The sequence below is a fragment of the Manis pentadactyla genome, chromosome 7 (assembly GCF_030020395.1).
Source record: "Manis pentadactyla isolate mManPen7 chromosome 7, mManPen7.hap1, whole genome shotgun sequence".
Classification (NCBI taxonomy): Eukaryota; Metazoa; Chordata; class Mammalia; order Pholidota; family Manidae; genus Manis; species Manis pentadactyla.
This window is the reverse complement of record NC_080025.1, coordinates 31,984,704-32,561,419: the sequence shown is the minus strand read 5'-3', so window position 1 is coordinate 32,561,419 and position 576,716 is coordinate 31,984,704. Positions and strand designations below refer to the sequence as shown.

Below are 576,716 nucleotides of genomic sequence, written 5' to 3'. Positions count from 1 at the left end.
CAAATGAGGTATGACTGTACATGTGCACAGCTATCTTTTTCTGCTCCTTTCAATTTTTAAAACACAAGACAGATGATAAATGATTAAAGTTCAGTTTCAAAAGCTTGAAGAGTTAATTGCACTGTGCCTGTTAGGTCCTTATTTCTTCATGGGTATGTCAGTTTAAGGGTAGGTTTCAGAGGTCAAAGCAAAATAAGGCACAAAGAAATCTTTGTGCTCAGGCATCGTGTCTGCAGTCAGGATTTTATTTTCTTCTTCAGGTACCAATAAAGGGATTTTAGAGACTTTTCAAAAATAGCCAAAGATATTCTTCTTCCTAAATCATTAACAAAAAGAGTTAAGATATATTGAGTGCTTAGTATATGCAAGGCTAACCATACCTATGCCTATTATTGTGCCCATTTTAAAAATTATAAACAAACAAATAAAAAACCCTGAGACTTAGAGAGCTGGGCTTGCCTGTGCATGGATGCACAGCTCGCAAATGGAAGAACCAGATCTGAAGCTCCGAGTGCCTAAACAGTCAGTGTGCACTACAGAGCTGCCTCCTCAAGGAAGGACTTTATGTACATCTAAGGGAAATGGTGTATCCACATTATATGCTCATGCAGATCCTAAGATTGGGATATTCTTTTGGTTTATGAGCAGATTTATGTGATTTTTTTTTAAAGCTTAACATTACCCCCAAATATGTAGTAGTAAATGGTTGCCTCTCATCTATGATATAAATTTATGTAAAAATTCAAACATAGGAAACAGGAAGTAAACAAGTTTGGTTTTCATTATACTCCTCTGTGTCCCCTGGCACTCATCAGCATAATTAACCAGCCTTTCCCAAAACATGTATAGGTAGTTTAGCCTGGAAAGGACCGCAGGATCATGATTGTCCATAAACCCAATGGGTATCGACAACCATTTGTCGTTGAGACCTAATACATTCTAACCTATAGATTATGAAATGCTCTCCCTATTTCGGTCCCAATCTCACTAGACCCTGCACTGGTTTCCTCTACATGCACTGTTGTTTCTTATAGATTTATTTATAGGCACATAACATCCTTGCAGTCATTTCAGTTAAGTAGTATCTATAAAAAAAAATAAGTTATGTTGAATTGCTTCAGTAAACCTCAGCTACCTTGTGATAGAACTTCTTGGCTTCATTGCTTGGTCAAATTAATGACTTAAAAAAATCATTTAGTGTTACATTCTAAGATACTCTGTCTTCTAAATCTTATCAAGAAGGATCTGAGGAAGCCCAAAGTAGGATTACACATCTGCAAAGAAGACTTGTGGTTCAGTCTGTAAATTACTTCATCTGTATTGCTGTGTTTGTATTTCTTGAACTTTTACTCCAGTTTGTTTATTTATTTATTTGGTGCCTCACCAAACCTAGGTTAAAATCAATACCCAAACAAACATCACAGGTACTGTGGGAGAGACAAAAGTAAAAATACTGATTCTGATAGGAAGAAAAACATCAGACATGTTAATACTAAAAGAGAAAGGAAAGGTATAGTGTAGAGCTACAACTTCTCACTATGTGGTAGCCATCAATACAGGTGGCTACTGAGCATCTGAAATATAAAAGATTTAAATTAACATGTGCTCATTATAAGATAAAACACATGCTGGATTTTGAACACTTAGCATGAAGGAAAAGTATAAAATAGTTCATTCATAAATTTCTCAGTTTTTATGCTGATTTCATGTTTGAAATGATGACAGTGGATAATTTTGTTGAACATTCAAAAACATTTTTTAAGTAACTACTAGAAAATGTTATACCACCTACGTGGCTAACATTATATTTCTATGGCTTAACAAGAGTAAATCACTGAAGTCTGGAATAGTTTGGAAGATATCATTAGTCAACTAATTAAATACATATTATTGAGCATATTGATGTGCTAATGTAGAGGAAGACAACAGAAGTATTTTTCAACCTCGGTGATCAAAGAAAGCTTAACAGAGGAAAGGCTGGGGAAGGACACGGTATAAGAAGCCGGTAATATAGGAAGCAAAACTCCCCTTCTGAGGACCCTACACTGCCTTGGGGAAACAGGCCCAAGCAAGTGGTCTGTGTACTCTACCCCCTGCTTTATAAGTTTTATAATCAGTATGGGAAGCTCTGCAAATGTGCTGGTGAAAGACTGAATGAGGATGGACAGAGAGGCCTAATAAGAGCAATGACAGGAAGTATTTGAGGGGGAGTATGTATAACGCACTTTCCATACTGTGACAGAGCCCCTTATTTGCTCACTCTCCAGGCTGCACATGGTTCCCCAGGGGACAGTATATACTTTCCTACGCCAAAAGCTTTGGCCTCAGCCATGCGACTTGCTTTGACCAACGCAGTATGCACCAGTTCTGAGTGGGGGGTTCAAAAGTAATTGCCTATTTCTGTTTGCCCTTTTGTAGTACCGTCATCCACATGCGATGAACAGACTCTACTAATTCCTACTCCTTCAGCCTGGATCCAGAATGAGGGACACATAGAACACATCTGAACTCAAGCCAGTCCAGCTTGGTTGAACTACAGCCCACCGGAAAAAACATGAACAGGAAAGAAACATTCCTTTCTATAGGCCACTGGGATTTCAGGATTGTTTGTTACACAGCATCATTTCAGCAGAACCTAATACACATGACAATATGGTTAATCTTTACAACAGTTCTATGAGGAAGATACTGCTAGTACCATTTCAAAAAATAAAACACCATACAGAGATTAAATGCCAAAGTCACAAGTCATAAATGGTGGTAATGGGATTGGAACCCAAAAGATTCTGTCTCCCCACCTATGCTATACTGATCCTTAAGGAAAAAAATCACTTTTTTTTTACACATACATAATGAGTATGAAAATTTTGGTATTGTACTACAGAATATTTACTTAGTATGTGCAAATATGCTTTGCTTTGCTAGTTATGGATTCTCCCCAAAGTATGTTTCTTAAAAGCTAGATCTTTGCTTGATGCCCCTTTGTATTTACTACAATAGTGAGGCTAGAATTTTGTGCATTGTTGACTCACAGAAAAATTTGCAGATTGACAGATTGATGTAGTGACATTTTATCATGTAGTCACTGTTCCTATAACATGACAAATATCATTATCCCCCCAAAAATTAGTCTTTGTGTCTATTCTTAAGGGCTCTGTGAAAGTAAGGATAACTGTCTCAGTCCTGGGCTCCTCTCTAGCCCATTGCTCATTGCCAGGACTAGCTACGCTCATGGCAAATGGCTTGTACTCTCTGCTGCGCTCTGGAAGATCGTTGCCTTTTGTGCTTTTGTGTGAGGAACAGAGACTGACCAAAAAGGGCACAGCACAGAGAGCTACACTTTAGATAATATTTCTTTTCCTATTGTTTCTTAAAATTCTAGTCTACTATATGGTTACCTTTACTGATTCTCAAGTTACTCTCTAGTGTCCTTTCATTTTAACCCAAAGGACTCTCTTGCAGGGCTGGTATACTAGGTGTGAACTCCCTCAGCCTTTGTATATCTGGGAATATCTTAATTGCCCCTTCATTTTTTTGTATGATAGTTTTGCTGGATATACAATTTTTTATTAGAACTTTTATTTTCTTTTCATACATTAAATGTGTCATGTCTGGCCTGTATGATGAGAAATCAGCTATTAATCTTACTGAGTAGGTAATATTTATTATGCTTCAGACAGACTGTCCTATTAAAAATGTGTTGAGATTAAAATGAGGGAAAGAAATAAAAAGGAGTTACTGATAGAAAGTCAGTGTTTCATTGGATCACAGAATTTCTAGGCCAAATGGCATACTGAAGGTCATCTGTCCAACCATTTTGGCTTATATTATATAACTATTTTATTCAAGGATTCTAGTGGTATAATTGCAATTTTTAGGATTCAGAATGCAAAACCTGAATCAGTGCATTTTCAGGGTTTCATTAGTTCTTCTGTGCAGGCTAAGCTTAATTTACTTGAGGGCAGCTAGTTAAAGCATCTACAAGGCTAGAAAAGAGGCACGGTTTTCCTTTCTTAACCTCAGCCATTGCAGACACCAACAGGTAATGAAAGCATTTTCCTACAGAGTTCATATTCATCTTCAGAATCCTTCTCAAGACACATTTTCTACTTTCCTATGCTCTTCCTAAGAGTTTATCTGTAGCTGAAGAGTGAAAGTTTTGTGAACGTCTGAGGTCTTTGCTCTGCTACCATCAGCCTCATATACACTATCCCAGTGGCTATGCCGGAGACCAGGTCATGATGTAGAGGTCTGGATGGCCCTGATGAGTCTCAAGGCGGCTTCCTCCTGCGTTGTGTGTCTTCATTTACCAAAGGTCAGGGACTAATCAGAACAACACAGGAATTAACAGGAGAGCTCCACACAATAAAATTTCTCACTTTTACTCCTTTTATTCATCAATCTCTGCATACCTTGAAAATATAAGAAAATAAAAGAAACAGGGAGATACTATGCAGGTAGTTGAACAAAAGACACCAGTTTTGACATCAGATTATCTTTTCTTTCCTAGTTTTTCTTTCCTTTTTATTTCAGGTGTTTAGGGTAATACCTTTGGTTTAAAAAAAAAGAGAAGAAAAAGAAAGAAAGATCTGGCAGTGTCTATAGCTTCTGACACTGCTCATCTCTCCAGGCATCTGTTTGCACATTAGGAGGTGTGATGGGGGACTGACAGTTCCATATGTCCAAGTGTAGGCAAGACCTGGGAATGAGATGGGTGAGCAGGGGGGCAGAGAAGCAGGTGCTGAATTCGTTCTCAACCTAGCCAACATCAAAGAGCTTCCCACTTTGTAACATAAAAGGAACAAAGATTAATTAAGTGAATGAAGGCTGTGGTGTGCTCAGCACTACAAATTCAAAGCAGAAATGAAGTGTGGGGTAGAAGATACAATGAGGGCAGGGTGGAAGGAGAGGAATTACACAGGAAATTTTTTTCTTGAAAATATTCTTCCTGAAAATTTCTATCCCATTTTTTTGGGGGGTGGGGGTGGAATACAAAAAAGAAAGACATGTGACTAAACACAGTATTTGTTTCCTGAAGATCCTAAACTTTCCGAGAACAACCTTCTATAGGGAAGATTTTTTTTTTCAGAGCTAGAAGGTATTAGGATTAATCGGAATCAGTCCTTTAATTTTGTAGATTAGACCAAGGCTACCAAATGAAATGGTTTGCCTCAAGTCACAAGGTTGCTCACAGGCTCAGCTGCAACTGATTCCCACATAGCCTTTGTCCACCAGGACTCATCTGGGCCACAGTCATCTGAACCACAAGCATAAAATCATGTCTGTGACAATTTACTCAATTCTCTCAAGGTTGGTACATAGCTAGTACCAGTCCAGAGTAATAAAAGGGAAGTTAATTCATCACACTCAGTGGACGCCCTAGGACATTTGGGCTGAATTCTCGAGGAACTGTACTGGAAAAATCTGTAACAGCACTACCGCCATCTGGCTTCCCCTGCCACAAACTATTTGGGAGCTAATTCACAAACTGTTTTGAGGGGCTGATCCATGAAATGGAAGACACAATGAGTTTATAGGAATTATAAAATTAAAGTATAAACCTCACTGGTTTGGACTGTAGAAGATTCTAGACCATGGACACAGGCTGTGTCCTAGAGCTATGATTTCATCTAGGACCTTGAGTTTTGATGTATTTTAGACAAGCAGTGCATAATGCACTTAAGCAAAACCACCTTTACTCCACCTTGAAACAGAAGCATACATTTCATTTGTGTTCCAGATTTTATAATAATGGCTTTGCTGTAAAATGTCTCCTAAATAGCTCCACACTGGAAAGGCTGGCTAATAAGACACTTTGTGTGCTTATTAGAGAAGAGTTAAACACCACAAAATTGAACCATTACCTACAAATAATTGTCAGGAAAATTTTTCCCAGAGGAATTGACTCTTCCTCTAGGTGGGCATCTATAACCAAAGGCTTGTGGAAGCAGTAATGCTTAAGGTTACAATGATGATACCCAAGGAACAATCAAAAGTAAATATAATTAGAAATAGAAGGCAGAATTCAGCGGAGGACAGAGTCAAGCGGTAGCTCAGGTTCATCACTTCAGTGACAAATGATCATTCACTTCTCTTATAGTTTGTCTGTGGATAATTAAATATTTGCAAGGGGAAGAAAGAGTAACATTCACTGAAATGAATCCATCTTTTATGTATGAGTGCCCTTCAACTGAGGAGGTAACCTTTTTTTTGATGTCTTCACCAAAGCAGGTTTTAATTTAATCTCTGTATAACCATTTAATTTTAACCCAAATGGCATGGTGTGTCAGAAAAGGAGTTCAGGTCCTTCTTGATGCTGTTGTGGGGTTTCGTGGAGTCTGAGCCCAGCTCAGGATAAAGAGAGCTGAGTCACTGGGTGAAGTTGCTATGCATGGTCTGAAGTAAGAAATGGAGATCAGGACGGAGGATGAAGGGGTCCAGAAGAAGCCACTGTGGAATATAAGTTATTTTGAGCTGAAGCCATTTGAGTTCCTAAAATCCCTCATCTGCCCAAAAGCAGAGCCTGCCAGAAGAATGCAGTGGTCATAAATCTCGGTGGGAGCAACCATAATCTTATCTTCTACCAGATGAGAAGTGGGCGATGCACTCAAACATTGTCACAAACAATCACATCTCCCAGCCATTCTCCTAAGGGTCTATTACCTAACTTTCAAAAAAGTCATGAGTTTTTCTGTAAGTGGTCTTTCTTTCCTCCTCTTCTAAAAAGTCATCTTATCTCCTACAAGAGCCCCCCTTCCCCCATCCATTCCCTATTAATATGGCTTATTTTAAATGCCTCCCTGAGTCACATTTTTCTGTAAACTCCCATGTACATGTATGTGAATAAAAATCTGTCTTTTCCGTTGCTAATATGCCTTTTGTCAGTTTAATTTGCCATCCTCTTTCATAGAACTAAAGAGGGTAGAGAAAAACTTGTTTTTCTCCACCCAGCCCAAGGATGAAGGTCACAAAATGAGATGATAATTCTGCATAGTGTGGTGACAGCTACTCCCTTGCCTGCTTCTATGTTAAAATCTGGGAAAATCAACACATGGTCCCCTTGTCAGTTTACCTTTGATGTGAGCATCCAGTATGGAGTTGCTTATGTCAGGCTTGCCTGCTTTCCTCTGACTGCTTCTGTAAACATACTCCACTCTAAAAGGCTTGCCTGTGAATGCCTGAACCAGGTAACACCATATGTGCTTAGACATAGCCCACCTTAAGGGGTGTGCCGATGGACGCCCAAGCTAGATGTGGACTCTCCCTCATGTCTCCAACCCCTGGATGGATGGACTGGGCTATATAAGGGACTGCACACAGAGCCCCGGCGGCAAGCTCCTCCCTGAGGTCCCTGACACTGGACCACAGACGTGTGCTCGGAGGCCTGCTCCTGCTCATCTGCCTGGGCTGCTGCTCCATCTCGGATCCGTCACTCTGCTGGAACTGTCTCCACTGCATCGCCTTCCCCTGGGGACAGACGAGAGGCTGACTGCGACTGCCTGGACGGGAACCATCTGTCATGACCGGTATGAGATGTACCGATCCCTGATATATGTGATTTTCAGATATGCATAATTCTCCCTTTGAGTGTTGTGTGAAAAGGAAATTTCAAAATAAACCATGTGATTCATGCAACATTAAGAGTGCTGGGTTCATTTTTCTACCGCCACGCGGATCCATACGTCCTGGCCGGCTCTCGCCAACTTTACAGTAAGGAGTGATCATGTGACACTGTTCTAACCAATGCACTGAAATAATATGTTTTCTGGAACTGCTCTTTGCTTTCCTGATCAAAGTGGCAAAGGTGTCTGGGCATCCCCCAGGCCGTCCCTCTTCCCCCTTGGCCTGCGGATGTGATGTGTGAAGCAGCGCAGCTCTCTGTTAACTGGAGCGAAGAACGTGACGACAAAAGGCGATTTTCGAAAGAAGAAACAAAAATTAAAAAGAGATTCTGAGTTTAGAGCCCCGATAATATCACTAAAAAGACCACCAGAACCATCGACTGCCTGCTTCAGGATTTTCTGCTAGGAGAGAAAAATCCATCCCAATTTGCTTAAGCTGCTAGAGTCATACATACTGTTAAGTCCAGGCAATTGAAATCCTAACTAACGAAAACAGCTAAGACAGAAACAGGAATCCAGAGGCCAGACTCGGGAGGGAGGCTGGGCCTGAAGACCTTCAGTCACGGATTGCTCTTACTACTCTTCTCTCTTCCTCCAGAATTTTCCTTGAAGTTTAACCAACTTGGTCTGTTTGCTCCTTTCCAGGAGCCTACTATAGGAGATGGGAATTACGTAAGCAAATTGCATCGGCTGAGGGTTACACGGTTTCTTCTGATGGCAGCTAGCGTGTCGGGGCTGAGAAAAACATCCTCCCGTCCCTGCCCTCTGCTTGCCCCCTTCAGAAGAGCCTTTGAAATCCTGTAACAGCAGTTGAGTAAGTGAAGTGGGCAATTATGCCACTTCCTTTTGCTTAAAGCAAAGAGGACCCTTTATACCTCTTATCGGACTTTAAGAGAGGCTCTTTTGCTGAGAAGCTGGAGGCCTGGAATGGAAGGAAATGATATGGAAATACATACAAAATACTTCCTTAGGACAACTGCAGAGTGTGGGTAAATGGAAAATAAGCTATCTCTATAAAAATGTCCTTAGGATAGTGTTCCTGCCTTGGCAAGGAGCTGCTCAGAGAGGCTGGCTCCCCACAGATGGGTGCTGTGGACGACACTGTCAGACCCTGGAAATCCCTGAATTATCAACCTAATGAAGCAAAATAAAAATTAAAAGTGCTATAGGGGAGGAAAACTTTTCCCATCTTCCCTTTTAGGTCCTCTTAGCCAGTCTAATAATTATACTGACATAAGACAGATTAACATGAGAAAAACATATTTAATACCATATGCATGGGAACCCATAAAAAAATGAGACCCAAAGAAGTGACCAAAGCAGGTGCCTTTCATACCTTTTATACCAAGAAACAAAAAAGTATGAAGAATTGACAAGACAAAGGAGTTTGGACTTAGGGTAGTAAATTAGCGAAGAAAGACAAGGTTTGTTGACACAGCCTCTTCGTCCCTGAAGTCCCATCTCTGGTGACAGGCTGCCTTCTAAACTCTTGGTGCAAGAAAGGGACCTTTCACATGGGAGGTTTATTTCCTGCTTTCAAAGGCACAAAGGAAATCAGAGCATCCCTTGTACCGTCTGTTCTTAAGTAACTTAAATTTAAAATGATCAATGTGCCAACAGGCGTATTTTGGGGTAGCATATTCTGCTCTCCTTCAGGGCACATAGTTTTTCACACTCAAGTAAAAGAACTATGGAACTATTGTTTTTAAAGTCGCAAATCTGTGCCTTTAATAAATCCCCACCTTCTCTCCCCCACCCTTCGTTCCCTTGTGGCTGAAATGCCATCTTTGGGTAGCTTTCTTTCATATCAGTGATCACCTCAGGGCACCCTCTCTTAGAGTCCTGAGATCCCTGGACAGGTGGGGGAAGGAAAGGAGGGAGGAAAGACCTTAGTTCATGTCTATGGGATGCCTACAGTGGTTCTGTACTTTAGTAAGACCCTATTAAACTATCATTAAAAATAAGACAACAGGTCCAAAATGCTGTCCCCATGCCACCAAACCCAGACTGAACAACTTCAGTTCTGGCTCTCCCAGAAATGGAAGCTTAAACCAGTCCAATTAGCCCTAGCTAGGTGATCTGTCTGGTAGGCCCCTGCCATCCCCTAAAGGAAAGGGGCCTCGCAATGTCCAACCTGCTTTCTGCCCAGGGAAACTTCCGTGTTGCGGATCCCTTCTGCACAGAAGGCCTTTATTTTGAACACTCCTCAGAGCTCCTTTACATGTGCTAGACTGTATACTGCCCCACTTAGAGCAACTTTGCTCAAACAATATTTTTTAGTGCCTCAGTTTATCTTTTAACCCTATATACTGGGCAAGGCCCAATGGGACAGATGTGGGGAATGAGGGATGGGGATGATGTGAGCAGGGGGCTGGGGCTGGCCACCTGCAATGGGAGGCAGTAGCGGGGAGTGTACGGGGAGGGGACCTAGGGCATGCCGGGCGGCAGAGGGCTCTCTATCTAGCACTACTCTGGTCTACTCTGGGATGAGCAGGTGAGACATTGATTGAATAGCAAGGAGCCTAAGAGATAAAACGTGTGAAAGCTGAGCAAGTGACGCAAACAGAGACAAATGTTGGCACTACTTAGTTTACATCTTGCCGAGGGGCCAGGCTTTGTGATCCTGTGACTGGAATCCAAAGTGCTCTTTCTACACACCTCCAACATCTTTGAAAGGAACAAACGAAAACATTAACATGCGTGGCAGCTTGTCACATCCCCTTGGCAGCAACTAACTTCCCTACACTCCCGAAGGGTAATCCTGCTGAAGATACTTAGCTAAGGAAACAAATCACTGTGGAATAGTTTCTGCTCAAGGAGAAATAGTGATGGTGAGCAGATCAGCGCTTACTGTCAAATGGCTTGAAAACATATCTTTACTTAAATTTGACTCTGTGCTGACTTTGCACTTTTTTCCCTAAAGAAAGTTTACAGAATTTCAATTATACTCTACCAAGGAAATTAAAATTACAATAGGCAATCGCTTCAGAAGGAACATAAGTGCACACACAATTTGAACGGAGGGCCCCAATTTTTTCCATTCAGCCAAATAAAACACTCAACATAAAACTATAAGAAATGCAATACACAGACGCAAAGGCCCATAGGTAGCTGGAGTTAACTGGTCTTGGTGGTTCAGAAGAATTCACACAACCTTTACCTCTGCAGAGCCAGACGCCTTCGTTTGCACCACAGTAACTGTCTTTGGAAATGAATTAACATGGGAAAGAGTAGGTCTTATTAGAGATTTTATCAGGGAAATATTTAATCCTTTTTCCCTTGTAGGGTAAGAAAAACAATTTCCCCTCTACCTTTTGGAGTTCTTGGCCGTGACCCTCTGTAATAAAAGACATATGAATAGGAGAAAAACAAGCAGAAGTTTATTAACATGTGTGGAGAATATACATGAGAGACAGCCAGGGAAAATGAATGACTGTCCTAGGTGACTAACCTAAGCCACCACCCTACCTACCACCCCCGGCTAATGGTAAACTTAGTTATATAGATTTAAGTCGGTGCTTTCTCCACTCATGAGTTTCTCTTGAAATTTTAGACATCCTTCTCTTCCATATGCAGGAGGAGGCTCCCTTGTAAAATGAGATTTCTTTACAAATATAAATGTTCCTTACGAAAGGATAACTTCCGCTCTCATTTTTAGAGCTTCTCCTGTATCTGCAGTTTCTGAAAATCATCAGCTTAAAATAATCCTTGTGCCAAGGAGGCAATTTTGGAGTGGCCCATTCTGCTTTCTGCGTCCCCAGTAGAAACCATTTGGTTTGTAGGAGCCGTAATAATTATATAGCGTGGAATATTTGTATTACCTAGTTTTTGGCAAAGGACAATATCTCCTTCCTTTAAGCAGTCTATGAAGGACAAAAGAAGGAAAAATGGCACCTTGGATACTTTCCAACATTTCTGTTTCTTCTTTGCTATCTCCTGGTCCTTCATGAGGTTTATACTCTATGTTCTATGTTATCCATTGAAAAGAATCATGGAGAACAAATGTAATGACTTGAAATATAAAAATGATTTACAGAGAAGAACTACATTTATGGGAAACCATTCTCTCAGGAGCTTTCCTGAAAGTCTGGGAATTTATGAAATAATTTTGCTGATGTACCTTATTTTTAGCTATACCCCATGGCTGTCTCCTTGCAAAAGAAAATGGGAACTCTGTGTATGTTACGGAAATGAAGTTCTGCACAGCAGTCAATAGAAAATAATGGATGTCAATTACACAGCTGGAATTGCTGACTTGATCAGATTTTATAACTCTCTTCTCTGGGGGTCTTTTTAATAAATCCGTGGAGAGAAGTGCCATGCATTTTATAGGGATATTCCAGTGTTTTATTCTATACATAGAAACAAGTAACTAAAGGCTGCTTGACCACCTTACAGTAACTCACATTTCTAAATACATAAAAATTAATGAAAAACAGACCCAGAATGTTAGATCTTTATTAGATCTGGAAGGAGTTATCTTTGTTTCTAGGACTTGCAAGCCACTCTGATTTCTTTCCGTCTTAAAAAAATCTTTTTTTTATTAGTTTGTGTTGGTCATCTCTCTACTCAGAGGGAAGTTAGCTAGATAAGGTGCTTTGGACAGGCCCACAGGCCTTCTGCTTCCTCTCTGGTTTGTCGTTTACCAGAGGCCACAAACGTGGGGCAGAATCTAACCTCTAATCTGATTTTATCTCTAAATCTCATCCACTTTTCTATCTGTTAATTAGGGATAATAAAAGCACCCACTTACCAGATAAGAGTTGCCATTAGAGTTCAATGAGATAATGCAGAGACAGAATTTAGAACAGTGCCTGGCACAAAAGAAGTTCTTAAAAATGTTGGCAGTGAGTCATCAGTCCAAGCCTTGTTCATTCTGTCACACCACATCTCATCAACTCAGAGAGTAATGTTAGTTAAAACCACAATAACGGAAGTGTATGTTCCCCAGTTCTTCCAAGACAAGGTCATTGCAAAATCCTGAGGAAAGGAGACTTTGCAAGTTCTTTAGGAGTTCTTTTTATTACATTTCCAGATTTCTCCTGGAGTGTTTCCTTATAGCTTTGTGTATATGAGATTCACCTTGAGAGGACAGAGGGGGGTTAAAATGCAGATCATCAAATCCTTACCCCTGTTCTCAGGAGATTCTCATTCAGCAGACTTGGGTAGGGCCCAGGAATTTGTATTATTAACAACCTCCTGCACCCCCTGTTGGCATGCAGGTGGTCCCTGAGCACTCCCAAAGAAACACCGAGATGACACCTGGTTTAGGCCCTGACCATAGATTCATCAGGTTTATCAAACTGCTACTAAAGTTGACTTTCTCAGCTCCTTAATGTGTTGAGAACTCCCCATACTTTTCAAGCTCTTTAAAGAGATGTAAGAAATCACCACCTTATGTGTGGGTTGTTCCGGTTCTGCCTAACTTTTCAGGGAGATTCCCAGTGGAATACGTAAGCCATCGCTGCAAAACCCATGAGTCTTCTTCCAAAGCTCTCAGGAGAAGTCAACAGTTTTCCAGAATCTTCCAACAGGAGCTTTACCACCACTGGATTTGGGCGCTGGCAGGACTCAGCCCTCAGGAAAGCACCTGGATGCCCTGCGTAGACTCTTGACTCCCTCCGTAGGTGTAGACATGATTGCCAAGTGTCTAGCCATATGTTTATGTGAAAACTACAGAAATGACTCAGAAAATATTCCTTCTACATGTTCTCCTTTATCCTTACCTCTCTTAAGAAAGGTTTGAGGTTCTTTCTATGGCAGGAAGTTAAACAAAAAATGCTTAGGTCTCCTGAGTTTTCAGTCTCTGTAGGGCTGGGAAAAGTGGTACCTCTATTTATCACCGATTCTGTTGGTCAGAGGGGCCATGAACAACGTTTTGAGTTTCTGATGGAAAGGCTACATTTTTTCCATAGTAGAGATAAAATTACCTTCTCTTCTCTTTCACCAAAAAGTAAAATCAGTGAAAAGTCCTTCTTGGAAAGGGGAACCCTCGTACACTGCTGGTGGGAATGTAAACTAGTTCAATCATTGTGGAAAGCAATATGGAGGTTCCTCAAAAAACTAGAAATAGAAGTACCATTTGACCCCAGAATTCCACTCCTCAGAATTTACCCAGAGAAAGCAGGATCTCAGATTTAAAAAACATATACATCCCTATGTTTATTGCAGTACTATGTACAGTAGCAAAGATATAGAAGCAACCTAAGTGTTCATCAGGAGATGAATGGATAAACAAGATGTGGTACATATACACAATGGAATATTATACAGCCATAAAAAGAAAACAAACCCTACTATTTGCAGCAACATGGATGGAGTTAGAGGATATTATGCTAAGTGAAATAAGCCAGGCAGAGAAAGACAAGTACCAAACAATCACCTTTATTTGTGGAATGTAACAGCAGAGCAAAACAGAAGGAACAAAACAGCAGCAGACTAACAGACTCCAAGAAGGGACTAGTAGTTACCAAAGGGGAGGGGTGGGGGAGGGCAAGTGGGAGGGAAGGGGGAAGGAGATTGGAGGGTATTATGACTGGTACACATGGTGTGTGTGTGGGGTCACAGGGAAGACAGTGTAGCACAGAGAAGACAAGTAGTGACTCTGTGGCATCTTATTACACTGATGGCCAGTGACTTCAGTGGGTTATGGGGGGCACTTGATAATATGGGTGAATGTAGTAACCAAAATGTTCTCCTTGTGAAGCCTTCATAAAAGTGTATATCAATGATACCTTAATAAAAAAAAGTCCTTCTTGAAGATAGGCTACCTGCCCATACAATATAAAACCTGTCACATTACCCTCTTCCCCACATTCGGTCAACTTCCACAAGCTCTTAAAGTACTTAGACAGTTTCACTACAGGAGGACAACACTGTGTATATTGAAACAGCAAGGACAGAAGGGAGAGAAATAACTGCTGTGGTCTTCCCAATATTTCTATTTTTTGTACACTTTTTATTTAGTCATGTCAACATACAGTTTTCTAAATATAGAAGCATCCCATCTCCTATGGGACATCTTCCCCATGGTAAATCTAATTAAGCTGCCATTAAAGTCTGTGTCACTCTATTATGCCAAGGTTACCAAGACAGATACTAAATGTTAACAGTAGCTTTCTTTGTGTACTGCCAGGCTTTGGGGGAGGGATCAGCATCATAACCTTTATAGAAAGAGACTTCAATAGCTCTTCTTTCCCTAGCTTCCTTTTTTTTTTTTTCTTTACAATCAGTACTTGCTGATTTTTGAAAATATCATTGTCAGCAAAGACAATGCTTAGCCACTTGGGAAAACTAATGCATCTAGGAAATTTTCTTGTATACAATAAAATGTGATGGACAGTTGAAATCAACATTTGCCTGTTTCTCTGGCTTTGGCCGGTTCCACACCATGGCTTTCCGTGTTCCAGAGCCATCCACGCCTGGACACCTGTCAGTGCCTGACCCAGACAGTGCCCCTGCTGACTTCCCAATATGAAAAGTACATTTGAGTCCTTATGGTTTTGCTTGTGATCATTTCCATTTTTGTTTTTATTTACTTACTTATTTTTGTCTGGATCCCATCCATCCTCGGGACTCAATGTGAAATGAGGTTTCCCTTGGACCTCAGCAGCCCAAAGTGATTTCTCCTTCCCCTTGACTCAGCTGACAGCCCAGGTGACCCTTACCGCAGATCATCTCACATGGCTTCTCATCATCTGCTCATCAAAAGCATTTTTGGGGGCCCTCAACCTGAGGATGAAGGAGACAGTCGGGGAGGCCGTGCATCCACATCCCCCGCAGCGAGGGTCTGCTTTCCCGTCCTCAGCTCGCTGGCAAATTGTTGGGGTGCTCTGAACTCTCAGGTGGGCTGGGCAGGAGCCATCACCAGAGGGACCCCTTTATCCGCTCATTCTCTGTAACGTGTTTTTTAACTTTCACTGTCACTAGTTACTGTCATATCGGAGCCCTCCCTGCATCGGTTGCTCGGGGCAAGCAGGCTGTCTTTCCCTGTCTCCTAATTCACTCACGCGCGCACACACACATACACACACACACACACACGCACCGTCTGTCACAGCTCCTGGCCCTGCTGGCAGTTCCATGCCTTTATGCACGCAGGACACGCCAGGACCTGGCCTCTCCTGGGGTCCCTGCTAGGCTGGCCAGCAATTCCGATCCACCTCTGAGCATCACTTTTCCCTCGCCCACCCCTGGAGGCTGTGGGACCCATTTCCATTCCTGTCCTTGAACACGCTGGGCACCCTCTGTGCTGACTGAGGAGTGTGGGCCCCTTCTACTGCAATATTTGCCCTTCCCTTCTCCTTTTTCAGCAGTTTCTTTTCTTATCTCTCCTTACTCCACTGCTAGATTCCCTTCCTCCTGGATTTGTAGATCTGTGGCCCAGAGATGGACACTCACCCTTTGGCAGAGAGAGGTGTGTAGACAAACCTCTATTTCACCAATCGGAGTCCCACTTTGGTTTATGTAAGTCCCTGCGTCTGGTGGACTCTACGTACGTATGAGTTGAGGTCAGTCATTTCAAAGCACTGTCTCAAACCCTTCTAGAAATTAAGACTAATTATCCAGCTTCTGTTCAGCTGCCAGGTTCCTTACTTGAATTATGGCATTAAAGACTTAGCAGCATTACCATGGGGCAGATATATATATTTTTTCATTTTATAGGTGAAGAAACAGAGAAATCAATTATCTTGCCCCAGGCCACTCAGTTATTAAGAGTCGGAGAAGAGACTCAAACTGCAGTCTTCCGACTCTGTGGTATGCATGCCACATGTGCTGGTTCCCCAGTTAGGGGCAAAATCCCCAGGGGGATTTAAATGTGCAATTCTCAGTTTACAAGCCCAGAAGTTCACCTCCACAGGATGAAGCCTCAATGTGGAATGCAGGCTACCCCATTATATGCACACTTTGACCAAAAATTTTAGAATTTACAAAGAGGTGCTTTATTGCTCAGTAGCACTTTTAATGACTTGAGAATGACTATGTATTTGGGGTAACTTAAGCCACACTAAGATATTTCCTTCACTGAGTCCCAGAATTGTGTCTTTAACCATGGATCTGGCTTTTGACCCAAATTCATAGAGTATTCCATCCTCTTTAACAGTTTAAATTGAAATATATCTCTCCTAAGCAGGTACTTTGTCAGCTGACGGTTAATGACAGCAAAATGCTAATGATCAAATGGCAATTAAGGGTATCATATTTTTAAGCCAAACTCCCTTAAGAAGTATTACTATATAATTACACTCTAGGAACCCTGCACCACCTACTAAATCAAAGTCAAGGAGATCTTCCTTCTCAGAGGCAACATGTTTATCTTCTTTCTCTATTTGATTCACAAGTTTCATAAATCATTTAGCAGCTTCAACTATTGTCACAATATTTTGGTTTCAAATGTAAATATTTATCACCATTGTTTTATTTCCCAAAACAAAGAAGAACCATGTTGAAAGCAACTAGTAGGATGGCCAGTGACGTAACGTCACTGGAGATGAGCCACACACACGGTGGAACCAAGACCCCCAGGGCCCCTTCCCCAGGCTCCTGCCTGGGGGCTTCGGGGCCTTGCCAAAGGGCATGTGCCAAGTGAAGCCAGAGCACCTGCTCGAGTTCGAGGAGTTCTGAACCAACTGAATTGGAAGGTGTCTTGCCAGCGGGTTTCAGCCCCTGGTAAGTTCACTATGGATTCAATGAGACCAAAGAAATAACAGTGGAATGTTTGTGGGGTCAAAGGGTTTATAACCAACTTTATTCCCACGGTGGCAGGTTAATCACTAGAATTCCACCCACTCAGAGTGAGTCTGTGAGCAGAAAGCTGGTCCCTGACTCTGGGTCTCTCTACCCCTGCAGCCATCTCAGTCTCTGTCCTCTGTGCTGCCACTGCTCCAGCCTCTGCTCTGCTCTCCTGCAGCCTTGCAGCCCTGCCACCGTGTGGCCCAGAGCACTGGGTGGAGCTCTTTGTACAGAGTCAATAATGACAAATTGCCCACACGTGTGTAGTGAGCAAGCCGACCAGGGCCAGGTGAGAACCCTGACCATAGGAATCTTCACTTAATCCACAGACACATAGCTAATAAGGGCGACTGTCTTAGGCCCATGCTTTGGGTGTCTAGATGTAATGGCTAGAGACGTTCTGGAACTATGGGTCTTAAACATTTTAGTTTTAGGAACCCTTATGATCTTTAAAATTGTATAGATCCCCAAAACATTTTTCATATGGACTATATCAATATTTACTATATTAGAAATCAAAACTGAGAAATTTTAAGCATCTACTAATTCATTTAACAATATGAGAAAATGGCATTGTTTTCCACTTTTGCCAATCTCTTCAGTTTCTGTGTTAACAGGTGACAGCTGGGTTGCTCGTATTTGCTTCTGCATTCAATCTGTTGCGTTACATTGTTTTGGGTGAAGAATATGAGGAACACCCAGCCTCACACTGACATCTAACTAGAAAAGGGAGGGGCATATTAGTCATCTTCTCAGATAATTGTGAATATTCGTTTTTGATACTATACCCCAAACTTGACAAGTGGTAGTTCCTTAAAAGTGAGTTTCTGTTATATGCAACCTAAAATAATTACTATGTACTTTTTTTCTACTCTGTTACATTAAAATCCAATGTGATTTCCATGTTTATTGCACTGTAAATATTTTGGGCCTCTCAGACGCCCTGACACCCGAGGTCAGAGATATACAGTCCTGAACCACTTTCTCAGTCTCCACGTGCCAAGGGGTGCTGCCAGTTCTCTCCCTGTGGTCTCCCACTCTTCCAGGTGGCATGTTGCCCTGTTCCCCTGCGGTTGGCTAGCCGTCTGATGAAGTAGAGTATGCAGAACACAGAGGGCGGCTGAGCATTGTGATCCCGGCAACCAGAGGAATTCCGGCTCAAAGCCCAAGAAGAGACATATTTTAAGAAGAAAGAAGAAAGAAGGAGAAAGACCAGAAGGCAAAGGAAGGAAGATCTAAGAAGCCACCACACCAGAAAGGACTCTACCTTAAATGTGTGTTACAGTGTGTGTGTTTGTTCTGGGGACGGGGGTGCAGAGGTTGGAGGGAGATGAGTTAAAACTTTGCCAAAAATCAGTCTCGGTAGGAAATATTACATGTAGATTTCAGGCAATGTTCACAACTTTTCCAACTTCTAGGTATTTGCAAGGTAGTTGGGATAATTATTAAAACAATATTACCGGGAGGCGGAGCCAACATGGCGGCGTGAGTAGGACAGTGGGAATCTCCTCCCAAAAACATATATACTTTTGAAAATACAACAAACACAACTAGCCCTAAAAGAGAGACCAGAAGACGCAGGACAGTCGCCAGACTGCAGCTACACCAGCGAGAACCCAGCGACTGGTGAAAGGGGTAAGATACAAGCCCCGGCCCGGCGGGACCCGAGCGCCCCTCCCCCCAGCTCCCGGCGGGAGAACAATAGGCAGAGCGGGAGGGAGACGGAGCCCAGGACTGCCGAACACCCAGCCCCAGCCATCCGGGCCAGAGCGCAGACACAGTATATGCCCAGGGGGCCCTGGATACTGGGAGAACAGGGAGTAAGACCTCTGAGCGGGTGCTGAAGCTGATGCCCCTGTGACAAAGAAAAGCGGGGGCTTTTTGAAAGTCTTAAAGGGACAGGGACTTAACAGCTTGACGGAAAAAACCCAGGTCACAGTACAGCAGCTGGAAATTACAGGGAAAACCGGGTGCACTAACCCCCTGGGCAACAGCTCTGAGACCCCTCACGGAGGCAAACAGTCAAGCAGCCCCCCCATCCATTACCCCACCGGGCGCTGCGAAAGCAGAGAAGCAGCCTGAGACAAATTCCGCCCACAGAAAGGGAAATTTCTCCCTTCCGGCCAGGCAAGACACAAAGACCCACTCTACACGCAATTACCCAACACAAGCCACTAGGGGTCGCAGTTGTCCCAGTAAAGAAAGGCCAGTAGCAAGTGAAAATTTTGGCCCTCCCAGCTGACAGTCAATAGCACCTGTCAACATGAAAAGGCAAAAAAATATGATCCAGACAAGACTAACCCAGACAGCTTCAGCATCTGCTACATCTTCCCCTGAGAAGGAATCTGGGGAGATAGATTTAGCCAGTCTACCTGAAAAAGAATTCAAAACAAAAGTCATAACCATGCTGATGGACTTGCAGAGAAATATGCAAGAACTAAGGAAGGAGAATTCAGAAATAAAACAAGCTCTGGAAGGACTTCAAAACAGAATGGACGAGATGCAAGAGACCATTAATGGACTAGAAAACAGAGAACAGGAACGCAGAGAAGCTGATGCAGAGAGAGATAAAAGGATCTCCAGGAATGAAAGAATTTTAAGAGAGCTGAGTGATCAATATAAAAGAAATAATATAAGAATCATAGGCATTCCAGAAGAAGTAGAGAGAGAAAAGGGGATAGAAAATGTCTTTGAAGAAATAATTGCTGAAAATTTCCCCAAACTAGGGGAAGAAATGGCCTCTCAGACCACAGAGGTACACAGAACTCCCATGACAAGGGATCCAAGGAGGGCAACACCAAGACACATAATAATTAAAATGGCAAAGATCAAAGACAAGGACAAAGTATTACAAGCAGCCAGAGAGAAAAAAAAGGTTACCTACAAAGGAAAACCCATCAGGCTATCATCAGACTTCTCAACAGAAACCCTACAGGCCAGAAGAGAATGGCATGATATACTTAATGCAATGAAACAGAAGGGCCTCGAACCAAGACTACTGTATCCAGCACGAATATCATTTAAATATGAAGGAGGGATTAAACAATTCCCAGACAAGCAAAAGTTGAGGGAATTTGCCTCCCACAAACCACCTCTACAGGGCATCCTACAGGGACTGCTCTAGATGGGAGCACTCCTAAAAAGAGCACACAACAAAACACCCAACATATGAAGAAGGGAGGAGGAGGAATAAGAAGGGAGATAAATAAAGAATCATCAGATTGTGTTTATAATAGCTCAACAAGCGAGTTAAGTTAGACAGTAAGACAGTAAAGAAGCTAACCCTAAACCTTTGGTAACCACAAACTTAAAGCCTGCAATGGCAATAAATTCATACCTTTCAATAATCACCCTAAATGTAAATGGACTGAATGCACCAATCAAAAGACACAGAGTAATAGAATGGATAAAAAAGCAAGATCCATCCATATGCTGCTTACAAGAGACTCACCTCAAACCCAAAGACGCGCACAGACTTAAAGTCAAGGGATGGAAAAAGATATTTCAAGCAAACAACAGAGAGAAGAAAGCAGGTGTTGCAATTCTGGTATCAGACAAAACAGACTTCAAAATAAAGAAAGTAACAAAAGACAAAGAAGGACATTACATAATGATAAAGGGCTCAGTCCATCAAGAGGATATAACCATTATAAATATATATGCACCCAATACAGGAGCACCAACATACCTGAAACAAATATTAACAGAACTAAAGGAGGAAATAGAATGCAATGCATTCATTCTAGGAGACTTCAACACACCACTCACTCCAAAGGACAGATCCACCAGACAGAAAATAAGTAAGGACACAGAGGCACTGAACAACACACTAGAACAGATGGACCTAATAGACATCTACAGAACTCTACATCCAAAAGCAACAGGATACACATTCTTCTCAAGTGCTCATGGAACATTCTCCAGAATAGACCACATACTAGGACACAAAAAGAGCCTCAGTAAATTCCAAAAGATTGAAATCCTACCAACCAACTTTTCAGACCACAAAGGCATTAAACTAGAAATAAACTGTTCAAAGAAAGCAAAAAGGCTCACAAACACATGGAGGCTAAACAACACGCTCCTAAATAATCAATGGATCAATGACCAAATCAAAATGGAGATCCAGCAATATATGGAAACATACGACAACAACAACACTAAGCCCCAACTTCTGTGGGACGCAGCAAAAGCAGTCTTAAGAGGAAAGTATATAGCACTCCAAGCATATTTAAAAAAGGAAGAGCAATCCCAAATGAACGGTCTAATGTCACAACTATCAAAATTGGAAAAAGAAGAACAAATGAGGCCTAAGGTCAGCAGAAGGAGGGACATAATAAAGATCAGAGAAGAAATAAATAAAATTGAGAAGAATAAAACAATAGCAAAAATCAATGAAACCAAGAGCTGGTTCTTCGAGAAAATAAACAAAATAGATAAGCCTCTAGCCAGACTTATTAAGAGGAAAAGAGAGTCAACACAAATCAACAGTATCAGAAATGAGAAAGGAAAAATCACAACAAATCCCGCAGAAATACAAAGAATTATTAGAGACTACTATGAAAACCTATATGCTAACAAGCTGGGAAACCTAGGAGAAATGGACAACTTCCTAGAAAAATACAACCTTCCAAGACTGACCCAAAAAGAAACAGAAAATCTAAACAGACCAATTACCAGCAACGAAATTGAAGCAGTAATCAAAAAACTACCAAAGAACAAAACGCCCGGGCCAGATGGATTTACCTCGGAATTTTATCAGACATACAGGGAAGACATAATACCCATTCTCCTTAAAGTTTTCCAAGAAATAGAAGAGGAGGGGATAATCCCAAACTCATTCTATGAAGCTAACATCACCCTAATACCAAAACCAGGCAAAGACACCACCAAAAAAGAAAACTACAGACCAATATCCCTGATGAACGTAGACGCAAAAATACTCAACAAAATTTTAGCAAACGGAATTCAAGAATACATCACAACCATCGTACACCATGACCAAGTGGGATTCATCCCAGGGATGCAAGGATGGTACAACATTCGAAAGTCCATCAATATCATCCACCACATCAACAAAAAGAAAGACAAAAACCACATGATCATCTCCATAGATGCTGAAAAAGCATTTGACAAAGTTCAACATCCATTCATGATAAAAACTCTCAGCAAAATGGGAATAGAGGGCAAGTACCTCAACATAATAAAGGCCATCTATGAAAAACCCACAGCCAACATTATATTGAATAGCGAGAAGCTGAAAGCATTTCCGCTGAGATCGGGAACTAGACCGGGATGCCCACTCTCCCCACTGTTATTTAACATTGTACTAGAGGTCCTAGCCACGGCAATCAGACAAAACAAAAAAATACAAGGAATCCAGATTGGCAAAGAAGAAGTCAAACTGTCACTATTTGCAGATGACATGATACTGTACATAAAAAACCCTAAAGACTCCACCCCAGAACTGCTAGAACTGATATCGGAATACAGCAAAGTTGCAGGATACAAAATCAACACACAGAAATCTGTGGCTTTCCTATATACCAACAATGAACCAACAGAAAGAGAAATCAGGAAAACAACTCCATTCACAATTGCATCAAAAAAAATAAAATACCTAGGAATAAACCTAACCAAAGAAGTGAAAGACTTATATTCTGAAAACTACAAGTCACTCTTAAAAGAAATTAAAGGGGACACTAACAGATGGAAACGCATCCCATGCTCATGGCTAGGAAGAATTAATATTGTCAAAATGGCCATCCTGCCCAAAGCAATATACAGATTTGATGCAATCCCTATGAAACTACCAGCAACATTCTTCAATGAACTGGATCAAATAATTCAAAAATTCATATGGAACCACCAAAGACCCCGAATAGCCAAAGCAATCCTGAGAAAGAAGAATAAAGTAGGGGGGATCTCACTCCCCAACTTCAAGCTCTATTATAAAGCCATAGTAATCAAGACAATTTGGTACTGGCACAAGAACAGAGCCACAGACCAATGGAACAGACTAGACAACCCAGACATTAACTCAGACATATATGGTCAATTAATATTTGATAAAGGAGCCATGGACATACAATGGCGAAATGACAGTCTCTTCAACAAATGGTGCTGGCAAAACTGGACAGCTACATGTAGGAGAATGAAACTGGACCATTGTCTAACCCCATATACAAAAGTAAACTCAAAATGGATCAAAGACCTGAATGTAAGTCATGAAACCATTAAACTCTTGGAAGAAAACATAGGCACAAACCTCTTAGACATAAACATGAGTGACCTCTTCTTGAACATATCTCCCCGGGCAAGGAAAACAACAGCAAAAATGTACAAGTGGGACTATATTAAGCTGAAAAGCTTCTGTACAGCAAAAGACACCATCAATAGAAAAAAAAGAAACCCTACAGTATGGGAGAATATCTTTGAAAATGACACATCCGATAAAGGCTTGACGTCCAGAATATATAAAGAGCTCACACGCCTCAACAAACAAAAAACAAATAACCCAATTAAAAAATGGGCAAAGGAACTGAACAGATGGTTCTCCAAAAAAGAAATACAGATGGCCAACAGACACATGAAAAGATGCTCCACATCACTAATTATCAGAGAAATGCAAATTAAAACTACAATGAGGTATCACCTCACACCAGTAAGGATGGCTGCCATCCAAAAGACAAACAACAACGAATGTTGGCGAGGCTGTGGAGAAAGGGGAACCCTCCTACACTGCTGGTGGGAATGTAAACTTGTTCAACCATTGTGGAAAGCAGTATGGAGGTACATCAAAATGCTCAAAACAGACTTACCATTTGACCCAGGAATTGCACTCCTAGGAATTTACCCTAAGAATGCAGCAATCAAGTATGAGAAAGATCAGTGCACCCCTATGTTTATCGCAGCACTATTTACAATAGCCAAGAATTGGAAGCAACCTAAATGTCCATCGATAGATGAATGGATAAAGAAGATGTGGTACATATACACAATGGAATACTACTCAGCCATAAGAAAAGGGCAAATCCAACCATTTGCAGCAACATGGATGGAGCTGGAGGGTATTTTGCTCAGTGAAACAAGCCAAGCAGAGAAAGAGAAATACCAAATGATTTCACTCATCTGTGGAATATAAGAACAAAGGAAAAACTGAAGGAACAAAACAGCAGCAGAATCACAGAACTCAAGAATGGACTAACAGGTACCAAAGAGAAAGGGACTGGGGAGGATGGGTGAGTAGGGAGGGATAAGGGGGGGAGAAGTAGGGGGGTATTAAGATTAGCATCCATAGCGGGGTGGGAGAAAGGGGAGGGCTGTACAACACAGAGAAGACAAGTAGTGATTCTACAACAGGTTGCTACGCTGATGGACAGTGACTGTAAAGGAGTATATAGGGGGGACCTGGTATAGGGGAGAGCCTAGTAAACAAAGTATTCGTCATGTAAGTGTAGATTAATGATTAAAAAAAAAAAAATGCAGTTCCTATGTGGTGACCTCTAATGAGTTCTACACAATGATATAAAGGACATATAAAAGTGTAGGCAAAGGGTCTGTTTGTGTTTATACAGAGGATCAAAGCCTAATTTGGCTACCCCGAAAATGAACTAAGAAACGATATGAAAGAGAACTTCCAACATCAGCACTCTCGGGAAGACTCATGCCAGAAGATGATCATCAAAAAACCCCAACAAAGATCCACGCACTGCTACAGCTGTAGATGCACTCATCCCACCAGCTCCTGGACTTGCCATGGGAATGAAGGAGATATCTAAGCTGGCCTATGCATACAGTAAAACAACAAATTTGACTGGATCTATACTGTTGGAACTCAACCAAGAATTAGGAGAAGTGCAAATTGTAGCGCTCCAAAATCTTACAACTACAGACTATTTACTGTTAAAAGAACATATGGGATGTGAACAGTGCCCAGGAATGGGTTGTTTTAATTTGTCTGATTTTTCTCAAACTACTCAAATTCAGTTAGATAATAACCATCATATCATTGATAAGTTTTCACAAATGCCTAGGGTGCCTAACTGGTTTTCTTGGTTTCACTGGAGATGGCTGGTAATTACAGGTATGCTTTGGTTATGTAACTATACTCCTATTATGTTAATGTGTGTGCGCAATTTAAGTAGTAGCTTAAAATCTATACATGCTGAAGTTACTCTACAAGAAGATATGTCAAAGAAATAATCAATCTTCCCATGTTTTCTCCCGCCTGCTACTTCTATAGCTTTTCTTCTTTCTTCCTAATTACAACGAATTCTTAAATAGAATTCGTGCCTCATATCAAATTTACCGAGTATCATAACTCCTCCAAGTGGTAAAGATACCTCAAGACAAATGCTGGGCATAGAAGCCACAGGGCATAAATATGCAAAGAAATAAAAAGCGAACCATTTCAAACAATAAGGCTTCCCTCTCACTTACCAACTTCACATTTCCCTGTATGGCCCCGGAAGATGACTGGTTAGCCAGAGACGGGTAAGATTCCTCAAGGGAGGAACAACCTAAGACAGGCACAGTTGCAGGGGGGTCATCAGGTGAGAAATTGGGGATCAACAGAGGTGAGGCTTAGAACCTCACCCCCCCTGTTCTGAGAGAAATCTTCTGCATATGTGGATGTTTTATTGCCCTTGTCTAGCTTGGATTAACACATAGTCTACAGGCACACACCTGATCATCTACATTTGCTCTCTTACAACACTAAACTATGTTTTCTACCTTTATGTTGTATCTACCTACCACTTCAGCATCTTATTAAAAATAATAAAGAGAGAAATGTGGTATCCACATATAAATCAAGTATAAAAATCAAATGTGTATTCATATTTGAACTGACTGTTTATAGTTCATAATGCATGAGCAAAACCAAAAGTTTCTGTGATGACTGCCCTTGTACTGTTCACCATGTAACTTATTCACTATGTAAGAATTTGTTCTCCATGTAAGAACTTGTTCGTGATGCTTCAGAAGATTGGAGACTGACGAAAATTAGGCTTGGGGTGGATTAATGATTGTGCATTGAGCATTGACTCCCCTATACAGAATTTTATTGTTGTTAACAACCATTTGATCAATAAATATGAGAGATGCCCTAAAAAAATAAAAAAATAAAAAAAAAAAAACAATATTACCAATGGTTTAGCAAACTGTTGAATGCACTGAATTTAGATTTTCTCTTACCATTAAAATCCCTTCTATTCAAAAACATTTTTGAAAATAAATAATTGGGTTGATTTCCTTTACTGGAGACAAAGTGAATTCCTTATTTAAAAAACTGGCTCAGCGCTAGCATTTTCTCTTTTCTAGATGTAGCACTAATATGGGATTTTCAAATCTGGCCCTGTGGCAGCTGGAAGGTTTCCATTCCCCTGCACTTAATAGTAGTCTGTGATAAACTGTTAAGAACAGGAGCCCTTCGTGGCTCAGCGGTCCTTCAGGAGAGTTTTGCCTGTCAGTCCAGATCACTGCATCCTGGCTGAGCTCAGAAACCCAGGCTTAAGTGGATTGGAAATACCTGCCATAAAGTTCCTGCTCTGAACATGCCCCTTTGTGGCCACAGCATTTCATTCCTTCTCAACAAAGATCTGGCCCAGCCAGGAAGACATGGGATTTTTAGAGCTGAGGTCCCGGGGCTTGCTGGCTTTGTTACATCTTTAAAAGTCAACATGCTTGCGGATCTTTGCCAAAAGCTTCAGAGACAGAGAAATTTATAGCCTGAAAGGCAGGCAAATAAAAACATCTGTTCTGGATTCTACCTACCACCACGCCCAGAGAGCAGAGAGCCTTAGTGTGTGTTGTGTGAGTGGTGCCCTGGCTGTGCCCACAATCGTCCCATCAGAGCCGCAGGAGACAGGGCAGTGGTGGGTTCCCACAGGCTCAGGTCTGATTTATAGGAACATGGAACACCCCATCTCTGAGATTTAAGCACCCCTCTTCCTGAACTTATTTTCCTTTGCTTTTCAAGGGAAGCATTACCATTTGCTACTGACATTTTATACCTAATGAACTATTTAAAATGTGTTTCCAGTACCTTCTATATCCCTGTTATGCAACTAATTTCCCAAAGGAAACATAGTTTGAAGTGTCTGGGGCATATGAAGAAACAAGGCCAAAAACCACATTCTATGTGAAAGCTAAGCTTCTGTTCAGGCAGCACCCGGGCTCTGGGAAAATGTGAGTTTCTTCCAGATGGCTTCAGACTCCAGGGACACGTCTTCGGTCTCTGCCTCTGTCAAGTTCTCCTGTGTTTTCACTGTTAATGACTCAAAGGGGGGCCAGGGGTGATGCATAGGTAGAAAACTTGATGATCAATCCTGCTGATGCACCTTTCTGGAGAGAGCAGGCAGCTGTTGTCTGCTTCGCATGCCAGGCATATCTGGTCACCTGTGCTTTTCTCCATCCCCACGTTCCCTGGTGGGGAGGAGTTGGTGTATGCACAGTTCCCAAACACCTTAATGAGAATGCAGTCGTGGGGCATTCATTATTGTGCACATCTGTGAACTGTGGCATTTAATTGAGCTACAGCTAATGTTTATTGTGTGTGGAAAGAGTAGGGGATTAATGGTTGTTTGATTGTCTTTAGAACGTTTCTTATTATCTTTCCCTTTTCTCAGGTGACGTTTTGGCAGAAGTTACAAAAAGGAACTGAAGCTCCAAGATCAGGCATCTAAGTCACCCAAGAGTCTTTGGATTTACATACAAGGCAGCAGCTCTGGGAGGAGGGGAGAGGTGCTCTTAGAGCCTCCTTTAGGAATATATGGTATAAAGGTGAGGGGCAGATGGGAAAGCAGTTCATCAGGAAGGAAAAGTTCACCCCCATCACAAAGAAAAAAGGAAAAGATTTTCCAGAACATTCATGGTGATTTCCTGAGTGGTGTAAACTTTGGACTCTGATTTCTAAATACGCTTATCTTCATTAAACTGGAATTGAGCTGGGGAATGAAAGTGTATGAAGGGCTTTTTGGATTAAACTACAAGGCTCAGAATTGTTTTTTCTTTTTTTTTGAGACAGAAAGGTAAATCATCCTTTTGTTTCCCTTGACAAAGCTGAGTGCACATCAAGTTTCCATTACCTTCACTTCCCTGGCCTGGATTCCTTCTGGGGTTGCAGAATGCTGGGTTCTGTGCCCTCTATTCTTCTGTCTCTGGCAGATCACTCAAGGCTTAACATGGAACAGGTCTTTTTTTCTTTTTCCTTTTTCAGTATGAATTAAATCTGGACAGCAGTTTCCAAATTGCTTTTCAGTAGGACATTCCATGTGTCTGCCATTTTTAACTACCTTTTCATAAGAAATTTGGGTGTATGTCAAGTATTCCAGTCTAGACGTCAGGTTCTTCCTCTGTGCTATAAACCTGTGCTCCCAGCTTCAGGAAAAGAAAATCTCAGCCTTTTTGATAGTTCATCTTCCAAGAAATATATATTTTTTAAAACAGGTTGTTAGAAAACATGCATACAGACACATGCATCCTACTTTTTTTGTTGGGAGACAAATACTGGAGTATTTGCAGTAAACAGATCTGCACAGAGCCTAGACCTCTCCTCCTCCTCCTGCTCCCAAGCAGCGGCTGCTCTCCACACCCATGGCAGTCAAAGTAGATTCCCCAGTTCCTCCTCCCACAGCAGAGGAGCAAAAACATCTTTCTCCAGGAGTCCAGATGGTATCTTCCTATATGTCACCTCAATCAGAGGACACCAAAAAAACAAACTCAAATAGTGAGATAAAAGAAGAAAAAAAAACCCTTTAGATTAAACTTCCTCCGAGGCAAGTATGTATTTTTTCCTTTTATTCTAGCTAGCACCTTCCTTAGAGAAACTGAAAGGAAGAGACTGATGAAAAAGACATATGTGATTGAAATTAGCTGTATCTTCAGGATGCCACTGGATTGCCCATGAGATAATGAATTAAACGAAGTAGAAACCATGGCCTGAACTGGAAATGTGCTTTCCGCCTAATGCAATTAATTTCTGTTGAAACACCTAAGCCATTTAATCTGTGCTGCATGAATGATGAAATGAAAGAAGCACATATGAATTAACTTTTTAACCAGCAGAGAAGATGTAACCTCCAGGCTTAAAAATTGATTGAGATTTTCAAGACGACTTTCTCGATTGATGTGTATCAGTTACAGTTCCTTTCTCTCATTGGTTGGTCATGGATTGATCTTGCTTTTTAGCCATTTCTAGTCCATCCAGACTTATTGGAAGTCTCCATCACAGGACATTTTTGGATAGTGACCCAAAGGCTGTGTGCATAGCCCATGTGACTACTGGTTGCATAGGTTTTCCTTTTAAAGTATTTAGCTTTCTCCTTCCAAGATTTCCTTTCTCTTAATATTTAGAGGGAATGTGGGAAAATGATCTCATTGATATTGACATCTACCATCAGGCTTCATGGAAGTATATTAGGCCTGTTCCTCTGAGACCACCACACTTCTTTGAAAATGCAGAATTGGCCATGAATTTTCTTCCTGGCCTCAGAAAAGCAGGGCCATGAAGGCCTCCACCTGTTTCTTGTCCATTTCAAGCAAGGAAATGTACCCCCTCCCATAAGGTCCCATAGCACTTAAAGACTGAGTAAGAGCCCATGATGATTATTAATAAAAGACAAGCTAAGTGCTAAATATCCTAGAGTCTGGCTTCCCTGCCCCTGCACCAGCTCTGCTGGTTTCCTCCTCCTTCACCTGCCACCATGTTACAGTCACGGGTCTCATCACATCCTGCGTCCAGATATTTGGGAAGAGGTGGGAGGGTAGGGGGTCAAATAATATTTCTCAAAAACAAATAAGGACTCTTCTGGGACAGTCCCATCTAAATTCCCATTTAGAAATTTTGGAAAAGGTTTTTTAAAGGGACACTGATTTTTGGTTATGTATGTGACTTATATAGAGATGTATCTTTTTGGGGTAACTGTTGTTTCTCTTTCCTGTCAGTTACTTTCCTCATGTTATCCTCCCAACATCTCTGGGACCAACATACTCATTCACTGCTGAATCAGTGGACAGGGCAGAGCCCTGACTGGCAAGGTCTAGAAAATAAATTATCTTAAGGTGGAAGCAGTAGAGGCCAGAGGAAGACAAACCAGAGAAAAGGGGAGAGATCTGGCGGTGTGTAAGCACAAGCAGCACTACTGTCGGCTGCAGTTCCCGTGGCACAAGTTACTGAGGGGTTTTGGCTAAATAGAAAAAGTGGCCTTGGAAGGTGTAGTCTGTCAGCATTAGAAAGAGGAAGACTGGTTCTAATTCACATTCTAATTTACATGCCAGTCTTGGCAAGTCTTGAGTGTAACGGACATAGAAAAAGGGCAAGGTGATCACCCAGCTGACTGGCCCAGAGTGACTGCCGAGTGTTTCAAGGGTCCACAGAGCTCCCTCACACCTCTTTTTATCATCAAAGCAGCTTCAGAGGTAGGAAATCACTTCAGACTCTCTGTTCCACCTTCCTTTTCAGTACTCTTCCAGGCTGCCAGCTCTCCCTCCTGGAAGGCCCGTGTACGCTAACGTTCTCCCTAAACTGCCCCCAAGGATCCATGAGGTCTCCCCGATGGAGTCTGCTTCCTCATCAGATACACTTGCTCTATACCTTTGCTTTCAACTAGCCACCGGACAGAATAAGAATTAACTAAACGTGTCCACACCAAATTTGAAAGACAATTCTCCTCAGTCCAAGAAATGAGTGTCCAAGGGCAGCATATTGGGCATTGAGTTTGGTTTGAGGAAAACAGGGAAGACTTTTGTGACCTATCCCACGTCCAGGCAGGTATTTAGCCAAGTATCCCCCAGTCTTGGACAGACCATCTTCATCAGAAAATGATCCATTCAGAGAATCCTCTGGTGTGTTCAACACACTCATCAGCAAAAGTGTGACTTCTGAGAAGAAGTCATAAAAGACATTGCAGCCTTCTGCTTGCTGTCTCTCTTGGATCTGTCGCTCTGAAGAAAGCCAGCTCCATGTAGTGAGGGCCTTCAAGCAGACCCATAGGGAGGTCTATGGTCAAGAAACTGAGGCCTCCAGCCAATAGCCTTGAGTGAACCATCTTGAAAGCAAATCCTCAAGTCCAAGTCACGTGTTCAGATGATTGTAGTCCTAGCTGACATCTTGGTCACAAGTTCACAGTGAAAGACACTGAGGCAGACCCTTACCCACCCAGTTAAGTCACTCAGAAATTTCTGATCCACAAAAGCTGTTGTTTTAAGTTGCTAAGTTTTAGGGTAATTTGTTACACAGCACTAGCTAACAAATAACATTTTAAAACATATATTTCATATAAAAATACATAAAATTGTGTACAATTATGTAAATGCAAGTAATCTTCCTTGCACTAAATGGATTTGAGGTAACATTATGATTAGTTTGATTTTCTCAGAGAATGACCACATTTCCTATGGTACCTTTAAACAAGATATTTGATACTACTTTTAGGTCATGTGCTATGAGGAAGTTTGACTTTTTTTTGATTAAAGAGTGTAACATATATCTTTACCTTCACATTTTTTTGCCTGTTTGTTGTAAACTAGAAAAAGCTATCAATATTAAATTAAAAAAGAAATTACTACTAATAAAATAGACTGATTAAAGTTTAAATCAAGAAGGTTATTCTTTACTTCTTTGGTTTCTTTTCTGAAAATAAGTGTTTTCTATAGATACTCAGACAATGGAAGACATGTATAGTGGTTTGGCTTCATTTGAATGGTGAAGGTTTGCTTAAATTTAAAAAAGAACAACAGCAGGTTTCTACCTTTCAATTATGGTGTATTTCCTGTATGGTGTAAATAATCTAATTATCCCTAACTTTTTGCCTCATTTGCACAAAATGAAAAGTCTGCAGCAAAGAAAAAAAAAGTCAAGTGGAGTCAAGAGCTGTTGGTATACAAAGGTGTCCTGCTTATGTCAATAATAAGGTACTTCAGCAAATGAATCCCATTCTCTTCCTGGCTGGTTCACCAGCAGTTATTCTAGGTTATGAAAAATTTAAAAAGTTCCTTCCCAAACAGCATATTCTAAGTATTTTATTCCTTAAATAACCCAACCAGTGCATCCATCCACATTTCTGCTTTTTAATCTTGGAATCAGGTAAATTTGCAGCAACTTGAAAAAAACAGTTTTTAAACTATCAAAGTCTTTTAACTATCCAAAACTTAGTAACCTACATAACAATAAATGTTTATCATCTTGTACAATTTCTGTAGGTCAGACATTTGGAAAAGAGCTCAGCTAGGTGGTTCTGGCTCCAGAGCTCTCATGAGATTCAGCCAAGATACCAGCTGGGGCTAGTGTCATCTGAAGAAAATGTCTGGGACTTGAGGGTTTGCTTTCGAGATGTCTCACTCCCATGGCTGTTGGCATGAGGCCTCAGTTCCTGGCCACTTGGGCCTCTACATAGGGTGGCTTGGGTGTCTCATAACAAGACAACTGGCTTTCCACTGAGTAATCCAAGAAAGAGGAATGCAGAGCAGCAGTATTTCTTAGGACTTCATCTTGGGAATCATAAACCATTGCTTCAGTAATATCTTGGTGATGGTACTGGTCAGCCTTACTGAATGTTGATTTTAGAAAGACACTCCATGTATGTCCTCGTAACTGCCCCAAAAGGACCTGGGAGAAGCATTCATCCTTAAATCCATTATTAACTTATTTATTTTTGTAAAACATGAATATTTTCATTTGTTTTTTTTTTAATCTAAGACATTTACCGCAAATTTATTTTTAAATATTTAATTTTTCAGGACTTTTTGGATGTTAGGATTGTGGAGAGGGTATTGTAGGTTGATGAAATTCACATTTCTTTTTCTTTTACTTGTATGCAGGTCTACAGCTAAGTTATCAAAACATTTATTTTAATCTAAGTCACTTAGAAAAAATATAGTCTGGTTCCAATGCATAGTGTGTTATCGAGAGATATAGAATGTTTTATTGTGTAGATGTTAGAAATAATTTAAAGGTATTACACTGAATTAGTAAGTCTTAACTATTTTATTCAGCATTATAAAAACATTTAAGATATAAAAATGTAATTATAAAAAAAGTCCTTTGAAAAACTAGAACTCTTTGTCTTGAAATTTTCCAAACTATCACACCATTAGTTACAGTCCAAAACTGTACATTGCTAACTGTAGCTATTCACAGTGAAAGCAAAGAAAATATGTACTAGACTTGGAATCAATGAGACAACTTATCTCATTTACAATTAGGAATGATTCAGGGGGTGGGGTGCTGGTAAAGAGTATTGTGAATTTTTTTTTTTTAAAGCACCAGCTTTTAGTGGGTTGATTACTATTTTGGAGTCAAAGGGATGCAGATTCGAATCCTTATTTGTGTTTGACCTTGGACAAATGACTTAAACTCCTTGAGCTTCAGATATAGATGGGAGGGACCTATCTTGCAGCTTAACTGGAAGGATTTTAAAGACTGTTAGTTACATTATTGACACAGGTCCTGTCAGCTTGCAGGGGCTCAAAAAGTTAACATATTGTTATTTAGGTAATTCCATCTCTGAAAATTTGAGTTAAAAGTTTCTACATACTGAATTGTATTTAAAAGATACTTAGGAATTTGCCTGTAATGAAACCCTTTGTCAACTTTTTTTTTGTTTTAAAGAGAACAATTTTTCTGTAAGTAAACTGTGACCTTCAGAGGACCAGTGGGTTGGTGTAGTTATTTAAATAATTGAACTGGCCTTGACTGGCCTATGCCATCAATGGGTACCTACAGCCCTCATGAGAGAGAAGGAAAATTTTCCTGGCCTTTTACTTTGTCCTTTGAATTCAATTACAGATAGAGGAGAAACTGAGTCTATGCCAGGAACAATAAACATGACTTTCTCCTTAGATACAAGTGCAGTGTTTACAAGGTTAGGTGTCTGGCACAGGAGTTGGCCATTATGTGATACAACTTCTCTTGTGTTAATGTAACTCATTCATAGGCTGATAAGACTTCTGTTGCTGGTGGCAGAGGGTTGCCTTTAAATTAATATAAAGGGCAGCTGTAAGTTTTAATTTACTACAACCTGATCAGCCCAATGGAGGTGCTATTCTCATCATAAATTTAACTATGGCTATATTGGTTGGGCAGATAATTAGAAGCACGCCATTACTCCTACATTAAGTACAATATGCCTTTTGCTTTTAGCCATTGTTATTTTAACAGTTTAAAGAGTGAATTAAATTTACAATACAGTTCTCATCAAGGTGCATGACGTGATATCACATCACAGTGCCAAAGGACATGGGAGATTATTTGGTTCAAGCCTTTCATTTTACCAATAAAGAATTGCTCCAGAGAAGGGAAGGGATTTCCCTGAAGTCATGTAGCTGCGGAGAAGCAAAGCTGGTGGTGGGGCCCAGGGTCCCCACCTTCCAGTCTAATTCTTCTATTTCATACCTACACAGAGTGAAGTATGGTGACATCCTATTGGGAGGGCCCAGGTTTCTTTTTCTCAGCATTCCTTTAAATAAATTAAAACATTCTGCTAACTTATCTGCTGACTAACTGTAGCCTTTGCTGAAGGGCTTTTGGATAGCAATTTTTTCCTTTTTTTTTATGCCCTCCAGGACAATTCCATCTCATTTCATGTATGAACTCATCACCTTATTTCTGCTAACTATCCACTCAACCCCAAAATGAAAAATACCCAGGGCAAACTCACTCATTCCATTCCACCGCGAGTATCTACCCTGCAGGAGGCACTGTTCAGAGGGGGAGTCAGGCTGCAGTGGATAACAAAGAAACTGAGAGGCGTGTTCTACTCACAGAACCATGAACACTGTTTTGACGTTCCCCTGCCCAAAACAATTCTGTAAGTCCGAGGAGAGGAAATTCCGGGGCAAAATACCTCTAAAAGCCAAAATCGGTCAAAAGGAGAAATAAAGTTTAAAACCTGTTTATTGCTTACAAACTGCAGTCCAGAGCCATCTCTCTCCCCTGCGCTGGAAGAAGCAAGCAAGCCAGCCCCTCCCCTTGACCTCTCAGGTTCAGACATGCCCTCGGTTGCCCAGGTAATTACCCATTGACATGGAGATGAACTTCTTGAGGATATGCAAATGCACCAAAGCCAGGGAGGTATTCTGGAGATGTTAAAATTTTACCCACAAATTCTATGACTTCCCGTTGCTTCCTTCAGAGAGCTCGATCTGACCACAGTCAGTATCTACAATCATGGGACAGCTGGGGAAAAACCAAACACGTTGCTTTCCTGGGCTCCATCTCAAGTGGCAGAATCAGATTCGCTGGGTTGAAAACCTGCATTTTTTAACAAGCACCCCAGGTGATTCTTGGACACATTTTTAGCCGTACTCCTACCAAAATGAATGAATGTTCTATTCACTGGGCAGTTACCACATGGCCTCATTTTATAATTTGTCATTTCATAAGTGAATCAACTATTTTGTCTCTCATACCATTGTCTTAATGACCAATGCTCTAATGGCACATTTTTCTGTACGTCTCCCCATTTCTTGAATATATTAGCATTCAGTTTATTACATGACTCCAAAATTAAATGTGAAGTGACATTATTCATTCTCGATACACATTTCTCCTCAGGAAAACAAGCACAAAAGTTTATTTTTCATCCTTAAAACAAATCTACTTTGCAAAGTCACCCAACCCAACTGAAGCTCTATGAGGAGAGTGTCATGACTGTGCATGTCTTTCCCCCTGAGAGGGGCCCATCTTCTCTTCCTGTCCATCCCAGGGTTATTCCATATCCCTGGTCCTGCCCTCAGCTCATGGGCTTTACCCTTAGGTGACTATAGCCCAGCCCTAGAGTAGTACATGAGGCTCAGAACTCAACTAATCAGCATGATCCAGTCCTGTCTATTATATGTTCAGGGTTGGGAATGACTCAACTTAGGCCATTGAGACACAGATTGGCTGCGAGTTTCCTGAACATGGAAAGTTCTGCATATGGAAGAGAAAGCGTGTGACCTTGGGGGCCATCTTACAACCTTGACAGCAGCCAGCCTTATCATATGGCAGATGCTGGCGTAGGCAGAGCAGAGATGGAAAGAAACAGTCTCCAGTGACTCCAGTGGGTTGATGAATCAAACAGTCCCTGAAGCTGGCTTTGCCTTTGGCGTCTCTAGTTATGTAAGGCAATCATTCTTTTTCATTATTTAAGACACTTTGAGCTGGGTGTTCTGTTTACATGGAACCAAAAGTATTCTGAATGACACAGGTAAGGACCATAATTATCATTTTCACCGCTGTATCCCAATGTCTAGCACAGTGCATAATGCAAAGTAGGCAGCTAAGATATATTTTTCAGTGAATAAACAAACTTCAGCTGTGCACTCCTGCTTCCCCGTGACTAGATGATTACACTACATACATTCAGAAACAATCATGCTTTGTCAGCAAGTACTGCTCAGGTGGTCTAGTAAACAAAACTGCACATTCATGTATTGAATCCTGGCTGTATTTCAACTGCTGTGTTTGTTTCTGGGGATGGAGAGATTTTTAGTGGAGAAGATTAAAGGAAATCATGTTTCCTGACTCCCTGAAATATTCCAGGTACAGTGCTGAGTGCATTCACATGCAATGTTTCAATTAACCTTCACACAAGCCTTATGAGATACATATCATTGTTGTTATTTTTGCAAGCTGACAAAATAATCTCAGAGAGATTAAGTGATGAGACTGAATTCACATAGCTGATATATGAGAAACTGGTACTCAAACTCAGGGTTGAGCCCTTCACTCTGCTCCACAGTTTGGGGCCTGTGCCCAAGACCCTCACAGCTTTTACAGCCCTTGCTGGAGGCCTGCAGGGAGGGGAGCAATGTCAGAGGAGTTTGAAGTTTCATAGTTTGTCCTCTGCAGAGAGAACTCAGTCATTCATTATTCCAAGGTCATTGAGGGAAAAGTATAAGCCTTTGCCGCAGAGAAATAATAATGTTTGTTACTCACAATGCTTTTTGTCTCGTTTTAAAATTTAATTGGAGTTAGTTTTTAGCTTCTGTGACTGCCAAATGACCAAGAGGTCAGTTGCCCTGCTGTGGGGTTTTCAGCCAATTCATGAGGGTTATTTTACTTGACAAGGGTCCTGTTTTAATGGGATGGGTTGTCACATCCTATTCGTATCCAGTTTTTGATCTCACTGCAGCAACTTCGGGTAAACTATTCCCCTGCCCTCAATACTGTCCCTTCCCAGATTTTTGTTTTAGCAGCCCTACTTTGATATGCAGAGAGAGCTTGTCCCTGTCAAGCAGTTTCCTGCCTCCCTGGATTCACCCCAACACCTGAATGTGCTCTTTGGTGTCCAGCAGCGTGGAGGGCGCCAGACTCCCCAGCAGCTGCACAGCCAGCTGCTTGGGGATCGCAGGCAATATGGGTGCAGTCCTCACCAGTCCTCGACTCCCAGACGTCACCATCAAACACCCTCCCTGGTTCAACAAGACTATTATGTGCTGCGCTGCTCTACTTAGCAGCAGCTTTAATTTCTTCTCAACAACAGATGCCACGGTTCTGTGGCCGATAAATGTCTTGAAATGAGTCTCTGGGCAGCCCTGCTCCTAAGCGAGGAGGCGCATCAGCCTGGTGTTCCTTCTTCGTGGGGGGCGGGGAGAGCCAGAGCTCAGAGACTTCATTAGCAGTAAGGGGCAACCACAGAGCTTGAGACAAACAAAGTTAGAGGGAGACATGGGCAGAGGAGAAGGCTGGATGGGAGAGGAGAGGTGAAGAGAGAAATAGGGAAGGGAGGAAGGAATGGAAGGCATGTGGCTTGCAGAGGGGTAGGGGCACAGCCCTTAGGGAAGTTAAGGTTTTGGTCTTCCCTCTCAGTGCCGACCCCGCGAGGCCTTTCACCCAAGTCACTGGGTCAGCCCATTTCCTGGTCTACCCGGGGCTTAGAGTACAGTAGAAATCTCACTAGGATTGCAGCTGGAGTCTGGAATTAGTCTCAATTTTGTAGGACCATGCTCCTGGGGTGAACCCAGGGTTCCCTGATATGTTTTGATCCACAGCTTCTCACATGTCCTCACTAAGTGAATATGTACAGGATTCTGCTTCAGGCCCCTCTTCTGTTTTCAGCTATTTAACGGGATGGGGGTCCTATTCAGATTCCCAGAGGAGTGGTGCCCACAGCAGTATAATTCCCAGAGATGCCCTCATGAGAATCAGGCTCTTGGAGTTGGGTCTGCACAGCCTGTATGACCTGTGACAGTCTGATCGCTAAATCCCAATGCCCCTATGGTGGGCGGGGGTTGTGTCTCTTAATCCCAGATCTAGGCTAACCTCCTACCTCAACAAATCATTATCTGCCTCATCTTACTCAGAAGAGGGCCAGTTATGCAGTCCAGGATACTGAGTTTGGCCTTGATCAGGCACAGTCCTTTAGTACTGCTGCTCCCACATCCCGAGCCCTCACGGAGGACCAGTGTGACCTGATGTCTCTCCTGTCCAAGGGCGGGGCCCTGGGGGCCACAGTGGGACGAGAGCCCAGCCTGCCTCTGCGTTCTCCCCACTTGGCAGCCACCCCCCGCAAGCAGAACGCTCTTCCAAGGCACAGACCACCTCAGGCCTCTCCCTGCTCAAAACTCCTCGGAGGAAGGAAAAATAACCAAAAAGATGAAATCAGGAAAAATTTTAAGTGATTAATTCCAATTAAAAACAGGTGCTCTAACAAAAAACATGAAAAAAAAAATTTCTGGCTAGTTTAATCAAGACAAATAAGAAAAAAGATACAAATTTAGAACGATTATAAAATACATTTACCACAGATATGTGGTACCACAGATATACCTACATACATATATATACATATATAATTATATATAGTTCTATATATAATCATACATAGTTAAACATACATGTGTATAATAATGGTACTCAAATGAGAAACCTTAATGAAGTTTAACTATACTTAAGACTTTTGAAATGACTCAGGTACAGGAAGAAAATTGGAATAGACCAAAAATGTGAAAGAAATTTTAGAAGTTGATGAATAAATACCTCCAGGAAAGATACCAGTGGCCTTTACAGGATAGTTATTCCAAATGGTCCAGGAATAGATAATTCCTTCCATTACCTATTACCATTTCAATGGGTCTTTCACTGAAGTGAAAGACTTTAAGTTTCATTTCAATAAGTTAGTATGAGTCTGATGTTAAACCTGATTAAATTGTTCCAAAAATAAAACATGTAGAGCAGTGTCACTTATGAATGTAGATATCAAATACACTAAAAAGCAACAGCTACTTAAATTCATCAGTAGATAGATTACATTAATGTATCAGTGTATCAGTGCTTTAGGAGAATAATATACTTTGTCAAGTAAGACTTAATCCAACAACATATGGTTAATAAATATTAAAATACTTATGAACATAATTTATAATATTAGTAGATACAAAATATTACCCATTTGATAGAGTTCAAATTGTATTCCAAAAATTTTTTTTTTTTTTAGATAATTATTTTTTATTGAAGGGTAGTTGATGCACAGTATTACATTACATTAGTTTCAAGTGTACAACACAGTGATAAAACATTTATATACATAATTCTAGGTTCCAGCTATCACCCTACCAAGCTGTTACAATATCTTGACTATATTCCTTATGCTATACATTACATCCCGGTTACTTATTTATTTTACCATTGGAAGTCTGTCCTTTTTTTTTTTTTTTTTTTTTTTTTGTGAGGGCATCTCTCATATTTATTGATCAAATGGTTGTTAACAACAATAAAATTCTGTATAGGGGAGTCAATGCTCAATGCACTATCATTAATCCACCCCAAGCCTAATTTTCATCAGTCTCCAATCTTCTGAGGCATAACAAACAAGTTCTTACATGGAGAACAAATTCTTACATAGTGAATAAGTTACATGGTGAACAGTACAAGGGCAGTCATCACAGAAACTTTCGGTTTTGCTCATGCATTATGAACTATAAACAGTTCAAATATGAATACTCATTTGGTTTTTATACTTGATTTATATGTGGATACCACATTTCTCTATTATTATTATTTTTAATAAAATGCTGAAGTGGTAGGTAGATACAAGATAAAGGTAGAAAACATAGTTTAGTGTTGTAAGAGAGCAAATGTAGATGATCAGGTGTGTGCCTGTAGACTATGTGTTAATCCAAGCTAGACCAGGGCAATAAAACATCCACGTATGCAGCAGATTTCTCTCAGAACAGGGGGGTGAGGTTCTAAGCCTCACCTCTGTTGATCCCCAATTTCTCACCTGATGACACCCCTGCGACTGTGCCTGCCTTAGGTTGTTCCTCCCTTGAGGAATCTTACCTGTCTCTGGCTAACCAGTCATCTTCCGGGGCCATACAGGGAAATGTAAAGTTGGTAAGTGAGAGAGAAGCCTTATTGTTTGAAATGGTTAGCTTTTTATTTCTTTGCATATTTATGCCCTGTAGCTTCTATGCCCAGCCAAAAATTTTTTAAATTAGTAAGATAGTAGACGAATGTCTTTTATATGATTTATAAAAAATCGCAGTAGTAAGCATGTCAACTCATGACAAGAATGCTAATAGTATTGCTCCTAAGTTGGACATAAAACAAAGAAAACTTCTTTTACTAGTACTATTATTATTATGGACATGTTACTCACTGTTCTGAACATTTTAGTCACTGTAATAAGATAAAATAAATCTAGGTTTAAAAAAGAGAGAGGGCTATACAGTGATGTATGCAAATTATTAATAAAACTGGAAAAAAAGAGTGATATTAACAATTTTTGTGAATTGTTTTCTAGACAGCAATGAATCAGGCACCTTTACAGTCTGCTAATAAGAATGTTTGTTACAAAATACTTCAGAAGGACAATTTGGTAATGGGCATCAAAAATCTTAGACATATATATGAAATTCTTGCATTTCAGATGAGCAAAAAAATATATATTTAAGGCAGTGTTTTTAGTATTTGTATAGGTAGGAACTGAGATGATGGAGCTGTGTATGTGAAATGTATATTGCACATGTTTATACAGAGAGAGAGAAAAAAAGATAGCAGCATTTTAATAGTGGCTCTGGGAAGTGAAAGTGCTAAAATGGAATTTCCAAGAAGGTAAAATCCATGGCTCATAAAAATATAAAATGAACACATGGCCAACATTTTATTCAACTTATTAAGTAATGAGGGAACCCATATGCTATTAAGACTGGTTGAAAGAGTGTTTAAGAAGCTAGATATTTATAGGCAAATTAACAAAAGAAGGCGAAGATATGATTGCGGGGCTACCTGGTTAATATTCTACAGCAAGAGATGATTATTGCTGTTACTTTTCCTACTGGACATAGATGAGTTAGATCTCAACTAGACAAAGATCTGAGATTTAATTAGTGACTTCACTAAGACGGAGAACTTTAATTAAAAGTAAACAGTGAGTTGAACAACATAGATCTTCCCCTAGATCTATGCTGTCCGGTATGGTAGCTGCTAGTCACCTGTGGCTTCTGAGCACTTGGGAGATATCTAGCCCAAACTGAGATGTGCTATAATTATAAAATAAAGGCCAGATTTCGAAGACTTGATACAATAAAATAATACATTGTATTTCTCATTAGTAATTTCTTATACTGATTATATATTAAATTGATAGTATTTGAGTATATTGGGTTAAATAAATTACATTATAGAAATAATTTTACTTGTTTATTTTCATTTTTAATATGACTATGAGAAATTTGAAAATTTTGTAGTTTGCTGTTGTGTTTACACTTTATTTTTACTGGTCCTTGGGAATGCTTGGCTGGGCCATTGCTGATATTGAAAGGATATGGACCCATAGTTAGATCTCATTACCAAGTTTTGCATAATTTCTATTAACAGAAAACTAGATAATTCTATTTTCTCTAATTTTTTGGTGATTTTACATATCTAAATTATCTAGAATAGGAAATCATTAATTATGTAATCTGAAAAAAGACTATTTTTTACATCCCTCTGAAAACAGGGGTGAAACACCAACGTCAGGTTAGGGAATGAAAAGCACACAGAGCAGGCTTTTGAATAGGACTCTGATGGCATGTTCAGCTGTGTTGGCTCCAAAGTCCTCCTGTGAGTTATTTTCACTAATGATTTTAAGCAACCAAGCATCTCTGCAAGTCTATTGCAGAGGAAATGAGAACTGTCGAGGCGAGAGTGGCGAAGGCCCCTTGGGGTGGGGAGGAGCCCTCCTGGACCTTTCTCTAACACCCTGGCGAGTAGCTCTTAAGCCAGATGGCCCAGGACTGGTCACAGAGGTCAGTCAGGTGCCCATGTGGGTTTAGGTGCAGGGGTTTGGTGTGGAGCAGGTGGGGAGATCAGGATCGTCTACAGCTGGTCCCTGTACGGCCCTTAGTGAGACTGGGCGGGAGTCAGAGGTGGCTGGACAGGAGACAGTGTGAGCTTCCCAGGGATGCCTGAGGCTGCTCTAGCTTTATGCTGGTTGACAGTCTGCATTACAGACGTCAGAGGTGCCCTCGGCTTCAGTGGGTAACGCACGTCCCTGAGGCAGACTGTTTAAGACATAGCTTTCCTTTTTGCTGGTGTTTCAGATTATCCTATCTTTGGGTGAAATTTATGTAAAAAAATGTATATATACATTATGAATGTATATATACATTCATATATATATATAAATTATGAATACATTAGGGTAATTGTTACCCATGTAGAAATCAAGGTGCCCCACCATCTTGAATCTAATACCTTAAGTTTTCTAAGCTATCGCATCGCCATTTTCTCTGAAGTATATAAAATAAAGTTAGCAATAGTATTCTTATCCCCTTGGGTGTTGGGGAGGGGAGCATAATTCATATCAACAAATAGTGTTTCTATGAATTATAAAACAAAAATGGCAGTTACAAAAATAATATGTTTTATCTCCTTCCTTTTTTAAAAGGGTGAAATTTCTTCTGTTAGACAACAGCAAAGGAGATTTATCAATGTTTGTCTTCTCTTTGCATTTTAAACTTTAATCAATTGCCCAGATTTTCAAGTTCACGTAGATAAATGTGAACCAGGTGAAACTGAGACGGCTTCACCAAGGATGACTCAATAAAGAAGTGAAAAGAAACGTCCTCTCTGTAGAGGCCTCCGTGCTTTGGAGCACAGAGGGTCAAGCTGCTGTTTGTGAATTGCATAAGCACTGCTTCCTGGGGGCTGGTAGAAACCACATTGCCTACCCCTATTTTCAGGCCTCCACTGGCATGATTTATGTGTCCATGTCTCTTTATTTCCTCTAGCCTCTCATCTGACCTCTTTCTTCCAATGTTCTGTGCCACTGGTTCTCAAAACACAGCGTGAAGAATCGTACCGTAACCAGTCCTTTCAAGTCCAACCACAAGGTCAGAACTATTTTTATAATAATACCAAGATCTTATTTGCTTTCATCTCTGTATTAAAATTTGCACTGCTGCTGCAGAAACAATGAGCGGTAAAAATGCCAGTGCCTAACATTAATCCAGGCAGCGGTCCCAAACCATCCCCTAGGCATTGCATTCCTCGCCACCATGCACTCGTTTTCACTTAAGAATGCCCTGGATGAAACAGCCAAAATCATAAATTGTATTAATTTTGACTCTGGGGTGCATTTCTTTTTATTATTCTGTGTGAGGAAATAGAAAGTACACAGAGAGCCTTTCTGCTGCATACCAATGTATGAGGGTTGTCTCGAGGAAAAACACTTGTGCAATGGATGTTTGATACTGGTGCATTAAAATCCATTAGTCTATAGTCATACTATTACATTAAGCCCCATTAGTCTCCAATGAGTTGATCTTTTAGCCAGGTTCTGATTTTTGTAATAGCATGCATTGGTTATTTGGAAAACATTTGTTCACTGAGTTATGCCACATCTTCCAAATGTTTCTCATTAAAGTTGACATTCCACAAATTTAAGAAACAGCCACTTATAAGGCTTTTACAAGTGGATAACAAAAGAGAATATCTACAGTTATCTGGAAAGGATATTAAAATACTCCTCCTTTGGAGCTACGTATTTGCATGAGGCCAACTTTTCTTCATCTATTTTAACCAAAATAACAATACAACAGATTGGATGCTGAAGCAGATATGAGAATCCAGCTGTGTTCTATTGTTAGACATCAAGCCAATAAGCCAAACACATAAGGGAAGGTCTCTGGATCCTCAGTAAGTTTTAAGAGTGGAAAGGGGTTCTGAGACCAAAAAGTTTGAAAACGTGCGATCTGGTCTATCCTGCCACACCTGGTGGCCTTCTTTCATCCCCAGCCCAATTGTTCACTCTTCTCTGGTATCTTCTGGCATGTTTCTTGAATCTTATATGCATGCCAGACATGTGGGGAAAGTGCTAAATACAATGCAGAGCCTGATGTGTGCATCACTCCTCTAACAGGTTCCCAGAAGAGGCCAGTGCTGCCAGTGCACAGACTCGACCCCCTTAATAATGGGAGTCTGATCATACTGCCCAAGCCACACACCATCCTCGTCACCCACTGCCTGTGACCCTGGAGCTGCTGACTCACTTCTACTATCATCATCACTGTTATTATTGCTTGTGCATACATTAGACCCTCGGGGCTGGACACTGTGCTAAGAACTTTATGTGTGTTAACTCATTTAAACTCACGTCATTCCTGGGAGATAGATTCCATTACTTCATCCAATCCACAGTTGAAGAAACTGAGCATAACTTATTTACCAAGGTCACAAACAACTAATAAAAGGCAGGATTTGATGCCATGCTACTAATCACTACATATATGGGCTTAATAGTATTTTATTTATCATAGTTTGTTTTCATTTGTATATTCATTTGTATATTGTTTTCATTTGTATATACCTTGCTACTTGTATGTACCTTGCTATGTACTATGCTCCTTGAGGCCCAAAATATCTCACTCCACTCTGCATTTTCCCAGCACATTTTTCAGAAATCTGCAGTGACTCTATATATGCTGAATAAATGAATCAACATACATGCTCATATAACATAATTAACAAGTGACCTTGGAAGCCCGAAGCTGCTGCTCTTCACATACCGTCAGTAGGACATATACTCTGAATTATTCTAATGCCTAGTAGTGAGGCTGAATGTGGGCTGATGAATTTCTATTCCCTTTCTTTATGTCCTTTACTCCAGAATGTAAGTCCGTGATGTCTTATAAATGTACTTCCTGTGGCACCTGCAGTGTTGAATTTTATTGGCAATATTTAAAAATCAGGGAATTTCACAAAAAATCCAGATGTTTGGCTCTGGCTGTAAGGCAGCCTCAATTCCACATTAGACCTGCTGTCTGGAAGGAGCAGCAGCCCGCATGCAGGGCTGGCAGTCACAGTGCAGGCCTGACACCCCACAAGTCCCTACCTGGTGCCTGCAGTCCTGTACCTGTGAGTAGGAAGAAGAATGGCAGGGTGAGCAGACAAAAGCCTGAGCTGGTTGACAAGCCCCATATGGGAGCCCCCAGCAGAGCAGCCTGACACTGGCCAGCAAGGAAGGGTAGGAACCAGCTGGAACTGACCCAACCAAGATGGCGTCCAGTTTGACTGGGAATAGACCTCTCACTTCATTAGAATTTCATTTACATAGTAAAACTCAGGCCCATCAGCACCATGACAGTGTATAATTGTCGTGACAACCCTTGGGAACAACCTAATAAAGGACTCCCCTCCCCCCCACCAAGTATCTTCCCAGAGAAATCATTACTATTCTGCCCCCTGCTTTACGTACTTGTATCTCTAATAAAATTGCTAACAAACCGCTTGAGAGGGGCTGCCCCATCTATGGGGTAGTCCACTTTGCTGTATGACCCACACCTTCTGCCTCTTAGGAAATCTGCCTCGGCCTGTACCTGGCTGGCAGTTTGATTTCTATCCTGCGTGTAGCCAAGAACCCTTCACTGCAGTGGAGGCCCTTGGGCCTTCCTTCTGTAACACCTGTGTGTCCCTCACTTCAGGATACTGGGTGCTCTTAGAAACGGTATTTTGTTACCACTGAACAAGATAGATGTCAGAAGCAGCCATTATGTTACAGTCATTCCCACAACACAGCTAATAACTTTGTCAATCTTTTGCTGTTGGAGTTTTGTAATTGCCATGTTCTGGCAGGTCTCTGCTGAGGGTCTCATACCTATGCAGTTCTTCTCTCAGAGGTTTTGGACAGCAGGGGTTGGGGGAAGGAGTGTGGGAAAACAATCCCACCAGGAGGAGATGAGAAGAAGGGGCTAAAGTCTGGGGAACAGCGTGACATGACCAGGAGACATGGAGAACAGAGAATAGACTGAATATTTCAAACCTGGGTATTTTTGAAAGTTACTTATCCCTATTTTTTCAGGGTTCAAATCATAATTTATAGACTATTCCTGAAAGGGCAGATTTTTGAAAGTCCAGAGTCAGCTTTGCCTTCCTCTGTAAAGGTCCTCGGGAGAAGGCTGCCTGCTCTCTTAAGAGAGAAGAAAATAGCAACAATTAGCATTTGTATGGGCCCCTTAAAGTTTATAGAGCTCCTCTGCTTACATTAACTCAATTGACCCTCCTGCAGTCTGGCGAGTTAGTTATTATTACCTTTCTAGTAAAGATAAAGATGTGGCGGCTCAAAGCTCCTTCCCAAGTGCTCAAGGTCACGCATCTATTAAGTGCACAGAACAAAGTGAGCCTGTCCTCCATTCCCTGTACTGCCGTTATTGGCCCCAAATCTTATAAAAGTGCATAGTTAAGTGGCATACTGGGCTGGAGCTCATTGAGAATAAGAATAGTAGCTTTTGTCTCTGAATGCTCATATGTACAATTAGCAAATATTCTATTTATTTAATTTGTCTATTATATTTAACATAATTTTTTAATTTTTTGGTCACTACAGTTACCTGTATTCAGAGAGGCTCTTTTCATCTCTGCCCATTTTTGTCTTCAAGTCTAGTTTATATCTTCTTCTGTGTTCATTGTTAGAGAAAAATACAATAATTCTGATTCTTATTAAAATAGTAAGGCAGACTTTATTCAGGGCTATGTTGTAGGAATAGGAACCACCTGTGGGTATAGGGTAGGCATAAGGGTTTTACAGGAGGGAGGGGAGATTGGGCTCAACTCTAACAGGGAAAAGGAGGAATTTAAAGCCAAGGGGCAGAGACGGGCAGAGGAGTTGGGGTGAGGGAGTCTGTAGCTGTAAAATACCTAAGAGGGAAGGGTGATTCTTGGCTAAACTAACCCAGCAGGATTCTACTGAACGTCAGAGTGATCAGACCTTACCTGGGGATGGAAGAGGCATTTGGCCAGATATGGAGAGTGATCAGACTGAAGATGGAGGAGTCTGGGTAACCAGCTTGAAAGAGTTTTTCCTAAAACAGGGCACTTGAGGACACATTTAAGCACAGAACCTAGTTGAAAAAAGGCTCAAGGGAGTCCAACTAGAGTTTGGTCAAAGAGAGACTCTTCATCATCATGCTTACTAAGGGAATGGTGTATGAATGGCAAATCAATGACACCCTGCTGCCGTGTGGTTTTTAGTTCTGTTTCTAATGAGTGTGTGTGTGTGTGTGTGTGTGTGTATGCATGCATGTGGCTGTGTATGCATGCATATAGGGGGTGGAGGGAAACTGCAGCTAAACATCAGGTCTTACAGATATTTATCCTTTTACTCTGATTAGCATTAGGCCAATAGCCTTTCTTTTCCATGCTAACCGTTGTCTTTAGCCATAAAGGCAGGACACTGGCTAAGATAATTTCTAATGTCCCAACTAGCATAAAACTCTAGGAGTCGGAATTTTGCTTTTATATTTTGTTTGCCATGACAGCAAAAAGTCATGGCTTTTCCCCCCATCCCTGCACCGTTCTGTAAGCCTTCCATTCCTTGACATGCATGATTCACATTTTTTTTCAAACATTTGTAAACATATGTGCAAACTGAACTCCGAGGCAAGTCTCCATTTTCAACTAAATTATCAACCTTAAGACTCCTCTACAGAAATTCCGTGGTCCCCAAAGGAAGCTTAGACATGGGTGGGTACATCTTTGCACTGCCGCCACCACGGGCCCTAAGAACACTGCTCTTCTCACGTGGCTATGTCATAAAGGTCATGTGTGGCTCTGCAACTATCCCTAGTTGTGCTGAGGTTGGCAAAATGGCAGTGTATCTGTGCTGCTGTTTGGGCTGGAATTCTTGTCCCTTTCCTCACATCTCATTAATAAAATTGGATGCCCTTTAGCAAATGTTTACGATGTGCCAACCATTTTGTATATATTATCTCTAATCCTCATAAAATCCATGCAAGATATGATAACCCCAAGTTATTAATGACATAGTTTGAATTCAGAAAGGATGCATAGTTAGTTACAGACCTGGATTTGACACCAGGTCTGCTCTACTCCAAGTCATGTCTTTTTCTGAATATTCATGCTATTCCAGTGCTCTGGCCTTTTTCTGGCTACAGTTGGCCTCTGAGGCTCCAAAGCAATTCACCTCTGACGTTAAGCAGAGCAGTGAGCAAATACCTCTTCCCTAGACTTGGAGCTTATTTACTTTGCTTACCGACTATGTGGACTTGGCCTCCCTTCCCTCTCTACCCCATGTGAAAGGATAACCCAGTTCCTGGCCAGGATGCTCAGGATTTCTCAGGCTCCTCTGCAAGAGCTGGAATCCTGTCATTGGTTCTTCCTTAACACATTTTGCATAATGATCATCAACCAGCAATAAAACAGTAATAGGAATTTCTCAGTAGACTTTAGTTCACTCGAATTCCATCCCATAGATCCTCACATGAAAAGATTATTGTCTGTTTCCATGCAATTCCAGATTTTGGACTAGGAATAAACCCTAAAGATTGTTGCTTCTATACCTTTACTCTGGGGATGATTAAACCAAGGCTCCGAGAAGTGAAATTACTTTACTTGTACCAAGTAGATGGTGGAGGAGGACTGGAAGGCAGGTCTCCTGATTCATCACATAGCCCTCTTTCCAGCACACCACATGAACCCAGATTCATTCATGTATTCATTCATTCATTCATTCATTCAAGTTCTAACTCATAGTCCAGGTGAGCCATTTTTGCATCTCCCCAGTCCCAACTGGGCCCACAGCCACTGTGGCCATGATATTTTCCCCATCTGAGAGGGAAGCCTGACAGACGATGAGTGTTGATCTTGAGCCCACTGTCCTTGATAAAACTGAAAAGTGCCCTGCTGTCAGAAAACCTGGTTAGAGACCCAGACAGCACGAGGCAGCCGGTCCTGTCAGTGAGGGACAGGCATCCTGCTGGCAAGCTAAATGCTTGGAGGCAGTACATTTTAACTTGTCTTAAAAACAAATGCTCTGAAGCCAAAAACTTACTGAACCACAAAGGAAACAACGCAGGGCTCTAGTTTCGATATTTCCTCCTTTTGTCCCTGAGAGTTTTGAAGTTTTGAAATGGGGGGACAGGGAATGGAGGTGGAACCCCATTTGATGGGCAAGTTGGGTGGGAGAAGCTGCCCACTGACAGACTTGCTCTTCATTGGTCATTGGTTTATATTCAAATGACTCCTTTTTAACTAGGAGACCTTGGAAGGGTCACTTATCACTTTGGCACTTCATTTCCTTGCTGATAAAATGAGTGACTTAGGCCAGGCTGTCACTAAGATCTTTTCATCCCTTCAAAGATCAACCAAGGAAATTTAAGTTTTAACCTGTGTTTTCCACCTAGATTTCACCTCCATTCCCACTTTGCATGCTTCCTTCCCCCTCATGACCTCCAGACTTTCATCTCCTCCCATTATTCAAGAATGTAATTTCTTTCCCAGCCTCTTGCCTTCCTGACCAGCCTACATTGATGCTCACTAACTTTGTGAATTGCTACTGTTTGATCGGCTTAGCCTCCTTCTGTTCCCAAGAAATTAAGTCTTAATGGGGAAAGAAGAGGTTTAGCTTTTAATTGAACCTGTTCCAAATTTATGATTTTCTTCGTAAGAAGATTCTCAGTGCTCTTCAAAAACTCTCTTAATCATTCTGGTTGGCTCCCTCTTACATCCCCTATCATAGCAAGCCCAAACACTTATTGTTCTTCTCAATAGTCTGCTTTCACTCACAAGTATAAATTAGATGGCATTTTTCTCCAAATACATGAGCAGTTTTATTATACAAAGTCAACAACTATGAATTAAATACTTAGTATCACCAGGCACTGTTCCAGGTAGCAAGGATAAAATAAAGTATTTGTGTTCTTAGATTTTAGTAGGGAGAATGGAAACAGACACATTAATGAAACTACGGAAGAGTTTCCTTGAGTCTTGGATGAATTCTAAGCTGCTCATGTGTAAGGAAGGCAAGGCCCCATGGTATTAGACACAGAATATGACCAGGGGGCTGTGAGCCAAATAAAGGTTCCAGAGTTTTTGCAAAACTGGGGAGTTTAGAGTATGTTAAGAATTGATAAGTGCTATGGAGAAAGCAGGTAAAGGGGACAGAAAATGATGGTCAGATGGGGAGAGATACATACTGTTTACAGGGCTATGAGGAGACACTATATTTATAGGTAAATCTGGGGCAGATACCTGGAAGAGATGAGGATATAAATCATGTAGCTAAGAAGGGAAGGAACATTTAGTTAGAGACCACTATAAGTGAAGATCTGGAGATATGAAGTGACTGTGTTCGAGGAAGATCAAGAAGTCTGGATTTGGGAGAATGAAGGCTGGGCTGAGATATGAAGTCAGAGAAATAACAGGCAGAGATAATCCAGAGCCTTGTAAGGGCATTGAAAGGAACTCATGCTTTTATACTGAGTAAGATAGGGCATCTCTAAAGGGTTTTGAAATGAAAGGAGGATATTATGTTATTTTTGTTTTTAAATATGCTGAACTTCTGTTTCTGATTATTATAGGGTATTTGGCATCAGACTAACCTTCCAAATATAAACATTATAAAAATGAGCAAAATATATGAAACAGCCATTTTCAGATTTTTGACTAGATAGAATGAAACTGTGATCCTAGAAAGGAAAATAATTAAGTGAGCTAAGTAACTGGGCTAGATTTCTGCCTGGAAGCCCTTTCTCAATAGCAGCTCAGGAATTTAGAGTTTACACAAATTTGGATTCCATATTTGTCTACATATAAGGCATCGTACAGACTGTGGTGGTCTTGCAAGATTGAGAACACATAGATCTTTGGGGTAGCTGAGGGAAACGGAACTTGGAAGGCAGAATAGTGTCAGAGAGGAGAGAGTTTTGCTGGGAAGAAGCTGAGGAATACTCATTAGGTTCCCCATGAGTCTTGGATGAATTCTGAGTTGCTCTTGTGTAGGGCAAGATTTCATGATTCTGCACAAAGAGTAAGTACTGGGAAGTTTGGAGCCATTTAAGGATTCTGGAGCTCATGCAGGAGAGAGAAAAGTATATGACTACAGTATATGGCTATAGTAGCCCAGTAGTACTCTGGAGTCTCCCTAAGAAAGCTTTAAAAACTTCTAAAATAATCCAAGCAATCCAAAGCAAAACTTAACACTAAATGAATGGAGACAACAAAATCCTAACACTCAACAATTTAGTATTCACAATGTCCAAAGTACAAACAAAAATACTATATATGTAAAGAAGAAGGAGAAAAATGAATCAATAAAAACAGACCCAGAGATGACAAAACCTGCTAACAGATATCTAGCATTAAGGAGACAAGGACTTTACAATAGCAACTATAAATATACTTAAGGATGTAAAGGAACATATGAGGACAGTAAAGAGATGGCTATCTTGGTGGGAAAGTGGAAACTAAGCCAAAGCAATAGGAACTATTCAAACCAAAGCACACACAGAAAAAGATAGAAAAAAATATGACAAAGCATCAGTGAGCTGTGGATCATTAAGCAGAACAATTTATGTGTAATTCAAGTCCCAGACGGAGAAGCAAAAGTGACTGGAGCAGAAAGAAAAATGTGTGCAGCAATAACAGTCAAAAAAATAAGTTTGATTAAAAAGAAAGGAATAATCTGGCAGATCTGAGAAACCCACCACACAAGTGCACGTCATATTCAAACCACCAACAAATGACAAAGAGAAAACCTTTAAAGTATTGGGAAAAAAGGATGCAAAGGAAGCAAGAACAAAAATGTCCACTTGCTTTTCAATAGAAACAATACAAAGAGATGGACACTGAGATGCTATCATTAAAGTAATGAAAGGATAACTTTTGAAACTCCCCACCCCCACCATCAACTAGGAATTCTCTATTTAGGAAAAAGAATACCTTCAAAAATCAAAGTGAAAATTCAAACAATTTCAGACAGAATTTGAAGACATTGATCACTGCAAACCTGCACTTCAAGAACTATTCAAGGAAAGTTTTCAGTGGACAATTTGATAGTTATAGAGATTAAACACACACAAGAACTGAAGAGTACACAGTATTTTCAAGTACATAGGAAGACAATATGAGAAAATCAAAAGCTGAGAAAAGTTGTCACCCTTAATATACACTACAAGAAATCCTAAGAGAAATTATTCAAGTGACAGGTTAATGAAAGGTTATAAAATACTGTACCTGAGAACTGCAGAATACACATTCTTTTCAAGTTTACATGGAATGTTTACAAAGTAGGCCACATACTGGTAAATAAAACAAAGTAATTCCACAAGGAATGAATAGTTTTTTCTCAAAAACTGGTGATGAAACAGTTGTATATCCACATGCAAAAAAGTAAAGTTGATCACTACCTCAACCTCTACACATGTAGATGTTCATGACAGTAGATTAGGCAATATCTTCTTAGATATGACACCAAAAGTATAAATTAAAAAAAAATAGATAAGTTGAACTACATAAAAAAAGGGCTTGTGCTTCAAAGAATAGAATTAAACTTAAAAGATAACCTAGGGCATGGAAGAAAATATTTTCAAATCATATATTCTAAAATAGCCTAGTATCCAGAATATATAAGGAAGTAGTACAGCCAAACAATAAATAGAACAGTAACCCAATTAAAAATGGGCTAATTATCTAAATAGCCCTTTCTCCAAAGAAGACATACAAATGACCAATAAGTATATGGAAAGATGCTCATCGTTAGTCATTACAGTAATGCAGATCAAAATCACAGTGAGATACCACTGCATACGCACTAGAATAATTAAAATGAAAACAGACAGGCAATAACAAGTACTGGCAAAGATGTGAATAATTTGGAAGCCTCATAAATTGCTAGTTGGAATGTGCTTGGAACACCTGATTTCAAGATTTAATAGAGGGCTACAATTATGATGGATGTTATGAATGTAAGGATAGACATATAGATCAATGAAACAGAATAGTGAGCAGTTATAGATCCACATATATATGGTCAATTGATTTTTGAAAAAGATCTAAGATAATTCATTGGAAAGAAAATCTTTTCAATGACCAATATGGACAAGTGATATCAGTTCAGGAAAATATCTCCACCATTCCCTCATATAATATACAAAATTATCTCCATATGTACCATAGATCTAAATACAAGAGATAAAGCCATAAAACTTCTAGAAGAAAAGGCGGGAGGCAGTCATCATCACCTTGAGACAGACAGAGATTTCTGAGATATAATGCAGAGAGCACAAGCCATAGAAGAAAAATTGACACACTGGAGTTCATCAAAGTTAAAAGCTGCTCTTCGAAAGACACTAGTAAGAAACTCCAATGACAAACTACAGAGAGGAAGAAATATCTACATATAATGGATAAACGTTAGACTGAAAAACGTCCCCCAAAGATATCAGGTTCTAAATCCCTGAAACCTATAAATATTACCTTATAAGGAAAGGGAATCTTTGCAAATGTGAATAAATTAAGGATTTTGTAATAGAGATTATCCTGTAGTACCTGAGTGGGCTCTAAATTCTATCAGAAATGTCCTAATAAGAGGGAAACATAGGGAGATTTAAAACACACACACACACACACACACACACACACACACACACACACAAAGGAAAAGGTGATATAACATTGAAGCAGAGAGACATTTGCAGATGGTGGCCTTTGATGATGAAATAATGCAGCCACAAGCCAAGGAATGCCTGCAGCTATCAGAATTTGGGAGACACAGAATAGCTTCTCCCTTGGAGCCCCTGGTGGGAGAGTGACCTGCTGTCACCTTCATTTCAGCACAGTGACACTGATATCAGACCTCTGGCCTCCAAAAACATGAGAGAATAAATTTCTGTTGTGGTAAACCACTAAATTTGTGATAATTTGTTTACTGGAAAAACTAACACCCACAAAGGACTTCTATGGAGTATATATGAAAATTTCTGCCACTTCAGAAACTTCAGTAATAGAAAGATGCCTCAATGTAAATACGGGCTAAATATTTGAACAGTAGTTTACAAAATAACACATAGGAAAGACCCATAAGCCAACAATGAGGATGGTCAATATTTTTTGTCACCAGGGAGATGTACCTTTCAATACCACAGCGATACATAATACCACGTCTTGACTAGAATGGCAAAATTGAAAGAGTTTGACAATACCAATGGTTGGCAAGTACTAAGAGCACCTACCACACATTGGTAGTTGGAATACAAAATGGAAAACACTTAAAAAACAGTTTGGCAGCATGCTAATTATACATTTACCATAAACCCCAGCAATTCTACTCCAGGTATTTTATTTATTCAGGAGATATAAACATTTTTGTAAACACACATACAATACCAAAATGTCTGTGGCATTTTTATTCATAATAGCCTCAAACTTGAGACAATCCAAATGTCTACTACAGTGAATGGATAAATCAATTGTAAAATATCCATATAATAGAATAGCCATAAAAAAGAAATAAACTACTGATTCATACAACAATTTGTGCAAGTCTCAAAAGTAGTTTCTGAGTGAAAGTAGTCAGACACAAAGCAGTACATCATGTATGATTCCAGCATAAACTTCTGGAACAGGAAAAACTAATCTATGGTGAAATGAATCAACACAGTGACTGCCTGTGGGGTTGGTGACAGTGGTAGTGATTTTGGTCTTATCAGGGGCTGACTTGCAAGGAGCATGAAGGAATTTTCTGGGGTGATGGAAATATCTTACATCTGATCAGGTATGAGTTACATGAGTAAATGCATGTGTCAAATTCAACAAAGTTTTAATGTAGGCAAATTGATAAACTGTGACATCTATACTTGGGATGAAAAAACAGAATAGAGGTGGGGAGGTAAATCACATGAAGATCAGTGCATTTTACATGGTATTTCCTCCACTAGAAATTGTAAAACAAAAAGTTTCCTCTGGTTACAGTTTACAGAATAAGTCATAGGTAGGTAGTTTAGAAGGTGGAATTGTCAAGGTAAAAGATGAATGTGAGCTGGATTTCAGTGCTAGTGGTGAGGTCAGAATATAATTTGAAGGTGCAATTGGAGGTACTTGACACATTGGAGACAGAGAGAGTCAGTGAGGACCCCAGTGCTTTTGCCTTAACTATTGGAAGAATAGATTTGCCATATACGGAGATGAAGACGCCTTAGGCAGGGGCAAGCTTGTGGTGGAGTGGGGCTGAGAAGACATCAAGAATTTGATTTGGAAGTGTTGAATTTGACATTCCTATCATATAACCAGGTACTGATGTTGAGAATACACAGCCTTTAATTCTAAGGAAAGATTCTGTCTAGAGACATAAATGTGGGAGTCACTGGGTAGCTGATATTCAAGACTTATCTTGTCAGATTATGTGAGCTCACTTTCCTTCCAGTTAAAATGTAGCCTGACCTTCACCTACCCTAACTTAATTTCCATTAGTTTCAGAGTATTCTTTTTCCTACCTAGGGCCACATATTTTCGCAGATCTCCTAAGGTGACATCTATAACCACATTGATCTCACAAATATCTCATTTTTAATACATCTGCACTTTAACTCATCTATCCCACTTATGAATTTTTTCATCTGGTATAGTTTCTTATCACAATTATAGACACCACTATGTATTGATTTTCCCACGCCAAATGCTTTCTCATCATTCCTTCATCTTCCTCACCTGGGTTGTTCAACTGGTTGTCAATTTCTAGCAAACATGCCCTTGAAAGGATTCTCATATTTAACTCCCTCTGTGCTTTCTCACAGCATCCCAAATGTTATCCCAAGTATGAGCTAGTGCTCCACTCCAACCCTCTGACACTTACCCTCAATGCAGCTCTGCCAGCCTGCATTCCATTCCACATACACACCTCCACTTTCAGGGTACTTAGAATCCCCTAGCCTCACACGTGTTTAAATTCTACCAGTGCTTCAAGAACTATCTGCAGTAGAACTTCCTCTGCAGTACCTTCTCTGCCTCCAAGTCAAAATTAATTCCCCCCGATCATTAATTCCATAACACTCCATCGCTCCGTCCTTGAACTTGGCATAGCCTGACTTCACATGGCATGTTGCTCTAGTTGTCAAGGTAAGATCGTTAAGGATGTATGAGCTTTACATCTTCAGTGTGAGATTCATAAACTCATCATTCTGTCTCTAAGAACCAACACTGTGGCTGGCAACCAAATCCTCATTAAATGCTAATTACATGGAAGTTAAATATGCAATCTGGGTTTTCTATAATAGATAGATCCTAAATAATGTAGCATTATCATTTCCTTTAGATAGATCTTCCTTATAATTAGGTAAGGTTTTTGTTCATTTGGCTCCTATGGTTGGACAGAAAATCCACCTCTTGCCAGAAGTCCCTTTAGTGTCATGTAACCTGATTGAAATAGCATCCGACTATAAATGGGAAAAGAGGGCTTTCTCTTTAACTTTGAAGAATCTTCTGACCAAATGTATTTCCAAGGGAGTACCGCTGGGCTACAGCAGCCTCTCGGTCTTTCCTTCTGTGGACTGATTCTAAATGATGCTCCAGTTTACCTTTAGCTTTCTTACCAAACGGGAATGAAGCATTCTGCAGTCACCCTCACTATGAGAAGAATAAGCTGCCAAAAGTTAAGAACAGATCCTTCCCGAAAGTGAGGACTCATTCATTCAGTGAGTATTGCTTAAGTGTTTGTTGTATATAAAGTACTGTACACTGTGGAACATCACAGAAGAAATGAAAGACCTCTACCTTCATTTTCTTCCAATGGACTCACAGGGGAGATGAGATGAACAGATGAAGACTAGAGAATGACAGCATATTAATGAGCTACAAAATATGCTTATGAAGTATATTGACTAGTGCAAAGGATGATACTTGAACACATCCTATCTCAATCGTGATATTTTTCTCACTTTTTAGTATGCTCTCCCCTTTCTGTCTCCCTATCTCAGGATCTCTCCCAATTCTTCAGATAAAGTTAAATTTTAGATGGTTCCAGAAGACTTCTTTACTCATTGCAGGTACTAGTGGTTTCTTCCTTTTTTCAACATCATTGTATCTATTGTCTGCTACTCTCAGTTGGCTATATTTGCATAATGCTTTATTTTGCTGGGGGTCTTCTCCAGTGTCTGTAAAAATAGTCAATGTATATTGAGGTTTTATGTGTGCGGACACTATACCTTCAGCACGGCATGTGGAATCATTTTGTGTTACATGTTATAAGACCCTAAGATGTGTTGACTTTTTATTGTTACTTTACAAACAGAGAAACAAAAAGTCATTAACCATACTCATATTTCAAAGATTTGAACCCAGGTCAAAATGACCCCTAAAATCATGCTTTAAATATGTTTCCCTGTAATAGTCTTTAGCTCCTTCAGCTAACTATGTTTTTGGTGGCAAAGGAAGGGTCACTCATTCTATTGAAAACCTGATACATTTTATTGTCATTTCTGTCAGCATAGCAGATTAGATAGCCTGAAAAACCCACCTGGTGAAAACCTCCTGAAAATGTTGAATAAAATATTTCAAAAGAAAAATTGTTGAGAGAACACTGAAGCTAGTACTGCCTAAGGGCCAAATGCTAGTCCCTCATAGTTTAGAGATTTAATTTTAATGACAATGCAAGATGACATGGGACCAGAGACCTTCACATAAGTGAGGACTCACAAAAGGCAACGTAAAATAGTGAAAACTGAAAAAAATTGTTGCCCTGATGGCAAAGAAATTTGCCTGTCTCAACCTTGCCTCTAGATTCAGGTGGAAAAACAAAAGCTGAAACTTCCTTCTCTGAAAATACTTAACTACAAGTCGATTGCCACGTGATGATGGGCCTGGAAATTACAATAACAATGTAGTTTGAAAAATCTCAAGCAGTGAATTAAGTCTAAAGTCTTTGCACGTAAGCAGAGCTCCCAGATGCCTGGCAGAAGCAAACGGGAATTCTCTCTAGAATAAAGGTCCCAAACCCAAGCCTTGAACCATCCCTATATGTAAAGTTCCAGAAAAACTGAGATGGCAAAGAAAAGAAAAACAAAAAGAAAGAGAGAGAAAGTAAAACAAACAAACAAACAGAAGAAGTCACCCCAAGGAAGGATTTTTCAGAAGTAAATGGACACCAGAATCCAGACAGTAATTCTACAGATATTGGAATGGTGAAATATGCTACATAAGATATACTAAAAGAATGAAAAAGAGAATTTGAATATGAAGAAACAAAAGATTTCTAAAATGGAGCAGACATTTAAAAAAGAACTATGGAGAATTATTAAGAATGAAAAAAATACTAACTCGATGGTTAGAAGAGAATTATTAGGATTGAAAAAAATACCATCTCAATGATTAGGCTAAACCCAACTGAAGAGAGAATTAGTGGGCCAAAAATATTCCCACAGAAATTACCTGAAATGCAAAACAGAAGACAGAGATATTAAAAAATTGTTTGAAAAGAAATTTGGAGACATGTAGGATAGAGTGAGAAGAGGTAACTAATATAATATTATTATATATATAATTATATGTAATATAATTCTATATTATAAGGTAATAATATATAACTAATCAGGGTTTCACAGGAAGATAATAGAAAGAATGTGGAAAGGAAAAACAAAAATATGTAAAGGTTGCTGTTTCTCCAGGACTGATGAAAGGATGACTTCACTGGTGAGGAAATACACATATTCCTCAAACAAGTATGTTCACATATGGGAAAATATAAACAAACTTGACTGTGTATAATATTTAAGTTATGGGATTACTTATAATGACTAGAAAGAAAATATTAGACAGTAGCCACTTTTAAATTGAGGGGAAGTGATTGAAGTTAGCATATTTTAAAATCCTTTTACTCTTTGTGATAAGGTTAAAAAAATTGAGAAATTTTAGATTTGGAGAGCTTCTATATTGATACTAAAATATTTAAAGCAGCAATTAAAGGAATGGGAATAGAGTAGGAACCTTTCAAACTTTTGGAGAAAAAAATGAAATGGTGAAAATAAAAATAAGAAAGAAAAGGAGAAAAGAAAAGGAACAGAAAAGGTGGAACAAATACCGAGCACAAGAACTAAATGATAGCAGTAAATGCAGATATATCAGCACCATACCCACCAACCTCACCAGCTAAAAGGCAAGGTTGCTATATCCTTGTTCTAAAGAGCATACATAAATAAAAGATCCTGCAAGTCTGAAAGTAAAGGAATGGAAATTATAGATGCCAGATTAAACAGCAGAAATCCAAGATATATGTTAATAACATGCAATACAAACTTTTAAGGGGAAAAAAAATTACTGGAGACAAATTCATCAAGAAGATGGAGCAATTTCAACTTCTTCACACCTCATAGTAGCACCCATCCCCAAAGTGATAAGACTACAAGGGAAAATGGTCTATTTAAATGATATAGTGAGTATCGTCTAATTGAGACACTTGGGATACCTGAGCATTGTAACACACATTTAAGAGCTCATTCACATTTGATTGTTTATTTAGAAAAAACAATCTGATGCTTAATGGGGTTCTTAATGGGAAAATTCAGAGTTTACACAATCAGTTAGAAGCTTTGGCACTGCCTTCTCCAAGGCCAAGATACATCAGCAGTCAGAGTGAAAATAGATGGTATTGAAGTCATGGCCTAAACAGTAGACTTCAGCCAACGTCTTCCATTGACAAAGTTGATGATATAAAACTGAATGAGATTGACTTCTACTAAAAGCAGTGTTTCTGAAGAGAAATTGGCTTCTTTTAAAGAAAATGCACACACACATACACACAAATAAAAAACACAAGTGATCTATAAACAAAGCAAAAACATGGTGACACAATTATAGGAAAATTAGTGTAGATTAAGTTACTAAAATTATAGTGAAAATGGTGATAAGCACAAATCTCCTTTCCAAATGTAGTTTCTGTAAAGACTGACAGGCTGATTCTTGGGTCATTTCCTTGGTAGGCATGTCTGATTGGGTAATTCATACTCCCCTCTCAAAGGACAGTCATTTCCACCTCCTCTTCTCCTTAACTAATTCTGAGCAGATAACCTCATTTCCTGCTGTACCAAGAAAACAGAAGCTAAGAAAAGGAGCTCTCAGCTTACCTGGCCCCATCTCCCCTCTTGCCTTCCCAGAGACTTCATTCTCCTAATTACCCTCCAATTACCCTGGATTTCTCAGGGATAGTCACCTCTCCTGCCCTGCTCTCTCTCCTAACAACATTCAAATATTTTCGAAATCTCTTCTATCTTAATGGAAAAATAAATCTCTCCACCCTGCACCTCACTCCCCCTATTCCACCTTTTCTGACCTTCAGACCTTCATTGCCAAACTGCGTGGAAAATACTTAGCTGTATTTGCTCTCTCTCTCTCTCTCTCCTTGCCTTCCCGTTATCTAGTTAACCAGTTGCAATCTGGTTCATGACATCAACACCCTCCTGAATCAATGCACAGTGTTCTCAAGGTCATTAAGAACCTCTTGTAGTCAAATCCCAGGGATCTGGGATGGGGTTTTGGGCTCGGGGACTTCAGGGTGTGAATTCTATCCCCTCCTAAGCTGTTTGACCTTCTGCCTTTGCCTAACTTTAAGCCTCATTTCCACCTATGTAAGATGAATACAACAAATGCTTCATCAGAAGACTGTCATGATGATTAAGTGAGGAAACGTGTATAATGAATCTAGCTCAGGTCCTGACAAATACACTGCCGTTTACCAAGGGCTTACTGCTGGTGATCTCCAGAGCTTTGATCTGATTGGTGTGTAAGTTCCTGTCTAATGAGATAAGGTAGGAAGGCCAGGAGAGGAAGAAAATGGTGTATCCCACCGCATGCATCTGATTCTCCTCCTCCTGGGTTGGCCACTCTTTCAAGCTTCTCTTCTCCTCTCCTCCTCGGAGCATCACTCTTGTTTAGGAATTTATTTATGCCTTCTCCTCATCTCTGTGGATGCACATTCTCCATGTTTAATCTTATATACACCCGAGTGGCTTCAATTATCATGAAAATGCTGATGAATCCATGAACTACATCCCCATTGCTGTGTAACAAATCACCACACATTTACCTATTTGTTAAAATAATACAAGTTTATCATCATGCAGATTCTGTGGCTCAGGATTCTGGGTGTGGCTGAGCTGGGTCCTGGGCTCAGGTTATTCCAGGGATGAAGAGCAGCTGGTGGCTGGGACGGTGACCTCTGAGGCTCACCTGGCTGCTAGCTCAGTTCCTTTCCTGGGAGCTACGGCTGAGCACCTGTTTTCAAGCTCACAGTCAGCTAGGGGTCACAGTCATTCAGAGGCCATACATAGTCCTTAGCATGTGGCCTTCTCCAGGGTCTTCTCACAAAATAATAGCTGACTTCTCCAAGGCCAGCAGAAGAACCTCTTTGTTCAGTAAGGACCAGTTTCTCTTTTAAGGGCTCAGCCAGGAAACCCCCCCTTTTATTAACTCAGAGTTAACTAATTAGTAACCTAGTCATGAAAGTGCAATATCATTATGTTCACAAGACCTCCTCACACTTGAGGAGAGGGGATCACATGGGAGGCGTGTGCCAGGAGGTGGAAATCTGGGAGCCCATCCTAGAATCCTGCCCGCCACACTCTCGTCTCCTTCCTCCTCCTGAATGCCTTTTTATACACACACATCTCTCCATACAAGTGCCTTTTGAACAGCTCCAGTTAGAGGCTCTCCTGGCTTCCCGAGGCAAACATCACCAAACCCAACTTGTCTTTCTTCTCCACTCTTGGACGGATTGCAGCAGAAATCCAGAAGACCTCGCCGTACCTGTCAATGACACTGAGCCCTTCCAACAAAAGTGACCTTGATCAGGAGTGAGTAACCTTCATGGCACCTAAACGCAAGCACAGGGACACAGCTCTGCTATTGTAACCAAAGGGGATCAAATGGAGCAGGATTTTGGGCCTATCCTGAAGTCGACCGCATGCAAATCAGTGGAATGAGAAGCCAGCTACCACTGAAATGCGTAGCTAGGAAAAGGCATTTCATAGGCAAAGTCGGTAAGTCAACCAAATCCAAATTACTCTCCGAGTGATCTAACATTTCTTTCTCGACCTTGGAAATAAACTTTTTCAAAATGATCATATTCAGAAAAGTCAGTGTTAAAGATGAAGACAGCATAGTCAATGCAGAGTAAGAAACCATTTTAAATGGCCTTAAATGTTCATATCTAAATGAAAAAAACAATTTTAAATGGCCTTAAATGTTCAAATCTAAACGATGGTAAATAAAAATTTAAATGATTCCTACCTTCCCTTGCAAAAAAATCAGATGAAATCGCATTAACATTTTTCTCTTGTAACCATTTTTCCTGAATCATATTGTTCAGTTGTTTTAAGAGAAGTTGCTATATATGCATGACCTGCTGTGGCATATTTTCCCCTTAAGTCTTTATGCTGTGCAAAAATAAAAAAATTTTTAAAATAATTCATCCTTTTAAAGCTTTCAAACTGGCCCTTCCTGGTTGAAATACAATGCATTTTGACCTCTATTCTGTCATTTTGTTTTGCAAGTCATGAGAAAATAACAGCCTGTCCTTTACAGGAAATGCATTGGTGAGAATTTGATGTAGTTCTGGGTCAGCATCTGGTCCCCAGCTGATGTATTTCCAGGCAGAGCATAGATGGGACTTACCTCTCTGCATTGCACCCAGACTTCCCTTAGCAGAGCATGCAAATTCTATGTGGCTCATCCACTGACACTTGCATTTTAGGTAAGAGTCTGAGGCCTCTGAAACACCGAATGTACCTGGTGCTTCCTCTAAAGAATGGGACATGGCAAAGCAGGAGTTAAGTAAACGATGCAAGTCAGATGCAGTCAGTGGGTATTCGATTACATTCCACCGACCTATTTTATTCTGCTTTCACATTCAAAACCATCTCTGGTTTTCTTATGTTTTTCCACAGCTTCCAAGCAGGATGCCAATTCCATAATAAACCAATTCTCAGAATATATAAAGATATATGTAGTTTATGTTAGAAGCATGCTTTACTTTACCTGACAGAGTGTGATTCCGCAAAGTTCTGTCTGTATCACAGTTTCCCTAATTGAAATATGTTTTCAATCTAGTAGGGGTGGAATACTCTGTAAGCGGTTCTGAGTATCTGAGTACTGAGCAAATCATTCTGCAACAGGAGCAATGAGGCCTGTATTCTGTTATCCACTCTGACGCTGCCTACCTGGATGATCACAGTTATGGACAAGTCACAACCCATAAAGACGTTAATAAGTACAAAATGAGAAGTTTTGATAACTAGATTCCATCCAGCCCTATAAATTCTTTGATAAAGCGTTCAGTGCATACCTGTTTAGTGGGTTTGGATTGGGGAATGTTAGACTGTGTTAAAACCAAGGCTCGGCTGTATTTTCTTGACAGATAGTCTGGCATTGGGAGCTTGCCACTTTTTTTCCCAATGAGCAGAGATATTAGCAACACTGTATTTCCTAACACTGGGAAGCTGCTTCATGTAACACTATCTAGAAAATAATACCTTTTCCTGCACTAAAAATCTTGACAGAAACAAATCTTTGGTTCTAAGGGAGCCACAGGCAGCAGCATCCTGGATCAATTGGGTCTGACCCCAGGGAGAAGATGCCCAGTAGCAGGCAGCTGGACAGAGGCACCCTGACTTCCCCTGCATCGTGGTCAATTTGCAATTATGAAAAACAAAACAAAACAAAACAAAACAGCAGGATGTGGGAAGTTTGGTTTCAAAGTGGATTCTTAATCCCAAATCAGATTTCTCCTGGGGGAGCAGAGTGGTACAAGGTAGATTCTTCCACTAGGTGAGCTGGGCTGTGGGGCCATCCAGTCCTACTCAGCGGGAAAGAGCAGACCTCGAAGGGCATGGGATTTCTTAGGACTGCCCATCAGCTTGACATGAAATTTATGACAAGAAGATTTTCCTTATGGTAGGTTAAAAATCATGTGTTATATACAATAGCGTCATCCGCAATCCTGCTCATCAATAAGCAGTACCTGGCAGGTGCTGTGGGCTTGGATCCTGTGGTAAGCGGTGCACAGCTGTAGCTATAAAACTGCCAGCTTCTGGCCCTACCCAAGACCAACCAATAATGCAGTGCCTAATACCTAATACAGCATTGATACAAATCGATACTCAATGACTACTGAGGTAACAGACGGATTAGTCTAATTGCATGTGATTCGGGAAAAGTTACCTAAGCTCTCTGCTGCTGTTACTTCCCCTGATAAGATGGGATGATAATAATGCACACATTTCGAATTATAGGAAGATTAGATGAACTAATACAGGAAAAGTGCCCAATAAGTATTAGTCTTGATACTTAGTTGGGGCATAAAATGTGTACATGCATAAATGAAATTCTGTAGTGAAATTACCCATTAGAGGTGAGTAAAAAATAAGGGAAATATACTAAATCAGGTTTTCCTGGGGTGAAATGGATAAAACCAAAAGACAGAATTGAGTAACAAAAGAAGCATCAATAGGGGCTGGAGTCCATACTTGGATGGGGCCTGGCAGGGCCAGTGGGAGGTGGCCAGGCAGATGAAAGGTATAATAAAGTGCTAAGTTGTCAATGAAACAAATATGTCAGTTTCTTACACACACATGCATATTTAGGAACCCCCACCGACTTTAAAGGTGCTATAGAAAACCACACACAGAATGTTCATATGACTATGGTCCTGTATAAGTGCAATTACTGGAAAGTCTCTGTTTCCTGTTATTGTGTGTGCATCCAGAGAAGCACAAATACTTCATTTTCAGGATGGGTGGCACCTAACAGGTTCAAATCAGGCGTTCCCCAACATTTCTGACTTGAGGAAAAAAAAAAGATCTAAAAGTTTTGGAAATTTGGTGTCGATAACACTAGATTGCCTCCTAAAATTTGTCCAGCTGTTCTCAGATTTAATCACGTATGCTGAACTATAACTAAGGTAGGATAATCTGTAATTTAATAATTGCAGCATGTCATATGTTTTGAAGTTATTACATGTCCAGAAAGTGGACCAGTGGTAGGTTCCAGCTGTGATTCAGGAAGTGGGACACAGGCAGTGGAGGAGAGACCACGTGACTAGATTCGGATGCTCCAAGGTCACCATGAAGGAGAGGAGGGCCCTGCTGGTGTCCCCAAGTATCATGACAAACTGTTATGTTTATATACATATATATATTCAACACCTATCAGTTGTTTACTATGTGATATGATTAACATCCAGAACAAGTTAGAAATAACATACGTGTGGCCCAGTTGTCTAATCGAAGTTATATGATTAAGCAGGCAGCATCTTTGTAGAATATGAAAGGAATGCACAAAGAATCCTCCAGGCCCCTGTCTCTACTGGGGGGCAGAATGAGCAAAGGGTTTATTAAGGAAGGCAGACTCCAAGAAGAATCAGGCACTTCTCCTGGGAATGAAGGAGGTAGCAGGTGGGAGCAGGTCCTGTCTTCTTAGCAGTAACCCTAACATGAAGGAAAGTGTATCAGTGGCATTGACTTTTTAAGAAAGCATTCAGAGCTTATTTGCAAACTGTTCTAATATTACCTAGAATTCAAGGTTCTCCAGATTCATCCCCAACCACATCTTGGAGCTTTCTAGAGAGGGCAGATACTGTTAGTAGTTAACTCAGTACCTGCTTTCCCCTTCCACCTTGTGATGACTGTCACCTAACTTCCTCCTGACTCTCTAGACCCTTCACCTCCCTTTTCCATCCTGAGATCAGCCTCCAGACAGTGACATATGTGGACAACATCAAAGGTTCACTTGTCCTCCGGCGTCCACTTGGTTTGGCCAATATGGAGCTTTGGCAGGTGTCAGAGGGAGGGTGGAAAGCGAGTACAGGTCATTAGTTCTCCCTGGAGATGCCCTGGGCTGATCGTGTTCTTTGACCACATTGCTGCTCCTTTCCAGGTGGGCTTCCTTACCTGTGCAGCCCTTCCTGGTTCTTCATCACTGTCTCTTCATCCCTTTAGGCCTAAAGATGATGTTACTAGTCCCAGGTTGCTGATCCTTCAGGATGCCCCACGCCTAGCCACGCTGTTGTGCACAGTCTCTATAGTCTTAGTATTATCACTTGAATGTGCCCCCTGTTTCCTGTTGGATGCCTACAGCTATCGTTGCAGACATGAATTCTGTTCAGGAGACCAGTGTGAGGATCTCAAAACCAGAGCCCAAACTCAGCTTACCTGACTCTCTGGGGGCCAGGAGAGGTCACGTGGTAATAGACCGAGGAGAGATGATCAAAAGGTGGGAGGGGGTGAGAGACTCCCGGAAAGGGGGTGGGCTTGCGGGTCCGCTCTGTTTCTTCTGCCCTTTGCTTTCTTCTTCACGGTCAGTGGCTGCTGTGCCCATCTTCTGAGCATGAATGTGAGAGCCACAGACTAGGGATGCAGGGACAGAAAGCTCAGGAGTCTGCGAGACTTTAAGGCGTGGAAGTGCTCACAGCACCAGCCCTGGACCTCCAGTTTCCAGATGACTTGTTACATAAGGAAAAATGAATCCACATTTGGATGAGCCATGGTGGCAGGATGAGCCATGGTGACTGGATTTCTGTGACGTGCAGCCAGGGCGGCCCTAGTGACACTGAGCACTTTTCTCCAATGCTGCTTGCTGTTGATATAATCTCCCTGACTTATTTTCTGCTTCTGAAGTTTGGAATTGTTCATTGGCCTCTGTAGCATCTGGCAACACTTCCTTCTTGCTTCCTATTTCTAAGTACCCTGATCTTGAACCTTTCCAGCCTGCTCACCTAGGAACCAGACCCTTTTCTTTGACTCCTGGGATACTTTCTGATAAACCTCCTTTGCCCTCAGTTCTCTGACAGAGCTCCAGACATGTAGACCCTAAGAAGAGAGTGGCCCAGGGAAAGTTAATGCAGTAAATTCTCATTGGCGTTAGACTCAGGTGATGGAGGGTTATTTCTCTGTTACTTTCTGTTCTGTGACCAGGGGCAAATTAATCTTTCTTAGGATCAGGTTTTGCCATTAGAAAAACTGGATAAATTGGTTTTACCTATGCGATCAACATGTGAGATCAAAATCAAATGAAAACATGTTTCCACTTTGGAAAAAAAAACAATTCTGCAGTCAGCATACTAATTTAGAAATTATGATTGGGATTGTGGAGAAACTGTGCCAGAGGTCTGGGGAGAAGCCAGGAAGCCTGGATAATTGTGAGCCTGGAGGAAATCAGTTAACCTTCTGGTACTTCAGGGCTCCCAGTAGCTAGATAGTGATATTATTAACATCATCTTCCTCATAGGGTTTAGGATATTAGTTACCCCAAAGGAGCCTTTCTCATGAGCACCTGACCTTTTTTTTTTATCCTCTCTATTGAGATCTGAGCTAGTAGTATAATTGGAACGAGGGGGACTATAAATAAATTAGTTCAGAAACTACCTCCACATTATCGCAGGATAAAAGAACCTGGGTATTTGTTGCAGTGTAGTTTATTTCCTCCTATGGAGCTGGAAAGAAGAGACATCTGGCAAACATTTCTTTTTGTCTGAATCTAGCTTTCTCACTATTTCATTTGGTTCTCTCTCTACCTGACTGGAGTCATGGGTAATTAACCTCTGTCCACTAAGTCACTAAAGTCTGCTGCAGTGTTTCATTAGGAGCTAATTTAAAAATGAATCTATATCTAGCTTTACTTGCAAGATGCCCCACCAAAAAGACTTAGCAGAGAGTATTTATTGCACGTGTACCTGATGTTGATAGCATCAAAAACCGTCCAGTTAATGTGAGAGAGGATGCGGTATGGTGAGTTTAGAGTACAGCCCTGCAGCTGAATGGTCTGGGTTTGAATCCCGTCTGTGCCCCTTCTAAGTGCCATGATTTTGGGGAAGTGACTTCATCTTTTCAGGCTTCAATTTTCTCTCCTCAAAATTAAGACTGATAAGAATACCTCTCTTCTAAGCATGTTGTTAAGGTTAAGATTACTTTATAAGCAAAATTCTTAGAACAGTACCTGGCACGTGGTATGTTTACATAGGATTTTCTATTTGTGACCCCATTTGAGCTGAGGTGGGAATGTGGGCCCAATGTTCCAGGTGGCTCAGTTATATAAGAAAAGCTAGAAATTGCGTTTTTCACTGTGATTTTTACATATTGGCACCTAATCTAAAAACCTTTAACACCGTACACACACTGAACAAAATATGGCTGAGGGTTGAATTCAGCCTACCAGCCTCTGGTTTTTCTCTTAGTTAGAGAAACCTAAAGTAGGTGTGCAATTTCATGTAGTGATTTCCAAGTTCTGGGCCCCTAGTGCTTGGAAAAGTCAACTTGAGCCAGGGCTGTACCTAGATCTTGAATGGAATAAGCCAGCACGGGAAAAGAGAAAAGTGAGCATGTGCTATGTGCCAACACTAGACAAATAGGATTTTATTACCTTCTCACAATATTGTGAGAGGTGGTGTGTTATTGTGATTTATAATAAGAAATATATATTTAATCTTCATCCCTGTTTCTGGCACAGAGCTCCTGAAACCTTTGGAATTTCCTCAGCCTTGAGAGCTTGAGAGTAATAAAGGTGTCTTCTGCTATGTTAATGAGTTGGCTTTTGGACAGCACCTAAGGATGGGGGCTGGATGCCAGGAGAACAACCATGTAATAAAAGGTTGGAACTTTAAAATTCACCTCCTAACCACCAGGGAGGGAACTGGATGGATCCCCAATGGCCAATGATTTAGTCAATCATGTCTATGTAATGAAGTCTCCATAAAAACCCCACGAAGAGGGAGTTCAGAGAGTTTCTTGATTGGTGGACCCGTGGAGTGCAGGGAGAGGGGATGCTCAGAGAAGACTCGGAAGCCACTTGCCCTTTCTCCATACCTGGCCCTATTCATCTTGTCATCTAGCTGTTGATTCATATCCTTTAATATCTTCAGTTAAAAAATGGTAATCTAGTGAGTAAATGGGCTTCCTGAGTTCTGTGAGTTGCTCTAGCTAATTAATCAAAACTAAGGAGGGCATTGTGGGAAACTGTGATTGACAGCAGGTCAATCAGAAGCACAGGTGATAACCTGGGCTTGAGATTGGCATCTGAAGTGGAGGGTGGTCTTGTGGGACTGAGCCCCTAGCCTGTGGGAACTGATGCTATCTCTGGGTAGATGATGTTGGAACTTAGTTAAACTGTAGGACACCCATTTGGTGTCTAAGAATTGGTACTGGGGAGCAAGAACCCCCTACACATTCGAACCAGTTCCAAGAACACTGAGGTAGGTAGGCATTGTCACCTTCCTTTCACAGGTAAGAAAACTGAGTCTCAGAGAGATTAAGCAACTTGCCAGAGTTTGCATGGCCCAGACTGGCAGAGCAGGGACTCAAACTCAGATCTATCTGACACCAAAGCCCATGTTCTTGTCCACTTTTTAAAACTACTTGTCAATTAAGTCAAATAAATGAAAGTCATGTTCACCACTGGTACGATAGAAATTCCAAAATCTGGCTTACCCCAGTGGAAGGTTGTTTCTCACCCATGTAAAACCCAAAAGAATGTATTTGATGAGTGGATAACTTCTGTCCAATCATTCAGAGACCTGGATCCTTCCATCTTCTAACTTGGCCATCTTTTACATGTGATTTCCAAGGAGGAGAGTGTGGGGAAAGAGCATAGAATACTTTGAATCAGAGATATTTATGGGCAGGGCTTGTAAGTGGTGCGTATCACTTCCAATCACATGCCATGTTCCATTGTCCTGACATAGGACCATACAGGGCAAGAAAGGAGTCTGGAAAATGTGTCTAGCTGTGACTCAGGAGGGACAGGAAGTTGGTTTGGTAAACATCTAGAAGTGTCTGCCACAGATGTTTGACAGCCAGTATTCCCATCTGACATGTGGTAACTTGCTTACCCACCTGGACCCAGTGCATTCTTCCTGGGTGGTGGTGGGGAGGATGGTCTTTGAAATTAGATGGTTGGATTTTCAGCTCATCATGTCCATGAGATGATGATGAAGTCTCATAAATAGCTATTTTCTTAAACACATGTTTGGTTTCTTCTGCATGAGTGTATAACAGAGGCCATTTTTTTCCTGATAGTTTATAACATTAAAGTAGTTATGATGTGAATATTTCTTTAAATCCCATAATCCATCATCAACAACGGTATTATGTAGTAACTCTCCCTTTTAAATTGAATTTTACTACACTCTATTAACAGTTCAATAGAGAGAAATGACAAATAATTTCATGGCTCAAGAGTAGCAGACAGATGAGCTCAGCAAAAATACAGTCTGGTATCAGTGGGGGCTGAACGAAATGTGTAGCCTTCAAATTAAGTGTGTTTGCTTTCTGTCTTTCTAATTGTGCAATTGGGCATCACTAAGGGTTGTTAGTCCATTCTTTTTAGACCAGCAACAAGATGTGTCTTCTTGTTGCCATTGTTCCTGGTGGCCCATGTTTTTTTACACCAACAGGTACAGGAACCTTAGAAGGTTAATTTCTTCACTTAAAGGTATGAACCAATTTCTCACCCTCATTTAAAAGGAAAATGTTTCAGGGTATCTATTTATTTCTCTCCCTTGAGATGTTTTTTCTTTTTAAACTCTTCAGGGAAGAAGAACACTTTAGCCTCAGTTTATTGGAAAGATTTGTAAATGCATCTGAGATTTGGCTTAAAATGCATGGAACATCCCTCTAGGACATTGTATGTGCTCAGCACAGCTGCTTCCGCATTTGCCACAGTGGAAGGGGAAGGGCCAGAAGGCAGTCTTATGTAACCTCCATCCCAGGGCACCTGCAGAAAGAAGAAACTGATGACACTGCGGTGATTTACCTTTCCTCTCCAGAAGCCAGCCCCCACCCAAACTATGGAGCAGCCAGTCCATAGCCCACTGTTCTTGACCTCCAAATGCTTTTGCCACTATGTAGGACAAGGAAATTTATTTAAGAAACAGGAAAAGCATGTGACATAATTTGTTCAGCAATAGGAAGTAAGGAAACTGCAAGTCCTGCTGTCCCTGTAAATATCCTAAGAAACCCTTTCTGCATTGCTTCCAGTCACTGGGCAGAGGTTGTAATTCCATCTGAGTCCACAGAAGTCTGTGGCACCACCGTTTTACTATGTCTTCTATCATAAAATCATGTGACCCACCTGTTTCAGAATACCCCAGATATTAGCCATCTTTCTCTGCTGCTATACCTATCCTGAGAAAGTTCAATGCTCTGACCTCTGGCAATAAAAGTAAGCCAAGGAAAAAAGCTTAGAGATCACATGGAAAAAGTCTTCATAGCCCCTTCCAGAGCAGTTTTGCATACATTCAAATCATCTGTTCCTCTCAAAAACAATATCTTCCCTCACTCTTGAGAACTACAAGGCTAGGAAATCTGAGATCGGGATGCTAATATAGTTGATTTCTGGTAAGGGTGCTCTCCTGATTTGCAAACAGGCATCTTCTTGCTGTGTCCTCGCATAATATAAAGGTCCTCATGACCTAACTATTCCAAAGGTCCCATCTCCAAATATTACATTGGGAATTAGGAATCATATATGTTCATATTTCAACATAAGCGTTTTGGGGGAACACAAGTACATAGTTCATAACATCAAGTTAAAACCACAGTGAGATTCTGCTTCACACACACTAGGATGGCTAAAATTTTAAAAAATTATAAAACAAAAAATAACTTTTGGCAAGGATGTGGAGAAAAGAGAACTCTTGTGCACTGTTAGTAGGAATATAAAATGGGGCAGTTGCTATGGAAAACAGCGTGGAGGTTTCTCAAAATGTTAAAAATAGAACTATATTCTGATCCAGCAATTCCATTTCTGGGTATTTATCCAAAAAAACACAAAAATACTAATGTGGAAAGATATATGCACCCCTATGTTCATTGCAGCATTATTTATAATAGCCAAGATTTGAAGAAAAACCTAAAAAGTCTATCTATGGATGAATGGATAAAGAAGATGTGAAATAGATATAGATACAAGAGAATGCTATTCAGCCATAAAAAAGTAAATCTTGCTATTGCAACAACATGGATGGACCTAGAGGGTAAGTGAAATAAGTCAGAGAGAGACAAATATCATATGATCTCACTTATATGCAGAATCTAATAAAACAAAACAAAGAAACAAAAGCTGAGGGCGTAGGTAAAACAGATTGGTGATTGCCAGAAGGGAGGGGGCATGGGGGGTGGGTAACATCAGTGAAAGGGGTCAAAAAATACAAACTTCAAGTTATAAAATAAAAAAGTCATAGGGATGTAATGTACAGAATGGTGACTAAGGTTAATAATACTGTATTACATATTTGAAAGTTGTTAACAGAGTAACTCTTAAAAGTTCTCACCACAATAAAAAAAATTGTAACTGTGTTGATAGATGGTCACTGACTTACTGTGCTGATTCTTTAGCAATATGTACAGATATGGAACCATGCTGTATGCCTGTGGGAAAAATGGAAGTTTCCACCCAGAATTTCCTGCCTGGCCTTAGCCATTTACATACCAATGGACGTTTACCATGACAGAGCCTCTGGTTGATCTGTGGCAAGGGGTGGAGAGAAAATGGCCATTCTCTTCTTCCCTCCATTCCTGGAACCTACCTGGTCTGGTGCCCACCAGTCACCTGCACATGGAGTTCTCCCCTGAAGGGGTGGGTGGGGGAATACAGAGTGTGCCACAGCTGTAAGGGATGGATGGAGCCAGTGCCAGCTGGTGAAACAGAGCAAGCTATGAGCAATAAAGCCCCCTTCTCCCAACCTGCCCTTTCCCTTGCTGTCCTTCAGTTTTATCAGATTCATAGAACACTTGCCCCTGGTGGGGAACCTCCTTACTCCTAGTTACTTCCAGATTACTCCTTACTCCTCCTTACTTCCTACTTCAGCAACACCCAAACTAATGTAACGTTATACGTCAATTATATATCAGCTAATGTAAAACAAAGGCCCCAGAGAGTTCTCTTACTCTCTCTGTCCCTCTCTACCTGATAGCATCTTGGAGAAAAGCTCTTACCAGTCCCTATCTCTGCCAGGACCCTAATCTCAGATTTCCAGCCTCTAGAACTGTGAGAAATGCATTTTTGTTATTGGTAAGCCATGCAGTTGATGGTATTCTGTTATAGCAGCCAGAACAGACTAAGACCTCCTACCATCTCACTACCACCTTCCCAGCCCCAGGCCCCAAGGGGGAAAGCATCAAGTGCCAGACACTTCACTTACTTTTCATTTTTACAATCTCTACCCATAGCTGACCCAGCCTGCAGATGGTGGGCATGCCAGGGGCAGAGCGGTTCAGCAGTTCCATTGACTGCCAAAGACATGCACACTGATAAGTAGCCAAAAATAACCAGGGAGGCAGAATGTTTCTAAATAGAAAAGTGATACACTTGCAAGTGGGCATGAAGCAGAACATGGCAGAGCCCCAGAAAGATAGCAGATGGGTGGTTTAGGGACAGCTGCTGTCACTGGGGGTGGGGGTGAGACTTGCTCATTACCATAGAGATAGGGGCAATAAGGATTTATCTCGGGAGAATGTTTCAGGGCATAAAGAATATAAATAGTCACTTCCCACCTTTAACTCGAGAAAGGGATTAAAACAGATTTGGGGTGACAGAATGGGAATTAAAGGCTGATAAAGCCCATAGCCATAAGTTTTCATGTGCACTGGCATTTAGAATGCAGTGTCCCAGTGCTGAACACACTGTTAGGTAATGACTGATACCATTACAGAATCTAGAAGGGCTTAGGAAAGTTCACATGCTAGAGCAATTATGGCATTTTTTTCCGACCTGTGGAGTACAGTCAGTTTCAAGCAATCTTCATTCTGTCTGATTCATCCTTCTCTCCAGACTTTTGGGGGAACGTCGATGGCATCGTACAGGGGGAGAAGCCAAGTTGGCACCTGCCCCCTGTCTTCTATGAGCCTCTACTGAGATGCATCTGATCTTTGATCACCTGCAGATTTTGTTTAGACTGTTAGCACCTCCATGGATTCTGTGATTTACTTAAAATTACATCAGCCTAAACAGTGTGATATTATTTGTGTGTTAGTTAAAGCTGTCTTTTAGGTCAGTCATTTATGTTATTCTAGAACACACACTCCTAGCATTGTAGGCTGGCACATTCTAGGGGTAGCTATTATTTTTTTTCTTTCATTTAAAATGAACAAATACTTAGTGTTTACTTTATGCCAGGTATTGGGCTAAATGCTTTGAAAACATGAAGTTGTATTAATACATGGATGATACCATGAGCACTTCAGTATCTTTATCTGCCACCAACATCAGAGGCTTTAGGAATTAGCATGACGGGTTCCTGCAGATAAAATTAGTGGTTTCAAAGTGTATAGTGTGGCTAAAATGATGTAGATATACCCTTCACTTTTACTTGAAAATCCAACCAGCTTTGCAAACTTTTCTCTAAGCTTTGATCTCTACATGGCCCTGTTACCAGCTTTAAGATAGAAGATTCTGGTTATATAATACCTACTCTACTTATGACAGAATCCATCATTCGAATATTGTTCTTCCTGTCTTAAGTGAGCTTTTTAAACAGAACTGGTTTGATGAACTTTAAGGACAGAAAGCTGGAAGTCATCACATTGCTTTATGCCGACTTGCTAACAAATGTTTATTTAGTAAATGTCCGAAAGTGGAAAAGGATTTAGTCTAAGACTTTATTATTTTCTTATAGCAAGATTGTGCAGCTACAGCTAACCCTCACACATCTCAGATTGTTTGGTGGCTACCATTTTCTTCCAGAAAGAACCTAAACTGGCTTAAAGAGCACCACAATTCTAGCTCTCCATCTGGCCTCCCTTGGAAGCAGTCTTCCCACCACCTGTAGCTATATTCTCTCACCACAACTGTGAAATTGCCTGGGGACTTCTGCCTCTTGGGATTTCTCATTGCCTGTCTTGTACACATGGGAAATGATCCCTTTGTTTCTCATGGGCATGCGGGAACTTATCTGAAGAATGTTCTCGTATTCTTCCTTGCTATATGGCAGGAAGAGTGTGTAAAAGCTGTGGCTTTCTTAGGATCCAGAGGGAACAGTTGCTTCTCCTCTCATGGTATCTACCCTGATTGCCTGAGAAAATTCTATGGAGCTGTTATTACCCCATCCTTACCCTAGACAAGGCAGGGAGCTTCCTCTGTCTCCTGTGAAGTCCCCTGCCATATTGCTGCAAAGTTGGTCTGTGAAACTAATAGAGCACAACACAAATAATGGCATGCCCCTTGCATCACTGGGTAATAAAGATCACAGAGGCTTCCTCTTTGGTTGTTTTCCCTCATTTCTAGGGCTGGACCATATGATCCACCAAGAGGAAAACAAACTGCCTCTAACATCAGTGCATGATGGTTTAATGCAGACTTTAAAAAGCATCCCAAGTAGCCTGTTGGTGAGGCTCCATGTGGGGACTCGAACATTTGTGCAGCTGGAACTAGAAATCCCGGTGCCTGACTGCCATTCTCAGAGACTTTCTCCTTCACCCAGAAGAAAGACAGTTGTTAGCATGATTTGATTGACCACGACTCAGCAAATCCATGAATTCACAAACCCACTAAAAACAGTGCTGGCCCTGAGCAGACCAAAGCATGCAGGTGTATGGGAAGGCCAGCAAGCGGTGTTAGGGTCTTGAGATTGGGTACTGTTATGTGATGGGCTGAGTTACTGCCCTATGTGCTCCAAGCCCGGGTCTGGTGCCATACTGTGTGACTTTGGGAAAGCCACATAGTCTAAGTCTCAGGTTTATCATCTGTAAAATAGATCCAATAATCCATGCTTTACATACTTCATAGAGTTTTTGAGAGAATAAAATGAGTTAAAATTATGTGAGAGTGCTTGGTAAACTATGAAATGCTATGTAACTATGAAGGATTATTATTATTCACCCATACCAATTCAAAAACCCAAATGTAAATTTACAAATTAGAAAGTTATTATGTGCTAAAAATATTGTTCCAGATCTAATTAAATTAGAACAATGGTTCAGTTGTCAATTTATATGCTGAGTATCCAAATCGCAATGCTATGGAATGTAACTAATAAACAGGAATAGACCAAAATAACAGGTTTTGTTATATAGCTAGGGCAACTACCTAGGTTAGCCAAGACTTAATAATAACCTTATTCAGAATTCATTTTTCAAGAGACTGGAAATCCGTGCCTTATTAATGCCTGGATTGCATAGGCCCCTTATAAAGAGTGTTAAAAGTGTATACAACTTTTTTGTTTGTGCTGCACTTTACAGTTCTCATGATGTTTTTAATGCATTTTTCCATTTGATAGTCATAAGCATGATTACCATAACATACCTTGAAGCCAACCAGATCACTTATTATCCCCAATGTATATGTAAGTGAAGAAATTGACCTTCAGAAAATATGACTGTTATTCCAAGGTCGTCCAGCTACTGTGTACTAGTGGTACAGCTAGATCTTGCCGGCGGGTTCTCATTTCAAGTTCTATGTGCTTCCTATTAAACCACAGATATTGTGAACTATATGATGGACCATCTTGATTGCTTAGCTCCTCTTCCCACCTCTGGCCTCTCAAGCAAATACCCAGTCATTGCCTCTCAGCAAATTTGTTTAAATCACCACTTCATTTTGGCCCAGGGGAAAAATCTGCAAAGTTCCCTTGGCCTGGTCTGAACTGGTAACTGCAGATCATGCTAGTTTTTTAAAATTTATTATTATTACTATAAGAACTGAAACCTGCTAGCGCCCTCCGTCTTTGAATATTCTAGTGTTCTATGGAGCCTTGTGTGGAAATGAATTTAACCTCAGGGGCTCTGAGAAGCAGGGGCCCCGATTTGTCTAGATGACAGTGGGCGATGGCGAGGTGCCTCCACACACCCACAGTGAGACCTAAGCGGCAGCAAGGAAAACTAGCTCCTGGCACCTACATTTCTGGGGGACTCATTCCTTTCTTTTTTATTCTTATTTTTAATGATTTGGGATATTTTTAATACATGTTTTTCTAACAGCCCTCTCTTCTATTCTTTACCTCCTGGAAGCAGAGATTTACAGTTTTGAGAAGGGCTGGGAATGAGACCTGCTTGTCAGACCCTGTTTGTGCTGGGGGATCCTCCCTGCTGAACCACCCGGTGGCGGCGGGGTTGGCCTGCCTGGGAGGGGAGGGGTGTGTAGGTGGCACTGAGGCCCCTCCCGACCTCCCTGGGGGGTTCCATCCACCGGGCTGTGCGTGTAGTTGGGGCATGATCACATGGGTCCTTTTCTCCTCTCTCTCTCTTTTGCTGCTGTTTAAAATAGAAAAGAAATATAGCTTCAGTGATTCTATTTGCTCCACACAATAGAGATAAAGTCCATGGGCGACACCACAGATTACTTCAGGGAGTAGAAGGGCCAAGAATAGAAGGGTGTGCTCAAAGCAGTTCTTTTTTTTTTTGAGAGGGCATCTCTCATATTTATTGATCAAATGGTTGTTAACAGTTAATAACAATAAAATTCTGTACAGGGGACTCGATGCACAATCATTAATCCACCCAAAGCAGTTCTTTTTAGCAAACAATTTTTCATTTGATGGGGTATGGGAAGACATGGAAATAAGTGAATATATTCATAAGGCCTTTTAAAGAAAGCAAAACAAAACGATGATTCGAGGATCAGGCTTCTGAAAGAGTGGGTATTCATTCTGTGGGCCAGCAAGGAGATTTGGGGGGCATTGAATAAACACACACACACACACATGTGCACACATCAGCAGTCCCAAAATCGAGAATGAGCCTTGTAGACAGATGTATAAATCAGTTGTTTGGAATAACTTTTCAGAGAAACATTACTCCACAACATGATTGGTTGGTTTGCAGAAGTCATAAAGGCCCACGTGTTTTGACCACTAATATTCTTTAAGAATTGTTATATATTACAAAGCCCCTAAAGGAAATGCCATCAGTTTTCTAAATCAGGAAATCTTTGCTCTTTTCCTTAGAAAAGCAAGGAGTAATTACATGTAAACCACAGGATTTGAACAAAACAGTAAACACTGAAAGAATTATAATCATGAGAAACTTTAAGTATGAGCAGTGCCTGACCAATTTTGTATTCAAATTTGACTTATTCCAATAAATGCTCATGGACCACACGTTACTATAAATTGGCTTCAGTCTGCGTCCCCTTCTCCCTGATTCTCAGCCTGCAGTTCAACCAAGGCTGGTTTCAGGGGGATGTTGGAAAGAGGTACACAGCTGCAGCTTGATGTAGAGGGGATGTCGTGTTAGTTCCGAAAGACTTTGGCTCTTTACTCTTTACATATGTTCAGTCCCCAAGGTTATCATCTCCCAACAAAAAAGGTACTTTTTTTGTGTGGCCCTATGCTCTTCCCCTTAGGAGGTTCAAAACCATCCTGCACTTGTGTGACAGGCAATTTATTTTCCTCTAGGAGGACTGTAGGGCTTAGCCATGGAAATGGAACCTCCATGTTGGTGTCCAATTTAGTTAACTGAAGCATATTCATCAGCTACCTAACTTAGTGGTTTCAATTGCACTGTGAAGCTTCTGCACTCTTTTAAGATGAAGTCAGTATCTGGGCCACATTCTGGATCCTTCTTCTAAAGCCAGCTGCAGATGTCTGCCTATTGTTTCAAGGCTGGGGACCCCCCACTTAGACAATGGAAATCAGAGGCATACCTAATGTCATGCTTTCAGCCTGCGGAGCATTTCTAATCAAGCTCACCCCCAGACGATTGCCTCCCCATGGTCCAAGAAACAATCAATCCAGCCTGATCCAATCCCAAGTTCCTTTTGAGAAGTGATTCTCTCCCCATCCATCCCAGAATGTTTAATATTCTCTTCATTTTGAGTTATCAGACATAATTCTAATCAAGGGGGAAAAGGTGATTTCCTTAAGGAAGACTGACTCCATGATACCCTGTCAAAGAGTCGTGAGACGTATGACCATTGCTGAAATGGCCAGGTAAGGCTGAGGGAGAAGTGTGGGCTGGGTTCACACGATGAGCCTTCGAGCATGTTTGACCCCAAGATCTGCAACTAGTCAGACTGTGGCTCTAGCTAAGTGTCTATTTCCCCTCAAATCTGTAAAAATGCCCTCATAATCTCAGAATGATAAGTGAAGGTAAATGTGAGCTTGCTTTTGAAAGTTAGAGCTGGGATATAAAAACCCAGTGTTGTTGTTTATGCGTTTATCAAGTCCCGTGTTACAGCCTCAATGAAATCCACTGATGTATTTTTCTATCCACAACTCTATCCCTTTTTCTGTAGCACTTTATGTATGTGGCTGTGTGTCTAAATGCAGACATAAACATATTCACAAAGAAAGATGGCAGTGACTGTGGTTATAAATGTGCCTTTAGCTATTTTTTCCCCTCTGGCACAGATGACTGTATCTCTTAAAGCCCTCTCGTGTGCTATGTTTTGCCTTAAAAAGCTGGTGCTCCAAAAATAAGGCTTGGGCTGAGTCACCAAGCCCTGGGCTTAGGGCAGGACTGTGGTGGAGAAGGAAGTAGGGAGGATTTTTCAGTCAAGAACCACTTAACAAGGTGGAAGACTTTCCCAGGGTTTGGCAACCTATAGCCCACGGGCTAAATTCGACCCTCTGCCTGTTTTATAAATTAAGTTTTATTGGAAGATGGCCACATTCATTTATTTAGGTATCATCCATTGCAGCTTTTATGCTACAAAAGCAAAGCTGAGTAGTTGCAAAAGAGATTATTTGGCTTGAAAATCTGGCCCATCAGGTAAAGTCCGCTGGCCCCTGTTTTCTCCTAGTATCGGCAAACTTGTTGTATTTTTCACATTTTCTATAGTTTGGCTCACTTTAGCAGCTTGATATCTTGTGAAATATGTATGGTTTGAGTCTTTATGCCCAATTTGATGAAGAGGAACATGGAGCTCAGAGAAATCATAGGACTTGCCCCCACTCTGTCATCTGTAACTAGCCCTGAGGGACCAACCCCAAGATTGCTCACGTTTGTCTGATCCTCTGTGCACTCCTACATGACCTCAGCTTCTGAGTGGGAGCCTGACTATTATGTGTGTATAATGTATCTATCAACTATCTATCTATCTATCTATCTATCTATCTATCTATCTATCTATCTATCTACTATCTATCTATCTATCTATCTATCAACTATCTATCTATCTATCTATCTATCTATCTATCTATCTATCTACTATCTATCTATATATCAACTATCTATCTATCTATATATCAACTATCTATCATCTATCTATCTATCTATCTATCATCTCATCTGTGTCTATCCATCTACCTATCTGTCTCAGCTTTATTAAGACAGGTGGGCATAAAGAACTGGAATTCAAGTTATTAGACCCACTTTGTCTTAGACTCAGCACTATACTAAATAAGAACACTGGTATGGGAGCCCAAGTTCTTGTTCTACTCCTAACTGGCTGAGGGACATCGGGCAAGTCCTTTGGTTCTTCTGGATCTGAATTGTGCACTGGGGATACTATCCGGATGTAAAAAACAACAACAACAACAAAAACCAACTCTAAATCACTGAACTTTGTGCCAAGGATCCCAGTTCTCCACCCTGTCCAATACCATGGGCTGCAGCCTTTCTTTAGGCTGTCCCTCGTTGCGCCCAGGCAATGGCGGGGAAGTTCTGCAGGGGCTGGGAGATAGCAGGCGGCAGGGGCGCGCGGTGGTCTAAGTGCTTTGGCCCCTAGCTTTGTCTTCTCCCCTGGATCCCCATGTTACAATTACTGCACGTCCCTTGCATTTCCTGGAAAATTGCAACCCTGCAAAGAGTCTAGCGAGACGGCCAGGTGTCTGAATAAAGAAGGGACAAAGGAACAGTCACTTATTTTGTTACCAAAGAGTCTTTCTGTTTTCCCCTTTTAGTGGAATGTGCGGTTTTTTTGGTCCCTGTCAGCCTGCGAGTGCTTGTGCAGCAATGGCCCTGAACTCATTTGAATAATGTCTCCACGTCCTTCTGTGATGTGGAGCAGAGCAGGGCTTGTGTTTTGCATTTTGATTGTGATGAAGATATTTTATGACAGCATTTGAATCTCAATGACAGCAAAAAATTCCTGAAAGCAATGCATTTCTAGACCACATATACAGAAGGAAGGTGGCCAGACCAAACCCCTCTGGGGGAACTGGAGTCAGAGCAGATCTGATTCCTGCAGCGGGGACCCCGGGGCAATCTGGACACCACAAGGCCCCAGTCAGCCTGCCTCCCATCCAGCAGGCACCGTCAGCCCCGGGGCAAAGCTGGCAGCTCAGAAGTCTGCTTCTCACCCCGCATGGGGGTGCATTCCGGCACACAAAGAGGTGGTGCGTCACGCAGGGAAAGTATAGCCTGTTGGACAGGCTGGATAAATGCCGTAGGGGCCATGGAAGATTGAGGTCCCTAATATGTTTATCCTGGGCCAGTCAGGGGGATATGACTGTGAGGTTACCCTTTTTCATAAATAATATCACACGTTTTCCTCACTGGCCAGCAGTGTGTGTGCCCCTTCCTCTGCCACAGAAATCTCCCTTACAGGGTTGCTTTGAAAAAATCAATTGAGTAATATCGTAAGGAACTTAACACAATAAAATGCCGATGAATGTGGTCCTCACCACCATCGTCGTTGACCAAGACTGAGCAGTGAAAATTGTCTCCCTGACTCTCCACTCCCGTGATGCCCCCCCAGTAACATCATCAGCTTGTTTTTAATGTTTTTTTTCCCTGCCAGTCACTGCTACACAAAAGTTGGTAGGTGCCATATATATCACCAAAAATCTTTAAAAAATTCTTACAAAATGCTCATTCTCACTGTTGCCAGTCTGTCATTCCTAAGTCCTTTATTTCTTTTGGGTTTCAGTAGACTTACTGGGCTTCTATTATTTATCTAGAAACATCAGAACTTCCATGGCTCCCGTGCTAGTCTCTGTCGACTCTTTGCCTCATGAAAATCCCCCCTCCAGGTCTGCCTTACAGGCAGTATAAGTGAGTAATGACTTCCTCAGCCCTGGTACCATCCAGGAGTTCATTAATCTGAAGATAACAGAAAATGCAAATGCTTAAATAAAATGGATTTATTTCCTTTCTTTCTTAAAAGAAAAAACAAAACCCTGACATCAGATAACGAAGACAAACTGCAGGTCTGGTGAGGAAGGAGCCAGCCTCCTTCGCTTTCTGCTCCACCGTCCTGGAGCAGACGTCACTCTCAGCAGGTTGGTTTGTTTCCAAGCTCACTGGCAGAGCTCCAGCCATTCTCTTCATCTTTTTGGAAGGAAGAAGGAAAAATAGGGAATGTAAAAGAGCATACCGCCCAGAGGAATCGTCCCCTTTTAATTAGCTTTTCCCCCATGATCACCACTTGCATTTCATTAACCACCATGACTTTAAGGGGATTTGGTAAAAGTTTTTTTTTTTTAAACAGAGACATTATCTCAAAGAAGAACGGTCCAATTCTGTTAGAGGGAAAGAACGGAAGAATGGATATTGGTTAGGCAACTAACTGTTTCTGATAGTCTGCCCTTGGCTACCCCAAAATTCATGAAGATCATACATAAGATATTCACCACCTCCCTAAAAGAGTCAATTTCAAATTCTTATCAAATTCCTGCAGCCAGCCTCAAATCCAGGGCCTCTGGATGATGTGCACCCTGTCCATTGCATTGGGTTCTTTCTTCTGACTGCCCAGTGACACGTAAATTCAAAAGCAACTTATTTTCTCCAAAACAACCAAGGCGCTGTGATGGGGAAGAAATGGGGTCACTGTAATAGAAACAAATAAACAAAAGCTTTCCATTTGGAAAAGTGGAGCCGTGAGAAACGCCGATCCATAGCAATGACTGAAACCCCTGGGTAAGACCAGCACAGCCTCCCACCCCCACCTGGGGAGGATTCCAGCGGAGTGTGGGAGGAGTGCGGTTATCAGGCGCCCCGGTTCTGCTGTCTGGGAAGGTCGCCCTCCTTTGTCCTTTTAGACCTGTTGCCCCTGGTCCTGGGTGCTAAAGCCAGGTCACGGGCACACTCTCCCTGACTTCTGACGTGGGTGCTGGAGGGGCTCACTGGGGGTGCATGTCTCTCCCAGCCCACTGCGGCTGGTGCGGTGTAGGGGCCCAGGGATTGCTTTGAAGGGTGGAGAAGTCTCAAGCTGCGATGGCCGCACTGAGGTTTATTGTGATTATGATTATTACCTTGTTTTCGCCAAAGCTGACCAAGCTTCCAGTCTTCTTGCCTCTATTCAGTCGGTGCAAAGTGATTGTAGGCTAAGAAGAGCTCAAGCAGGAAAGGGCTCATCTTTTATTTACTGGCCTCTGTGCTCTGCGATGCCTTGCTATTTTTTTTGTAATGGTCACTTCCTGGATTCATCTGAAATAATGAGATTGGATGGGAATGTCACAGCCTTAGTCCTATATTTTTAGCAAGTTCCTATCTTTCCATGAGGGACTATCAGTCTCCCCTTCTCTGAAAGCAGCAATCCTAACTGCTTCAGTTTGGGGTACAAGTGCATTTGGTTTTTTCAACTCTGCAAGACCTAAATTATGAGACTCCCATTCTCCCAGATTGCAGACCGTGGGCAGGAATATCTCTCCTGGTAAACTGGCATTTCTCTCCATCTGTGTTCATAGTGTGGAGAGCTCTACTAAGAGCTTCTTTCTCTCTTGTAGCACTCTGCAGAGAGCAGCAGGAAGAGGCTGGCACATATTTGATTTTCCTACCATCTCCCCAACACTTCAAATTTGGTCAGCATGCAGTCTGATTTCCAAAGTACAGTAGGCAACAGATTGACAAAATGCTCTGCCACTGCAGTAACAAGGGCAGCATGGTCTCAGACTACAATACCTGAATCCTTTAATATCTGCCTTCCCACCTTTTCCATCAGCCAGGTTGCTATCTGGGGTTCTGTTGTTACTCTAGCATTCCTATTTCTAAGAGCCATATTCTGTATCAAATTAGGATTCATTTCAGCTGCATATAGCAGAAAACCCAGACATGTGCTCTAAAGAAGGTAGAGGTGCATTTCTCTCTCTCATGAAGGGGGTAGGTGGTCTATCTAGCCTTGGTATCTAGCCCTGGAAAGTTCTAGAATTTTCCAGCCTGTTTCTACCTTTCTGATCCATCATCCTCAAGGTTACCTCATTGTCCAAAATGTTTCCTGGCGCTCCAGCCATCACATTTGCAGTTTCTGAAAGAGGAAAGAGAAGCAGGCAGGGTGCTGAGCTAGGTAAAGCCTACCAGCTCAGCCAGCTTGATTTAAAATCTTTTCCTCTGCTTCCTCCAGAGACTGTTACTTCCATCAGTTTGGCCACATATAACTACATGAGAGCCTGGGAAGTATAGTCTTCTAGCTTAGCACATGGCCAATCAAAATAAGATTGGGTTTCTGTTAGCAAAAGGAAGAGAAAAAAGAATGGTGGGCAGGCAACTATCAGTCCTATCTGCATTCTCTGAAAGTTCCTGTGCAGCTAGGAGTATGACCAAGGCCTTACTTGCACTGCAGCTTATTGCCAACAGACTTCAGCTACATAGTTTGTAGCGGCTTGGGGGAGGAGCAATGGTTATAGTCATCTGCCACTTACTGCCAATTAATTTCATGTCATTTCCTAACAGCAGTTTGATGTAAGAGGAGAGAGGGGAAGGAGAGGGTCTAATAAGGGCATAAGGAGTAGAGCAGAGAAGGGGAGAAGGAATGGGACCAGAGACAATTTCATTCATTTTCCTGAGGTGTCTTCATGCCGTGGCCATGCATAGACGACGACGTGGTCCCACCATAATCCAGGGCACAGCTGAAAAGCATGCTCTATGCCCTGCCTGTCCGGCCTGAGCAGCCTTCCTGGTCATTCCTGCTGTGCCACCTCATCTGTGAACGTGGCGTTGGGTGACAGACTATGCTGCTCAGTGCCGTATGTTGGCCCCTTTGTGGGCTACTGGGTGGAGGTGGCTTGGCGTGGGGACGTACTGCCTTCAGTGTGAAATGGTCCCCGTGTCTGCAATGATTTTTCACCCCTGCCATCATCTCCTAGCAAACAACACACCAGCCCTGGAATATCTCTGTTCTGACAATGGACTTGCCCCTAGCACGTATGACCAGATGCTTCTAAATGGCTGGAGTCTGGGAACAGCATCTGATGGATGCTCTGGTGCTCTGCCCAGGACTGGGACACCTGTTTCCCCCACAGCTTGGAGTTAGGCTCTCCACTGGGTCCCTCTCTGGGATGTGCCCTCAGCCAAAGAAAGCCACACTACCCAAGGGCACTAATAGGAAAGGTTAGTGAGGGACTGGCTCCCTCACAGCAGGATGACCACAAAGGACCAGCCCAGCCCCAGAGTCTGTCCCAGGGCTCTGGCACGGCTCTGCTGCAGTTGGATCACAGCCCATCTCCTCTGCCTGGTCCTGCTGCCCTCATTTATTTAAGGTATTTTTTTGAAAGCAGTTCCTCGGTAAAACTTCTGCACCAATATTGAAGTCTCAGTCTGTTTTTCAGGAAAACTTACTATAAATGCCTGTGTAATGAGGAAGCAACACAGGAATGGCCTTCCTAGGGCACAGGCCGCCTCACCCGGCATCATCTCTTTAGTGGCAATCCCTGGAGTTCTGTCAGAGAAGCGCCTGGTTATCTTCACTGACACCGCTTCAGAGACCATAGATGACCTCTGAACTCCATTATTTCCTTTAGCAGTCTGTCAAGGCCAACCAAGAATTTATGACGACCTTTGTGTGCTTATTGTATTTTTACCCTGTATCACCGATTTGGGAAATTGACTTCATAATTGTACCTTGTAAGAAAGTGTATTAACGAATGTCCTTTCAAAGAAACCCCTTTCAAGCTTTAAGGGGCACCCTCTGCTTATAGTGGGTTACAAATAATGCCCTGTGCCCTGCCTGTTGCATGGGTAACACAGCGACATCTTTTCTCTACAGTGTACCTCTCTGTTCACACTGAAGTTTGTCAGCCTTCTAGCAGACTTCGTGTTGTGGGTATGGGGAGGAGATGTGAAATGTGCCCTAAAAGCTTGGCAATAAGAGAAATAAGATTAGCTTCCAAGGGTTTCAACTAGTAAAATCCACACAAAGTGGAAATCTGGATGAGTCCATTCAAGAGGCCGTCTGCAAATGTGTGACCAAAGGATGTGTATTGTCCCCCAATTCCACACAAGGTGACCTGGGACTCAGAGAGTAAGGGCAGGAATGTGGCTCATCTCCAGCAGCAAAACCCTGATAAATTGTTGTGTAATGCATGAGCAGAAGGGCACAGTCTGTATCACAGAAAAGTATAGCTCAATAGGACAAAACTTGGCAGTGTTTTTCCGGCATTGTCCAAGCCATGAGATACTGAATCTGCAGGACAACCTTAATTTAATTACTAGAGAGCTGCTCTGAAGCAAAGGGTAGGAATGATTCATCATCCCCGCCATGGCCTGGGTAAAAATCTCCTAAACTCTCTACCTTCCTTTGTTCTGATTCTAGGCTTCCTGCACAACTTGAGAGCTATTTTTTGACCTCTCCAGGAAGGTTTTGTCTCCAGGAGGAGAAATGACAATTCTTTTCATTGGATCAGAGTAACTTCCACTGTGTACTAATGAGCTTTCAATCTCCTGATGTGCTTTGGTTTTAATTGGGTTAATGTGAGTCAGTGTCCCTGCTTCCATCTGATCCTGGGACAATGACAGAGTTTGGACCTCTTGGGCATCGTAAATCCACCAAGATGGCTTGGTGAGGCCTCGTGAGATGGCTTGGATCAGAGCCACCTAGCTGTCATCTCAAGACCCCTCACCTCTCAAGTGGACAGAAATCTTTGAACATTTATCTGCATCTCTCTACTTAGTATTTTACATCCAGGAAATGCTGAAATGCTGAGTGTCACTGGCAAGTTGTGGGATTTCTCTGTAAACCTGCCCTTCCAGATGGCTCATAAAAGCAAGAGTCAAAATGCCTCCTAGGCAGGAGAGACATGTTATGTACACACCCTTGTAAGCACAGTGCCTGTTTATTTCCACTTTTAATTTCATAAATATATGAAAAAAGATGCCTCACTTTGACAAAACATTTTCCTCCAACCACAGATGCTTGGCTGGATCAGGGAGACTCATCCCAAGCTTCGGGAAAGCTTACATTACCCATAATGCTGTGTCTTCTCTATCCTGGACCTGCAAGCTGGGTCTTCAGGCCTCCACTGCCCGGCAGGCCCACCAAGCCGATGGCCCAGAGCGCTGCCCACTGCAGCTTGCCTTCCGTCCTGTGACCCTTCTCAGCCTCTGGTCCTGAGCCCTTGGCCCCTCACCCCTGTTCTGCTTGCCAAGTCGCGTCTGCCCAGACTCCGTGGTCTTCTGGAATCTCCTTCCAGGGCTTTCCCAGGTGCTCTGTTGCCTAGCCTGCCCTCTGATCTCAAATATTAGGCTGTGTCTGCTTAGCTATCCACAACTAGCCTCCATTCCTTTCTCCCTGGAAGACAGAGAGAAAGATTCAAATATTTTGGTGAAACGCGACTCACCTGGAATTCTGTCTCCCACTTGGGAAAAATGAATGAATTTGCTCTTGCACTGGATGTTCACTTCCTGTGGGAAGAAGGCAAGGCTGAGCTGCAGCCTGCAGGGCGAAGCTGGCAGCTCCTATAGTCGCCCTGAGTGCCCAGAAGCAGCACCCATAGGGCAGTGCCATGGCCCAGTCCCTGCCCTGGCAACATTAGAGGAGTGATTTCCGAGACTCCCAGGCTCCCCTAGGAGTCGACAGTTCTCATGAATTGCACGTGTGTGGGAGAATCGTATCCTGAAATAGGCAATATTGCCTCTTCCTGACACCCCAAATTTCCTGTTTTTTTTTTAAATTTCCTTTTTATTATTCCAAGGGAGGGATGACAAAACAAAAGTAAGCAAGGAGGCTAATTCCTGACTGTGGAAGAATATGGGATAAAGAACACATTCTCTTTCCTCCTCAGACTATACATAATTCTCTTGGTTGAGGGAAAGGAAGGAATCCGAAGGGAAGCCAAGGTAATTTAATACTGGAGATGCCTAAGCCTGGGGAAGGAGGTCAGACCCTGGAAAAGTCTGGAAACTCTAGCATTGGAGGGGATGGGTGACATACCCCTGCAGCCCCAGCCTTCCTGTGGAGTCTGACAAAATGGGAAAATCAAGGAGAAACAAATGGCTTTTTGTTTTGAAGAGACAGCTTCACAGAGCTTCTCACAGCACAGGAAGAGCAAGAACAGAGGAATGCATTGTGCCCAAGGACGCGCCTAACATGGCACACAGAGTCACGGCCCATAGGAAGCCCTGTGCCTGGGATGACAGCTGCAGGAGGGTCCTGCATGGATAGAAGAAGATGTCAGATTCCAAATGCCCACCCCAAACCTTGGCATGATATAAGCTACTATATAAAAAGGCCCTTAAACGAACTGGAGGTAAGTTTTCCTTACCAGGCAAAATGGGACCTCAAAGTAGTCATTAATATCAGTTATAGAAAATAAATTTACATTTCTTACCCATCTGTGAATTTGTGATGTAATGTCATAACCAATACGATGGCCGTCTGGGTTTCCCAGGAAGCCCGATAGAGTAATATTTGCTGAGTCACACTTACTGGTGTAGGTGAAAAAATTGGATGGTTTTCCACCATAATTTGGCTTCCCCTTCCAAGGACTCTGCTTGTCAGTTTGGGCTACAGCAAAACACCACAGACTAGGTGGCTTCAGCAACAGAAGTTTATTTTCTCAAAGTTCTGGAGGTTAGAAATATGACATCAAGATGCCAACAAAGTTCAGTGTCTGGTAAGGCCTCTCTTCCCGGCTTGCAGGTGGCCTCCTGTATTCTGTGTGTGCAGCAGGGAGAGACAGTAAAAGGAGAGAGCGGTCCTTTCCTGTAACCCTTCACAAAGACACCAGTCCCACTGGTCTGGCCCCACCCTTATGACCTCATTTAATCCTTATTTTCTCCCCAACATCCCCATCCCCAAATACTATTACCTTGGGGTTAGAGTTTCAACATATGAATTTTGGAGGGACATAATTTGGTCCTTCAGAGGCCCTTAGGATTCCAGGCCACCTTATAGAGCATAGTGGGCAATTGTTTTTTGTTTAACTGAAGTATTGTTGATACACAATCTTCTACTGGTTTCACATCTACAACACCGGGGTTCAACAGTTACCCATATATTAGAAATCCTCACCCCAACTAGTGCAGTTACTTGTCAACAAAGGAAGATGTCACAGAGTCAGCGGCAATGTTCTGACAAGTCTCTTTTATTTATCTGCCCCGTCAAATCCGTTCTCCAGCCCTCTCTCCCTGTCTGGAGCCCCGGGAAGCTGATGCCTCGATTACCCATCCAGGTACCCACTACCTTTCGGTGTGTGGTGGGGCCTGTCCATTAGGCAGCACTGGTGGAAGGAAAGAGGGTAAGAGAGAAAGCTTGGAGCAAAGTTCTATTCAAGTTACCCCTCAGCAGCTGAGTGGAGCTATCTGAAGATACTGACTAAGCTTCTCATAAGAAATAGCTTGAAAAAGAGTGAGCGAATGACCGCTCCAGGCTCTCTAAGAGGCTAACATGGCTTGACATTATGACAAAGCTCTCTTCCGCGACGGGAGCGCACGAAGTGCCTGGTGGCCGGCTCCCCAGTGCCCCAAGGCCTCTCACGCATTGGAGCTGAAGCAGCAGGCCTGTTCCATGAATGAGCACAGCTCTGCCGAGTTGCTGAGAATGTTACCCCAGGGACGTGGTGCCATCCAGAGCGGGAACGCTGGCTGACTGCATGGCAGGCAACCAGGAAGACCAGAGAATAGAGGGGATACAGAGGCCAGCTCCCCTCTGCCCTCAGAGGGCCCACAGCCCAGTGGGGAGAGAGGCCGGCTGCCAGTCACAGCACAGTGAGATGAGTACTGACAGAGAACTCTCTCCTAAGGGCTTTTGCGGATGGAGGGAAGGAGTGCCCGCCTGCTGAATGCTGAGCCCTGGGGAATGTGGAGGTCTTCCCTAACACAGAAAGGGTGGGGAAAGTGCTCTGAGCGGACGAGCAGTGTGACAGAGCACCTTGGTGTGAAGGCCTGCGGGACATTCCAAAGCCTCAAGTACTGAGCCTGCCTGTAAAGGGAAGATTGCAATAGTCAGAGCGGACTTGGAAACTCCTCAGGAGGCGGATGCGTCATTTCTTACTAAATCCAACAGAGGCGTTTCCCAATATTGAAACAAGATTGTATTTCTTCATTTAAGCAGCAGATGAAAGAGCTGGCTTGAGTTGTGAAGTCATGTTCAGTAAGATGTGTTTATCTTCAAAGCCTGGGCTGAGAGGTGGCACTCATACTAGGCGGGCAAAGGAGGGAGAAGCAGAAGGAGGGGCTGAGCCAGTGTGCAGCTCCCGTCTGTCAGCGAGGCACATGTCTGGACAAATGTTCATCTACCACAAGAGCCAGAAACACCATCCATTTAAATGCTGGCTTCCTCTCTCTGTTCCCATTTCTCTCTTGCCAAGACTGACTCTACCTGGGCTGTGACCACACATGGCTGGAATGCAGTGTCCATACGTGGCACCAGGCTGGCGGCTGGGAGCAGGGGGAGAGGTGGCTTTGAAGAGGAAGTGGGGAGCTGGCCACACGCTACGCTGCATTGTGTCTTGTGCACCATGCTGACCTCCCTGGACATTGTCTTTTAAACCAGAGACCTGGGGAAGTGTCTGCATACCATCCTGCTGGGAGCAGAAAGGACAGATTGAAGAGGGCTGGAAATGGAGGCAGGGAAATCATTTAGCAGACAGCTGGAAAGCCAAACAAACAATAATCAAGATCTGAGCTGAAATCAGGCAATCACTGGGCACAGAAAGGAAATGTCCACTTCCACAAGCATGTGGGTGGTCTATCTGGTAGGACTGGATGACTGGTAGGAAGTAGGGGTACCAGAAAGGGTGGGTTAAATCACTTCCACATTCTTGATGTGAGTGTCAGGAGAGCTACTGGCCCTGAATCAGTTAGAATTCGTACAGGAAAAGACGACCTAGTAGATTAGGACAATTCTTGGAGGTTTGGTTTTGTTTTGCTTTACAAAGGGTCTGATCAGGGTGCTAGGTGACCATGAAGGACTGTATGGGAACCTGGGGCTGGATGCAAAGGTCCAGTGAAGCAGCAGCTGGGAGAATCAAGGGCAGACCACCTGGAATCAAGAGCATTGGCCCTCTGAGGGATGCTGCCAGCACATTCCAGGGAAGGGGCCCAAGAGGAGACAACCTGGCCTCAGCCTTCCACTGCCCTGCCCTTTGGTCTCCTGCTCAGGCTTCCTAGGGACACAGCCCGCTGAAACAAAGTGCATGGGAGCCCGTAGACATCATCCTTACAGGCAAACAGCAGAGCGGAAAGGGTCATCAAGAGGCTCTAGAGCCAGGGCAAGCCTAATCTCTCCAGCCCAGGGGAGGAAGAGCAGATCTGGGGGAGAAGAGACAGATTTAGTCCAGGATGAAGATTTGGAGATTCAGGGTCCTAGTTCTAACAGGATACAAGCCATGCCAGGAAATCAACATTCAGTTGGCATCTAGAACATGCCAGACACTGTTCTCCATGCTTTATGTACGTTTTCTCATTCAAGTCTTAATACAATACCTCAAAGAAATGTCATCACCATTTTACAAGAAGGACATGGCAACCTGATAAAAAGTTGAGGACTTTAACCTCAGACTAGAAAGTATTCAGCAGCAGAATTTGAACCCAGCCCTGATTGGCTTTAAACAGCATGCTCCTTCCCGAGTGAAAGTTCATTAAAGCTGTGCAAAAACAAGAGAGGACAGGAGCTCTAATGTCCCGTTTCAGTGCCTGCAATCATCCAGACAATTTCTAAACGATTTCACGCACTTCACCTCCAAGTGTGGATCAATGTCTATTGTCAATGGCTTTTCATGTAGTGGTTCATTTACCCATCAGTTCCCTACAGACTTGCGAGTTCTGTCTGATACGATGTTCAGGGTTGTTTGCAGCCTCAGGTTCCAGTTAGAACAGAGGATGAGCTCACATCGAGGGGGGGTAGCCGGGAAGGAAATGGGCGCCTGGTGACAGCATCTTGTGGGGAGAAGCTAGCTGAGCATGGCTGCAGGTGGCTTTGCATCCTTGGCACCTGGGCAGTGTGTCTCTTTGATGCCAGGGGGTGCGGGGAATGGCAAGGTGACCTGCATGGTTCTTAGGGCTGATAAGGCACAAATCTAGCCTTGTTGGGAGATAGACACCTGGGATGCCCATTATTCTTGATCAGTTGAGGGAAGGAAGACCAGAACCAATTACATTTGGTTGCTATTTACGATCCTTTCTTCAGGTTTTTCCTCTTCAGATTAGAAGTCAATGCTTTAAAAAACAAAAACAAAAACCTCCCTGTCTTCTTCTGCCTCTTTCTCCCATTTCTACTTATTCTCCTCCTCCTCTTTTTCCTGCTTTCCCCATTTTTTTTTAGCCCACTATATTCTTCTACTGGATCTGCACCAAAGATTCTGAATCCATACAGTCAGAGCTCTTTGCCAAAACCTGAGTCATCAAACTTTTGAGCATGTGAGGAAGGAGAACCCCATTACTGTCACCAAAACTACAGTCCCTGGCTGCACAGATTGGCAGTGACAGCAGCTGAATGATATAATATGTACACCAAAAGTACAGAGGCTCTAGCCCAGGACATTGCTACAGGCTTTCAGAGATTAAAAGCATCTCTCTTTCAAGGACAAATGGGGTTGGGGTAGAGCAGAAATAGAAAAAGACAATCAGGTGGCATACTGGGAAAGGAGGCTTCTCATCTCGTGGGGTAGAAAAAGGGGTCAGGGCGACGGGAACATGTCAGGCATTGGGAGAATGTGGTCCAGAGGTCCTTGAAAGGGGGCAGCCATCGGACCTCCCCAAGACATGCTCGAGAGGGTTTTTCTGCGCAGCACTGACGTTGAGGGCATGTCAGGTCCCCAGCCAGCCTGGGGAAGGAGAGGGCTGTCATCCATGGGCAGCGTGGAGGTCAGAGAGCACTAAGTCCATGGGATCCTGAGAACACATCTCCATGCTCCAGGTGCCTGTTGGAAGGGACTACGTTACCCATGGAGATGAGTGAGGAGGTGAGATTCATAGCCAGATTTAACCAGCAATAATCACTTTCTATTTGCAGTCCATCCTTATGGCATTTTGTTCATTACAATTTTAATATCACATCGTGATCAAAGTGGTTGTTTATAGTTCAAACAGTCTTGAAAGTACAGAGGTAGGGGTGAGGGAGGGTCACTGGGAGTGGCCACCAAACCAGTCACCTGGAGAAATGCATGTCACGCACTTACTGATTCACATGTTATACCCTCCTGGCGTTTTTAAGGAGAAAGGATAGCAAAAGATGTCTCTTGCTTGGACTGTAGACATCTTGTCACTGTATACAATGCACCAAGTACCCCTTCTTTCATATAATTTTTATACCAGTTCAGTGGGTTTGGGTGCATGAGAAGAAAATTTCTAGCAAGATCAGCATTGTTAGCCTGATTCATCATTATCGACCACCTCGAGGCAGGTGTCTGCTCAGCAGACAGTACCAAGAACGAATGGAAGTAAAATTTCTCCCTGGAAGCTGTGAGCTACGAGTCCTCTGTCATTGAACATTATATGCCAGTACATTTTGGCTTCAGTGACTAAAAAATGATGCAGTACGTTTCTGAGACTTAATATCTTTTTTCTCATGGTTTGGGTCCGGGCGTCTGTATTTGACAAGCCCCCCATTACGAGTCACGGGAGGTCATCGCCTGGATGGTCTGGACTCTCGCCGGGACTGAAAGCCCTTTCTGGCTCCCATCCGACAGCTCTCATCAGACGAGTCCAGAGTGACCCTTGCGGCTGCAGGGACAGGGACATGGAGGGCTGTTGCTGGGCTGGGAGAGAAGCCACCGGGCACAGGCTGCCCGCCCGCCTGTCTCCGTGCTCAGTGCATCGAGCCCGAGCGCTGGGCATGAGCTTCCTTCCCACAGGCCTCTCCGGAGCCCCGCTCCCCGGGCACCCTCGGAGCCAGGCTCCCAAAGACGCGCCTCCCAGGCCATGGCGCCAGACGCCTCGGGCTAGAGCTGCTGTGTTTTCGTTCACAATGACCTCTTTCTTTTTGTCCTTGGAAGCGTCTCCTGCCTCCTTTCTCCCCAGGGCTCCGTCTCCTCACCCCAGCCTGGCCTCCCAGCGTCTTCACCACGCTCCCCATGGTCTGGACTCGTTCTTCTTTTTCAAGACTTTCCTTTTCCATTAGTTTCCTATTGCTCCTTGTTTCTTTCCTATTATTTCCCTTTGCTATTTCTATTGCTTTCCCATTGCTATTAGTTTTCCGTTTCTATAGCATATCTCTCCACCAATGTAGTCGCTTACAACAACACAATGTATTATCTGAAGTCCCAGCACAACTGTCAGCGGGCTAGAATGGAGATGCAAGCAGGGCGGAGGCGGGAGGCTCCAGGAAAGGCCCTGTTTCCTTGCCTTTCCAAGCTTCTGGAGACCACCCCCTGCCTTGGCCCAGGGCTCGCTCCCTCCCTCATCAAAGCCAGCAGCGGCGTCCTCCTCCCCTCACCACGCAGGCTCACCTTCTTCAGCCCTCATGTCTCCTACTCTGCCTCCTCCCTCTGCCTTCAGGACTGTGTGATTTCACTGGGCTGCCTGAGTAACCCAGGTTCATTTTCCTATCTCAGGGTCCTTAAGGACATCTGCAAAATGCCTTTGCCATGAAGGCAATGTATGCCCAGAGGCTAGGAATTAAGATGTGAGCATCCTTGGGTGCCATTAGTTCTCATACCACACACCCTTCCTTGTTTTATTCCTTCAGAATTTTCCAGGTGCCGAATACTAACTTGGCATACTAATTCACGGTTAGCAGTGAACAGGCTCTCCCCCAGCCACTAACACATTGTATTTACATTTTAGCTGCTACCTTCAATACCCAACCTTAGATAAGTCCATCAGGTGGAAGTCTGAGGTATTGTGGTGGGCCCAGGAAGGTGTCATTTCTTTTTGGGGTGAAAAGAACATTCTAGCCCTTCAAACCGCAATATATCAACATTCTAGTTCTGCCTAAGGTCAAATAAAGGTCTCACAAGACCTTTATCAGAGCGTGTGGCTTTGGAAGCCAGAGTGAGCCTCATAAACGGGCTGAGCCGCATCATTGGAAACCAGATCCTGCTATTTGCCTGCTCCAGCCGCCTGCTGCAGCAAGTCATTAGAGCAAAGGAGTTTCTCCGTGTGACAGCAGTTTATGAGGAAGCGTAAATCCTTCTTCACTTTGCTCCTCCTCAGGTAGTTTAAGTTCCCTGAGGGCAAAGGGAAGTAGATGCTATTGATCTTCTTACATTAAAGGAATACATGTATGCCCATGCACACACACATACACAAGCTCATTCATGCATTCCTGCACATCCGTGAACGTACACGTGCTGTGGGGATGACACGGCAGTGAGCACCAGCCAGATTTAGGACCAGCTCCTCCCTTTCTGTCCTGAATATCTTGGAAAGAGCAGGCCCAGCCCAGGAAACAAGAAGGGGAAAGGAAAAGTATGGAACCTTTGAGAAAGGTTTGAGGCATAGCAAGGCTATCGATTGCTGTGTGATGAGAAAATGAAGAGGAATGTGGCACATTTCATAATATTGATCCGACCTATTAGCAGCAGTGGCAGGTCACTCTATTCTGCCCAAATCCTCTCCAACTTCCAAGCAGAGCTGTGTACGTGTGTGTGTGTGTGTGTGTGTGTGTGTGTGTGTGTGTGTGTGTGTGTGTGTGTGAGTGTGTGCAACAGAGCAAGAGAAAGAAGGAGAGAAAGGGAGCAAGGGTAAGAGAAGTGTTTAGAATGGGTGGACAATAACATCGGTCAACTTTAAACCAGGGAAACAGGCAGTTCAGTGCACACCTGCCCAACTTTTGAGAACTTGAAGAATAAGTAGTCGTCTACATGGACAGCATGAAGAGACAGAACAATCTTTCAGGGGCATAGATTCTGGTCTTCACAGCTAGATTCCAGAAGATTCTGGAAGCCTCTGTTTCTTCCTCCAATGATTGCTGTACATTCAAGTCCACTGTTGAAACATTCATTGTGGGAAGGGGAGGGAACTCTGTCTTTGCAGGAAGGTCCCCTTTTAGAAGACACACAGTACTTCCTGGATGGGGAACTGAGATATTAGTTCCCTAAGATATTAATGTGATGAAAGCTTCTTTTTTAACGGGTGGGAAATGGCTGGAAGTGAGGAGGTAGGGATTTTGAAGAACAAGGAATAGATAGTGAAGAGCCCAGAGAGAATGAGAAACAAGAGGGAAAGAAAAATATAATATGAGGTTGGCCAGGGACATGGAAGAGAATAAGAGCTCTGTGATGAAGACCAGGGTTCACATCTCAGTTCTGCCTCCTGTGAACTATGGTTGGTAACAAGTTCCTTAACCTTCCTGAGATGCTGCTGTGCAACTTTTAGACACAGAGCTCTGGGCTGTTGTGAAGATTAGAGTGTGTGTAACGTGGAGTGCCTGGTACCCAGCGGGTGGCAAGGAACTGGCTGCTCCTGGCCTTGAAGGGAAGTTACATGTGCTGTGAAATTACCGGAGGTGGAACTGCCGATGTATTGGTGAGTGTCAGAGGGTCTCATTCTTCATTTACCCACCAAATAGCCCCTCAAAGAGGACGGGAAGATTCTTATCCCATTCTAGGTATTCTCCCCCTTTGTCTCCTGATTCCTTCATTTTTTCCTCTCCATGGGATCTTTCCCATCATCATGGAAACATGCTGTTATTTATCCATCTCAAAAACCATTTTTTTTAATCCTTCTTTTTCCCCCTACATTCCATCCCATTGTTATGGTCTTGTCTGCAGCAAAACTTCTAGAAAATAATTGTTTATTTGCTTGCTGTCAGAAATCCATCTCATCCTGTTGTCCCTGAAAGCCATTCCCACCAGGCGTTTGTCCCCATGACTCCACCGAAATGGCTCTGGTCAAGGACACTGGTGACTTCCACACTGGTAACTCAGAGGGTCGGTTCCTAGCCTGCGTTTCGCCAGACACTTCAGCTGCATCGGCCCCAGCTGATCACACCCGCTCCCTTGGTACAGGTTAGCTTCCAGGCTGCGTACTTACTGCTCTGCATCCTATCTCAGCCTGTCCTCGGTCCTCCTGTCCTCTCAGACCTCTTTGGGATGGAGGGCCTCAGGCTCAGTTCTTTGTCCCCTCCTCCTCACTAGTTACTCTCATTCCCTTAAAGATCTTATCCAGCCCTGGGCTTTATTCTTATTCTGTGCAGTTGGTTCTCTACTTTGTCTCAGATCCCAGATCCTCCCCCACCCTCCTGTGCCCACTCGGTGCCCTAGGAGGCAGACACTACAGACGACGTTGCCCAGGTCCCCTTGCTTGGGGGCTGCGGGCCCTGGCTGATGGGAGGGGCCTTCAGGGGATGGGATTTCCCGTGGCCCCACCTCTCCCTGGGTTGCAGGCAAATACTGCTCCCTCCCTGTTTCTCCTTCAGACCTAAAAGTGGTGATGATTTTCCACCTCTGGGGCTCTCTTGATGTCCACCGTCCCTTGTAAACCCCTTTAATCTTGCCAACAGCTTGTAAATAACCCTTTTATTAAATTCTTTTCAGTTAAAACCTTCTTTGAATGTGTTTCCTGCAGATTTTGCCGGATGACACCATCTATAAACTGATGACTCCTGCACTTACATCTCCAGATCAGATGTCTCTCCTAAACTCCAGGCCCATATAGCAAACGGGATACCTCAGACCTTCGTCTGGATGGCTCCCAGTTATTTCAAACATACCGAGTACTGATGTGAGCACTTTATAGGACCCCAGGCTGGATGTCATCATCTTCCTTATCTCAGATGTTCATCCCCGAATCCTGGGAGTCATCTTTGACTCCTCTGTTCTCTCACAGCCTACATCAAATCCATGAAGAAAAGGTGCTGGTCTGACCTCTAAAATAAATCCAGAGACTGGACAGTTCTCTCCCCACCCCCATTACTCCCACCTCAGATGAGGCCATCAGCTCCCTTCACCTAGATTCTATGACAGCCCCATAGGAATGGGTCTCCACAGTTGTATAATCCTTTTAAAAAGTAAGTTCAGGTTGTATCCCTCCTCTGCTCAAGACACTGCCATGGCTGCCTATTTCCCACCAAGGAAGAGCCAAAGCCTTCACAACGCCCTTCCTGACTTCCGTGCCCTTCGGTCTCCGTTTTCCTCCACTCCAGCTGCACCACCAAGTATTCCTCAAATACTACAGGCAAGCTCTAGTCTTAGAGCTTTTACACTGGCCATGCCCTATTCTTGGGCCATTTATTCTCTTCCCAGCCATGCAAACTAGGAGCAGTTGTTTAAATTCTAAGACCATTCTTCCCCTATTCTGAGATAATTCTGAACTGGATAGAAAATAGTTTTAAGTTTAACAATTTCTCCCCCACAGAGGATTGAGACTGGACTCTGGCCAGCTGCCCTATGGCCTTAGGGTGACCCCTGGGTCCACTGGTTCTGAAGCCCTGGGTACATACTCTCCACAGGGGAGCTCCTGTGGTCCCTGTAGGACCTGCTCCGCCTTGAACTCAAGCCCAAGTGATGGAGCCTGCCACCTGCCTAACTCTTGTGAGCACCTCCTCTGAGAATCCAGCTCCCTTAGAGTACTGACTGCTGGCAAGGGGCTTTTCCAAATGAATAGACCCCACGGAACCATGGCCACCTCTGTGGAGTGTCCTGACACCCAACACCTCGGACATACCAGATAACAGTACCATTTTGGGTTATTGATGGTGACCTTTGACACAGACTGATATCTAGAGTCTGGCCCAAGCCCCAGACTTTCCTCTTTTACTATTTTTCCTACTCATCTCTCATAGTCCCACCCAGATTGGGTTAGGGGAAGAAGAGATGGGCAACCAGTCATGCCAGTCTGAAAAGGACATGAAAATATCACTGCAATAAATAGGAATTATGATGCTAATTAACTCAGGTGTCTGCAGGGACTTATAAAACACCTGGTGAAATGTTAATCGGCCCTGCCTTCCAGAGTACCTGCAAAGGTAAATTAGAATTAAAAGTCTAAATTAAATACATGCATGTTGCAAGTGCAAATCTCAGGTAAATCAGATGATAGTTGTCTGAAATGGACATTCAAAATCTAAATTCCAGATCAGAATAATGGGTGTGATGATCCTGTTTGCTAAGCTTTCTTTGCAGTATGGAATTTGCTTCAGAGAGTAGAAGTGAATTGTTAGGACAGTCTTTCCTGAATAGTTATTAACAGAAATGTGAATTGAATAGGTTTCCAAATAAATATATTACCAAATAAGTGTTACAGTGGAGATGCTGAATAAATGTGGAAAGAAAATCAGTTTGGAGAGGTCCGAATGAGTTTTCTATGTTGCCCGCAAGTCTGCCTGGTGTTGGTTTCATCACGTGTCTGGGTTGAGTGGCGTTTTCCAGGTTGACTAACTCCTCTCACAGTCATGGAGGCAGTTAAGCCAAGATGTGAACTTGGTAATTTTCCCTTAATCACTCACTCTAGTGACTTACCCTCCACACTTAATTTCCAAGTGGAGAAAGTGAAGCCCAGGAAATGTGGCGGGGTACAAGGTCTCACGGCCAGGGAGCAGCCAAGCTGTGGTGACATCTGGCTTCCCAGTCCATTCCTTCTTCTCTACAGCACGGGAGCTCTCAGCAGCAGACCCAGAGAATTACAGAGGTAGAAGGGAAAGTCTGGGGTTCAGTGGCTCTTGCCCTGACTCCCACTCCGGGGAGGTAGAAAGGCTTTATCTCGCACCTTGCCTGAATTTCCCAAGGCATTTGTCAGGCCTGACCCTTCGGCTGCTTCTATCTAGCATTGAGACAACTTGTTCTCTTCGGCTTAGTAAAACTGTCCATGAGATCCTTTTCTATTTGGAAAATGTCCTCTAAAGGAGGAACTAGAAATCTCTGAATTGGGACTGCCTGCTTCGCCTTCTCTCAGTTGGGTTTTGCCCTGCCCTCTGCTAAGGCTGGTCAGCTCCTACCTGGAGGGAGGAAGGGCTGCGCTCTCAGAGTCTGTCCATGCGCACTTGGAGGGGAGGGTTTTCTCCATCCCAGCACTGAGGGACAAGCCTTGCATGTGGGGCAAGCCTACCAGTCCTCATAGCTCCCAGAAATCTAGCTAACTCAGAAGATTTCTTTCCCTGAACATGTCTGCTTTTTCACTTTCAGTTTGGTGGAATGAGATCCCCATGCTTTCAATTAGATTTAATCTGAGTACTATGAGCATTTGCTAAGACCCTCCTGTAAGATTGTCAAGATTAATTATTACAGCTAACAGCAAAGTCTCTGACTACAAGTTCACCAAGCATTTCTTCATTCCAAAAGAAACCATTTGGCCGATTTAACATAGCCAAACATTTGCACCATAAAAGGATTCCAAACATTTTTATGATCTATGAAGTATTTATCACTTGAAGTCAAATCTCATTGCTACTAACACCAAAGTCCTTTGCATACTTTTTAGTGTAAGTGAATTTTGTTGAGAAGGGAATGTTGCTTTAAAAATAATGAGCTGTCAAATGGACCTTAGAAGTCATTTAATTTTGTAGAAATTTTCACTGCAACAGCCATCTAAATTCAAGAAGCACCTCTTTGATATGCAAATGCACTTAGTTGATTCCAGCCTTATACTTTGGCCTTTTCCAGAGATGATTTCTTATCTTTGTCTCTCCTCGCTGTGCACATTTCCTTGGGTAGTCTTGTCCAACAATGACCAAACCTTGCACCTGGGTGCTACATAGTTTCCCATGCTGATAGCTTCCAAATATTTATCTTTAAACTGACCTTTTTCCTTAGCTTCAAACATATACATTCAGCTGCCTATTTGACATCTTTACCTAGTGTGCCTCATGCCCTTCTGAACTGATTTTCTGCCCAAACCTGTTTATCCTCCTTCATTTCTTATCCTAGTAAATCTACCCACTTCCAGTAATCTACCTAATTCTCAGGTCCAGGAAGCCTGAGAAGAGTGGTGGTCACTCCCCCCACCAAACACTTACTAACTGTGTTGATAATGTTGACTGCTTACTACATGCCCACCTTCTCCTCCCCCATTTCTAGAAAACTGATTTTGTTCAGATCAACCCCTTCCCACCATCCAGCACAGTTTCTTCTGGGGAACCGAATCCCACCATCAACTTTTGGAATGTTCTTGATTGTCCTAAGAGGGATCTCTTCCCTTGGCCAATGATTGATTCAGGAAGAGGCACATGACCCAATTCAGGCCAACAAGAATCAAGGAAAAGCTTATTAGGAGCTTCTCAGAAAGTCTGTCCCTATCTGCCAGGCGAGCTTCTGGAAATGATCCTCTTTCTGGATGATTTCATACATGGGTAATATGGCCATAACCATTGTGCTACCATCTTGAGAATAAGATCCACACTAAGTGAGCTCAGAAAATCAAGTGGACATACAGAGTGGGAGTTGCTGTAAACAGCTCTGAGCTCTACACTCTTTCTGGACTTAATATTTTGTCAGCAAACAAGTTTATTTATTGTTGAGGCTAGTTTGTGCTATTTATTTTCCTATTATTAGCTGCAAAAAGCTCCCTAAATGAATCATCAAGTCTTATCAATATCTGATGTCTATCTTCCCATCATTGTCTCCACCACCACTATCTCTGTTCTGGCTTTCATCATTTCTCACTTGGATTAATAGAACAATCTTCCTAACTGGTGTTGCTGCCTCTAACCTCAATCTACAGCAATCCATCCTCTACAGCTGTCAGAGGCATCATTTGAACAACAACCAAAAAAAGAGTGGAAAAAAATCTGTTTATCACAAGCTCCTGCTCAAAATCTTCTCAGATGTTTCCTTTTTCTTCCTTTTTGTTTTTAAAAAAATACTGCTTAATGCAAACTGACCTTATGGTTTACACTTATTTGGAAAGCACTAAGTAAGGGTGGGATTAGAGAAAGAGGAAGGGAAGAGCCTTGCTCCAGGTCAATACAGAGGCTGACAGAAGCCCAGTAGATCAGAAAGCACAGCAGTGCCTGGGAGTGACTGTGGTCCAGCTTGAGTAAGTCTCTCAATCAGACTGTGTGGGCAGAAGCTAAGGCATGTGGATCCCACAGGGCCTTTTCCAAGAACAAGTCAAGACACATTCCAATTACAGTGTGTCAGAGTTTGTCTGCATCCTGCTCTGCCAGCATCAAAGACTTAGGAGATACTCAGTTGCCTCATTCTTCTCCACCAGCTCTCCAAAAGTGGACCATGCATACCAAACTATCCAGAACAAACAGAAAGCTAGACAAACATAGGAGCAGGAGATACACAGGTTGCCCAAATGACAGCACTGTATTGCCTACAGAAATAGAAAGTCCTTGGCGTAGTATTCAGTGTCATTCATCATGGTATCCTAGAGTTTCTCGTCAGTAATAATGAACACCTCTTGTTTCATTTTCTTCATACCTCAAGACTTGCCTACCCCTTTCTTGGAAGAGTCACTTCCACCTGGGACTGTGACATTTTCAACAGGAGTTTTCATGACTGTGTAGAACCGCAACTCGCTGCCTTTATCGTCTTAGTAAATGGCTTCGGAGGAGGGTCTCTGGCTCAAGCTGGGACAATCAGAGGGCTTTCCTGGGAACTTTTGAACTAGAAGCAAGAGAGTGAGCCAGTCTCTGGCAAGATATCTAAGCTATATGTTATAAAGCTGGTGGTTAAGTTTCCTGCTATGTGAACTGGAAAAACAGAGACTGTAGGAAAGGAGAGAGGATGGAGAGAGATTCAGGAAGAGACAGAGATGAGAGAGGAGAGAGGTTTAAGTTTTCTGATTACAGTTGCTTCTAAGACCTGAACTTATTGTTAGACTTAGGCTCACTGAGAAGCCACAGTTTTTTAGAGCAAGTCGTTTCCTCCCTCTTCTTTTCCACCTCCTCCTTGTTGTTGAAAATATTTCTACTTGACATCCACTCAAAGCTGACCCAGTACTAACTAATGTGCCTGTCTCTTTTCTCACTGTTCTTCCTACAGCCCGTGCTCTGTGGTTCTGTAGATTGCTCCAGCTAGACCCACGGCTCCTCCAAGAGGATTTTTCCTCTCAGGCCTCCGTCCACACTTTTGCCAATGATTTCTCTCTACTTCTTTCTCTGGAATACCTATATATCCCCCATTTATGACTTCGTTTATGAAATCTTACTTTATACCTCCAACTCAAGTTAAGTTCCCTTCCCCTGCTCTCAGAGTGCTCTCTTGTTATTCTACATCATTCTTCAAACACTCTGTTACAAGTGCTGTGTCATGCCTATAACTTAGATGCTGAGGTCTTTTTAGGGCACAAAACTTTATCTGTCTGCCTTTCTCCACCTCCTAGCAAGGCATTTCATTGAATAAATAGTTCTTGACTGACTTGCTCAATCCATCAATCAATGAAATAAATGCTTCATAGTAACCTCAATGCATTTTATGACTTAGCAGATTAGCAAAAACATTTAAAATAAATAAAAGACAAGATGATGAGATTCCTGGAAAACTGATACACACAAATAGTGTTGCTGGCAGTGCAAATTAGTATATTCCTTTTGTTAATCAATATAATAACTTACAGCAAGTGCCATAAAAATTTTCATATCTTTAATCCAAACATGAAAAGTTTTCATGAGGAAACAATTCTATAAAAGCAAAAAAATAGCATAAATATATTTATAGCAGCAATTTATAATAGCAAAAAGAAATTATGTTAAATTATAGTACATCAAGATGATGTACTATATTAGAGTGCTTTCAAGCAAGAAATGAAAATAAGAAGTAAGGAAACATGTTTACTATATATTAAATTTTAAAAAGAAAAATAGTTAATTCATAATGGTTTAAAAATTTTCAAGCATTATTTTCAAGCCTGGAAAGCAAATGGGCAAAAATGAAATAGCTGTGTTAAGTGATAGGGTTATCAGTATTGTCTCTTTATCAATATTTTAATTGAATTAAAAGATATTATTGCAGTAATATTTATTAAGCAGGGGAAATTTTAGTAATGTCCTCCATGTTGTGAGTTCTTCCTAGTAATTTCTGCAAGACATTCCTTTGGATAAATTATGGGTACACATGCCTAAAAAATGCCTGACACATGGAATTCAGTACATTCAGTTGAGAACCAGCATATCAACATAGCCACAGTCGGCAAATCTGCATAATGATTTACGGACATTTGCCCTAACAATTGTGTGAGGATATGAAGCAGCTGTTCACTAGCTCAGCTTTGGCTTTGCTAACAAGAGGCAGACAGCTGTGGTTAATGAAAAACAATTGCTAATAGATAATTCCAGTTTAGCATTGAAGTCCATTTTGGTATTGCCAGTACACAGAGACACTTAAATACAGATCTAGAACCTCATACCTGATTCAATCCTTCCTCTCCTTGGACTCTACCCTTCTGGGCTGGACACTGTGGGCAGATAGCCCCAGAAGGCAATCTAGGAGTATATTGCATGGGAGGGGGCTGGATCCTGTTCTGGCTGGTGGCAGTAAAATACAAGCCCTATGACAGAGATTAGCATAGTTTGTAAGGATCTAGGAAGGAGAGAACCAGGATCCGACTAGAGCTGTGATTGCCCCATCCCTGATCATCAATACCTACGGCTCCACCAGCTTAAAACATTAGGACCCTCATTACAGGGTTTCTAGAAAGTGAAGGTCACTCAAGAACACAAGTAGGAAGACAATCAACCCTGAGACCATGCTAAGATAGCTCAGGTTCAGGACCCTTGGTTCCTACCCTTAGCGTTTGTCTTGCCTGAGATTTTCAGCCCTAGTCAAGTTCACTATGGATTCAGTGAGACTGAGAAATGACAATGGGACATTCTTGGGGTGAAAGGCTTTATATTTGGCTTTATTATCCCAGTCCATGATCACTAGAATCATGTCTGCATCCAGAGGTCTGCAGGTCCATAACCCACCTCCATCTCTGCCTCTCTCAAGAGCTCTCAGTCAATAATAGCTTTTGCCTACAGGTGTGGAAGCTGTAGCCTAGCAGGAGGCCAATTACATCCCCAAGTAGTTTAGGGGCAGGTGAGGGTCCTGGCTGTAGGCACTTGCATTTTCCCCAGAGTGTTGCTATCAGTGTTGAATGGGTCACTTCTTTGGACCTCCATTTGCTCATCTAGAAGAGGAAGAGTTTGAAGGAAGACCTCTGAGGCCTCTTCCAGCTTTGTGATTCTCTAGGTACTGGGTGAGAATGGTATCATTTTAGATTAACTCTTAGTAATCCCAGATGCATTTGGAGCATATTTGTGATTGCTGAAGCCCTCAGTCATTTCTCCTGAGTATGTATCTTCTGAGTTTGAGCACAGATTTGGAATGACAATGGAACTCAAATTAGAAACTGGGTGACTGGTGAACTGTGCAGTGACATATTTTTAATATATAGCAAGTTTCAGTTCATATACCACAACTTAATTGAATTTTCCCAAAAGCCCTTCAATTAAAAAATAGTGCAGAAACTAGCATTTTCAAGATAAATGTGGGACCTTGACCAAACTCCAAGAAAATAAAAAGGTAAGTTTTTGAAAGGTTAATAACATTTTTTTCTAATCAAAGTAATAATGTAGACAGGCTATTTTCTCTCTTACAGTGTACAAGAGTTTGATTGTTCCATCCCAGGAACAACCTGATACTCTTCAGAACTCAGCTCAGAAATGAGCAGTCTTTGAAGCCATTGGTAGTGTGGGACTCTGTCTACTAGTGAGAGCACAGGTCAGAGGCCGCACAGCCTGGCGTCCCCTCCTCTACAGCCTTGTCTCCTGCTTCTCTGGGTTTCCTGTTCTCCTACCATCACGATGTCCCTAAATTCCTTGCCTTTTCATATGCGGCTCCCTGGGCCTGAATGAATCTCCCTCCTTCCCATCTTTCCTGCTGGAAAAACTCCTTCCTCCTAATCCTTTGAGAGCCATTTAATTTCAGTTAGTTCAGAGTCAGTTAAGTCCCACAGACTTCTTGGTTCTCCTGCTTATTATCTATGTCTCTTGGACCCAGTCTTTTATGCAAGGGACTCATATGCTAACGAAAGAAGAAAAAAGTGGGTCAGCTCTGAGTTGGTTCTTCAAAGATGCATAGAAGTTTGCCACTCGTACAACAAGGTAAACAACATTCTGGGAAAAGGCAACAGCATGTATATGACATAAACATGTGGAAAGAATGGAAAACTTGGCATAAACCACTGATCAGAACACAGGAACAGGGAAGAAGAAGGAATCTGGAGATAAGATAGGAAAGTAGGCAGGAACCAGAAAAATGAGGGAGCTTCTGTGACATACTAAGAAGTTTGAAACATTATCTTCAAAGAAATGGAAAGGCTTTGTGCCTGTGTCACATTTTGGTAGTTCTCACAATATTTCAAACCTTTTCATAATTATATTTGCTGGGATCATCTGTGGCCCCCGATTACAACTCACTGAAAGCTCAGATGATGGTTAGCATATTTTAGCATTAAAATATTTTTAATTAAGGTATTTACGTTGCTTTTTTAGACAATGCTGTTGCACACTTTAAACAGGCTATAGATCATATAAACATAACTTTATATGCACTGGGAAACCAAAAAATTAATTTAACTTACTGTACTACGATATTTGCTTTTCTACAGTGGCCTGGAAGTGAACCCACAATATTTCTGATGTCTGCCTGTACTGTAGGTGTCACTTTTAAATTAAACTTATTTTGAGATCATTTTTGTTTCTCTTACAGTTGTAACAAGTAATACAAGAGATTCCACATACTTTTACCTGGTTTTCCCATGGAAACATCTTGGAAAAGTATAGTAAAATGTCACAACCACATTGTTGCCATTGATACAATCTACTGATTTCATTAGATATTTCCTGCTTTACTTGTCCATGTGTGCATGTTTGGGGGTCAGGGGAGGGAAGGCTTAATGCAATTTTATCACAACAGTTGCAGGACCACAAAGATCCCTAGTGTTGCCTTTTTATAGCCACACCCATCTCCTTAATATCTCGAATTTCTGACTCCCTCAATCTCTAATCTATTTTCCAGTTCTATGGCATTGTCATTTTGAGAATTTTTAATATAAATAGAATCATGCAGTATATAATCCTTTAAGATTGGCTTTGTTTTTGCTCAACATAATACCTTACTGATTCATCCAAGTCATAGCATGAGTCAATAGTTCATTCCTGAGTAGTAGTTCACTGTATGAATGTCCACAGTTTGACCATCACCCACTGAAGACATGGGGCTTGTTTGCAGCATTCAGCTATTATGGAAAAAGCTGCTGGGAACATTCATGTGCAGATTTTTGTGTAAATAGAAGTTTTTATTTCTCTGGGATAAATGCCTGAAAGTGTAATTACTGGTTCACATGGTAATTGCATATTTAGTTCTATAAGAGACTGCCAAACCATTTTCCAGAGTTCCTGTACCATTCTACATTCCTGCCAGCAATGTATAAGTGATCTAGTTTCTCTGCACATTTGCCAGCATTTAGTATTATCACTTAAGAAAAAAAAAAATTAACCGTTCTGATGACAGTGCAGTGGTATCTTATTGTAGAGTAGGCATCGTTTTATGTCAGTTTATATAGCACTATATTGTAATTTCAATGTTGTATAGAATTTTTATAGCATTATATTCAGAATTTATATCCCATGGTGTTGCTTTTCATTTACATAGCATTTTCACATATTTTATTACTTTTAATTTTGACTATCTTATGACTTGTTATTATCATCATTCTTTTTTCTTTGATGATGAAATGGAGACAGCAAAATAAATGGACTATGCAAGGTCACTCAGAGGAATGAAAATATGATTATTGAGTAACCAAACACACTGCATGATCTCCTTTAATTTTGCCAATATTTCTGCACATGTGTGCTATTATTCATATCTGAAAGGAATAAGAGACATGATACAGCCACAAATGTGTGACTGGGCTAAAATTGTCATGCAATTCCTTTGTTAAAAAAAATAAAATACAGACAAAGAGACAGATACAGAGAAAACAGAAAAAAAAAACCCTCCGCATATAACCACATGATATTGTAAGACCCACTAGGAATCTGTGTGTGTGTATCTGTAATAGATACTGCAGAAAGGCTCACTGAGCTCCATTCAATGCTAAGGCTTCCCCGGGTATGTTGTAGTGCTATTGCTCAGTGGGACTGGAACCTGGTGTCTGATGTCATGTCTGGTATACTTTCTGTCACAACAAGGAGGTCTCTCTTTCCAACTTCAGAAGATAAAAATCACGAAGCAAAAGTCTCAAAGGATATTCTAATTTTGTATTTTCTAATAGAAAACACCCTATTGAAATGTTTTACCTTAATGTTTTATTTTTTTCCACCTGTCTCCCTCCCTCTACTCCTGAGACACTGCCTTGGGCAAACTTTCTGTTGCCGATGAGTGCACACCTGGGAGCAGGTGTTTGATCACAGAATTCTGTGCCTTTTCACTTCACACAGTCGTGGGCTGGGAAGCACGCTAGTGGAAAGAGAAGAGACAACTGAGAGGAGAGGGGTGTGTGTTCAAGGCTTGCCCAACCTCAGGCAAGTCAGCTCAACATGCTCTTAAAATACATCATTCGGAGCAGAGTATATTCAAGTTCCCTTCCAACTTTTTGGTTGACATTTGTTTACCTTTTATTGTACCCCTTGCTACCTTGTAACCTTCAATGAGTGAGAATGAGTTGGAAGTCATCAGAACCCAGGTCTTTTCAAGAATTCCTAACACCTTGGCCCCTTCTCAGAGAAGAGATGTCCAGGGAAAGGGAATTTGGCCTTGCGTTTATGAAACAAGCTGGTTATTCCTAGGGAATGTGGTTTTAGATAAAGGTACGTACATGAAAGGAAATTCTTGTCACAAGATTGAAAATAAACAGGAGTCCAGTTACAGATATCTTTAAAAACTCCCTTAGGCAATTCTATTGTCCACCCAGGAGGAGGATCACTGCCCTGGTGCCTCCAACTGTCAACACCGGTCAGTGTATTGCGACCGTAACCAGGCGTCTGCAATGTGGAAGTTTCTCACGTGACTTTCCCTCCTGAACGTTTACAAAGACATTAATCTGATGATTCTTGGCACAGTTTCTTTGGTGGTGGTTGGGACAATGGTGGTGGTGGTGGTAGAGTGCACGTAATATAACATTTAGCCAGTAAACTATTTTTTAAAAGTACTCTTTAGTATAGAAATCATTCTATATATATTGTTTTTTTCCTTTAATTGTGTTGAAATACACATAACAAAATTTATCTTATTTGTGATTTTTTAAGTGTATAGTTCCATGAAAAAAGAGAATTTAAAGAAATGAAAAGAAAGTGGTAAAATCGCCAGCCTGGACTTCAATCCTAATGGTGAGAAGCAGTTTTCCCTGCAACCCCTGGAATGGTGCTGGCTTGGAAGATGGATTTGCTGCTTGTTCACATCAGTTACTCTCTTGGCTGTAGGACATGTCCAGGGTAGGAAAGCAGGCATGGAAAATATACATGGATCTCTGTAATAGAGTACTATTTGTCCACCATAATCTTTCCTGGTCTCCCAAGTTCTCTGTCTTTCATCAGGAGATAGAAAGTCAGAGGAGCATTTAGTTACCAGCCTCCTCTGTCTTAGGCACTGCAATGATGACTAAATCACTGTGAAAGCCAGGACTGATTCCACTGATACAGGATGGTCCACAGCCAGTTCTTACCCAACTGTTGTTGGATCCTTGTAATTAGGGGCCAGCGTCTGCTAAATGGTAACCCCTAATTGGAAGCACATGGTGGAAAAATAAAACCAAGCCCCAGCTGGTCTCCACTTCTTATGCTGTTAATGCCAGGAGGGTCTTGGAGATCACTGGGTCTAATACATACATCTTGGAGACAAGTAAGTGACAGCTGAGAGAGTGACAGCTGGTTAGCAGGAAAGCCAGGCTGGATCTCAGGTTTCTCAGCTGCACTATTTCTCAGAACCTTCCTGCATAGCCTCATGGGGCAGCTGCTCATGCCAAGGCTGCTATAAAGGAACCCAGTCTGTTTCTGTTTTGTCTTGTTCGGGCATTGTGATGGTGCTGTCTGGGGGCTGTACACGAAGGGGAAGGAATCTACCTATTAAGTAGTCCTCTGCTCTGAAGGCATCCCATCCTAAATATTGGCATATTATAGTGTAGTAAAACTGCAGAGATGTTAATGTCTCCTTATCTCTGGCCTGGCTGTGATTTCCCAAGTTCTAGGAGAATATTATTTAAATATGGATCAATATAATGGTTCTACTACCTGAAACCCCTTCTACTGGGTGTAGAAAGTCAAGAAAAGCAACAGAAAAAAACACTGGAAAGGTATCATGAGTTGCACATAAGGAAGGCAATTTGGCCAGACACAGCACCTTGAGTGGCTTATAATCTTGTTAAGACAATTGCTTCCAACACATGGGACAAAATAGGAAACAATTTATAACAGGCTAGGGTTGAGTGGTATAATGATGCAGAGTAAAACACTGGGACCTCCACAGGAATGAGAAATATAACTGTGTATCATACAGTTTTATTTTAGGGCCCAGCACAGTTCCTGGCATATGGTAAACCCTTATTAAACACAAAAATCCATTTAATCTAAGATAGCATTATTGTGAGGACCATCATTGTATTTTGTACTCTTAAGAAACAAAATCAATGCAATTATACACATCATACCAGTTGGAGAGATGTTAAAATTTTTTAAAAACACAACTTACAGTTAATCGAAGATATTATTTGTGAATGAGTGCATCAATCAGTAACTCAGGGTGTAGTCCTGGGGGCAGTTGCTCACTGCACATGTGATCCTGAGCAAATCACTTCATTTCCTTATCTTGAAATTAGAAAATAATAATAATAACTACCACCTCAAAGGTTTTTCATAATGAATAAAATATATAATTTATGATAAGCACTTTGTAAATTCAAAGTTTTAATAGAAAACGTTAATTAGCTAAGTCCCAAAATTCATGGCTTGGTAGGGAAAGGGTTTTGTGTGACCTACTGCAGCATGAAAGGCTTATTGGAAACTAGGATGGGATGTGCCTTGAAGGATGGAGAAAATTTGGACAGGTAGGGTACTTTCCTCAGGCTTTCAATTGTCAGTAAGTGCAAGTGTGTTATCAAGGCAGACTGAGAGAGCCTGCCCTTAGATCCGGACCCAGAATAAGAGGTAAAAAGAAGGGCAGCTGTCCCAGAGGCCTGTCTACTAAAAAAAAAAAAATCTCAAAGAAATGTGGCTTCAGTTAACTCATTTCTAGGCACAACATTTCATATAACCAGTCAACCACAATGTGCTTCTAACCCAGCAGAAAGTCTGGAACAGACATTTTAAACTATGCCTCTTTAGGGCCAACTTATGTCTGCTGAGTTTTTTTTTTTTTTTTTTAGATAATTATTTTTTATTGAAGGGTAGTTGACACACAGTATTACATTACATTAGTTTCAGGTGTACAACACAGTGATTCAACATTTATATACATGATAATTCTAAGTACCAGCTATCACCATACCAAGTTGTTACAATATTTTGACTATATTCCTTATGCTATACATTACATCCCGGTTGCTTATTTATTTTACAATTGGAAGTGTGTACTTTTTCTTGGTTGTTGTTGTTAGGGCATCTCTCATATTTATTGATCAAATGGTTGTTAACAACAATAAAATTCTGTATAGGGGAGTCAATGCTCAATGCACAATCATTAATCCACCCCAAGCCTAATTTTCGTCAGTCTCCAATCTTCTGAAGCATAACGAACAAGTTCTTACATGGAGAACAAATTCTTACATAATGAATAAGTTACATGGTGAACAGTACAAGGGCAGTCATCACAGAAACTTTTGGTTTTGCTCATGCATTATGAACTATAAACAGTCAGTTCAAATATGAATACACATTTGATTTTTATACTTGATTTATATGTGGATACCACATTTCTCTCTTTATTATTTTTAATAAGATGCTGAAGTGGTAGGTAGATACAACATAAAGGTAGAAAACATAGTTTAGTGTTGTAAGAGAGCAAATGTAGATGATCAGGTGTGTGCCTGTAGACTATGTGTTAATCCAAGCTAGACAAGGGCAATAAAACATCCACATATGCAGAAGATTTCTCTCAGAACAGGGGGGGTGAGGTTCTAAGCCTCACCTCTGTTGATCCCCAATTTCTCACCTGATGACCCCCCTGCGACTGTGCCTGTCTTAGGTTGTTCCTCCCTTGAGGAATCTTACCCGTCTCTGGCTAACCAGTCATCTTCCGGGGCCATACAGGGAAATGTTAAGTTGGTAAGTGAGAGAGAAGCCTTATTGTTTGAAATGGTTAGCTTTTTATTTCTTTGCATATTTATGCCCTGTAGCTTCTATGCCCAGCATTTGTCTTGAGGTATCTTTACCACTTGGAGGAGTTATGATACTCGGTAAATTTGATATGAGGCACGAATTCTATTTAAGGGTTGTAATTAGGAAGGAAGAAGAAAAGCTATAGAAGTAGCAGGCGGGAGAAAACATGGGAAGATTGATTATTTCTTTGACATATCTTCTTGTAGAGTAACTTCAGCATGTATATATTTTAAGCTACTACTTAAATTGCGCACACACATTAACATAATAGGAGTATAGTTACATAACCAAAGCATACCTGTAATTACCAGTCTGCTGAGTTTTTTGAGGCACTCATGTTGGCCATCACAGTTAGCTGAAGTTCTAAACAAAATGATACATGCAGGATGTAGTGCGGCTTACCAAATTAAGTGATTCTTTTAATTATGCATACTTGAAACCCTTAATACCTGACCCAAGGAGTTGTCTGCTCATGAAAATAATGAAAGTAAACTGGAAAATAGAGAATTATGGAAAAAATAGGAAATACGTCACAAAGTTTGTTTCACTGTTTTTCCAGGCATATTGATTCTGTTTTAGTAAATAAAAGTAAATTAGAAAGCAGAAGAGTTTCCTTAAAAATTTGGCATCAAATTCTATAAAGTATTTATTAACTAGAATCCTTTTGTTCCCTCTCTTTGTGTATTTTACATACAAACTATAATCTCTCACAAAATAAACAGTGAACACATATTTTAAAAATGTAAGTTTGAAGCTATTATCCTGTCTTGGGTACCCTCTTGTGCTGACCTGGCCTGGTGTGAGCTGAGCCTTACTCTTTGAACCATGACCGGAGCAGTGCGCCTCTGCTCACTCTGCATGGGACAAAGGTTGAGTAAAGACCCGAAAATGTATGCTTTTCCCAAGCCACTTTTCTTTTTCTAGCAATTTTCCCTTCCAGGAGGGTTTTGTTTGACACAGTGCTATAGTCCAAGGATAATTCAGGACAAATGCGTACCTACCATATAACGAACAAGCTCTGAGTGCATAACCTGGTGCCACCCACCTTCCATCCACCTGATATTTGAGACAATGGGTGCAATAATAGTAATTTCTGTGATGGAGTCCCTACTGGAAGAATCATGGGGTGTTGCATATCCTGATGGACCCAGGGAACAATCCAGAACATGTCTGGTCATTCATTTGCCACTGCAATTCTCCAAAGCTGCCAGTTCCTCTTTCCTCTGTCACGGCTTTTCTCTCCTGCTTCCTCTGCTGTCTCGGCTGTATGACCAGTGTGTCCACATCACGGACAGTATTCCATCTCCTAGCATGGTCCTTGCAGTTCACCCTCCACTATTGTTCTGACCATCTGCCGTTCCTAATAATTTGAGACCTTGGCGTACCTCCTCAAGGGCCTCATCTCGCTTTCCTTTTCCATCGCTTACATGTTGCACAGAAATGGTCAAAGAAGACTATGCTCCCACTCTGTCATGACAGAGGTGGGTATGGTCTCCAAGGGCTGCAGTAACAAACTGCCAGCAACTGCATGGCTTAAAACAACTGCAATTTATTCTCTCACAGTTTTTGGGGCAGAAAGTCCAAAATCAAGGTGTTGACTGGGCCATGCTCCCTCTGGAGGCTCCAGAGAAGTCTCTGCTGCCTGTTCCAGCTCCCGGCAGTTCTCCCTGGCTTGTGGCTGCCTCCCCAGGATCTCTGCCTCTGTCTTCGCAGGGCCTTCTCCTCTGTGCCTCTCCTTGGAGTGTCTCTCGTAAAGACACTTGCCAAGGGGTGAGGGCCTGCCTGGATAACCCAGGATGAGCTCGTCTCAGTATCCTTAGTTCAGCAGCATCTACAAAGACCCTTTTCCCAAATCAGGTCACATTCACAGGTTCTAGGGATTAGGACATGGGCACACCTTTGGGGCGGAGGTAGGAGTCAACCCACTGCCAAGTGCAAGAATGTTTCGCTTTCCTAGTTAAGATCTACATTCCCATTGCAGTAACTCTTAGGGACTCACTTCTCAGTGTCCCATATCCTTTCCTCAAGAAAATTCAATTACAGTGCATCAGTGCTGAATTACAAGATGACACAAGTAAAGACAAATTATGCTTTGCCTAAAAATGTTTTTTTTTTCTGAACTTGACCTTCTTGCAGAAAGGCACTATAGTCAGGTAGGATAGAATGCTCCGTCAGACATCATTTGGCATGCAAGCAGGGATGTGCCCTGCATTGAGCATACATACAGTTGCCCTGCTGCCTTTCCCTCTCGAGGATGAAAAGGAAATTCCACAGCCATCACCATAGGAGCTTACCTCACCAGGCTGCAGCTGTGTCCTAAGAGCCCTGTGGAAACTCTCTTGGCTTTGGATCTTGGAGATCTTGAGGCTAATCAAAAGATCTCTTGGCTGTCCTTATCAATACACAAAACATAAGCTCCTCAGATCATTTTCTTAAATTTTCTTTACACTGATCCCTAAATTTAACACACCTCCTTTCTCCTGATCCAATTTCCTTCTCTCTCTTGCCTCTAAAACTCACCTCTTCAATTCTCTAGGATATACATTCCAAGACAAACAGATTACCCTAAATCCTTAATTCTGTTCCCAACACTCCTAGGCAATCATTCCTAAATCTGTTGATCATCAGAAATACTAAAGAATATTTAAAAACACATGCTTATTTCCTATTTGAGACCTATCACATTAGACTATCCTGAGGCCACAGGACATCTGTGTTAAAAAATTCTCCATTGTTAACTAATTCATCTTGATTATGCGCCATAATCAACAGCCATTGGTGGTTAAAGATACAACTAGTGGGAAATAAAAACGAAATAACTAGAATGCCTAAATTTGGACTTGGCAGGAGAACGACCGTAATATGAAATCTAAACTTAAACTTTAAATCTTTTAATGGGAAGAACTGTCAAGTCATGTCTGTTTCATTTTCTTAGAAAAATATTGCCATGGAGAGATATTTCTACCCTAGTTGCTGTTAGCTTTTCATATAAAGAACGCTCTGTTACAGGCTCATTCTTGTTTACTTACCTTAAGCATCTTCTTTACCTTGGTCTGACCCCGTCAAAGAATTGAAGCTGAAAAAATTCTCCCAAGTTTCCAAGATAGGCTGAAGTCTGCAGTCATTCTAGCCACATCTTAGATTTAGAGTTCGGCCAACGTTCTGATTCACTTTGCTCATTATTAAAGCTACCTATTTAGAACAGCGTTTTCTTCTTTTGCTTTTTAAAGTTCTCCAGAAAAGCCAGTTTCAGCTCCATCTCTTTAGGTTTTTTCCTTCCTCGTTGTTGTTCGAGTTTCAAATAACGCTTTTTTCTTGTATTCCTTAAGGCTGATATACAAAGTTATTTCACCTTTGGGAGGAAGGGCCTATGGATTAATTTACCACTTGCTCCTGCCATAATAAAAATGACAGCTTTCTTAATAAAAATGAGAAATAGCTAATATGGATCTGTGTGAAATGTTTTCTATGCATTTATTCTTCTAAAAATGTCAAAACCTACTGCCAGGGAAAACACAGAGAGACAACTTCTTGGTTGCCAGTTGAGAATTCACTTTCCCCTTGTCTTTCTCCCCCCAAAGATACTGCAAATGAAATCACAGTGTCTATTTCCACTGAACATCTCTTATCAAAGGAATGTTGACTTTCAGAACCCATTTGGTTCCTACCCACTCCATGAAGTGTTATGAGCATAACAACCATAATGATTTGAGCTTCTACCCATGTTACTTATTTATTCACTGTTTGCTCATGTTCGCAAAGTTTTTACAAACTCCTAGAAGACAAAAATTATGTTTAGACAGAAATAGTTACAGTGCAGTAGAAAGAGCTCTGGATTCGGAGTCCAATAACTTGATAAGGAAACAGGATATTTATTGTGAATGTTGCTTTCCATGAAAAGATTTTCTTCATCTTTTCTGATTTTCCATGCCAATCAAATGCAAGAAACCAAAGAAAATAAGGGTTTACTGAAGGTTTTGAGCAGGGCAATGAGCCAATAAATGTTTAATGGAAATCAGAGAATCAGCCATATCATTTGGTTGGCTCTAACATTAATGAGTTACATAAATCTTCAACGTATGCTTAATTTCATGTTTGCATGAGAGAGATGGATTTTAGCTTTTTGAAAATTACATGTGACACTTTTGGAGGCCTTACTGAGATGTCCAATTGGTTTATCGCCTATTGCTAATTAAATTCTATTGCCCAAAGGTGCCCCTCATGGTCTACTTAAACCTAAACAAACCTTTTCTTGACTTCTAGGATAAATCCTCAAAGGTAGGGAAAGTTTATTTTTATTGCTTCTCAGTTTTTCTCTTTCATCTTTTCTTCCTTTCTTCCTTTCTTTCTTTTTTTTTGTAGATAATTATTTTTTATTGAAGTGTAGTTGACATATAGTATTACATTACATTAGTTTCAGGTGTACAACATAGTGATTCAACATTTATATACATGACAATTCTAGGTACCAGCTATCACCATACCAAGTTGTTACAATATTTTGACTATATTCATTACATCCCGGTTACTTATTATTTTACCATTGGAAGTGTGTACTTTTTTTTTTTTTTTTTTGTGAGGGCATCTCTCATATTTATTGATCAAATGGTTGTTAACAACAATAAAATTCTGTACAGGGGACTCAATGCTCAATGCACAATCATTAATCCACCCCAAGCCTAATTTTCGTCAGTCTCCAGTCTTCTGAGGCATAACAAACAAGTTCTTACATGGGGAACAAATTCTTACATAGTGAATAAGTTCTTACATGGTGAACAGTACAAGGGCAGCCATCACAGAAACCTTCGGTTTTGCTCATGCATTATGAACTATAAACAGTCAGTTCAAATATGAATACACATTTGATTTTTATACTTAATTTATGTGAGGATTCCACATTTCTCTCTTTATTATTATTATTTTTAATAAAATGCTGAGGTGGTAGGTAGATACAAGATAAAGGTAGAAAACATAGTTTAGTGTTGTAAGAGAGCAAATGTAGATGATCAGGTGGGTGCCTGTAGACTAAGTATTAATCCAAGCTAGACAAGTGCAATAAAACATCCACGTATGAGAAGATTTCTCTCAGAACAGGGGGGGTGAGGTTCTATGCCTCACCTCTGTTGATCCCCAATTTCTCACCTGATGACCCCCCTGCGACTGTGCCTGTCTTAGGTTGTTCCTCCCTTGAGGAATCTTACCCGTCTCTGGCTAACCAGTCATCTTCCGGGGCCATACAGGGAAATGTAAAGTTGGTAAGTGAGAGAGAAGCCTTATTGTTTGAAATGGTAAGCTTTTTATTTCTTTGCATATTTATGCCCTGTAGCTTCTATGCCCAGCATTTGTCTTGAGGTATCTTTACCGCTTGGAAGAATTATGATACTCGGTAAATTTGATATGAGGCACGAATTCTATTTAAGGGTTGTAATTAGGAAGGAAGAAGAAAAGCTATAGAAGTAGCAGACGGAAGAAAACATGGGAAGATTGATTATTTCTTTGACATATCTTCTTGTAGAGTAACTTCAGCATGTATAGGTATTAAGCTACTACTTAAATTGCGCACACACATTAACATAATAGGAGTATAGTTACATAACCAAAGCATACCTGTAATTACCAGCCATCTCCAGTGAAACCAAGAAAACCAGTTAGGCACCTTAGGCATTTGTGAAAACTTATCTATGATATGGTGGATATTGTCCAACTGAACTTGAACAGTCTGAGAGAAATCAGACAAATTAAAACAACCCATTCCTGGGGAATGTTCACATCCCTTATGTTCTTTTAACAGTAAATAGTCTGTAGTTGTAAGATTTCGGAGTGCTACAATTTTCACTTCTCCTAATTCTTGATTGAGTTCCAACAGTATAGATCCAGTCAAATTTGTTGTTTTACTGTATGCACAGGCCAGCTTAGATATCTCCTTTCTCATTCCCATGGCAAGTCCAGGAGCTGGTGGGATGAGTGCTTCTACAGCTGTAGCAGTGTGTGGATCTTTGTTGGGGTTTTTTGATGATCATCTTCTGGCATGAGTCTTTCAAAGAATGCTGATGTTGGAAGTTCTTTTTCATATCGTATCTTAGTTCATTTATGGGGTAGCCCAATTAGGCTTTGATCCTCTGTATAAACACAAACAGACCCTTTGCCTACACTTTTATATGCCCTTTATACTCTTGTGTAGAACTCATTGGATGTTTCCACACAGGAACTGCCCTTTTTTTTTTGGTATCGCTAATCTACACTTACATGACGAATATTATGTTTACTAGGCTCTCCCCTATACCAGGTCCCCCCTATAAACCCCTTTGCAGTCACTGTCCATCCACATAGCAAAATGTTGTACAATCACTACTTGCCTTCTCTGTGTTGTACAGCCCTCCCTTTTCTCTTACACCCCCATGCATGCTAATCTTAATACCCCCCTACTTCTCCCCCCCCTTATCCCTCCCTACCCACCCATCCTCCCCAGTCGCTTTCCCTTTGGACCTGTTAGTCCATTCTTGAGTTCTGTGATACTGCTGCTGTTTTGTTCCTTCAGTTTTTCCTTTGTTCTTATATTCCACAGATAAGTGAAATCATTTGGTATTTCTCTTTCTCCGTTTGGCTTGTTTCATTGAGCATAATACCCTCCAGCTCCATCCATGTTGCTGCAAATGGTTGGATTTGCCCTTTTCTTATGGCTGAGTAGTATTCCATTGTGTATATGTACCACATCTTCTTTATCCATTCATCTATCGATGGACATTTAGGTTGCTTCCAATTCTTGGCTATTGTAAATAGTGCTGCGATAAACATAGGGGTGCACTGATCTTTCTCATACTTGATTGCTGCATTCTTAGGGTAAATTCCTAGGAGTGCAATTCCTGGGTCAAATGGTAGGTCTGTTTTGAGCATTTTGATGTACCTCCATACTGCTTTCCACAATGGTTGAACTAACTTACATTTCCACCAGCAGTGTAGGAGGGTTCCCCTTTCTCCACAGCCTCGCCAACATTTGTTGATCTCTGTCTTTTGGATGGCAGCCATCCTTACTGGTGTGAGGTGATACCTCACTGTAGTTTTAATTTGCATTTCTCTGATAATTAGCGATGTGGAGCATCTTTTCATGTATCTGTTGGCCATCTGTATTTCTTTTTTGGAGAACTGTCTGTTCAGTTCCTCTGCCCATTTTTTAATTGGGTTATTTGTTTTTTGTGTGTTGAGGCGTGTGAGCTCCTTATATATTCTGGACGTCAAGCCTTTATCGGATGTGTCATTTTCAAATATATTCTCCCATACTGTAGGGTTCCTTTTTGTTCTATTGATGGTGTCTTTTGCTGTACAGAAGCTTTTCAGCTTAATATAGTCCCACTTGTTCATTTTTGCTGTTGTTTTCCTTACCCGGGGAGATATGTTCAAGAAGAGGTCACTCATGTTTATGTCTAAGAGGTTTTTGCCTATGTTTTCTTCCAAGAGTTTAATGGTTTCATGACTTACATTCAGGTCTTTGATCTATTTTGAGTTTACTTTTGTATATGGGGTTAGACAATGGTCCAGTTTCATTCTCCTACATGTAGCTGTCCCGTTTTGCCAGCACCATCTGTTGAAGAGACTATCATTTCCCCATTGTATGTCCATGGCTCCTTTATCAAATATTAACTGACCATATATGTCTGGGTTAATGTCTGGATTCTCTAGTCTGTTCCATTGGTCTGTGGCTCTGCTCTTGTGCCAGTACCAAATTGTCTTGATTACTATGGCTTTATAGTAGAGCTTGAAGTTGGGGAGTGAGATCCCCCCTACTTTATTCTTCTTTCTCAGGATTGCTTTGGCTATTTGGGGTCTTTGGTGTTTCCATATGAATGTTTGAATTATTTGTTCCAGTTCATTGAAGAATGTTGCTGGTAGTTTCATAGGGATTGCATCAAATCTGTATATTGCTTTGGGCAGGATGGCCATTTTGACGATATTAATTCTTCCTAGCCAGGAGCATGGGTTGAGTTTCCATCTGTTAGTGTCCCCTTTAATTTCTCTTAAGAGTGACTTGTAGTTTTCAGAGTATAAGTCTTTCACTTCTTTGGTTAGGTTTGTTCCTAGGTATTTTATTTTTTTAGATGCAATTGTGAATGGAGTTGTTTTCCTGATTTCTCTTTCTGTTGGTTCATTGTTAGTGTATAGGAAAGCCACAGATTTCTGTGTGTTGATTTTGTATCCTGCAACTTTGCTGTATTCCGATATCAGTTCTAGTAGTTTTGGGGTGGAGTCTTTAGGGTTTTTTATGTACAGTATCATGTCATCTGCAAATAGTGACAGTTTAACTTCTTCTTTACCAATCTGGATTCCTTGTATTATTTTGTTTTGTCTGATTGCCGTGGCTAGGACCTCCAGTACTATGTTAAATAACAGTGGGGAGAGTGGGCATCCCTGTCTAGTGCCCGATCTCAGAGGAAATGCTTTCAGCTTCTCGCTGTTCAATATAATCTTGGCTGTGGGTTTATCATAGATGGCCTTTATTATGTTGAGGTACTTGCCCTCTATTCCCATTTTGCTGAGAGTTTTTATCATGAATGGATGTTGAACTTTGTCAAATGCTTTTTCAGCATCTATGGAGATGATCATGTGGTTTTTGTCTTTCTTTTTGTTGATGTGGTGGATGATGTTGATGGACTTTCGAATGTTGTACCATCCTTGCATCCCTGGGATGAATCCCACTTGGTCATGGTGTATGATCCTTTTGATGTATTTTTGAATTCGGTTTGCTAATATTTTGTTGAGTATTTTTGCATCTACTTTCATCAGGGATATTGGTCTGTAGTTTTCTTTTTTGGTGGGGTCTTTGCCTGGTTTTGGTATTAGGGTGATGTTAGCTTCATAGAATGAGTTTGGGAGTATCCCCTCCTCCTCTATTTTTTGGAAAACTCTAAGGAGAATGGGTATTATGTCTTCCCGGTATGTCTGATAAAATTCCGAGGTAAATCCATCTGGCCCTGGGGTTTTGTTCTTTGGTAGTTTTTTGATTACCGCTTCAATTTTGTTGCTGGTAATTGGTCTGTTTAGATTTTCTGTTTCTTTTTGGGTCAGTCTTGGAAGGTTGTATTTTTCTAGGAAGTTGTCCATTTCTCCTAGGTTTCCCAGCTTGTTAGCATGTAGGTTTTCATCGTATTCTCTAATAATTCTTTGTATTTCTGTGGGGTACGTCGTGATTTTTCCTTTCTCATTTCTGATACTGTTGATTTGTGTTGACTCTCTTTTCCTCTTAATAAGTCTGGCTAGAGGCTTATCTATTTCGTTTATTTTCTTGAAGAACCAGCTCTTGGTTTCATTGATTTTTGCTATTGTTTTATTCTTCTCAATTTTATTTATTTCTTCTCTGATCTTTATTATGTCCCTCCTTCTGCTGACCTTAGGCCTCATTTGTTCTTCTTTTTCCAATTTCGATAATTGTGACATTAGACCATTCATTTGGGATTGTTCTTCCTTTTTTAAATATGCTTGGATTGCTATATACTTTCCTCTTAAGACTGCTTTTGCTGTGTCCCACAGAAGTTGGGGCTTAGTGTTGTTGTTGTCATTTGTTTCCATATATTGCTGGATCTCCATTTTGATTTGGTCATTGATCCATTGATTATTTAGGAGCGTGTTGTTAAGCCTCCATGTGTTTGTGAGCCTTTTTGCTTTCTTTGTACAGTTTATTTCTAGTTTTATGCCTTTGTGGTCTGAAAAGTTGGTTGGTAGGATTTCAATCTTTTGGAATTTACTGAGGCTTTTTTTGTGGCCTAGTATGTGGTCTATTCTGGAGAATGTTCCATGTGCACTTGAGAAGAATGTGTATCCTGTTGCTTTTGGATGTAGAGTTCTGTAGATGTCTATTAGGTCCATCTGCTCTACTGTGTTGTTCAGTGCTTCCGTGTCCTTACTTATTTTCTGCCCGGTGGATCTGTCCTTTGGGGTGAGTGTTGTGTTGAAGTCTCCTAGAATGAATGCATTGCAGTCTATTTCCCCCTTTAGTTCTGTTAGTATTTGTTTCACATATGCTGGGGTTCCTGTGTTGGGTACATATATATTTAGAATGGTTATATCCTCTTGTTGGACTGAGCCCTTTATCATTATGTAGTGTCCTTCTTTATCTCTTGTTACTTTCTTTGTTTTGAAGTCTATTTTGTCTGATATTAGTACTGCAACCCCTGCTTTCTTCTCGCTGTTGTTTGCCTGAAATACGTTTTTCCATCCCTTGACTTTTAGTCTGTACATGTCTTTGGGTTTGAGGTGAGTTTCTTGTAAGCAGCATATAGATGGGTCTTGCTTTTTTATCCATTCTATTACTCTGTGTCTTTTGATTGGTGCATTCAGTCCATTAACATTTAGGGTGACTATTGAATGATACGTACTTATTGCCATTGCAGGCTTTAAATTCGTGGTTACCAAAGGTTCAAGGTTAGCCTCTTTAGTATCTTACTGCCTAACTTAGCTCGCTTATTGAGCTGTTATATACACTGTCTGGAGATTCTTTTCTTCTCTCCCTTCTTATTCCTCCTCCTCGACTCTTCATATGTTGGGTGTTTTGTGCTGTGCTCTTTCTAGGAGTGCTCCCATCTAGAGCAGTTCCTGTAAGATGTTCTGTAGAGGTGGTTTGTGGGAAGCAAATTCCCTCAGCTTTTGTTTGTCTGGGAATTGTTTAATCCCACCATCATATTTGAATGATAGTCATGCTGGATACAGTATCCTTGGTTCAAGGCCCTTCTGTTTCATTGCATTAAATATATCATGCCGTTCTCTTCTGGCCTGTAGGGTTTCTGTCGAGAAGTCTGATGTTAGCCTGATGGGTTTTCCTTTATAGGTGACCTTTTTCTCTCTAGCTGACTTTAAAACTCTTTCCTTGTCCTTGATCTTTGCCATTTTAATTATTATGTGTCTTGGTGTTTTCTGTTGGGGGTTCTGTGTATTTCCGTGGTCTGTTCGATTATTTCCTCCCCCAGTTTGGGGAAGTTTTCAGCAATTATTTCTTCCAAGATACTTTCCATCCCTTTTCCTCTCTCTTCTTCTTCTGGTACCCCTATAATATGGATATTGTTCCTTTTGGATTGGTCACACAGTTCTCTTAATATTGTTTCATTCCTGGAGATCCTTTTATCTCTCTCTATGTCAGCTTCTATGCATTCCTGTTCTCTGGTTTCAATTCCATCAATAGCCTCTTGCATCCTATCCATTCTGCTTATAAACCCTTCCAGAGTTTGCTTCATTTCTGTAATCTCCTTTCTGGCATCTGTGATCTCCCTCCGGACTTCATTCCATATCTCTTGCGTGTTTCTCTGCATCTCTGTCAGCATGTTTATGACTTTTATTTTGAATTCTTTGTCAGGAAGACTGGTTAGGTCTGTCTCCTTCTCTGGTGTGGTCTCTGTGATCTTTGTCTGCCTGTAGTTTTGCCTTTTCTTGGTGATAGGAATAGTTTGCAGAGCTGGGACGAGTGATGGCTGGAAGAACTTCCCTTCTTGTTGGTTTGTGGCCCTCCTCTCCTGGGAGAACAGCGACCTCTAGTGGCTTGTGCTGCGCAGCTGCACGCAGACAGGGCTTCTGCTTCCTGCCCGGCTGCTATGGAGTTAATCTCCGCTGTTGCTGTGGGCGTGGCCTGGCTCGGGCAGCTACTCCAAAGTGGTGGAGTCGCGTTGGAGCAGGAGCGGCTGGGAGGCTATTTATCTCCGTAAGGGGCCTCCCTGCTCCCTGCAGCTCAGGGGTTAGGGTGCCCAGAGATCCCCAGATTCCCTACATCTGGATTAAGTGTCCCGCCCTGCCCCTTTAAGACTTCCAAAAAGCACCTGCCAAAACAAAACAACGACCCACCAAAAAAAATTTTTTTAATTAAAAAAAAAATAACTAAATAAAAAATGGCCGCTCGTTTTTCTTTATTCTCCAGCACCAGCCTCAGGCCTCTGCTCACCGGTCTTGCTGCCCTGTTTCCCTAGTATTGGGGTCCCTATTTCTTTAAGACTTTCAAAAAGCGCTCGCCAAAACAAAACAGCAAAAAAAATGGCCGCTTGCTTTTCTTATGTCCTCTGGCACCAGCCCTCCGGTACCCACTCACTGTTCTTGCTGCCCTGTTTCCCTAGTATCCAGGGCCCCCTGGGCACGCCCTGTGTCTGTGCTCTGGCCCGGATGGCTGGGGCTGGGTGTTCGGCAGTCCTGGGCTCCGTCTCCCTCCCGCTCTGCCTGCTCTTCTCCCGCCGGGAGCTGGGGGGGAGGGTCGCTCGGCTCCCGCGGGGCCGGGGCTTGTATCTTACCCCCTTCGCGAGGCGCTGGGTTCTCGCAGGTGCGGATGTGGTCTGGATATTGTCCTGTGTCCTCTGGTCTTTATTCTAGGAAGAGTTGTCTTTGTTATATTTTCATAGATATATGTGGTTTTGGGAAGAGATTTCCGCTGCTCTACCCATGCCACCATCTTGGCTCCCTCCTCCAGCTTTTTCTTGATCAAGAACAATCTTTGGAGATTATTTGTGATCAAAGGGGAAATTTAAGAAAGAAATCTGAACCACAAAAATAGACCAAAGGGATTACCAAATATTCTGAGTGTTTTCTGGCAGGCTCACCTGTGGATTGTCTGATCCTCCAGGTCAGAGATCAGCAAGCTATACCGACAGGTCAAATGCTGCTATCACCTTTTTTGTAGATAAATAAGATTTAATGGGAACAGCTGTCATTTACATATTGTCTATGGTTGCTTTCATGGATAGAGGTAAGTAGTTGTAACAGAGATGAGATGGCCCACAAAGCCCTGAAATATTTAAATATTAGTAACATCTAAAATATTTACTATCTGGTTCTTTAGAGAAAAGTCAAGCCAAAGTCTCCTCTTGGAATTGATTTTCTCTTTTGACATGTTCTTTGCTTTTCTTTTTTGACATGTTATTTGTGTTTTTTTTGACATGTTATTTACTATTGATTAAGGTAGTTTTCAACTCTGTATAGATGATAACTTATAAAAGAACTTACAGTACAACAAATGTTTCTTGTTTGATAGGAATGCAAAAAAAAATTTTGCTTGGTAGAGATGCAAAAGATTTTTGCATAAAAGAAGGGATAACCCCCCAAACTGGGGTTATTAACTCCAATTGTTAAGATATTAACTATGTTGTATAGAAATTAACCATCTCATCTAAGCATCAGCCATTACAAATCCTTCGCTCTCTCCAATCCTCTGTAACTAGCCTTGCCATTTTGTTAGTTTTCTCATTCATTTATTAAATATATTTGTCAGGTGCTCAGTTTAAAATAAAAAATGATTAATATATAACATACATTCTACCTTCAAAGGAAACATTGATTGAATCTTTAGGGTGTAGTTATGATTTCAACATAATTGGGGATCAGAAAAAATGAGTTGAAACCACACAAGAGATACAATTTCACAGCTATCAATCACCATTGGCAAATAGTAAAGTCTGGTAACATCAAGTTTTGGAGACCTTGTGGTAAAGCTACACATATTCATGGTGTACATTAGTAAAACATTAGTAAAACCACTCCAAAGAACAACTCATTCTTATCTAGGAAACATGAAACTGAAGATAAATTATGACAGATTCTTCTCCTGTGTACAAACCTTAAAGAAACCTATATATGTGTGCACAAGGACACCTGCAGAAGGTTTCTAATATCAAATAAAACAAATCTTGAAATAAAAATGCCTACCAAAAGCGAAAGAGACAAACATTGTAGTGTATGCATCCATCATCAAAAATAAATGCATTTTAACTACATTCAACAGTAAGGGAAAATCCCACAGTGACAGTGTTGAGTTTAAAGAGCAAGTCAAAGAAGAATAAATGCATCAAGATTGCATTTACATGAAGTTAAAAATCATGCAAAACTACAATAAGTTATTTAGATATATGATAATATTATAAAGAAAATCCAGTGAATCTTACACCAAATTCAAGATAGTGGCTACTTCTGAAGGTGCAGAGAAATGTTTAGAATCTAGGAGAGATCATGAAGACCTTTAAACGGTCATGTTTTCTTTGGTAAACCAAGCAGCAAATAAATGCGAGCTTCATTCATAGCTATTCTTTATTCTTGCAAATATTCTTCTCTTTATCTTCAACATTTAATAAAAAAATAAATTTTAGAAAACACTTGAGCATTGACCACCAAAATAAGACTATAAAAATAAGGAATTTGAGGCAGGTGGGACTTCATACATCCGTCCAGATTCTCTCTTTTTTTAACTGAAATATATTTGGTGTGCAACAGGCTTATTTCATACATTTGTATATTGCAATATGATTGCCATTGTAGCACTAGCTAACACCTCTATTGTCACATAATTGCTACCTCTGTCTTGTGGCCGGAATAATTAAAATCTAGTCTCCTAGTAAGTTCACTTTGCCTTAGATCTCCAAGACTTATTTACCTACTAGTTGTTGATTTGTTTCCTTAAATCAGCCAGGATTCTTTAGGTGACAAATAAGCAATAACAAAAAAATGCTTAAGCAAAAAGAGAATTTATTGGCTCAAATAAATGAAATGTGTAAGGCCTCAGCCATAGTTTGATTGGGAGGGTGGGAGGAAAGAGTTTGTCACCAAACTATGTCGCCAGACCTTGATTGTTCTGAGCCCCTCTTTCTGTGTGTTAGGTGTACCATGAGATGGCTTTCCCCCTTGGGTCAGCAAGATGGCTGCAGCCACACTGTTAACACTTGTTCTAGGTTCAGGCCTTTAATGCAGTGAAAAAGAAGTGTGCCTCTTCTCCAGTGGTCCTAGCCAAAACTTGCACTGTGTCACAAGGCTCAGTTTGGATTGATGGTCATATGATCCAGCCATGGGTCAGGGGTATGCAGTGCTCTGATTGGCCAAAACCAAAACACATGCCCACCCCCTGAGCTAGATACGGAATGAACTTCACTGGCTCTGTATTCACAGGCTTGGAGAAGAAATTATTGCCAGAAGAAAATAAGGATTGCTTTTCCAAAAGAGGGCAAACCAAGTCCAGGTGGCCAAAATTAAAAATGAAATCAACCACATAGAATCTAACTCCTCTCAGTAAGCCTGGCGAAAGCCCAGTCCAGTTTAACTGAAAGGAGAGAAGTGGCTCGGAAGGTGTGTCCCTGTCTGTACCCAGGTTCCCCAAGTGGCTGAGCCTGAGTCAGAGACTTTCATGCCTTTGCTTCACTAGGGAACTTCATAAACAGGAAAGAGTGCTGGTGGGAACGAAGCAGCAGGGAGAGGCAACTCCAAATACGTCCATGACACAGTCATCATTAAATGTGACCGGTGGCTCTGTCCCTGAGGACCATCCACCAAGAAGTGCTATAAATTGCCCTGATCTCCCCAGATCAAAGTTTCACCCCACCAATCACACATGCAAAGTGCTGAGCAGAGAAGCTGTGGAGAAATGTGGAGCGAGAGGCAAGTGGCATACGGGTGAAGTGAGATGCTGCCAGGTTGTATCTGTGTGACAGTGTTTGCAACCCACACAGAACAGTTTGTTTGAACACCAGCTGGAGCAAGAAGCAGATGAGACAGAGCAGATAGGACCCTGTGCCTTGGTCAGGGAGACCCATGGGCGTAGAATTCCTAAGAAGTCATTGCTTAACTACATGATGTTCTTCAGATTGCTGGCCGCTGATGGCTACAATCGCCACCACCTCAGTGACACAACAGGGCTCTCTCCCCATTGGATTTTCTGTTCTCCTGCTGCAGAGCCTCCATGCTCCCACCAGTCCAGTTGTTGTCTCTCCAAACCTTCCCGAGACAGCGTTTCTGGCTTGGTGTGCCTCCAGGGATTGGGTGGGAGGGGTCAGCTCTCTCAGATGCATCACTGCCTTGCCAGAGGACCTAACCTGCTCCTGGGGACAGTTTCTGCAGATGGTCAATATCAGGCCAGGGTTCTTGTGGGGGGCCCTCTCATTTGGCCCTAAGCCCAGCAACTGTGAGCAAAAGTGGAGAAGTAAGGAAAATCACGGCAGTGCAGAGAGAGCAGTAAGAAGATCAGAGGCTCTGGAGTAATTTGATGGAAGGAAGCAGAGAGGGCTTGGAGAATATGTGGCCTGCAGATAGTCGGGACAGTGGTACTCACAGGAAAGGGGCTGTTTTCTTGCTGTGTGAACTGTTACAGCTCCTTGAAGGTTAACTTTTCATGCAGCGGGCTGCACTGTTCTGATGTGTAATTGGTTTCTGGAAGGTCAGCTCTGCCTCATGAAAAAGCCTGTTTGAAAAAAAATCAATCTGAAACATTAAAGTGCAAATAATTCCATGCTTAGCTACAGAAACTACAGAAACACATTTCCTTGATGAAAAACTTTAAAAAATAATATAGACCTTCATTTCCTAATCCATAAAATGAGGGGGTCAGATTAGGTGCTCTTGAAGGTCATTTGTTTCCCTTTGTGTCAGATGATAGGAAGCTTAAAACTCCACCTGCTGCATATTTTAAAGCAGAGTTTGGGGTTTGGGTTGCTTCTCTCATTCTGTCCCATTCTGTCCCTGTCACCTTGTCAGTCTGTGCTAACAGAGTCATATATATGGGCTTCTGTGTTCATGGTGAGCCATTGCAAATGCCTTTAGTGAGTGTTTATACCCAGATCTCTTCCGCGTCTAATACTGTGAGTCTAATAATGCCTATGCTTGTTCTTCCCATCTGAGGAGTATAAACAATAATCCTGCAGCTCTCTTTACCCAACCGCTGAATCTCAGTTACCCTGAAGCATCAGATGTAAATAACAACTGGTGAAAGGCTCCAAGGTGCCCTGAACGCTCTGGCTGAGCTCTGACCTTGACCGTGATGCTCCTGGAATGCCCAAGACAATTGCTCAGGGACCCCGGCTGCCAACATCGCCCACACTCCCTCCCTGAGCACAGCCACCCAGCTCGGCCATTCTGCTTTGAAGTTCGTCCCAGAACGGATCGCGTGTCTTTCTTACACCCGACCTCCTACCTCAGCAGCACACAGACATCTGAGGGACCCCTGAGGTTTTCTTGGCCCAGGTCTGTTCAGGGCCCTCAGGGAAGCCTAGCCGACTTAGCAGCAGGACACGGAATGAAGAAATTCCATTGCCCTGCCTGGGGTGGCGTCTCTCCGTTGCAGAGCCTGTCATCTAAGGAAGAGCCTACAAGTGCTCAGAGGTGTCACCTGATCCGGCTCCTTTCCGTTCCTTCCCTGTCATTCCCGCTTTGCCATGGGGCTCACTTCCCTGCCTCTAAGGACCTGAACTCCTTCGGTAACGTTCTGTTCCCGCTGCTGTCCTTGAGTTTGCCTTTGTTTTCTTTTCCTTTTGATTCTCTCTTTCTCTTCTCTCATCAAATGCCTCTTCCCTTCAGGAAAAGCGTGTATGCTATTTTATATTCTACAGCACAGGCTCCATATTTCTAAACAGAGGGAAATGACTTTCTACATTCTCTTTCAAGCTCTTTGTGGTGGTCTGGAAGGAATGAGGTGAATCTGTGCCTTACCACACCTATAAATCCCAGACTTGGGCCTTTCAGGGATGGTTATCGTCTTTGTGAACGTATTGTCTGAAGGCTCCATGTTAATGTGCCTTTTCTTTGTGCCACCTCAGGCGGAAAATCCATTCCTGACTACAGTTGTGAACTGCACACATGGAATCCTCACCGAGGCCCTTACAGGCAAATCCTTGTTGGCCTTGATAAATTGGTGATGTGGGGGGGGGAGATCACATCCCACACATGCTCTGGATGAGCAGGCGCAGTGGTGGCAGTCAGAGGAAGGAGTAGCCGACATCTCCATGACTCTCATATGTTCTAGATGCTCTCTTGTGCTCATAAATCGTCATTTAATTCTAATAACAACCAACTGGGAAATAACTGCTAAGCCATTATACAGAAGAATAAACGGAGGCTCTAAGACAGTAAGCCTTCCCCAAGGTCCCACCACCAGTAGGTAGCAGAGCCAGGATTGCTACCCAAGTTTGTGTGGCTACAAAGCCCATGCCCACTTTCCCAGGCACCGGACAAAGTGCTATACATAAGTTTTTCAAGTAACCATGGTAACAACCCTCTAAGATAGATGTTAGCATCTTTGATTTACAAATAAGAAAACCGAGGCACAGGGAAGTTCATGCTGTCATGAAGTGGCAGGGGACTCTCCAACTCAGTTTGGTCCAGGGTCCCCCACTAAACAGTCAATGCACATAATCCCCAAGGAGGGTGGCATGGACCGCTTGACACCTTAGGTTCAAAGCTGGCAATTTTAGGTCTGCAGCAGGTAATTGCTCAACACTGTTTGGCTTCCATTGATACGTACTTAAGCCCCAGGGAGCTTTCCAGACACACAGCACGCCCTCTCCCCTGTCAGGCACCATTTGTTCAGTACACCCATTTCCCTCCACCTTGACTGCAACGCTCTGCTGGGGCAGCTGCACCATTAGCAGCCCATATGCCAGAGCCGCAGCCCACTTATCTGTAAAGGATGCACCAGGGGAGCCTGACAACAGGCAGCAGCTTGGCTGCCCTCGAGATGATCCCATTTGGAAACCGAAGTGGGGGGGCCCGGTGTCCTACAGTCACCACACCCCTGGCCAAGCCAACCCCCGGCAGCAGGAGTCACTGGCCATGGGACAAATCGGCTAACTTAGGTGCATAAGAGTTACTAACCAGATTTTTAGTGTTCCCCTCTTTTCAAACAAAATAGCACAACTAGCGCCCCTGCCCTGGAAGAGGACAATATCTATAGAGACATAAACCACAGGAAAACAACAAGAAAATTAAAACAGATCCAAACTTCTTCAAATTAAAATGGCTTACCTCCTGGTTCTGTGGTGCCTGCCTTCCTAGGGCTCTGGAATTCCTGTTTGAGGAGCGAACCTCCTCCTCTTCCCCTGTTGTGTCACACCCCTGCAACCACTGAGCCCTCCTTCATGTTTATTGAGTTATTTTTCAAAGAAGCAGGTGGGAAAGCCATAAAGTAGGTCACTGGGGAGGAAGCATGTGGAGCTGAAGGAGGCAGCCCGTGGGTGGGCTTTGACCTGGCGGTCTTTTCAGACCAGTCCTGAGGCTGAAGGGTGAACAGCAGGGGTTCTTTTGAGAGCAGAGGAGCACCAGGAAGGGGAGCTCAGCAATCTCTGGCAGCCCCAAAAGAAGGCTGGCCCAGAAACCAGTAATGGGAAATTGTGACGCATGCCCTGAACTTTGGCAAGATAGCAGAACGGTCTGGGTGAAGATGGGCTGTCTGGGGCCCATGCTCACAGGGCCTGGGACCCCAGGCATAACCCTTAACGGTCCGCCTAGCTGCCTCTGGAGTGAAGGAGCAGTGAATGCTCACCGCCCTGGACAGGAGTGGGCAGCGGGGGTGTGCAAAGGGAGCGAGTGTGCTGGGTGACAGGGTGAGGCCGGCATGCGGGGACCGAGGGCCTGGCGCTGGGCTCAGACACTGCAGGCAATCTCGGCTGCTTATCTCCAGCACTAACTGAGTAAGGAGATGAATTCCAGACTCTGCTGTGTTTTGGCACTAGGGTGAAGCCTGCGTGTATGGAAAATATTTTGTGCCTTGAAGTAATATGCTGTTTCTCTGAGACCCAGGGAACCTTGACTGATAATAAACAGGGAGAGAAAAAGGAAAGAGATCACGGAAAGGTACTGTTGGGAACATAGGAGTCAAATCCTCACGTTCTGCTCTCTGCAGGGAGGCAGGGGGTTTTATCGTAGTGGGTCAGATTGATTCCCAGTGAACAATCTTAAAGGTTAAGGTGGCCCTGAAACCAGTAAGGCCCAACACCTCGGGATTGAGAAAATGGTTCCTTTTACTAATGTGTAGTAACCTCCTCTCCCAGGACGGCCAGGCCAACGAGGAAGTAGTCATCCTCCCAGCAGGGCTCAGCCCTGGGAGAGACATGAGCTACTGAGCTGGCTGGGCCCTCAGACAGAGCTTCCCAAGAGCAGCTTCCACTGACCTCAGCTGCCTGAACGCCAACCGGTACCAGTACACAGAGGATCAGACAGAAAGTTCCTCCACTTCGACCAGTCCTGTGTGGTGCCATGTGACAGGTCACAAAAGTCTGGCTGCTTCCACCTGATTCTCTCGGGAGGCGCCCTCTCAGAGCCCAGTGACTATTCTGTGAGAAACTTGAGCCCATTGGAGATGCCAGTGTAGGTATTTCAAGACTTGAAGTAATGCCAATCTAGGTGCTGGGCACGCAAGTGAAGAAGGTCTCTGCCAACTCAAGCCCGTAGCCATGTAAGGCACTCCAGCTAAGGACTAAGGCACCAGTATGCAGAGGCCAGACATCCTCACTGCACCCTCTTTGAATTTCTGGACCTGGGAATCCATAAGCACAAAGAATGGTTATTGTTCTATAGCAAGTCTGGGGTAGTTTGTCATTTAGCAATACTGACTGGGGACACTGATTAAATGGGGGTACAGACTGACCCCAGGACACTCACCTTACAACAGTGTGTTCCCCTCTATAGAGACCATATGTGGCATATTCTTATGTACCAAGGAAAACGATTTACACATCACACACTTGATTAAAAACTGAAAAAAAGGAAGATTGGTGGTCTCGAGGTTATTGCATCAGGTCACTGTGCTGAGGTCTGATGAAATATTTGGCCCTTTATTTCAGGTCCACGATCCTAATCTCATCTTTGGAAAAGATGTTAGGAGCTAGGCACTATGCTGAGTACTGAGTATATATAAATGAATAAATGGTGTCTTGTTTGCTATTTATATTCTAGAAGAGAACAACACTCTTGACACAGCATCTTAAGGTCCACAAGAGAAGCAGGAACAAGGTCCAGTGAGCAGGTGATGACTGAGCTGAATCTGGATGGATAGGGAGTAGTCAGCTGAAGAAGGACAGTGTGGGTAAAACTGTAACATTTCCAGAATATCTCGCCTGGCTTTGGTTTATTTGCATATCCTCAGGGGTGGAGAGAAGGTCATCTCCATGTCAGTGGGTAATTACCTGGGCAACGGAGGGCGTGTCTGAGCCTGAGAGGTTAAGGGGAGGGGCTGGCTTGCTTGCTGGCTTCTTCTGGAGCAGGGAAGAGAGACGGTGCTGGACTGCAGTTTGTAAGCAATAAATGGATTTTAAACTTTATTTCTACCTTTGACTGATTTCAATTTTTAGAGGTATTTTGCCCCAGGATTTCCATTCCTTGGACTTAGTGACAGGAAGGGTGTTTTATGCAGAGGGAACTACGTAGGTGAGGTCTGAGGATGAAAATCACATATATTTAAAGAATTATATTATCTTTGGTTCTTTGGAGTTTCAAGTGTGAACAGGGAGGAATGAGGGCAAAGCCAGGGTGAGGAATCCATGCAGTCCCAGATACTATGGCCAGAGGCTGGATTTCACAATGTAGGTGACCAAGAGCGAGGAGATATTTAAAATTAGGACTTGATATGGTCAAATTGTGTTTTGGGTAAATCATGCTGGTTGGTGACATCAATTCAGACATCATTCACGTGAACATTTCCAATGAGTCTGAGAAATGTAACTAACATGGCAAGTGTGATGGTGGAGAAACTCACTGGGTGATTATTTCAACAGCCCAAGTGAGAAACTATAAAAGACTAAACTTGGATAGTTAAGGCAGAGATGCCAAGGAGGGAGAGGATTCCAGAATACCTCACGGGTAAAAGTTTCAGAATTTTGTAATCAATTAGATGCAGGTTGAAGATTAGGAAGGAATCAAGGATTATGAGTTTGAGGTGTTTTCTGAGATGCACAAATGGAAATGTCCACTTGAATGTTTGAGTCAGAAGATGAGAGAAATTGAAATTTGGGATTGTACTTAGAAGTTATAAAAGTAGATAAAATCTCCCAAGATAAGAGTATGGAGTAAAGACAAACATTTTTTTAAAAAAAGGTAAAATATGAGGAAATTTCAAATGTCACTTAAAAAAAAAGAACAGATAAATAAATTAAATATAGCCACACAGTGGAGCATTACACAGCAATAAAAATGAATGCTACAGTCACTTGCAACAAAACAACTCATTAACAAAATTGAGAGGAAATATAAATATTGGAAAAACATGCTGTAAATAGAGCAGTATACAAAGATGAAAATATGCAAACTAATACATTGTTAAAGGACACATATATATGGATAAATCAGAATAGTGGACCTCCCAGGTGGGTGGGACAGGCAGTCCATTGGAGCCAGATGTGCAAGGGGCTCCAATAGTATTGCCAACACTCTATTTATTAAGATGGGTGCAGATTCACAGGTACTAACATTGAGAGTTTATATGTGTATTATATATACATTGTTTTTGAATATTTGAAATACTTTTACTAATGTATTTATGAATTTATATTATTTTATTGGATCAAGAAATGACTAGGAGACAAGTCAAGACAGAATATATAAATTACTCTTTCAAGGGGCTTGACTGAGAAGATTAAGGGGCAGCAGGTGGGGTCGAGGCTAGAGGAGTATAGGAGGTTGCGAGCGTTGTCTTTACAATGACAGTGACATGAGCAACTGTACCCATTCAAGGGACTGGGCAGATAGGAAAGGGCAGACCATGTGTCATTCAGCTGGGGAGTCTGAGAGGAGGACCACATATATATTTTAACATTACTAGTCAAGTAATGGTCAGACTGGCCCAGGTCACTTGAGGTTGGAAGGTAAGACCTTGAAAAGATGAGTTGGAATAAGACAAAATAGCTGCAAGAGATGGTTATCTTCTTAGCATGAGCAGGGAGTCAGAGAATTGTGCTTATGGTATAAAGTCACAAAAATAGTTTAATTTTCAGAAGGAAACCTCATTTTCCTTAGTGGGGGGGTTTCTCATCTCAGGGCTCCCTCTACCATCTCTTCAGGATCCATCTCTGTGACAATACCTTCCAAGTTCCCTAGCACAAAGTGTGTCTGATCGTACACATGAGAGTGACGAGGTATTTTCCACTCTAACCTGACAACAATAGGATAATTTCTCTAAGACTTCAGGAAAAAGCAGACACAGACTGTGGGTAGCTGGCCATAGAATACCATGTGCACATTCACTCAACACTTTGATTCATCAAAGTTATTCTGGAATGAAGTGGTAAAGACACCTCAAGACAAATGCTGGGCATAGAAGCCACAGGGCATAAATATGCAAAGAAGTAAAAAGCTAACCTTTTCAAACAATAAGGCTTCTCTCTCACTTACCAACTTAACATTTCCCTGTATGGCCCCGGAAGATGACTGGTTAGCCAGAGACGGGTAAGATTCCTCAAGGGAGGAACAACCTAAGACAGGCACATCAGGTGAGAAAATGGGGCTCAGCAGAGGTGAGGCTTAGAACCTCACCCCCCCTCATGTTCTGAGAGAAATCTTCTGCATACATGGATGTTTTATTGCCCTTGTCTAGCTCGGATTAACACATAGTCTACAGGCACACACCTGATCATCTACATTTGCTCTCTTACAACACTAAACTCTGTTTTCTACCTTTATCTCGTATCTACCTACCACTTCAGCATTTTATTAAAAATAATAATAATAGAGAAATGTGGTATCCACATATAAATCAAGTATAAAAATCAAATGAATATTCATATTTGAACTGACTGTTTATAGTTCATAATGCATGAACAAAACCTAAAGCTTCTGTGATGACTGCCCTTGTAATGTTCACCATGTAACTTATTCACTATGTAAGAATTTGTACTCCATGTAAGAACTTGTTCGTTATGCATCAGAAGATTGGAAACTGATGAAAATTAGGCTTGGGGTGGATTAATGATTGTGTATTGAGTATTGACCCCCCTATACAGAATTTTATTGTTGTTAACAACCATTTGATCAATAAATATGAGAGATGCCCTCACAAAAAAAAAAAAATTATATATATATATATATATATATAAACACACTTCCAATTGTAAAATAAATAAGTAACCAGGATGTAATGTATAGCATAAGGAATATAGTCAAAATATTGTAACAACTTGGTATGGTGATAGCTGGTACCTAGAATTATCATGTATATAGATGTTGAATCACTGTGTTGTACACCTGAAACTAATGTAATGTAATACTGTGTGTCAACTACCCTTCAATAAAAAATAATTATCGAGAAAAAAAAAAAAGTTATTCTGGAATGATGTCATCTTGGGTTCAATGTCCAGTCTCTCTGTGCTAGGGAATTGGGAATAGCCATCTCACTGCAGATGACTCAGAGTTTGGGATCGATTTCTGTTTCTTTATGTTATTCACCTGTCACCTGCCCCTGAGCTTATGGTAAACAGCAGACCCCACTGCGTTTATTTGGCAGCTGGTCATCGTATTACAGGGGCTCTTTCTCCCTCAACTGCACAACAACTGTTTTGCATCTTTGGCTGCTTCTCTTAATTAGTTGAAGTCATTGCTAATTTTATTCTCTGGACCTCATTTACTGTTCTTTTTTTATCTCTTTTTTCCAGTGCATCACAGTCTGCAGAAATACAGGATGTTTTATAGAGCAGCATGCTCAGTCTTCCTTGTATTTATTGCCCAGGTTCACCTATCTATTCTTGAATTATTGGCTCTGTGACTGGGTTACCAATAAAAAGGGGATGATTATCTATCTTAACAGCTGGCACCTAAATTTTTCTTAGGGCATAGGGCAATTTTTATTTTGGAAAACACTATTGGTCACTTGAGGGTGGAAGGTAAGACCTTGAAAAGATGAGTTGGAATAAGACAAAATAGCTGCAAGAGATGGTTATCTTCTTAGCATGAGCAATGAGTTGGAGGATTGCACTTACGGTATTAAGTCATAAGCCCCTAACAGATTGAACCCCCACAGAAAATAACTATGAACACTGCACAAAATACAGAAACAACTACCTGAAAGCACTGGGAAATGAACAAAAGCAGAGAGATTTTTGAAAGATACAAAAGGTCCGTTGTCTTTCTATACTGAAGAACCACAGGGAACCCCCAGTCACAAAAAATCTTAGAAATGAGGAAGCCATAAAAGAGAACCCCAAATCCCATATTGATAAATTTTTCCCAAGCTTCTGGCTGGTCTCTGACAAATGCATATGTGGGCAGATGCAAAGAACCTTTCAGCTAAGGCTAAATGCTGGGATCTGAGCTCTGAGCCTTTTCCACCACAGGTAAGAAAGAGCTTACGTCTGAATCTAATGAAGTTAGTCATTTATTAAAACAAAATATCAACAATCTCCAAGAAAAAGTAAAGGAATCTAGGGTTGCCATAGAATAACATTCGTAGTATCAAGTATACCCCAAAATTACTCCCTCTACAAAGAACCAAGAAAATGGGACCCATTCTCAAGGGGAAGACATGGAATAGAGGGCAATACTGAGAAGCCAGGTCAGGATTTTTTAATCACACTGACATAGGTGTCCAGTGAGGTAAAGGAGGTAACACTTGCAATGAGCTCAAAGCAGGGACTTTGAGTAAAGAGATAGAAAATATAAACAAGAGTAAAATGAAAATGTTAGAACTGAAAAATAAAAAATGATTCAAGCCATTTTAATCCTAAAATATCAAAAGCAAAAAACAAAGCTCTGATAGCAACAACTTTTGTCAAAGATACAGTGCAACTGCATCTTTAAAATATACTGTTAATGGCATCGCAAAATGTGCAAACACTTTGGCAGTTTCCTAAACGAAACACACACTAATCCTATGACTTCATTGCCCTCCTAGGCATTTGCCCAAGATAAATAAAAAATACATATATATGTCCACACAAAGACTTGTACACAAATGTTTCAGAAGATTTATTTGCAATAGTCCCAAACTAGAAACAACCCAGATGTTCATCAGCAAGTGAATGGGTAGGTAAAATGTTGTGTATCCATATAAAAAGGACAGGTGAATCTTAAACTCATAGCATGAGTGAAAGAAGCCAGGCACAAAAGAGGAACAGAAAATAGTAAATACGATGATTCTACTTTTATAAAATTCTAGATCATTCTAGAAAATTCAAACTAATCTGTAGTGACAAGAAGTCACTTGCATGTAGGGATGGCCTGTGACTGGGAGGGAGAGAGTTTAGGCTGCAAAAAAGCATGATGAAACTTCTCTGAGCTATGTAAACATTCATCTTGATTGTGCCAGTGGTTTTACTTTGTATACAATTGTCAAAAATCATTGAATCGTACATTTTAAATAAATACAGTTTGGTTTATGTGAAATAAACGAAGTTAATTTAAAAGATAAATAGTAAGTCAGGAGTCAGAGCAAGGCAGAGAAAAGAGGAAGGTCAGGTCCAGAGGAGTCCAGGGGAGTCCAGAACACAGGGGGCTAACACTTCTTAAGGTCAGGGGTGTTTAATACTCAGTCAGAACCTATTCGGCTCACCTATGCACCCATTCCACCATCTACAAAACTTCCGTAATTCTGAGAAATACATAACAAGCCATGAGTGGTTTTCCGTGAAAATTAAGGACAGGAATGTAATTGTGCATATGGATTGGTGTAGTATGGAAGAAGGAAAGCATGCAAAAGGTGAAGAAATGAGCCATAAGTTGAGTGATTTCAGCAGAAACTGGAGCTTAGGTCTAAAGGTCACCAGGCAAACATAATAGCCCCCAAGCTAGCAGACATCAGGGAGATACAGTGGTCTTTCTGTGGGATTTGGAACAGGGATCTGAGACAACTACATACAGATTTCAAAGGGCAGAGGATATCCAGCTAACAATCGGGGGGTTTCTATAAAAGATCTGAGCACTAAACTTTCCCTTTGGCCACCTGCATCTATGGATGTGAATGTAGAACCTCTGTATTTTTAAAGTAGTAATCGTCAATCAGGGGTTCACATCAGCATCTCATGGGGCTCTTTAAAAATTGTAACCCAGCTCAACTAAGTCATTACATCTAGGGCATGGCTTGTGCATGTGTATTTCAAATATTGCTCGAAGGAACTGTGGGTTGGCCTGTGGGTCCCAGAGAAATGACTGAATCATCCACAGTTTTGTCCAGATGTGACCGACTACCTTAGCCACGCAGGTTCCTGAGCCCCCACGTTTCAGCAGTGGTCTGGCCTGAAGTTCCTGGTCACATAGCTCCAGTTATTCCCTGATCAGAAGCTAACCTTTGATACAGAATCTGCTGGGCAGAGAGGGCACTCGGCCAGGGTACACCGGAAAGGTGTTCCCTAAGGAAAAAGCCACCTTATCTCTATGAAGTCCTTCACTCGGAAGCTTTTCTCTTTTCTGAATTCTAAGCCAAGAATAGAAAGGTCACACTTATAAATGTACCAGACTCACCGCTGCCATCCTAATAGAAGTGCCTTTCTTTGCTTTTAACCATCCCGTTCCTTTCTGTCCACAAAGTGAACCATACAAAATACCCAGAATTGATGGATTTATAGAAGGAAAACTGAAAGGACCAATGTGACAATCATGTACACTAACCATCTAGATATGTGTTATCTAGAGTTAAACCAGATTGTTTTTAATGGGCAAAGATTAAAGGGAACTATTATTCATCTAGGCAAATAAGATAGAAGTTTTTCTTAATCTTTTCCAATTTTAAGTGAATATGATTCCAAGGTAAATGTGATATCAGTCCTTAGCTAACTCTACTTTGATTTTTCCTGAATACCATATATTTTTCTAATACTTTATATAACTAAGTAGTGTAATCATCAGAACCCCATGAGTTAGCTATTGTTTTTATTCTTGCCTTGCAAAAATGGAAACAGGCATAAGGAAGCTAAAGAACTTTTTGAAGATCACACATATATCAGTTAGTAGAGCTGAGATTTCATCCCAGCTCTCTGGATCCAGAAACCTCACTTAAAACACTTCTGCTCTATCTAATATTCCCCTAAGAACACATTTGCCATACAATGGCATTTGACAATGGTAATGGAAACATCTGGAATTGTTCATTTGATTGAACAGTATATAAAATAAGGATAATATTGTTGAAATGCATTTGCTACATAGTCCAGTGTCTCTTACATTCAAGAATAAATAATCTAAGTATTATGTTGATTCAAGTATTTGATTAATTAAATTGAAAATAAGTAATCTAAAATTCCATGTAAGATAGATCTTCAAAACTCAAGAGTAAGGGAAGTTTTTGTTCAATATTTTAAAAAATTTTGCATACAGTGAGATTTTCTATGCTCTTATATCTTTTCTTGAGCCCTCAGGAAACTCAGAGCTGAATTTGTAAAACCACATTCTAAAAACATGAGCCCTTTGGCCACAACAATTGTTTATAAGGGATGCTTCTCATTTTTTTCTGTATTTTCACTGATGTGACTCTTTATCTTACCTATTTCACTGAATTTTGCGTATCACTGTATACTGCTTTGAATCCTTTATAATGCAAGGTCAATATGGAGTATAAAACAAGAGACTTTTTTTAAAATAGAAATTCTAAAAATCCCAAAGCCTTTTAGGTAGCACATTTGGATTTAAAGAGAAAGAAATGCTATATTTCCCTAGGCGAAACTTCAGTTATCTAGAGCCAATTACGGATTCATAGAAGATCTCCTCTTAACGGTGCTGCTCTCTGGCCTTGCTTCTCTCTCCACAGCCCCCTTCCTTCCCACCATTCCTTCCTTTTTCTTTTTCCCTTCCTTCTGTTAAAAATAATGCTACAACTATTTTGCTGTTGCTCACAGCTTTACATACTTATATGAATATAAGTATGCTTTCAAGATAAATTATTAGAAATAGAATTGTTGGACTCCTATTTTCTAAAAGGTTTTTTGTCTTACCAACTTAAAATGATCACATATGTATGTATATATACAGTTAATACTTTCTTAATATAGTGTAAATATTTTCCAGGTTGTCATTTGTTTTATCATTTTGTATATATTACGTTTTTCTTTTTAAATTACTTTTAAGGAATCAAAGTTATTATTCTTTTTTAAAAATAGCTTCCAGGTATTTTGGTTGTGTTTGGAAAGGCTCCTCATAATGCAATTATATAAAGAAGTCCACCTGTATTTGCTACCATCTTTTCACATTCAAATCTTTGGTGGATCTACACTAATGTTTTTTCTAAAGGATAACAAGTTGAATTACCATGAGTAGAATGATATCTCTTTCCCCCATTGCTACATTTGTCATCCACAAAGTCCTCATTTATGTTTGGGTCTAGTCCTTATTGTTGTATTACATTGATTGTAAGTTTACCCATCTACTGCTATATAAATACAAATATTTAAAATTTTCACTGTAGTTTTTTTTTTTGAATAATAAAGATTATTTTACTTTGTTTTCCATCCTTAAAAAAAGAGATATGACTCTTCTTGCATATTACTTTAAAAATATCATTTATTAAATCCCCCAAAAATCCATCTTATTTTTTGACAAAAATATCAAATATATAGATTAATTTAGAGAACATGCTTAAAGAATTTTTACGTTAGTGAATTTTCTTATTTTGACATATGTACATCCATTTATTCAATATTATTTTATGATCCTTAGTAGAATTTAAAGTTTCCTATGTATCATGTATTTCTTCTTAATTTAATTCCTTGATATTGCCCTTATATTTGATATTTCTACTTTAAAGGACATCTTGCTTTTCTATTATAATTCATAACTGATGGGTGATGGATATATATTTTTATATGTTCATTTTGCAACCAGCCTCTTTATTAAACTTTGCTACAGCTTCTAATACTTTAATTGCTCTCCTGGCCTTCCCACATATACATTTATATCATTTGCAAAAGTACCTTCCTAACATTTACTCTTACTTCTTTCTTCTCTGTATACTGGAAAATACTTCAGAATATTAAAACTGTGTTGAAAACAGATGACTTTATCTCATTTCTGACTTTAATGGGAACTCCATTCAGTCTTTTCATCAACTTTTGATGCTGGCTTGTAAACATAAAAATCATGTCCAGGAAATATTTGAATTTTATTAATAGTGTATTTTCCTTAATCCTTTTCTTCCTTTTGTATTAAGTTTATTTTTAATTAGTAAAGGCATCATATTTTATTAGATCACTTTTAAAAATCTGTTGAAATGATATGTTATCATTTCCTATTACTTATGTAATATAGTTGTTTAAAGGCTGTCTTGGTCTGGTTTTAGGGCCCTGGCTAGAGGCTGGTCAGTTCTCCTTGTGCAGCTGATGAAGTCTGGACTCTCACTACCACCTACCTTATGGGGCTTTTATGCTCTGGGCCATGATATACCCACCCTAATGTACCAGCCGGGCATGCTCCCAGAGCCCCAGAGCCCACTGAGATTATTCAAAGTAAGCAACCCTACAGCTGCTTGCCCTGCAGCCCCTGTTCCTCCCTCCAGAAACCACAGTAAAGGTCCTCGTCCAAGTCCCCCTGTGCTTGGTGACCTACCCCAGGGCTGCCCGAGTGGCCTGGACAGCGTTCTGTGTTTTCCCCAGGGAACCTTGAGTGAAAAACTGTAAAATTATTTCCTGTTTCTCTCTCTCAGTCTCCATCTGGCCTCATCAAACCTCACCTAAGGTAATATGGTAAAAATAATGTGTTGACATGGTAAACAATATTGATAGGTTTTATAATATTCAAACCTTGACATTCCTTGAGGAAATATATTAATCTTCTCACATGCTGCTTGATTTTCTGTGCCTGTGTTTTATTGTGGAATTTTGGGCTTTTTAATAAATGCATATCCATAAGTTAGATTGACACGTGTGTGTGTGTAACCACTCTCTGTTAGGTTTTGTTATCAGTACTCTGCTGGTTCTATAAATTCAGTTTGGGGAATTTCCTTTTCCTCCATGCACTAAGGCAGTTTAAACATTATAGGAGTCACTTATTCCTTAAAGGCATGAAAGAACCAGCCTGTGAATCAATCTGGGCATGAGAGGGCCTTGGGGGAAGGGGAGCAGGTACTGTGTAGCTCTGACTTTCTTTCTCCCAAAATACTTGTTCTGTTTTCTGGAAAACATTTTTGTTTTGCATTATTTCCAGCAGGTTCCAAGTGGGTATAGGGAAGGCAAAGCGTCCGAGAGCACAGGCACCTGCCTTTACCTGCACCCAGCCAGTGCCCCAGCCAGCCCCCCGCTGGCCCCTGCACATGAGCTTTTCCTGGCACTAGCAGGCCCATGCTCTCCCAGCCGGTCTTGCTGAGACCTGGGGCTACCGCTCCCCTATGTGGCTCCTGGGCAGGGGAAATGGTTCACAGACAGCTTGATGGCACCCACCTCACCCACTTGAAAACCAGATGGAATGTCTTTTTTCTCCCTTGAGTCAGTGCTGGTGAGGCCTGAACATTGCCAGTACCCCCTGTTACCAGTACCCCCACAGCTCAGGACCAGACACAGGGAAGGAGGACATTTGAAGTGAGCTAATATTCCTTCTAGAATCCAAGACTCCTGGGTCTGAGGTTGTCTCCCCACTGGCAGGAATATCCTGGAGAGAGGTACTCCGCCGGGGGAAGCGCACCAAGGGAGCCACAGGCGTCTAGCAAATGCTGGAATGTGCTGCCCCAAAACAAGGAGAAGAAAGCTGGCCAGGAGGAGAACAGGGAGGAGGGATACTGCATATCCAGGGTTTTGTGGCAGGAAGGGAGTACTGCGGCTCTCCGAGGGCAGGGAAACAGCTCTGAGCAGAGTAGAGCTGGTGGGGCCAGCTCCCTTGCAATTTGATTTTCATTCATCAAGCCATCATTTGAAATAAAGTTTCAGAATACCGTATAGTTAATTATTCAGATGTAAAGTTCTTCCTAAGTCTTGGGTCCTCAACCTTCTCTGTAAATTGACCTCTATGGATCCCAGGAGAAGCCCGAACATCCACGCCTCACCCTCGGTCTAACAATGACATCACGTTCCCAGTGCTGACTTTCTCAGTCATGTTCTTCCAGACGCATTTAGTGAGTGACTGAATGAAAATAAGAGGAAAGTCGTGAGTCTGGCAAGGCCATTCCTCTGGTCAACCTAGTCTGCGGGTCACAAAACCTAAGTCTGTTCGAGAGGGACAGGGAATGGGTTTCTTAACAAAGGTTTCTTCCCAGAGGTAAAGGGTTATTAGTGTCTTCACCAGGTAGGGAAGGGGGTGGTCTTCTGCTTTCTCTTTGGAACAAGGAAAACAAATCACAATCTAAAATCGGCCCCCATAAACTTCCTCCCATTACGGGCTGTGACTCTGACAATGGCATGTTAAAAATGCTAATCATCTGTGGCCTCATAAAATGAATGTCAAGCTGCCAGCAGGGGACTGCTTGGAAGAGACACAGGACGGTGTGAAGGGTCCTGCTCATCCGCCATCCACTGCCCTCTGGCTTGGAGAATCCATACATAGTTCACGGGTTCCAGAGAAGTCATTAAAAAAATATCTGACAGAAGGGTTAACTCAGAGCAGGAGGCTGGTCAGGAAGTGCCTCTCCGGTGTTCGTGCAGAGGGCAGCCCAGCCCAGCTGGAGCGGTGAGGCAGAGCTCCTCATACGGGGAGAAAACAGTTCTCTTAACTCGCTGGATAAGTGCCACCTGCAGCTCCAGCTTCCTAGGGGCATTTGCATCTACTAGGGGCATGGCAGTTTTCTCCTCTGAGCTTCACATATGATCTTAAGGGTGCAAACTGCCTTCTAGGTCTCTGTCTTCATGGTTTTCCCTGCGCAGTTGATTGTTAGGGTGCACTGAAAAATCTGCATACACCTCCATAGGACAAATAGCAGAAGAAAATGGGAAATTAAAGTCAAGCCACAAGTCATAAGACCCAAGATGTGGCTCTGCCTCTGGGACTAGCTGCTTGAGTGACCTGGGGTTTGCTATTTCCCTCGGACCTAGGTCTGCTCACCTATTCGATGAAGGTTCATTTCATTAATTCAAGCAGAAAACACTCTCCGAGTGGCTTTTATGTACCAACCACAGTCAATGGTGCTGGGGAGATGAGAGTAAGGACCCCTTACTGATCTCCATACAGCTCCATGGGTGTTTGTTTTTCTACAGTGTGATGCACATGGTATTGAGATCAGTGTAATGATTTTCTTTTGGAAGGGCACGCAGGGTGCCCAAAGTCCCTTTATTTAGGCATAATTTTGAAAATATTTAACAAAGGGTAGGAGATTTCACTGCCAAAACGATACACCAGCATTATGCACTGGCTGACTATCAGCAGCTCTGCCTTCACGGCCATAGCAAACACTGTCTTTTGCCTCCACTTCCTCTTCGCTAACAGTGCCCGGTTCTGTTCAGGTGGCAACACGCCAAGTGTCGGGATGTCAGCCAGTGGGTGTTCCTAGTCAAGCATCAAGATCCCATCCACCTGTCCGTGACTGATCTAGAGGCAGGACTGGCCCAGTTCAGACCACTGAAGTCTCCTGGGAAGCATCTGAGAAAGGTTTTCCTCCCTGATGTATGGAATATTCCTGAGAAGTCTGTCTCCTTGCTTTCTTACTTGTATGTTACTCTCTCACTGCCCTGGCCACCCTCTTGCTTCCTTCCTTAGGACATAATCATACCAAGAGCTAATATCTGGGGCTGAGCTAGCCATTCGGCAGTGTCATGGGAAGGCTAAGAACATCCCATACATATCCATCTGCTTTAGGTTAAGTTGCTGTACCAACCTAGAAATCAACTGCTTATAGAATTTTTATTAATATAAAATATATATGCCATCAGGTTCGAGCCACTCTTAGTTAAATGCTCTGTTTATGCTGCTTAACACATTCCTAATTCATGATTCCTAATAATGATGACATAATATTTCATACTACTGAACTTCCTATTTCAGGAGCAAGAAAACCTTATACAAAGTGAGGAGTGTAGCTTTGTCTTTTAGCTCCAAGGTTCCCTGGGCTGGAATATTGGGAAGTTTTAGCTTCTCTAAATAAATCAATACAAGAGAACTCCTTTCCCCTTCCAGGAAGCAAGTTACTCTGCTCCATTTTCCAGCCCAAGACTTCTCTAGAAGCATGGTTTCTTTAGTCCTACAAAAAATGCAATATCAAACTATATCCCTCTTTGCTCGCCTGTGGGATTTCCAGGTTCAGTCAGGGACAAAGGCGGTATGGCAGAGGGCACAGCTCTTTGTCCCCTTCGTCCTCTACATTTCTTTCCCATCCTGACCTTGTGGAGAAGAGATTAATACCATTTTTAAAGTTATGCCGACAGATGCTAAACATCCCACAAAGAATATTTTTTAACTTTACATACTACAGAAAGTAGAGGATCCTTAAGTGATATGACAAGTCTGGGGAAAACACCCCAACCCACATCAGATCCAGACTCACCTTCGTCAGGATACTGGGTGGACAGAAAGAGGATAAGCCAAGCAAACACTGCCTGAATTACCCCAAACATAAACCTTATGATTTTGCAATGGGCAGGCGTAGGGGGAGAGGAGATACAGTAGGTTCCAGGAGATAAGGAATTTGAGCTATGGTCTAAACATAACTGACAACTGTTACAGGAATAAAATGTCTCTGAGGTTAGGAAAAGCAGGGGATTATGGAGAGCTTAGAGGTGGCACATGGCAGGAAAGTCACAAAACTTAAGTAGCTGCTTGCTTTGGAGAAACTTTTTGGCAGATTAGAAACTGCTGAGGAAGCAGGTCCTAAATTATTGACCACCTGGCAGAAAAAGGATGGACTTCCAATTTTTGATGAGGTCAGAAATATTATTACATATGACATTGAAGAGAGGAGGGATGTCATGAGGTGAGATAAATTCCATGGCAATTAAGCAAGTGCTGGTGGAAATCCCATAAGCCCTGGCTCTGCTAACCTACATTTTGGGAAATCTAAAAGATTCACCTTGTTATTTCAATGGACTCACATGGGAGAGAAGAACATGAAGCTTCCCACAGTCAGAGAAACAAACAGCATGGGGGGCCTGGAGTGAGGTGAGAAGCAGAAGAAATTGCAAAGGAGCAAATATACAAAGCCCTTGGCTCTGTTCTGGTCTGCCCCAAGCCCATTCCTTCAGAAGGATTTTCAGACCCTTCTCCATGAGGTTGGTGGTACCAGATATGAACAGAGGAAGAGGTATCCTAAGACGTGCTGGATGGTAGGAACCAGATATTTACAGATACCAAACCTCTATGCATGACATTTTGTCCACAATCAGCTACCACATCCAGTGGGGCCTAGTCTAGTGGTCTGAGCCTAGAAAATAACCTTATCTGGCTCCCTCCATACTCTTTCATACAAATATTTCTCCTAGTAAAATACTGGCATAAATAACCTGTCTTGGCACCTGTTGCTTCTCAGAAGGTCCAGATTAATATCTTTCCTGACAAATATAGGAATTTTCTAGACCGTGCATTCTTTGTGGGTGATATAAGCCCCAAGCAGATGAAAACTGGCTTCTGGGTGCATGAGAAAAGTTTGATACTACAATATTGTTTGTGGGCCACAGTACACAGAGATAAACTGCATCTGTGGTATTAAAATTTCATGGAGGAGGATCAGCTAGGAAAAAGTTACAAGAACTTTTTTTTTTTTTACAAAAAAGTATGCAATTTAAGAAAGGCTGAGAAACTGTTCTAGATGAATTATTTGATGAGGAAGCAATGATTTCAGAGTTCATGTCAAAGACCTCCTTGTGAGTTGCTCTGTAGCCAAGACTTAGAGTCAGTATGTCTCTCCAATTGTGATGAATGGATTAAAAGACACTGAACAGATGAACGCAGGTTGATTCTTATACCCTGACCCAAATTCAGGACATTTTAGAGATTCACTAAGAAACCAGTTGTTCTCAACTTTACTCCTAAGATGTGAGAACATTCTAACATGCTTAAGGCAGATCCTGTTCTTCCTTCATGGAGGAGATCAACAACCCTAAGTCTGTAACCATCCTCATTTGTCTAGTCAGCAATACCTTAAAAACTATTAGAAGATAGTTCTCACTGGATGTCTTGTATTCCTGCTTATCTGTGAGGAGGCATTGACAGTTTATTTCCAGACTATCAAATAGCTTTTGAAGATAGAAATAGTGTTTCCTTCCAGGGATGAGAGAATATCTGGTCCCTGACAGGATAATAAAGATAATGTCTCTCCCAGGACAAACATTAGGCATGTTTGCTGGCAGCCTCCTTATAAGTTGGGGCTCTGCTAAGTTTGGGACTCCTCAGCTGAGACCAATGCACTATACGTGCAGCCTCCTCCTGGGCTCATGGCCACATTGCTCCATGGGACCTGGGGACAGGCGGAACTGATGCAGACACAGAGCTCATGATGTCGGCTCTGCCACGAGTGATGCAGTTTTGTCTCTGTGTGTGTGTGTGATATAAGGAGTCATAAGAAATTGACCAAATATATATTTCCCATGTATATTTGGTCTTCATCCACAGTTCCTGAAAACACCGGAGAACCTTAAAGGTGATAGGGTGTTTTGTCATGTCAATGGGACTTTGGGACCCTGACCCTAGGGCAGGGGCTGGAGGTTGAGTCAGCCAAGGGACAATAATTTAGTCAATCATGACTATGCAATGAATGCCTCACAAAACCCAGAGAAGAGCTTGTCGTGCTCTGCCTGCTGGGTCCTGCCTCTCAATCAGGGAGAGCTTCTCGGCTCAGGGACCTAGACTGCCTCCACCTGCCACTGAGCCAGGTCCCCAGCCCCACGGGGACAGAAGCTCCTTTATTTGGGACTTGCCCCATGTCTCTCTTCATCTGGCTGCTAACTTGTATCCTTTATGGTGTCCTTTATTAAACTGGTACAGGTAAGTGTTTTGCTGTATTCTGTGAGCGGCTCTAGCAAATTAATTGAACCTAAGGGGGAGGTCAGGGGAAGCTCCAATCTGTAGCCGGTAGGCCAGAAGCACAAGGAACTGCCCAGGGCTTGCAACTGGCATCTGGAATGGGGGTAGAGGGCAGTTGTGTGGCAGAGAGCCATTAACCTGGGGAATCTGGTGCTGTCTCCGGGCAGATAGCATCAGAAATGAGTTGAGTTCTCCAACACCCCGCTGGTGTTCTTGAATTGCTTGGTGTTGTGTGCAGGAAGATCCCCTCCCACATACTTACACACATTGGAATCGGGTCCGGAGTCCAAATGAAGTTTTACTACTATTAGTGCTGTGTACAATATTGTTACTGTTATACATATATATAAATATGTAGGGAAAGCAGATACCATCACAGTCTCTGATCTATGAGCCTCGTGTCTTCTTTCAACATCTATAAAACTATGGGAGGCTAACCTATTGGCTTCCAAGCAGGGTAAAATCTCAGATCCTAAAGGTCCTTTCCGGAGACATAACCAGGGATGAATCTTATCCTTTCCTTAGTGAGGAAGCAGGAAATTGGGCAAGAAAATGGAGAGAATTGACAACACCCAGTCTGGGGATTCAGTGGTGCTCTTTCCTTGAGGGAGATGGGCCTCTTTCTCCTGCATTACTACAGATAGCTGCTTCCCACACACTTGACCCTAGATGCCTTAGAATCCAATTCCAAACCCCCAGATGCTGCGTTCAGAATAACATGGTGAAGATAGACCTTTGTTTCTGCTGTGCTTCCCATTGGCTACATCCTGCATGGCCTTTAGTGTGTTCTGAGGTGTAACACTCCTTCCACTCGGCTCTGTCTTGTAGGGCACAGAGTGGAACCCAATGGTCAGAAAGCAAAGAAAATTACAGTGGGGGTGTAGAATGGAAAGGCCACGCCTCATGCCTTTCATTGTGTTGCATCCATATTTGAGGGAAGCAGTTTCTTTTAGTTTAATACCATATTAAAGTTATCCTAAGAGAAAAACCAGCAAACAAAAGTGAGTTTTGTCCACCTTGTAGATGTTCTATGCTGAAGAATGTACGTCTCTACCAGGGTCTGAGGGCTGGGGATTGTGACAGAATAAAGCTGAGATGTTTAAGGAGGTGGGGTGGGGGGAGTCTGGAGGAAAAGAAGGGGTCTAGTCCAGTGAAAAAGGGGTCAGTGGGTCACCCTGGGCCCCCACCCAAGGTTTATCCCAACAGATTTATTGGCAGTCCAATGAGAAAACTAAAGAAATGGTGAAGAAGCTTATGCTGGCCTTTGAGAGTGCTCATGATAAGCTACTATGTTATTATTTCTATGCAACATATATTATGTACATATATAAAATGATTACTATAAATATAACTAAAATGTATTGAGGACCCACTACCTTCTAGGCACTTTTCTAAGTGTCTTAAATATATATTAACTCAGTTAATCTCAGTAAGATGTGAAATAGGACTGGTCTCATTTTATAATTTAGGGAATAGAGTCACAAAGACAATAGGTAACAAGCTGAAGGTTCCAGTTAATAAACTCGAGTCCAGGCAGCCTGCATGCTTGACCACTCTACTATACAGCCTCTTTAACATTCCTCTCCCTCTCAGATTCTCCCAGGTCTCCTGCTGTACTGGACCCCAAAATTGTACTATCAGGAGAAGAAAGTTCTGGTAAATTGTAGTAATACTTCAAGAGAATACTGAATCTCATTATACTTTCCTTGGTATTACATAATCACTATGGTGAATGCCAAGTATCCTGGTGTCACTCAATGAAACACTGCAGACAATTCAACTGAATGAGGTCTTTTGCCAGCAAATCAAGACCATGGTGCTTATTATGTGTCTGTTTATCTGGCCTTTTTTCTTGTCTTCTTTTTAATTGAACTGGCCAGTATCATTTTTTTGTTGTTATTTTAATGAATCTACATGGTTTTGTGACTGGCCAACATCAGAGGAAGCTGGGTGAGGGGCATATGAGAAATCTTTATACCATCTTTATTACTCTCCGGCAAGTCTCTGAATATTTTCAGATAAAAAGTTAAAGAAGAAAAGGCAAGGTCAACTGTCTGATCCTTGAGTCACCCCCTGTTAGCCTATGACTTTGATTTGCCTCATCATCAATAAGCTTGCCAGGTTGACCATGGGTATAGATGGGTATTTTGTGGGGATTAAGTGGTGTGTGGCATACAATGGCTTCAGCAGACTGTATTGTAAGTAAGTGTTCAAAACTTATATCTCCAACTATCCCTAGTATTACCAAAAAGAGAGCTCCCCACTCTGAGTCCATGGAAGACATCAGAAAATCTGTAAAATCTCTAAAGCTATACAAAAAATTGGTCACACAGGCTCATACGTATTTTTGTGGGTAGAATATCCATAGATTTCACTGGATTCTCAAAAAGAACCCTTTTCAAAGGGCTTTACCTCTTGATCTAAAATAAAAGCTTTGAAGATTCTGGGGTAGGAAATGAAGGTCTTAGCTCCAAAGAACACTGAGCTTTTGTCAAACGTGTGTGCATCTACTCAGAGACCATGCTGCTCAAGTTACTTCCACAGACAGATTTTTTTCCCCTTAGAATAGGTTTTTCCTGAGGAAGTGAGAGGAAGTCCAGGGGTGGGTGTGCAAAGGTCCCTCTCAACCTCCATCACTTCCAATCCACCTGCTTCACTTTCTTCATGGCATCCTTCCCTACCTGACGTCATAGCTACCTATGTATTTGTTCATAGCCGTCTCCCCACTGAACCCTAAATCCAGGAGGGTAGGGTGTGTTTGTGCACTGCTGCATCCTCAGCTCCTCCAGTATAGCCTGGCATCTCATGGACACTTGCTAAACACCAACGGAGAGAATGAAGTTGGCAGTGTGCGGGCTGGCAGGGAGGAAGGCCTTTAGGAAAGTCAGGTCAGAAGCTCCAGAACCACAGGTGACCACGAGGGCTTTTCTGTGTAACGGCAGGCCTGCCGATCTCACTACTCAGATACCCCCTGGGTCATATCTGCTGCCGGCTTCACCTTCTCATTTTCCCGCGAGTCCCTCCAGAATTTTCAGAGAACACCGGTGGGCTCCTTTGAGTGCCCCTTGCTCGGCAGTATTTGTGAGGAAGGCTCAGTTTCATGGGGCTAAGCCATTGCTAGAGACCAAATTGTGTGGCCCCCGATTCATATGCTGAAGCCCTAACTCCAGGAAGTTCCCCAGAATATGACCGTGTTTGAAAATAGGGTATTTAAAGACATAGTTAAGTCAAAGGGAGGTCATAGGGTGGGCCCTAATCCAATAGGACTAATGTCATTTTAAGAAGAGATAAAGGCCGGGACATGCACAGAGGAAGGGCCCTGTGAGGACACAGGGAAAGGATGGCCGTCTACAAGCCCGGGGGAGCCCTCAGAGGAAACCAACCCGCCAACACCTTGATCTCGGACTTGCAGCCTCCAGGCCTGTGCCTTCTGTTGTTTCAGCCACCCTGTCTGAAGTACTTTGTAATGGCAGCCCGAGTAAACGAATACACATGTATACTGGTATTTAAGGGGTAACCCCAGGGTTCTGTTGAGAGGTGAGAACACCATGGCTGAAGATGAAAATTGTGTTCTTCTTACATGTAGGCCGTGGTTCTCATGGGGGGACCTCCCATCAGCAAAACCAGCGCCAACTGTGAGCTAGTTAGAATACACACTCACAGGTCCTTCTCCGGACCTGCTAAGTCACTGTCTCTGAGTTTGGAGCCGAGGGCCTCCATGTGGCTTTTCCAGCTCAGCTTCGGGGGAAGAAGCTGAATAGGGTGTGCATTTCATCTCCATGAACTGGACTCAGCCATTTCCCCTCAAGCTGCTGCAGTTCCCTTGAACCTCTGCAAGGGGAACACTCCAGAGGAGCTTCTTGATTGGTGACTTCATTTGCAGATGAGAAGCTCAAGGCTCTCTGGGGTCGAGACAAGACAATGGAGGAAGCACAGTGAATTTACGTGCAGCAGGCGTGAGAAACCATGTTGCTGGCAAATCACAAGAATAAAAAATTAAGTCAAGAGAATAAAACACAATTAGCCTCTTCCTCAAGGAGACCAATAACAAATTGAGTTCCACTGCAACAGAATATTCTAGAAATCTCTGGGGCTTCAAGCCCTGTCTAATTACAGGACTCTCACTGAGCCCTGCTCCCCAGGGAGAGCTCTACTTGGCTTTGCCTGGGACACAAGCTCAACTTTAAGGCTTCTTAGGTATTTTCCTCTTGCTGGATGAGCAACTTTAATGAGCGATTATGCTGGTAAAATGTCTAATTCCTGGAAAGGTGAAAAGCCAGGGCAGCTTCCTGGCAAAACTTTGCAAAGAGTGAAGATTGGAAATGAAATCTCCTACCTTTGTCTCCTCTTCTGTTGGGATGGATTCAAACGTCACTTCTCTGTGAGGGTGCTCCTCAGGTGTTCCCTATCTCCTCATCTGATTAATTTTCTTCCCAGCCCTTCAAATAACACTTAATCTATATTTTACTTATTTTTCTGGGTTAGAGTGTGCCTCCCTCCATTAGGAGATAAACTACCTGATGGCAGAGGGATCATCTGTGTTACTCACTGTCAGGACCTCAGCATCTAGATTGGTGCCTGGCATAGAGTGGACAGTTAATAAATGCTAATGACCAATTAAAAATTATAAATAGTAAATCAATATTATTTACTATCATTTATTATGCTAAAATAACAATGCAAAAATATGTATTTGTTAAAAGAATGGATGGATGACAGAACAAACTGATTTCTTCTTCCCCAAAGTTGTCCCTGCTTCTGTGGTCCATGCTGAGCTCCTAGCAGCTAGAACCCCAGGAGCCCTGTTTTGCTCCCCCAGCTCCTTCGCCCAAGGCTCAGGCCATCAGTCACCAAGTCCTAATCAATTCTACCTGTTCAGTACTATTGGAATACATGCCTCCCACCCGTCTCCATTGTTCCAGGCTTAGTCCAGCCCAACCGAATGGCTAACTCATGGTTAGAGGCTAGGAGGCCAGGAGGGGTGGAGTGGGTAGGAGGGGTGGCAGAGAACCTGACCTGACCAGCTTCCCCCTGGCTGGCTGGGCAGCACTGAAACAATGTCTGGGCCACTTCTGGCTGGGCTCCTCCATCCTACTTCCTGGAAGCACAGCCTCTGCTTGGTGGGAGTGATATAACACTTTGAAACCTGGGCATTGCAGCCACCCAAGAAAGGAGCTATAGCAGCCTTGGAAAGGTAGGACCTGCTTGAAGGAGTTAGTGGCCCATTTTCTGTCACTAATTAAGAAGCACAGCCCTGTGGCCTTTCTCTCTTGAGTCTCATGTGTAGGGTTGGCCATTGTCATCGTCAGGCAAGAGTGGCAGCAAGGGCCGTGATTTACCCCTCCTTTCCAATGCCCCTGATAAGGAAACACTGATGATGGCAGGTGGCGTTCTAGATGTCCCCCAAAGAGTTTAAGAGAGAGAGCAGTGGTTGGGCCGAGTCTGGGGCCAGTGACTCTGCTTGTTAGGTGAAGGTGAGAGAATGTCTGGCAATAGAGTGGTGTGAACTCTGCTTGCTTCCCCCAGTGATGCTATATGAGAAGGGGATCAGGTAACACAGAGCTCAAGGCAAAATGCCCATGGAGCCCAGCTTGTACGGTTTTAGGGCTGGAGGGAATATTTCTCCATATAACACCACCAGGCAATGCCTAACCAATGGAGAGACTAAAGAGCAAGAAGGCAAAATTCAGATCACCAGAAGAGGATTCCAATTGTTGTCCAGTGGAAGCAGCCAGAAGCAGATGGCAAAGCAGGGGAATATGGCCAAGAGCCACCGTGGTGTGGAGCCAGCAGACCATGGGTCAACTCAGAGGGGTCTAGGTCAATGACCAGGGTATGTGCTACTGAGGACAATGTTTGCACACTATCTGTACCTCGCTCCATTCACTTTGAAGACCTAGGTAGGAGAAACCCCTGACACTAGCATAGACATAAGAGTACTATTTCCTCTCTTCCCCACGCATTCTCTTCTCTTTCTTTCCCTCTTGGCATTGCATGTGGAACCTCCAAGGCCACCAAAGCAACAATTTTAGGCAAATCAAGCTACGAAGAGGGCTGGGAGCAGAAGGCCGTCTACACCGTGCTGTGAAGGTAGCTGCCCTCATTGCTGATGCCAGGAGCTGCCCTATCCAGCAGCTGCTCACAGTTCCTCAGAGCCACCAGGCATTGAGTGAACCACAGGAGTCCCCATCAGATAAGTCAAGAGAGCAAGAATTCATCTTGACTCCAGTGGATCTCATTCAGTGAATTTGTGTGCAACAGGGAAATAATTTGACCTGAATTGATTGGGTACTAGATGTCACCAGGAGCTCTGGAGGGATCACAGTCCCCCAAATCTCACAGTTACTGAATGAAAAGAGCCCCATTCAACAGTTGATCAATCCCTTATATGTCTCCTATTCCAGCTGCAATAAAAATGAAGAAAAAAGGGCTGTCAATATAAAACAGGCCTCTGGTCTTGGACATTATTTTCCGAAGACCATGTGGGACGGTGGTCAGGCACTCATTGTCTTCAGCAACTCTTGGGTGCATTCCACCCAAGGGCCTGAAATTGAAAAGCAACAACTGATGATCTTTCACAATGGCCCACTGCCAGGAGAGTGCCACGTGGCAGATCTACTAAATGCCTCTTGCTGAGACGAGAGCTGGTGCGTGACTCACTGGGTCTAACGCATTGCCTGGTGTTAGGTGGGAGGTCGGTAAGGGTTTGCGTTAGCAGTGACACCATCTACTGTTCTAATTCACGAAACCTATTTAGGGATATAGTGCTCCCAGCAAAACAAAAAGGGATCAAATTAGCCTTGGACATTATCTGAATACAGAGCTTTCAGCCGACTGTACAATGCCCCCCAAATATTAACATTAATTATCTCTGGAAGTTGGGAATCGGGGTGACTTGTAGTTTTATTGCTTTATTTTTTCTGGGTAGCCCAAGTGTCCCACTGAGAAGTATATATGATTTTATAGTTAAAAAGAAAAACTTTTTATCTTTTAGAGAAGGGTGGGGAGGTGAAAAAAGAAATGAGGAATTACTTCTGAGTAAAGAAAGAAAGTTGACATTAACAAGGCTGTTGGCAGAAAGGCCGACAGTCCAAAAATGGCAGACCAGGTTGAATGTCGGCATCTCACCCACACCTGTGGACTTGTTATTCATTCCCACATTTTCCTGCAGTTCTTTGAGACCCAATAGCTCCTGGTTCCCTTCATTTGCTCTATCAAGGGAAGACAGAAAGCAGGGAGTGATTGACAGCAAGCAGATTAAGGCTTCTGGAGGCTTCCACTCATCTGTGTGGCCATTTCACAGCAGACACACATCCTCATGAATTCCTGCCTCAGGAAAGCACAGGCGTCAGCACTGAGAAGAAAGCCACTTGCCAGGGGCACTGCTCTGGTGTGTCTGCTATCCCTCCCTGATGGTTTTCCAGAAGGACAACATCTAGGCCTGTAGAATTTCCCTTCTTAAATACTGACTGCAGACAAATGCCAAAGTCCTCAGTAAGGTTTATGTGGCCCTTCATTCCTGTCCTCAGTTTGTAATTTCAGCTTATCTGACAGTTCAATTTTACCGGACTAATAATAGCTGCCTGACTTTGCCATGTGATTTTATGCTTTTATATTTGCTTCTTTTTTTCCCTCTGCCAAGAATGCAGTCTCTTTTTATTGTTATTCTTTTTGGAAAATTCTACTCATCTATGCCTAATATTATCAGATCTCTCCCAAATCCGAAGACCAAACCCTCCCCACTGTGGGGCTCCAACTGCACCACGTACCCAGGTACCTTTATATGAATAAGCACACATCCTTTCAACTGGTGGTTTATTTGCCTTGTTAGATGTCTAGACTTGCCTATTCACAAAGGAAAACTATTCGTGCTTCTCTGTGTTCCCAATGGCCAATCACACAGTAGCTGTTCTGTAAATGTTTGACGAATGAATAAGTGATCTCTTCTGCCAGGTTTTCAAATGCTGTAAGAGCATGCATCCACATCTAATTGCGAGGGAATTGTTTTTGCTTTTTTCAAAATGTTTTCCATTATGACTTGATTATTTTGGTTTCATGCTTTAGGTAAGGGAGAGAATGATTGTACGTTTAAGCAAATAAATAAATGCAGGTGAGTAGATGTCATTCCATCAACAAAAGTATGCATTGAAACCTTATTTGAGGCTAGCTTTGTGGGGCATGCTGGGGAGACACACAGCTTGTTAGGCAAGCAGAAGAAGGAGCATAGTTCTAAGTGAAGAGACAAATATGAGAAGACTCAGACATGTACTTATTTTGGTTAATTAAGTTAATAATGTGGGTCTGATTTATACCACACTACAGCAGTGCCTTTCATTAGTGCATTATTTCAGGGGGGGAAGATATCCACATGCATAAGAATAACAGGAGAAAGCCAGTGGAGAAGGTCAGGCTGGAGCTGCTCCTGGAAGGCCCAGGCCTTTCACACGTGCTTGTGTGCAGATACGTGAGTGTGCCCACTCTTCAGGAGGGGAAGCCTTTATTTTCTCAGTGACATGCCACCTTGAACACATCTGAACCCTCAGCAAACTGATTTCCTACAGCAGGGTTTCTCAGCCTCAGCGTTACTGACATTTTGGACGGGGTAATTCTTTGCTGTGAGAGCTGTTCTGTGTATCTGGAATGTTCAGCAGAGTCCCTGGTCTCCACCCAGTAAGTCACAGCAAGCCACGTCCACTCCATCATGACAAACAAGTGTCTCCAAACATTGCCAGCAAAATAGAATGGTTCAGGTACAATAAGTGTGCTTTTTAGAGTTATACTGTTGGAGCGTTCTTATGCTTTTCTTAGGATTCTTTAAGAGAGAGAGAGAAATCACTTTGGCGAACCAGAAAAACAACACGGAAAAATTCAGGGTTTTGTTTTGTTTTGTAAATAGCCAGTGTTAGGTAAGTGAGGAAAACACACCAGTCCCTGTCTTTTTCCAAGGGTTTATTACTCATCCAAGAAGAATGGATAATACCCCAGTGATGCAAAAATGGTGCCCAAGGCCATTGAATATCACTTTGAATTAAGCATCGAAAATATTCCTAGCAACATGTTTAATTAACTAGGACATTTGGTTTATATTAAATCCACACCAACTAATATTAAAAATGTATATATGGAGGCTTAAACAGCTTGAGGAGGGTTCGGGGTCTGATGGTGGTCTTAACTCATTTTCTGCGTACAGATTCATTGAATCTTCCCAAATTGAGCACCGGGGACTGGAGCACTACCGCTGATTTGGAAAGCGAAGTGGGGAGAATTGAATTCTCACGTAATGATGTTTATATTTCTAAGCAATGTTTAGAATGAGCTATAAAAAGAGGTTGGGGGACCTTGTTTCAACGGTGGCAATATATTTACTTCTACCTCAAAGTTTGGGGTCTCCCTTCTTTAAGCAAAGGCAGGACAGCCATACTGATAACATGACAGTGTGTGTGAGCTGCCCTATTCTATAGAAGGTAATGGTGCCCTTCTGGCACGTGTCTTCAATACCCCTGATCGACACTGCAACTGCCCCCTGTTTGCCATGAGCTTGGAGAAAGCAAAAAAGACCAGGTTCTGGAAGCAGTTTATGCCCGCCTTCCTGAGCCAAGGCAGGCATTTGACAGTGGGATTTGGGAGATGACCCGGCAGGAGATGGTGGTAGACACAGAAAGGCGGTGCCACAAGGCTCCCTTGAGTTGCATCTCATGTTCGTGACAGATCTCAGTAGGCATCATCTGATCCACAAGATCTGATTTTATGGTATAAGCCCTCATACACCAGAAATCTTTAACATTTTGCCTGCATGATGTAAGCTGTCTCACTCATCACATTCATAAGCTGTCATCAAGGGCTCATGAATAGTTTCTTGTGTGTTAGTTTCTTTGTCCCCCAAATAGAAGATTCTAAAGACTGAACTGAAGAAGGGGAAAAAGTCTGAGAAGAAGGGAGGCTCAGCCCCCAGTGCTCAGGAATCTGTTGACTCTGCACCCCAAGAATATCCATGGATTGCCACACTCACCAACATGGATGCCCACAGTGGGTGCTGGGATCTTAGTGACTGTGCTGGGCCCTGTGGCCCCACTTCTTGGCCTGTCCCTAGCATTCCACTTGCGTGCCCCTGAGGATGCCTGAATACTGTGACTTCACGAAGGCCAGACACCATTCTCTCACTGACCCCATTCTCCACTGGGTGCCCGCCAGGCCGTCCGTGTTCCTGGACCTGGACCATTCCTACAACTCTGACAAGCTGCAATTTTTTTCAAAAAGCCAACACTGCCTGTGGGCTTGCCTCCTGATTACAAGGGGCAATGTGTTTTTCTACCAGTAAATTCCTGTGAACCACCAGATCCACCTGCATTTTTAATTTTCTGAGTGATGTTGGCACTTCACTACTCATGAATCAGAGCTTGGACCCAGCAGTCTCTGAACGGGATCAACACGGCTATTGTGTGAGGTGGGCGGCTTCACCAGTGCATGGAAGCATCTCTGTGCTGCCTGCCAGCCAGAAGAGAGGACCTGATGGGCTTAGATTCCTTTTTTCCCCCCACTTTAAAGAAGAGAACTATCCAGCATGTGGAATCAGTGTGACTTACTTGAGGATGATAGCAGAGAAGCAGAGAAGGGTAAAGCAACAAGATAAAATAGAAGGATGTGAAAGGCATTTAACAAAAAAAGATCACTGTGCCATGTCCCCATCCTAAGACACAAGACAAGGGTCCCAGTGTGGGATTCTGTCTGAGAGGTGCCGGTCTGCTTGAAGATCTGGTTTTGGCTGAGACTCACCTCTCTCGCTTATCTCTTTACCCAGATGCTTTTTTAAAACCTTTGGATAAAAATAAAAATAGCCACCTTATCAAATGGACCCACATTTGTACTTTCAGTTCTGGATTCATGGTGAGAATCTCAGCAAATAGTGAGTCTCCTTTGTCCCTTCTACTTTTCATGGTGTTTAGGCTGAGCAGTGGACCTCTGGGCATGGCAAGCACAGAAAGTTAAATAACTGGGTGGGACAGGATCTCAGGCAGGGGCAGCCCACGGGCATAGCTCTAGGAGCACCTACGGAGTCTCTCTCCTTCTCTGCTCATCTTTCCTCTTAATGTTCCAAATATCTTACGTTAATGACCTTCAGAAGCCCCAAATTCTGATGGAATGGGAAGCTCTAGGCAGCATGTCCTGTTTGCATCCCAACAGGTTTTAATGCTGGATGGGTAGTCATTTTAACAGTGGCTGCAAGCAATAATCCTGTCTGATGTGTTGCTGTAGAAGCAGGGCCCCCAGCTCTGCCCTCTCTCACTGGAAGGAACCGTTAGACTTCACAGAGAAAGTTGATATGCATGTGACAGGCACTGATATCTTTTTCCTCTTTTTCTTCTTTGTTAATCTCAACTGCCAGACATGTACATTGAGATTCATACACACAAGCACATGTGCACACAAATACAGAAATAGAAAGCCGCCATCCGACGGGATGTACATAATTATGTGTGTGTCCATTTTAACACCCACTCATTAAAATTAGGAAAAGTCCATCAAAAGCTAAATTCTCTTTATAAAGTGAAAGAACTGGAGCTGGCATTTGGCTAAGAGGGCACATCACAGTACCCTGTACACACCATGGCATTTTGTGCCTTTGGGGATTTGCGTTTGCTGTTCTGTCTGGACTGTTCTTCCACATTTAGTTGCCCAAGAAGATAACCATCTGCAGTGTGTCTCCCAGGCCACCAAGTCTGAGTGCACAAAGGAGCCCGCACATTAGTAACTGGGCAGGTGTTCATGTCTGGCCAGGAGCGGATGTGCATGAAGGTCAGTCCGAAACATCCCTTTCTGGCTCTTTGGGGGTCACAGGGCTTCTCCCAGGCGCTTGCCCCTTCCTGTCTCATGTGCAACGGCTGTCTCTTCCCCTGCACTCAAATCCTCTGCTGCTCCAGAGGAGGCCTGGGTGAAGCCCCAGTTTCTGCAATAATATTTATGCTCTCCCACTCCACAGGGAGGCGGCGCTCCCTGAGGGCTGGCCGCGCAGGCTCCTGGGGCTTTGACAAGTCCGCAGAGCAGAACCACCTGCAGCAGGCTTCGGGGGCGCCGCCTGTGTGGTCCTGGGACCTTCTCTCCTCTGCTGCTCTTCCTCTTGCCCTCGTTTCCATCAGGGTGACTTCTGCGGCTTGGAGGGTCTCGGTTCCTCCCGGAAAGCTACCAAAACCCTATAAAACCAGCTGCAAACTCCCTCCCTGAGGCCGCACTGGGCTTAGTTCCTCCTTTCCTGTAGCTCTTCTCAAAATGGATTATTATTGTCGGCCTATGTGCATGTCTCCTAAAACTGTGGCTGTGAGCTTTAGAAAACTGAGTCATATTTGTTCTTGAGCATAGATTATGTGCATAGATTGAGGTGCAGTATTTATATATATAGTTGTGTATAGATTTATCTTGTATATAGACTTGGAAGGCTGCAATACCTGGGAAAAGCTCCGTGACCCCTAAGGTACCAGGAAGATATGTTTGGGACTGACCTTCATATACATCTGCTCCTGGCTGGACGTGAACTTTAGAGATCCAACTGGACCCTCACATTTCCACCTGGGGCTCTAAAAGACCCCCCAAAGGTAACGTGGGCAAACTGAACTCCTGATTTTCACCTCTGACCTCTTATTTCCCAAATGTTGGTCAACTCAGTAAGTGAAAATACAATTCTTGAGCTGCTCAGGTCAAAGATTCTGGAGCCATCCCTGTCCTCTCTTATGTTTTCATAACCCATGTCCAGTTCAACATCAATACCCATCAGCTCCACCTTTAAAACACACACAGACTCATGGCCTCCACCACAACCACCTAGTCCAGGCCACCACTGTCTCTTGTGTGGACTGATGTACTTAGCTCCTAAGACCCTTGCTTACTTGCCCTCTGAAGCCTATGATCCATGTAGCAGGCTACAGAGGGTTGAATGACAGCCCTCAAGAAGATACACCCATGTCCTCATCCCCAGAGCCTGTCAGTGTGATCTTATTTGGAGAAAGGTTCTTTACAGATATTATTAAGCTAAGGACCTAGAGAGTACGTCATCCTGGATTACCAGTAGGGCTCTAAGCCCAGTGGGAAGTGGTTTTATAAGCGATAAGGTTATATAAGGAAGGCAAGTCCCCTAGATCCTTCTGAGAACGTCTAGCCTGTAGACAGCATGATTTCAGACTTCTGGCCTCAAGAACTGTGAGAGAGCACCTCTGAAGCTGACAAGTGTGTGGGAATTTGCTATGGCAGCCCTAGAATATGAAACACAGCTCAAGGGACACTTTGGGGTGCCATGCCCCATATAACTCACCATCACCACTGTCTTCCATTCCAACCTGGAAAGTGTTTTTCATCTAGCTTCCTTTTTAGGAAATTGAGACAAAGGCACTCTTTAAGAGAGCCTAGCAAGCGTCCTAATACCGGTGGGAGGTGCCCTCCCTCCCCTACAAGGCAGCAGTTGCAACTGCGGCTCCAGCTCCAAGCAGCTCCTTACAGAGTCCCCGGGGCCAATGTGGGCAGGTTGGAGAGTGACAAGACTGACACCTGGTGTTTCGGGGACAGTGCTGGTGGACTAAGGAGGGTAAACCGAGGGCAAAGGGCGTCTGCTGTGGCAGCAGGATAGCTCTGCCAGTAGAGGGAGGCAGCGATGCCTCCGCCCCAGTGACTGTGGGCTGGGTGCCACACATCGCACATACTTTCTGCAGATTCTCCCCCGGGCTTGTGTGCACCAGTGGGGGTAGGGGAACTAGATGTTTCCCTCTGCATTTACAAAGCCCTTTCTTCATGGTATTTTATTTGAATCTAACAACTGCCTAGGAAAGGTGATAGAAAAATTGGGTTTTGTTTTTGTTTTCATTTTTGTTTATCTCAAACTTATTTCTTCAGACCCACTTAAGGCTTATTTTTGAATAAGGACAAAAAATAATCAAGGAGCCTTAGATACTCAGAGCCCATCTTCCATTTTGGTGTTGCTATTGGGCTGGGTCAATTAAACATTTGTGACTCAATCCTAATCAAGTGCATTTTTGACATTCCCCAAGAAATCCTAAATACTCTACTTGGAAAAATCAATACTGACTTTTTCCATCGATGAGATAAGAGAGATGCTGTGGCTCAATCAGGAGACTTCTTATTATGAGTCGGCACAGTTTTGCTGGTCAGTCTAGGAGTGAAAATACATCTGGAAGGAAAGAGTAAAAGACAAAAATCAACTGCCAATCATTTGCAACTCCTAGGAGAGTATGCACAATCAAACTTGCTTGAAATTCTTTTGCTCACTGTAACTTCTGGGTCGGGATGGAGGGAGGAAGCGCAGGGAAGTAACGGGTTGGAATCGTTCTACTTTCTGGTCTTAGTGCTTAGTCATGTTGTTCATGTAGCCATTTCATTTAATCCTCACCACCACCCACCTCATCGGGTTATTTATTGTTTGTTTTCCAGATGCAAAAACATGTAGGAAGAGGTTCAATATCTTGCCCCTGGTTTATAAATGACAAAGATGTTCTGAAATAAGCTACCATTACATAGTGCTTACATTCATCAGAATGATGCACATTTCTTTGGAGGAATCCCATTTAGAGTTTCTCTGTAGGAAATATTTTTTCACAGATGGGGTGACCTGTCATCTTTATTGAGCAAATAGCAGCAGCATCTACGTCTTGAGAGATGTCTGTGAGATGTGAGAATGTGCCAGCTTTGATTAACACCGCTCCTACCGGAGTTCTTCATTAACCTGCCAATAAAGTCAATAATGGAGATCCCTGGTGTTGTAGAAATGAAGCCTCTCTGATTGCTTCCTCCAGGATGTCTGCGTTCCGGGAAGGTTGATTCTAAATTCTGAGACCTCCTGCTAGCCAATTGTGCTTTAAAAAAATGCTCTTTTCCTGGTGCTTGTGGCGTTTACCCAGTTTTCTCATGTATTAACTCCTTCATTCTTGTGCCAGTCCTCAGGCTTATGAACATAGGAGCATTTCACTTTTCACATCAGTAAACAGAAACTTGAAGAATTTTAGTAATTTGCAGAGAATCATGCAATAAGTAAAGAGACAGGATTTGATCTCATGCCTTTTGGCCTCCATGATGGTTCCCTCCCTGTCCTTCTCCATTATGCCTGGGGCCCCAAATATTATAGAAATATAGGAATGCACAGTGTTGCCTACAGCACCATACCTGCTTTCCAAGAAGGAAATGAAAAGCTAAGTTTAGGGCTAGACCTTGTAACCTATTTATTACCTCACCATACCGAGGCCTTCATTTACTCATAGCCAGATTAAATATTTCTAAAACTACCCGATCCTAATTATTTTCTACAATTCTCAACAGAAACACATACTGGCTATGAAACAGGAGTTCTGATATTTTCTTTTGATTTTTCATCAGAAGGTGTCCAGTTCCCTGGGAATGCAGGATTCTGCCTCACACCTCTCCCATCTGCAGAGCTGTATTCCTTCAGACTTTCATACTTCCAATATCAGCTCCTTTATATGTCATTATACATTAAGCCTATTTTCTCAAGAAGGGATGAGAAGCCCCAGAGAATAAGCTTAGTGTTCCACCTCTACAATGAAAAGTAGCTTCCCCATTAAACAGCAAATCCTTCATGTCAGAGGTTGAATAGAACAGCCCTTAAAAAGACTTCCAGCTGGTTACATTTAAGGGGCTGGAAAAAAGGCTGGTCCCAGAATATCTACTGGCTCGAGGTCGTGATGTATTTTTGTTTGATACTAAATTGGAAACATTTCACTTATTCTGTGTTCCTACCCCATGCGATTCGGTCCTGTGGACACAAGCATATAATACGATAGCCTCCATGGCCCCGGTGCCCTGGCAAAGGGCCCCAGCAAACTGCCTTCGTCTCATGATCACTGCTAGGCTTAGACGGCTCCTGCTCAGCCCTCTGTCCAAGAATAAACATATAAAACCAAGGCTGTTTTTCTACATTATTTTGTTATCATACTCTCACCTAAAAAAGGGATGAAGGAATGGGAAAGAGCCATCCCTTGAGGGCAGGAGAAGCAGGTTTGACCCTCTCTTCAATATGCCTTTAGAATCTGTCACCTGCACCCACCATGACAGTGACTTCTCTTGTGCCTCTCACATGGCTCTGTCCTCCCTCTACAGCAATTTCTCATCTTCTTCTTCCTCTATCCCCCTAATGTTAGACTTACTCAATGTTCAGATTTTTCATCCCTGCTCATGTTTAAACCTCCTTTTCCCAAAAAATGATTGATGTAGAAACAGTGTTCTGTCCTCTCCCAAATAGAGCTGTTTTCCGCCAGTGCCATATTTTTAAAAAGATAATTGGAATGTTTCTTGATGCAAAGATTTGCTGTCAGGACCTCCTGCTGACTCACTTGTCTGTGTGTATCTGACCCTTACTTTAGGAAGTGACCGTAACTATGTGTTTATCTATGGCAAGGACTCCAAAGTGTGGATGACTCTGGTATCAGCTTCAATATCTCATGTTGAGCAGCTTCCGGAAGATTTTGAACTGCATATCACGCTTTTGTCATTAGCTGTCCCCCAGGAACAGTCGCTCCTCTCACAAAGTTCCAAGAGACCAAGCAGTGAGTTGGTTCTGACACCAAAGACTGGGGACAACCCATCAGGAAACAAGTGCTCATCACCTCTGGAGAACAAAGGACTGACTCCGCAAAGGACTGGCGTCTCTAGTGAAGGGGTCTGATCTAGTCGGGAACAGGGATTGGGAGGTCTCGATCTCAGGAAGGGAGCAGAATGACCCACCATGGCGGCAAGTCCAGGTGAGCAAGAGGGCACCCTGGGGTAAAAGCCGGCAGGAGCTCGGCAACGGTCACGGAGGTGAACGTGGTCTCAGACGCGAGTTCTGGACCCAAAGCAGACTTGGAAAAGGAATATCAAATTCTGCTGGCAGGTCACCTGACCACTCAGAGGGGCTGTGAGATGCGGAGGCTGGACATAGAGGCTGCGTGGGACCAGCGGACAACGGCAAGCCCGGCCTGGGGACAGGAAGGGCTCCCTGGGAGCTCTAAGTCTGGACCCTTGGTGCGGGAACTGGGCAGGGCTTTGCTGCAAGAGGCAGGCCTTTGTGCCTTGGCATGCAGGGCAAGAGCAGGACCCAGGGGAGCAGTGAGCGGCGGAAACACCACCTGCTTGAGCTGAAACTCCTCCCCAAACAAGCTTCCGGGGTGATAAACCTCTGCTGCCGCTTTCTCAGACATCTCGCCTCATTGCTCAGCTTGACTTTCCACTTTCTCTTCCTCATATCTAAGCCATCGTTAAGTCCTAATAATAATGCCTCCATTTTATCATTAATACCTTTTCTATCTTCCCCACCCCTTCTGCACCCATGCTAGCTAAGCTCCTATTGTTTTCAACTAATCTGTCATCTACTTTTCAGCTTCCCTCCCATCAGCCTTATCCTGTACTGTGCCAGATTTGTTTTCTTTAAATCTAAAAATTTATATGTTTTAAACCATACCAGTCCCCCTGTTGACAATCCTCAAGGACTCAGTATTCCTACAGAATAAAGTCCAAATCCTTTAACTCAGCTTTCAAGCCATTCCCTAATCTGGTCCCCACACATTTTCTTCACCTGATCTCTCACTCAGTCTAAACAAAACTCTCTCTGTTAAGGTCTGCTTACTATAAATAATTCCTGCCAATTTTCACACTACAACTTTTGCTCATGCTGGGTCCATCGCCCGGGCAGTGTCCCCCACCCAGACCCTCCCTCATCACGGCTCCCACCGGCCTGACCTCACTTGTGAAAGTCCGGCTCACTTTTCAGAACTTCTGTTAACCGTCCCAGCCCACAGGGAACAATCTAACATTTACTGCCTTATTCTCCATGTCGGGACTTTTATGCCCACCTCCCTAGTTATTTAATTTTCCATGTTTCTCATGCTACATCCCCGTAGCTGATTCCCTGATCCTTGGGGACCCTACCTTGCATTTATCCATTTCTACCAGAGTATTTACATTCCCCAGAAGAAGAGTAATAAGTTAATTCTTAATTAATAAATGTTCTGTTTTTAATACTGATGTCTGCAAACTATCGTAGCTGCTGTTACATTGAATGCATGCAATGCAGTGATCAGTTTTGGTTTTCTTATTCAAGGACCTATTTTGATCTGCATCCCTTATGGTAGGAATGGATTTGTATGGATCCATTTATACAATTCCCTGAGGTTTCCCCTCTGACCAACAAAGTGGATTTGAGATGGTTTCCCAAGGTTATAACTTCTCAAAAGAAGTCTTTGCTTTCATAGAACTAACTAAATATATGACTTTGAACCCACACTTCAGCATCTTTAACAGAATGCTTTAACCATCAGACGCATATGGGTCCCGCTCTACTTTAGTTTGATTATTTTCCTTATAATTTATTCTAATGTATGTAAATGAGTCTGTGATTGTCGTAAATCACCCACAGATACACTCAATATGGGTAGACACCCCATTTTTTCTTTTACCCCATCCCTGTATTTTGCATTACTCTTCACAGTTTATCCCCAATGCTTTGCTAGGCCCTCAAGGCATCCCTGTCTAGGGCACAGGGCATAGCGAGGCCCAGAACACCCAAGAGTACTGAAGTCTTTGAGGGAGGGCAATAAATAAGCAGTTGGACAAAGGGACGTAGCTGCCAGTTATCACCTACTTAACTGATGGAAAGATACGACATCCGTATGTGGGCATCCAGTCTTCTTAATAGCTTATAGCCTGAATTAGACTGACTGACGCAGCTGGTGATGGCCATGCCAGACCAGCAGAGCCCTCAATACCCTGCGCCATATTTACTGCCTTGCCAGGGCAGAGACCATCCTGGAAGAAACACAGGACAAGATGAAGCAAAGAAGGCAGTCTATTCTTCCCAGAGTTCCCAGTCAAATTCGTCACTCCACCTCCCCTGTGGTATAGTAAGGGAAGGAGCAGGAAGTAGCCAGGAAACTCAGCTGTACTCACTAAGCTTCCCCACATGGAGGGAGACTTAATAAATCCTGCTCACCTCCTCTCTGAACTCCCATTAACTCCCCAACTCCACAAGGAACTTTCCTAGCATTTACGCCTAGTCCTCTATGTCAGGACGTTTTATGTCCACTTCTCCATCTTCTCATACTACATCCTGGCAATCCTGGTAGCTATGTCTCCCTGGGGACTCAGGGTGGGAATGAGACCCCCCACTGCACAACAAAGGGTATCCGTGTGCCAGCCTGTGCAGCAAGTCCCCAACCATCTTGTCCCCACTGAGGTTCAGAACACTTCTAAGCAACGTTTCCCTCACCTTCCCAGTTATGTTACACATCTAGTCAAGATCAAAGCCATATGCACTTTAGGACTAGACATTTCAAGAGACAATACATGCTAGGTTCCAAAGTTCCAAAGTGGGAACTAGACAGAACATGAATGACCCAACCATTCCATTCCAAGTTCTGAAAAGCAGCTTAGGCAAACCCATGGCAAGAGCTCAGTAAGTTCACCTGGGATCTGAACTCCACAGCACAACTGCCCACATGTGTGCACAGCAGCCAGGAGTTCGAAGAGCATTTATCTTGAAGAACTGTAGCTACAGCAACTTGCTATGTCAGCTCCAGCCTGTATTGGAGCTAGGCAAGGACTGTGATCGATCTAAAGGCTGAAGCTTCCCAAATTGGTTTGAAGAAGTAGGAAGTAGTGCCTGGGCAATAAACCACTCCTTTATTATCAAAAACCTGTGTGGGCATGTTTGTTTTTAATTGTCACAAGTATGGTCCTTCCTATTCTTAGAGACTGAGCCTCTCTCTGAAGTGTCAACAATTGTGCTAAGGATTTATCTATATTAATTCAAAAATCTCTACATGAAAACTCTGGGAAAATGGGGACAATTCCCAAAGGAACATCAGTAAAGAATTTTCTCATTGAGCGAATGTGTGCTGGAGCTAGGATTTGAGTTAAGGTCTTACTGATTCCAAAACCTGCTTTTTCCCACCATGTTAGGTTCCAGCCCCTAGAGCCTGAGGGAAGAGGCTTGGCCATTTGAGTCCCACCTTGCTATTAATCTAATGAATGACTCAGAGAATGTCACTTCCCACTAAAGTCCCATTTCCTTACCTGTAAAGTGCCTGCCTCCCTGGGCTGTTGTGACATGAAGAGATTATTTACTCGAAGGTGCTGGTAAATTATAAAGAAGCTCAGGAATAGAAGGGATTCTAGTTAGTTTCCCCACTTCCTGCTCCATGCTGGAGGGAGTGGGTCTGGATGGCAAATCCGCCAGGCCCTGACCTTTGTTCCCTGAGTGGTCCTGTCACCCAGCTCCGATTTACAGGTCCCTCCAGTTTTGTGTGACCTGCCACCCATTTTGGCTCCACTCCTTCTCCCCGTGTTGGCAAAGCAGGTGGGAAGGACCTGTCATGTGATAGATGCTTGACATGTAGAGTTAGTGGATGAAGGCAAAGATTCAGTATGAATAAATGATTTCAACTTTTCTCTGGAAAAGCGGTGATGTGGACAGAGAGAGGTCAGAAGGGGACATGACTCAGCGAGATATGACACCCAGGGTAATGAGTTCATTGCTCCAAAATGGAATAATCAAATATAATATCGCCCTGATGTAGGCATTGGTCAAGTTACTTATATGTTTGCTTTTTGTTTTATGGGCTTATGGGTGCATTTTCTTGAATTAATTCCTTTTTCAGTTGGGTCTTAAATAACATGTTTCTGATCCTAAAAGACCAAGATAGAAATAATTCACTTCCAAAGGAAAAAAAGGAAAAAAAAAATCACATGTGATAATAAATAAAAATGCCAGGAAATTCAACAAAATGTCACCTGAATAGCTCCAGGCACAGCATGTTATACAGGGAAGCTGGGCACTCCCTTGAGAGGAGGCCAGGTCCTGAACGTGGAGCCGAGAGACCCAAGGAGGTGGTATGGGCCTTCCCAGCTCAAAACCTTAAAGTAGGAGGGCTCATAGATATCTGAGGCTCAGTCTCTGCCTCCTTGCTGGGAAGAAAGGTGTGACTCTAAATTAAACTGATATTTAATTTAAAAAAATACAATATTCTTGGCACACCTGAGTTTGAGGACTGAGATTCCTAACTGCTACACAAATAGAAATTCAGAAGCATCTCACATGATTTTAAAATGGAAATGAGGCCATATGAACATCATCATATTTACCACCATGGGAAGAAAAACTATTTGTGTATAAATCAAATAAAATAACTTTAAGACTGAAAATTCTCAAATACGGTTAGCAAACAAGGCAGGTGCTGAGCAAGGACAGCTGCTGGGCACTTTTCCAGGATTTTGAGATTTCTTCTTTTGTTTAGCGTGATCCAGTTCAGCCCAGGTACTAGGTTCAGGAAAGATTTCCCACCTTGGGGTCAGGTAGTGTAATGGAGCCTAAAGGCGTCTAGGGGGCAGCAGAGAGACCCAGGTTATTTGAACCTCTCTAGCCAACAGGACATTGACAAGATAGGAGGGTATAATTTCCCTCATCAGCTAATTCACCCCCAAGCAATGGCGCCTCAAGAGGGATGTTTCACTAGCAGTGTTTAGAATTACCAGTGTCTGGATAATAAGTTAACTGCTATTCTTTTTTATTGTTGGAAATTCTTTCCAAATAATGGAAAGTTCCTTCCCTTTTTGCCCACCTCACTCATTGGAGGCACAGACCACTCCCTCTGTCCCTTCTCCATCCGTCCCTAGATTTTTCAGTTCTTGAAATCTACAATTTTTCTTTTCATCATCAACATTTAAAGGCATCTTCTGTTTCTCTCCTGTTATTTTCCTGCTGGACTGGGAGAGATAACAAGCCAGGACCGTGTGGGTTGCCAGCAGACATGATTTTGCAAATTGGCAGGGAAAGAGGCATGCTTCAGCCTGCCAAATGGTGAGTGTTACTGAAAGATGTAAAATACTCTGTGACTTTAATAATGTGGAGAAATGGCTTGATGTGAACTCAACTACCAGCCAAAGAGAGGAAGTGACAGCTGATCCATTAGACTGTCTCGGTTTTCAGGCATGAAGGTTCTTGTTGGTCCCCTGTGGCTTATATTCAAAATCTGACCTGAAGTATTAATTTGCAACCTGCTAAAAGCCCCCCTGTGAACTTGGATAAATACAGGAAAATACAAGTCAGTGCACCTTAAAATGCTCTTTTCCTTGTTTTGTTGCTTTTCCTCCAACAGGTATAGTATTTCCAAAGAACTCTGAAGTTGCTTTTTTCATTCCTTATACATGACTTTTACCAGCTCTGTGGGCCATGGAAACCCCTGAGCGCTTAGGGGCAACAACATCAAAGCATCAGCTGCTGAGGCGACGGAGAATGGGGAGTGGGGCGGTCCAAGGGCAGAAAACCTCAGGAGTGAGCGATTTCATGTCAGTTACAATCCCCATTCACCTTTTCTCTGGCCTACCCCAGACTTAGAAAATGATTTGCTCAAGGTTCATCATTTAGAAAGGGGAAAAGAAAGCTAGAAGAACAGGTAGGAAAAAATCAAAACCCACTGTCAATACTCTGATCTCCAATCTAGCTGTTCTTTTCTTCTTGGCCATTTCATTTCTGGGTTATTTCAACATGGTTGGCTTAAGGATCTCATTTGCTTTCCAGGTAAGTCTTAACTCATTTAACCTTTGCTCATTTGCAAGTCCTTACAGTTTTTGCTCAGCTGTGAAGCTGCCTTCCTGTCGGTCACTTAATGAACCAGAGTCAGGCTTTCAAACCCCCAAGACACCTTTGGGCAGTGACCTCAGAGCCGGTGGCAAATACTTATACTTTTGGAGAAGGTAGACATTACTGCTGCACGTGTGAGCTCAGGGGCCCAGGAGCCCACAGAGGACCCGAAGAGTGGAGGATGAGGGGGATGAGGCAAAAAGGAGGAGGGAAGAGGAAGGAACCACTTTAGGGGGAGCACTCCCTCTTCCACAGCTCCAAGGGGAGCTCAGAGTACCAGGAAATCCTCTGGGCTTGGACTGAGCAAGGAATTATGGGGCAAGGGAATTATAAAGATCTTCAGGCTAGTGTGGTTGGAAAGCAAACAGTTCTTTGGGGAAAGTCTTTATAAGCAAAGAATCTTTAAACAAGGTAGCATCCAATGTTCAACAGGTTTTCACTGAGCTCCCATGATGGGCCAGTTCCATGCTGGGCAGGATATGGAACGTAACAGACAGGGTCCCTACTGTCATGGAACTTACACTCCAGTGCAGAAGAAGGACAATTCAACAAGCCATCAATTATAGGAGCACTCTGTATTACAAAACAGAAGGTACAGGAGTCTATTGGGCCATGTAGTGTTGGAAGAAGGTCATGGTTTTGTTAGGAAATCAGAGAAAAAGCCATAGAATGTCCCACAGGTAAAAGCATGGGTAGAGTAACAAAGGGCTCTGAATGCTACCAAGGCCCGCACTTGGCTGCTGGCCGAGGCCAGGCTGGCCGTGACCAACAGCTGCCCCTGTCTGGGCTGGTCTGACCCAGATTCAAGGAGCTGCTTCCAGGATATTAACTTCGCCTGCAAAGCTCTGCCTGACACCAACACGCTCCTGTTTCCGGCTTCTCATTCAGTCAGCAGCAGTGTGAACCCTCACAATATCCTCAAGGGCTGAGCTCCAGGGAACCAACTGCTTACAAACTATTTTTTTAATAATCAATGTAAACCATGTTTGTGGTGTTACATTGCTTCAAATGAAATACACCATTAATCCACAGACTATTACTAAGGAAAGACAGAACGATGGCGCTTGCGCACTCCATCCTTTCAGAATCATGGAATGACAGAGCCTACAGGGACTTAGGGAGCATTCAGCTCAGTGGGGCAGGGTCTTCTTCTTCTTTTAATTTTTTTATATTTCATGGCAGGGTCTTCTTATCTGAACATCAGGCAAAGCTTTTTCCAGGTTCACATCCTGCCTGTGCCCCACCCCAGTTCTGATACCTTTGGGTTGGAATGAGTGGAGGAGGCTGGCATTTAATTTAGAGCATGATCCTTAGTAGATTCCAGCATATTTCTGATAGTTCCCTCTACCCTGAGCCAGGAGAACCACTGATCTAATCCTATTCCTCATTTTATAGACTGCTTAAGACCAGAGATGTTAAGGGGCTGTGTTGTGCTTTATTTAGTAGTAAAGCTGGAACTGGAACACAAGTTCATAATATTTGTATTGTTTTTCCATGTTTTGGGTTTTTAAAGCAGGGTTAGCTCTGAGGGCTGCCACCTCCTGCCACTGCCAGGCTTAGTTGCCAGCTGACATTTCTAGTCCAGCCATGAACACAGGGTGTGTTCCGGGTCGCTGGAGCAGCTTTGACCTGGGGCAGGAAGGATGTGCCCCTTGTCTCCTGGTCTGCTTTAGCTGATGGTACCCTGGGATTTTGCAGCAGGAGTGGAGGAGAAGTCCTTGCCTCTGTCTTAGGGGTCCCTCAGTGCTGGAATCCCAAACTGGACAAGCTGTTGGGCACCCCACGTGCTGCCATTCAGGCTGTGTGAACAGGGCAGAGGGGTGCATCTCTGTGTCTTTTGAAAGGGTGAAGGGGTAGCCCCTGGAGATGCTGCCAATGAGGTTGGTGACTCCCCTGAAGTGGGGAGTCAGTAGCAGACCCTTTTTTTGACTTCTCTCATAAGGAAATGCCAGAGACTGCAGAAGGGCCTGGAGCAGGCAAGGGGAATTTGAGACTGCTCCCGTTTTCAACCCTGCAAACCAGTTCAAAAGCAGTTCACATTTTAAAAGAGAAGATATTTACCCAAGTGAAGAAGAAGTCTCAAACCTGACAGTTAAAAATCTGAATTATTGAAAACACATTGATTTCCTGCTAAGTCCTAGTTACCATTATACTGTGCACCCCACCCTCCGTGCTGGGAAAGTGAGGGCTCTCTGGGGACAGAGAAGGCAGATTTGTTGGGGCACCACTGTGGAGGATTCTCATCGCCTGTGTGAATTCTCCATAAAACCCAAATTAAGGTGGGGAGCCTGAGAAGAGAGTAGAACGTGAAGGGAGGGAGGGAGCAGGATTGGAAACAAACTCCCGTACTTTGCATAGTTTGATTAGTCTCTGAAGTGTCTCAAAAAGCCTACTTTGGCCTGCAGTTCAAACAGGGGAGGTCAGCAAACTATGGCCCTGATAAGAAAAAATTCTGAAATGCCCTAAATTAAATGACATAAGGGGTCAGAGAATGAGGGAGAGAGGTAAGGAAAGGTCATCAGTCAAGAGCCACAGGCCATAGCTAACCAGAAACTCCATGTACCTGGATGAAGTCACATCAGCAATCATCTAGAAGGTGCCCAGAACCTCCACGTCCACCTTAGTGTCTGACCAGGGTCTGACAATCATCTGCAACCAATCCACGAGTTTGCTCTACGGACTAACCACCTACCCCAGGGCTTTCCCCGCTTTTCATTAGCCCACCTTCATTATCTGTAGCCCATATGAACTTAAGGAACTTTCTTTCCCTGAGACGTCTCATAAATGTGCCCTGTTTCTTGTATCTGACAGACAAGTTGTTTCTGTTAACTGGCCTTGCTGCTGCAGAAGCAGAAAATTCCCATCCCAGAACTCAGACCTTTATTAGGCTGCATCTGTAAAGGCTCAATAATGCCTTCTATTTCATAAATTTCTCATTCTCTAGGGTGTTTGATTTGTCAGTCCACACACTAAATCTTGCCCACCAACTTTTTTTGCACAGCCTGAAAGCTAAGAGAGGCTTTTACAATTTTAAAATGTAAGGTATAAATTGAACAATATCAGTAGAAGAAGAATGTTTTGTGCTATGTGAAAATTAGGTGGAATTCAAATTTCAGTCTTCATAAATAAAGTTTTATTGAGTACAGCTATCTTCATTTATTTATGCATTGAATAAGACTGTTCTCAAGCCGTAATGGCAGAACTGAGTAGTTGTCAAAGAAATCGTATAACCCACAACACCTAATAGATTTACTATCTGGCCTCTTACAGAAAACAGTTCATCAGCCCCTGTTAGAGAGAAAAGACAAATACAGAGAGAAGAGAAAAGTCTTGATCAATGGCGGATTTGTCTGCATTCCTCTGAAGTTGGCGTGTAAGGAGCGGGTCTCCCTGGTGGAATCGTGTCCAAGTCAGAGTGTGTGCTTCCATGGCTCCCAGACCAACCTTTCTTTTGTCCACTCCCTCCACCTGACCAGAGGTGCTGACATCAATTTTTACTATGGAAACAAAAGAGAACGGAGGGCTTGTCCTAATGCTGACAAGTACACGGAGATCAGACACTCACTGTAGGAAACAAGCCTACCTTTGCATGAGGGATCTTCAGCTGGCCAATGAATTGGGGTATTTTGAGTATATTCCAATGTTTTATAGAAAACAGGAGGATAAGCAAGAATAAAGCCAACTAGCTGGTTAAATAACTCCACCTTATCTTCAACTAGACCACCTCACCAACCCTTAAGTCCCAGGTCAACAAACCTCTGGACAAGGACACCTGTAACCAAGGATTTAACTATATAAACTGGGTAACTTGCCCATATAAAAGAGTGACCCAGGGCCAGAAAAATAAGATGCACTTTGATGCTAACTCTCTGTGTGTCCTTGAAAGCTGGTACTAGAATAATAATTGTTAATCTTATTGAAGGACTGCTAGGCTTATTATTTCATGAGAATCCTATAAGGCAAGTATGATTATCTCACTTTACAGATAAGAACACTGAGGCATCTAAGCCACTACCCAAGGTCACCTTCCTAATAACTGACAGAATCCAGGTTTATTCAGTTCCAAGGACTATGCTCATTTTATGCTGAAAAACTCCTCTTTGCTCCTCAGTTGCCTTATTTGTAGAATAAGAAGATTATATTAAATTCACTTCAAGACTCCATCAGCAAAATAATATTCTGTTGACCATGAAATGTCTAAAAATTCTATTTGGTCACAAGATACGGATTTTCTACAGGCTGAAAGAAATCTGTGTAGGTCATGGGGAAATAACAGTCAATAGGCTGACGTCGTTGCTGCCTCCGTGGCACTTCCCGCCTAGTCTAAAGGGTCCCCCTCTGCGTCGGGCTAGGATTTCAGACAGCTCTCCTGGTAAAATGGAGTGGAAAGCAGCTTTATTTGAAAACAAGTAAAAACACTCAGGAAAGAAGAGATTATTCCAAGATTCTACCTCTCATCTCACTGAAAGAGTGCACTGGATGCTGTTTATCTTCTTAGCTTCCAGCTGGATATCATGCCAGATAAGATGGGGGTCCTGGTGGGAGTGCAGACAACTGCAGACAAGGAGGGGAGGCCACAAGAGGAACTGAAAATAGACCCGGGGGTGCTGCACCCAGGGAGGGAGCTGGCCCTGGAAAGCCAAATCTAAGTAGGCATAGTCAGGTGGGGACAATCTCCTGATTCCCTGCTTGTTTCACCCCTCTCTACCTTTCCCCTGGAACAACCTTTAAAATAAAAATGTCAAGTTAAGTTACAATCTCTCTGGAGATAGGAAAATTGGGGAATGGTCTTCTACTGAGTCAAACATGCATGAAGCTTTGAGGTACAACAACCTGGTCAGACACAGAAGAACCTTTAATTACTCTCCACCTGGCCCTTCCTAAGAGTCATGGGGCTGTTGTCAACCAGAGGCCAACAGCTGCACCTCCAACGTGAAGCAGCTGTGTCTGCAGTGACCAGTCTTCTCCCTCCTTCCTTCTCTTCCACCCATGCACGCAGTCCTCAAGTAGTCCTCTTGAGGGAATAGCCTCTCTTTCTCGGCACGTCCTTTCTGGGAGTCAAATTCCTAGGCATGGCCAGCATGGAGGATGGATAAATGGAATGTTTTGCATCTTAGAATAGTAAGAAAATACTAGAAAGCAGTGGAGCAACGGGAGTGATATGCATTGGGGATTGTGTTTTTCATTGTCTGTATCCTGCAGGGAAAAAAATCATAGACTGTCTTAATTTTAGAGAAATTAGTACAACTTCCCATAGTCCGATAACTGTACACTATGCACAGATGGATCTCACCCTCAAGCACGACCTCAGACAGAACTTTCTGCAATGATGGAAATGTTCTGTGTCTGCACTTAGTGGCTATTACACACTTGAAATGCGGCTAGTGCAAATGAAGAACTGCAAGTTAAGTTTATTTAATTTTAATTAATTTATAGCTGCAGGTGGCTAATGGCTTCTGTATTGAACAGTGCAGGTCTAGCGGATACACATTAGACAAATAAATGCTAGGCACCAGAAATTCAGCTCAGGCTTTTAAATTCCAATATGTCCTTCTGCTTGAGAGCTAACATACAAATTCAAACTGTTAGAAACAGGGGAGCTAGAAATTCCATTCTTTTTGAGAGCAAGCAACAGACCCTAAGAGCTGTTGCCTTGCTTAAGGATGAATAGCAATAATAATAATAATAATAAAGGACCCAGAATATATAGTGAAACATAAAAGAGCAAATACATAGTTTTTATCATCTATGCAGGAAACAAAAATATACTTTGAAATCTATTGTTTAATGTTGCTCAAATTCTCAATAATACTCAAGAATAGGAAAGTTCCTCAAAAGGTAAGTTGAAAGATTAATTGTTGAGGCAATAAACTGAGATGGAAAAATAGGTAACTGAAAATCAAAAAGAGTTAAAAAAGTTAGGTGAACTAAGGAAAGATCATAGACAATTGAAATTCAATCACAGAACTGCAATTTGATTTATCCCAAAAGACATAATCAATATGGTAAAAAATCAAAAGAGCGATCTGGACAATGTTTTCAAAGCTCTACCTGAATGTAGGCAAAAAAAAATGTAAAGAGATTCAAACAGCCAAAGGTAAGGTAAATAAATGAAACAAGCAATAATCAAAAACATAATTAGAAAGAAACATTTGTAAATATAAAGGTACAGATTGAAAGAAGTCATTGAAAGCTGGTGAAATGAGTGAAAAGAAACCAAGATCCAGATATATCTTTAATAATAACATTTTTGCATCTCAAGAGGTAGTCAAAAACTCCAGGAGTTTTCAGGGAAGCCTATTTCTCTTCCCCCAAACTTCATAGAAACAGTGAATGACACGAAAAAGAATAGCAAAGCTAGTATTTGTACAAATGCCTTATTATCAAACTTGATAGTCAGATGTGTACACACATATTCCAGCTACATTTTCAGCCTTTCACTGGGCATATAGAACAAAATCATTCTTAAAATAATAAATAATATGTTAAAGGAATAATTTAATAAAATAATTAAAATACTGTACATTTGAAAGAATGTCAGCTTTTTCCCAATATTCAATATACCATCAATCATGGCAGGGTTTTCCTTGTTTAAATATGGATGGTATGACCTCCACAGCACTGCCTTCCCAGATCATTCAGGGTAATGACATTTTGAACCCTCCATAAAACTACATTTTTAACAATATTCAGAAATTGGTCCAAAATAGCCTGTAATTTTTCACAGTTATATATTTTATGACTCTTAATATTGTAAAACTTTTGTTTTATGATTACACTGGATCAGAAGATTCTTTAGGTCCAACCTTCATGTTGACCTTGCTTAGAGGCCACAGTGTGCTCTGCACTTATTGGTAACCTCATAATTTTAATATCCCCAATAACCTGCATGTTCAAAATAATGATGCCCTGAGATACATTGAGTTTTGTTTATTTTCAAATATCCCTTTTCTGGATATTCTTCTGAATTGGGAAGCTCCAGTACAGCATCTCCTTGACAGTAGAGACAATCTTGAAGCGATGTTTCGAGCTGTCTGGCGGAGCTGCTCATTCTCCTTCATCCCATGGACCCTGCCTCCTGAACCTCAGGCCATAGGGGCGGCAGAGCCAGGCCAGCCAGTCCTCTGCAAGGCTGTTTGTAAGAATATACAGTGGGGAGGGAGTTCTCTGGGGGCTGCCAATAGCCTGCTTCCCTTCTTCTCCCCATGAAGATGCCGTGTGTGTGGCGTGAAACAGGCGGAGAGGGATACTGATGAAATGTGCTGGGGCAGGGAACGCAGAGTGCAGTGCCTTCAGGCCTGGACCCCACAGCTTTCCCCTGGGTCTCTGGATGCTACCACGGAATTTCTTCTCAGTCCTGAAACCAGAGGTCTCCTTTTGATTTGAATTAAATTCCTGCCACTTACCACTACAAGAGACCTGACTAATAATCACAGGAATAAGTGAAATTGGAAAACGTATACATACATTTAGATTTTTAAGTTTTTTGTTTGTCAGTTAGAAAGAAGTGTCTATTACGGCAGTTGTTTAATTTGCTATCTATTCTCTTAGGCAGCCCACACTGCACTTTCATATTGTTCTATAATTGTCTGCTTGTATGCGTACCTCTCGTGGTAATCAATTTCTGTGTAGCAAATTATTCCAGCACTAAGTGGCTTAAAATAATCATTTTATTTTATCTCACAATACAGTGGGTTGGGAATCCAGACAGGGCTTGCTGAGCCAACCCTTTGCTCCATGTGGTATCCACAGAGTCACCCGGTGGCATTCAGCTGGTGGTTGGTCGGCACCTGGTGGGGACTACTGGGAGGCTGGGCTCAGCCGGTTGATTCACAGTTGCTCTATGGTCTACCCAGCAGAGGCCCCAGACTTCTCACATGATCCCAGGGCTCTGGGGGGGAAAGGAGCTGGAAAATGCCAGTGGTAAGCCCTGGGTGCAAACCTGGCACCTCACCACACCTGCCATATTATAGCGGTCAAAGCCAGCCCAGACATGAACAGAGGGACAGTGCCAAAGGATGTCTGGCCTCTTGTAATCTCTGTACCTAGTCCTCTGTGAGCCCCTGAAGAGCAGGAAATGTGCCTCATCGATCTTTGCATCCTTGGGTCAAAAATCAGGTGGGTAACACAAGCATAAAAGCCAGAGGACAGTCAGAATCTGGATCCAGAGGAGAAGAGGGTGGAGTAGTTCCGACCTAAGCCACATCGGTGTCCTAAGTTCATGTTAGGGAGAATTACATTTTTTACATAAAAAATTAGGGAGGTATATTTTTTGCATGCAGGAACTAAAGGGTAATCACTGCACAATTTAAATTTTATTAAAATTATCCATGGCTAGAGAAAAAGAAAGGAAATGGCATATAACTCAGAAAACACAAAGCAACATGACCTCAGGCTCAGTGTTCTGGGAATGCCAAAATATGAATGGTTTCATTCTCCTGGTAAAAGACAAAGATTGTCAGTAAGGCTTTAGAATTAACTAACTAAACCCAGTAGTAATGCACTTTTTACAAGAGACACATCTAAAATAAAATGACACGGGAAGCTGAAAGGCAGAGGTGGTAAGTGGAGTCGGGTGAACAAAATTAAATCAGATAAATTAAAATTAAAAGAAGAAAGAGTGGGGCGATCTTAATAATACAAAATAAAGTATAAAGATTTGGCCAGGACAGGGAGGGATAGTTCATGTCAGGAACGTTAGCGATATGATCAAATAGCTATAACACTTATACACCAACTCGTTTCAAAAGGCTTTTGGAAAGAATACTTTGCTAAGCGCATTTGCAAATACTGTCTTACTGAATCCTCATAATTGTACTTAAAAATAGTTATACCCAAATTACAGGTGTGGAAATCAAGGATCCAATTTTAGATGACAATATGGAGATGAAGCTTTGGACGCGCAACTGACTGATGATAACAAACACACATGGGCAGAGCTGGGGTGATGCTCTGAATTCTGTCCAAGGCAAACAATTGGCAGAAATAAAGGCTAGAGGTGGTGGTTAGGGAGAAAATGAGTAAGGGCGACCTCACTCAAAATGGTGCAGGGAAGCCCGGCAGGGGGAGCGCACGCACGCACTATGCATGGCAGTCCACATAACCGCATAACGACGTTCTGGAAGAAGGAAGGTAAGAGTCATTTTGACCAGGGAGGACATTTTCCACATAGGAATTGCATCTATCGGTTTTAAGAAAAAGGATGATCCCGTCCCTAGCCCCAGCAACACAGCCTGCAGCCGATGAGAAACCGCCACAACCTCAAACTCTTGTTCTTCTCCAGTGAACTTTTGTTCAAAGCAACCCTCCCCAGTTTTCTCCTACAGCCTGATAAGACTGACCTTCCCTGGGTCTTTTCGAAGCTGCACATGATTTGTCACAGTTTGCTTGTTCTGAATGGCAATTCCTCTGTTATTCCTGAATACACTCACGTTGCTAATATAGTAACTGGCTGTGTGTAAAATTGCAGTATTTCCAGAATATCTCCCTGACTTTAGTGCATCTCTCTATGAATAGGTGTTTCCAAGGGGTGGAGAGACGTAGTCCATCTTCATATCAACAGGTAATTACAAAAGTGAGCAAAGGGTTATCTGGACCAGAGAGGTTGAGTGGGGTCTGCAGCCAGGTCGCGAGAGACATGGGAGAGCAGAAGTGGATGACTCCTTGTAAGAAATAAGCCAGTTTCTCTCACTTTATTTCTCTCTTTGATTTCAGTTTCGAAAGTATTTTGCCCCGGGATTTTCCCCCAGAGTTACACTGGCTAGTTTATTTTTAAGGTTGGCAGGAATATTCTTTCCCTTCCTCCAACACCCCAAGGTGGGAGGGGAGAAGAAATTCTCAAGACCCAGGGCACAGGGTCGGGGTGGAGAGCTGGGGGTCTGGGCATGCGCACAGGAGGAGAGCTGAGCTGGGGAGGGAGACGGCAGTTCTGAGTCACACACTCTCGCTAGCTGCCAGACGGGGTCAGGCTCTGCTCGGGACAAAAATCTCCAAAGTACCTAGGTATGCCGCGGGCTGAAAGTGATCAGGCTACATCTTGGTACCAGTTGGTGGGACTGGCCCTAGAAAGGGTAGTTCAGAATAGCTTTGCTCACTCTTTGAACATCTAACAAATAGTTTAGGACCTATTTTTGGCTTGTTACAGCTCCACTACTGAAGCTTTTCTGCTCATGAACTGTCAGCGAATGACGTTCAGAGGAGCAAGCAGTGCTGCACACCGTAGCAAAAGAGCATCTGTTATGGTCGCCAGTGAAAGGCTCAGCCCGCTGCTCAGCACTGCAGCCCATCACCGCCTTCAGTTGGTTGGGTGGGTTCTGTTTGGACTTTGTATTGGAAGTGTTTTGCAAACACCATTAAGCTCAACAGAGCCAAAAAATAACCAGAGGAGGTGTTGAGAGCACCAGTAAGAAGTGAATTTAATTAGGATGGGGAAAAAAAATAAAAACAGTGCATGAAAAAACCAAAAGTGGGTTTAAAAAAATGAGAACTCCTACGTATGCTTGCGCTTGTGGACATGAACCATGGGACTGTTGCAACGATTCTGAAAGAGAGTACAGTGTGCTGCCTGCAGAGCACAGTGCACAAAATAGTCAGGAAAAGTGGCCAAGAAGCAGTTGAGAGCCCGGAGCATCACCGCCTTTGGTCGGCTTAGGAGACAATAGGAGTCGTCGGGCAGGCTCAGTGCGGATGTGAGGAGGTGCATCCTGCCACCAGTCAGCTGGGGCTTTGGGCAAGTCCCCTCTCCTTTCTTTGTCTCATTTTACTCTGCTGTAGAGTGGTTCCCTCTAAGAACTCCACCGCTGGAAGGGAGCAGGGAAGGACTTCATCTTCGAGAAGGATGCTGTAGCCTGCCAAAAAGGACTCCCTTCCTCTTCGATTCAGTTTTAAGAGACTCTGACCAACTTCAATGGGTCCGTGTTCGTATGGCTTTGGGAACTATTTCTCACCATCTGTCATCTGCATCCTATGTCTGATGGCCTTCGTGTTTCCAAGACAATTACTTCAACAACAAATGGATGGAAATAACTAGTTTTCTGCCTTCAGCCTCTCAGAGAAGCCATCTTAGCTTACTTGTAGAGGAGGATTAATGAGGTCTAAATTTCTGTTGCCAAAGTTAATATATTTAACAGACTTTCCTCATTGAAAGAGCACACGGATGATCTATAAACTTTCAGGTAAGTGGGGGAAGAACTAACTCATTGTTTCATCCCATAGAGTGATTTGATTTCATCTTCTTCCCCAGATTTGGGGAAGAAGTTTTCAGAAAGAAAAAGGGTGGATATCTCAAAAAATGATTAAAGCCTTAAGATACGTAGGGTATGAGCTGACTCTTATTAATGGTTTGAACTGGCCTGGAATATTTCACAAACTACCAGAGAAAATGAACGTGGCAAGTTATTTTTTGTGAATGGCAGAACGCACGGGTCTTTAATCAAATGGACAGCATTTCATTTGTATTTGAGAGCTTCGCATTAGTCTAGCACAGGTCTGTCAGCACAATAAACAGTTACATCTTCCTGTGTACATAAATCCAAATACCAATTATGTGATTAGCAAACGCATTTCTAATTAGAACTTTAAGTTTGTCACAGTCAACACAGCTTCCTTTTTAGCCTGTGAGAATGTTTCTGTACTGTGTTTTTAGCCTCTGAAACATATTGAAATAAGACCTACAATAGCACAGAATGTCATCCACAAATAGACCTATCTTCCGGTGTTGACTTGAGAGTTGAATAAAAAGCTGCAGGTAGCCTATAGGCAGCGGTTTCCTGCCTATCCCTCTTGGCTGTCCTAATTCCCCAAGGTCGTTCCTTCCTAGGGCATTGTTTATCCACAGGTTTGTGCCCATGGAGGCAGACCCTGCAATACCTGTGCCATTACAGGTCTTGGCTCACCCTGCCGATGACAGACTAGGAGAGAGATCTGCCATTTATCCTGTCCGCACGAAGGCCCTCTATGTCGCAGGGGCAAAGCTCCTCAGGGAACATGTAGAGCATCTGAAATGAAGTTGGAGCAGATCCAGCTACCTGGTAGTATTTTGTGACTGGCTGGGGAGCTGGCACCACTTTCAGAGGCCCGGCTCTGGGTGCAGCTGGCTTTGTCGCCTTGGCATGGCCTCTTGGTGCCTCCCATGAACTCCTGTGCTCAGTCTGCCTTCTGCCTTCCTGCTCTGCATTGTCTCTGCATCTTGTGTCCTGTCTCTCACCAGCTTGTGTCACCAGGCCCTCCTGCCTGCTGCCGACTCACCAACCCAGAGCCCCTTTTGGGTGTCCGCCATCAAGCACCAGCTGCAGAGCCCCGGCCAAGTCCGGATGGCTCACCTGTTATCTGCACCGGCTTCTGATAAGTTTCAAATGACACTGGAATTTGCAAGGTCATCTGGAAGTTGCTTAATGGCCCTTGAAGCAATTCTTGCTGTGGCAAGCCCTCGTCATCTGCTTCATCTTCTCGGGCTCCGCCCAGACCCAGCTGCTTTCTCGTCCCTGTCCCTGCTGGGCTCCACTGCTGAGGTCCCCAGGTGCCATTGTCAGGAGGGCACTGCGGGTGTCCGCTGCAGACCAGCACTGGCCGGGAACCAGAAGGCTCCCTTGGCATCTTCTTTCCTATGAGCCCTTATGCTGAGACAGTGTCCACTCGGGACAGAAAAGCCATGCTACAGCAGAGTGTCCTGTCCCTCCTAGTTTGTTTTGCAGAGAAGGTGGGGCCCCATTTGAGGGCCTTTAGGTTTGGCTTTCTTTTTTTTTTTTGCCATATCCAGAGAGCAGCATGCACCATGGGCTGGAATGAACTGACCAGAATAAGGCTGTAGGGATCACTTCACACCAAGCCTGTGTTGTGTGGGCAAGGACAGCGAGGCCCAGAGAAGGCCTTTCCCACAATTTCAGAGTGTGGCCACTAAAACTGGTCCCCTAGTGCCTGAGCCTTTTATAGACCTGGGGTATAGGGGGTGCCCCCAGCAGATGAGCCACAGACACTGTGCAAACTGCTGGTCTAAACCCCAGTTTAGGAGACACTGAGAAAGTTCAGTTTCCCACTTGTTCTCTTTAGATTAGGATCACATTACTAAGGACATTTCTGAAAAGTCATACTGTTCCTGAAGCTCTGATTTTGCCTGAATTCTGCTTCCCCATACCCCCTCTTTTCTTCCTGTCCCTCCCATCAATCCAGAGCCTTTGTGTAGCCATAGCAGTTGTCCAGAAACCAGTTCTCCCCTCCTCCTCTCCTTCCTCCTGCCCAGAGGGGTAGAAATGAAAATAATACCTCACTATTCCTAGGGAACATCATTATTCGAGATGCCAATGGGATGATGGGCAGTTTGCCAGTCTTGTCATTTGAGAAGCAAATTGGAGTAAGTAATCACCTAAAACATCCTCTTCCAAGGGACATTTCCCCCCACGTAGGAGACAGCATCTGTCATTTCCAACGACAAGGAACAGAGAAAATATTTCCCCTCCTAAACGATACAAGAGGTTTGCTGGAAGCCTTTGCAGGCCTTCTGTTTAAATAAGGCCTTTTTTAAAAAAAATAATAAAAATTCAATGCATGCTCACAGGATTTCAGTGTTGTCAAATATTCAATTTAAGCTCTCCCTATTTGTGCCTTGTTCCATCCTAACAACCATTATTACATGAGAGAGCTTTTCCTTGCCGAGAGCATTCCTGCGACCTGGGGCTGGTGTCATTACCCTGGGGGGGTTCTTTCCTCCTGTCTGCTTGTGTTCCAAAGCCTCCTCTCCATTGTTCCCTTTGTCCCACCCAGCGAGGAGTGGGTGTTCTCCACGACAACAGAAAGCGATGTCGCGTCTCTCAATAGTCAAGTCTGATTCGAATGAGATCGATTGGCAAGAGGCAGAGCTGAGAGCACCTCGGCCTGGTGCCCAAGGGTGGAAAAGGCTCCTTCACCCCTGCCCTGCCCTCCCATGTGACGGATGACCACCCCTGCCTCTTCTGTCTCTCATGCAGACATCCCCTAGCATGCCTAAAACCCAGCTAATGCACGCTGCCTCATGTCTTCTCCAAGTGCTTGCCTGTTTCTTACTGACTCAGGGGCAGGAGAGGAGAAACACAACATTCTGTTTGGGCTGTGGCAGGCGGTAATGGGATCACTCTTGGAAATGATTGATGGCCGCTGCACCTCTGTGTTTCTGACGCAATCGGCTGCAGATCAGCCTGTCACCGTGGCTGGGATGAGACTTGTCCTTCTGCCGCCCTTGAGCCACATGTGGATCTGATTTTGGATTTGCTGCTCTTTCTTTAGTTGTTTAATTGTTCTAAGTGTTTGACATATTTGGTTATAAAATTAAGGTAGCTTTCTCACTGTAAGTGGAAACCAGGGATGCATCGAACAATCACACATCCACAGAAATGAAGAATAAATGGGTCAGAGCCCTATCAAAGGAAAAGTGAATGGGGATGGCTCTGGACATCATCCTGTTACTGCTGAGGGCACAGAGGAAAGTACCAGAAACCTTCCGGACATCTATGGCAGTTTATGATAGAATACTCTTCTGAGCAAAATATTTGCAGACTCCACTTAACCATACAGGTGGGATCAGTGTGATTTGGTCATGTGAATTTTTCTGAGTTGCTTTAATTCACATTCCTGAAAACTAAAATATCTTGAAGTAGGAGGCATTTCTTCATTACAGCATACAACAGTACAGAGGCATAGTAACCTGTTTTAATGCGCCATTGACTTCCTACTTTATGCAGTAACCAATCCATCCAGGCCAAAACCACCCTGATGTGTTACCCAAGAAAGCTGGGCTCGGACAGAGGAAAGCAGCTTGCTTTATAAAGACCCAGGTTTCTCTCCTGACAGAGTGTGGCTAAAGCTCCATCAGCCTACATTGCAACTACTTTCTTGCTATTGCATCTTGATGCCTCGTAACACATTGGGTTTTGAATTAAATTCTGATTATTTCTGTAAATGATTTCTTTAACTTGAGATAACTGAACTGCGAAACCATTTGTTTGAAGATGTGTGCAGACCATACGGGCAAATACATGGCTCCTTTCCCCACCGCTTGTCAGGCCCGTCAAGGTCCCCTCCACTGATGAGATTAGCAAGAAGAGGTGTAGACTAAGCATAGCTGGTGCAGAGAACCAGCGAGGAGGGCATGGCTCTCCTCTTCAAGGGGGGAGCCAGTACACTACGCAAACCTTTGAAGAGGATGAGCTAGGTGAGTACGTAAGCGTATGTATATCAGGACTGAGGTTGCTGCTGGTGCAAGCACACCTTCTACATAGGAACCAGGTTCCAGGAACGGGGACCAAGGAGCCGGGTCTGGGCACAGCAGTCAGCGACTGGACACATGCCAAGGGCTGTACAGAGATGGCAGCCCAATATTCTTTGAATGTCTAGTCTGAATAGCGCAGGTCCACCAAACTCTAGGTGGAAGGCAGCAGTACATTCTCAGACCCCACATTGCAAGGCAGGGCTCTCACTGGCTCAGGAATTGGGTCACTGGGGACTCTCCGATCTGTCATGCCCCTCACAGGACTGGGCAGAAGAAGTGAGCCCCCCGTTCTGCAGGAATTTCACAGCAATTCACTCATCCACCCTAGTGCTGAGAATTCTGGCCATGTACCGACGTGTGCCTGCTTCTCTAGCAGCCATGATGTGAACTTGAATCAAAGACAGCAGATTTCTGAGTAAACACAGGGAATTCTAATCAGCTAACAAGGAAGTTCAGGGTGCCAAGGGGCAGACACATTTAGAGGACTGGGCTCTTTGATCATCAGGTCCATTTGCAGTCAGCAAATTTTCTGGAGTTGGGGGCTCATCTGTAGGAAACTGATTTATGTAGTGGGTTAGGCACAACCTTGGAAAGTTTATGACTCAGCAATGTCTGTCTGGCATTTATTACCACTCAAACAGACTAGCAGTCATAAATCCAGCTTTATTTTTACAGTTAAATGGCTCCTATCATGAGACAAAGGAACAAAGGGGAATAGAATACACACAGCTGTGTTATTCATCCTGCACCTTGTAAAAAAGTAGAGAAAAGTGTAGAAATAGGTCATGTGGTAATAGATTCATATTTATATGCATGCACGCATGGACACTATGTGCAAATACTGTATAAAAACATATGCTGAACTCTGCCTGGAGCTGAAATTCTACTTATGGAAATATGTTGATATGCCACATGTCTTATCCTTCTGTGTTAGAGCAAAATCGATCATGAACTCTCCTCACTAGCTACAAGCGCCTTACTGCACATACGTAGGGCCTTGTACTGAGTGAAAGCCCAACAGGCACACAGAACTCCTGGCCCATATGCTTGAGTGTGGGTTGGAGGTGGAGCGCAGTAGAAGGTCCTCTGGGGAATTCACAGCAGGAGCTGCTGGGACATCTTGGGCTCTGCTCTTCTGGACAGCCATTGCCCATTGGAGATATACTGGCAGCAGCCCTCTCCCATGTGGGGTTCTATGTCATTACATAATTTTAAAAATAAGAATGATCAAAATGAGAGAGATGGGAAGATGGTCTTGAAGCCTTCCTCTGGCGTTCATGCTGAATGGTTCTATTTACACTGAGCAAGTATTAGCTGGGTGGAGGGCAGAAAAGAGGAAAGAGGAAATGCATAGTTAATATGCTTAATTTTTACAACTCTATGAGAAATGTATCATTAGCCCCACTTTAAACACTGAGACTCTGAAGCTCAGAAAACTTACACTTGTCCAAGACCATAGAGCAAATCAATGGTATCTTATTCTAAAACCAGGGTTCTTCACTTTTCTAACTCCCATTACCTTTTCCTCTATAGCAAACTTTGTATTCAATAGGTAACGAATTAATAGATGCATATATGATGACTATAACATATATATTGTACTGAGTAGAACTGGATTTGTTATAAACTGGATTACTGGAGTTTACAAAAAATACAAATAGGTTTTGGGTTTTGTTTTTCCCTCTCAGGCATATGCGGCATTATTCTCAGAATCACTTTGGCTAAAGAAGATAAATGGAAAGGAAAAATGGTTTGTTCTCTGCAGATCCCAGCAATAAGCCATATGCTACCAGGGATTTCCTTAAAGTAGGAACTGTACTCTGTCTTGCACTCAGCATCTACAGAGACAAGGCCCTATGGTAACTGAGACGTGTTACTATATAAAAATAGATAAGGATCAAGACCAAGTCCACCAGAGAGATGCTCACCATTTATCTGGAAAGATGGGCAGTTTCTGAACCAGTGAGTGATAGGAAAAAGGAATTCAAGTGTTTGGTTTGCTTACACCTGAGCACTATCAAAGAAGTAAATGGCTGATGGAATCTGTCAAGCAGAACACTCACTTTATTACATACCCCCATGGGTAGCTTGTAAAGGGTACTTGATTAGCTTTCATCATAATTAAACTCTTTTACAACTAAAGGACATTGCAAGATGATAGCTTATATAAATACATAGGAGGTGGGCTTGTAACTGGCCTTAAATTAAGTGGTAAAGAAGAAGATGATAAAGACATAGGCTTTTAAAAAATCTATCTAGTCAAAAAGTAGAAACTTGTTGACTTTTAAAAAATATGTCTCCGAAATGGCAAATATTCCCCATACACGTGTTTTCCTGTTACTAATCTTTGTTATAATAGCATGCTCTAGTTAAGCAAAAGTGTGGATGAAAGGACCCGCCACTACAAAGTTGTGCATTTGTGGACCTTATAGCCAACCAACATGAAAGCCACAAAGTAGATCTAACAAGTGACAAGAAGAATTAATTCAAAAGAAGAAAGGAGGAAAAACGTAAGCCATTTATTAATGCTCCAGACCTGACCCCGAACACCTGGAAGACAGGGGGTGTCTATGCTCTATTGGTTGTGCTATCCTGATGCTCCGGTCACGCTGTCTAGCACGAGAACTTCTGTAGATCGTCTTCACTGTAAGATGACCACCCTGCATTCCATTATTTTCAAGCTCAGAGAGATTACATTTTTAACAAAACAGAAAAACCACCCTGTTCCCTTGTTTATATACACATACTCAGCATTAAAACTTTCCTTGGAAATAATATTAGGGAAGCTACTCACCTCCTCCCATTTGGAACTTTTTGGAGATTATTTACAGCCATAGTTGTGGACTGATGGGGACATTGGGTTGACCCAACATGGCATTCTTTGGACCCTCAGCAAGAAAATCATTAACACTACTATCATTTTCACACTGATTAACATCCCACTCAGACATGAAGACAATTTCAAGAAATACAAGAACATACAATAACAAAATTCACTTTGAAAAGCAGAATCTGGTCACAGAGTTGGCTGCCACAAAGAAACCTTATCTTGCTTATCATTGGTGGTCTTACAGTCTGATTTTTAATCATCTGAAGAGCCAAAATTGAAGTAAAAAATGTGCCAGGAGTCTCAAAATAGCAAGGATGCAAGAGGGGACTTCATTATTGTGTATAGCATTTCATTTGTTTCTTTAATTAAAAAATGAATAAATTTAACAGCCAAATGTACAACACTGTAGATCACTTCACCTTCCTGAAGTTGAATCAGCCCTTGCTGATTGACCACACGTGGGAAGACAATACTTGAACAAGGACTTCAGAAAGTCACAATTCAGGAGTAAGTTTGTTCAAACAGTCACAGTTGGGGTATAAGTTTGGCACATGACAATTGTTTGTTGTTCAGAAATAATATAACCTGCTAATGATGGTACAGAGACAGAAAAATTAGATTTTTTTCCCTTCACTCATATAATGTGAAGATTACAGAGTATGGTTTCTAAAGGTCAGAATGAATTGCTAATGAAGTGGAGGTATTTGAAATTAGCAAATGAAACTGCTACTTGGAATAGTGAACTAAGGAGTAATATATTATACAGGGGAAAATGGCAGCAAAGTAGAGCCGGGGGTAAAATTACTTTTTAACTAGTTGCCATAGAGCCTTTGGATGATGTTACTAAGAAACTGTTAGATATTAACTCCTTTGTTTTCTTTTTAGGCTATATCCTTTAAGACAACAGTGTTCAACATTTTTCTAGGAAGACACAAACAAGGCAGATGGTCCTCTGCACAATCTCTCTTGCAGATATTGAGAAATATGTGGGCTTTTTTCTCTGCATTTTACTCAACATGTAAAGAAATTAAGGGCTATGTTATCACCGGCATAATCTTAAACCCATTCTAATTAATTTTAAATATAAATCATGGACAGTTTTTGGCATTTCAACTATTATAATACAAAAGAACTTAATACACTTTTTCAAACTAGTGTTGACTGCTCCCTCCCATCCCACCAACCTTTGAGAATGCTTTAAACTTGGCTTAAGAAAACATTTTGGTTTTGATTCTAGATGCTTTGTGTTTCCTTAGATGCTACATTTGCTAGACTTGAGTTTGATGCTCTCAATTCATGCTGGGTCTCTCCAGGTTTCATTTCACATCAACATATTTACATAGAAAATTTAAGCCAAACTTTGATAAGTTCAAAAAATATTACAATGAAATATTACAAACTTTGATAAATATTACAAGGAAATATCCAGAGAGTTCATTGGCCAAGCATATATGAAGCCAAAAAAACACAAACAAACAAAAGCAGCATTTACACAGAGATTTATGCTTCTTAAGCTCTTGACTTTTAGTGAGCTAATCCAAACCATAAATCTATGAGGTAGTTTAGCATGACTTCAGGAGGAATGAATGAAGTGAGAAGCAGAAAAAGAAAAAAGCATCTGTCCCCACAAACTCTTCTCATTCTGGTCACAAAAGAACAGCAATCAGTTCTTGGTAGAAGCTGGTCAAACAAACCATGAATATTTAGCCTGGATGGAATGCAGAGAGGTGGTTACTTTACTACAACAGTGTAGAAAGGTTATTGCCTTACTGGAGCTCTAAGACACTGTGCTCATATTGCCAGAAATACCTCCTGCAAAGATCAGCTTTGGAAGAGGTGTGACGACACCCCCTTCCCCTGAGTCTTAAACTTCCCTTCGGGAAGGGAAGTTTGGCATTGTTCACCTGTCCCATATCTTTCCTCACTTGATCTGATTGGTCTCATAAACTCACTTCAGTGAAAAGGAATAAAGACTCTCGCAGTTCCAATTTATGTTGCTATGTCACCTACCTAAGAGGCAAACGACAAACACATCCTCTGGGTCTTTGCAGCCAAGCAATTGCAGATGCCAGTTTTATTACTACTTTTACCAGCAAAAGGGGTCACTGTAGTTCTCCCTACTTAGCAGATTGTGCTATAATCATATTTATTAGTGCACTGGACTGCAGAGACTATTCATAATGGCAGCTCATTAATTTGGGGGTCACTGCCGTGGCATTTCTGGTCTGAAGCTTACCCCTGTGCTTAAAGAAAAACTCTTTGCAAAGTAAGTGAATTGAATGAACAGGACTATAGGAGTAGTTGAGATGATTGCAACCACTTACCAAGTATCTTTTTAACTACAAAATTTTTCCTCTAATATAAGGATGCCATGGCTCCTGCGTTATGTTAATTCTGAATAATTTTTCCCTCACTTGAGCAAAATGTCAAATAGGAGTACTTGGTTAGTTAGCTGGCATTACTGCAAGCCCTTGGAACAGGGGAAGTACTGTAAATATGGATAATTTAGACAGTCTCACTCTTTCACATAGAGTTTGTCCCTAGATCCCTAAACTGAGAGTTTAGGAAATTGCTGGACTCGTTCTTGTCTGTCCTGGAATCTCAGCTGTAATCAGGTGGTTTTACCTGAGCTCCTCCACAGTGAGCTGGCCTGTGACTTATTAAACAAATATAACCATAATCCCCCACCCCCACAAAAAAAGGAAAGAACAACAGCTAGTTCCCCAAGCAGGGAGGTTTTCATTCACGATTTTCCAAAATAGAAATAACGCTCTTTTTGTTTAAGGTGGAACACATCACCTACTTGGTATACTGGAATGATAATTTCCCTTATCTGCATGGGCAAAATAAAGAAGGAGATATGAAAACAAGAAAGCCTCTGGCAGGCATCCACTGTCACATGACAGGGTGCCAAGAAGCAATGGTAGCTAGATGAGGAATTCTCAAATAATGTGATTATTATATCTGGAAGCTTATCTATTAAGGGGTTGGCATAGCCTCTCTGTAAAGCAAAAGAGATCTGTGTTCATAGGCTCATCTATATTTGGTTATTTCAACAAAATATACTCAAGGGTATGAGCTCATTCACTAAACAGAAACAGAAGCAGATAGTTTTTTCTTTTTTCTTTTTTTTACTTGGACAGTGCTTATTTTACAGCAGAATTGACAAATAAAGCCTTATTTTACACATTCGAAGAAAAATCGTCATTGGAGGTCTGTACCTCCTGACTGTGCTTTCCAAAACAGCAAAAATAGGTTGCTTCCCGTCAAACCCTCCTCCTTGCCATGGGACAGCATGTGGCCAGTGCGGTGGAGCAGGCAATCCCGGCCCTTCCTGAGTGGGCCGTCCTCAAGGGAATGGTGCCAAATTCCAAACACATTAATAACAACACTGTGCATCTCTAAATCATGTCCTTTTTCGCCTGTGTTGGAATCACCTTGGCTCTCTGTGGAAAAACAATAGATGTCCAGAAAACCCTGTCACCAGGAGATCAGTTGCCTGTGGTGGGTCACCAGGGACCAAGGGTGGCCCCAGCCAGAGCAGAGCCTACAGGACACCAAATCCAGTCATGGCAGAGAAGAATTCAAGCTAGACAGAGTACTTTATGATTTACACTCAGAGACGTGCCCCATCGAGGAGTAACAGCTTTCCTGTTTGCCATCCTGGCTGGAGGTATTCTTTCCAAAGTGACTGAGTCTTGGCTCAGCAAGAGAACTTCAGTGAGAAACAGGGCACCTCGCCGTACCCAAGGCTGGCAGCTCTTCAGAATGTGCTCAGTTCTTTCCAAAGCACCGCATTAAAGCCCAGCATTCAGGCCAGCTTTATAACAGATAGGCTTTTATTTCCCTCTGATTCTGGGATGTATAATCCTCCTTTTGGATGCCTTTGGGAAAACATTTCACCGAGGTCAACTGCTGTTAAAGATGTTTTTTGCCTAAGAGGATCATCATGCAGGCAAACGAATTCTTTTCCTAAGCTATTATTTTGGCAGCTTGCAAAGAGGACTTGGCTTAACCTTGAGAAACGGCTCTTTGAATGATCAGAATAAAAGGATGAGGATTCTTCCTTCATGTGCCCTCTTCATTCTCACTGCTCAGACGGCAAATGTGGCTCACATACATGAAGGTGACATGAGAAGGTCGGGTGTTCGTGTCTGTGGTGTATCTTCTACCAATAGTGATTCATTCTGGTTCTGTGCACATGGCCATGAATCATGTTCAACCTAATGAAAGAACACTGTTTGTTTCTTGATGGAGGTGGTTTTGTTTCTATCTCAATCAAAGACTTAATAGAATAATTAACTGCTGAAGGGATCTGGAATACATTGGAAATTGAGATTTTTCCATTGTCTTTAAGCTCAAATGATGCTACCACTGTTGGCTACAGGATTGTAATTTAGAACATGTGCTAAGTATATTATCAGGACAGACTTTAAAAAATCCATCCAAATACCATAACACCACAAAACTAAAAAAAAAAAAAAGAAAGAAAAAAGCAGAAAATAAAACTCATTCACTTTCCAAAACTAAAATTAGTTATATGTTCATCTGTGAGTCCTCATAAGAAATGTTCATTGTTTAGGAAAGAATCCTCTTCTGGTGGTTGACCAGCGATTCTCCATGGCAGAGAAATTCTGACATTTTTTCTCATCTTTTGATTGATGTTCTCACTACTTATTCTTCAGGCTATAAGACAGAAGGGGAACACAGTCTTAACCTTTTTTCATAATTACATCTTCCAACCTCCTTCTCTCAGTCAGTCCCACTCAGTCTCTCTCCACTCCCACATCACGTTAGCCATCAAATTAAAATCAAGTTGAATTTATGTGATGAATCCTTTAAGTTCTAAATAACTTGCATATACCATAACTCAAATCACCAATGTCATCTCGATGTATGTAAAAGAAAATATGTCTCTCTCTTTTGCCAGACATGAAAGTCATTCTGAAAGTTCTTAAAGTGAAAATAACAAATTGGTTTTTATTTATGGCATACCACATATACCCATCTTCAAGTTTCAGACGTAATCACTTGTAGAACACTCTCATTGGAAGGGGAAAACACTATTACCTTTACATTTCAAATTATTATATACCTCATTCTCAATTCACTCAGAATTTTCTCTGTTAGATAAATAGGAAACATTGTTTTGGGTTTTACTCTCAAAAAGTGTTGATTTAAATTAAATAGGTAGCTAATTTTTAAAGAGTTTTTAGTTTTACTTTTCTTTACAGTAAGAAGATATTGCTCTTTATTGCATGCCTACTATGTGTGAAGAATTCCATATGTATTTTACATTAAAATTTAATCCCCACAACCACCTTTAATGTGGATATCATGTCTTCCCATTTTAAAGATGAGAACACTAAGGCTTAAGTTGGCTGCATTAATGGCATAAGGCCATATAGCTGTTAAGTGGTGGGAATTGAACCCTGGGAAAAATCAGACTCAGAAGGTAAAAAGTTTGTTGACATTATGTGCCGGGGAATTCTTGCATGCTATATTGAAGATACCTTCTGGCTGCAGAGGCTGCCAAAACAGTGTCTTCTAAGAGCTGACGATTAACCATAAAGCCACAGAGGGGAGGGTGGCAAAGTTTAAAACAGGTGCTGGAAAAGGCTAGAATCCTTGCCTAGATTTTCCTGTCCCCTATTGTTAAGAGCTAAATGCCTTAGTAGCAACCTGGTAAATAAAAATTCACAAACTACACAGGGAAATTTTATCACTCACTTAGAAATACAGAGCATATCTTGAAATTTTATTTTCCAAAAAAAGGGCTGTCCTAGAATATCCTTAAGATCTAAATAAGGATTTGACTGTTGTTGGTATAGGGCAGATCAAAAGAAAATGAAGGCGATATGCATCGTTTTGTTAAAAATTAGTTCTGAAATTTTTCCTTACAATGATGCTAGTAACTGCAGCCACCTTTAAACAGTTGTTAAAAAATAAATAAACCCTGTTTTAGAATCTCAGTTTCTACTACCATCCAGTCATGACCCAAGGAAATTCTACAGTCATTGTTATCTTCACGAATTAATGTGACATACAGGTTGGAAGTTCTCACTAAGCAAACAAGTGTGATCTCATTTTCATAAGCTGCAAAGATGAACACTTTTCAAATTAAAGTAACTTTGAAGTACAGCATCCCTGTGTAACAAGAAGACCAAACATTTCCAGCTGAGTTGGCTTCTGTCATGATTACATCATAAAAGAAACCAGTAAAGAGTTATTTTTTAAAACTTATAGTAAAAGTGTTATATTAAGAACTTAATCCCATTATGAGGAAAAATAGCACAATATTCCTTTTTATAGTCAGGATAATTATTCAGATCTTTTCTGAACACGTGGAAGTAGTGACAAATTAAAATGCCTTTCAAGTCCATATAACTTTTATAATTATTCATCCATTACTGTTATTATTGCTGAAAAGCCTCCTTCATATTTTAGTCGGCATTCCATTTGATACAAAAGAACGTGGAAAATTTTCCTGCTATTAATAAATATGCAGCCATCCAATCCAAGAAGAAAATTTTATTTCATCTGAGAGATGAACTGCATAATTCATGCATTTTCAAAAATTTCTTTAAATAGAAAATTGAAGAAAGGCACAGGGTAGAAAGAATTCATTGCATAGTTTCCATTTGCTGGGACAGTCTTTGTTCTCAGAGTCTCAAATGTGGTTGGACTTGACAAGACGATTTCAATTGCATTGCATACATACCAACCATACTTACAAAGCTCACTTTATTTTTGACATATATCATCATAAAATGGATGACAACACCCTCTGTTTCACTTTCTAAAAAAAAAATAAAATTGCAACTGAAGGTTAGTAGTTTTTTCTTGGGGTCTTGATTTGCAGTTCAAAACACCGAGAACAGAACATTCTGGAAGGGGTCTCTCCACCTTCCCGAAAGAAAAGTTTCCATGTCAGTGGACTGTGGGGCTCCACCTAATTTCCGCGAGCTCCAGCCCCTGCCCCACAGAGGGACGTGATGACCTTGCAGGGCAGTCTGACACTCCAAGACCCCCAGCCAGATGACAGTCACATCTGTAGGACAGGTTAAGTCAGAAAGCATCTCTCTTCCCTTCCCCTTTTGCCATTCTGACATGGACAGTTCAGAGGCAGGGGAATTCCGAACTGGGTCTCAGATAGATGTCTCTAAGAAGGCTAGTAATACCTGAAAGAAGCCTTCCATATTGAAATTAAACGTTTCTCATCATTGACAATGACTGGAAAGGCACACAAGCTTCCTGAGATATTATCGTGGTTGGGGACAGCGGCTGGGAAAGCTTTGTGACCAAGTCTGTTTGAAGGTGGTGACTAGAGAAAAATATGCTGATTCATCTGTTTCACGCTGAATTTATGCTGTCTGATAAACCAATTAAAAAAACAAAGCGGAACATCCTCAGCCATTATCATGCCTAGTTTCTGGCAGTCAGAGAGAAAGTTTACAGAGGCATGAAAAATGAAACCGTGGACCATGCTCTGCATGAAATGATACAGCCAGAATTTGTTAGAGGAGGACGAATTATGTCCCAGATGTTTTCCACAAACATGTTGCCGAATAGTCGTGACTGTGACCTTGTTCAACCTGCTGCCTGAGATGTGCCACAAATAACATCCAAGAACTTGTCACCTTTGCTCAATTTATTAGGATGAGCCAGTGATAAACCAAATTAAGTTGTATTTCCAAAATTGAATATCTCCCAATTTCTGTTTTATCCTTTCCTGCATTTCCTAACTGGCAAGTGAGAATTCAGGGCAGACGTTCAGTGTTTTCCCAGGCTTGTTCCTTTTCCTTCCTTCCCCCATAACCAATTAACCACACTCTTATTGGTTTCCTATTTCATTCATAAATATGTCATTTCCTATTCATCCCCTGCCCATGCCCTATGCCAGGCCCCTGACATTACACTGGTCTTCTTTCTGTCTGCCATCTTTGCAACCAAATGTAATAGACAAAGATCACTGGTGATGTGACCACTGCCTTCTCTGCTCCATCTTTTTGTCAGCACCCCTGCCCCATAATCACTCTACCTTCTGACCCCAGAGAATTACTTGAGGTTCTGAATGTGCCATGTGCTCCTGTGCTTTGCACAGTCTCCTCCTTCCTCCTGGGAACACACCCCCTCCCCACGCCTTTACCAGCCCAGCTTTTCTCAGACCTCTTGTTGAAGCATGCTTCTTTAATATTTCCTTTCCTGAACTTACCCTGACCCCACAAATTGTATTTGGAATATTTCAAACAGCTACTTGGGAGGAGAAACAAAATCTCCAGAAAATGCCCATCCTATAGGAAGCGAGCAGTAAACCGCCATGCTTATTAAGACAAGGGGAGCAGCATGTTAGGCTTCTGAGAGGGGTGAATAGCAGGGGAATGAGGGGGCTTGGGGAGGAAAGAGAATGTGGCAGAAGAGAAAAAGAATGTGGGAGAAGGGGAGAAGGCATGGAGGGAGTGGAACTAGGGAGATGGCTCTGTTTTGTGAATGGTGCTACCTCTGCAAGAGGCTAAATCTTCAATAGTTGTCTAAACAAATGAAATACTTGCAAAGTGTTGATTATTTGTGGAAGTGTATGTAGTCTGATGGATATAGGGGTAGGAGGGAGAAGCACTCAGAGTTATAACGAGATAAAGATGTAGAAAACCATGATACAATGGGAGTTAAAAATGCAGACAGTGCTTTGCGTCCTGAGGTTGCTGTGAGTTTTGCTGGTCCTCTTCCACCAATCCAGGCTGACTGAAAGTGGGGCGGCGTGCAGCTGATGTCGTTGACATCTGAGTAACATGAGAGGAATTTCTCCAAGTCCTTCTTGGAAAAACAAATCCCATGTATTTATAACTCATTGAATAAAGAAATAATTTAAGAAAAGTTAAGCTAATTGAGAGAAAAGTCAGATACTGTGAACAGTCAAGAAATCATGAATATTTGAAAGTATAGATTTAAAATGAATGCAGCTCTGTCACTTCTTAACATACAAACTAGCAGAACTGAGAACGATTTGTAATCAATTTACCAAAGCACCAAAGAAAAAAAGCCTCTTCTGTTTATACAAGATTTGCATTGTTTATATGCAAATGAATGCTCCTGATGTGCTGGAGAACAATTTAGTCCCTTAAGAAGGCAAATATTCTCTTTATAATCTTGTTTACCCTATTCATTTGCTTTGCCAAACATTTTTCATAAAATCACTAAGAAATGAAATGTTAGAGGCAGAGGACTCCAGGGAACATGTAGGGAAGTCTGAAGTCCTTATTTTATGGATGAGAAACTCCAGGGGGCCTGTGACACACCCATGTACCCTCAGCATCCTGAGGCTGACCCTCATGCCCCAAGGCCCCTAACTGGGAGTTGGAGTGACAGCCACAGCTGAGGCGGATGCAGACAGAGTAAGGGACCTGCAAAGGGCTAGGCTTCTGGCATCACCAGGACCCAACAGCTTCCAAGACGGAAGGCAGAGAGGACTGGACGCCTTTCTGTTTACTTACAGAACCGGAGGCCCGGCTGGTTAATCCCTGTTTGCTTCTCAGCCTCAGCAACCACTTTACCTCCCGCAGGCAACTTTCCTGACTCCCTCCTCCCTCTCTTGTTACCTGCCCATCCTACATGCTTTCCCTTATTGTTTCTGTAACCAAATCCTACTGTCATTGTTTGCTTACTGTCTATCCCTCCTTCAAAGAAGCCTGGGACTCCACTTCTACATTTTCAGTGCTTTGTAGGTATATGACCTGACACAGACTCAATGCATAACCTCTCCAGATAAACACGGGAGGAAAACCAGAGAAGGGATCAGTTGCCTCACTGGGAAGGAGCCAACTGCCAGGTGCTCAGGGTCCTCATTTCCTGTGCTATCTAGGCAAGCCCACTTACATCCTGCATTTCCAGATAAGAAAAACAATTAAGAATTCAAAGCATTTCTATCTCTAGTCTTATCTTTGTCTGCTCTTCTTCTTATAGATTTAAATGTCTTGTGACTCGAACTTGATTCTAAACTCTAACACCAGTTGTTACTAGGTAGATATTCATGTACCATGTTTTTAACTTTATTTAGTCTCAGTTTATCCTCCTGTGAGACAAAGACATCAACAATATCTTCCACATAGGAATGTCATGAGGATTAAATGAAATGATATATATGAATGTGTCCAGTGACTACTAAACATTTAGATCTTTATGTCCTTATCTTTGCTCTTAACCATTTTAAAAGAAAAATGTCTGATGCAGTTATTGTATAATAAAGAATTTGTCTGGCTCTTGTCCCAGGTTCTTAGTATGAGGTACTAAACGCTTAGAATTTCCCTATTGATAGGAGCGTCTGTTACTCCTGGTGGGCCCTGATAGTTTATGCTAATAAGGCGACTCATAATGAGGCCCTAGGTTATGTCAGGATGGGGGCCTGCCATGCAGGCAGGACCAGCCATGTGATTAGAAGGTTGAGGCTTTGAGCTGAATGATACTAGCCAGGCCTCTGGGGAGGGGAGGAGATTGATTCAGTCATGGGGCCAACGATGCAACTGATCAGACCTAAGCAACAAAACCCCAACAAAAACTCTAGACACTGAAGCTCAATTAAGTCTTCTTGTTGATCTACATGAACGCACAGGGAGGGTGGGTTATGCCACCTAATTCCACAGGGAGACAGCCTAGAAGCTCTGCATTTGGGACCTTTTGAGACTTCACCCTATGCATCTTGTGTTGTCCTGATTCCTTTCCTATATAATAAAACAGTAATCATAAGTCCAGTGAACTAAATTCTATGGTTCCTTCTATTGAACTGTCTAACCTGAGTAGGTGGTGGGAACCCTGGAATTTATAGCCACTTGGTCAGAAGTGCAACTAGCTGGGAATCCCCAAAGTTTGCAGCTGGTGTCTGAAGTGAGGGTGGTCTGGAGCGCTATGCCCTTACCATGTGACATCTTGGCTAACTCCAAGCTGCGTTTGATGCAAAAGAAGAAGCTAAAATGGTCTAGATTACACTGGCCCAGTAGCTCCAAGTGGATGTTTAAATGTAAAATAATTAAAGGTAAATAAAAGTAAAAATTCAGTTCCTCTGTCTCATTGGCCACATTTCAAATATTCCATAGTTACATGTGGCTAGTGGCTACTGCATTGGACAGAGTAGTTATAGAACATGTTCATCATCAGAGGACATTCTATTAAGCGTGCTGGACTAGAGCCATCAACTTATCTGAAATCAGGTATGTTTTGAAATTTAAATCAGAGTTCTTTCTTCAAAGAACTTATATAACCACAGAAAAACCATTGCTTTTTTTCCAAATGTAAAACAAAATGAAGAAAAACAATGGGTGCTTTTCATGGAGAGACACTATTATTATGTTCAAATAATCTGTACCTGTCTCTCAAACATCTCAGTGCTTCCAAACTTGAAGATTGGGAAAGAGGAAATGTCCAAACTCTTGAGATATTGTTTCCTACCCCTTCGGCTCAGGTGTAAATGTCCTGGGGTGCATGCCTTTTGCAACCTGGAGACCAGCAGTTCCAGCTGATTCCTGGCATGCCTGTCAGCAGCTGTAGAAGTGGAAGTCCACTCCCCAAAGCTGGCCCTCAGGCAGAGAGGGTTAAAGGATGGTGATGCAGAGTAGTTGAAGCAAAGGAACAAGATGTCAGAAGCATCTGTTGGTGGGTGCATGGTGAGGTCAGATGGAAGGGAAGACCTGGGAATGGAGATGAAAACTGAAAAGAAACCCTTTGTGAGGCAAATTGCTGAGAAGTAGACGGGGAAATATGATTGGATGTGTCAAGCTTGCAGAGGGGAGGTGCTAGGATTGGGACAAAGAGGAGGAGGTCAGGAAGCTGGTGGAGGAGACTTAGGGGCTGAAGGGGGCTGGAAGGACTCTGGTACCCAGGAGAGCCTGCTATTGGTAAAACTAGGATGAACCATGTAATGCAACTTTTATGATAAATTGTTTGATGGTTATTATATTAGCAATACCCCAAAACATTAGGGGATGGAACAAGTGAACTCAGGAAGGGCATTAAATGAGGATCTAGGCCTGGATTTACCACTAAATTGCTGCATCGCCCAAGTGTAGTTTCATCTCCCCAAGCCTCAGCTTCCTCATCTACTCAATGACAAAACAGAAAAAGCCATTTTCCAGGGATTTCATCTGCAGCACGCCAAAGCCCTGTGGCCAAAACAAGGTCAGTGCAGACTCGACCCTTTACGTCGTTCCATTCCAAGCTCAGCAGTTTTCTGTCAGCTCCAGTGAAATTGTCACAAACTCCAAAATGACAAATCCACAGATTGAGAGGGGATTCTGTACTTACTTTTTCTTTCCCTTCAGACTTATAGTTTATTTGCTAATCAGCACCAACTACAAACACAGCCAAAGCTTTCAGCGGATATCCAAATCCACTACTGAAAGCTGTCAGTACATTTCGCAAACAAGACCAAACTCTATCTTATAAATGTGCTGATAGGCCACAAAAGAGAAATAAGAAAGCCAGCATGTGCTCATGCAGAGTATCTGGGAGATGGTGGTCTGCATCCTCCAGGGCACCCAGGTCTCCATCAAAACAAAACAAAATAAAACACATACCCCAGAGGGCAGCAGTGTTTGCAGTGTCTGCGGGAGACAAACTCCATGTAGAGATAATTCAGCTATGTTTAGGAATCATCCTAGTAAAAACCCACCATAATCCCCCACTCCAAATAACTTTACCCTCCCTATTGTTTCTGCAGGACATCCATGATGCCAAGCAGGGTACTTTGGTGTGGAGTCTGGAATCCTTGTCCTGCTTGACACCGTCTATCTCATGTAAGTGGTAGAAAATGACTTAACGTCTTGGAGTCCCAGTTCTCTAGTCTCTAAATTGTGGCTAAGACATCAGCTGCATAGGACTTTTGAAAGGAATAAAGGGACACTGAAAACCCTTTGTAAATGGTAAAATTAATGGAAAAGCTTTTCAAATGTAAATCATTAGAATCATAACTTTACATAGAAATATGACTTTACTATTCCTTAAAGACTATTTTATACATTTTAATTGAGATAATATAGTAAGAATAACATATTAGCTGACTACAGCATTATGGATGGCTTGCTTATGTGATATGATGACTATCACTACGAGCTTCCACATGTGAGAAGACTTGAATCTAATGGGCTTGAGCTACTGGTGACATGTTTGTCAGGCTAGGAGTGCTAGAAACTTTGGCCGAAGTAATCAGGAACTGCAGGGGCAATGAAGCTAGTGGTGGAGGGGTAAAGAAGAGCAGGAAGAAGCCACAGAGAGGATGTGCACTGAGGTACAGGAGAGGCTGTTAAAATATATTGCCCACCTCACCACTTAGTCTTGATCAGCACTGATGTGCCAGGGTATCTGGCTTCTTCTTGCTGCTTAGAGTGAACTGCAAGAGCATTAAACTGAAGGAAGAACCGTCAAACAAAAGGGACTCAAGACTTGAGGATGTGGAAAATTCTCAGCCTTTCTGGACAGCAAAAGATGTGATAATTAAGAAACGGCTTCCAAGTACCAAGAGGAAAATGTGGCTTAGAGATAAAGCTGAATGAGCCCGCATAGCCCTTGGTTAAGAGAAAAAGCACAAAGGGTCAGACTGTTCCTGGAGCTCCAGTGAGATTAAGAGTGCGTCTTAAAGGTTGTCTCAGTGGAACATAGGGCTTCTGGGAGTGTCAGGGCATTGTCTCTCCGCCTTCTCAACAGGACCCAAAGCTACAGAAAGGCTGTTCTCAAGGAGATTGGTGGGTCTGACTTTTTTCTAGTACAGTAAACCCCAATAAGATTCACATAAATCCCACAGAGTTTTTGAGAAAATTATATCAGCAGAAGCACTTCCATTTTGGATGGAAAGTACTAGAGACAGCACCAAATGAGAAGAGGCCAGTAGACCCCAGAGACTCTCTGGCAAGAAGCAGGCCAGTGACTTGGATGCAAGCACAGGCCAGCCTTCATGGGAAAGGAAGGGTGATCTGGGGGCAGATGAAGGTAAGCAGCTCCCAAAGTGGCCTCCAAAGAGCCCTCCTCTTGGTATCCACATCCTGGTGTGAGCCCCTCCACTTGAGTGTGGGCTGGTGACATGTGTCTAAGCACCAGAATATGAACAGTGTTATTGCAGGATTAGGTTACAAAAGACTATGATGTCCATCTTGTTCACACACTCTCTCCTGTCCTCTCGCTTTTTCACAGCTGCCCACACCCAGAAATGCATCCAGCCACTATTTAATGGGGAATGGAAGCCCTCATTCCAACAGCTTGCAGGAACCAGATCCTGCCCACAACCACTTGGGTAAGATTGGAAGCAGACTGGCCCATAGTGCAGCACGGGCTGCAGCCTTAGGAGAAACCCAGAGCCAGTGGACCCAGTGAACCATGGCTGAAATGCTTGGCCTAACAGGAACTGTGAGTTCATAATAACAAATAATAATTTTTTAGGCACTAAGTTTAGGAGTGATTTGGCAAACAACAACGGATAACTAATATCAGTGTTATGTATTAACTGTGTTCCCCAAGCCCTTGCATTCATATGTTGAAATTCTAACCCTGGTACCTCAGAGCGTGATCTTATTTGGAAATAAAGTTATTACACATGTAATTAGTTAAGATGAGGTAACACTGCCGTAAGGTGGGCATGTAATCCAATATGAGCAGTATCTTTATAAAAAGGGGAGATGTGGACATAGAGATATACATACAGAGAGGTTGCCTTGTGAAGCTCAGGCTTCCACAGGCCAAGGAGCAGCCAGCAGCGGCGAGAGGGGGCCTGGAACCCCTCCCCAGCACCTTCGGAGGGAGCACGGCCCTGCCTTGCTCCTTGGTGCTGGACTCCTGGCCTTCAGGACTGGAAGACAATACATTTCTATTGCTTAAGCCACTCAGTTTGTGGTACTTTGTTACACCAGCTCCAGCCAATTAATATGATTAGAAAATGGGAGAAAAGTTATTATGGAGTAGTAGAAGAGCAAAGAATGATCTGCTCTGATTTTGGTGGTCTTCCGGAACACTGGCACCCCGTTGCTAAGTCTTAACAAAACAAAATAAAAACCTACATGTCCCTAGTCCAATGCCATCACCACAAGGCTTTTCTGATCAGGAGAAGTTACCGGGCCAACGCCGAGTCACCCAGCTGGGCACACACCTTTCACCATGACCTCCTTTGCACACCTCAAAAAGGTAACTGAGGTGAAGGAGCTGGAGGAAAACAAAGCAGACCAAAGCCTCAGGAGCAAATAAAACAGAAAAGTCAGTGTAAGGAGAGTCCTGGTACATCTCACCTCCTATATAGATCGTTCCAAAAAAAAATGAGAGAGAGAATTTGACTCTCTTTTGTGTAAATTAATTTACAGCCCTACTTGACCCATTTAAAAAACCACAGGGTGAATCACTTTAACAAGAAAATATCTTATGTACCTCTTACATAAATTAAGGCTCCATGAGGCAGCACGCCAGCTCAGCTCGGGATGTGAACAAACCATCTCCTAGGCACCAAGATCCATCAGTTCTCAAACTCTATACATATTCACTTTCAATTAATAGACAAAAAAGACATTGATTATGGAAAAATCAGGGCTGAAAACCAGACACTGTGATTAAAATTCATGCTGACTGCCCTCATCCAGGGCTGGCAAGTCCTGATGGGGAAAAACGATCCTTTTTTGTTGACTTTGTTAATACTTGAGAAGAAAGACAGAAGATGTGAATTGTGTTCCAGTGGTCCTCAGAGGGAACCACTGATTCCTGAGGCAGCATAATTATCTGCTTCCAGCTACGACCTGTACTCCCTGAAGACTGACAAGGAGGGAAGGGAGAAGGCGAGCCAGGGTTCTCCGAGGCTCTGGGAGCTGCTAGTGCCAGGAATCGCTCTGCTCCTAAGTGATTGCTACAGAAATGTAGGTTATGTGCAGTGCATAAAACTGTAGTGAAATATGGCTCCACACTGCTTCTGCAGCCGAGCCATATCCTGCTGCCGCAGGCTGGTCTGAGTAGAGTCTAATTTTTAAAAGCATTTCACACACACACACACACACACACACACACACACACACACACACACACACATACACACACACACACACAACTAACATGGGAAAAAATATGGAAATGCAATCATGGCGAGGAGTGACATTTCTCAAGGTGCATCATTTGCAGTGTTTTGATTAACTCTCATTTCTGAACAGCAAAGCAGCTTATGTTAATAAACAGCAAACTCCAATTAGACATCTGTGAGTGGCATCTCAGCGGGGTCCCTGGCCGGCTCGTGTGTGGGATGGGATCTCCCACAGTCAGTGTGTGCTGCGGCCTGGGCATGGGGAAGGTTTCCAGGGGCCTCTGCAGCCCCGTGCACTTCGCTCCTGTGAGCGCACAGACCCCTCTGTGTATTGTGCATGTCGGTTGTGTCGGTTCTTTCCTTTCCTGGCCACTCACCCAGGTGTCATGGTGTGTCTCTCTGACCTCAAGTTCAGAATCTAGAGCGCGACAATGCTGAACAGAAGCCACCCCTGATTAGTGAAGGAGGTTAGGTGACTCTTGGGGAAGGAAAGGAAGCACAGTGTGCTGAACAGGACGTGGATCCTGGGGCCGGACAGATCTGTATTTGAATTTCAGCCTTGCTATTTACTAACTATGTGACTTGGGAAAATTGTTTCAGCTAGCTCAGCCTGGCATCTCATCTCTGAATATTAATACCTGCCCCTTGAGCCAGGCATTGCTTTAATGTGATGGCGACACAAGACATCAAAGTGGTATAAACCCAGGCCTCATATTTGACTATGGATAGACCCGTGACGATTGAAAAAAATGAAATGATATGGTATATTGGAGACAATAAGGACTGTGAAAACATAGAAAGCAGGGCGGTCAGGGCAACTGCCACTGGCCTGTGCAAGGAGATCACCTGCTGACGGTGGCTGTGGGGGTGGGAGGTTAGGGGGGAAGAGGAGGCCAAAGGTTCAGGAGATGCAAATGCTCTGAGGCTCTCCGTGGTGTCTCCAAGGACTGGCAGGGAGGTCAGTGCAGTTCGAGCTGAGGGAAGGAGGGTGAGGAGCTGGGAGAAGGGCAGACAGATAGCAGGAGGCCAAAGTTTCAGGTGTGTGTCAGCGCAGGCTTGGGCTCCTAATGGTAAACAAGATGGAAGCCATTAGAGTGTTTGAAGCAAAGAAGCGGGCTGATTATTAAGGATTTAGTGGTTAAAAGAAAATAAAGAAAAAGATAAAGAAGCAAAACAGAAGGGGAAGGTGGGAGGGGGCATTCTTCTTCCCTCTTAGGGGAAGGAGAAAGTATGTAAGTACTTAGCACATCTCCTGGACACACAGGTGCTTTACAAATGCTCCTTTGCAACCCTCTCCACATTCCCCCCAAAATCACAGCAATCTCTCTCTCCCCTTTTGCCACAAGACTGTGTGTTTTATGCATACAATTTTGGCTGGGAATTTTTACGTTGCCTGAATTAATTTCATGAAACTTAAATAATAGAAGGAAGTATGAAACCAGAGCACCTTGTTTTATTTGAGATGCTGATGATTCTGGGGGTGATTGTCACCTTGTGGGTCTAGGAAGTCAGATAATGTTTCACCTTGTATCCATCATCAGTTGCCCAGAGACAAGGCTGCTCTTGACCAAGGTCTGCAGATTCACCCCACACGTCTGTCTGGAGAGCGCAAGGATGTGCTGTCCCCAAACAAAAACAGACAAGGACAGAGAGGGGGCCAAGAGAGTCCTTGTCCATGCAGTGAGGAATTCATTTTGAATCTCATGATCTCTTAGTTATTACATTAACCTATGGCTGTTCTCCTCCTTACTAACTTCTGCCAAGTAGACACACACCAAAAGAGATACAGAGACGCAGGAGAAGCAAGCTCACTGATCACCCCCCTTTATGAGATTGGAGGCACTGGACTGTAAAAATGTCTCCTGAGGCAGAAAGGTTGCATCTCAAGCCTTGAGTTATCTTTGAGGGTTGGGTAAATGCCTCACTGTCCAAAACTTCCCTTCACAAACCAGTGTCTCTCCCTGTAGTCCTTAGCTGAGGGGATGGCTGCGCTTTCTAGTGCCCAAGCCACAAACTTGGAAATCTAAGATGCTTCACGTGCAACTCACAATCAAGTTATGTTAATTCTACTTCTGCATTTCATGTTGCTGTGATAGTTCAGAACATACAAGAGTCGACCTCCTCTCCCTGATTCCTTTCACGTCTTCTAATCCATCCACTGACATATTTGGAGTGGGTGAAAACCTATTTAGGGCTCTTCTCTGCTCAAAACTCTCCAAAGCCTCCTCACAGCCTACGATCCTGAGGGTCACATATTTGATCTGGACTTGGCTCCTGAACGTCTCTGGTATTATTTCTGAATATCTGCCCCTCTCGCTTTCTCACGTCCCCAACCAAAATGCATTTTAACTCCAGCCGTATTGAACTTGTGATTCCCTTAAAGTGCAACAAACGTTTTTTGACAAATATTTTGTTTCATATGCCCTCTTAGCCTGGAGTGCTGGCCTCCCAGCACCTGTGGTGGTCCTGAGATTGTGCCTCGTAGACCTGTACCTACAGAGAACAGAGGGTCCCGTGGTCTTCTCAGACCATGGTGGCTAAGACGTTAAGGCAGATCCTCTCCTGGAAGGTAAGGAGGTCTTCCGAGCCAGACCTTCACTCCATCGTCTTTCCTGAGACTGCACATTAGTCTAGCGCACTTCCACTCAACTTGCCTTCCCCCCGTCTTCTTCACTCAGGGTCAGACATGTCTGCCAGCTTTCCCTGCCTCTCCAGGATCACTCTGCATTGTCTGTCACAATCGTTTCCCCTAATAACATTCTTGCACATTTAATCCTGTCTTAGCATCTGCTTCTCAGAGGACCTGGTCCCAGTCTAACAGCATGACCGTCTGGTGAAAGCCAACTTTTTCATCTGATATGTTACTTCTCTACAAGGTATCTTATGACGCCAGGTAAACCAATACATAACATATAGTAACAGTATATTATATATTGTAACTAGCATCAGCACTGGTAAAATTACAGATGCAAATATACACATCTCCACTATATCCTATGTGAAATGCCATCATCCTTCCTACTACACTGCATATGCTCATTATAGTGACAGTGTCTTATACCATATTTCTGTACTCATGGAGCTGGACACAGTGGTTGGCCCACAACCAAATATGGTTCATCAGTGACTAGGAAAGTTCTTAGCACATAGCAGATGCTCAATGAAGATATGTTGGAAGAGTTAATGAATGATGTTTACTGACTAAATGCATGAATGAATGGCACACAAGCCTGCAAGGCAGGGGTAGAAATCAAAGGTGGTAGAGAAACACAGGGAGAAAGAGAAAATGTTTTCTTTCCTTGAAGGAATAATGGAGAATGAGCAAACTCTAACAGATACAGATTGTAAGAAAGACAGAATTGTCCTACTGACATTCCGATTAAAAGTATAACTATAAATCAAGCATTTGAAATTTTGTGATTTTGTTATGTTGGACTGTTTTAGTAGTTTTGTTCTTGTAGTTGTTACATAGTAGAAGATGCATTGGGTATAACCTGGATGTTCCAGAAAGGTGGGCAATTTGTTGGAGAGAACATACAAGTCTATCTCCTAATGGGAAAGACATAAATTTGCAGAGGAGACTCTGCAAGAAAATGACCACCCCCATTTTAAACATTATTGCACTAAAACTGTGTTGTCAAGAGCAAGGTACCCTTCGTAGAATGAGCTAGGCCTATAGCTTACTGTATGCCAGTCCTTTACTGAGGAAGATGCTATATTTTAAGAAATGTTAGTTAATCCATGATGAATTTGCAATTTGCAGTTCCTCATTTTAAGAAATGAAAGCTGTGATATAATAGAGTTTAAAAACGTGGACGCCCATCCCAGTTTTTCCCTTTGCTAACTCTGTGACTTTGAACAAGGAAGGAACATAACCTCCCAGAGCACTAATCTCCTATAAAAGAAGAATAATAATAAAACTTCCCATACAATGTTTGTGAGGATTGAATGAGATAATAAATGTGTATGCTATAAGAACAGCGGCTGACACAAAATTGCTGCTCAGTAAACGCTGGCTGTGGTGGCATCTAATGCATTTTAAATGTCTGAGATGGATTTACAGCTTGGTATTTCTCCAAAATTGAAATCTACTTGGAAAGGTTTTTCATAATAATCATCTCTTACTCTTTCTGAACCCACTCACCCTTTTGGGATGTATTCCCAACCCAGGTTCTAAGGAGAGCTCCTCTTTGGCTGGGTTTGAGAAATCTCCCCAGTATAGTACCCCCTCTAGGTCACCTTGCCACCCATCAGAGTTTAGTATGCCTGGAGGCCTCATATGAGGCCTAGTCCTCCATAAACGTGTGCAGTTGTAAAGCTGTGCCTTTACCGCCAAACTCCCTACCCTTTTCCTGCTGGTCCCCCTGCCCCATCCTTGTTCCTACTCTCCAAACATCACATCCTCTTACTCTTCTGATTACTAAAATACATCTGCTGGAAACAATCAGATCAACTATTCACAGGAGGGATCTTCAGTATACTGATAATATAAACTCCTACTGGGGCCAGGCACTGTGTTCGGTTTTGCTAGGGATGTTCTATGTTAAAGGAGATAATGTACTATAGCATATAAATAAACACAAATGAAACTCAATTGGAAGAACTTGAACAAGCAGGTGGACTTGATCCTGTGCAAGGAAGGTGAGTCTCCCCATGCTCAGTGTATCACCAGCACAGACAGGCACACACGCTGCTGATGTTCAGGGGGACCCCAAGGGTTATCTCCTTCATTTTGACTGTAGGGAATGTGGCAGCTTTAAAATATGTCCACAAATTCTTCCACACTCCTCCCTTCAAGAGGAGGAACATAATCTCCACTTCAATTCCTTTTAATGTGTCTGGACTTGACTTGCTTCTAGCAAATAGAAAAAAAGTAGACTTGATGATGTGTGACTTTAGAGACTTGGTTACACAAGACACTGTGTCTTTATCCTTGCCCTTTCTCTTGAATTTATCACTCTTGGAAGAAGCTAGCAGCCATCTGAGGAGGCGAGAGCATGTGGGAAGGAATGGAGGCTTCCCACCCAAAGCCACGTGGGTGGCCATCTTGAAAGCGCACTTGTCCACCCCTGTCAAGCCTTTGGACGAACAAGGTCGTGAGTCACGTCTTGGCATCATTCCTAATTCACAGAAACTGAGATAGCAACTATTTGTTGTTTCAAGCTACTTAGTTGTGGGATAATTTGTTACATAGCAAAAGACGATACAGAGGAAAGCTGGACAGTCTGATGTTTTAGAGTTTGAAGAAGTATATTGTGTTTCCAGGTAGCTGCTGAGTTTCCTGTGCCATTACAAGAGAATGCGGCCTGAAAATGCTAAAAAAAATGTCCAAATCCATGGTTGACTCTCTCATCCCAGGATAGGCATGTCTGTCTGGGCTTTAAGATCAAAATAAAGGCACCTTACATTCATATAGCATTTCATGCCTGACGTTGTTTGATCATCACAATAATCCCATTGGAAAAGTAGGAAAATTATTATTCGACATTTTATTGATACTATCAAGTGGATTGCCTAGAGCTTCATAGATAATGACTGATAGGACCCCCGAATTTCGATCTAACATAATTTCATCTGCATTATCCTCTCTGCCTGCATCTATTCCCAAGCCAATGACTGTTAGTGAATAGGCGAGAGGAAAGAAACTCTTACTGATTATTCACTCTGTGTCAAGACGTAGACCATGTATTTTATATACTTTATTTCATCATATACAATAGCCTAGCTCATTAATATCAGTTTTCAGATGAGGACTTTTGAGAGTATGGTAAATTAACAAGAGCACTGTGAGTGGCCACTGTGCCAACTGATGGTTTGGGTGTTTAAAGTATTATATCTATCGAAGCCACCACCATTCAGTCTTCATATTTCTATGCCTAAAATTCTTTGTCGCTATAAGCTGACATGACATAAGGTGGGATCATCCCTAAGTAATTTTTATCACTTAAAGTCTTTTGTATTTGGGTAAAAGGCAAGGACAGAGCAGGCTTCAACTACAACCTCAATCATACCACCAGCCTCAAGATGAACACCAGTTTCTGCTTTTGCTTTTGATAATCGCAAACCCAGCATTGTCTTTTACAACAAACAAAAATTAACTAAACGAAGTAATTTAGATTCTGGAAATACATCAGTGAAAACACTAAACTTCTGCCCTTGCAGATTGAAAGTGCTAAACAATCATAAAAATATTGAGATCAAATAAAATTATTTGTGGGAAATGTCCTTCTGTCTCCTGCCACTTCCTCACCCAATTCAGTTGGATCTGCAGTAGCATTTGCCAACCTTTTTACTTGTTCTTCACCAATTACCTCTCAAGTACCTCTTAGTCACAGTCTCAGGCAGCCTCTGCAGGCTCTGAGATTATCATCAACAATGATAGCAGCCAACATATTTTGAGAGCTTGTCCAGGCTGAGCACTGCTTGGCTTCATGGCAATGATCTCACTTGGTTTTCATGACCCCATGAGGTCAGCACTGGATCCCCATTTTACAGATGAAGACAGTGAAAACGAGAGAGGTTCAGCTGCCCTCCCCATGTCATATAATCAGGGAGCTATGTGCCAACTAGCCACATAGTCCCAATGTCAGAGCCCATGTCCTTCACCGCAAGGGTACACGGTCTCCCCTCCACTCCCTGGCTCTCAACAGATGACCATTTCTGCTGCACTGGCCAGACTGACCCCATGAAGCACTAACTCCCTCTGCCTCCTTCTCTCCCATGAATAGAACACCTGGGACCCCTTCCATTCCTACTGCAGTCAGAGTGTGGGTCCCGCCTCCTGCTGGGGACAGGACCTCCTCTTCCACCTCTTGAGCTGTCCTGTCCCATCATCTCCAGGACCTCTCTCACTCTATGTAAAGTTAAGTTACTGAGTGACTAGTCTCTACCCTCCTCACCTCTCATTCCCCCTTCGACGTGCCACAGTCGATCTGCTCCCCTGACCACTCCACAAACTGCCTTTGCTAAGGTGATGCAAACAACCCACTTCCAGACCAGGCAGTGAGCATTTTTATTTTATCTTACTAGATTTCACCCCTGCATCTGGCTATGTCTAGGCTAGGACTCCTTCCTTAAAAATCTCATCAGAATTCTGAAATCCCAGTCACATGACTCTCCTGCTTCTATGACCAATTCCTTTCGATCTCCTTCATATAATTTCTTCCACCTACATTTAAATGTTGCTGTTTTCAGGGGTTCCATTCTGGCACACCTCTCTTGCACTCTTTACCCTTTATTTTACTCAGTAGCATCCATGCTCATCAATTTAATGATGCTTTGTCTGAGGATCCCCAAATCATATTTCCAGTCCTAGCTGATTTTGTACACCCCCCAGCTCTTACATCCATTTGTTACTGGAAAATCTTTCTTAATGCACCACAGACATCTCAAGCTTAAGTTGAATGAAACTGAACTCCTGATTTCCCTCTTTTTCTTAGATCAGCTTTTCTTCCTTTATTCAAGTGATCTCAGTGCTCTGCATCCAAGCCTTGAGCCTGAGGCCTGGGCTCACCTCACACAGCTCTCTCTCCCTCACCCTTTCTTTAGCTCAGGGCTCTGAATGTCTAGAGAACTCCTTATCCCTTTAATACCCCGTCCTGCAGCTGCCCTCCTTATTCTGAAGCTCATCGCGTCTTGCCTGGAATACCTTAGTAATTAATCTCTTATTGTCTCTGTTTCTAGACTTTTCTAATCTGCTCCCAGAGTGATATTTTTAAATCATTTCCATGTTACTCCATGGCTTGTAGGATACTCTGTCTCCCTGTCTTTTTAATGATATTTAGGACTAGTTCCTGTAGCTCCTGCTCATGTCTTGGGCCTATCTCTCTCTCTCTTTACACTCCAAGCTCTTTCCTAAAAATATAAATCAGCCTTTACTGGTAGTGGTGTCACTTCCTAGATTGACTTCCCTTCTTTGCCTGTACATCTACTCATCAGCAACTCAAATCAAGTACTGCCTCTTCCAGGAAGTCTTCTCACAAGTTAGGTGGGCTGCCCCTCTTCTGTGCTCCCATAGCGCCCTCTGCTCTCCCCTGGCATGGCATTTCCCTTCGTCTGTTAAAATGATCTGTCTCAGCCTGTCCTTAATACTCGAATGCAGTGTGTGCTTTCTGTGTGCTGGATCTTTCTGAGCACTGGAGATACGGCAGTGAATGAGACCCAGAAAAATCCCTCCTCCCCTCAAACTTTTATTCTTTTTGGGAGAGCATGGCTGGCTGATGGACAGGCAAACAGACAGGTAGGTAGTAATATCAGAGGAGAGTAAGTGCTCGGGAGAGAATGAAAATAGGGTGATATGACAGAGAATACCTAGGGTACATATAAGCTGAGGGTTAGTTAACAAGAAGGAGCTATTCATGTGACAACTGGTAGAAAAGTGCATCAGAGAGTAAGTCGAGCTAGTGTCAGAAACATGAAATTGAGGCAGAATAAAGCTCAGCTATTTGAAAATCAGAACGAAGGCCAGTCAGGATTCCCAGAGCACAGTAGGTGGGGGGAGCCGGGTCTGAGCTGACACAGAGCAGCGGGTAAAGGTCAGTTCACCTGGGGCCCTGTGGGCCAGCCTGGAGGAGTGTAGATTCTCTCCTGAATACAACGGGAAACCTTCCATGGGTTTTCACGGTGAAGAATAAAATCTGGATTGCATTTTTAAAAGCTCACTCTTGCTGTGTGAGGAGTGGTATACAGAAAGGCAAATGTGCCCTCAGAAAGCAAGTTAGGAGACTGAGACAGAGAGTCCAGGAATGATAGAGGCCAAAGGTTTGGTCTCAGGTGTTAATAGTCTGATGGAGACATAATATGTAGAGTTAGAGTCACAGGACTTGCTGATAGATTAGATACGGAGACGGAGGGAAGGAAAGGAATCAAAGTTAACTTCCAGACTTTTGCTTTAAGCAACTGGATAAATGGAAGTGCTGTTTAGAGATGTGGCGACCCTAGAGGAGGAGGAGGTAGGAGGTTGGGGAGGGGAATCAAGTGTTGTCTTCTTAATCGTGTCAAGTTCAAAGTACCTGTTCAACATCTGGAAGAGAGCCTAGAGTTTCTGGAGGAAAGGTCCAGGTTGGATTTAATGGTATATATCAGATGGATTATATCTTTCTGGAAAATGACTTGATAGAAAAGAACAGATCACCCTGGAATGGTCCCCGTAAGCCCCTTCGTGACCCTAGGGAGCAACTGTACAGGAGGACTCAGTCTGTGTAAGTTTTATGCCTTTGTGTTCCCTGGGGTCTGTCCCACTCTCCGACTAACTCCTGTCCTGGTGCCAGCTTCAGTAGATGGTTCCTGCCACTGCCAACATCTGTGCCACCTAGTGAGTTCCCAGACCCCCCACTCACAATGCAGCTAGGCTGTTTTCCTTGGAATGATCTCCCATAATCCTGTCCAACTTTAAATACACATATTGAAAGTAAAATAGACAGTTTCACTGAGGGAAATTGGACATTTTATCATAACTTGTTGTCCTGAACAAATTATATATAAATAATAGTACTGCCAACTACAGATGGTCCATTTTCCATGAAAGCGCCATAATGAATCCCTAAGGTCTAGCCCCAGAAGAATTTCTTTGTCTTTTTTTGCTCATCAATGAGGAAACAAATCATTATATCATTCTCCTCAAATGAATCTCTGTGTGAAGATAGAACCATGGAAACTCCAGGGGACATTTTTATTCTTTAGTATCCTGGGTATAATTAATTGCTAGGTGAATATTAATTATCTTGTACATGTGACTCTAGAACATTTCCGTGAAAGGTGAACAAGTCAGTTAAAAAAAGAGACGGTTTTTCATGTGTATTTTTTTGTACGTTCCTAAAACAAAGAGGTTCAGAATGCCATTCCTTAGTAGAACAAATTCCACCTTTCTGAGGAAACTGGAGCTTCTGAAGATGCTTTATCTTTGGTTTGATTTTTTTTAAAAGAGGGACAAAATGACTCAGCACTTAATGCGTTGGCCTTTCATCTTCATCTAACCTTGCATTTTGCAGTGTCATGTAGCAGCTCTCTGCACACTGTGGTGATTTTGCAGTGCAGTGACACGGCGAGGCTGAACGTTTCTCAGATCTCCCTTTTCTGTCCATTCCTGGGTTTGTCTTTTCCCACGTGGAAGGCCGACACTTCTGCTGCTGACACATGGAAGAGCAGGACTCTCCTGCCGGAGGCTCACCGGCGGAAGTGAAGGTGGTGCGCGCTTACAGTTTTCCCTCCACCCTCGGGGGACCAGCTCCTGTTCAAGACTTCAGGCTTGCCCTGCGCTTCCCCACTTTATATCTATTTCCTTTTCCAACAGACTGTCTGCATACTTCAAGGTGAGAGGCAATGGCCCTAGAGTGGTTCTCCGGCTCCCAGGATGGCCTAAGGCCAAGTCCCTGTGTGTGCGCGGGGGAAGGGGAAGGGGTAAGGCATGCACCTCCTAGTGGTGGCGTTCCTCTGCCTCACCTTGACCCATACAATGCCCGGCGCTGCTGCTTCTGCCCCTTTCTCTACAGGGTCCATCTCCTCTCCAGGCTTTAGCTTTCGCGTATCTAACTGACTCCAAAATCTCCACGTGAAGCCCTGGCTTGTGTCTGCAAACCAGACCTGAGCACCTGTAGGACATCTCTACTTGGATAAAGTACCATTACTTCAAAAGCAATGTGTTTAAAACTCAAGTTATTGAAGTACCTGTTCAACATCTCTCCCATTTTCCTTCCATCTCCCAGCTGGAGGGAGGCAGCTACCTGTGCCTCTTTGCTCTGCTGTCCTGTCCGCAGTGACCATCCCGATGGTTGTTCAGAGTTGGAGAGAACAGCGGGGGCCAGGGAAGAAGTTGAGTGGGTGTTACTTTTGACCCTGCATGCCGTCTTCCAACAGACAGAGTTCTGTTTTTATAAATACCATATACTATTTATTTTAAAAGAGGGCTCTGCTATTTGACTCGGAGTTCTCAGGCCAAACCCTGTCTGCCAGATGCCACTCCAGGGCACGTCACCCTGGACCCTCCTCCCCGCTGTCGGCTGCGGGCTGCGGGGCCCGCTCGGTCACCCAGTGAGGGCACTGCTAAGGAACTCCCTTGCTTCGTCTGACACCAGCCACTGAGTCCTCACTGTCTCGAAACTTCAGCATGACTCCCCTGGCAAAAATCCACTGCCACCTCCTAATCAGCAAAAACCCTGGATTTTTTTAGTCCTCTTCCTACTTGACTTTTCCTGGTAGCTAGTGATTCTGAAATGCACTCCCCTCCTTGAAATGTTTTTCTTCGTTAGCTTCTGAAGCACTAAGCAGTCCTGTTCTCCTACTTAGAATAGAAATGTAAACTGTGTCATTCTGAGAAAAAGTGCTGACTTTTCTTCCTTTGTCACCCCGTGTGTACATGTGCCCGTGTGCACTGCACACCTATATGCATGAATGTGTATTTATCTTTGCTCTTCACTGTACACACTCCTTGAGTGATCCCATCTGTTCCCATTTTATCCACTTCAGCAATTTCCTATGCACTGATCTGTGTCCAGCCATTATCTCTCTTTGGAACTCCAGACCCATAAACCTAAATGCCCACCGGCATCTCTACCTGAATGTTCTTAAACCCCTTAAACTCAGCCCCTCACCCAAATTGAGTTCATCCTTATTCCTCAGCCTGAGTTCATCTCATCCAAGTCCATTTCTCTCATTATTCGTATCTGCACTAAGCTTTCCCTTTTCTCATTTGCTTGCATGATGTTACATAATATAACTCTCATATGCTAGTATTTAGATGTTCTTGTATTGTTTTTTAATTTAAACTCAAACTCTAGGCTTTTTGAAAGCATCAAGTTTCTTTGGCCGGCCCTAATCCTTGCAGTACGTGACATTCAGCTAGATGTAGAGTGAATGCACAGAATGAACGGGACCCCAAGCACCAGGACTTTACAAAAGAAGGAGCATCCCAGGAAGCCCTAACTACATCTGCTGCCCAAATCCAAAGGCAACAGACACATCTTATCTTCTTTGAGTACTATTAGTAAGAGAAGTAATTTTAAAGTGAAAAAAAAATTTAGACAAGATTTAAAATTTGACTTAGAGGTCTATGTCTTAAGGGATTTTTTTAACCTGCCTGATTCTGCATGACTTGATCATGTGTTTCTCTTCACTTCCAACTCCCACTGGACCAGTACATATGAGGAGAGATGATAAGGACATGAATTATTAGATGACAGTGGCTCTGTCCCTAAAGATAGCTAGCCCTTGACTCTGAAAAGCAGTCAGAAATTGGGGAAGTGGTGGGAGGCTGGAAAGTGGAAGACAGGCTTCTTAGCCCTTCCAGCCCCTATCTTTGTTCCCCAAATCAGGCTCCCTGCGGGGCAGCCTTTGGCCCTACACCCAGTGGCCGAGGGAGGAAGAATCCTCTCCACATTCTCACCCAGGGTCCCCCAGACTCCTGGTGCCCATATGTCTGCTATCTAACAACCTTTTTTCTGACTAAAAATGATAATGAAGCTACTTTTCCCTTGTTCTCCAAAAGGATAAAATGGGTGAGTCATGAGGTCAGTACCTCTATGGTTGTTCCAGAATATTCAACATACTTGCTTTTTGAGCATTAAGCTAGAGAAGCCAAAGAAATTATAATGGGTGATAGTAACAGAGTCTAGAAATTTCTGTGTAGAGAGAAAATATTTAACTCTTCAAGTTTTGTATTTCTCACTTTTCTTTGTATAAGTCCAGAGTAGCAGGAAGCGAGGGCACTTCTTGCACTTGGCTGGCCCTGGGCCCAGCAGACCCAGCCAGTCCCCGCAATCCCAGCCCTCCGTCTGCCTCCTCTGCCCATTCAGCGATGCTCTTTACATTTCCATCTCAGGATCCCCATCTAAACTTCTCACTGGTAAGATTATGACATGTGTCATTTACAAATCCTGTTGGGCAATTATGGCATGTCCATGGGAAAGTACATGGGAAATTTTTTCTATGTGAAAAAAATTGACAATTAGCTAGCAGGTGTGTAGGGTTTAAGGGTATCACTTTGAGAGAAGAAAGCAATTCCCTGAAATCACATGATAGGCAGGTCCAGTGTTATAACCTGTCACCTTCTTTCATGGGAAGGGAGAAATTACTCACAATTGGCAGGAAATATTTTGGAATGAATAATAGTCATGATATTCATTGACTGTAGTCATTCAAAGTCCCATGTTGGCCTCAACCCTAATTACACAGTTGAGAAAAATAAGACTATTCATTATTGAGCATCCATTGTGGGTATAAGATATTTTAATCAAAAGCTCCAGGAGTAATCCTACTTCAAGGTTAAAAGAAAAATTGTCAAAATGGATAGCAAAAAAACCCTCTGCTTTAGAGCAAAAAAGCAGTTCTTGTTTTGAAAATCTGACTCAGACTTAAACTCTTTTCTCTGCAAACTATCTTATAGGAACTAATCACTTGCTATCAATTCCTAGAACCACATGCTATAAAAAATGTTAGAAGCATGAAGGGAGAAAGAACAATTAGAGTGGTTTTCAATATAAGTTGGACAGATAAATGCCTCTAATCATCATTCTTTGATCACAGATGCCACTTATTCTTAACATAATTTTCATTTCTGGTTTCTTTCCTCACTTAATAGCAATGAAATATCCTATAGGTGTTTCAGGATTTAAATCGTCATCTATAAGTAATGAAAGCTCTTCAAAGAAAACCCAGAAAATACGAAGTTTTGAGCAAAGGATATAGGTTTTTGGGGGGAAGGCCTTAGAAGTCAGTTTCTATGACAACAACATACACTTCCTTGGGGTCTTACCCTGTCCACAGCTGACATACTTCCTGGGCTCTGAGTCTATCTTCTTTCCTCCCTTCTCAGCTCAGGTTCCAGTCTACACTGGGCACAGGATCAGTACCTGAGCTGACATTCCTGGCGACAACATCGCGTCTGCATTCCGCAGCTCCACTTCCCGGCCAGCTGCTCAGAGAGCTCACAGACCCTCATCACCGAGACAGCAGAGTCACCAGGAGGCTCTCTGGCAGTTTCAGTGGACCCAGAAGTGGAGGGACCTCTCACTGGAACTGCAAACCTTTAGTGTTTAGTCATTAAATCATATGGGCCTGACCCCTTCTTTCATGTCACTTTGAGGAAGGGAACGACAGATGTAAGTCACTACGTTCCCTGGCGGCAACAATCTCTGATTTCTTTTTTATGTGATCTCTCTTTTCCATAGGAGGCACGCTTTTACCTCTAGGACTCTTACATAACATAGCAAAACAAAATTATGACATCTGGTCCCAAGACTAAAAATAGAAACCTGTATAGTTGGCTTCCAAACCTTCCAGGTACAGAGGTAGGTGAGAAATCTGAAGTCCCCCTACTTGGTTTTCCTGAGCAGGAATTATGCTGACCTAAAGCTAGATTTAAAATGAGAAATGTCAGAATACTAGCTAAACCCATCAATGCCAGAGACTTGAAATGTCCTTTCTGATATAAATACTCAAGGACAAATCGATTCTAATTTAGGAAGTGGTCTGCCCATGAAAATCTTACCTATTAGGAAGTTTATTTTATTTAGCACTGGAAAGATGTTAGAAAACTGAATCTAGTATATGAACTTTCTCCATTATCAAGGAAATAAAAGCAGAGGTCCGAAACTCATCTATTTAGGGTTATTTTAAGATCTTTTTGTTAGAACAGACTAAGTTCAGTGGTGATAGTTTTAGAAAATCAAAGGGAGTGAAGTACATGTGTTATTCTGTTAGGTGTCTTTAGAAGAAGGGGCACTCAAATAAGGAAGAAAAAAGACAGATACATCTCTGGAGAGTAAAACAGCACCAGAGGCTGTGGGTAGAACTTTGAACTCATTGTGTCCTGAGCTCGAAATATCGCCCACATTTCTGAAAGCTAGCTTTAAAGATTTTGATTTGTATTTGACTACTCAGCATGAAATGGACAGAGATTTTTCTGTGACCTAAAAGCTACAGAAAAAAACACACATTTCCTATTTGCTGTTAAGGACTATTAAGAGTGACAGACATATATGACTGCAGTGATGGTTATAGAAATTTATGTTCTGACTGAGGTCCAGATTCTGGTTATATCTGGCTCTTCTTAACACAATACAGAATGGTCTAGATAATACAAACTCAATAATGAAAAACACAAAAACCTTCAAAATGTTTGCCACAAAGCTGTAACTTAAATAACAGTGGTTACACTTAAAGATGTGTCACCCTCTCACTTGGAGATCAATTGTTTTTTGAGAAAACCCTTCCAATTCAGGAAGATAGGTCATTTATCAAACAGCAACTCAAGTGGGATTCAATCAGTTAATGTTGAGATTAGCCAGGATCTCCTATGAGCGGTAGCTTAGAGATGCCTGAGTAGAAGGGATACATATTTTTTCAAAGGGAAAATGAAAAATGCAAATGGGGAAGAAAAATGAGCTCCATAGAATCAGAATGGCAAAGAGACTCTATCAGGAGTCTGATGTGGAAACCAAGCCACGGAGAGCTCTTTAGCTCAGGGCTGCACAGCTAGTAGATGGCAGAGCCAGGATCGCACCAGATGGTCTCATTCCCAAGCCACTTTCCTGTACTCACTCCACCCTAACCCTTCCTTGGGGGCCTCAGCTGGTGCAGTTACTTGTTCTTCTGAATCCCAGCAGCATTCTGTGCCTCGTGTGCTTACCATGTCCTGTGCTGATTTTAATTATGATCACTTGACTACTTTTTGCACCCCCTCAACTAGATTATAAACTTGTTGAGAGTTATAAATACCTCTGTATCTCCTTCTGTTGTGCTCAATACCTGTTTTAATGTCCCATGCATACTAGATGCCCAGTAGATTTTGGTTGTGGGATTGAATTAATTGGGGTGAGGAACTGATTTGTCCAACCACTCACGCCAATCATTCTTAGTGTCTCAACCACACTATGAAAATCCCAGACCCACTCAATCCTCTCCTCCTCCCCAAAAACAGGTGACTGGGAGCTGACTCAGCAGCACAACCAACAGGCATGTTTCTATTTCTGTCTTTTCTCCTCCCCCAGTTTCCCCAGTGAGACTGATCAAAAGGAAATGAGGTCCTTTATGTATTTCAATTCCCTGGAATTTCATGTCCCAAGATAATCTTTAAGAGATTCGACAAATGTTGGCCAAACTCAATATTCTACTCAATTTTGGTTGGAGTAAAAGTCAATGGCAACTAAAGATAGTTAAAAATGGATATCCCCTAATTTCTAATGAACTTTGGTGAGATGTGTAAGAGGGTTTGAGTAGCTTACAGAAGACTCAGAATGAGGAAAATCCAGAAGCCTGGGCTGCTCAGGGGAAGGACTAAGGTCTCCTCTGGAGACTTCCTGAATCCCTCCTACCTACCCTCATTTGCCTGAGTAGCCACCAGAGTTTGTGCTCTGTATGCATAGTGTGGAATAAAGTTAAAATAAGCTTGTTTTTCTATCTTCTCCTTAGACAACCAACATCACTACTGTTTTACCAAGTCATAAGCATTTGAAAAACTTTCTTGTCTTTCAAGGACAGAATAAACAGGACCCCAGGACCCAAATCTTAAAGGGCTCTGCTCAGCTCCTGGGCCACTAAGCAGTAGACAAGTAAGCACTATAGAGGAATTATTTTATAGCCACTCTTCAGCCAGCTGGAAATTATGATAAAGTAAAAGAATCTAAATCTGGAAGTCATACAGTTAGAGAAGATTAGAATTGATGAGGCCTTGGCTGTCCCGTATTCCAATCCCATCATGTATCAAATGAAGGCATTAAAGCTCAGTGAGGGGATATGATTGGTTGAAAGCCATACACGGAAGGAAAGAACTATGGCTACATGCAACAATGTGAGTGAATCTCAGAGATGTCATGTTGGAGGGAAGAAGCCAGACAGAAAAGAATACATACCAAAGGTCCCATCAAGTCCCAGTACAGGCACCGCTAAGCTGTGGTGACAGAAATCAGAAAGTGTTTGGCTGGGGATAGATATTGGCTGAAAAGGGGCCCAGGAGAACTTTTGGTGGTTATGAAAATGTCCTATCAGGTGTTTCTGCTGGTAGTTACAAGGTGTATATATATATATATATATATATATATATATATGTCAAAATCCATCACACTGTGCACCTTAAATCTATGCATTTTATTGTGTGTAAATTGCATCTCGCTAGATCTACTTTAAGATCATTTTTGGAGTTGTTAAAAGCCACAGAGGGTGTGCAAAGCAGTGGTGGCACTGGAACTCTGGCTGTCTGAATCCAACCTCTTTCCAGTCCCTTTCATACTTGATCCAGATGGACTTTTCAGAACCAAATTGGGTAATGGCTTTGCACCCATGGTGATCGGTACTGGACGACTACATGAGGCAGAATGATAAAGAACATGAGAAGGATTCAAATGGGCCCCACAGTGAAGTCTGAGACATCAAGTCATTAGCTCAGAACCCCTCTGCAGACAGCTGTGACTCATGCAAATTTTAAGCAAGGCAAAATAATTGATTACAAGTCCCCCAAGAAGGAGGGGGATCAGAAGTGAGTGAGCTAAAGACATTAGGTGTCATCAGTGATTCTAGAAGCAATATGAAAGGAGGAAAGTGCTCCCATTTCATTCTTTTCAAGCCACAGAAGGCCTGATCTGTTCACATACTGTAATTACAATGTATCCCTAGGTAGGGTATATATAGCAAAAGCGTGCAAGGGAGACTCAGGAACAACAGAGCTGTTAGGGTTTCCTGTGCATTCGTGCTGCAGAGAGAGAGAGACACACACATTGCTTTTTTTGGCTTCTGTGGAATTCTCTCTACAAGCTCCTGTCCCTTCCATTGGAGAAGCTCGACTCTTACTTTATCAAGGGCCTTCCTCAGAGAAGGGAGGGCCCTCGACCACCGTGGACCTGAATATTCTGTTTATAAAAAACAGGACTAAAGAGAGAACATCCTCTGACCCACAGCCTGCCACCGCCTATTCCTGGACTACAGCAAATGCCTTAATTACAGGGCCTAGGACCCCTTCATCTAGAAAGACACTGTACACCCCACAAGCCCCACTTCCCAGAAAAGCTATTTTGCACAGCTGGAGTCATACAACTGCACAGGCTTCTGTATCTCGCTCTTTAACCCAGGCCTTACCAAGCAAGCGTACAAATGATTATCAGCTGAAGAAAAACAACTTGACATTCGTTGAGAACATACAGCTCTATTTCTGGTACTTCCTATGCCCTTCTCATCTCAGAACTTTACCAATAATATGTATTTTATATATTTTAAAGAAAAAAAAACTTTCTCATAAAAAAATATAGCACAATACCAAAGTCATAACCCCTTTGATTATTGAAATATTTGGTGAGTGCCACCAGATCACACTGAAAAATTCCACAAAGAATATCTGTATTTTTAGCCTCAGAAGAAGCCCGCAAATGGATCTGTCGTTTGCTTGCTTCCAAAGAGAACATCTTCTTGGGATTTGAAGCTACTTTTATTTATTAGAAGTCCAGAAAGTTCTTGGCAGTTGGCCTATCTTGCAAAACTATTTATTGTTGTGTGCCCCTCGATAAGTAACTACTATCTCGAATGCAGAAACTGAGTCCCAAGATATTTAAACCAAATATATTCCGGCCCTGACAATGAGTCAGTATGCATTAAATCACTTCCCAAACAAATGAATAAAATGGGGAAATTAACAATACAAGAATCTTACCTGAAAGATTCATACTAGCCGGAAAAAACTGCAGAAAGGCAATGAGTATGACCACTTAAAGCTTCTCAATGGACAAAGCAAATTTAGAAATTTCTACTACCTTTTGGTCAGTCTGATTTATTCTCTTAGATGCTTGAGTATCATTTTCAACCAACTGACATATCAGAGTAAGTAATGATAACTTTTATACCCTTTATTTCCAGGTAATACAATGTCCTGAGGCTGGAAGTGTTCCCTAAACTCAAATTTAAGTACATTAAGGAGGGACTGTTCATTAGCCTATGGTGTGTATTCATGCACCTTTACATTTCATTTTAATCATTTGTACTAATTGACAGACTACATCCCCTGGAAACCCTGAATAATCTACTAATAGGCATTTGCTTTATATGTTAGTGTGATCATTAGCATTTTTAAACCTTTAACCTCATTAGATACTTAATATTTCTCTTGCCATGTAACAATGGAACACAATTTGACTGTCATTTTGCTGTTTACCACACTTGCCCAAAAAGGAAAAAAAGCCCCTTTACTTCTACTAAGGAGTGCTATGATAATAGTAGTATTATTTAAGTATTACTATAACAGTAATAGTAATGATGGCCAATAACCCCACTTCTGCTCTTGGCTCTGCCAACCAATTATTTTTGGGACCTTGGACAAGTCACTTAACTTCTCCGAGACTCCATTTTCTAACCTATAAAATGGAGGTGTGAACATCTGGTCAGTTATGGGGATGCTGCACATAGTAGATATGATAACACTTTCAAAGCATTTGAATGTGCTGCTGTGCTCCGGTCACACAGAAATGCTGCTCCAGTGACCAGTGGTGGCTTCATCACTACCACCACCATCACTGTCAGTATTGGGACAGGCACAGAGAGCAGCCGCCCAGAAAAACGTGGCTGAAGGGGATACTTGTGGAACTAGGCCTGCAGGAGTCACACAGCGTTACTTTCCTAGGGCTGCCTTAAGGAAAGGCCTTCTTCTCTGTGTGTCCCATCTCCCTGTCGTTTTGCTCATGAAGACACCAGAATGATTTCAGCTTGAGATTCTTCACTGTTTATATCTGCAAAGACCCCCTTTGCAACTAAGGTCTCATTCTGAGGTTCTGGGTGGATATAAATTGGGGGCGGGGGACATTACTACGTCTGGTACAATGGTAAAGGCTGCAAGGGGACCTATTTTAAGAAGGGTTTTAAGGCTGAATTCAGGATCAGTAGGAAAGAGTTTCAGGATCATTAGCAAGGCATGGGAAGTGGATGCACACATGTTGTCACTAGTCTTGCTGATGAGGAACAGACCTCAAGATGATCTGTCAGCACCCAAGGTCACCCTGGCAAAGTTGTGCTGCAAATAAAATCTCCTGACTCCAAATTCAGTGCTCTTTCCAGCACACAATTTCACAACCTCACTCACCTCTGACACTTCTCTAGAATTATTAACTAAAAACATAAATATACGGAAGACCTTGAAAATGACTGTCACCGTCATCCTCATGTTGATTTAATGGGACTAGTTAAGAACCATTTGTCTGACTTCCATTTCCGGGTCTGATGGGTGACTGGTATTGCACTAAACCTCTGCCTGCCAACACAACAAAAGGTGGATGAAATTTAAAGGAAATACAGTGGAAAGCTTTGAAGAGCTGGGACAGCTGATGTTCACAAATACTGTATTTACTGTAATACTAGGAAAGTGCTATGAGTAACAAAGGAGGACACTTCGTGACAAAATATTATAAAAAGGGCCAATTCAATAGGATTACATAAAAAATCCTGAATACACCTTTAAAGTAATATATCTATTATATAATAACTAATAATATAATCTAATAATCAGATACTATACCTTTAAATATATAAGGCATAAAAAGTTAGCATTAAGAGGACACGTAGACAAATCTACCACATAGTATATAGTTAAGACTATATAGTTGGAGATGAACTACCTCTGTTTCTCATGGATATAACAAGCAGACAAAAATAATAATAAGGATGTAGAAGATGTGATTGAGATTAAGAAATGACATAATTAATATGTAGACTCAGGTATCCAACTACTGAAAAAGACATTCTTTTCAAGTGAATGCGGAGCATTACCAAGATGGGCCGAAGGCGTGGGGTACAGAGCAAGGCCACACAAATTTCAAGGAATTGAAATCACTTAGAGTTCGTCCTCTGAGCACAGAATCCAAGTACAAATTAATCACAAAGAAGATAAGTAGAGAAAGTCCCCAAACATTGGACGTTAAGTAAAACACTTCTAAATAACAAGTAAAAGAAGAAAATCACAAGAAAATTAGAAAATATGTTGAAACAAATAATAATGAAAACACCACACACACATTACTTCTGGGATAAAAAATAAAAATGATGAATGCAGCTAAAATAACTCGCTGAGGCATAGTGAGAGACTTAAATGCATAGAGCAGAAAAAGAAACACTGAAAAATTAATAACCTATGATTTCATAATAAGAAGCTGGAGGAAATATTAATTAAACCCAAAGGGAGTAGAGAGAAGGAAATAATTTTTTAAATGGCAGAAAAGAACTGTACTTAGAGAAAATCAACAAGCCCCAACCTGTGTTCATCAAAAAGACAATAAAGACTGACAAAAACTTCTAACAAAATGATCAGAAAAAAGGGGAAGAGATGCTAATAATCCATGTCAGGAGTGACAAATATCCTATGGGCATTAAAAGTAAAATGTAAGGATATTATGAAGAACTTTACACCAATCCATGTAAAAATGTAGATAAAATGGGCAAATGCATTGAAAAACAACATATCAAAACTGAAATAAGAATAGAACACATGTATAGTGCTCTATTAAATAAATTTAATTTCTAATAAAAATATTCCTACAGTATTTTCCTCCAGGACGAGAGTGCTTCATCAATGAATTCTTAATATTTAAGTAAGAAATAACAGCAGTTTACCACAAACTCATTCAGGGATTACAAAGAGAGGGAAGACCACTCAGCCAGTTTAAGGAGGCAGCACAAGCTTGGTACTGACCCTGGCAATGGTATTCCAAGAAAATTATGGAACAATTTATCTCAGAGATGAAGACACGCGCACGTGCGCGCGCGCGCGCCACACACACACACACACACACACACACACACACACACACACACACACACGTGATACCCAAATTTGGTGAAAGGGCAGATGAAACAGGCATTAGGCCTGCGCTATCACGATTTTCTTCCCACCTCCCTCGTTGCACTCTTCGGAAGGAGAGCAACGTTGTGTTTCTGAGGTAGAAACAATATGTTATTGCTGGAAAGAAGGCAGCTCAGGAGGAGATGTGCCCCTCCGAGGTCATGTATATTTATTAAGTCACATGAGGGAGGCAATGCCCTCTTTTCCAGCTTCATCTTAGCGGTCTCTATTGGCAGTCCTCCGGACCAAGCCTGTGAGTGGTGACTGAGTGATGTGAAGTCAGAGACGCATGAGTCAGACACAGCAAGGCCAGTTCTGCCTCTGCCATGTGTTGGTCTGCAAGGTGATGTCGGGTAAGCTACTTAGTCTCTCTGAGTCTTAGTTTTCTCATAAAAAGTGCTAGATCAGTAATGTTTATCTCAGGGTACTTAAAGGGATAAGATAATAGCTGCGAAAATGCCTAGCACAGATTCTAGCATATGAAGTTTTACACATAAACACAGAGACTTTCCTGAAGCTAGAGATACAATCTGCATTAGCTGTTTACATGATTACATGCCACTTAAAGCCACTGTTATCTACCTTTTTCTATTTGTTAAGTGCAATAAATACATGTCCCTAAAAGACTGTCATTTATTGTTGCAGCTACTTGCAAAATGTCTATGTGTACATCACATGCTTGTGAACTAGAAGGTACATGGTGCCTCTTATAACACAATAGTTAGATGATGACTAGACTATTTTGGGGGGGGGAGCAGCAGTGTCCAATAATCAATACAAACATTCTAGGCACTCCATAATGAATCAGAGAAAATATTTTTGAAGAATTACCTTGATAAAAATCATATGAGGCGGGTCAGAGTAAAGCAAGTCATGAAAGTGCTTTTGACTCATGAGACGGGGACACGATATTGAATAAAGACTGAGAGTCAGTAAGCAGCCCTGGGCTTCCATTTCCTCTCCAAAGCCAGACTCCCCGTGACCTTTAAGTCTCTGCAAAGAAATTTCCTCAAGGGGAATGTGCCTTCCTCATAATCCCTACCTGGGAAATAGTTACTCATTTTTAAAAATCAAATATTTATTTCATCACAAATGTTTATGAAGCCCTTAATATGTATCAAATGCTGTGCTAGGCCCTGGGGTTATAATGGTGAGCAACATCAGACCATGGCCCGATCCTTATGTGCCCAACTTCTGTGCCAATGTCCCTATAAAGCCTGCCCTGGTCGCTCCCTCCCTGGTACTCAAAGCCCTGGGTGTGCACACTACATTATTAGAGAATAATCTATGTGTTAACATGGCTATTTCCCCAGCGGGGCAGGGTGCTGGGCGAGAAGAAGGCCTAAGTTCATTCATCTTTGTATCCCCTTGCACACCTCAGAGTCTGACACATAAAGGGCGCTCAATAAATGTTTGTTGAATGAATCATTCATTATGCACAAGGCCTTGATACAGTCAAATCTGTTAAAAGATTCTGCTAATGAATACGGGAGAAATAAAAACCATTACACCCAGGAAAATTACATATTTTTGAGATATTCTTTCATTTCCCATTTATTAGATTTTATTAGTCCTAGGAGCTACTTTGAATGCCTACAAACCTAATGTCCTTGGTTTTTAAAGAGATGCGCAGTATAAATATAGGTGAAATTATGCCTGATTAGCCTTCTCTGGTTTAAAATCATGAGAATTTTTGAAAAAAAAAAGAAGGAAAATGGAATGAGCTTCCATTTAATTGGAAATATCTGTATATGTGAATGACTTAATATACAAAGGAATCATTAGGTTTCTATACTAATCGACAATATTCATCTAGAAATGGAGAGTGGTAGATGACATTCATAGAATTTGACTTTACAACACCAAAGCCTGATATCATCCTCCAAACAGAGATAACATTGTTTATTTAAAAACACTAAACATTTCCAGAAGTTAAAAAAAAAAAAGTGCTGAGCTGTCCTTCAAAAAATGAATAAATGAGAAAACCCTGTCATTACTTGTGTCAAAAGGGAGAAAAAGCCATTCTTCAAGGAGTGCTGGGCAGACTCTGGGGGCTTAAAGCAGCATAAATATCAAGGGAACCTTGGACATAAACGTAGTTTCCATCTACTTATTTTGAAATAAGCAAATGCTTAGCCTTTATTCATCATGCTAAAAATTACACGCAAAGGGCTGAAGAGGAGAAATATGGAAGTACCTACTTGGTCTGGTGTTTAGATCCTTTCAGATGGGCATGATACTGTTCTATTGAGTTTAGAGAGACACTGCAGATGGCACATCTGTAACTGCGCCTCAGACCTGTGGACAACAGACAGACCTGGTTAGCTGTACCTCTGTCATCAACCACCTGAATGATCCTAGAGTCTCCCAAGGTTCAGGGAATGAGTGTGTCTTGAGGCCATCTGGTCTACCCCTCTAATACTCAAACCCCTCCTTCCAGAACCCAGACAGCAGGCCCATTAGCAGAAGGAGAAGCAGCCTGCTCCATTTCTGGATAACTGAAATTATTAGAACACATGACTAAAATTATTAGAACATACTTCTTCGGGGAAAATGTTTCTGGACATTTTATAACCCAAAAAAAGAAGCATTCTATTTTTTCCTGAAGGCATATAGACATGGTAAGTGGTCATCTCTGCAATAAAGTTTGAGATTCCAGAGAAAAACTCTGTCTCAGTTCATGTTCTACCATTGTTCCAATGGCAGAATCAGAAATTCAACTTCAGACATTATTTATTTGGGTTCTTTTTCCAGGATCGTCTTATAAAATGTAAATACCCAGGAGAAGGAAAATATATTGGTCTATTTACATGAAAGCTTATTTTCCACCACTGAGTTTAAAAGAAAGTTATTCATTTATTGGTTTATTCATCTAAATCATCCATTACCGAGTATCAACTTTGCACCAGGAACTAGGGATTCCGAGATGAATAAGATGCTCTTTGCTTTCAAGGAATTTAGTAAAACCTTGACTCCTTTGTAATACCGACTCATCCTGAGTCAAGCATGTTAAAAAGCAGCTTTAACCAAACAACTTTAAACATTTGCCACAGCTCACACAGGGGAACGATTTCTTCTGCTAGTCGGTCCCATGACAGTAGAGAGAAAAGTAAACTGAGAGTCAAGATCTGAAACTTTAGATTTAAATCCTGGCTCCCATCCTGGATTCCTCCTTGTGTGATCCAGGGGATGTCACATGATCTCTACCCGGCCTCAGTTCCTCATCTACAAGACGAAGGTGAGGCCATGCACACCACAAGGTTGTTGTACAAATTAAGTAAGTTATACATATTAAAATGTTTAGCAAGTGAGAGCTGTAATTGATGTTGTTCCAAAATTCTATATCTTACCATTAAATAGCTGATGGTTTTTTTTTTGACAAACAATTCTTTGACACCAAATGTGAAGCTTTTGTTTCTGATGAATACATAGTATTTTCTTTCTAAGAGACAAATCATTCTTATTTTTCTAAAAGGAAAGTAATGCAGTGTTGGAAGAAATTTGCAACCTGCTCCCTGGGTGACTTGATACAAATGATTTGACTTCTCTGGGCTTCTGTTTCCTTATAGAATTGCAGAGAGGACTGATGAGATAAAGTATGTATGAAAGAGTGTCTGGCACCTAACAAGTGATCAACAGCAATTAGCTATTATCATGATTTTCAAAGAGAGGCTAAAATGGAATGCTGTCTGTCCCAAGGTCCCAGATGAAGCCCTAAGTTGAAGTGCTAAGACATAGATGGGAACTATACCCACCCACTGCACTGCAGTGCAGTCTTACTACAGAGAGCCCCGGTGCAGGACATCCGCAGGCAGCGGTCAAAAACTAGTTTCCAACCCTGAGCTGACGGCTCTCTGTGTCTCAAAAACAGGTTGGAGAACAAAGAAATACGGAGAGGATTTCTCAAAGGCAGCTAGGTTGTACTGTGAGTTTTACTTGCCCTTCTCTTTGTTAGATGGGGAACGTGTTCTCTCTCACGCAAGCCTGTGGGAAAAGGATTCAGTGGAACTGCCTTGAGGAGTGCCTTGGTGCCCTTATCCTGGACTCTTTACACCGCCCATGAGACACAAAGGGCGAGAGATTGTGGCTGGTTAGCTACTCTGATAACAAAGCGAGAGAGGTGGCAAGACTGGGCCTGGCTTTGTTCTCAGTGTCTGTCAAGGCAAAAGGTGTGTAGAAGCCTCCCACCGATCACGTGTGTACCGCGCATGGGCGGGGCTGGTGCGGGGACATCGTAGATCCAGGAGCGGGGGCAACGGACCTCGGCGGAAAGAGGCCAGACGTGTTCCGCTGGATATCCAGGGGCTGAAGTGAGGGAGGACATGTATACAAACAGCAATAGTGCAAGGGACATCGTGAAAAGTGCTACAATCAGGAGGAAATGGAATGTTATAGGAATTAGAAGAGGAGATAATTTCTGATTCTATAAGCTTCAGATGGGCCTGGAAATCTAGAAGAAGTTTTGGACTTGGAATCCCACCCCCAACACACACACACACACACACACACACACACACACACACACACACTTTAAAAAGCACTGCCCCATAGACTTATACTCTTTTTGGTAGCTTGAGTGTGTCAGAACAATTCTGAGTCCTTTAAAAAAAAATGTTATTCCATAAAAAAAGGCTGTGCTTACACCTCTCTTCCATTTCACAGGTGTGTATGATGCAGAAGGATTACCGTAGTCTGTAGTCAAACTCAGAGGCTATATGTCATCACAACCAGCAGACGAGTTGTTTGAAATTTTATCCACACAGAGCTATTCTCCTCTTTTATGCATGGAATCAGAATATGAAAACCAGCTTCAGGCCTTCCTCCCCCCACAGCTCCCCATCAGTGTGGTCATAATCAATGGTAACTACTATTTATATGGGTCCTTTTCAGACTACAGACTAATCAAAGCTCTCCTCATAACAAATGGAGGTACAGCTTGGCAACAGCCATAAATATTTATGTTTAAAAGTGAGCATTTTTAAGATCACCAACAAATCTAAAAAATATTCTGATCTGTTGCTTTCCATTACAGTCCTCATACTCTGCAGCCAAACAGAGGCGTGGGCAGAAACTATTTGGCACTTTATTGCGATGCAAAGTACAGGGAGCATAAACTACAAAGGCAGTGCATATAAACAGGAACAAAGGCAGAGAAGGGACAGAGGAGTCCTCTCGCACACATGACACAGTGTCCTCAGTGGGAGCTTAGGGCTTTATTAATGCTCAGTTGAAATCCTAATTACTTTGGAATTATACTCCTTTTTCCTCAGAAAACTAGAGAATCTTATTAACCAAAAATGCTAACTTTCATATTCAATCCATTTTCAGGGCAAAACCATTTTAAGAGAATCCTAACCCCTTTGCATACCCAAAGGGTATGTCTGCAGGATTGCCAATAAGTGCCCATATGCCCCCTGCCTGCAAGGAGCTGATGGTTCAGTTGTAGAGAAAAGATATGCATACAAACAGCAACAGTGCAAGGTAGGTCATAAAAAGTGCCACAATCAGGAGAAAACAGAATGTTACAGGAATTAGAGGAGGGGATGGTTTCTAACTCAGAGAATCTGGAAAAGCTTCTTGAAGAGGCATCACATTTGTATTTATATTCCTTAGCACAGTGTGCGAAACAGATGGCCCTGGAGGGTTAGCAGTATGTGATTACTGCATGTGTCTTTTCAAGTCTAGCAAAACTAGACCTTAGATGTCCCTGAAACTTCAGTTGCATCCTCTCGACATTAGAGAAACATTATTATGCCTTCATTATGATGCTAGATATTTTGCTGAATTCCAAGAGTACAGGAGAAAATAAAACAGAATATTTTTATGGAGCAAGTCAGATAGAAGCAATTAAACAAATTGTTAAACAAATAACAATGTAATTAAGGATTGTGAAAGTGTCACATGGGATGTTAACAGGATAATGAGAGAAAGACAAGAAAGAAGGGTGATTTGGGATTATATGGTCAACAGAGTTCTCTGATAAGTATGAAATGAAACCAGAGGGCTGGAAATTAGACTGGGATGTGAGAACTGGTTAAAAAGTTGTCCAGGGAAATTAAACAGCAAGCAGAGAGGGCCAGGAGTGGAAATGGGCTGAGATGGTTCAAGAAACAAGAAGTGGTGAAAGAAAACAAAACAAAACAAGACAACTGTCAACCCAGACTTCTACATCCAGAAAAAATATCTTCAAAATTGAAAGTGGAAAAGATTTTCAATTAACCAAAACTAAAAGAATAGTTTTCCAGCAGACCTACAGTACAGAAATGCCTATAAAGTTCTTCAGGTGGAAGGCAGATAATACCATATGTAAACCCAGATCTACAGGAAAAAAAAAAGCTAAGGTAATTAAAAATGATTAGTACATGGATACCTATCTTTTTTTAATTCCTCTAAATTTATTTGAAAATAGCAAACAGCATAAAGCAAAAACTATACCATTGTATTGTGCATTGTGGTGTATAATGTATATAATGTATATACATGAAAAATAAATGACAGTAGCACAAGAATGGATGAGTACAATACCATTGTAAGATCTCTTTATGTAGTGAGAGCTGTGATTAATTTTGCTCCAAAATTCTATCTCTTACCATTGTAAAACCCAAGATATTAAATAGCTGAGGCTTTTTTTTACACTAAACAATTTTTTTACACCAAACCTGAAGGTTTTGTTTCTGATGAATGTACAGTATTTTCTTTCTAAGAGACAAATTTTTCTTATTTTTCTAAAAGGAAAGTAATGCAGTGTTGGAAGAAATTTGCAACCTGCTCCCTGGGTGACTTGATATAAATAATTTGACTTCTCTGGGCTTCTGTTTCCTTATAGAACTGGGGAGAGGACTGATGAGATAAAGTATGTATGAAAGAGTGTCTGGCACCTAACAAGTGATCAACAGCAATTAGCTATTATCATGATCTCAAAGAGAAGCTAAAATGGAAAGCTGTCTGTCCCAACGTCCCAGATGAAGCCCTAAGTTGAAGTGCTAAGACACAGATGGGAACTATACCCACCCACAGCACTGCAGTGAGATCTTACTACAGAGAGCCCCGGTGCAGGACATCCGAGGGCAGCGGTCAAGAACTAGTTTCCAACCCTGAGCTGACTGCTCACATCTCAAAAACAGGTTGGAGAACAAAGAAAGAAACAGGGAGAGGATTTCTCAATGGCAGCCAGGTTGTACTGTGAGCTTTAATTACCCTTTTCCTTGTAAGAAAAGCTCTAGCCCAGGATGGTTTCATTGGGCAATTCTACCAAACATTAAAGGATTACATAATATTAACTTATACAAACGCTCTTAGCAAATAAAAGGGAAGAAACACTTCCAAACTTGTTCTGGGCAACTAATAATAAAATCGACAGATTCTAAAAGAAAAGTGCAAACCAGTATTTTTCATGAATATAAAAGAAAAATCCTTTAAAAATTAGTTAATCAGAAATACAATATGGATATAGGTATGTCTGTATATATGTGTACATGCATACATATATTCATTCCATCATAACCAATTCCAGGAAGCAAGATTAACTTAACATTTAATTATCAAATAATATTGTTTGCTATATTAACAGAACAAAATGAGAAAGTAGTATAATCTAAGTAGATGCAGAAAAGAGCATTTGACAGATTTCCATATCCATTAATGATCAAAATTTTCAGCATACAAGAACTTCCTCAATAAAGAGCATCTATCAAAAACTACAGCTAATATATTAAATGGTGAGATATTGAGCAGTTTCCTAAGTCCCAAAACAAGCCAAGAATGTTGCTCTTATCATTTCTCTTCAACATTGCGCTAGAGATTCTAGATAATGCAATAAGAGAAGTAAAAGAAAGAAAAGGCTTACAGATTGGAAATGAACATGTAAAACTGTCTTTGTTTGTAGAAGTTATAATTGTTTATCTAGAAGATACTAAGGGAAATACAAAATAACTATTCATGTAAGTGAATTTAGAAAGGTTACAACAGACAAGGCCAGTAGAAACAAAAATCAATTGTATTCTTAGAGGAGCTGCAAACTGGAAATATTTAAAAATACCGTTAGAATAGTATCAAAAATATTTTTAAACAACTGGGAATAGACATATTCCCAGTTTACTAATAATAGACGTGCTAGACGAAAACCTACAAAACATTGTTGAGAGAAATTAGGAGGAACCTAAATAAATACAGACCTATACACACCCCATTCATGAACTCAGATAACCAATAACGTTAAGATATCAGGTCTCCTGTTGACTCAATGCAAACTCAATCAAAATCTCAACAGGCTCGTTTTAGAAAGAGGCAAGTAGATTCTCAAATTTATGTGAAAATCAAAGTATCTAGAATGGCTAAAACAATGGCCAAAAAAAATTAAAATTTGAGGACTCACACTTAAAGATACCAAGATCTGGTATAAAAATTTATGTAATCATAACAGCATTCCATTAGCATTAAGGACAGACTAATTTCATCAGTGGAACATAATATATTGAGTTGAGAACTAGACCTATACACAAAAGGTCAATTATTTGTTTTCAGTTTTATTGAGATATAGTTGACATACAGCTCTGTATAAGTTTAAGATTTGACATGACAGGCATATATTATGAAATGATAAACCACAGTAAGTTTAGTTAACACTCATCACCTCATATAGATAAAAAAAAAGAAAAAGAAAAAATCTGTTTTTTTCTTATTATGAGAACTTTTAGGACCTACTCTCTCAGCACTTATTTATCTTATTCCTGGAAGTTTGCACCTTTTGATGGCCTTCACTGATTTTTTAGCAAAGGTTTCAGGCAATTCAATGGGAGAAGAAAGCTTTTCCAACAAACGGTGCTAGCACAACTGGATAAATGTATGAAACGAAAAGATGAGTATCAGCCTCTACACAATACACATTAAAATTATGATTGATTATAGATTTAAGTGGAAAAGCAAAGACAATATAGAAAAATATCTTAATGAACTTGGCATAGGCAGAAGTTTCTTAGGAAACAAAATACATTAACATAAAAAAATAACAAATTGGATTTTACAAAACTGAAAAGATTTTGCTTATAGAAGAATACCAGTAAAACATCAAAAAAGGTAAGCCACATCCAGAAAAAAAAATTGTAATACATATATCTGATATAGTACTTGTGTCCAATGTATAATAATTAACTCCAATAGATCAATAGTAAGACAAACAACCCAACTTTATCAAAGGAGAAAATACTTGATCTCAGATATGTCATAAAAGTAGATATAAAAATGATCAATAAGTGTGTGAAAAGGTGCTCAACATCATTTGTTACCAGGAAATAAAAATTTAAAAAACAATTAAATACTATCTCATACCCACTACAAATGCTAACATGAAATAAAACAACAAAACTATATGTAAATGACCACATGGAACAATTGGAAATTTCATACATTCCTGAAGAGACTGCAAAATGGTATAGCTACTTGGGACAACTGTCCATTTCTTAGAAAGTTAAACATATATTTACCCTATGATTCAGAAATTCTCCTCCTAGACATTTACCCAAGAGAAACAAATCTTAGTACAAGAAAAATGCCTTGTGCAAAAAATGTTTATGGCAGCTTTATACTTGTAGCCCAAAACTCAAAATAGTCTAAATGTTCATCAACACACAAATTGATGCACAAATTATGATGTATGCATACAGTGGAATAATACTAGAACCTAAAAAAAAACACAACTGATTTATGCAACAACACATTGTACAGGTAAAGAAGTCAGACACAGAAGAGCTCATACTGCATGATTTCATTCATATAAAGTTTAAGAATGATAAAGTATAATTCAAATCATAATTTCTAATGACAGAATTCAGAACAGTCTTGCCTTTGGGGGAGGAAACTGACTAGAAGAGGACAAGTGGAATTTTCAGACTAATACTACTATTCTATATCTTGATTAGGATGGTAGTTATGGGTATATTCATTTGCCAAAATTCATTGAATTGTATAGCTAAGACCTGAATATTTCATGTTATTTTTTTAAATGTTAGATGAGTGTGGTTCTACATAGAAACCCACTTTAGCCAGTTTCTATTCTATCCTCATTTATGCCACAGAAGCTTTAATGTTTTAGATTACTACACAGCAAACTTCATATTCATGTTTATGCTTTGATAACCACACAACACTTAAAGAAATACTTATATATGTTCTGTATTATAATGCTTACTAAAGCTGGAACCATTTTGAAAGATGATTAATAATATAAAAGAAAAAGAATAAGGTATTTGGTTTTGAATTCTTTCTTTCTCTTATAATTCTTAAACCTTCATCAATCAAATTTTCCCATGAATGGATTTGTCATCTTCTAGTATGAAAAATAATAGTTAATATTTACATACACCATATGTAAACACTGTTGAGCTTACTTTACCCATTTACTCATTTACCTTTTAAACACCCTACATGCAGGCATGATTGTTATTCTGATTTAACAGATGAGGAAATGGAGGTACAGAGACACTCAAAGTCGTGGAGCTCATTGAAGACACAGTTGGGTTTTAAACCCCTATATTCCACTCAGGAGACCATACTTCTAACCACTATCCACACTGTGTCCTGTGACAGGCGATAAGGAGTAGAGTAACAGGAATATGGAAGGTTTTTTGAGCTCATCTGGTCCAGTACTCACAGAGGCCACTAAGGAATCGAGTAGGGGTTGTTAAATTAACAACACCAAATTCCACACCTTACCCCAGATGATCGTGATTCAGTAAACCTAGAATGGAACCTAGAAATTGGCAATTTTTAAAGCTCCGCAAGATACAAGTTTTGGAGAAACCATTCGTCTAGTTCAAACCCCACTGCGGGATACAGGCAAGGTTTCTAAAGCAGCATGGTTCGTATCTGTTTGCATTTGGAGGCTGTTCTCTTTTAAACACGGCTGAGTTTACCCACTAGCCTGAGTTGTGCTTTGTGAACAAGTTCACTCCCACCTCTTCAAATACACCAGATTCTTAGGAAAGATACCATGTCTCCTACGCCTCTGTTTCCCAGCTGAGAGTGCATGGGTACCCTGACTGCTCTTCAGTATACATAGCACATATATGTATTCATAATCCAGGTTCAGAGGCACTGCATGGCATCTACCATCACCTTCTAGATGGCATTACCTGTTAGCTGATGATATTCCTAAACTGCCACCCTCAAACGGGAGGTGAGGTCCCTAGTGTGGTTCCATCGGTACAAAGTGGGACAGGTCTACCACCACCCTTTTGCACCATTAATTCTATCAATACCTTTAATGCTTTGAGTATGTGTATGTATGTAGCTGGCACCCCTGACCCATTGTGAACTATATTGCTGTTGAACCTGCTATCAATCAATTCTAAATCTTTTCTGTACAGGTTTCTGCTAAGCCAAATCCCCATTTGCTCTACTTTTATACTCGATTACTTGTATGTTACTATTTGCCCCTATTAAGTTCCATTTCCATGAGTTCTACCAATTTCTCCCAGGTAGCAAATAATTGCAGCCCATGTATCCGTTCTGACTGGCTAGTAGTGGCTGCCAGAATGCTAAGAAAAGATTGTGAGCCCTCACTCCAGAAGATAAAGAATTGCCATCATCTTTTAGCCAAGGGTATTAAGCCTGGTTCCCATGATGGCGTAAGTGAGGGGCAGAGTGCCAGTGGCATGCATTTCATGCCTGTGCCATTCCAGCTCCAGCCTGTCAGCAGGAATAATGGAAAGATCAGGGCAAGGAACATTCCGGTATACCAAGGAGTCATCAATGTACAGGTGGTAGTTAAAGCTGTAGGGATGGTCAGCCCCTCTGTGGAGACGCTGTGGGTGAAGAGAAGGGAGGGCAGGAGTGTGAAGGAGGAGTGAGTGCTCCTGATGTCAGCACTGCTGACATGCTTCCTCGCCTTCACACCTGGGGCCGAAAACAGAACCACAGCTGCCACTGGAGGCCCACCATCAGTGCTGGGCCAGCTGTGGGTGTGGGGACCTGTGCAGGGCCCCAGCCTAGCCTGTAGGTCACCCCGTACCTGAGGCTCGAGCACTAAGACTCAGGCGCAGCCTCCAGCATGTCGTGTGGGCTCCAGTTTTCCCTTACAAGGACAGGTTGTCTCTGCTCTTCCCTACCGCATGGTCATTTTTCCTGCCAGACTGCTGGCCCTGCCGACTTCAGGCCCAACACTAGATGCAGAGGAAACAGCGTCACACAGCCTGCCTCCCTGGTTCCCATAATGGCATAGCCCTTGTAGGAAGTTCCTTCTTCTATATCAATCATGGTGGTTGTGCTCCTTGAATCAACTCCTAACTGAAAGAGGTGTTTTCAAGGAAGCAGAGAGAAGGAAGCTTTCCTAGGAGGATGAAGGGATCACTACTACCCTAGTTAATCCTCAAAAACCACCTTCCCAACATGATTAGCGCACTTAACAGATGAGGAAACCATGGTTCCCAGACACTGGAGTTGTCATTGAACTAGTAAGTGGGAAAGCCAGACCTGAATATTGATGTCTGATGTCAAACCTTAATAACTACACCAGGGCTTTTAATAGAAAAATGGGAGGGAAGGAAGGAAAGTACAAGAATTCTGTTTTCAAAAGAACAAAAAGCCTTCATTCGAATCTAAGACATAAAATAGACAAACCACAGAGCCCTAGTTGAAATGGGAGTTTGGGGTCTCAAGCAACCGTGAGTTCCCCATCAAAGTCCAAGCAAAGCACTTAGGGTTCCCCAGGTACAGGACTCTGGGCTCCACAGCAAAGAGCTTGGAAACCATTACATTTTACCATTCTACCCCTCATAAGGATACCATAAAGTATACCGCTACATCCATATATCCATGTACTATGGGATATCTCCTGCCTGTGAATTTAAGCTAAGGAAACCTTACTAAGACCGGGATTTACTATCATCCCGGTCAAGGAACAGCCTGTATTACTCCATTCTAGAGAGTACAGGATGCTTAAATGCTTAACCTTCTGCATTCGTCCCACTGCCTGCAGGCACAGACTGCAGGGTACCAGATAGTCAATTAAACAAAGGACACACATTTTCTAGAACAGTTCTTTCTCTGTTTAACTAGAATATATGCAGAGCCTTGCAAATGGAATCAGGAAGCAAATGGCTTTGCATCTTCAAAAGCTATTTCCAAATAAAACCTAAAGCTATGGAATACATTTATTCTCAGTAATTAAAAGACAATTTTAGCCAGGTTGGATGCCTGACCCAAGAAAAGACTGGAAAATTGTCACCTTACTGGAAAGATTCAGAAGTAACAGAGTAGTTCATTCTAAATATTTAAAGAGCTGCTTGATTGGAAGAAGGGTTAGATGCACTCTATATGGCAGAGCATAGAGGATGCATTTTCATACCTTGAGCAAATCAGCCCCCACACAACCTTGATTTTAGCTTTTGTGGTCATTACTAATATGATTGCTATTAGCAAACTGCAAACAACCAAAAAAATCAAACATTTGTGTGTGTGTGTGTGATTTGAACTGAATGTTAAAAAAACAGAAATGAACCTGCTCTGAAGCAATCTATTTTAATTGTACTCAGGTGTTTTTAACCATATATTAAATAACAGCATATGGATGAAATACCTTCTTCCTGGTCTGGATGTTGCTGGGATACTGAAAATTCACATAACACGAAATGGGCTTTTTCCTTTGGGCCCCATGGCAGTGCCATAGATCTCAATGGCTACCAGCAACTCAGAACACAGCAGGGCAATATTTCATGTACAGAATTTCCATAAAACTTGCTTTTTTCTACAACATAGTTTTTTGATTACAGATTGCTTTATGCATATCGTGGAAGGTACTTCTAACATGAAGCTGTGGGCTATGGCATCAAGTTGAACAAGGGGTTAAATTAAAGTTCTAATAGTCACTTGTTCCTCGCTGGGGTTGGTAGAAAGCTGTGCACAGGGTAGAATAGACGTGCCTCTTCCTTTCTCTCTGTGCTCTGCAGCAGTGTCTCTTCCAGGCCATCTGTCATTTCTCCCCAAGAGCTAGGGACCACAAGCTATTGTGACTTCCCTGAAGAATCATCAGTAGTCGTGATAGGTCCACAGTGGCCCAAAAATTGTGGCACTGGCTTTTCAGCTGCACCAGGTGAGGACCCAGTGATGGTTAGCTCTCTGAGTCACCAGCCAGAAGTTGGAGTGCATTTTTAGCAGCACTTGCTTTGGATCAGTACCAGCTGCCTGTTCAGTCAGAAGTGCCCCAGAGGCAGGACAAGCCCTGGCGGTAATTTTCAAGACCCCTAGTCCAAGACGGATTCCAAGGTGAAGATATGAACAGGAAAAATGCCCTAATTGTCAATATCACCTTTGAATGACTTTACAAATGAGATTGTGCTCTTTCCCTCCATCTCCCTCTCTACCAGTCACACACAAGCAGGCCATTGGGTGCATGATTATAATCTCTGGTGTCCTACTTCTTCTGTGGACCTGCCTGTGGACATCCATCTCAGAGGGTCAGGTCTTGCTTTCAGCAGACAGCCCACCAAGCTCTGTGTTAAGGCATGGCTGCATTCCTTGCCTGGCCTTTGAATAGGGATGTTTGAGATTAAAAAGACTTCAGCACTCAAAGAAAACAACTTTAAAGGTAGAATTTCAGGAGTGGTAGGGAACAGCCAGTGTAGGGCAAATTCCAGCTTTGGGGTCAGTTGATGAGGTTTGCATCCCTACACAGGCACCTGTTATTGAAGTGACTTCAGGCAAGTCATTGAACACGCTGAACCTTATTTTCAGGAATAAACAGATCAGAGACAGGTTTATGAGACAGGAGCCTTCAAACCACTGAAGCCATACAGCCTTCCCCAGGGCCAGCCTGACCCAGCCCCCTAACACACGCGGCCTCTCTGTGAGCCGAACAGTGACTTCTCTGGAACACACAGCCATTATCTCATTTAATGCCATTATCATAGTAGCCTTAGCTATTCATAGAAACATGCCTCACCTTGTTCGATTTACAACCTAAGAGAGCATGGCAAAATTCACAATTTACAGATAAGAGAAACCACTGATTCTAGAAAAAGGAAATACTGTATAATATCCAGAAAATGACTGTGACTCGATAATTCTCAATTACACTGGGGCCTGAGAATGTAGGAAACAAAGGACATGAGGAATGAAGCACCTATTAGTCATTTTCAGGAGGAGGAACTCTGTATTTTTCCCTCTTTCAATCTACTCTTGTTATTTAACACTTAGGCATCTTCACTTCCTAATCTATAAAATAGAGGTAATATTTGTACTTACCTTAGAGAGTTAACGTGAAAAGTAAGAGTAAATAAAGATGAGCCAAGAAACAAACAGCTCAATAAACGTAAACTGCGGTTTTTATTTTTCATTATGACGATCCTTTTCTTTGAACAAAAATAAAGACCTACCTCAAAGTGGGAGATTTCATAATCATTTCATATTCCAAAAAGAGTTCTATTTTCTGGCATCCTCAGGAATATTCAAATTATTCTGGCAAGCTGCCTTCTCCACAGATGTCATTTATACACATTGTTTTTGACAGGTCAAATGCTTCCTTATATACTAATCATCCTATATATTTGCTTGGCATAGAGTTGAATTGAAAATTATCTCTATTCTTCATTTTTTTAAAAAGTTTTTGGAAACATGGGAGATAGGACATTACATGAACTGCCTCTCAGAAAGCTGTTGATACAGGGGCTCTCGATAAGTTTTGCCTGCTTTGTGCTTAAGTTGAGTGACTGAGGCGATTGGATAGGTAATTAGCTAAATTCATAAATTAGATAAGAAGGAAAACACAAAGATATATTGGAAATTGTAGAGTTGCATCTTTCCTTATTTTTATTCTTAAGGAGCGCATTCAAGGACCTATCTGAAGAAGGATTTTTTCCTCCCACTAACAGCCTCTGTGATCAGTGCTGTTTGTTCTCTAGGTCCTGATGAACACTGGGCAGATGGCGGCTCTGGAGACACAAGAAATTCCTTTCCAACTTCTAAAAAATGACTTCCCAGTAGACTCTCATGTACCTAAATAGAATAATATCTATCTATCTATCTATCTATCTATCTATCTATCTATCTATCTATCTATCCATCCATCCATCCATCCATCTATTCATACTTATATCTGCACTATCGATATGATATATGATATGATAATATGGTGTGATTTATGGATCCCTATTCGTGGAACCGCCTACTCTCTAAAATGTATTCGTAATCCCCGCGTCCATACTGGTGATGCTGTGTGGTCATCCACAGACGCGTGCAGAGCAGCCCCCGTGCGTGTCCCCAGCAGGGCTGCGCAGAAGACACTTGGCCTCCTCGTCTCTGCTGCATATGGAGATGACCGGAGGATGGAGAAGGTAGGCAACAGCCAGGATAGGGCAAGAAATTCCCACTTTGGGGCCAGTTGATGGGGTTTGAATACCAATACTGGCACCTGTTATTGGGGTGGCTTCAGGCAAGTCACTGAACACTCCAAACCTCATCTTTTCTTTCATAATAGAAAGAAAATACACTCTACAGGCATGAGTTGTTTATAAATATTACAATCTTTGTAAACTCTGTGTGCGATAGATAGGTGCAGATATTTCCCCTAGGAGCAATGGTTCAGTATTAACTAATTCAGTTTTGGGGGGAGAGGGATTTACAGAATAACTGCCTTGAAAGATAATCAACTACATATGCACACAACAGGGGAGGTCGAGACAATGTGCGGACTTGTAGGACACCTTGGTGACTCCGACTTTTAATCAGAGTGTGATGGGAAGCTACTGGGCTGAAATTAACAGGATCACTGACTGCCGCCACGTTGAGAATTGTCTAACGTGTGAGAGGAAGAGTAGAAGCAGGGAGATGGATGTAGAGACCAATGGCATTCAGACGGGAAATCATGGGGGCTTAGACTACTGTGGTACCAGCAAAGGCATCAGGGATGGGTTCTGGATGTATTTCATCGAAGAGTTGCAGAATGTGGAGCTGCTCAAGTAAGCACGGCTCCCTCTCCCAGGGCTGTGCGTGCAGGCAGGTTGGGGACCAGGCTGAAGACACCTGGGAGGAGGATGTTTGGGGACGGTGATAGCCTGAGCTAGTGCTGGTGAGAAGGGTGGGGAGGCTGACGGGAACCCTATCATTCAGTCCAACCGAGCCTTCAGGCGCCAGCACTGACCCCTTCTTCTGTCTGTCCTTCTTCACAATACACAGTCACCCTCTGGAGTCCTTGGACAGTGACTGTCTCTACTAATCACTCAGCGTTTGCAATTTCCCTTGGTCCTGAATTATTCGCAGTAGTACAGTTTAATTTCTTCTGTGTTTGCATCTCCCCACTGAAGCCAAAAGCTGCTTCAGAGCCCCAGTGGCATCTCAGTACAGTTGGGTTTACCTCCCCCGGCACGTGCGAAGAGCCCGCTCACAGAGCTACTCTCTATAAACAGCTGTTTCATTAAACGTGAGTATGGGGCAGGGGTGGACAGGTGGTGGAAAAAGCTCTTTTTTGCCTTATTTCCCTACATTAGAACCCCTGCTATTCCTCCTAGGACAAAAGCAGCAGGTAAGCAAGGTTAAGTTTCCTTTGCATTCATATTTTCTCTCTCATTCTTCACCTCCTCTGTGGCCTGAGCCATGCTAACATCTAAGTTCTTCCAAGATAAAAACAGACCACCTAAAGCACTCCTGTGCAACTCAGTACAGGACGTCATAAGGGTCCTGCCAAGGTCCCAGCCCACACCTCGTTCCTCCTATTTCACAGCTGGGCCCGATTGCCCTGAACAGGCAAATGCACACGCTTACACATCACACCCGGCTTTGCCTTTGGCGCTCCCTAGAGCCCCACCCCACCTCAGGCTGGAGGAGGTGGGGGCGTTCTGATCCTATGCCCCAGCACGGGGCAGGGACTCACAGTCGGATCTTGCTGTGGAGGCCCGGCCCTGATAACTGGGCTTCTGAAGGGCTCCCAGTGTCTAGACTGTCTGATCTCCGTCTCGTCCCAAGTCTGCAGACTAGACTCTGAACTCGTGTCCGGGTCAGCCCCATTGCTGCCTCGGAGCCAGTCCAACTGTCCACAAAGAGACCAGCAAGCTGCTCTGTCCTTCTCTTCACTTACAGAACTCCAATAGGACAGGAAATAAGTAGCAGCCAGGTGGGTTTGGGAAAACATCTGCTCCAATCTATGCCTGTGCACTTACATGTCAGGAGTGTAACGTAAACACCCCCCACCCCCACCTCACCCATCCTCTCAACTTGAAAATGGCTCTCACTTTCCACACTCCTTATTGCCTGAATATTTTCAGTTGTCAAAGGAAACAGTTTAAGGGATTCAAATAGGCTTTAGTCACGGCATTGTGAGTTTACAATGGCAAATTTACACCAGGAAACACTGAAGACCAACAGACTCCCGGCTGAAGCAGGGTCAGGAGTTTAGAGGGCGGGGTAAAAGTTGAGTATGTGTCCTTGTGGTTTTTACATAGGAAGGCCTTTTTCCCATTAAACCAAAACCTGCAGTCCAGAGGAACAACGACCACCAGCATGGTATTTTCGGAGAAGGGTTTTAGTAAGCCTTATGATTTATCAGGTCTTCAAAGATACCTCCAGAAGGGGGAGGGAGATGGCAGAAAAGAAACAGGGGAAAGGTAGACGGCAAGGGAGAAACTGGGACCCTCCAAGGTCTGTCTTATTCCTCTTCAGTAGTCACTGCTTCTCAAAATATCTGTGGTAGAGGACCCAATTCCTATAGTTTTACTGACTTTTAATTTTCAATATGTTACAGACCATACTTGCATAAAAACCCAATAAAAATTAAATTAGTAGGAAAATAAAATGAAAGCAAAGCCATGTAAAACACAAGCCCCACATTTTATGATCAGATTCAACAGACTTAAAATTACACTATAAAGTGATAGTAAAAAGTTCCTAAATATTTGTTCTCAATTTCTAAAGTTGTTTCACTGAAGACTAGTAAAAATCAGTTCTCAGACCAAAACTGGTCCATGAGGTTCACTTTTAAGTAGCACTGCTTTAAGTAACTGTAATTTCCTCATTGCATCTGGACTCAAGGCCCTGCTGCCCCTGCCCACGGGGACATCCCCACATCCCAGTGGGCATCCCCGGAGCTGCCCAAAGGCTCGTTACCATGTCCCCCTTTCAGTAAGCTCGTTACCATGTCCCCAAACCTACAGCTAGGCTCTAAGATCGGCCAACTTGGCCTAATATCTGCCCTTTGAACTTGGTGATGTCACACATATACCCCACGAAGACAAAAATAGCAAGGTCAGAATTTTTTTTTTCTGGATTCTTCCCAATGTTCTTCTTACCTACCCTCACTTTCTTGATCCCTGGATGGAATACTGTTTCAAGACCCTTTGGCCTGTTAGCCCTGCAAACTTTTCTCACAGCTTTGGAACCGGCTTCCCTCACATTTCAAGCCTTTTCAGTTCAATCCGCCACCTCCGGAAAGATGCTCCATGTCCCAGCTGAGCCCACAGAGCTCCAGTTTAGAGGTGCTGCACCCTCAGAATTTGCTGCATCAATGGCCAGATCCACATCTCATCCCTTTACCAGTTTTAATTACCTGACATAATTAACTAGTTCCAGGGCGAGGCAGCATCTCTTCTCAAGTTGTTAGGAGACTAATTAATGCCCTGCCACTTAACAGGCCCCAATTGGTGAACTCTACACAGTTTGTTCCAAGAATAAGAACAAAGAAAAGTATCTTCCAATAATGTCAATCCTTGAAAATAAGTGAAACTACAAAAAAAACCCCACAAATCAATCCCCACTGATTATTAAATCCAGAGCTTGGAAGGCTTCCATTCTATACAAGAAATTCAAGAAACTGAGCAATACATGACTAAACCGAAAGAATACCAAAAATACTTTTCATATGCACAATGAACACCTGGGTATGTACTTACCTTTCATCCTAGATCAAGCAGGCAACTTTTGTAAGCACATCATGCCTTAGGTAGACACAATATTACAAAGCAAAAAATGGGTTGTGTGAGGCAGCTATAGAGTCGGAATTTATCCCATGAGGGGATATCCAAAGAAAATCACACAACATATCCTAATCAAGTGGATAATCCACCAAATCATTTTTTTTTTTCGTTGCATCTGTCTGGAAAGCTTGATTGCCAGTTGAACCACTTAAGAGAAAATAAGTCGTCTGCTTCATTTGGATGAAAGCAGGAACAGTTTCTTTCATAAACAGCATGAATACAGTTTAATTCTGTTATCTTGTCTGCTTGGGGAAAGTGCCTGGATTTCACACAGAAATAAGAATTTCATGTTTGTATATTTGCCGTGTTTTCCCTGAGAATGTAAATAAGATGGAAACGGTGCCTCACTGCACTTTTGAATCTCTGGGCTCAAATTTGACTTAAACAGCAGAAAGTAGTGATGAGAGGTAGGCAATAGAGAGAGCAGATTATGTGTGAAACCAGAGAAAGACTAACTTTCTCTTACTCTCAAACTGAATAACCAGATTTACCCTTTTGAATGATTTGGCTGGTCTTAGCTCAGGTGCTGCTGTCTGCTGTGGAGACCTCTCTTCCTCAGCACGTAACAAATGCACAATTATCATTTTCCAAAAGACCAGGGTAGCATCTGCACTTTTGAATCCTGAGAACAATGGTCTGTGCTTAATTGAAAAGTTCCTTCTGCAAATGCAAAAGTTGAGGAATCTTTTGCCATACAGAGTCATTCAAGAGCAGTCTTAATGGGCCATGTAATAGCTTATTTGACTGTGCTCTTTTATTTTAGCATAAAAGCATAAATATTCCATTTTCAAATGTTGAAAGTCTATTCAAGGCAAAAATATAGGCCCAGCATGTCAGCTATAGCATTATTTGGGTAGCAGCCTATTTAAACTGCATCGATGTGTCATTATTAATTATGTCTGCCTAGAACTTTTACATATTACCTGTGGAATTCATCAAATCTTTGACAGTCACACTTCAACTTATTGTCTGGTATAATCACATTTAGAAAAACATTATGCTACCATACACTGTATCAATGTAGGATTTCTTTCTGCAGAAAATTGTTGTATGATGTTCATTATGCTGAGCATGAGTAATGGACATCAGTAAAGATGAAAAGTAGAAGTTTCAACGTTCAAATGGTTCCCCAAGAGAGGTTAAAAATAAAATTTTACTATCGTCTATTTTAGTTTTACAGACAAGTAGCTTCAGCGGAGCACTAAACTCAAAGCAGGGTCTGGAACTGTCCCTGCTATCTGGACAGCTGATTCTTTCAGCAAGACTTTTTGTGATCAGGCCCCCATTGGCACAGTTGAAAGGCAGACGTGGTCCAGTGCAGGGGAAGTACATGGATTTGGGGTTCAAACAACTGTGAATCTCTGCTCCATCTGCACCATTACTTACTGTCCCTAAGTAAGGCATTGAGGTGGCTCCCTGCTTTGCAAGAATAAAGATGACACCATTCACTTTCTAGGGGCATTTGAAGGAATGACAGTGGCCACAGAGTTAAGTGCCCAGCACAGTCCATGGCATGTTGCACATACTCAGTACGTGTTCATTCATTTTCTCTTTCTCCTTCTCTCTCATGAGTATATTCCTGTTAAGTGGCAGCCACTACTGCTCTGGGGCAACATTATAGACTCAAAGACTCATTTGTGTATTAACACAGATGGTGGGCAGAAATTCTATGCCAGATAAATTACTAGTGACAGCCACAGAACACGTCAAATTCCAAACTCTGGCGACTCCTTCTAAGTTTCCTTTACTGCCATTTCTTCTCATGTATACAGAATACCCATTCCTTATACACTGGTATTTTCCAGTTTCTGTGCTTGGCCCACTTTTCTCCTTGTTTTAATCTTATCACTAACCTTATCCATCCAAAGACTTCAGCTACTACCTCTATGCTGACAAGCTAAAGTCCATTTGGTGAGTCCTGGCTTCATTCCTAAACTCCAAACTCACAAATCTAATTGGGCGACTGGCATCTTCTCAGTCACCTGCAGGTGCCTCGGATTTACCATTTCCAAAAGTGTCTCCATTGCCTCAACCCACTCAATCCTCTTACCTCCCATTAGACGTGTTTCTCTTATTTCTTATATTCTGGTGAATTGCATTTTCACCCAATCATTATCTAAGCTAGAAATGCTTTATCTGCCAATTTAAATTAGTTGAATAAGCTTTGTCCTCTTCCTAATATTACCACAGTCGTGATTCTATTCAGTGATGTACTGTCATTCCCTCCTGCCTCCTCCCACATCTTTAACCTGCTCCCTGCTCTCTTACCTACTTATGAATCAAATGCAGATCTCATCTGTCACGTTGGAGTTCCTCAGCTGGCCAGGTTCCTGGGCTTGGTGCCACCACCAGGGGGCAGTAAGTCACCTGGTCTTACTGAGAGTGCCCGGTCAGCCACATGAGCTACTCGCTCTTTCAACCACTTGTGGACTCGAATGAAACCTCACACTGGAATGAATGAATGCGTGGGGTCTGGCTCCCAAAGCAGCTTCCAAAGGGCTTGGCCAACACAGTCTGCAAGTATGAGAGAATTAGCGTTCCATGGGCCCAATTTGGGCCCAAAGAAAATGAGAGATGGGATGGATTTGGATAGAGGGGTTCCCCTTTGTTCCTCCCTCTGATGGGCTCATTTAAGGTAAGTATCCAGTTCAGGGTAACAGCAGCACTAAGTCACCTTCTGTGTCTCTTTGCAGTTCATCACGAAGCAGCATCACACACAGTAATGGATCACATTTCATTGCTTCATACCCTTCTTTCCATCTCCTCCACTTTTCTTCACTTCTGTTAGGTGGGTTTGCACTCAGCAAACAAAGCATGGACATTTAATCCTTGCCTCAGGCTCTGTTTTCTAGGGAATCCAGGGCTAAGAAAACTTCTCAAAAGGATTTTATACAACTTTAAATAAAACCTAAGACTTTTATTTCAATAAGCTAAGAACTCTGGGCTCATTTTCCTTTGTCTGCATCAAGTACTAAAGGAAAAGAAATGGCTTAAAAGCCTGTTGGGGGAAAACTACAGTAGTTTAAAAAATTTTTGCTTTAGGTTTTCTAGCAACCAGAGTGAGAAAGGAAATAGGTTTCACAAGTGAATAACAATTGCAAGTAACTTTATCAAGAAAAAAAGTATCTCAACTATTACTAGACCCTGAGCTTTGCCCTGATGTTATGATGATCTTTACACAAGAGTCATAAAATAATATAATGAATTATATCCTTTGTATTTTACATTTCTTACAAAAAAATTAAAAATACATAGAGTGCTCCCCACATGGATTTTTCTCATACTAGAATTTAGAGAGAGGCAATAGCAAGATTTTAGGGCAGTGGTTGTAAAACACTGATGTACACAAGGAGTTTCTTCAAAATACACATGCCAGGGACCTATTCCAGACTTGTGAATCAGAATTCTCAAAGGCTAGTGTCTAGGTATGTGTGTTTTGAACAGGATGAATCTAAGGCATGCCGAAGTTTGAATACTGGCAATTTCCAATAGTACAAACTAAATGTTATCTAGACTGTTATAATTTTGGTACTAGAGACAGTTTATAATACATTCTAAATGTTATTATAGAATGCCCTCATGTCTATATCACTGCCCAGACAGACATTATTACTTAGATTTTAAGTCTTACAAAATGTATATAAAGCTAAAATAAAATGGAAAATTATGGGTCGAGAATATTCTGAATATTCTTTGAGCAAATATCTGTGAAACACCCTCTGTGGTGACCATGCCTTAGTTAAGTAAATAGCATAGGATGTGTCACATGGAATATTTAAAAATGGAGGCGGGGTCCCCACAAAGCTTACAGTATGATTCAGAAGAAAAGCCACATAACAAAAGATCACGTCACTAAGGGTGAGATGATGTACTATGTACTATGCCCATGGATTCAAACTGTTTGCTGAATATGTAGCCCACTGAGGAAGCCCAAGGTCAGCCTGATGTTTTGACTTTTAAAAGGAACTTTCTCTCCCAGAGACAGTTTTGCTATAATTGGTGTGAAATTAAAAATAAAAAGAAGACACATGGCACAGATCAGACCACCAGAATATTCTCCCAAATTCTACTCCCCTCTCCACCTTGAGGCATGACTGAGAGTGCCTTGAGCAGCCTAGCAACCACCAGAAACAGCACCAACTTAGTAGGACTTTTCAGACTCAATACTTAGAGATATTTTTAAATATCAGCCCAGTTATAACAAAAGGAAAAAAAAACTGTCTTGGGGTATCCAGGACAAAGGCGACATGAGGCAGTATTTTCATTTGTAACATGGAGTCCTGCAAGAATCATTGGTATCTATCTTCTACATCACTGCTCTGAGAGGCTAAACGCTCACAAACAATTCTGTCAGAGGGTCTGGGGTAAAAACAGGTATAAATAATACTTCCTGACACCACATATATTTCATAGTGTCTCAACGATGCTCAAGATCTAAAAAATGGAACCATGGTTTAAATATCTTTTAAGAGGATGCAGTTTGTGTTAACAGAACAGCAGATACTACTTAATACAAGGTTTCTAATTGTCTTCTACTACTTTAAAATCCAAGCTACTGACATTTGCTTAATGTAAACATTGAAATTGTGTGATTTTTCACTGAGCAAATGACATCTTTCCTGCAATTAGTAAAATATGAAAAAAGCACAGGCGTATGAGTTTAGATCCATGCTAAAGATGGAAAGGAGAGAAGCAAGGGTCTAGCTCACTCTGGTAGACTCTGCATCAGCCTAAAAAATACAGGTTCCTACTTCCTGTTCCCACTAGGTGCTGTTTCAGTGGCTTTGTAGTTCAGGCTTCTGCAGAAGTGACTGATTCAAGGAACTGAGTGCAAGAAGTTTATTCTGGAGGCAATCCTAGGAAACAGTCATGTGGGAGTGGGGAAATAGCCAGGTAAGGAACACAGTTAGGGAAGGGTTTGTTTTCCAGTAAATGAGCCAAAAATAAGGCTGCATCCTGCTGGGGACACTGGGAGTGAGTGTGGATGTCACAGAGTGTCATGGAATGTCATGGAAAAATTCTATTGGCGGGGTAAGGGGGGAGAGTTTTATGAACTAACTCCCTGTCAGGCACTGAGGGTGGGCTGCTGGAGGAAGGAGTGGGGTATCAAGCCTCTGATGCTTCCAGCCACAGGGGCAACAAAGCAGCCCAGGTCAGAGAGACCCTCAAAGAGACACTGGTGGTGACGGGGTTAAGTCAAGTTGATGAGCTCTGAGGAGCTGTAGGTGGGGGTCATATGGGCAGAGCGCCAACCAATGGGTTGACCCCAGGTGGACTTACAGATGCTCGTGGGAACTCTCTGTAGTCTTCCTAGTTCAGGAAGATGCCTGGGGGTTAAAAGAGAAAAGGTAAAAAAAATAAATAAAAGAATGAATACTTTGGGCTCCTCTACATAGGCAGGGCAGAGCTGGCCCCTTCAATAAGTCTATGCTGTGCTGGGTGGGATTCAGGCTGGAAACAGGCAGATATACCTGCAGGGCAGACATGGACAGGGAAGCCTTGAGTCCAGAGGGGCAGAGCCAGGAGGGGCAGGGAGGGGGAGAAGCAGCAGCAGAGCCTTTTTCTTGGTTACTGGGGTAACAGAAGGACAGTGTGAGGCCAGGAGGAACAAGGCCAGGTAGGCAGGTACTAGGGAGAAGCAGGTATCTGGAGACTGTCAGCAACATCTAGTGAACAGTGCTCACCAGGCAACAAGCTGATTGCACCCATTTCTCAGCATCAGCTATCTACTTCTGATATAAATTACGGGTGCACTGGGCATTTGCACATGCCCTGGGAAGAGTGAAGAGTGTGGAGGGATCAGCATGGACCATACCCACCACAAACAGCCCAGGTGTATGTCCTTTAATTGTTGGTCCATACATCTTTTTCTGACTTAAGAGTACAGCTCATCAACAGTGGCCAAAGCTGTGCCAGTGTTTGTCTAAGTGAACCCTTACTCACAAGGAGAATGCACAGTAGAGACACCCAGCCCCATAAATGTTAGACCATTAACCAGACAAAATCCCTGCAGTGGAAGGTGTTTGACACAAAATATAAATCAAGATTTTCTCACTGACTGCATAGAGTTCCAAGAAATCCCAAGACAGGAAAGCATGTCGGCTTGTTCAGGAAGGTAGCAGGCGGAGAATTGCTAGGGGGGACTGAGTGGTGACCCAGCTTGGGATAATTTCACCTCCACTTGAAAGGTCAACAGCAGAGGCAAACTTTAAATTAAAAATTAAAAGCCTGGGTGTTTAGCACAAGTGCTGACAATGGAGCAAAGGGTACCATGTCAGGAGGCTCCCTCCTCCTCCGTCCCGCCCCAGAGCCTGGTGGGCTGTGGGCCTCGGGGCTTAAAACCAGGACAGAATGTCCTCTTCTCCACCCAGGGCCAGTGGATGCACTACCTGATTAGCACCACTTTAATTCCTCTGTTAAAGAACATTTTTGTAGCTCAGAATCTTTCCTGAAGACCTAGGAATCCGATTTGATAGCAAAGTGAGGATTTTGTTCAAAGGGAGGCAGATTCATTTCAGATTTTGAGATGCTCCCAGTGTAAAACCTACCATACGTTAGGAAGACATAAACTACCCAACGAACACCTCCTCACTCCCAATCACTTGCTTTACAGATTTTATTATTAAGTTCTTGATCTTGCTATTTGCTTCGCTATTGCTTCTGTTTGACTCATCCCATAACAAGTGGTCCTGCTAGATTGTAATTCTGCAGTTTCAGTGCCTGGTACAGTCTGTGTGCAAACTGGCACAAAAGATGTTGAGGGTGACAGTTTGTACCAAGTGGTGTTCACAGACAAACCTTTTTTGTTGCTCAAGCTCCTTTTAAGCCGGCTCTGTGCACTTATCTTTCAGCAGAAGCATTTGATTATATGTCCCCTGCTGCTTATTCATTTGCAGTGCGTCTTAGGCCATTTGGAATACCAGTAAAGCCTTGGCAGGATTATATATATTCTAATATTAGCAATGTTCTGTTCCACAAAATGGAGGCCTGAGTCATTTTACTGGAGAAGTGATATCCACCGTTTTTGGTCTCTGTCCCCCTAGCCTAATAAGAGCGCATGATGTACTACAAAGGACGGTGTGCTGGCAGGGAAGTGAGACACTATGGCTCTAGTCTCAGCTCTACCGGGAAGGAACTGGTGGTGGGGGGGAACAGGTGGGGGGCTCGGGAAAGGTACTCAGCGCCAGACACAGAGCTTGTGCTTGGGACAGGCCAGCGCATCCCAGAACCACCTGTCAAGGAAAGCCCGCCAGGCAGAGAGAAGGGAAGGTATCAGAATACTTGGGTGAGGCCAGAACGTGCTTCACTGAAGAATGAATACAGACACAAGAGACCAGACATGGTTCCAAACCAATGCTGAAATCTGGAGGCAAATGGCTGGAAGCGGGATGCAATTCCACTATCTGCGTGTTTTCAAGTGAGTCCAGGCCTAAGCCGATGGTAATCTGCAGATCAGGGGTTCGGAGGGCAGAGCAGAAAACAAGGATAGGAGAAAAAGAGATTCACCCTGGTGGAACGGGGCAAGGCTGGGGATTCAGGCCCCAAGGGTAGAGCTGGAGAAATAAGAACAGTAGTGACACGATGTGACATCAGTAAGCTAAAGGCATTGACTTCTGGAGCGCTGCCCTCGGGCATTGCTGTGCTGCAGCTGTGATGACCCAGAGGCCTCGGCTCTCAAGATCACTGGGAACGGGGTAGGGAATCAGGCACCTTGCGTGTCTCCTCTTTGGATTTTCCCTTCTGCAAAATGATGACTTGACCAGATCTCAAGGCCTCACGCAAGGACAAACACTTAATCATTCTGATGATTCTTCGATGCCACCCCTCAATTGTTCAAGGCAAATCAAATCATATTCTGAAAACCCACTCCCTGTGGCTTTCCTATTTCAATGCGTCGGAGCTCGTAAGCCAGTTATGGGACCATGGAATTCATTTAAAAGGCACTCTAAGTTGAGCAGTGCTGTAACTGAATCTTCTACTTAGTTTTAGTAAAAACAGAAACTCTACCCTCAGTTACCTGAAAACCAGTTTCCATCGGCTTAAAAGTAAGAGCCAGTTCAAAGGATTTAACCAGTTTAAATTGTACATCACCGATCCATGAAAACACGGCAGAAAATGTGAAATGAAAAATGCCCTGGAAATTCTTTTCACTAACGAGTTGCTATGGTTTATCATTTAAACACACGAATATAAATGAAACGAAATAGTTTATTTCAGACATCAAACGTTTACACTTGCACCTGCCCTAAGAAAAGATCGGCAAGAAGGAGCAGGTGTGTATGGCCCGTGACTGAAGGCTACGGGAAGGACCCCCGCCCCAAACCCCTGTGTTGTGGAGGCGCTTCCACAGGTGATGAGCTCACGCACCTCAGGACCCTGGTGTGGCTGACGCGGGGTCGTGAAGAGGAAAGAACCAGTTCTACCCTAAGCAAAGGCAGTGTCCAGGGACCTCCCACAAATCCTTCCGGTTCTTAAAATTGGTGCCTCATTTCCTAAAGGGTATTTAAGGCCGGCCCAAGTGTCATGACCCTAAGAGGTAATAAAGCACTAACACTATTTGGCGAGCATGTGCTGCACGGCCCCCGGCCTGTGTCAGACTCTGCGTGAAGGGCCGAGCCCACCCAGGCAGGCAGAGCAGCAGCCCGGGCCTCGGGGAGCCTTCCGTCCAGCGGGGAGCCTAACAAGGTCCCCGCCGACCTGAGCGGAAAGCGGCCTGGAGAAGGCGGCACAGGAGCCCCTGAGGCAGAGGAAGGGGCGCTGGGCGAAACAGAAGGAGCCAGAGGTGAGTGGCTGGCCCTCTCCGGGCTTGGCTTCTTGGGGGGGGTGGCTGGGCATCGGCTGCACTGGGACAAGGGCGAGAGCACAGATTCAGAGGCAAGTACCATCCCTGTTCTACACATTCTTCTGTGAATCTGCAGTACAAGGCTACTTCCCTCACAGGGTGGGTGTGAGGACTAAAGTAAGATATGCATGAGGAAACAGCATGGATGCCTCACATGCTATTTTCATTTTTACTAAGATGGAAGCTTCTCGAAAGAGGAGCAAGAAGCCAAGAAGACAAACTTGACCACTTGGCCTCCCTGGCCTTGCTTAGCCTGGCTGGAACAAGGGACTGTCATCAGCTGGCAGACCCCCAGCTCTGTTTTTCCTGCGACAGTGAGGGACCATCATGGGCACAGGAGACTACCTGGGACACTCCAGCAACACCCAGAAAACGAGAGTTCTCTTGGTCGCTGGAAGTCCGTCAACATGGGCATGGGACATGGAGAGTTCTAAACACCACAAGGACCCCTCACAGGCCACATCAATCCTGAGATGAAGTAAAGGACCCCTTCTTTCTCCAAGCTTCAGCCCTGCAGTGCTAAACCACAGAAATAATGCCGTCTCTGCCTGCCCCATCCAAGCAACTTCTGTGTCTACTCTGGTGGGAGACACTTTCTGTGACTAGTGGTCCTTCGGCCCCTGTGCAGACACTCGAGGCTCATGAGAAACACCAGTTTGCCAGGCTCTCATCAGTGGCCCAGATGTTGAATTCCTTTGGGGAAGTTGCCTGCTAAGCCCTGCTCACACTGCCTCTTGCTACTTGTGCTCCACAGAATCCTGTGCTTTTCACTAGTTGGTGCACTGCCAGGACACCTGTGTGTGTCTGCTCCGGACTGAACTGCATCCTCCCAAATTCATACACTGGAGCCCTAAGTCCACATGAAGATATTCGGAGATGGGTCCTTTGGGGGTAATTAAGATTAGATGAGGTCATAAGAGTGAGGTCCTGTGGGTAAAACTGCAACATTTCCAGAATATCTCGCCTGGCTTTGGTGCATCTGCATACCCTCAGGGGTGGAGAGAAGTTCATCTCCATGTCAGTGGGTAATGACCTGGGCATCCGAGAGCGTGTCTGAACCTGAGAGGTTAAGTGGGGGTGGGGGGGAGGGGGGAAAGAAGGCCCTGGACTTCAGTTTCTAAGCAATAAATGAGTTTTAAACTTTATTTCTCTCTTTGACTGATTTCAGGTTTTACAGGTATTTTGTCCCGGGATTTCCTCTCCCCAGACTTACAGGTCCTAATCTAATAGGGTCAGTGGTCTTAGAAAAGGGAGAGAGAGAGAAATCCCTTTCCGTGCACATGCACCAGGCAAGGCCGTGTGAGGAAACAGCAAGATGGCAGCCGTCTGAAGGCTGCGTGAGAGCCCACACCACAGCCCAGCCATGTTTGGCACCTGATTTTGGGCTTCCAGACTCTAGAACTGTGAGCAAATTAATTTCTGTTTAAGTCCCAGCCCAAGCTAAGACAGTGTCCACCTTTCTCACCAAATTACAAACTCCTTAAATGTACAGAACACAGTCTATTTGCTTTGTTGACCAGCCTCTAGTGCCCTTAATCCTTAAGAAATGCTTCTTGATTAAGGGAATGTTTGCTTGACTGATTAGCTGTGAATATATGTCAAAGCGCTCATAGATTCTTCTCAGATCTCAATACCCAAAACCCATTTTTTTCACCAATTGCTGAAGAGACAAAGCAGCAAGGGCTGGTTGAGCCTAGTGGTCACTCAGGCCATCAACAAAACACTAACTGTGGACCTCCCCTGGGCCAGGCTGCACCCCCCATCCTCCTGCTGAGGACGTGTCTGTGAAGAAAATGGACAGAGTCCCTGCCCCAAGGAGCTTATACACTGGGGGACAGAAACAGATATTAAACATGAGAAATCTGATCATTGAAGATATTTCCGAATGCTGTGAAGATGTGAAACAAGGAATATGGCAGGAAGGATGGAATGGGCGCTGCCTTCCTAGACTGCTGAGAAGAATCTCTCTGAAAAGGTGGCATTTCAGTTCAACCTGGATAATGATAAAGTGGCAGCCAAGTGAAGATCCGGTGAAGAGAATTCCAGGCAGTAGGAACAGCAACTGCAGAGGCTCTGAGAATGGAACAAGCTTGATGGGTCTGTGGACAGAAAACCAGCAGCAAGAGCACAAAGAGGAGAAGATTGGAGGGAGGAAGAGAGGTGGGAAGGCAGGGGTCAGACTGGGTCAACTTCAGAGGCTCTGATAACAAATTTGAGTTTTATTCAGTTACAGTGGGAAGCCGCTGGAGATGTTTTTAGCAGGGACGTTTAATAAACCAACTTACAATTTAGAAATACAACTCTGACTGACCTGCGGAAGAGGAAGAGCACCGAGAAGACTGTGGCCTGGGTCTGGGAGAGCTGACTGGCTTGACTAGGGTGTTTGTGGTGGAGGTGGTATAAAATGGCCAGATGATAGGAGTGTATTTCAGAGTAGAGAAAACTGGATTTATGGGTGGATAAAATGTGAAGTTGGAGGGAGAGAAAGGACTCAATACTGACTCTTGTCAAGGTGTTTGGCGTAAGTGACTGCATGGGAGTAATACCATTTAATAATGCAGAAAGTTGGGTTGGCAGCAGTGTGTGGTGGGGAGTGAATGGGTCACCTGAGATGTGTTAAGGTTAAAACACAAATTAGACTCATGTGCATGTGTATCCACAGACGGGGGGATACACCAGTGTAGAACTTAAGGAAGGAGCTACAGATAGATCAATAGATCTGTCAGTCATCAGTATAAGGGACTTGAAGCCAGGGCCTAGGGAAGAGCATCAAGGGAGAATGTATAGATGGAAAAAGTAGAAGTGGGGAAGTTGGGGTTCCTATGGCCAGGATCCTCACTGAACTTAAACCACTTGATGTTGTAATTGGCCTGTTGCTGGGCTGCCGCTTCCACGCCTTTAGGCAATAAGCTGTTGTTGCACTACATAGAGAGCTCGGCCCAGTGCTCTGGGCGGAGGCAGAGACGCTAGCGCTCGACCTACTGCCAGGAGAACAAGCCCCGTAATAAACCCTTTCACCCCAAAGAACATTTGCTGTCATTTTCTTTGGTCACATTGAATCCATTGTGAACTTGCCCGGGGCTGAAACCCATTGGTAAGACAATTGGCCGAGTCAACAGGGTTCATTGTTGACCAAGGGAAAAGACAGGCTGCCCTGATGGGAGGGGTGATTCAGTGGGCTGCCCCTGTGAATGGGAGGACAGCGGATTCTCCTGCAATGGGCATGTGGTCTGAGGTGGCTTGTCACCTAGAAGACTGTGCCCCATCCCAGGACTGGAGGCAAGTGGAGGTGACACCTGAGGCAGTACGGATAGCCCTAGGCAAAGTAAGTAGGTCTTTTGAGAGACAGAGTGCCCATGAGGCAGCGGGGACTGTGGGTTGGATGCTTCTCACAGTATTAAAAAAGTCTACAGAAGAGAAGGACATGCTCCTCAAAAATACCCAAGAAATGGAGGCACAAGAACACAAGCTACAAAATTTCTGTGGATTCCCCGAAGAAGGAAATGGCATTGATGCGAGAAGAGGCAGCATGAGAACACCCACAGCAAGGTGCCATTGAAGAGGTAAAAAATTCCTTACAGAATGAGATGGCAGCACTGCCAGATGCTCTGAAGGAGGAAGAGGCCATCAAGGAAAAAGATGAACTCCTGAGGGAAGCACAGGCGGAGGTGACACAAGAATACCAGCTGCGAAGCATTGAGCTGAGAAATAAAGACCCAGCAGCTGAAAGTTCCACAAGGAGAAGAGCAGCCCCTCCCCAGGTCGGGGAGCACTCTATGCTCCGCCCCTAATATATTCAGGCTGAGCTGGTGGATTTGGGTTCCCGGTTTAGGCAGAAGCCCTCAGAGTCAATATCAGCTTGGCTCCTGCGTCTGTGGGATTTAGGGGTGGATGGAATTGTTCTGTCAGGATCAGAGATGGGAAAGCTGTCTTCCCTGACAGTGCAGCCTGCCTTGAGGCAGCGATTGCAAAATGCACATCAGACCCCAGGGAGTCACCGCCTCCTCGATTGGATTATGGCTGCACTTCGTGCTGTGTGGCCCAATCCGGGTGATCTGCCATTCTTTCCTGTTAGATGGCAGACATATGCTGAGCTCCAACAGGTGTTATGAGAGCTAGGCATAAGAAGTGCCATCTATAGTCCAGAGAATTATAACCCAGATGAAGAGATTTTCACTACTGGGATGAGAAATATTGAACTTCAAACGACTCCTACATCCCTCTTTGGGTGTCTAGTGGCCATTCTTTCCCCTCACTTAGGGCAGCCCATAAGTGAGGTGACTTAGGAGAGGCAGAAGCAATGAGAACATGGAAAGAAATAAGAATTTACTGACAGGAAGAATTTAAAGGGCTCCATGAAGGTTACAAGGACCCAGATGTGGGTTGATTTAATACGGGCAGGAGCAGATGGAAGGAATTTAGACAGGAAGCCCAATAGGATCTTACTGGAGCTATGGCAACAGCTGAAACCAGAGCAGCAGCTCCAGCCATTAAGAACAAAGAGGCAGAGGTCAGAGATGGAGTCACGAGTCTGGACTGTATGTTTGCAAGACTTCTAGCTGGAAAGCAAGCCAACCTCACTTGAGCCCACACAGGAAGGTGACTGGGGAACATGGTTTGACTGAGGGAAAGGTCAAGGTATCTGCCCTGAGAGACCAGGGGAAGACCGGAGGCCACATGTTGAAATAGCTATCCATTGGTCCCCAGTGAACATACAATGTGTCCTGGCTCTGGTGGACACAGGGGATGAATGTTCACTGATTCATGGCAACCCTGAGCAGTTCCCCGGGACCCCCACTATCATAGATGGATACATCTATGATATCAGGGTGAAAAAAGCCCAAATCCCTTTGGAAATAGGGCGTCTACCCCCAAAAGAGTATACTGTGTATATATCTCCTATCCCTGAGTATATTTTGGGGATTGATATCCTGTAGTCTATGGCTGCAGATCACTGCAGGTGAGTTCAGACTGAGAGTACATGTGGTGAAGGCAGTTCTGAGGGGACATGCTAGGCACCCACCCATAGCTTTGCCTGTGCCTCACTGGGTAACTAATACCAAACAATACAAACTGCCTGGAGGGCATAAAGAGATTGGAGAAACTCTCCAGAAGCTGGAAAAGGTGGGTATTATAAAGCCCACCTATAGTCCTTTCAATTCCCCAGTGTGGTCTGTAAAAAAGCCAGATGGCTCCTGGCATATGACTGGATTACAGAGAACTGAATAAAGTCATACCCCCCATGCATGCTGCTGTCGCCTCTATTGCAGGCTTTATGGATACCCTCAGCCATGAACTAGGAACATACCATTATGTGGTAGATCTTGCTAATGCCTTCTTTTCCATTGACATTGAGCAGGAAAGTCAGGAACGGTTTGCCTTCACGTGGGAAGGACGGCAATGGACTTTCACCGTCCTTCCACAGGGACACCTCCACAGCCCCACATAGCCCAGGACTTGGCTACCTGGAAGAAACTGCCAATGGTGCGGCTGTACCATTATATTGATGATGTCATGCTCATGTCCGATTCTCTTTCAGATCTAGAAGGTGCAGCACCTAGACTGCTGCAACATTTACAGGAGAAAGGATGAGCTGTGAACAGCACCAAGGTTCAGGGACCTGGTTTGTCTGTCAAATTGTTGGGGGTCGTCTGGTCGGGTAAGACCAAAGTTATACCAGAAGCAGTTATAGACAAAGTCCAGGCCTTTCCTACCCCCACAACTGTAGCATTGCTACAGGAGTTTCTGGGTCTTCTAGGCTACTGGAGAGTGTTTATCCCACATTTGGCACAAATTTTGAAGCCCTTATACCGGCTGGTATGAAAGGGCATCAGGTGGGACTGGGATGAGACATGTGCATCTGCCTTTATTACAACAAAACGGGCAGTCAAGGCCGTGCAGGCCTTGAGTGTGATAGACCCATCAAGGCCCTGTGAGCTGGACATTCATGTGACTGAAGACAGTTATGGCTGGGGTCTCTGGCAGTGGCTTGAACAAACTTGCCAATCCATTGGATTCTGGTCACAACTCTGGAAAGGGGCAGAGGTACAATACACTTTGATAGAAAAAACAACTGGCTGCCATGTATCATGCCTTGCTGGCTATAGAACCCAACACGGGAATGGCCCCTATAAAGGTAATAACCACATATCAAAGGAGTGAAAGTATGGTATACTAGACCTGAAGGGACCCTCTTCCTGCTACAGTCCCATCACAGGACCACTTTCTTGCATGTATCCTACCTGATGGACAAGACTGGACCCAAAAGCCAAGGAGTGGTGTGGCACAAACACCCACACTAGCCAAGTGGGGTGCTTACCTACAGCAGTGTAGTGCCCTCTCTATTAGCCCCTTGAGTGAAGAACTCCAAACGCTTATTGGGGCCAGTGACACATACCAGTTTAAAGCAGGAAGAACTTGCTTTTGAACCATTAGTAGCAAAGAGTCCCTATAAGAAGGGAAGAGCCCCTATACCCGAAGATGCATGGTACACAGATGGCTCCAGCCATGGGCAGCCCCCAAAATGGAGGGCCATAGCTTTCCATCCTGAGACTGAGACAATATGGATGGAAGATGGTGAGGGGAAGAGCAGCCAATGGGCAGAGTTGCGGGCTGTGTGGCTTGTGAGCAGCCAGGAGCCCTCCCCTAGAGTTGTCTGCACTGACAGCTGGGCTGTCTACCAGGGCTTGACCCTGTGGCTACCAACCCGTTACCATGCCAACTGGCTGGTTGGTCACTGACCCCTTTGGGGGCAAGAATTGAGGCAAGACTTATGGGCCTGTGGTCAGACCAAAATAATTACAGTATACCATGTCACAGGTCATTTGCCACTGGCATCCCCAGGAAATAATGAAGCAGATAAATTGGCCCAGATACACTGGTTAGAAGGAAAGCCTGCCTCTGATGTAGCCCAATGGCTACATCAGCATTTGTTGCATGCGGGGCAAAAGACAATGTGGGCTGTAGTGCGTCGGTGGGGCTTGCCTTTGACCTTTGAAGAAGTTAGTAGAGCCCAGCAGGAGTGTGTCATGTGCTCCAAAAGGGACTTACACCGAGATCCACAGCAACATGGGACAATAGCTAAGGGGCCTATACCCCTCGTCAGGTGGCAGATAGACTATATTGGGCCTCTTCTACCTGTGTCAGAAGGATATCGGTATGCCATGACTTGTGTGGACACAGCTACTGGACTTTTGGTTGCTTTTCCTACCCATTGTGCAGAGCAGCAGGTGACCAAAAGAGGGCTGCCTATGGTCGACCACAGGTGATTGAGAGTGATCAGGGCACCCATTTTACTGGACATACACTGCAAGAATGGGTACGACAGCTGGGAATCAAATGGAAGTTTCATGGGCCCTACAGTCCTACCACAGCCAGCATGATAGAGAGGCACAATGGCTTGTTAAAATCCGGACTAATGTCAGATACCAATATTCTGTGGGGATGGTCAGTTTGCTTATGGACCGTACTACGGCATTTGAATGAGAGACCCTGAAAGGGAGCCCTGAGCCCAGTAAACATGTTAACACATATGGCTGCCTCCCCCATACAACTGCAAGTACAAACCATGGGAGAATCACTGAAGTTGAGATTCGGCCACCAGAATAACATCTTGCTGCCGGCACCAACTGCACTGAACCCCGGAGACTCCATTGAGTGGATGTGGCCTTGGACCTTTCAACACATGGACCAACGATAGCTGGCTCTCCTGGCACCTTGGGGACAAGGCCTGGAAGCTGGCCTCCTGTGTATTCCTGGAATGACAGCAGAGTGGCCACCAAAGGTCACAGTAGTATATCCTGAACGGCCAGAAGGTAAGAGCATCTTACCGGGGAGTTTTGTTTTACCATTATGGCCAGTGCATGCACCTCCAGTAGCACTATATATAGACCCTTCAGTAACCCCCACGGGGAAAGGAGTAAAAGTACAGTATACTAGACCTGGGAGGGACCCCCTTCCTGCTACAGTCCCATCACAGGACCACTTGCTTGCATGCATCCTACCTGATAGACAAGATTTGCCTGTGTTGGTATCATTAAAACATGTGTTATCGCCTCTAAGGTCTTTGTAGATTGAGAACTTCCTCTGGCTTGAGAATTATTATAATTTTTGTTATTATGAGCCTCCTCTGGCTTGTGGACTATTATAATTTTTGTTACCTGTATTGAAATATTGTATCTTAATTTTTATTATTATCTCTAAGTTGTTGTTATCCTCTGTTGCTATTGTGGAATCTGGTTACAGTGCTCCAGCTTTCTCACACAGGGACCATTGCAGAAGATTGAAAGCGTGTAGATTGTAAGGCGAGAATCCTGGAGGGGTGGAGTGTGGGGAAGTTGGGGTTCCTATTGCCAGGATCCTCACTGAACTTAAACCACCTGATGATGTAACTGGCCTGTTGCTAGGCTACCGCTTCCACACCTTTAGGCAATAAGCTATTATTGAACTATACAGAGAGCTCCGCCCAGTGCTCTGGGCTGAGGCAGAGACACCAGTGCTCTACCTACTGCCGTGAGAACAAGCCGGGTAATAAACCCTTTCACCCCAAAGAACGTTTGTGTCATTTTCTTTGGTCACATTGAATCCATAGCAAACTTGCGTGGGGCTGAAAACCATTGACAAGACAGTAGATGATAAGGATAAGTAAAGCCTTGGGGCACTTCAATTTCTAGGATCAGATATGCAAGAAGACAGTCAGGGAGTCTTAGAAGGTGCAGCTAGTGAGGAGGAAAACCAGGGAAGGGTGGTATCCCAGAAACCAACAGAAAATACAAATGTTTCTAGTTGAGTTAGCTCAGTATTCTGACAAAATTGGAATACATTAGCTGCTTTCTAGGAATTGTATCATTAGAAAAGATTTTAGACTTCCAGTGAGGAAATCGAAGGAAAAAAATTCCCTGAGGATATATAACTCATCTGTGTACAGGGCAGACAGTCTCTACGACCAAAATCACTTGCTGACTGCCTGCACTGCATCCTTGACTTTTGACCTGTCCCACATGTCCCCTCACATGCCACCTTCCCTGCCACAATGTCAAGGACAATGAAATGCAGGACCTTTGAGGAATGGCAAGCTGGTTGCCCGAGGACCTCTTTGTGACTGAATTCTGTACCCAGAACATTGTCGCCAGAATAAACCAGATCTTTACCCTGCCAGTGTTAAGTAAGGCCTCTGTGACTGATGGGAAATGTCCAGGTGTGTTTAGAGTTAAGAGGGGATCAAGCTGCAGATCACTAACAGGAGGTGCTGGGCAGTCAGGCACCATGAAGACAAGGCTATCAAATAAAGCCAGGAAAGGTGCCGGGGGGCGGGGGGGGGGGGGGTGGGCTGGGGAGAGCCACTTATAGCTGCTGCCTTCCACACGGAGAGCCACAATGGGCTGCGTTTCAAATTTCAGTAAAAGGAGTATAGAATGAGGAGCTACAGGATTATCTATTTGATAAACTAAATTTTCAAACCAAATTTTAAAGCATAAGACCCTGTGAAGCTTTTCCTAATTACCTCACTCTGAATTATTCATTCCCCCTGCAGTTTTCCCAAACCTGTTTATAAAACTCACATAATTCTTATCTACCTTTGTACCTTTCTTCCCCACTGAACTGTCCCCGGTCTAGCAGATGGTCAATAAGCTATTATTGAACCAATAATAAACAGCTAATGGGTCAGGAGATTTGAAATCTGGTTTGTCCTTGAAAAACTCAGACATTCATTCCCTTTAAGAATACTTCTGTGGAATATTGCACAGAGAGAGGCTGAGATTGTCAAGGGCATTAAGCACACTAAAGAATGTATCACTACATTATATAACCAGAATGTTTAAGAACCAGATGGGAAAAATGTGATACAGGGATGCACAGGGGGACTGAGGTCTGAGTTAGGAGCTAAGGAAGGATTTTGTTAATTTGTCACGGCCTCAGGCTTAGGTGGTTTTCCTCACTGGAGTCTAAACACCCTGATCAAAGGAAAGGAGGTGAAGATCGCCAGGTGGCTGCAGGTTCCAGCCTGTCTGAGGGCTGTAAACAAGAGGCAAGGAACCTGAGAGTATAGATATACTGAAGACAGGGTCCCATTGACAGCTAGGCTAAATAAGAATGAAATGAATACAGGAGAGAGTTAATAAAGTGGTAATACATGGATCAAAGGGCTAAAGGTCATAACACGGAATAGTAAAATTTTGGAAGGCTTATCACGCACCACCTCTCGGGCTAAGCATTCCATATACATTATTTCATTTCATAATGACCCCATGAAGTATCCACGCTGACTCTCTCTATTATATGCTCAGAGAAGCTGAGTAAATTATCCAAGGTCATACTGCTAATCAATGGAGGAGCTAGAAGGACTCAGCCCACTTGTCTATTATATTGTCAGACCACATGGAGAACAGTTCTAGTAGAATTAAGAAGCCATTTGGAGTTTACAAAGCCGTGGTCGAGGCATGAAATTTTGGATGGAAAGGAGAAATTGCTGGAGGGGGTAACAGAAAGATCTAAAAGCTAGCAGCTGATGACACAGACTCGAGGCAAGATGATTACTAACGTGAAGCAAAGAGGTGGGAATTTGGAATTGTTGTTAGTAAACTTGGAGGATGCCGAGGTTGCTTCTGGGCTCCCTGAAATTTAGAGAGAATGAAGGGAAGAAGTAACCATGAGGGGAAATGTCAATAGAGTCACTGTTCCTTGGAATCTAAATATATATTATAAAGACACCTCATACTATGGACATAAAGATTGTATTTCTGTGGAAAAGCACATGTAAGTATAAGGTTTACTTGAGAAAGTCTTACTCTCCTTCCTTTGCAATCTCACTTCTCTCTACTTCCCTTCAAAAATCTCACTTTCAGCACTTAATGATTCCCTGCTCCATATGAAACATTTCTTATCACTCACATTGGTTCCTGCATTTGGAATGTCCAACCCTCTACTGCATTTATGCAAATTCTTTCTTGTCTGGACCAAATTCCACATCCTACACAAAGATTTTCTTCCTTCTTCAAACAAAAATATATGCTACTTGTTCTAAAAAATCCCCAACATGTTTACTTGTATTTCAAATGCCCATTCTGGCTTTCATAATTACTGCCATAATGAGAAAACCAGAGCTCATATTCATTGAGAACATAATTCCTACCAGGCTTAGAATGAATCTCTTTAAGTAGATTATGTTCTCTGAAGTTTCTACATATCTTCTGTAGAAGATAATTGGCATCAGTTCCATTTTATAGATGAAGAAACTGAGGGTCAGAGGGGTTAAGTGATTTGCCCAAGTTCACACAACCAAATGGTAGGAGATCCAGTATTCGAACATAGGCATTGTGATACTTACTATTAATCTTGTATTCAGCCTCTGTAGTATACTAACTATATGCACAGATTTACACAAGTCGAATGTGCTTCCTCAAGAGTCAGTACAGAGTTAGACCTGAGTCTAATTCAGCTTTGCATCTCCTTAAGTGCCTATGACGGTGTTTTGCCCATATCGGCCTGCGTGAAGATACTGAAGGAGGGGATCAATGAATCTGGTGTGTACACTATTTAATAAGGAAAATTTCATTTCTGAGCATGTAAATAATTGTGAAAGAGGGTAAATTATTGGAAGAAAATAGACTTAGGAAGCGAGGGTTAATCAGTGATGGCAGAATAGGGGGAAAATGGGGCTGCCAGTGGTATATGTATCGTGAATGATAAGGAGAACTGAGGCGCAGCAGCGCTACAATACCATCACCATCGCCTCTGTTAATGCCTGCATGTGAGTGAACGCACTTGTGCAAATGTTCATGAAGTCACCTTCTTACACTTAACAGTTTGATTTTTCTTTTTTTAATTTTCTTTTTTACCTTATTTCCTTACTACCTCACCAATACACACCTGACAATGGCATATATTATTTTTTCCAAAAAATGAGTAATGTTAAAAAAGATAATCTACATTGAAACATAATTTGTGTTAAGTCAAAACCTTTATTTTTCTAAATTAAGTGCTTGCAATCAAGGCACATGGTGGTGCTAGACTGACTGACAGCAAAGGAAGGGGATGAAACATGCTTTTACAGTAAAATTTTTTTAAAGCTTCCTTGTATATATGTATATGTGCAGGTATTTATATGTATACACATGAAAATTAAATGCACACATGGCCCATGATCACTGTGTAACTCTGGGTATCTGAGGTTAGTCTCAAAACTGTTTTGCATAGGCATTATAGAAACAGGAATATAATAGAAATATGTTGTTTCTGGATAACTATATATTGAGAGCCATGTGTGCAATTTATATTTTCTAGAAGCCACAGTAAAAAAAATAAGCAAGATAGATGAAGTTAATTTTAATAATGTATTTTATTTTACCCAATATATCTAAAATACTAACATTTCAACATATAACTAGTACCAAATGTTAATGAGAAATATATATTCTTTTCAAGTGTCCAACAGCCACCTGTGGCTAGTGGTTATCTCATTTGACGGTGCCATACTGGAATGTTAGAGTTAGAAAGGTCCATAGGAATCATGTACTTTAATGCTATTTTTTTACAGATTAGACACTATGGATCAGAAAGGTTGAGTAACTTGTCTAATTCCACTCAGTTCTAATGCAAAATATTCTCAGTTCCCCTTCCTGGCCTGTTTTCTTAATTATATGTTTGAATGGAAGCATTGGGATTATAGTTTTTTAAACTCCCTGACACGGAAGGAACATAATTGTGCCATGCGGTTGAAATCTCTCATTTCACAAAGGACACACTAGGAAGGAAAGGGTTTCCTGCAGCAAGCTGTTGGATAAGAAATCTGAGGCTCCACTTGGGGATTCCCCCCTAGAACTTTCTTGAACCCACGACTGGGCTGGCTCCCTAATCTTGAGCTTATGGCAATTAATTCCTCAGTTCAAGATGAATATTTCATCTTCAAACACGCGGCCCAAACCTTCTGTGTGTCTTCGCATAAGAGCCAAGCTCTTCCTTTATCTGGAACTAGATTTCTGTGCACATTCAGTTCTTCCCAAGTTAAACCACCCCAAGGAAACCTTTCCTACCATGTCCAACTAGTAAAATAGAACCAAGCGTTTCTGAGATTCTATTTAGAGGCCTGTCTAGTGGTTGAAGAGATGGCCCCGCAAATTCCTGGGGTGGAATATTGAGTCTCCGATGTCATGGATACCAGCTTTGCAGAGCTCATTTTTAGATACAGGAATTGCTGGAAGAAAGACGGTCAGGCACACAGACCTTCCTCAGGAGTGAGATGCAGGCAAGGGTTTGGAAAAAGAGAAAACCCTTTTTCCTAGGACTAAGTGGACAAAAATCATAGCCAATCAAAAGGGAGAACTCCATGACAGCAAGCGCCTACCCCGTCTGGCACACTGCGTGTGTGCAGTAAGTTAACTGCTTCCCTTCGCCTTTAACTGAAATTGAAATGGAATCCATACCACAACACTATTGTGTCAAGTGTGAGTACACGTGAGAAATACAGAAAGGAGACAGACAGTTGATGAATTACAGGGTGAGGTTGTATGCGGTCGTATTCGTTTCCTAAGATCACCATGACAAATAATTACAAACTGCATGGTGTGAAACTGCCACAGTTGGGAGGCTCAGAGCAGGAAATCAAAGTGTCAGTGGAGTCACACCTCTGAAGGTCCCGAGGACAAGCCCTTCCTCGCCTCCTCCAGCTTCCAGTGGCTCCTGACACTCCTTGGCTTACAGTTCACCCAACTCCAGTCTCTGCCTTGTCTTCCCATGGCCTTCTTTTCTGGGTCTCTTTTTCCTTCTTCTGTCTCTTCTAAGAATATTCATCACAGGGTTTAAGGCCCACCCTGATCCAAGATGATCCCATCTCAAGAGCTCGCCTTAACTACATCTGTGATTCTAAATTGGGTCACAGGTTTGAGGGTCTGGGTGGAGATACCTTTCGGGGTCACGATTCAACCCACTAGAGTGATGTATTGTCCTCGTTCATTATGTTCTTACATCTGTGATGGTATTATTTTTACATTATCAATTGGTAATAAGCAGAAGAGAAAATAGTATGGCTTTTGAAAAAAAAATCTATACAACTGTTTGAAGAGGATGATTTCCTGCCCTGGGCAGGGGCAAAAGGGGAGGAATGAGCAAGGGACCAATAGATGGAACATTATCTAAAGGGTCTACTTAAATATTAGGTACAACTTGGCTTTAAATGTCATTGGACTGAACAAAGTTAATTTCTTTTTGGCCCAACAGTGGTTAGAAATGAATGTAAAAGAGTCTGTAGGTTTAGATAAACAAAAGAACATCCTTTCTTAATGCATCTAAGCATAGTGAAGATGAATGCCTTTACCCAGGCCTTGTCCCCTTAAATAGCTGGGGAAAAATACTTTCTATTTGCTGTCACCTCTAAGAAATTATCTTTCAGAGCCAGAAACACTCTTTTTAGCACCAGTCCTAGAGAAAGATTATTTCCACATCCTCAATTTCACCCAGAACTTTAGAAGTAAGCCAAGGCAATAATGTTATGCATCAAGCAGTCATTCTGCATGTAATTAAGAGGCTCTCAAAGTTCTAATTCTGTATGAAGGGAGCAAGGCAGGGGATGTACATGGTTCACACACAAAGGTTTCCTTTCTGGGGGAATCATTCAGCATGGTGATCCTAAGCTCAATTGCCTTCTCTGCATTCTTAACACCTTCAGATCACTTTACAAAAAAACAACTCAAACATCAATAATCTCACACAATTAACTCGGGTATAACAGCTTCTAAGGAATAGAGACATCCACACAGTTACAGCAATGATACTGATGTATAATTTATTCTGCAATCTAGCTCCTTGAAGATTCTGATGAGTCCATTACTCACATCCCTTCAGCACCTTGCACATCATTTACAGTATATTAATTTGTGCACATTCGTAGGGGTTTCTGAATCCTATTTCTAGAGTCTGGTCATATGTCTCTACTTTGTCTCACCATTTAGACAGTGGATGATCTTCTCAAAGGCCAGGGCAGCAGTCTCCCAGCTGTCCATGTGTAAACTGCTCAGCTACGAACACAGATAACTAAATTCCTAAAAATCTCCCAAGCAACAGAGAGTTGTCCTAGGTTTTCTCCCCCAATCCCATATGAAGCATTGCCATTCATATGATTTCTGAGAAGACCACTAAACCAAGGTGCAGACAAGGGAGAAGTGGCTTGGGAAGTGACTTTAAATACATCCTCAGCATTACTTTCTCCAGGGACCTGAACACAAGCAGTGAGGATGCCTAGGGAGTTTCTTGCTGCTCTCTTCTACCTTCCTTTCTGCATCCTCTTCCCTCCCCTGACGACCCCCTGCTGCCTCCTCCATTCTCTGTGACTTCTTTCTCTCCCTCCCCTTCATTCACACCCTACCACTCACACATCCACACCCACACTCAGCCTCACACCCAGGCGTACCACGCTTGCAAGATACCCCCTCTTCTGGCGAAGCCACCAAAATCCCCATTCCCTGGTCCTAGAGGTGGACGAAATATTTCTTTAAGGTAGTTCCCACTGAAAGAGTGGCTGCAGTGTTGCCGAAAGAGTACCGGATGTCCCTCTGGGTTCTGGGTTTGAATCCTGGCTCTATCATTGACTAACTCTGTGGCCTTGAAGAATTGCTCAGCGTCTTCAGTGACCTCCTCATGACCTTCGGTGTCATGACCATGAAAAGGCTCCTGAAAACATTCGCGATTGCAGGCTAAGTGACTCATAGACATAGCCTTCATGTAAGCATTCTGAAAAGCAATGTTTAAAAGGAGAGCTTATTAAGTCAAATAAACTGTCATTAACTAGTAAAGTTTGAAAGGAGGAAAAACTGAGGTCTGAGTCATTTTGGGGGCCCCCATCACTGCCTACCAGAGAAGTGTCAGTGGCTTGGGCCCTTTACTAAAGACTGCTGTAAAATGCATTGTGTAGAATGGTGAGAAACTCCAGTAATCCAAATTCAGGACACTTCCAAAAGGCCTGTGATTACTCAAAGGCACGTCTCAAAGTGTCATTGCTTTTGCATTTAATGGACATGAGAAAATCCCTTAGTAGAAATCCAAGTGTGCAAACACACACAGGTGCATGCACACACACACACACACACACACACACACACAAACACACACACTCTGTATGCCTCTTCTTCTGGAGAAACAGGCTTACACTCACAGAACTGATTACAATCAAAAAACCAACTCTGCCAAGCAGTAGAGGTTGAAGCATGGTATGCAAAATCTTTCAGTTGGGGAAAAAAACAGCGTTTTTGACATAACGTCAAACAGTTGCCTGAGTCCTGTGCACATCCATCCTTTTTTTTTAAGCCCATGCTCAATTTATTCCGACAATCAAAAAATCAAAATTGCCTTGCAATGTGGGGTGTTTTTTTTTTGGTGTTCAGAAGGTCAGCTCTAAATGCCTGCACATTTCTTCAGCTGCCTTCCGTTATTGTTTCAGAAAAATAAACAACAACTTAGAAGAGGAGGATAATTTGCTGTGCCAGCTAACACTTCGTGGGTTATAAGAAGAGAAAAGTGGGGGCAAATCATAAGCAACATAACCTAGAGGAGCTCATAATTAAATAATGGAGCCCCAAGCACCCCCAAGCAACCCCAGAAAGTGAATCAATGGGTAGGGAAGAGTTTGCATCTCAGAGAATCAAGTACCCACTTAACAGAGACCTCCCAGGAACTGAAGAATTTTTATGAGGGATTGGGGCCCTAGGATCAATTTTAATTTCACTGAATTCATAAGACGCAATTGCCAAGTTTTTTAATGAAAACCTTTCATCTTTCTAACAAACACCTCCCTCCAGAGGGAGTCAGGGCACCTTTTTTTCTGATCTGAGAGCTGCCAAATGCAAAACTAGGTAACCTTAAAAAGTAATTGCTTCTTTTGTTGAGGCTCGAATGTGTAGTTTCTGAGAAAATAACCACCTTCAAAAGTTCCCAAAAGGGGAAAGACAATCTGAGTCTCAAATATAAAAAATAATGAAGCAGATTTAAACAACAACAACAAAAAAACAATTCTGCAATTCCCATGAGGGTACAAAGAACTCAGGAAATGTCTTCTCTCTCTTGGAGTTATATTTCTCAGCCAAATGATGGGAGTCGGAGAAGGGGTCAGAAGCAATGCTACAGGAATATGACCAAAGTAAAATAGCAAAATCCTTTCCAGATTATTCTCAGTATAGAACCGATTTTAGAAAGACAATAAACCTCAACAGTTATGGGAGTTGCTGAATGCCAAATCGGAATGAAAGACAATGAGGCTGACTCAGATGTGAAGAGGCCGACATCCCCCTAAATGTGTGATTTCTATATCCGAGTCTCTGATAAAGTGACTTAAAACAAGATGTTAACATGCAATTCCTCAGGGTCATGCACCTACCACTCCCTATCTCCCCAAAAAGGGAGAGATTAATGAGACTCAGCCAGAGAATTACTAAAATTAAATTTTAGAAGCATAAATCCCCCAATGCCATATTAACATAATTATTAGATGGGTCATTTACTTCAATACAATAAAAGCTGTGCACAGAAATAGCCAGTGAGATAATTCAGGCCATGATGACATCCTGGGCAAACAACTGCCTTTCAGAACACCTGAACTTGGTTGGAGCAGTCCTGTCTTTCCAGACTCACCATGACTCCATACCAGTCCCTGGGAGGCCAGTGAGTGCAGTAATATACACCATGGCTTTGTAACTTGGGGCAGTGTTAGAAAGATGTTCATGACAACAGCAATAACAACAGATCTTTGATTTGTCTTTACGCTCATTTCATAGGAGATAGAGTCTTTGATTGCACAGCTGAAGTAAGGATTCCAAAGTGTCTCAGCTAGGAGGAAATCCACGGGGTCTCTTCCACAGTAAAGGCAACTACTGATCAGACATGAGAATGCATGTGCTATAAAGAGCAAAGGGTGGAGCATTAGAGGCTCAGGGACCAGGAAGAGTTTCTGCAGGACAGGGCATCAGAGGAAACAAGTGAAAGCATGTGAATCAAACTCCACCCACTTCCCAATTTTGCATTTTTCAGGCTCCGGAAAAGTTTCTGGTGTTTGCAGAAAATGGAGCATAAACAAGAGCATCAGTTTGGATTGCTATTAAATAGGGACACACTAAGTAAATGTATAATGTACCTGAAGGATTAAAAAATGATAATGAACAGAAGGCACATTATAAATACTAAGCACAACAGGAAAACTTAGATGAGTTGAGTCCAGTACACACTGGTGATGAGCCCCACGTATGACTGTCAAGTCATTTTATAATAATGGAATGATTCATTTCAGTCAAGTAAGCTCGTACTATTCCTGTAGTCTGCTCCACGCAGACAGACTGAAGGGCATCCCCCTGCCATCCGACTCCCAGGTCTATGACTGGGTGCCTAGCCCTGCTCTTCTTAGGCTGGGCAGACCTTAGTCGTGGTGGAGACTCACGCCTCCCACTGGGCATGGAGGAACACGGGTCTGGCCACTCTCTAACGGCACGTCCTGCATTCAGCTCTACTCTTTTCCCCGCCTAGATTCCTTGTCTATAACTGCTTACATCTAGACGGGAAACTCGGGGATACGGAAGATGCCGTCTGGTAAAGGAATGGGATGGAGATAGTCTGCAAGAGGAGCCAGGCTCTGCACCCCTCCGGCCCACAGGAGAGCACCAGGGATACTTGGGCCGTGATTCTCGAGTTCCAGAATTTCTACTGTGCTGGTCCTGGAGGTTTTCTAACAACCCTCTACAGAGGTGGAATGGAAAGACACAACCCCGTTTCTCTGGGTTCAATCCACATAAAGTTGGATTTTCCCAAATAACTCTTCCTATAGAAAATAAGGAGGGGAAGGGGAGAGTGAGGGAAGGCAAGCGCGCGCACACACACACACACACACACACACACACAGATGAAATTATAAAAACTTGTATCTGAGCTCCTGCTCACCTGGGTCTAACCCTCATAGCTTTGAGGGCAAGTGCTTGTCTCAAACAAATGGACTTTATTATTTTAAAAAATATATATATATATTATACATGTGTATACTATATATGCATATAATTTTATATATATGCATGTGTTTTAGACAAATATGGGATTATGAAATAATTGTAAGTTATTACATAATAGAAGGATCCAGGAAAGGACTCAAGGGAGACGGGAGTTTTAAAAGGGAAAAAGCGACAAGCTAACACAAGTCACTTCCTTCCCCTGACACTTGCCTTTCCCTGTTACCCATCCTAATGGAAAACTGTTTGCAGAGGCTGCACAGGCTAGGAGGGTGGTTCATAAGAACCCACTGTGTGCACATAATAAGTGATACTTGAAGAGACACAGCTATGAAGTGGCCCAGCAGTGACGCCTCCTTGATTGCACAGGTGCAGTAATGGTGCTTCATTATTCCATTATTCCATGAGCTGCCTCTCTTTCTATGGTTCTTATCACAAAGATGGAACAATCACTTTTGCTAATGAGCAACTCAAAAAAGCATTTTCTTTTCTTTCTTTCTTTTTTTATTTGATACTAAGTTTAGTTTATTGCCTAGCAATTTTTTTTTTTTAATTTTAAAGCTAGATCAGAGGTTTGTCTTGGTACTTCTGGGAAGTTCTTGTTTGGAAAAAAACCTGTAAGAAGTTTTTCTCAGTTTAATTCACTCTTCAAGAAAGGATGGCACATTTAGCAAAAGCAACCAGAAACGGAACTCATGTGACTTGCTTGAGAACTCAACCTTTTCAAGACAAACTTTTAAAATATTTTAAGAAATGACTAAGGTTAGCTCAGTCCCAATAAGGATGACTCTGTAAATGTGCTAAATATTCTAGTGTTTCTAGACCTGTATGTCTAAGTGGCAGATAAGCTAATCTCCCCGCAGAGAAAAGGATAGCAAATGCTAGAAATGGACAAAATTGATATAAAAACCCTTCAAAAGGAAAGATGAGATGCATGAGGTGTTGATGTCACCATATAATGGAAAACAAGTCAGACTTTAAGTGGAAAAACATTTACCTTTATTTTGTTTTTCAAATCTTGTTAGAGAAATAGGAACGTGGTAAAAACTCAGAAATATTTGTTTACATCCTTTAAACATGTCAACAGTTTGCAAAGATATTAATTACTTAAAAAAAACAGTGTTGGTGGCTTTACTCTCTATTTTAAAATGATTTTGCATATTTGGGGATCTTGGACAGCCAAAACTGATGCTGTAAAATTGCAATGAACCTGTTTCTCCTTCTAAGATGGTCTTTTTATTCTAGTGAAATTCAAACTTTGAGAGATATTTTGTACTGAAGAATTAGGCATGCTATTCAGTTTATCCACTTTAGCAAATAAAAACACATGCCATTTGGTTCAATGTGCATTTTGGATAAACAGCAAATAGTTTTTATAGTATAGTTTTTAAGTATAGTAGAGTTTTATAAAACTATAGTATAGTCTTTAAGTAATAGTTTGATAAGTATATCCCACATATTACATACTTGTACACTTACATTAGAAAGTATATGTTGCTTATCTGAAATGCAAATTGAACTGATCACCCTATATTTTATCTGACAACTGCAGTGGCTACAAAACAAAATCATACTTGCACAGCCCATTGTTCTGGTGGGTCTAGTTCTAAATAATATAGGATATTCCAACAAAAATAATCCTCAGGCATCAAAGACAAAGAGTAAGAGAAAAATTTAAATGTTTGGTTATCCTCATCAGTGTGGTCAAGAGAAATAGTACTTATTCACAACCAACATGGCTTCTGGGAGACTAAAGAAATCAGATACTGCAGTGTATTCAGATGTCTTAATTTCCTCACTTGACCATATATCATCCTTTAAGACAAAAATACATCACGTGAACTCCATTTAACACCAAGGTAAAGGACTTTCCTCCCAAACCTGATACACAGCATGCTCTTCCTCCATAAGAGAGACCTGGCAGAATTCATCAGGATTAGCATCTGTCCTGGAAAAGCTACCTTTAGAGAAAGGCTATTCATATTCTCTCCCTTTCCCCATTTAAGGGAGATCTGAGCTAAGATTGGAGGCAATGTCTGTAATACACTACCAAATTTAGGGGAAGAGCATTGCTGTGCATATGTTCAGAAGGAGTGGGGATCATTTCCATTCTGCTGGTTCTGGAAACCTCACATCCAAGCTGTATTTCAAGAGAACAAAATGACTGTCCTATTTTCTGAAGGAAAGATTTTTTTGAAAGATACCATAGTTTTCTGTGGGTTAAAAACAGTGTATGTGGATGAGCAATATCAGACAGTATCTACTCATTCTTGTGTTCGAGTCTTTATGACTGTGTGATTGTCAGAGTAGAAGTGTAGAAGTTTTGGAACTTGTTTGGAAATACCTTTGAGACCATGCTCTATTCTAAGCCAAGAGGTACAGGTGCAAATTTCTTGGCAGCTTTAGAATTTCTGTTCATTTCTCTGTGGCTGGTTTCCCGGTCTGTTTAACCAAGCACATGCCCACACACTAGATTAGAACTGATCTCAAGCAGTCCAGAAGCTGTACCCTGCCTTCTGTCTTTATTTGGAAATGAAAAACAAAGGCAGCCAGAAACTCTGCCTTCTTATGAGTAACAATAGATGGGTTGCATTAACTGTTCTCATCTTTCCATTGTGAAGATGTCCCACATACCAAGAGATACTCTGCCTACAAAACTTAGGCAGACCCGTCATATTCCTGGGGAAATACATCAGTGACCACTACATCCTTGAGACTAGCGTGATGGTGAATAAGCCATGGACCACTTATTGATTCACTAAATAAATACTTCTTTGGTGCATATCAAATGTGACACTGGGGTGAGTGTTAGTATACGCTGGTGAAAAAATGTACAAAGTCCCTGCCATCACCGAGTTTTCGTCTAAGGGGAAGAGACGTGCAAAGGTGACTGTCAACCACGTAATGACAGCTGTGACAGAGATGCCAGTATGGGGTCCGGTGGGGGCTTAGGAGGGGAGCTCAGCCTGGCTATGGTGGAGTTCCCTAGAAGAATCATCTAAGGGGAGGTCTGAAAATTTAGTAGAAATCCACCCAGTCAGGAGTGTGTGTGTTTGAGCGTGTGCGTGTGTTAGTGAAAGGGGAGGGTTAAGGGCAGTGTTCCAGGAATAAAATTAGGCAAAGGCTCATAAGGAACTAAGATTATTTCAGGAGGGATGTAGTGAAAGCCAAGCTGAAGGGTTTTTCAGAGGTGAAGTTGGTGAGGAAAATAGAAACCAAGTGTCCAGTTTGTTCCCAACAATAAGCTTGACCTTTCTCTGGAGGGCAATACTGAGCTTAGGAGGGTTTTTAACCAGGGCAATAGCATAATGAGACCTGTATTTTATAAAAACCCTTCTGGGAAAAAATAGGAAATAGGCTGGAGAATGAGACCACTTAGGAGACTCTTTAGTAAAGGAATGATGAGCTAAAAGGTATAGATGGAATTTGAAAAAAAAAAATGTCCTTGAAGAGGAAAAATTTGACTATATGGAATAAAAGGGGACAAAATCATTCAAGGTCAGTGAGAAACCTGGCACCCAGATCTTGGTCTCTAATGTCATACCACTCTTCAAAACAAGAAAAAGGAACCAGAATGCCTTCCAGCAATGGTTGATTCTAGGACCAAGGCAGGAAATTTCCAAGATGAGCCTCAAGTATCTTGTGCCAGAAAGTAAGGAAGTGATAACAAAACAAAACAAACAGAACTAAATCAATAACCCTCCAAAACTCCCCAAAATAATGGGACTGTAACAGAGACATAGGAGCTAACTCAAAGAGTTTCCAATGGTAAAACCTAGAACGTGAGCAACAAATTAAAAAGAGTAGAATTAGATTATAACCAAAGGAATAAAATAAATACAGTTCACCTTGAACACCATAGGTATACTTCCACAGGGATTTTTTTCAATAAATATATTGGACATATTTTTGAGATTTGAAACAATTTGAGTAAGCTCACACACAAACCACACAGTCTAGAAATCTTGTGAAAATTAATAAAAAGCTAGGTATGTCATGAATGCATAAAATATATGTAGATACTAGTCTATTTTATCATTTAATATCATGAAAGCAGTAATAGGCTGGCTACTAGTGGTTAAGCTCTGGGGGATTCAAAAGGCATCTGCAGATTATTGACTGTGCAAGGGTTAACAAGGGTTAACACCCCTAAACTCTGCATTGCTCAAGGGTCAACTGTATGCATGAGTCCATACTGATATAAACAAATGATTGAATAAATAAACAAGGAGGAGGGATAAATCTCCTTTGCAGAAGAATACCAAATAATTTATGCAGATCTTTCATTCTGAGGGAGGTGGAAGATAATTACTCTCTCCTTCAGCGTGGGCTATGCACAGTGACTTCCTTCCGCAGAGCACAGTATGACCGATGTAACCATGAGCCAGGTGTTGAGGTTAGCATCAATAGTTATGACTCACAATGATAGCAGGTACACTTAATGTGACGTGATGAGAACTGGCACTTTACCACTGTGCCCTCTGCCTCGGAAACCCATGACCCCAGTCGAATTCTGAGGATAATATCAATTAAGATGCATTCTCTAAAACAGCTGACCAAAGCCCTCCGAACTGTCAAGATCATCAAAAGTAGGGCCTAAGAAACTGCCACAGCTAAGAAAAGAGTAAGGAGGCATGATTAATTGTTATAATGTAGTATGGGTTCAGGAACAGCAAAAGGGCACTAGGTAAAAACCAAGGGAATCTGAATACATTCCAGACCTTTGTTAATGACCACATATCGATATTGTCTCATTAAGTGTAACAAATGTGTTACATAAATGAAAGACGTTAATAGTAGTAGAAGCTGGATGTTGTATTTATGAAAATTCTCTATACAGTCTTCACAGCTTTTCTGTAAATCTAAGATTCAAATCTAAATTTAAAATCTATTTTAAAGTAAAATTAAAAAGTTGACAGAAAAATAAAGAACAAAGAAATATAGGAAAGAAAACTGAATTACTAAGATAAGAAAAGAACCGAGCTTTAGTCAGCAAACAGTATTTGAGGGGATGCATAAGATTTTAGGAACGGCCATGACCTAATACATACTGTGCTCAAGGAAGTTTAGTTTGATGGATTGGAGAGAAGATTGTATAGTGTTAAATACAACAGATAGTAAATTTAAGTCCATTAGAATGAGGATTTTTATTTGAGTAAATATCTGTACAAATGGAAGAAAAATCAATAGAAGAGAAGCTTTGGGTCCAGCCATATTCTCACTTGGGGAAAAGAAGTCTCTTTAGCGCAATAGATGAGGTAAGGAGAGCCTTAAGATAAAGGTACTGGAGGAAATACCTAATTGAGGTATGCCGGAATGCTGAAGGCAAGCTAAGTACAATTGAGTGACAACTCGGGGGGAGGTGCAATTTCCATATGAGACAAAATACTTCAAAGTCAAAATTACCTTTGGACACCCTAAGTCATTTATGGAGTATAGAGTATACTGTTGTATGGATATAGAAATATGTATATAGTAAAAAATTTCATCTTAATTTATCCATTATCTTTTTTATTATGCCTCTTTGATTTTCTGGTGGTTTCTCTAAGGATTATTGTACACATACTTAAACTTTTTATTTTATTTTGAATATTGTATTATGTGTATCATTTCACATAAAAGGAAAAAACCTTACATTTCATTCCTTATGCTGTAGTTTGTCAATTGTAGTTAATCTACATATGGTATGGAAACAAAGAAAAACATTCTATAATTATAACTCAATCTATCAATAAGATGCAATTAGATAAGCACCTAACAAAAGAGCCTCAAAAGTACATGAAGCAAAAATGGACAGAGTTAATGAGGAATAAACAATTCAGCTATAGTAATTGGGGGCTTCAATATCCCACTTTCAATATGGACAGAACAACTAGACAAAATATCAACAGAGAAATCAAAGACTTGAAAAACACTGTGAACTAAATAGACCTAAGAGACACTTCTGAAACACTTCAATTATCAACAGCAGAATATACATTCTTCTCATGGACCATTCTCTATAACAGACCAGAGGTAAGGCTGTAAAATATGTCTCAGTAATTTTAAAGGATTGAAATCATAGTAGTATATTCTCTAATCATTGTGGAATAAAATCAGTAACACAAAGAAATCAATAGCAGAAATAAACTTGAGAAATCCATAAGTAGGTAGAAATTAAATCTCACAACCTTAACCACCAGATTTAAGAATAAATAAAAAGAGAAAACAGAAAATACATTGAGATAAATGGAATGAAAATGCAATATATCAAAACTTATGGGATGCAGCCGAAACAATACCCAGATGGAAATTAAGAGCTATAAATGCATGTATTAAAAACATAAGGAAGACATGAAATCAATAACCTAACTTTCCATCTTAAGAAACTAGAAACAGAACAAAATAAATCCCAAAAAAGCAGAAGTACATAAAAATAAACATTGGAGTGAAAATAAATGATAGTTTAGGAAAACATTAAAGAAATTCAACAAAACCAAAAGTTGGCTCTTTGAGAAGACCAAAAAATGATAAACCTTTAGCTGGATTGGTGAGAGAGAGAGAGAACTCACAAGTTACTAAAATCAGGACAGAAAGAGGATATCACTAGTGAACTTACAGAGATAAAGATTATAAATGAATAGTATGGGAAATTGTATGCAAACAAATTGGGCAATCTAGTTAAAATTAATAACTTCATAGAAACAAACTACCAAGCTAACTCCAGAGAAAATAGAATGTATGAAGAGACCTATAACAAGTAAAGACATTGAATAAGTAATAAAAAAAAAAGAAAATTCTAAAATCAGATGGCTTCTTTGGTAAATTCTACTAAATATTTTAAGAATTAACACTGATCCTTCACAAACCCTTCCTAAAAGCAGAAGAGGAAGAAACACTTCCAAACTCACTTTATGAGGCCATATTATATAAATAAGCCAAAAATGGCCCCTGTATTTGTCCCTACATTTTCTCTTTCTTTATAGCAGGCTAAGACCCGTTAGCTCAAAGTCCACCAATACCAAACTCAAATTTTTACACATCCAATTGTTTTAAACAGAGCCCAAATAAGCAATATTAGCCACTTAGAAAATACCTACTTTGTATACCCTGTAAAATTACACCCACTATCTGCTAGCCATAAATGAAATAAATAGCTATAAAAGACTCAAGAAAAGCCACTGCTGCCTCCAGAGCTCCTTGACCAGAGACTCTCTGCCATACTCCTCAGCAGCATCACCTATACACATTAACCCCCTTTCCAATCTTCCTCTCCCTCCACAGTCCTTGACCTTCTCATTTTCTGGGTAGTGGTCCCTGTGCTGTAGACTCTGGATGGTCTCATGCTATAAGGGATTTTCCCAGAATGCAAACCTGTCAAAGAACCACTCAAATAAAGTTCATGTGTGTCACTGCCACCTGGTGGTCACATTTTTTTCCTTGATCCGTCGCAAAATTCCTCAGTCTCATTGTAGGCCCTGTATTACCCTGACACACAAAAAAAGAGCCATAACAAGAAAATAAAATCAACAATTAATATCTCTTATAAGGTATAAAAATCCTCAACAACATACTGAAAGAACACAGAAAGGACTATACACTCTGGTCAAGTGGAAATGATACCAGGAATGCAAAGTTGGTTCAATATACAAAAATCAGTTAATATAATTCACCATATACATAGTAGACTAAAAGACAAAAACCACATAATCATCTTAATGGATTAAAAAAAAAGGCATTTGACAAATCTCAACACTCATGATAAAAACATTCAGCAAACTAGGAATAGAAAGGACATTTCTCAAATTGATTTAAAAAAAACATCTATGAAAAACCCACAGCTAATATCATACTTGCTATAAACAACTAAAAGCTTTCTCCCTAAGGTCACGGACAAGACAAGTATGTCCACCCTCACAATTTCTATCAATATTGTATTGGAAGTTCTGGCCAGGGCTGCTAGGAAAGAAAATTAAATAAAAAGCATTCATATTGGAAAAGAAGAGATAAAGCTGCCTATTTGCAGATGACATGATATTGTAAATACAAGTTCTTAAGGAATACACACAAGACACACACACAAACTACTAGAGTTAAATGAGTTCTGCCAAGAGGTAAGATACAAGATCAATATTTTTAAAAATGTATTTCTATACACTTGCAATGAATGATCCAAAAATGAAACAAAGAAAACAACTCCACTTGTAACTGCATGGAAAAGAATATAATATTAGGTATAAGATTAACAAAATAGGTTCAAGACCTATACACTGAATTCTACAAAATATTGCTGAAAGAAATGTTTAAAAGTCTGAAATATATGGAAACTTATCCTGTGTTCATAGATTAGAAGACTTAATATTGTTAAGATGGCAATATTCCCAGCATTGATCTACAGGTTTAACACAATCCCTATCAAATCTTAAGATGCTTTTTTTAGAGAAATTGATGAAGTGAACCTAAAATACATATGAAAATGTAAGTGACACAAAAAATGAAAAATGGTCTTGGTTGTAGCACTGACACTTCTTGATTTCAAAGCTTATTACATTGCTACAGCAATCAAGAGTGTGTGGCTTTGGAATAAAGATAGACATATATAGATCAATGGGATACAATTGGTAGTCCAGAAATAAATCCATAAATTTATGATCAGTTATATTTTTAGCAAGGATGACAAGCCAATTCAATAAGAAAATACTCTTTTCAACAAATGCTTCTGGTGCAACTGGATATCCACATGCAAATAATGAAGTTGGGTCCATACCTCAAACCATATACAAAAACTAACTCAAAAGGGAGCAAACACCTAAATGTAAAAGAGAAAATTATAAAACTTTTAGAAGAAAATTTTGTTGTAACTCTTTGTGACAATTGAAAATTGCTTAGACAATGTTTTCTTAGATAAGATACCAAAAATACAAACAACAAAAGAAAAAATGCATATAAACTAAACTTAATCAAAATTTTAAATGTTTGTTTCAAAGGATACTACTAAGAAACGGAAAAGATAATCCACAGATAGTATTAAAAATTGCAAATTCTCTATCTGGTAACAGTCTAATAACCAGAACTCCTATAATCCAAAAATAAAAAGACAAATAATCCAATTAAAAACTTGGCAAAGAATATGCATAGGTATTTCTCCAAGAATATATACAAATGTCCAATAAACACATGAAAAGATGATCAATGTCTTTAGATCACTAGTCGGATATTTAGAATCAAGAAGATAGACAATAGTAAGTGTTGCCAAGTCTCTAGTTTCTTAAAAAGTTAAACACAGGGCTACCATATACCCCAGCAATTCTAGTCCTCAGTATACATTCAGGAAAACTGAAAACATGTGTCCACACAAGAACTCTTACATGAATGTTCAAAATGGTATTGTTCATAAGAATCAAAATGCGGAAACATCTCATCAGTTGAAGAATGGATGAGCCAAAGGTGATCCATACAATGGGACATTATTCAGCTTTAAAAATGCCTTATGTTCTGAGACATGCTACAGCATGGATGAACCTTAAAAACATTATGGAAGGTGAAAATGCCAGACGCAAGAGGCACATATTGTATGATTCCACTTAAATGAAATGTTCAGAGAAGTCAAGTCCACAGAAATGGAATGTACGTTAGTAGTTGCCCAGGACTGTGGCAAGAGAAGAATGGGGAAGAACTACTGATAATGGAACAGGGCTTTATCAGGGAAATGAAACATCCTGAAGTTGCCTGTGTTCATGGTTGGTTGCCCAACTTTGTAGATATATTAAAAACCATTGAATTGGACACTAATGGTGAATTTTACGGTATGTGAACTTTAACTCAAATTTTAAAAAGTCATAGAAAAGAATCATATGTGTTTTAAAGAAATTAAGAGAGGCTGTTATGCTAATCTACATATTTATCACACCTGGTGATTTTCATTCTTTCTTAAATATCTGATTTTCTATCCTGTATAGCCAGGAGAACTTTGGGAATTCTTACAGGTATAGGTCTGTTGGCAACAAATTCTTTAGTTTTTGTTCATTTGAAAATATCTTTATTACACCTTTATTCTTGAAGAATATTTTCACTGGCTCACAGGGTGGGTGGTTTGTTGTATTCCTTTTGCACTTTGAAGAGTTTCACTGACTTCTGGATTTAATTTTTTGTTTTAATGTGAAATTACTTATAATTAATATTATTGTTTTCCTAGTCTACATAAGGTATAATTTTTCTCTAGCTGCTTTCAAGATTTTATCTTTTGTCTTCCAGCAATTTGACTATGAAGTACATGAAGATTCTAGGTATAATTTTTATTGTATTTATCCTACTTAGGCTTCATTAGCTTCTTAAACATGTAAATTTCTTTCACGTAAGACTGTTTGACATTGTCACATTCTCACACCACTGTGTTGTGGGTTTCTTCTCCCCTCTCTGTTCCTTAGATTAGGTAATTTCTGTGGCTCTAATTTCAAGTTCTCTGTCTCTGGTAATATCCAGTTGGTGTTATTAACACATCCAGTGAATTTTTTTATTTTGAATATTTTATTTTTCAAATCTAAAATTTCCACTTGGTTCTTTTTGTTTCTATTAACGATTAGATCTCCTATTTCTTAACTTATAATGAGCATGTTTTTCTTTATGTCCCTGGGCATATCCATTGGCTATATCGTCTCAGTAATAGTCTCCATTGACTGCTTCTTCTCTCTTTTTTTTATATTAATTTTATTTTGGTATCATTAATCTACAATTACATGAAGGACATTATGTTTACTAGGTTCTCCCCTTCACCAAGTCCCCCCCACATACCCGTTCACAGTCACTGCCCATCAACATAGTAAGATGCTGTAAAATCACTACTTGTCTTCTCTGTGTTGCACAGCCTTCCCCGTGCCCCTCCACACACTATACATGTTAATTGTAATGCCCCCTTTCTTTTCCCCCCCCTTATCCCTCCCTTCCCACCCATCCTCCCCAGTCCCTTTCCCTTTCGTAACTGTTACTCCATTCTTGGGTTCTGTGCTTCTGCTGCTGTTTTGTTCCTTTAGTTTTCTTTTGTTCTTATACTCCATATGAATGAAATCATTTGGTATGTGTCTTTCTCCGCCTGGCTTATTTCACTGAGCATAATACCCTCAAGCTCCATCCATGTTGTTGCAAATGGTAGGATCTGTTTTTTTCTTATAGCTGAGTAATATTCCATTGTGTATATGTACCACCTCTTCTTTATCCATTCATCTACTGATGGACATTTAGGTTGCTTCCATATCTTGGCTATTGTAAATAGTGCTGTGATAAACATAGGGGTGCATCTGACTTTTTCAAACTGGAGTGCTGCATTCTTAGGGTAAATTCCTAGAAGTGGAATTCCTGGGTCAAATGATATTTCTATTTTGAGCATTTTGATGTACCTCCATACTGCTTTCCACAATGGTTGAACTAACTTACATTCCCACCAGCAGTGTAGGAGGGTTCCCCTTTCTCCACAACCTCGCCAGCATTTGTTGTTGTTTGTCTTTTGGATGGTAGCCATCCTTACTGGTGTGAGGTGATATCTCATTGTGGTTTTAATTTGCATTTCTCTGATGACAAGCGATGTGGAGCATCTTTTCATGTGTCTGTTGGCCATCTGAATTTCTTCTTTAGAGAACTGTCTATTCAGCTCCTCTGCCCATTTTTTAATTGGATTATTTGCTTTTTCTTTGTTGAGGTGTGTGAGCTCTTTATGTATTTTGGATGTCAACCCTTTATCGGACCTGTCATTTATGAATATATTCTCCCATACTGTGGGATGCCTTTTTGTTCTATTGATGGTGTCCTTTGCTGTACAGAAGCTTTTCAGCTTGATACAGTCCCATTTGTTCATTTTTGCTTCTGTTTCCCTTGCCTGGGGAAATATGTTCAAGAAGAGGTCACTCATGTTTATGTCTAAGAGATTTTTGCCTATGTTTTTTTCTAAGAGTTTTATGGTTTCATGACTTACATTCAAGTCTTTGATCCATTTCGAATTTACTTTTGTGTATGGGGTTAGACAGTGATCCAGTTTCATTCTCTTACATGTAGCTGTCCAGTTTTGCCAGCACCATCTGTTGAAGAGACTGTTATTTCCCCATTGTATGTCCATGGCTCCTTTATCAAATATTAGTTGACCATATATGTTTGGGTTAATGTTTGGAGTCTCTATTCTGTTCCATTGGTCTGTGGCTCTGTTCTTGTACCAGTACCAAATTGTCTTGATTACTGTGGCTTTGTAGTAGAGCTTGAAGTTGGGGAGCGAGATCCCCCCCACTTTATTCTTCCTTCTCAGGATTGCTTTAGCTATTCAGGGTCTTTGGTGTTTCCATATGAATTTTTGAACTATTTGTTCCAGTTCATTGAAGAATGCTGTTGGTAATCTGATAGGGATTGCATCGAATCTGTATATTGCTTTGGGCAGGATGGCCATTTTGACGATATTAATTCTTCCTAGCCAGGAGCATGGGATGAGTTTCCATTAGTTAGTGACCTCTTTAATTTCTCTTAAGAGTGTCTTATAGTTTTCAGAGTATAGGTCTTTCACTTCCTTGGTTAGGTTTATTCCTAGGTATCTTACTCTTTTTGATGCTATTGTGAATGGAATTGTTTTCCTGATTTCTCTTTCTATTAGTTCATTGTTTGTGTATAGGGAAGCCACAGATTTCTGTGTGTTAATTTTGTATCCTGCAACTTTGCTGAATTCCGATATTAGCTCTAGTAGTTTCGGAGTGAAGTCTTTAGGGTTTTTTATGTACAATATCATGTCATCTGCAAATAGTGACAGTTTAACTTCTTCTTTACCAATCTGGATTCCTTGTATTTCTTTGTTTTGTCTAATTGCCGTGGCTAGGACCTCCAGCACTATGTTGAATAACAGTGGTGAGAGTGGGTATCCCTGTCTTGTTCCCGATCGCAGAGGAAAAGCTTTCAGCTTCTTGCTGTTCAGTATGATGTTAGCTGTGGGTTTATCATATATGACCTTTATTATGTTGAGGTACTTGCTCTCTATACCCATTTTGTTGAGAGTTTTTATCATGAATGGATGTTGAATTTTGTCGAATGCTTTTTCAGCATCTATGGAGATGATCATGTGGTTTTTGTCTTTCTTTTTGTTGATGTGGTGGATGATGTTGATGGACTTTCGAATGTTGTACCATCCTTGCATCCCTGGGATGAATCCCACTTGGTCATGGTGTATGATCCTTTTGATGTATTTTTGAATTCGGTTTGCTAATATTTTGTTGAGTATTTTTGCATCTACATTCATCAGGGATATTGGTCTGTAGTTTTCTTTTTTGGTGGGGTCTTTGCCTGGTTTTGGTATTAGGGTGATGTTGGCTTCATAGAATGAGTTTGGGAGTCTTCCCTCCTCTTCTATTTTTTGGAAAACTTTAAGGAGAATGGGTATTATGTCTTCCCTGTATGTCAGATAAAATTCCGAGATAAATCCATCTGGCCCGGGTGTTTTGTTCTTGGGTAGTTTTTTGATTACCGATTCAATTTTGTTGCTGGTAATTGGTCTGTTTAGATTTTCTGTTTCTTTCTGGGTCAGTCTTGGAAGGTTGTATTTTTCTAGGAAGTTGTCCATTTCTCCTAGGTTTTCCAGCTTGTTAGCATATAGGTTTTCATAGTATTCTCTAATAATTCTTTGCATTTCCGTGGGGTCCGTCGTGATTTTTCCTTTCTCGTTTCTGATTCTGTTGATGTGTGTTGACTCTCTTTTTCTCTTAATAAGTCTGGCTAGAGGCTTATCTATTTTGCTGATTTTCTCAAAGAACCAGCTCTTGGTTTTATTGATTTTTTCTATTGTTTTATTCTTCTTGATTTTATTTATTTCTTCTCTGATCTTTATTATGTCCCTCCTTCTGCTGACCTTAGGCCTCATTTGTTCTTCTTTATCCAATTTTGATAATTATGACATTAGATTGTTCATTTGGGATTGTTCTTCCTTCTTTAAATATGCCTGGATTGCTATATACTTTCCTCTTAAGACTGTTTTTGCTGTATCCCACAGTAGTTGGGGCTTTGTGTTGTTGTTGTCATTTGTTTCCATATATTGCTGGATCTCCATTTTAATTTGGTCATTGATCCATTGATTATTTAGGAGCATGTTGTTAAGCCTCCATGTGTTTGTGAGCCTCTTTGCTTTCTTTGTACTATTTCTAGTTTCATGCCTTTGTGGTCTGAAAAGTTGGTTGGTAGGATTTCAATCTTTTGGAATTTACTGAGGCTCTTTTTGTGGCCTAGTATGTGGTCTATTCTGGAGAATGTTCCATGTGCACTTGAGAAGAATGTGTATCCTGTTGCTTTTGGATGTAGAGTTCTGTAGATGTCTATTAGGTCCATCTGTTCTAGTGTGTTGTTCAGTGCCTCTGTGTCCTTACTTATTTTCTGTCTGGTGGATCTGTCCTTTGGAGTGAGTGGTGTGTTAAAGTCTCCCAAAATGAATGCATTGCATTCTATTTCCTCCTTTAATTCTGTTAGTATTTGTTTCACATATGCTGGTGCTCCTGTGTTGGTTGCATATATATTTATAATGGTTATGTCCTTTTGTTGGACTGAGCCCTTTATTATTACGTAATGTCCTTCTTTATCTTTTGTTACTTTCTTTATTTTGAAGTCTATTTTGTCTGATACTAGTATTGCAACACCTGCTTTTTTCTCTCTGTTGTTTGCATGAAATATCTTTTTCCATCCCTTGACTTTAAGTTTGTGTATGTCTTTAGGTTTGAGATGAGTCTCTTGTAAGCAGCATATGGATGGGTCTTGCTTTTTTATCCATTCTATTACTCTGTGTGTTTTGATTGGTGCATTCAGTCCATTTACATTTAGGGTGATTATTGAAAGGTATGTACTTATTGCCATTGCAGGCTTTATGTTTGTGGTTACCAAAGGATCAAGCTTAGCTTCTTTACTATCTTACTGTCTAACTTAACTCGCTTATTGAGCTATTATAATCACGGTCTGATGATTCTTCATTTCTCTCCCTTCTTATCCCTCCTCATCCCTTCTTCATATGTTGGGTGTTTTGTTCTGTGCTCTTTTTAGGAGTGCCCCCATCTAGAGCAGTCCCTGTAAGATGCCCTGTAGAGGTGGTTTGTGGGAGGCAAATTCCCTCAACTTTTGCTTGTCTGGGAATTGTTTAATCCCTCCTTCATATTTAAATGATAATCGTGCTGGATACAGTATTCTTGGTTCGAGGCCCTTCTGTTTCATTGCATTAAGTATATCATGCCATTCTCTTCTGGCCTGTAGGGTTTCTGTTGAGAAGTCTGATGATAGCCTGATGGGTTTTCCTTTGTAGGTGACCTTTTTTTTCTCTCTGGCTGCCTTTAATACTTTGTCCTTGTCTTTGATCTTTGCTATTTTAATTATTATGTGTCTTGGTGTTGCCCTCCTTGGATCCCTTGTCATGGGAGTTCTGTGTACCTCTGTAGTCTGAGAGGCCATTTCCTCCCCTAGTTTGGGGAAGCTTTCAGCAATTATTTCCTCAAAGATGCTTTCTATCCCTTTTTCTCTCTCTTCTTCTTCTGGTACCCCTATAATGTGGATATTGTTCCGTTTCAATTGGTCACACAGTTCTCTTAAAATTCTTTCATTCCTGGAGATCCTTTTATCTCTCTCTGCATCAGCTTCTCTGCGTTCTTGTTCTGTTTTCTAGTCCATTAATGGTCTCTTGCATCTCGTCCATTCTGCTTTGAAGTCCTTCCAGAGATTGTTTTATTTCTATATTCTCCCTCCTTAGTTCTTGCATATTTCTCTGCAAGTCCATCAGCATGGTTATGACTTTTGTTTTGAATTCTTTTTCAGGAAGATTGGTTAAATCTATCTCCCCAGGTTCCTTCTCAGGGGAAGATGTAGAAGATGTCGAAGCTGTTTGGGTTAGTCTTGTCTGGATCAAATTTTTTTGCCTTTTCATGTTGATAGGTGCAATGGTGAGCTATTGACTCGTTTGTCAGCTGGGAGAGCCAAGACTCTTTCCACTTGCTCCTGGCCTTTCTTTACTAAGACAACAGCAACCCCTAGTGGCTAGTGTTGGGCAATTGCGTGTAGATTGTGTCTCTGTAACTTGCCCGGCAGGTATGGAGGAAGCTCCCTTGCTGTGGGCATGGCCAGCCTCAGGCTGCTTCTCTGCTATGGCGGGGCCCTGGAGGGGTAATGGACGGGGTGCTGTTTGGCTGTTTACGTCCATGAGGGGTCTCAGGCTGTTGCCCAGGGGGTTAGTGCGCCCAGAGTTCCCTGGAATTTCCAGCTGTTGGACTGTGACCCGGGATGCTTTGGTCCAGCTGTGCAGTCCCTGTCCCTTTAAGACTTTAAAAAAGCACTCGCTTTCTTTTGTCCCAGGGGCGCCAGCTGCAGGACCCACTCACAGGTCTTACTGTCCTGCTTCCCTAGTTTCCAGCACCCCACGCATGCACTGTGTCTGTGCTCTGGTGCGGGTGGCTGGGGCTGGGTGTTTAGCAGTCCTGGGCTCCCTCTCCCTCCTGCTCCAACTCCTCTCCTCTTGCCGGGAGCTGGGGGGAGGGGCGCTCAGTCCCGCCAGGCTGCAGCTTGTATCTTACCCCTTTCACCAGGCACTGGGTTCTCGCTGGTGTAGTTGTATTCTGGCTGTTGTCCTGTGTCTTCTGGTCTCTCTTTTAGGGCTAGTTGTATTTGTTGTATTTTCAGAAATATATATGTTTTTGGGAGGAGATTCCCACTGTCCTACTCATGCTGCCATTTTGGCTCCACCTCTGCTTCTTCTCTTAAGTATGGGTCACATTTTCCTATTTCTTCATAGGCATGTATATTATTAGTATTCTATCTGGACATTATGAAATGATACACAGTGTACACTCTAGATCCTGTTCTATTTCTCCATCGAGTACTGATTTTTAAAGCTGGCAGTAAACTTAGCTGACCTCCAACTCCAAACTGTCTCCCCAGTGATACATGTGTCGGGAAAGGGCAACAGCTAAAATTTCTGCTCAGTACTTTTAGCCTTAGCTAAGCTCTTTGAAGTTGGCCTCCTGGACATGGTTCAGGTTGACCTAGATGGACCCTAAAGGATGCTGGAAGACATTATAGATGACCCTGCCCAGTACCTTCATTTTATAGTGGGGAAACTGGGGTCCAGAAACATGAAGCAACTCATCAAGGTGGCATAGCCACTTACTAACAGAGACAGGACTTGACTCCATGGTGTCTGAGTCCACTGCACCTTAATGATGCACAGGCTTTTGGGAAACCATAGCTCCCCCCAGAAGGGTTCATATGAGCAGTAGATGCCTCTCTTTCACATGTAAAGGAAAAAGAAATCAAGTCTTATTTACGAAACAGCCGTGCTTGATAACTCATTCCAAATCATTTAACAGTTTGCCAGCTGGTCTCTGTGAAAAGCTATGCTACCACTTCCCTGGTCCATTAGCTATTTTGGTAAATGTATCATTATTTGTCATACTTTTTAAAAATAGACTCCAAATTCGTTATTGCATGTTTTTGTTCATTATTCAGGTCTGAGAACCCACTTTGCTCATGTAGGCCTTATGCACACCTTCCAAATAAAAGATCAGTTTTGGAAAATAACATTTCTACTAACAGCTCCTATACCACCAGCTTCTGTATTTCCAAAGAAATATTAAGTTTTATTGCTGTGTATCCTTAAGTTAAAGTGCTTTTTTCCAAGATTTGAGGGGATATGTTCCCATTTCTTACCATGATAACACTTAAATAATTAGGGGGCCTTAAACATGTCTTTTAAATAACATTCAAATGTTTGCATTTCCTACTAGCATAGAAGTTTCCTGAAGACCAGGACCATGCCTTCATTACTGCATCCCCAGCATAGACTCTCATGTCTGTAACACAATAATCATGTAGTAAGCATTTGTTGAGTGACTAATGGATGAATGAGTGAAGAGATCTTTCTTTCAGGTGACTCCATTAAAGATAACATCTGCAGGACTGAATTTATCCTATCTGGTCTATCTGTATTTTCAGTTAGCAGTTTTGGTCCTGGGAAAAAGCCACACAAAGGTCCCAGACACAATTTATCTGTATGTCTGCTGCTTCTTCTTGTCCCTCAACCTCAGTGATAAAATCCCTGTTTCTTGGGGGAACAGTCAACATTTGATAATAATTGTCAGTAACAGAATCTATTGGAAAAATAGATCGAAAGCAGAACAAATTATGCTTCTATGCATTTCCCATTGTCTCTGTGCATTTAGACACACAAGAAACACCAGAGAGCTTCCAATAAAAAGTTTTTCACAATATTTCACTTTCCACAGCAGCCATGGTGCTGTGGACTTCTTGAACATGGGGGCATGATTTCTTTTATATTCCAGGACAATGTTCTGTTTATGTTTCAGGGTTTACCACAATGCCTATTATGTGGTATGTGTTCATTAAAAATTGGTCAAAATAAAAATAGTGAACATAGCCATCAGTAGGCATGTTCTACATTGAGTAACCCAGACATTTGTTTGCATACCTTAACCTCAGTTCACAAACAGCTTTATATAGAAGCCCTCTACAGCAGAAAATAAGGTCTGTCTGTAGCAGTTTTAAAATAAAAGACACTTAAGACTACTTTTTTCATGGAGTTAAAGCTGTAATTTTAGAAACAAACAAAATAGTTTCCCATTTGTTAAAGGACAGGTTTGTCCTGATTTTGCATCTTTTCATGAGCATCCCTTATTCTGTCAAATGAATACATGCCACTAACAAAACCCAGTCATTTAAGAGCCAACATAACAGATACATGTACTTAGAACTGTGCTGAGCTCTTGCAAAATACTGTCCTAGCTCTTGAGCTTACACCAAACAATAGAGACCTTCAATCAATACTGATGAAGGGCCATAGCACACTGAGGAAGAAAAATGAATTGTTTAGCAGCTTCACATATTATTGTCGGCTTCCTGAATGTGGCCCAAATGGGCAACTCAAACAGCTATGTGACTTGGATTTTGGCAGGTGTGTTTCGATGTTGCTTTTACCCTTTTCTTGGACAGCATCTCATAACTAAGGACACTGGTTCTGTGTATCAAATTCAGGGCTGTTTTCAGTGTCTTAGCCATCTCTGAAATTAGAAAACCAAGTTGGTGTCTTATTCTCTATTTAATGAGTGTGTCCACATGCATAAATGGAGGCAGAATGATTCCATTTTAAAAGGCAAACTCATCTGTTTTGGAACCTACTCAAGGATGATGAAGAGGTAACCAACCTTCTTTAGACAGCGTTCCATTTATTAGCTTCATTAATAACAATAATGGGCAAAAGTCTGTCTTGGCTGAAGAAAGAATTGCCTTACAAGATGTAAATAGACTACTGTGAATGTTCAGCCACATTTCTTGTTGGAATTGAGACTGAACAGAAATTGAAGTTACTACTCATATTACTCATTAGATTTTTCCTATTAGTGTTCCCAAGGCTTGGCCAAGGTGTCTTTGAGAATCCGAACGCTCCAGTTCCTTCCACTTTGCTGAGGGGGAGAGTGTCTGAACAGCACCGAGAGATACACCTTTTGTTTGCTCTGCTTCGTGGCCCGCCCCGCCTACTTCAGTCCAGCCAGGCCCTCCGAAGGGCCCCCCCGTCGCTTCTCTCTGGCTTCCTGGCCTCCTGAAGCTCCCCACACCAGTCCACCGCACTGCAATCCCAAGCACGGGTGAGACCGGTCATCTTCCTACTCAGAAAAACTCCCCAGAATGTAAGTGGCCATCAAATAAAGTTCAGCTTTGCCTGACATGCAAGGCTATTTATAATTTGGTTCTGAGCTGTCTTCCCAGCTTTATCTTACCTCCGCATCTAACCCCCAACATGAACTGGGTTGCCAGCTCTGCTCATACTCTTTCCATCTCTTCAGTCATGCTGAGCTTTCCGCTCCAAAGAAGCTGGTCGCCAGTTTCCACATGTCCTAATGCTAACTCCAGGTTGGAAGTTAATTTCTTCTCTGATTTCGATTCCCAGAGCATTGCACTGGGATGGTTCCTAAACTCCTACTTTTTAAAAAATTTTGTGTTTATTTAAATAAAGGTATTAGCTTGCAACCCTACCCTTCTCCAGAATTTAAATCCTTTGAGATTAAAGGATGGATCGCAGACATTTCAATATTCTGTATAACTTGAGGCACAGTGCCTGGGATAAAATAGGTACTTAGTATGAATGAATGAAATGAATGAGTGAATAAATGAATGAATGAATGAATGAAAGAAAATGATCTCTTCTCTTCTCTATCAGAGTATTTTCCCACTCCAATAATATGACAGGAACATGAGCCACTTAAGCAGTTTAATTATCTAACCCAAAATGTGGGTTCTGAAGATCAGAGCGAGTCTATATGCAACAGCTGAAGTGTCAAAACACATTAAAAATAATAATGCAAAAATAACCAGGTGTAATCTAAGCTGAGTATTTTCTTCTGGCACCTCTTCCCCTACCATTCCACTTAGAATTGTGTTCTATAATTATCATAGCTGCATAAAGGTCCTACTTTCTGCTGATTCTTAACTAGATAAAATACATACAGCTTTCAGAGATTAAAAATATTAGTACAAGGAAAGGACTGATGCTTTTGTTTTAATTTATTAACTGCAATAAAATGGAGCTAACTTGACATAATTATTTTGTATTAAGCATTCAGCACAGGGAAATGTTCAATCACCCATTTGAGACCCATAATTCTGACTGCACCCTAGAAACTGGAGAACGTGGACTGTCATCTTTTACTGTAAGCTATGGAGGGGGGACAGTCATACCTCTGGATACTCATTAAGACCTTATGTCAAGAAAATGAGGTTTTGTATATTCTAAGTGATACAAAGCAGAGTAAAACATGGGCCTTGCCCTCAAGAAACTTTGACAAGGCCAAAACTGGGTAACACCAAATGCCCAGCACTGGGATGCACCTTTGGAAGAAGGCTCTGACAGTGTCTGCGTCAGTAGCACATCAAGTCCTGAGCAAGTCATGGACTGGCTTGGCCTCCGTGTGGAAGGGGCAGCTGACCGGGGGCTCTGGAGGACCTGCTGTCCACAAGATTCTGTTGATTTGACATCCAATTTGTTTCTCATTCTGTTCTCTTTGCTTATGGCCCCATTGCTACTACATTCTTTAGTTCAAATTGGTATAATCTCATTGGATTAAATTAATAGCCTTCCAATCAATCTCCCTGCCTCCCATCTAGTTCTCTTCTAATCCAGGCTCCAAGCTGCTGTCCACAGAGACCTCTTCCAAAAATACAAATAGCAACATATGATTTTCCTGCCAAAAGTCTTTAAATGGCTCCCCAGATCCTTCAGGAGTAAGTGGAAGGAAATTCATCTCCCACCATGATCTGACTCTTTTTCTCCAGCTACTTTTATTATTCCCAGACCTGGCCTTAGGCGCCAGACATCCCATACAGCTCCTTGAAGGGGCCCGCTGTGCCCTGCTCCTGTGTGTCTGCATAGGCCCTGTCCTCAGCCTGCACCTTTGTCCCCCTCAGCCACCTGACTGGGACATATTTTAGCTGTCCTTTAAGACTCACCTGTCTGCTCTGGTCATAAAGTCTGTGAGGCCCTCCTTCTCTCCCCACTGTCATCTTTACATCTCCACACTTGACCAGTCTGCCTCTCTTACTTGTGCAATTAGACAAGGCTTAATCAGTGGGCAGAATCCTTAGTTCTGAAATGAAGACTTCAATGGATACTTGTTAGGTCCATTTTTCCACAAATAAACTGCCTCTAATAGGTCTGAATACACCTTATGCATTCACTTTTAACACCCCACTCTTCTGCCGGGGCCAATATGCTGTTCCTGAGCTTAGTTTCCAACTCAACGCAGTAATTGTCAACACATTGCTGTTCTCCCACCCACTTAGCCAATGCCATTTAAGGGACCTAGGCCAGTTGTTTCTGCCCTTCAGTACTAGAGGAACTTGAGGTCTTTGCTAGCCCTGAAAACCATGAATGAATGAATGATAGATCTCTTACCAGAAAGTTCTGTTACCCTAAAAGTCTGCTAGTGGTTTGAGAAATGTGGCCTTGAATGAAAGAAATAAGTAAAGGGTGATAGGAGCAGGACCTGCTCTTGGATATGAACCAAGCCTCAAAGTGGAAAAAAAATGTAAAATGAGGTGCAAATACCTGTGAGTCCTAGAATAAATCAAAACCTCTCACATTGACCAATTTTATACAATGTCACCCTGTCTAAACCCAGTTTCACTTTTTACCCCACTCATTGGCTTCAGGCAGTCTGCTTACCGTTTGTCCTCAAATGTGCCAAGCTCTTTCCTCACCCAGGGCCCTTTGCACTTGCTGAGATAATGTTTTTACACTAATAACTGCACCGGTTGCCTTTGGAAATCATTCATTTTTTTAAATCCATGATGCCTTTCCTTCCGCTGGTCCTGGAACAGCCCCAGTGGCCAAGTCCCCCTGCGCAGGTGATGTAGGTGACTGAAGGTAGAGAGGTGTCACTGAATGATATGACAGAGGGCCCACTGCCTGAGATGTGGGCAAAGGCCGAAGTAGGGCTAAGTGGAACAAAATATGAGGCAGCCGACCCACTGTCACCTCAAAGGCCAGAGCAGAAATGATTCAAATGTGAGAAAATTCTCACTCCCATGTTCTGTTACTTTGAGGTAAGTCTGCTCATTCTGACTCACATCCTACTTTTATGATTTGAAATCCTAGATAAGCTTCTTGTATCCCCTGGAAATTAATCCCCCATTCCCACTAATAAAGACAGAGCTGCCTCATAGAAGGAGTAATAAATTCCAGCAGCCTCTCTAGAAATAATGTTTTCTCTTCACAGAACATTGCTTCTCAATCCCAGGCCCCTGTGAATAGTGAATTTGATCTCTTTGCATTTCTATGTTGACTACAGCTGAGATAATGCCATGAATGTGCGGAAACTCCTTTATTAAAGGTATGTGATGCACTTTGTTAAATAATTCCTTCTCAGAAAACTGACAGCTGACTGTGCCGATTCTATACCTGAGTTCAAAGCAAATTTTATACATTCAAAAATATATTAAGTCTCCAAACTCAACTGTTTTTAAACAAAAGAGTTAATTATTCAGAGTCTAATTAGCCAAGCATGATTCACTAGAATTCGATGCGTCCACAGTCAGAAGTTGTGAATGAAGAGAGCAGCTATGTCACCTTTCTGGGGCTCAGAATCCTGCTCTGTACAAAGAGGCATAATTCAGTGACGTCTGGTGGCCTTTCCAGCACTATCAGTGTGTGATGCTCCAAAACATCATTAAAACGTCAAATGAATATTTTTCTCTGTGTCTTCAAATGAGAAAGGCACCAGAATAGTCTAGGTTCCTCTGAAACAATTAAGTAACTGAATTTCTCCATCCTGAAGCTTTTAGAGGAAAAAGTGATAAAGGTCTTCAAAATGGATATTCTATTTCTACCTAGCTATAATTTCATAATGTATGTTGTCATCGTTTCGAAATAACAAACTGCCTTACCTTCGTGTTTTAGGCTAGCAAGAAGACTCGAAACTGTGAAGAAAACTTCTAATATACTTCCTGATAATTGGATTTTATAACTTCATAGTACAACAACTTCCTTTATTTTTCACACTGGGCTCCATATGCAAACATAGGTGATTATTTTGCTTATTAAATTAAAACTTAGAAGTAGAGATAGATATATTCTGTTTTCGGGAGTGAATAACATTAAAGTTGAGTCAGTAACCAGGTTATGCCTAGTAATAGCTATGTAGGCCAATCCCATTTAAAATTCTTTGTTAACCTAGAAAAATAATGTTTTTCTTCTTTAAAACTTCATTTGCCATGTGAAGTAAAGGAAGGCAAGAATGCTAACATGGTTCTTTAGAGTTCCCAATGACTAAATGTGAATAACAAAAATACAGAAAGTGCAAATTTTTTGTGCTTTTAGATTATATACAGATAATAGGTAGAATGTGTGTGTAGCTTTCAGGAATCAAAGTCAATGTAGAAAAATATATTGCATTGTCTATGTCTCAGTAACAAACACATAAAAATGACATTTCAAGAAATATAATTCCCACTAGTGTTAAGAGACACAAAATATTTGAAGATAAAGTTAACAAATAATGTGTAAAACCTTTACACTGAAAACTATAGAATATTGCTGATAGAACTTAAAGGAACATAAATAAGTAGGGAGAGTCAGGCTATTCATGGATTGGAAGACGCATTATTGTGAAGATACTAAATAAATCTTCCCAATTGATCTACAGATTGGATTCAATCCCATTCAGTATTCCCACAAGCTTTCTGTGTAGAAATTGCCAAGTTGATTCCAAAATGTATATAGAAATGCAAAGGATTTAGAACAAGTAAACAACAGAGAAAGAAGAGCAAAGCTAAAGAACTTTACTACCTAATTTCAAGACTTCTGTGATGCTAAAAGAATCAATACACCAAGGTTCTGGCATAAAGATGAACAAAGAAATCAATGGAGCACAGTAGACTGTATGGAAATAGACTCGCACACAATCGATAGATTTTCAATAAAGGTGCCAACGCGATTCAGTGAAGAAAAGAAGAAATTTCCAACAAATTTCCTGTAACACCTGGGTAAGTGTATGAAAACAGAATGAATTTCAACCCCCATCTCACACTGTACACAAAGATTAATTTGAGATGCCTCACAATCCTAGATGTAAGAGCTAAAACTTTGTAATTTGTAGAAGAAAACATGTAAGAATATCTTTGTCACTGGTGCAGGAAAGATTCTTTAGATGTGATGCAAAAAAAAATGATAATAAGAGGAAAAGAAAAGATAAATTAGATGTCTATAATTTAATGATGTATGTTCACCAGACATTATTTAAGGAAATGAATAACTAAGTCACAGCCCTGGAGAAAATATTTACAGTGCATATATCTGGCAAAGAATTTGTATTAATAATATATGAAAACCTCCTACCTACTACTCAGTAATAAAAGACAAACAACCAAATGTTTTAAAAAGACAAAAGATGTGAACAGACACTTCACAAAGGAAAACATATAAATGACCAATAAGCACTTTAAAAAGTTCTTGACACCATTAGTCAACATGGAAACACAAATGAAAGCCATAATAAAATACTTTCCTATACCCACCGGAATGGCCAAAATTTTTAAAATTGAGGTGAGGACATGGAATTCATGTATGTTGCCTTTAGGATTGTAAAAATAATGCAGCTACTTGGAGAAAAAAAATTGACAGTTCCTTGTATAGTTAAAAATATACCCACCTAATGACCCAGCAATTCTGCTCTTAGGTTTTTACCAAGAAAAGTCAAACATACACCAACAAAAACACCCCCAGAATATTCACAAATGTTTTATTCAAAATAGCACCAAAACATCAAAAGGAGAACAGACAATTTGTGGAATTTTTTTATAGTAGAACACTATTCAGTATTAAAGAGCAAGAGAGCGTCTCTGCTTTATATGCGGCAACTGGGTACACTGCAAAGACAATGTGCATTCAAGAGAAGCTAGATATGTGGAAAAATATATGTATCTTCTGCTCCATTTATATAAATTTTAAGAACAGGCTACACTAATCCATGGTGAAAAAAAAAGTCATTCCCCAAAATGGAGGGTTGAGATTGACTGGGAAGGGGTACAGGGGGATATTCTCAGAATGAAGTAGTGTATCTTGATAGGGCTGTGAGTCACACAGGTGTTTGCATTGTCAAAACTCACTGAACTATAATGCTTACTATCTGCATTTTTAAATTAAAGTATCAATGATATACAGTCTTATATGATGGTTGCACATAAACAACACTGTGGTTTCAACATTCACCCATATTATGAAGTCCTCACCCCCACCCCATCGCAGTCACTGTCTATCAGCATCGTAAGACGCTATGGAGTCATTACTTGTCTTCTCCATGCTGTACCTCCTTCCCTGTGACCTCCCTACTTTATGTGTGCTAATCATAATACCTCTTAATCCCCATTTCCCTTCCTCCCCACCCACCCTCCCCAAGCCCTTTCCCTTTGGTAACTGCTAGTCCCTTCTCAGTGTCTGTCAATCTACTGCTATTTTTTTCCTTCAGTTTTGCTTTGTTGTTATACTCCACAAATGAGTGAAGTCACTTGGTACTTGTCTTTCTCTGCCTGGTTTATTTCATTGAGCATAATACCCTCTAGCTCCATCCATGTTGTTGCACATGGTAGGATTCTTTTCTTTTATGGCTGAATAATATTCCATTGTGTATATGTAATATATCTTCTTTAGCCATTCATATATTGACAGACACTTAGGTTGCTTCCATATCTTAGCTATTGTAAATAGTGCAGCAATAAACATAGGGATGCATATGTCTTTTCAGATTAGGGATCTTGTTTTCTTTGGGTAAATTCCTAGGAGTGGAATGACTGGGTCAAATGGTATTTCTATTTTTAGTTTTTTCAGGAACCTCCATACTGCTTTCACCAATGGTTGGACTAATTTACATTCCCACCAGCAGTGTAGGAGGGTTCCCCTTTCTCCGCATCCTTGCCAGCATTTGTTGTTTCTTGTCTTTTGGATGTTGTACTCTCTGTATTTCACATTATGTGAAATATATATCCTTTATAAAAATTAGAAGACAAAAATCATAAATAATTTCTTACAAAAATACTCAATCAAGATCTTCTTTAAAACAGAAAGGATTGCCATGGCAAGAATGTAGGAGATTTTATTTTTTTAATTTTTGCTTTCTCTATTTTTTCATTTGCAATTATTGGATACCTACTGTGTGTCTGTCACTGTTCTAGGTATTTTTAATATATCATTGAATAACATGGACAGAGATGCCTGCTTTCAAGTTGCTAACAATCTATAGAGGGAGTAGGAAAAGGACAGAAAATCTAGAAACCCATAATCAGTAAGTAAATGAAGCAGTGTTTACAAAACTGAGAAGTGTTATAAAAGAGAGAAAGTCTTTGGTGCTGCTCTATCATGCTTCAGTTGCTTGACACCACTTCTTTGAAAAGTATAGATATGCCTGTAGGTTCTGATTAGCATTTTTGCTTTTATTAACTGATAGACATCAAAAGCATTCCAGAAACAGGGTGGGTGTGGGTGTGTGTGTGTGTGCCTGTGTGTGTGTGTTTTTAACAGTGCTGGGTTATTTCATTGCTTTACTCTGCAAGCTTTTGCAATATTTAATGCCTGAATAAATATATATCAAGCTGTCACCTGGGGTGGGTAAAAAGGTTGGTTTCAAGGACATTGTGTTCAATGTAATCGCATTTCATGTGCTACTGAGTCATAGTCAAGTTGAGTTATCAAGTCAAAGAACAGTCCTTTTTGTCTTCTATATAAAAGACAGGCTGCTCAAATGTTACAGAATTCAGACACCCAAGTCATTAAGATGGGGGTGGCACATAAAAGATGCAGCACTCATAATTCAAAATAGACAAGAAGAATGTGCTCTAGGAATAATTCTTCTACAACTCATAATATCTGGCACAAAACATAAATAAAGCCCTATTTTTCTCCTTCAGTGCCCTGCTGTGAAGGAGTCGCTGAGCTAACTTGTTATCTGCCAGTAACAGCAAGTTGTGGGTAGGCCTTCTGTGACAGAGACAGTTTTCCTGTAGTTTTTAAGAAGTCATAGACTGAGAACACAAGAAATTGCAACAAAAAGCAATAGTACCCACCATTCAAAAGCCTTTGCAACAAGATTATCCAACATTCTGAAATCTACAGGCTGCATGTTGTTTTTCTATGGCTAAAAATCCTGCACAGGAATAAAGAGTTTTTAATGTTCCCTTTTCTTTGTTGTTTTTAATGACTGTACCTTAGGAAAAATCAGTCTTGACTCAAGCTCTATGGATGTACTCACGACCTCCAATCTTAAATCCATACTGTATTACAGGATTCTCCCATGATAAGGTGTTTATTTGCCAGCTACAGCTGGTGTTTTCTTACCCCTCTGTCTGTGCATATATGATTCTGCTCACGTGGAAAGCCTCTCACCTGCTGAAATGCTACCCACATTTCTAATTCTAACTCAGATTCCTTTCCTAGGTGAAGTCTCCAACCAACAAAATCAGAAGTGACCTGTCCCTGCTGTCAGCTCACACAGCATGATCTGCCCAACTTATTTGGTCTACAAGTCTACCAAGTCATTTCCGGACTGTAATGTTCCCTCATGGAGGGTCCCAGCCCATTTAGGACCATCACAGTTGCAAGCTGTATACGAAGAGCCCAGTTTAGACGCAGGTCACATTTTCAAAATTGATTTGTAAATACAACTATTGTGAATGGTGATTCTCCAGCCAGACCATAAAAGCTTATCTGTACAACACCTGAAACAGAGTCTCAATAACACCCTTTGCAGACAATGCATTTTCTCAGGTAAATATAGTATGCAATTTTAATTCTACTTCTACACTGCCATCAGGTGATCAAAAACGTGAGGTGATCCAAAAAGGCTCAAATGGTAGTTGATGATGCAATATTTATTGAGTCCCACAAACTGGTTTACATCTTCCCAAGGAATCCATAGGAATGATGCTCACCATGTGGTTTCCAAGAATCTGCTGAGAAGCTTCTGGCAAACTTAACAGGCACTTCAAACATTGCAAAATTTCCAGCAATCCTTCAAATACCTTTGTGGGGGATGGGGAGCTGGATGTTGACTGTGTAACAGCACACACACACCCTACCTCAGTTTCCTAGGTATTTCTATTAAAGAGGTTGGGATTGGTTTCTTTAAAGCCATTCAACAGAGTCAGTGTGTTGCTTTGTTTTAACTGAATTCATAAAAGCACAAAAGTTTAAAATAAGATATGCCATTAGGTCTTTTTAGCATCTTTTCTCATACCACTCACCTACAAAAGCATTTATTAGCAAAGTTGTTTAAAGATAAATTGAAGTAAAAAAATCTGGCTTCCCTGCATGGGTGACTCTGACCTGAAAAATACTCAATAAAAATATGGAAATAACAAACACTTGGAAATGAAGGAGTTTCCCCAAATTGAGCTGGTTTTCTGCTTATTCCTTTTTCTTCTATTCCTTGGGTGAGCCTAAATTTCCCCTTAGTAATCAGACAACAAGAAGAATCATGCCAATACGTGAAAACATACTCCTTTCTCTTAAAGCCCAGTTCTGTGCCAGAAATTGGAAGAGCTCCCTTACCTCTCAGCTCCCCCATATCCAGAGTTGTCCCGAGTTGTTCTAATAAAGCAACTCTTGCTGCATTCTTTTTGTGCTTCTTGCCATCGTAATGTTGCTGGGCCATCAGAGGATTATTAAACCAGGCTGCACAGAGCCCACAGTATCTGTCTGAATCTCTTCTTTGGTAGGGAGATGTGACCACGGGGGCGGTGTCCACCCTCGGAGGCTTAAGGGAGCTCAGAGGTGTTGCTGTGAATGAAAATAACCAGAGAGAACCACAAGCCAGGTTAGTCCATTATTTGAGGACACTGGTCTACAATATATGAAGATGGAAGCGGCTCCTGTATCTATAGAGCTCAAAAATCCAGAGTTTGCTGAGAACAGGAGACTGATCTTTGCCAGCCTTCAGTTTTAAAGCTGGGATGCAACTGAGAAGAACTGATTTATTAAGATCACAGTTTGCATGGTGTACAGCTTAAATCTGGTAGTTCAGGAGACACAAAGATTTTCAAAAATAAACTCTTAGTGTAAGAAATTCATCAAATTGAAGCAAAAAGTTGAAGTGAACATTGAACAATAATGGTGTGAGAGATTCTGAATAAGTGAATTCAGTATTTCTGTGCTGTAAATGGAAATAATAATAAATAAAGGATTTGTCCACATGACAGAAGCAACTCTTCAGTTACGTGGATTGTACCAATTGACAAAATCATGCTAATTGTATTCAGTTACTGCTGTTTGCTGTGATAAGTTATTTTCAACCTATACCTGCTAAAATTAATGTTGAAATTTTTTTGGAAAAACCAAAAGACAAACACTATAGAGCAGATGTTGCTTATCTAAACTGCAAAGGCCTAATGTCACTATTTTGAGATTGCACGGCCCCAGCTATTTATTCAACACATTCCATTCTGAGCTTACAGTTATTTTGGGTCCAGAAAAGGCAAAAAAAAAACTTGAAGGAGTTTACTAACAGAAAGGAAAAATAACTTTTTTTTATTCATTAGCACATAAAAGTTGCTCTCACCCTCAGAGCAACTATGACTCATATTATTGTCCCATTTCTCAGATAATAGACTAAATTCAGAGCAGCCAAATGACTTACTGAATGTGACCTGTCTCCTTATGGCAAAGGCAGGACTCCAAGCCCAATCTTTAATTTCCAAGGCCAATAATATTCCTCTCAATATCCTAAGGATTCTTTTCATAAGGAAAGGGATTTTTTTCTAGACCCCAGTCACTGTTGTCCTTTAGATAGGATTTAATTTAATTTTGGGGAAAAAAATTCTGATCCAAATATTTTACAGAGGAAAAACAACTTTAAATTTTCACAGGGCCCATTAGTCCTACAGCCAGAGAGCAGGAGATTCTGTTTGGCATTTGCCTCTGTAAAGTGGGGTGCAGCTGGCAAAACCATGAAAAGGAGGGTTGTTCCCAGGCAAAACTCCCCAAGATTTCAAATGACTTTCACGTGGACCTTTCTTTAGATGAAATAACTGATATACAAATAAATAGTTGCTAAATGACATTTTAACTCAGAGATGTCCGTGCTGGGACGCTATCTTGAGAAAGGCTTTTCCTCTTGATCCACAGAGAAGTTTTAGCTACCTTGGATGAAATCAACGGTATGGTCTCTTTAGGGACTCAAAGAAAATAATTCGTCTTTTAAAAGCCTCATTGCCAGATTCAGTTACAAATCACAGTGTGAATAAGAAGCTCAAATATGGGCCACATCATCATCCCAGTGGCCAGTGTCCCTCTGTGATGACCTAGGAATGCTAAGAAAGCCCACAAATATGTGGTGTGTCTGCCTGTGAAAGGACTTCCACCCTCATTTTTTTAAAAAACTGGATCTTGCTTCCAAAGTTCTCTGCATCATTATCAATTTCTGAGGAATTACAGTCACCTATTATTTTTTTTATGGCAATGGAAAACATACCAAATATTTGCAATCTGAATGAATGTTGACTCTTGAGGAGTGATTTACTTTTCTCTAAATTGGGCCCTAAAATATTCTGACTCAGTTTTATCAATTGATACTTTATGCACTACATGCTGGCAAGAAGGATGCACAATAAAATATTCATCAAACAAGGTCATCTGATCTTGCACATAAGAAAGTAGTTTGATGCTGTGTCTATGCTGTAGTTTCATTTCTTTAATAATTCTACTATCCTGTGTATCATCCAAAAGCTTAATTTTTCTTAAGCTTCTGCTTCCAACTATCTTCATCAATCTCAACCCAGTTTATATTTTCTATAAGGCAAACAAAGGCAGTAGTGTGAGGGAAAACAGCTTTGAATTAAAGTCAGAAATCAAGGTTGAGTTGGACCCTACCGCCGCTGAACTGTGTGACCTTTGGCAAATCTCTTAAGTCTCTGGTTTCCACAAGGTTGAAATTCAAGAGCATCATCTCTTTAAAACCCAGAGTGTGAGGATGGGACAAATTATAGAAGTTCATTCACTTCTATTGCTTTGACTGGATGTCAAATAGTGAGGTTACATGAGAGACAGAGGAGCAGCCCCCAAGTTACATTGCTAAGTCTGTGGGTGTACGTGGACTCTCACACCCATAGTTCTGTTGCAATACTGAATTATTCTAATAAAATGAATACAAAGGAAGGTAAAGTTTATCCTTTGGTTTAAAATCATATTTCTAACAAAACACTTTGGTTGATACATAATCTTTATTTTAATTTCTTGCTTTATGTTTTCATTCTAATTGCAAAAATGTTTAAATACTGACCTCACCTCCCCTATGTATAGGTTAGAACCAAGAGCTAATTTATCAAAACCAGTGGTTTTTAGCCCTGCATGAACAGTAAATTCACCAAGAACTTCACAAAGCTCTATGTCCAAGCTGTTCCCAAACCAACTACATAAGAATCTCAGGGTAGGACCCAGGATGAGCCTAAAAAGTCAGGATGGTTTTCATGCCTCCCCTCCCCCACCTCTCTGATCCACATCTCCAAAGCATAGCCAATGTTGAGAACCACTGACATAAATATTATCACATTTTGTTTGAAAATGACTGTAAAGTAGTCTTCTTAAATCTTCACATAAAAGAAAGTCACATATTATATCCAACAGCAATAGAGCAAAAAAAATTTTAGGCAGTGATCAAAATGTCACATCTTCATCTATGAGACAGAAAGGAATAATAATTACTTGGCATTTTTTAAAACTCCAATCAATTTCTCTATTTCACCAAGACATAACAGGTTCCCCAAAATAGCAGCTAAGATTATAAATTAATATTATAAGAGTTAAATAGCAATTCTGATACCTTGTCTAATGCAGACACTCCAATACACATTGAACTGGTGGGAGGTCATACACCTGCCCTTGACTGGTGCCCTCCCCAGCCCGGTCTGCTGCTCTCTACCATCCTTCTCCTCACCTGTCCTAAACAGCTAAACACCTGTCCTGTGAGACACTCCTGGATCCTATCTGCTCTATGAGACTCCACAGCCTAAGCAAGAAGTACTTCTCCCTCCTCTAAATTCATAAAGCATTTTTAATTGCACAATTCATTTGGCATTTCTTAAATGCTGCCATGTAATCTTCGTGTGTGTGTGTGTGTACGTGTGTGTAAGAGAAATGAGATAATAATTATACTTTGGCACTTGATACATTGGTGTTTGATGTCTTTTCTAGTACATGTCCACAATCCCTTATTTCAATACAGAAAAATTTTAAAAACCCTGAGTTCAACTTTTTCTTCATGATTCACTTTTCATTAAAACTGACCTGAGTTCATACAAGGGTATTTATAATAAATATATATATGTCTGTGTGTGTGTGTGTGCATGTGCATATGTGTATGTATACACACAAATATGTATAGTATGTACACATAATTTATTATAAATACTCATACATACTAGAATTATTCATATCTCTGATCATAGGATTCTGTCTCAAATCTGCAGAAACATAATATATGGCATATGTACCTTATTACATTCTAAAATCCTAACATTTATGATTTTCAAAACATATCCAGCCCTCAATATTTTGAATAAAAGATCATGCATCTATAGCTAGATCACAGTAATTAAATTGAACTCAAGTTCTTTCAGTGCTTGAGACAATGGAACCAAGACAGAGTCTCCAAAACTTGATTTCTAAGAATGACCAGGCATGGGAATACTTCCCAGGATCCTTTTCAGTGACTTGCATAATGTTTATCAGGAAGCAGGTTCTCCATAGCTAGTTGTAGTCTGAGTCTAAAATAGTATGCATCTCTGTCTTATGGTTGTTTCTTCCTGGGAGAATAACCACAGTAGATCTCATGACAAAAAAATATTTCCAGAGCACCCTGTGTGTGCCTCCCGCGGAGCACTTCGTTACTCTGGAATGTAACCTTATCTACAGCCAGCCCCTCCAGGATGCCAGCCCCTTGCACAGCGGCAGACACATAATGTGTATCCTGTGCCTTTTGCTGAATGAGAGAATGAATGATCTTCATGTGAGGAGTAGAGGAAGCTGGTAACCAAGAGTTTCTTGTTTTCTCTAAACTGTGCCATTTAGGGCTGGAGAAGCTCAGTATTGTACCGGTCAATAAAAATACTAACAAATAAGTGACAAGATCCTAGGGTGGTGAAGGCTAAATTGTGGAAGGGCTACATGTCAAAATGTAGATAGACACGTGTCTCCATCTCCCTCTTTTTTAATTCAACTGTATATATTGAAAGTAAGATACTGTTCTCTCAAACTTCTGTCTATTTGCCTGGGTGGCCTATTTCTACATGTTTCAGAGAGTGCAAATTACATATATCCATTCTGGAAATTTTACTTTCAAACAGGTAGCCATACACTCTGATTCATGTACCATGCATCCAAACGCCCACTGCAACTTCAGGCATGGTTTCCAGTTTGCCTGGGACTGAGAGGACTCCCAGGACATGGGGCTTTCAGTGCTAAAACAGAGAAAGTTCTGGGCAAGCTGGAATGCATTGGTCACCCTCGCTTCTGTGGCGAGACCTGATTTGGCACCCCACTGGACAAAGGAACCAGTGACAGCTTTGGAAGCAATTGTTCAGGAGACTGGAGGGGGTGATCTTTCAACTGAATAGACAGGATCCACCAATCAATGTCAGTCTTACTTGTCAGGTCATCAAATGGGTCTCCTTAGCTAGAGAAGGGGAAACACAATAGGTAGACAACGGTATTTCCACCAGCCTGTCTGCCTTTGCACCCTCCCTACCCCCACACGCCAGGCTTTTACTAACATCCCCCACTCTCTCTCTCTCCTCCCTTCCTTCTTATCTCCTTCTCTCTCTCCTTCCACCTATTCTTACAAAGGATGTGGGAGCTCTTGAAATAGCTCCAAGAATTTATTCATTTTAAGGTGTGTGGTTTTTCTCACCTAACACATTCTTATCCAGAATACTGGATAATTCTTCCTCGTTGTGCAATATTCTGTAGTTTATTCTATTACATCTGTTCCATGTATTTTCTTATTTAAGTTAACCCCCAAATGCCGTTTGCTCAGTGGGGCAGCTTGAGGCTCAGACAGATAAATAAACTAGCATACAGTCCCTAATTAATAAAAGCCAAAGCAAATGGGCAAGGCCAGATCTTCTGATCCAAAGCCCAGCACCACATTTCAGTGTCAACGTGTTCAGCGATGCCAGCAGAGCAATAGGCCAAATAAACAAACAGATTAACGATAGGATCAGGACCCATTTCCTAGACTTCAACATCTGTTCTCAGTAGGGATTATTTGGAAACAGGCATTTTCTCTACAATGATTTCTCTGACTTGCAGTCTCTATGATAAACTTTTTTCTTTTTTTCCTACCCTAAATCAAATTAATGACAGTAGGAATTCTTCAACAACTATCACCTTTTTTTTGCAAATGTCACTGATAGTTAAACTGGATGGGCCCGTCCGGTGCCTGGCCAAGGAGGCAGCTGTCAGTTAGATCACCAGCTCACTCTCCAAACATTCAGCCTCTTCTGCAGGTAAATGCCTTGGCTCAATGCATGCTGTGCAAAATTGGGCTCAAAATGTATTTCCTTTGTACCTCTCACAAAGGCCAATCCCTCTTGTATAGCTGGCAGGTGCTCAAAGAGCATAGGATAAATTTACTAGAAAAGTACTAGTAAATTTCAGTTAATATCAACTCAGGGGATTTCGATAAACGGCTTATGATAGCTAAATTTTAAATCTCTGATGGTTTCATTAAACTTCCTCTATAGGATTAAAAATAAGGTAGATGCTCATAAGTGGGGATGGATTAAATAAATTGTGGACATATATACTCCGAAATACCATGCAGCAATCAAAAACACATTCTAGAGAAAATATTTAGCGACCTGGAGAAATGTTCAGGATATAATGTAAACTAAAGGATGTGGTAGGGTGTAAACCAAATTACTTAATTAAATTATACATATACATATAAAACTACAGACAAACACTAGAAGGTTAGAAATTAAAATCTCAGCAATGGTTATTTCTAAATTGTGGATCATGGGTGATTTGTTTTATGTTTGTGGATATATACTCCTCGATGCAGAGGGAAAACATTTTTATTTTACAAGTTATATATAGGCCACATTTCATGCTAACTTGTTTTAGTGCAAAGTCGAGAAAACTCTGCTACAGAGACTCGCAGCCACAACCAGGTCTTAAATTAAATCTCAGAAGATTGTATTTGCAGTGATTTATTTATTAATTTATTGTTGATTTGAGGGAAAATGGGTTTGGAAAAAGCTGGCTCAGTCAGAATATGATGTAACAGCCCCAGCTTCTCCTATTTCTTCAGAAGATAACAGACAAAAAGCCATTTTTCTATTACATAACAGATCCCAAAATGGCTCTAATTATTTAGATAAACTGAAATATCTCTCTTCCTTCTCATGTGAGTGTTTGGACGTGAACTTGGCTGTCCAAGGCTACACAATAAAACAATCCATGTGCTATTCCTTCTATGCCATGAAGGAAATGGAAGAACATAAACACTCCATGTTCAAAAATATGTCCTATTAAACACTTCCCGAGAATAAACAAAGCTGAGGATGACTTAACAGAACCCTCATTCCAATTCAATTCTGTATCACCACTCTAAGTACCATCAGCCTATTAATGGGAATGGCCTCCTCACCCACACCACATTCATATATCATCAGTCTTCATTAACACAGCACTCATAGATCACTGATTTTCATTAATATAGAATAATTCCCTCTAGCTTCAGTCACTGATTAAGTTCCAAATGTCTTAAGTATGCCTGTTTTCCTCAGAATCCTAATCTTTGAAAACAAGCCATTAAACAGAACTTTAGAGGAGATAAAAGTCCTTTTATAATTTTTTTCATGTTGTTTGACAAAAGAATTCTAAGGCTCTGATATTCCACCTTCTTCTATGCATTGAAAAAGAAGAAAGATAGGACATAGATTCCACAAGGACAGGATCTTTATCTGTTTTGTCTACTGATGTATCTCAGGTGTCCAGAACCAGGCCTGGCACCTGATGTATGTTAAATACACTCCTGCTGAACGAGGGGAATCATTTATTCTCCATCACGCTTCTACAGGAGAGAAGGAATCCTGGTTTGATTTTAGGAGACTGTGCTAGCAAGGTGTGACAGCACCCTCTCTGTCCCACTGATCTTTAAAACACCTGTTCCACTGGGGGTATAATGCATTCATAGTGTTCAGTCTTCAAACACTATTCAGCTAATGAGCTTCACTCTCTCTGAGTTCAGGGCCAAAATCCTTGGTCACGACCACAGTTCCCAGACTCTGTGCAGAGGCGCCCTGGGGTGACAGCACATACAGAAGAGCCGTAAGATAATTTAAAATTCTCAGGAAAGCATAGCAACGTCTGTCAGACCCTGTGGGAACCAATACCTTGAGGTAGTTCACAGTTTCAACATGAGATGCCATAATCCTTTCACTGAATTCATATTCCTGTCAAACTGGGTTTCTGGAGGCTGCTGTGTGCCCCCAGTCCAGCCAGCCAATCAGTGAGGAATAGGAAATAAAGGTGAAGATGTCCAGTCTAATTCAAAGATTTGAGAAGCTATGCAGTGCTCAACAGGCAATGTGTCCATGGGTAAATGTGGTTATTTAAGGATGAAATACAAATATTAAGTTTTCTTTCAATAATGTGCATTATTTTTTCACATGGCTGCTAAGTTATTAGGACATAAATACTTATGAACCTTTTGGACACTAGAATTATACATCATCGTACCAGTCTCTGAGCAAGAATCAATGACCTGCTGATTGGGCCCTGCTAATGCCTTTCCTCACACCCTCAGACAAGAGGTGAGTCCCAGAAGGGCAGAGGGGGCTTCCCTGTCAGGGGCGTGTTGACTCACTAACACCCCTGTGCCCGCCCCCAGCAGGTGCCATCCTTGTAGTGAGCTGGCGGACATCACTCTGATCAGGCAGTATTATGAGCTCAGACCTGGGAACTGACACCAGCTTTTGTTCCTTTCTTTCTGCCATCATTCCCTGGCTTCACCTAATCCATACCCTGTGCTCAGGGGCGGGAATGATTTACTTAACCAACAGCAACAGCTATTCAACTACAGAGCCAGTTTCCTGGATCATTTCTTACACCCTATGAATATTTATGGAGGATTTGAAGATGAGAAAAGTGATCAGTGCCAGAAGCACAATGGAGATGAGTGTAGGCTAAGTTTAAAGGGAAGGAGACAAAGAGGGTGGCCTTTTGACCCGGACTGGAAGGAAGCTGGGGCTGCAGACATGATTTTAGTGAAGCTAGTCCTGATATCATAACCTGGATAGAACACGTGCATCTCATTTCTATTCTCCGTCCTTAGCCAACATGTCTCCCCCAAAAAAGGGACATCCTGGTTTTCTCTCTCTATGCAGCCTGTTTTGAGTCACCTTAAGCTTATTTCCCCAAAAGTAACATTTTAAATACATAATCATAGTTTGCAAGTTATGAAAATTGCCTCTATTTTGTATTTAGAAGTATGAATATTAGCTATGCATGTACTTCACATGTATCTATTTGGATTTAATCTAGAAATAATGGACTTTATATTAACTACTGCTTGGTAACTGCTCAATCTGAAGATCTGATGCTATTCAGAGTCTCTCTAAAACCTCAAAGCAGCTCTGGAACTTCTTGAGTTCGACAGCAAAGACGGAAGGATCATGCGAAGATGGCAGCATGAGTAATTCAGAGGAAATCTCCTCCCCAAAACATATATATTTATGAAAATACAATAAATACAACTATTCCTAAAAGAGACACCAGTGGATGCAGTACAACAGCCAGGATACACATACATCTGTGAGAACTAAGCATCACACGAAGGGGGTAAGATACAAGCCACAGCCAGGTGGGACCCAAACGCTCCCCCACCCCAAAACCTGGTGGGAAGAAAGGAGTCGGAACGGGAAGGGAGTGAAAGCCCAGGACTGCTAAACAACCAGCTCTAGAAATCCGCACCTGGAACGCAGACACAAGGTGCACGGGGTGTTGGATATTAGAGAAACGGAAAAGTAAAACCTGTGGGCAGGTCACCACAACCGGCGCTACTGAGACAAAAGAAAAGCAAGTGCTTTTTGCAAGTCTTAAAGAGAAAGGGACCCCATAGCTGGACGAAGTTGTCCCGGCAGCTGGGAATATCGGGGAAACTTAGGAGCCCTAAACGGAGGCAGTGCAGCTCTGAAGCCCCTCACAGGACTAGGCAGCCTGCCAGTCGTTCCTCCAACTGGTGTGGACCCCAACACACTGGCCCAGTAGTGGGAGAGTGGCAGCGTGTGCCGGGGACGGCAGCGCCGGAAGGGACTGAGAGCAGATCCATGTGCCAACGGCACCACAGGAGACCAGTAGAGGCTTGTGCGAGCCCGCAGTAGGGTGACCAAACAGCCCGGGCGTGGCTCGTACGCACTGGCGGCAAGGGAGCCAGAAGAGCCCAGTAGAGGGTTGTGCATACCTGCAGCGGAGCCAGAGGGAGCAGGTGCTCTCCCAGCAGCTGACCGGAATCCCAGCCCAATGCACAGCTGCCTGGGCCAGACCCAAAGGCCATTGCTGGCACAGAGCTGCCCAGCAGGGTCGTTGCTAGCACGGAGAAGCGCACTTGGCATGCCTGCCACTCCCCACAGGGCTCTGCACTGCTCTGATGGACACCCCGCCCACAGCAGCTTAGGGGACTAACCCGGTGGCTGCTCCAGGAGTGTGGGTAACTGACACAGGCAGCGGAGAAGGTCAAGGCATCCAGCAAGCAGGAAAAGACTTTCTTCTACCAGCTGACACACCTGCAACCTGCCTACAGCCAATGCTACCACCATGAAAAGGCAAAAAAATTTGGTCCAGACCAAGATACTTCAAACAACACCTGAGAAAGGATCTGCAGAGGCAGACCTAACCAGTCTCCCTGAAAAAGAATTCAAAATAAAAATCATAAACATGCTGACAGAGCTGCAGAGAAATATGCAAGAGCTAAGGGATGAAGTCTGGAGGGAGATTACAGACATCCGGAGGGAGATTACAGACATCTGGAGGGAGATTACAGACGTGAAACAAACTCTGGAAGGATTTATAAGCAGAATGGATAAGATGCAAGAGGCCATTGAGGGACTAGAAACCAGAGAACAGGAACGCATAGAAGCTGATGCAGAGAGAGTTAAAAGTATCTCCAGTAATGAAACAATATTAAGAGAAATGTGTGACCAATCCAAAAGGAACAATATCCGCATTATAAGGGTACCAGAGGAAGAAGAGAGAGAAAAAGGGATAGAAAGTGTCTTTGGAGAAAAAGTTGCTGGGAACTTTCCCAAACTGGGGAAGGAAATAGTTGCTCAGACTACGGAGGCACACAGAACTCCTAAGAGATGGGATCCAAAGAGGGCAACACCAAGACACATAATAATTAAAATGGCAAAGATCAAGGACAAGGACAGAGTATTAAAGGCAGCCAGACAGAGAAAAAAGGTCACCTACAAAGGAAAACCCATCAGGCTATCATCAGACTTCTCAACAGAAACCTTACAGGCGAGAAGAGAATGGCATGTTATATTTAATGCAATGAAACAGAAGGGCCTTGAACCAAGGACACTGTATCCAGCACGATTATCATTTAAATATGAAGGAGGGATTAAACAATTCCCAGACAAGCAAAAGTTGAGGGAATTTGCCTCCCACAAACCACCTCTACAGGGCATCTTACAGGGACTGCTCTAGATGGGAGCACTCCTAAAAAGAGCACAGAACAAAACATCCAACATATGAGAATGGAGGAGGAGGAAAAAGAAGGGAAAGAAATAATCATCAGACTGTGTTTATAACAGCTCAATAAGTGAGTTAAGTTAGACAGTAAGATACTAAAGAAGCTACTCTTGACCTTTTGGTAACCACAAATCTAAAGCCTGCAATGGCAATAAGTACATATCTTTCAATAATCACCCTAAATGTAAATGGACTGAATGCACCAATCAAAACACACAGAGTAATAGAATGGATAAAAAGGCAAGACCCATCCATATGCTGCTTACAAGAGACTCACCTCAAACCCAAAGACATGCACAGATTAAAAGTCAAGGGATGTAGAAAGATATTTCATGCAAACAACAGAGAGAAAAAAGCAGGTGTTGCAATACTAGTATCAGACAAAATAGACTTCAAAATAAAGAAAGTAACAAGAGATAAAGAAGGATATTACATAATGATAAAGGGCTCAGTCCACAAGAGGATATAACCATTATAAATATATATGCACCCAATACAGGAGCACCAACATATGTGAAACAAATACTAACAGAATTAAAGGAGGAAATAGAATGCAATGCATTCATTTTGGGAGACTTTAACACACTCCAAAGGACAGATCCACCAGACAGAAAATAAGTAAGGACACAGAGGCACTGAACAACACACTAGAACAGATGGACCTAATAGACATCTATAGTAACTCTAGTTCCAAAAGCAACAGGATACACATTCTTCTCAAGTGCACATGGAACATTCTCCAGAATAGACCACATACTAGGATACAAAAAGAACCTCAGTAAATTCCAAAAGATTGAAATTCTACCAACCAACTTTTCAGACCACAAAGGTATAAAACTAGAAATAAATTATACAAAGAAAGCAAAAAGGCTCACAAACACATGGAGGCTTAACAACATGCTCCTACATAATCAATGGATCAATGAACAAATTAAAATGGAGATCCAGCAATATATGGAAATAAATGACAACAACAACACAAAGCCTCAACTTCTGTGGGACACAGCAAAAGCAGTCTTAAGAGGAAAGTATATAGCAATCCAGGCATATTTAAAGAAGGAAGAACAATCCCAAATGAACAGTCTAATGTCATAATTATCAAAATTGGATAAAGAAGAACAAATGAGGCCTAAGGTCAGCAGAAGGAGGGACATAATAAAGATCAGAGAAGAAATAAATAAAATCGAGAAGAATAAAACAATAGAAAAAAATCAATAAAACCAAGAGCTGGTTCTTTGAGAAAATCAGCAAAATAGATAAGCCTCTAGCCAGACTTATTAAGAGAAAAAGAGTCAACACACATCAACAGAATCAGAAATGAGAAAGGAAAAATCATGATGGACCCGACAGAAATACAAAGAATTATTAGAGAATACTATGAAACCTATATGCTAACAAGCTGGAAAACCTAGGAGAAATGGACAACTTCCTAGAAAAATACAACCTTCCAAGACTGACCCAGAAAGAAACAGAAAATCTAAACAGACCCATTACCAGCAACGAAATTGAAATCGGTAACCAAAAAACTACCCAAGAACAAAACCCCTGGGCCAGATGGATTTACCTCGGAATTTTATCAGACATACAGGGAAGACATAATACCCATTCTCCTTAAAGTTTTCCAAAAAATAGAAGAGGAGGGAAGACTCCCAAACTCATTCTATGAAGCCAACATCACCCTAATACCAAAACCAGGCAAAGACCCCACCAAAAAAGAAAACTACAGACCAATATCCCTGATGAACGTAGATGCAAAAATACTCAACAAAATATTAGCAAACCGAATTCAAAAATACATCAAAAGGATCATACACCATGACCAAGAGGGATTCATCCCAGGGATGCAGGGATGGTACAACATTCGAAAGTCCATCAACATCATCCACCACATCAACAAAAAGGACAAAAACTACATGATCATCTCCATAGATGCTGAAAAAGCATTCAACCAAATTCAACATCCATTCATGATAAAAACTCTCAACAAAATGGGCATAGAGGGCAAGTACCTTAACATAATAAAGGCCATATATGATAAACCCACAGCTAACATCATACTGAACAGTGAGAGGCTGAAACCTTTTCCTCTGAGATCGGGAACAAGACAGGGATGCCCATTCTCCCCACTGTTATTCAACGTGGTAGTGGAGGTCCTAGCCATGGCAATCAGACAAAACAAAGAAATACAAGGAATCCAGATTGGTAAAGAAGAAGTCAAACTGTCACTATTTGCAGATGACATGATATTGTACATAAAAAACCCTAAACACTCCACTGCGAAACTACTAGAACTAATATCGGAATTCAGCAAAGTTGCAGGATACAAAATTAATATACAGAAATCTGTGTCTTTCCTATACACTAACAATGAACTAATAGAAAGAGAAATCAGGATAACAATTCCATTCACAATTGCATTAAAAAGAATAAGATACCTAGGAATAAACCTAAGCAAGGAAGTGAAAGACCTGAACCCTGAAAACTACAAGACACTCTTAAGAGAAATTAAAGTGGTCCCTAACAAATGGAAACTCATCCCATGCTCCTGGCTAGGAAGAATTAATATTGTCAAAATGGCCATCCTGCCCAAAGCAATATACAGATTCGATGCAATCCCTATCAAATTACCAACAGCATTCTTCAATGAACTGGAACAAATAGTTCAAAAATTCATATGGAACTGCCAAAGACCCCAAATAGCCAAAGCAATCCTGAGAAGGAAGAATAAAGTGGGGGGGATCTCGCTCCCCAACTTCAAGCTCTACTGCAAAGCCATAGTAATCAAGACAGTTTGGTACTGGCACAAGAACAGAGCCACAGATCAGTGGAACAGAGACTCCAGACATTAACCCAAACATATATGGCCAATGAATATACGATAAAGGAGACATGGACATACAATATGGAAATGACAGCCTCTTCAACAGATGGTGCTGGCAAAACTGGACATCTACATGTAAGAGAATGAAACTGGATCATTGTCTAATCCCATACACAAAAGTAAATTCAAAATGGATCAAAGACCTGAATGTAAGTCATGAAACCATAAAACTCTTAGAAAATAACATAGGCAAAAATCTCATGGACATAAACATGAGTGACTTCTTCATGAACATATCTCCCCGGACAAGGGAAACAAAGGCAAAAATGAACAAGTGGGACTATATCAAGCTAAAAACCTTCTGTACAGCAAAGGACACCATCAATAGAACAAAAAGGTATCCTACAGTATGGGAGAACATATTCATAAATGACAGATCCGATAAAGGATTGACATCCAAAATATATAAAGAGCTCACACGCCTCAACAAACAAAAAGCAAGTAATCCAATTAAAAATTGGGCAGAGGAGCTGAATAGACAGTTCTCTAAAGAAGAAATCCAGATGGCCAATAGGCACATGAAAAGATGCTCCACATCGCTAATCATCAGAGAAATGCAAATTAAAACCACAATGAGATATCACCTCACACCCGTAAGGATCGCCATCATCGAAAAGACAAACAACAACAAATGTTGGCGAGGTTGTGGAGAAAGGGGAACCCTCCTACACTGCTGGTGGGAATATAAACTAGTTCAACCATTGTGGAAAGCAGTATGGAGGTCCCTCAGAATGCTCAAAATAGAAATACCATTTGACCCAGGAATTCCACTTCTAGGAATTTACCCTAAGAATGCAGTACTCCAGTTTGAAAAAGACAGATGCACCCCTATGTTTATTGCTGCACTGTTTACAATAGCCAAGATATGGAAGCTACCTAAATGTCCATCAGTAGATGAATGGATAAAGAAGATGTGGTACATATACACAATGGAATATTACTCAGCCATAAGAAAAAAACGGATCCTACCATTCGCAACAACATGGATGGAGCTAGAGGATATTATGCTCAGTGAAATAAGCCAGGCGGAGAAGGACAAGTACCAAATGATTTCACTCATACGTGGAGTATAAGAACAAAGGAAAACTGAAGGAACAAAACAGCAGCAGAATCACAGAACCCAAGAATGGACTAACAGTTACCAAAGGGAAAGGGACTTTGGAGGATGGGTGGGAAGGGAGGGATAAGGGCGGGGAAAAAGAAAGGGGGCATTACGATTAGCATGTATAGTGCGTGGGGGGCATGGGGAGGGCTGTGCAACACAGAGAAGACAAGCAGTGATTTTACAGCATCTTACTACGCTGATGGACAGTGACTGTGAAGGGGTATGTGGGGGGACTTGGTGAAGGGGGGAGCCTGGTAAACATAATGTTCTTCATGTAATTGTAGATTAATGATACCAAAATAAAAAAATAATAAAAAATAATGGAAAAAAAAAAAGACAGCAAAGACGGATGGAGCTATTTTTCTCCCTCTCATAAAAGGGCCTCCCAACATGTGAATCAAGAGAATCCAGAGTATCAAATGCTAAAGCAAGACCCTTCTCCACTTCTAAGAGGTGAAAGCCCAGTGCCTTCTCCCACTGTCCTCATACTGAGCAATGACGTTGCTGGGCAGAGAATGACTGCAAGTGAAGAAAAAGTTTTATGTTACATAACACTTGGCAAGTAAATGTTAGAAAATCATGAGGTTAATTCAGTCCCTGGGGGAACAGAAGCCCAATCCAGAGCCCAAATTATTTGGATATATCATACATAATCACTCATTTAACTATGGCTTGACCACAAATTTCACACTTCATTGTTGCCACGCAGACAAGTAGGAAGGAAGCACATGAGAGGGAATATAAATGACCGATATTGAAGAACTTTTAGGATGAGGATGCCATTAACAGCCAATGAAGGTGAAGCTGCTTAAACCTTGCTACTCCGAGTGTGCTCCACAGACCACAAACATGGGCATCACCCGGAAGTTTACTGGCGATGCAAATCTCAGGGCCTGCCCTGGACCACTGGACGAGAATCTGCTTTTAGGAGAGCTTCAGGGGACACATGTGCAAATTACATTTGGAAAGCACTGGGTTCAGATTCAGTGGTTCTCATCCCGGGTGAGGGTTAGAGTCGTCTGAGAGAGGTTTAAGCACTTACTGACTTTAGACCCTACCCCAGGCCAGGGGAATCAGAATCCTTGGGATGGGGCTGAGCAATGGCAGGTTTTAGAGCTTTGCAGGTGCAACTAGTGTGTAGGTGGGATTGGGACCCAGCAGCTGAAGGACAGCACCTGGCATGGTCTCCCTGTCACCCTGATCTTCCCAAGTACCTGTGTTTTCATGTTTCATTCATTCACTTCTCTGCATTGGCAGCATGTTCCACATCAGCACACAGCACCACCCAGCCCACAAGCAGCCTACATCTGGAATGGAAATATTTTTGACTAATTTCACACAACTGTTTTATTAAGTTGCACTAATTCTATAGAAGTCCATGTGCTTTCTAAAAAAAAATATATATATATATATATATATATATATATATATATATATATATATCATGAGACAACAGATAGAAAAAGAAAATAGCTAGCCTGGATTCTGAAATCAAATCAAACCAGATTCAAATTGCAACTCGGGATGGAGTTACTTTCATTATTTTGAGAATATTTCCTAAAATAAAATGGTGCTGGAGGTTCAACCTCATATCTTTGTTGCACCTGCTCAATCAAAAGTTGGTTCCCCAACATCCTGGCCACACAGAAAACTAAGACTGAAGCCAGATACCCGCACTCCCTCACCAGTTGTCCACTGTCCTGTCCCACACTGACATTAGTTCTGCCCGAATGATAGAGAGGCTAACCTAACAGACTGGGAACACGGCGAGCATGAGATGAGGGGAGGATTTGACTATGTCAGAAAAGCTCATTTACTGATCAGGGAGTGTTCATAGCTGGTCCTAAGTCTGTGGTTACTGCGGAAATCCAAGATGCTTTCCAAGCACACAGGCTGTGTTGTAGCATATACTAGGGAGCACATACAAGAGGCAGAAGGATGGCCTGGGGAAGAAAGGTGGCTGAGTAATGATTAAAGGATTTGGGGCTACTCAGCCGGAGGAGCAGAAACTGAAGCTCTACTTAATCACACTCGAGACACAGAGGATTACAGAACGTGGACTGACGGCCAGATGCTTTCAAAAGCTGCCGAAAAGGGGAGCCAGGCTGAGCCCAGAACAGGAGGCCTTTAGGAGATAAATAGTTTCAGGGGCTGATGCCTGATGCTAAGCCATGCTTACTGCCCCTCACGCCCGGGATGCGTAACTGAGAGAAGTTCAGAGAAACGTGAGCTTGATTACCATCCAGGAATGCAGGGGAGAATGTTTATGCCTCACAGACAATAGGACTTAGAGTTAAATGGAATCTTACTGGAAACAGAGAGATGGATAAGATAGTAACTCAAGATTCTGTGAATTCCTAAGTATAGCTCATTCTACACACTAGTCTCTGGATGAATGAAGTTTTTTTAAGAGGAAAGTTTTTGTATATTAAATCAGGATTAAGCAAGTGTATGGTCATCTTTCTAATCTGCCCTCTGTGTTAGGAAAGGGACTGAAATGTTCATGTATATACCAGTTAGTTCTGGCCTCCACTGCCCGTTGGCATTCTTGGTATATTAGTTTTGCTACCTGCAAAGGAAAGGTCCAGGTATTAAGATTTCATCTGCTCTGTTGACTGAAAAGCAAAATGAAGATGCTATTGATCAGCAGTTTGCACTAATCAGGATATAATTAAAGTGAGAATTCATGAGGGTGCCTTTAACCCCAGCCTCCTGCTTCCCAATTGAGAGATCTCAACAGGTGGCAGAGAAGCCATCATCCCTTCAGATGACAAGGACTCCTGGCTCCCAAACTCCTCCGTGCCTTCAGTGTTGTGGACTGCATTCAGCATGTCTGCAGCCAATATCACCAATAGTAGGAATGATACCACATGGTGGCCAAAATCCTCTTGAAAATCTGGATGGATTTACAATTAAGGCTATGAACTAGTGTGTGCTCAATGGGCGATATATGGGAACATCCTACACAAGAGAAGCAGCTTCTCCAAAGGCTGCCAGCAAAATAAAACATGAGATTTCATCTTGCTGTTTTCAGATAGGCAAACTTGCTTGGTGTCTGTATCATATTTATACAGCAGAATAACCTGTTGAGAAATTAACTAATGGTCTTATTTCCCTATAGACTCACTTCATAAAAATGAAAGGTGTTTTCTATTGCATTCCAAAATGTGAGCTAAGCCTTAGAGTCTGGTTTTCCCTACCACCAGGAGATAATGGACAAATGCATTTATTCTGGGCTGAGAGGTAAAAGGATCTGAGAGAAGTGCCAGGAAAGTAATTGTTTCCTGGGGTCTAGCAAAAGAGAGGGTTGCAAGTATGGATAAAAACCGGGGCATCTTAAAAACAGTGTGTCCAAGGTGGCAGGACATGCCCCAGGAATGTCCATAACGGGGCCTTGGCCTCCTCTCCATAGCCTCGCTTGGCACAGAGGGGTAAAGCCATCAGCAGAAGCCACTGACCTGAAGGAATGTGTCAGGCTGCATAGGGAGGTGGATGAGTGAGACGCATGTCCTGAGGAAGGCCAGGGGCTTCACCTACAGCCTGGGGAGGCCCAGCACACAACAGCATTCTGGGAAATATAATGTAGCCAGGCCCACAGGCTGGCCGACTTCTTTGAGGATCTCCACGTGCCTGTAGGCCCTATGGGTCCCTAAAGAGGTAGAGGAACCCCCAAAGAATGATGGAGACTGGCCTTCTCGCCAATCTTAAGGGCTAGAAGACAGAAGTAATTGAAATCGATTTTCAAGATATAAAGAAATATACTTACTGCACCCAAGAGTTACCCAGGAATTCCTATTTATTGCTTCTGATGATTAAAGAAACCAAACTGAATGTTAAAGAAGATTTTTAAGGCTGACGTTTAAAATATCCCAGATATTGCAAAGGGTGAGAATATAGCTTGGGACATTTACTACCAATTATTTCAGGTGGAATGCTTCCTTTACAAGCACCTTCACAATTTCACAGACCAGACAGTTTTAGGGTTCTTATCTTTAATAGGTGATAATCCAAGAGCTGTTGCTGAGAAATCTCTCACAGTTTTTTTCCTAGGTAGTAACGCATTCTGTCTCTGGATTCCAAGTCCTGACCATGTCTCCTATTGACAGTTTCAGGAGAAGCACAGGAAACTGATTGCGTTATTGTTTCACTATAATACTTTGTAAAAACGTGTTACAGACCACTTCCTGGAATAAAGGTATAACCACATCCTAAAAGCTGCTGAGATCATTTGTCTTATACCATTCTATATGATCACCCAAAGAGCAAAGTGGGTTTATGGTATTTAACAGGATTTGTGAAAATCTCCAAGGCAGTAGCCTCATTGTTAAAAATCTTTAATTCCATCCAAACATTGCTCCTTTTTTTAACTGCTCATCAAATATAAAATTAAAAAAAAACAAACCCTTGATCTAATCATTGTTCCAAGACTTTCAGGATCCAGTGTACAAAAGTAGTGGCCACAAGAACGTAGCTCACCTCACATGGCTAATTCATTTCATCCTGTTCACTGGAGGGAAGTCAGCTGCCTGATTAGTGTGGGTTTTCCTGACTGTGTGACACCAAGGGAAGATTAGTGCAAAAGAAGAAAAGTGTCTTTGCCATCAACCAGTTGTATCACACTGAGCAGATGACTTCACTTCTCGAGGCCTTTTTCCCTATCAGGAAAATGAGAGTGAAACAGTGATCAGTAAACATACCTTCCAGCTCCACAATTCTATGAATCTATTACAAGTTGTATGTGTGAGCCTTAGATAAGCCAAAGACATCATTGCAACAAAAGCCCCGATCTAGACATCAGGCCTTAGAACATGCCAGCTTTCCTCATGTAAAAGAAAATGCACTAATATGAAGATCTGCCTCTTTCACCAACTATTGTTTGCACCTATTAAAACAAGTATCTAAGCAGGTTATGCCAGGAAAACCAAAGAACCTGATTTGGATGACAGAACTGCTGAGGTGTATAAAATCTTATACGCAAATATGAGGTGTTAAGTGAACCTGCACCGCATATGTTACTCAAAATTTGAATTTATGTAACTTTCAAACAGATCTAGAATAACCTGATCTTTAGTCATTCAACACAGGACCCCAATAAGCAGTTCTGTGTCTGGCATAGAAATTTATGGGAAAGTTCTGAAGGTCCACCTCTTGTTTTCAGCAGGAAATGGGGAAGGAAAGAAGAGAACCAGCAAGATTTTGGAAAAGAAACGTACTATAAACACACACACACAAGACCAGCAGAGTAGACGAGATCACAGTGTCTCTGCTTCTTTTCCCACATTGTTTCTTGTTTGTACAAATGAGAAATACTTGACTTACAGTTTATAAATATCTGTCTTTGTTGCTTTCTTGCTTCTAATCATCTTAGAAAGAGCCTTGGAGTTGGAACTGTGCTATTCACTGGATGAGCAAAAGACTGTAGATCATTCTATGGAGCATTATTTATTAGCACCCAGAGATCAAGGAAAGGTCCTAGCATGTGCAATTTGAAGTCCTGGATTCAAGTCCCAGTGATGTATTTTATTACATAACACCAAGCAAGCTACTTTCCCCTTCAGCATCTCTGCATCAGTGAAATGGAGATAATAATACTTTATACTTTGTGGTTTTTCATGAAGATGAAATGAGATAATGAATATAATGTATCTGATATCCTTACAATTACCGGTTGTGATCATTTATTTTATCACTAGGTTAAATTCGGCCCACTCAGCTATAGTTTTACCACACTCCAGGATCTTTAAAATGTTATGTATTTTTATTTAATAGTTGAGAGATGAATAGGCTTTTTGAAACTTACTTTTTATAAATGCAATAAATATAAAGTGACTATCCCTATGCAGACAGTTGGTTTTGTTTTTCATGGTGGCTATGCCCTTTATAAAGTCCCTGAGAGTGCTGGATTAGCAAACACTCTAACCCATCGCCTCTTTGGGAATTTCAGGGTTAAGTTCCTGGGAGCCTGTGGCTCACAATGTTGCAATCAGCTGACGAATATAGAAACCAGTTTTATGTGTGCTTCTGTTTAACGATACCTAAATTAATATGTAGTTTTGACTCACTAACATTTAAAGGAGAGCCAACAACTCTGTAACTCACACCTGAACAAAGCTTATCTAAACACATATTTTCCCGGGAGACACATCACAGCCTTCCTGCGATCAGAAACACTTCATCACTACACCAGGGGGCCATTTTCAAGGGCATATCCCTGACAAAAAAGCACAAACATGTAAAAACCCTGTTGGCAGTATGGGAGCTGAAACAAGAAGGTAGATATTTCCTTTTTCAGCCTCAGCTGAGAACATGTGCAATGCAGACGTGTCAACACTTCCCACGTGTCTAATGACTGCAGAAGCTCTGGGAATCCTGATTTTGTGGTTGCCAGTAAACCAGAGTGAGTAGGTGAATTCACAAATACAGAATCCACAGGTAATGAGGATCACTGGCGTGTGTCTGTGTACCTGGATATATTTATGTACAATAATTATTTATCCAACATACATCCAATGTAACAGGCACTACATTAAGGATTTTACATCTATCTTTTTTATTATAAAAATTCTGTGATGTAAGTACTACCATAATTTTTCCAATAGAAAATCGATGGCTGAAGAGTTCAAATAACTTGTAAAAGTCACACAGGTACAACCAGAACTGAAAACTGGGTCTGCCTTCTGAGCCTATGTCTGTACTCTAGATTTCAGCTCTTTGGCCAGGAGAAAAGATGTTTCTTCACGTCAAGCGAGTGAACTGGCAGGTCACTTCCTGGACCGGAAAACCATTTCCCTCGATCATTATATTTAACTGAAATTTAAAGCCAAGTTAACTTAATTTGCAAATAAAGCTAGAGACATTTAAGTGCCTGTCATTATTCTAAGGTAAGCTTCCAATTGTCGGTTCATCTAACAATTAATTATTAAAGACCTACTGTGTGCCAAGGAGTCTTCTACATGCAGTTATCACAGAGAGGGACACCACGAAGCTTTCGGACACACTTTTGAACTGTTCTCTATCAATCTTCTAGTGCATTTCAGACATATACACCACTACAGCAATTTTAAACACTGAAGGGGTCCACAAGGGAAGAAAGGTCACTGCTAAGTTTGATGCCATTACCTGTCATGCAGCAGTGTCTAGGAACTACACAAAAGAGAGTACTTAGTATCCATTTTTAGCTAAGAATGACAGATGCATTCATGAAACTTCATGTGTGAAATAGTGACTTTGAGGGATAATGAACCAACCAGGAGAGACTGGGCACTGCTGTTGTAAAAAACAGCCCCAAAGTATCACAATAAAGGAATCTTGCTTGTTCTCGCAAAACCTAATGGAGGTTGAATGACCGACCCTCTTCCATCTAGTAGCCAATCTTAGAGTAATGCATGTTACATCTACTCACGATGCATTGAAAGTCTGAGGAATGTAAGAAGCAAATGGCTTTTGGATGAGCAATGCTTTCTGCCACCAACACAAATGAATTTTGATGTTAATTTTAAATATAACACCTAACCATTCAAATTACAGATAACCTTACTGTTTCACTTTGATTAATAGTAGACAATGGGAAATGCCTGGGTGTAAAGTTTTTTTTCTATGCTTCAGATGCCTCCTAAATAATTCATGTTCTCTTCAAAATAATATTTTCAGAACAGTTAAATGATGCTCTCTTCATTTTTGAGTAAGAAGTTAGTCTCCTACCTATGCAAATTACCTTATTTGTATAGGTTTAACATCAAGAAAAAGGGGAGAACTCACTAGCTAGCAAGCATGATCTCCAGACCAAGGGCCTTGGCCCTGGGACATCAGTTAAATAAAGCTGGTGTGTACTGGGTGCAAGAGTGGCCCACCCTCAAATTCCTGTCACTCAGAATGTCAGAACATGAACTTATTCAGAGAAAGGGTCTTTGCAAATGTAATTGGTTAAACTGAGATTATACCAGATGAGGGCAGTGTCCTTAAGAGAAGAGACACACAGACACGCAGGGAAGTCATGGACAGTGGGAGCAGAACTGGAGTGATGCAGCTGGAACCTCAAGGCATGCCAGAAGCTGCCAGAAGGTAGGAAGAGGCAGGAAAGATTCGTCCCTACAGCCTTCAGAGGGAGCATGGCCCTGTGCACACCTTGATCTCAGACTTCTGGCCTCCAGAACCAGAGAGAATGAATTTCTGTTCTTTTAAGTCAACCGACTTATGGTAATTTGCTGAAGCAGCCCTGGGAAATGAATTCAGATTGGAGCATAGATTTCAAATAAGAATTTTAAAAGCAGGAGTTATAAGCAGCTTAAGGTTTTGGCAAAAACTGGTTATAATTTCCTCTCTCCAGTTTTCATAAATGTCTGTGAATTTTAACCTACTGGATACATCTGCTGTCATTCAAGTCACGTAGCTCCCCTGGAGTATGTGTTTTTGCTAAGGAGGGGAAGCCAATGGGGGTCCCCTCACTCTCTCTGCTTGAGGTGCTGCCCCAAAGTATGTCTCTGCCCCTTGCCTCTGCTCCTGATCACATCTACCCACCCATCCCTATCCTGGAGCTTCCCCAGCTTCTCGAAGGTACATGGCCCAGGAGAATGTTTTCACCCTATATACAAACCCCCCCTGCCAGCATTCTGTCCTCCCCACCTCTTTCTCCCGATCATTTATTATCTAGATCAGAAGTCTGCAAACCTTTATGTGAAGGACCCTGCAGCAAGTATTTCAGGCCTCGTGGACTCTCTGGGCCCTGTCACAGCTAGCCATCTCTGTCAGCACAGCACAAAGACAGCCCAGGCAAGCATAAATGAATGAGTGTGGTCATGCTCCAATAAAACTTTAGCTATGGATGCAGAAATGTGACTTTCATATGTTTTCCCCATGTCACAGAACATTCTTCTTTTGATTTTTTTTAGGCTTTTACAATCATAAACACCATTTTTGACTTGCAAACTGTTCAAAACAAGCAGCAGGTCAGACTTGGTCCTCTGGCTGGTCTGCTAATCTCTGATCCGGACCAGTGGTTCTCAAACTGGGGCCAAATTTGCCCCCCAGGGAATCTCTCAACATCTAGTGACATTTTTATTGCCACTACTAGTAGGATCCTCAGGCATCTAGTGGGTAGAAGCCAGAGATGCTTTAAAATATCATATGATGCACAGGACAGCACCCCACATCCAAGAATTATCCAGTCAAAAATGTCAGTATTGCTGAGATTAGACACCCTGGTCTACATAAAGGATTCCTTTGAGAACAGTCCTTAAGGCCCCACTTACGTGACTTTCTTCATGAATTCTCAGAACTCAGAGCTGCAATTGTTGTAACCACCCTTCATAACCTATTGCATTTGTAGATCTTCACGGGGGATTATTTATTGTAGTCGAATGCATATGTTACCCCCTACCACCAGGTAGGGCACCGGGTGTCTTATTCATCTTTATTTTCCCAGTATGCAGGATGTTAGCTGAGAGGAAATGAACTAAGAAAAGTAACAAAAAAAAGTCTCCAAGTTGTGAGCTCTCTTAAGGCAGGCACCAGATGAGGGGCTCCCACTTGCGGAGGATGCTCTCTGGCCTAGAACTCCAGCTTCGCTGGGTGAGCCAGTGGCCCACAGAGAGCCCCATGCTCGATGCAGCATGAATACCTCCGGCCAGAAAGCCTGTGGGACTGCAGCTGGTTGAGGGCCCCCCTCGGTGAGAAGCCCCATGGAGGGCCTGACAGGACTCCTGCAGCCTGTTCTGGAGGCACAGATGGCGACCTGCAAGCATTTGCTGGGCTGGCGTCGGAAGCCCCACAGCCTGACATGAGGCTGCACCAACCGAGGCCACAGAAACAACAATGGACCGGGCAGCCCCGCCAGCTCTGGGTGCGCTCGGACCCTCCCTGGTCTGACCTACTGATGCCCCTCGGGTCCCCATTTCAGCTTCCTCCCCAACTGGGGTTTCCCTCTGCCAAATGCTGCTTTGCTCTCGGGTCTCACAGCTCCTCTCCGCCCCCACCGCATGCCACTGCATGACTGCGCTTCCGCTTAGGAATATGGTGTCAGTCCACACCACGGACGTCCAGGCCAACACCTTTTACGGCTTCCCTGGCCTCAGCATGCAAAGCCTCAGCCACCAGCCTCTCAGGAGCTCAGGCCGAATCTCCCTCCAGCTTAACCTCTGCTCAAACCTGGTCCATTGCTCATTCCTATGAGCACCACCCACCTCCTCCTCTAGGCCAGTTACCCTGGGGTAACATTTCATTTGCCAGATTTCCCTGTTTTAATTCTTCTTTTCCCCAGGTTCCTGTGACCTTGTACAAACTGGCCCATAATTCTATGTTTGCATTTGTCCTCAAGCAGGGACTGACCACCAGGTTACATTTTTTCTGTCACTCTGTCATGAAGAACTTGGCCATCAAGCTAACACACAGGAAGTGCAGAATACAGAATAAATATGGGGACATGGCTCCTATGTGAGGCATACTTACAGACCAGCTGGCAAATTAACTCAACCCAACAGAAGCAACCTTGGGCAATAGACAATAAAATATTTTAAGTGAAAAATTATGAGGCACGGAATTCAAGCAGAGTAAATAACAACTTTGTTTCCTGAGTGGACAGAGGTCACATTCCTTGAGCTCTGACTACATAGCACTGTGATAAGCACTTTGCATTTATTAATCAGCTTGTATAATCAGCCTGGAAAGGGTTCCATGTAAGTCATAGCATTATACCCATTGTAAAGATTGGCAAAAGGAGGTTCAGGCAAGGGAAATCCTCAGCTAATAAGGGGTGGGGCCCAGACATGTCTGACTTCAGAGCCCACGCCACACTCCTGGCGATTTCTAGATGAGAGTCTCCAGAGCTGGTTAGACCTGCAGAGAAATTTGGCGGATTGAAGGTATTTCAGGAAGAGGCAAGGACATCTCGGATAAAAGACAGTGACAGAGTGCCTGGGGGTACAGGAGGCCTGTCTGCAGAGCATTTGAGAATGTGTGCTGAGAAGACAGAAGAAATAAGTTTGGATACAAGTAGAGGACCTGATGAGCTCCCGCAAGCTAGGAAGGCTAGCGTGTTGTGGTTTCTCATGAATAGTCACCAGAGGTTTTGCACAGTATAGTGGTAAGTTACGTTTGAGGACTAAGACCCTGATACAGAAATATGCCTCCTGACCCTCAGGTAGGCCCCTGACAACAGTTAGGTCACGTTCCTATGCTGCATTTGAAGTTCCCCAATGCAATGTATGTGGAACACTCATGAAGGGGTGCCCTGTTTGGCCAAGCTTACTGTGATTAGTGTATTCGTTTCCTATGGTTTCTCTAATGAATTACCACACATTCAGTGGCTTAAAACAACACAGTCTTAATACATTATCATGCTGAAGGTCAGAAATCTTAGTTTCACATGCAACCTTGATTCCTCCCTGCCACGTGTCATGTATTCACAGCCTCTGGGGATCAGGATCTGGCTGTCTGTAGACACCAGTGCTTGGTGTCCTACGTCAGTGATCTGGCTGTGGCGGCTCCATCAGTGCCAGACCTGCATCCATCTAACATGTATCCTTCTAGGCCACCCAAGAGGTTTTCGGGAAAAAAATCACAGGTGGGCGTACAGAGCCCAGAATGAAGCCATCCTACAGCACCCAGCCCCAGGGCTCCGTCTGGTTACTCCTCTTCCACCCTCTGCTCGATGTGCTCACTGTCACCTTCAGACAGCCCCCTGGGAGGGCCTCCAGGGCCAGGCCTGACCTTCCGTAAGCAGGGCTGGAGCAGCGCCAGCTGCCCCCTGAGGTTGGCTGGCGTCAGGCTTCTGGCCCTTTTATCACTCTGTGTTTCTACTCTGATAAGATATTCCTGAGCTCTGCACCCTCCTCTCGGCCCTCATTTTGGTGCCTGAGTTCTTATTTTATCCTCTAGAGATCTTGAGTTCTTGTCTTAAAAATGATTTACAATTGTCTCTGTGTTCCAGAAACCAGTTCCAGGTCCAGGATCCTGTCCCTGGCTGGGGGACTGGGTTTCTCTCCTCCAGACCAGGGTCCTTAATGCCCAGAGCCTGTGGGCCCCCTCAGCTCCTTGGCCACCCCTGCCCCTGGGCTCACAGCCCCTGCTCCCCACGGCCACCAGCCTTCTTATTCTAGTGGGCAGCCCCAGTGTCAGGCCCTGCCTTGGTTCACAGAACTCATCCCAGAAGGCTCGTCTCCAAGGAGGTGCAACACAATGTCCCCTGTCCTGTTCCTAAGACAGGATTCAAATGACCCCACGCTGGGAAGGAATTCAGAGGCTCTGATAGAAGAAAGAAGTTAGCTCCATCCCCACCCCCACCATACCAGCTTCTTTACCAAATACTCCTCTGTGAGTAACACAACACCTACGGTTCAGTGCACTTTTAAATCTATCATTTGCTCTGTATAAGGGCCAGTGAGATAAATGCATCCAGTATTAGAATTAAATGAAAGATTAAAAAGCTCGGATCAAAAAGCACAATGGACCTGCCAAAGACTGTGCAATTATTTGGGGAAGAGTCAGGGCCTGACCTGTCTTTTGACCCCCAGGCCAGTATGTTTCTCCACCATATTATGTCAGGGGGTCAGGTCTGTGGGTAGCATTTGGCTGAGAATCTCAGGGTTGGAGAATCTCAGAATTCTAGTTACATCTAATCTAGGTTGACCATGTAATCCAGTGACTTTAAGTGCTATCTAGGCTGATGTCCTCATGCTGGGACCCGCTGAGGAAACGTCCTGCCATGTGGTCACTGCTCCAACAGCCCCCATGGCCACACATTCCCCCTGTAAGTCTGACACCAGCTCAAGGGCTGTGCTTCTCTCGGCAGCAACTTTGGCCACACCTGGGAAGGAGGACTGCTTCTCTCCATCTTTATTCAGTTGTTTTGGTTCTATGTATTCTTCTATTTTTCCTTTTGTTTGCATTGCAGAAATCTAGTATCTCTGAATACTAATAAATGTTTCCTTACCTTCGGCTCAGATCTAACTCCCTAACTGTCTACTCACTCATTGTTTTTAGCTATTGCATACAAACACACACATACACACACACACACTCTCACACACACACACACACACTCTCTCTCTCACACACACACACAAACACACTCTCACACTCACAGCACACACACACACACACACTCTCTCTCTGTCACACACACTCTCTCTCTCTCACACACACACACATACACAGCACATGGATCTCTCTTCCCCATAACACTGGTCTAAGGATTTGCCCCAGCATCACCTCCTTTCTGTGCTAAACAGCCCCTGCTCCCTTTATCCTTCCTCCAGTGGGAGGATTTCCCTGCCTTCGTTGCTCTAAGCCTCCTCTTGCACCTTCTCACAGCGGGGCAGATGACGCGACCACGGCCACCTCCCATCCAGCCTCCAATCTCGGCAAGAAGGCGGCCACGCCATGGCCTGCCAGTCCTGTGAGAACACGGTGGGTCTAGAATGCCCCTCACGCCTTCATCTTACAGAAGGATCTGGAAGAGCATGATCTAGAACAGAGATCCTGAAACACACTAACCAACAAGAACTGGAACTGGTTTTGTGCCAGCGGCTCTGCCAAGCATCTCAGCAATTCAAGTAGCATGCACCCATCTGGAGAAGACAACTCAATCTGTAACGGATTCTGCGGATACCCAGCTGATACTGGATCAAAGCACTTCTTGAGGAGGCAGAGAGGCGATGATTCATAGGTACCAGTTGTTCACCCTCACCAGGTGGAGTACGTGGGGGAGGCAGTGATGTGTGCTTCAATTATTCCTAGCCAGGAATCACCACAGGTCAAGGCCTGTAATTCTTGGAGGGACAGCTTACGGAGCTTACCTGAGCAGGGGAATTGCTTTTTTCTGGCCTCTTGATTCAGTTGTCTGGGTTTTATATGTTCTTTTTTCCCTTTTGTTTCCATTACAGAGGTAATTTCTAGCCAACCTGGCTGATTAGGAAGCGCCGTTCCTACGTGTGCACAGGGCGGCCACAGCTTAGAGGGTGAGGTCCTTCCAGAACGGTCTCTGGGCTTGGCTGCTGGGAAAGATGGCAGGCAGTCCCGACTCACAGGGGCTGGAGGGGACGCGCTCGGTGGCTCAGGAAGCCCACGACCTGGGGATTCATGGCTGCTGCCTCCCAGGTACTTGTACTAGCTGAAATCGTGCTTCAGACCAAGCCTCAACCTATATCCTTGCTCTGGAAACCAGGTTCCTGATTTGTTCCTTATGCCTGGCTGCCAGCCCACCACTCTGGTCTTAAATGACAGTGCCCTGCCCTGCTCTTAACAGCCTTTCCCTCCCCAGAACTGCAGCCAGACCCTGGTACCCGCTGGCAGACTTTCTGATGTCAGGTCCCTGCTGAAGTGCCTGCAAGATCTCTGTACCCAGACTTCCCATTGCTCAGTTCCATCCTCTTCAGCTCCCCGAACTCTTATTCCACACCACACTTCCCAATACCTACCCTCTGCTTATGCTCGTACCTAATGACTCACTTCCCTCTAGTGGGATACATTGCTTACTCTGCACCCTGCCAGCAGCTGGGTTGACACCAATCCAAGCCCAGGGAACAATTTAGCTTCCCAAGCCCTCCAAAGCTGTCTGGTGTTGTCACTTTCTTTCTGCTCAAAGCAGCTTTAGAGAGAATGGATGGAAGGGTAAGCTGCAGAAGGATAATGTGCAGCCTGGGACCCCCGAGCTAGGGGAGTGCTGGCTAAAGTCACCTTGAATCTGTTTCCCCAGCCCAAGTCACCCACTGCTAGTGCTACTTACCCCTACCCAAGCCCGTTCCCTTCTCGCCTCACTAGGAACCTGATTTCTGTCCCATTGATGACTGGGCCAACTCTAGACACCAAGACAGTCATTAAGTAAAGGTTGCAATATAATTGCTTTTGCTTTTTCCTCTGGAATGTATTGGTGGCACTAACAAATCACCTGCCCAGTACATTTACCAGCTCTAAGTATATTTGAATTCTGGGAAACAAACTGGTACTTGGTTATCTTGAGGATGTATTTAAATTCACAAAGAACTATTCTTGCCATGTAGCAATTTTTTTTTTACAGAAATAATAACTCTTCCCTTTGCTAATTGATGTGTTAAACAAAGATACAGCTTCTCCTCTTCCATCATAACCTCCAGAATTAAACTTAACAGCAATCCTCGGCTGAGGCAGAAAGAACAAATGGGCTAGTTACTCATTTACAGAAAAAAAAGGTGAAAATTTTCCAGTGACTGTTCCTTTGAGGGGTCTATTTTAAGAGATGTGATGGGGAGTAGGTTACAAGGTGAGTATTCAACCTTTCAGAGAACAAGAATCAGGAATTTCAACCAAATGGCTCGTTACCAAATGCCAAGACTCAGAGAGCACCCCGGAGAAGCTGAGCTTGTCTGCAGGTTTCATGTGTTTTACAACCCCATCCTGTACACGAATGTCATAGCCACCTTTACAAAAACATATTCTTTAGTTAAACTAAGCAGAAAAATACAGTAAAAAGACTCCTTGCTATTCTCCAGGTGAAAGAAAATAATTTTCTTAAGAAAAACATGGGTGAGGATAAAAACCATGTGTTGCTTTCAGACTCTCTCCAATTTCCAAAATACCATTTGAAAATAATTACACCCACAATTTATGCACAATTCATTAGATAGCAAGATAAAATGCACTGCTAAATTGTAATCACATCGAAAGAGCAGACATCATGAAATATGTCCCCAACTTTTTGGATTTAAAACCCAGTCTGGAACATGTTTGCCGCAATGTAAACCTTGTCCAAATTGTCTGTCTTGATTAAATGATGACAATATTTTTTTAGTTTCCTGATTTGAGAGACTTCTGAAAAATTGTTTTCAGTCAAGCAATTAGGTCAAATGATCTTTTATCAGTATTTAAGCCTTTTATTATGAAAGTGAATTGGTGTGAAGCCCAGGATTCCATACAAAGATAACAGGAATGTCATCTCAGAAGGGGAAAAAAGAAAAAAAAATCAACAGGTCAGTTTCTGCAAAGGAAAGTGTCAAGACTATTGTTTTCCTTGTCCCCAGCCTCACTAAGACAAGGACAGTATGAGACCTTGCACTGTTATGTAGGCAGAGATGTTGAATGTACCCACTGTATACAGTACGCTACCCATGAGCCGAACCGATTCCAGGCCGATGCAGGGGAAGAACAGCTTGCATGACATAAGAGATGCAATCTCTTACATAATGAATAATAAACCTGATAGACAACACCTTGCAGGATCTAAGCAGCCTTTCAGAAGATGCAACCTGCTGAGTTACTAATCAGAAGAAGCCAGGTTGAGCTAATGAGCACCTGTAATTGCATTTAATGGCCTTCTGAGAGCAAGGTCTGCCGGGCCACCTGCCTACCACCCTTTGAGGCCATGAGGACATCTCCCATGAGGCTGGATTCTGGCAGCCTCTTCTGAAGAGGTGCAGGGTTAATGGGACAGACAATGTTTAGGCGCCACTCGCCCACCATCATTGTTCACACACGTACCTGTGGTCTTCAGTGGGGTTTTCTCTCCTAGCAATAGTTTTAATCTTTTGGCGTGGATTTTGCCTTGATAATGGGAGTCCGCCACCACTGCGGAGGTGAAGGACATGTTACACAGTGTGCAGCACTTGTTCTTGTCGACCATGTCCGCGTCGCTTCCCTGCGAGGGCAGAAGGAGAGAACAAACATGAGAGACAACCCCGAGTCCTCAAATGTCTTGTTTCCCATTCCATCCCATTGCAAACAGGACTTGCCACTGGCTTTCTGATTGAAATGTCTAGTTTTTACTCCGCCATCTCTTTTTTCCCTCATCATCACAACTTTGTCAGTTACTGACTTCAACCTGCATTTAATGAGTGGCTACTACCTCCGGGTACATACAGATGTGCAGATTCAACTTACACGAAGAAAAATGGGGCCCACAATTATGGGAGAGCACATTGTGTCTGGCACCATGAAGAAAATAGAATGTGATTATACCCATTATATTCCTTAAAGCAAGTAAAAGATCTGAGGTCAGATGACCTGCATTATTTAGCAGAAATTAGCAGTTGGCATTCAGCTCTGCCTTTCACCAATTTTAGCCTTGCCAGGATACATGGCCACCTGTTCAAATTTTTCTTTTTTAGGATTTCTTTAAAGAGCTGAACAGTTTCCTAATTAACTCAAGTATATCTCATAAAGTTAGGATGACCATGCTGGCTGAGCTTTCTAGGAGAGTTTGTGTAATTTTCCTTTTCTTCAGGAAAGGTGATTAGTTAAGGCCACACAAAATACTTAAATCCAGCTTGATTTTTACTCTTTTGTAGGACTTAATGAAAATGAATCATGATTCAGAAAAAAATAAATCCTTTGTGACCTGGCTATTGTGCACACAGATCATCAATTACCTATATCACACAAGGGGAAGATTAATCCCCTGGCTCCCCTCCTGACTAGCTGGAAATTGAGGGGAAAGTGGCTGCTCAGATAAGGAGGTAATCTATTCCTTAATGGAACAGCAATAGCAAAGCATCTTTTTGTTAAAGAGCAGCCTTGGGTGGGTATCTGGCCCACAATAGCTCCTTCTCTTATTCTCAGCAGGCCCCAAAAGTGCAATTGAAAATAGCATGGGGAGGAGGATGAAGGGAGATACAACGGAGAAAGGGAATTACATATTTTTCTGCATAATAATAAGATGGCCAGACTGCTGGAGAGAATGTTGCCTTGAGAATTATGTGGCAGTTAGAAAATGAACTCCTTCCTCCTTAAAGGACTTGTCTATAATACCTCTGATAATTAGTGTTTGTCCTTGGGAGGAATGGTGTATGTGTGTGCATGTGTGTGTGCATGCCTGTGTGTGTGTGTGCATGTGTGTGTGTTCCAGAAGGCTGGCCTGCCGCTCAAGGGTTGGGGTAAGGGAAAGACCTCAACAGGACCTCTGAAATTTGGAGTTATGAAGCCCTACCTACTGCCGTTTATCTTCTCGACCTTAGAATGTGAAATCTTAGGGTGCCCTTGCCCCTTTGTCATAGTTTTAATGAGTGGGATTTGAGGAAACATACTGCTAGGGGTTCAGGAGGGGATTCAGTAAGAGGAACTGGGTCTCAGAGAGAGAGGAGGGGCTCCCCCCAAGGTCCTCTCCTGAGAAGACAGACAGGCCACTGGGGGAGGCAAGAAGTCTGTGCCTCCCAAGTGTACCTACTAAGGGTTTAAAGCCAAGGTGCTTTGAGTTTTCTCCTTAGTAAATAAAACAAAACAAAAATCATCAACACTTTTACACCTTTGGTGAAATATTCCAGAGAATAACTTGAGCAGGGGGCAGAGGGGTCTCCAACCAAGCCTAGGAGATGCCACAGACCCCATGAAGGGGTAGAGCCAGGGAATACCAGGAAATGACAAACCAGGGAGTAACTGAGGGCGCTGAGCTCAAGGGAATGAGGGGTGGACATATCAGAAGGGCTGAGAGGCCCTCACCCACTCTCTCCCACTATACTGACCCTTAAACACCACAGGGGTTGGGGCATGGCCCCCACACAGTCAAAACCCATGTATGACTTCCAATTCCCCAGAAACTTAACTCCTGGTAGCCTCCTGGTCATTGGAAGCCTTACTGACAACATAAACAGTCAATGAACGCAAAGTTTATATGTTATATGTATTAGGTACTATATTCTTAGAATGAAGTAAGCTGAAAGAAAGAAAATGTTTCTTTCAAATGTCACAAATCTCCAAAAAAAATTTTCCAGCATATTTATTAAAGAAAATCTGCATAGAGTGGACCTATGAAGTTCAAACCCGTCTTGGTCGAGGATCAACTTGTATGTTAGAGAATGTTGGTCCTACAGTAAAAAAATAAAAAAGAGCTTGTCAAAGTGAGAGCAGATGCTTAAACTACCAATTTTTTACCTTCTTATGCATGATATAGTTTAAAGTATGCAATTTTTCTTAAAATTAAGCCCAAGATTGTAACAAAGCTTAACCCACTATCTACACCTATTTAGATTCAATGCATCCCTGCTGCCACCTCTAGAGAAATACTGGTCGACCCTGGCCTTGAGAACCAGTCCTCGTCTCCCTGAAGCTCTAACATGTAGACATTTCTACTGGAAAGCTGGAAGTCCAGACAGAGGGGCTAGTATTGGTGTACAAAGTATACTCAGCGTTAGATTCCAGGGCAAAAAATTACTCTTGAATTGGACAATGATCAATAGCTTTATGGTATTTGTTAATTCAATGAATTTTTAAGCCCTACTTAATATGTTAGAAGCTGTGTTAGATAAACATGACACCACTCCCTGTTATGAGGAGGTCAGGACCAGGAGAATCAGAGAAGGCAGCAGAAAATAAAAGGCAAGCATTATCATCAAGGAAATAGAATCTCCTACTGGACTCACACCCTCCCAAATTGTAATGTAAAGAGATGATTAATGTCAGTGAAGCCTATTTATGTGGACTCTCACCTTCAAGCCTTTCTCATGCTTGGCCTGCCCTTCCTCATACTTCTTGTCTAATCCAGTCTTTCCAGAATCTGTCTCTATGGTTCAGTCTAATCATCACGTCCCAGAGGTGGGAGTGAGGCTTCTCCTGCCCTCTGTGGCCTGCAGAAGTGAGCCTTAGGGTCTCCTATGTGTCCTGTACGTACTTCTTTTATAACAGGACATGAATTACTGCATTTATTTATTTTCATATGTGATCCCCTCATAAGCCTACAAAACTCCTTTAAGGCCAAGGAAATCATCACGTTTGTAGTGAAGCCCCAGCCCTGGCCAGACCCACAGGTGTTTACTGATGAGTGGGTGTGGGGGATTAAGAATTCGTAAGGCATGAAAGTGAAAAGAGAGACCGGGAATGCAAGGAGGTCAACTGTCAACCGAAATATTTCAGACTGACAAGAAGATGGCTAAAAAAAAAAACAGAGGTATCAATAATTTAAAAACTGACTTTGAGGAATCAGGTAGGAAAACATTTTCCTAAAATTTATGTTGATTTTATCACAGTTAATATATATTCCTCGATTTCTGCTTTCCTTGGCAATCTCACTCATAGCACCATCTGGAAAATCAAAGAATCACCGAAGAGAACCGATTGTTATACAAGAAAAGAACATGGACTTTGTAGAAGAGGGACCAAGAAAGCAGGTATCTGATAAGACAGCAGCTGTTAGGCCCTGAGAACTTAGGTAGCTCGAGGCCAGCAGGACATACTTATGGGATAGTTTACTAAAAAAGCCAGTATCTCACATGACAATTGTAAATACCACCAACTCTACTTTAATAACACTGGTGGAGACACAACTCCCTAGAAAGAATCTCAGTATTAAACCAAGTGCATGCAAAATGCTAGAAATTATGAATCCTTGGCTATCTAAATCCCAAATCAATGGCTCCTTGCAACTACAGATCATATATTTACTGGAGTCTCCCAATGTATTCAGAGAAATGTTGATTTATGGCTCAGGGCAGAAATTCCATAAAGTCTGATGCACTGACCTCAGTGAATATATTTAAAGTTTCTGGCTTAAAGAATTGAGAACAGGCCCCAAACTACCAAGTAAACAATGGGAAATGTAAAGTATCTTAAAATATGGGTTTCAAACTGGAGGCAAAAATTCAGTCTGATTTTTCCAATCCAGTGGTCACATTGCTGAAAGAAAAACAAAAGTTTATGGAGTGTCCTAAGGCTGCTTTAGTCAAAGCATTTTGAAAAGTTAGGAAGTTTCCATAAAAATTCACTCAAGGTGAAAAATGTTGGCTGACTGTGTCCAGAAATCTAGTCCCAAAAGTTCTTTTTCCTTGTTCACAAATTTTTTTTAACTTAATTCAGATAACTTCCTTCATTCTCCTTTACTTTCAGAGAATTAAAAGGAGCCTAAGAAAGAGGCTCTCACTTCCAGAATGTTGGAATGAGAAATTCTATGAAACTATGCCCCAGTGGAATAGCCATAACTAGTGAAAATTATTTTTTTAAAAAAGCAAAAATTCCTTAAAGTCTCTAGAAATTATACTAGAATCAGAGAAGGCAGCAAATTTGCAAACAGCAAATTAAGAGATATTTATTCAAGAAAAATGTATTAACTCTCAGTAAGAACAGAGAGAGTCTATAGCACTTCAGAAACAACCCCTCTCTCTCTTTTCCAGCCCCTCAACTCACCCTTGTTGGGTGTGGTCAAGAAAATAGGACCTCCTTTCCCGGCAACTCCTGGTTAAGGGATATAAGGAAGGACAGGCCACCAGTGTACTCACATCCCCTCTAGCTCCAAGAGGCAGAAGCTAAATTACTAAAAATGTAGTCAAGAGAGGAGGTACTATCTTCTGCCACCCACCCTCATTCATAGGACAGAAGCTCTATCTCAGGTACAGCAGGTCAAGGATATTAGGATTCTGATTGCCCTTGACCCACCTTACTTGTAGGACAGAAGTGCCCTGCCAAGAGAGCTGAACCGAGAAGACCAGAGACTGACACCTCTGCCCAGCTAATAAAAGAGGGCTGTCACTCAGGTATGCAGCCACTATCTCTGTTTCACCCTCTGGAGCAGTGGCTCAGCAATTTCCCCATAAGAACAAAGGGGAAAGGGGAGCCCATAAGAACAGAAAGCACCTAAATTCTCCCTAATGGTGCTCTCCAAAACAATGAAGATTTGGGTGGTAAGCAATTAAAAGAAACTGATAGTTTTATGAGTACAAGATAAACCACAGGCCATCTGATGTACCAGAGGGAACCAGGCAGAGAGAGCTGAGGAGAGCCTTTCTGGAATCAGAACTAAAGACTTGACTCAAAAACTAACTCCACAAAAAGGAATCAATTGGACTGGATTAAACTGTGGAGCATTTATACCCCAGGGCATTGGTAAAAATAAGAGATCAATCACCTAGCAATTAGTAGAGCCTAACAGCTGAATATGAGTCCAGCAGAAGCAGTCAGCACAACAAATATCAGAGAGACAGTCAGAGGGAGTCCCGTAAAAAACCACTGTCATCCTGCAATGACTGCACAAATTCCTAAGGCTGCACCTCTGCGCACTGCCATTAGTGATTGCACATCATGGGGGAAATAGACACTACTAAAATAGTCTAGCCAAGATAATGCACAAATAAATAAGCAAAAACAACAACAAAAACAAGTCCTGGTGAGTGGTGTCTTGCCTGAGGGTTTCAGCCCCTACAAGCTCACTATGGATGCAGTGAGACCAAGGAATGACAATGGAATATTCTTGGAATAAAAGGGTTTATTACCCAGCTTTATTTCCATAGTGGCAGGTCAAGCACTAGAACCACGTCTGCATCAAGCAGTCTACAAGTCCGTAATCCACCTCATCTCTGCCTCTGTCCAGAGCACTGAACAGAGTTCTTTATACAGTGACTCAGTCAGGAATAGCTCACTGCCTGCAGGTGTGGAAGCCGTAGCCTAGCAGAAGGCCAGGTACATCATCAAGCAGTTTAGGGTCAGGTGAGAAATCTGGCCATAGGAACTTCCATTTTCCTCACAGGTGGGGAAATAAGTATCCAACATTGTCACAATATATAACCTAAAATAGCCAGTTTTCAACAATAATAAAAATTACAAAACATGCAAATATATATATATATCCAGGAAAGCATAACCTATACATGGGGTGGAGGGGACAACAACAAAAAAGGAGCATTCAGATATCAGGTTTAATTGGCAAAAAATTCAAAGCAACTCCAAAGATTTCAAGCAATTACAAATGTGTTCAAAGAATTTAAGAAAATCTTGCTTAAAAAAGTAAGGGAATGAAGGATGACAGTGTATTACAAAATAGAGAATATCAATAAATAGAAATTATTTAAAAAATCAAATGGAAATTCTGGAGATAAAAAGTACAATAATTGAAATGAAACATTCATTAGAGGGGCTTAGAAGTAGATTTGAATTTGCAGAAGAAAGAAAGTGAACATGAAGATGGGTAAAGAGATTGTGCAATCCAAAGAGACATAAAAAGAATGAAGAAAACTGAACAGACCTCAGAGAAATGTGGGACACTATTTAGTAACTATCATATGCATAAAATGGTAGTACGAGAAGATGAAAAAGAGAAAAGAACAGAAAAAAAATCTAAAAATAATGACTGAAAACTTCCAAGATTTGAAAAACATTCATCTACACATCCATGAAGTTCAACAAAATTCAAATAGTATAAGCACAGAATGATTTAAACTCAAATACATCACAGTAAAAAAAGATGAAAGCCCAGAACAAAGGGAAAATTTTGAAGCAGCAAAGAAAAACAACTCATCACATACAAGGGAACCAAATTAAGATTAATAGCTAACTTCTCATCAGAACAATGGAGTCCAAAAGTCAGTGGGATGGCTTTCACAGTGCTAAAAAAAAAAATCTATCAACCAAGAATCTGATAACCAGCAAAAGTATATCTCAAAAAATAAGGTAAAATAAAGAGATTTAAGGACTTTTTTTTACTGGAAGAATTTGTTACTACAGATTCACTTTATGAGAAATATTAAAGGAAGTTCCCAGGGTGAAAGCAAGTTATATCAGACAATAATTCAAATCGTTATTTTAAAAAGAACACTAGTAAAGGTAATCATGTAATTATAGTAAAACAGTATAAATGCACGTTCCTTCTTTCTTCTCTTAACTACTTTAAAAGGTATATATATAAAATATTTTTTATAGCTAGGCCTATATATGACATATATGACCATAGACTATTCAACAATAACAGCACAAGAGAGGTAGGTAGGAGAAAAGCTGTACTGGAGTAAGGAAATGACACCATATTGTAATTCTCAAATCCACAGAACAAATGATGAGTATCAGAAAGGTTAAACAAGAAAATAACTGTAACAAACACTAAAATATACCCTGCTTGCTTTTCTTTTCTCAGCTTCTTTAAAAGATATAAAATTAAATAAAGTAACAATTATAACAGTATATTGTTGAGTTTATAGCATGCATAGATATAATATATATAAAAATAATAACATAAAAAGGGAGGAGGGAGAAGACAGCTATATAGAAGTAGCATTTCTATATCTGGCTAAAATTAAGTTAGTATAAATCTTAAGTAGATTCTGGTAAGTTGAGAAGTTTATGGTAAACCCTAGAGCAACCACTAAAGAAATAATTGAAAATAATATAGTAAATGACCACTAAAGGAATTAAAATGTTGCAGTACAAAATATTCTCTTAATGCAAAAGAAAGTGGTAACAGAGAAATAAGAAAAAAAAAAATTTCATATGGAAAAATAAAGAGTGAAGTAGTATGCATAAATCCAACTATGGCAATAACACTATTTGTTAAAGTATTATGCAATCCAATCAAAATATAAAGATGGTAAGACTGGATAAAACCAACCTATGTGTTGTCTAGAGGAGACACATTTAGCTCAATGATACAAATGATTGGCAGTAAAAGGATGAAAATATATATCTGGAAAATAGCATTCATAAGAAAGCAGGAGCAGCTGTACTAATAGCAGACAAAATAACACTTTAAAACAAAAAGTTTTACTGGCAACAAAGATGGACGTTTTATAACGATTGAAGTGTCAGGTCATCAGAGAAATATAATAATTATATACATACAGTCACATAACTACAGAGTCATAAAATACATGAAGCAAAAACTGTCAGAATTGAAGGAGGGACTATACAATTCTACAGAAATCAGTTAGGTCTAGTTGTATTTTTTCTTTTCTCTCCTTTGATTCCCTTATTAATCTTTGGCTTAGTAATTATATCCATTATTGAAAGTGTAGTATTGAAGCCTCCAACTACTTTAATTGAAAACTACCCAATTTTAAAAGTTTACAAAGGATCTGAAAAGACATTTCTACAAAGGAGACAGACAAATGACCAGTAGCAACATAAAATATGCTTGACATCACTAACCATCAGGAAAATGCAAATCAAACCACAATAAGACACCACTTCACAACCACTAGGTCCACTAAAATAAAAAGGATGGGTAATGAAAAGCATCAGCAAGGATGCAGAGAATTAGGACCCTCATATACCGCTGGTGAGAATGTAAAACAGGGCAGCCATGTTGGAAAGCCATTTGGCAGATCCTCAAAAGTTGAGACGTAGTTACCTTATGACCCATCAATTCTACTCCTAAGGACAATCTTCATTATCCATACATACATATTTTTTTCCGTACATACATATTTGCAAATTTAACTGCTTCAAATATTTTTTGTAAACCCAAAATCAATACTTGTGCTGTTTCTGTGGTCATTCATGGACGTGTGGATGGGCAGAAAACCTGAGTCACCTGATACGCACGGTCCCAGCTGAGGTTGAGCAAGGCAAGCGTCTGCCTTCTTGTTTCACCTCTCATACTGTAAACAAGTGTTCTTTTCATGGTCGATTTAGTGCCAAGTTTTTTACATTCTTGTGCTTTTTTGTTTTTTCATGCTTTTGCTGTCTAAAATGACCCCCCAGGGTAATGCTGAAGTGCTCTCTAGTGTTCCAAAGCACTAGATCATTTTGTGCTTACAGAGAAAATATATACATTAAATAAGCTTCATTCAGGCATGAGGAATAGCATGTGAGCTGTGAGTTCAATGTTCATTGACAATGTACCACACACCCAGAATAAGGAGGAGGAAATTCACTGATGTATATGTCAGACCACTCCAGAAAGCATTAAAGTGGCATCTGTAGTGCATAATCAAGTGATGGAAAAGATCAAAAAGAGGCTAGATTTATGGATTCATGAGATAATGACTGAGAGAAGCAGCATAATAGACAGCATTGCTATAGCGCTAAAAGCCAATGAAACTTACCCTATTCCCAGAGTGAGGTAAATGTTAAACCCTGGTCAGCTGGTCTTTCACTACAGAGAAATACTACACATAGTCAAATATTTGTAGGAAATATATATTAACTAAGGCATCATGGAACAGAAACACACATACTGCAGGGTTCTGTGTGGATCAGCTGACATGTCTTATGACCAGTATACCTCCAAGGAACTAACCCTACATTTCCCCCAGGAGCAATGGCTTCGTATTTGCCAGTTCAGACTTGGTGACTATATAGAACATGACTACCATGAAAAATGAGTATTGAATGTATATTTCATTGAAGACAAATAAAAATATATGTCCACATAAAAATTTGTACATAAATATTCATAGCAGTATACTTCATAAGAGCCCAGAAGTGGGACAGCCCGTATGTCCACCAGCTGAAGAATAGGTGAATAAAATGTGCTGTAGCTGTACAATGGGATGTTATCAGCAATAAAGAAGAATAGTTTTCTCTGATGCATGGCACAAAACAGATGAACCTTGAAAATATACTAAGTGAAAGAAGGTAATCACAAAAGATCATATATTACATGATTCCATTTATATGAAATTTTCAGAATAGAAAAATCTATAACACAAAGTAGATCAGTGATTGTCTAGGAGCCGGGAGGGAGAGGTCAGGAAAATGGGGAACAGTTGCTAAGGGGCACAGGATTTCTTTTGGTGATGATCATGTTCGATGTTTACTGTGATAGCTACACAACTCTGTGCATCTACTAAAAACTTTTGAGTTATAAATTGTATGATATATGAGTTAGAGCTCAATAAAGCTGTTATAGAAAGAAAGCCTAAGAGATGCATTTAAATGATTTCAAAAGCCCAAAGAAATACTAACACTTGAAGCATAATTTTGCTATTCTTTTCCTTTCTGGGCACATTTTGCTTGGAGGCAAACCTTTTGAGAAAGGGAAAAATAATGGGAATTATTTCGTTCACGTGGTCTCCCTTGTAGGATATGGAATTCCTCTGAGCACTAGCTGGACAGCCTTACAATTCTGATCATTCGTGTCCATTTTGGCTAAAGACATTTCATGGCTATATTGGAACTCTGGCTGCGGCTGCTACTAAGCTACACCCAAAGGACAGAGACATGTGACATCCCCTGCTAGAAGCAAGACTAATTGTGCCTCTCAGCACATACCCTGTAGTAAAATGAAACGTCCAATAAATGCAGCTAGTGCATTTGCATGTTGTTTATTTCCAGTATTTAACTTTGGAAAGAGGCAGTAAGCAACAAGCACGCCTCTCTCTTCTTTCCTGCTCCACTGGGACCCAGAGGCCTGGGAGCCCTGCTTCCCGCCAGACGGCGGGGTCCCGGGCAATCTTGTCTCCCGCTGCTCTCTCTTCTGCATCCTGTTCCACTCCATTTACGTCATGCTGTTCTCTCTCCTCCCAGACCACTCACATTACATCCAGATGTCAAGACCCATTTTACCCAGGAGGCTTTTCAGGACTTCCATGAACTTCACCCACTTTGATTAGGTATTGTCCTATGAATGTTTTATTAGATTGTTTTAGTATTCTTTCCAAATCCACTTGAAAACAGGAATTTTAGGAATCATCACCCACCCCCATCTCCAGGACCTGCCATGGGTTTGGGTACATAAAAGAGAATCAACAAACATGAAATAAATAGTTGCTGAACGAATGCTTTAAAGTGGCCATCCATTAACCAATTCTACCTCGGTCGTGTAAGTCTGATTTTCACATAAAAGAATCTCTCCTTTGATCTCCTACCAACATGGTTGTTTTGTCAATCAAGCAAAGGCCAACTGGCACAAAGTTCAGACCCAACAGGGAAATGGATATAGTATCGATGGCACGTCATAGTTGGAGTTTGCCCACTTAGGAAGGATATGCCTGCCGTCTCAGAGGGTTGGTGGGCCTGGACAGCCCGTGGCAAGGCTGCCATGCCTACATCTGCTGAGCCTACATTAAAGCTGGCATGAGTGCGGTTTTCCATTGCGAACTAGAGAGATGCATATCCTGTCACCTGGAGAGAGCCCATCCACGCAGTGGATGAAAACCACCCATGTCCAGAGCACTGGGGAAAAATGGTTATTTTGACAATGAAGGAGAGAGAGAAGGAAGCTTTCTACTCAGTAGGGAGGGAGAATTCTCTGTGTGCCTTTGGCATTTGGAAGGCGTCCGTTTGTTTTTCAGTCACTGAAGAAATATTTAAACAGATGGTAACAGTACTTACAAGACCCCAAAAGGGAGAAATTAACCAGAGCTCCTGAGAGGGCAAGTAAGTCAGATAAGCCCCCTAACAAAGACGAGCAGCTAACAGCAAGGCCGCAAATAAAGATCTGTGCCAAAGGGAGCAGCGTGCTGTGCGAGAGGCGGGCGAGGAGAGAGAACAAGTGTCTGAAGCTCTGAATGCTTCAAAATCTACCCAACAAAAGGCCGTATTTCCCATTGAGGCGTCACATTCGGATTGGGCAGAGATGAGGCAGCCTTTGAATTGGACCGGAATATGCGCCCCAGAACTGTCCTTCGGAGCAGCCCTGCCCACCCTTGTCATCCATAGCCCCAGGCCCCATGGCATCAGCCCTGCTGCTGTTTCCTGAGCGCCAGGCACTGTCTGAGGGGCGCTGTACCTTCACCATGCTCAGCCCTCATGATAATACTCAAACAAATCTAGCACCCACTCCTCTTTCCTTTCCCCCTGCCTCCTAAATCCAAGGCACATCCAGATCCCATCACCGGTCCTCCAGATCCTGTCCCTGAACTGTCTGCCTCTCTCCATCCCTCAACCCACTTTTACATTCTTCCCCCCATACCCCTGTTCCAACCTGAGTCCCTCTCCACTGAATGCACCTTTTTTATATTCTTCCTAGCACTCATTTCATATTCTAAAGTTATATGATTTAGATATTTAAGTCTACTTATTTATTAGCTGTCTTCTACACTAAGTCATTCAGTACTGTAGGCCCATAGTACACACAGCTGACCTTTGAACAACACAGGGGCCTGGGGCACTGACCCCCTGAGCAGTTGAAAATCCACGTATAACCTTGTTTGACTCCCCCAAAACTTAACTACTACTAGCCTACTATTAACTGGAAGCCTTACCAATGACATAGTCAATTAACTCATGTTTTGCATTTTATAGGTCTTACATGCTGTATTACTACAATTAACTAAGCTAAAACAAAAAAAGTGTCTTTTCAAATTATCACAAATCTCCAAAAAATTTTCCAATATATATACTGAAAAAAATCCACACATAAGTGGACCCATGCAGTTCAAATCTATGTTGTTCAAGGGTCCGCTATCATGCAAGCCACAAATAGGGCCACATTTAAATTTTTTAATAGCCATATTTAAAAAATGAAAACCTGTGAAATTGATTATTAGAACATATTTTATTTAGCCCAATATATCCAAAGTATTTTTCTTTCAACATGCATTAAACATCAACATTTTTAGTGAGGTATTTTATGTTCTTTTTCTCATACTTTGAAATCTGGTGTACATTTTACACTTAGAGAGCATCTCAGTTCCGATAATCCACATGTCAAGTGTTCAGTGGCTCAGTGGCTCCTAGCTCCTGGATTGGACGGGGTAGCTCTAGAACATAGCAATTATTAAATACGAGTTGAATTTTAAGACTAATGAGTTAATGAAAGAAGGAGTCAGAAATGCATGAATGAATAAATACCCATGATGTTTACAGATCAGGAAAATGAAGTTCAGTGTTTTAAAAAGTTATCCAACATGTTACATTTTTAGAATGTGCTAGAGCTGATTTTTGATCCCTCATCTAGCTAAATTCAGGGTGGGGCTATTTTCACTCCACGGCACAGAATCGTAGGTCAGTCTTCTCATCGAAAGCTTTCAAGGGCTCTTTATTACCTAAAAATAATTCCCCATCATGACATTTAACATCACTACAATTGAACTTTTAACATGCTTTCCTAGTCTTTTTTCTTACCAGTGCTTTTCACATACAATATGCTCCAAGCAACTGATTTACTCAAGATCAGGAATACCAAGGAGCCTGCCAAGAGAGTGGCTCCGAATCCCATCCCTATATGCCTCTGTTCCCCACCTCCTCGCTCCTTGTCTCTCTTGCACGCTGAAAGCAAGCAAATATTCAACTGTTTAAGTCTCAGTTTTGTATCAGGTTAGAAAGTGATAGTCTCCCCAACTAGACTAAGCTCATTTATTATCTATCTTTTTGTCTTTCCCTAGCACAGTGCTGGCACATGGTCGTGTAAATGTTTGTTGAATGACAACATGAAGGAAAAAAGTGTGTACCAATGAATGAATTTTCCCCTATCCTCCAACTATACTGAGTACAGCCTATGTGTCTTTGTTCATGTGGCTCATTCTACCCAGAATTTCTTCAATTACTCTACACACAAGTGTTGCTCAAATGCCTTCACCTTCGTAGAGGCTTCCCCAACACTCCCCACCAGAAAGAGATTTCTCCCCACACTTAACACCACTTAGCATATATTGATTATCTCTAATGGAATGTTAATCCCTTGGGCTAAAGGTCATCATCCCCTACCTCCAGCACAGTGTTTTGTGTGATGTGGTATGAAAAAGCACAGAATATTAAAGAGAAGCAGATTTAGATTTAAAGGATTCTCGTTTAAGCCCTTGCTTTAAACGCAGTGGATATCACATAATGATTGAGTCTGAAATTCCTACACTGCTATGTCACAAATAAAATCTGCCTCATTTGTGAAATAAAAGTCTAGATAAAAATTGCAATATATATGGAAACATGCTTTGTAATTTGAAAAATAATATTCTAATTATATACATATATATATATATATATATATATATATATATATATAATGAAAAACATGGTATTTATTCATTCATGCATTCCTGACTCCTCCTTTCATTAATTCATTAGTCTTTAAATTCAACTCATATTTAATAATTGCTGTGTTCTAGAGCTACCCCATCCAATCCAGGAGCCAGGAGCCACTGAGCCTCTGAACACTTGACAAGTGGATTATTAGAACTGAGATGCTCTCTAAGTGTAAAATGTACACCAGATTTCAAAGTATGAGAAAAAGAACATAAAATACCTCACTAAAAATGTTGATGTTGAATGCATGTTGAAAGGAAATGTAATTTGGAAAATAATACTCTAATTATATATATATATATATATATATATATATATATATACACACACACATACATATACTGAAAAATGGTTACATATTACCTTATTTTTATCTTCTTCATGAAGCTTACTTGCACCTGACATTTTCTCACTTATTTACCAGGGTACATGTTTAATGCCTATCTTCTACCATAATAATGTGTGCTTCTTGACAGCAGGAAGTCTGTTTTGTTTATAGCTATATCTTCAGTATTTATGAGAAGACCTATCATAGACCAGTCAATAAATACCTGCTGATTGATGAAAAAATATGTACATACAAAATAAAATGAGGGCGTCAAAAAGATGTCAGCAGCAGAGGTATAGTTTTTAGTTTCTCTAAATCCCAAAATAAAAACAGAACTAGACAGTCAAGCAAAAAAAACCCACAAGTAACATTTATAACAAAACTAGATGACAAGGTAGTTCCATGAAACTCAAACTGCAAGTGAATGAAAATAAACCAGAAAGCCAGAGACCTGTGTGGTATCAGCATCTGTGCAGGGAAACAGAATGAAGCAGTGGTGCGTGTGCTGGGCCTCAGAGCAGTCGATCCTCCAAGAGCCATAAGGACTCATGAGAAAACAGTATTTTATTGCCCCATTTCAAAGTAAACTAAGAATCTTTACAGACAAAATATAAGACATGAAAGAACAATATAACAATGAGAAAATTCAAAAATTAGGTGTGAAAACTACAAAAATAATTGGAAATAAAAGAATAACTCACTTCAGAAGTGCAGACTAAACAGGAAGACACAGAAGATAAATACACAGAATCAATAATTCTCTAAGAGAAAAAGAAGATAAAATAAAGGAAAACATTTAAAATTTTCCAAGAAGGGATACAAAGAAATTCAATAGTAAGTGACAAATTGAAGACAAAAATGGTCCAATATATGAGTGATAATAGACCTTGAAAAAGAAAGCCAAAGAAAGGGAAAAAAGAAAACACACTGTCACTGGATAGATGAATGGATATAAAAGATGCAGTATATGATGTAGTATCGATAGAATATTACTCAGCCATAAAAGGGAATGAAATCTTGCCATTTGCAACAATGTGGATGGACCTAGAGGGTATTATGAATTACATCAGAGAAAGACAAATACCATATGATTTTGTTTATATGTGGAATCTAAGGAACAAAATAAATAAACAGTACAAACAAAACAGAAAAGACCCATAAACACAGAGAACAAAGTAGTGGTTGCCATAGGGGAGTGGGTTAAGGAGTGGGCGAAATAAGTGAAGGGGATAAAGAGGTACAAATTTCCAATTATAAAATGTATTAGATATAAATAAATTATAAAATAAATCTTGCAGCAAAAAGATGGCGGAGTAGGATGGCAGGGCAAAAACGTCCTCCCATGTACACACCAAGGAAACCACTACAGCAAGTACAACTAACCCTGAAAATGACCCGAAGACTACAGAACAGACCATCTACACCTGGGGAAGAAAAGAAGACCATGTTGAGAAGGGTAAAAGGGCAGAAGCATGATGGATCAGGACCTAAGCCCTGCCTTCATTCCATCCTACAAGCAGGAAGGAGAAGAACAGAGTGGGGAGGGGATACACACTCGGAAATCCTGCAAACCTGGCCCTGGAGATGTGCTCTGGGAATATGAGTCCACATGTCATTGGACTTTGGTGATTAATGGGGTTGGACACCAGGGAGAGTTGTAGCAGTCTAGGGAGCCAAGACTCCTGAAACTTGTAGAGACAGGCAGGCTTTGCTGGTCCCACTGAGATCCAACACAGAGGCAGCCATTTCAAAGATTTACCATAGGCAGGAAGTGTGCCAAGGAGCAAGGGTCAGAGAGAGCTCTCTCTGAAGGAGAAAGGGAAGGTGGGTGCCACTTGCCCAGCCACTGCCCAGCTGGCCAAGTGCTTGCAGGATCCTCTGCCCCAAAGGCTCCATCCCCTTTGTTGGCAGCTTAGCCCCACAGCAGCACGTTCTTGTACACCTGCACTGGCAGCACACCCCACCCAGCAGTGGCTGCCATTGCTGACCAGCAGGCAGACAATGGCCATGGCCACAGTGACTCCCAGCAGGAGCACCTCATGCCACACAAAGGGTACACAGAGGCTATCTCTGGGGATCAGCCACTGCCAGCAGACAGACAGAAAGTTGGGCCCCACCCACAGCCCACCAATAGCAACTACAGCCCAGCCACAAAGGAGAACCAGGCACTGGTGAGCAAATTGTCCTGAGCTTCTAAGCACTACAGGATGCCTACTTCATAAAGCCATTACTTTCAAGACCAGGAGGCCTATTTAATACAAAGGAAGAAACACAGAAACACAGACAAAATCAGGAGGCAGAGGAATATGTTCCAACAGAAGAACAAGATAAGACACCAGAAGAAAGGCTAAATGCAATGAAGATTAGCAATCTTCCAGATAAAAAATTCAAAGTAACAGTCATAAAGATGCTCACTGAAATGGGGAAATCAATTCAGGAGCTCAAGGAGAATTTCAACAAAGAAATAGAAAACATGAAAAAGAGCCATTCTCATGTGAAGAATAAAATAACTAAAAGAAAAATATAATAGAGGAAATGAACAGCAGACTGTTGGGAGCAGAGGAAAGAACCAGTGTCCTGGAAGATAGAGAACTGCAGAATAACCAAGCTGAGGAACAAAGAAAAATGAATTTCTGAAAATGAGAAGATGCTAAGAGACTAGTGTGGCAACTCCAAATAAAACAGTAGTTGCATAATACGGGTCCCAGAAGGAGAAATGAGAGGAAAAAATGGATAGAAACTCTATTTGAATAAAAACTTCCCCAATATTGGGGAGGAAATAGAAATCCAAGTCCTGGAAATACAGACAGCTCCTAACAAGATGAACCCCAGTAAGACAACATCAAGACATCAAGACACATAGTAATTAAAATGGCAAAGATTTAAGATAAAGAAAGAATCTTAACAGCAGCAAGAAACAGGCAGACAATTACCTATAAGGGAAACTCCATAAAGCTATCAGCAGATTTCTTAGCAGAAAGTTTAGAGGCCAGAAGTGAGTGGCATGAAATATTCAAACTAATGAAAGGAAACAATCTACAACCAAGAATTCTCTACCCAGCAAGGTTATCATTCAGGAGAGGAGTGATTAAAAGTTTCCCAAATGAATGAAGATTAATAGAATTCACCATCACTAAACTGGCCTTATAGCAAATGTTAAAGGGATTTCTTTGGATGGAAATGTTCTTAAGTCTAAATATTTTTCATCAAAGAAAACAACCCTGCAGTAAATGTAGTAGGCTAATTATTTACAAAACAAGTATGAAGTTCAAAAAACAAAAGTAGTAAAATCAGCTATGCCCAAAATTAATGAAGACATACACAAAAAATGTAGATTATGATATACATAACATGTAGAGTAGGAAGAATAAAAAAGTAGTACTTTTAGAATATATTCAAAATCAAGCAATTATCAACTTAATATACATGGTTATATATTTTGGAAACTACATATGAAACTTATACTAACCACAAACTAAAGCTTATAATAGATAGACAAAAATTTTTTTAAAGGAATCCAAGCATACCACTAAAGAAAACCATTTAACCAAAAGAGAAGAGTATAAGAGAGAACTACACAAAAGACACCGAATAGCCAAAGCAATCCTGAGAAAGAAGAATAAAGTGGGGTGGATCTCACTCCCCAACTTCAAGCTCTACTATAAAGCCACAGTAATCAAGACAATTTGTTATTGGCACAAGAACAGAGCCACAGACCAATGGAACAGACTAGAGAATCCAGATATTAACCCAAACATATATGGTCAATTAATATTTCATAAAGGAGTCATAGACATACAGTGGCGAAATGACAGTCTCTTCAACAGATGGTGCTGGCAAAACTGGACAGCTACATGTAGGAGAATGAAACTGGACCATTGTCTAACCCCATATACAAAAGTAAACTCAAAATGGATCAAAGACCTGAATGTAAGTCATGAAACCATTAAACTCTTGGAAGAAAACATAGGCAAAAACCTCTTAGACATAAACATGAGTGACCTCTTCTTGAACATATCTCCCCGGGCAAGGAAAACAACAGCAAAAATGAACAAGTGGGACTATATTAAGCTGAAAAGCTACTGTACAGCAAAAGACACCATCCATAGAACAAAAAGGAACCCTACAATATGGGAGAATATATTTGAAAATGACACATCCGATAAAGGCTTGACATCCAGAATATATAAAGAGCTCACATGCCTCAACAAACAAAAAGCAAATAACCCAATTAAAAAATGGGGAGAGGAACTGAACAGACAGTTCTCCAAAAAAGAAATTCAGATAGCCAACAGAGACATGAAAAGATGCTCCACATCGCTAATTATCAGAGAAATGCAAATTAAAACTACAATGAAGTATCACCTCACACCAGTAAGGATGGCTGCCATCCAAAAGACAAACAACAACAAATGTTGGCGAGGCTGTGGAGAAAGGGGAACCCTCCTACACTGCTGGTGGGAATGTAAGTTAGTTCAACCATTGTGGAAAGCAGTATGGAGGTACATCAAAATGCTCAAAACAGACTTACCATTTGACCCAGGAATTGCACTCCTAGGAATTTACCCTAAGAATGCAGCAATCAAGTATGAGAAAGATCAGTGCACCCCTATGTTTATCGCAGCACTATTTACAATAGCCAAGAATTGGAAGCAACCTAAATGTCCATCAATAGATGAATGGATAAAGAAGATGTGGTACATATACACAATAGAATACTACTCAGCCATAAGAAAAGGGCAGATCCTACCATTTGCAGCAACATGGATGGAGCTGGAGGGTATTATGCTCAGTGAAATAAGCCAAGCAGAGAAAGAGAAATACCAAATGATTTCACTCATCTGTGGAGTATAAGAACAAAGGAAAAAACTGAAGGAACAAAACAGCAGCAGAATCACAGAACTCAAGAATGAACTAACAGGTACCAAAGGGAAAGGGACTGGGGAGGATGGGTGGGTAGGGAGGGATAAGGGGGGGAGAAGAAGGGGGGTATTAAGATTAGCAAGCATGGGGGGGGTGGGAGAAAGGGGAGGGCTGTACAACACACAGAAGACAAGTAGTGATTCTACAACATTTTGCTATGCTGATGGACAGTGACTGTAAAGGGGTTTATAGGGGGGACCTGGTATAGGGGAGAGCCTAGTAAACATAATATTCGTCATGTAAGTGTAGATTAATGATAACAAAAAAAAAAAAAAGCAGTTCCTGTGTGGTGACCTCCAATGATCACCACAATGATATAAAGGGCATATAAAAGTGTAGGCAAAGGGTCTGTTTGTGTTTATACAGAGGATCAAAGCCTAATTGGGCTACCCCGAAAATGAACTAAGATATGATATGAAAAAGAACTTCCAACATCAGCACTCTCTGGAAGACTCATGCCAGAAAATGATCATCAAAAAACCTCAACAGAGGAGCCAAGATGGCAGCATGAGTAGAGCAGCGGAAATCTCCTCCCAAAACCACATATATCTATGAAAATATAACAAAGACAACTCTTCCTAGAATAAAGACCAGAGGACACAGGACAATATCCAGACCACATCCACACCTGTGAGAACCCAGTGCCTCGTAAAGGGGGTAAAATACAAGCCCCGGCCCTGCGGGACCCGAGCACCCCTCCCCCTAGCTCCTGGTGGGAGAAGAGTAGGCAGAGCGGGAGGGGGAGGGAGCCCAAGACTGCTGAACACCCAGCCCCAGCCATCTGGGCCAGAGCGCAGACACAGTGCGTGCACGTGGGGCCCTGGATACTAGGGAAACAGGGCAGCAAGACTGCTGAGCAGGTACCAGAGGCCTGGCGCCAGAGGACATATGAAAAGCGTGGGGCAATTTTCTTTTTTTTCTGTTTTGTTTTGGCGAGCGCTTTTTGGAAGTCTTAAAGGGATAGGGACCACAATATTAGGGAAACAGGGCAGCAAGACCGGTGAGCAGAAGCCTGAGGCTGGCGCCGGTGAATAAAGAGAAACGAGCGGCCATTTTTTATTTTTATTTTTATTTTTTTTATTATTTATTTATTTATTTTTTGGTCATTGTTTTGTTTTGGCGGGTGCTTTTTGGAAGTCTTAAAGGGGCAGGGCGGGACACTTAATCGAGAGGTAGAGAATCTGGGAATCTCTGGGCATCTTAATACCCTGGGCTGCAGGGAACATGGAGGCCCCTTACGGAGATAAATAGCCTCCAGGCCGCTCCCCCTCCAATGCGACTCCACCATTTTGGAGGAGGAGCCGGAGCCAGGCCACGCCCACAGCAACAGCGGAGATAAACTCCATAGCAGCCGGGCAGGAAGCAGAAGCCCTGTCTGTGCACAGCTACCCAGCACAAGCCACTAGAGGTCGCTGTTCTCCCAGGAGAGGAGGGCCACAAACCAACAAGAAGGGAAGTTCTTCCAGCCGTCACTCGTCCCAGCTCTGCAAACTCTTCCTATCACCATGAAAAGGCAAAACTACAGACAGACAAAGATCACAGAGACAACACCAGAGAAGGAGACAGACCTAACCAGTCTTCCTGACAAAGAATTCAAAATAAAAGTCATAAACATGCTGACAGAGATGCAGAGAAACACGCAAGAGATATGCGATGAAGTCCGGAGGGAGATCACAGATGCCAGAAAGGAGATTGCAGAAATGAAGCAAACTCTGGAAGGGTTTATAAGCAGAATGGATAGGATGCAAGAGGCCATTGATGGAATTGAAACCAGAGAACAGGAACGCATAGAAGCTGACATAGAGAGAGATAAAAGGATCTCCAGGAATGAAACGATGTTAAGAGAACTGTGTGACCAATCCAAAAGGAACAATATCCGTATTATAGGGGTACCAGAAGATGAAGAGAGAGAAAAAGGGATGGAAAGTATCTTGGAAGAAATAATTGCTGAAAACTTCCCCAAACTGGGGGAGGAAATAATTGAACAGACTACGGAAATACACAGAACCCTCAACAGAAAGGATCCAAGGAGGACAACACCAAGACACATAATAATTAAAATGGCAAAGATCAAGGACAAGGAAAAAGTTTTAAAGGCAGCTAGTGAGAAAAAGGTCACCTATAAAGGAAAACCCATCAGCTAACATCAGACTTCTCGACAGAAACCTTACAGGCCAGAAGAGAATGGCATGATATATTAAATGCAATGAAACAGAACGGCCTTGAACCAAGGATACTGTATCCAGCACGACGATCATTCAAATATGATGGTGGGATTAAACAATTCCCAGAGAAACAAAAGTTGAGGGAATTTGCTTCCCACAAACCACCTCTACAGAACATCTTACAGGGAATGCTCTAGATGGGAGCACTCCTAGAAAGAGCACAGCACAAAACACCCAACATATGAAGAATCGAGGAGGAGGAACAAGAAGGGAGAGAAGAAAAGAATCTCCAGACAGTGTATATAACAGCTCAATAAGCGAGCTAAGTTAGGCGGTAAGATACTAAAGAGGCTAACCTTGAACCTTTGGTAACGACGAATTTAAAGCCTGCAATGGCAATAAGTACATATCTTTCAATAGTCACCCTAAATGTTAATGGACTGAATGCACCAATCAAAAGACACAGAGTAATAGAATAGATAAAAAAGCAAGACCCATCTATATGCTGCTTACAAGAAACTCACCACAAACCCAAAGACATGTACAGATTAAAAGTCAAGGGATGGAAAAACATATTTCAGGCAAACAACAGCGAGAAGGAAGCAGGGGTTGCAGTACTAATATCAGACAAAATAGACTTCTAAACAAAGAAACTAACAAGAGATAAAGAAGGACACTACATAATGATAAAGGGCTCAGTCCTACAAGAGGATATAACCATTCTAAATATATATGCACCCAACACAGGAGCCCCAGCGTATCTGAAACAAATACTAACAGAACTAAAGGGGGAAATAGACCGCAATGCATTCATTCTAGGAGACTTCAACACACCACTCACCTCAAAGGATAGATCCACCTGGCAGAAAATAAGTAAGGACATGGAAGCACTGAAAAACACAGTAGAGCAGATGGACCTAATAGACATCTATAGAACTCTACATCCAAAAGCAACACGATATACAATCTTCTCAAGTGCACATGGAACATTCTCCAGAATAGACCACATACTAGGCCACAAAGAGAGCCTCAGAAAATTCCAAAAGATTGAAATCCTACCAACCAACTTTTCAGACCACAAAGGTATAAAACTGGAAATGAACTGTACAAAGAAAGCAAAGAGACTCACAAACACATGGAGGCTTAACAACACGCTCCTAAATAATCAGTGGATCAATGACCAAATCAAAATGGAGATCCAGCAATATATGGAAACAAATGACAACAACAACACTAAGCCCCAACTTCTGTGGGACACAGCAAAAGCAGTCTTAAGAGGAAAGTATACAGCAATCCAAGCATATTTAAAAAAGGAAGAACAATCCCAAATGAATGGTCTAATGTCACAATTGTCGAAACTGGAAAAAGAAGAACAATTGAGGCCTAAGGTCAGCAGGAGGAGGGACATAATAAAGATGAGAGAAGAAATAAATAAAATTGAGAAGAATAAAACAATAGAAAAAATCAATGAAACCAAGAGCTGGTTCTTTGAGAAAATAAACAAAATAGATAAGCCTCTACCCAGACTTATTAAGAGGAAAAGAGAGTCAACACAAATCAACAATATCAGAAACGAGAAAGGAAAAATCACGACGGACCCCACAGAAATAAAAAGAATTATTAGAGAATACTATGAAAACCTATATGCTAACAAGCTGGGAAACCTAGGAGAAACGGACAACTTCCTAGAAAAATACAACCTTCCAAGACTGACTCAGAAAGAAACAGAAAATCTAAACAGACCAATTACCAGCAACGAAATTGAAGCGGTAATCAAAAAACTACCAAAGAACAAAACCCCTGGGCCAGATGGATTTACCTCAGAATTTTATCAGACATACAGGGAAGACATAATACCCATTCTCCTTAAAGTTTTCCAAAAAATAGAGGAGGAGGGGATACTCCCAAACTCATTCTATGAAGCTAACATCACCCTAATACCAAAGCCAGGCAAAGACCCCACCAAACAAGAAAACTACAGACCAATATCCCTGATGAACGTAGATGCAAAAATACTCAACAAAATATTAGCAAGCCGAATTCAAAAATACATCAAAAGGATCGTACACCATGACCAAGTGGGATTCATCTCAGGGATGCAAGGATGGTACAACATTCGAAAGTCCATCAACATCATCCACCACATCAACAGAAAGAAAGACAAAAACCACATGATCACCTCCATAGATGCTGAAAAAGCATTTGACAAAGTTCAACATCCATTCATGATAAAAACTCTCAACAAAATGGGAATAGAGGGCAAGTACCTCAACATAATAAAGGCCATTTATGATCAACCCACAGCCAACATTATATTGAACAGCGAGAAGCTGAAAGCATTTCCTCTGAGATTGGGAACTAGACAGGGATGCCCACTCTCCCCACTGTTATTTAACATGGTACTGGAGGTCCTAGCCATGGCAATCAGACAAAACAAAAACATACAAGGAATCCAGATTGGTAAAGAAGAAAGTAAACTGTCACTATTTGCAGATGACATGATACTGTACATAAAAAACCCTAAAGATTCCACCCCAAAACTACTAGAACTGATATCGGAATACAGCAAAGTTGCAGGATACAAAATCAATACACAGAAATCTGTGGCTTTCCTATACACTAACAATGAACCAACAGAAAGAGAAATCAGGAAAACAACTCCATTCACAATTGCATCAAAAAAAATAAAATACCTAGGAATAAACCTAACCAAAGAAGTGAAAGACTTATACTCTGAAAACTACAAGTCACTCTTAAGAGAAATTAAAGGGGACACTAACAGATGGAAACTCATCCCATGCTCGTGGCTAGGAAGAATTAATGTCGTCAAAATGGCCATCCTGCCCAAAGCAATATACAGATTTGATGCAATTCCTATGAAACTACCAGCAACATTCTTCAATGAACTGGAACAAATAATTCAAACATTCATATGGAAACACCAAAGACCCCGAATAGCCAAAGCAATCCTGAGAAAGAAGAATAAAGTAGGGGGGATCTCACTCCCCAACTTCAAGCTCTACTATAAAGCCATAGTAATCAAGACAATTTGGTACTGGCACAAGAGCAGAGCCACAGACCAATGGAACAGACTAGAGAATCCAGACATTAACCCAAACATATATGGTCAATTAATATTTGATAAAGGGCCATGGACATACAATGGCGAAATGACAGTCTCTTCAACAGATGGTGCTGGCAAAACTGGAGAGCTACATGTAGGAAAATGAAACTGGACCATTGTCTAACCCCATATACAAAAGTAAACTCAAAATGGATCAAAGACCTGAATGTAAGTCATGAAACCATTAAACTCTTGGAAGAAAACATAGGCAAAAATCTCTTAGACATAAACATGGGTGACCTCTTCTTGAACATATCTCCCTGGGCAAGGAAAACAACAGCAAAAATGAACAAGTGGGACTATAGTAAGCTGAAAAGCTACTGTACGGCAAAAGACACCAACAATAGAACAAAAAGGAACCCTACAGTATGGGAGAATATATTTGAAAATGACAAATCCGATAAAGGCTTGAAATCCAGAATATATAAAGAGCTCACACGCCTCAACAAACAAAAAACAAATAACCCAATTAAAAAATGGGGAGAGGAACTGAACAGACAATTCTCCAAAACAGAAATACAGATGGCCAACAGACACATGAAAAGATGCTCCACATCGCTAATTATCAGAGAAATGCAAATTAAAACTACAAAGAGGTATCACCTCACACCAGTAAGGATGGCTGCCATCCAAAAGACAAACAACAACAAATGTTGGCGAGGCTGTGGAGAAAGGGGAACCCTCCTACACTGCTGGTGGGAATGTAAGTTAGTTCAACCATTGTGGAAAGCAGTATGGAGGTACATCAAAATGCTCAAAACAGACTTACCATTTGACCCAGGAATTGCACTCCTAGGAATTTACCCTAAGAATGCAGCAATCAAGTATGAGAAAGATCAGTGCACCCCTATGTTTATCGCAGCACTATTTACAATAGCCAAGAATTGGAAGCAACCTAAATGTCCATCAATAGATGAATGGATAAAGAAGATGTGGTACATATACACAATAGAATACTACTCAGCCATAAGAAAAGGGCAGATCCTACCATTTGCAGCAACATGGATGGAGCTGGAGGGTATTATGCTCAGTGAAACAAGCCAAGCGGAGAAAGAGAAATACCAAATGATTTCACTCATCTGTGGATTATAAGAACAAAGGAAAAACTGAAGGAACAAAACAGCAGCAGAATCACAGAACTCAAGAATGAACTAACAGGTACCAAAGGGAAAGGGACTGGGGAGGATGGGTGGGTAGGGAGGGATAAGGGGGGGAGAAGAAGTGGGTATTAAGATTAGCATGCATGGGGGGGTAGGAGAAAAGGGAGGGCTGTACAACACAGAGAAGGCAAGTAGGGATTCTACAACATTTTGCTATGCTGATGGACAGTGTCTGTAAAGGGGTTTATAGGGGGGACCTGGTATAGGGGAGAGCCTAGTAAACATAATATTCGTCATGTAAGTGTAGATTAATGATAACAAAAAAAAAAAGGCAGTTCCTGTGTGGAGACCTCCAATGAGTCCTACACAAGGGTATAAAGGGCATATAAAAGTGTAGGCAAAGGGTCTGTTTGTGTTTATACAGAGGATCAAAGCCTAATGGGGCTACCCTGAAAATCAACTAAGATACGATATGAAGAAAAGCTTCCAACATCAGCACTCTCTGGAAGACTCATGCCAGAAGATGATCATCAAAAAACACCAACAAAGATCCACGCACTGCTACAGCTGTAGATGCACTCATCCCACCGGTTCCTGGACTTGCCATGGGAATGAAGAAGGAGATATCTAAGCTGGCCTGTGCATACAATAAAAGAGCAAATTTGACTGGATCTACACTGTTGGAACTCAACCAAGAATTAGGAGAAGTGCAAACTGTAGCGCTCCAAAATCTTACAACTACAGACTGTGTACTGTTAAAAGAACATATGGGATGTGAACAGTCCCCAGGAATGGGTTGTCTTAATTTGTCTGATTTCTCTCAGACTGTTCAAGTTCAGTTGGACATTATCCACCATATCATAGATAAGTTTTCACAAATGCCTAAGGTGCCTAACTGGTTTTATTGGTTTCACTGGAGATGGCTGATAATTATAGGTCTGCTTTGGTTATGTAACTGTACTCCTATTATGTTAATGTGTGTGCGCAATTTAATTAGTAGTTTAAAACCTATACATGCTGAAGTTACTCTACAAGAAGATATGTCAAAGAAATAATCAATCTTCCCAAGTTTTCTTCCCCCTGTACTTCTATAGCTTTTCTTCTTTCTTCCTAATTACAACCCTTAAATAGAATTCATGCCTCATATCGAATTTACCGAGTATCATAATTCTTCCAAGTGGTAAAGATACCTCAAGACAAATGCTGGGCATAGAAGCTACAGGGCATAAATATGCAAAGAAGTAAAAAGCTAACCTTTTCAAACAATAAGGCTTCTCTCTCACTTACCAACTTTACATTTCCCTGTATGGCCCCGGAAGATGACTGGTTAGCCAGAGATGGGTAAGATTCCTCAAGGGAGGAACAACCTAAGACAGGCACAGTTGCAGGGGGGCCATCAGGTGAGAAATTGGGTATCAACAGAGGTGAGGCTTAGAACCTCACCCCCCTGTTCTGAGAGAAATCTTCTGCATACGTGGATGTTTTATTGCCCTTGTCTAGCTTGGATTAACACTTAGTCTACAGGCACACACCTGATCATCTACATTTGCTCTCTTACAACACTAAACTATGTTTTCTACCTTTATCTTGTATCTACCTACCACTTCAGCATTTTATTAAAAATAATAATAATAAAGAGAGAAATGTGGTATCCACATATAAATCAAGTATAAAAATCAAACGAATATTCATATTTGACCTGATTGTTTATAGTTCATAATGCATGAGCAAAACCAAAAGTTTCTGTGATGACTGCCCTTGTACTGTTCACCATGTAACTTATTCACTATGTAAGAATTTGTTCTCCATGTAAGAACTTGTTCGTTATGCTTCAGAAGATTGGAGACTGACAAAAATTAGGCTTGGGGTGGATTAATGATTGTGCATTGAGCATTGACTCCCCTATACATAATTTTATTGTTGTTAACAACCATTTGATCAATAAATATGAGAGATGCCCTCTCAAATAAAAAAAAAAAACCCACTTCCAACTGTAAAATAAATAAGTAACCGGGATGTAATGTATAGCATAAGGAATATAGTCAAAATATTGTAACAACTTTGTATGGTGATAGCTGGTACCTAGAATTATCATGTATATAAATGTTGAATCACTGTGTTGTACACCTGAAACTAATGTAATACTGTCTGTCAACTACCCTTCAATAAAAAATAATTATCTACAAAAAGAAAAAAAAAGATAAAACAAAGAGGTACATAAAACTTTACTGAGTACTGAGTGGCAATATTCTTGTTTTCCAAGCCATTGTGTTTTTTTCCAGTATTTAGATTGTTTTAAGTTTTTTACTACTCTTGTTAGTGTACAAGTCAATGTCAAGGAGCATCTTCGTACACAGTGCTTTTTTCCCATTATTCTCATTATAATATATTTTACCTCTTATAAATCTCTAAAAGGTAAATACCAGGTCCAATATTTTGAAAGCTTTTGATATTTCTAATTTATCTCCCTCAAGAAGTGTTTGAACATTCCCACCAGAAATCTCTGAATACTTCTATTTTACCTCGAGTATTTTACCCATATTGAATATTAACATTTAAACTTTTGCTTTTTCTAAACAAAAAATTATTATTGTCTTAACTTACATTTCTTTGGTTGCAAAGGAAGTTGAGTATTTTTCCATTGTTATGCTAACCAACTGTATTTCTAATAGTGTAACAGTACTCAACCTTTGGTTTCAGAACCCTCTTACAGTCTTAAAAATATTAGGAACCTTAGAGCTTTTGTTTATGTGTTATATCTTTCGATATTTTACCATACTAGAAATTAAAACTGAGAGGTTCTAAAACATGTACTTATTAATTCATTGAAAAAATAATAAACCTATTACATGCTATCATATATAACATTTTAATAAAAATAATAGTTTCCAAAAAAAAAAAAACAGAGAGAACTACTAAAACAACCAGAAAACAGTTAATAATAAGCACATACCTATCAATAATTACCGTAAATGTAAATGGACTAAATGTATCAATCAAAAGTATAGAGTGGCAGAATGGATAAAAAAACAAGACCCATCTATATGCTGCCTGTAAGAGATTCATTTCAGACCTAAAGACACACATAAATCAAAAGTGAAGAGATGGAAAAAGACATTTTGTGCAAATAAAATAGAGAAAAAGACAGGAGTAGCCATACATATATCAGACAAAATAGACTTCAGGACAATGAAAGTAGTAAGACAAAAAGAAGAAAACTGCATAATAATAAAGAGATCAGTCCAACAAGAGGATATAATAATTGTAAATATCTGTGCACCCAAAATATATAAAGCAAATACTAACAGACCTAAAGGGAGAGATAGAAAGCAACATAATAATAGGGGATTTTAACACCCCACTTATATCAATGGATACATCATCTAGTCAGAAGATAAATAAGGAAACAGTAGCATTGGAGGACACATTAGATCAGATGGACTTAACAGACATATACAGAATATTCCACCCCAAATCAGCAGAATACACATTTTTCTCAAGTGCACGTGGAACATTTCCCAGAAGAGATCACAGATTAGGACACAAAAAAAGCCTCAGTAAATTCAAAAAGATTGAAATTGTATCAAGCATCTTTGCAGACCACAATGGTATCTTTGCAGACCACAATGGTATAAAAATAGAAATTAACTGCATAACAAAAACTAAAAAAAAGAACCCACACACACATATACACACAAACATAAGGTGACAAGACAACTTGCTTCAAAAAACTAATTGAAGAGGAAGTCAAACTATACAAACTATACAACAAACACATGGAGACAAATGAAAACAGAAACAAAATAGCTCAAAATATGTGGGATGCCACAAAAGTGGTAGAGGAAAGTACATAGCAATACAGGCCTACCTCAAGAAACAAGAACAACCCCAAATAAACAGTCTAACCACACAACTAAAGGAGTGAGAAACAGAAAAACATACGAAGCCAAAAGTTAGTAGGAGGGATATAATAAAGATCAGAGCAGAAATAAATAAAATAGAGAATAAGAAAACAATAGAAAAAAAATCAATGAATTCAAGAGTTGGTTCATTGAGATAATAAACGAAATAGACAAACCTCTAAACAGACTTACCAAGAAAATAGGACAGAGGATACAAATAAACAGAATTATAAATGAAAAAGGAGAAGTTAAAACTGAACCCAGAAATTCGAATAAGAGAATTCTATGAAAAATTATATGCCAATAAGTTGGTAACCTAGAAGAAATGGACAAATTCCTAGAAATATTAATTTTCCAAGACTGACCCAAGAAGAAACAGAAAATCTGAACAGACCTATTATTACCAGTAAAAAAATTGAATTAATAATCCAAAAACTCCCAACTAACAATATTCTGGGATCAGATAGCTTCACAGATGAATTCTACCCATCACTTAATAAGAGACAATACCCATCCTTCTTAAAGTATTCCAAAAAGTAGAAGAGCAAGGAATACTTTCAAGCTCATTCTATGAAGCCAGCATCACTCTAACACCAAAAGCAGACAAAGATAATACAAAAAAAGAAAACTACAGACCAATATCCTTGATTAACATAGATGTAAAAATCCTCAACAAAATGTTGCAAACTGAATTCAAAAATACATCAAAAGGATCATCCATCATTACCAAGTGGGACTTATTCCAGGGATGCAAGGATGGTATAATATTATACAATATTGATTGATGTAAATCAATTAATATGATATACCACATTAACAAAAGGATAGATAAAAACATAAAATCATCTCATAGATGCTGAAAAAGTATTTGACAAAATTCAACATCCCTTCATGATAAAAATTCTTAAAAACATGGATATAGAGGGAACATACCTCAACATAATAAAGGCCATATATGACAAACCCACAGCTGTCATAATACTCAATGGCAAAAAGCTGAAAGCTTTTTCTCTAAGATCAGGAATAAATTAAGGATGTCCCTGCTCACCACTTTTATTCAAAATAGTACTGGAAGTCCTAGCCATGGCAATCAGAAAGGAAAAAAAAAGAAGAAAAGGCATCCAAGTTGGTAAGGAAGAAGTAAAATTGTCACTATTTGCAGATGACATGATACTATATCTAGAAAACCCTAAAGGCTCCACCAAAAAACTATTAGAACTAATAACTGGGGTAGGCAAACTTGCAGGATACAAAATCAATATACAGATCTCTGTTGCATTCCTATATATTAATAACAAACTAGCAGAAAGGGAAATCAGGAAAGCAATTCCATTTACAAATGTTTCAAAAAGAATAAAATACCTAGGAATAAACCTAATCAAAGAGGTAAAAGACTCTGAAGACTATAAGATAATGATGAAAGAAATTGAAGAAGTTATAAATAAATGGAAATCTATCCCATGCTCATGGATAAGAAGAATTAATATTGTCAAAATACCATCCTGCCCAAAGCAATTTACAGATTCAAGGCAATCCCTATCAAAATACCAATGTCATTTTTCAATGAACTAGAGAAGGCAATCCTTAAATTGATATGTAACCACAAGAGACCTTGAATAGCCAAAGAAATCTTGAGAAAGAACAAAGCTGGAGTATCACACTCCCTGACTTCAAGTTGTATTACAAAGCTAAAGTAATCACAACAGTATGGTACTAGCACAAGAACAGACCCACAGATCAATGGAACAGAATGGATAGCCCAAATATAAACCCACAGATACATGGTCAATTAATATATGATAAAGGAGCCATGAATATAAAGTGAGGAAAAGACAGTCTCTTCAATAAATGGTGCTGGGAAAACTGCTACATCAAAAGAATGAAACTGGATTACTGCCAAACATCATTTACAAAAATAGTCAAAATAAATGAAAGACCTAAATAAAAGACAATAAATCATAAAACTCTTGGAAGAAAACATAGGCAAAAATCTCTTGAACATAAACATGAATAATTTTTTTCTGGACACATCTCCTGACGGAAGGGAAACAAAAGCAAAAATGAACAGGTGGGACCACATCAAACCGAAAAGCTTCTGTACAGTAAAGGACACCATCAACAACAACAAAAAAGGCAACCTACAAGGTGGGAGAATATATTCATAAATGCTATATCTGATAAGGGATTAAAAACCAAAATATATAAAGAACTCATGCAACTCAACACCACAAAAACATATTTAAGAAAACATATATGCACCACTATGTTTATTGCTACATTATTTACAATAGCCAAGATAATGGAAGCAACCGAAGTGTCCATCATTTTGATGAATGGATAAAGAAGAAATGGTACATATATAAAGTGGAATACTACTCAGCCATAAAAAAAAAGAAAGAATTCCTGGCATTTGCAACAACATGGATGGATTTAGAGGGCATTATGCTAAGTGAAACAAGACAAGTGGAGAACGAAAAATACCATATGACTTCATTTACTTGTGGAATCTAAAAGCAATGCAAAACAAAACAAAACAGCAGTAAACTCATAAACATTGAGAAGTAACTGGTGGTTACCATGGGGGAGGGGTTGGGGTGGGTGGGTGAAATAGATGAAGGGGATAAAGAGACACAAAAAGCTCAATCATAATATAAATTAGTCATGGAGTTGAAAGTACAGCATAAAGAATATAGTCAATAGTTTTATAACATCTTTCTATGTTGACAGTAACTACAGTAGCTGGGGTGAGCATTTAATAATGTAGCTAACTGTCAAATCACTATGTTACATACTTGAAACCAATATAATATTATATTTCAACTATACTGCAAGAAAAATATATCAAAAATGAAAATAAAATAAATTAGAGAAATGAAAGTATGGCATAGGGAATATAGTCAGTAATATGGTAATATCTTTGGTGACATGGTAACTACATTTATATAATATAATATATATATAGTATTTAATACTGTATAAAGTCAAAGCACTATGTTGTGCACCTAAAATATAATATTATCTATCAACTATACTTCAATTAAAAAAAGAAAGTGTATATTGAAAGAGCATACTCTGAATGCTAAAACCAATACATAATCAATACTAATATATATTCTAGCAAAATTACTAAACTTTAGATCAACATTTTAAAAAATTCATTGAGCCTCTAAGAAAATGACTTATATAAAGGGAACAAAATAAAATAACCATTAAAATTTTTAACTGCAATGTTTCATTCCAAAAACAGAGTACTGTATTTTACATTCTCAAGGAAAGGTGAGTCCAGTTTTTTTATTTGAATCAAAACTGGCATTCAGATATAAAGAGTCCAAAGTGATAACAATCAAAATTGGGTAACATTGTTCTCATGAGCCTTTCTTGTTGTAACTACTGGAATATAAGCTTCAAATAACCAAAATGACTAGAGAGACATCAATATAGGAATTAATGGTAGCATGATATATATATATATTTATGCATATATAATTCTAGAATTAAGATAAATGGAGGTTAGTAAGGAGAAAGTATAGTGTATAATGGCTATATGCTCAGATAATGTGGATATAGTATAACTATTTAAAAGTAGGGAAAATGCATGCTGTAAAAAAGATGTAGTTTTCCTGTTAATATATTAGTGGTGTAGTATTAATATTGTTATTCATGGATACAGTAAATGAATATTTATGGTATATTCTAATTTTGTCATTTCCTGTGTCTTTGAGAATCAAGATGCTCCATGTGGAAAAAGAGTAAACAGAAGAATATAGGGAAGTAAGTACAAAATGCTGTAACCATGGTTGAAAGGGAAGAATCGGTATTTTCTCATTGTATAAACATATATATTTCTTAGTTCTATCCATGCAAGAGAACAAAAACTATTACAGCTCAATAAAACATCCCCAGCACTCAGCAGCCCTAGCAATCTTGAAAAACCATTCACACTAAAAGAAACTCAGTCTTTTGGGGGGAAAAGGCTGATTTCAGGAAGCATGTAAGATGAGCCTAGAATGTCTTGCTGTGCCTGAGAACAGGAAAGCTATCAAAGGCGACAACAGTCATGACACAAGGACACAGGACACACTTAAAGAGGGTTTCACTGGCAAAAGATGGGGCAATTTGAACTTCAAAAGGTTAATAATTGCAATTGATCAAACCCATCAAATAGTTTAAGTCAATGGATTCATAACAGTATTTCTTCAAAGCCTATTTGGTCACCTTCACAGAATGACAGGGAACCAATTCCTCGATAGGCAAATTTGTAACTAAAGAGAGAGAATGAAGCAAGTTTTCTGCTTTTCCTGAAAAAAACATAGTACAGAGTACTACATGGTCAATAAAGAAAGGGAGTGTTCAAAAGTATTCCAATTAATCGATGAAAAAGAAATGATAGAATAGAACAACTTTGCAACCTTCAGTGAATTACTGGATCTAGGCATTGATCATCAACATCTGCTAATATCACAAAAAGAGAGACAATCAGATATCATGTGCCTTTTGATGAAAAGAACTCAGTACCACTTACAGTCTTGTCAAATGCATCAATCCCAAACTTTATCAGGTCTCTAGATCCATCTGCCAATTTGCAAGGAACAGAAAGGATAGGGGAACGTGTTGAATGGATCCATAAATACTCAATCAGCAAAATCAACACTTTATACAACTCTCTAAGTCCAATGTCCCCATGATCTTTTATAGGTAAATTATAAAGAAAAGGGAATGGAAAATGCAGACTCAAACAGATAAGAAAATACATCAAACTTTTATTTTTAAAAAATGGGCGAGATTAAACTACAGTAATTAGGGAGGCACATTTTGTGATAAAACTATACAAAAACCTGAGAAAATGGTTCTGGCAAAGTCAGGAAAGCAGGTATTTTTGGTGGAAAAAAAAGAGAGCCAGGATTCAGGGATAGAACAAATGGAGGAGGTCCTAGAATGTCTGGCAAAGACATCTCTTGACATGGGTAGGGGTTACAAGGGCGTTTGCATTAGAGTTCATTAAGGGAGGCGTCCAATGTTTTTTTTTTTTGGTAGAATTTTGTATCTCTGCTTTATTTCCTAATAATTTCTAAAATATGAGTTCTAGTTGAAAATGTGCCTGGCCAGGGGCCTTAAGCATCTCCTTAAGTATAACTCTAAAATATTAATAAAGACTGAAAAGGATGAAACACACACTAAAAATTAATTTGATGGACCACCTGATGGCAGAATTTAAAGTGAATTTCTACCTGCTGAAAGGTATAAGGAGTTCAACTGAGATAAGCTGCAAAACTAGAGGAATAATAGGATTTCCCTCATAGGGTAGCAGTGAGGATTAAATGAATTTATATGGGAAAGTACTTAGCATGGTATTGGACCTGGAACATGAATTATAGTTAAGAACAGGCTACTGCTTTAATTATAAACCTACCCATCTCATCTCATAAAAGAAAGACCCTGAAACAAAAAAGAGACTGTCTACGCCCCACTGTCCCTTCCTCAAACCCAGATTTGTACCAATAAGAGACTGAACATTTACCCTTTACCATATGACTTCTTGAACTGATAAAACACTAGTGTTTACCATCTTTCTGCACCCATTCTGGGACAACCATCTCTAGTAAGCAGCTGCATAGGGAAATACAACTACCAGGTTATGCATTGCTGGATGTGGTCTCCCATTCCACCAACAAAAAAGATGGGCTGCCAGGGCAGTGACTCAGCATCTGGGGAATCACAGCTTTAACGTGAGGCATGGACTCCTAATGCTGGAAAGTCAGGCAGAGAAGCAGAGTTTTACTCTGCTGAAGACATTGCACAAATGAACTGGGCAGGAGCTGTGCAAATAAAGCCACACTTAATAATGTCTCTAGAATTAGCCAGTCAGACATCAAGAGAAGGCATCTCTTCTCACATTCATTTACAAATTCAATGCAAGTTTAACCACCAGAGGTTGGGGGTAAAAAATCATTTACATTTCTTCTGCAAGGAAAAGAACAGTAAAAAGCTGAGCTAATTTTGAAAATGAAAAATTAGGACTAATTTTTTTTAGCCTCAAATAGGAAAAACATATTCTAAAACTATAATAATTTTTAAGGTGGGTTTCTGCTACAGAAAGGTGTGGGCTAATAAAACAAAAGCAAAAACAACAAAAGAATACATTCAAATTAGTAGGTAATAAATGGAAATTTCATGCCAGTAAGAAAAATGATATTAAATAAATGGAATTGGAAGATTGAATACCAATTTAGAGAAAATAATAAAGCCATAACTGGAAAAACTGTATAGAAACATTCATATAATGTTAACATGGGTAAAACTTTTTAAGCTTAAAATTAAGAATGATTTAAACCAGAAAAGATGCATATCTCATTCCATACAAATTAAAGTGTTCTACATATCAAGAAATATCATGAAGACAGTTAAAAGCAAATGGAGAAGACTATTAACCCTATGTAATTTTAAGATACATTTCTATGTAAAGAGCACTTACAAAGCACTAAACAAGCTGATCAACTCCCCCTCAAAATTAAATAGATAGCAAAACTAAAAATGAATAAAAGCAACATATATGCCCAATAAAAATATAAAAAAAGATCTAAGAAACATAAAATTTTTTAATATTACATTTTTTTACTCATAAAGATGGGAACATTTAAAAATATATCTGGTATTGTCAAAGGTGAGGAGAAATAAGTATTCTAAATCACTTCTTTGAGAAAAATACAGGCTTTCTAGGAAGTGATTTGAGAACATCTATTAAAAATTTTAAAGACACAATATTCTTCTTAACAAGAAATTTCTTTCTGGAAATTTAGCCTAAGGAAATTATCAGAAATTTGAGCAAATACATACAAGGTTATTTGCTAAATCACTGATTACAACAGACAAAGGAGCAAAAAAAAATTATTTTCTGAAATTAATAAAGGATAATATTTGAAAAAAAGGTAGTGTTTTAGTTATTAAACTAATGTTCAATAAAATGTGGTATAACTGTCTACTGGTATAATGAAAATGAAGTCATTAAATGAAAACAAAACTATTAAAATCATGAAAAAAATATGAATGGACATAGGATGAGTTCTGATGCATTGCTAAGCTCATTCATTGGACATTTTCAAGCAAGTATTTATGGAGTGTCAACACTGCAGAGGGCGCAGTTTAGGGAACAACCCAAGTGACAGACCCCATTATACATCTTAAATCCTAATGGGGAAGCTGATAATAATTAAGACAAATAAGTAAAACACATAGTATGTCAGTCATGATTGCCAATGAGGAGAAAACCCAGAAGGGAATGTGAAGTCTGTGGAAAGAAGTGCTGAGATTGTAAAGTGGTCCAAGAAGAGCACACTGTGAAAGGGAGTTTGGAATAAAGGCCTGAAAGAAGTGAAGAACTGGTTGTGCAGATATGTGGGGGAACAGTGTTCTAGCAGAGGGAACAGCAAGTATAAAGCCTCTGAGCATGAGGGGGGCCGGTGTGTTCACAGTTGCCAAGAGTGGGACAGACGAGTGAAGGGAGAAGGGATACTGCCAGGGAGCTGGTGTGGGTGCAGGGCTTGGGGGCAGGGTGCAAAGTAAAGAAAAGTTCATACTACAGACTTGGCTTTTACACTGAATGAGACGAAGATTCACACATAGGCAACAACCAGCGTGGTCCACATGCTACACAGACAAGAAGAAATATTTGCATATGTATGCATACATTTTACTTATTCAAATGTACAGAAGATGGGTAAAAAGAGTGAAACCAAAAACTAGAAAGCATGCCTCTAAATGTTAAAAAGACTATATATATATATATACATATATATATATATATGATTACATACATATGTGATTACATAAAATTTACTCATTTTCTTTATCCTTTCTAAACATTCCTTTTTTTGCTACATGTCCTTTTTTTAAGATGGAAATCACATTTTGAAAAATAATTTTTCAAAGAAAGGGTGAGCAAATCTCAATTTCCACTGTCTTGGAGGCTGACAGTTAAAGGGAGAGAGGTCACACATTTTAAGATGATATTCCCTTGTGGCTCTTTGGGAAGAAACCCAGCAGTCAGGAGGGCAGGTCCACAAGGATGCCTCCAGCAAGCAGAGCAGCCAGGGTGACCCACCTCAGTCTCTGGGGCCCATGTCCCTGGCCCCTTGTGCAACATGCCCCATGGAGGTGTTGCTGGGCTCACTGTTGGGAAGTTTGCATAGGTCCCCAGGTGGATCAAATCAATGGTAGATTTTAAAGGAAAAATAAATACATATCTCAACAGGATTCACCATGAACACTCAGAAAAGAAGGGCTAGATTTCTGGCTGTGGTGCCCAGATCTGCAACATTAGCATCGCCCAAGAACTTGCTAGAAATGCAAGTTTCCAGAGCCCCACCCCAGACCTGCTGCATCAGTGACTCTTCCAGGTGCTCCACAATCTGGGTGATTTTATCCTATCACAAGAAAAACCCCATAGCCACAGCGGGAACTGTGTCCTAGGACTGGCCCTCCCTTTCCTTAGGAAAAGTCAGTTCGGCTGGGGGGTCATGCCTGGCCTTCCGTCAGCACATCTTCATCATGCTCCGGGCTTTATGGAGTCTGAAAGGGGAGTCTCCACGTGCTATCAGCACCTTACCCAGGTCATGTATTTTGCGGGCTGAGCCTGGGCTGGAGGTGGGTCATTAACAATTCCTGTTGTGCAACACACAGACTTAATTTCCTCTCTTATCCCCCCAACCTCAAGCAGACCTGCTCATTGTGAAATTGTTTCACTGGTAAGTTAATCTCTCTGGATATAAAACACTGTCCTTTGAAAAGTTCTGAGCCCTTCCTTTTAACAGGAGACTAGCTGAAACGTTCTGTACTTTTATCTGTGATTGCTCAGTAATGCAGTCTTTTCCCAGTAGGGTGGAATCATCCTTTTGCTATTTAACCTTGCACACACTGAAGGCCCTTAAGTCCCAATTTGAAGGGGCCAGATGGAAAGTATTCTGAGATTCTCATTTACCATTTAATACGTACTTGGTCTCTGATGCAGGCTGCACAAAAAGGTCAAAACGAATCACATATTCACAAGCCTTTGTGTCAGTTTAACTAAGCAAGCCATACAAAAGAAATACCATCTAATACGAAATATGCAAAATAAAAAGTCAGTAAAAATGTGTATTCCTTCAAATAATCCAGTTATAACTCTACAGAATATTTCAGCATCAAACAGGGATCAAGTTTAGCAAACCAATATTTTTGTGACTCCGATGGTTATATTCCTTTTTATTTTCAAATAAATTTTTATTTTGGAATAATTTTAAATATACAGAGAAGTTGCAGTGATAGTACAGGATGCTCCCATAGACCCTTCATCCAGCTCCCCCTAATGCTGACAGTTTACATAACCAGGGTACATTCTTCAAAACTAAGAAATTCACATTGGTACATTACTACTAAACTCCAGACTTTATCCGGATTTTACCAGTCTTTCCACTCATATTCTTTTTCTGTCTCAGGATCCAATCCAGAATCCCACATTGCCTTTAGCATTTTCTTTTTAAATTCTCTTCTATTCCTTCCTGCCAGCTTCTGGATTAGAACTTCATACAGTATAGCCTCTTATAAACAGCTGTTAATTGCCAACACAGCATCCTGTGTTTCACTCTGGTAGTGACCCCCGCTCAGTGTAACCCCTCGCACAGTATCATAGGTCCACCTCGGAGGTCAGGCTGGCCTTCCCCGGACTGTAACATCTACTTACATAGACCTAGAGTTGGAGCAACAAGTCTATTTGGGGCCCAAATAACTGGGCAATCTGACCACGAACAGCCCATCCAGACCACAGTTCTCGGGTCTGCTCTATAGACAGGATTTCTGGAGAAAATGGTTTTCCTAAGTGGAAGCTATTGTCTCTCACATTCCTGTGAATTCAAGCTCCAATTTCTAATGATACTCTTCCTCTACGTGTGTGACACACATGCTCAACTGCAGCATAGACTTGGAATCTCAGGGACCCTTAGAAATAGAAGGAACAAATAATCAAGTCTAATTCTTGAAGACACTTAAAAATACTGACCACCCAGATGAGAAACGGGCCAGGCCCAGAAATAAATCCAGGGGCTCTCCGTAATGCACTATACCAAAGTGACAGTTTTCCATTATTCTAATGCAAACACAGGAGAGAAAGCAGTGGGAAGTGTGCAGGCCCACCAATATGACCCACCTCAACCTCAACATGTTGGAAAACAGGCAGGCTGTGTGGGAAGGCACCTCAGCCTTCCTGTGTGCAGCTCTCTAGTGAGCCAACAGGCATGCCCCCTACACTCCCTGTCCTTCCTCAAGGCTAATTCTGAGTGTTAAGACCTGGAGACCTTTCTGGTGAGTCCTCTGCAGTAGGACCATCTACACCATCCTCCGTCTCCTGCAAGCTTAAGTCAACAATGGACTCGCCTTTACCTGATTGCAAAGTAATCATGAATGTGTGCGCCTGCACATTCTTTCAGCTTCTTGGCCATGTTATTCAGCCTCAGGAATTTGACTGGAAACTCCAACACTATAATGACCCAAGTGAATGCAGTCATCTCTTCCAGGTGACTGCTGTCACTCTTGTTCGGGTCAATCAGGACTGTTGAGGGTGAATGGCGCTGGGACTAGCAAACCATTCAGGGCGAATGTCCCCATCCTTTTCTTAATTTGTTACATTTTCTAGAAAGTATTATGATTGCTTTGGTGAATGCCCCCCACCCCCGCTGTCATCACCCATTTCAATTACAGGAAAAGGATGACAGGGAGGGTGACATCAGTGGCCCTCTAGGTCACAGACCAGAAAAAGTTTCAGAATCATCCAGGAGACTCTTTTAGAAGCCCCTGTCTCCTGATGGCACCGTCTGAATGAGGGGAAGAGGGTTGGAAATATAGGCCCCAAGGCAGAAGAGCAGATGTCATGAGAAAGTGACAGTGAGGGTAAAGGCTTCCTGACTGTAGAGCTTTTTCATCTTAAAGACAAATCAGTTGTCTGTATTCTAGGACTATTAGCTAGAAGCACCTTAGTGAGTAGGGAGTTCATATTTATAACCAAAAAAGAATGCACTTGGTCCTAAGTATCTTCCCCACCTGCCTTCTTATGCCTGGAATGGCTTCTGGTAGCACTCCCTGCTTTTCTTTATCAAGAGCCCCAAGTGGGTCTATAAGTAAAATGTCATCAAATATAATCAAGTCATATTCAATGAGGGGAGAATAGGAATCGGTGTCTGAGGCCCAAGATGCTCAAAAAATTGAATGAGCAATCTGTTATTTTCCACAAAAATAAAAGTACGTGATGAAATTCCCAGGGGAAAACCCAGACTTGGGATGCTGACAAACAGCACCCTTGAGCAGCAGGCTAGCTCATGAGCAGGAGGAGAAAACGAGGCAGAAGTGCAGTAGCTGAATGAAGCACCAATGGAGTGATGGGGAGCTACCTGCAGGAGGGAACCTGTTAGTGAAAGCAGACACTTTCCATCCATCTCTACCTATGAGCACATGCATGCACATACACATGCATGCTCATGAACTCACACATGCATGTGCACAACACACATACACACACACCTAGGCATGCACACACATGCATACCCATACACTCATAAGCTAGTCCCCAATATACACAATCTCAACACAAGAATTGTGCACATATAAGACAAGTTTTTCCAGAGTTGGAGGCCCCACCCACCTCTGGGACACTGCCCTCTCTTCCCCACCCGCCCACCCCTGTAAGAGCTTTTCCCTCAGGGAGAAGAGACACAGAGAAATGTCTTTCCTCTGAGCACTGTACAGAAGTATGACTTGTTAAGAAAGTGAGAAAATAAGGGCCTCAGGACTGTAGCCCTCAGAACATCGCCTGTGAATACCAAGGGCCTAGAAGCTTCCTCAGCCTGAACAGAGGGAGGGGAGAATAGGAATCAATGTCTGAGGCCCAAGGTGCTCCTTCTCATAGAAACCCTACGCAGAGATCGGTTAGGCACGTGTAGTTGGAGAGGCTCTATTGAGTCTCCACCTCAGGTCCATCACAGGCTAATGAGGATCAGTGGGCCAGGCAGAAATCCAACTAGCTTCTACAGTATTATTTCTATGCAAAAAGGGTATAAATTCCAGGCAACAGATTCACGAATGAATCAGTGGAACATAATCACCGCATTTGTGTTTTGTATTTTGGTGCCCACCGAGGAGGGGCAGAGGCTGGGAAGATGCTGCTGTTGCAGCAGGGGGGCACTGTGTGTGCTCCTGTGGGCAGGGAAGTGTCCCGAAAATGCACACCTGGAAACATGCTCTGATGACGGCTGCTATGACCCACCATGGGCAAAGCTGCCTCCAAAGGTCCTGTGGTTAGCGTGCCTTCTCCTGGCACCCAGCTGGGACTGTGCCCCAAAGGGCCAGCGACTTGGCATTTCCATGTTCTCCTGTCCTCTCAGTTGCTGTTTCCTCTGCACCCTGATTTCTCTACACTAAACCCACTCTCCAGTGTCTCCTTCTCAATTCTCTGCCAGCCTTGGGGTGAAGAACCTTGTGAAAACGGGTAAGCTGACCACACTCTGGGACTTCACTAAGAATAAAACCCAGAGAGGATGGGCAGCCATCCAAGGAGCTGCATGCAGTGTCTGTCATGGGCTCTCCTTACAGGAAGATGGGTTGTGAAATTATGCTGGCTGTGAGGCTCTCTATCTTCCCCATAGGTGTTGTGCTGTGTTAGCCAACCCATTCCCCCCAGAAAAATTTGGTTTTGTTCTAACCTGCATGGTATATTGATACCTCAGTGGACAATGTTTTAATTGCAAGACCACCTAATTTTTCAGTTGTCTGACTCTTCTCTACAGATATTTATTAATATCTACTACTGCCACACATCAGAGATGAATAAGATATAGACTCTGACCTTCAGGAACTCGTGGTAAGGAGAGAGAATGACACATCACTGGATGGGTGACTTAATCACACGGTGACATGTTCTCTGGTAGACAAAGGGAGGCATGGCAGAGGGAACAGAGCTTCCCAAGAGAGCGGGGACCTTCACAAAGAAATATTTAAACTGCGTTTGAAAGATGAGTAACACTTTGGCAAACAGGTGAAGCTGGAGATGAGAGATGAGCTGGCACGATTGGCAAAGGGAAGAAGTGCTGAATGGGGCATCTGAGGGCAGAGGTGACATGGACAGCTCGCCAGGGACTGGGGTGAAGAGGCTCCAGACGCAGGCTGAGGGTTCCCACGAAGCTCTCAGCCCTCCACGCTCACCTACAAAACAGTTTCACTCACAGAAGGATCTGAAGTCAAGACACACTTCCTATTTAATTTGACTGTATTTTCCACTAATAAAGCTGAAGTGATGGCTCCCTTTCCATCTGTACATGACTTGCAAGTGGGTCCCTTTGCAATAGAATGGCTGCCTAGTTAGGAGCAAAGCTACAGGGAGCACCCTCAGGGGGGAAGTCTCTTCAGTGTTACCAGGCATTAGAGCCACTCTTCCCAAGGCACCTGCAAGTGTGTTTATTCCTGCTAAGTCACTGGCAGCAGCTGAAAAGCCTAGGTTTTTCAATTAATTGTAAAGCGGAAATCAGGCTGTGGTGAGAAAGAGACAGAAGAAGTAGAGGGATTCATGCCTCATCCTGACTGTGTTCACTCACCCCCAGAGAGGCAGAGAGGACCTAATTACAAACAAAGCTAACATAACATCTTTCCTGAGGTGCTTCTTAAGGAAGGCAGGGGGATGCGAGGCTCCTTTTGTTCTGTTTTCTCCCTGTGTGCATTTGCATTCATCACAATCCACTGAGGCACTGGATGTAAACACTCAGAGTGGCATGTGAAGTGCCATACAGCATATATTTCTCTTCTGAAAGGGGTGAAAGGTGTGGTGGCCGGCAAGCGCCATGCTGAGTCAGAGATGCCCCGACTTTGCTGATCCTGACCAGTCGTCACACAGGAGGACCCATCAGACCATCTGTGGGGAGGCTCTCACTCCTGCACGGAGGAATTACTTTAAAAACATGATTTCATTTGCACCTGCTTTCAGAGACAGTGTTGCATTTAAAGAAACAGGGAGAATGCGAGAAAAGAAAAGGTCTTTGTAAAATTCACAAACATTTCTTCTAAATATGTGTTGTACAGGATCGTGTCATTTTTATAATACTCGTCACTGTATCGTGGAAGCCAGGATACTCCAGTGTCCATTTCTGCTTTTCTTCTCTTCTTGTTCAACAGATACTCATCAGGGGTACTTTTCTAATCGACCTTGTAGCTGATTGCCATTACCTCACATTGTTTTGGCAAGAGTTCAGTATTCTCTCAGATTTTGCTGGCTAAATGTGACAGACTAGCACTTTCAGAAACAGTCTTTCCCATTTCCCTAAATAGAACAACATTCCTGCACAGCCCACCCCAGTGCGCCTGCCTTTGTGTGACTCTGAAGGCTAAATCCTGTTACCTTTATTTGGTCAAAGATGTTTTGTGTGCAAGTAGATTGAGCCAAGGAAACCTGCTCTAGGTGTATTTTTCTCATTCATTCAGTGACATGGAGTTCATGGGCTTTTCTAGACAAATAGTTTCAAAAAAAATGTAGTAAATCAAATAATTATGCAGTAACTGATTATGCAGACTATCAATTAAGTCTTTTGTTTCTCAGTTTTCTCTCTCTTGACTTTTAGCCTTTCTGTCATCTTACCACAGATGGCTCTCAACAGAGGACACACGAAACTCGTGAAAAGAGAGGAAATGGGAGTCAGGCAAACAGTCCTGTACTTAGCTGCTCTGGGCCCCATCGACCCTGATTATCCATGGTTGGCTGAGGATGTATTTTAGGTCAGAGGTTGACAAGCTGGGGCCCACGGACCAAATCTGGCCCACCACCTGCCTTCTATAAATAGTTTTGTTGGAGCACAGCCCCGTGCATTGCTTACATGTTACCTGTGGCCAGTTTTGCCCAACAGCAGAGCTGAGTAGCTGCGACAGAAACCACACAGCTCTCAGAGCCTCACACACTTACCGTCTCACACTTTACAGGAGCGGTGTGCCGCCACCCATCCCGGGGGCCTGGGCTCCTGAACTCGGCTTCTCAGAGCATGTTCCAGCTGGGGTGAGGGACTTACATTCTCTAACTCATGAGCCCAGATCCCACACTGGGCCCCCAGGGAAACACTGCAAAAGTTAAGGCCACCATCACAGGAGGTCATCAGAAATGCAGAAAAAGATATTTTGGAAGGATACCCTTAAAGCAAGTAAAAGATGATGCCTGATCATCTGGCCTACAGAAGTTTTTTTTCAAGTAACAAGTTGAGAGGTGACTTAGTTCCAAGGTTAGTTTCGTTAATGGCTTTGATGCTCAACAAGTCCTCGGGTGTTTTGATCGTTCGGCTTGCTGTACCCCAAGGGGCCCAGCCGCCACTGATTCTCCTTCAGGGCCCACGGTGGCCACCACAGCTCCGGTCATCTCATGCTGACACAGTGTTCAGCCTTGACAGAATGATCTTCCCTTCGGCCTGCTCTTGACTGAGTAGAACTGTTCCCATAGGCATCACCCCCACCCCCAGCTACTTCATGCTACATCGGGAGCCAGAGCAGCACCCACATTACAGCAGCGATGGGCAAGGACACGGGCCGCTGCTGACTCGAATTGGGGTGCAGACCTTGGCACTGGCATGATGCCTCTCTTCCTTGAAGCTTACGGCTCAGCTTAGAAAGGTGGATGCGTGCAAAAAAACACTGGAGCTCTGCCAGAAAGCAAAAGGAAAGGGAAGATGGATGCTGAGAGGGCCACCAACAATGTCAGGTGGAGACTGGTGTGGGTCCCTTCACACCACGAGAAGAATAACTCATGAGCTGTGTCCAATTAGTGATGTGCAAGTTGTGCTCTATGTCTAAAGCATAGGACTTTATGTATACAGTGGAAAATAGTTCCTGTTTTAAAGATAAAATAGTTTCATGAACTGTCACTATGAACCCAGGTACGTTATTTTATCTCTCTGCGTCTTAAGAGGTTAAGACATGATGAAAATCCCTTCAAGGTCTGGGATACAAAACCTGTTATTAATTCAAAATGTGGAATCAAGGAACACTGGGTATTTGAATAAATATTTTAGTTTTTTGTATGTTTTTATATTTATAAGCTGCATTTGTATACACAGAATATGAGCTAACCTTTAAAAAAATCCAAAACCTAAATACCAAAAGGGAAAATAAGTAGTCATGGGAATTGGAGGTAGTGGAAAACAAGGGAAGAAAAACATTAAAGGCAGAGATAAGGGGAGCCTGCAGAAACATAAGCTGTATGTTCCTGGAGGGCTGCTTGTAAGAACTACCTAAAAACTGAGTTTTAAGCTCTGTATAATTTGAAACAAGACGGGAAACACAGTACATTATAAAACTGACATATCCATGAGACAAAATCACAATAATGGTTTATAGGAGGTATAGCTTTGCTTGATATTAAGACTTAAGATAAATTTTATTCATGTCTTCTAATAAAAAGAACCCTATTATCAACACCATTCTTCAGACCAACATTTTAAAATATGATGTGTTAGTTAAAGTAATGCCAAACACTGAAACAAACAAACCTAATATTTAAATGCCTGAACACGCATTTATTTCTTGTTCACGTAACACCCAGTGCTGGTGAGTCAGGCTGGTGGGCGGCCATGAGCTCTCCACCTTGCGGGTTTGTCCTTCCCTGGAGACTCAGAGCCACCTGTGCTCAGCTACAGCAGGTTTCTCAGCCTGGGCACTAGTGGCATTTTAGAGCGATGTTTGCTGTGCAGGGCTGTTCTATTATCAACACCATTCTTGGAGTTTTGACAATTGTTGCGTCTGTGTAATAATGACCACCCAAACCAAGACATCAGCTATCTCCATACCCAGAAAATTCCCTCCTGCTCCTGCCCAAGTCCATTCTTCACCCCCTGCCAGGTGACCACTTTCTGATTTCTACCACCCTAGACTAGTTTGGTCTTTTCTTGGACAGAATTACACAATAGGCATTCTTTGTGTTTGGCTTCTTTGCTCAACAAAAATTTTGAAAACTCTCCCATGTTGCATAAATCCACAGTTCCTTCTTTCACAGTGTGAACACTGTTCCTTGGGTATGAATGTACCACAAATTTCCTTATCTATTCACTGTTGTGCAATTTCTTTTTGAACAATTTTTCCTGCAACTGACACACTTCACTTCTGTTCACATTCCATGGGTGAGAACTAGTATTATGACCCATCAAAAATGTAAGAAGAGCTTGGAAATGACGTCTTGAGCCAGGCAGACCCTTGTCAGTGATGATTCTGTACTGTGGAAATTGGAGCATAAATCTTTTGAGAACAGTTCATTATCTCTGCCATATCTAGCATCCAAGGGGAGATCTATGTATTGCTTCTGGCCTTTAAGCCATAGGAAGAACTTGCATGACATATGCAGTTTGAAATACGGTCTAAAACACTATCAGCTATATAAACACTCTACTAGTCAACCATATTAAATAACAAAATAAGCTCATATTACAGTTAATTATCCACATGTTCTGACTGAATACTATCCAATCAATACTCAATGTGACAAAGAACTTTTGGCTTTTTTGTATATTGTTTTTCTTGAAGCTTCACTATTTGAACAATAGTATTTGTCATTGATTAGAACATGACTGACAAAGTATGATGGTGATATGTTTGAGTAACTGTATTATGTTTAAAATCTGCAGATTTGTAACACTCAAAAAGCTCAACTTGAATTTCATATGATGTGAGTATATTTGTTTTAAATTAAAATGAAAGAAGATAATCCATAACAATAGGGACATAGGTTGAATATTTGTCACCCTTATCTCTGAATGGAAGCCCATATTCATGAATTCATGAATATATTCAGAATAAAATCTTTCCAGACCCAAAGGGCTAATACCCTAAAAACACACTGAGAAAACACAGTATATAATGCTGGAGGGAAAACAGACCAGCATTCTCTCTTTCATTTCTACTAATAATTTAACATACACAAAACTGCAACAAAAATACATAAAAGTAAAATGGTGAAGAAGATGAGTTAATATAAATATATTCCTCCATTCAAAAGATACGCATTTCTATTACGATGGCATCATATAAAATAGAAATTTTTTATATATGTGCATGAATATGCCATCATACGATGATTTTTTATTTACCTAACCTAATACATTCACAACACTTAATTTTTTGTCTTTCAAATACTTGATCAGTACACATTGTATATTTCTGTGTATGTGGATTTTTTTTTTTGGTATCATTAATCTACAATCACATGAGGAACATTACATGTATGTGGATTTTTATAAGTGTTTCCAGCCTGTGTTCCCTGGAAGAGTTCGGACCTGAGTGTGTACATGGGGAGTCTGATTGGTATACGCCCGGCAGAGGGTTTCATGAGGATGTAGGGAAAGTCCAGGGAAACAGCTCCCCTGGAAGAAGGGCCAGCAGATCTGGCTCAGAGACAAAGGGCCCCAGACGGCCTACACCAGGAAAGTCACAGCCAATAGCAGGTGCTGGGAGGGAGGCAGGCCTGGAGGCCCGCCTGGCAAGGGAGACAGGCTCAGACATACTGGCGCGTCAGGACGGACACACAGTGAGGAGCCTGGGACTGTAGCCCTCAGACGTCCGGGCAGAAAAAAGGATCATCAGTCAGCAGGGAGCAGAGCCTAAGGCACTGGGCAGGATTCACATCTAGGACCTTTATGTCCAGGAGGCATGGAGACGGGCAGGAATGGGCTCCTGCCCTCGAGGAGCAGCAAACCACTAAGATGGGACTTGGGTGGAGGAGAAAGCACAATTTATAATCTACCTAGAGACCCACTGGTCCATGAAGCCAGGATAATTCTTAAAGCAGGCATGACTGATGCTAGTTTCAAGAATCGTGGGATAGACCATCATCATCCCTTCCCGAAAAGGGCTGGGACATGCCCCAGTGGCCCCAGCTGTGGGAATAAAAGAAATGCAGAAATTGGGAGCCAGGGACACTCAGCACACATAGGCTGAGCAATACCACCTGCTTTTAACTTTAAAAAAAAATCCTAACACAGATTAAGTTGGCTTTCTTTAATAAGAGCCTGAATCCCCCTTTGCAGGGAGAAAATTATTACAATGGGCAGAATGGACTCCATTCTTGAACTTTCATTAGGTTTGCTATTGTCTGTGCAAAAATCAAAATCCTGGTATGTTTCACTATCAGCTTGAAATGCCTTGAAACTATGATGTTCTACATATCATAAAGTCTTTGACATTAAGAGGGAAACTGCATCTAATTTGCAAATGCATACCTAGTCCTAATGTTAACTCACAGGACCTTGTGTTAATATTATACACTTCGAAGTGAATCCTGTGTATTCTACAGAATTAACCAGGGTTGTTCAGGGGCCTGTTAACAAGTTGCTGAAATGCAGAAGCTTTGGGTTTGTGGGGCAGTCACAGCCTATTACAAGTTATGTCAAGGCAGTTCCAGGGGCAGGAAGAAGAGAATTGCTACTTTCTGCAGAGCCTATGGCATTAATTTCAGATTGCATTAGGAATGACATCTGCATGAATTCCAGATCACTATTATAGAGGGGCTCCCTTTTAAGAAATGTTAGTTATGAAAGGCAACCTGAGGACATGTCTACATTAGCAGAAAGTCATTTGCTTCAATAGAAGTTTTTGCCATTTACTCAATGACTATTACTCATTCATTCACTCACTCATCCAATGTTCCCTGAGCCTTCCCATGAGTAAGGAACCATATTGTGAGCACGAAAGGAATCTTGCCCTGAAGCAGCCTCTGAGGGCACATATTAACAATTAGCTACACCCAGGTGACAGGTAAAAACAAGATACTATGAACATTAAAATAATGGAGACGCAATTTCCGGCAGGAAATTCAAGGAAAGCTTCACAAAGAAGGTGGTAGCCTTGCTGAGACTAGCGATTGTGAGTAGAAAAGATGAACCATCTAAGCATGCATAAAGAAGTGAGTGAAGAATGAGGGCTATAAACCATGAGGCATGCACTGGGCATGATGAAGGCACCCACGTGGGTGTGCATTTTGAACAAGTGAGTGGGATTCAGAAACACAGTGGAAAGGTAAGCTGCCGCTGAATCAAGATGAGCCATAAGTGCTGGGATAAGGAATGTGTGATGGACTTTGTTAGGCAGTCAGGAGCCACTAAGCTTTCTCCAAAGCAAAAGAACAAGATTAATGCTTATTTACTGGGAGCAACATTTGTTTCTGAAATGCTGTGCATCTTCTACAGGGAAAGAAGACAGAGTGGCATTATCAGATAAAAATATGTCACCATAGTTTGGTAGAGAAGCGATGGGGACCTGAACCCACAGAGGGTCACACACAGAGTGTGCCTAAGGGGTAACGTCACATGAGCTGCTGCCTAGAGGAGGGTCAACTGTGCTACACAAGACATATTGCAGTGCTGTGCAGATGACGCATATGTCTTCAGCTGGGGCTTCAAACAGGAGGAGGCTCTTCCTCCCCATCATCACTGGCCTTAGGGAAGATATACACACATAGGACAGATTAGAGGGATGGATCTGTAGCCCTGTGTGCCCCACCAGGGCTAAGAAGACACAGTCATCAAAGACACATTTTGCAGAGGACCAAACCAAGAACAAGTTACTGATGAGGGTCTGGAACAGGCACTGGACCTTCCAAAGCAGAGCAGACCACATTTGTTGGGACAAGAACAGGGGGGGCCTCATAGAAGATACCCTAGACAAGGTTAGTTTAGAGTTGATTCCCCTGGCATTGCTACAAAGTGCCAAGAGGAATCAGCTCTCTAGGTATTGGTATATGTCCACTACCTGGATTGGGAGGACCCTTCTGAAATTTAAAGTCAGGATTCCTGTGTCTAGGGAGTGTGGGTTTGGAAGCAGGGCAAGTAAAATGCCATTGGTTATAGAGCTCCATGTTATCAAGGCTTGTGCACAGGACAAGCTACACTTTGCAGGAGCTTCAGGAACAATGTATGGCTTTAGGCGCAGATACATGAAGGAAAGGAGCTAAGCATGAATGAATGCTGGGGTTTGGGTGACTAGGAGAACAGCAGTGCTCGCTGCCAGACAAGAGTATTTGGGAAGGGGAAATTATTTGGGTAACATGTTGATTTTAGCTGAGAACATATTGAATTGGAGCTTAAAATCCAGAGCATGATGATGGAATTGAAACGGCAGAGTGAAGGTCAGCAGAAAGACAAGCGAACAAGATCAAACATTCCTTGAAATACAAACCAATAAAAGTTACTCCTAAAGCAAATTATCTGTTTACATGAAGGTTTCTAGAACTATCTCAAAGGTTTAAAGGGAGGTACACCCTTAATTACCTTACTAGTATAGTTTGATATTAAATCAATCAAATTGTAAAGTTCTACTCTGTCCCTCATTATTGGAAAAGTCAATACTCTTATTGAGATAATACTGAAATAATACTATCACTGTTAAACAAATTTTAGGATGTGAGAATTGCTAACAATTTAATCTTTAGTGGAAGTACTGGATATTTTAAGACATTCTAAGCTTCATGTGTGCTTTTGATCATAAATTAAGTCTCATGATTTGCAAAACATTACTGACGTCATCATTTTTAGGAACATAGAGCCAAATTCTAATTCTAGGAATTAACACACGTTCTGTGTTTCTGTCTGATGTTTTTTTTTCCCCTACTGTCCCTCGGATGTATGGACTATTGGAATTAATCATTTTAAGTCACACCGGAAACAGAATTTATATGACAGATGCACACTGCAAGGCGTCCACCCTTCTCCCTTGTGCTTAAGGCCATTTGTGCAACTGTTTTCCAACTCCACATTCAAAACTAAACAAAACACACCTAAGCAAACTCTTAAAACCAAGAAAACACCAGTCCATTACATCACTAGCATATTCCACTTCACAAGGAGAGAGCCACTGTTCACGGCCTCCTCAATGCCTAGGGCCATGTCCACACACAGGAGATGCTTCATAAATATTTGTTGAATCAGTCAATCAACAAACATCAATGTAAAATTCTTATTTCTCAACAGAAACATCACCGACATTTTAGATGGGACCATTCTTCCCTGTGAATTACTGCCTAAACCATGCAAGCCACTTAGGATCCCAGACCCTTTCCCTCTCAGTGTCAGTAGACCCCATTGTAACAACCAAAAATACTCTCACATACGTTCAGAAGTCCCTAAGAAGAGGACTGGCCCATTTTAAGATCCAGTACGTGAAATGTGTAATTTATTATTGGCATCTGCCTGTAAACCATGATCAATTTCATGAGACTCTGCAAAATAGGAGAAGACAAAATCTGGAATATTTGACTGCAGACTTTGATGTTTTCTATGAAGGAAAAACAGCTAGTTCTAAGAAAGGGCCCAGTGTCTCAGGAGAAAGCATAGCTGGCTAGCATGTTGTATCATTCAGGGGGACCTAGGCAATCAGCCAGCCCTCTCTCACAAGAAAACATTCATCACTGCTCTCCCCCACCTTTGTACAAAAGCATGCCAAGGCTTATAGTAAAGCCAGAGAGGAGGGAGGATTCACTTTACATTACACAACAAGTTTTCCAGAACGTGGCTATTCCATAAAGCTACAGAGAACTATTCCAGCCACCCACCTTGAAGGTCCCCTACCAAAAGAAATCTGAGTTGTGCAATATGTAAGAAATCTTTAAATACAGTAACAATAAACATTTTATTTTTTGCAATAATGCTATCTTGTTTGAATTTTGCAACAAGTATTTTTTTTTTTTTTGCTTGGTACTTAATGAATGTACAGGGACCTAAAAAATACCCAGACTAAATCATAGGGCTCTCTATCAATTTTGACTGCAAATGATACAATAAAATCAGTATCTATTGTAAACTAAAAATTATAGAGCCTGTTGAGTTTGATTCTTGAAGAACATATACTATTTTCAACTCTTTTTTAGGAGATTGCTCATGACTAGATGACTCAAAGGATGGTCTGAAACACGGCTGACTCAGCTTTTCACTGACTCAGCATGTGACGATCTGAATTGCTCACAAATCTGATGTTCTAGACAGAAGCTCTACCTTATCCTCTCCCAAAACTCCAGATTTAATATATAACAGCCAAACTTTAAAGTTGTATTTGTGGAGTCATAGTGAGGCATCTTTGGTGCTGATAAATCTGTGAATGAAGACTGAAAACCCAGCCCTGAGCACAGTGCCTGGCACACATGTGGAGTTTCATACATATTTGCCCAATAAAGGAATAAAAGAGATGACCTGAGTCACCCAGGAGATGTAAGTTATATTCAATCTTTTCTGTTGATAGAGAACAAGATTATGTTCCATCCATTTTATAAGGATTTCCATCAACATGGTTAAATATTCATGTTTGGTGCTCACTAGAGAAATAGCCAATTATCTGAAAAAGTTGCTCATCTAGAATAGTTCATTTTCAGGCAGTACTAGATAAACAGAAAGCATTTCTACAATATAGGACTAGATACTTGATAAAAAAAAAAAAGTTTGGGAGTTGAATTTCAGGAATTAACCCACTGTAAAGCCTCAGGAAATATATTTTGTGTTGCAGCAACCTTCCCAACTCTCCCCATGGAGAACAGACATTTGTAAAGGCACCCACCCCATTTGCAGGCAAGAGTCCTCTTAAAGCACTGAGTTACATGTCTTTGTTTTAAGACACTGCAAACAAAGAATTTTGGAGGTTTAACTACAGGCACAATACTCAGAATCCCAGAACAGCATGCCTGGGTGGTAGCTTGGAAAGCACCTTTCTTTTTCAGAAAAGGAAACAGGCACAGAGAATTTGAGTGAGTGGGCCCATGTCACACAGCAAGTTGATACCTGAGATGGGCCTGGAAATCGGTCTTCTTGAAAGCTAAGAATCCCAGATGAATTACAGAAGAACACAAATATAAAAGATGAGAAAAGCATCCATGTACACAGTGATACACCATGCAGAGAAGCAGAAACACAATAAACTATCCACCTCCCAATTGTTCAGACCTTTGGTTCACCAGGTGGAATGAGAAACAGTCTGACTCAATGGCATGTTGTTACAGAGTTGACGGTGAGGACTTCTTCAACCACAGGACTTGGGATCATGAGGAAGGAAAGCCACCAGAGGAGAACAGTTTCTGGCCAAGGGCCTGAGCCCAAGAAAACACATAAGGCCTACTGGTAAAAATGAGGATGCATCCTCTAACCTTGGCTGGCCTGCTGCAAAGGACCCCCCATGAAAACGCACAGGACACGGAGGGATGCAGTTGATCATGTTATGCCAATAACAAGGAGCAAACTTCAGTTGGAAAATGGTAGGCACTTTCCCTTCAACCTGATGTTACCCAGAAGCCTTTGCTTTCCTGCATCACTCTGTTTATAGCTTTCCGCAGTGAGTTGCCTTTGCTTTCCTGCATCACTCTGTTTATAGCTTTCCGCAGTGAGTTGTACCTAAGTTTCACAGTAGCATCCTGTGATTCTCATCCGTTCAGTAAATATTTATTGAGCACCAACTGTGAGAGAGGCACAGTACAAACACTGGGGATACAAAATGAAAAGGCACAATACCTGCTTAGGAGGAATGCAGTCAAGTTAGAGAAAGGCAATAAAAACAAAAAGTCACAAAAGCTGCTGGAAGCGTCTTACAAGTGCAAACCAGGTTACAGGAGAGGAAGAGAGGGCAGCCACAGGAGGGACCGGTGTGAGCCTGGGAAAGGCCATGGAGGAGTGGTTTGCAGTTCAGATGGATCCCTGCCAGCTGGTTGAGGGGTGGGAAAGAGTAAAGCCAGTACGGCCACAGGAACCAGGAAGGCCCAGACGGATTCACTTTTTGACTGGAAGCAGTGGATGAAAACAAGAATGACTCCAAGATGTCTGTCCTGGGGCTTCCTTTACCAAGGGTGCAAACAGAGGGAATGGGGTTCTGAGTGGACATAACAGCACCTATGGAGCTTCCAGGTGGAGAGATCCACAAAACGTTTGGATGCTCAGGTCTAGAAAGAGGAGGAAGGTCTGAATGTGGGAGACAGGGTAGCAAGTGAAGCCAGGGCAGCGAAGGAAAAGAACACAGAGAGAATGTTCAGAAAGAGAAGACACAGGAGCCATAGAGGGTGCCTCTGAGCACATCAGAATCTAATCATCTCACGGAAGGCAGGCTGTCAAAGGAGGATGAGGTCAGAGGCAAAGGAGACAGAAGAAAAGTCACAGAATCCAAGAGAACAAAAGTCTGTGGTTTCCCCCACCGCCCTGGTGTCATATGCTCAGAGTAGGCGAGAGAAGGACTAAAAAGTCCCACCGACACTGGTCATTATCAGGTCATTAGTGACCTTGGCTAGCGTCTCAGTAGCTCCCATTGGCCATGCAGGTGGAGTGAATAAGGTGAGAAAGGACATGAGGTGGAGGGGAGGTCTGATCGTATCTCTAATAAACACAGAAACACAGACATGATAATTACAGGTAGATGGTAGTATAGGTAGACAGAGATGTCGATGTGGATAGTGACAGAGATGCAGACACAGGTGTAGACACAGACCCAGATACATCTCCACATAGAAACAGACTATGGAGCATGACCTGGTGTCAGCTCTGTAACGCTCAGTCCATATGCTATTAAGCAAGGTAGTTAATCCATGTCATCCTTGGCTTAATTTGCGTAATGGAGGGAATAATGGTGCCCACCTAAAAGAGTTCATGAAAGCATGCAGGTAAAACATTCGGCTTCGGGTCTGGCGCACTGGATGCACGTGGTAATGTGAGTCATTAATATTAATACCACCACATCTTTGCTATGAAAGCTGGGACGCTGAAGGCGCTGCCAAGGACTGGCCCAGGGGAGCACAGAGATGAACCACGCAGAGAGAAGTACTGGATGGGCTGAAAAGGAAAGAAGTTTGGGTTGGGTACATGCATGTGGTGAAGAGAAGGTACCCCGGAGTCAGGAGCTGGAGACCTAGTGGAACAGGAAGGTGTGCTTAGAGGTCTGTATGCTGCATTTTAATACTTCAAAGGAGGTTTGGTGCCAGGCAACAAAGGAGCATGAGCAAGCCAAGTGGGAGCTGAACCGGGATGGAGACAAAGATCACTCATTCATTCTCAAAATACGGATTTCTTGAGAAATGACTGTGTGGTGTTTGGGAAGCGGGAGACGTACCCAAACACAGTTGACACCCTGCTGCATAGCTTGGAGGCTAGGAAGCAGGATGGCTTGTTCCCAGAGATGTGAAAGTTGCTCAAGGTGCTGGCTGGACAGCAGCAGGGGACTGCAGACACTCCGATCGAAGAGCATACAGGATAAGACCCCAGATTACAGAAAAGGAGAGCTAGAGGCTGATATATGTGGATGGAATTACCCTGGAAGTCACGGGGGTTTTGCATGAGGGTGGAGAAGTAAAGAAAGTGAGTGGAGAGCTAGAAATAGACTCAACTGCTTAAAGGATCCATGGTGTGGGGGAGTGTCTGCTCCCTTAGCTAGTGGCCTCCACGTGCAGAGGTTTCAGCTCAACGATGGAGGTGTGGGATGTGTTTGGTAAAAAGGCCACCTATAAAGCTGGTCAGTTTGCTCCTGGGCAGTACAGTACTGCCCAGGGAATACAGGCAAGGCCTCAAGGGCCCTGGTGTTTGCCACAACCTACAAAACAGACTTAAAAAAAAAAATTGGCTACGGAATATGTAATGAAAATTGCAAAATCGCTACTGCAAAATGTTTAATTAAATGTACACAAAACACATCATTATGTCAACCTCATTAATTGTTGAATTTAGTGCTCGTAAAAAAATTCCATTACATTTAGAAAACAATTTGTATGTTAGATTTTCCTGCTTTGCACAAACCCCTGAGTAAGCACAATGGTTGTCAAGAAACCTCAGTCAGTTGTAAAATAAATTAGTTTCTCATAACCAAGTTATTTAAAAAATAAAATTATTATAGTTTTTTCAAATTTTTAAAATAAAAATGTATTTAATGAGGAATGCATTTGAAGGTGAATGTTAATATATTTGATATAACATTTGAAAGCCTCCAGGCATTCAATGAATAAGGAAAGATGCAGGTAGGAAGGGAACTCTTACTTCTCACCAAGGAGCAAGTTAGAATCTTCCAGTAACTTGAAGACTCTCTCCTGCTTAGGGATTTTTAAACTGTATGTGCTTGGAGGCCTTTGGCAGTCTGATGAAGCCCAAAGACCCCTTCTCAAAAAAAATGTTTTTAAATGCACAAAGCCAAATGCCCAGGATTACAAAAGAAATCAATTGTAGTGAAATGCCATCAAAATATTTAATGTTTTGTGATAAAAAGAGAGAGTAACCCATGCTTCTTTACAAAATAACAAGCATAATTTCAATTCAGGGTAACATTGACCACAAATGATATTGCAAGATATTTTCAACAGCATATGATTTTGAAATATTGGTGGTTTTATTGGTGTGAGACATGAGGAATTGCCAATATTACTATGGTTTGATGCTCACATTTATAATTGAAAGAAATACTACACTTCAAGACATTAGTGCACATAGGGAAGTAATTTTTTATCATCTAAGTTCACAAACCTCTAGAATTCTACCCTCAGGTCCCTTAGGAGGTGATGGGTCTCTGGTGGAGAAATCATGCTGTAGCTCCTGTGCAAATAAATGAACAGAGGGGGCAGACATGACAGGAATGACGAACAGGAGCAGAAGTGGGCTAGCTGGCACACAGGGACCTCAAACTCAAAGGGGCACCCCAATTTTCAGTTCCTCTCTCCAGTCTGTTTCCTACATTCTGGCAGAATCTATTTTAGTTGGTGTTTGGTGTTTTATCTCCTTTAGCAAAACCTCATTTGAACAGCACTGAACTTTGACAAATACATACGCAACACACACATCCCTCCAAGTAAGAAGACAATTTCACTGATGAGGGGATATAAAGAACAAAGTGCACAAGTTAGTAATTAAAGGATAAAAGTAATAATATACAATTTGGAAAAGATTAGGAATATTTAGGAAAGATGGACATAACCACAGGACGTGATAATCAACCTTGTTAGGGATTAAAGATGCACCAACTAAATAATGAAATCTCATTTTTACCTGCCAAATTAGCAAAGATTAAAAAGATTAATATGAAAGGTACAGCATGGGGAATATAGTCAATAATATTGCAATAGCTTGGTATGGTGACAGACGGCAATTACATTGTATGCGAACATTTTGTAATGTATATAAATGTCAAATCACTATATTGTGCTCTGAAATTAACATGTTAAGTCAACTATGTTTCACTTTTTTTAAGTTCCCAAAAAAGTATAAAAAGATGAATAATACCTAGTATTTATGAGAATGAGGTCAAATGGGCACTTTCATGTGTTGCTAGTGGTTATATAAACCACTATGATCTTTCTGAGGGCAATATGGCTATGTATGTATCAAATATATAATGTGTGTGTGTGTGTGCATAAAATGTGCATACGCTTTGACCAAGGAATGCTATTAGTAGGAATTTATTCTAAATATAAGACTAATATAATTACTTAATTCTAAAGAAATTCCTATATAAGTGGACAAAATGTAGTTAAAAATTTGATCTAATATAAATATCCTTAGAGATTCATTAAATAATTACAGAATATTCATTCACTATAATAGTAAAAATAGAAGGCATTAAAATGATAAGGCATCTGTTAAGTGTTGAAATAGGAATTTGACTAAACTATTTCATTACACAAAACACTATAGTGTGACCCATTTATGCCCAAAAAAAGTAAATATAAAAATGACATACAGTTCATATACAAATATTATGTATATATAGAAGCATAACCATTGAAATATTATATATACAAAATATATCATAAAGAAACCAGCAAGGATCTACACAATACCATTCACAATGATACCTCTCAGAGGTGGGATTTTCATTTTCAACTAAAATAAGCAAATAAAACAATATAGAAAATAAGAATCATTGTGTAATCAGAATGGGAAATAATACGTTTCCGTTTGACAAAAAAGTAACCCAGTTCCTGTATCCGCCAAAGGAAGGCTTCGTTGAAAGGAGCCCTTGAATAATTGAGCTTTTTCTCTCCTCAACAAGAATTAATTCAGGGCTTCAAAACACTTGCTTAATTGGGTCATTTCCGTTAACACCTGAAAGCAGTAAACTGCGATGACAGCTGAGCAGGGAGCGTCCTTCCTGATTATTTCCGAAAGGTCCCAGGATGTCGGTAAAAGCCGCGGACAGCTGACCCGAGCTCGCCCGGGCTGAGGCTGCCCGCTAAACGTTTCCTGCGAGCCGGGAGGTCCGCTTTAAAAGTAATGACGTTCTGCGCTGACAGAGGTCTGGCTGAAACCCGAAGTGATGCATAGATCCACTCACCCCATGTATACGAAGCACCTACTACAGAAAAGAGCTACTATAATCTTTACTGGACCTTCTTAAGGAGAGGGGAGCCCTTGATGTACACATGCATATATCACCAAACAAGGTGGGGTGATGGTCACGGGTCACGGCGGTTTTCCTGGTGCAGGTGCTGGTCACGCTGGACCACGAATGAGGAAGGGGCTTCTCCAGGCAGAGGAGAGGAGAGTGGGCATTCACCTGGGAGGATGAACAGCTTAAGAAAAAAATGAAACAAGGCTAGTGAGGAATCCTTCCAGGAATGAGGGGTATCAGATTCGACACCATCTTGAGGTTCACCTGTGCAAATGCTAGGCGCTGAGTCCAGAAGGTTGACTGGGATGGGGCGTGAAGAGCCATCAGACCCCTGGAAGGAAATCCCCTCCCTGGGACCTAAGGCTTGCTGGCGTTGTGTGCTAGATGTTTCTTTCTTGAGGGAAGCAGAAGGGATCGGTTCACAGATTGCATCTACTATCTTGGGTTCTTAATCCAGATCTCTCAGGACTCTGGGTGCCTGGCCAGCAGCTAGAAGGCCACCCTGATCAAGGTAAGGAGATGGGTGGTGGGGTGAGGAGGCAGAAGGGGGCCAAAGGGCATGGCTTATCTGCAGGGCCCCAGCTGGTTTAGCCGTCATGCTCGATTCCTTTTGTGTTTTTATAAACTATCAGGGCCCACCATGTCTGTCCTAAGAAAAAGAACACATGGGGCTGGAGCCCTCTCCCCACTGCCCACACCCCTCCTCGGTGAATTTGCCCATGCTGCTCAGCTGTAACTCACATGTCCATCCAATCGAGTGATGGAGCAACACCCACCCCGGGTTTAGTTCCCCTTGTAGAGCTCACATGGAGCATAAAACTATGGGCACCACATCTGGCTGGGAATGAAAGGACAGTGAAATCTTTGACCCATCTGCTCTTGGTGTCTTCAATTCCTTTCTAATTCCAAACAAAAATAACAAGTGAGGCAAGCCCTAGTTTGGCAGCCCTCAGAAGGGAGCAGGTGTGCTTTGTCAAGAAGTTTAAGCTTTATCCTACAAGAAAATGCAGTGTCAGCTGTATAAAGAGGATGAGACAAGATCACATTTAAACACAAGGAAGGCAATTCTGGTGAAAAAACTTCTAGGCTGGGTAGAAGAAAAGCCAGACCTAGAACAAGGGTCAGGAGGCAGAGGCATCAAGCCAAACAGGAGCTGAAGAAACAGCAGGAAGAGACAGAGACGAGGTGAACAGGGTCAGAGAGGGCAGAGTCATAGAACACGAAGGTGGCAGGTGGGTGAGGCCAAGCATGACCCAACAGTTCCAGCCTGAGAAAATGGAAGAAGTTTGAATAGTATTAAGTTATCACAGGACATACAGGAGGGGAAGCAGATTTTTTGTGGTGAGAAAAGATAAGTCCATTGAAGCATGCCTATTCAAGACTGAAAACAACCAAAGTCAGAAATTCTGTGGCCATATGGTTCTGGTTTTGATACATAAAAAAGCAAACTGCAGGGCAGTAATCCAATAAGCAGCATATTAAAACATCTTCCCCACACTTATATAATTGCATTGTGTTTAAACTTTCATGTCATATATGTGGTGTGTATATATATATATGTATCATATATACAATATAATCAATACATAGAACAATGGAAACAATATATATCACATTGGAATATTACTCAGCCATAAAAAAGAATGAAATCCTGCCATTTGCAACAACACAGATGGACCTTGAGGGTATCATGTTAACTGAAATAAGTCAGACAAAAACAAATACCATAGGACCTCATATATATGCAGAATCCTAAAAAATGGTAAATAAAACTGTTATTGTACATTTGAAAGTTGCTAAAAAGAGTAGATCTTAAAGTTTCTCATGAGTAAAAAAGATCCTCTTATCATTTATGGTGACAGATGTTAACTAGACACTATGGTGTTCATTTTGCAATATATACAAATATCAAATCATTATGTTGCACATCTGAAACTAATTTAATGCTGTATGTCAATTACACCTTAATTTTTGTTTATAAAGTACTAAAAAACTTAGTGTTTTGAACAAGACTTAGGATTTATCAGTCATATGTACCTTAGTATAACTAAGCTTTCCCCAGCCCAGGTTTTGGAGGATGGGTGGAGAATGTCTGAGAATCAAGCTTTCTCTGAGAAGGAACAAAAATTCAGAAAAATGCCTACATGCAGCACATCCCTTACAATACAACTGTGCTCAGAGCGACTGCCAGGCCACACTGCCCCATTTCCAGCCAGACAAAGGGTTTATCCAATGACTGTTTCCAAGACCTTCAAAACCTCTGTCCCTCAACCCCATGTGCCAGAAGGTAAGAAAGCAAAGGACCTTTGAGACTTGTTAGTGCTCATCACTCAACTTCCTTCTTGAGGAAACAAATATGGACCATTCAGTATTGTTTTATTACATCAATACATAGTAGTAAAATGAATACATTTTTCATTTTATAGTTGATTTTCATCCTCTATCACTACTGTAGTAGTCATCAGCTAAGCTTCCCTTACACGACACACTCTTGTTTGAGTCAGATCCTATGTGTCCTGGTAGATCCTCAAAGTGAGTATGTCTCAACTAAACTAGGCATCTAACTGAGTTTCCTCTCAATGAACAGCTTCTCTATCTACTACAATGTAACAAGCCAAACCCAGCCTAGTGGTTTAAAACCACAACTATTCATCTAAGTCCGTGATTGGGCAGGTCAGCAGTTTGGACAGGGCTCAGCAGAGCTGTTCTCCCGGTCTAAATAAGGCTCCCCCGTCCTCTGCGTTTGCGGCCAGCTCTGCGGTTGGCTGGTGCTGACCGGTTTGGAGGTTTATGATGGCCTTCACTGAAATGTCCACACCTCTTCCCACACGTACTCCTATCCTCCAGTCAGCTTGCCCAGATCAGTTGCAAGAGCCCAAGAGCATCAAGAGTCTAAGGGTAATTAATAATGCACACATGTTTTTCCTGGATCTACTGGTGTATTTGTTACTGTTCCACTGGCCAAAGCAAATTGCCTAGACAAACCACGAGTCAAGCTGGGAGGATATTACCACAGGATGTGGAGATAGGAGGTGGAAACAAATTAGGGCCTTTAGTGCAATCAGTTCTCCATCACTGAAGATGTTAACTTAAATTCTCTCCTGTGTACTTCCAAGCTTCTTCTATCCTCGTCCAAACTCCCTAAACCTCCACAATACACTCCTAAGAGGTCTACTCACCCCCACCCTGGGATCTCCTGCAATCTTTTCTCCATATAACAGAATGATTTGTACGTCTTTTTTTTATTGACATATAATTGACATAAAATATCTTATTACGTTTTATGTGTACAAGGTAGTGTTCAACATGTGTGTACATTGGAACTCTTATTGTCTGTCACCACCCAAAGTTAGTATGATGCTATTGACCATATTCCCCATGCTGTATATTACATCCCCAGGACTTACTTATCTTATGACTGGAAGTCTGCACCTCCTGATCCACCTCACCCATTTAGAACCCCCCACAACCTTTCTCCCCTCTGGCAAACACCACCCTGTTCTCTTTATTTATGAGTCTGGGCTTTTTTTCGCTTTGGTTTTGTTTTTATTTTTGTTTTTGTTTTTCAGATTCTACTTTTAAGTGAATTCATGCAGTATTTGTCTCTGACTTGCTTTGTTTAGCATAAACCCTGTAGGTCTCTCCATGTTGTCACAAATGGCAAGACTTTGTTCTTTTTAATAGCTGAGTAATCGTCACTGTGATTATGTACCATTCATCTACTCATGGACACTTAGGTTGCTTCCATTATCTTGGCTATTATAAATAGTCCTGCAATGAACATAGGGGTCACAATGATTATTTAAGGCCAGATCTGATCATTTTGATCTCCTGGCTTAAAATTCTTCAATAGATTCTGATTGCACTTTAATGTAACGAACAAAGCTTCCTTAAATGGCTTTTAAAAAGAGTCTTCCACCATGCATTTCAGGTGTACCTGTTGCCCAGCGTCATTATTAATAGTGCCCCTTCACTTTCAGAAGTGCCCCAGTTTGGATGAGAAACCACGCTGTCAACCTTCACCTAAAAATCTGTGATCTGCCTCCTACTTAGTGATTCTTCTGGCCTCTTTAACCACCACACCCTGCTTTGTTCTGACCCAGCCTTGCCTGCCTGCTTTCTATGTTCCCCAAATGTTCATAAATTCTGCTCCTTTTCCCTGCAATCACCTTCCCTTACCTTTTTACCCAATTAATACCTGATGTCACTTAGGAAACACTGCTTGGAGAAATCTTCCCTCAATTCCCAGATAGGTCATCTCTCCTGAACCATCTCCCTAAGCACCAGGCCCACTCATCCGTAGCACACATCAGAGTTGCCATTTTCAACTGAGGGCAAGGACCTCGTCTGGGTCTGATTGCTCACCAGTTACCATACATCCAGAACAGGCACAAAACCCCTTACAGTGGATTACAAGGATGGATAATTATTGCATTAGAAAGTAAAAGAAATATCTGAAAATATAAACAATCTACCAGTCTAGTTTATTGACAACTCATAATATTGTTTTCCAGAGAATTTTTAAATCACATTGAATTAAAATTGGAAAGCAACAGGTGATTGTTGAAGTGCAGAGGAGGAAACGACCCAGGAATGCTTAGTCACTTACACAAGATCTCTCAGCCTTTCCTGAAGTCCAAGTGAAATGCAAACAGGACTAGAGGCTTTCTGTTTTATTTCTGGGTGACAGCACGTGCACTGAGAAGAGTTAGAATCCCTCCCAGGCTCAGATATCCTTTGGTTACATGTAACTTTACTTCTGCCTTTGTAGCACTCCGTTTCTTTCTTTTCCTCCCCCCTTCTGCTTCCTTTTTTTCTCTCTTTTTCCATTAGCTATGAAAGCAGAGAATTGCTGTCCAGGACAGTATGTCACAATACACCCCCAAAAAACCCATAAAAATGCAAAGTCTGTATAGAAAGAGGAATGGGCCAGAGAGACATACTACATGCCCTTATTTCTTGGTGTTTGGGAAATTTCAGGTCATAATTCCATTTGAATGTCCCCATCCCCATCACAAGCATGGGTATAATGGATAATGAGAAATCAAAGTAACTAGTTTGTCAGTTCTAGGATGTGACATCATGGCCATTCATTTCTGGGGTTGCTAATGCCAACCAGTGACCTTCTAGGATTATGTACAGCTGAAATGTGAAGAGGAAATTTAATAAGGAAAGGTCAACCATCACTCAATGCACCAATGAAACAAGATTTTTTTCTTCTACAATAAAATCTCAAAAATTTTTTTAAAGCCAACATTGTATCTTATGATACATATTGAGTGCTTATAGCCCAAACGATAATGACTATTTAAATTATATGGAGAATAATATTTGCAGAGCTCTTGAGTACTGAAGTCCTAGACATTCCCTTAAAGGTCAGCTATAAAACCGAGTTAATAACTTTGAAGAAAAACACCTTTTTCCATCAGGAATTCACAATAAAAATAATCTTTCCAACACAATTTCCCTTTTAACTATGCTTGGCAAAAAGACAAGCCTAATAGACAAATTATACATGATTACAAACAAGACTGTTTGGCTATTTGGTGTCATGGATCAAGAGCAACGGTTCCTGTTGCAAGCATGTAATGGCCCCATACGATGCTCACTCACACGTGCTTCTGAGAAGAGTTTCGATGGGGCTGCAAGAATGACACGCTGCAACGGCCACACTTTTAGTAGCTATTAAAGTTGCCATGCCACGACTGAACACCACCACCTGGGAGCGCAAGGGAGGAAAGAAAGCAAAACGCAATGCACGCAGTTGAGGGGTGTGCAACCATCTCCTGGAATGGTTCCAAATATCTAAATCTCTCCTGCCTAGATGTAAATATTGGGCTGGATAACGGCCAAGTAATGACAAGACGTAAGTGTAGCTCAATGTGCTAACGCCAACACCATATTTTTCACTCTTTCTACTAGCTTAGGTTCTTTAAAACAAGAATGTCATTGAATACTAATATTCTCTCTCAATTTCTCTAGTTCCTTGGCAATTACTTAGGGCTTCTACCAAAAACGTGTCTCTCAGCAGCATTCAATTCTGGAATGTAGACTGTTGAATTTCTCCACGACCTCATTCCACTCAGTCTGCTGTGTGTTGCCCCCTGTCAAACCAGGCATCAGAAAGCTGTTCACCATCATCTACTCTTTTAGAAAAGAGAAAGAAGTAATGCTTGGTGAGCTGTTATTCCTCACCAGACTCTCTACTTTATGTTTGCATTATTGCATTTATTCTCTGCAGGAGTCATGGAATGTATGGCATGTTGCCATCATTTTTCAGATGACAATATTAGCATAGAAAAGTTGAGGAACTTGATGAAGGTCACCCTGCTACCAGGAGTGGGAGGCCAGATTCAATCCCAGGGCAGCTCCCGAAGGCTACGTCCTTTCCTTGGCATTACACTGAGCTGAGTGGCCCCACAGTATCCAATCCCCCGGATTTTCAAGACATCTATGAGGATATCAATCTGCAGTAAGGACCTGAGTCAAAAAGAACATGGTTAGGATGATCCTGTGAACATTGCCCCATCCCACTGCAGACTCAGAGAGGAAGAATTCCTTAGCCACACCTGTAAAGAATGTTCTAGAAAAAAGGTTCTAGTAGTAGATGGTGCTCATTTTGATCCTCGTATGCTTCTATTGCTCTCTGGCCTTCTTTGTCTCATTTATAAAATGGGCACAATAATGCTTACAGGGGAAAATTTCCTAAGAAGTAGATGAAATCACACAGAGCTTGCAGGGCTGTCTATATACAGGGCAGGCACACAAGAAAGGTCCACTGGGTCCAAGTGCAAAAAGACATTTTACTGCAAATGAGTACAACTCAGTGCATTGGCCCTATTTTTCAAACGTATTTTTGCAAAGCTTCCTGGGGTTTATCAGGAGACATTCATCATTGTCTCAGTGTTACCTGTGCTGAATGAATCCAGGTCACATGAAGTTAAAAATTTATCTTGTAGTCTAATGTCACAACCCTTGGTTGGTTCTAAGGCAAGAAGAAAAAATACATATATTCCTAAAAGAACACATCAACCTAAGCAAAGCCAAAGTCACAAGGCAGAATGTCATGAAGGAAACAGACTTCTTTGTTCTGCAAGAATAATATTCTGAGCATAAGGAATACCCAGAGGTTACCCAGTAGAAATAGACTGGGCACCTGGGGTCACCTAATGGGAAGTCAGCAGGCATGATTTATGGCAGGGCTGTATGACGGTAAAGACTCCTGGTGCTGAGTAGGACAAAGGCAGGGAGGGAGGCAGGACTTTCTCCCACCCCTCCCTGCAGCCGTGGAAGAGATGAAGGTACACTGTCCCAGACACATAAGGGAAAGAAATTAAATTAACAGTGGGTGATAAGATTTTTCAGGAAAGAGTTGAGATTTAAGAGGAAAGCAATATTTTGTGAGATTCTAGCATGCTAATCAAAGAAATCTATTCAGGAAAAAAAGTTCAGACAGGACAGATATGCCTGAGAAGAGATACCTGCAAAGAGGACACACAGCAGAAAGGTTAGAGAAGCTGGACAACTGAGCTGGCACATGCTGGTGAGTCATCAAACTGTGCCTAACACAGCTGTGTGCCCCTGAGAGCACCCCACCCCAACCCCCAAAAGGAAAAGCCAACGTATGAACTGACCTTGCAGAGCTGAAATTAGAGGAGTCTGGGGTCACCAGAATGTTCTTCTTCAATTACCCTAAACAAAAACCCATTTTGATTCATTTTCAAGGGCCCACCTAGTGTGCAAAGTGGAAGACACCTGCCAAGGAATGTGCATTTCGTCTTCCATGTCTTAAGGTCATCTAATAGGGTGAGCTGCCTCTTCTCCCTGGAGGCAGTGGCAACACGTCCTCCAAAGGAGAACTTCCGGGCCCTCAGATTCCTTTTCCTTATGGCTGAGAGAGGGTTGGGATCTGGGAAGCACATATACCTCTGGGAGCTGTTCATTAACTCCTGCATAAACAGTCTTGATTTGTGGCAAAGTAGGGTCAAGCCTCAAGGACAGACAGGTGATGGCTAGGACCAGAGGCAGCCAGGGAGAAGACGGGAAGTAAGAGGGCAGGTTGGCCAGGGGAGGGCTGTTTCAGACAGCAAAGACGGAGACGGAACGGTTGGTCCCCACTGGAAGCAACTGCTGGAGTGAGCAACATTTGCTCTAAAAACACACCCTCCAAATGCCTGCCTCTCCCTCTCCTCAGGCTTTTCCTAGTTGGAGATGACCCACAGGGGACCCCGGACCTGGTGAAGATTCTTATAGCAACAGTGTCCATAACCCTCAGGTTTTTTGAACAAACCTAGTTTCACAAAATATTCTTCTGACAAAGGCTCATCGATAGGCATATGACTAAATGATGGTTTCACGTTAATGCTCTGCAAGACTTCCTACACAAATGATCATTTTTTATCAAAACTATTTTTAAATCATAATTGTTTTAAAGGAAAAAAACAGTAGGACAGTATCTTATTATGAAAATATGATGGTCATTTATGGAGTCCCTCTGTGGGAAGTGCTGAGCACACAAAGAAGAGTAAGGTAAGGCCCCTTCCCTCACAGTCTGAAAGTGTGGGTCCTACCATCTCTGCCTTTTAAGTTAAGGAAGAACAGGATGGACCCTCTGAGAGTCACTGGGCCTGCGACCCAAGGCCACATCTGAGCTGTTTCAACCCTTTAAGTAACCCTCGCCCTCCTGCTGCAAGCGTATTTTCTGACCACTGGAAACCTCTGCGTCCCTCTCCAGAAGCCCTCTGGGCAACTCCCTGCTGCCTCGATCCAGGACCCCAGAGCTCTGATTCTGACCTCTCCCCGCGCGCCTCACCGGGTGACTGCCTTAAACTCATCCATACTGTCCTGGCTTTGGACACCAGCGCAGCTCTACCTCTAGCCGGTGCCTCTGTGGGATCCGCCTCCTGGGCTGGCCCTGGCTTGGCCTCACCCTCCAGCAGAGAAGTAGAGAGGCTTGACGGGGGAAGACGCTTTGGGGACAAAAGCCCACCAGTCCTTTCTCCCTTGCTGCCCCCTCCTCCGTGGCTGGAGGCAAATCCATCCTTACATGACTTCAGTCTTGCTCGGCCTGGATGGACAGGGAACACCCCGGAGACAGGGCTTTCCTCGGCCTTCCCTGACTCTTGGATCTTCTTGCTCTCCTCTTTCCGCCCATCCATTCTCTGCATCTCACATCACCACCTGCTTCTCTCTCTGAAGAAGCCACACCAGCTTTCTTTTTATCCTTCAGGTGTGCCTTGGGATTTTTGTCCTCTAACCGTGCTGTTCCCTCTGCCTGGAATTCTCTTGTGTCCGCTCTCTGCTTTGCTAGTTGACCCTCACTCACCTTTCAGACCCAGCTGAAGCATCCCCCATTCAAGGAAGCCTTCCTTGACCCCAAAGACCTTTCTATACTTTTCTATTATGTTCCTTTGTTTATATATATTTGTATTCATTTTTTAAATTAATGTCCATTTCCCCCACTATTATCCTGTAAACTCCATTAAGAGAAACTGTATCTGTTTTTCTCACCATTAAATTCTCAGCAATCAACACTGTACCTGACTGACAGGCAGTCAATTCATATTTCTTAAACAAAAGAATAAATGAGTAAAGAATAGACAGTAAAACAGAGCTCAGGTCCTAGAGCCAAACTGTATTGTGTTTCAGTCGTGGTTGCATCACTTACAAGGTGTATGATTTTGTGTAAGATACTTGACCAGGCTCTGTGTTCACACTTTTTTCAATGAAGGCAATACAGGTTTCTCCTTGTACTGGTAAAGTTCACATGAAATTTCAACCAAGTACCTAGCATAGGGCCTGACACAAAAATAGGGCTTAGTAAGCAACCTGCTCCCAAAAGCCTATATGCAGAGTCACCCATTTACAGAGTTCAGGAGGGAGGCCATGGGGCTTTGGTCATCAAAGGCCCATGACACTATCTCCATTGCTAAAAAAAATTACCTTCATAGCTGTCTTTTTGGGGCATCCTTCTTTCTTCTCTTTTGGGTCAGATTCTAGATAGCAATAATAACTATGATATATATTTCAGAATAAATGAGTTTCAGAACCAGAGTCCCAGGCTAGAGACCAGCGTCAGGTGCAGAGGGTCCCGGACTGAGGCAGCGCCACAGGGCACGTTCCTGCCAGTGGGAGGCCTGCTGTTTTCCACTGAAATTATTACCTGTGTATCTGTATACCAAAAGTTTTTATTCCACTTTTGGGTACAGTTTGGAGAGGAAATATGGGGCTTTCCATGACATGTCATTGATGTGTAGTGACAAGAAAGAATATTTTAAATCAGGGCTGCCTTGGGAAATTGAGGAGCTTTTGGTTACCAGAAGCTGGCTTTGATGTATAGACAACATAAGAAACGAACCGTCCTCATTGTTTACACAGCGTTGCAAGCTTCAAAGTCTTACAACCTGTTCATAATCACGAATTTCCAACTACCTGTGCTAAGAGAAAAAAGCTAAATAGCAAAAATGCCAATTCTCAGGGGTTCAGAATAATACTTTTGGGGCAAAAGCTTCAACCTGCTGGCCACTAATAAACTCAAACTCAAAAAGGAACAGATTGCAAAGCAGCTTTAAAGTCTGAAATGTCCTAAAAGGATCATTCCCGTGAGAAGGGACGCACAACAAGAGGAGTGACAACACGCCCAAAATTGCCCACTTCACACAGTGCGAGCCAACGTTTTCCATATAAAGAAGAGCCCTAGACAGTATGAAAAAGATGGAGTGTGGCTTTGTTCCAAGAAGACCTTGTCAATGGACATCAAAACTTGAATTTCCTCTAATCTTCACATCACGATATGTTATTCTTCTTTTGATTGCTTTGCAAACATTCAATGACGTGAAAACCATTCTCAGCTTGCAGACCATACGAAAACAGGCAATGGCTGCATTTGACCAGTGGCTGTTTTCTGACTCCTGACTTAAGACACATAAATACTAACTCATGCCTATCGATTTCCTAATTGCTATTCAGGTCTTCTAGATGTGAACAGCGGGCCTGCCCCTAACTGGACTGCAGAGACTGTATATTGCAACGTAGAGACCAAAGAATGAGACCAATACACCAAGAATACAAAAATCCATGAAAGAACACTTAACACACTTGACAGTTTCTCATGCAGCCTCACCAATGGGAAGCTTCCATATGAGACCCTTAAAACGCGGAGAGGTAGGCAGGGCAGCATTTATACATCCTGGTTATAACCATGGCCATTAAGGTTTAGAAAGTCCAAAACAAAGTTCTAAAAATGTACAGTAATAAGTACAGAGCCAGAGACAGCAACTCCGCTTCTAGCTCTAAAGGCACTGCTGGAAGCCAAAACACACAGCATTTGTGGGTAATTGCACGTCTCTTCAAGAAGTCACCTTGAATTCGGCCACAGACTGCGCAACACAAGAGGTTTGTAGACGTGTCCACCATCAAAATCTTTGTCTCCACTGCTATGTGGGGTGAGTACTGTCCCCTCAAAATTCATGTCCACCTTGCATAGTGACCTTATTTGGAAAGAGGGTCTCTGCATGAGGCCATACTGGATTGCAGAGGGCCCTGAAACCAATGACTGCTGTCCTTATAAGAAGAGGTGAGATCACAGAGAGACACACAAGGAAGGCCAGGTGAAGACAGAGGTAGATTGGTGCCACATGGCTGCGTGGCTGCGTGGCTGCGTGGCTGCGTGGCTGCATGGCTGCAGGCCACAGTGAGCCGGGGCCCACCAGGGCCCATCAGCAGCTAGGAGAGAAGTGTGGGACCGATTTGCAATCTCAGCCCCAGAGGTTGGCTTTCTTTGATTTCATGCACACTTTGATTTCATGCACACTTTGATTTCAGACTTGGAACTCCAGAACTGTGAGAAAATTAATTTCTTGTTATTTTAAGCCACCCAGTTTGTAGTAATTTGTCACAGCAGCCCATGGAGATGAACACAGCTACCCACTAGCACTTTATATTTCAGAAATACCTTTGGCATTTGTTTCCCTAAAGACATTGCTCCTGCTGTTGACTCTATAAGCAGAACAGACGAAGTTCCTCCCTCCTCCTGAGGCTCGCCCAGCGCCGTCCTTCTCTATCAGCTCAGTGTCACTTCCCCCACAAACCTCTAATGCTAGCAGGAGGGGCTGGGGACCCCTCCATTGTGCCCAGATGGGGCCCCGGGCACCTGCCTACCACACCTACCTCCCTGCAGTGAATGACATGAGTTCACATTGGGCCCGCACCCCCACTGGATCCTACTGGGGAGTGTCCCATGTCTTTGTACTCCCAGCACTCAGTAGATGTTGGTGACCTGTCTCAGGAGGCGATGTGGGGAGCTAGCCTGCAGTCCCAGAGGAAATTCCTGTTTGTTTGCTGTTTCCCCAGCCTTGTCTCTGCCACACTTACTGGCTGTGTGACCAGAGCCGAGTGACCTAGACTCTCTATTTCAGTTCACCTCCCTGTGAAGGGGGATAAGGTCAGTTCCTAACCTCTGCAGGAATGAGTCAATGTCCCCATGGGTAAATTGTTTAGAATTTCAGCAGAGGCACTTGACAAGTGGCAGCTGCTGTAATTCCTCTGCCCCAGAACCCCAGTGCTCTCTGGCTCTGGACTCAGCAAAGGCTGCAAATGCTTAAAAAAAAGATAACAATTTCAAGATATGTTTAAGGAGCCTAGAAAGAGGATTTAGGGAGCAGGGAGGGACTTCATCTCAGGCCTGACCGATCCAGGTAAGTCACAGCACTTCTCTCGGCCCAGTTTTCACCTGTGTAGTCAGAGGGCCTGGACCAGATGCCATCCTTGCAACCCAGAACCCATATGTTTTGGGGCCTGTGACAGTGACGTTGGCGAGTCTCCAGCCCTGCTAACACTGCAGACCTGGGGGTGTCCTATAAATATTCAGGAGTTGTAAGCCTGATCACATTAACCAAACGTCAAGGTTCTCTAGTTAGAAGGAATTCCATGAACTCCCTGTAAAAATGCTATTTACTTACTCTTGACCACCAATTTTTCTTGGCAGTTACTTATCTTCCCAGAATAAAAATAAAACTCAAGCCAAATCACCTTTTTACTTAAAGGTGCCGCATTCCAAAAAGAGATTTTTTTTCCCCAAAGCATGTGATCCACAGGTGAAAAGATAATAAAAGGGGCCATTGGTGAAAAAAGGAGACTCTCAATGGACTCAATATTCTCTCAAGTCCTTTTTGGCTCTAATGCTCCCAGGATTACAGAAAAATTTCTCTAAGGCAATCAACTATAACAATTTATTTTGCATTTAATTTTACTCTGGGGCCTCAAGGGCAAAATGTCTTGCGCTAACATTTCAGGGGAAAAAAAATCGCAGACAATCCAAATGGCAGGCTAAAGAGTAAAGCATGTAAGAGGGGAATTCAAAAAGCTGGAAACACTAGCACAGGAAACAAATGAATTTTCGTTTTCCAAAAACCAACCTCAAAAAGGTCAAATGGCCTGGAGTAGAAACAGCAATAGACATGGGCAAGAATGGGGACCTCTGCTCACACGTGCGTAAATGCGGAGCTACTGCGCACCCCCTGGGGGGTGGAGGGGAGCGAGGCTGCCATTTCTCAGCCCCACAAATTCTGGGTACCTGATTGGGCCCAAGGGTCACATGCAGTCAGATGTGTGAATCAGCAACAAGTTTCCTCTGTTTTCAGAAGCCGCTCACTTTGTTGGGTGTTCAGAGCGGTCGGGGACCTGTTCTTAAACAGGTGACACTGGAATGCACACCTGTCATGGCCCCTGGAGGTAGGGCAGGGGGCAGGGGGCAGAAACAGAGAGGCAAGTGGGGCCAAGTGTTGCAACCTTCCAAGAACGCAGGGGTGCAGAGAGAATCGCTAATAAGGAGGCTTGCCGAAAGCGCTTTGAAAACAAAGCGCCGAATAAATGAGACAGCTCCGTTGGGCCTTATGATAAACCTGTACATCCGATGTCATTTTTATCTCCATTTTACAGCCCTGTGAAATAAACAAAGACCCAGCAAACAGAACATGAAAGGCTACTGCCTCAGTGCTCCCTGCAGCAAGGGAGTTGGCCACCATCACTTGCCTTTGGAGGAGACTCACAGGCACACAGAAAAGTGAGGAAGATTTATAGTGGGGAAAAAAAGGGAGCTTCGGGAAATGCCCAGATGGGAGGCTGCTGGTGTGAGGAACCTATAGAGGGCAAACTAGAAGCAGGCATCCTAGGTGATCGGTTAGGGCTGCACATTTGGCTTCCTCTGGTTGGTCCTAAATTGGAAGCAGGGACGAAAGTTAGGGAAGCTGCCAACTCTTAGTCAAGTCCTGGCCATGTGGGGCCTATTGTCAGGACAGTCGCTTGGCTTCCTGACTCATTACAAGAGGTTGCGTTTTGACGGTAATAGTGTGTCTCAGGCAGGCTTCCCGGGCTGGTCGCTGTACATTAAATGGGCTGGTTTCCTGGACTGTTACTGCAGGCTGTGGGATAAAGTTCTATCTTTATATATGGCCTGGCCATTGTGCATTTATATATTGTCTCTCAACCCTTAGGTATGAGTCTGTATAAAAGAAAGTTGGCCAAATAATTACCAACATCGACTCTTAGAGCCCTGGAGGACTGGGGGTGTCTTTCGGGCTGCATGCAATATATCAAAACACCTCATAAAAATGATATATTCACCTTTGAAATGTACACATGGCCTAATAAAAGCATCAACCATCTCTTTCAAAAAGTAAGGCCATTATGTTACTTTCATCTTCACTGATTTTATGATTATAAAGAAGTTACAGAAAAGAATTCCGTAAATAAATCATTGGTGGGTCAACATTTTCAAAACTCAGGATACACCAGAGGAAAAAGATCTCAAAGGGATCTTTGGTAACAAATCCTCACCAATGCTTACTGCTCCAAAATCCAAACATCGTCCCCTCCATAAACTGTCCCCAAGGTTACGGGCAGAACCGCAGAACCGGAGCCCCACTGAGGTCAACCATGCATGGGTCTAACCAGAGAAGCAATCAGCTTGAGTCCTCCCGTAGCACCAGCTTGAGTCCCAGGGCCTCTTGGCTGTTTACTTGATGGAACCTCCCTAGGAGCTCAGATAAAGTGCCACGTTCATGATTAGAATTTGAATGGGCAGAAGATAACCTGTGCTCAAAGACATCAGTGTCAAATGTCCATAAAGCCTATTTTCTCTAGCGACCTGGATAGACCACTAAGTGGCTACTGAATGAAGGAATAGAGGCCACCACCGCAGGGGGGAAAAAAAAAGCAAATTATGTTCCCTTGCTAATAGATACCTAATGGAAATAGGGACTCCAGTGTAGCTACAGAGTTCAAGATTACATAAAAGCTAGCAGAGGGCTACTCTCCTGTGGCTCAGAAAATTCTTTTGATAGAAATACACCTAAGAACGGGCCTACCCCCCTTCCTCAGCCCCACCACCTCCACCTGGTACAATCCATGCAAGCCCAGAGCCCCTGGCTCAGATGCTGACACCTCCCCTAACCAATCGCCCTGCCATGAATCACTTCCCTGTGTCCCCATGGGACTCTGGGCAGAATGCTAAATAAACACCTACACTGCAGGATTATAGCTATTTTTTATACATGTTCATTCCACATGCTATGAGTTTCTTTAAGGCAAATCTGTGTCTTATTGATCTGTTTCCTCAGTGCCTGGCATGTAACAGCGCACTGCCCGAAAGCCAAGTAAGGGAAGGATGGCTCTTCTAGCCCTCTGGAGTAAACAGGTTCAGAGAGACCAACTATTTGCCCACAGTCACAAAGCCCAGAGCTGATAGCCATTGCCGCTTCTTAGCAGTTTGCAAAGTTTTCACATATTTTCCCTCCAATAAGCTCTGAATGCTGCTCCACTAAGGTGGCAAGGAAAAGTCCACAGGGCTCCAGATCTGTCTGTGGATGTAGAGCTCATTCTGTGAGGCTAAGAGGCATGTTCGGGATTTGTTAACAGCACCAGCCCGGATGCTCATCACCTTTGCTCAGAAGCAACTCCCTCGCTCTCTTTTTCTCCTGTGAAGAATACACAAGTACGGTTTTTGTCAGGTTTCTTCAGTGATCACATATTAATTTTTAAAAAGAAAAGAAGACTGGCATCTATATGCAATGGAAGGAACACAGGGTCACAACCTCAGGGATAGCATGGCGAATAAATTCTCTGCCTGCAGCCTCCTCAGAACTCCAAGGATGAGGAATTTCTGTGTGCCTGCAGGGTTTCTCCTAGAGGGGCCCTGTAATGAATGGATATGAATAGTCTACTCATTAGAAAACATAACCCCGTCTGGGAGGAATATTTCTTTCATCAGTCTTTGCTTTGGCCTGACTAAAGACAACCCTTTACTCTGACTTTACACCCCCAAGCAACTTTCTAATTATCATTTGTCTTCCCAAGTAAATGTTCCCTCACAGAGGAAAGAGCCAGTCAAAAACCCTGACTATGTTTATCTGCAAGATGTGCACAGTCTCCAGTATAAATGAGCAAACCGGTGCTCTGTCTTACACACCCAAGGAAAGCCACAAGGTGTAAAAAGCCATGTCTCTGATATTGCTCACAAGTTTACCACTTAGGCCGTGTCTTCCTGCTCTTTGTCTTCCAGTGATTCTGCCCCCTCAGCCAGCCACTCTCTGTGCCAGCCTCTTTGTGCATTTTTTCTCTGTGTGGTCCCAGCTCAGTGTCACCAAAGTGTCCTTCAAGGCCACACTGGCACATTTTGGCAGGAAGAAGAAAAAAGACTGGCTTATATGTAATAGTTTCTATGATATTGAATGAGAACTCTTTCTGTTCAGCTTTCCCACTCAGCTCAACATGATGACAATTCCAAGGCCCACGAAGTTCTCAGCAAACAGAACAGATTGGCCAAGAATATCGCATGTGCCAGATACTCACATTTTCTGACCGCAGTCTCTTGGCAGGACAACCTCCATCCCTGGGGTGAAGCATGTAATAGAGTCGGACTTTGCTTGCATGTTTTCGACTCTGGGAAGGAAAAGCAGAAGCACATACCATGAGATGGCATTTTAAATCCTTGGAAAAAGAGCCAGAGATTGCAAAGGCCAAGAAGTATTTCATTAAACCCGGGGAGTTCTATGGGATGAAGTCGCAGCTGTTTTTACTGATTTGCCCAAGGTCCTAAAGCCAGTATAAATTCAAGGTCAGAAAACACAGTTAATGAAGAAAGGTAAAAGCATTGGGATCTTTTAGCCTGGAGTGAATGATATAGTTAATTGTCCTCAAAATAAGAACAGGTCAGCAGAGGCAGTAATTCAAGGATCACCCACAGTGAAAGCTAGGTCCCCTGCCTCATCCCTCACACCGCTGCCCTGCCCTAAGGACCTGGAAAGATGCCCCCTGGGAGTCAGGCGCACAGCACCTCCCAGGGAAGCCTTTCCTCCAGTGCTCGCACACCTGAGCCTCATTAATAAGCTTTTCTAAGGCATTTTCCAAAGTCAGCTGTCAGGAACAAAGAAAAGATACTGTATGCAGGTCTGAGGATGGGTCACAGCCCGAGCTACACACAAGCAGACAGATGCAGCAGAACAAATACAGCCCCACCTCCTGCAGGACGAGCAGGACTTTCTGTCCATTTCTGCCTATATGGACTAGGCTGTGCCCAGCACAGAGAAACTGACTGCTTCCTAGTTCCATCTTCCCTCCACTTCTCTGCTCGACCAAGAGCTCACCTGAACACCCCTCACCTCAAGGACCACTGCAGTTCTAACTTCCAGGCTGCAGCCTGAGCAGGGTGGCAGAGTGGAATATGCACCAAAAAATAGAAGTTCAAAACCCAGTTCTACTGCTTTCTAGCTGTGTGATATCAAGCAAGTCCCTTCCTCCAGTTTGCTTATAGCCAAACTGATTCTTATTTTCTCTGTGTACAAAATGAACGTAGTAACATTTATTAGCGTTGCCAAGAGAATCAAATAAGTCAGTGCATATGGAAAATTGCAATGCCTGTAATACTAACCACCTCTCACTGCTCACTGCACCGGTCCTGAGCTCTGTTTCTGCCATGGTCTCTGTAATGTGCGTGCTCCCTGAATCCAGCACTACCAAATCCCGGTCTCCTACCCGCTTCCTTTGCTCACAGATTACTTCCTTCTTTTCCATGCCTCACTCTACTTTGCTTTTATTTATGGTTCGGTTCTAGCCGATCTCCTGGATGATGGTTTGCCTTCATGGATTAGCCGCAAAAGCAAAGCGATTTTCAGAGAACACACAGCAAATGGCATCTTGTTTGCAGGATACACTGTAAATCCTTTCTGTCTGGTTTTCCTCATTTATTACTTTTTAATTCCTTAATTGGGCCTAGAGCAAGAAAACTGCTCTTCTAAACAGTCCTTGAGTGCTTTTAAGGCCTTTAAATGAGTTTAAAAGCGCTAATAGAACATGGGAAATATTACACACATGTTCAAGTACTGAAGCATGGTCTTGAAATGTATTCGCAGCCCTTTTGAAGTGGCACAGTGAGTTCTAATCAAGGGCTCAAGGGAGCTCTGCCTGGAAGGCTGGTAGGACAGAGAACGTGAGACCTGTGTGGACCTACGTCAGACAATTTCAACATCATTGCTCAGCTTCTGCTTGTTTTTGAAAAAAATGCAGTGCAGACTGGCATTTTCCTTTTAGCAGCATTAAATATGTTGATTACCAAAGTCTATATACATTTTCTACAGTTGTATTGGTTTTTATGGAGGAAAGGGGCAATGGAGAGATTAGGAACATGGCTACAGTCAAAAAATAGGAAAGAATATTTAAACACCCGCGAGATGCTGAATGTGGCCACAGAGCCTGGGCTGGGACAGCACAACATGCAGGGAGTTGGTGCAATGACAGAGGGGTGACAGGGTGCGCTCATATGTGGCTGCAGTGGGCTTTCAGCCTTGCATGGGCTCTCAGAGAAGAGTTTGTTGGCACAGTTTCTGCACCAACCACCTCCTCAAATCTCAGGATCCCACGAGAACAAAGTCATGGCAAAATTGGAAATTTCATAATGTGGTCGGTTTTGTGGGGGTGGTTTTCTTTTCTAAAATATTACGTTTCTTGCAACAAGACCCTCTCCAGAAAAGGCAGAGTTCACTGGGTTATTAAATTGCAGTTCGACAAAACTAGCAAGAACCCATCAGCAGAAAAGAAAAGGGAAGTCAGTGATAAGCTCTGCCGTGAAGCCATTAGCGCTGAGAGAGGCTGGGATTTCAGGCCGATTGATGATTGTGTTCATTAAGGGCCTGTTTTTCTCCTTCAGCTACTCCAGCCTCCAGTTCTGACAGAAGAAGGACTGACCACCCCATAGGTAATGGCTTTGCCCTCGTGTTTGGGTGAAGAAAAACAGCTTTGGCACCTGCCCCCGGATCTGGAATGGTGGCAGAGCGCTGTAGTTCCTCAGGTAGCTGCTTCCTCGTTCCTGGCCACCTGGGCTCTCTCCTGCTGCCTTTCCCAGGCACCTAGGCAGGATCCACTGCCTTCCCCAGCCACAAACCAACCCCGACTTCCAGCAGGAAGGAAACCCTGAAGACAGGCCCCTCCCCTGTTGGTCTGATTCACACCCAGGGTCCCTTCCAAATGCTACTGGCTGACAACAGGAAAGAGGCTCCGGCAGAACGTGCCTGGGGGCTCTACCACCTGCCCTGCCTCAGCCTGGGGCCCTTCAGCAGTGAGATGCAGCTCTGCTGGGGGGTCCATGCCTTTCTCCCTGGCACAGTCACCTCTTTCTCAAAGCGGGACACCTATGGTGTCCTCCCCCAGCTGGTTCCCCTCTGCCCCTCACCTGCCAGAAACTGCTTGAAATTTGGCACAGTATCCCACTCCTTTCAATGTATGCTAAGAAAAAAATATTGTTTCAATTTATTCTAAAAAGAACCTCCTCCACAAAATATTAAAATTAAATTTCAGCAAACACATGTATTGCCATATTGTAAATAAGAAAAAAAAAATTGGGAGACAGCTACATGTTTGACAACAGAAGGCTCATTAAAGCCATGAAATGCCCATAAGTTCAGTGGGAACTCGAAAAAAGTGCTTTCTGTATAATGACGGTTGAATGAAAAATGCTAAATTCAAAATTGCTTGTATACTGTGCTTACAATTATACAAATATTTGCAAATATATCAATAAAGGATTGGAAAGGAAAGGAAAATGAAATGCAAATATGGTTTATTAGGGTAGAGGGAGTATGAATGGTTTTCACTTTTAGTTTCTGTAACAAGTTTTCCTTTAACACAAAAATACTACCTTCACGATGCTCAAGCCATGATGACTTCTCATTAGTTAAGTGCACCATTTTGCTCACAATGACTCTGATTAGTAACATGTATCACCAACCTGCAGAGCTTTGAGCAGTTACCAGAATAAGTGACCGCATTTCCACCCGCCCTTGTTAGTGTCTCAACAACATTCGAAATGCATTTTTCTCTCATTGCAAAACTTGGTAATTACATGAGCCTACTTAACCAAAGGGCAACACATGTTACTTCAAATGTTACAAGTTGGCTTGGGTACCTACAAAAACCACGGTGAATATATGCACTTTTCACGATGTGGGCACTTTGTCTTTCTATATATGGACGGAGACTCTGGGGTCAGGTGGCAAATGCTGTCCAGACCACAGGCCTGAGAGGGCCTGGGAGGAACCCTGGTTCTGGAACGAGTTCCTGTCATCCAAATAGACATGAACAAGCACAAATCCTTAGGACTTTTTCAAAGATTTATTAATACCTAACAATAATCCCAACAACTAATAAGAAGAATGCATGCTTTTGAGTTCAAAAACACAAATTGCCAATTAAATGGGACATAAGGAGAAAAAAAGAAAATACCCTACATGTTAATTGTATATATTAGATTTTCAGGAGGGAAATGGGCCATTACTTTAAGGGAAAAGATATGAAAAGGAAATTACAGTCTCTTTCACGTATACCAAGAGTCAATCCCAGGCTCTTTCTTGCATAATATTTGCATTTTAAGCAAAAGTCATTACTTTCATTCAAACCACATCAACGTTAAGCTTCCCAGATAGGCCAGAAATGACCAACGCTTCCATTTTAATTAAACTTTGCTCCTGAAACGGGGCCTTGGGTGGGGGCGGACCCATGTGCAGATTAGTTTCTGTGGCTGAAACAATCTCTTGATGCTCAAAGAATTATCATCTTAAGTGGAAATCCAGGCCAGCCTTCTCTTTGGGGGGATAAAGAACAAGCCAAACCTCTTTTTCAGATGCATTGCTGTGAAGGAAAGGGCAAAAACCATAGAAAGAGAAAGGCTTTGCGCTCCACCTAAATCACCAGCATCCATTATTTCATATCCCTTAAAAACTTCACAATTCAAACTCGTTTCCAACCAGGAGCCTGATTTCTGGTCTCGCAAAATGTGGAGACAGCAAAGCAATTTTATTTGCAGAATGCTCCCAATAAACAGCCTTCAAAGCCCTTTCACAGTAGTCATCTCACTTTTTCCTCAACTCACAGTTGGGAGGCTGAGACTGGCAGCAGAGGTGGTATTTCAAATGAGCCTGAAGATCCACTCCTGATTTCCTGGTTAAGGCTTCGCCATCCCATTTCATCAGAGGCATCTAATTCTACCTCTTCCAGAAACCTGTGAAAATGAGCCAAGGACCTTGAGAAAAAGGAAAAACCTGGACCAGACTAATATACACAAAGTGATTCGCACACACCACCAACTTCCAGGTATTTCCCATTCATTCTAGGATAAAGAGGAGCCGATGAAGGGGAGGACGCAAACACAGAGGGTCTGACTCCCCACTGCCCAACAACTGGCTGACGTGAGACAGCGTCTCCATCTCTCAGGAGGAAGGACAAGGCTCCCTGGAATAATCCCACTTCACGCCCCACGGTGGAAGGTCGTGGAGCTGAGCCCTGGGGCAGCCGGGACACCCTCGCGGGAAGCCCAGGCTCCAGTGCATACCAACCTAGAAGAAAACCTCCCATGCGGGAGACGCCCTCGCATGAGTGTGGCTCTCCCGGAGAGGGATGCATCTTCCTTCTCAGCACAGGAAGGAGCTTGGTAACAAGCTCCCTGTGCCTAGCGTGGAAGATGGACCAACTAACAAAATCTAGAAAAGAAAAATGGCTCCTGGGAAGAAGAAACAGAAATCTGCTGGAGCTGCCCAAGGTCCCAGGTTCCAGGCCCCCTACCCAAGCACCCGCGCTACTGAAATGGTCCTGCAGCTGGAATCGGATCAGAAGACCCCAAAAGCACCTGGTGGTCTAGGAAAGTATCAGAGGCCAGTTCACCCACACCAGGGACATGGGGCAGGCCTTAATAAGCTGCTGCTCTGCCATCGATGAGGGACATGTATGAAAAAAATCTGTAATACAAAAGAAGACTAGAAAAACAATCAAGCAATCCTCTGTGAAATATTTATTACAAGGAATAGAAGTGAGTTTTAAATGGCATGTGCTTCGCGCCATTTAATTCATGAAAGTGTAGACGGAGGGTAAAAGGTCACATAGGAGGTAAGACAACCAATTGGGACGAAGTTGTACTGCCTGAGTTAATAAAACAAGGGCATTGAAAATACCGTAGCTTAATTTGGAAGGTCTTTCTCTGCAGTGCAAGAGCAGAATCAACACTACAGATCGATGTCAGGGTAGAGACACTTCCCAGAATGCAGAGGAATAGGATAAAGAGATGGAAAAAAAAGTGGTACTGGACATCTTACATGTGAAAGACCAGAGCAGATACAGGCTTCAGGGGCAGAACAAACAGACAAATAAATAGAACAGAATAAAAGTCCCAAAGTAGACCCAATGATTTGGGGCCAAAAAGAAAACTAGGAAAATATATCTAACTTTGTGATTGGGAAGTCCGCTGAACAACAAAGCAAAAGACAGACTGATAAAGATGACCAAAAAAAATACACATTTTTAATCTGAACTACACAAATGTAAGAGGCAAGCCACAAAGAAAAACATTTGCAATAGGTAAGAGAGAATAGTTCAATACCACAAGATGAAGAGTGCTCTAACAAATTTATAAGAAAAAATATTGAAATAGGCCAAGGCTATAAACAGGAATTGTAGAAATGCAAATAGCTAAGAGACATATAAAAAGAAGCTTAACTGAATTCTACTTTATAATTTTTAAACTAAAATAAATATGTTTTCACTATCAAATTGGCAAAGGTTTATAAAACATACATATCCATGACTGGTGAAGAGACAGAAAAACTGAGACTCTTGTACATAACTAAGAGGCATGTAAATTCATACAGGCTTCCTGAGTGAAAATTTTGCAATGTATATGCAAAAGGCAAAAACTTCTTTGATCCAATAATCTTACCTATAGATTTATTTTAAGGAAGCCATGAGAGACACGTATTGCCATTTATTTATAATCACTAAAAATGAGAAAATAAGCTAAATGTCCTAAATGAGAGGGATTAAATATTATGATATGATCATCACCATATATGATTGGTCACCAAAACACCACTAACAATCACGTAATATTCAATGACGTGAAAGATATCTATGAAATTATACTAAGAAAAAAGTCAGTGTCAAACCAAAATACAACAATGCCAAACAAAAAATATATATGTATATATGTATGTGCGTGTGTATATGTGCAGAGATCAGCAAAAGTCTAGAAGAAACACACCAATGTTTAGCATTGCTTATCATGGGTCAAGGTGATTTTAATTTTTCTTAAATATTATTTTATTTTAATTATCCATATTCCTTAAGAGACCTAGTCAGTCTAGTCATTAGAGGAAAAAATCATAATTTTAAAGATTCATTCCAACATTGCTAATTTATCATTCTAATAGTCCTTAAGATGAGGAAAGAAAGTCTCAGGAAGACCGTATTTGCTCAAGATCCCACCACTTACAAATCGTCAGAGAACAGGGATTATGTACCTTGCTTATCGTAGTATCCCCACTATCTATCACCATGCCTGACACATAGTGTGGGCTCAATAGAGGTTTGTCGATAGGCTGAACACATGAATGAAAGAATGAGACAATCCCAGAATAAGAGCCCAAGACCCTTGGTTCATTAAAATGATTGTGTGAAGGTGTTGTGTACATAGTTGTTATAGATCCCCTTCCATGCTGAAAATGAAATCAAATCCATCACCCACCTATCTGTGTCTCTCTGCCCCACTGCTGCGTGCAGGTCAGAGAGAAGCAGGGAGCCTGCAGACCAGGGGGGTTCAAAGGAACCACCCCTGCAGGCACATTGCAGAGTTTACCTGTTTGAAGAAATATTCTCAGCCGGGGTACTGATGAAGACTAAAATTGAAGCATACACCCTGAAGAAATTGAGGGATTGATAAAACCAATACAGAAGCTAAGGTTCATACTGCTGCACACACCAGGGCACAGGCAGCTGGTTAAAGAAGAGAAGGTTTAGGACAAGGTGGAGTCAGTCGCTCCACTTTTCCAAGGACTCTGACTCGCCAGATGCTGGCTTTGTAAAGTCTCATTTAACCTGCAGTCAGACTGTGGCCCAGGGTAACACGTCTCTTCATTTTTAATTATACAGTCCTGAGCATTTGTGCTGTATAGACTGAGCTGTGTCCTCCTAAAATTCACATGTTGAAGCCCTAGCCCCCGAAGTTATTCTACTTTGAGGTGGGGTCTTCACAGAGGTAATTACAGTTAAATGGAGTCAGAAGGGGCAGGCCCAATAGGTCTAACCCAAAAGGACTCGGATCCTTTGAAAGATGAGGGAGAGACACCAGAGATCTCTTCTTTCTACATGCACTGAGTGAGGGCCTTGGAAAGACATAGAGAGAAGATGGCCTTTCTACAAGCCAGAAAGAAAAGCTTCATCAGAATTTTGCTGGCATTTCAATCTTAAACTTCCAGTCTCCAGAACTGCAAGCAAATGAGGGTTGTCTAAGTCATCATCCTATGGTGTCATGACAGCTAGAACCAAGGAAGACCTCTCTCTTCATCTAAACTAGGTGCTCTCTTGGGTCTTTTTTCATAATAATCAGTCCATTTTTCAAAAGCAATGTTTCTAGAATTAGGTCACTTAATTTTTTCTAAAGTATTTTTGAAAGAGCATTTGAAATGAGAAATGCTTATCTTAAACAAATACGAGGAAAAGATCAATTTTTGTTAGAGAAAAAGGTATATGGCGGGTTGTGTAGGGTTCATGGCTGTGTAAACATGCTTGCCCCGAATCCGTACTTCTGTCTGCCTACACAAGTAACTACATCAGTGCATGACAATTTTAAATCAAAGTCTTGCAACCCAAAAAATTAAATTACCACCAAAGCACAGAGGAACCATTTTTATGTGGTGTGAGGACAGAGCTAAATATGTCTCCGTGATGTCCACACATTTTAAGCAGAATCTCCTGAGAACTAAGAGAACACTGGAGGATAAAATAATGTAATATATTTCATATAGGCCTCTCTTTTGCTGTTTGGGAAAAATGAAACAACACTGATATCTCTCCAGAAATCCCCTGTAAAGAAGTTAAAGATAGAGATGAGGGGAAAAATAAAGCCAGTGTGATCGGTGATTAAAGTCAGGGACGACTGGGTGAGTTGAAGCAACAAAGCTATCGAATCCTTCTGGAATGTGAGAGCTTAAGCCACATGAGCCAATTCCAGCTATCGTTTCCCAAGGTCCCTTGGTGCCTCTTATAAAATTCCTGTCCGGAATAAGAAAAAAAAATTTGCACTTTATAAAAACTTCACGATGTGAAGTCTTCCGAGATTAACCCCACCACTACCATGGGCAAACGCTAGTGCAGTCTCCACCTATTTGTTTGGAGTGAGGTTTAGTCTGTGGAGAAACCAGGGTAGAAAAGGGCCCCAGTGCTTGTGCAATGGACAACCAGCTGAGCAGACATGACCAGTGGCCGGAGGACCAGAGCAACAGCCAGACTCACATGCAACCTTTTCATTCTGTGCGACATTTTCACATTAGATTCTCTTTTTGCTCTCTTATTTTATACTCCTTGGCATGTACCATATAATTATTCTCAAACTGAACTATGTTCTTATGACTGAATGCTCGGTTTCTCATTATTTTATAGTCCTTATCCATCTGTGCAATGCACCTTTGAAAGTTCTCCACGGAGCAGTTCCTCTGTAAATGCTTGTTAACTATTTAAACAGCCGGGTGAGCAGAAGCTTTTTTGTCCTGTAGTCTGTGTCTGTTTCAGAGCCTATTTTTGCTTTTGTTGCCTTTGTGTTTGGTGTCAGATCCAAAAAATCATTGCCAAAACCAAGGTCAAGGAGCTCAGCCTGTATATTTTCTTCTAGGAGGTTTACGGTTTCAGGTCTTGCATTCAAGTCTTCCATCCATTTTGAGTTGACTTTTGCGGGTGGTGTAAGATAGAAGTTTCATTCTTTGGAAATTGGCTGTCCAATTTTCCCAACACCATTTACTGAAAAGACCATTCTTTCCCCACTATATATTCTTGGCTTCTTCATCATATATGCATGGGTTTATTTCTAAACATTCTATCTGTTCCATTGATTTATATGTGTGTTTTTATGCCTATATTGTACTGCTTTATTGCTATAAATTTGTAATGTAGTTTGAAATCAGGGAGCATGCTGCCTCCAGCTTTGTTCTTCTTTCTCAAGATTGCTCCCACTATCTGGGGTCTTCTGTGGTTCCATACACATTTTAAGATTGCTCTATTTCTGTGAAAAAATGTCATTGTAATTTTGATAGAGACAGCATTGAATCTGTAGATTGCTTTGAGTAGCATGGACATTTTAATAATATTAATTCTTCCAATTCATAAAACATGGAATATCCCTCATTTGTGTGTGTGTATGTTCTTTGATTCCTTTCATCAATGTATTGTAGTTCTCAGTATACAGATCTTTCATCTCCTTGGTTGAATTTATTCCTAGGCATTTAAATCTTTTTGATGACATCATAAGTGGGAAATTTTTAATCTTTCTGAAATTTCATTTTTATTATGCATAAATGCACCTTATTTTGTATACTTATTTGTATTCTACAACTTTGAATTTGATTATTAGTTCTAATAGTTTTTTGGTGGATTCTTAGCAAGTTCTATATATCATGTCATCTGAAAATAGAGGTAATTTTACTTCTCCCTTTCTAATTGGGATGCCTTTGATTTCTTTCTCTTGCCTAGTTGCTTTGCCTAAGACTTCTAGTACTATGTTGAATAAAAGTGGTAAGAGTGAACATTCTTGTCTTGTTCCTGATCTTATTTGGTGTTTCACCATTGAGTAGGATGTTAGCTGTGGGCTTATCATTTATGGCCTTTATTATGTTGAGGTATGTTGCCTCTATACCCATTTTTTTGAGAGTTTTTATCATGAATGGATGTTGAATTTTGTCAAATGCTTTTTTTCTGCATCTATTGAGGTAATCACATGGTTTGTATCATTCGTTTTGTTAATGTGATATATCACATTGAATTAGAGATGCTGAACCATCCTTGCATCCCTGGAATAAGTCCCACTTGATCATGGTGTATGAGTTTTATACATTGTTGCAATTGGTATACTAATATTTGGTTGAGGATTTTGCATCTATGTTCATGATATTAGGATATAATTTTATTTTCTTCAGAGTCCTTGTCTAGTTTCAGTATTAGGGTAATGCTGGACTTGTAAATTGAGATTGGAAGTGTCCCCTCTGGTATTTTTTAGAAGAGTTTGAGAAAAATTGGCATTAATTCTTCCTTAAATGTTTGGTAGAATTCACCACTGAAGCCATTTGGTATGAAATTTTCTTTGTTGAGAGGTTTTTGATGACTAATTCAAGCTCCTTACCCGTTAGCAGTCTAGTAGCCAGTAGTCCAGATTTTCTATTTCTCTATGGTTCAGTCTTGGTAGGTTGTAGGTTTCTAGGAATTTACCCATTTCTTGTAGGTTGTCCAATTTTGACAACTAATTGTTCATAGTAGTCTCTTATGATTCTTTTGTATTTGTGTGGCAGCAATTATAATACCTCTTTCATTTATAATCTTATTTTTTGAGTCCTCTCTTTTTCTCTTGGTAAGTCTAGCTAAAGACTTGTCTATTTTGTTTATTCTTTCAAAATACCAGATCATAGTTTCACTGCTCTTTTCTATTGCCTTTTTAATCTCTATTTCACCTATTTTCACTCTGATTTTTACTCCTTTTCTTCTACTAAAAGTTTATGCACACCAAAAGAAGCCATCAACAAAATAAATAGGCAACTTATGGAATGGGAGAAAATATTTACAAACCAAATATCTAATAAGGGGTTAATATACAAAATGTAGAAATAACTCAAGCAACTCAATAACAAAACCAAAACAATCCAGTTAAAAATGTGCAGAGACCCAAATAGAGATTTTGCCAGAGAAGACATACAAATGTCCAATGGGTACATGAAAAGATGCTCAACATTGCTAATCGCCAGGGAAATGCAAAACCACGATGACATATCCCCTCACACCTGTTAGAATGGCTGTCATAAAAAAGACAAGAAATAAAAACTGTTGACAAGGGTGTGAAGAAAAGAGAGGCCTTATGCACTGTTGGTGGGAACACAAATTGGTGTAGCCACTAGGCAAACAGTATGGAATTTCTTCAAAAAAAATTGAAGATAGAACTACCATATGATCCAGCAATCCCAGTTCTGGGTATTTACCCAAAGAAAATGAATACAGGATCTCAAAAAGGAATCTTCACTCCATGTCCATTGCAGCATCATTCACAATAACGAACATATGGCAACAATCTAAGTGTCCATCAGTGGAAGAATAGATAAAGAAGACATGTGTACACCCCATGTACAATTCAGCCATGGGAATGCAGTAAACATTTTCTATGCATTGATGGAACTTAAAGGCATGATGCTAAGTGAGATATGCCAAACAGAAATACTGCATGGTATTACTTATATCTGGAGTCTAAAAATAAATAAATAAAAAGTTGAGCTTGTAGAAACAGAGCCCAGGAGCGTGGGGGTGGGAAAATTGGGAAAGGTTCTTAAAAGGGTACCAACTTTAAGCTACAAGATAAAGAAGATCTTTATTATAAAGAGGATATGATGCATAACTTGGTGACTATAGTTGATAACACTGTATGGTAAAACTGAAGTTTGCTAAGCAACTAGAACTTAAATATTTTCACCAAAAAAAGAAAGACAAACATGATAAACATGTGATGTGAAAAATATATTAATTAGATCGGGGGAATCCTATCACAATGTACAACAAATCACCATGATTCACACTTTAAATGTCTTACAAATTTGTCAGTTATACCTCCTTAATAAAGCTGAAATAAATAAATAGGTGACTCGGACCATAGACCATAACTCAATTTAGACCTCACGTTAAACCCAGCAAAAGTTTAAAAATTGGACTAACAAAACAAAAACCAGTAGAATATCTGCTTAAGAAGGAGATGCTCCAACTTACAAAAAAAATTATATTTTTCAAGTCAGAGTCCTCTGGTACACTTGAAATGAGACTTTATTTTCAAAAATTTTCTATCCATCCAATTTCAAGAATACTTCTAGGTATGCAAAACTTATATACCTAAAAAAAGGTAATCAGCAAATGTATTAGGAACATTTCTCAGTGTAGAACAAGATGCACAGAATAGCTTGTCCATTTCTCCCCACCCTAGCATTTTCCCCCATCATCGAACTAGATGTTTGCACACATAATGAGCCCGCTGAAGTGGGGGTGGGTGGGGAGTCCTCACTGCTGCTGAAATCAGGAGGGTGCCGTTACACTGCTAGTGGAAAAACAGACTGGTAGGTTTGTTTCACCTAACAGGGAAAATTTTCCTTTTTTTTTTTTTAAGAATCCTCAGAGTCAAGTACCCAGAAGCATATTTTATTTTTCCAGCAACATTTGTTCTGTTTAATGCTACTCTGCAGACCTTAAGGGGAAACATACACGAGGCTGCCAGCTGAACTCTACCATCACCTGCAGCCCTCCCCCAGTCCACCTGCTTTTCAGTTTACTTATTTGCCTACTCTTTGCAGGTTCCTTTGAGCCAATAGCATGATCAAGGAAAAAGAGGGAATTTCTAAAATGCTCCAATCTCCCTATGTGGGTGGTTCAGAGATAGATGTTTTCAGCAGGAGACTGTTGTATTTCATAAACATTCCCAAAATGTTCCCAGAGTCCCTGTGTCACTTCAGTTCAGCTAAAGGGACCAGCGTAAACACAGTGGAGGCTCACACGCCCAGGTGCTCTGCGAGGCAGAGCGCCCCCTGCTGGTAATAACAGGAGGCTGGGTCCACCTCATTGCCCGCCCTCTGCGTGTGGACTAGACCTGAAGTGATCCTTAGCCTTCTCATCTTTCTCAAAGTTTAGTCCTTGGATCACCTGATTCAGAATCACAGGGAGTTTTTTTTTAAAGATGGTTTCAGAGTTAATAAGAATTTCTAGGAGTGGATGTCTGAGATTCAGGTTTTCACCAGCTCCCAGATGCTCAGAAAGCAGGTAGATGTTTGAAAACTGCAGCTTTACTTCCCCATATTTTTATTCTTCTTCTCCCCCTTCCCCTTCTTTAGCTTCCAAGCCTGGACTGAAAGAAAAAGCAAATAGACTGAGAGAGCTGTGTCCAGCTTCAGTCAGATTGCCCTTCAGTGTGAGGCAAAATCGGGAAGAACCCGTCTCAAGGTCGATCGCCAAGGGGCCTACAAGAAGCATGCGAGGAGTTCAGGGCTCGGAAGAAGCCCTCTCTTGGCAGAGGCACAGCAATGACACCTCCAAGCTCTCTGGCTCTCTGACGGCCAGTTTTCATTTCTCACAATCTCCTCTTGCCTTCTCCCTCCCAACTTCCATTCTCCTCTTCCTAAACGCCTTCAGAACGCCTTTGCCAATCTACTACCCTCAAACTCAGCACTTCCAAAGAGAAGCCACTATCTTTCCTCCTAAGTGTGATCAACTTCCCCTTCAATGTTCTGTCTTTGTCTGGAAGCCCAGCACTCCTCACGGCAGACACACAACCACGTGGAGCAAAGAGGCTGGAGTGTACCAACCCACAATTTAAAAATTCAAAAGAATGATACACATATCTAAGGAGTCGAGAAAATATTATCAATTATGAAAACAAAAACATGAAATCATAAAAAATAAGCAGAGATATTAAGTGTAGGAGTATACATCATGACCATAGGACATGTACTGGTTTGAAAGACAAATGTCCATCCGTGGAACAGGCCACATTCATGAATGTTGAGCCACAGGAAACTGATGTTTCTATAAGTGAAAAATGATGAAATATTGGACATTTCATATGGTTCAATTTTATTCTTTGATAATCAGAAAAAAAGACATCTTGATTGTTTTTTCATTGAAAACTTGTATCACATAAAAATCTGCAAACAAATGTTTATGGCAACTTTATTCATAATTGTCAAAGTCAGGGACCTACCCAGATGTCCCCCAATAGGTGAGTGGGTAAGTACACTGTGGTACGCCCAGACAATGGAATACTATCAGCACTAAAAGGAAAGGAGCTATCAAGCCATGAAAAGACATGGAAGAACCTTAAATAACTATCATGAAGGGGCAGAAGACAAACTGAAATGGCTACATCATATCATTCCAATTATATGAATTTCTAGAAAAGGTACAACTGCAGTGATAGTAAGAGCATGATCAGTTGCCAGGGGTTAGAGAGGGAGGGGTGAATGGGCAAAGCCTGGAGGATTTTTAAGACAGTGAAACTATTCTGTATGGTAGCCTGTGATGGACACATGTCATCATACATTTGTGCAAACGCACTGAATGTAGACCACCAAGAGGGACCCTAAGGTAAACCATGGACTTGGGGTGATTTCAGTGTGTCAATGTAGGTTCATCAGTTGTAATAAATGAACTATCTGGTGGGGATGCTGATGAAGGGGGAGGCTGTGCATGTTTGGGGGGCAGGGGGGTAAATGGGAAATCTCTGGACCTCCCTCTCAATTTTGCTGTGAACCTGAAACTCTTCTAAAAAAATTAAGTCTATTAAATAAACAAAAGTTAATGTACATACAAAAACCCAAAGCACAATTAACAAACTGACTGCAACATTGTATTTTTTAAAAAGTAATGAATCATGATCAATCATGGATTATCCAGAAGTGAAGCATAGCATAACATCAAAAAGAGATCAATGTTATTTACCACATTCATGAGCTATAATAAAAAAAAAATCATGCCTCAACCAATGCAGAAAAATTACACAATAAAACCAAGTACCTATTTGGACATTTTAAAAGACTTAGTAAACTAGGGAAAGATAGCAATATTCTTATCTCCATATAAATTATATGAAAAATTTACAACAACCATTACACTTAATAGAGAAATTTTGATTTGTGTTCCTTAAAGGACTAGTAACAAGAAAAATAGGATCATGGACATTATTGCTGCTGAACACAGCACAGAAGTTCCTCACTAACAAACACCATAAAGAAAAAAAAAGGAAAAGAAATCTAAGAACAGGAGAAGAGCTAAAACTCATTGCTTGCATATAATAAATACATTTATCTGGAAAAATTGAAGAATCAACAGACAGACCACTTGAACTCTGGGAGAGTTTAGTTAGTTTAATGGACATGAAGATGCACTGCCCAGCCCCCTACGATGGAGAACGTGCTGCCTCTATCACTGAGAATACCGTCACCACACAGCCTTCTGCCCTAGGTTCTCTCGGGCGTCCCTCCACGACAGGGACTGCCTTGACCAAGGTCAAGTCCTTCCCAGGGAAAGGGACAAAAGTACATAAATAGGTAAATAACAGGAGCAGTGACACCTTGCATAGAGCAATTTCAGAAGGCATCCTGAACTTTGAGTGTGATCCACTTCTCCCTCTGCAAGTGAAATTAACTCACATTTAACTTGTACAAGGTTACACAACTAGTAGGTCGTATAGAGCCAGGATTTGAACCCAGATTTTCTGACTCCAGAGGTAAAATGCCACACCATGGGATAATATCACTTTACCATCATAAGATCACAAAACGCATATTCCTGCTTCTGTATGTTTGCTGATTCTCTTCCCAGTTCCTGGGATGCACATGTGCTTCCCCCTACCAGTGAAGACAATAACCCTTCTGTGTCTGTTGCAAGTCTGAGCCCTCTAAGAACTCCTCCAGTTGTTCCGACACTAATTTCATCCTGTGCTCTTACAGCTTTCACTGTGTTTACCATATATTTTAGGCTCCTTAGTATTTTCACATAAGCAATTCATAAAATATTCCCCAGCATTGCTGACGCAGCCCTAAAACACAACCATGGACAAAGGGCAATGTCTGGATCTTCTATATTCTCACAAGGCAGGCTAGCCAGGGGGTGTCCAAAACAATGCCTCTTGCTTTGAATTGATTACATGCAGCATACTAATTAGTCTTGCTGTCTTGAGACCCAGGTCGAAGCGCAGGAAACAGAAATGTCTAACTCAATTGTGCTTGTCTTACCCAAACACATGGTCAGTATTCTATAATTTCTCCCTTACCCTCATCATTCCTGACAGTCTGATTTTGATTCAGCATTTCTTCTTAAAAGTCAGCTCACAGATAGAAATGCATATATAAATTTAGCCCGAGACCTCTGAGAAGTGTTTAACCAGTGTAATCATGCATGCAGGCTGGACATATTCCCACCCAAGGAAAATAATAGCGTCTTCATCCTGACATTATTAGGCACCATCAGAGCCCTTTTCCTCCCGCCACCTGCTCTTAACTAGATTTCAAGTGAGCCCACCCCACTTCTTCTCACCTGCTGACTGATGAGCTGTTTCATAGAAATGTACTAAAATTTTGAAAACTGATGAATAAGGGTGTAAAAATTACAACTATTATTTTTTACAAAGCCTCGAGAGTTTAGCCGTCTTCAGCTCCTTGGCAGCCCACTGCAGTTGTTTCTGGCTAATATGACAAAACACAGCAGCCGAGGGGAGGCTACGGCTGCTGGTTCCTTTCTTCTTTGCTGAATTAGGAATCCAGCAAAAATTAGTGCCTTAAACACAACCATCTGTTCTCCTCCACACGGTCCTTTCTTCTGGACTTCAACAAGGGGTGATATGTTGATTCTAAGTCATGTTTAAATCCAATTCCTGGTATTTCAAATCTTGTTCCTCTCAGCTGAGATGAATTTATGAAATTGGGCCATTATGAGGGAGAAAATTACCTAATGTCAGTGCTCTATGCATACTCTAGCTCTCTCTTACTAGATTAAACCAACTCTACAAAACTAAAACTGCTGTGGTAGTCCAGCTATGAGAGGAAACAATGGCCATGGACCACGGCAGGTAAATTGTACATAGACGTGCATGATAATTATTCAGTCAATCATTTCTTTTCCCAATCCTTGATGCATACTATATTCAAACAAGGGTCAGACCATCAGTACAAGTTATCTGGCATGAAATTTGGTTGAGTTATTGCTACCAAAAAAAAAGAAAAAGTGAACAGTTACTTTATAGTTGTTCTCTTGCAAAGATCTCAACACCTTCCGTGAACATACATTCATTTATCCTCTTCCTCAGTACCTGTGCCTCCCCCGTTATCAGCCAGAATTCCCTCAGCCACCCTTCTCCAGCCTTGACACTTCTTGGTCTTCTTCAGGTTTAGTCTGTCTAATGGCAATCTCCTTCCCCAGGGTCTGGGCCCTAGTACAGATATAGGTTGTGCTAACAGATGAAAAGTGGAGCTGCATTTCACCAAAGGCTATTCTAGGTCTAAGGATGAATAGGCAAGATGCAGTTTTGAAATCTGTTACAAAGATTAAAATAAAACAGAAATTTAGAATCTGTGTCTGAGTATAAAGATAGATTAACATTCCAACACTGGTTTCACAAGAGAGGTTGTTTAAACACTAATGGAGAAACATACATTAACTTTGAGATAAAGACTAATTTATGGTTCCTTCACTATAAAATGTAAAGGTAGAATTTTGATGTCCCAATCAATGTTGACACTCTGAGATTCATGTTAGAGAGACTTTGAAAACACCATTGCAAATTTAGAACACTAAATGTTTATATTAGAAAAGTAAGGTCTCAAAAAAAAGCTAGAGAAAAAAAGAGTAAATTAATAGTAATGAAAGCAGGAGAAAGGAAAAAATAAATATCAAAGTGGAAATCAAGATAGTAGGATAGAGGAAAAAAACAGAAAAATCAATAAAAGCAAAGGCTGGTTTTCTGAGAAAATCGGTAAAATTGATAAGCCCCTAGTCAGGCTGATCAGGCAAAGGGGGAGAAAAAAAGATGAGAAAGAAAAGACACAAATCACCAATATCAGGAATGAAAGAGGTAACATCATTACAGATTCTACAGCTATTAAAGTAATAAGAGAAAATCATGAGCAACTTTATGCCAATTAATCCACAACTTGGATTAAATAAAAAAAAATCCTTGGAATATACAAACTAACAGAGCTTACTCAAGAAGAGACAACCCAAATAGCATGTCTATAAAAGAAATTTGTAGTTAAAAACTTTCCCACAAAGGAAACATCACACTCTGATGGTTTCACAGAAATTCTGTCAAATGTTAAGGAAGAAATCATATCAATTGTACACAAACTCTTCCAGAATACTGAAGAGGAGGGACTATTTCCCAGCTCATTCTATGACACCAGCATTACTCTAACACCAAAAACAAAGATATTACAAGGAAAGGAAACTGCAGACTAGTATTCCTCATGAACATTACATGTAAGAATTCTTAACAAATTCTTAGCAAATGAAATCCAACGGTGTATAAAAAAGATAATACATCATGACCAAGTAGGATTTAGCCCAGGAATGCAAGGTAGGTTTCATATTTGAAAATCAGTAACTAGAAATCACAATTCCTACAGGAAAAAAACGAGAAAGAGAATAAAAGAAAGAAAACTCATATGAACATCAAAATAGACACAGAGAAGAGAAAGCATTTGAGAAAATCCAACATCAATTCCTGATAAAAAACTTTCAACAAACTAGGAATAGAAGGGAACTTCCTCAACTTGGTAAAAATCACCTATAAAAGCCTAGAGCTAACATTGTACTTAATGGTGAAAAACCAAATTGTATTCCCCAAGAGGACTGGGCAAGAGCCTTAGGTGTGGTTTCCCCAGGAAGGAATGGGTGAGGCAGGGTGAGCAGGCTTAGGACTGGCTCGTCTGACTAATGTCAGTGGCTCAGAGACCAGTAGCTATCTGGTCCCTGGCCCTGGGATGATGAGAGCAGATGGATACTGGCCCAGGGTGTGAGTGCCTAACAAAGGAGGTGGTTAAGTGTGGTCAGTTTGTATTTGAAAAGCATGCTCCCAGTAGGAGGACTGGGTGGTGCAGTGAGGGGGGAGCACGACCCCAAGCCAAGATAACTCAGATGTTCTCAGGTGGTTCATGTCCACCATATGCATGTACGGTGGGTATTAAAGCATCAAGATTACCCAAACTAGAAACATGGGTAAACAGGGAGCACCCCATGCAGTCCCACAAGCCACAGCCCTCAGAAAGGTCCTGCCCTCAGTTTAATGCTCTGCTGTCACCATCCTGAAATTCCTAATAACTTGAGAACACAGTCCCGTACATTGTGTAGCCAGTCCTGCCTGGGTGGGAAACAGAGAAAGAATTTAGGGTGCCTGTTCCCGCCCACCGTTCCCACCGTCCAGGTGGGTTGCTTCAAAATACACTCGTGTTGCTGCCCCACTGAGACACTCACTCGGTGAACTCATCTTCCTGGGACCAGGGGAAAGCTCAGACCAGAACTAGGTCTGGGGTAAAGACAAGTCTAGATGGGCCCTGAGATTCTTACATTAATTTTAAGTTAATTCTTATATTAATATATTCTCAAATAAATTTTATATTGCTTTACCTATAATATAATTCTGTTTCACCTTCATTTTTCTACACTCCTGCAGTTGAGCTACACCCTCTAAGCATGTTATGTTGGACCATGTTAAACTGTTATTTTTGTAAATGAAAAAGTTTAAATATTGACAACATCATATGGTTCAGTTTTACATTTCTTAATAATCAGAAAAAATTAATTTTGATTATTAAAAACTCAAAACTAATGTCCACGCAAAAATCTGCAGACAGGTGTTTATAGGAGCTTTATTCATGATTGTCAAAATTCAGAAGCAACTGAGATGTCCATCAGTAGGTAGATGAATAAATAAACTACAGTACATCTGACAATGGGATAGTACTCAGTGCTAAAATGAAATGAGCTATCAAGCCATGAAAAGACATAGAGGAAACTTAAATACATATTATTAAGTGAAGTGAGTCAATGTGAAAAGGCTATATACTGTATGATCCCAACTATATGACTTTCTGGAAATAGGCAAAACTACAGAGATAATTCCTAAAAAATCAGTGGAAGTCAAGGATGGAGTGAAGCAGGGGTAGATAAATAAGGGGAATATAAAGATTTTTTAGGACAGCGAAAACACTCTGTATGAGATTGTAATGGTGGATATAGGTCAGTACACATTTTTCCAAACCTACGGACTGTACAATCCTGAGAGTAAACCCTATGTAAACTGTGGACTTCAGGTAATTAGGATGTGTCAATGTAGGCTCATCCTTAGTAAAATAAAAAAATTAAAAAAGTACCACTCTGGTGAGTATTGTTGATAATAGGGGAGGGTATGCAATGGGGTGGGGACAAAAGGTAGATGGGAGATCTCTGTACCTTCCTCTCAGTTTTGTTGTAAACCTAAAACCCTTCCTCCCAAAAAAATGGCCTTCAAAAAAATAGCAGACTGTAAATATTTATATTTTTCCTGATTTAGCCACTTTCTCCTATCAAATTTAGCAATTCTAATACAATCTAGGGATTACAAACCTTGCCATTAGCAACCAAGATATCCTTTAATAGGTGAATGGATCAAAAAAAATTAGTACATCCAGACAATGGAATATTATTTAGAGAAAAAACAAAATGTTACCAAGTACCAAGCTATGAAAAGACATGGAGAAACCTTGCATGCATGGAGAAACCTCACGCTAAGTGAAAGAAGCGGGTATCTGAAATGGCTACATAGTATGTGATTCCAACTATATGACAATCTGGAAAAGGCAAAGCCATGGGGACATAAAAAGTTGGGGGATGTTCAGGGATTAGATGGACAGGGGAGTAAACAGCTGGAGCACGAGGGATGTGTAAGGCAGTGAAACTATTCTGCACGGCAGAGACATGGTGGAGAGACGTCACTATACATTAGGGAAACCCTGCCGACTGTACAGCACCAAGAGTGGACCCTCAGATAAAGTATGGACTTGGGGTGAAAATGATATGTGAAAATGATATGCCAGTGCGGGTTCTTTGATTATAACACATGTAACCCACTACTGCAAGACGGTAATAATAGGAGAACTGAGATGAAGAAGTATATTAGACTATGCCATACTTTTTGGTCAATTTTTTTCTGTAAACCTAAAACTGCTTTGAAAATACAAATGTGAAGTCAACTAATTAAAGGAAAAAAAACAGCAACAACCTTGCTTTTCGTCACCAAGTAGAGATCCAGGGAAAAGGAACCAGAGCACAGGCTGTGTGTGCGCACCTGCGTGAGGGCGGCAGGCGCTCTGTGGCCGCGGACGGGCCCTCAAGGAGCAGACAAGCCCTGAAGGCACACTCCATCAATTTTCTGATCTGCCTAAGGCTGACCTTTCTTTTCTAATAGCATGACTTAACAACCTTGAAATCCTTTTGTGAATTTGCTGCTTCCTTTCAAGCATTACAAATTTTCCATTTGGGGGTGTTTCCAAAGCTCTGGTGATGTTTAATCTTATCTCCAAGTCATGCTGAGAAGTCCACCACTTGCACACATTTCCAAGTAAAATGAATAGCTCGTGACAATCAGTGTCCCCAGTGTTTTCAAGCCTGTAGGTCTGCAAGGACTGAAGCTGCTTGTTTTTATCCATGCCATTTTCCCGGCCCTGAGGCTTCTCAAGGTGGAAGGGGAGCCCTGAGATGTGACCTCTGCAAAAACAATCTCTCTGGATCCCTCTTGTCACCTACTTTAGGGAAAGGGTGATAGAATTGCTATCTTGGTAAAAGCATGTATTTGTGTATTTACTGCCCCAAATCTGTACTCTCATCAAGTACATCTGCACGCTTCCATCCGTGGAAAACAAACATGTTTGTATCTCCCCATTCTCCACTATTCCCATTCAGTTAAACAGTATGTCCACTTCCACCAAAGAAAATTTCCCATGGAATTAGCTATCTGTGGGCTGACTTGGGAGGGGTCAAAAGGCAGCTTTTAGTTTTACCTTTCATAAGATTACTTGAACTGAAACATAAATATTAGATATGATCCGCTGACCCTTTCATGTGAGTGCAGAACATGGCCTGGCCCCAGGATAATGAAACTCGCCAGCTCTGTCCAGGTGCTCGGTTACATTAAGGGGGTCACTGCTGTCGACAGCACAGAAGACAAATAGCTTGTCTGCCCCATAAGCTGAAGAGATTGCACTGGCATCGAGAGGCACGGGATCTGCCCCGAATCAGACGTGGAGAGCTTCAGAAATGTTTTTACTCAACGCACTATGGAGCACATCTGACTCTCCACTCCGGATGTTAACTCAAACCTGGGGCACCTGGAAAGGAAATACGTACATAGTATGTGGCATTTTACAAAGCATTTCACCAGCCAGATGGCCCCTGGCACCATCCAAGTGGAGTGGAGGGGTGACAGTCAGGCGTCTACATCGGCCTTCCTCAAGATGTTTACAGGGGCTTTTTCTTGCCTCATTGTCACAAGCCAAGGGCAGCCAAGGAAAAAGTGACACACCCCTTAGCAGGGACGCTGTCTGGACCAGAAGGCACAGGGGATGTGGCCCAGGCCCACACTGCCCCATGCCCTGCCAATCCCCCTCTCCTCGTGGACGCCCATGAGTGTCCTTGCCCTGCCGTCCCGTGTCCCCTTGGCCCTGTGTCTCAGATGGGGGCCAGCTGGCTGGCCAACCTCACAGAGGTGCAGCACTGTGGTGTGATGACAGCTGTGTCAGGGGGAGGACAGGAACCTACCCAGAGAGTGGGGGAGACCGGGGGATTGTGGCAAAGGGGACCTTCCCCTGACAACAGAGGAGTAGAAGACCCTGGAAGCTCAGAGGAGGGGGAGGAACCAATGCAGAAATACTTTGTCTCAGTGTACAAACCTATGACAACGACATCAGAAGTTGTCTCTGGGTGTCGTGTCCCTAATCAGCTCATTAAGGCTTCACCAGCAATTTCTTTTTATGGTCCTGGCATGATGGCCACCACTTCCCAGTCCTTCGTGCAATGGCACTTCGTCCACTCTGGACTTGGCCTTGGAGATCCTAGCCTTGGGCCATGCCTCCCGTCACACCACCTGCCTTGGGACAGCTCTCCACTGAACATCCCTACAGTGCATCCCTGAGAAGAGGCCCAGATGCATCTGACTCCTACAGACACAAACAGCAATCACTGGATGCACGCCATCAGGCATTCAGAGACAACAGTCAAAAGCTGTAAGGTATCTTTATGAAATACCACAATCACCAGACTGTAAGACTGCTTTTTCGTGCAATTTCTAGCCAACATAGTTAACTCTACAATTTACAGTTACAGAAATTCGATTTAGGGCCTCGGCTGTCCCTAGGCTGAGGAGAGAATTTAGTGTCACACCTGCTTCCTCCCCAGGGACTCCCTTTCTGCTTTGACTAGCTGTGACTGATACATCAGTTGGGAAACTATTCTCATCAGCGGAGTGGATATTGATTTAAAGGTCTGAGGCTCTGGGACTCAGGATATAAACTTTCCCCCCAGATTTATTTTAGATCATCCATTGCATTAATGTTGCATATAAAAATTTCTGCATACTTTATAACAAACATCTTCCATTCTGCAAATGGCAAACCAGTGGTGTTCTTGAGCACCCAAAGGGATGTTTTATTTTCCACTCCCTGTCACCACAAATATCATGGGGTTTATCCAAGACACTGTTTACTCAGGTTTAGTCCTTTCTTATTGCAAAATGAACCTGAGAAGCCAAAGAAGTGGTTAAAAATCCAGCAGCGACTTTTTGAGTTTTCTGGGTTCGCTTGTTACTTTAAGACTCTCTCGGAGTCTTAAACAGAAACTCAGCTGTGCAAGGCGATGGGGAGATTTATGCCATGACTCCTCTGCACTAGGACATCCTCACTCTCTCCCTCTCTGGCTGGCCGTCAGGGGCAAGCGTAGCGACAAAGAAGGCAGAAGTTTCCACACATTATAATCTGCCTTGAAAGCTGGGTCAGAGCAGAGGTGGGCATCTACAGTGGAACATGCACGTGCCTAACCGAGGTTCCAGGATGGTGCCCTGCAAAGAGATGTCAGAGCAGGGCTGCCTGTCCCACCCAAATGGGCATCCGCCCCAATCCCCGCCCCCACCTTTTCCCTTCCAAGAAACAATCCCTGAATGATTTACTCTGATCAGCACCGACACTGAAAGTGAGAACATCGATATTCCATCTCAGGATGTTGCCTTTTGTACTGTTCAGCACAGGAAGTCAAAGGGAGGTAAAGAGCAAATGCTCCAGTCAGCAACTCACAGATTTGTCCACTTACCCACTTACCACAACCCTTGAATTGCACCCAGACCTTTATCACTGTCTCAGTGGTATTTAAAAAAAACAAAAAACAAAAAACAAGAAGAAGAAAAGGAAAACTTTCAGAATTGCAGACCTACAGTTCTGCCTTCGATGCACTAATGAGAACGTCATCTCCTTCCCTCCCAGGCCCCACCCCACGCAGCTGCTGCAGAGAGCAGGAGGTGAGGGAGCCTGGATCTTGCAAGTCTGAAGCATTTTTCACAGTATTTCCTTTTCCTCTTTCTTTCTTTGAGTCCAGTCTGGAATTCTTTCCCATTCCAGCCAGAGATCCCCCTGTCTCCTGTCTTTCTGCTCAGTGTCAGGGAAGCTGCCTGAAGATCTAAGCCATAGGCACTCGCTGTGCTCAGAGAGGTGACCGACACCCAGGCAGGATGCACCCGGTGCAAAGCCCCCACTGCCCCCCTTGGCGCCCCTCTCCTCTGGAGCTGCCCTGCTCCCCTGATCCCCACCTGCAGGGGTCCTGGCCAGTGCCAGGGTCTGGCTGGCCTCCAGGCTTGCTCCTCGCACCCTGTGCTCCAGCAGGCGGCACCCCCTCTCATGCTCCCTGACTTCAGAGACTTCATGCCATCGGCCTGGCGACTTCTTCTTCTCATGCTTAACTGCCCAGACCTGCCTCACTCCTCAGAGCCACGCTCCCCTCTCCTCTGGGAACCCGACAAATGGTCCACCACGCCCCACAGCTGGTCCCCAAACACAGCACCGGCACCTGTCTCAGGGTCAGGGTGGCTCGGACCTAACGCTTGGGTGACCTGAAGTGTGTGACAACTGTGCACACCCTCATGCCAGCCCCAAGGAGCCTCCGGCCCTCACAGGGATTGCACCATTCATCCTGGTATTCGTGGGCCCTTGGCTCAGTGCCTGGCACATCCTATAGGAAGAACACATGCCTAACGAAAGTGGAGACAATTAAATTCAACCGTATTGCCACTTGTCCTTTCTCAGAGAAAGGAGGGAGTGAGACAGGGCCAGGGAAGGGAGCATTTGGGGAATTTCCTAAATAGCAGGGCCCAGGTACGGCAGCTGGGCAAATTACCTAACTTCTCTGAGCTGTGATTTCCTCAAAGGACAAGTGCAAATTCACAATGTCTACCACATGAGAGTCATTATGAGAAGGATATGAGATGGTGCCTATAAAGACTGGCACCGGGCCTGGTCCTCAGTAAGTGAAAGCATTGCTGCAAATGAGATCGGGGGCAGAGCAGCTTATCAGGCAGGGGGTCTGGCCAATCCCACATTCCTTGGCTGCGGCATCCTCCGTGCAGAGAAAGGTTTGCTGGTGAATGCGCTGGAACAGGCAGCTTTTGGGTATGGGGTAAGACCTGGAAGTCCAAGCCAAAGCCCTCCAAGGAGTGAGCTAGGTGGGGACGCAGATGCCAAGGGTGCTGGCAGGTCACGCTGCAGCAAGCTCCTAAGGGAGACAGGGTCAGCGGTCCACACCTTCTGCCCTCCCCAGGGTCTTGACTGCCCCCCAGCTTACAGCAGGGTAGCACGGGGGCCCAGGACACACCAGATAACCTGGGGAAGGTCTCTGCTTCAGGCTCATTTCCCCCTGCCTCCTCTTGGTCTGTGCAGCTCTTCAAAGAACTTTAAATCCAAGCAGGAGCCAGAAGGCAGCTATGCTCTGAGACCTGACCTGGAAGTCAGTGGCCCATGTGCTTCTCAGGAAGAATTCCTGGCGTGCTCTTCCCCGTCCCCTTGCAAACATTTATCAAGCCCTCGGTGGGATGTGTTCTCGCCAGACTGCTTGTCTCTGGTCCGAGGTCCTGATACCAGGCTGTTAATGCATGACAAGCCACAGTAGACAGGACATCTTATTTTTCAAGCCCTGCTTGCAAGCTGTATGAAAGAGAAGACCTGCCTTGAGTTTCCATCTGTGCATAAATCCACCCCATTTCAGAGGCACAGAAGTCCCTGCTGGTGCTCCTCCTGGTCCCAGTCGCTTCTGACTTCTCTTGCCTCTGACAGAGGGAAACTTCATTGACAGAGTAGGTGATCCTGGCTCGCTCTCCCAGAGCTGCACTCGGCGGAGATTAATTTTCCCTTCCCTTTATCACCACTGATGCTATTTCTCAACTTTATTTCCTAGGGCTGAATCTGGGCCAAACAGTGTTTTTATCAGGGAATAAGACAGGGACTAAAACTCGAGGCAGTTTGAGTGCACAGACCTCCACGCTTCTCCACTCCAGACTCCTGAACAGTGTCTACCCTTTACAGGGGTTTTTTTTTTTCAGACCAAAGTCCCCTCAGTTCACTGTGAATAGATGTTCCCAGCTCACCTTACCTTTAGCATCTAGTCTAGCTTATATCTTCTTGGGCCTATGTCTGTTTCTGTCTCACAAATAGATAATGGATAGGTAGATAGAGAACCCCTCTCTCGCTTGCTCACTCTAATAGATGGACAGAGAGAAACAGAGTCAAACAAGAAGGGAAGCAGTTTATCTACTTTACTCCAAATCTATAGGTTTGTCTCCTTCACCCTGGAACTTTCTCCCAAAAACTCTCCTGGAAAGTTTTTAATTTAGATACACAAAAGAAAGGCAGCTCTCCAAAAATTTAGAAGTATAAAAAAATGTGAACACCAATATACCTAGAAAATGGATAAGTCAGTCTTTAAATTGATCAAGCTAATGATCATCCTAGGAAGCGAAATCACCAGCTGGTCTGCTTCGGAGATCATTGCCACAAAAACAACTCAAAAATACTGAGCTCAAAAAGAAGTAATTGAAGAGTGGACGCCAATACACAATAGAGTTTAAACCAATGTTTCTCCACGGTAAGTAGAAGAAACAATTTTCAAGTGTTCACAAGAGCAAAATTCTCAAGGATCTGATGGCTCCTGTCTGAAAAACAATAACTTTATGATCTAAAGTCTTATTCTATTAAAATAGCTTTTAACGTTATCACAGAAAGGGGAAAGATACATCTTTCTACCTGGGAAAACAACTGCATTAAAAACCATCACTTAAAAACCACGACATCTAAAAAAAATGTGTGGAATCTCAAGATCACATCCATGTAGCCAGTTTGAGAAACACCATTCTAAGTGCCTTGCATAAGGACAGTTCAATAGACAGGGTGTGAATGCTCACCAGTGCTCTCGGAGCTGCAGTTCTGAACCTCTAGGGAGCCAACACCAGGTAGGCATCCCTGTCAGGGTGCTGCTCTATTGCTTTTTAAAAAAATATCAGAGCATTAGAGAGGACCTAGATAAGTACTTCCTCGTGAACACATACATGGCACATTTCCACATACAGAAAAGCAAGATTTCTTGCAGTGTGACCTGGAGCAGCCTTAAATTTCAGAGGTGTGCCGCCCATTATCAGGGCTTTGTTCTGTATGTTATGAAACCAAATTTCCCTTTTTTAATGGTTAAATATAATGCATAGCTATTCTACAGAAAAGACACATGCTGTTCCTTTTATTCTTTTCACATTTCGTTAAATGGACAAGAGTAAACCCACTTGCATTTTCTTTCTAACCAAGTCCTCAATCCCTGTGACGAACTGCACATACCCATGCTTCTCTCCTGCTACGTCCACCCTTCTCATTTGTATGGCTGTCATTTCTGCTCCTGTCTTCACTCTCAACCCAAAATAAGTGCAAAATCTTTGTCTTTTTCACCTAGGGATCCTGTAGAGGAGGAAAATGGAATCTATTATGGTGCATTTACACAGTGTAAATGTTGAAAAAAAATGTGTTGGGAGAACAAATACAGGCAAACATCAGGGGGGTTGATCACTATGCTCACAACTTGGAAGGAAATGCTTGGAAAGAGCTGCAAGTTACCCACCTCTAGAATCCTGCACTATGTGGCTGACCTAAATATAAGAATACTAACCAGTGTGTCTTTCAATGTACACCACTGTCATAAAAACAAGCTGAAGAGGCTTGCAGCTTCCCAGATGAATATCCCCAGAGGGCAGGATAAGACCCTCTTGATTCTTGGAGTGAACCCTGAAAGGCTGAGCTGCTTAATGGCTGGAGCAAATTATGCTCAAGGTGTTCATGTCTCTCAAAGACTGAAGGCATAGCCCTGTACCTATGCCCCAGAGTGGTTTTTTATTTTTATTCAACACAGAAGGTGTATCTGAGCCACATTAATATTTTAGCTATAAGATTTCTTCTCTGAGCAAATGCATTTTGTCTTTAAGTGCTAATGTAGTAAACATTACTCTGTATTCTCTTACTCAGAAAATATTCCATGACAAATTCTACATGCCACAGAGACCCAGTAACATCAGATTAACTTCAACACTGTGTTTCCTCCTCAACAGAATCAGATTATTGATTAGTCCATAAATACCACTCACCAGTGTCTTGTCTCAGGCATGCCAAGACATTTCAAAGATGTCTGAGTTCTCCAAGCACTAGAGCCAACAGGTTCCATGGCTTTTTGGGGTCCCCAGCTTATTCATCATAGACTTTTAATTATTTCTATCAAATGTGGCTGTGCCTTCTCACTCCACACAGTCCCAAAGCAACTGACTTGATTAATTCCTTGCACAGTGACACAGTCAGATCAAAACAGCTTTTCAACTAAGCAAACTTCATTATCATATAGCTTATTACTATATGTATTGGGCTAGGGTGTATACAGGTCAAATGATGTCCCTGGATTCATCATAATAATACAGATTGAAGAACAGACGCAAGACAACAACAGGGGCTAGACCTGTCACTTGCAAAATATAGACAAGCCGCTATGATGCTTTCCTTTCTTTTAAGAAAATAAAAATTTTTCTAGATCAAAGGAGACAATTATGAGAGCCCCTGAAACAATAAGATTTCAATAAAGAATGTCACGCACTTGGCAAAGAAAACACAATAATGAAAATGCACCTCAACAGTGAAATTAGAAAAAAAAAAGGGCAGCATATTTTGGTTTCTTTATTATAGGATATTTAAGAGACAGCTTGGCAATAAATGTTAACATCTTTCTGATGGTTAGGAATGCAGTTGTATAGATCCAAAAACTCACCTTGACTTATTGACACAGCTGAGTTTTAAGTTACACTGCTCATCCCCAGAGGAAATGCACCAATTGCAAAAAGTGCTGAAGGCTCACTTGATAAATGGAGGTGGCTACTGTGATATGGCCTCTTCTGACATTGTCACCCAGGGGAGGCAACAGGGAAAGCAGATGGAATTGGCAGGCAAATCAGTAGAGGGACAAAAAAAGACAAAAATGTAAAAAATAATAATAATAATAATAACCTTCAATAGCGTGTTTATTCTGGATATCAATTAAGCAAAAAAACTGGTATTCGTTATGCCCCTCTAAGTTGAAATACAGTGGAAGGACAAAAATAGAAATTAAAAGCATGGCTATTGTGCTCAACATGATTACAATTTTGTTGAAGAGTAATGATTAAACCTTGGCAAAGAACAGAAAAGAACAAATTTATCATTAAGAGCCAAATTACCCAACAATTACACATGCGCTCACATGTGACATGTTACATTTTCCTGAAACTTTAATGTAGAAATTGTTTAAAATTGAACAAATGGATAGATATCCCTGTTTCACGATAGGATGACTTGATACTATGTAGATACCAATTCTCTTCAAATTAATTCTTAGATGTGATGGAATTCCAATCAAAATTTCAACTAGATCTGTGAATTTATTAAGAACTTATATGAAAAACAAAATTATATGCTGTACAAATAGCTAAATCAACTCTGCAATAGAAGAGGAAAGAGATCTGGCATGTCACTCTCAGATATTAATATATAACACCAAGGGATCACATTAAATACAGCACAGACTGGCCCAGACAAAGACAAATAGAATCACAGAACAGAATAGAAAGATCTGGTTTGAGAGCAAGTGCATTTGGAAAATTAACATATGGTAAAGGTGACACCACAAATTATGGGGGAAGAATGGCCAAAGGAAAACTGGTTCACAGTACAAGGAAAATCAAAGTGGGTTTCTGCCTTATACCATATAAAAGGTAGTTTCCAAACAGAGTTAAAGATGTAAATGTGAAAAATAGAGTGCCAATTAATAGAAGCTAGTATACTTAATGTTTTTGTGATCAATGGGAAGAACTTTTTAAACGGTAAGGCAAAAGGTTTACTAAATTTATCACATAGAAGTTAACAAGCTGAATAAACAAAATTAACAAAGGGCATCAGGAACAGTTTTAATATGACAATAACCAAATGGGGAGAAGATATGTACAATGTCTGAATCCAACAGGGAATATAGAAGGAAATCAAAAAGAAAAACACAAGAATACCAATAGAAAAACTGATGAAGGATTTGAACAGAAATCACATGCACACAAAGGGAAGCAAAAAGGCTAATAAGCATTCCAAGAGTTGGATAAACTTCATAATAATTAGAGAAATGCAATTTTAAATGAAATATCCAATATTAACCATCTGAAAAAAATTAGAAAGCTGAACAACTAATTGTTGGAAGACATGTGGATATGGGAACCCTTATGCCCCAACCCTATCCTGAACAAGCTTAGTCAAATTATGTAAAATATGGCTTGTGATGTACAAGTCCCACTTTTTGTCTGTGTGTCCATCTCAGATAAATTCCCTCACAGGAAACATGTTCAGGGATGTTTGTCACAGCATTGCTTCAGACAGAGGGTTGCTAGAAGTGACCTAAGTACCCATCCCTGCAGGAATAGGAAAATGAACAAATGATAGATGCTCACTGTGGAATGTTATGCAGCAGTTAGAGCAAGAGATTACACATATGTGTAGGATCATGGATGATTCTTAGAAACATGCTGCTGAATGAAACAGCAAGAATGAGATTCATATCACAATGCCATTGGTATACATTAAAATACACGCCCACGCTGTGCATAATGACTTCCTTCCAAAGAGTACAATATGGAAAGGAGGAAAAAGAGTAAATTTACAGTGGCGACACCTGACAGATCCTCCCTTGCATGAGGAGTTCAAGGTCAGTATCAACAGTGATAAGTCATGCTGCTAACACTACGCTTGATACGGGGATGAGAATGTGCTTTGTGGTCTTCCCCACCAAGATCACATAACCCCAAACTAATCAAGGGGAGAACAGTAAACAAATTTCCATTGAGATTTGTTCAATTAAATACCTAACCAGCAATCCTCAAAGTCATCAAGGTTGTCAAAAACAAGAAAAGTCTGAGAAACTATCACAGTCTAGGGCAGCCTCAGGAGACAAGACGGCTAAATGTCAGATGGAATCCCAGATGGGATCTTGGGACAGAAAAAGGACATTAGGGAAAAAACTAAGGAAATCTAAAATATGTAGGGACTTCACACTTTATCACGTGTATTATATAATATAATAATGTATCGATATTAGTTCATTAGCTGTAACAAATGGGCCATAGGAATGTAAGATGTTAACAATAGGGAAGCTGGGTCAGCATACACAGAAACACTCCATATTATGTTTGCGACTTTTCTGTCAATCTAAAACTATTCTAAAATAAAAATAATTTTAAAACAGGCACGTCCACAGATCAATACATATTTTAAAAGGACATAAGCAAATAAAACACATGTCAACCCAAATCAAGTGATTACCTGTGGGGATTCAGAGGTAATGGGCCTGGGAAGTGGGAATAAAGGGAAAGACAACCCCTGACCTTTTCACACTGCAGAAGGAACTATAGTCTGGAAGGGCTGACTGCCTTAGTTAGCTCAGACTGTACTCCCACCCAGGCCTCCTGACCTGGAGTACACCAAAAGCTCTCTCCATAGCTCAAGGCTGCTTCTAGGATAAGCTGAGCATGAATTCAGTCCATGGAGAAGAAATGGGGAAATTAGCAGGTGAGCTGAAAGGGAGCAGGAACTTTTCCATGAAATGGAAAAAGATGAAGACATTGCTTGGAGGCTTCAGAGCAAGTGACAGCATCCGGAAGGGGTCCCCAGGTTAAACAGGGGGGCTGGCTTCAGAGCCACAGAGAACTAGGCAGTAGGATAAAAAACACACTTTAGGCAAAACGTTGAGAAGCTAGTTTCCAGAAGTTAAGTCAATAGCTACAGAGAACTCATGAAAACATGAACGGGTAGGATTTCTTGGACCAGAAGTCAGGGAAATTTCCCAAGTCATGGCCAGGTTTGTGACTACAGGGCCAGATCAGGTCCTGTGGAGGCTTGGAGGGGGAATACTGGTGGAAGAGCCAGAAAAGAGTTCTGTTCTATTTTTCCTATTTTCCTAGTAAGGTCTACAAACTTGCAAACTGCCTGCAGATTGTTCAAGGTGAAGGAAGGACTTTTTCTATATTTGAATCAGTAAAGAGTGGACGTAAGAGCCTTCCCAGCAGCTGGCATAGTGGTGGCTTGTCCAAGGACACCCGAAGGACTGGGCAAGGAGAAGAGGAGCAGCAGGCACGGGAGGGGTGACGTGAGCTGGCACAGGTACCTCCTGGCAACGTGCACTGACGTCTTCATATCATCCTCCGAGAAAGGGGTGCTATTCAAAGTTAGAAAAATTCTACTCAAAATTTAACTATCTTAGCAAAAGCCCTAAAGAAACTAATTACATTCTCGAAGTGCAAAGAAGAAGGAAAGCATACTGGCTTCAACACCCTCTTCAAGCATCAGAAGAAATGAAGGCAAAGACATGCCTTAGAGCAACACTCAAGCCCGCTTGCTTAAGTCATCAGCCCTTAAGAATCCTGTCCGCTGATCTTTTTTAAAAGATCAGCAAGCCCAGATGGCTTCATGACTAGGAGGTCAGGAATGCATACGTCAGGAATACACACGCGAAGAAAAGCATCGCTGTCAATAACCAATCTGCACAGCGTGGGATCTGAAAACATGTGCCTTGCAAACCTAGTATTCACAGGGAGAAAGTCTTTTTTCCTTCCAGACTTTTATCAAGGCTACTAAGGAATTAGCATCAACTTAATAAATATATATCTACAATTCATGACACATTCATATAATGAAAATCTATGCCACAATTAAAACAAATAAAAAATGGAAGGGATAACATATAGCTATTTGTGAAAAATTAAGTTGCATCTATGTGCATAGAATAGTTAAAAAAATTGGTCACATCCTATTCATCTGAAGAGAACCTGGTGGCGGAGGAATGTATAGGCGACTTTTCACTTTTCACACTCTTTTGAATTTTGAATCATGTAAATTTACTGCCCCTTCAAAAAATGAATAAAATGTTGAAATTTTAAAAATATACATTTATGTATTTATACCCCCACTATTTCCTTCAAAGACTTTAGAAGACATCACCATATATCTACATCTAATGCAAAAGGATAGAATAAATAATTGAGAGAGATGAATTTACAAGAAAACAGGAGAGAGAAACTAATACTATCCAGATGTAAAGTGAGCACAATAAATGTGTATGCAGGATCCTGTCTAGTTGCTGGATGTGGCCATGAATTTGGTGCCTAAAGCAAAGCAGGAAACAAGATCAGATTTAAGTTACCATAATGAGCTGGTCTCTCAGCAGAGGAACTTTTCTTGTAAAGGAAAGCAATGAGATTTCTCTCAAACATCCACCATTAGAAGACACTGAGATACCACGATGTCCCCCACTGCAGAGCGCAGGCGGACAGCCCCTCTGAAGTTGCTCTCAGACCAGCTGAGCACAAGCGGGCAGGCTGTCCACCTGCTGAGGGCTGCAGAGCTCGGAGCCTTAGAGTCCAGACGCCTGGGTCTGAAAAGGCTGAGCAGAGAGGAATCCTACAAGTCACACATGCACTCCATACACAGGCTTCAAATCCCACCTGGAAAATCTCTGTGCTTGACCAATTAAGCTGGAGGAATTAGAGAGAAAGTCCTAATTTGATCAAATATCGTTCCTTCGTCTTTTACACAAGCAACACACGCTTGCTTCAGCTGCCTACATGGCACTGAGATGGACAGGCATCAGCTTCATGCAGCCCCCAGATACTTGGTTTCCTGAGTTGTTTTATAAGTTTGCTTGCCAAGCCCACTCCCATTGTGATTCACAAACTTTCCTTTCTTTCTCTTTCTTCTCCACCCTCTCTCTCCATTCCTAAAATCCCCAAATCAAGGTCTTTATCACCCTGTCTCTGTAACATCACACACATATAGTGTACACAAGCAATATGTTCACCAAACCGTCCATTTTTCTCCTGGACACCCATCTAAGCCACATTTCCCAGCCTCCTCTTCATGAAGTCAAAAGAAAACATCTGATTGAATTCCAGTCATTGGCATGTGGGTGGAATGATGCTTCCACTTTAGGCCTGGCCCTTAAGATACCTGCATTGATTATCAGTCCCCAGAAGGCAGGTGAACTTTCACACTCAGAAAAATCGGGAGAAAAGATTTAAGACTCTTTCTGCTTGCGTCTTAAATAATTATGTAATACAAACCCCACCCACTTCCGCTAACCTACAATGAGCTATAATGTGAGCAATAAATACATTTCTGTTTTTAAGATGCTGAGATCGTTACTTTAGTTAGAGCACCTTGTGTACGATGGAAAAGGGGTTCACCCATAACAAAAAGAAACAAAATATTTGACATCAACTTAGCAAATGGATGGTAAGTGGGGAGGATGCAAATGTAGCAGGTCCAGGTTAGTGGCAAAATATTGAGAAAACTATTACCTACAATACCATGGAAGGCAAACCACTGCCTGTCAAGTAAACAGTTCTAGGAGGACTGGATAGCTCTGTGACATATGCTCGTTTTTTACAAAAGAATCAAAGAACTATAAGAACCATAATGTTTAAGTTGCACATTAGTAGATAGAAACAAAACCAAATCAAGTGATTCCAGGAATATGGAACTTAGAAATTAGAAAGGTAATTTGCTAATTGCTTCCAGTTGGTAAAAAGTGAAAGATGTCACTGTTTTAATTGAAGTACAGCTGATACTCCATATTACATTGGTTTCAAGTATACAACATAGAGATTCGACAGTATTCTACATTAAATGTTCACCCCAACTAGTGTAATTCTGAGGACCCAGTGAGATTTCTCAGTTACACATTGTGACTCAGGCCTTTGGCAAAAATTGGAGTAAGGATGTGGTCTTCCATCTACATTTAGATATCCTCAAGATTTTTACCATTAAACTGAAAAATAGAGGCACAGAGGTGAGGAAGCAATGGATTAACGAACTGCCTTGAAATGGTGTCTAGGAAAGAATCATACGGTTATGGTACATAGAACTTTTTAAAAGAGTTAATCAGAATCCTTCTATATAATTGAAAGAATTGTATTACTAAAGCAATTATGATTAGAAAATTAGAAAAGCTTTGAATATTCTGCAAGCCTTAAATCAGACTCATGCAGGAAGTCAGCTAGGAAGGCTGGCAATCCCCAAGGAGGGTACAGGACCAATACTCACTTCAGAGGTGGTGAGGACAATGGACCAGAGGAACGACAATGAGCAGAGCCAGAGGTCTTTGGGAAAAATGAATGAAAAAGTCCCCCCAGAGAAGAAGATCAGAATTTATTTGGGCAACTTCCCCCAATTCCTGGGAAGAGGAATTTCCCGGGGCCCACCCTGCCGGATGCCAACATGTTGTGGGCCAATGATCACTCTCTGTCTTCCTTTCTTCCTTTTTCTGAATAAGAAATGTTTTCTTCATCAGTGCTCTAAAGTGTGGGAGGAGGAGAGAGAACATCTCGCTTTTGCTCATAGGCTGCTGAGCCAAGAGGAATCCCCTCCACATCAATGTCAGGCTTCTACCCCCCTGGAGACGCTGCAATCCGATCTGCAGGCAGTGACTGGTAGGGTTGAGGGGTTTCCCATGGAAAGGGTGCATGTGCTCTACGTTTTAAGGAGGGATAAAATGGATGGGAGGAGTCTGTGCCAGAGATAATCCTATGTTTGCTGAAACCATTATATTTTCCTCACACTTAAATTATATCTCCCAACTTCCCCTACAGCTTGGTGGGACCATGTGATTGACTTTTAGCCAGTGAAATGCAGCCAGCTCCTAAATTCCAGTGATGTCATATGCTGTCAGCAAATGAGAACTCATGGTGCAGAGCATACCCTGCCTACTCTGAACCAATGGGCACTAAGCACACACACCCTCTAACACTGTTCTTAGCCAACCTGTGTGATATCCTGCACTGAGTGTGTTCTATGGCAAGGTGTCATTTTACTTCACTGTGTTCCCTCTAGAAACCACTCATTTTGTGATCCCATGAACTATTTTGACCAATAAGTGATAAAAGGTAAAATGACTAAATCTGCTGAAATAAAACAACAGAAAAGTATAAGAATAGTTACAGGTTTTATAGACGCTCAATAGTCTTCGATGAAGTGATCAAGAAACAGGTTAAGATGATCAGGCAATCAGAAATACTTCGAAGTCCTCTGACATCAGGAGGATAACAAGAATTGCTTTAGCCTGGGCAAAGGCACCAATAGTCGTATGAATAGCATCTGACAGAAATGAATCACGTCATGATTGCAAGGAATTTGAAGTCTGAAACAGCAGGTTTCCAGGAAGAATGCAAAGAGGGCATCCCCGCAGGAACCTAGTTGTGGAAATGCCTTATTGCCCTCACACAGTCAGCATCTGCATCCCGAAGAGAACGCCCCCACAGGAACCAGGAGACGAGTGGACCCCGTGAGCCCGGCGGTACTCAGTCTAGCTTGTGCAGTGCTCGGCAGGACACATGGGCTACAGGAACACTGACCCCACCTCTCATGTGTGGGGAAAGAGCTGTCTAGGCCACAGGCTGACACAGGCAATTAGAGGAAAGAAAAGAAAAAGGCAAAGTTGAGAAGGATCTGTGAGTGACTCAGCAAGCGGAGGCACTCCAGTCATGACCTTTTAATCAATACAAGTTAGGGACCTAATTTGCACCATATTACCTCTACCCACAAAGCTCTTCCATCCCATCCACCACTCAGCTTACAGAGGCCAGAAGAGCTGTATGGAGGGCACTGCAGAAATACATGAAAAAGCTCAATGCATGACTCCTGCCTGCCCTCAGGAAGCTTACAACCTTGTTTTTAGGTGCCAGGACACCAGAGCCACTGACATCACAAGGAACACTTAGCTGCACACATGGTGCAGCACCACAACATATTAGGGCTCACAAGAAAAGGGCAAGCAACGGGGGCTGGCACGGTCATGGCAGGCTTCACTGGGCCTGCCTAGGAAGAGTTCTGGCTTTGCCTCGAGATCTGCTCATTCATCTTTTAGCTTGACTCAGAAAAATAATCTCTCAGTCCTTTTGGATTCATTTCTCATGGTCTTCTAATATAAATCCTCTTCTTCCTACATGTCAGAAAACCATTCCTTCATTCATGCAAACCACTCTTTCTCTTTGCAGGAAATTATTTTTCAGCTGCTTGAAACTACAGTAAACTGCTGAAATGGCCTCCCTGGGAAGCTCTATCTGACCTCTGTCACACCCAGGCACTCTCACTGGAAAGCTTTGTCCTCGCCTCTGTGTCTGTGTCTACTCGTTCTACTGATTCAGACACTATTCATCCAGTGAGCAGAGACAACATCTAATTATATTTTCCACCAAAACATTAACATGCTATTAATGCTTAGCAAGTAAGAAAAATAATAATGTCCTTATGTTCCCCATTTTTTAATTTCACCTCAGGACTGCATACTTTAAAATCTCAAAAAGAGATAGCATGGAAGGAGGTGGTTCATTAGATACTTACTAGGCTTCTCTGTCCTCCCATACAAAGGTTCAGTCTTTTAAATGGGGTGTGAGGCTATTAGGCATTAACCCAGCTGTTGTGTTTTTCTCCCCTCCTCAGAGGACGAGCACGCTGGCTTCATGGCGGAGTCATACCCCAAACTGCTCTTCTCCCACCAGTACACCCGGACCACCCATGGACTGTCATTCGGAAATTCTCAATTATACCGTCATGCGCCTGAGTGCTCAAGGCGCACAGGAGTCCAAACTCCTCTTTCCTTTACCCCCTCACCCCACCACCTGTGCCTGCTGCTGCTGGCCTCCCAGCCCTAACACAAACCCTCCAGTCCAGCCAGGTCAGCCTTCTCAGCCCAGAGGAAAACCTCCTGGAGGTTCTCATTGCAGCAAGGCCCAAAGCTTGACCCACCCATCAAGGCCTAGATAAGTCATGATATTCCCAATAAATCTTTCCTAACCAAAACAGCTCTTGATGATGACTCACTCCCTTGAATTTGGAATATGCAAAGATCTACAAAGTTAACAGCTCAGTACAGAAAGCCAAATGGGCAGGAGAATTAACACTGTTTATATCAAATTAGATCAGCACCTCCTTAGAAGCAGGCAGCAGAACTCTCCAGATCATGTTCTCAATATCACGCACATATTTATACCATGCTTTTCCTCCCAATGAAGTTTGTGAGCTTCTGGGGAGCAGAGAGTGTTTTGCATATAGCTTCAGAATTTCCTGCAATAACTAACACTAATAGTGCTGGGCACACAGGAAGTACATGGTAGATTCCCATTGATTTGCCCCATAGGGAAGCTGGGGATATTACCTGGTTGAACTGAAGACTAAAAACCTACAAAAGCAATAAGTCAGTGACAGAGCATTGAGAATAAGTGGGACAACATTTTCAATGAATCGAGTGAGATTTCTGACTCATGGAGATACACTCTATATGCAATTTGCAATTTCAGTAGAGAGGGGGTGCATGGAGGAAGGGGGCAGATGAACAGAATCAGAATATCAATTCTCACTTGATGGAAGGCATCCTCTTAGAGATAAAGACATCTGGGGAGTCTCCTGACAGAAGCTGGAAGACCAGAGGCCAAACAAGGGGCCCCCAATCTTGCCTGTGTCCTGTTCAAGCCCCCAGCAGGTTTGGGGCAAGAATACCCATGCTATTTCTCACTGAAAAAGGTGTTCCACTTCTGTCAGGAGGCAGGGAGAGCACCATCATTCAGAGATTCAGGGTCCCATCCATATCTAATGGGAATATATTCAATGTTGTTTTGATGACATGTAGCACTGCGAATTGCAGGTCTACTGCAATTGCTCTCTTTTCTCTATCTCACCTATGTGACATGCAACCAATAATAACACAGCCTCTGAACAATTAAATGTGCCACAGCCAGGATCCAGCATAGGAACAGGAAAACTGGAGTTCAAATAACTAAACCCTTCATCAAGCAGCTCTCACTATTTTTTTTTTCTTTAAAAAATGTTCCTCAAATTTCTGACATTACCTTTCTAACTCTAATAGCAACAAAGCCATGTAGGACTGTATCACCAGGTTATTTCTGTAAACAAACAGCTAAGTGAACATCTACAAGGTACAGGCACTCTTCCAGGAATGACAGAAGAGCAAATGCATAAAACTCTTTCTTTCCTCAAGTACCTAGCAAGATGATTAAAAATGAAACACAAAAAAGTGTAATAAGTGGAGATCATAAAGGACTAATAGGAATTTCAGAGCAGAAACAAATTCCCTGATTTTCCTTAACTGGGAAAATCATACTAATAAAACTATGTGGGTTTATAAAACAATATCCACAGAAATTAGAAGGTTTTTCATTTCAAAAGATGGGCATCTTCAATTTTAGATAATTCCTCTGAGTTCATATTTATTGCCAACCCTCGGTGGCCTATTGACAAAAGAATATGTTAACTTCTTTCACAGATTCTGGTTTCTAAAAGTTTTCTCTGTAGAGCTAGTTTTATTTGCCTTCATCAAAATATTGCTACAACAGTTAATAGTAAAAGCAATATAATCTTGCATGTTTGGCACACTTTACAGCTTCCAAAGCATTTCCACAACTACTATTTCAATAGGTCTCATTTGGTCCCCACAAGGCCCTGAGGAGTACCCAGGGTCACAGTACTGTGTTTCTGGGTGTGTACGTGTGCATGTTATTATTACTTTCATTGTGCACAGAGGAATCTGAGGCTCGGAGGAGTTTGGTGAGTGACAGTGACAACTGGCATTTGTCAGACTTGTCAGACAAAAAGAAAATTGCTGGCTAAGCCCTCTAATCAGAAATTACTTGTAAGTTATTACACTTAAAAACTCATGTTCCTGCTGATATATGTTCTTGCAAAAAGCAAACATCACAGAGGGGCGGAAGATGGCAGCCTGAGTAGAGCAGCAGAAATCTCCTCCCAAAACCACATATATCTATGAAAATATAAAAAAGACAACCCTTCCTAGAATAAAGACCAGAGGACACAGGACAATATCCAGACCACATCCGCACCTGAGAGAACCCAGCGCCTCGCGAAGGGGGTAAGATACAAGCCCCAGCCCGGCGGGAGCCGAGCACCCATCCCCCCAACTCCCAGCGGGAGAAGAGCAGGCAGAGCGGGAGGGAGACGGAGCCCAGGACTGCCGAACACCCAGCCCCAGCCATCCGGGCCAGAGTGCAGGGCCCTGGATACTAGGAAAACAGGACAGCAAGAACAGTGAGCGGGCACCGGAGGCCGAGCGCTGGAGGACATAAGAAAAGCGAGCAACCAATTTTTTTTTTCCTGTTTTCTTTTGGCGAGCGCTATTTGGAAGTCTTAAAGGGATAGGGACCCCAATACTAGGGAAACAGGGCAGCAAGACCGGTGAGCAGATGCCTGAGGCTGACGCCGGAGAATAAAGAAAAACGAGCGACCACATTTTTTTTTTTTTTTAATTTAAATTTTTTTTTTTTTTTTTTTGTGGTCGTTGTTTTGTTTTGGCGGGTGATTTTTGGAAGTCTTAAAGGGGCAGGGCGGGACACTTAATCCAGAGGTAGGGAATCCGGGGATCTCTGGGCACCCTAACCCCTGGGCTGCAGGGAGCAGGGAGGCCCCTTACGGAGATAAATAGCCTCCCAGCAGCTCCTGCTCCAACGCGACTCCACCACTTTGGAGCAGCTGCCCGAGCCAGGCCACGCCCACAGCAACAGCGGAGATTAACTCCATAGCAGCCGGGCAGGAAGCAGAAACCCTGTCTGCGCGCAGCTGCCCAGCACAAGCCACTAGAGGTCGCTGTTCTCCCAGGAGAGGAGGGCCACAAACCAACAAAAAGGGAAGTTCTTCCAGCCATCACTCGTCCCAGCTCTGCAAACTATTCCTATCACCATGAAAAGGCAAAGCTACAGGCAGACAAAGATCACAGAGACAACACCAGAGAAGGAGACAGACCTAACCAGTCTTCCTGACAAAGAATTCAAAATAAGAATCATAAACATGCTGACAGAGATGCAGAGAAATACGCAAGAGAAATGGGATGAAGTCCGGAGGGAGATCACAGATGCCAGAAAGGAGATTGCAGAAATGAAACAAACTCTGGAAGGATTTATAAGCAGAATGGATAGGATGCAAGAGGCCATTGATAGAATTGAAACCAGAGAACAGGAACGCATAGAAGCTGACATAGACAGAGATAAAAGGATCCCCAGGAATGAAACAATGTTAAGAGAACTGTGTGACCAATAAAAAAGGAACAATATCCGTATTATAGGGGTTCCAGAAGAAGAGAGAGGAAAAGAGATGGAAAGTATCTTAGAAGAAATAATTGCTGAAAACTTCCCCAAACAGGGGGAGGAAATAATCGAATAGACCACGGAAATACACAGAACCCCCAACAGAAAGGATCCAAGGAGGACAACACCAAGACACATAATAATTAAAATGGCAAAGATCAAGGACAAAGAAAGAGTTTTAAAGGCAGCTAGAGAGAAAAAGGTCACCTATAAAGGAAAACCCATCAGGCTAACATCAGACTTCTCAACAGAAACCCTACAGGCCAGAAGAGAATGGCATGATATATTTAATACAATGAAACAGAAGGGCCTTGAACCAAGGATACTGTATCCAGCATGACTATCATTCAAATATGACGGTGGGATTAAACAATTTCCAGACAAACAAAAGCTGAGGGAATTTGCTTCCCACAAACACCTCTACAGAACATCTTACAGGGACTGCTCTAGATAGGAGCACTCCTAGAAAGAGCACAGAACAAAATACCTAACATATGAAGAATGGAGGAGGAGGAATAAGAAGGGAGAGAAGAAAAGAATCTCCAGACAGTGTATATAACAGCTCAATAAGCGACCTAAGTTAGGCAGTAAGATACTAAAGAGACTAACCTTGAACCTTTGGTAACCACGAATTTAAAGCCTGCAATGGCAATAAGTACATATCTTTCAATAGTCACCCTAAATGTTAATGGGCTGAATGCACCAATCAAAAGACACAGAGTAATAGAATGGATAAAAAAGCAAGACCCATCCATATGCTGCTGACAAGAAACTCACCTCAAACCCAAAGACATGTACAGACTAAAAGTCAAGGGATGGAAAAACGTATTTCAGGCAAACAACAGCGAGAAGAAAGCAGGGGTTGCAGTACTAATATCAGACAAAATAGACTTCAAAACAAAGAAAGTAACAAGAGATAAAGAAGGACACTACATAATGATAAAGGGCTCAGTCCAACAAGAGGATATAACCATTCTAAATATATATGCACCCAACACAGGAGCACCAGCATATGTGAAACAAATACTAACAGAACGAAAGGGGGAAATAGACTGCAATGCATTCATTCTAGGAGACTTCAATACACCACTCACCCCAAAGGATAGATCCACCGGGCAGAAAATAAGTAAGGACACGGAAGCACTGAACAACACAGTAGAGCAGATGGACCTAATAGACATCTATCGAACTCTACATCCAAAAGCAACAGGATACACTTTCTTCTCAAGTGCACATGGAACATTCTCCAGAATAGACCACATACTAGGCCACAAAAAGAGCCTCAGAAAATTCCAAAAGATTAAAATCCTACCAACCAGCTTTTCAGACCACAAAGGCATAAAACTAGAAATAAACTGTACAAAGAAAGCAAAGAGACTCACAAACACATGGAGGCTTAACAACACGCTCCTAAATAATCAATGGATCAATGACCAAATCAAAATGGAGATCCAGCAATATATGGAAACAAATGACAACAACAACACTAAGCCCCAACTTCTGTGGGACACAGCAAAAGCAGTCTTAAGAGGAAAGTATACAGCAATTCAAGCATATTTAAAAAAGGAAGAACAATCCCAAATGAATGGTCTAATGTCACAATTATCAAAATTGGAAAAAGAAGAACAAATGAGGCCTAAGGTCAGCAGAAGGAGGGACATAATAAAGATCAGAGAAGAAATAAATAAAATTGAGAAGAATAAAACAATAGCAAAAATCAATGAAACCAAGAGCTGGTTCTTCGAGAAAATAAACAAAACAGATAAGCCTCTAGCCAGACTTAATTAAGAAGAAAAGAGAGTCAACACAAATCAACAGTATCAGAAACGAGAAAGGAAAAATCACGATAGACCCCACAGAAATACAAAGAATTATTAGAGAATACTGTGAAAACCTATATGTTAACAAGCTGGGAAACCTAGGAGAAATGGACAACTTCCTAGAAAAATACAACCCTCCACAATTGAACCAGAAAGAAACAGAAAATCTAAACAGACCAATTACCAGCAACGAAATTGAAGCGGTAATCAAAAAACTACCAAAGAAAAAAACCCCTGGGCCAGATGGATTTACCTCGGTATTTTATGAGACATACAGGGAAGACATAATACCCATTCTCCTTAAAGTTTTCCAAAAAATAGAGGAGGAGGGGATACTCCAAAACTCATTCTATGAAGCTAACATCACCCTAATACCAAAACCAGGCAAAGACCCCACCAAAAAAGAAAACTACAGACCAATATCCCTGATGAACGTAGATGCAAAAATACTCAACAAAATATTAGCAAACCGAATTCAAAAATACATCATGAGAATCATACACCATGACCAAGTGGGATTCATCCCAGGGATGCTAGGACGGTACAACATTCAAAAATCCATCAACATCATCCACCACATCAACAAAAAGGACAAAAACCACATGATCATCTCCACAGATGCTGAAAAAGCATTTGACAAACTTCAATATCCATTCATGATAAAAACTCTCAGCAAAATGGGAATAGAGGGCAAGTACCTCAACATAATAAAGTCCATCTATGATAAACCCACAGCCAACATTATATTGAACAGCGAGAAGATGAAAGCATTTCCTCTGAGATCGGGAACTAGACAGGGATGCCCACTCCCTCCACTGTTATTTAACATAGTACTGGAGGTCCTAGCCACGGCAATCAGACAAAACAAAGAAATACAAGGAATCCAGATTGGTAAAGAAGAAGTTAAACTGTCACTATTTGCAGATGACATGATACTATACATAAAAAACCCTGAAGACTCCACCCCAAAACTACTAGAACTGATATCGGAATACAGCAAAGTTGCAGGATACAAAATCAACACACAGAAATCTGTGGCTTTCCTATACACTAACAATGAACGAACAGAAAGAGAAATCAGGAAAACAACTCCATTCACAATTGCATCAAAAAAAAAAAAATACCTAGGAATAAACCTAACCAAGGAAGTGAAAGACTTATACTCTGAAAACTACAAGTCACTCTTAAAAGAAATTAAAGGGGACACTAACAGATGGAAACTCATCCCATGCTCATGGCTAGGAAGAATTAATATCGTCAAAATGGCCATCCTGCCCAAAGCAATATACAGATTTGATGCAATCCCTATGAAACTACCAGCAACATTCTTCAATGAACTGGAACAAATATTTCAAAAATTCATATGGAAACACCAAAGACCCCGAATAGCCAAAGCAATCCTGAGAAAGAAGAATAGAGTAGGGGGGATCTCACTCCCCAACTTCAAGCTCTACTATAAAGCCATAGTAATCAAGACAATTTGGTACTGGCACAAGAGCAGAGCCACAGACCAATGGAACACACTAGAGAATCCAGACATTAACCCAGACATATATGGTCAATTAATATTTGATAAAGGAGCCATGGACATACAATGGCAAAATGACAGTCTCCTCAACAGATGGTGCTGGCAAAACTGGACAGCTACATGTAGGAGAATGAAACTGGACCATTGTCTAACCCCATATACAAAAGTAAACTCAAAATGGATCAAAGACCTGAATGTAAGTCATGAAACCATTAAACTCTTGGAAGAAAACATAGGCAAAAACCTCTTAGACATAAACATGAGTGACCTCTTCTTGAACATATCTCCCCTGGCAAGGAAAACAACAGCAAAAATGAGTAAGTGGGACTATATTAAGCTGAAAAGCTTCTGTACAGCAAACGACACCATCAATAGAACAAAAAGGAACCCTACAGTATGGGAGAGTATATTTGAAAATGACACATCCGATAAAGGCTTGACGTCCAGAATATATAAGGAGCTCACATGCCTCAACAAACAAAAAACAAATAACCCAATTAAAAAATGGGCAGAGGAACTGAACAGACAGTTCTCCAAAAACGAAATACAGATGGCCAACAGACACATGAAAAGATGTTCCACATCGCTAATTATGAGAGAAATGCAAATTAAAACTACAATGAGGTATCACCTCACACCAGTAAGGATGGCTGCCATCCAAAAGACAAACAACAACAAATGTTGGCGAGGCTGTGGAGAAAGGGGAACCCTCCTACACTGCTGGTGGGAATGTAAGTTAGTTCAACCATTGTGGAAAGCAGTATGGAGGTACATCAAAATGCTCAAAACAGACTTACCATTTGACCCAGGAATTCCACTCCTAGGAATTTACCCTAAGAACGCAGCAATCAAGTTTGAGAAAGACAGATGCACCCCTATGTTTATTGCAGCACTATTTACAATAGCCAAGAATTGGAAGCAACCTAAATGTCCATCGATAGATGAATGGATAAAGAAGATGTGGTACATATACACAATGGAATACTAATCAGCCATAAGAAAAGGGCAAATCCAATCATTTGCAGCAACATGGATGGAGCTGGAGGGTATTATGCTCAGTGAAACAAGCCAAGTGGAGCAAGAGAAATACCAAATGATTTCACTTATCTGTGGAATATAAGAACAAAGGAAAAACTGAAGGAACAAAACAGCAGCAGAATCACAGAACTCAAGAATGGACTAACAGGTACCAAAGGGAAAGGGACTGGGGAGGATGGGTGGGTAGGGAGGGATAAGGGGGGGAGAAGTAGGGGGGTATTAAGATTAACATGCATGGGGGGGTAGGAGAAAAGGGAGGGCTGTACAACACAGAGAAGGCAAGTAGTGATTCTACAACATTTTGCTATGCTGATGGACAGTGACTGTAAAGGAGTTTATAGGGGAGACCTGGTATAGGGGAGAGCCTAGTAAACATAATATTCGTCATGTAAGTGTAGATTAGTGATACCAAAAACAAAGCAAAAAAAAAAAAAAGGGCAGTTCCTGTGTGGTAACCTCCAACGAGTTCTACACAAGGGTATAAAGGGCATATAAAAGTGTAGGCAAAGGGTCTGTTTGTGTTTATACAGAGGATCAAAGCCTAATTGGGCTACCCCGAAAATGAACTAAGATACGATATGAAAAAGAACTTCCAACATCTGCACTCTCTGGAAGACTCATGCCAGAAGATGATCATGAAAAAACCCCAACAAAGATCCACGCACTGCTACAGCTGTAGATGCACTCATCCCACCAGTTCCTGGACTTGCCATGGGAATGAGGAAGGAGATATCTAAGCTGGCCTGTGCATAAAGTAAAACAACAAATTTGACTGGATCTATACTCTTGGAACTCAACCAAGAATTTGGAGAAGTGCAAATTGTAGCGCTCCAAAGTCTTACAACTACAGACAATTTACTGTTAAAAGAACATATGGCATGTGAACAGTCCCCAGAAATGGGTTGTTTTAATTTGTCTGATTTCTCTCAGACTGTTCAAGTTCAGTTGGACAATATCCACCATATCATAGATAAGTTTTCACAAATGCCTAAGGTGCCTAATTGGTTTTCTTTATTTCACTGGAGATGGCTGGTAATTACAGATATGCTTTGGTTATGTAACTATACTCCTGTTATGTTAATGTGTGTGCGCAATTTAAGTAGTAGCTTAAAACCTATACATGCTGAAGTACTCTACAAGAAGATATGTCAAAGAAATAATCAATCTTCCCATGTTTTCTTCCGCCTGCTACTTCTATAGCTTTTCTTCTTCCTTCCTAATTACAACCCTTAAATAGAATTCGTGCCTCATATCAAATTTACCGAGTATCATAACTCCTCCAAGTGGTAAAGATACCTCAAGACAAATGCTGGGCATAGAAGCCACAGGGCATAAATATGCAAAGAAGTAAAAAGCTAACCTTTTCAAACAATAAGGCTTCCCTCTCACTTACCAACTTCACATTTCCCTGTATGGCCCCGGAAGATGACTGGTTAGCCAGAGACGGGTAAGATTCCTCAAGGGAGGGACAACCTAAGACAGGCACAGTCGCAGGGGGGCCATCAGGTGAGAAATTGGGGATCAACAGAGGTGAGGCTTAGAACCTCACCCCCCCTGTTCTGAGAGAAATCTTCTGCATATGTGGATGTTTTATTGCCCTGGTCTAGCTTGGATTAACACATAGTCTACAGGCACACACCTGATCATCTACATTTGTTCTCTTACAACACTAAACTATGTTTATTACCTTTATCTTGTATCTACCTACCACTTCAGCATTTTATTAAAATAATAATAATAAAGAGAGAAATGTGGTATCCACATATAAATCAAGTATAAAAACCAAATGAGTATTCATATTTGAACTGACTGTTTAGAGTTCATAATGCATGAGCAAAACCGAAAGTTTCTGTGATGACTGCCCTTGTACTGTTCACTATGTAACTTATTCATTATGTAAGAATTTGTTCTACATGTAAGAACTTGTTTGTTATGCCTCAGAAGATTGGAGACTGACGAAAATTAGGCTTGGGCTGGATTAATGATTGTGCATTGAGCATTGACTCCCCTATACAGAATTTTATTGTCGTTAACAACCATTTGATCAATAAATATGAGAGATGCCCTCACAAAAAAAAAAAAAAAAAAAAAGGACAGACTTCCAATTGTAAAATAAATAAGTAACCGGGATGTAATGTATAGCATAAGGAATATAGTCAAGATATTGTAACAGCTTGGTAGGGTGATAGCTGGAACCTAGAATTATGTATATAAATGTTCTACCACTGTGTTGTACACTTGAAACTAATGTAATGTAATACTGTGCGTCAACTACCCTTCAATAAAAAATAATTATTAAAAAAAAAAAATGGGCAGAGGAACTGAACAGACAGTTCTCCAAAAAAGAAATACAGATGGCCAACAGACACATGAAAAGATGCTCCACATCGCTAATTATCAGAGAAATGCAAATTAAAACTACAATGAGGTATCACCTCACAACAGTAAGGATGGCTGCCATCCAAAAGACAAACAACAACAAATGTTGGCGAGGCTGTGGAGAAAGGGGAACCCTCCTACACTGCTGGTGGGAATGTAAGTTAGTTCAACCATTGTGGAAAGCAGTATGGAGGTACATCAAAATGCTTAAAACAGACCTACCATTTGACCCAGGAATTGCACTCCTAGGAATTTACCCTAAGAACGCAGCAATCAAGTATGAGAAAGATCAGTGCACCCCTATGTTTATCGCAGCACTATTTACAATAGCCAAGAATTGGAAGCAACCTAAATGTCCATCGATAGATGAATGGATAAAGAAGATGTGGTACATATACACAATGGAATACTACTCAGCCATAAGGAAAGGGCAAATCCAATCATTTGCAGCAACATGGATGGAGCTGGAGGGTATTATGCTCAGTGAAACAAGCCAAGCGGAGAAAGAGAAATACCAAATGATTACACTTATCTGTGGAATAAAATAACAAAGGAAAAACTGAAGGAACAAAACAGCAGCAGAATCACAGAACTCAAGAATGGACTAACAGGTACCAAAGGGAAAGGGACTGGGGAGGATGGGTGGGTAGGGAGGGATAAGGGGAGGGAGAAGTAGGAGGGTATTAAGATTAGCATGCATGGGGGGGTAGGAGAAAAGGGAGGGCTGTACAACACAGAGAAGGCAAGTAGGGATTCTACAACATTTTGCTATGCTGATGGACAGTGACTGTAAAGGGGTTTATAGGGGGTACCTGGTATAGGGGAGAGCCTAGTAAACATAATATTCATCATGTAAGTGTAGATTAGTGATACCAAAAAAAAAAAAGGGCAGTTCCTGTGTGGTAACCTCCAATGAGTTCTACACAAGAGTATAAAGGGCATATAAAAGTGTAGGCAAAGGGTCTGTTTGTGTTTATACAGAGGATCAAAGCCTAATTGGGCTACCCCGAAAATGAACTAAGATACAATATGAAAAAGAACTTCCAACATCAGCACTCTCTGGAAGACTCATGCCAGAATATGATCATCAAAAAACCCCAACAAAGATCCATGCACTGCTACAGTTGTGGATGCACTCATCCCACCAGTTCCTGGACTTGCCATGGGAATGAGGAAGGAGATATCTAAGCTGGCCTGTGCACACAGTAAAACAACAAATTTGACTGGATCTATACTGTTGGAACTCAATCAAGAATTAGGAGAAGTGCAAATTGTAGCGCTCCAAAAACTTACAACTACAGACTATTTACTGTTAAAAGAACATAAAGGATGTGAACAGTCCCCAGGAATGGGTTGTTTTAATTTGTCTGATTTCTCTCAGACTGTTCAAGTTCAGTTGGACAGTATCCACCATATCATAGATAAGTTTTCACAAATGCCTAAGGTGCCTAACTGGTTTTCTTGGTTTCACTGGAGATGGCTGGTAATTACAGATATGCTTTGGTTATGTAACTATACTCCTATTATGTTAATGTGTGTGTGCAATTTAAGTAGTAGCTTAAAACTTATACATGCTGACGTTACTCTACAAGAAGATATGTCAAAGAAATAATCAATCTTCCCATGTTTTCTTCCGCCTGCTACTTCTATAGCTTTTCTTCTTCCTTCCTAATTACAACCCTTAAATAGAATTCGTGCCTCATATCAAATTTACCGAGTATCATAACTCCTCCAAGTGGTAAAGATACCTCAAGACAAATGCTGGGCATAGAAGCCACAGGGCATAAATATGCAAAGAAATAAAAAGCTAACCCTTTCAAACAATAAGGCTTCTCTCTCACTTACCAACTTTACATTTCCCTGTATGGCCCCGGAAGATGACTGGTTAGCCAGAGACGGGTAAGATTCCTCAAGGGAGGAACAACCTAAGACAGACACCGTTGCAGGGGGGTCATCAGGTGAGAAATTGGGGATCAACAGAGGTGAGGCTTAGAACCTCACCCCCCCTGTTCTGAGAGAAATCTTCTGCATACGTGGATGTTTTATTGCCCTTGTCTAGCTTGGATCAACACATAGTCTACAGGCACACACCTGATCATCTACATTTGCTCTCTTACAACACTAAACTATGTTTTCTACCTTTATCTTGTATCTACCTACCACTTCAGCATTTTATTAAAAATAATAATAATAAAGAGAGAAATGTGGTATCCACATATAAATCAAGTATAAAAATCAAATGAGTATTCATATTTGAACTGACTGTTTATAGTTCATAATGCATGAGCAAAACCGAAGGTTTCTGTGATGGCTACCCCTGTACTGTTCACCATGTAAGAACTTATTCACTATGTAAGAATTTGTTCGCCATGTAAGAACTTGTTTGTTATGCCTCAGAAGATTGGAGACTGATGAAAATTAGGCTTGGGGTGGATTAATGATTGTGCATTGAGCATTGACTCCCCTATACAGAATTTTATTGTTGTTAACAACCATTTGATCAATAAATATGAGAGATGCCCTCACAAAAAAAAAAAAAAAAAGTACACACTTCCAATGGTAAAATAATAAGTAACCGGGATGTAATGAATATAGTCAAGATATTGTAACAGCTTGGTATGGTGATAGCTGGTACCTAGAATTGTCATGTATATAAATGTTGAATCACTATGTTGTACACCTGAAACTAATGTAATGTAATACTGTGTGTCAACTACCCTTCAATAAAAAATAATTATCTACAAAAAAAAAAAAAAAAAAAAAAAGCAAACATGCTTCAGGCAGCACTCGGCATCTGGGGGCCCCAGATGCCCCACCCCCACCCCCACCCCTGTGCATGGCACCTGTTCCCTCCTCAGCCACTGGCCAACCCCTCTTTCTATTTTCTGCTTCCCCACAGGGGGCCAAGAAAGAGCCATCTTTGTTCTTCCATCCTAAGAGCCAAAGCCACTGAATTATGTCCTTCAAGAGGGTCTGGGCTTTAAAACTTTGCTATAACTTGATGGAGGAAGTCCTTATGCTGGTAACACATGTTGGGCAGAGGCCATCAGGAGGACAGAGTTGGTCCTGAATCACTGATGCAATCATGTTTCCTGACAGCAATTAACAAAAGGTCTCCGAGATTGTCTGCCGGGTCATAGAAGGGAAGAGCAGCTGGCACTAATGCATCCTACCCTGTGCCCCCAAAAGGAACTTCACAGATGAGCAGTGACAGATCTGACAAGTAGAGGCAGTCCACTGAGTCTCCAGGGCCTGAGGTGCAAAGCAAAATCCAGAGTCTAGGAGGCAGCCAGGGCCTGAGAGGATGTCCCCGGAGCCCTGCTCCCAGCCTTGCCCAGGCACACGTGTCCTGGCCTGATCTCAGACTAAAGGCTCAAGCCCTGTGGCTCTTAAAATCTGCCCCAGTCCAAACGAAGGTATACACAAGTCCTACACCATGATCCACGGTACTCTCCCATTTGAGAACCCTGAGCGGGAAGAGCTGCCCTTACCTCGTAATGAGCCACGCGCTGAGATTCGGATATCAGTTGTGCGCTGCACACCTTGCAGTAACTGTCTGTAAACAAATCCTGATCGATATCGGAGGACTTCATCAGGCTAAAGGAGAATCAACAGAAAAGAAAAGAGAAAAGTCACTCCACTGCTTTAACCTTTATGCAGAGTATTAGCTGACTGGGAAATCCAGACGCACAGTAACTGATCCAATCTGATGATGGGGGTAAGGGGCAGATCTCCTGAAACCTTTAGTGTTACTGTGTCAGTTCACCATAGGAAGTGTATATAATTTGATAGGTTTCCCATAAATGCCCAATAGGGTTGCTATGACCTAAAGGAAGTCAGCTTCAGGTTTCTTTTTTTGACAGATCAGACTTACATCTAATGCATTGTCAAGGATTTATGTGAAAACATATTTTCATATATAATTTGTATTAATAAAATATTGTGAATATTCAATACACCAACAGTAGGAGATAGGTTACATCCATATACCAGAATATTATGTGGCTCCCAAATCCAAACTCAAATCAGATCCTTCTTTAAAAGAATATTTAGTGGAATAGAAAAAAGTTTACCATTCATGACAAAAGACGTTTATAGATCAGTATGCACAGAATTATAATAAATTTGTTGTCAAATACATATAGGTACATAGGAAGACATTCCAAAAAGTTTTAACAAAATGTTAATAGCAGTTATCTTTGGCAGATTATAGGTAATTGCTTGTGTAATTATCTTCATTTTTAAATTTTCTACAGTGAACTTGTATTACTTCTGAAGTACATAGGAACAAGTCAGCTTTGTCAAGCCTTGTTCAATATATAAGCAACATAAACTCCAGTTTTGAGTTCAGTAGCTATACTTAGAAAATCAAAAATAAAATAAAATCAGACTAAACTACAACTTTTCTTAGAAGCTTATACTCTCACCATTCATGCTGAATCCTCTACATTTAGGGTCATCAAAATTAGAAAGGCCACCTCTGCCACTCCACACTGCACCCGAGCCCACAAAGGAACACAAACACATCCTCAAATTCCAAACCCTGAATCAGAATGCAGTCAAGGCCTCAAGCTGGCAAAAGTGATCTGTAACAAATGTATCTCATAGCTGCTGAAGTGTAATATTACCACCTAGAAGCACACACTAGGACATCAGAATGCTTCCCTCCAACCCACAAAGTCCACTTCATTTTAATGCCTGCCTGCGAGACCAAAAGCAAGGGCATGCTGGGCAGCATGTAGTATGTTGAAACAAGAGAATTTCAGATAACAGGGTACCTGGGGGGGTACCTTGGGGTTCATTGTACTCCAATGCCCTTATTGTCCATCTGAGATTGGCCAAAGTCACACTGTTGATTATTGGCACAGCCATACATGCTGCCCAGCTTGCATGGCTCCACTTTCTACACTCCAGACCCACCCCAGGCCCAAGAAGACCTGCCAGCCGTGAGATGCTGGATGAGTCACAAAACCCTCCAGCTCTTAGTGTTTTCCCTATAGAAATTGAAGTAATAGTGTCCGCCATGCCTCCTTAGAGAACTGTGGTGAAGATGGAAAGGAGAAATAGAGGAGAAGGGAGTTCATGAACTGTAAAACCCTCTTTATTCGAATGGGACCGTTGTCACATTTCCAATGATAGCCTAATGTTGGTAAGATGCTGGCCACCTCTTGATCCATGTGTCAAAATGAAGGATTGTGGTCCATTTTAAGTCATTTTTGAGACCATCTAAAGAGCTGGGCCACAAAAGAACATATCTGCCTGAAATAAAAATGCTGTCTCCCTCAGCAACTACAGACTCTCTTACTCTCTACCTTTGGCTTTAGCTGTAATGGCCCATCCAGGGCTCTTTGTGTTCAGCAATTCAAAAGGATTCACAGTTTCTGCTCCAAGGAGACAACAGTACCTTTGGTTTTTCAATGCACCTGGTACCGATAGCAATGCCAGACGGTAAGGACCACAGAGTCTCACAGCTGAAGCAGGTTTGCTACTTCAGAAAGAATCATTCCTGGCAACCAACCCAGTCACCCTGGAGTCGGGCACCTGCCATACCCAGAGACTCACTCCCTCACATGGCGACCTGCTTCAGAGAGCCCAGCAGCTCAGGCTGTTAGGCATTTTCTAGGTTGCATCAAAATTTGTCCCACCACAGCTCTCTTTCCTGATTCTGTCTTTGCATACCACACAGAACAGTTTTACTCTGCTTTTCCATGAGATATCTTCTCACAACTATTTGATGATAGCTCTCTTCTCTCTGTTCCCAACCCCTGTCCTTCCTTATCACCTTGGTCTGGTCTATCTCTTTATGGGCCACCTTCAAAGGCAGTGCCAAGAACAGAATGAAACACTCCAGATATGGCCTAACTGGGCAGAGGACCGCAGATCTGAATGACCACCTGGAATACCCACTGTCATTTCTAATGGTCTCTAGTCACATCCTGGAATGCAAATGGAGAAGAGGAGTTTTGATGATGCGAAAATGTAGTACACATTTTGAAATGTCAAATGGGAAAAGAAAACTTACTAAGGTATGTTTTTTAAGCCAAGCTCCTATAAGTAGCTGTGTTTAAATATCATCGTGTTCCCTGCTATTTCTAATAAAGAAGTGCACAAAAATAGATTCATGGGTGACCTGGTTAATAGGAATCTCCAAACTTGCTGCACACTCCTTCCTCATTATACAACCAGCTGCAAAAATCAAACACTGTGAAAGGATATTCAAGGTACGTGTCGGACCAAGTGGGGCCCGTAGGAGTCTGAGTCTCAGTAAAGCAGCTGTGCAACAGAAATAGCTTTAAAGGCAGAATATAAAATATGTATACTAAAAAAAAAAATTCAAAGGCAGAAGAGAATATGGCTTTTTCCACTATTTTATATAAAAATATTGATTTGCACAAGCCCATATGCAGTACAGGTGCAATAAAGACCCCTCTAAAATCTACAAGGCCGGGATGGAATACCTGAGTAAGTTAAATTCCAGTGGGAGCCAATTAGTGTGCAAGTGGCATCCTGATTCGTGCATAAGGCCCCTCCTCCAAGAAAAGAGAACTTGGTACAGGTCCCTTTAGACAACTACAGGGCCTGTTTTATGTTCAAAGAGTGAAATTCCCAAGGGGGAGGGCTGCCATTTGCTCCCTTCCTTTGTCTGTTAGGAAGAGGATGATCAGCTTCACTGGCCTTCAGAAGTACTTCAGCTCAGATGGAAGGAAAACCCGACTGGCCCTGTCCACGGTCCTGAAAGAGCCTCTGGAGCTGACCAGCCTGGCCCTGTCTGTGGTCCTAGAGCAGAGACCAGGCAAGGTGTGCATCACTTACTGGTCAGTTCTACTATCCCATCAGAGCTGATGTCTGGTGGTATCATGCTACATTATAAAGCCTTGGGACATTCTGAGGAGGGACACAAGAGGTGCGGAAGAAGGAGTTTGATTTCCTGGATCTGAAACTGCTTTGAACAAAAGGTTCCTCAGAGTTCCCCACCCTGGGTCATCCCAAAACCAGCGCTGAAGATTTGAGTGGCCTCCCTATCACTCCTCAGCACTCACAGAGGACAGCAGTTCCTGCATTTTAGTAAGGAGTGGGGATGGAGGCAGCATTAGAACTAGAGTCTGATCAGATTCTCATTTACGTCCCAGGTCTCTACACAGCAACAGGTCTATGTATAAGTACAGCAGTGACAGTGTGAGATTGAGAGGTGTAGTGAGGTATAATAAATACAGGAAACATAGAAGCGGAGAACCTTTGTTCTTTCATTAATGGTTACTGAGCATGTGCTTTGGGTGATTCACAGAACTGTCTTCCAAATCTGTATAAGCCTTTGAGTGAGGGGAGATATACACACAAATACCTAAGGCACAGGCAAGTGTAATTCAGCCAGTAAGAAGTGCTACAGGATTTGAGAAGAGGGATTATATGGAACTCTTGAAGAAGGTTCTATAAGAGTAGGAACTTTAAGGATGAATAGGATTAGAGTAGAGGGAAATGAGTTCCTCTAATTCTTTTCCCTGGTCCAGAGAAAAATATTACCACTAGTAGGGCATGAAAAGATAGATATGAGGGCATGGGAGGGTTTCATTTGGGAGTATGCAATCATACATGGGGGCAGAAAAATGCAAGGGAGACAGGGATACATGAAGATAGGAAGAGGAGGGATGGGGAAGCAGAGCAGGTCCCAGACGATTATCAAGGTGCAGGGAATGCCTATTTTCAGCATCTTCAGGTGCAGATATGCAGCCTTCCTCTCAGCTTCTTTCTGCTTCTTCTCAAGAGCAGATTTCAGGAACATAGGCTGAAACCCCAAAGCTTCATGGCCAGGAGTAATATTCTTCACTCCATTCTATTCCTGGTGATGTTAAAATAACTTCTGATTCAAAGATGCCAAAACCCTTTAGAGGAATAAGAACATCAGTTCAAATCCAGGTTTGTTTGACTCACCAGGTAGGTTCTTGGGCAAGTTACACCTCCTCCCTGATCCACTGTTTCCTCATATGTGAAACTAGGGAAGCCTTCTCTCAGGGTCACTGAGACAGTTAGAGGCAATGTAGACAAAAAGCATGTAACCAAGACTGTGGCATACAGTAGACACTGAAAAACAGCTAGCACCACCATTATTTTGAATATCATTAATTTCATATTGTCATTATTCTTATTTTCTGGAGGGGTGCTGTAAATATTTAAGCAGAGAAATAAACAGAACCACATGAAGACTAAAGGGGGAGATAACAGTCAGTGTGATGAAATCTTAGCTTTTATTGCCATCAAAGGCTTTCTCTTTTACTCACAACATTACCCACAAAAATAGCTCCTTTCCACCACTGCCAGCTGATACTGAAGCCATATGCCTCTGAGGGCCCCACACTAGTTTAAAATCCACTTTTGTGGTCAGCAGGTGCTGATATTGGCAGATGGAACAGTTTGATGAGATCTCTCCCACCTTTTCTCTTGCCCACTGGGCTCTTCTCGGTGCAACCTGACCTCCAGGGACACAAAGGGAAGTGCTCACCATCCAAAGTATGGATTATACCAGCTCTCTGGACACACAGCTGCTCTCTGCGGCACTGAGGCGGCCCCAGTGTGGCATTTCCTCCACCCTGGTCCCTCAGGGAGAAGCCCTTGGCTTGGCAACCCCCACCAGTGGTTGTCCTATCAGTTTGGGCATTTTCACCATAAAGCTCATCTATAAGATCCAATAACCTACTTTCCACCCACTCTCCCTCACCAGCCCTTTAAAAATGGGACTTATGACCATGTCAGTTTCCACTGAAGAGCTAATCTCATCTTCAGGGACAGACTTCTGAATTCCCAAACTGCCCTCAGAATGACTACAAGCTCTCCAGTATGAGGGATTGTGGTTCCTCTAAGGATGCCCTGAACAGGACTTAACCCTCATGAAAACTCCAGTCCTGAAAGGAATGAAGATTTTATGTAACTATTCAAAGTATATTAAGTGTTGCTCCTGGGCCAGGTAGTGCATAGGGCCTTACCACCTGATTTAATTCCCTCTGAAAGGCATGTAAAGTCATCAATCTCATTTGCTAGATGAGACACTGAGGCTTAGGACTTCAATAACTACCCTAATGTCACACAGCTCATAGGTGGCAGTCAGGTTGCCAAGCCAGGATTGGCTGTGCCCAGGGGCTCCCCTGTGCTCATCTTGGGCTGTCTCCCTGTGGTGGGACTCAGCACAGGAAGCTCCTGTCTGTCCCCTGTTGCCACAGTCCAGGGAGCACCTTAAAAGATTCTGAAAAGGAAATCAGAAGGCAGATATCCTGCCCAGGGTGAATCTGCTGTGGACAGAACCCAGCGTCCAGGAGGAGACTTGGAAGCCATACCTGGCCTCAGGGCTCTGCCTCGTTTCCCAGTGTGCATCTGAACCCAGCTGGGATGGACATCATCTTCTCGCACATTCTAGATTGGTTTCTGCATGCGTTATCACCGTCTGTGCCTCTGTAACTTGACTCACCCTCTGGTCCAGTACCTACTCCTGCTCTCGCTCTCGGTCTGACACCCTGACAATCCATGGCCCCTCTGTCTGGTCTCCCTCTGGTCCCAGTCTGGGACCCTCTGCTAGATGTCACATGCCCACGCCACCAGAGAGCAGCGCTTGCCCTCTGCCTCCCAGCACCTGATGTGGAGAGACTGAACTGCATCTCTTTCCATTTGGACAAGCTGAATGGAAGACTAAAAATGCCACCAATTAAAATGAACCTGCACCTGGTCAGGAATGTGACGCAGACACGAGGCGTGCCACTGCTGTTCCAATTTAGCTGCATTTTAAAGCTGTTGGGACCCGAAAGGCCACTCACATTGTTCCCGCTCTGTTTTATGAAGAGTCGGTGAGCTCACACTCTGCTCAGAGGGGGAAGGACAGAAGAATTCGGGCCGGCACGTTTACACCACAAAACAAATAAGCCTCAGTCTGCTCCTTGGGGATCCTTGTGAGTGTTTGCCCTCCTGCAAGGGCCTCCAATCTGGAACCACCTTGGGTGTTTTTGTGGCCTGGTCTTTGCTCCATTCTCCTTTCTGGCCCTGCCACCATGCTGCCCCTCCAGCCTCCCCAGCAACAAAAGGAGAAAGATTTGAGAGGCAAACCTGAGGTTCAGTATACATGCTGGCAGTGGGCACCCCAGCACCCCCCAACCCCCACCTAGGCCCAGAAGCCTCAGAGGATGAACTGGAAGCAGGGTCTGTCCTGTCCCCTTTACAGCTCCTGCCATGTGAAGGCGGGCGAGAGGGGCTGGTTGCCACGGCAGCAGACCAAGCAGCCTTAGGAAAAAAACCATGAAAAGTACTCCAGAAATGAACGCGTATTGGTCTTCAGTGAAATCATGCCAGAGAAGCGGGGCAGGAGCAGCACAGATGGAGCAGAGGCCCACACCCCACTCTGGGGGCCAGCAGACTCCCACACACTTCCCTTTAATGCACCAGACACCCCCCAGTTGGCCAGGCAGGGGAACCTGAAACCGCCTGTGAAGTGGCTGAGATTTGGGGTAAAGGTCAACACGCGGCCAGATTCAAAGAACTTTTTGATGCCCTGCTTCTCTTTTCCTCCGATCCGATGCTACCTGCCCCCTTCCTGATGTTGCTCAGATAAAGGAACCTGGTGGCCCAAATTCCTCACCATACATCATCCACATGCAGGTGAGAGCTCTGCTTTCCAGGCCGAGCTTTGTTTAAAAGTGAGAGAGACAGAGAGAGAGAGGAGAACTCCCGCACCACTCCCTTCTCTTGCTTGGCCCGGCCAGAAGCTGCATGGCTGACTCACACCACTTGAATAATTGCCTCTTAATGGCACCATTTCCTTCACTTGTAAAACCAGGCTCTGTGATTCTTGACTCTGAGGCATCTGCTACCGCTGGGCACACACGCCTGCCCTCAGCCCTGGGCCGTGGGACTGTGTCTAACAGCCTCGCTCACATATGGCAGGGGCGAGCCCGATGCCATCTGGGAAGGAGAGCAGCCAACTTGCAACAGCTCGGACCAACCCTATGGGCACACGGGCCCCTTTGCCACCTCTGAGGAGGCACACGGGCTGGGTCCTTGCCACGCATCCCTCTTTGGCCCCTTGTCCTTTGTATGAATGTCATCTCCAGAGGAGTGTGAATGGGGTGCAAGGCTTCAGACCGTTCCAGCTGCTCAGATTTTCTCTGCAATCACCAGACCTCCCCGACACAAGCCCAGGACATTACACAGCCTCATGAGGACCCTCCTTGATTCATTAAGTGGACTTGCATTGAGCATTTACTATGTGCTTGGTGCTATCTAGGCATTAGGTTGATAGTGGTGAACAATACCTGCAGGGTTCTGCTCTCTATGAAGGTTTGCATACTAGAATCCAGTATATACCACCCTACATAAACGCAGGGAGGATTCCTTTCTCCTCCACATAAATAAAATATTCCTACCGGGGTAGACGACGGCTCTGGCCCTCCCACATGTCATTCTAGAATCTCCACTACTTGCCCCTTTGGCCCTAGCTAAGACTTCAGTGTTGGACTTTTGCCTCCTCCCAACAGTAGAGACCAGGGATGTATGCAGAGACAGATGGGGTTAGCAGCTACTCCAAAAATGGAAGCCATTCTGTCTGGGTTTCCAGAAAGCCCCTTTGGAGGCCAGTAACTATGCTGGCCTGACGGGTCTGGGCAGCCTGATGCAGTGCTCTCATCAGGGAAAACACTTGTTTTTGAAGGATATTAATGGATAAACTCCACACCTCTGCCAGTTCCAGTGGGTCAGAAGCATTTTCATTTTTTCTGCACTTTTGGGGGGAGACACGGGTGGTGGAGGGAGAGCTTGGATTTCCTATTGGCTTATCACTTCAAGTCAGAGCAAAACCAGAGCCCCCATCACAGGAAGAAAGGGAGAGACGGAGAGCAAAGAAAAAAGATCACTAGCCCCTGAAGAGGAGGTGGGGAGGGGAGGAGACAAGTGAGGGGTGGAACATGCTCCTTATGTTTTCTGTCGCTCATCCCATCAAACTAAAGGGCAGTGCACCCAGCTGGAAAAGCCAGTCGCCTTTGAAAACTCAGGCTCCTGCCCTCCCCACTACCCAAGGAGGAAGGCCAACGCGGCTTCCTCACTTTCCGACACAGTAGCTACTTGCATGGAGCAGGTGTATGCATGCTCAGATTGGGTGGGTTTTCTTAACAAGCTGAAGACAAGACCTTTCTTTTTAACAGTGGATACAAGCTTTCGAAAATACAGTTTATAAATAAGTATTCCATTACTGTAACTTGTTTACATGATTTATCTTCATAAGACTGCCCCTACCGAACCAGACAGATTGAGGGCAAATTTAAATGCAGCTCTTACATCCAGGGCTCGGAGGCAGCATTCTGCACCTGAATGCAAGAGTCGGCCAGGCCGCTGCAGACAACACCATCCCTTTTGTTTTAATCCCTCTTCCAAGCTGCTGCGTGGGCTGTCGGTCAGCCAGCAGACATTTTTAGCCCCCTTCTCCACCACAGCATACTAACTTGACTTGGCTTCTCTGAGGAATCATGTTTGGTCTCGATTTCTCCACTGCTTGGCTTAAAATCAGCAAAATTGTAGAGTCCATGTCTAAGAACCTCGAGTGGCCAAGGTGGGAAGACAGAGGAATTAAATGTTGCAGAGGTAAAGGCTACCCACCCACAAACTGGTAACAGCCTGCACACCGGTCTATCTTTTCCATGAAGTCTTTCAATCAGACCTTCTTTTCTGATCTGAGAGTTGGGTTGAGATCTTGGGCCATTTCGTGCTTAGGAAGTTCGAAGCTAAGCATATAGAAGTATGCGTAGTACACTCATTTAATAAAAAATGAAATAAAAAGGGATTAGTAAAACTTAAAATATCTGACCATACCAAGTGTTGGGGAAGATGTGGACACATTTTCTATCCATTTTTGGATAGCAGGATCTTTTATCCATTTTTGATGGGAAGATAAGCTGAAAATTAAGCATTATCTCATCAAACTAAACAACCTGGCAACTGCACTCCTAGTTTATAGGCAAGGAAAGCTCTTGCTCACAAGCAACACGAGGCATGTAAAGGATGATGACAGTAGCGTTGTTCAAATAGCAAAACCTGCAATCATACCCAAATGCACATGCACGGGGGGCAAGGGGATGATAAAGCAACATATAGTCACAACATGAATGAGGTACAGCAACACCCCAGAATACGGATGAATCATAGGTATATTAGATAATATTTCCATGGGAAAAGTAAGTCAAAGATACACTGAGATCCTTTTTATAAAGTCAACAACAACTAAAATAAAAACATTTACATCTTGCAGATACTTGTAGATAAGGTACAACTCTAAAAAGTGGCAGAGTAATGATGATGGGATTCAGGCTGATTACTTCAGAGGGGCAGGAAGAAAGCATCACATTATAGCAGCTTTGTTTTAGGGGTGTTATAGGATGAAGGGTGGTAACTGATAGCGACAGATAGACAGATACATAGCAAGAAATATAGATATAGATTGATAGATGATAGGTAGGTAGGTGGATGGAGGGAGGGCCAGACAGATGATAGACAGCATGTATGCACCAATGATGGGAGGTGATTTCTAGAGATGAATCCTCCACACCCTTCTGTAACAGAGACATCATTATTATTTATTTTTTCCTTTTCATCAGCCACAGAAGATTAGGCTGGATTTTTCATCCTCTCTCGCAGTTAGCACACCATGTAACTGAGCTCTGCCCAACAGAATATGAGCAAAAGTAATGCGCACACATCTAGACCCAGCCCTTAAAGGCCTGCTGCATGAGCTTATATCTGCTTTCCCTTCTCCAGGCCGGACACTGAGGTCCTGGTCAACCGTGAGAGCCGCATGTCAAGGAAGGCTGGGTCTCTGAAAGCCTAAGTTCCTGAATGACTACCTGGAGTAGGGTCCTGTGTCCCCAATCTCTGGTCCCACTGGGCTTAACATGATGGAGAAATAAACCTCTAAGGCACTAAGCCACTATGATTCCAGGGTTAATCTAGTAGTGCCTTAACTAAATCAGCTGGAATATTCGAAGCTTGGCATGCCTAGGAGACAATTACACAGAAGTAGTCTTTTTATCTAGTAACACCTCTTTTGTGCTTTGTGAGAGAGTTGGAAAAGGCCAGAGACTTTCTAGGGTCTTAAACTGGAGAGATTAGATTGTGCCATTGCCTCTCTCGCCCAGTGCTCTGGGTGGCAGCACTGAAAGCCCAGGCCTCACCAGGAAGGCCCACTTGGGGCAGAAGCCACCTGCACCTCCTTTGAAGGGGATGGGGTCTTTTCAGAGGTCTAAGAGCAGGTGATTTATGGAAAAATACAGCACCATTTTTTGTGCCCTGGTGCATTGACTAGGAGTCCCTCTTCAAACACCAGAGGCCCTTCTAGGAAGCCTAATCTATTTCTCTTTAGTTCTGAGCATGTTCATCTGACTCACCCCCTGACTGGGTGCTGGTGTCTTGTGAAATCGGCTTTGCCATCTGACAAGGGGGCAAACAGAGCAGATGGTCATGACCACTGGGATGCCAGGTAATGAGCTAGTGCCTCACATCAGAGTCCCAGGGTCTTGTCACCTTGCCAGAAATGACAGCTTGGCTGTCTGGCAACAGCCCTGATGTTGGGAGGAGGCACACACCTCACCAGTCCAGTTCTTAATGCAGTTACACTTTCAGAGTCTGGGCCTGACTCAATTCTTCTCGCCTTTTCAGCTGAGGTGAGCACAGACTGGCAGTTTGCATGAAATGAAACCATACTGGTAGAGATATATCACCTGGCTGGGCAGTTTCTGGCTTGGGGGCAGAGTGGGCACATCAGGTAGGGTCTGGGTAATACCCTTTTATAGCCTCTGCCCATCAGTTCCCCTCCAGTCCCACCCCTGACTCAAAGGCAGTTCCTCTACCCCTCCTGCCCACGTAGTAAGGCCAGACTGACCCTATATCAATGCCACCACCCTGCCTTCCTCCTGCCTACCTTCCCCACTGGCTAGAACTGTGGCTGCTTAGTGGGATTGCAGATCAGTCTCATGGAAGGGCTGGCAGGGAAACAGGGTGAATGTCAACACTTCAGGTGGCAGTGGAAGAGAGAAAGAAAGTCGAGACAGGGCAAAAGCAAAGGGCCAGGGACTCAAGCATGTAGGACTAAATGGATTAGAGAGACTGAGACTGCATTCCAAGACAGAGAGGAAAAAATAAATCACAAGAAAGGACCTTACAGATCATCTAACCTGATTCTTCACGTTCACAGTGAACACAGAAAAGGCACCCAGAGGATTATGGGACTGACCCATACTCACTGTGTAAGTAAAAGATAGAAGATAAAAGATAGGTACTGTCTTCCTGTCCAAGGAATCATCTTGGGCAGGGAGGAACCAAAGTCACCCTTTCAAACCCTGAGAAAGGTTCACAGATGCTTGACCTTGACGGGTGGTGCCAAGATGCCCAACAAAACCCTCTTCCTGCATCAGATGCCCAGGGAGGCCGGTGGGAGGGGCTGAGCAGAAGGAGCAGCACTGGGGCTGGGGAAGGCCTGGCCTCTTCTGCCACACCCTCGGATTTTGAGCTGAGCATTTATCAAGAATAATAAAGCTTGTGACATGTGAGGATGGTAGGGTCAGCATGGGAAGTGAGTTTAAGTCCTGACTGCAGGTACAACTGAGAACGAGCAACACAATTCTTAACACAGGCAGCAATTCCGATCTCCCACCCCCCAGAAATAACAGGCCGTGTTCTCAGTGACTCACTTACTGGCTGAGCGGTCTGCACCCGGGTTAAGGTGAGTACTTGGAACTCCTCGGGGTGGGCAGGGAATTGCAGACCCCAGGCACCCTTCTGAGGAACAAGTTCTTGCCCTGACTTCTGGGAGTGGAGTTGGCAGTCAGGCTTCATCTGTCCACCCTCCAGGAATGGCCTCTGCTGCGGACAGCTGCCTCACCTGAGGCCACACTCCTCCTCAGGGTGACCTACACCCCATGAGTGATGAACACAAGGGTGAAAAAGCCAGGTCACCGCAGCCCAGGCCGGATGGCCCCAGCAGGCCACAGCAGCTCCCGAACTGCACCCACCACGCCCCGCACAGCTGGCCAGGCTGTGGAACCCACACCAAGCCCTGCTTCCCACTCCTGCCTCTGCTCCTTCCTTGCACACATGTGCACCCCAGGGTCATTCCTGGTGAACATGCTGAGCACTATACCTTGCAGAGGGTGCCCCCTGACACTCCCTCCCTGTGACGTCTCTTCTCGCTTGCCTGTTTATGCAGCTCACCCTCCCAAGGCAGTCCCACGGCGGACCTCACCTCATCAGGAACCAGAGACCAGACTGATTCCCAAGCCCCAGGACTCCCCCTGGGGTCCATAAACTTAAGCTCAGAGCAACATTTGAGCCAGACCAGGCAAAGAATTGTTTCTGGTAATGCTTTGTCCTGAGCTAGACTCCACACTATGTAATAATATACAAAGAAGAGACATATGCTGGCACTGAATCCCATTTCCCATTCTCATGATCTGCTTTCTCCAGTGTGGTTACAGTTACTATCATACCAACCTGAACAGATGATTCTAAGTCCCATAATGTCAAATAAGTCATATTTCAGTAACACTTCCTACCCACTGCTTAAAATATTTTCTTCCCACACAGTTATTCCTAATGAGATATTTCAAGCCACCTGGCACTGGGGGAGTTCCTTGGCTAATCTTCCCTGGAGTCTCACAGGATGGAAACTACAAGCTAGACCCCACTGGATACTGGTGGCAGGGGCAGGAAGAGCAGTGATATTGAAGCTCCTTCGCCCTGTAAGAGATGCCCTTGGAGGTAGCTTTACATCCACGTAATGTGACCTGGGGTAAAACATGCTCCTTATAATGTGTTTTTGAAGGGAACACACCCGAAGAGTTGGCCCCGGTTACCGGCTGGCTTTCATCCAGGACCTTAGCTGCTCCTACAGTTTCTGATGAGAACCAGTTTCAAACCTGAACAACTGCTAATTCCCACAGAAACATAAATGCATCTGGGGACCAGGCAAGTCGCGCTACCAGCTAATTCCAGGCACTGCAAAGGCTCGCCCACCACCGCTGACAATGCGCCCGGCTTGCTCTGCACTATCTCATTGAAGATTACACTGCGCTTCCTCCGCTTTGCCCCGCTGATCCTTGGGTTAGGCGTCCCCTCCCTGGGACATTCCCCTCCTCCTGTCACCCAGGCTGGGCTGGGGACCCCTTTCCAGGTTCTACTAGCTCGCTGTATGCCCCCACATGTAACAGATAGAGGGCGCTCTAGCGATGGGATGCTTCCCAGGGACGGGGAGCCCAAGGGGGAAACTCTCCCTCCTCTGTAGGAAGACCCAGCACCATTCTAAGTACCTTAGCTAGTGTGGCAATAGCAAAGATAAAATGAGCTGGTGTGGTCAGTCATGTCTACATAGAACTTTCTGTTTCTATGATTTGAGTCTCATCCTTAAAATTATTAAGAAGAGCCCAGAGGGTGGTCCCAAAGAAAACAAGCCCAAGAGCCCCTCCGGGCTGACGCGGGGAGGGCCCCTCTGAGCTGACACGGGGAGGGCCCGGCAGTACACACAGGCACCTGCAGAGGCATTTCAGTGCCTTGGAGTCCACACAGGGGCTCCACTCTCAGCCTACAAACTGAGGCAAATGTGCACAGGAATAGGTCTGGAAGGGAAGGTTAGTATAAAGTCTTGCTTCCCCCACCCAAGCCCCTCCTTCCCACTGGGTCTTAGCTGGAACAGGGGGTGACACTGAGAAAAGTAAATAAATGTGTTTTCGGGTAAGAGCAGCCCCCCAGAGGGAGCAGGTGAGTTCAGTTTCCCCTCTTCTCCCTGAGCACACCTCTGTCATGAGCCACACCATCCTGCGGCCTTCATTCAGCCTCTCCCACTGTTCAGACCCACCAGTGGAACGTTTGGGAAAATGCTGCTGGACATGTACCCTCATGATCCACAAGTACTGACTGTTAACAGTTTGAATTTGCTTCTCAAAAAAGGTATGCTGAAGTCTTAATCCCCAGGATGTGTAAATGTGACCTTATACGGAAACAGGGTCTGTGCAGATGTAATGAAGTTAGGATGAGGTCATACTGAACTGGGGTGGGTCCTAATCCAACAGCTTAGTGTCCTTGTAAGAAGGGAAACTTAGACACACACAGACTGGGGAGAAGACCATATGGAAACAAAGTGGAGCTTGGAGGCAGCAACAAGCCAAGGAAAGCCAGGGACTGCAGAAACCACCGGAAGCCAGAGGAAGCAAGGAGGGGCCTCCCCTAGAACCTGCAGAGAGAGCATGGTCCTGCCAACAGCTTGATTTCTGAGAATATATATATACGCACATATATATATTGGTCAGAATATATACTGACCAAGCATTTTATATCACACTCAATAGTTACACATACTGATTTTATTTGACCCTCACAATGACCTTGGGAGGTGGTTACTGAGGCCCAGAAAGCCCACGGACATAGCCAAGGAAAGGTCAGCACAGGGTCCATATAACTAGTGTAAATAGAGTAGAGACTCAAAGTCTGTGTCTCCTGACTCCAAATCCAGCCATCTTTCAGAGCTTTTGAATCAGACTGTTGTCTCCGCATTTGCTTTAAGGATTTTCTCATCCTTAGTAAATCATTCAATTATCTTCCTTCCCTCCCATTTGCCAAAAGGAGAAATAATGGGCAGCCCTGATGGAATTGCAGATTCCATGGTCAGGAAAGGCGCTTGCAGCTGCTGCCTGCCCGGTTCTGCCACAGATCCCGTCTGGGTTGCTGTACTTGATTTGGGGGTCAGAAGAAAGCAGTAATTTACAAGCTGTCTTCACCTGCTAGTGTCATAAAGAGAGTCCATCGGCAATTCGGCACTTCTAATCACTTAATCCACTTCAAATCTCTGCAAGAGGAAGGTGATAATTATGGAGCTCCAATCTGACTGGTCCTTGGCTGGTTTTAAGTAAAGCAGGGTCCTACAGACTATTACAAAATATATTATTTTAAGTGTCCTACAAGGCATCACTAGCCCCAAAATGTGAGACCTGTGCAGAAAGAGAAGGCCAGGAAATGATCTGGGTTTCCATCTACCCCTTCTCTCCACATAATGCCAACCTCTCAAAACCCCTGCTGCTAGGATCTTCATCATAAACCGGACCCAGGCCGCTCATCTCATCACTCTGATGCGGGCGACCTCTCTGGTCATTGGCTCAGCTCCCTGACAAAGGCCCTGAATGTATAATGTACAGGTGCTGCTGGATCAGAAATGCAGCACCATCTGTAGGCCCCCGTGCCCAGCTCTCTCTACCAGGTGGCCTTTATAAGCTGGACATGAGGGCTGGGAGGGAGCTGAGGACAGATAAATGCAGTCCTGCAATCCTGGTCTCACCAGGGAGCAGAAGGCATGAACGCTACACGCCCAGGCTGGACTTCAATCTTTCCAAAGCTGCAGAAGCAAATTCTAAATATTTCAGGCTTTTATCCAGGTCCTCATCACTTCCCCAGCCTTCAACTCCTACAATGGTTATTCAGCAGAAGCTCATTATTAATTCAGCAGCTGTCATCTCTATGTACTCAAGTGGCACACCCAAGACTGGTCCTCATCTTCCTGCAGGAGAATTTGTGCCTGCAAGTCACCGACATGTCCTGATGATGTGAGAGACTCAGAGATCCCCTCAAGAGCCATCGATGAAATGAAAATGGGTTGAATGGACTTTGGTTTTTGGTTGGCTGGGAAATTTGAGGCATGACTAGAAAATAAACCCGGTGGGGCAGCACACTAATTCTCAAGACCTGTCCCTAACTTCCTGCCCACAGGGTTATCGGCTGTGTATGCTCTACAGCCAGAAAACCAGGACTCACACGACCAGAACTGGAATGATTCCCACAAGCCCAACCAGTGGACACAGAACATCTTCAGCTCAGCCCAGGGACTCTGCAAAGTGCCAAGGACTCAACCCACAGACCTGACACTGGTAAAGAAACAGAGGAGTCAAATGAAATAACAGTTTATGCTTCATTAGCAACAAAATTCTCTAACTTACCAAAGCAATCCCACATGGCGACATTGGGCCCCATGTGCCGAAGTAACAGGACTCTTCCAGGAAGAAGGTCCTCTGGTGACCTCGGTGCTGCAGACTGTGCACTGACTTGCACTTTTATTTTTCACTTAAGCAAAGATACTGCATCTCCGGTGCACCACCTGGGGGGCCGTTTGGATGCAGTCCCGGTTAACACAATTGCAGGTGCCGAGAAAGGCTCTGAGCTGCATATTAATTACCAATAAATATCACATCTCAGCCCTTATAGCCTCACCTTCCAATTAGTTCCATTCCCCCATTTCCCTGTGACTTGGATCTTCTCCTGAAAGAAGTGTACAGATGCCCTGGGTCTGTTCCCAGAGCGATATGGCCCAACAGCATCAAACAGAACATTTTTAAGCATCTTCATTATTATTTTCAATAGCTTTACTTCTGTAGAGAAAATACCCTCACTTTGAGATTGACGCTCTGCTGATTGCCCACAGAAGAGGACAAAAAGTTAAGTTATGAATGGGTATCTCCAGGCAATTACTAACACCCTGCCCTCAGGTCCCTGGCCTCCCAGATGCCATGTGCCAGTTGGCAATTTTGCTGCTTTGGGAAGATAATGCAGCCTTGGCTGCAGCTGGTGAAATGCTCTATCAGACCCGCAGCTTCAGGTGATGGCAGCTTCTGAAGTAATAGTGGCATTCTGTAATTTGCAGGCAAGACAGTTGCTTGTGTTCAGGCAAGATAGTTCTAACACAGCAAGAGCCCCAAGGGGCCGCTGGGGGAACCGTGAAAACCTGTGTTCACCGTCCCGAGGAATCACAAAAAGCCTGTTACGAAATGTTTCAACCTGGTGGATGAAATGCACTTGCTATTTAAAAAAGAAAAATGGAAAAGAAAACTACGGTTGGAAGGAGCAGGGAGCATGAAAATGTACTCAACAAGGATAGAGCTGAGCATCCATTAGGACGAGCCCCCAAAAGTAGGGACCAGCCAACTGACAAGTGGGATCTACGCAGGCAGGAAGTGACACCCCTCCTCATCTGAATCCTGGAATTCCAGGGTTTGCATTTCAGCCTCTTTCAAACCCAGAAGAGGCAGCCCGCACTAGCCTTCCTCAGGCATTACAAAAGGGCAGGCAGCCCTGCCACAGGAGTACTAAATCATCTGCAGACCTGCAGCCTCTGCTGGGACCACGGAGCTAGCAATTACTTGTGAACTGTCTTCCAAATACCAGCTCCCCGAATAACACTTGTTTTTTTTTCTTACAGCCTTTTCCCAATTTCTTTGCCCTCAGTCCATTGCACTATTGCCCAGGCCTCCCAACTGGACCAATGTCCAATACCCAAAGAAGACAGAATATCCCCATTTCCCTATGTCCTTCTCGAACATGAGGGAAAAGAGACCAGAAGAGACCCTGAATTCAGGTCTGGGGATGATGGAGGCCTGCTCCACAGAGGGAGAGGGTTCCCTGTGCAATGCCACAGCAGCCACTGTGCTCTGTGAGGCTGCTTCTGAGGGCCTGCCTCTGGATTTCTAATTAAAGTCACCGGGTGTCTGATCACCTCTTCTATGCAGAATAATTAAAATCACTGCACTGTGTATTTTTCATTTCCTTTATTAAATGGTGAAAACTGTTAAGGACCCACAGCAAAAGCATTTTGACTCACTCCCCTGTGGCATCCCTGGGGTCACGAGGGCCTGGCTTTTATCTGGGTGGAGACCCTGCCAAGCACCGCAGGAGCAGGGGCGGCGAGGCCCAGGTGGAAGGACCCAGGTGGCTGCTGGGAAAAGGTTTCCGGAAGACCTCTCGGGGGCCACTGACACTGCCCTTTCAACCTTTGAAGTGCATTTTAAGGGTAGACAGCGTCCAGGTAGGTCTTTGTGTGAAAAGGACAATGAAAAGTGTAAATTCAGGCTGTTCTGTTTGGCCTTTAAATGCATCTCCCTTTCCTGAGCCCTTAAGAGACAGAATCCGGGTGATGCAGTCACCGGAGGGAAACAGTGTTGCCACATTTCAGTCTCTCTACCTAGACAGTGAGCATAGTCATATTTGCCCTGAGAGTCACATTCAGGTGTTATAAGGATTAAATGACACATTATATGTGCAAACGCCCCACAAGCCACAATGCCCTGCGTGGTGCGGACAAGTTCCTTGTGCTGCTCTTGCCTCCGTGCAGCTTTGCGTGCGCAGAGTGGGTGCCCGGCGGCTCCCGAAGCAGTTCAGTCTCCCGTTGGAGCAAGGGGCCTGGGGGAGGGCGGGAAGGCGAGCAAAGGGTTTTCTGGGAGCTTCCACACCTGCCTCTCTGTGAGCAGAGCTGCTCACTGCATCTCTTGGTCACTTTTAGAAGATGCTCCTTTAGGCCGGGGGCAGCCAGCTGCTCTCCCACGGAGCTCCACTCCGGCGGTAACTGCGAGAAAAACGCCCCGCCCCAGAGGACTTAGGTGTTCTCTGTAATCGGGTGCGGAGGCAAATGAAGGCGCCTGCCACGGTGACCTCGGTCCTGCGGGTGTCCTGGGCTCCGCCTATGCGTGGGAACCAGGCCCCGCCACCGGGCGGCGCGCGCTGAGCCTGCCGACAGCCAGTCCCGGCCTGCAGGGCTCCGACAGGGAGAGCCAGGTGCAGCCCCGCTGGGCCTCCGGGGGGCGCTAACCTTAGGGATCCCTGAGGTCCATCCCAGACGCACACAAGATACGGCCCTTCACTTAAGCCCCAGACTTTTCCTCAGAACCTCAAAGACCAGGCGACCTTCCAGCAATGGGAAATTCTGAAAATGAGTCAGGTTTGTCCGCTGGAGCCCTTTAGGAGCCCCTGCTTTCCACCTCCTCGTGCCGGCAGCCATCCTGGGGAAAAGATGCGAACCCTTCTGGAGGAAAAGGAAATCTGACAGAGGAATGAGGGGAAGGAGCTCCAACGGTAAACAGTGGCCGTCAGAGGGGAACGATTCCGTCCCCAAGCGGCACCCGGCCGTGAGAAAGGAGGCCGCGTGAAAGCTCTGCTCTCCATGGAAGCCACACTTGGGGCTCCCGGACCCCCGCCTCCACACTCCTGGCCAGTGGTGACCTCGTCAGCTTTTCGACCTGGACACTCCCAGAAACTCAATATAGGGTTTGAATTAAGTAAGGCCAGTTAATATCTCTCTGTAACACAGGAAAATTTAATCAAGGAGAACTTTATTTCTAACATTTGCAAACCTGGGAGGCACAGCCTTTGGCTATGAACCAAGGAGCGGCCCAAGAAAACAAAGGGACAGGGTTGTTTTTATAGTAAAGATTTCTGCCCAGATTTCCCCACATCCATGGATGCAAATGAGGGATGCAGGCTTGCCTGGTCCTGATTGGTTGATGCGAGTGGACACTGATTGGTTGGCTTCCCGTGTTGCCTGCTCTGCGGCAGGGAGCAGGTGTCTGTGGTCCAAAGCTCACAGAGTGTGGGGCGCCCTGTTAATACGGGGTGTCCTTTGGGACCTCAGTTAGCCTGACTGAACACATTTTGCTTTCTGGCATCAGCTGGATTTTGGAGGAGACAGAACTCACTTGGTTTCTTATTTCCACAGGCCCACACTAACACCACCACCCAAAAAGATAATGATTATTTTCAGTTGTTTAAGAGAACCCAGAGCAATGGAACTTTTTGGAGAAAAGTGGGTGGTGAATTAGGCACGAATCAGACATCAGTATATAGCAGAGCAGGAAGGCACAGGCTCTGGGGACACGGGCATGGAGGTATGATTGTTGGCTTTGCCATTTGCTAAATACAGTGGGCAGTCATTTAATCTCTGACCCTCAGTTTACTTGTCAATAAAATAGGGATAGTAATAAGCACATCATGTCATTGTGAGGAGGACGAACGCAGAGTACTAAGAGTTCTTGGTGCACATGGGGGATTAAATAAATGGCAGCTACTATTATCTCTATTACTACCAACCGTATTACAGCTTGGAGGGGATCCTGCAATTCCTCAATCACTCCCTTCCTCTATTGGAAAGCCCCTTCGCTATGGTTCCTATCATAAAAACAAAAGCAAGGCCTGCATCATTCCAGCTACCCCTAAAGAATCTGTCTTGCAAGGACCCCAGACTCAGCACCAAGGGAGCCCCAAGGCCCCCTGCAGGTCACCGCTCTCTGCTCCTGGCAGATGGCAAGTCACACAGGGAGGACAAGCTGCTCTCAGGCCGGTGGATGCCACCCCATGTAGGCACCCCAAATTGCCAGGTCACAGCTGCCCAGAGAGAGCCAGAGAACCCAGCAGGCAGACCTAGAAGTGAGGTGGGGGCAGGAGGGGCTGGGGGAGCAGGAAGCTAGGCCCACCAGCCTCTTCCCCAGCTTGGCACTGGCCACGGCAGGCTCTGGCCACTCTCCACACAAAACTGCCTGTTTTCTCATCTTTAAAGCAAGCATGGCCAGACACTCCACAATGAACCATCTTGTTTTCTGCTTTTCTGAGTACTTTTATTATTTACTCATAATATATTTATAAGTAATGACAGTCCTCCACCCACCTCTCTCCCACGGATACAGAAAAGAGGAATAAGATAAAATGCTCTATGCTTCCCAGGAGAAAGAGATCAAAGGCATTACATTTATATCTTTTGGGTTCCAAAAAATTGTAAACTGGTTACCCAATCATGCCACCTGTCCCCTGAAGAACACATACCAGTCCTGGTTCCTAGATGTTCCCTGTGCCTCAGCCATCCTCACCATGTCCTCACAAAGGGTCTGGGGAGAGAGGACAATTCACCCAGATGGCATTACTCACTCCACCTTCTCTGCTTCCAAATCACTATGACAAGCAAGAGGGATAAGAGCAACAGTGTGTGTGTGTGTGTGTGTGTGTGTGGCTCACGTGGAGCTCCTCCAACACCTAGATCAGTGTCTTGCACAGAGTAGGTACCTGGCCAATTCCTGCTCAGCTATAGTTGGCTTGGATATACAATAGGACTCAGACCTAAGTTGACTCCAAAGGGAACTACTGAACACCTTCTGTGAATTCACTGCCCTCCAGATTCCCCACCTCTGGGAATGGTACGGCCATTTACCTGCTGTTCAGGACAGAAACCTAAGATGGCTCCTTGCATGCCCTTTCCTTCCCACCCACATCCAATCTATTAGCAAGACGTGCTGTGTCTAACTCAAAAATAGGTCCTGATTCTGACGATGTCTTACCATCTTCAGCAGTACACCTGGAGCCCAAGCCCCCGTCATCTCTCAACTGGTACTGCAAAGCACCTCGGGGCTCTCCTTGCCTGCATCCTGCCACCATACACTACATCCCTCAGGCAGCTGGGATGATTTCACCAGTCAATCAGATGCTGTCACTCCTCTGCTTCATGCCTAGGAAAGCTTTCCAGGCAATGAGAATAAAATCCAAACTCCCTACCTGGCCCATGAGTCCTATGTAAGCAGGACCCTGCCTGCCTCTCCAGTCACATCGTCCCCTAATCTCCTCACTCACCACCTTCCAGCCAAGCTGGTCTTCCCTCCGTCGACTCCAAGCTCCTACCTAGAATGTATCCAGCTGCCTTCTTCCAAATATGGCCACACCCCACATATGCACCCATCCACCCCTCTCCTGCTAACATTGCTCTCTACCATGTCACCCTGTTTTCTCTAGTTTACAGCACAGACCAGTACATCTGCTGTGAGATGGAATATCTTGGTGTTTGTGTTTATTGCCTAACTCCAACAGAATTTAAGCTCTGTAGACAGATTCCCTTTATCATATGGATCACTGTATCCCCAAGACAAGGAATGCTATCAGGTACATAATCGGTATTCAAAAAACATTCATGGTCTGATTAAACTATGTGACTTGATCAAGTGTTGTCTCCCTACCCAGCTCGTTTCTCTCTGAATTTAGTTTTGCATACCCATGTGTATTTATAGATTATGCTGGGGGGGGGGGGGGAATAAACTCTCCAGAGACATTATGTAAACCCTCGACCTTATGACTATCCGTGCAGGCTAGCAGTTGGCAAATACAAACATTCTCCTCTCACAGAACATTCTAGGTCAGCAGTTTTCAAACAGTTTGTCTTCAGGACCCCTTTATACACTAAAAATTATTGAGAATACAACAGGGCAATTATTTATGTGGGACACATCTATCAATATTTACTGTTAGAAATTAAAACTGAAAAATACTGTAAAAATATTTATTAACTCATTTAAAAATAATAAACTATTGCATTTTCACATATATCTGATATTTATATAAAATTACATATATTCTAAATTCAATATGGTATCCTAGATTGGATCCTGGAACAGAAAAAGGACATTAATGGGAACACTGATGAAATTCAAATCAAGTGTACCATTTAGTTAAAAGTTGTGTCCCAATGTTAATTTCCTAGTTTTGACAAAATTTAGGATGTTAACATTAAGAAAAACTGAGTAGAGAGTATACAGAAACTCTCTGGACTGTGTCTGGAACTTTTCTATCAATGTAAAACTATTTTAAAATAAAAGGTTTATTTCTAAAAACTGTACTTCAAGAAAAATTAGTATGAGGAGTGGCATTGTTGTATATTTCTGCAAATATCTTATGTCTGGCTTAGTAGAAGAGAACTGGATTCTAATATCTGTGTCTGACATCAATCTGTTGTGATATGCTTTTTTGGTTGAACTATAGGAATTGAATGAGTTCACACCTCTAAGTAGTTGGGAAGGGAAGATTCAATAGCCTTTCAGATAATCATGAATATTTTTCTTTAATACTACACCAACATTTGATAAGACTTAAAAGTTAGTTGCAATGTGACATATGAAACCTTATCAATGAACTTTTTGTACTCTGTTACATTAAACTCTTGTTGGCTTATCTTGCATTTTGGAGGGTCTTTTACCCATCGATGATTTCATTAAAATAAAACATGCATTGATCATTTGGAAAAAACTACACTGACTTACATAGATCTTCTAAATGTTGGCAAGTTTCATACTACAATATCAAAAAGAGAACATTTGTTAATATCAACCACCTCATCAGAAAAGTCTGCTAAGGTTTAGGAAGCTATCAAGTTCACCACAAGAGATACAAGGTTTCCAAAATTCTGATTTCCTCTTGAATGCTTGAATTTTATCACTGGCAAAAAATACAATCACTTATATTCCTTGAAATGGCAAGTTCCCTTCAGTCACTTTTAAGAAAATGTCTCCCAAATATTTCAAACAGAATAGCCACAGTTTGTCCACCAGCCATTTCTCCAAGTAAAAATAGGATTCTTGAGAAAAGTTCTGAAGTCAGTTCACAACTCAAATAACTGAACAAGTATTTTTCCTCAAGATACCCCTTGTGTACCCCTGGAACAGAAGTCCTTTATGCATAATTCTCACTGATTGCACAGGATATTTAAAAGATGTGTACTCAGAGGTTGACATTCAATGTAATGAAGAATTTCTAAAACCTCAGCCTGGACATTCTAAGTGAAACTGGCAGATTTTGTTTTTGTGGGGTTTTCTTAGGACTTGCAGTGTGTGGCCATCACACTGACTTTTAGCACAGTCTGATGTCATTGGCTTCACTTGGGCTGAGGCACCAGCATCTTCGCTGTTTTGCCTCATCAGGCCAAGTTTCAACACGGAGGAAAAGGCACAGAACACCTTAACGTTATGACAATACTGTTGATCTCAGACTTTCTGCCAGGGTCTTAGGAAATGCCAGGGGTCTTCAGATCACATTGTGTGAGCCACTGTTCAAAATGGTTTACCAGTAAGATGCCCCAAAATGCCAACATGTATTGGACGCCACCTATATATGGACACAGTTCTAAATTACTGTGGATATGGAGGCCAAGACAGCACAAAAGAAATAAGACAAAGCCCCGTCTCTGTGAGTTTCAAATATACCTATGCAAATGATGACAGATAAAAGAACCCTGAACAATATAAGGGAATGTCAGTAGTTAACAAAATAGAGATTATGATGCAAATTTAAAGTCTGCTAAAGTGATACAGATTGTGGACCTGCAAGAGTTGGGTGGACTGGGTGGGTAGGGGTTCCAGAGTCAACAATGCCTGCTTCTTTGGCAGAGTTAGTTCGCTCAGGCTTCAGGATTTCTCCTCCCACTGTGCTCCCAGGAATCCTCCTAATGTGGGCTCTAAAGAACACGGCCTCAGCCCAGCAACTGCAGGTGGAGTTGGGACCACTGCAGGCAGGGAGGAAGGAAGGCAGCAGGATGCATGGAAACAGCTTCTAGAATATGCAACTATACAGAAAAGTCAGGCAAAGACCCTGGCCAGACACTAGTGGTGGTCAATTTCTACATTTGGATGAGGAAAAGAGGAAGGAAAAGGAAATACTGTGGGGTGCTTCGGATGGGCTAATTATTGAGGGGAAACGAAACAAGATAGAGAGTTCGTTTAATGGAAGATCAAATTCCAAGGACAGGTAGGGCATTGCTGAGATGAAGTTTATTCCAGATGAATCCTGTACACCAACAATGTCTGAAACTCCCACAGCTAATTGGAACACAGTGGCTGTCACAGTTTCCCTCCATCCCCTGCTGTTTGTGTTCATTTCAAATGAAACTAGACTTCAAATATTGGCCACCTGCCCACTTAGCTTAGGATCTTTGTAACTGGCTTATCCAGACCAGAAGCCGTTTGAGCCTGCACCATTTTTCTGACAAGCTGTGGTATTTTCCCCTGTGGAGGCAGGATGTCTTGAATCCTAATGGAGTCCACCAGAGCCCATCAGAGGAGGTTACGGGCTTCTCTGCTGGCTGTTTTGACGGCCCTGGTGCCAAATGACTCAAAACCCCTCAGGCTCTCAGTTGCTAGGCTTGGATGAGTCCAAGCAGAGGGCCAGAGACACCTTCAGCAGAGAGAAAAACTGTTTCTCTCCCAGCACATCCCAGCAGTAGGGATGGGGAGCCACAGTCAGCCCAGAGCCAATGGCACTTGGTAGAATCGTAACCAATTCCCATTGATGCTAGAGAATTTTTCTGAGGAGAAATACGGATGGCAGTATCAGTTGTCTTTCATGTCTATCCACTATCTTTTTAGTTCCACCCTTCCAGCATCTGGTGTTATCCTGAATCTTGCAGCACCTTGTAAAGAGGAGCTCCATTATCCCTTCCATAAGACCCTCATGCTCTAAATACTGCATGAGTCCCAGTGAGTGGAACAAGGGGGGGACACAGTGAAGTTCAATCATGCTGTGACTATCTCTTTATTTATAGGTAACTCTCTACCTAGACGGTGTGGCTTCAGGAAGAGTATGATAGGGGACAAGGAATTCAGAAATAGTAAGTATAATTCAGAGGAGAAGAGTTCATTGCTAGATTAGCTGTCCTGGGATAACTTGAGGAGGAAATGGAATTAAGGGAAGGGAAGGATCAGAAGAAGACAAAAGAAAAAGGGCATTCCAGGTGACAGAGGGCACTGTGGACAGAAGTGTGGGGAGGGAAGCTTGCACAACACAGTACCTGGCAGAAAGGCAAGGTTAAATCATGGAAATTAGTGGAAGTAATGTACAAAAAGTAGGTTGTGACCATAATGTAAGGGAAATTGAATGTCAGACTGCTGGGCATTTGGGAAGCAGAACTCATTAAAACTCCTGCAGCCCAGCCAGGGTCTCAGTATAGAGGAAGGTGGCAGCATACCACAGAGACATCAAGTCTGAAGATCTCGTGGAGGTGAGCATGTTGGCACAATAGATGTCACATTTCCTCAGGCAGACACTGGGAGATGGGCAGAGAAGTTCTTTCCAAAGACAGGGAACCGCGTGGGAAGAGGCCTTAAGACTTGGAGCAGCATTTGCACTCAGAAGTCTATAAGCGCTGATATACGGCTGGAAGGGAACATAAGGGAGATGTGGGAGTGGGTGCACTGGCTGTGGACAGTTCCAGCTCAATGGGGGTCGGCTGCCAGAAGTTTCCAGCACATACTGCGGAGCACCAGTGATTCACAAAGCAACCTCAGGGCTGTCTAACACAGGGAGAGCAATGGGGAGCGCTGACTACATAGGCTCCCACCTCCCTTCAACCAGACGAGCTCTGCTCTGAAGAAAGCATTTTCTGCAATAGTCACAATAATTTAAAGTTTGAAAACTCCTGATACTCCATTGATCATAAAAGTTTTCAGCAGCAGAGGACTGAGGTGATTGCCCAGGTATCCACCTGAGCAATACCAGCAGCTTGGTTGCCTGGAGGAAGGGAAGAAATCACAGCTCAGGTCAGATGAGAGTCGATCAAGACTGGGCCATGACTATTGGAGGGAAGGAAGGAAGAGAGAGAGAGGGAGGGTGAAAGGGAGGGAGGGAGGGAGGGTGGGAGGGAAGGAGGAAGGGAGGGAGGGAGGGAGGGTGGGAGGGAAGGAGGAAGGGAGGGAGGGAGGGAAGGAAGAAGGGAGGGAGGGAAGGAGGGAGGGAGGGAGGGAAGGAGGGAGGGAGGATGGGAGGAAGGAAGAAGATAAATGCATCTAGGAAATGATGTCAAGAAAGGATTCATGGGAAGTGATGGTTAATTTTACATGAGAAACCACAGTGAGATTCCACCACACAGCCACTAAAACGGTTACAATTAAAAAGGCTGACAATACAAAGTGTTGAGGAAGAAACAGTCTGACCTCTCTTGCACTGCTGGTGGGAGTGAAAAATGGGACATCCATTTGGAAAACTGTTCAGCAATTTTTGTCCACATGAAATACACACTTAATCTATAACCCAACTATTTCACTCCTAGATATTAACCCAAGAGAAGTGAAAACATATGTCCCCAAGAGATCCATATAAAAATATACATAAGAAGTTTGCTCCTTTAAGTAAAAAAGTGGAAACATCCCAGATAACCGAATGTGGGTATATTCATACAATGGAATACCACTCAACAGTAAAAGGAACGAACTCCAAGTTAGGGAACAATCTAAAATAGTAAACATATAAGCCAAAGAAGCTAGACAGAAAAGAGCACATACTGCATGATTCCTGCTATACAAGTTCAAGAGCAGGCAAGACTATACACATCAAGTCAGGACAATGCTGCCTCCGAGGAGCAGAAGTTGGACAGGAGCAGGAGCAAACTTTTAGGGGCAGTAGACAGACTGTATATTTTTATTTGGGTGACAGTTACCCAAATGGGAACATCTGTCAAAACTCAGTGAACTCTATACTTAAGATCTATGCATTTTACTTCAAAACATACTTCCGTGAATTTTTCACAGCTGGAGGAAGAGAAGTCAGAGGTGACTCAAGAGGTCGGCTGGACAGACAGGAAGCAGAAACCAATGAGGCGAGATGGTGCTCGTGTTCACCTGCTTTGAAACAGTCTTTATCCTTTCGCATTTTGGGTCTTGGCTTGTGCCTTCTATGCGATCGTAAGCTCCCAGAAACCTCCTTGGGTCTTGGGCAGAACAGACCCTCGTTCACTTGGCATTGCGATGGGGTGATTTTTACCTCTTCCCTCCGGATCCTAGGACAAGTCTAGTGAGACGCATGTGGAAGCTTTCATGAGAGTCAGCAGGCCGAAGTACCACCTCTGCCTGAGAAGACGGCTTCATCTCTCTGGGGCTTAGTTCAGTGCTCTGACCCCGAGGCACGACTAATTGGATGATTTTAGGCTCTGTGGGAGGCCAGCAGCAGAGCTAGAATGACCAGCCTTTCCCACAGCCCCCAGCTTACATTATCTACGCAGCCCATGGAGAGTTCACCTCCAGTTTTCCCGGCAGGAGTCGACTCCTCCCATTAGAAACCCCCCCTCCACACAGCTCTGCTTCTGCTCTTGTTCTCCCCGGTAATCAGCCTGCCCCTTGCCCTCCTCACCAACATGACCAAGCACCTGAAATCTGTCCATGGGTCTTTGTCATTTCAGTGCCCGGTGAGATGAAAGGTGGCCCTACAGTTCATTGTGTTTAGACTCAACGGTGAAGTGTCGTGCCCTGGCATCCACTTACCATTAAGATGCATTTTGCTCGCACCTAACTAAATTGCTGGGGGCTCATGAGGTCCAAAGAAAGCCTCTGTCATTGTCCTTGACCACAGAATAAACACTATGTAAATGCTGTTTCCTCCCTAGCAGGGCCAGGGCTGCTGGCTGCTGGCGCCTATCTCGCTGTTCCTGACCTCAGCAACTTCATAAGGATTATGTCTTCCAGGGAAATTATATTTATGCAAAATACCCAGGGAAGTCACATGCCTACCATCAAGGCCTCCCTGCTTGCCTCCTGCCTCAGAAGCTGCCGGGGACCCACCCCAGGTAGCCCTCCCTGACAGGTCTCCCCTACCTTCAGCAGTGAATGAAGAGGCTTGACTTGTGACATAAATCCACAGAAAAGTGACGCTCCTTCCTGTCCCCTTCCCTCCTCCTCTCCCCACTAGCGCTCCTTGCATGGAATCCCAAACCCTCCACCTCCCAATATCCCTGCAGTGGCCATTGGAGGGTCTAGCTCCACATGCATATGTATCTTAAGGAGTCTCAGTTAGTTGTCAAGACAAGGAGAATTACAGGCCCAGCTATTGCCTTCTGTGGGCTTCTCACATAAGCAAAACAACTCTGATTAACAGCAGAAGTTCCAGGTAAGATGCAATAGCTCTGCTACCAGGCCACGTAAGTCCCACCAGGGGACAGAGCAAAAGCTGTGTTCACATGGGAGAAGCACCAATTGCCTTGCCGTGGTAGGAATACAAGTCGTCCTGCAGTACAACCAAGCTTTTATGCACCTGTGCATAGCCGAGTTGAGTCCTGAGAGTTCGGTCCACTAATTCAAGAAGGTCACATTTCCCATTTCAATGTAGCAAAGTCACAGGCGCCCTTTTTTAAGCATCTCCCAGACCTACTTCTCAGCCATCCTTCTCAAATGACTTCTAAATACAGAAAAAGATGTTGAGGTTAGTCTGAAGGCACAGATTGTCCATTTCATCTACTGAGAAGTAACAAAATTCTATGTGGTCCTGTGAAAAGCAGCAGGACTGTGTGGCCAGTTGGAGCAAGGATTTAGCCCAGCTCTGCGTCTGTGACAAGCCATAGATGGATGGTTTCAGCCTCAATTTCTGCATCTAAAAATATGGATATTTGCTCATACACAGCATTTGGTAATGACCCCTGCCACAAAAGCCTTTTCCTAGAGAACTTCCAATCCAAAAGCAAATGATCATTGGCAAGGTTTTGGTGCCAGCCTGAGGTGAGGCAGGGGACCCATCAGCTGGGCAGCAGCCAAACTGAACCCAGATATGGGCCAGTGTTCACCAGGGTCATTGTCACACTCTGCCCCCCAGAATTTACAGGCATAATAAATTTACTGATTAGCAAAGACATATTTTCACTTATTACAGTATCTAATATCACCTCAAGTCCTTTCAAAGGATATGATACTCCTTTTCATGGTGACATCATCACTACTTTGGACAATGGCAATATCTCTTCCTACTTGCTTCCAGGACCATGCACGAAGCTCTTTGAAGAGCCACACTCGAGAGTGACACACAGCCCTTGACATGTGGATTGGTCACCTTGGATGTTAGGACAGTGGCTCCCAAATCAATCAGCCATGGACAATTTTGGAAAAGAATACCAATTACATGCTACAGTGTCTCTTGCATTCCTGGGAATAGCTTCCAACTTCACCCATTCAACAAGTGCTCATGATCAATTACACGTGTGCTCGAAAAATCAGAGATGCAGCAAGCCAGGCTCTAACCCTGTCCTCATGCAGCCTGTAGTCTAGAGATGGAGTGGTGATTGCACTATAATAGGAAAAACCTAACAGGGAAGTCCATGGTGCTAAGTGAGCCCTAACATGGCCATTAAACACAATTGGCAAGGCCACGAGATGCTGTCTGGAGGAAGCAGTGGGAGAAAGACCCCAAAGAGGATCGGGTCAGGTCCCCTCCCTGCCTCCAGGAAGTCCTCCCCAACTACTCCTCCCAGTCTAAGCCCCTCACATACTCTTAGGGTGCCTATTTCTTCCCTTACTTATCACCATTTGCATTTCCATATTCATATTTAATACTGGCCTTCTTGACTAGTTCAAAACCCTATGAGGGGATGGACCCTGTCTATTCTGTTTACCAGCAGCCAGGCCGGGACCTGGCACCTGTCGAGCGCTCTGTAAGTACGCACTGGACGCATGAGGACTTCCCGGGCAGGAAGAATAGGCTGTGCTAAGGACGGAGGGTTGGAAACAGATGCCTGCAGTGAACAGAGAGCCACTCAGGTGATCCAGAGACCACCTGTAGGGCAAGGATAGTAACAAAGATGCGTCTGGAGAAAAAAGCAGTGAACAAGCTAGACAGCGCCATGAAAGCCTCATGGGAGAGTCTGGACGCTATCACAGGACAATGTGGACTTTGGAAGAACCTGTAGGGGAGTGAGATAGTCACATCTGTAGTATTCTTGATACAAAGTGGGAAATGTTGCAAAAGAACCAAGGCTGGAGGTAGGAAGACTGGTCACGAGCATATGGATAGAGGTCACAGCGGACTGCTCTGGAATCGGAAGGCAGTTGGGAGAGAACAGGGGCACAGAAGAAATTCCTAGGCAGTAGAATGTGCACGTGTTGGGGATCCTTTGAAAGAAGTGGCTGAGGGAAAAGAAGAGTCAAGAACTATGCGCTGACGTTCGGCTTGTTTGCTGGCACCACTCACTGTGGCCGACAAAAACCCAGAGGGAGGCAGGAGGTGAGGCTAGCAGGAAGGATGGAGACGTGGCATCTACTTGCAACTGCTCAAATTTAAATTCCTGTGGAGCTTCCAAGGATAAATGTGCAGTAGGTAACTGAATATATGAGAGCAAAGCAACTCAGAACAAGAACTAGACTAGAGATAGATAGAGATTTGGGGGAAAAATCCATACAGTGACAGACAGTGAAGCAGGGGAGTCCATGAAGTCCCTCCCAGATTAATCAAAAAATATACTTTTACAGAATGCCAATTATGGAAGGCTTTATGAAAATCATTAATTTATGTCAAAAACCAAAGTAAAGGTATCTATCACCAATACTCATGATCCAGTATTCACTCAAAGATTACACACACATATTTTTCTTGCAGCATTTACCTATATGAAATAATTATCATGTTATTACTTGCTCAGCAATTGTATCATAAAGTTCTAGAAAATGAGGATATATTTTTCTCCATACTTTATTCATCTTTGCATCTCTTGTGATAGTCTCTAAGCTCAATACCCAACACAGAGGTACCCAAGAGATGTTTGTGTACCACATGGAATTGCATGCCTTGATTATATGGTCTTCTGAATTCCTTTTCCAATAAATGAATGCACCTGAATTTTGTTTTGCTGTCCCAGGCTCCATAAACCTGGCCTACTTCACCCTAGACAGAAGGTGAAAATGGCCTCTGTTGAGATTCATTTTCCCTTTGAGAGTTCCCATTCTCCCTTTACTTCATTGGATATATGTCCATAGATAGAACACATCCTTAAAATCTTACAAACCCGAAAGTGTTTGCATTTGAGGAGAAGGTAGGGAGAAATTGAGGAAAATGGATCCCTACTGTTGGGGTGTCAATGGCCTTAGGATGGAAGGCCAGGCTGTCACCTCGAGTCCTCCCCATATAGGTGGGGAGGGACGATTCTGATGGCTGAGATGGTGGCCGAGGCATCTTAGTGGCAAGGGCAAAAGCAGTCAGCCTGCAGCCTGGCTACTTGCCACAGCTCATGGCAGCCAGGGACTGGTGACAACATCATGAGCCCAGGTCACACAGGTGGTACAAAGTCTCAATTCTAAATTCTTCATCTCTGTGACTCTAGTGGGGCCACAACTTCCCCAAGGGACTGGTGTTTTTATGCACTGTGATCGTGTAAGTTCAACTTGAGCAAACAAAGAGACAGCCTCTAGCATGTTAGGAGATGGCTATAAAAAGTCTGCCAAATTATATTTCTCAAAAACTGAACTTTATGTCACAACATATGAAAAATGAACTGAAGCTGATTTGGATTATATAAATTTCCAATATATTTGAAGAAGCAAGTTCCTAAAAATATAAAATTCTAAGCACCTTTATTGAAATTCCTCTTCTATTTAGGAAGCTGGTCCTTTAAATAAAAGAGTGACAGGATTTTACTGAACGTATTCTGAACAGGGTTAGGCAAAAATGTGAAATTAAATTGCACTAGCAAATTTTGATGTGAGATTCCCCTAAAAATGTCTTTTTGTGTGTGGATATCTCGGCCAAGGAGAGGGCTGAAAGAATCAACCGTTCGCTGAACTCACAGGTTCTCAGCGACTCATAGCATGAGTGACAAATGCCACTTTCTCCAACTTCTGAGCTTCACAGTGTTTTGTGCTACACAGTCCAAGACAAAAATGACTGCATGAATGCAGAATCACTGCGCCCATACATGCCAGCACTGATATCCCTCAGAAAATGGCCCCTTCAAATGAAATACTTGCACCCACTTCGGCCTGCATGCCAGCGGAGCACCAGGACAGTTGTGTGTGCCTGCAGTGCAGAGGAACCGGGCCACCTGGTGGCACAGAGGCCTTCCAGGCAGGACGTGAGTTCAGCTTCAGGCAACCCTGTCAGTGACCCCAGCTCCCTCCTCCCAGATCGTAGAGGATGGGCAGGGAACACTGAACATGCTAACCTCCAGCGGACGGTTCAAACACATGGGCCACCTCTCCCCAGCCACTGCCCTAGGAGGACTGCCCCATTCTTATTTTACTGGGACTCAGAAGGAAGGAGGAACTTGGAAAGTTAGTCACCGAAAGCCTCACCACCTCAGCTGATGAAGCAGAGACTCAAGCCCAGACGTTCTGACTCCAGCCGAGGCTGAATGTGACAATCCTTCCTTCCCCTACCACTTGCTGAACATCAATCTGATTTTCCCAACAAGTGTTTGGATTTCAGAATGCCAAACTGACTAACTTCCCAGCTTCTCAAATGAAAGGTATTAATCAAAAGAATGGGTATAATACAGCCTCAGCTCCGGGAGCCACCTTGGACACCAAGCACCAAAGCAGGCTGCTTCTGAACATCTACTGGCTGAACCATGGATGGACGTTTCTGTTTCACAGCATCCCCGGAGCCCAGCATCATCAGAACATAATGCTGCCTCCCTGGCCTTCTGGGGCTCAGAATGCTTATCCACCAGCTATTAGTGGAAAGGGATCTGACCCACTAGACTTGTCCTCTGTCCATCGTTGCACAGCCAGGTCATCGGCTGATGCCCTCCTTTGCTCCTGTCCTGCCTGCCCTTCCTGCTTGTAAGGGCTGGTGGGCACCAGAGGACTCAGGGCTTGGCATGGGGGCTCTGCACACGGTGCCAGTGCCTCAGGGCTGGGAAGCCCCCAGAGCCCCACTGTAAGCAGATCCCTCTCCACGAATAGCTGGTGAATATGCATTTTGAGCCCCCTGGCACCACAGACACATTGCCAACAAACGATGTGGCACACACAGGAATTCATCCGAATCTGGCAAAAATCACTTAGCTTAATAACACTGCCCTGATTTAATTTTAACTTTTCATAAAGCATGAGAGATGAGTAGGGTATGTTTGGTGTTTTGTGGATTACTGATGACACTGGGCTCACATCTAGCTGTTTTATGGTTTCTTTGTTTTTTTATAACTTCCAAAAACAAGGGACTGGGAAAGATAGTAGATAGATAATTAAGAGGAAGGCAAAACCTGCAAAACTGCAACCAAATACTCTACCCGGGGCAAGGGGGAGGTTCTACTTCTCTCTGGCATGTAAGTAGCTGGCAAGAGCCTTGGGAATCCAGAGATAATGGCCTCAGTGAACACTCAGTGCTGTCGGTGTGGGTACCCAAAAGGAAAGGCACCCCCCCCACATACACACCATGCACACAGAAATGCACACACACTTATACACATGCATACACATGCGCTCACAGGCTTGGATATGCATACTTTTATACACATGTATACATATATGCATATACACACACTTTGATATACACACACATATACATTTATGCATGCACACACACTTTTATACATACTTACAGGGCACACAAATGGAGAAACAATTGTATTTTTCCCTGACCTCAGGGCACAGCAAGCCCAATGGCTACCCACACAGTGACCATGGTTTACAAGTGCTAGATTGGAGCAGATGGTCTAACAAAGTCATCCTTACCTCTTCTCTTTCTCCTATTCTAACTTCAAAATACATCCTGCTCTTTGCCATCCCACAGCCACACTGTCAGAAGGCCTCTCACCTACATTATTATGATTGTCCCCTCCCTAGTCCCTCTGTGTCCTCCCTTGGACCCCATTGTATTCTCAAAGGAGCAATCAGAGTGATCCTGAAAAATACCAGTCAGACCCTATAATTCCTTTGCTCAGGCCTCCCCGAGACTGTATGTAAAAAATACACACAAAATACAATAAAACTTCACACAAGATAAAAAATTAAGAAGTCTGGTTAAATCTGGAAGGGAAGATTAGCCTTCCCAGAGTTGATTACTTATTTCATTCATGGATTTCATGCACTACTGAAGACCTCTCTATTCGTCATTCCTCCCAAAGTAAAAACCAATGTCCTTACAGTGGCTGAAGGGCCTTGCATGACCCCTATGATCTGCCTGCCACCCTCTTTGCCTTGTTGTGTGAATCACCTATTGCCCAGCCTCCTTCCTGCTTCTCAAGCATGCTAAACATGCTCTACCTCAGGGCCTTTGCACCTGCTGTTTCCTTTACATGGAAGGCTCTTCTCAGATAGCCATGTGGCTCACTCGCTCTCACTCATTTCCTTTGTGTTTTTGTTCAAAGATCACTTCACCATCTTTAGAAGAATTCCAGTCCTCTCTTGCTACCCTTTCCCAGCATTCCCAATCCCTCTTGCCATTTTCTTTTTCCACCGTGCACTTACCATCTTATAAAATACTACAGAATTTGCCTCTTTTTCTTCTTTGTCTCCACCTAGCAGGCTGTAAGCTCCGTGTTGGCTGTACCTCAGAGGCTAGCCAATGCCTGACACAAATAAATGAACATATTTGTAGAATATATGTAATATTAGTAATATATTTGTTGAATGAGGAATAAGCAAATGATCAGTTCTGATTTGGAAATATTTTCATATAAAAAATTCAATCCCATTAAGTTCACATGGATCCATCTTCTGTTTTCAAAATACAATAAAATGAAGCAAAAATCAAGGGGGCCACGGGTATCAGGAGGCCAGTGGGCCAAACGGCATGGATCGCAGCAATTTGGACGTCCCTGGGAGGAGAGCAGGACACACTCCTGAGCTCGCCACTCCTGGTGGGACCCTGCCAGCGAGCCCTGAGCTCTCATAATGGAACCACAGAGAAGGGGGCCCGGGACACCCAGGCTGCACTGAGGGTTTACCCCAAGGTTTTCTCAGGACACAACACCTCCACGCCCTGGGGCCAAGGTCAAGAAAGCCCGCTAACCAGACTGCTCTTGGGCATCCTGAGGGCTCACCAAGGGCAGCACAAGAAAGCTGAAGGAATTTTTAGAATTATTAAGGAAGAGGAGCCCAAGGTTATCTGACCCACCCACCTACCCCTGTCCCATCTTCAGCTAAAGATCATCACAAACCCCTCCTGCCCCTAAAGCTGGCTGGGTGAGCCCTAGGATCAATGTTGAGCTCAACAACCTTTTGAGAAACATCTGTCCATCCCTGTCATGGCGACAAAAGCAAGCACTCACTCAATGGCCCCGACAGCAGGCCCTGCTCGGCAGATCTGCTCTGCGCACCTCCGCAAGCTCATGACTAAACACCACCGCTCCCACGGGGCTGCCCTGTTAGAGAGGCTGCAGCTGTCCCACTGCACTGAACTCCCCTCCCTGACCTCCAAGGCCTGCAAGATGGGCTTTGCTGCACCCGCCCAGTCCCCGGGCCCTGCAGCCCACCTGGCCCTCTGGCTTAGGCACCTTTCTTCATTCTGGCCCTCCTCACCCATCTCAGGCCTGTTCCCACCTCTCCTTGCTGTGTTTGCATGCCTGCCTTTCAGCTAGGCCCTCCCTTCAGCCATAAAAGTCCTAGCCATGCTTCCAGAAGACTTGATTCAACCTTCCTCCCACCAAGAAATTCCACTTCCCTTCCGGAATCTCACAACACATGTGATCTGCATAACCACCATCTTACATGGTATGTTATTAGTTGAACATATATAAGCCTCCCGTAAATATTCACGGATTGATTGGCATCCATTGCCTGGATGCCGATAACCAGGGGATTGTTTTGCCTGCAGGGAAGGATCATATCAGGCTTTGGTGTCTGGCAGACTTGAACTTAAACCATCAGACTGCCACGTACATGCCTGAATTTGGCTGAACCACCTAACTTCTTTGAGTATTGATTTCATTCTCTACAAAAGAAGACTAGAAGTATATGCCTCCCAGGGTTGTTATAAGGACAAAATGAGATGACCCCAAACTCTGCTAGGGCAGAGACTACCTCAGCCACCTTGGCATCGGGGATGGTAGCTGACACCCGGTCCTCAGGCATAAAAATGTGAGTGAACAATGTGCATAAAATCCCTCGTATTATCTGGGCTGTGGTAGATAATAAAAAAGCCCGAGCTATGGCTGGCAGCCTTACTGTTCGGCGAACTGAAGAACAATGCGTGGTCTCTGAGGACCTGCCTGCGCCTGACAGCCCTTAGCAGGGCGCCTCTCCCTGCTCTCTGGAGAGAGCGCAGGCCCCTTAGCGCTTTCTCATTGGTATTACCCCCTAATCTTTTCATCACCATCCTCGACAATCTTTCCAATTTCACACAAGATAAAAAATTAAGAAGTCTGGTTAATTCTGGAAGGGAAGATTAGCCTTCCCAGAGTTGATTACTTATTTCATTTATGGATTTCATGCACTACTGAAGACCTCTCTATTCATCTCTCTTTCCCTGTCCTGTGTCCTCCTCTCAGGCAGACAAGGGATCCTCGGAGCTACAGAACATTTCCAGTACTTATTTGTCCCTCAAATGCCAAGTGTATAACAGATGCTGAAAAAAAAATTGTTGAGTAACTCAATGAATGCACCAATTGATTAAGCAAAGCCAATTTTACAACTGTGGACCTTAAAAATTAATGGCAGAAGTGAGTCTAAATTGTGAGCTTGCAAATAAAGTGGAGACTTTCTTTCTAGTCTGATGAAGACAAACCAGCTTTAAGCGACACTCTCTCTGAGGAGGGGCTCTTGGTTGCTGGGCCATCTGCCCAGTTTGTACAGTTATCTGGATGCAAGACCTCTGTCCCCTCTTCACGTGCTCCCCTATTTGTAAAGCAAGCCCTCTGACCTCTTGTGACTTTGCAAAGAGCCTGATTGATGAGTAAGACAGTTCACTGGCAACTCTCTCCATCCCTGGGGCAAGGAGAGTGCTTCAAAGGAAGCGTATCCTAACTCCTCTGCCAGGTGAAGACGGGGCTACGTCTGACTGCCCCACAGAGACGCCAAGCAAGAATTCTACTTTACAAGAGTTGCTACGCCACCTGCTGAAGGGTGATAAGGGCAGGTTACGAGCATGAGGAAGAGAAGGTATGTCCTGAAGCACCTGTTCCTGCCTCCTGTGAGAATACAGAGGTCATTGGAGTTCAGTGGGGGCAAGGGGGAAAAGCCCACATTTCTCCAACTTTCTATCTGGATCTATCAAAAGCATGAAGTTGCGGTGGACAAGGAATTCTCAAAACCTCCATGGAGCTGCACAGCAAATCAGGGAGGAGTGGAAACAAGGGGGTGGTGGGGAAAAGCCACAAGAAGAGATTCCTGACCAGGAGTACAGGATACAGGACACTGAGCAGAAACATCACCAACAACGAACCTGGCCTTCCCAAGGTTGCATAAGGCCACGAGGCAGCCCACCTTCGGTGCCCACACTGTTCCCTCGGCACTTCCTCCTGCCCAGGAAGCCTGCCCCCAACCCCCCCGTGGCCTCTCCTTCCTGCTCCTCCCCCTCCATTAAGGAAGGGCTCTCGAGGCAGGATTTGATAAACTGCCTCCTGACGGGTCTAAAATGACAATAAGGACTCATGAGTCACCACTCCAAAATACTGTGTTTTTCAGCTCAGATTAAAGCCTAATGTGAAAGAAATTCTCAGTTTTGGGCTTTCAGGGTAAAACATGTGGCATGATTTCCAAGCAGCACAGGGTTCTTGAAGTCAGGGCCAGCTCGGGCAGTACGGGCCGTCGGGTGTCTGCCGCTGGCGGCCACAGGCAGGCATCTCCAGGAAAGTAAAGGCAATTTCAGGACTCCTGGAAACACACGGCTGGGCTGCTGCTTCCACGGCCTCTGCACTCTCTGTTGCCAGCACCCTGCTCCCACGTGCACATACTTCAGCCTGCAGTGAGGAGCTCTGACGGGGAGCCCCACAGAGAACCCCAAGACTTCCCAGGCTGGGGAGAGGCGCAGGGGTCTCTGCAGGTGCTTCCTTCAGACACAAGTCCTGCCTCACAATGTGGCTGTTGCCAGGTAACAGCGATGTCCCCATCTCCCCATGCATGGCCCCCCAGCCTTCCCAACCTGGACAAGGAGAGGGAACAGCCTAGTCAATGCTTCCAAGGTGCTCCCAAAGCCCCTCCCAGGAAGGTGGGCCTCTAGTGCCCATCTCAGAGGCCTGGCGGGGGTACAAAGAGCAGCAGGGTGCTCAAAGGCACTGGTGACAGTGCAGCAGGCCCTCCAGCAGCCCCTCAGCCTGGGCCCCCCGGGAACAACTGGAGTAACCCATACATGCCACGTCTGCTGTTAAACTCACACGACTGTTGTCAGAGAAGTAAATCTGAATTTGAAGAGCAGAGTTCTGCTTGGTGCTGGCTTGGGGACAATGAAGGGGATTCGGCTTGTCTTTAGTATTTGTTAACTATTTTGGAATCTCAGGGGGGTTGCTAGCCATGCTTCCTTAAAAGAGCACACACCATCATCATGAGCAGCAGAGGCCGGCCGGATGAACTCTCTGCTAACCAGCACAGCAGAGAGCATGGCCTCCAGGATTTTAAATGATCAGGGGCTGTCACCACCAATAAACCTTGGTCTCTGAAGCCCTGAGAAGTCAAAAAAATCCTCCTTGCAAGGTGACAAAGAGATTTAGATGAAGAATCCTTGCGGGGTAGCAAGGGGGCAGCTGCAGCTTGGAGGAGTGGGTTGCTTCTGCCCATCTGAGAAACCCCCAGTGTCACCTGACTGGAACTCAAGCCCCAGATCAGCCTTCCCTGGGGCAGCAGCACATGTGCACCGAAAAGATAATGTTAATGTCGCTCCTGATTTGTTTTTCTGTGTACAAAAATGCCCACTTGTCAGTATTTAATGGCTCTCAGAAATAAAGCTATTTTGGAACATTATCCAAGATGGAAATGAGTCACTAAAAGCCGTTGCTATGACCTTTCCCTGTCATGGGGTAGATGTTTCCAGCAGCTGTTGCGATGGCCAAACTCCGGGCAGGAATTCCCCAATGGAGCAGGGGAACATCCGCCGCTGGACCCCTAGCCTCTGCTGTGGGGAGTGGCAGGTCCCACAACGGCCCACAGAGCCTTGAAGAGCCAAGCCCCTCATTTTACAGGGAAGTCCCTGTGGCCTTATGAGACAAAATGCTTTCTCCATAAGAGGCTGGTTCCTCAGTGTCCCGCCCTCTGGTGAGAAGGCCAGGTCATCTAGCAACAAAAGAAAGCCCACACAGAGGGCCTCTGCCATTTGGGAGGTCCAGATGCACGGAAACCAGTCAAGCAGGGCTACCCCAACAAAGTCATGCCAGCAGATTTTAAGCCAGATTAACTTCACCTGGAGTTAGGAAACGTGACCTTTTGGAGATCACTGTCCTCCCCACCGATAACCGGACTTTTGTTATTTGGAGGGATATCAATTGCACACAGACAGCCGGAGCATTTCACCCTGCCCTGTTCGTGAGAAGGGGCAGGTGGTTATCACTGACCAAGCGAGCCAGCCCTGCACAAGGGCATTTACCACTCACCACAAACTGACCGCTCCCCTTTCCAATGCAGGAAAAGCGTGGACAGTCGGCGACAGCGCGGAAACCAAGCTGCATTTTCTCACTGAAGGTCTGTGCCCTCCAGGAACACACACCCACATGCCTTACCTTCTCCTTGACTGTCAGCCCAGACACTACCCCTTACAGAACCCACTCCCCAAAGACCCCTCTCTCCTCAGTCCCTGCAACTGTGAAATGGGATCCTCTGCCCTCTCCTGCAGGCAGTGGCAGTGCGATAGTAAAGGGCTTGGACCATGAAATCTCTGGTCATGTCAGACCTTGGGCAGTCTACTTCAATCTGTGGCTCGGTTTCCATTCATATGATGAGTCCTTAATAGTATTCACTTTATAGGGTGGTTGGACAGATTCAGTGAGGAAAGTGCTGAGTTCTTAGTAAACGTCATCGTTAACCATTATAGATTAGCTTTAAGATTCAAAAGTAACACAGGTGCAGAAAGGTACCAACCCCTCTCAGTTCATCTCCCCCACAAATGCCCTCACCCGTGTTGCTTCACTTCTTGCCTGACTGTCTAGTCCCTCTGACTCCAGAATCCCGCCTCTTCGATCCCTCTTTCATGACACTCTAGGGACCTGGTCATTAATTTCTATCATTCTTCTCCTTAATAACTGTTAATATCTGTCTGCTGCTCACTGAATAAAGTACAAAGTCCTTGTTATGGCCTACAAGGCCCTCCATGACCGCCTGCCTCTGCAGGTCTGTCTCCCTCCTGCTGCTCCCATCTGCCTGGAGGACCTTCCACCTTCTTCTGTGAGAACACTGCACGCCCTTCTCCACGCAGGTCAACCACCATCTCCTCAACAAAGCACCTGCCTCCAAGCCCAGCTGCGTGACGGACCTCAGCCTTTGCCAAGACCCAGGTCTATCACTCACTGGTTACACATCTGCCTCCTGCAGCAGACCGAGTATGAAACCCAGGGACAGTGCACAGGGCATCCTTTCCTTGTGTATGCCTGGCCCAGTGGCTGGCACCTCTGCTCCATAAGTGCCTGTGGAGTGGGGCATCCCCTCTTGCAATGACAGAGATCCACACAGGTCCAGTGTCAACGCTGCCCTATCACAGGCACAACCCCTGCAGGAGTGCTTGAGCTAAGTGGCCCCCTGTGCTAGCCTGGGGGAGCTGTCAGCCAGATCTGTCCACCAGCAGAGTAGGCCTCCAACCAGAAGTCTCTGAAGCCCAGGGGTCGTGTATAAAGCCAAGTATACCTTCCTGCTTCTCCCCACTCCCACTCTGGTCTCTCCAGAATCCAAAAGGAACATTTAGTTTTTAACAGTACTCACACTCGGTTGGCATACCAATTAACACCAATTCATCATCTTCATTAGTTGTGATCACGACTAGGAGAGAAAAAATATTCTGGGCCTCTATCAAGTGTCCCAGCGGCTCATGAAATTAACCCGCCTAAGATCAAATCCTCATCAAACCACCCCTGCTCCACTGGAACCCTGTCACTCAACCTCTGGATGGTGTCAAAGAAGCAAAACCGCCCAGCTGGGAAGAGGCCAGGTGCAGAGACCTGATCTAAATAATCATCCCAAAGTTAATTGATGCCCTCCCAAGGCAGGAATGCTCCGCAACTGTAACAGCTCCTGGATGACGATGAAGCCATCAGTTATAATTCCCGAGTCCCCAAGAGGGGAGCCCATGGTGAATCGTAGGCCATACCTACTCCTGAGTCAGTGAGAACCTGCTCAAAACCTCCTCCCTGGCCAGCTGCCCCTGAAAAGCCTGCCATCCGTGACAATGGGGACCTAGCCTTCCGGTTGTTCAGGCCAAAATCCTTCCGTCATTCTTGACTCTCTGCCTTCTTCCAGCTACTACAACCTAGTCATTCAAAATAAATTCACAATACACGGTGTCTAACCATGTCTCATCGCCTGCATCTGGGCCCAGGCCACCTGACTGTTGCAGTAGGCTCAAGACCAGTCTCTGTGTCTACCCTTCCCTACCACCAGTCTACCCTGAGCATGGCATCCAGAGGGAATCCTTTAAAAGGTTAATCCTACCAGTTTAGACTTCCACTCAAAATCTTCCTTGTCTCCCTCAGCCCTCACAAGCCTCCAGGACCCTGTGTGATGTCACCTATTACTCCTCTGACTTCATTCCCTGCATCTCACTTTGCTACACAATGCTGGCTTCCTTATCCCTTGAACACATTAGGCACACTTCTACCACAGGGCCTTTGCGCACATCTTTGCACAAGTGTAACCCTCTTCAGAAGGCCTAAAGACCCTACCTAAAATCACAACCCGGTGCTATATCCCCGACCTCAGCACTCCCAGACCCCATACTGCCCTCCTTTTCCTTTTTTCTGTAAAGGTTACCACTCTCTAACATTTTATATCATTTACTTATGCATTATTTCTCTTATCCGTATCAGTTTTCCCCAGCTAAAATATAAACTTGTTGATAGTGGAAGTGTTTGATTTGTGCATTGATTTATCCAAGGTGCAGAGAAGAGGGTCTGGTACATAGTAGGTATCAATCGCTATTTTACTAGTAAGTAGTAAGAACAATTAAGAGAAGTACATAGACGTGACTCTGAGCATCCTTTAGAGCCAGGGACAGGGTGATGAGATCAGGGAAGGTTCCAAAGAGGCCATGACATTTTAACTGAACCTTGTAGGCAGGATGTGAGGCTGTAGAGTTGAGGGAGGGTTTTCGGGTGCAGAGGAAAGCGTGCCATAGGCCAACATGGGGCCTGTGGAGAAGAGTGGCCAGCACGGAGTAGGCAGTGGGCGGGGAGTGGAGAAGCAGGTTGAAAGAGTTGGACAGAGCTGGCAAAGTGTTCATTTAAGTGAACGGGTATGATGTACGCTGGCAGCCCCCCAGAGTGGGAGTGAGCGCCCGCGTCGGCCTTAGCAGCCTCCTACTTCAGCTGGAGGGACCCACCCACCTACCCAATCTCACAGAGGGAGGCCATGGCTCACACCCCCAGCAGAGAAAGCTGCCCTAGGCTTTTGCTTCACCCCCACCCCAGGCAAAAGTTACAAACATCTGCTTTACTTTTGGGGGGTTGTTCCTCTGCACCGTCCCCAGGGCAGCTAAGCAGTCCTGATTAGATTTATATGCAATTTAGTAACACTCACACTTCTGTGCGTGAAGGGTATTCAGCTGTCAAAAAAATTTTTTAGGGCTTTTATCAGATCAGTGGCCCAAGTCCTTCCCTCGTTATATCTCTTAGCTTGATCTGATTGCAGAAGGTGTGGCCTGAGACACAGCTTACCTTAGTAAGCAAAACCGGAGAAGGTGCTGGTGCCTAGGAACTCAGCAGCAGAAAACTGCCTCCTCCACTTCCTGATCTCCTGCTGGATTTCGATCTGTGCTGCTCAGAATGTCAGGAGTGGGGCCGATGAGGGCAACACGGAAAAGAACACCCACCTGCCCATCCTCTGCACGGGATTTGTTTGCACCCGCCTCCAGAACTGGCCAATATATTCCCCTGCAGCATCTAAGGCAGGTCTCAGGATGACCTGGGACAAAGTTAATCCCAATTCTTTGTCACGCCAGGCTCTATTCCTGTCCTCCCAAGCTCTAGCTCTCCTGAGAGGAACTCACTCTAGGTTTCTCCTGAGCAAACGTGTACTGACCCAAGCATCACCTGCCGTAGGACACATCTCTCATCCAGACATGAATACTTAGTACAAATGCCTCCCCCGGATCCGGGGCTTGCCTCTGCCCAACACCAGCCTCTCAGGTGTGATGACTGCATTTATAAGCAGGTGAGCACAGAAGGAGGAGACTGAGGAGCAAGCAAACGTGTTGACAAGGGAACGTGTTGACAAGGGGACAGGTTAAAAAGAAACAGCTGATGAGCACGGGTCTGAAAAATGTTAACCCAACACAGCATCCTGGTGCATGCAGCGGCCCCTCTGGCTCTGCAAAGGCTAAGTATTACCTATGGATTCCCAATTTCAGAAGGACAGTGGGAAACAGGCTAGCATGAGTGGTTCGGTGTCTTCCCTGGGGGCAGAGAGGAGGAGAAGGGGCAGCCAGGGCCTCGTCCCCAGGACACAGCCAAGCTGCGATCTGGATGGAGCGGAGCAGCTCATCCTACTCCGTCTGCTCCTCCAGGAGGCTCAGGCCCAAGGAGACCAAGGAGGAGGCCCCGACCTGCCCGCTGTGCCCCCAACAGGTGGAGGCAGGACCCTCCCCAAGACTTCCCTTGTAGGAGACTATTGGTCAGGCTTCTCAGAAGAGTTCTATACGGTGGGAAGGCCAAGGGGTGAGCGGGAAAGAGAACATGGATCTGCCACGTCCTTGCAGAGGCGTACTGAGCCACTGGATCGAGGCTGGCGGCCGGCTGTTCTCCACTGGCTCCGTAGAAGAGGACACAGGTCAGCTACATAAGAGGGATGGGTTAGAATTAAACTTGAAAGTAATGTGAAAATTCCTCAGTGAGGGGAGACGGAGAGAAATATTATCAATCTGGGGTGGTTTAAGGAAAGTTATTCGCAGTGGTAGAAGTATTGCCTAAAAAACTGTTGTTACAGCAGCCCAGACATTGGCCTGATTTGGAGACGTTCTGCACAAGCAACCAAGTTAAAACGAGGTCATTAAAGTGGAGCTAATCCAGTAAGATTTCTGAAAAGGGGAAATTCAGACACAGTGACCGACACACACAGGGGGAGGGCAATGCGGAGACACTGGGAGAACGGCAACCATCTACGAGGCAGGGAGAGAGGCCCGGAACAGAACTGCCCTCCCAGCCCTCGGGAGGGACCAGCCCTGCGGACACCTTGATCTTGGACTTCCAACCTCCAGACCTGTGAGACCTGCATTTCTGTTACGTCACTCAGCCTGTGGTACTTTGTTACCATAGTCCTGGAAAATCAATACAACTGTTGGAGATTCTCTCCACAACTGTTAAAAATCCCCAAGAATTTACAAAAGGTATCTTTTTACATTTGACGCCCAGGAAGCCTGGTATGATTAGTTGCGAAGGAGGCTGCCCCCTGGCTGGACTATGAGTTTTGGTGACAGGGACTCACTGAATTGGGCACTCTGCCCAGATACAGTAGCGACTTGGGAAAGTCACTTTGTTTTCTGCTGTTTGTTGAAAGCTCTTTAACTCCTTTTCACCTAATTCCTAAAAAACAAAAGAAACAAATACAAACGTGTTTCAACACATTCAGGTTTTTACTTATGTCTAAATATAATTCTAAATGTGTGTGCATGTGCGGTGTGTGGAGAGAGAGAGAACGAGAGAGAATTTTCTCCCAACACTTTCAGTGGGTGGCAGGAAAAAAATCAGCATCATGCCAGCATTATAGCTGATGTTTGGTACTATTTATAGAGATGGCCATGGCATGTCAGAGCTTTAAAAGAAGCAAAACATCTGGGCGCATTCCCAAGCAGAGAAGGAAGAGCCCAACATATCACACAGTGGAAGGCTGCATCTTTATGAAAGTTACAATTTACATTTGCTAAACATAATCCTGGGCCTCGGAGGACATGAGGCAACCTGATTCTGGCACCCGAGTGTAATGAAAAACATAACACAGTAAGCCATTGCATTTTCAAATTTTAAAAGGTTCTGCAGCGAGTGAATGAAGGGTTTCCAGAGGGCAGAGAGCACCCTGCACTTCCCCAGCGGATGGCCTCCAAGTGGCCTCTGCCCCCAACAGCCAATTGTGAGGCTCAGCCTCACAGAGCTGCAGTCGGCAGCTGCCCGGGACGTTTCCGCTCCACCAAAGTGAGGCCCAGACATCCCCTCGGCGCTGCTCACGTGGAGGCAGAGGGCACCCCTTCCCTGCACTATCTCACTGAGATGTCACAAGACGAATTAAAGAAAAATATTTAAACTCATAACACTTGGGATGTCTACATCAAAAGAAAAAAAAATCACTATTTTTATTATGATATTTCACATCCGACTTTAAGCAAAACCACTATATATTTAAAATCCAGATCTTCAAAGCATCTATATATAAGAACTAAATTGTCCAACATACAAAAAAGAGCACACTCTGCAAAAGGCCAAGGTCTCCGCTTTCTTCACCAGGGAACACCTGGCACCTCGCTGAAGACCTGGCCCGCTGCACATCCTCAAAAGACATTTGTTAAATAAGAGAATTACTTCTGTTTAATAGGCAGCTCCACTGGCACAGTTAATGAATCACAGAATTTGCAAACATTCCCTTCACATGTCCCATTCCTCAGCACACCTGGTGTGGTGGGTGAGACACCCCTGCAATGTGGCCCCAGGCCCCGCTCTGTCCTGTGAGATGCCCCCATCCCTGGACCCACTGCCCCTGCCAGTGTTTTCCTACATCGTTCCCAGCATCTCCAGCCCCCATGTTCTGTGAGCATCATGCAGGCAGGGCTGCTTTCTTTTTTTTTAGGGCCCCTCTTCCTGGCCCTCCAGCGACACCTATAAGGACAATGCCAGCAGGCTCCAGTCTGGCTGTTGCTTTGGTTAACATGAGCTGCTACTGTGTCTGAGGCTCCCAAGAAGCTAATGGATCTCAGAGCAGAGAGCAAAGCAGGCCAGGTTATCCACTGTGCTTGGCAATCTCTTCACTGCATACCCTCTTTTGCTTTTTCATTCCAAAATGTTTGTTATCCCCAAAACCTTTGTTTCTTCCATATTGGTCAGGGAGAGAGAAGAGGAGATTCCATACAGAGGCTTCCAACAAGCTTCCAGGGAATCTACGCCAGGCCTGAACCACAGAGAACTATTTCCTAAACAGGGCAAAAACCTCCTCGACTCAGGCCTCAGGTTTTTATTATAAAAATTGATAAAAACTCACTGCAAGATACTTGGAAACTGCAGAAAAATATATAAAGAGGAAAACAAAAATCATCTATAATCTCACCATCCAGAGGGAATCTCTATTAGCATTTTGGTGTATTTTAGTAATGTTCATACTTATATTATATATATATGATGTAGTATATATTAATATGTTGTTATATATTTGTACATTATATTAATATATATTATTATACATGTATGTATAGATAGCTATGTACAATATGTATATATGTACACATATATATGTATGCATATTGCATATCTATATATATATATAATGAGGAGTTTAGAACATATTTAACATATAGCTTCATGAGCATTGACTCATGCCACTAATATTCTCCAAATATTTTTATACGGCTGCCCACTATTCCATTGTGGATGTACCAGGATTTACTTAACTAGTTGTCTGCTGTGGAGATAGCCGATGCTAGTCTATCACACACTAGTTCAGCACCACAATAAACAATTTTGTACACACCTATTTCCCCACATTTCTGATAACTTTCCTAGGACAGAATCCTGGAAGTAAATCAAAAGTACAGAAAACCTCCAAATCATACTTTCCAGAAAGGTTGTGCCAATTTTAGTTCTATTAATAGGACCTCATACCATTGTGCCATATCTCCGTGACACTGAGCAATGTCATTTTTAACCTCCAGTAATTTTATAGCTGGGAAAATGGCATGTCATTTCCCTTTCAATTAGCACTTGTATTTTTGTTAGTATCAGAAGCGTATCAGTGGTCCGCGCTAGACCAGAAGGCCTCACCTCACCGCCATACGCACCCCTGCAAGGTCAGCTCCTTCACCTGTACATCACAGGGCGAGAGACTGAGGCCCAGCTCCCTGACTCAGAGGGGCCAGCACCTCACTTTCAGAGCCAGGAATGAAGCCTGGCTTCAAAGCACCTCCCGTCTAACTCTTCTGCTAAGCCGATCAGTCACGGAGTCAAATATTTTTCCTTGTGTTTTTAGACATTGTCTTTCTCATTCTCTCAAATGTAGCAAATTAATTTTTCTGTGTAGAAAAACAGCCCTCAGCATTTGGGGTGTCTTGACACTGTGCGCTCGTACCAAGAGCAGCATGTCACCCCTAGCTCCTCCTTGCCTCGGTGCACCCCAACAAGCACGTATCTCCCTCACATCAGCGGTGCCACGGCGCCTCCCCTCTAGGATTAAGAGTTTAAACTGCCTTCATCTCAGCTCTCCTGAGATTACTCAGAATGCCCTGGAATGAACTTAGATGAGGAAATACCCATTCGTGGTCAAAGAAGCAATACTTAGGATCAACACCACGGGGCCTGATAACAGGACAGCTTGAAAACTGCTCTCACAATGGCCCATTCTATTGAATCGTCCATTCTTTCCTTGCAGGAGGCAGAGACAGAAGTTGATCGTATGCTCTCCATGCAGAGCTGGGAGTGTCTCCAAACCAGACAGCTCTCAGGATGGTGTCTCATTTAAGTGCACGCTGTCACCCCCTCAGAGGCCCGAGGAAGTGTATGCCCACCCCTCCAACACAGGCGGAATCCTCTCAAAGGATGAGAGCCCCCAGATGGAAGCTCTGCCGTGGGCAGGTCAGAGAGCCTTCCCTGACAGCTGGACGGAGGCCAGGAAAGGTGGGGTTTCTTTCCTTCGAAGTCACCTGCTTGCCCAGGAATTCATGCTGCAGAAAAGTCCTGCAGGATCGTAAACCAGCCTGGCGCCTGCCTCAGAGCTCACTCTGCAACTCAGGCGAGCATTTGCTGGATTCAGCTCAGGTTAGGGAGACGGATAGGATTTTCCCACAAATCACTTGATTACTACGAGAAATCTTTGTGCCGTCTGTTCTAAGCATTGTGGGGATTTGGGGTTCCCTTTAAATCTCTCTCAATGGTATGACTCTTGTAGCAATCAGAGTTTTCCCCCCAGGATTTATTTTTTGAAGGCATTGTGCTATTTGGCAATGCCACATCTTTCCTCCCTGGTCCCTTGACCAGCAATATTTGGGAAGAAGCACTTGAGCTCTGACACCCAGGGACAGGTATTCCGACCTTTTTACTGACCCTCTGGGACCAGTGCTGCAGAACCAGTGGAACCCATAATCCAGCCCCACCCCACCCCAGCCCACCAAGCTGGCGTGTCCTGATGCATCCTTAGAGAAAAACACCACCACGCCACCCCCAGCAAGCTCATTCCCAAAGATCTTTGAGCAGTTTTTATTTGACAGGCCCTATGCTGGATACTTGCCTGCTTACACTTCACTTAATCCCTACAACAAACCTATGAGATGGGTGTCATTAGGTATTTGAGAGCTGGGGAAACTGAGTCCAGGGGCAGCCACACAGACTCTCTTGAGCCAGGTCTGTGGAGGTAACCTGGGTTAGCTGAGCTCTGGGTTCCTACGCCTCTGTGCTTCCATATGTTCTATTTTATCTCAAACAGACCACCAGGAATAAGATTTGCAGAAAGATGGGTGAGTCCTCTTCCTCGATCAGCCCTGAACCACAAACTCCTTGTTTCTTTATCACTCCCACAAGCGCCGTCGCTGTCTAATTGAGTTCAGTGCTTTGGACACTTTGCCAAGCAAAGACCCTCTCAGAAAAGCAGAGGGACAGGACCAGTTATGTGCCCTCTGCACCCCAGTTCTGCACGAGGCCAGGCACCTTCCTGGGCTGGCTGACTGAGCACTGACCAGGTCCCTGGGCACTTTTTGGGGAGGTCCCTGAGCAAACCCCACCTCCTCCAGCCACAGTTATATCCGAGCGCAGTCTCGGTGTTACACCCTCTACCTGCCTTTCTGCTGGGTTGGTGATCTGAGATTGCTGCCTTTTCTGAAACCTCAGTCATCTTCCTTCCCTGAACCCTGTTTGTTCCTGGTCTGTTTTCCTTTTCTTTCCCTGCGGACATCTCATGAGAGCTCAGGAGGTCAGCGATTCCATTTCTTCAAGATACAATAGTGCCAAAAAAAATGTGTAACTATGCATGGTAATGATGTCAACTAGACTTTCTGATCATATATATATATATATATATATATATATATATATATATATAATCCTGATGTTGTATTCCTGAAACCAATATAATGTTATATGTCAATTATATCTCAAAAAAAAAAAAATACTGGAGTAGGCAGCTCCAGGCCTGCAGGAATCTGAGACTGTGTTTTGAGGACTCTCAATCCACACCCTCATCGTGGCCTTATTAATTCAGTCACAACTCTTCAGAATTTACAGAGCCCTTTTACATGTAAAGCTCAAGTGACAGCATCGGCAGAAACCTTTTCACTTTGATTTAGAGACTCAGAACTGCTCTCTGTCTTTGTGCCTGGTCCCTCCCCTCCGTGCTCAGGGGCATCAGGGTCCAGGGCCCCTGGCTCAGGTCCTCTGCTCACTCCCAGCTCCCCGTCACTGAGAAATGAAGCAAGAGAAGGGAGCCCCCACCCCAACCCAGCCCATCGCACTGCATGCACGCACCCAGCCACCCAGCTGCCTTCTGACTACGGCTGACCCCCTCCCTTGGCTGCCCATGCTCAGCTCGGCCATGCCGGCCCTGCTCACTGGGGCGCAGTCCCTCCCTCGAGGCCATTGCTCTGGCCCCTCTCACCTGCTTTCCCGGCTGGATGGTTTCCACCCTAACACTGCTTACACGAGCCATCTCCAAGGCCTCTCCTCGGACCCACGCCAAGGAGGCCCTCACCTCACGCTGCATGAGCTCACCGGCTGGTCATGGCACCTCCACGTGGCTACTGCTCGGTTCTCAGTCCTCATCTGACGCCACACACCAGTGGTATTTGACCCAGCTGATCGCTCCCTCCTTGAAAAATGCTTCACTCAGTTTCCGAGGCAACGTTCCCTCCTGGTTCTCCTCTTAGCTCATGGGCTGCTCCTCCTCTGTTCCTTTGTTGGCTCATCTTCATGTCCACAGACCAGCTGCCTGCTTTTGTAAATAAAGTCTTATTGAACATAAGTACACTCATTTATATGTTGTCTGTGGCTGCCTTTGTGCTACAAAAGCCAAAGCCGAGTGGAGTAGCTGCAAAGACCGCACGCATGGCCCACAAAGTCTAAAATATTTACCCTCTGGCTCTTTAAGGAAGTTTGCCAATTCCTTTCCTAGATCTATAAACTTTGGCATTCCCAGAACTCAGGCTTTACACCTCCTCCCTGTCTATACTCACTCCTAAGGAATTTCATTTGGTCCCATGTTTTCAATCAATATTCCAACAACTCACAAGATTTTCCTCCAGCACAGACCTCTCCTCTGAACTCCAGACTCGCAGCCCAGCTGAGCAGACATGTCATTTAGATGTCCCACATCTCCCAAAACAAACTCCTCGCTTCCTGTTTCCCCCAGTCTGATCCTTCCTCAGACTTTTCCATCTCATGCTAAAGCCTTGGAAGTCATCCTTGAGCTCTCTTTTCCTCTCGGATCCCACAATGGCCCATCAACACCCTGGCGGCTCCATCTTCAAAGGATATCCAAGTTCTGACCACCCCACACCCCGAGTGCTGCCTCCCTAACGGCAGCCACCCCCTCTCTCATCGGCACCACTGCCTCCCACCCAGGGCCTTCCTACGGTGTGTCCACGATGCTCGCCGCCAGAATGAGCCCTGTCAATCAGACTGTGTCACTCCTTGGCTCAAAACTTGCCAGTGGCTTGAGGAAGCTCACCCTAGCCTCCTTGCTATCCCTGATGCCTCAGGAGTCTCCAGCTTCGGGCCTCGCCTGGCCTGGCCTGCTCCTCCCCAGACATCCACGTGTGTCCACTGCCCTCGGGCTCTGCCCCAGCAGGACTCATGACCGAGGCCTTCCTGGCCACACCTCCCCACACACTCCCCACCCCACTTCACAGATCAGCCCTCTGACTCATTTATTCATTTGTCTGTCATCACCTACCTCACGTACAACAATATAAGCTTTGAGGGGATGGGGCCTGGGCCAGTTGCGTCACCCGTGCCCTTAAAACTTGACCTGTGATTGTCACTTCTCAATATTTTGAGCAATGAATAAATGAACACAGGACATCTCAGAAGCTTCTGTCCCCCATTAGGAAACTGAAGGATGAATTAGAGGAGAAGTCAGAGGTTAGGGAGGGCCACAGTCCCGAGATCCCCCAGCCCTGGAGCCAGCAGTGTCCCTCACTGACCTGTCGCAGGAGACGAACAGGCAGACCCATCTCCAGGAACAAGCGTCTCCCAGCCTCTCTCCTCAGAGCCTCCTGGAAATGAGGAGGGGGGAGGGAGAAGCGGAGAAGGTACTGCTCTGGAGGCAGATGGCACCTCATTTCCTCCCCTCTGGGCCCACAGTCAGCCACCTGACCCCAGAAGGGGTGAGCCAGCTGGGGTGGCATGGCAGACAGCACACCAGGCTTGGCATCCGCCTGTGTTGGCATCACCACGAGTGTTACCCTGGTGAGGCTTACCCCCTCCGTGCCTCAGTTTCCTCTTTGCACAACGAGGGTGATGAGCAAATGTTTATAATACTGGAAATAAAGGGCAGTCTTAGACTTTTCCCTTTATTTGTGTCTTACCACAATTAAATGTCTATAATTTAAAAGATAGTTTAGGGTTTTCTGCCTGGAGGTATGTCCTTGTTGCCAAACATCCCTCCTGAGTTCCCCACCCACTCCCCACTCTGCTCCTTTTTTCTTGCCTTTTTCTGTTTGTCTCATAACTTTTCCATTCTCTTCCTACACTCTGAAAACGCTAAATTCCAGGCAAGCAGGGGAGGCTGGCAGAATAGGAACCATCCCAGTTCTCCTTTCTGTCTTCCCGGAACCCCACAGGGCACTTTGATTTTCAGCAGGAGCCAAACGGAGAGGCAGCACAGGCAGAGCCTCCAGCCTCCTCCCCTCCACCCCCCTCAGCCCCGCGGGTCCTGAGCATCCTCCACAGCAGGGATTTCTGAGAACAGGCGAAGCCTGAGACACCCCCCCTCCCCACCAACCCCCGGCAGGGCCAAAGAGCCCAGCCCCTTGGCAGCACGGACACCGCGTGCTGGCTCTTGGCTCCAGACTGCCGCTGACACCAAGAGCGTCCCTCCTTCTGTCCAAATGGCCCCCACCCTTTGGGGTACAGGACCATCTGCCTCCATGAGGTTTTGGGGACCACTCACACCCTCCCCAACATCTGCTTTTCTCAGCGCCTCCACGCGGCCTCACACTGGACTCAAGTGAGGACACCCTCGTAGCGGAAGTCATCTCATGCATGCTGCTGTTAATGTCTCAGGTACCTGCCAGGGTCACACACAGGCCACACCCCACCCCGCCTATGCCCAGGCCACGTGAGCCGCAAGGAGCCCTTGTTCCCTGGTGATTACAAGGTCAGGTGGTATATGCAGGCAGAAAATCTGGCCTGTTCCCTTCTGGTTTCACGGCCGGCTGCCCATACATGCTCAGGCGAGTGGCTTTGCCTTTGCAAGTATCAATTTCCCCCTCTGCAAAATGGGGAGAACGACGCCTTCCCCACCCACCTCCAAGGCTTGTGAATACAAAGCACCATACAAATGTGTTGTGATTAAAACAAATAGAGCAGCAAATCGGCCACAAGGCCCACACGGCTCCCAGCCCACCCTACCTCCCAGCAGGCCTCTCCATTTTTCCCAGTTAAGCCTGCAAAAGCCCCAAGGACATGCCCATCAGAGCCACCACCCGCCCCTCCGAGGGAAGGCAGCCCAGAGCCCCCACATGGCCAGGCACACATAATGGAGCCAGCCAGCGGTGACACCCTGAGTTTATGCAACAAAGGAAACCCCAGTGGGAAGCAAATGTATTTGGGGAAAGTAGCAACCAGCGAGGCCCTCGGTCAGGAGACAGAAGCACAAGGTCACCTCTGGACAGCCTTCAGCACCTGTCGCTCCTCCTCTAAATGATAAGGCTGGCAGTGCATGCATTTGGTCTTAATTAGTAACCAAGTTAAGCAAAAGGCATGGCTTCTTGGAAGGAGGGGAGGTGGCCCCACACCTTCCCGGGGGCAATCTGCCAGCATCCTCAAGAGTACACGAAGCCCCACAAAACAGCCCTGTTTGGAAAGGGTGTGCAGGCTCTGACATAGAAGTTCCTTGTCACCTAGCTCTGCCGGTCACTAGCTTTGTGAGACAGCTAAGTCACAACCTCTCTGGGCCTCAAATTTCCCACTTATGCAATCAACAGATGCACGAGATGCACGTAAACATGTCCCTGAAGGTCAGGAGAGGTCATGCTGCAGGGGATGGGACCTGGGGATGTGTGTGGAGCAGTGGCTGAGGCGGGGAGGAAGGAACAAGGATTCCGTAGCCTGTGGTCACCATTCCCTGCACAGAGATCCCGCACCCTTGGCATCTGAAGTAGGCATTCAGCCCTTACCAAGACAGGATGGCACATACTGCACTGCCCGTGGGCATTCACCTGATCTCGCCAAATGAACAGAGGACTCCTCAGTGAGCAACACAGTGTCTGGTACATTGCTACCTGTACAGTCACTGCTTAAACATGTGCAGTTTGAGTAACTGGTTTAAAGCACATGTTTTTCTGATGTGTAAAATACATTTATTGCAGGAAATTTGGGAAATAGAGAAAAGTTAAAAGAACCAAATCAGGTGTTTCCTAAAGCCCAGAGGTAACCACAATTATCACTTTGATATATTGCATTCCATTCTAATTTTCATGACTGTACACACCTTGTTTTTACCAAATCGCATTTATACTCTATTTACTTTTAAATCTTTATTTGCTTAATATATATTATTAGCATTTTCCCCTATTCTTATATATTATTCAATGCAATTTTCATAGCTTCCTTGATTTCCATTTTATGGATGAGCCATATTAGATTTAATTAATACCCCCATACAATGTTTTGGTATAATGAATAATGCTGAAAGGAATATCCTTTATTAGACTTATTTTGCACTGCTCCAATTTTTTCCCCAGGAAAAATTCCTAGAAGAGGAATTGCTCACTGGTTCAAAGGGTATATTTTTGAGACATGTCTCCCATGTTTGCAAATGATCTTCCCACCAGCTAAGGCTGCGATGTCCATCTCCCAGCACTCTGAACAACACCAGATAGTATCATTTTCATTCTTGCTCATGTGGTAGGTGGATAATGATTCCTGTTTTTCATTTCATAATTTAATTATTAGTGAGGTCAGGCACTTCTGCATATTTTTCAGGATATTTGCATTTCTTTTCTCTGTGCTTGAACTGTCTACTCACATCCATTGCCCACTTTTCTGTCAGGGGACAGACTGAGTTTTTAATACTCTGCAGAGAGGAGAATGAATCCATGACCGTCTTTGGGGGCCCTGCCCCCACATGTTAATAACCTCTCCATTAGGGCACTGATGTTAAAGTCTAGCTTTTTCTATCATTTAAACCCACGTGCTATCATCCCATCTTCAGTGGGGGGCACTGCTCTGTCTTTCATCTATCTAACTGCTGACCTTCCCTTGTCACCTGTCAGCCTCTCCTCTGGGATGAATAATTCCTCTTCATTTTTGCCTGATCCAGTGTGACTTACAGAGTCAGAGCATCCCCCTCGGCTGCTGTCCCTCCTCTTCTGCCACTGTGTCCCTTCAGACTCTCACTTCTCACCTGGACGGCAGTGAATTCCCCAGGTCTGTCCCAGGCCGGATCCCCCCAGAGCTCACCCCCACATCCATTTCACAACTCGTTTTTCCTAAATACGAACGTGACTATGTCTTTTCCGGCCTAAAACCCTTCTGCTCCTCAGTTTGGCCGGCTGGTCCCTCCCTACCTGGGAGCGCCCCAACCCCCTCCTACCCCACAATTTCTGAAAACATACCTCAGTGTGCTCAGATGCAGCAACCCCCAAGTATTACTCACTGTGCTCTGACATACTGCGCTTTTCATGCTTCTGAGTCTTGCACACGTGGCTACCTTCCCTCCCACCCATTCCTCATCCACCTGCAGGGACCCTAGATATTTCTCAAGTCCCTCTCAGATGTTTCTGTCTCCAGGCCTTCTCTTGCCATGCCCAGAAAGGGTAACCACGTGTCCCCTGCCGCAGAGACGCACTGCTTTCAGGTTGACACCTTATTACCGTATTCTAATGCTGGCTGTGGCACCAGAATCGAAAGCACAAGTGTGAAGTCAGCCGAGATTATTCTGAATGACAAGGACACAGGCAGCAGGGGATACTGAGGCCACCTAGGCAGGCCTGCCCACATGCTGGACTTCTGGAGGTTCTCTCTGTGGGTCGTGGGTTCCTTCCCCGTCTGCGGACGGGCTCCACAGGCCCTTGGTTGCCTGACCTTCCTGCAGCCCACCCCTCCTCCCCCTTCATCCTCCCAAGCTCTCTTGGTCCTTGCGGCCTGTCCGGCCCTGGGCAGCCTGGCCCCCAGTGCCCACTGTGCCCTCTCCCTTTGGCTCCTCTGTGCCTTGGCTGCGCCCTGCACAGACACCCCACTTGCTGCCTCTGGGATTGGTCCTTCCATGGGAACTCCCACACTGGTCTTGTTTCTGGAAGGCCCCTAATGCCTGTCTCAGTACTGGGCACAAAGGCTCAGGATGACTTTGTTAGCAGAGCCATGCCACTGGGCACCTCCTGCTGACCACCCCCCGCCAGCCCAGCACAAACCTCGGGCTCTCTTTCTTTTTCTCACTGACTACATGCATTCACCTCCTAATCACGGATTCATTCTGTGGGGCTCCTTCCACCAAATCACCTTGCTTCCTACGTGGCTCAAACCACTGCAAGGCAAAGCTGTCCACAGCCTCTGCCCCATTCTCGAGAGCATGAGAGTGCTCCCCCCGGCCCCACAGTGAGCCAGCCTGTGGGTCCTGGGGCCGCCTACCCACTTTGGCACAGTCTGCACCCCCCCTAACGCGCCCCCCACGGGGCTCCCAGCACTCCCCAGGAGATGTGTCTGCCCAGAAATGACTCCAGGGTGGCTGGAAGGAACATGGAATTTCTCTCAAAATTCTCTCAGAAATGAGAATCCTAATGAAATTCAACATTCTGCTTTGTTTTATAAATGTAACGAGGCAGATCTCCTGTCCAGAGCCTATCATGCCATGGACTTCTCTTATTTCTCTGTCCCATGAGAAGTCTGAACTAGATCTAAGATTCAGATTAAGTAATATTCCTTTGTTTTTTCCTGTTTCACCACCTGGTCTCCTAGCTCTGCCCCATCCCATCCTTTCTGCCCCCACACCTAGCGTGCATTCAGTCATTGTGGCCTTACAGCCACACCTTCCCACCCACGGTCCGAGACCGAAGACTTTGCTGTCCATGTCAGGAAAGTAGAGTTGAGGGCATTTGAGTGTTAGAATGGGCACTCGGCAAACACACTCAGCTGCAGGTGCTCCTGGCTCTGCCACTGGGTAAGAGAGAAATCAGGGGCCCAGGAAAAGGAAACACAGTCTATTCAATTTGGAAGCAAGGGGGTAAATGAGCTACAATGCAGATCACACTGACGTGGGAGAGGGGGCACCTCGATTCTGGAACCGGCCCTGCCATGGGGTCACTGTGACAACACCAAGGCCCGTGACCTCGCTGGGCCTCATTGGCCACATCTGGAAATAAAAGATTGGACCTATGAGACGTTGTCAAGTAATAGACAGGACCTGCCCTGCAAGGTGCCCCCTGGAGGACAGCACGAGTAGGCTGCGTTCCTTTCCCCCAAGTCCGAGGGACTTGAGTTCTCAGCTTCTTTGAGAGCCCAAGAGCAAAGATGGGGTTTCAGGGAAACAAAATAACATCCCCAGGAAGAAAGAGCCAGGATCCTGGACCAGATGCCCCACTTCTGCCTCCTCCTGCAGCTGAATCTTCTGCTCACCTTCTTCCCAAAGATCAGCGCAGTGGCTCCACAACCTTCCCGTTTTAACAACTCTTACTGATGGAAAATTCTTCCTCATACCTAATCTAAGTCCATCTGCTGCAATTTCTGTCTATTTTCTCTCGTTCAATCCTTACTGGAGATAGAGAACAGCTGGTCGCCATCCTCCATATAACATCCCCTCCTAAACCAAAATCAGTCATTACATCACCCCTCAGCCTGTTTTTCTTCTGGTTTAACATCCGCCATTCCTTCCGACCTGCCTCCATGGGCTGGAGCTCTGAACACATCACTGAGTGCCGTGGCCTGCACTAGAACTCGCTCCACAGGCTCCAAGCCCTTCTGGAGCCGTGACATCCCCACCTGGATCCAGGACTCTGGTGGCAAAATCCAGAGGGAAGGTAAGAGCAGAAAGGGATCAATAAGACTGTAGCCCAAGCCCCTGGCTTTACATGATAGGCTCTTACAGGAGAGAACTGAAGGTCAGAAAGGGCAAGTTAGTGCGGTGCCCAAGGTCAAATCTGAGGGATCAAGCTCCAGGCTCGAGACCCCAAATATCGACAGCCCAATGCCCTGAGTGACTGTAGCATGTCCTCAAGTGGTAAGAGCAGGACCAGCCTAAACTGAAACGCAAAGGACCACAACTGCCTGATCCAGACTCTGTCTTCTCCATCCCACTAGGTGATGTCTGAAACTCCATTATGAGCAGCTTTGCTTTCCATTAAGAACTCAAATACCTCTGTCAGTGGCAACATGGTTAGCTGTTCACGCCTTAGTATGAATAAGTAGATTTGGACCTTTGCATCTCTTGACAGAGAGATTTAGGGCTGAGAAAAGAACAAAGGAACTAGGAGAATGACAGGCAAACTTCCCTGCTGGCTAACATTTCTGTCAGTCCTAACAGGACTGTCAGGCTAACAGGAGGTCAGTCCTGTGCATGGGGGCTGAAGGTGAGTGGGCCTCAGAACAGTGCAGAGGGCTGGCTATGTGTGATGGGAATTTCCGTCCATCTGATAGACCTGTGCTCATAAATATCTACCCTGCCTGCCTCACACAGGGAAACTGAACCCCAAGGGGCTCTTGAGAGGTCTGCTTGGGGAAAGGATTATCTCATGGCTCCCACAGGGCTGAATCCCATATGCACCCTGACTCCCCTGATTAACTGTTTCAGAAGTGAGAGGAGCAGAGTGCCTAAAATTAAGGCTCACCCTCTAGGGTGCCCTTAAGTGACAGGAAGAAAGAAACATGAAGGAAGGAAGAGAGGCATATATCAGATGCAGTAAGATCGCTCAGGTCCTTGCTTCAATGTGGAACAGCTCCCAATGCAGAGGAAGGCAAGGCGCAGGTCAGTCATGCAGAAGTGAGTCAGGAGAACTATTTACTAATAATTTTGGCCATGAAATTTTCCTAAGTGAACAACAAAGGGGGAAAATAACAGAGTAGTGAATACATTTCAGAGCCTAGATTTCAAAGGAACCTTCACCCTTTCATGAATGAACAGAAGCATGGTGCTCCAACCTCAGCACCTCTCACAGGATGCTGCGGATTATTTCAAGCATCCAGACACACCCCCAGGATAAGCGGGGTGTGTCACACCTCCACCAAAGGGAAAAAAAAGCAACTCAACCACCTTTACAAAAAACACCAAACACCATAATAAACATGCTAATTTGATTTCCCCAAAACCACGAAATTAAATTTTAACATAGAAGACTAAAAGGCTCTTCTCTGAGAAAAAAATTAATATGTTTTTAATCTCATTTCAAGGAACGGGTTTTGTTGTTGTTTTTTTAACTTCAAAACCAGCACAAAAATGACAGGATCAAAGCAGGTTGGCAGACTGCTGTTATGTTTATGATGAGAAGCGATAACAGGAAAGAGGACTATAAAAATAAGGGACTTTGACTTGCCAGGTAAATCACTGGGGGCTTGTGAAAGCAGAAAGAGGCAGCCCCTTCATAGCACAGTGGTTAAATGAGAGTAATCCTACTTGGCCAAGGAAGAAAATGCTAGACCCCTGGGTGGTGCTTATCCAGGGTCCTGGCTAAATCTACCATGTTTGATGAAATGACAAGTAACAAATTTAATTTCCTGAGCTCCAATCAGCCCTTGCACGCACAGGCAGGCGCCTGGCTTTCCAAGGGACAAGTCAGCCTCACACCAGCCATGAAATTCCCCAAACCGGATCCCAGAGGAGGGGCTGGACCTTGGGTCACATCCCGCATCCAAGGTGAAGTTGCAGTGATGGTGTTTTTACAGTTCATCAGTTATTCTTCAGCTCCTACTATGCTTTTCTTAGTCTAAAGTTGTTATTTTAATGATCTTTGTTCCAAATGGGGAACGACAAGGAAGAGGAATGAGGAGGAGGGGGCGGGAGGCACAGCCAGTGCTCCACCGTGTCCCACTTGTCCTCGCCACGCTCCCTCCGCCCCCTCCCCCACCCTGCCTTTCTCCTCTCTGCATGAGTCACCATTCAGGAGCTGGTTTAAAAGCCTTAGTTTGAATGTCCTGGAGCATGATAGAAATCCAGCACGTCAGCATTGACAGAGAGACCCCCATGTTTGCCACCTGTTCCGGGTTCGAGGCACCCCTAGGCTCCAAAGCGTTTTCTAGTTTTACTACTACCTGCAGGAAAACCATGGTGTCCCCTTTCAAAACGCCCCACCTGCTGGGTGTCGCCTCTTCTGGGCTCTCTGGGGCTCACCGGCCCAGGACAGACCACAGAGGAGACAGGTTTGGGTCAGTTATGCCCCGCAGCCCATAGAAGCTCAGCAGCCTCTCCAGGGTCCCACACACAAAGGCAGTATCATTCGTGGGGCTGCAAGTTTGTTGTGTTTACAGTCAGACAACATGTGCAGAAGAGAAAAGCTGACTGTATCCTGACCAAAGAGACAAAAAAAAAAAAGTCAGGCAGCTGGGGTTTTTTTTAACCATTGTGAGTAGAGCTTCATAACAGCTCCCACCCAAAATAGCTGCGTAAAGGAGGTGGAGGAGAACCTGTTGTGGTGGTTAAAGAAAATAAGAATTAAAAAGTGAAAGTGATTTGTGGCGCTCAGAAGCGAGGGTGTCACGGGGACGAGATGCGGCTGGAAGACCCGCCGGGGACATTCACTTCCCGCCAGGATGGTGACTCCCAGGCCCCAGTTTTCAGGTCTAGGGTGGAAACCAGGGCGTGGACATTCCTCTGAACTCCCCCGGAGCCTCAGGGGCTTGTCAGATCAGCCCTGGATGGGCAGCTTCGGAGGGTCTAGAGCAGCAAAGGGCACACCTGGTGAGGTGCCGGCGGGCCTTCACTTAGGCACTGCCTGCGCCAAAGTAGGAAGGAAGCTCAAGACCAGCACATCACCTTCTCCCCTGTGGGGCCCCTGCTTCCTAGGAGGCCCATCTCCCTAATGCCTCCCACTGGCAGAAGCTCAGGAAAATGAGTTTTCCCCAGGACCAAAAGTGGGGCTCAGAGCAGGCAAGGCCCCTGCGGTCCCACAGCTGAGAATGCACGGGGGTGCTCCGAGGCTGAGCGAGCTTCCTGCCACAGCGAGCTTTTCTACTTGAAGAGTAGTCATCAGAGGCCGTGTGGGTGGTGGCTCCCGCCACTCCCCTGCCGCAGACTGACCTGTGCCCTGCACCAAGCCAGCCCCACAGGAGCCTGCCCCTTCTGCCTCCACCTGCCAGAGCCGCTGGGCACTTAGCGCTGGACAGCCCTTCTCTGATACGAGTGTAACCTTCATACGGGATACAGTGTCGCTCCATTCCCTTTATTTCAGGACACAGCGAGCCTGGAAAGTCTTCCAGAGTTTTCGGGAGCTAATCAATTAAGTGATTTCTTTTCCTCTGAGAACTGTTTCATTGGTTTCTCACCAAGTAGTGTGACATGCCGATGTCCATCAGGTCAAACAGGACAGTCACCCACACCACGGGAAATTCCTCCTTCCACCAAGTGAACTGGGACAGAGTGGGCAAGGCGCAGGGGAGAAGGAGACAGAAGTTTGAGGGCGGGCTCAAGTTGAAGGTCACAGTAACTGGGGGAAGGCAAGTCACTGGACTGTAACCCTGCAGTGACCCTATGCCGAACACCCAACCAGTCAGTCATGTTTCTCAGAATCAGCTTTCCAGCAATGGGTCGGCTGGGAAACAGCACATCAGGGGTCCAACTCCCTTTGCCCAATCAACTGAATCTGCACCCCAACCCTGCAGGCACCCTAAACACAGACCAGACCTATTGCCACATTCTTGAGTGCAGCTATTTGGAACAGTAGTAAACAATCCAGTTCCAGACAGCGCAGAAGTTTTCCTAATTGTCAGCTTGTTTTCCTCCCAACAAAAGACGGTGATGTCCCACCTTAGTCACATTTCCTCCCCTAAACTTTTCCTTCTGCAATCCCTCCACACAGCTGACCTGCAAGCCCCTGGATGGCAGCGCAGGGGCACCCCCCGGGACGCAGGAAGGAGTACCTTTTCCGCGGAGCAGAGGGGCCGGTGCCCAGAGGCTGGCTGCCCTGACGAGCCGTGGAAGGATGCTGCCGGGCTGGAGCACGCTGAGGATTACGCGTTCCCGTCGCTGCGACCAGACCTTTCAGCAGCTCGGTCCGACTGTGCTAGCGATGCACTTAGCAATTATCTGCTGGCTCCGACGCCCCGCCCCCTGCTCCTGCGATTGGCTCGTGGCTCCCGGGCAGGGCCGCATTGGTTTCAGCCGACCTCACTCATTGCTCTGGCTCCTACTATTATCTAAGCCATCAAAGGAAATAATTCCATGTTTCATTGACAACCTGTAAGGCTCTCCTCCGGCCCGTGTGGGGGCAGGTCCTAAGAGGCCAGTGGAGGGAGGAGGGGAGAGTAGAAAAAGTGGGAGGGGGTAGAGGGGGCGGGAGAAGAGGGGGTGAGAGAGACGGAGAGAGATGGAGCTATCAAGCAATCAGCTTCTTGCTCCAGCATTTTAACTTCCACAAAACAGAGCCCATAGCAACAATTTTCTGGCCTTATTTTTCCCCCAACTGGTGAATGTTCCTGAGGGCAGAGAGAAATCTAACAGTGGGGTTTCTGCCTCTGTCAGACAGGCTCTGGAAGCAGAGGAAAGTAAAGGCTGAGGGAATAAAGTGATTTTTTCCCCACGGCCACCCTGGAGGGCATGTGAAGGTCATTTTAGATTATTTGGGGGGACATTTTATGCACCTTTACTGGAATCTATCCATCAGTTCCTTCCCTCATGGTCCACCTAAGCCCCCAACCTCAGGACAGTTTCCTTCCCACCCTATGCAGAGTCTCAGAAGAGCTGTTCTTAAAGTCAACGAAAGTCAGGAATTCCTCACTTGGAAGCCCAGAGAGACAGGCATTCCAGAGCTAGGAATTCTGCTCCGACCCCCACTTTGGCATGTTCTGACCTGGCTTTAAGTAACTGCGTAGACTCCGTCATCAGCCAAAGCAAGGAAAGACAGGTGAAAGAACTCATCGAGGGCTGGGAACAGCTTAAATGCTTTTCCCTGTTCAACAAGGAATCATAAAGCACAAATTTGGGGCTTTTTTTTCCCTTTAATGTATTTTTCCACCATATGGAAAAGACATTATTTGGTAGCTGAATTTTTAAGAGGAAGAAAATAATTTTAAAAGGATCTTTTAAAGGAAGCTCTTAGAATATCGTTTCAGATTCGTTGGAAGCTAAACTTTCACCGTTCTCCTGCTGGGATTGGCACAATTTGGGTCCAGGGAATAGAGTTCCTCCCCCATGGCCTTGAACAAGTGTAATCCTTATCACAGTCTGCATCCTCTGAAGCAAATGGCATGTTCCTCCTGCCTTGTCTAGGGAGCTTCTGCCTCATGTGTACATGCCTGGCTTCCCTAAATACACTGCGAGCTCTGCAGGGACAAAGTAGACATCATGAACATCTTTATAACTCTACCTACAGCACATAGCATTCAATAGGTGGGCTGACGGATAAAACCCAGTTCAAAACATAAAGTGTGCAGGGCTGTGAGCCCCATGATGTCATCACTCTGCTGTGATCACTCACTAGGCAGGGTCCAGAGGGGGCCCACCTGGAGCCAGGAGGTAAAAATTCAGGACTTGAACAGGCTAAGTGCTGTAGCTAGAAAGTCCCTTCAAGCTCTCAGTGCCTCTGTTCTCCCTGGAAAATGAGGCAGCTCTTCACTCAATGCCTTCTTTGTCCCTCAAGCACTTTAAGAAATTGAGAAAATGTGGGCTGCACCTTTTATTTGTGAGGCATGTATCTCAAAAAATTAAGCCATTTTCCTAAGGGCTTTCTGAACATCAGCATAGCCAAAGGCAGAGTCACCCTGAACTAGGAAGTGAGGAGAAAGGGTGTAGCAAAATGTTTGTTTTCTATTCCACTCATTTATCTAGGTGAGATTCTTACAAAGGTACAGGGATGAAATTAAACTTTCAAGCTCTTCATTTAAAACCGACACTGTCCCAGAAAATCTGGCATAGTCAGTCGTGGTGTAAAAACCATAAATAACACTTTTAGGACTTAGGCAGTGAGATTCCCAGTTTGCGGATTTCAACTTTGTTGAAAGTCTATCACTTTACAGTCCTCTGTGCTCCCCAAAAATAACAGGAGAAACAAACTAAATTATAAGGACTCTTGTCAGCACCTCTCAAAGGTTCAGCTGTCCCAAAGGAAAAGGAAACCACTTCAAGTGATTTTCTAAACTGCTTTGTCTCAAACAGCATGCCCTTACGTGTGCTTCTTTTCTTTTGAAGATGAGAGAGAGCCGCAAACAGTTGTTTATGCCAGTGCCTTTTAAACTGCCTGGTCATAAAATATTCTCTTTGAGAGAAGGATGATCCCTTTGTGTCCCATAGATCAACTGCTTAATTCTGAGAGTTAGAGAATGCATATTAAATATCAGCTCCATACAATTTACATTCACTGGGGTATGAAATGTACCGAATTCCCTTCTGTGGGCAATACCCTGGCAAAGTATTCTGTTTTAACATGTTCAGTGGATTAGTGGTCTGAAAGGCTTTGGGGGGGTTCCCGTTCCATCTTGAGTAATTAAGGGAAGAATGTGGGTTTCTTTATTAAAACATAAATTAAATAGTAGCCCCTGGAAGTACCATCTTTCTTGCGGGTAACCACTTGCTACAACAAATTACCCTGACCTACCGTGGGAGGCTGGAGAAACTGCGTTTACACTTCTGTTTATATCATTTTCTCAGTTATCATTTATTTATGCCAAATTCTGTTCCTAAAAGGGAGAAGAGGAGAATACATCTAAGCTATGCCAAAAAAGAAGGAAATGTGTGAAAACAGGAAGAAAAAAGAGGGTAAATTTCAACACTACATCTTTGCTAATTGAGTTGAGCCACACAATGCCATGTTAGTGAAAACATATTAGCAGGATTTCCTAAAACCTTAAAAGGAGAGGTTTTTCAGAAAACTTCACCCAGCATGGTTTCCTAAGTAGAGAATCTTGGAGGAACATACAGTTTCTGTTGCAGCTGATGGATGTTATGAAACTTTACGTCATCCAATTCCTTCCCCTCCACCCACCCACTCCACCCCCCAAAGCAAACCTGGGGGGCCAGTGACATTTCGACTCAGTACAAGAGGGGATTGTGGTTGCCAGGAAGGTGTCAGTCACCATGAACCATCCTTAATGATTTCATTAATTACTAATGAGTCTTCAGAAAGTTGGTATTAAAATAGACAGGGCTTCATGAGGTTTAAAGACAGTACAAGGGATATTTTATTATTTAAAATACCTACTATATAAAAGCAAGCGATTCTGTTGATTCAGATCATGATTATATTTATTAGTGAGCCAGAGTTGGAAATAACCTGAAACAAAGAGTGAAAAAGACAGAGGCAGACAGAGATTGGCAAGACTTAATTGCCAACCTAAATTCTGTTTTGCTTCAGTTACACTCTTCGTAAGAAATATGGAGCTGAAAGCTGTCATTAAATGTTGTCAAGCAATGCACCCATTGACAGGAGTTGAGAACTGAATTTAGAAGGTCAGTGTGCCTTCTGTGAGGCTGGCAGATCGCATGTGGCATGAAGTACCTTCTAGAAGAGAGGTCTGCAGACATGAGTCCACCTGTTGGACTTCCAGGATCCATGTGCTAATGTAGAATTCTTCTTGAAGGGACCCATCAAACACGTCAATACGTGCCACACATCATTTTCTCATTTGAATACCAGAGTAATAATAATCATTTCTAGGGCTGTTGGGAGAATGATAGCAGGTCAGTCTACAAAGAACCACAGAAATGTCCAACCCCTTGATCCTGAGCAGCAGTGCCTCAGCGTGGGCCAGTGTGAATGAGACATTACCACTTTGCCTCTCTACGGCAGGATGTCAGGTCAGCTCCTAGAGCGGGACCAGGAGATACACGAGGGGCCAAAAAGGAGCTCCAGGCACAGGGCCCAGCTTTGGGCAATAAGGTTTCATTTCCTGCCAAATAAAGAAATTCTCAAACTATCCCATCAAAGTAAGCCATATGGAGGAGAGTACCCCGAGGCTCAGACGGTGTCATCGGAGCGATCTGCTACAAGCTGAAATTTCTTTAATTAATTTTATTACTTTATTTACTTTATTACTACAGTCATGCCAATTTGGTGTTCTATTCCAAATACATCCAGGTTTGCTTTAGTACGTGAAGTAAAGAATGATTTGCCCCAACTGCATGTGTATCACTGAGTATGAGGAAGATGCTCCATGTGGATGAGTGGCCTGTTTGAGGAGCACCCAGGTGAAGTGTCCAGTGGTCCTCCACTTGGCTCCCAGAGGCAGGGGAGATCTGGCCCATCCCACCTGCCTGATGATGCCCCTCCTCCTCGTGGACCCCAGTTCAGCACAGCCCCCCATGAGCGTGCTCATTCCTGCCCCCTGGCCTTCCCCCCACTGTCCAGGTTTCTCACCCTGCCTGCTCTTGGTAAGACTACAGTCATCCTTCAAGATGCCTCTCCTTTGCCCACCACTCCTGCCATTTCAATTTCATCCCTGCACCACACAAATTAAAGCCAGCGACCCTCTTGTTTGTATTCTCATTACTGTTTCCATAGGGCTATTTTCACATCCGCCACTGCGTGTTCGTTCTTTAGTGATACATTCTTAACGCCACCCCCCACCGCCCCCAAATCCACAGTGATACCCACAGCAGTTAGGATGGTGCCAGATAAACACCTAGAAATCCCAACAATGAAAGTTAATGACCAAGTGGACAGATGTCCTGTAGTCAGGGCTGGAGGCATGGACTGCCTCCACAAAAGCATGGGCACTTCAGGTGACATCTAGTCCAAGGGCCATCCCAACCTGTGCAGAACTTTCAGGAATGACGTGTCCCCTCTTGGCCTCTTCAGGTCATGCACACCCATACCACACTTAACAAAACACAAACAGAAGCATCTCTCTTTGAGGAGGAAGGACTTTGTTTTTGATGTGGGTGGTGGCTACGGGGGAACTTGATGGACTCTCGCTGGCTCCTATTTGTGCTCTGGAAAGCAGAGCTGAATGCATTACCACGTGGCAGACCCTCCTCCGCAGGGAGGGAGCCTTGGGAAAGCCTGACAGGTGGTTGTTAGCATAAGAATACATCGAATTACCTACAGAAAGTGATAAACATTAGCGATCCTTCCTGAAGGTGTATTTGAAGGAAGTACCTTCTACCAAGTCTTTTTGCCACCTTTGAATTGAAAAGGAGATCCCGAGGGAAGGCAGGGGTAGGAAACCCCAAGGGAGCTGGGACTGAAGAAGGCAAGGAGGGGAGGAACTCCTGGATTCTCATCTGAGGTGGTCACTGTTATGACTGAAAGGCGATTGATGGAAAAAGGAAATTCACGTATGGCCCAGTCCCCACAACTCCACGCATGCTCAGGACTGGCTAATACAGAGAGTGTTTACAGGCTGGTAATGGACAGAGCTTCCTTCCAATCACTGTGGCATAATCAACAGTTTGCATGGTAATGCAGAGGGATAAACAGCCATACAGCAGCACACCTCACTTGTCAAGGAAAAATGAGATTACGTTAAGTACGCTCTCTGTAGGATGGCATCAAGTGTCTCGAAAAGGCAGTTCTCAAGAATAACTCATTCCCCAGGGATTCCTGCATGTTAGTTCCCTTCCCTTTTGTTTTAGAAGTCACCTCAACAGGCTGTTTGTCTCAAAGGTTAAGACACACAAAAAATGTGGCTAAGTAGAAATTCATTACACATAACAATTCAGGGCTTTTATCCAAATGTCTAGCCTGCTTTAGACTTAGAGAAGGACTCTGGGCCCCACCCCCACCGCATGCTCTGGACTGCCAGGGGGGTGGCCCCCCAGGGACAGGACATTTCTTTGGGACTGCTCTCCAGAAGACAGGCATTGGCTTCCTCCTAACAGCTCCTGAAGACCAGAGTCCCTTGGGCTCTCCCCACCAAGACAACCCTTGTTGGTTTGCTGGGGAGTCCGGAGCCTTTTACCTTATGTCTTCAGCAAAGGCTCTGAGCTGCTCTTCTCAGAAGGGGCCAATAAGTCTCCCCCAGCCACCACACCCCACCAAAAAAAAAAACCTACCTTCTTCTCAATGAGATGCTTCTATTTTATCAGCCTAGTTTATTAAGGAAGCCAGCTACTTCTTATTTTGAAGAGCAGGCAATGGTCAATCACTGCTGATTCCCACAGGGACCAGGCCAGAGGGCCTGGCTTTTGTCCTGCGGCATGTGGCAGATGGGCTAGGTATGAAGAGACAGTCCGGGGTCTGCCCTGGAGAACAGCGCTCTCTTCTGGAGGTCTTAGGAAGCAGGAAGACCCTCCTCCTGTTGGAACAGTTTCAGTGCAAGTCTTGAAAGCAGGGCTTCCATGATCCCTCAAATTTCCTCCTGTCTCTAAGCTCCTCTTACCCCTTCTGACCCCCTCCTTCCTCTCCCTCGTACCTCCTCCTCACCTTCCTCCATTCCTTGTAACTCCTGCTTTCCTTCTCAATTTCCAATATCAGACCTTCATGCTAAATATTCCCAGGGTCTTCTTCCACTTAGAAGCCATTCTACTCCCTCTTCTTCGTTACACTGATCACTGAGTCATGTAGAGCCAAGGAGACTGAAAATCCAACCAAACTGGATTAAATGAATTCCACCTCTTTGCCTAGATTGCCTAGAGAAAGAAAAAAGAGCAAATGCTCAGTTTTTAAAAGAGTTTAGGCTAAAAGGTGTTGTGAGGGCAGAGTGCCATAAAGCCATACGCTGATGGATCCATTGTGGTGCATTTGGTTGATTTTTCTCAAGAGTTGGGTCAGAGGATTATTCTCAGGTAACCTCAGCAATGTCTCCTTGGTACCGAAATTCATTAAATCAGTTTCATTTCAAAGCATCCAGCATGAACGTCTCAGAAGATCGATGGTCAAGCAGGGTGGTAAATGAGGAGGCAAAGAATGATGGTGCCAAATACCAACATTTCAGCTCAAATCTACTTAGCATCAGTTTTACAAAATGTGTGAGCAGTGGGGCTTAAGAATCCAGCTCTGCATTTCTGCTACGAAAGAACTGGAGGAAAGCTCTGATACTGACACAAGCTCCTTAAGACAGTCTCCATAGCCCAAGACGTCGAAGGGCTGGAAAAGGACAGATATGCTGTGTATTTATAGCCATGTCACTGCCATAATTAGGAGTGGCCTTTAATCTTCTGTTCCAGCTTTCAAGGCACTGCTGTTCTGTAATCTACAGCTCCTATGAGCTGGTGTTCTTCTCTGCGGCTCCACTGAGGGCAGCATTTATGTGAGGAAATGCGGTCCTTCTGCCTGTGTGATGGGCACAGTACAGTGACCCAGTCTGCAAGAGGAAGAGCACAGATCCTGCAGATTCATAAGTAAAAGTTTGAATAAAATTGATAATCAGTTGCACAGAAAGGACCAACTGGGATTCTCCATCTTGACTGGTTAGGGAAATATTTCCTGAGGTTATGGAGTAAATGTAGAGCTTCTCCAAAATTAAGCTGAAAATAATTCTGCTGGACTCTTTACCCTGATACTGAAGGTTTACAGAGGCGGGCTGGGAGGTAGGGGTGGGTGTCATAAGCAAAAGCTTATCGAAGAGCCCTGAACAACAGAACATTTTAAAAACCAAGGAGATCAACAAAAACAATGTTTGCTGTCCAGTAGGCAACAATGAGGGAAGTTGGGGTATCTAAGAGACTGGCTTCCTGACCAGTCCAGGGCCTTGGACACACTCCAGGAATATTTACAGAAGAATGAAGTGTGTGTGAATGAATTGGATCACTGGCTTATACCTTTGGCCCATTTCACATGACCTTTCATTTCCTGGAATAGCAAATTACATGTTCATAGGAGGGAATGATTTCCTTTCTTGGCTTTACATTTAAAGATTAGGACTGCCTCCTAAACCTCCCACCTTTGTAAGTGCCTATGCACCCAAGCAGTTCTCCAAAACACCCTCAATGTTTCCAATTTCCTCAAACATCTTCACCAAGTGTTGAGGGGTCCCCAATACTGCCTAAAATTACCTCCCAATGGCGGGGTGTATGTGATCAATAACAGACTCTCTCAAGTTGCTCTGGAGGCCTCTCACCTCATTGCTAACCCTTTATTTTATTAACAGCTGATCACTGTTAAGGCCACTGATGCTGATAAAGGGTTAGCGAGGAGTTCGAGTTTTAGGCAACTATTCTAGCATGCAATACGTTTGTATTAGTCAGCAAGGGCTGCCATAACAAAATGCCCTAGACTGGGTGGCTTAAACAACAAAAATTTATTTTCTTACAGTTTGGGAAGCTAGAAGCCCCAGCACAGGTTCCGGTGAGGCTCCTCCTGTTTTGCAAATGGCCATCTTCTCACTGTGTCATCACATAGCGAAGCGAGAGAGAGCTGTCTAATATCTATTCCTATAGAGACACTAATCATACAGGATCAGGGCCATACCCTATGACTTCATTAAACCTTAATTACTTCCAGAAAGGACCTGCCTCCACAATCACATTGGGCATTGTGAGCTTAACATAAGAATTTGAGGGAGACACAGTTCAATCCATAGCCGTGAGCTTTTATCTTAGTGGAAGAGTTTGAGTCTAAATCTACCTGAAGGTGCAAGAATGAAATGGATGACAGCCCAATAGCTTACACCTCCCAAGCTGTAATTGTGTGTGGCCTCTGGAAAGTATCTTCCTTTACTTTTTTTTTTTTTCTCCTTTTTCTTCTTGCTAACGTCACCATTAATTTCATAATTTTTCATATTAGAACATTTAAAAACATCATAACAAAAAAAACCCGTTGTTTGTACATTACATAAATGATGTCCTACCCAGTTTTCAGTGTCCCCACCTTGCCTGGTACAGTTTTCCTTTCCATGGCTTCCAACTGCGTCTTTAACCTTTGGAACATCTGCCTGATGTCCCAGATCTGCACATCTTTTCTTGAGTGACTTACTCTGATGATTTCTGGTGTGCCTGGTCCTCCCAAGCCCTGCAACCTGCCCGTCTGCCACACGAATAGACATGCCAGGTAGCAGAGCACCTTGGCCACTAGATTTCTGTGCAAGGCGGGTCTTGCAGAAACCAGGGGCTCAATAAATGTTTATAGAAAGAATGGTGTCTGTCTGCCTATCTGACCTACCTGCCATTTTCAGAGCATGTTGGAAAAAAGATATAACCAGTTGATCAATATTTGACACATTATTTGTATTCTGGCAAGAGCTGGACTAGGAATCCAGAGGATCTGGTGTTGATTCTCAGCTAGGTCCTCCTCTCCTACCCGGAGCAAGCAACCTTGTCAGATTTAGTGTCCTTTATTTCAAAAAGTGTGACTCTACCTACCTTAAAACAATGTTAGGAGAATTATTACATGAGCTGATGTAACTGGATTCGTCAGCAGAGCACTGGATAAGAAAGAGTTCTCAATAAATGTATTTTGAGCCTGAATAATGTCACGTGAAAATAATGCATCTCTTCTTATTAATGTATACATAGGACTTTGCTGGACTATTTACTATCTTTTAGGCAAATTCTCCTTGATTGGAGCACACTGCTATGAAGTAAATTATGGTTTCTTCCTTATGATTTATAAAATAGTCAGCTCCTCTTGAAATGGTTACTTGAAAGGACTTTTGGAGGTCAAAGATAATAGTGATCTCCTTTTTTTCTTAAAGAACAGCTCAATAAAAAAAAGCTAATCCTTTTAAACAAAAACATTAATTCAGAAGACAGTGTTCAGGAACAATATAGTAAGGAAATCAAATAATAAATACAGTCTGACACTTTTAATAATTATTGAACTTATTTTAGTCTGACCTCATTTTATTCTTCCAAATATTTGAGTGGAAAATTATTTCAAGTAAATCTTTAAGTCTTAATCTTTGTCCCTCTAATGAAAAGTCTTCAAGACCATGATATTGACTCTAGCATTATAGGGACATATGTCAGCTTGGTATCAATAGTCCATAGCTATGAAAACGTTATATAATAAAAACTCACTGGCAACAACTGAAAGGTGCTAAGAAGAAAATTCCTTAGAAATGCATTAATAAGCAAGAATGCCTTAAACACTTAAATCAGTAATCAAAGAAGACTGAAAAAAGTAAATATACTATAAATAAGTTCAAAATAAAAACAAAATATACCTAAAATAAACAGAATAATTAATTAAAATAAATCAGAGATTAATAAATTAAGAAACCAAAAAGGAAAAGACTAATACATAATTAAATGGTTCTTTGACACAAACAGTACAATTAATAAATGGCTAACTCACCCAATCAAGCAAAAGACCAAAGTACAATTATTCAAAATAAGAAATAAGGAGGAAGTAACCTCAAACATAGAAGTTTAAATAATCTAAAGAGAATATTTTGTTCAGCTTTATGCAAAAAAAACTTCATAATCCAGACACAATGGAAAATATGAGACCAAAATATGACACAGATGTGATGGTACATCCAAACAGACCAGGTACCATAAAAGAAATAGAGAAAACTGTCAGAACTACGCCCCCAAGAGGCAAGAGACCCAGCTGGTCTTGCAGAGGGTACTATCACAGACTTCAGGAAAAGGTAACGATGTTATTAAAACTGACCCAAAGCATAGCACACTGAAGGAAATCATCTAAATCTTTTTTTAAAGAAAAAATATAATACTGATAACGAAATCTGAAAAAGATACACCTATACAGAATATAGGCTTATAAATGTCAAAGCAAAAATCTTAAGCAGAATACAAGACAAACAATATTATGCAGTATGTTAAAAGAACAATGCACCACAACTATGTGAGATTTCCTGTAGAAATGAAATAAAGATTCAATATTAGAAAACTGAATAGCATAATTTACCATATTGTTATACAAAAATAGGTTAGATTATCACTGGACTATGAGCAAGTAGAGACCCATCTTTTCTGTTTGTTACTATGTTCCATGTGATCACCATATTCGCTGGGACATAGTAAGTAGGTGCTCTTATGTTAAATGAATCAAGCAAGCAAATGAGAAAATATCATGATAATGGCCATAGAAAAACATTTTTGTGAAATAGAAATAAACAGGTATCTCATTAAAAAGTGTAAAACTCCTATATGTATTTGTGTGTATCTACATGTAGGTATCACCACAAAGGCTAGTGTGAGGCTTAATGTGGAACTACAAGCATTCCACTAAAGTTGAAAGTGAAATAAGTATATGTCTATTACAACCATTTCTTAACATTGTTCTAGAGATACCAGTCAATACAATTATATGAAAGAAGAGGTATGAATTTTGAGAGAAAGGAAGCACAACTATTATTATGTATATACAATGTAATAGTATACTTAGAAAACATAAGAGAATAAAATTCCAAATAATATAAGCCAAAAATTTGATAAAGAGGTCTGTGTACACTATTAATATACCAAATCAAATAATTTTGTATAAATAAAAATAAAACTTAGAAGATATAATGAAATAATAGTAATAGCAAAGTTAAAATACTTGGGAAGATACATTAAAAATGTGCTAACATCTATGTGGTTAAAACTTTTAAATGCATCCAGGGACACAAATGAACAATTTAATGAATAAGAGGTGCACCATGTTCTTGAACAGAAATAGGAAGCATCGTAAAGATGCCAATTCTCCCTAAGTTAATCTATAAAATAATGTAACCCACGGTACTTTTGGAAGGAGAGGGGCAAACAAACAGGTTCTATTCTCTATAATTTAAAAATAATATACAAGAAGAGTGAAAAATATATTTTAAAAGTAGAGCCCCACCTCTATAATTCACAATCACAATATAGGTAGGTCACTGGGAAGGCAACATAGCACAGAGAAGACAGGTAATGACTCTATAGCATCTTCCTGCACTGATAGACAGTGACGGCAATGAAGGGGGTGAGGACTTGTTAATATGGGTGAATGTTGTTGCTTGTGCGAAATCTCTTGTAAGATTGTATATCAATGATACTTTAATAAAAAAACGTACAGCCTCACAATTATTAAAATACATTATGAGCTATAAGAGTTAAAAGAATGTTGCACTGTTTCTTGACTATGCAGAACAATTAATGGTTCCAAACAGAAATGCCACAAGTAGACTTGAATTCATGTTATAAAGGCAGCATTTCAAATCAATGCAGTCAGCATGGATTATTTAATAAGTGGTATCGGGATATCTGGGTTATCGTCTGAAAAATAAAGGTATATTCTTTAGTGCATATTTTACATAAAACAAAGTTCAGATGGATCAAAAATTTTAATACAATTATGAAAACACTAAAAGTACTTGAAGTATATAATAAGATTTTGCATTATAGTTTTCATGGGGGTAATTCTTACTAAAAAGGACACAAAATTCAAAAGCAAATACGAAGATCCACACATTTACTCACAACAATAAAAAAGCTTCTGCATGGCCAATGGGGGGATGGGAGGGTACATAATAAACAAGATCAGAAGGTAAGTAAAATGGAGGTAATATTTGCAAATAATAGTACAGATAAATGACAAATGGCCTTAATATATAAAGATTTCTTGTAAATCAATAAGATAAAGGCCAGTAACCAGTAGGAAAATAAGCAAAAGATACAGAATATTTATTTATTTAATATTCTGTGAAGATTCAAATATAAGGGTGTTCAACCTGACTTTTTCATGCAAATGAAAAATACAATCAGATATTTTTCTCTTACTGCAATATCTCTGACATGAAAAGCAATGGTGTATTTTTTCCCTACATACGTGTGTAACAGTAACAATATTATATACAGCAGTAATAGTAGTATAACTTTATTCACATACCCGGACCCGATTCCAGTGTGCATAAGTATGTGGGAGGGGGTCTTCCCACACATACTTACACCAAGCAATTCTCGAACACCAGCAGGGTGTCCAAGAACTCAACTTAATTCTGATGCTATCTGCCTGGAGACAGCCCTGGATTCCCCAGGTTAAGGGCTCCATCCTACAAGACTGCCCTCCACCCCTGACTCCAGACCCTGGTCACCAGCCCCAGGCAGTTCCCTGTGCTTCTGACCTACTGGCTACAGATAGGAGGTTCCCACGACCTTCCCCTTAGGTTTGATTAATTTGCTAAAGCGGCTCACAGAACTCAGGAAAACATGTTTACCAGTTTAATAAAGGACACCATAAAGGATACAAGTTAGCCAGATGAAGAGCGACATGGGGCGAGGTCCCAAATAAAGGAGCTTCTGTCCCCGTGGAGCTGGGGGCCTGGCTCGGTGGCGCTGGGAGGCATCCCGGTTCCCCAAACACAGACTCTCTCTGCAACCAAGAGGCAGGAGCCAACGGAGCAGAGCAGGCCAAGCAGAGGGAGTGAGCTCTGCTTGGGGGTTTATGAGGCTTCATCACATCATCATGACTGACTAAAATTATTGGCCATTGGCTGATCCAGCCTCCAGCCCCTGCCCTGGGATGGTGTCCAAAAGTCTCTCATTAACATGACAAGACACCCATTTCACCTTTGAGACTCTGCAGTGTTTTTTGGAACCCTGGATAAGACCAAACATACCTGGGAAATGTGTATTTGGTCATATGAATGACCAACTATGTATTTCTTGTAACTCATTATATCACACCTACCATAATTGCACTTAGCCTAAAAGTAAAGAAAAGCTTAATAAGGCTATGTATTGACCATGGTGCAGGAAAATAGGTACTCCATTCTTTGCTAGGGGTATGGAAAGTTGGCAAAATCAACAAAATGTAAGACATGTTTTTTGGTCCCCATAATTTCACTTCTAGGAATTTATACTCCAGACATATTCCCACATGTATACAGTGATGTATGTACAAAGATGTTTATCACAGCATTGTTTGAAATAGCAAAAGAGATCACACAGCCCCAGTGTGTTAGATAAATTTCAGCACTTGCACACAATAAAAGACTATAAGCCATTTTAAAAACAAAGAAACAACTCATAGGTGGTGATATGTGAGTCCCTAAGGCTGCTGTTGATGAGGGGAAAATTTCTCCCTATCCTTCTTGTTTCTTTTGGCTGGTCTAATAATTAAGTGAATACAAGACAAATTAAAGGAACAAAAAAAAATTTTCATTCATAAGGAGGTCTCATAGATCTAGGACCTAAAAAGTGACCAAAGCAAGCTGTTTAAATACCTTTTAGACAAAGAAAAATAAATCTGTGAAGAACTGACAAGACAAACTTAGGGTCAGGTACGAATCAGTGGAGAAACCGAGTGGATGGGTTTACAGCCTCCTCGGCCCTGAATTCCCTCTCTGGCACAAGGATGTCCCTGTCCCTTCTGCTGCAGGGACGGGAACTTTCACATGGGACATTTATTTCCTGTTTTCAGGGGGACAAAGGAGGGTCAGAGTGTCCTTCTTGCATCAGCTTCTTCTCAAGTAACTTTAAGTCAAAATAATCAATATGCCACTTCAGCGTGTCATGGGGTGGCCTGCCCTGACCGCCATCATTACTAGATAATAAAATCAAGGTGAAAGCACCAGGAATAGTATGCTGACATCTGTGTAAAACAAAGAAGAAGAGAAGCGTGTATTGACATGTGGCTCTCCATTCATAGGGTACTGGGAGAGGCCTCAGGGCCTGACGGCAGGGCGCCCCTCAAGGAGGAGCTGCTACTTGGACAGAAGTGGGTGTGAAGTGACCGTTTCCCAAACCTATCCCTTTTATAGTTTTGATTTTGTATCAAAGACACGTATTATTTTAATAATAAATAAAATAATGTTTAACGTTTTTTTCTTTAATGAAACCTTTCCATTTACAATGAATCAAAAAAAAAAAAAAAAACAGGATTTAAAGGCAGTAGTAGTATTTCAGGAGATGGCCAAAAACTAGAAAAGCAAATGTTCTTCACCTTTTCTGCTTTTCATACACATAACTATGCAAAAAATTATATTTAAGTGAGTTTTGTTCATAACAACTATATTCCTCTCTTGGTCTCTGTTGCTAATGTTTATAATGAGATCATTGGATTACATGCTCTCCAAGGTCCTTCTAGAACCGGAATTCTATAAAATATCACTCTGATCTTTCCCTGAGGTCATTTTATTAACTTGCTTCAACATTAGCCCACAAATTAGGGCTTACTAGCTGCTAACCATTGTTATGAACTTACTCTTCATTTAAATAAAATGGTTCCCTCATCAACCTTTCTCTTAAAGCCAAGTTTATATCAACAGACTGTGTATCTCTTTTTAATTAACAAAGTTTGTATTTATATACATCCCAATTTATACCATTGTCTGTTTTCTAAAAGCCAGTCTTCTTCCTAGGTTCAAACTATGCCTAATCGAAATTTAAAACATGGCAGACTTTGTGTCTAAACTGGAGATTGAAAGTAATTTCTACTTAAAGTATTTTTTAAAGTACAGGACAATGCTCAGGAAGGAATTGTTCACTTCCTGATAACTTGAAAGGTTTTCTGAAGAGTTTTCTGCTCTCTTTTCTGAAAGGCACTTGAGGGGCCAGGGTGTGCCTCTTTTCTGGACCCAGGCCCATCCTGGTCACCAGACGGTGACCACTTCTGAAAAGTGGTCTGTTTTCCAGGGGCCCATTTAGCCAGTGAGCACATAACCCAACTCCTCAGGCCTTTTTCATCATCCCCACTTGATTCTGCCATTTGGTAATTTCCAGTAAAGCACTGGTGCCTTGTTTTCTGCTTTACTGAAAAAATTGTGGGAGAGTTCCTTATGTTACTTGACCAAAATACATTTTAGAGTTTGAAAGAACATAGGTTTTTTTAAAAAGATTACTCATATTCAAATCCCTGTTCAATGACTTGTTAGTTGTGATGTAATGACATAAAATAAATCTCTTGGGCTGCTAGCACCTCTACTTTCTTATTCATAAAATGAAAATCACAACACCTACCCTTACAAGGGTTTTGCAGAGATTATAAAAAATAGGTAACACATGTAAAAGATGATATGTATAATATATACAGTGTATATTACATATATATCTATATATAATACATATCTGCTGTGTATTATATCATATTTTTACTGTAGGGGTAAAACATGGACATGACTTGTTATTTAACCACTTTCAACCTCAGTTTCCATTTCAGGAAAGTGGGCATAGTAGTACTTCCTAACTCCTGGTGTTGTAGGAAGGGTTAAATAATGAATTTAAGCACTTACACACTGGCAAACAGTGGAAACTCGACAAGCATTGAGATGGTTGTTCATTTCTTTCATGACCATCCACAGACACAGAGGTTTGGTGGAATTTTAGGGATGCTTCAGGCAGGGACTCCAAGAGCAAGCACAGAGTCAGTGTGGCCGGGGCTCCAGGAGGGCAGCAGGATTCGCTCTCCCTGCTCGCTGGACTGAGATCGTCTCTGTGCCTGGCTTTGCATTTTCAGTAGATGGCATAGGCTTCCTCAAAGAAGAGGGCGGGCAGGCCAGTGGCTGGCAGAGGAGGACTGGGCATGGAGAGACATGGTTCTACCAGCAGCATGGACCCCACCCATTCCCGGCTCTGCTTCCTCACTTGTTTAATGAGGCTTCATCTAGTTTCAGGACAAGTGTAAAATACAAGTTCTCCAAACCCCTTGGACCTGATTCCTGGATCTTCTCCTGGGAATGGGCAGGGGAGAGGAGCTCAGCAGGAAGGGGAGGGGGCTGCAAGCAAAAGTGGCAGCTTCACAGAGGCCCTTTCTCCTAGGCACCAAGAAAAGAATAGCACCGATCCTGGGGTAGCCCCGTGAAGCTCCCTCCAGGAAAACTTCAAACCACAGGATTGCCAAATCCGCGTTATCTGAGAAACCAGAGTGGATGGATGGCAGCGCACACACTGGAGTCCCCAAGCTTCGGGCTATGGCACCAGTAGTTTGAGGGCAATCAGCACGTTCTAGAGTATTGATTCAGCCACAGCAATGGGTATTCTGCTTAAAGAGAAAGCCTGTCAAGACGGGGAGATGAACAGCAGCAAGGGTGGACAGCGGCAGCTGATCACATGCCCAGCACACAATTCCAGGCGACTCTGGGCGCTGCCAGCATGCTTTATTGTCTGAGAGCTTGAGACCCAGAGGGGGGAAGCTTTTCAACTCAATTAGCATTTAATAGTCCTGATGCTCAATCACAGGGGTCAGCTGTGAAGTTACTAAAACCATTACTGGGGCTGGGGTAGCCAGGTGTGTTGAAATGTCAGTGCATTTCACCTGACACCACCTTCCCGCTTCCCACTGTCCCTCCCAGACAGTCCTGATATTTCATAACATTTCACAAGGGCGGGAAGTCATCCTTCAGTGTTGGAATCAGGGACCCTGAGACACCATGGGATCAGCTATGGCTCTGCTGTAGACCTGGGGAAATAAGCCCACATCAGGAATGTGGAAGGAGTTGGAGATGCAGCCAGGACAGGCACGTGCATTCTGAAGCAGGTGAGCTCCGTCTCCTGGTGGTCTCTGGCATGCTACCAAAGCATCAGAGGAGGCGAGGGGGTGGTAGGGGTGGAGGAACGAGCCGCAAGGACTGTGGAAGATGTGGGAAGCCCCAGCTCAGTGTCCTGACAGCAAAAGAGACTATCAAAGGACAGTAATAAAATAGGAAGGGAAAATATGAAAGAATTATCACAGGAATGTCACCGTTTGCATGCTGATGTTCTGAGAGTAAACTGCTAGGCCTGTGTTGGTGTGATCCTTACCCATTGCCCCTTCCTTCTTTGCCCACTCAGTTCCCTGGGCAGCCTCTTTGCATCTAGGTAGAGCTAAGTGGCAAGATGTCACAGTGGACTCTGGGCAGGAGTGGACCTTGCCATCTCTGGGCTGAGGAGGTCAAGAGTGGGCATGCCTTCCCCAAGATCAGAGGACCCAAAGCAGAGCTCAAGGGGCTGCCGAGGATGGAGCCACAATATTTTAGGAGCCTGAGTGCCAGATGTCTGCAAAAAAGAAAGCTCTCCACTTCCACCCTAGGCAGCAATCTGAACAAAGAAGTTAACCTTGAACCTCCCAAACCACAGAGAGTTTAGGTTGTTTGTTATGACAGCTACCATCAGCTACCCTGACTGCAAAATGATATACTCAGAATTACAGACCAAACTATTCACTGGAGATCTATTCATAAGCAACAAAATAATTGAAATTAACTGTCCAAAATCAGAGAATTGGTTAAATAAATTATGGCACATGACATAGCCGTTAAGACACATCTTTAAAATAATGCTTAATAACAAGGCGATATGATACAAAATTAAGTGAAAATTTTTATTTGAATGCAGAGTCTAGCAACGAAAAATTAATTGCAAAATAACTCAAATGCTTCCCTTCATCTCTGAAGTAGATTTATAGGTCACAGAATTATGTTCAAATTCCTCCTTTCTCTTCCACCCACTCTCCTTAGCAGCTACTCCCATAATTCTCTTCAAAAATACTTGCTTCAGCTCTTCATCACCAGCCCACTTACCTGTAACCCTCCCCTCTTTTTCTCCCCACAACACTGCACTCCAGACCTGAACGACCGCCCTACCAGCAGAAAAGGAAGAATGAGCCAGGATCCTCACCTGACCCTAAACTACTTGATGCTGTAACTGGCCTGCTGCCAGGCTACTGCTTCCACACCCACAGGCAATGAGCTACTACTGACGGAGTCACTATACAAAGAGCTCTGCCCAGTGCTCTGGTAGAGGCAGAGACAAAGGTGGATTACGGACCTGCACACTGTTGGATGCAGACGTGATTCTACTGCTCAACTTATCACCAGGGGTATAAAGACAGGTATAAACCTTTTTACCCCAAGAACATTCTGCTGTCATTTTGCAGTTTCATCGAATCCATAGTGAACTTGCCCAGAGCTGAAATTCTCAGGCAAGATACCCACACACACCATCCAAACAAGGACATGCCTAGACAACTTTGGTTGCCCAACCCATTCACTATTTCATCCCACCTGCTGCATTTTTATAAGACTGCATGCCTTTCAGATCAGGAGCTCATACTTCTAAATCAATACATAATAAAAGACTTCCCTACCATAGCCCTCTTTCCCCGGAGCTTCTACATTTTGCAGCTTCTAATCACTTTGCAGGGGAAAGTGTTTTACCTCCATGTAAGTTAGACACATTAGGAATGTGTCACTTTGAAGAGAGGCTGCCCCAATACTTGAACCTAAAAGAAGCAGAGTGCCAGTTACTTAGCCAAGCCACTGCTTACTTAGGGCACCCATTCAGAGCTCCACCGTGATCTTGTTAACTGGGCCTTCACAGTTGATAGGTGTCAATTAGTTAAATAATAAAACTCTAAGCTATCAGACAGTGGGGGTAATGAAACATGTCTCCCAGGACATACATGTTGCTGGTTTTTTATTTCTGCACAATGAGAGACCCTTTGCAACTCTGACCCCACCTGCAAGTGATCTTTTTCCCACCGAGTATGCATTTCAGCTTCAAGAAAACACAGACAGCAGGGCAGGCAAAGAGACCCCAGAAAGATAAAAAGAAAGCTTTGAAACTGAATCTTACAGGGGAGAGCGACAGGCATTTTGCACAGAGCTCTCAGGGAGGAAAAAAAAGTGTTCCTCTACTCTCCAAGATTCTTCTGACTGGCCCAGGAATCAAACTGACATCAGACAGATTAACAGGAGGGAAAAAAACAAGTTTAATTACATGCTCACAGAGGCCCAATAATGAAATTAGACCCAAAGAAATGACCAAGGCAGGCTGTTTTTACACTTTTTAGAGCAAGAGACAATAAGTCTGTGGGGAATTGACAAAACAAAGAAAACTTATGTTCAGGAGCTTCAATCAGTAAGGCATTCTAAACAGAATTTGGGCTGGGGTAGTAATTAAGTAGAAGTAGTGAGATTTGCTGATGCAGCCTCCCCGACTCCGAGTCCCCGGCTCTGGTGATAAGGGTGTCCTCCACCTCCCGGTCCAGGGAGGGCACCTGTCACACGGAAGATTCACCTCCGGCTTTCAGGAGACAAAGGGGGTCACAGTCCTTATTGCACTGGCTGTCCATGGATAAAGTGAAGCTTCCTGTGGCTGGGATTCTCACCCGGCCCTGGTTGGCTAGCTCACTACACACGTGTGGGCAATATGTTATTACTGGCTCTTTATAAAGAGCTCCGCCCAGAGCTCTGGGTGACACGGTGGCAGGGCTGCAAGGCTGCAGGAAAGCAAGGCTTGAGTGGTAGCAGCGCCGAGGACAGAGACTGACACGGCTGTGGGGGTAGGGGCCCAGAGGCAGAGACCAGCTTGCTGCACGCAGACTCGCTCTGAGTGGATGGGATTCTAGTGACTGACCTGCCACTGCGGGAAGAAAGGTGGGTATAAACCCGTTCACCTCAAGAACGTTCCATTGTCGTTTCTCGGTCTCACTGAATCCATAGTGAACTCACCTGGGGCCGAAACCCATTGGCAAGACACTGCCTCTTGAGTAACTTTTAATTCAACATAATCAATATGCCAAAGTGCCCACCCTGGGATGGCCTGTCCTTGGCCCTGACGGAATATTAAGGGAAAGCCACTATTTCTATTTCATTGAAGTCAACGCTAACTCAGAACTTTGAGCTACAACAGCAGCAGGGACTAGAATCCTTTCTCATTAGTAAATACAGAGATTGCATCATCTCAGCTGCCCAGTCTCAGAGAAGTCAAGGGAAAAGGTGCTGAAGGTCGGAACCTGGGTTTTGAGGGAGGAGGACTCTGAAGGGGGCAAGATTGGAGGTGATAGCACCGATGCAAAAAGCTGAGCCTCCTCGATCCTTGGGAGGAAGGCTAATTTTGAGAACTTCAGTAAAAATTACATAGGTTTTTCATTTAATCCTTTTGCTGTCTTGATAAAAGCAGAGGGAGAAACAACCTTAGTGATTGTTATGGATCAATATCTGGACCAGGGTGTGTCGCTGGCCAGAGCAGTGACATCATAACCACTCACTGCGCATCGTGATGGGCTGGGCCTTAGACACTGTGGCTGAGCTGCCCGGCCACCCTGCAGCGTAGGCATGAAGAGTCCCATTTCACAGAGCAGGAAATGGAGGCTCAGGGAGCATAGGTGATGCTCTATTGTAACCATCAAATACAGACAAGCCTCAAGAAAAGAAGTCCCCTGTGATCAAATTTCAACTGCTATTTAATTACTTCTTCTGTACTTGTATTATTAAACTTTTAACAAAATCGAAACACTCCATCTTATATTTTGTGCCCTGCTTTTACACGATTTCCTCTCATCATTTAATAGTCTTTGGAAAATCATTGTTAATGAATGAACTGTTTTCCATGTTTCAGTTGTGCCATCCATTATTTATCCAACCCTCTATCGTGGGACTTTAAGGTGGTTTCCGGTATTTTTCTCTATTACACTAATGGCTGATGATGAATATTCTTGAAGATAAATCTTGTACATAAATTCGATTATTGCCTTAGGATAAAATCCTAAAAGTGAAATTACTGGCTCAAAGTGTATGAACATTTTAAGGCTGTTGATACACAAATTGCCAAATTACCCTTCACAACATTTGCTCCAATTTACACCCCAACCAGCAGCAACAGAGGAAAACATCCTTGGCAGCAAATTGTCTGTTGTTTTTTTTAACTTCTACTAATTCAACGAGGAGAAAATCACAGATTTATAGCTTGTATTTCCTTAATGGGTAGTGAAGTCAACCATCTTTCCGTGTTTATGGGGCATAAGCTTCTGTTCTACTGTGAATGTCCCATCATGTCCTTGACCCCTTTCTCTATCACTGTGTTTGGAGATGCTGGTGTTCAGAACCTTTTCAGAGCCTAGCGTGGTTCTGCTGCTGATGAGGAAGAGGCCTCTCTCTGTGAAAGACAGTTGCTCATTAATACTGAGCAAGAGTCATCACCCTAGAGCCCGGCCAGGGTACTGGAAGGGGCATCTCCTCCACAGTGGCTATGTAGGAATTATCAGGTCCTTGAATTTAGAAACTCAACAACAACAAGGACTGGTACATCAGGACTAAATAACTCTGCAGTGTGCAATTGCTCATGACCTTGCCCTTTCTCCTGATTGACATTGTAATGGGGGAGGTGCCATAGGGGTACAGGGTGCCATAGGGGTACACAGTGGCTCTCTCCTCCTAGGAGTGGGGCTGAAAGGCCAGCAATGAGCAGACCATGCCTGCAGATGTGGAGATACCTTCTGGGGGACCCTGAGACACAGCAGGAGGAAAAAAGGGTGTCATCTCCACACTTCTGGAGGGAGAGCAATGCTCCAGAAAAGGACATGAAACCCCTGTAGGAATAAACATGAACCACAGAGTAACCCACAAGGAACTTGACCTCTGTGGTTAAATTAATAATCCTTCATCTGTGCACGTGTGCCACTTGCCTGGTGCCTCTCTCCATCACTAAGCAGTTCATTCTGGTTTGTAATCATCATCGTTGGTGGTTTACATCCTTGTCTCCCCCATTGCAATGTCAAGTTCAGTGCATCCATTTCCTACTACAGTTCAAACCCACATTCCCCGTAATGAACAAGTGAATGAATGCATGAACAAAACAATTCTTGTATATCACATGCACACTGTGTTTAAATGACAGATCTATGCAGTTGCTTCCCCCATACAACTGCAGACTCTTTGAAGACATTTGTATGTCTCCTTAGATGCCTGGTGCATGGTAGGGATGAGTACTTGAAGGAACGAATGAGCCATACCATGTTTGGACCACCGTAACACCTAGCTGAGCTCAACTTTTTAGAAGGTCCTCCATCAGGGGACGTGTAAAATGCAGCAGGATTCACAGCTGTTCCCCATTGTCACTCATGCTGGATGGAGCTTTCTGCCAGGAGTCATCTGCACAGGCCATGGGCAGCTGGAGTAAGGCTGTGCGACAGCTGCCCCCACAGGACAGAATAATGAGACGTCTGTCTCCCCGACTGGACGCTGCTGAAAACCACACTTCCCAAAGAGAAAGATTTGACCAGTACGCACCTGTGCACACATGTGTTTACATATACAGGTAACAACAAGCTCTGTCAGGGCAAAAGTCAGCCTAAACGCACAGAAGTCACATGCCAGCCCCCGATGGCAGCTGAAAGGGGTGTGTGCAATAGGAGCTGCTGCAAACCAGACCTTCGGCTGAATCAGACGCAGACTCTGTCGGGAGAAATAGGCTGTTGCCTCTTTTAATTAGGAGTTTTGTGAAGGGAACTCACCCCAGAACCCAAGCACTCTGGGGAGAGGCCCCACGTCACCCACAGAGCAGGGCAATGACAGGCTGGGCCGGCGAATCTCTCAGGCAGAATCCCTGGGCTCAGCACCTCGAGTCAGCCCAGTGCACCCCTGCGTCCCAGACACCCAAGTAGCTCTCGCCTTCCTGAATAATTGAACTTCGCATCCAAAAGAGCTTCTGTTCTCTCCTCCCACCAACATTAGAGCTTCTAAATATTTCAGGATTCCTGGGTTGGGTGGGGTCATCCAGCCTGCCCTCTGGGTAATGTAAAGCCAACGCCAGCTGCTCTAGCGAGGACTCTGCACGACGCTGCCAGGATGGAAAGCCCACGTTCATGCCCTTCAAACCCCTCATGCCCAGCCAGGGCCCTTTTCCACTGCATTCAATGGTCCATCTGTTTCATGGGCAATTATCAAGCACCTGCGGTCCCTGCAAAGAGAATGACCCCGAAGAGGAGGGTGTGGGACCATGGGGTAATCAGGCTCCTCCAGCATGCCCAATTCCAGCTGGTGCCTGCTGCTCCTGCTGTGGTGAGGAGCCCCGGCGGCTGTGAGTCAGCCCCCCACCCGCGGTGCCCGGGGCCTTGATAAGGGCTTCCCCGCAGCCCCGATCGGCTCAGGAGGCCTAAGGGACCACTGGGTCTGCAGCGGGCTGCTCCTCGGCCATCTTGTGAACACTCCCATTACTACAAAGCAGGCTCTGTGAGCCCCTCCACACATGGATTTGTTTTCCCCAGAAAGAGCTTCCAAGGAAGATGGAAAAGGGGGTTGCCTGACTGCTCTGCTCTGACGCTACCCTAAAGGCAGCCCCTGCCACACGGCCAAGCACAGCAGGGCAGCCCTGAGTAGTTGCCACACCCCCATGGGCTGCCATCTCCCGGGTCCCATGCAAGCATACAGAGGGCTCTGCACCCACCAGAGCCATGGCCCGTGGCCGGCCCCCCAAGAGGTCACCATGGAGCATGCTTGTCCCTCTAGGTTCTGGCACTGTGGAGGCTCTGTGCATGCAGCCCACTGCTGCGTGTACACCTCCCTCTGCAGAGAGCATGGTCACTGAAGTCTGAACCTCACCATAGACAGCTGTGCTTTGAGAAGCTGGAGGTGGCCACTTCCAAGCCAGCTTCCCACTTGGGAAGTTGGTGGAACCCCACAGAAACTCTCAGCCTGGGAGACAAAGGAAGAAGACATGACGCGTCCCCTTTTTACGCTGTCCCATGCTGGGACCCTCAGAGAACCACGCCGTCTGCCTCTCTTCCCCATCTTCTGTCCCCTGCTAAGGAATGAACTCTCATGTCCCCTCTGAAGAGACAAACTAAACCTCCTCCTGGGGCATGGCCTGGAGAGAGGGGCTCAGCCCAGGGCTAAAGCTCATCCCGTTTCCTCTTGGCACCACGAGACCTGTGAGTGGGGCTCAGGCCAAGACATACGCGTGGCGCCTCACCTCTGAAACTCACCAAACAGTAAGAGAGGAGGTACAAACACCCATCCTGAAAGATCCTTACTCCGTCTTCTAATCAGTAACACGATCCTGGAGGTTCTTCCAACTGCCACCCTCACTTTCTTGGCCACAGAGGTGCACACACAGGGATGCCAGGGGCACACAGGCACCCTTCCCCACCCCCATCACCCTCAGTTCTACTCTGGAGCTATATAGTGTTCACTGATAGCAGGGTGCATACAACCCGTTCCAGGGGTTTTTCATTTCCAAGGGCTCTCGGATGCAAAGAATGCTCTTAGAGTCCAAGGAAGTGAGCTCTAATGGTGAAGATACAGGTGGTCTGGCAAACACCTAGGGCTGGACTTACTAAGCCTCCCTTAAATCTCACTGCACAGGCACCTGTCCATCTGAAGGACCCTTGGGCTGACCTGTGCTGGCCTGTGTGTTTCTCTTAAGGATGCTTATGATATTGTACCTCCTGGCATAAGCTAAAGCTTCAGGAAGAAGGCAGGACCCAGACCACCAGGCAAACATATCTACCCATTGATCTACCATCCTCCTCCCCAACTTTGGAAATTCTAGCAAACCATATTTCAATTCTCAGTTTCAGGTGAAATCACTAGCCTCTAAATAATTAACCTTGCATCAGTACGAGGGCAGGCAATCTGTCCATACATCCGCACTGGTCCAGCTGCCCAGGGCAGGGGAGGAGCAGAGCTTTCCCAAAGGGCTTTCTTGGAGCTTCAGAGACTAAAATTTGAGGATTTATGGGGCGTATATGGTTGCAAGTGAAAGAGGGAGAGAGGAGAGAGGGGGATCCAGGCGCTGCTCCTCTGCAAGCTCCTGCAAGAACTAGCATCTCTCCCCATCACAACCGTGAAACATTAATGTTAACAAACATCTGCACCCCTTTTCCTAACACTGAGTTATTGTTTTCAATGTTTTAACTTTGTGAATTTTTTTAGAGACGGGTCACTGAGTGATATGTTTGAAACCAGGCCTTCTGCCTCCATGAATTGCCAAGTTAATAACTGATACAGCCAGGATACTGCGTCACCTCCAGGGACCCCGAGGGCTCAAGACCACCGAGCACTGATGATCCACCATCAGTTGCTTGAACAGAACCCCCCCCCCCAACTCTATATCTTCCCACAGCCCAGCTCTGGGGGCCTGCACACTGCTGGGTGCCTGGAACACTAGTCCTGAGAGAGATGCCCACTAAACCAGGATTCTGTAGTCGATGAAATACGGAATCATTCAAAGTTTATATCCCCTTTTTGGGACAGACACTAATATTTTTTGTTAGTAAAGCCTCTTAGATGACCTTCAGGAAAGACACCTGTTTTTTCTTCCAAACTCACTAAACCATTCCCCATAATGACATTTTTGTTAATATCCCGCGGGCTGTGCTCCACAAAAACATTTCGTAGGTCTTTTCCAGAAAGGCCTAGGGTGGTGTTTTCAACAATAGTTCTTCCGCAAATGCAGCAGTGAACTTTGCATGACTGCTTCAAGGATGTTTAATTAACACCAAGGGCATGATTCCTAAAATGCAATTCAACAAAGATAATTATGCGAGGAAATAAACTAATATGGTTCAAGTATTTGGCCTTCTGGTGATTCAGTGAGATCCACAGGGCTCAGAGTGCCTACAGGGTGGATGGAATGGGGAGCTTGGATGGTCACCCCTATATGGCACATCTCTCCCACAGTTTGTGTGTACAAACAGCCAACAATTCAAGCTTAAGAGTCTCAGAGGGAAAACAAAAGAACTATTATCTTACTTCAGTAATAGCGGATAGGATCCATATGCTTTGGAAACAAGAAAAGCAAATGACAGACACGCCGTCTGAGTAGGGAGATCAATGAGCTGATCAGCACTCCCACCCAAATGGAAGTCTCCACCCTCCTTAAGGACGGGGAGCATGAGGTCACACCACGGTGAGAGGAGACAGCCAAGTCCAGCTTTCTGACTCCCTGTGATGACCCTGCTCAGGGATCACTCACCCGCCTGACGTCCCAGAGACCTTGGCTTTCCTTGAATATTTGGAACTGTGTTGCGGGCTGGCCATTTTAACGCATGCAGTCTATAGTGTTGCATTTTGTTTTTATTAAGTAGATGGAAGCCTGAGATCATGGGCAATGGGGAACCAGACAGGACAGGGAAGGGAGGAGGAAGAACGTGGGTGAAGTGAGCCCTCCTGACCTCCTGCCGATTTTGCTTGAAACTTCAACTTTCTGATATTCTAACCGTAAACCCAGTGATGGTCGTGGTGGCAGTGGGCACTATGTTTTACTGAGCACCTGCTGGGTACTATGTACCATGTCCTCTCTTAAGCACATGTTCTCAAACTCCCTTGCTGGTTTCTTCTCATTTTTCTAACTTTTAAATATTAGAAGGACCCACAGACCCCTTCTTTTCTCTATCCCCATTTACTCTCTTGATGATCTAAGCATTTTACAAACTATTTAACACACCGATGATTCCCAACCTATATCCAGACCCAGCCTCTCCTGGGCCCCAGACTCTCCTATGTGCTGTCTACGCATCTCCTCCTCTGGGTGTTTGACAAACACCTGCAACTTCCCACAGAGCCCGACGCCCAATTCCAGCACCCTTGCTCAAAACCAAAATCTTCTCCTCCTGCTCCACCACTTGTTTCAATAGATGGTGACTCCATTGTTTCCAGTTACTCAGGACAAAAATCTTGAGGTCACTCTTGGCATCTCACTGTGCACAGACCCCACCCTGCAGGTCAGCAAATCTTACAGCTTCCACCTACAGGAGGTACCCAGGTCCTGGTGATTGTTCACCACCAGCACCAGTGCCACGATCCAAGCTATCATCATCTCACACCTGAAGATGGGGCAGCCCCCAACGGGTCTCCCTGTGTCTCTGATTACACTCTAAAAATCTGCGTTCCACCGAGGCCAGAGTGATTCTTCAAAAGTATGCATCTGCCAGGTCATTTCTCTGATCAAACCCTCCAGCGGCTTTTCCACTCACTTTTTAGCTCACTTAGAGAGACCCTGCAAAGCCAACATAATCCGACCATCCCCTAAACACACACGCACACCGCACAACCTCTCTGCCCTGTCCTCCCCCACTTGTCCCTCACCATCCCTGCCCCTCCAGCCGCATGGAACATCACGCTCCTTGAACTTGCCAGGCACTGGTCCACCCCAGACATTTGAGCTTGCTCTTTCCCATGCCTGGAGGGCATCTCACCTTCTCCCACTTTCTATTCAAGTATCACTTTATCAAAGATGCCTTCCTTGGCCATCCTTCAAGAAAGAATTACCCCACACACAGGCACTGTCACTCTCTATTTCCCTTACCCTGCCTTATTTTTCTTCTTATTATTCCACCTAACACGTGATATAATTGTTGAGTTTTTCAGCTTTCCACATTAGGCTATAAACTTCATAAGAGGAAAGACTTTCTGTTTTCTGACTGCTTTACATCCAGCACCTATAGTAAAACTTAGTACATAGTCATATATATTATTTGCTAAATACCTCATGGCAGGTATCATGATGCAGTTTTACAGATGAAGAAATTGTGATTCTTACAAGTTGATAACCTGCCAAAGAGCAGGAAGTGAGAATGGCAGGATGGGAGCCTCAGTCGGCCAGGCTCTGGTCACAGCGGCCCCCACCGTAGACCTCCCTTGGTATCCAGTCCCCCACATGCTTGCAAAAATAAGTCATCCTGGAGCTGAGAGACGTGCAGGGGAGGCGTCAGGCAAGGCATGCAGGTAGGCATCAGGGAAGGCATCAGGGGAGGCATGCAGGGGAGGCATCAGGGGAGGCATCAGGGGAGGCAGGGACAAGCCGAAGGAAAAACAGAGAACTGGAGGGCAGGAGGCAATGCCCCCCTACAGCCCTGCTCTTGTTGCTATTTAGGAAATTTCATTCCTGCCCCTGCCCCTGACCAGGCCGTATGCCAAGGAAACGTAGCTAGGAGGCTTGCCCCTTTCCACTTGACAAACTGCTCAGAGAGCCCACAGACAGGCTGCCAGTCTGGGCCCTGTCACCCCGCTTCTGTGGCTGTCACAGTGCTTTTCTCATGTGTCCCTGTTCCTCCTCCGCTTTCTGCTTGTGGCCTCTTTGCATGCCCATGAGTCCTAGTGAGTCCCCAGGATATCAAATGTTGTCCAGTGTTGGGGTAACTCTGAAGCCATCATGGGTGGTGTAATCATAATGTGGAGAAAGCTGGGCTAAGGAAAGACAGCAGGCTTCTTTACTGTGGGACTTCTCAGAGCCTTTAACATGTATGTTTAGATTGTGAATTCTCAAGGCAGAAATAAGGTCCTAGGGTCCCCCCAACTTACTTTATAAGGGAAGGCATTTTTCAGGACGCTCAGCTATAGAATATGGCTTCAGAGATGCGTTCTGTGAAATGTCCCTGCAGGCATTAAAGTGGCCTGAGGTATGAGGAGGAATCAAGAGATGCAGGGAACAGTGCCCCTCTGGTGGGACAAAGAATAGCCTTTCAGAGCAGCAAGACCTGCAGCCCTCCCAGGACCTGTCACCACTGCTCTGTCCTGGAAGGGGCTGCCACGTGTTTGGGAAGGAAGGACAGTGGAGAGAGAATGAGCATGGAGTGGGCATGAGGTGGGCATGAGGCAGGCATGGGATGGGCATGGATGGATGTGAGGTGGACATGGGGTGGGCATGAGGTAAGCATGGGTGGCATGGGGTGGACATGAGGTGGGCATGAGGTGGACATGAGCAGGCATGGGATGGGCATGGATGGATGTGGGGTGGAAATGGGGTGGGCATGAGGTGAGAAGGGTGGCATGGGGTGGACATGAGGTGGGTATGAGGCGGGCATGAGGTTGGGCATAAGGGGGCACAGGGGATGGACTGGGTCAGACACCTGGAGAGGCTGGGGGACGCCAAGAGGAGGGGGGACTGCAGCCATAGCAGGGTGGTAGCTGCCCCCTGGAAGTGCCCAGAGCCCCTCCCCTACTCTCCCTCACTTTCCAGCCTTTCAGGACATCAGGGAGAAGGAAATTGGAGGGAGGCTGGAGAAAATGTTAGACTGAGGGTTTGTTCCCAAGGTTTAGGTCTTGTTTTTTACTCTTTCAGTAAGTCTCACGCAGTAGGTTCCACACAGTTACTGAGAGCCTTGTGCGGGGCCGGGCCCAGCCAGGCACTGGGAGAACTGGTGTGTCATACCCAGGGGCAGCTTTCACAGGTCCAGGAGGGCACGACTGCGGAAGGACCATCAGAGACCAGGGGGAGGCGCCACCAAGAGCTGGGGCAGATGGCGGGAGGGCAGGCCATGTCGTGGGGGCAGGTGCGGACTGCCCCGTAGGTCTGCACTGACAGGGACGTCTGGAGGACAGGGCATTCCTGCAGGGGACAGACAGAGGGACGTCCCCAGCAATCCGTCTGCCAGGGCAGGCTGGCCGGGTGTGCGAGAGCTGTGGTCCTGCTGTACAGACTTGGGCCTGTGGGGGGGCTGGAGCAGTGGTGATGGCCGAGGTCACCGTCCCCCCCGCACCGTGGGTAACCCAAGGCCTTGTGGGAAGGCAGAGGGGTGGGGATGCTGAGGGCCAAACCCTCTAGGGGCAGCACACGGTGCTGTTCAGGAGGGAGGGTGCTGATAGGAACTCCAGGGGCAGTGTAGACAGAGCCCAGGGGAGCAAGCAGATTAGAAGCCTCTATTGGATCCAGGGAGCCTGAGGCCCATCTGTGTGGCCAGCAGTGAAGATACAGGTGGATGACTCAGGAAAGAGACTGAAGATGGGGATAAGGAGTAGGAGTAGTCGGTGTAGACAGCAGCAGGAGAAGGCGGTGGGGCCGGACGCCCACCTGGGCCGACCCCTGGACGCTTCTGGCCCTCGGTGTACTCATTTGTAAGATGTGGTAAAAAGCGTTCATGCCCCGCGTGACCATCATAAAGATGAACTGAACTCCTGTGTGGGAAGGTTCCCGCCCGGCCGGCAGGCCTGCTCCCCGGCGGGGGCTCCTACCGCTGGAGGCCCTGCAGGCCAGGCGGAGTCATGTCTAGAATGCAGACAGAGACCAAGGCTCGTTGACCGCACGTTTGCCTGGCGGCCACGCTTCTACAGCTATGGGTCAGCGCTCACTCAACCGTCCCGGGGTCAGGGCAGATCTGGTTCTGAAGCCGGGAGCAGACGCGGGGCTCAGCCACCAGCGGGCTGGGGAGGCGGGCGCAGGGGGCCAAGGAGGGGTTGTCAGGCCGGCAGGGCGGCCGAGGGCGAGTGCGGACAGAGGAAAGAGAGTAGGGTGCGGGGGTATCAACCGTGGGCGTGGAGAAGAAAGGAGAGCACGGGGGCGCGGAAGGAGTCGTCGGGGAAAGAAAGAAGCTGGCGACGTCGCTCTCACGAAAACCGAGAGAGGAGAGCGTTTTCATAAAGGGCAGGAGCCCGGCATCCGCCGGGGACACCGACACAGCGAGCCCCAAGCCAGGCGAGGGATGGAGGCTGCGGTCGGGGTTCGCTGGCGGCGGGGTGGGGGGGGCAGCCCCGGGAGGTAGGGAGGCGGACGGAGACCGCGGGCCTGGGGAGTCCGAGGCCGCCGAGGAAGGGGAGACCATGTTTTGAGAGAAGGCGGCTCAGTTTGGAAGCGTGGGGGGCTGAACTCGAGTCACTTGGGAGGAGAGCAGGGCTTTGTGCTGCCGGCAGAGCCGGTGGCCAGGGAGGAGGAGCGTGGGGACAGCAGCCTAGGCGAGGTCCCACGGCCAGCGGGGTGGACGCGAAGGCCGCCGGGGGGTGGGAAGGAGCCTTTCTTTCCTGGCACGCTGGGTAAGGGGGTAGGAGAATGGGCAAGGAAGGGCATCCTGAGGGGGAAGGACGGGAAGCAGGGCAGCCTCCATCTTCACGGGTCAGCCAGGTAGGTGGGCCGGGCAACCCCTGAGGAGGATGAAGGAGGATTGGCAGGGTGCTGCAAAGAAGCAAAACGGAATGGAGCTCAGGACGCAGTGCATGTGGTTCCCTTCCCCAGGAACAGGTCCTGAGATAGCAGCTGGGGGCAAGCAGCGCCCTTAGGAGAAGGCCCCAGGGGGCGTGGGGGGGAATAGAGAATTGAGACAGGCAAGGGAAGAAAGCTGATAAGGGCCCATGAAAGGGTGGGCATCCATCTCTCGGGACACCCTTTGTAAAACTGGGCCAAACCACCTCAGTTGGGTCTCACCCAGGTACCAGGGTGCCAGGGTATTCACCCACCAGCTCCCTTCTCTCATTGGTTGAGATTGTCTGCTGGTGGTGCTGAGTTCCTGGCGTTTTGGGTACCCCCAGTGGTCCCATGCACAGAGAAATCCCGCGGGCAGACAGATGTGGAGCTTGAAGAAACTGCAGGAGTTCAGAATTCTAGGACGGCCCCCAAGCATTTCGCCTCCCGCTGCTCACATCCAGTTCAAACCCATCTTCTTGAGTCTGGCTTGCCCTGTGAATATGATGGGATATCTTTCCTGTGATATGTCACAGTATGTGACAAAAGAGATTCTGCATATGTACTTAAGGTCCCTGACCAGTTGACTTCGACTTCATCAACAGGAAAATCATCCTGGGTGGTGCTGGCCTAATCAGGTGAGTCCTTGAAAGAGACAAGAAGTAGCAGTAGAGGTTCTGTTAGCTCGAAAAAGCAAACCACCATGTATGGAGAGGGCCACATGGCCAAGTCCTGAGGGCAGCCCCCAGGAGCCGAGAGTGACCCCCAGCTAACAGCAGGCAGCAAACAGTCCTACAGCTGCCAGGAACTGGATTCTGCTTCAACCAGTAAGCTTACAAGCGGACACCAAGCCTCGGATAAGACTGCAGTCACAGGGGACACTCTGACCGCAGCCTCTGGGACCCTGAGCAGAGGACCCAGCTAGGCTGGGCCAGACTGCTGACCCACAGAAACGGTGAGATCATAAATGTGTGCTCTTTTAAGCTGTTACATCTGTGAAATGTTGCTATGCAGCAGTGGAAAACAGAGGCAGAAGCCATCAGCGTGTACAGGACATGGCCCCCAAAGCTGCAGGTGACCCTCAGGGCAGGAGGAGGGGAGGAGGATGAGCATCTCTATTTCCTTCCTCATCTCAGGCCACCTTTAGCCCTAGAGGCTCAAATCAAGCACAGGAAGTGGCAGGATGGGTCCCTCCTCTGCGGGGCTGAGCTGATCTGCCTGCCCCGAGGGCTGGGGGCGTCTGGAGGCTGGAGCAGACACAGCACTGGGAGCGGGAGGCCCTGCCAGCTTGTTGATGGAGGTGTCTGGCGCTGCTGTGGTTGCCAGGCACAAGGCACAAATCACAGGGAGATTTGCCAGTCTCTCTCTCTCTCCCTGAGCCCTCCCGTCGCTCTGCAGGCCCCTGGCGTCCTAGTGAGGAGCACGGAGCTGACCTTCCTCTCTGCAGCTAAACATGCTGCCATTTCCTCTGTTCCTTGGAATGGACCCTCACTCCTCTGTGCAACTTGGGCTGCTCAGCACTCACCTTTCCTGCTACTCAGCTGAGTGGAAATTAAAGCCGACAGAGGCAATTTTTACAAGGCAGACCAGGAAAAGGTACTTGAAATTCGACACGACTCCACATTTAGATGTCTGGGATCCCCTGCATGGCTAGGCTCTGCCCTTAATCATTTTGAAGTGTAGCACTGAACGCATTATCACAGCCTTCCCTCATCTAATTGAGGCTCTTGCATCTAATGCAAAAGGTCTATGGGAGATTGACAGTCCAAAGGTTAGCCAGAAGCATTACTCCGTTTTAGGCTGTGCTTTCTGTGTGGGACCAAAGGTCATGGTCTGTCTGGGTCTCAATCTTACAGATTAATCAATTCTATTTTATTGGTTCATCTACGCATAAGCACATATTTGGGAGTGAACACAAAGTCATCACAAGGCATGTCCAACAGAAAGTCCATTCAGGTCATTGCCCAGGCTTAATTTCTGGTGGGTAGTTTCACCCCCAAAATAAAATTTAAGTTCCACCTGGGTCATGCCTTCGAAAAAGTTCCTTGCACATAATATGATACTATTGAAACATGATAGAAGAAAAATGCAGAAAATCTGCCAAGAGCGTGCAGGAGAGGAAGAGATCCTTCCAGCAAGGGGCAAGGGAAGTGGGAAGGGATCCAAAACCAAAGAAGGGGGCAGCATTTGAGCTGTGTCTTGAAGGAGGTATGAAGGGGGTCCAAGGACAAGGGGCATCATTCCAAGGGAAGCAGTCAACGAAGACACAGAGGATGGAAAGTGACTAATATGTTTGATGGGTGGAGGGGAGCATTCTAGGAAGACAAGGCGGTTCCGGACTGTGCCTCATAGTCAGAGAACGCATGAAGACGGGGAGCTTAAGCAATGCATCAGTCAAGCCCAATGCGGCCGCCTTGTCCAGGGCACGGAGCCCTCTGATCGAAAAGGCACGTTCCCCGAACTGGGGGAGGCACCCTGACACGCTTCAGTCTGTTCGGCTTCTGCCCCTAATTCCTTCAAGTTTTCTGCCATTCAGCAGGACTTGTGACAGCATCTTAGAGCTTGGGAGGTTGCAGCTCATCTTGCAGTAGTTACCCTGTGCTTTGGTGCCTTGCTGACAGCATTCTGGACAGTGCAGAGGGCCTTTGTGACCGCTAAGGGACCCCCCTGTTCTTACCAGCAAGGTAAAGCTGAACTGCCACTCAGGGTGAGCTCATTCCCCAGAGACGGAGCTCCTTTGGCAGGATTTAACTTGCTCTCTTGACAAAGGGTGACATTGCCTGACTTTGCCTCCATCCTCAGGGTCCACCCTCCCTGGGCTAACACACACCTTGCTGCCTAGAGATGACCTGCGTAACCAGAATGTGGCCATCTTGCCTCTGGGGCCAGTTCAGTGAGGTCCTGTGAGGTGCTGCTGCAGAGAACCAGAAATGAGAAATGGCAGAGGACACGGCCACACTGCCTGACTGTTCCGAGCTCAGGAAAGGCCTAGATGGTGTGTTTGGTGATGTGCATCATGGTTAGGAAGGCAGGTTTTAGAGCCAAACATCACGTGCCTCAAATCCCAGCCCTCCTACTTACCAGCTGGGGCACCTTCAGCAGGTGATTCATCCAAACCTCAGTTTCCCCGTGCAGAGTGGAAACAAGCATCAGGGCTGCAGTGCAGACTGAGATGATGTCTGTGTGGCAGCTGGCATGGCGCCTGACCCCTGAATGAAGCTCAGCCTTTGTCCTCCACCATTCTCACAGATGTCTGAGGGCTTCCATGGGCAACCTCAGACCCCTTCCAGCCCGGGAGAGGAGCTGCAGCCTACACCCTTGGAAGGCAGGGAGAGCTAGATCCACAGCTGCAGGTCAATCCCTCTGTTCCTGAGGTGACCACCATGCCTTCCGACCAGCCCCTGTACCCGCATCTCACTGTGGGGCCACCAGGCAGGACCACACTGCTGTCACTGATCCAAAGGAACTCTGTAAAGCTGCACATGACTTTCCAGTTTCTGACTTGCACATTGGTGACCAGCCACCTAAGGTGCAGGGAGGCAAGATACCCAGCAACGCTGTGGCTGATGGTAAAAGGCTTGCTGGCACTTGGGTTTCAAGCCTCCAGCAACAGCGGGACCAGCAGTGAGCTGCAGAAGATGTCTACTAGCTTCTGTGAGTCTGCTGCTAAATCTCAAGAACTGGGCCAGCTGCTTGACATCCTGTTGCTACAATGAAGCGGGTCGTGTGACAGAACTGATACCACAGAAACCAGCAGACCCTCCCACCCAAGGTTCCTCCCCATCACCCCCAAGAGCTGGTTGTTAAGCACTTAGCAACACACCACTGCGCAAGACCTTTCTCCCTGGCCACCCCGCCTCATTGCTTTTACATCCCTCACATGACACACCCCCTGCAGATGGCCCTGCTAAATCTCACCTAGTCCTGAAATCAGTGCCAGACTCAGGCCATGAGAAATGGCCTGAGGTGCAGACAGCATGCTCCTCACCAGCTGGTGCTAAGAGGAGCCCTGTCCCTTCACTTGTCTCCGCCCCTTCCCAGAGGAGGATAGTCAGCAGGTATTTAGATACAGAGACTCATCATCACCCATCAGGGGCGAATGATCTGGGCGCCATTTCTCTGAGGTGCACGTAGATCAGAGAGGAAAAGGAACAGTGACTCAGAGCACCAGAACACGGCCCTCTAGGGACCTCTAGGGACCACATAGGTCACGGGGACTTTCCGACACCACCCAGAGCATATAACAAGGGCCCCCACGGAAGGGCCCCTGAGGAGGCTCCATAGTACCCGTCTATGGAGAAGGGAAACCACTCCAGATCTGCACGGGTCCGAGAGCTCAGCTTCTCTGAGGCCAGATCTGCATTTGTCCTTGACGGAGCCAGGAGAAATCCAGAGCAGCAGCCTGGAGGCGGAGAGCAGAGAGCACAGCCGCCCCCACCCCCAGGGGACAGCTGCGATCCTGTGGCCCTGGGGCTTCCCTGAGCACAGCATGTCTGAGCACCTGGGAGCCCCAAGCCACGGGCATGGCACACAGGGTCACGGAGGGAAGGCCACCCCTTCGGGGCCCCCTCTGCCCTGCAGGAGCTGCTCTCTTTCTGCAGCACTGCATTCCTCCCTGGACTTTATCCCTGAGTGTATGTGTTCCATTCACTCTTACAATATTTATGACCCACATCAATTTTTCATCAATCCCATCACTCAGCTTCTTAGGAGAGCTTGGAAACTTCTCCCTCCTTGAGTTCCCATTCTCCTCAGGGTGAGATGGAGACAGCACCAGGGACCTCCTGCACCCCAGTGGCCCCGCCGCCCTCCTGCCCAGGAATCCACTGCTACTGCTGCAGTAGCTGCCAGCCTGCGTGCCTCACTTTCTGAGCCATCTGAAGGCTGTCTGAAGACACCCCAAATACCAGCCTTCCCCCTGTCCCCCACGCCTCCTTTTCCCAGGGCACAAGCTCCTCATCCCTCCCTGGGGGCTCCTACTGCCTCCTGCGCCCTGGAGTTCCCTTCCCTTCCTTTTGTGCACCTGGAATGCCTCTTCTTCCAAACCCCCAGGCCCTGCGTCCCCCACGAAGGTATGGTGTCCCTGATCTAGCTCCCACACGTCCTCCTTGCTCATCTGTCTCACGTCAGCCAGCGACCAAGACTTGGGATCAGCTGCTCTTCGACCTCCCAGGGGACCTGTATGCTCCTTAAGGACAGAGTCTGCACCTTCCTGCCTCTGCGTCCGTCACCAGGCCTAGGCATGTAGTGCTGGCTATGCGGTAGGTGCTTAATAAATAACTAGATAAAACCATGACCAAGAACAAAATAATACAATGAAAGAATAATGAGTCATGATAAATAAATAATTTAATAAACAACATGGTTGGTTGAAATCATTAGGGATGGTTCTCTGGAATAATTGGGTTTTTTTCTTATCTGGTCTAATCTCAGATGTGATGATAACACTTGCAAAGACATCTTTATCTCTGAGAAGTAGATGGATACATTAATTGCATTAATAGTAACCATTGTTCCAGTTTTCTGAGCACTTACTCTGTGCTCAGAAGAGCACCATATTTTACAGGCATTTTCTTCCTTGCCTTTCAGGTAAGTACTGTTACAATCTCCATCTTAGGAACTGAGACACGGAGAGGGTGTGACTTGTCCCAGGGCACTCAGCTCATACATGGTACAGCAAACGTTCAAATGCCATAGTCCAGCCTAGGGCTGTGCTCTTCAACATCACCTCCCACCTGCTGTCACTAACAGCCCTGTACACATTCTATAGGAGGGCAGCCTCAACTGTAGAGAATAGCCACCAACCGCTGGTTCAAGTCAGCCCAGCCAAAGAAAAAATTCTTCAGGTAAATCCATGAAACAACCATAGACATTTATATCTGGAACAGCAGTGATGTCACAGTAAAGGAATAACAAAGGAGTCAGGAGAGGAGAAGAAGCTATAGCAGAAGAGACACAGCAAAAATCGTAGAGGTCAGGGAGTGGGTGGAAAAGCGGGGCCTCCCCACACAGGGCAGCCAAACCCAAGCAGCTTGTCAGCTCGCCTGAAGGACCCTGGAAGTCCCACAGAAGGTTTTGAGTTCTGTGTGGGAAGGGCAAGGACAGGGACTAAAAACAGGACTGTCTGAAAGCTTATGCACAAAATAATCAGGCTTCTAAATCTCCTCCTCAATGGCACCTGTTCTTGGCCAGCTTAGGCTGCCATAACAAGATACCATAGAGCAGGGGTCTTCCACCACAAGCACATTTCCCACAGCTCTGGAGGCGGGAAGCACAAGATCACCGGGCCTGCCAATCTGGTTCCCGGTGGGGGGTCTTGAAAAATGGCTGCCTTCTTGCTCCATCCTCGCATGGTGAAGGGAGGGAGGGAGGCAGCTCTGCGTTGTCTCCCCTTAATAGGGCACAGTCCCCTCATGGGGACTCCACCTATGGGCCTCCTATAAACCTGATTATTTCCCAAAAGCCCCCACCACCAAATGTCTTCACATTTGGAATCAAGGTCTCAACATGCAGATTGGCGGGGAGGGAACATTGCTGTTCCAGTAGCGCCCTTCCATGCCCCTGTAGGATGGAGAAAGGGCAGGTGAGGCACACTGGCAGAGGGTGAGCTATGGGGCTGAAGCAAGGAACTGAATGTGTCTACAGAAAAAGAAACCTTCCACCCTCCTCACCCGCCACCACCCCTTTCCAGTCCCAGTCTCCACATGCCAGCAGCCAGGTATATATTCCAAAGCAGGAGGTGGGACATACTCTCTCAAGAAACAGAATTCTAAATTAACAAGCACATAGCCCAGAGTAAATACAGGTATGTTTTAGGGTCTCCCCATGAGAAACTTGCAGCCCACCGCCCAGTAGTGAAGCCTGGGAGTCGGTGCCTTGCCGTGATCGGGGGGCTTCACATCAGCTCTTGGGTTTTTTATTCTGAAATACTGATGCAGCACAGTGTCAATAGATTTTTAAGGAGAGCATTCAACATGGAGATGGAAACAAGGGAATGATATTTTTAAATCAGGAAATAGAGCCAATATGGAGAACAAGACAAAAAGTCCCAAAAACCAGTTAAAGAAAATCCTTTAAAAATTTTAAATTAAAATTAAATTATGAACATTAAAATTTTTTTACATCAATAGAAGATTCGATGAGATCAAGGAAATATCTCAGAAAGTACTTATAAAGGGAAGCAGGAGAAGGAAGAGGAGAAAAAATGAACAAATGAGCTATGGAAAGGTGGACAGGAAACCTCAGCGAGCAGTTCAGGAGACCCAGGGCTTAGTTAATAGAAGTTCCATTAAAAGAGAACAAAAAAAATGGATAGAAAGATACTAACAGAGACATAAGACATACAATAAATGATTATAGGGAAATCCCTACTGGGCAGGTTAACAGGGCCCAATAATAACCTAAACAATGAATGAAAAAAAGTCCACAGCAGAAAATCTAAATCATGACATTTCATAACTGGGATAAAAATGATGGTTCAAGAAAGAGAAGGAGAACAAGAGATAGAAAGAAAAGAATGAAGAGGAGGAGGGAGGGAGAGTGAAGGTCACATATGGTGACCTGGAGATCCAAGAGGCACTGGGCTTCTCAGAACAATACCAGTTGTTAGAAGGCCTTCAAAATTCTGAAGGAAAAAAATGACTTTCAGTTTGCAACCTAGACTTAAACACTTAACCTAGCCACCAAACAAGTCTGAGGGTACAAGACATTTTCAGACAGGGGAGCACATGCACTGTCTCCTAGGAGCCACTAGAAGCTGAGCTCCAGCACCACGTGCTTGCAGGCACCTAAGAGAAAAAGGCAGGAAGCAGCAAACCAAGAAAGAGGAAACCCAGATCCAGGAAGCCAGTGACGCAGCACAGGAACAGGGAGAAGTGGCCCCAGGGTGACAGCCATGTGCCATGCCAAAGAAAAGGAGCAGAAAATTGGAAGTCTCAAGGAGGAAGATATGCACAAATATTCTTAAAAGAAAACTAGTGGTTCTGCTTCTCTGATCAAATTCTGAGCAATACTAAATAAAGTAAATGAAAGAATTTCTAACTCTAGGAAAAGCACAACAAAAGTTAGTGAAAGAGAAAAATTGTAACTATCATACAACACATGGCTTAGCCATGGCAACATTTGTATAAGCCTAATAACAAAACAACCGACTACTCATTTATCCAAAATGTGTGATTCAACCGTACTGGGAAAATTGAAGGGGATTTGTATGCAGGCGGGTAGAAGGAGTAAGAAAGCTAAACCTTCAACCAAGTTTATTCCTACTCTGGGCTTCTGCACTGGCAGTTCCCTCTGCCTAGAACATTCTTCCCACAGACAGAACACAGCCCACTTCCTTATTTTATTCAAGTCTCTTGCTTATCATATCTTTTGTCCAAGGTATTGAAAATAATGCTCTCCCAATAATGCTTATCATCTTATGTTTTATTTTCCTTCATAACACTCCCTCACCATGTATAATATAAGCCTTAAAAAATAGTGCCTACCAACTAGTAGATCCTCAATTAGTTGAATAAAATAATAAATTCCCATGACAAGAAATCAATAATTCATCCCCATCTTAGCTTGAGTTCTCCAGAAGCAGATAACAGATAAAGGTTAGTGCAAAAGCTTGTTCGAAGTGGTTACCCAGGACTGGTACAGGGGAAGCAGAAAGTTAGTTCTTAATGGGTACAGAAGTTTGGTTTGAGATGATGAAAAATTCTGGAGATGGGTAGTGTTGATGGTTAATCAACAATGTAAATGTACTTAATGCTGCTGACCTGCACAGTTAAAACTGGTTAAAGTGATAAATTTTTAGGTTATGTATATTTTATCACAATTTAAAAGGGATGGATGCATAGATAGATAATAGATATGTACATAGATTATTTTTTATTTTAGTTGGAAGATACAGAAAACACCATAGAGGAGTGAAAAGTGCCACTGCTAAGCATGCATGATGAACCAGAATCCACCTGGGGCAACTAGATCTTAATCCCAGGGAGAAAGTCTGGGGATGGTGTCCTGCATGGCTCAGAGTTAATCCACCAGATGCAAGCGAGTGAGGGAATTTCCACACCAAGTCCCATCAGGTCTGGGGGCTGCTTCTGGGGCAACTCTTCAGCATGTCTGGCCCTGCCATGTGCACAGGCAGCCTGTCTCTGAAGGAAGTCCCCAGGCCTTGAGATGCAGAGGTTGGCAACTAGAAGCAGCCAGCTGCACGGAAGGAGTCAGCCCAGGGACACAGGAGGTCTCGGCATCTGCTCCCGTGCCCCAAAACCATAACACACACAGGTTCCTTGGAAACACGGAGTTAAATACCACAAGACCCATTCTGAAGAGTTAACAGAGTTGCACCTGGGGAGCGGCGTTGAGGACCGGGAAGGAGAGTGCTCTCTTTTGTCATAAATTCTTCTTCTAATTTGGTAAAGTACGCTTTTACATTGAAACTATGTCCATGTCTTATTTTGAAGGGAAAAAAGACGAATTTTAAACGAGTATGAATATCACCAGGAAGTCATCCCACACTGATTTGGTTCTAATTTTTCATGAGAAAATGTCACAAAATGATTAACCAGCCCTGTGGAGAAGGAGCTCAGTGAATGTTAATTGAAGAGAACTGTAGCCAAACACCCTGCAGGCCAGGAATCAGTTGTATTCAGTTCTGAAAACTGTTTGTTAAGCTCCCACTCTGTGCCAGGTACTGTGCCTCGTGTTAGCAAGATGCAAAGATAAGACCTTTGTACTAGGGTGAACAGAATCCCTCAAAATTCATGTCCTCCCAGAGCATCAAAATGTGCCCTTATTTGGACACAAGGTCTATGCAGATAGAATTAGCTAAGTTGAGGGGAGGCCATACTGGATCAGGGGCCCTAAATCCAATGACTGGTATCCTTACAAGAAGACCATGTGAAGGCACATGGATATACAGAATGGCATGCAAAGATGGGGCAGTGACTGTAGCGAAGTGGCTATGATCCAAGGACACAAGAGACTGTGGGCAGCCAGCCACCAGAGCCTAGGAGAAAGGCATGGCGCGCAGCCTTCCCGAGCACCTTCAGAGGGAGCACGGCCCTGCCAGCATCCTGACTGCAGACATCTGGCCTCCAGAATGCATTTCTAGTGTCTAAGTGTGTAGTCATTTGTTATGGCAGCCCTGGGAAACTAATACAACCTGTTCTCCAAAGTGTGTGGTCTGGGGGGTCCTTAGCCTGAGGAGCTGTATTTTTCACCCACTAGTTGGAATGTGGGCCCCATGGGCTGAGCTGGAATAGCTGAGAGGACCCACTTTGCTGGCCAGGAGCATGGCCAGTGGATCACTAGTGGGACAAGGAGCACAGGGGAGGAGCAGGTTTGGAGGTGAGTGACGGCACTGCTAATGGTCAACTCGACCCAAGTCATCCTTCTGAATTCCGAAGACTGCACTGCTCCATTTCCAGAGGGTTCCCTGTTAGCTTCAGCAACCAGGCCCTCTAGAGGGTGGCGGATGGAAAGAGAAGGCAGCACCCTTCCTGCTCTCCTGACCCCCCCTCCCCCGCCACCAGGATGCCCGGCGAGGGCTCTTTACTCTGGCAGCACCAGCAGATGATTTCCCACCTCCTAGAACCAGCCTGATGTACTGCCTCTGAAACAGCAGCCCTGGCTGGTCTGCACTGTCCTCAGAGCCCTGAGTCCCAGCTCTGTGGTCCCACTCTAGGGTCCTGAGGCTGCAGCACCAGACGGGCTGTGCGGGGTCAGAATCTCCCTCCGCAAAGCCTCCTCAGAGCCCCTGGGTTCTCCTCACCCTGGACTCTTCTCCGACCACCCGGCTTTCACGGCGGCAGCTGCTTCCTATAATCGCCTTCGCACTGCCTCGTGCTTCTCTCTCCTTACTGCCTTTCCACCAACTTCCCACCTTTAATTCACCGAATGAATGCTGGGTCCAGACTGACGCAGCTGTGGACCCCAGGGTGGTCTCAGGGAAGAGACACCAAAGGTGAGATGTGGGGCTTGTTCCGGACGCCTCTCTGGTCTCCTGGGAAGCTGTCTGGTCTGGAGTCAGGAAGGGGACTCAGCTTATACCTCCCCTTGGGGAGCATGGGAAGGGAGAAGAGGGGGTGCTGAGGATAGAAACCTAGGGAGCCCGAAATGTAAGAGGCAGGCAGAAGAAGAACTAGGGTGGGGACAGAATGAGACAACAATGCTCTAAAAATTAGGAGAAAAGTCGGTAAAGCACCCGTTTTGTCCCCAAGAGGACCATTAGAGAGGAAACCTGCCCTTAGACAGAAGCTAAGGTGATGACTATAAAGCAAACAGTGGACTCGGCAGGAGCCACTTGCGACCTTGTTGAGGGTCCTTCTGGTGGAGTGAAGGACACAGAGGGTGACGGGCAGTTTGAGAAGCAAGTGGAAAATGAGACAAGGCAGCTGGAATGTTCACTGGAGGACCAGAGGAGAGTGTTTCTATTTTTACCTGAGGGAGACTTGAGCTCCTCTGTGAGCTGGGGGAAGGAGCCAGTAACCGGTGAGGCTGGTCTGCTGGAGGACCTGGGAAAGAAGGCGGGGAGCTGGAGCACAAGCCCGCCGCAGCCTCCAAGGCTGTTCATTCACCCCAAAGATTTCGCAGTGCCTATGATGGGTCCGGCCCTGTGCTAGACGCTGGGAGGAGCAGGAGAAATACCTCAGAATCAGAGGCCGGGAGCAAGGCGGCCCAAAGGGGCTGAGGGTATGAAATCAAAAGTAAAATCTCAAGTTTCTGGGAGAGAAGGGTGGCAGGTTAGGAGGCTGACTCTTGCTTTTTATCTATTTTTCTCTAGGTAACTGACAGGTTATTCCCTGAGTGAGGTAGGGATGACCCCTACTTTTTGAATGGATGATTGCACCCCAAAATCAAGGATGTTCAGATCACCCTGGGGTCACCTACCTTAGACAGAGAGGCACAGGGGATATTTGCTTCCCCCAGATGCCCTAGATACGACCTTGGGCCCCACAGCCCATGTGGATGGTTTTAACCATTCTTTTAACTTTATAACACATGGCAGCTTTCTTTCTCACCGGATACTGTCTGTGCAATCATACCTGATTACTATAATTACACAGATGACACACCGCACACATCTTCAAGGAAGGCAACATGGGTCTGAAACTGCACGGGGCATTGAAAGACTGTCTCACACCACACAGCCGTCCACAGGTGAGGCTGAATCACTAGGACAGCCCCTCATTGGTCTCCATGGTTTCAGTCCCCTCCCCCTTCCAGTCGGCTTACCAAGCGCACCATTTCCCATTCTAAACTCTGGACATAGGAACCCCTGATGCTTGCCCTCCTTTCCAGCAGCCGCCCTGTGGATACCCTCTAACCCTCTGTATCCCAGCCCCATGGGATGACCTGCCCTGCCATGGGTGTGTCATCCTCCCACACAAGTGTGTTGATCTTCTGTCTGAAACACTTTTTCACCATTATTTGGCCAACATCTACTCAATCTTTCAAACTAAACCCAAAGATCACCTCCTCTGGTATTATCATAATAGAACTATTCCTGATTGCCCTCTACTTTAGGAGGGCCATTTTGTGAGCATTATCTTAAATACTGGCAACGATTTTTACAGCAGATACTGAAGCAGGGCCATAGGAAACTTTACCAGTCACCAAACACTCAGAGAAAATCTAGCAAATAAAGAAAACATCCTTGCATCAAAATCACTTGGGAATTTATTAAATTACAGATTCTTGGACCCCACACAGATCTACAAATTCACTGATTAATTTGGGCATGTGCATGTTACTTTTCGTCAATGTAGGAAGTTAAGAAATTTAAGTCAGGGCCAGAAGGGAAGTGAGTGTTCTCAGCAATACAAAGCCAGCATTATTTGTTCCCAAGAAATAAAGTCAGAGCTACAATTTCAGTAGTCATCAATACCAGTCCCCAGAATTGTGTGTAAGAAATGCCCATTTCTTTATTCTCTTTAAATCTGATCTTCAGTATACATCCCTCTAGGATGGCAAGGAAGTCCATTTCTATTTCACCCTCCCATCCTAACCCTTGTACCACTGCAGGGAGCTCAACTTCATGCAGTTCCCAGAAACCATGCAAGGGCCACCACTTCCCCCTCAGTCATGATCAGTGCTGGTGGATTCTTGGAGATCAGAGGTTGCTTCTTGCACACTGTCCTTGGGGCATGGGAATCTGCTGAGGCCAAGAATCCCCTGGTCTTCTGGGATGACTACCCATTTCCAGTGAGCTGCCATCCCGGGAGGTGCAGCTTCTCACAGCTTGCAGGGTCCTCCACCTTCCCCTCCCCACTCAGTGGAAATCCCTTCCTTCTCTCTGCTCTCCTTCCCTTTCTCTCCTGATATCTCTCATCCATGAGAACTAATATTACCTGTGCAGTGAGCTCAGACCCTGGAGAAAACAAAAGACTGGAGCAAAAGCCTAGTGGGCAATGTGCTGTGTGCAGAATTCACCCCTCCTCCCTCCTCTGGACCGCTGTCCATCACTGAGAGCAGAGCGCATTGTGGTACAGCAGTAGATGAGTGGAGAGGAAAAAATCTGGACTGCCTAACAACACCAGGGGCCACAGAACTTGCAGGATGTATAAAGGGACTGAAGAGAGAACCAAAAACCTCCTAAAAATGTATAATTTCTATAAAGAAGGGTGGTAGACCCCAGGATGAAAGGAGAGGAGAAGAATGAAAGAAAAAATATTCTGAAAAGGAAAAAGGACTGAGGAATCCATATTACACAAAGGATGCCTCCAGACCAAGATAAAAGCAAACAATCGAGGAAAAAATGGTACAAAGCACTTCAATACTTGACGGAAGAAAAAACACAAAGAGCCAATAAACATAAGGAAAGATGTTCAGTGGGGCAGTGCCAATTAATAGTACAGTGAAGGACTGATGCATATCTATCATATTGGCCAAAATATAAAAGTCGTGTCATATCACTGTGGTGAGAATGCAGAGAAAAGAGAAACTTTTTAATATTCTTGGTGGGAGTAAATATTGTTCCAATCATTTTGGAAAACAATTTGATATTATCTAGGAAACTTGAAAAAAATACATATATAATCTAGCAATTCTATTCCCAGGTACATACTATAGAGCAGTGGTGCTCAACACAGGGTCCACAAACTCCTGAAGGTCCCTGAAACCCTTCTGGGGTTCTGTAAGATAAAAACTATTTTCATTATAGTACTTAGACATAATTTGCTTTTTTCACTGTGTATTTTCCCCTATCATGTACTCATATTTTTTAAGTGCCATTATTACTTAAGAATGTCCTTAAAGTAGTACAAGGTATTAGTTTTAAGTCTCAACCCTTGATAAACATTTTTAATACTCTATATGATGAAATGGAAATATATTTGAAACACTTCAGTTGTATACTGAAGTATAAAGTTTGTCTTAAGAAAAAGTCCCTGTGCAATTGATTGAGTTGTGAGATAAAAGATATTCCACAAGGCTGGGGTGGCAATACTTATATCAGAAAAAATAGGCTTTGAAACAAAGGCTGTAACAAGGAATAAAGAAGGACATTACATAATGATATAGGAATTGATCCAATAACAGGAAAAAACAATGGTAAGTATCTATGCACCCAACATAGGAGCACCTAAGTATATAAAGCAAATATTAACAGACATAAAGAGAGAAATTAACAGTAATACAATAGTAAAGGACTTTAACATCTCACTTATATCAATAAGTAGATCATCCAGATAGAAAATCAATAAGGAAAAAATGGCCATAAATGATACATTAGACCAGAAAGACCTAACAGATGTTTCATCCCAAAACAACAGAATACACACTCTTTTTAAGTGTACATGGAACATTCTTCAAGACAGAGCACATGTTAGGGCACAAAACAAGTCCCAGTAAATTTAAGAAAGTTGAAATCACAGAAAGCATCTTTTCTGACCACAGTATTTTGAAAGTAGAAATTGATTACAAGAAAAAACCTGGGAAAAACAAACAGGTAGAGGCTAAGTAGCATGTTAAATAAGCAATGGGTCAACCAAGAAATCGAATAGGAAAAACAAAAAAATACCTTGAGATGAAGGAAAATGGAAACACTACATTCCAAATGAGAGGCAGCAAAAGCTGTCCTAAGAGGAAGTTCATAGTGATACAGGCCTATCTAAGGAAACAAGGAAAATCTCAAATAATATATCTAAATTTACACCTAGAGAAACTGGAAAGAGAAAAACAAAAAAAGCCCAAAAGTTACTAGGAAGGAAGGAAATAATAAAGATCAAAGTGGAAATAAATGAAATAGATAGTAAAAAACAATGGAAAACATAAATAAAACAAACAGCTTTGAAAAATAAGCAAAACTGATAAACCTTTAGTCAGACTCATCAAGAAAAAAAGAGAGAACTCAAATAAATAAAATCTGATGAAAGAGAAGTTATAAGTGACAGAAATACAAGGGGTCAAATAGACTATTATGAGTAATTATATGCCAACAAATAGGACAACCTAGATGAAATACATAAATTCCTAGAAATATATATTCCCCCAAGACTAGAAAGTCTAAACAGACCAATTACTAGTAAGGAAATAAATCAGTAATCAAAAAACTCCCCAAAATTAAAATGTTAGGACCACAGAGCATCAAAGGTGAAGTCTACCAAACATTTAAAGAAGAATTTATACCTTCCTCAAACTCTTTCAAAAAATTGAAGAGGAAGAAATGCTTCCAAATTCACTCTACAAAGCCAGTATTGCCCTGATGCCAAAACCAAAGACACTACAAAAAAATTTTTAAAGGCAACATCCCTGATAAACATAGACACAAAATAATCACTGAAATATTAGCAAACAATTCAACAATATATTAAAAGGATCATACAACACAAACAAGTGAAATTTATTCCTGAGATGCTAGGGTGGTTCAATATCTGCAAATCAATCAACATTACACATTATGCTAACAAAATGAAGGATAAACCCATATGATCATCTCAACAGATGCAGAAAAAGCATTGACAAAATTCAACATCTATTTATAAGACCTCTCAACAATGAGGGTACAGAGGGAACATACTTCAACATAATAAAGGCCATTTGTGACAAATCCACAGCTAGCATCATACTCAATGGTGAAAAGATAAACGCTTTTCCTCTCAGATCAGGAACAAGACAAGGATGCCCACTCTCAACACTTTTATTCAACATTCTACTAGAAATCCTAGATACAATAATGAGATGAGAAAAAGAAATAAAGGTCATCCAGATTGGGAAGGGAAAAGTAAAATTGTCATTATTTGCACATAACATATTATATGTAGACAATCTAAAGACTCTATGAAAAAACAACTAGAACTGATAAATGAATTCAGTAAACTTGCAGGATGCAAAAGTAATATACAGAAATCTGTTTTCTCTATACATTAGTTCATTCTAGTAATGAACTCTCAGAAAGAGAAATTAAAAGAATCCCATTTCAATTGCAGCTAAAAGAATGAAATACCTAGAAATAAATTTAACCAAGCAGCTGAAAGGCCTATATTCTGGCAACTATAAGACACTGATGAAAGAAATTGAAGATGACAAAAATAAATGGAAAGATATACCACATTCATGGATTAGAAGCATTAATATCATTAAGATGTCCATACCACCCAAAGCAATCTACAGAAACAACATAATTCCTATCCAAATACCAGTGGTACTTTCCCCAGAACTAAAACAAAAAATCTTAAAATTTGTATGGAACCACAGAAGACCCCAAATAGCCAAAACAATCTTGAGAAAGAAGAATAAAGCTGGAGGTATCACACACCCTGATTTCAAACTATACTACAAAGTTACAGTAATGAAAGTGGTATGGTACTGGCACAAAAATAGACAGTAGAAAGAAATGGAGAGCCCAGAAATAAGCCCATGCTTATATGGTCAATTAAAGTATGACAAAGGAGGTGAGAATAGACAGTGGGGAAAAGACAGTCTCCTCAAATAAATGGTGTGGGGAAAACTGAACAGCTACATGCAAAAGAATGAAACTGAAGCATTTACTTAGGCCATGTACAAAAATAAACTCCAAGTAGACTAAAGACCTAAAGGTAAGACCTGAAACCACAAAACTCTTCCAAGAAAACATAGGCAATAAACTCCCGGACATCATATTTGGCAATATGTTTTGGTTCTGTCTCCTCAGGAAAAGACAACAAAAGTAAATAATAAACAAATGGGAGTACATCAAAATGAAAAGCTTTGCACAGCAAGAGAAAACCATCAACAAAATGAAAAGACAACCTACACAATGGGAGAAGATATTTACAAATGACATATCCAATAAAGGGTTAATGTCCAAAAGAAATAAAGGACTCATGCAATTTGACACCAAAAATTAAAACATAATCTGATTTAAAAATGGGCAGATGGCGTGAATAGATATTTTTCTAAAGAAGACACTGAAATGACCAACAGACACATGAAAAGATGTCCAACATCACTAACCATCAAGGAAATGAAAATTAAAATCACAATGAGATATCACCTCATTCCTGTTAGAATGGCTAGTGTCAAAAAGACAAGAAATAACAAGTGTCGGTGAGGATATGGAGACAAGGGAACCCTCAGGCACTATTGGTGGGAATGTAAATTGGTGTGGACACTAGAAAGCAGCACAGCGTTCCTCAAAATATTAAAAATAGAAATACCATATGATCTAGTAGTTCCTTTTTTGAGTACTTGCCCAAAGAAAAACATGAATTCAAAAAGACATAGGCACCCCTATGTTTGTTGCAGCATTATTTACAATAGCCAAGAATGAAAGTAACCAAATTATCCATCAATAGATGAACAGATAAAGAAGACATGTACTACAATATATATAAATATATGCAATGGAATATTACTCAGTCATAAAAAGAATGAAATATTATCATTTATGACAACAAGAATGGACCAGAAGGTATTATGCTAAATGGAAAAAGTCAAAGATAAATACTATATGATTTCACTTATATGTGGAATCTTAAAAACAAATGAACAAATAAAACAGAAACAGACTCATAAATACAGAACATATTGTTGGTTGCCAGATGGGAGGGAGTGAAGAATGGGTGAAATATTGCCAATAATATTTTATTAACTTTGTTTTTTGGTAATGGATGGTAACTGGACTTATCATGGTGATCATTTTACAATATATAAAAATGTCAAATTACCATGTTGTGCACCTGAAACTAATATAATATTGTATATCAACATTACTTCAATTTAAAAAATTAACAAACACAAATTAATTAAATTAACAAAACACATGTAACAATGGAGGTTAATGTTGCTAATATATAATGGTAAGAGGGAGAATGTTGAAGGATAGTAATTCAGTACAATTTCATTTACCCACAATTAAAAAATAGTCAAAGCTAAAAATGTCTCAACTCTAAGCAATTTATATTTAGTTACAAGATAAGCAATGAAATGATAAAGACAAAACTCAGGGTAACATTTGTCTCTGAGGTCAGATCCACAGGAATAGACTGTAGAATCGTGCATTGGGAGCTTCAAAGATAACA

The 576,716-nt window shown here is 42.8% G+C and overlaps 1 protein-coding gene and 1 long non-coding RNA gene across 4 annotated transcripts; both read right to left on the bottom strand.

Annotated features, from left to right (window-relative positions):
- Positions 1 to 71,134: 71,134 nt before the first annotated feature.
- LOC130684377 (uncharacterized) lies at positions 71,135 to 73,818 on the bottom strand. Its single transcript, XR_008998624.1, has 3 exons — positions 73,733 to 73,818; positions 73,118 to 73,226; positions 71,135 to 71,304 (listed from the first exon to the last, which is right to left on the bottom strand). It is a non-coding gene; the product is annotated as an uncharacterized LOC130684377 (long non-coding RNA).
- A 118,029-nt stretch (positions 73,819 to 191,847) lies between these two features.
- ZMAT4 (zinc finger matrin-type 4) lies at positions 191,848 to 526,885 on the bottom strand. Of its 3 annotated transcripts, XM_036877505.2 has the most exons (7): positions 526,755 to 526,885; positions 464,410 to 464,515; positions 412,150 to 412,239; positions 336,290 to 336,446; positions 304,656 to 304,883; positions 230,018 to 230,114; positions 191,849 to 194,670 (listed from the first exon to the last, which is right to left on the bottom strand). In XM_036877505.2, the coding sequence occupies exons 2-7, from the start codon at positions 464,509 to 464,511 to the stop codon at positions 194,655 to 194,657; spliced, it is 690 nt and encodes a 229-aa protein (XP_036733400.1). In that variant the 5' UTR covers positions 464,512 to 464,515; positions 526,755 to 526,885; the 3' UTR covers positions 191,849 to 194,654. The 3 variants fall into 3 exon arrangements, with proteins under 3 accessions (XP_036733402.1, XP_036733400.1, XP_036733401.1); XM_036877507.2 differs by lacking the exon at positions 230,018 to 230,114 and having other exon boundaries at positions 191,848 to 194,670; XM_036877506.2 differs by lacking the exons at positions 191,849 to 194,670; positions 230,018 to 230,114 and adding an exon at positions 252,615 to 253,098.
- Positions 526,886 to 576,716: the final 49,831 nt, after the last annotated feature.

What these genes read in the sequence shown, in the direction of transcription:
- ZMAT4 (XM_036877505.2), bottom strand. Translation starts at nt 464,511, where the DNA reads ATGAAGTCCTCCGATATCGATCAGGATTTGTTTACAGACAGTTACTGC. An exon ending in AGAGACTGCGGTCAGAAAAT is followed by an intron (nt 336,447 to 412,149) that starts GTGAGTATCTGG and finishes CTGCCCTCGCAG; the next exon opens with GGAAGCGACGCGGACATGGT. An exon ending in GGATATGGGGGAGCTGAGAG is followed by an intron (nt 230,115 to 304,655) that starts GTAAGGGAGCTC and finishes TGTTGTCCACAG; the next exon opens with GTCTGAGGCGCAGTTACAGA.